At 46.5% G+C, this 576716-nt stretch overlaps 6 protein-coding genes across 11 annotated transcripts; 2 read left to right on the forward strand and 4 right to left on the reverse strand.

Annotated features, from left to right (window-relative positions):
* The first annotated feature begins 2364 nt into the window (after positions 1-2364).
* On the forward strand, positions 2365-66582 carry LIMA1 (LIM domain and actin binding 1). 3 transcript variants are annotated; one of them, XM_054979001.1, is made up of 11 exons: positions 2365-2508; positions 18495-18625; positions 27923-27968; positions 31960-32421; positions 42435-42543; positions 44058-44203; positions 46982-47074; positions 53600-53648; positions 56731-56843; positions 59550-59683; positions 64231-66582. In XM_054979001.1, exons 2-11 carry the CDS (start codon positions 18513-18515, stop codon positions 65255-65257), a joined length of 2292 nt encoding a protein of 763 aa, XP_054834976.1. In that variant the 5' UTR covers positions 2365-2508; positions 18495-18512; the 3' UTR covers positions 65258-66582. The 3 variants fall into 3 exon arrangements, with proteins under 3 accessions (XP_054834976.1, XP_054834979.1, XP_054834977.1); XM_054979004.1 differs by lacking the exon at positions 2365-2508 and adding an exon at positions 12206-12226; XM_054979002.1 differs by lacking the exon at positions 2365-2508 and adding an exon at positions 15708-15729.
* Positions 66583-84923: 18341 nt separating this feature from the next.
* On the forward strand, positions 84924-163065 carry CERS5 (ceramide synthase 5). Its single transcript, XM_054979010.1, has 10 exons — positions 84924-85145; positions 127915-128020; positions 137469-137599; positions 139283-139340; positions 140438-140488; positions 142934-143026; positions 147405-147533; positions 148551-148657; positions 153691-153847; positions 160794-163065. The coding sequence occupies exons 1-10, from the start codon at positions 84946-84948 to the stop codon at positions 160929-160931; spliced, it is 1170 nt and encodes a 389-aa protein (XP_054834985.1). The 5' UTR covers positions 84924-84945; the 3' UTR covers positions 160932-163065.
* Positions 163066-167363: 4298 nt separating this feature from the next.
* Positions 167364-169612, reverse strand: LOC129329433 (cytochrome c oxidase assembly protein COX14). Of its 2 annotated transcripts, none has more exons than XM_054979011.1 (2): positions 169485-169612; positions 167364-167760 (listed from the first exon to the last, which is right to left on the reverse strand). In XM_054979011.1, the coding sequence occupies exon 2, from the start codon at positions 167753-167755 to the stop codon at positions 167576-167578; it is 180 nt and encodes a 59-aa protein (XP_054834986.1). In that variant the 5' UTR covers positions 167756-167760; positions 169485-169612; the 3' UTR covers positions 167364-167575. The 2 variants fall into 2 exon arrangements, with proteins under 2 accessions (XP_054834986.1, XP_054834987.1); XM_054979012.1 differs by lacking the exon at positions 169485-169612 and adding an exon at positions 168957-169159.
* Positions 169613-174904: 5292 nt separating this feature from the next.
* Positions 174905-190306, reverse strand: GPD1 (glycerol-3-phosphate dehydrogenase 1). Its single transcript, XM_054979009.1, has 8 exons — positions 190042-190306; positions 188282-188459; positions 184185-184325; positions 183304-183442; positions 181893-182005; positions 181229-181462; positions 177342-177448; positions 174905-176746 (listed from the first exon to the last, which is right to left on the reverse strand). Exons 1-8 carry the CDS (start codon positions 190080-190082, stop codon positions 176650-176652), a joined length of 1050 nt encoding a protein of 349 aa, XP_054834984.1. The 5' UTR covers positions 190083-190306; the 3' UTR covers positions 174905-176649.
* Positions 190307-194760: 4454 nt separating this feature from the next.
* On the reverse strand, positions 194761-210283 carry SMARCD1 (SWI/SNF related, matrix associated, actin dependent regulator of chromatin, subfamily d, member 1). 2 transcript variants are annotated; one of them, XM_054979007.1, is made up of 13 exons: positions 210096-210283; positions 207947-208134; positions 204162-204204; positions 203963-204085; positions 202583-202705; positions 201202-201318; positions 200790-200891; positions 200037-200198; positions 199850-199947; positions 199334-199469; positions 197215-197337; positions 196954-197055; positions 194761-196422 (listed from the first exon to the last, which is right to left on the reverse strand). In XM_054979007.1, the coding sequence occupies exons 1-13, from the start codon at positions 210261-210263 to the stop codon at positions 196369-196371; spliced, it is 1539 nt and encodes a 512-aa protein (XP_054834982.1). In that variant the 5' UTR covers positions 210264-210283; the 3' UTR covers positions 194761-196368. The 2 variants fall into 2 exon arrangements, with proteins under 2 accessions (XP_054834982.1, XP_054834983.1); XM_054979008.1 differs by lacking the exon at positions 210096-210283 and adding an exon at positions 209886-209976.
* Positions 210284-221350: 11067 nt separating this feature from the next.
* Positions 221351-443383, reverse strand: ASIC1 (acid sensing ion channel subunit 1). 2 transcript variants are annotated; one of them, XM_054979006.1, is made up of 12 exons: positions 443321-443383; positions 442691-443088; positions 437063-437258; positions 240817-240967; positions 238032-238159; positions 236210-236360; positions 234424-234480; positions 231939-232092; positions 230789-230880; positions 229800-229879; positions 226192-226296; positions 221351-224852 (listed from the first exon to the last, which is right to left on the reverse strand). In XM_054979006.1, the coding sequence occupies exons 2-12, from the start codon at positions 443050-443052 to the stop codon at positions 224748-224750; spliced, it is 1581 nt and encodes a 526-aa protein (XP_054834981.1). In that variant the 5' UTR covers positions 443053-443088; positions 443321-443383; the 3' UTR covers positions 221351-224747. The 2 variants fall into 2 exon arrangements, with proteins under 2 accessions (XP_054834981.1, XP_054834980.1); XM_054979005.1 differs by lacking the exons at positions 437063-437258; positions 442691-443088; positions 443321-443383 and adding an exon at positions 276866-277591.
* Positions 443384-576716: the final 133333 nt, after the last annotated feature.

The raw sequence follows: 576716 nt of genomic DNA on the forward strand, positions 1-576716 counted from the left end.
GTAAGAAGATGTCCGAGATGGTACGTTCCATCTCCAGCTTTGATTCCCATGAGAGTGACAGTACCGGTAAGAAATTTACTTTTACCCGGGCAGGAGTCTATTTTTTTTATTTCTCTGTCTTGGTTGCATGTCCTTGTTTAAATAGGGGCAGATTAAGCTGCCTTCATTCATCTCTCCAGCTCAGTATTATTTACTATGCCTGACAGCAGCTCTCCAGGGTCTCAGAAAGAGAGATTTCACACCACATATTAACGAACCTGCCCTGGGTAGCCCAGGTTATCCTGATCTTGTCAGCTTTCATGAAGCTAGGCAGGGTCAGCCCTGGTTAATATTTGGATGGGTGACCACCAAAGAAGCGTAGGATTGTTATTGCTGAGGCAGGCAACTGAAAACCATCTCTGAAGTCTCTTGCCTTGAAAATCCGCAAGTTGGCTGTGACTTGTAGTAAGAAAAAAAATTACTGAACCAGGGACATATTCTAGTACTGATGCCCAACCCCTACCCAAAAATGCTAGCATTTTCCACCCAAGCTGTGCCTTCTCCAGGGGGCAATTACAAACCCTTTCTTATAAACTGGTTTTTAGATCTTTGGACTTGATTCATAGAATCATAGAGTTGGAAGGTTCCATAGAGACCATCTAGTCCAACCCCCTGCCCAGTGCAGGATCAGCCTAAAGCATCTCCGACAAATGTTCATCCAGCCTCTTCTTGAAAACTGCCAGTGAAGGGGAGCTCACCACCTCCCTAGGCAGCTGATTCCACCTTTGAACTACTCTGACCTGAAAAAGTTCTTCCTAATATCCAGCCAGTACCTTTGTGCATGTGATTTAAGCCTGTTGCTTTGCGTCCTACCCTCTGCTGCCAACTGGAACAGCTCCTTGCCCTCCTCCAAATGACAGCCTGAAATGATTCAAATAAGGATGTGCTGCACAATCCTATGAAATATCTACTCAGAAGCACTGCTATGTACAATTTGTTTTAATCCCACATAGGATTGCTGCCAAAGTGTATTAAATTATAAGAAGTAACAATTCAGGGTACCTGCATAGTGGAATTCATGAGATTTTCATATACTTCACATCCTTCTTTCTGCTTTTTGATCACATTTTTTCTTTTCACAAAAGGCTTGGTGAAACCATTACAAATACCATCATTTAAATAAATCCAGAGAGGCTGCTCTGTTAAGTTTCTTGCTGTAAATATAAGCAGGGGTGTTATAACATCGTGTTAGTCCTTGAAGTATCACCAGACTCCTGTTTATTTTAGATACCTCCAGAATCCCTGAGACTAGTGGTTTGTTTTTTTTTACTTTTTATTTTCACTATTTTCAATAACAACAAAAGAGATTGTATTCAATAACAAAAATGTGATAGTTACAGAAGATCGTTGGTGTTACATATTACTAGATTTAAACATTTTAAGAAGAATTTCAATTTAGAATATATGAAACACTGATTTAGAATTTAAAGTTTGTCTTATCATTTATACAAACACTCAACTACCCTCCCTCTTGCTGAAATTATCCCCCACCTCCCCCTCCCGTAATAATTTATAGTTAACTTTCCCTTAATGATATTTAGCGTTCCCTTCCCTAACCCACCCCACTTCCCCTGTGAAATAGATATAATTTGCTAGAATCAGTAGTCAAGTGTTATAGACTATCAGGAAACACACCCGAGTCTAGTGGTTTAATAGACAGTATCATAACTTAGGGAGTCCTATAAAACCTTCACACCGCAATGTGCTAAAACGTTGCTTTGGAGACGGGTGGTTGCAAATAAAATTTCCTTTTTCACATTGCAGACTTTTATAAGTTTCTAGTCCTTAAACTTTCACCCAGTCTAAGCTTATTGAAATCAATCACCACCAGTCAACATACAGCCACGTACTCCGTAAAACGCAGAAAGGCGCATTTTTCGAAAGAGAGAAAGACAAACGTATTTCCTCTAAGGCATTCTACTTTTCTATTTGTGTAACTGTTCATTCTTTTTTTTAAAAAGTTTTAGGATCTTAATTAACTAGTCTTTATTTCCTCTAAATAGCTTTGGCTGACAGGCAGTGCTTTGGTTTCTGGGAATCAACAGCCACCAGCCGGGCAGGTCGAAGAACCGAGGCAGGCGAGCCACTTTCCCTTCCAGCGCAGCGCACATGCGCGCTCCCAGCGGTTTCTTGCGCGCGTGGCAAGCGGGGGGCGGGGGGGGGGCGAGAGGGCAAGTCTCAGGCAAGAGCATGCGCAAAGAAACTTGAAGAGCCCTAGGTTGGAAGGTGAGGGGGCGTGGCCGAGGTGGGCGGCTCAGATTCCAGAAGGGGGCGTGGCCACTCGTGTCTTCTCTGCTCGGCTTTCCAAGCGCGCTGTAGCGATAGCGGAGGCAACAGGTGCGTCGAGCCGGGCGGAGGGCAGCGGCGTCCAGGTAGGCGGAAAGGAAGTGCGGGCTGCGCAGAGCCTGGTCGTCTTGTGCATTGAGGTGCAGAGGTCCTCCAACGGTGCCTTCTACAACAGTATTTCAGGTGTGTTAGTGAGAATCTTAAAGGGGGGGTGGGAGGGGGACGTCTCTTTTCCTGCCTGTCTCGCTCTGGTCCTGGAGCGGCGGTGCTCCAGGACAGTAGGTGTGATAGAGAAACGTCGTGCCTTCGACAGCAGTTCTGATAGTCTGCCTTGCAGTAAGGGGTGGAGGAGGGGTAGCCAAGTTATTGATTAAAGTGGGATAGACCTGGGGATCTTGAGGCCTACGAAGTTTATGCATGGACCTGTCATAGTCTTTGAGAGGGTGGTTCCTAAGGTGCTGTGAATAATAGGCTGTAGGTAAATTGTGATAGGACTTTGTGGAAACCTTAATTTGTAAGCAGATGTATCATTGCAGTGTGTGTGCACCCTTTGTCCTCTCCCCTGAGCCCCTTCCATAAGGGTGAGGTCCAGTGTGGTGTAGCAATTAAGAGAGTGCTTGATTAGAGAGGCTCGCAGATGGCAACGTGCCTAAGATCACTTAGTGAGGAACCTTGCTAAGTAATCTTGGGTATGTTGCCATCTGTTTAACCTACTTCATAGGGTTGTTGTAAGGGAGAGAACTCTATATGGGAGAAAGGTGGCATAAAATGTAATGCATCTATTTATACAGTCACTGGCCCTTCAGGTAACTTTCTGGGAGTGGGGTGATCACATATATCAGGATGCAGAGGAGTTAGCCCTGTTAGTCTGTAGTTGCTAAATAGTCAAGAGTCCAGTAGCACCTTTAAGACTGACCAACTTTATTGAGGCATAAGCTTTCGAGAACCACAGCTCTCTTTGTCAGGTGCATCGTCAGTTGGTTAGTCTTAAAGGTGCTGCTGGACTTTCTACTGTATCAGGATGGTAATTGTAGGTGCACTACCTTATGCGTGTGATCCTTTGTAACACTGTTTTGCAGTCCTTGGGTTGCTCTCCTGCAAGGAGACATTGAGGTGCTTTAGCCTTGACAGTTGTGTATTGTGAAGATGTTATTAGTGAGGGTGCCATCCTGAGAATGATAGGCAACTTTTCTTTTAAAGGTTGCTTATGTTTTATTCATTTATATTCTGTTTTTCTCCCTGGCGGAGGGGGGTGGGAATGACCCAAAGCAGCTTACATCATTCGCTTCTTATCCATTTTATCCTCACAACAACCTTATTAGGTAGGTTAGTCAAAGTGTGTGTGATTGGCCCAAGGGCACCCAGAGAGCTCCCATGGCAGAGTGGGGAATCGAACCTATGTTGCCCAGATCCTAGTCAAGCACTCTAACCACTACCCCACACACAAGTTACTTTGGGATTTATGTGAACATTTTTGTTGTGTTATAGCACCTGTCTGATGATGATGATTACTTTTTTAAAATAACCCAATATAATTTGGCTTCAAAAGTATACTTTTGAGCTCCCTAGTCAGTAGCTAGTTATGCGGGAGGATAACTGTAACAAGCGGATAAAGGCCCTCCCTGTTTCTCAGGTCTGACTCTTGTAGCTAAGGTACGGTTCCCTCTGCGCATCTCTCCTGGATCACTCAGAAGGCTGGATTTGGTCCATGGGCCTCCAGTTTCAGGTCCCTGTTTTTTTGTAAGACTAAACCAACAGTGATCCTTATTCTAAATGACTTGGAGTGTTTGATGTGTGATATGCATCTGTTCAATTCTGCCTCTCTTGTTCCTGTAGCAGGCTGGTCTGGAGCATTTTGAACTGTTTGAATGGACTGTGGGGGGTGGGGTGGACAGCTAGAGTTCACTGATTCAGGTTGACTTTAGGAAGTGACGTCCATTTTGACCGATTTTGATGAACTTGATCTTGGGTGGCTGTGTGGTATTTTTCTGCAGACCTGCTGTAGCCTGAAGTCACATCTATCCTGTGTGTTTGGTAGTGAAATTGCTGAGGGTGATTGAGTAATTCCTATGAATTTGCTGAAGCTTTTAATGTAGTGCCTATGTAGGAAGAACTTGGAAGGAAGCAAAATAGCAAAGCTGTGGGATTGATTGCTGATTGCATCAACGTACACATTTATGTAGATATTTGTGTTAAATCCATGCAGGTGCCTGCATATTCCTAATCTAGATTTGGATTATTTTAAGCAAGGAATAATGATCCTGGGGAGAAGGTGCGGGCTGACAATTCACTCTTAACAGTGCTTACAAACCTGCCCTAAGCGCCTAAATAGTCTTTTATTCTGTGGCTTGTTAAAGCTCTGGGTGTGTCTGTAAAGATTAATCAAGTTTAACGAAAAATCTCCTCCCAATTTACGCCCTTGACTCACCTTGCGACCTGCGACCTGGAAATCTCTCTTGGGTGCACTGTGCAAATGAGGAAGTGGCTACTGATGCCCGGAGCAGAAAGCTTCTTTTGAAGCAAAGCTGGATATTCTTGACTCTAACCTACAAAGGAGAAAGTGTTCAAAGTGGGGGTGTTTGGTTTGAAATGAAAAGTTCAGGAATCTCTCCCCACAAAGAAAAGTCATCTGATGACATAAATCATGGATAGCCTTCCCCCCCCCCCCAGTTGCTTGGGTGGGGTGAGAAAGTTCCAATTTAAAAATAGGAAGGGGGCTTGGTATGAAATGCTGAGTCTTCCTTGCTGGAGCTATTCTGTTGTATATAAGGGAAGCGCTGCTGTGAGCATGCAAACAATAAACCTGTGTTTGTGACATCCTGTGTTACACTGAAGAGATCTACAATAGTTAAGGGCAAAGTACAACAGTCACATTTTTCTTCTGCATGTGATTAAAATTGGGCAAGGGGGGGAGAAGGATGCTCTGAATAAATTATTTAATGAGCCTGTTCTTCTTTACAAAAGGGGGGTGGATTGGAGGAGGGACTGTGAAACTATGGTTTATTTTCCCGTGGGTGAATTCAATTAATATTTGGAGGAGAAAAGAACAAGAGTCTAGTAGCACCTTTAAGACTAACAAAATTTGTGGTAGGATATGAGCTTTCATGGTAGGGTCTGAGCTCAGCTATGGCTCACAAAAGCTCATACCCTGCCACAAATTTTGTTAGTCTTAGAGGTGCTACTTGACTCTTTCTGTTTTCTACTGCTACAGACAGACTAATATGGCTACCCATCTTAATCTAATTGGAAGAGTTAATTGACTGTGGATAGCTGTATTCCACCTCACACACGCTGCTGTTCTTCCTATATTACCTGGTGTCATGTGTCTTCTCTGGCATTTTAAATATGAAATTAGTCATGAAGTTTTCCATTTAACCTAACTTATGGCAGCCCATTGATTCTATCAATGCTAATGGCTGCTGATTAGAGATGGGCATGAACCGAAATACGAACCAAAATTTGTGACGAACCAGGCCAGTTTGTGGTTCGTGAACCAGCGGTTCATCAGATCCCATTTCTGATGAACCGCCACGAACTTTAGGCTGGTTCGTTTGGTTTGTTTTTTAGTTTATCACTGCAGACAGCCTTGCGCCAGTCAGACAGTTTCCCAGGCAACAGGGGATGGACTTCCTGTAGACCTTCTGCTGACCCAGAAGTGACCTTTTGTTGACCTGGAAGTGGTGATTTGCGGGCCCGGAAGTGACATTTTCACAAACCAAAATGAACCGATTCGTGAATCAGGGCAAGTTTGTGAAAGTTTGTGGTTCGTGAAACATGACATCACAAACCGCATGGTTCGTTGTTTTTTTTCTGGTTTGCGCCCATCTCTACTGCTGATATCAAGAAGTCTCTCTTTGATTCCTGTATATGTGGTGTGTAGTACTTAGAGTGTTGGGCTAGCAACTAGCAGATCCAGGTTTGAATCCCTGCTCTGACATGGAAGCTTGTTGGGTGACCTTGGGCCAGTCAAACATTCAGCCTAGTGCTCCTCACAGGATTGTGGTGAGGATAAAATGGGGGAGAGGTAAATGATATAAACTGTTTGGGGCCCCTCTTGGGGAGAAAGGTGTTTAGTAAATAAATGCCACTAACTACCTTGCTTTGATTTCTCAGAGGTAATGGATTAAGTATAGCTATTGGATAGAATAGCTGGCCTTGAAGTCTGAAGACACTTCTCCATGCAATAGGGGAGAGCAATGCTGTAAGCTGGTTTGGGTCATTGTTAAGAAGAAAAGTGGGGTATAAAAATCTTCATGGCCTGGCAAAGCTACTCAAGTAATGGCCGATGAACTCCAGCTGCAACCCCAAGCCATAACTTCTGGATAACTATATTATCTTCTGTGAGGTAGTTGAGGCTGAGAGCTTGTGTCTTGCCCAAGACCAGCTAGTGAAGGTTTCTTTATTGCATACATTGTATTTTTAATATGGGTAAATATAAAGTGTGATGCATATATGTGTTATATGCATATTTAAAAGGTAAAGGTAGTCCCCTGTGCAAGCATTACTGACCCGTAGGGGGACGTCGCATCATGACGTTTTCTTGGCAGACTTGTTACGGGGTGGTTTGCCATTGCCTTCCCCAGTCACTTACGCTTTACTCCCAGGAAACTGGGTACTCATTTTACCAACCTTGGAAGGCTGAGTCAACCTTGAGCTGGCTACCTGAACTCAGCTTCCGCCGAGATCGAACTCAGGTCGTGAGCAGAGCTTGGGCTGCAGTACTGCTGCTTACCACTCTGCGCCATGGGTAAATATGCATATTTACCACTGTGGGTATTACAAAGTTACGTTTGCTGCAGAGATATTATTTGATGTAGCCTCCTACCAACCATAGGTCAGTATAGCGTCTAAAGTGACCCTTTATTGCCTTGCTGGCCAGAGATCCAGAACTCGGTTTTGCCCATTCAGCTCCAAAATGCACTTACCTCACTAACCCTTAATTGATGCTGACTTCCTTAGTTCTTTCTAAGCTGAATACTTAAAACTTGACTTGGTGTAATCATCTTCAAAACTGCACACTTGAAGGCAGTTTTTGCCCAAAACGTTAAGCTTGACTACTGTGCTTAATGCGGGGACTCATTTGTCCTTGGTACCCTGGCACTGAATAGAGCTGCTAGCCAGTACTGCCTGTGTGCTGGCAAAGCTGCCAGCAAAAGCAGGTAATTGTACTGTTGCAGATGTCCATCTCTTCTGCCATAAACGTTACTCTTGGAAACAAGAAACCCTTTTATATAGGGTGTTGAATGGCCTCCTTGCATTTGAATATGAGCCTCCAGATTCAATAGGCGATCTCTTATCAGCTGTTTTGCCAAGTCTAGTAGCAAATGTTTGCTGCTGTCTTTTGATAAACTCTGAGGCTTGCCTCCGTTGACTTAATATTCTGTCTGGGTTAGTGAATGTTAGAGAATGTTAAATTATAATTTTAACTTTGGCTGTTAGGACTGCTGTATGGAAGAAGAGGGCTCTAAAGATTAGAGAAATCCAATTTACTTCATTTATAGCCTGCATTTCTAGCCGAGACTCATGGTGGATTACAAAATATTAAAGGAAAAAAATTCAGCCGGACAGCATAAGACATCAAGTAACCAATGCAATAGAACTAAAATTATAAAATGGGAAAACAGTGCAAACAAAACAACTAATTTACCTGAGCTAAATCCTGTAGATAATGACTCTCTTCATCAATTGCATGAAGTGGACAGAAGATGTGGTGTGGATTTTTAAACTTCCTTTAGGCATGGTCTGCAGTGGCCCAGATAGCCCAGAGAAGCCTGATCTTGTCAGATCCCAGAAGCTAAGCAGGGTTGGCCCTTGTTACTAATTAGATGGGAGATCTCCAACAAGGACTAGGGTCGCAATGGCACACCACCGCTGTTAGTCTCTTACCTTGAAAGCCCCATCAGGGATTGCCATAAGTCAACTAACAACTTGATGGTGCTTTCCACCAGACACGGTCCCTTTCCCATGAATCTAGGTTAGAATTTGTTTCCTGGAGTCTCTTTCTGATGTGTTTTTCCATCTCATCTCTTGGGAACTGAGTCTATGCATGCAGCACAAAGAAGTGGTAGAAAACAGGAGCTGCCCATTAGTCCCTCCTTAGTCTTTGTTTTGTGTTCCCACTCACGTGATTTCCATGCAGACATGTTTTGTTGAAACATACACCTGCCCCCCAAAAGTAAAAAAAATTCTGAAAATAGTATGTGCGCCATAGTTAACTTGCAAGAGACAAGGAAATGAAAGAAGTTGAGAAAAAACGTACTTCAAAGGTAGAGGGCAAAAAAGTTAATTAATGATTTGTCATAGGAGGAAGAGGTATCCCTGTCCTAGTTGCTAAAACTTAAGTTTGGTATTTCCCTTAGAATCAAACATAACAATAATTGTCATTAAAGTTCAGTCTCTGTGAACCCATTGTGTGTCTAAAGCAGTGGCATCCAGAGCAAGAGTGTTCCGCACTGGAATTGTGACGGATCAAAGGTTAAAGAACAGCGACGAAGCTATCTTTTATCAAATCACTATGTAAAGTATGTGGCTTCTTCCCGAGTCCATCCCAATGACATTAGCTTTTCTCTTTTATAAGTTGCAGATTCAACAGAGTTTTCTAAAAGTTGCGCTGACACAACAAGATGAAGCCTTGGTTGAGTGCGTTTTATACTCCTGTGCAGTACAAATCTAGAGTGCTGCTCAGGCCAGCACTTGGGGCCGTACTTTCACTTTTGTCCTTCACTTCATAGGTTTTAATAATTAACGTGCTTTCACCTGGAACTGCAGGCACAATATTCCAAAACTATATTTTTAAAAGTTGATACTGAATTTACATGCTTGTACAACTCGGATTAAGTATAGGATTGCCAAAAAATGGGAGGGGTCTCTGAGGTGAGTTGTGAAGCAGCGTATCTCCTAAAAAGGCCCAGGACAAACCACTGTAGATATTAACAGGTAGTTGTGCAGATAAAATGGGAAAGGGGGGAATGTTGTTGTAAGTTACTTTGGGTTCCCAAGAGAGAGCGAAGCATCATATAAATATCTAGGGGAAAGAATACAGTATTAGAGTGGCAGGACTCTGTAGGTGCAGATGCCTCTGCCCTTTGCCCTTCTACACTCTGGAGTAGCCTTGGAATATTCTGCAAACTCCTTCCTCATATAGGAACGAGTAACTTTGTAGGAGGGTGACGTGACGATCCATGCTGGGTAAGGAGCTGTCAAGTCATTTCCTTTTTTGGGTTTCTAACAACTTACTCAGTAAACACTGAGGGAGTTTCCAAAGAAGAGAAATTACATTTTAGTAGTAGTAGTAGGAGTGTGTGTGCGCGTGCTTGTGTGCGCACATGCACTTAGTGACATCCAGGTGCAAATATTTCCTGGAAAATGTAAAGAATAGGTAAAAATCAGTTCAGTAGCTGATTGAAATAAAGGATAATAGCATCTGTGCAACCTCCTCTTGATTTTAAAACTTACCAGTTTTTATACTTCTGATGATTTGAAACTAACATACAGAATAGACATTGCATGGATTTATTTCATTTATTTATTTATGTCATGTATAGTCCACCTTTCTCACTGAGAATCAAGGTGGTTTACACAGTGTGAGATTAGTCCAGTCAGTATCAGGAACATTTCCATAAACAATGCCATAGGGTTGTTTATGGAAAGTTCACAAAGACGGAGCAATGGCAGGAATCCAATACAACATAGTGGCGAAGTCTGAGGTTCCTAACTCATTAGCGGATCATCTGAGATGCCCTCCCTACAATACAGCCCTCCTATCTGAGTAAAAAGCCCTTTTGAATAATTTGGTTTTGCATTGTTTGCGGAAAGCCAGGCAGGTGGGGGCTCTCCTGACCCCCTCAGGCAGGCTTGTTGGATGCTCTGTGAACACCTGTCTAGGGGGGTCGAGGAACTTTGCAGCAGCCTCATGTTCATTTTTAAAAAATAAAGAATTGTTTTTCCTGTATCGGTTTCATGTTTTTGCCGTTTCTTTATCCGGTTTCTTAATTTAAAGATCACTTAAATAGTACTGATCTGGTGTGTTCTTCTGACATCAGTATGTTTAAATCTCTACATGGCTGCATCTGTGGATGATAAATCTAGAGAGTGGAGAAATGAACAGACAAGACAGATCTTTCTACAAACCTGAAAAAGCCCCCGGTTTGCAGAAAATATAAGATCTTTTTAAAAAATACATTGGGTGGGGTGGGGGTTAACCCACCTCAATAGTGGAAGCAGCACACATACCTTTAAGAAAGAAGATCTCCATGGATATTGTGGGGATTCCTAGGCAACCATGACAGTATTGCCGTCTTTCAAGCCCTGGGTTCTGTCAGTAAAAGTTTGTGTGTGGGGGCTTTCCAAGGCTGTATTGGCCTCCCAGTCAACCCTGTTCTTCTCCCTCCTGTGCTGGAGGGAGGACATACCAGAGCTAGGCCCAGCAGGAGCCACTGGACAACGTGCGACCATGCAATTTGCACAATTTGCCCAGATGTGGTGGTGGCAACAATTTAATGGCACACAGCCTCCACTCAGCTTGTGTAACTTGGCTGTGCCCTATAGTGGCCACTGCACAGTTCACCTGAACTATTTGCTACTTCATGACTTTTGCAACTTGGTTAGACCGGGAGAAGTTGCCGGGGAGAGGGAAGGAGGGAAAGCTGAGAGCCAGTCTGGTGTAGTGGAAAGAGAATCAGACTTGGATCCGGAAGACTCGGGTTCAGCTCTCCACTCTGCCACGGAAGCTTGCTGTAGGACTGTGGGCCAGTCACTCTGCCTCAGCCTCATCTACCTCACAGGGTTGTTGTGAGGGTAAAATGGAGAGGAGAATGCTTTGGATCGCCACTCGGGAGAAGGGTGGGGTATAAATGATTTTTTTAAAAGATGAAGAATGAGGGGCAGATAAAAGAGAGGTTGATTGGTGAGTAGGAAGCGGGGGGAAAGTAAGCAGGAAAAAGAGAGAGGATACGGAAGCTGCCAGAAGGAAAGAAATCGGAAACGGAGGAACACAAGGGAATATAAAGTGACCCTTGCAAGTACTTGCAGGTTCCCCACTTAGATAAATATATTTTATAGAATCTCAGTCCTGAAGTTTTGAAGAGAATGCTTGAAAATAAGCAGTGTGTTACAAATGCCTCGTGTAAGTTCTTATGAAATGCCTACTGACTTTGCCCAGATGCAAGATAAAAATCTTGGTACTCTTGGCAAAAGTACAAGTGTGTTCTGGTGCCCACACGACATGTCTCTGCAGATGTTCTAAAAAGGGGAAAAAACCACTTCTGCATAGCCATTCTAGCTCTGTGCATAGATTTCTGTATAGATGTTGTGGAGGCAAGTAGCGCACAATTTTCACTATTTGCATTTTTATAGGAAAATTGACCTGGCGGAGAGAGAGCTAAAGTTTGCTCAACTTGCCTAGTCTAATACAGAATTTCTTTCCTAACTGAGAAAGAATAACAGGATAATGTGTCAGAGTGAATTTTTGCAGTTGAAGTTAGTTGGAAGAGCTGAAATTTGGCAGAGATAAAAATTTGCAGCGCCTCCTGGGGCTGCTTCTCAATTTGTCATGTTTTGCTTCTGAGTTGCTGTTCGTTTGGACGTTTGGGTAAAAGCAGCCTGTATGTTTTTAAGCTCTCGGTATCTTTTGCTGCTTGTAACTGAATGGCAAAACCTCAGATTTTAGGAAAACTGGTTTCCTCAGCTACAAGTCAGTTTCTACAGTTCTCAAAACTGTTCTGTTCCTCTCCGAATGCCTGTTTAGTGGTGAGGGGCACGAGGATTTACCTGGGGGAATGCTTGCTTTTCACTTGAGTGTTCATGTGTAAACATTAACTAGCCAGAACCCTTGTGCTGCTGCTGCTGCTCTGAACTGGGTGTGTCAGCATTAAAAGACAGACCTGGAGTTTACAGAGTTCAGGTGGGTCAATTTTGATTCCTTTCTGGTGGTAACTTTCAATTTTGGTTCCAAGGAATTCTGCAGATCCCAGTCCTAGACGAAAAGAGAAGGAATTGTGGGGGGGGGGGGAGGGATGGTCCGCCCACTCGACACTGCTAGGCTTTCTTGTGCAGGCACAGCAGGGTGCGTATTCCAGGGCACGTTCTCTCTTAAGGGCAATGGTGAGTCCTCGCAGCTCTGGTCAGTGCCTGTTGGTGAGCCAAATGTGTGCCCTTGAACATTCCTGTGCCGGGGGGCGGGGGGGACAGACCCATGTGAAAAAGTAGCAGAAAGCTTCAAGCTACCTGAGCCCTGAAGACGATCAGTGGGAATGAGTTCCATTTAAATCATAGTACTCTAGCACATTAGGAGGGCAGCCCTGATGTGTGTGTGTAATGAGGTACGCCTAGTGGGGTTCAGTTCCACCGGCAGTGGCTGATAGGTCTGAGCTTTTTAGCGAAGCTGAGTACCTTCCTTGTTTCACTACCTCTAGCTAGCTTTTATAAGGAACAAAACAAAGCGCAAGCACAAAAGACTTCAATAAAGTTAATAAGAGAAGGGAAAGAGACACTCCAAACAGAATCGGGTTAAAGGTGCTTTTATCACTATTGGGCATAGTATTCCATTCCCAGAGTCGAGAGCTGTGCTGTCATAAACTTGCGCCCCCCCCCCCCTTCACTGCTGTAAGTGGAGCAAAATTCTTTAGTCAGTTCTAGCTTTTCATGATGGCCAGGAGAGAACTAGGATCCAAGACTCCTGACCTTCTTCCTAGAATAGGTGCTCGGGTAGTGGCCAGGCAGGTGGGTGGGGGCTTCAGCGCCTTGCAAGGGTTTCGAAGGAACATATACTTGTATGTCAGGTATGTCATATGCTGTATGTCATAAATATACCTTCAGGGGCAGAGTTGCCTTATCTACAGTGCAGTTTTTATGCGCTAATTTTTTACCCGTGAGCCAGCATGCCACCTTGGATCCTCCTGAAGTGGCCACCTGGTTGAGCGCTCCCTTCGAGCTGTCTCTTTGGTCACAGCATGGCCCATTCTTTCTCTGTGGCAAATCCAAGGAGGTACACAACATCCTATGCTATTTGTCTTCTGTAAGAAATGTAAGACTGTAGTTGAATGTGGGTATTGTACACAGTTTATTTCATAAGGAGGGTATTCTGAGGGAAAGTTGCATCGGTGTGTGTGTGTGTTGGTCTCTCTCCCTCTTCTCTGTTTTAACTGTCTGATACCACAGGTCAGGGTTTGTTTCTTTCTCAGTTGCTTTGTGTTGCCGAGGTTGATGGGAAAGGTAAATACAGTAAAAGCTTTGTTATCTGCCACATGCTTATCCAGAAGGATCAGGGAACTGACAGCGCCCAGAGGGCCCGCTCCTCCCCCTCAGCCCCTTGCCTGTGTGTCTTCAGGCTCACACACCCACTTCTGCCTCTTCAGCCGGCCAGCTGGATGCTGCCAGGTGTTGCTGGGCTTCTGTGCTGTCATCCTCAGTTGTCTCCTTCCAATTCAGCCTGCCCTGACTATTCCTCTGCATTTTCAGGCATCCGCCCTGTGCCGGCCAGCTTGGGCCTCCAGATATTGCTGGGCTCCTGACGGCCAGTGCTGCTGATGGGCTTCATCCTCAGGCATTTGCTTCCCCATCAGTCTGCCTCGAGCTACCGGGAGCTAGCTTTGCCAGAGGGCTTCTGGCTGCTGCCCCACTTGTCTGCTTGCTGTGTAGGATGGGTCAGTGGCCTGGGCGGAAGGGGAAGGGCCCCACCAAGAGTTAAGGGCTGTTCTCATGGCCTTCCCAGTGGGGTGGGACTTGGTTGTTGTGGATTCCTCTGGATGGAGGCAGAGCAGAGAGATAAGCTTGATTGTCCGGCCTGCCTGATTAGCCCCCCAAGCACCCATTCCCCATCGTGAATGCCAGATTACAAAGCTTTTACTGCACTTTAAATTTTGGGGGGAGCGATCATTTGGTAATAATTTCGTATATTTGGGGGAGAGCAGTTAGTACATAGAAATGTTAGAAATCGCTGTGCTTGAGCCTTCCTGCATTAGGGCCTGTGTTCCTGTATCTGAATCAATGACTGCATGCTTGACTTTCAAAGCTCCAGTTGTTGTAGGTGAACAATTTGATAGAAGTGTAAGATGAATTTTACAGGCATGTGCAATTGTGAGTCATTAATGATCTAGATCATTCCTTGAGGATTTAATTGGAGCCCGAGTTCATCAGGAATGGCCTTTGATGCAAGGGCTTGTCACTTGAAAATGTGAGGTGAAGTACTTAACATGTTGTGATTTACAGTATTCCAAATGCCTATAATCCTTAAAAATACCTTGTATGGTAAATTGGTACTTTGGGACTAGACATGGCCACGAACCAAAAAAACCCCGAACCACGTGATTTGTGGTTCATAGCATACCATGAACTTCCGACCTTTTCCCAGTTTGGGAATTGGTTTGTGGTTCGTGGTTCATGGCATTTCAACTGCCTCCCCCCCCCCCCAGCTACTGAAGCCGGTGTGGGGCATTTGAAACAGACAGCCCCTTTCTTCTGCTGCCCGGGCAGCGGGAGAACAGAGCTATCAGTTTCACAGACCCCACACCAGTCTCAGCCCATTGGCTGAACCCAGTGCTGGGTCTGTGAAACTGACTGCCCCTTTCACTTGCTGCCCGGGCTGTCAGTTTCACAGACCCTGCGCTGGAACTGGTGCGGGGTCTGTAAAACTGACAGCCTGGGCAGCAGGAAAAAGGGGCTGTCAGTTTTACAGAGTAAAACAGGGCTAGAAAAATTTTTGTTCCATAAAAATGCGGTCACATGGAACTCACGTTTCGCTGCAAACAAACCAGCCATTCCGTACGGAATTTTGTTCCATGGTTCGTTTCATGCTCATCTCTATTTGGGATTGAATCTAACAGGAAATGGCTTGCCTTTGGACATACTTCCTGTCACAGTAGTGGCTGGCAAATGGCGCCATCCTGGAGCCATTTAATGTTTGGAAAACAGTGTGTATTCTCTCGCTCATTCTCATTCTCTCTCATTCCCCCACGCAGGGGAAGATCCACATAGGTTTCCATGGCCAGCTCACTTTCCCAGCAAACAAAGTAGAATAACCAGTTTTAGTGTTTCATTTGAGCCATGTCTTGCAACTGTTGGGCCTCAGAATCTGTTTTGGGTGGTGATCGTTGCTGGTTGGGCTAGTTCTCTTTTATGCATGTAGGCAAGTTGGAAAAGAGAGCTCTTGAGCATTGCCTTTTAAAGATAGCTTTGAACGTGGAGCAAAAAGTCACAAGAAACCTTGCCCTCTCTCCCATTTTAGAGTGGAACATCTTATGAAAGGTGGTGTGAAGGGGGTACAATGTTTTTTTTAGTGGGCCTGGAAATGTCTTCTAACACTGACTTTGGTAGCACCCCATTTATCTGAAAGGAAGACTGTTTTCTCTCCAACATCTGCCATGAAGAAAAGTGTGTGCCTTTGCATACAAGTTACAACTATATACAGTAAGTAAATTTATGCATAAAATTTTATTACAGTACATAATTATAATTGGTATTCAGATGTAAGAACTGCATGGGTTGAAAAAGAAAAAACAACAACCCTGAGTCTTCCTTTCAGCCAAATAGATTATTGTTTAGTTAGATTGCCTTATATTCAGGGTTGTCTTCCTTTTGGATAAGTACAGTATTTGCAAAATGCCCCTTCATCACCCTCAAATCTTATTTTAATCTTTGTGCAGAGCATAGCAGTTTTTAAAATGCTTTAAACCCCAGGCAATTCATATGAGAAATTGTGCCACTTTAGCATCACTTTAAGTGGAGCGCTGCTTGCCTCTGGCTGCCTTGACAAGTCACATTAAGAGATCTCATCCGATAGGACACGAGATTGGTCTTGTATCTGGGAAGCCCATATTTAAATCTCTAACCAGCCCTGAAATTTAACAGGGCTTCTCTTGAAAAAGGAAAAGGTACACATTTAATTTTTAAAATAATTTAGAAAATGGAAGCACATGAATAGAACTACAGCTAAAACAGAAGTTCCTATAAAGTTTTTTTTTCTCGTATTATAAAAGCAGAAAATTTCTATTCTAAGTAACTGCAAGAATAAACATCTTGACACTCATGTACTTTAAAAAGACAGGGTTGGATAGTCTAGTTTGCTTACTCTATGGCAATTTAATTCTGTTGTGGCTTTAATAATTTAACAGGGCTGCATGTCCCTGCCCCCCCCACCCCCATTGGCAGATATCTTGTTTGCTAATAGCAAAGTGCCCCCTGTGGATACTTAAATCCGTGGATTGGGGCCGCTAGGATAGAAAACAGATGCTTCTGCAACCTTGGGGGACCCCAAGTGCTACAGAAAAATCTCTTAAGGTTAAAAAAATACATTTGGGGGTCTAACACCCCCTCCACCCAAACATAAGTGTTTTTTGCACATGCACAGAAAATGCACTTCCCTGTGTTGTGTTCAGCAGCTGAGGTGGTGAATGGTGGGGAGGGGGGGGAAAGAGGAGGTTCTCTGGAATCCCCCCCCCCCCCAGCAATTTTCCTGGGCCATACAGGAAATTTTAGCTGTTTAAAAAATTGCTGTAAGCCCTAATCCATGTACCTGATGTACATCGGGGCCTCGCAGCAATCTTTAAACAATTATACATACCTGTAGACTGGTGTTGTAGGTTCGAGCAGTGGCAGCAGCCAGCAGGTTAGCTCTGAGGAGATGGGTGGGAGAGGGCATGGGAGGAAGAGGCATGGGTGCTTCCAATGACTAGGTAAGAAGTCGCTGCAGGTCAAGCTGCTATAGGTGCCAGGAGCCAGCGTCACATCTCACCTGCACACTCAGCACCATAAGTAAGTCAGGAGGGCAGAACCTCAAGAACAAGTGGTTGGGCAGGACATGGAAAGATTAACAGAGAAATGTACTGTGGTGGTGGGGGGGGGAGATTAACAGAGAAAGTTGAGGAGCTGAAAGATTAATAGAAAAGGCGGGTGGCAAGGTGGTTCCCCGTTTTTTCCACCCTCCTCCTTTTAACCCCCTCTGCCCCAAGGACCTTTCCCACGTTCCCTCACCAAACACCCATCTCATTTGCCCCCCTGACTCCCCAGCCCCCCTGCTCCTTTCAGTGGGGGTGCAAAGGGGAACAGTGTCTGGAAGGCTGGTGGCAAAGTGGGGAAGGCTGTCTGTGAGGGAGGGGGGCCAGAAGCACAGCACAGCTGCCTGGAGTCCCACCCCCCCACAGTTTTTGCAGAGGCCTTGCTCATTATAATATAATGTTTACGATGTGCTTCACAAGTAGTGAACTTTGCACTGATTTAAGACTATAGTTTGCCTGCAGGGGAGTAACAATTGCTTAGGCTGTAAAAGGTTTATTTCTCTTGTATATTCTTCAGGTCACGTTTGAGAAGGTTGTGCAGGAAAAGTCATTCAGACCAGGAGTCAGTCAGTCGACTGCAGAAGAAGCCTTAAGTTTTAGTGGTAGGATGGGATGGTGGTTGTAGGCAAGTGTCATTTTGTAGAAAAAGAGCTGGAGGGACTCAGCATAACGCATTAACATAACTCATGAGCATATGCCACACCCCTTGACATCACCAGAAGTGTGTTATTATCATAACTGATTTGCATATGCCACACCCCCTGACATCACCTATCCTGGCTGTTTCGGCCCCAATCCAGGCTGAAACGGGCCCAAAATGGCCGAGAGTCAGGTGGCCGGGGCCACCTGACGTGACCTCTTTGGGGAACTGCCGGAACTGCGTTCCTGCGCGTTCCCCCTCGAAATGAGCCCTGGTTGTAGGAAAGAAGAATAGTAGGGAAAGGGGTGTGCGCATGCCTTGTCCATTTCTTGGTAAAGATGTTCTACATTAGGTGTTACCCCATTTGGTCTTTGCTGTGCATAGAGTCAAACTGAGGGCAATTTTTTTTTGCCCTTTTTATCAGGCCTTTATTCTTATTAATAAAACAATAAAGTATTGGCAAAAAAAACAACAGGGCAAAATTGTATGTGACACTGGGAAGTCTTATGTCCAGAGTGCCAAGAAACTTTCTCTTTTCAAGGTAATGACTGAAGGAGAGTCCTTATTTAGAGCATATTCACAGCACAGCGAGGAGGTTCACCGTTCTGCCCTCTGCAGTTTTCTCAGTCTGTAGCTGGGAACGTAATATAAATTGTTTTCTACAGCTGGAGAGTAAATAAGGCAGTTTTTGAAGGCTGCTGTTCTAAGGTCAATGTCCTATGTAAAGAATTGTGTTCTCTTCCCTCCCTTCTGCCCAGATTCTGCTGCATTTCAGGATGGAGCCATCCCCTTTTAGCAGGAGGCAGTGGGCTTCACATTCTCTGAGGATCACTGCCAAAGAGTTGTCTCTTGTCAACAAGTCATCGGCACTTGCAGAGAGGTTCTCAAGGTAAGCACTATGTCCTCTCCGAAGAACAATGTGTGTGTGTTCTTACTACTGTTATCAAGGAAGCTACTAACCGCTTGCCATTTTCCAACAATACCCAGTTACTCTGTTTTTAAAGCTTAAGTAACCTCCTCATGTCAAATAGTACACATTAAGCAATAATGCTCTCATTAAGGAGTCCATTGTCCATGAAGCCTAAGCCTAACCCACATTTTGTTGTGAGGCATTTATTTATCTATATATTCTGCTTTTCCCCGAAATTGAGACTCAGAGCCTCGCTACAAGTGACATCTTACACGCGAACGGCACTTGATCATTTTCGCAAGTCTTTCTGGGAATTGAAGTCCCTCTCCCCCACCCCTTTTCTTTCTGTTCCTTCCCCTCTCTGTTAGAATGCCTGCCTGAAGAGACGGAGAAAGCCTACGATAGCAGCTTTTGCAAATCGTCTTGCTGGGGGGTGGGGGATGCTCTGGAGAAAGCCGACATGTTGGTGAAGTCCTAGTGTCCTTTCAGTGATCTTTGGGGGCGGGCAGCTGCAACTTTGCTAATCATCTTGCTGGGGGGGGGAGATGCTCTGGAGAAAGCTGAGAAAGTCGCAGCTGCCCACCCCCAAAGATCATTGAGAGCAGGCTTGTGACTGGAGGAGCGATTTGCAAAAGCAGGCTTTCTCCGTCTCTTCAGGCAGCCATTCTAACAGAGAGGGGAAGGAACAGAAAGAAAAGGGGTGGGGGAGAGGGACTTCAATTCCCAGAAAGACTTGCGAAAATGATCAAGTGCCGTTCGCGTGTAAGATGACACTTGTAGCGAGGCTCTCAGAGTGGCTTAGAACATCATTATCGCCTCCTTCATTTCCTCACAACAGCAGCCTTGTGAGGTAGGCCATACTGAGAGTTTGTGACAGTCCCATCTAGTCCACTGGAAACAGAAAATAGTTTTCCGAGCCGGGCGGGGGAGGGGGGCAATTTCTTCCCTCAGTGTTGAAATGTTGTTCTGGTTTAGAAGGCCCAGCCTTAATCGATGCCTGCCAGCCGCTCACTTCCTGACTCAAGAAAAGGTCAGTGTGGAAGCTTCCTAGCAGCAGTTCACTTGGAGTTAAGGAGGCTGAAGGAGACTTTGAGGCTCTCCTGAGCGTAGCTATCTAAGAGGACGGTGCTCTTCTCTCTGGGGGTGGAAGGCGCCTGGGATTTTTCCTCATCCCCTTCCATCACTGCAGTTCCCTCTGACCTCTGGAAAGAGAACTCCCTGGGTCTCAGGACCCGTGCATAGAAACAGCTGTGAGAGATGGCAGGTTGGAGGGAAGAGGGACTAGGGGGTGAAATGGTACCCCCTCCCCATGGCAGCAACAGGAAGGAGGAGCTATTTCAACATGGGCCCCTTCCATGTGGTTTCTGCAATTGCAAGACTGATCCCTCCTGGGGTCGGTAAGAGCCACAGCGATGGAGAGGAAGGCAGGGAAACCACACCTTCCACACACGCAGGGGTAGGATTCTGCCCAGGATAGTAGAAGTCTTGGCATGGGTGCACACAAACTGGATTGGCAAGGACAACATTCTGTTTGAGGCAGAGGCCCCAGAGAGTGAAAGCCATTAAAATAGACTACCCAACACTACAATTTGGGTACCAAACAAGTGTAATGCAGATTGTGTGCTAATAAATGGCTGAATACGTGTACCTCCTCTGCAGTGATGCACCACAACCTGAGAGTTGCACTTTAAATAAGAGCTTTGCTGTGTTACTTTTCACAGGAGGGGGCAAAGAACTTGGGGAACTTTGCCATGTTTTTGTTGAACTAGGAAAACAAACTTAATGGTAACCAAGGAAAGAAGGAGCTGTAGCTTGCCAAAAGTCTACCTTTTAAGTGTTCTTTCAGGAAATGCTTTTACTGGATTCCCATGAGAGAGATAAACTTGAGGGGAAGAATAGAACTGAAGGGAATTGGCTGTTTGTAACCGAGGCTTTCGGCAGTCTTAGCTGGTACCAATATGGCAGTTCCTTCTCAGCTGACCGAAATTGGAACTGCCCTATATGGAAACAAGCAATGTGGGGTAAGAGAGGCCGCTTCTCTTAAATATTTTAAACAATTTATGGCTTCAGAGACATGGCCAATTCAAAGGCCCGGTGTGGAGGTGCTCTTGCAAATGGTGCTGTTTGGAAAATAAAACCCGCCACACAGTACTTCAGTATGCAATTGGGAGAGGTACGGATAACATCCCCCCCTACCAATAAAGTGCTGATTATGTGTATTTTTGGTTTAAAAAGTGCCAGAAAATCTGACTAGTAATCTATTGGCCTAATTTTAGGAAGCACTTCTTAAAAGGTGGCTGGAAGAGCCCTAGTCAGCTTTTTTCTCCACACTGAGTTCTTGGGGAAACAACATGAAACAATTGCTTTTCCATATTTGGAACAGAAGATGAGTGTATGAGTTTATGTTTATAGTATACTTGATTCAAAGGCTATGGGGAACAGAATGCATACTTTGTACAACTGTTCTTGATCTGGGTTTTTATAGTACTGTAAAAGTCTAGATTATTTTTACTAAAATTTATTTTGGGATTGTGAATGTGTTAAGGTGTCTGTTTAGCAAATGAGATTTGGGGATGGGACCTGGGAAGGGAACTCAGTGGGACTGTGATTCCATATAGTTTTACCTTTTGAACCTGCAATTTCCTCCAGGGGAACTGATCTCTGTAGTCTGGAGATGAGTTGTAATTCTGGGGGAACTCCATTCTCCACCTGGAGAAGGGCAACCCTAGCTGCAGTGCTAGCATAATTTGTTTTATTCACTTTATTTATACCCTGCCATTCTCCCCATCGGGGACCCAAGGTGGCTTACTGTAATTCTCCTCTTCATTTTGTCTTCATAACAACCATGTGAGGTAGTAGACTCAGAGTGTGTGCCTGGCCCAAGTCATCGGGCAATAAGTCTTTACCATGTGGATTTTAAGAGTGTTACAGAATCTTTCTGTTATATGTTGCTCTCCAGTAGCTACATTGCTTAACTCCTCTTTCACAATACTCTGATAATTGTCTTCTCTCATCAGTTCATTGTTACTGACTGCCTGAGGGGAAACTACTAGTATTAAAAGAATTGGCACAGCAAGCCTAAACTACGCATTGCACCCTGTGACTCCTTTCCTTTTGCTTTGGTACAGTCCCCCCCCCCCCAACCGAATCTACGAGTCAAACTACCTGTTACAATTTATAGTGCAAAGTCTGGATTCTCCCAATCTGGCCGAGACTGATGTCAAGGGAATTCGTGTCTGAAGTATGCAGGCCCCCGATGCAGTCTGGGACCTTGGTGCAGGGGAAGGGGGAGGGAGCTGTAGCCTCGCCATGCCATCTCCCTAACCTGAAATGGCCTAAGGAGTGTTGTGTGCCCCATTGGGGCGTGGTGTGGGTACTGATGGACAACATGTATAGCCTCCCACGTGAGGCAAAAAACACCCCTTGGTCATTTTGTGATGGAGAGACAGTACAGTAGGGTAAGGCTTATGATCCCTTCTCTCACCACAGTCTTGATCCAAACCAGAGCCCCACGTACTCTGCAAATGAGTTCCTTCTCACCTGAGGCCTGATCATCTTCAGTCAACATCAGTATGAGGAAACCCGGACTCGTTACTCATGCGTAACATAATTTGACCCAACGCCATGGCACGTGCAGCTGGAATGAATGCATTTTCTTCCTTCGTCTGTCCCTACCCCTTCCTTTTCTTATGTTCAGTTTTACAGTGTAAGGTCTTCAAGGCAGGGGCTTGTTTCCTTGTACTCGATAAAGTGCTGTGAACATGGCAGGCATGGTATGAAGGCCATCCTCCTTCACGTTCTGGGTGTGGCCCGGATTCCAGCTTCCCACAGGCTCCTGTCTTGTTGCAGAGCAGTCCCACCCCTTTATGTTGCCATTGAACAGAAGTCTTGGCATGGTTGGCTTTCTAGCCCTGAACTTAGCCGGTTCTGCAGAGGGGAAGGTAGAGTGCTGAGCTCTGTTCGTGTGTGTGTGTGGGGGGGGGGTTCATTTGAGGATCAGGGCAACTCGGTCCAGCGGTCTGTTGTTTTGCTGGCTGCTACAGGCGGGTGTCCTGGAATCTTAGATGGGTAGAGAAAGGGACTGCAGCACCTTGTTCCATTCCTGCCCTGAGACTGACAGCACACTTCAGCTGCCCGGCTCCTTCACCAGGCTCCTTGGCTCCCACAGGAACTTGCTTTTACAGGGGTTTCCTCGTCCTGCCCCTGGGGCTCCTTTCAGTTCCGCCCTGGCCTCCCCGAGTGGCTCTCCTCTCAGCCTATCAACTGGAAGGGCCACATGGCCCTTTAGCCCTCCTGGCTCCTCCCCTCCCAGCTCCCTGAATGCCAGTTTGTCCGCCCACTCCCTGGTCAGGCCTGCCCAGGCCCCATCTGTGGCTTGCCTGCCTCCCTGGGTCTTGCTGCCTCCAGGTTCAAGCTGTTGGAGGCCTGCTGCCAGCTAGGCTGCCCCTGGGCCGTGCCTGCTACCTTCTCCCTGGGTCCCATAGCTGCTGCAGGCAGGGGAAGGGTGGCCAGCACCTACTCAGGCCGCCTCCCGCTGCTCTGAGGATGGGGTGTGCAGTGCCGAGACCGGCGTTGGCAAATAGTTCAAATCTTTCCTCAGCTATGGGATTTATTTGGGCACTCTTAAGCTGAGAGAGAGTATGTGGCTGGCATAACATCCTTTGCTACATCCACGTGAGGCGACTCCATACCAGGCTCCCTGGCCTCCTCGCAATAGGCAGGATGCTAAATAAGAGATGGGAGGTGCCAACTGGTTGGTTGGTGACTTTTGTTGCCATTGTGTGTTGTTGATCAAGGTGTGACTTCAGATGATAATTATGATGAACTTCATATTCATTCAAACAGAACAATGTTGTATGTAGACTACCAGTGCTGGGTCCCAAGTTAATGCATCAGCCATCCTAAAGCTAAGCATGCCCGTGCCTAGTGGTTAGTGTCTGGCTGGGAAGCCTCTTGGGAGTCCTGTATATGCCACCCTGGGTTCCATGATGGAGAAAAGGCAGGTTATATATTCATAATATTAACACACAGTACTAAAATTAGTGGCTCACGTTGGGTTGGAGAGACCTGGGTTTGAATCCTTGTTCTAGGCTCACTCTCTTTCAACTACCTCACAGGATTCTTGAGATAAAAAGGGGGATATTGATGTCTACCACACTGAGTTCATTGGAGGAAAAAGGAGATTTATGGCTGCTTTCACACATGTAGGATAATGCTCTTTCAATGCACTTTAGAGATTATTTGCAAGTAGATTTTCCTGTTTCACACAGGAAAGTCCACTTGCAAACAATCACTAAGGTGCACTGAAAGTGCGTTATCCTGTGTGTGTGTGAAAGCAGCCGCAGCTATCAAAAACAAGTAATTGTCTCTTCTTGCAGTACATACAGTCAGATTCACACAACTTTGCTAATGCATCAAGAGTTGGAAGTGGTCCTGACCAGCTCAAAGTGGATCATTTACTCTTTAGACTAGATCTTGTCTGGATCTGTGCTCTGTACTTATGTCATGGGATACTGGAATTACTGGCCTTTCTTTGTAATAGTTCTTCCCTCCCCATACTGTTCTGCTGTTACTTTAAAGCTTTGGAGAGGGGTGTGTGTAATCAGTCACCTTCAAGCAGTTGATGATGTGGTTTCTATGTCAATGTGTTATTCCTTAAAGTATCACAAGGCCCTTTGTTTTGGTTGTCTCAGAGTAACACAGCTGTTGCTCTGGAATCTGGGATACAAATGTGGTGGTTATTAGGAATAGAGAGGACCTTGTCAAAGAGTCATTACAGTATTCACTTCTAGAATTAAGTATTTGATGTTTATTTACATTATTTATAATCAGCCTTTCACACTGAAACTCAAGGCGGGTTACATAGTATAAGTCAATACAATATTTAATAAACAATAGAATAGGGTAAGGATAGCAGAAGTTTGTAACATCTGATAAAATGATGTAACAATGGGAGTATGACTGCTTTTCCATAGTGTAGCCTAGCTGTTTTGTACCACTGTCACCACCGTTATCCTTAAAAACAATGTTATGAGGTAGGGAACTAGCTTCAGTGACATTTTGGTCATTTCTAGCCTTATAATTCAGAACATAGAATCATAGAATCATAGAGTTGGAAGGGGCCATACAGACCATCTAGTCCAACCCCCTGCCCAGTGCAGGATCAGCCTAAAGCATCTCTGACAAGTATTCATCCAGCCTGTTCTTGAAAACTGCTAGTGAAGGGGAGCTCACCACCTTTCTAGGCAGCTGATTCCACTTTTGAACTACTCTGACCGTGAAAAAGTTTTCCTAATATCCAGCCGGTACCTTTGTGCATGTAGTTTTAGCCCATTCCTTCGGGTCCTACCCTCTGCTGCCAACTGGAACAGCTCCTTGCCTTCCTCCAAATGACAGCCTTTCAGATATTTAAAGAGAGCAATCGTGTCCCCCCTCAACCTCCTCTTCTCCAAACTAAACATTCCCAAGGCCCTCAGCCTTTCCTCGTAGGGCTCAGTCTCCAGACCCCTGATCATTCTTGTCGCTCTCCTCTGCACCCTCTCGATTTTGTCCACATCCTTTTTGAAGTGAGGCCTCCAGAACTGCACACAGTACTCCAGGTATGGCCCGACCAAGGCAGTATAGAGAGGGGCTATGACCTCCTGCGATTTCAATGCTATGGCCCCTTTGATACAACCCAAGATTGAATTAGCCTTTTTTGCCACCGCATCACACTGACTGCTCATATTCAGTTTACAGTTCACTCTTACCCCAAGATCCCTTTCACATATACTACTGCCCAGAAGTGTATCCCCCATCCAGTATTTGTGCTTCCCATTTTTGTAGCCCAGATGTAATACTGTGCACTTGTCTTTGTTGAATTGCATCCTATTCACAGCTGCCCACTTCTCCAGAGTATTCAGGTCTTGTTGAATTTTAATTCTATCTTCTTGGGTGTTTGCTACCGCTCCCAATTTGGTATCATCATCAAATGTAATGAGCAGCCCTTCCACTCCTTCATCTAGATCATTGATAAAATTATTGAAAAGTACCAGGCCCAAAACCGAGCCCTGAGGCACCCCACTGGACACCTCCCTCCAATCTGATGAAATGCCATTGACCACCACTCTTTGAGTGCGGTCCTCCAACCAGTTCCCTATCCACCGAACTGTCCTATAGTCTACTCCACAGTCTTCCAGTTTGCCCATCAGAATGGGCAATATCACTTTAATATCAACATCTTGAAGTTGGGAAATGGAGGCTGAGAAACTGGGATGTATAGGATTTAAGGAACATAAAAGGGATGTAACGGAACGAGAGAAGTTTATATTCCTTTCAGTTCAAGCTTGTTGTTGCAGCAATGGTATTTTCCCCTCCCCCTTTTTAGTGATGTCCAGGGCCTTTTTTCCGAGAAAAGAGGTGGTGGGACTCAGTGGGTTGCCCTTGGAGAAAATGGTCACATGGCTGGTGGCCCAGCCCCCTGATCTCCAGACAGAGGGGAGTTGAGATGGCAATCTAAACTCCCCTGTGTCTGGAGATCAGGGGGTGGGGCCACCAGCCATGTGACCATTTTCAAGAGGTTCCGGAATTCCGTTCCACCGCATTCCAGCTGAAAAAAAGCCCTGGTGATGTCCAAATTCATGTCCTGCAATAAGCTTAATTCTGATTATCAGGCAGCTGAATTATAAATTTCCCGCTGATTGATTCCAGTTGCAAAGTGTCTTCTGTATTTACTGCTGCCATTCAGAGTCTGGAAGAATCCGGTTAGTGTAAAGGAATTTAATTGACTGATTAGAGTGGTGATGTGTGGGTGGGGATGGCTTAGCACCAGAGCACATGCTTTGCGTGTAGAGAAGTTCATGTTAAATCCATGGAATCTCCAGTCAGTGTGGACTTTTGTCTCCTTAACTCCCTGAAAGAACTGCAGCTGGTCAGTAGCCAACATTGAGCTAGATGGAATGATGGTCTGATGAACCATAAGGCAGATTCATATATCTTCTTTATGTGCGCCATGTAAAATTTAAACTGGGTTTGTTAGAGCATAGAATAGGGGAAAAGATGAGAGAACAGTAGCGTCATACTCTTGTTACAGTGTTCTTCTGGCTAGGATAGTTCTAATTAGGTGTATTCGGGTCACTTGGTAGGGAAGACAAGCTGTTTCAGGAAGGACGAGATCCTGAGGCAGATGGGACCTTCCATTTTGCACCCGTCAAGGCCTGAGTAGCTTGAATGCCTCCTCAGAGCGAACCCATACAGTACCCCGTTGAATTTGAAGTGACTATGTCCCCTGTGGCCCAACTTTCTAATTTGATTTGGTATGAAAGGAAGAGTTTTCACTTTGTTCTGTTTCCCTTTTTGTGATTTTAGGAGGGGGGTGGGTCTAACATTTTTTGCTCTATTACTTTTCTAATGCTAGTGCTGTATTGGTGCCTTGGTCTACAAAACTTACGTACAGCATCAGATAGCATGCATGTGACAGTGGCATGCAGTGGTCATCTGAGGCATTGGTCCCAGGTAGTGGAATAAATTTTGGAGGGCCCAAGTGCAGTAAGTTTGAGAGAAACTTGTTCAGTCTCTTGTCTGGGTGTGGCAGCTACGCCTGTTCATTGCTGTGAAGAGCGAAAAGAACAGCAGGATTTGAGTCCAGTTGCACCTTGAGGACCAACAAGATTTTCAGGGTACGAGCTTCCAAGAGTCTGAGCTCCCTCCTTCAGATACTCTGACTCTCAGATGTTCTAGCTTTCAAGAGCTCATATCCTGGAAATCTTGTTGGTCTCTAAGGGTGCCACTCTACTCAAACCCTGGTGTTCTGCTGCAGGCTAACATGGCTACCCACCTAAAACTGGCCGTTTCCACACTGCTTACCGGCCACAGAACATCGCACCAAGCTCCCAGGACAACAGCATCTTCCTGGTGCGATTTCGCACGAGAACTGCAGTTCTCACACAAAATCACGCCAGGAAGATGCTGTCGTTCCGGGAGCTTGGTGCGATGTTCCGTGGCCAGTAAGCAGTGTGGAAACGGCCTCTATCTATGTGAGTAGAAGGTATCTTAACAATTCAGTCTAATGTCACAAGGGGCTTCGTTTTCTCCTCTAAACTAGTTGCTCTCTTGCTTAATTGATTGTAAATAACTTTCTAAGTGGCTTGTTACTTCTGCTTTCCTCCCACCCCATCTCTCTAACAGCCTTGTTGGTTGGTCAGATTATCCGTTTTCCAGAAAGATTTGCCAGCTTTCTGTGTGCCTCAATCTGAAAAATATGGGATTCATAAATTGTTTTTTTCTCTCTTCCCAAAGGTATCAAAAGGCAGCTGAGGAAGCAACTGCAGAGAGGAAAAAAAGTGTAAGTATTTTAAGACTAGAAGTCTGAAAAATGCATAAAGTTCTTCGTTTCCGTGTCTCCCGCAGTGGCTGCTCTTCAGGACAACAGAACAGTTTGTTTTCTGTCTGGTTGTCTGACTCTTCCTCTGGTGTTGGCTGGGAAACTTGCCTTGCATGCTGTTGTTTGTCTTCTTGTTCAGGTCTTGCTCTGACCCACTTTCTGGTCCCTTCAGGAGTTGACTAAAGCACAAGAAAGTCAAGTGACTTTTCTGAGGTCATGCGCTGACTCACTGTATCAGCTTCTCAGAAACTAAAGTGCCCCTGGCTCCCAAATCCTCTGCCCTAACCTCAAAACATGAATCGCTCTCTATGCTCTAAAGTAAAGACAGCTGTTCAGATGCTGGACCTCTCCTTCATTCATTCTTAAGCTTTGAAAGTTAAACAGATGCTGTTGACAATTCTTATTTGCTACCTGCACTGTTCACTTTAAAAGAGAGCAAGGGTCCAGTAGCACCATAAGGCTCACAAAATTTGTGGTAGGGTATGAGCTTTCATGAGTCACTCGTCTTGTTCACTTTAAGGTATCTTTCTTCTTTTTTCTTCAAATGCATGTCTTAAAGCATGCTTTGGGAAATGGGGCTGTAATTGGTTCCTTTACTCAGCTCCATGGTTCTGAAATAGCCTATATACAGAACTGAAGTTTGTACACTTCTGCTTCCCAAAAGAATCTTTGGGCCACACCAAATCATGCAGTGCCTTCTTGCACAAAGACACTTCCTTGCAAAGAGCCTTGGCATCTTGTCCAGCCCAAGATATTTTTCCATGCCAGGCAGTTGTAATCCTTGATCCTTTGCCTCAATATTTTGCATTATAGTCTCAGGTAAGAATTAGAGTATACCAATTTTCCTACCAAAGGATCCATAATGATAATAATGATAATAATAATGATAATCATGATGATGATGATGATAAAGAATTGATGATGATGATGGTGTGCTGTCAAGTCACAGCCTACTCATGTCAACCTTTCATGGGGTTTTTAAAGCAAGGGATGAGCAGAAGAAGTTTGCCATTGCCTTCCCCTGCATAAAAGAGCTTCTTTGGTGGTCTCCTTTCCAAGTACTAACCATAGCTGACCTTGCTTAGCTTCCAAGCTCTGACAAGCTTGGGGTATTCTGGGCCATATAGGCTGCTCAAGGACCCCTACCTGGCTGAACAAGTTTTCTGCAGACCATTGGAAATCCCATACTTCTGAGCCATTGGTATAAAAAGTAAGCTTTGAGCTAGTCACAACGCTAGGGAACTTTTGAGGGGGACAGTCTACTAGTAGTAGCTGCATGTGATTTGGGGCCATCCAAGACTTTGCTCAGGGACGTGTACCCCCCTCAGATGTCCTCAGGACAACAAACAGGAACATGTACCTTAAGCCAAGAAAAGAAACTTGGGGTTGGACTGTATGCTCGAGTGTCCCTTTGGGAACCGTCCCGGCCAGTCCGAGCGATGTTTGTGGACCAGAGGCATTCAAAGTTGAGTTCCTTACTCATACTGCTTTTTTACCTCTGTGGAATAAGAAACCAATTTCCTCCTTGTCTCACAGACAGGGAACCATTCTAATTCCAACACTGCAGTTGGCACAAACAAATCCCTAATTTTGGCTAGACTTTGGTTGAGTGGATTTGGAATGAGTCGCTCCACTGAAGTGGTAGGACAATTCCCCCCACCCTTTGTCTTTATTTATTTTCCAAATTCATACCCTGCCTCTCCAGAGACCCTGTTCAAGGCAACTTACAAAGAAAGAAAAACAATACATCACTACCTTTAGAGAGTGTGTGTGTGTGGGAGGGGGGTGGTTTGGTCCTGAATTGTTTAACGTGATACATTTTCAAATGACAATGTTTAATCAGTGTTTGGAGTGCCTTCTTTTTTGTCGAGTATAGCTAGAACACCTGCCCTTAAGTTGGAGGGGTGCTGGTTTCATCTCTTCTCTCCTCCCCTGACTATTCACTCCACTTTGAGTCTGACCTAGTACATCTTGCTCTTCCTTTTTTTCTGTATAGATAGATGATAGGAATTTCTGGCTCCAGTGATGCAGCGATTGGTCTTGCCAATTATTGTCATGGAGTAAATAGTAGTAAATATGGGAAACATGAATAAATGAGGTCTAGGAAAGGGTACCGTCCCGGTAGTAGGCACTTTCCCCTGTTACACTGGTTCATAAAACCCCTGGTGTATCAGAGGCAGAAGGGGCTTCAGGGGCAGAATACTAGATTTAAGCAACCCTACTTTTAAATGTATTATTGATGCCATGGTACGGATTTGACTGTTGTCTTAGTATATCAGAGGTGGGGCGCTGTCCTCTTGCAGCTTTGTCTTATCGATGCTTCTGCTTCGGTCATGCTTGCTTAAGATAACATTTCAGCATAACCACAAGGATATTTGATTACTAGCCTTAGTTACCCTTTGTGAAAGACGGCATTTTTTCTCTTCTTTGTTCAGACAAGTTTGGGACAGAATCTGTCTTGCGTTTTCGATTGCTATCAAACTTGGTTCCTTTATGCTTCTCTGAATCACTGGGTGCATAAATAGTGAATATGGCATTATAAGTCTGGCACATAAGATGTTAGCAAAAGTGTCCAGTTTATGCATGAGGAGTCTGCAGTTTGGTCATTCTTTCAAGTATTGAAATTCAGATGGTAAGTGTGAGTATAAATTGGGCGGGACAGGTAATTTCTTTCAGCAGAGGCAATGGGAAAGGGTTACCAGCTGGACACTGAGGCATTGCGCTGTTGGGGAGTTGAAGCACAGGGTGTGACTTCTGGAGCATAGGGCATGTCAGGCCTCCCTGTATGCAGCAGGGCACTTGGTGTCTGAGGCTCCTCTAGTTACAAATGCTTGTGTATGTGGTCCTATTTTTTCTCTGCAAGTTTCTCTGTGACATTTTTCTCTGCAAGTTTTAAGCCCAGCTCAAAACCAGACAAACAACTGATAGGTATATATTTCTGATGAATAGTTGAGATTCTTACTCGTTTGCAAAGCAGTACTCAAAATGTGACCAGAAGAGTAATAGGGTGAGAGACTTAAATCCCAATATAGCTGCTAATCCTGTTTAATACTCTAAAGCCTTACAGACGTGTTCCACTTTGCAGTTAGTCTCGTGCTTGGTAGGATACATAAGGAGTGGGCTACAGAGATGCAGCGTTGGCAGGTACTATATTTTAATTTCTTGAACAGAGACTGGCTTGTTGAGGGGAGAAAGAGTGGATATTGGCTGTTAAGAGGCTCGACTCTGGCTGCAGGCTGTGGCCAGAATTGTGTGGCTGTCCTGAAGTTTAAAATACAAACTGGTAGTTCTAACATTGTTCCACTGATCAGAGTAAGAATTGTTGGTAACGAGGTGCACAATCAAGTTTTATAGATGAGGTGCACAGAAATCTTATTTTGGGTTGGAGGGACGGAGAAGATTGTTTGCTTGAAAAGCTACCAGCCCGTGCTCTCAAAGGCGTATGTCAAAGGTGGCAAGTTGTTCTCTGAAAGATAATCCTCGGGTTCTTAAGCAGCCTGCTAATTGGTCCCCCTTCTTTGTCCTGTGGAACAGATGGAAAATGCTGCAGCATTTAGCCATCTCCATCTCATACAGTTTTCCACCCTGTCTTGACACTGCTTGCTAGGAGGTGGATTTTGTTGCCTTGTCTTTGTGCGGAACCAAGCATTTTTGTCTGAAATTCTAACCCTCTCATTAGACGGGCTCCCTTTCTTCCATATAAGGCCATCCTGTTCTATCATTTCCTGCTCCAGTGCCTTTTTCTTTCCCTCCCCTCCCCTCCCCTCCCCTTTCCTGGGATTCAAGCTTTCTCCATGTGGCACATTTGTAACTATTCACAGCTGTCTCAAACAGCAGAAGGCTTAAAGTCTGTGCTGAAGCATTTAACTTCCTTTCTTTGGGAAAGGAAGTGCTTCACAGCTCTCTCAGACCGCTTTAATAATCACCAGTAACTTGTTGTTCACTTTTTTAGAATGCAGAAAATCTTCCCCCTCATTTTAAAAGGGGGACCCTCAGCGTCTTGAAGAAGAAGTGGGAGAATCCAGTATTGGGGACGGAGACTCGGAAGGAAACGCTACGAAGCAGCTGTACTGAGGTTAGGCAGAAAGCTGTCAGCCCCACTGGTGGAACTGAAGGCGGGTCTGCCTCCCTAGCAGAAATTGGGAAAGCCTCAGGGATTGGTCCCACATCTCAGCTCCATTCCTCTTCCGGAGTGATTGGCCAGTTCAGATATCCCAGCGTTGACAGCGAGGAGGCGAAAGCCCATTCATCCGAGAGTGGGAAAATGGAAAACTGTCTTAGAGAATCCCGGCAAGAAGTAGGCAAGCCCGAGGCCAATGAAAACTCAGATTCTTCAGGGAAGATAGAGAAATGTAGCGTTCCTTTGAGCAGGCTAAAGATGATGTTTGAGAGAGGGGATACAAGCCAAACAAAGGTAAGGAATGGTTCATTTCGGCTCTGCTTGGCTGTGGAAAAAAATTCTCTGCAAAGTGGTGATTTTTAGGATGGCCAACTGTGCAAAGGGGATTTGTACTTTATTTACTGTAAAACGGTATTGACTAAGAACTTATACCCAAAGGAACGGGTGCTGCGAAATGCTGCTTTCCTGGATGCCTCAAGCTCTGATGGAGTCCTTGTGAAACCGGAAATCGAATTAACAAAAGCTAGCATAGATGTTGTGTTGGAGTCGACCAAACCCAAGATAACTGTGACTGACACGTGCCATCAAAAAAGCACCCTCTAAATAATAATGATTTTTTAAAATGGTGTGTTTTATTGCAATAAAATATTTCAATTCACTTTTTGGTCTGACACGGTTGCCAAATTGGGTCTCTGGTGCTAAACTAAAACTTTCTTCTTGCTCTCTTTTATATGTGCATCTTAGCAAATGTTTCCTCTAGCTTAAAAGGGAAAAAAAATCTTCTCACAGGAAAAAATGTGTGAAGCTGCTGCTGAACCTGGCTCTTGCCCTCACTAGTTTTGACTTGCAAATTCACAGGCCCTGCATTTTCCTTACAACTGCTCATGAAATCTGATCCTTCATGTGGACTGCAGACTGTGTCTCTGGGGAAAATTGCGTAAGGAGAAAATGAGTTGCATGTGCTGGTGGTTTAAAACAGTCTGGCTGACTTCCCCCCCCCCCCTCCCTCCCAAAGTTTTCTCACAGGTTTTTTTTTTGTCCTTTGTCATACTTTATGCATCTTAGACCCTAAATTGTTTGGATTTAAGGGGAGGAAATTGTGAGTTAAACTTAATAAAATGGGGGAGGGATGATGATGATGATGAAATTCCTACTTGCTTAAGTAGTATGAATTCTCAATTTGCTGACTGAGCTGTTCAGTCGGAAAGGGCTAGAGGAATGGCAGGGTGTGACCTCTTTCTCCAGAGATGTAGACACCTGGCCTGTAGATGAGTCACCAGGAATATAACAAAAGGTATTGTGTCTAAGCTGATAAGGCATTGGAAGTGCGGTTTTGTCCCAGTTGCTCTGAGGAAATGATAAACACAAATTAGATAAAGTATGTGTGCATCTATTCCCATTGAAATAAAGGTGTGTGCGTGCCTACCCTGAACCGGGTTGCAACAAGTCCTTTAAATCTATACAGAAGCTGCTCCAGTATATGAGAGAGAGAGAGCGCATCTCACCCTTCCTGTGATTATCAGCCATGTTGTACTATAAAACAGTCCAGCTGCTTCTACAGAGCCAGCATGGTGTAGTGACGAGCATGTCACGCTAGGGTCTGGGAAACACAGGCTAGAATCCACACACACACCCGCACACCCGCCATGGAAGATCGCTGGGTGACTCTCTTTAGTTCAACCTATCTTACAGGGTTGTTGTGAAGATAACATGGAGGAGAGAAGAACAATGTAACCCGCTTCGGGTCCCTGCTGGAGAGAAAAGCGCGGTGTAAATGAAGTAAAATAATAATTGTGTTCCCAATGTGGACCGCCCCTATGCATGCTTTAACCTCGTCTTCATCTTTGAGTGTATTTTTCCCATCCCAGTTTGTCAAAGGAAGGAAGAAAATGATGTGTATGTTAATTTAACCAAAAGTACTATTATGTATTATTTTAAAAATATCTGAGCAAGCTAGAGAGTGACATGATACTAATAATCATGCAGCATTACGGAGAGGTGGGGTACCATGCGGTCCTGTTGGAATAGGAAATGCCTTGGAGTGCTAGAAACACATGACTAGATCCCTGGGCATATTCTTTTTTGTTGGTTGGTTTTGGCAAGCTATATGGTTTCGCCTTACTGTTCAGTAGCTTTACGTAAAAACTCCTAACATCCCCTGTTCTATTCAGCGCTGCAGTGTACAGGGCTTGACTTACTGAAAGTCATGAGAAAATTCAGGTTGTGCTCTAGAGTAAGGTGTTTATGGTAGTGCCAGCATTGCTGCTGGTTTCCCAGAAATGTGCCATATTGGTGGTGGCTGATGTTCTACGAAAACTGTAGCATATACAGCAGTGATTGGTACTTGGGATAGCCTTAACTTCTGCATTACCTTTGTCAATGTTTTACACACATGGAAAGGTGTGTCCTAAAGTGAAGAGATTTCTAATGATGCTTCTTGCAGGTAATTGCGGGAGCGCACGCAAACCTTGATACGTAATTCCCAAACTGCATAAAATACAAGTATTCCAGCTGATTATCAAATCCCTTCCCCCCAAAAAACACAAAGCAGAACTTAGATTTCATTTGGTACAAATGATATGGAGAATTTACATGTTAACTGAGAGCCAGTTTGGTGTAGTGGTTAAGAGCCTGGGACTCTAATCTGGAGAGCCAGGTTTGATCCCCCCCTCTTCCACTTGAAGCCAGCTGGGAGACCTTGCGTCAGTCACAGCTCTCTCAGAGCTCTCTCAGCCCCACCCACCTCACAGGGTGTTTTTTGTGGGGATAATAACAACATACTTTGTAAACTGCTCTGAGTGGGTGTTAAGTTGTCCTGAAGGGCAGTATATAAATTGAATGTTATTATTATAATATTATTATTATTAACTGGTTGTATGGCAAGTTTTGTTTGGGTTATAAAATGTTGAGGGTGTACTCAGAGATCATGAAAGAACAATACAACATGTGTAATTTACCCTGGGTAAAGAGACTGGTCAGCTAAAAAGCCAGTCTTAATTAAAGATATGCCTCAGTTTATAACATTTCATGTTTCATTCTCCAAGTCAGTGTATCACACGTCTCCAGTTCTGTGCATTCACTAAATAATGAAACGGGAATCGTCCGATGCCCTCAACTCAGCTATTAAGTATATAAATGATACGGGAGTGGTTTCTAAGCATGGCCAATAAATAATGTGGTTTTATTTATTTACATGCTGTTACTCGTTGGCCATCTATGTTTGTATTCACAGATGATATCCTATGGTGCAGTTAATCCCTGTAAAACTCTAGAGTAGCATTTGTGCTGCTCTTGAAGTTGTCTTGTTTTCCCAGCAGCTTCTTACACTTGTGGTTGATTTCATAGTAGACTTTGGCTCACAGCAACTTTTTAACAGTTGCAGAACGCACTTGCTCATCTGAGGCGTGCTGCCAGGTTTTGGGGGGTTAATTTAAGTAGGTGGAACACTTCTGTGCTATGCAGAAAGGCTAAGAACCCATGGTAAGGTTCAAGAGTTTGATCTCTTGCTTGCAAAGAATTGGTTAAAGTGCGAGGGTCTGTGTGTGGAAGTACACTGTAGCCCGAGTGTCCTAAAACAATACCACTGTGCAGAGAAGGTATGCACAGATATTATTTAGTAATGATCAGGGCTTTTTTTCAGCAGGAACGCGGTGGAACAGAGTTCTGGAACCTCTTGAAAATGGTCACATGGCTGGTGGCCCCGCCCCCTGATCTCCAGACAGAGGGGAGTTGAGATGGCCCTCCGCGCCGCTGAGTGGCGCGGAGGGCCATCTCAACTCCCCTCTGTCTGGAGATCAGGGGGCGGGGCCACCAGCCATGTGACCATTTTCTTCGAGGGCAACCCGGTGAGTTCTACCACCTCTTTTCCCAGAAAAAAAGCCCTGGTAATGACGGTACGTACCTCAGTACTCTGTTTGGAAGTCTTTGGGATCCACTTTGGCTCATTGCAGACAGAGCTGGGCAGTCATTGGGGGGAAGGAAACAAATGTTGGAGAGATTGTCAGCAGTAATTATTCTTTCCAGGGTCTGACTCGTTAGGAGGACTTCAGCCAGTAAGCTAAGGGTGGAGTATAGAAATGAAGTGCTGGAGATCTAGACCAGTGACAAGGGCCTGTGTATGGACTCTGAAACCTGGACTTGTTTTGTGGTGTTGATCAAGAAAATGTCTTGAATTTTTACTGTTCTTGGTTTAAGACACTGATTTAGCTAGGAAAAGAACTATTTCTCTTAAAGAATGTGGCTGCTGGACTAAATTAACAGGGATTCACTCTTGTCGCTGAGATTGCTCTAGTTCCCATCACATGAAGCAGAGTTGGGAAGCCCTAGCTTTCTGCCTGAGAGATTTATTTATTTATTTTATTCAACCTATACCCCACCCTTTCTGCAAGTGGGCTCAGGGGAGCTTCCAACAAATATACTGTTAAAATACAATAAAAACCTATTAACATATTAACACTTTAAAATTCAGGAGCCATCAGACAGACTGGCTACTACAAGCTCATCAGAAGCCCGGCACCACCATGATATAACTCAAAAAGAGTTATATCAAAAAGTGGCTTCAAAAAGAGGGTGTGGCGGTCAGAAGAGGGACCAAAAGCTAGCCCCTAGAGAAAAGCCCGGCAGAACATCTCCGCCTTGCAGGCCCTGCGGAATTGTAAAAGGCCCCCCGCAGGGCCTGGATCTCCATTGGAAGAGTGTTCCACCAGGCTGGGGCCAGGGCAGAAAAAGCCCTGGCCCTAGCTGAAGCCGGCCGAATGTCCCTCGGGGCCAGGGACCACCAGAAGCTGCTTATCTGCAGGGGGACATAATGGAATTTACCCCAGGGTACAGTGACTGGGTTTTCATTAACCCAATAAATTGTTGGTGAGTGAGAGCAGGAAGGAACTCCCTTGTTGGATCCAGTTTGCCCAGAAAATGTTGAATTAGCATTTATTTATTTATTTGACTTATAGTCCACTCACCCCACAAGCCAGTTCAGAGTGGATTGCAATCACAATAAGAATAAAAACATGGTAGCGTAACAATATAAAGACTTCAGTAGCATGAGCTCATGCTGTCCGTGTCCTTTCCACCTTTTATGACAATCACGATGTTAATTCACAAATTATGATTGTTTGGCTGCTGTTCAATTGCTGTAAAACATTCATTGTGTCTTAAGCTGCAGATAGTGTATTTTTTTCCTCTCTATTCTAAACATCCCATAAAAGCAATTCCTCTTTAAAATTTGCCTGCTTGTATCATCAAGAATTGCTACATGCTAGTGAACGTCTTACAGGGTGAATAATACATTTTCTTTCAGAAGTTATCTGTGACGTAATGCAATCCCATTCAGAGCTTCTGTGGGGTTTTTTTTTCATTGTTTAAGTGACTCGCCTGACTAAAAGTCATGACTTCTGCTTCTTTACAATGCTGAGATTTCCTGGAACTTAAGCAATGTCCTGACATTCCGTTGACAGAAGCTTCTCATGTTAAGGGTTTGGGGGAACCTTTGCCGGCTGAATTGCTGCCTGCTCGCTGCAAGTATGGGATGGGAGAGAAGAGGGAGAAGCTGTCCCTGTGGAACTTGAGCAACCTCTGGCTTTTGTTTTGTGAGCCCTTATTTTTTTAACAAGGCATGTTTAATCTGCCTTCTGACTAAATTTTGTATATTTTCATATAGTGTAACCACTTAGTGTTAATATGCAAGAACTACCCTTTTTTTGGCGTCTACCCAACCACACATTCCAAAAACCTAAGGCATGAGTTGTCCTCATGCAGGGAATATATAATATATGTAGTTGGATATAAGCTGTTGCTAGAGGAAAAGTTCCTTGTTCCTTGTTTAATACTGTAATAGAGAATTGAAGTAACTCAAGTCTAAAAAAGGTGTGCCGTTAACTCACAACTCTCATTATTGTCTCAGCTGAACTATTTCATTGATTTATCTATTGATTTTTGTAGCTTGAATTTAGAGGCTGTCCAATTTAAAGGATGGCAGAATAACTCTGAACTCTGATTGTGACATGATCCTGCTCTCCTGGTACTACTACTACTACTACTACTACAACAATAATATTTGATTTATATACCGCTCTTCAGGGCAACTTAATGCCCACTCAGAGCGGTTTACAAAGTGTGTCATTATTATACCCACAACAAACACCCTGTGAGGTGGGTGGGGCTGAGAGAGCTCCGAGAAGCTGTGACTGACCCAAGGTCACCCATGTGGCTTCAAGTGGAGGAGTGGGGAATCAAACCCAGCTCTCCAGATTAGAATCCCACACTCTTATCCACTGCACCAAAATGGCTCCCAACCAGCATCCCATGGATGTGTTAGTGTGTTTACCATACACTGGTATAGTACCCAGTGTGTTTACCATACACTGGTATAGTACCCAGTGTATGGTAAAGAGGCAAATTATGATGACACTTTTGCCATGGCTGAACGGCTCTGGTCAATGTCTGGATGGAAAACCTACTGGAAACCCTGTGTATGTCACTTTGAGTTCATGACAGAAGAAAGGCAGGATATGAAATGTAATAAATATGGCCAGATTGGTTGCATATTGGAGGAGAAACATTATCAAGGTGAAACTCAGAGACGGTGATGCAAAGACCTTGCAATATGTTGAGGAGGGGCTGTGGCTAAGTGGCAGGGCATCTGTTTGATGTGCAGAAGGCCTCAGATTCAATCTCCAGCATCTTCATTTAAAAGGATCAGGTGGGAGATGAGGTGCAAGACCTCTGCCTGAGACCCTGCAGATAGTCCTGACCTTGAGGGACCAATGGTCTGATGCAGTATAAGGCAGCGGAGGGAGGGAGGGAGGGAGGGAGAGTACTCTTCCTTTGCTAAAGCAGTGCAAAGGTGGTGGCTGATCATTGTTTTTCTGACCAGGGCACGTTCTAGAGAGACTGGTCTAGGGCTAGAAATATAGTTTGCTGCACCCCCCAATTCCTTTGTAGTTGGTGGAGCTCTGGAGTAGAGCTGGTGCCCCCCAGCAGTGAAGGCTTCACAGTTTCAAGCATTTGAACTCTGGCTGAGCTCGGACATTGTATACAGGCCTCAAGAGAGAAGCAGAAACCTGGAATTTGTTTTCTTCGAGAGTGAAACAATAGGCAAGATTCCCCCCCCCCTCTTTATATCAGGATATAAAATTTTGGTTAGGATCGCCAAGGTGAAAACAAAGTGGCGAGATCTTACATTAGAATATCAGAACAGGAAATTACTTTAATATCACCAGGGGAACAACTTATTTTTGCAGCGATGGAGAACAGTCCATGCATGAGACGTAAATACTTCAAATAAATGGAAGTGCGGATTGCGAAGCTTGATGTGTTTTCCAACCCCATTTTAGTACTAAAGTCTTCAGTGAATTACCACTTGCAGACCAAAACAGATCAATACAAGAAGCAAGGCATAAACCAGAAATTAAAGAGGCAAAGAGAGACTGTTGTTAAACTGCCCTGCAAAGAGAGACTAGTGAGGAAACCAGAATGGCAGTTAGTGACCTTACTGGAAGCATCCACATGGTTTACAAATTATGGACTGTTCTCCATCGCTGCAAAAATAAGTTGTTCCCCTGGTGATATTAAAATAATTTCCTGTTCCGATCTCCCAGATCCTTCTACAATACTCTAACCATTGTATAACACAGCCTTCCAACTTTTCTTACTCTGAGTCAACAGAGCCTGAAATAAGAAACGAGACCAGAAACGAGACCTAGTATTTATCATAGATCCAGAGGAGTTAGCTGTGTTAGTCTGTAGTAGCAAAATCAAAAAGAGGCAGTGAACAGAGGAGCTGTTGGAACTAAGGAACATGTGGCTCTGTTATGTGTGCCATGAAAGTTAAGATTTAGTGTACAACTTCATTGAGTGTTTGGCACAGGAGTAAAATCATGTCTCTTCTGTTAAAGGGAGGTATCTTGAGTTACCATTCCCTGCCTGTTTGAAGGAGAAAGTCTTGGAACTATATGAGCCCTTGGTGGAGTGAGAATAGCCAAGTAAAAATTTCACGTCTTTCTACAGAGTAGGAGTTGCTGTATAATAGCTGTTTTAAAGAAAGGTAGCCCCAAACCTAAACCTAGACTCCAACATCAAGCTGTAGGATTATAAAAACACTAGAATTGGCTCTGTTGTGACTGGAGGAAGTCATTGGCTCAATATGAATATGCAAACTAAACAGGAGGCGTGATTTTTTGGATGCAGAAGGTCCCAGGTTAAAACATGGCATCTCCAGTTAAAATGTTCAAGTGTTGTGCGAGGCTCCTCCTCATGGTTCTGGAGAACGGTTTCCATTTGGAAGGAATGGCACGGACCTTGATTGACTAATGGCGTTCATGTAGGTAATTTCTTCTAAGCATGTTTGGACTCTGTATCTTTAATGGAAAAGACTTTGGTTATGTATACTTTGTTCCTTCATCAGCTTTTAAAAATGATATTCCTTTTCTGATAACTTCTAAGAACACCTTTGTTTTGTCTATCCTGCCACAGTTCTTTCTCGGCGTACTCTTTTAATCAGGGCTTTTTTTCTGGGAAAAGAGGTAGTGGAACTCAGTGGGTTGCCCTCGGAGAAAATGATCACATGGCTGGTGGCCCCACCCCCTGATCTCCAGAGAGAGGGGAGTTTAGATTGCCCTCGGCAGAGGGCAATCTCAACTCCCCTCTGTCTGGAGATCGGGCGGGGGCACCAGCCATGTGACCATTTTCAAGAGGTTATGGAACTCTGTTCCACCGCGTTCCAGCTGAAAAAAGCCCTGCTTTTAATATTTACCTGTGTCTTCTGGGAATGGGTATAGCTCTGTTTACCTTCTTATAGTTGAGAAGATATCCCACCTTGGTGCAGAATATAATACCCTGCAGAAGAACTAAGACGACTTCTGGTTTGTTCTTAAAAGTGCACTCAGACTCTTCAAGGAAACTGTCAGCTGAAGACTATTTCAGTAGCTACACCCTAGAAGAAACCTTGAGGAGTTAGGAGGCTTATATGGGGTTTGAATAATGAAATGGAAATCAGTTTTATCAAGCCACACAATGGATATTGTGAGAAAAATACGGAGATTGGTTGGTAGCACGTTTCTGTAGTGAAACAGGCATGAAATGCATGGATATCAAAAGACATTGATATTTGACTCTGTCTCACAGTGTGTTCTTATGGTGTGTTGGGGGACATGTCTGGAATGGAGCCAAAATGTCTCCCCCAGAATTAACAGTGTGTTTAGTGGAAATGTCAATTGGCCTTGGGTGCAAGCTGGTACTTTTGGTCTGTGGCTCACAATTGGTGCCCTTGGAGGAGCAAGTTAACAAATTCGCAACAGCTCAAGAGACGTTTGGTTTGATTTATTGATAATGTGGGGGAGGGGCTGGTTGTTGTGAACTGCTGAATTCCTTTGGGGAGAAAAGTGGGCTTATAAATACATGAATGAATGAATGAAAAATGTTTGATTCAAAGCTCTGGAGCCTAATTTGTCAGTGGGGCAAGCCAATGTCCTGTTCATCTTTTTAGATTAAGCTTGACCAGTGTGGCTTAAACTACTCGGGATGATGGTAGTTGCACAGTACTATCAATCTACATGGTACTTCTAGAATACAATGTACTTTAGACTGTAACCTTAACAGAGTGAGGGGAGAAAGAGGGCTATGGGAGATATGCACATGTGTTTATAGACATGCACACACATACACACTGTTATTAGCGTTCATATGTTTGTTTCAGTTGGGATGATTGTGTAAAGGTCTTTCCAAAGAATTGATGGAAGACGTTGTGAAGTGTAGTTTTGAAGGGAAAGGTGAGGGTGGCCCTAAATAGCTATTTTCTGAGAGAGTTCCAGACACAGGGAACAACAAGGTGGAATAATTATCTAAGATTTTGGGCAACTGAAAGTTGTAGAATGGGAAGAGTGAAGCTAATTGACAAGAACAAAAAAAAAAGGATAAAAACCTAAGGGGAAAGCAACTGCTTGGGGAGAACTTTAAAGACAAAGATTATTCTAGATGAAAGAGAGGGTGGGAAAGCCAATAGGGTTTGGGGTTTGGGGTTTGGGGTGGGTGGTGAGATCTTATGCTCTGAGCTGGATGAATATCTTCAACAGAGATCTAGGTAGAAAGGCTGAAGTGTAGCAGGTTGCAATAACTGAGGCTGGAGAAAGCCAGAGCATGACCTAGAATTTTATTAAAGAAGAGGTACTGTGACACCTACATTTTAAAAGTGTGTCGTCTTTAACCAGATATGTCATTATGTGCTCAAAAGTATTGTGATTGGGAAGGGGGGGGGACACACACTTTCTAGGTCCCAGTAGTAAATAGACGGGCTTTTCCCTTTTAAACAGGTTCTCCGTGACCAGGGCCGGGCTGCTGGCGGTAGGAGGATCTCGGAGAACAGCTTTTCATCAGAAGACCTTGACTTCAGTTCTGGAGAGAGAAACCACAACATCTCAGGTGGGTAATATTCAGTATTACTTAGGATGGAGTGTTCTACAGGCCGTTCTAGATATAGAGGCCATTTTTCCTTTTCAACAACAGATGTGCCCCCCCCACACACACACACACTCACATACACAGACTGAAACTTGGGACTGTTCAAGGACTGTAAACATGCTTCACCGCTCATACTTACTATAGAACAGAATTAGTAGGTAGATGCTGATATAGTTGGTGCCTGTTCATTGCACTGCAAATGTAGTCATACGTGCATTTTAGTTATATGTGCTGCAAGATGCAACTCCTAAAGTGAGTACAGAATATATACATGAGATTAAAAAGATCGATATTTCTTATACACATTACAGGGAGTGCTGTGAGTACAGACTTGTGTTATCTGTGTACCATGTGAAATATGGCATGGGTGGCCTTATTTGTGCACATGTCTATTAGAAGAAGCAGTTTACGTTTGTATAGAACCTTGTTGAGGGAACCACTTCTTTCTTGTTAACATGCGTGACCCTTCTCCTTGATGACTGGTAAACTGAAAACCCTGAAATTTACCAAGCGCTGCTTTGCATTGCATAAAAGTCTTAAATGCTGTTTGCTCACTTGCAGCCTGTGGCTGCGGTTGTGTTGCGAACAGTGCCACTGTCCAAAATGAAGTGATGCAAACAAAATACAGGGGAGAGAAGCAGAAACTGACTATCATTTTTTGAGTGGACGCAAGATTATATTTTGAGTAGAAGATAACAACATGACACAAGACCATGTCCAGATGTGATGGCGCCTTGACTCAGGCTGGGTTATACAGAATCCTGTCAAATGGTGCTGGGAAGCCTTAAAGCACGGCATAGGCGTGGGCAGGGCAGGAGTCATTTATTTATTCATTTAAAACATTTATCCATTGTCTTTCCACCCGTAATATGGTCCTCAAGGCAGCGAACAACAGACATTAAAACATTAAAAAAATTAAACTATGTATATAAATACAATAAAAACATATAGATGTATAAACATATATATGGGAGAAGGCAGTTCTTAAGGTATGCTAGCCCCAAGCTGTATCGGGCTTGGAAGTCAATACTAGCACCTTGAATTGAGCCTGAAGGCAAGTTAGGAGCCAGTGTAGATGGAACAAGACTGGAGTGATACAGTCTCTCGAGAAGTTGAATCCTGTTTCTGCCTGAGCCTTGTCCCAACTGTTTTAACTGGGACCCAACTGGGAGCCATTTGGACCCATCTGGAGCCATAATCAGGTGATAGGTGTGTTCTCTCTCTCTCTCTCTCTCTCTCTCTCTCTCTCTCTGCTGTTACATCGACTTTGATCCTTGGTTAGCAAAGGAGTCTGTAGCACCTTGAAAACTGATCTCCTTTAATCCCTTTAGTAATAATGATCCTATCTTGGCTAGAAGGAGGGGATTTAGCCCCTTCGGTGGATTTCTGCACTGTTTTCCTTTAAATAAGGAGTCCTTCCAAACCATTTGATCCAGTCTTTTATAAGACAAATGCCTCTGTCTGCTTTGTTCTAGGTCATCCGCTGTGTGGCTCTCCAACATCTAGTCCAGAGAGCAGGAAAAACCAGGAGATGCCTCGTTTGTCGGAAACGTCAGTCAAGGATAGACTTGCTAAGTACCAGGCGGCTGTGTCCAAGCAGGGCAGCTCCAGCAGCCAGTTGGTAGGTCCCCCCTTTCCCCCTTCTTAGTCACAGGCTGCTGCGTTGCCAGAGTGATGTTTCTAAGGAAAGTGGTTTTTTAAAAGGTTGGTTGTGGGTCGAAGGAAGTAGGAGGCCTGTTCTTTTGGTGCGTGGGATGAGGGAAGGTCTCCCATTTTTTTTAAAAGAGACAACAAGTATTCTGTGTTTTAAAACTATTGAGCGGCTGTCTGCAGCGCTGTAGTTCTTATGCTCTGTTTCAGTCATTGAAAGGAATTTGATGAGCAATTGCACCTTGTGTAACAAATCTGCTTAAGTGCTAATGACTAGCTTTAAAGCTTGCCTTTCTTCTGTGCTGAATTCCAGTTTTCTGGCTTTGCCTTCTCAGGTGACAGGTGTTGGTAGTTTTTACTGGCTTCTAGGGAAGGAGTAAACCAATGGACAGCTGCTTATCACAAGAGCATGCCTTATATGGTTGCCAACTGGCCTGGAGTAAAATGCCCTGTCCTTTTGAGAAGCTTAATGGGCAGTGTAAGCTTTTAATGGCATGGAGGTAAATAGCATCACTTGGCAGATAACATCTCAGTAAGCCTCCACCAAAAGGACAGGACACTTTTCTCCAGGCTAGTTGGCAGCCCTAATGCCTAGACCTTAATAATGGCAAGCACCATGTGCCCTGACTTGGAAGAACATATTATATTAAACACTGTATTGGTGACCTAGTTAGATGCTTGTCCTAAAGGAAAAGCAGCTTCAGGAATAGGCTGTTTGGAGTGCAGTGGCTGAGGAAAGGGGGAATGGGCTGCTTTCTCTGTCCTCCACTCTCTCATGGTCGCTGACCCTTCTCCCACGTCCTCTCTACCTTGGTAGATTCCCAAGGCCAAAGGTGCTCTGAGAATGAGCATGGGCTGCAAACATTCAGCATTTTAATAACATTAGTGGTAACTTTTGGATACTGCAGGCTGTTAGATTTCAGAAGAGTAGCTGTGTTAATTGGTTCAGCAAAATTAAACAGAAGTCCAGTGGCATTTTGAAGATTGCGCCCCCCCCCCATGCACACCCCATAGCTTTTGTGAGGCGAAGCTCACTTCATCAAATGCATTGGGTGAAGTTAGCTCTGATATATGCTGGAATAATTTTATTGTAATCTTTAAAGTTCCACTGGACTTTTGTTTAATTTTGCTGCAGAACTCTGGGACCAAATGCCCATGGGTTGTTTTTTTTTTGTTTCTTTTTTAAAGCATTGTTCAAAGGGAAAACAGACTTGTGTGGTCGTCTCCCACTAAGGAGACTGAACTAAACAAAATTCAGTGAGACTGTAAAATGAAGCGTCATGGTCCTCTAAAAATTTTCTACTTTGTAGAGTCTGTTCTCTGCAAGATGATACTGTTTAAGTAATCCCCTCACTTGACAGAAGATTATCTTATAAAAGGCACGAACAAAAAAATCCTGCTGTTCTTCTGTGTGAAGGGTGCGTGCTTCTTCAGTATGCTTAATGCTAATTTGTGGTAAAGACCGACAGCTGGTTTGGGTCAGAGTTCAGTAGATATGTCTTTTGTGAAAGGCCATGATGTGTCCATAGTGAGTAATGTCTGGCAATTTTAGAAGATTCTCGTGGTAAGTAATACGTTTTCTGTGTGTGGGAGCTGCAGGGCCAAACCAGACAGGAGTTCGGTATCTGGAGCGCCCAGCTCCTTGGTTTTTTTTTTTTTTAAAAATCAACCCTCGGTCATAAGACATGCAGAGGCCCAAGTTAGATCGTGGCCATTGCATGGGGCGCCAGGGGTTTTAAGCCCCATGCCAATCTAGTGAAGCTTTTTCTGACCTCATACAGACCCAAAGAGTTGCTGCTTACCCCATAGGGTAAGTGAACACCAGGTTTACCCCTGCCACTCCCTAGGGCCATTTCAGGTCAAGAAAATGGGACGAGGTGGCTTAAACCCCCAACCCTTGTGCCATTGTCCCAATCCCAGTCAAGCCTTTGTGTGTCTGATGACTGAGTTTAAAATAATATTTGGGAGCTCTGAACACCGAGTTCCTAGCACACGTCTCTGGTTTGGCCCTTGATTTGCCAAGTCTTGTGCACCCAGATTACAGACCTTGTACCATTGCCTTAAGGTCTGCCCACTTCAGCAACTTGTTTTTGTTCAAGCGTTTCATAAGTCCACGTTAACAGCAGTGACTGCACCTTGTTCTGGAGAGCATCCTGGCCCCGAGCAAAACCAGCACGAAGTTCTTTTCCTTCAATTCAGTGCGAAGACAGGGAGGGAGGGAGGGAGGGAGGGAGGGGAGCATTCTCTTCTTCCCACTGGCCTTTTCTGGAATCAGTGACAGACTGCCTGTGCCACCCTACAGAGCAAGCAGACTGGGAAGCCCTCTGGCAGAGCTGGCTCCAGACAGCGTGAGGAAGGGTGAAGCAGAAGGAGGCACCTGAGGGCACATGCCATCTGGCAGTGGCAGCCATCAGAATCCCAGCAATGTCCGGAGGCATCACGCTGGCCAGCTGCATGGTGGCTGAGGGCAGTGCTTGTTAACTGAGCATTCTGGAACATCAGGCACCAGATAACAAAGCTGTTGCTGTATTGGGAAAGAGGGGTGTATCAAAAAATTGCCGTTGTTCTGGGTGTTGTTGGAGGGAGGTCCTGGATGGGCAGACATGCTTAAGGCTGAATCTTGTTTCCATCTTAAATGCTGCTTCCCCCCCCCCCTCTACCCTTGGTGTTCTATAACATGCACACGCTCTTCTCAAACTTTTGTTAAAGGCTAAAATATACAACACTCAAATACTTTGTCATTCTGTAGAATGAAAATGAAGTCAAGAATTACAATTGTGAGCAGAAAGAGAATTGGCCTCCAAGCTCTGAAGATTTCATTCTCCAGCAGGATGGGGAGAAGGTAAGCGGTGCTTGTGTTGGCTGAAGATCAAAATAACTTCATTCAGAACGAAGCTGCTTGAAGAAGCACACCCAGAATGCCATAAAACCAGCGGCATCTGGAAACTGAATTTTATCTACTGATGCAAATTCGTTACAGGCTGCTTCTGAGGTTCTGTTTTATGGATCATGGAAAACAGAACTGGATTTTAGACATAGGTTTATCCATTTAGTGTGCCTACCAAGAGTTATACTATTGCTTCTTTAAAACTAAGAATACCTAGTATGGGATTCTTGTGGGAATTTAGCAAGTGTTTTCATTTCAGTCATGAAAGAGTTAAACTGTTTGTGTTACCTACTTAATTAGTAAACATACTTTGAATGTGACCATTAGAGCTTCGAATAAGATTCCCACCATAGAAAGGGGAGTCACTAAGCATAATGAAGTAGGATTAGGATTTTCTATTGGGCAGTCTATTTATTGGGGGCAATTAATTGATGCTATATACTGAAGTTTTATTGCTCTTTGTTCACTTCTTCTTCTTCACTTCTACCACTTCACTTCTTCTTGTCTCAACTCTAAGTCACTTATCTAGCAAGATGTAGTCAGCTGAGCAATTTATTATTTTCTCCAAATGTAACCCTAATTTTTATCCTTTAGTAAAGTATTCTTACAGAGCTACACTGGAGTGTGTGTTTGTGAATCTATTCTCATTACTTCCAATGCGCAATCTTTGCACAATCTCTGCTATATTTTCCTACAATTCTTTTATTTCTTGATAAGCAGGTTATTTCCTGTTTGGGTTATTCCTGAGTAGCTATTCCTCTTTAATGCTTCGGCATGGCAGAGTATTTGAGTTCAGCCACTGTAGACTTAAGTTCTACTCCTCTCTGTAGGTTTTCTCTGGGCAGAGTTCACTAGGAGATTGTCCTGTGCAAGAAAACAGCAGGGGTGTCTTCTTGGATGAAGCTTGCTTGCTTGTTGTAATGAGACTTTTTGAGCAGAAGTCGTTTCTAACAGACTATGTCCGTTCATCAGATTTGGGCAAGTCACCAAAACTATTGCTTCCTGATTACATTGTTTTAAACCCTCCCTCTCTCTTGTTGTTAAATGGTTTTTCCTTAATTAAATTTTGTTGGAAATGGATTATCTTCAGATGGGAAAATGCTGTACAAATGCTAGAGACTTGAGGAACTGCATGGTGTGTGTTTCGAGTATCCAAAGCTTGGAAAAACTGAGTCACATCCTGTTCTTCTTGCCCTCCACAATTTAACATTCAAGGAACAGAAACTTTGGCTGCTTAAACTTCATTAAAGTGAATGGGATCTAAAAGGATCGACCATGTGCAGGATTGCCATCTTTCGTTCCAAATACATAGTAAACTGTGCCACCCCCAAGCCCATTTAATGGTGCGCTGCTTAGGGTTCAGTCGTGTTTTTTCAATTTAATCCATAGCGGTGTGAGAACTTGTCCAATCTATTTTGAAACTCCTTTGCTATTAAAAGCAGCAGAGCTTCCTCTAATGAGCTCCCGGGCTTTTCTGTTCAGTCTTTCACTGCCCTGTTTTGAGCATCATTTGTAAAGTGAAACCGTGCATCAGCATTGTTTAAATTGAATAACGAAGCACAGTTGTGTCCTGCATCTTTGAAATTTGGAACGGTTGAAAAAAGTTCGCAAGTTTCAAGAGCCAGTCGTTTTGAGCAATGCACATGTGTTGGCCCGACTTCTGGATTGCTATCAGCAGCTTCCTAATTCCTCCTTGGGCAAACTGGTGCATTCCCAGGTAGTTGTTGCGAAACTTGAACTGGTAACCTTTTTAACTCATCAGAAGTGACTTCTCCAGTCAAGGTGAGCTTGTTAATTTCCCTCTTTGTTCCCTTCTCTGCAGCTGAATGGATGGTTTGAGTAAAAGACCCTCTTCCTGGCAATTTTGTTTGGAAGAGTGAATAAGTCTCAATTTATGGACATTCCTGTGGCTTTCTTCCCTATGGTGACTAAGTGATTGTTTGATGTGCATGACGTGCACATGTGAGAAGCCATACTAAAATGGGGTGGGTAGAAATGCTTAGCAGACCTCAAAAGGTCTTGTTCATTCTCACATTCTTCGCTTTGCATGAAGAAGGCGCTGCTCCGTGGCACTCTTCCCGTCACTGTGAGGGCTTGGTTCCTGATGAGCACCTTCAGCATGAGCAGCCACAGAATGCTTACCTGTATCTGCTCCCAAAGCAAGGCAAATTTACACACAAGAGTTATCGCAGTTGAAGCGCTCCCTTACTAATTCACTTTGTTTAGTTGATCAGAAAGGGGCTCCCAGTGGCTAGCGTGAATTAGTGAGATGCTGCTGTTAAGCTTATTACGGTGTATTAGTTCCTTAGTGTAAACAGACTTAAGCGGTATTTTACTTAATAGAGCAGACATCCCAGGGGAGGAAAAGCCGCCTGTGTTCTGGATCTGGCACTGTTTCCTTGTAATTGCCCTTTATGTGGACCTGTACTTAAAACCTTCTATAACAAAAGCCTGCCAGAGTGGTAGGTGGCAAATAACCAGTAGAGCAGTCCTAAGCGGTGTTCACGCCCTTCTAAGTCCATTTACTTTAATGGCCTTAGAAGGGTGTAATTCTCGTTAGGAGGGCTCTGAGTTCCTTGGAGACTCATCCACATAAACCTTCACTGCCGGGGGTGGGGGCAGAGTAACCACTGGTATCTGCTCTGTAGGAGTGACTCACAGACAGCCCTGCAGCATGCACTTCCTCTTGACTTGGAAGTTTCCCAGGGATAAAAACGAGGAGTGAAAATGCAAAGAGCAATTTTAAGAAACTGTCCAACAGCCAGTCTAAAGCGAGAGTAAGAAGTGTTAAGGGCGGCATTCTGGGAACTGATTCTGACAGCCAAATGTGGGCTGACTGTAGAGAGTCCCGCATCGCGCGCCCCCCCCCCCCCATTGCACAGTATGCACAGTAGTCTCTCCCCAGCTGCTTCTATGGATCAGTCAGCTCTCCAGCACATTTGAATAGCCACACAGCGTGCTCTTAACTCGATGTAGCTGGTCATGTGAATTTACTCTGGAGATGCTTTGGGGGGAAAGGAGATGTGTGAGTATGCTGTTGATAAATTGAGTTTTCCACATACAGGGAATTAACTTAATGGAACTTTGAAAAACGCAACCCTTCCTCTGCAGTCTGAGCTGGTACAGTCCATTCTACCACATCAGCTCTCTGCCACCTCCTTGCCACCTCATTCTGCTGTATATACACCAAAACGTACAGTGCAATCCTAGGCAGAGTTACTGCAGTCTGAGCCCATTTAAATCAGTGCACTAAGATAACAGTTTCTGTGCACAAAATTGTGCTGTTAATCTTTTGCCACTGAAACAAGAGGGCCTTGTGACACCTTAAACAACACATTTATCACAGAATCACAGAGTTGGAAGGGGCCATACAGAGCTTCTAGTCCAACTCCCAGCCCAATGCAGGATGAGCCTAAAGCATCCCTGACAAAGATTCATCCAGCCTCTTCTTGAAAACTGCCAGTGAAGGGGAGCTCACCACCTCCCGAGGCACCTTTGAACTACTCTGACTGTGAAAAAGTTTTGCCTAATATCCAGCCAGTACCTTTCTGCGTATAATTTAAGCCCATTGCTTCGCGTCCTACCCTCTGCTGCCAACTGGAACAGCTCCTTGCCCTCCTCCAAATGACAGCCTTTCAAATACTTAAAGAGAGCAATCATGCCCCCCCCCCTCAATCTCTTCTTCTCCAAACTAAACATTCCCAAGGCCCTCAGCCGTTCCTCGTAGGGCTCAGTCTCCAGACCCCTGATCATCCTCGTCGCTCTCTTCTGCACTCTCTTGATTTTGTCCACATCCTTTTTGAAGTGAGGCCTCTAGAACAGCACACAGTACTCCAGGTGCGGCCTGACCAAGGCACTATAGAGAGGGGCTATGACCTCCTGCAATTTTGACGCTATGGCCCCTTTGATACAACCCAGGATTGAATTAGCCTTTTTTGCCACCACATCACACTGACTGCTCATATTTAGTTTACAGTCCACTCTTACTCCAAGATCTCTTTCGCATACACTACTGCCCAGAAGTGTATCCCCCATCCAGTATTTGTGCTTCGCAATTTTGTGGCCCAGATGTAATACTGTGCACTTGTCTTTGTTGAATTGCATCCTATTCACAGCTGCCCACTTCTCCAGAGTATTCAGGTTTTTTGAATTTTAACTCTTATCTTCTTGGGTGTTTGCCACTCCTTCCAATTCGATATTATCAGCAAATTTAATTAGCCCGTTTACCCCTTCATCCAGATCATTGATAAAAATATTGAGCAATACCAGGCCCAAAACGAAGCCCTGCGGCACCCCACTGGACACCTCCCTCCAATCTGATAAAACGCCATTGTAGTATATTTTAGTATTGTTGTAGTATATGTTTTTGTGGACTTCACCAGACGTCTGGTGAATTCTCAGTTAGTAAAATTTGAATCCAGGCTTTTAAACCCATTGTTTGTTCACAATCTCCTCTCCCCCACACTGTTCTTAGTCCACAGGTTTTTTTTTTCCAAAGAGGGCTTGAGCCCATGAACGCTTATGCTGCAATATATGTATTAGTCTAGAGATAAAACAAAACTAACACAATGACATCTGTTGGCATTTAATATTTTTCACGGTCAGCCCTCTGTTACTTTTTAACACATTTGCTCTGGCTGAAAATGATGGCAGCTGTTGGTCTCTACAATTAGAGAAACTAACACTGGAAAATAAATGAAACCTATTTCCTAAAAGCTTGGTAGCCCCAAACACCCAAAGTATGCCACGCCACGCCACAAGGTTTCTTGCTCATTGATGTAAGGGGAAAGGTCAGTCATGGTGCCCTGCATTCAAAAAGTAACCGTAGCTTAGATCTGAGCAGAGTTGCTCTAGAGGAAGTCAACTTCCTTGCCTCCCCCTTACTTCAGTTGTCTCCCCGCCCGCCAAACCATGCACCCAAAGGAACAGAGTCTGGAGGAAACGGCTGCCCGCTGCAGAGGCTCCCAATGACCCTCCCCCTTTTTTTAGACAGAAAAGCCATTCTGCCGCAAGAGGCAGAATTAATGTTAATGGAATGGCACCAGAGGATCCAAGCCTACATTTCACTGAAATGTAGTAAAATCTTTGAATACTACATAAGCCTTCTAGTGAAGATGGCTTCCTTGGTGGAGGCATGTTACTGATGGACCACCTCACTAACGTGGGCAAACGGTTGGTATTAAGCCTGATGTCAAAACACTCCTGTTGCCACTATGAATTTCCAGTCTCGGATGCTTTGTATTTTTTATTTTGTGATGGAGCCTAAAATTACTTTAGCTGTAGCCAATTTTTTTTAGTCCTTTCATCCTTTAGGTCATAATTATTTCTGCTGCTCATGAGTCTTGTCTCATGGAGCTTTGATGGGGGAAAGGAAAGGAAAGGTGTAAGGGGTCGATACGATTTTGAGCACTTGATGAATTACCCCAGCAATTATTTTATTTATTTGTTATTTATAGTTTGCTTTTCTCACTGAAGCCAAAGGCAAATAACACAGTGTGAGACAATACAGTCAGTTTCAAGAACATTTCAATAAACAATGTAGTAGGGTGTATAAATGCAAATTTGCAAAGATTTAAAACCAGCAGAAAACTAATACAGAGTCGAAGAAATGCTGAAACAGAGCCTAAGCGATTGTAAGATGGATATATTAAACAACACAGAACTACCTGGCAGGATCATGCCCAAAGCAACTGATAGCACACGGTAGCACATAGTAGTAAAGTCTATGGTCCCTATCTCTCTACTAACAGTGACAAAATATTTAGATCCGATAGCCAGGGCTTTTTTTCAGCAGGAACGCAGTGGAACGGAGTTCCGGAACCTCTTGAAAATGGTCACATGGCTGGTGGCCCCGCCCCCTGATCTCCGGACAGAGGGGAGTTGAGATTGCCCTCTGTGCTGGCGCAGAGGGCAATCTCAACTCCCCTCTGTCTGGAGATCAGGGGGCGGGGCCACCAGCCATGTGACCATTTTCTTCGAGGGCAACCCACTGAGTTCCACCACCTCTTTTCCCAGAAATAAAAGCCCTGCTGATAACCATGTGAGCTCCTCTGCTATGGATGCAGGAAGCCTGAGTCTAAGAATGCTCCTGTTTGGTTTTTGGAATACATCTCTGGAAATTAGCCGTGTAGGCCTATAACTTAGAATCATAGAATCACAGAGTTGGAAGGGGCCATACAGACCATCTAGTCCAACCCCCTGCCCAATGCAGGATGAGCCTAAAGCATCCCTGACAAAGATTCATCCAGCCTCTTTTTCAAAACTGTCAGTGAAAACTTGCATCTAGTGGGGCTGGCATCTAATCACTCTGTTTTGTTCCTTTATGGAACAATCGCTTTGCACCTTGTCTGATCTGCCTGATCTTTGCTGCTTGTGCAAAGATTGTGTGTTTGTTTTCAGTTAAGCATCTGAGTCCAGTTCACTGTATCACATGTGTGACAAAATTGTTGACTGCAATTTTCCTCTCCCCACAATCTGCAGGTTGCCACAAGTGATGATCTGAACTCCAGCTTCTGTGAAGACGGCACTGGTAAGTTTTCAGTCTCTTCCCTCCTCTCAGTTACCCAGAATGGATGCAGATACACCACTAACTATTTGTGCCTGGTTAAGGCCAACATTTGCTCATCTTGAAACTGCAGGTTTTTTTAAGGCACTATTGGTCTTCCCAGTTGACCAGTATGATTCCGTAGACATTTTTTAAAAAATCTTCATGCTGCAAAATGTGTACGAATCATGTGTGCAGAAACTGGATAGTGGGTTTTTGTTTCATTCTAAGTGAGTTTCATTTCTGTTGGCTGCCTTAGGAGGTTATTGGCCTAGAATAATGCAAGTAAGAAGCACAAAGTGATTGTGAGAGTGACTCAGTAATTGGAGAAGAGAATCTAGCTGAGAGATGCATGAAATAGAGATGAATAGGGGAAGCAGTCCTGAGCGCGTATACTCAAAAGTGAGTCCCATGCTGTTCATTGGGGCTTTACTCTCAGGAAAGGGCCCTTAGGATTACACCCTAAATGCCCATCTTCATTTGTATGGTTGTATCAAAAATATGAATACATTTGTATCTTCAGGTAACATCAGGCACTTCTTTGCACCCAGATACTCTAAGCCAAGAAGTTTGTGCTGTGGTTGATATTACAGGTTCCTTGCAAAGAAATAGAATGTTACTGGAACTTCAAGGTATAAAGTTGGGTGTTAATCTAGCATTTTATGAAGGGATTGGTGCTCTTTAATCAAATATACCGAGTTTACTTATTTTAATGGGTATTGTTGGTGGGGAAAGTAAGGGGATGGTTAGAAATAGGAATTTGAGTAGGGCTACCATGACTAGTCAATGAACTGGTTAGTCAAGGGCAACAGGGTCCTCATGAACTGAACAGCCAATAATATGTAGATTAAAAATGTTTTTTATCATACAAGAATTTGTAAAACTCAGGAAGACAAGTGAAATGTTCGAAGCATCATTTCTCCTCCTCTTTCCTATAGGGAAGAATGCTTCTTTTAATATGGTGTGTCTACACATACATAGGATTTTTTTAAAAGGTTGATTTAGTCTTACATGCAACAATGCAAATTGAATTGACTGAATCATATGCAATTAGTCTATTGACTTAATTAGTCAATAGACTAATTAGTCTATTGACTTAAGAAGATGAACCATGTTCCTCTTAATTTTTTTTTATTCTTAAATATTTAAATGTAGTACTTTGCCTTTTGGCTAAGATCAAGTGTACTTTGCAGTATCTAAGAGAGCAAACATTTGCTCTTGTAAGTTGAGAATTTCTATTTGTCATTTGTTCTTCAATAGTATATAAGGATTGCTTCCACATGGAGCACTGTAGCTTTCATTCTCTGTTGTAACTTTCATTGACACTGTGAATACAGAGGCATTTATAATGCCTGGGACAGCCACATGGAAGTGTATTGCAATACTGTACAAGTTCCCAACGTTCATACAGCACTGGCAAGAGACCTTTTTTCGTTCTTTGTTTTGAATCACAAGATTCTGGTCCAGTAGCACTTTAAAGCCCAACTAGATTTCCAAAGTATGATTTTTCAAGAGTCAAAGTTCCCTTCTTTGACACTTGAAAGCTCATACTTTGGAAAATTAGTTGGTCTTGCAGGTGCTACTCAACCTGAATCTTGCTCTTCTACTGCAGGCCAAGACAGCTAACCACCTGAAACATGTTTTGAATTAGCGGCTGTTTTAAAATTATAAATGTTCTGAATAAACAGGACAACCCAGAAATTATCTGAAGTTTCATCAGCAAATAATCTGTGGTTCTTGTGGATTTTCCAGGCTGTATAGCCGTGTTCTTGGCATTGTAGTTCCTGACGTTTCACCAGCAGCTGTGACTGGCATCTTCAGAGGTGTAGCCCCATCTTCAGAGGTGTAGCCCCAAAAAACATAGATCTCTCAGTGTCACAGTGTGGAGAAGGTGAAAGCCTTCAACAATATAGCAAATAATCTGTTTGTCACGTGTTAATTCCTTTTTGGTATATTTTATACAATTAAGCTGTCCATTTTTCAGCATTTTTATATACTTGCTATTGGTACACTGTTTATAATTGTATGCTTGTTACATTTTCTTAATAGTGTGCGTTCAGGTGGTGTTTTCAGTTTTCAGTTTACAGTTCATCCATATGTCGGATGTTCTTCCTTGTACATTGTCTTTGCATTTCCCCCCATCACCTTCTTTCTGTACTGAAATTTAAGTGTAGGAGGCAAAGTATCCTTCAAGTTTGCAGGAAATTAACATTATTGCTACTCTGACTGAACATGATTGGACCCTTGCACACTATTTTGGGGGGCTCAGAGGTGTCTGCTGGGTTTTTTTCTTCCACTCTCTGTACTTCTGAAGATGTCCAACTGTTAGAAATGTGGGGACTGTTTCTCATCTGTTTCTCCCGCCTGTTTGTCTGTGTTCTGAATATCTGTGTTCTTTGATTGTGCTCATCACCACCAGGCATCTTGAAAGTGGAAACAGGTTGATGATCTCATGGGACCCCTTGTCTAGCAATTTTCCTATTTAGATCACCATTTAACCTTTTGCAATGCCTAATTCGGTATGGTTGTGTGTTTTATGGAAACAGTTTTCTTTATGCTAAGCAGTTGACTGATGTTTGAAGCCTATCATAATCCTGGTTACCTGAAGAACAAGTTGTTTCATTGTAAATAAAATGCTGTATCAGAAGTAGCTGAGCTCGGTCTTATTTGTAACAATTGCTTTGTCTATAGAGATGCAATTGCCATTTTCTGTGGCAGCTGCTAACAGTTGTACCCAGGGCTTTTTTTCTGGGAAAAGAGGTGGCGGAACTCAGTGGGTGGCCCTCGAAGAAAATGGTCACATGGTTGGTGGCCCCGCCCCCTGATCTCCAGCAAGAGGGGAGTTGAGATTGCCCTCTGCGCCACTCGGTGGTGCGGAGGGCAATCTCAACTCCCCTCTGTCTGGAGATCAGGGGGCGGGGCCACCAGCCATGTGACCATTTTCAAGAGGTTCCGGAACTCCATTCCCCCGCGTTCCCCCTGAAAAAAGGCCCTGGTTGTACCTTTCTTGACTCAAGATGATAGAGTTCTTTAAGAGATGCTAATAAGACTCCTTCTTCCATTCTAGTTGGATTCAACTCCCCGAAAGAAAACGAAGCCCCGAGGTTGGTTTATGCCAAACAAAGTCCTGATTCTAGAGCGTCCAGCCAGACAGATGCTTCTCCTCCCAAACCAGTGAAGGTACAGAGAATTTTATTTTTCTTTACGGAGGAGTTTTCCACATAGAGGCAGGTGTATGTGCTTTACCTCTTTCTGCTAGAGCACTACTCAACCTGAATCTTGAAGCTAATTAAAAACAAACGAACAAACATGAAAGCTGGGTATTCAGAGAACCTGATAGATTGCTATAGCAATATAATGTAACAATACACATTTGCTGATTTAAAGCAAAACAAAAGCCCTCCCATGGCAGCTAAGAAAATGGCTACTGTGGGGGACTGGGGTGGGGGAAATGGTGTCAATTCAGGCAAAACTGGGAAGATCCAGAATTTCCCATCCACATTGGTGCATCCCAGCTTTTACTGAGATCTTTTCCTAAAACTGTCACAGGAAAGAAGGTTTAAGAAAGATTGCAAGAAAGACAGGGCGAACTCAAGAAGTGTATAGAAGAATTGCAATGTTGTGGGAAATACTTCAGGAAAAATCTTACTTCCCAATAGCATCCAAGCCAGAGCAAAAAATCTTTTGTAGCAACATGTAATACCAAAGAAATGCAAACATGAAGTATTGGCTGGTGCATTGTGTCCCCCCTCCCCCCCCCCACTCCCTACATCTGACTTAGAAAAATTCAGTGGCCAAATTCTTCCATACTTAATCTTGCTAATTTAAAGCATGTAGTGACTTCAGAAAAGAAAAACCGAACCTGCTGCACAACTTCATTTACTAATACTTAATATTTTATAGGCTGAAGATCCTGTTAGGAACTATTTTTTAAAAACATTAATGGTGGTACAGTAATAATATAGGATCTTTTGGCTGTATATAGGTGGCTTTTGAGTGGGAAACTGAAGTGGTGATGGGGGTGGGAGGAGATGGAGTGATTGCAGGTCCCTCCACTGTGGATATTTTGCCCTCAGCTCTGCCGTTAGCTTGCTTTAAAAACTTAGAAGCAGCCTATTATATCATTTGTTCCCGTTCTTTAATTGAAGAGGGTGATCAGCAAATAACAGCTTATGGCTTTTCTGCACTCTGTGACAAAAGCTGTAAAATGAACAGGATTATAACTTCTGCAGAAGTCTTCTCTCTCTGTCTTGTGCAGTGCAGTTATCAGTTGAGGTTTTTCAGTCGGTTGTGTGAATACGGATATGGCTCTCGCTCTCTTCTCTGAACACTCTTCATACCAGCCCAGAATTGTGTTTATAAAATAGCCATTTGTCTTTTCCAGCTTCTGTTTCCTGCTCCTGGTTCCTAATCTCTACTCCTGCCTTCTGCCTCCCTCCTTAATGTGAGCTCAACTCTCAGCTTTCTTGCCTGTTATCTCGATTTATTAAACGGTCTTCAGCCTTCTGCAGTAGTTGTTGTTGTTCACTCAGCTTACATTTTTTTTTTGCATACGTTATTTGGTGAAGGCACTTTCAACTCTTCTTTCTCCTGAAAGGACCCAAGGCAAAAGCAAGAGCAAAAGAAAAAGAAAACGCAATTAAGATCTGCGGCTTGGATCGTACTGGTCCCCCTGCTCAGTTTCACCCAATTCCTGCCCTTGTTGCAGCCCCCGTCCAACAGTGCCTTTTGTCTGCATGGACCCCTCCCCTCCCCATAGCTATTTCGGTGGTCAGAAAAGCTGGTAGGATCTACCTCAACGATTACAAGTCTAAACTGATCCAGACGATTGGAGTCCACACGATATACCATACTTTGCCATCAGAAATTGTAGTCATTTGGAAAGGTTCTTTGGGGTTGCGCATGGGGAAATGTGTGTTTGCAGCAAATGCACTTATAATATCCATGCGCTGCACGCGTTAAGCTTCCTAAATGGAACTGGGGAAACCCAGTTTTTGGTAATTCAGTGCACTGGTTCCTGTAGCCAGAGTGTATTTTCCCCAGTTCTGCTTAAACGTTGAGAGCTGTTTGCTTTCTTTTTCTCCCTCCCTCCATTGGACTTGCCGCCTTAGCCCAAAGATACATTTCCTCTTCAGTGTCAAGCTTGGGGTTGGGGAAGTTTAAACAGAAGCCAGCTGAGAATGGTGCTGATTAGCGGCTCACCCCTGACCGCCTTTGAATCCTTGGAGCACGTCTACATTTTAAAAACCAGGAGACGAATGCCCAAATGCACATCACGTAACATGGCATTTTTTTTTAAAAAATGCTCACCAGCGTTTGATTTGTTGATAAGTATATCTTTTTCATTTGTGAAAAAGCCAGTCTAGCACAACAGCAGAAGAATTTGGTGTGAACTCTGCTATGTGTTGTGAGTCGTGACAGTCTTTACCATTAGACAGCTGAGTGCTTTTTTGCAGATCTTGCCCTTTTATGCTTTCCTCTTGCATTTTCTTTCCCCGTCTGCTGGCCTTTTACAATGAGACTGAAAATAAGTGGAGGTGGTAACAATCGATTGGGGGGATGGACTAGATACCTAATTTGTTGTTTGTTGTTCCATGTTTCTTATATTGGTTTAATTTTGAGCCACTTGCATAGAAACGGGAAGAGAAAACTGCACTGCTGTTAAGGTACAATTTTTTAATGCCCACTCTTCATAAATCTGGCTATTCTAGCCTGGCCACAATACAGCATTTGGCAGGGTAGGCAGTGCTGTGCCAAAGCAAAATAAATCTGTATTTAGGGAAATATGGCTGGAATTAACTTTCAGGGCTACTTAAAGAAATATACTGAGAAGGGAAAGTGCATCAGTCTCATACATTCACTTAACCTCCATTTTCCTTTCATCAGAAGTTCCAGTTGCCAGCAAAGGAAACATGTTTTGCGTGCAAGAAGACGGTTTATCCAATGGAGCGTCTCTTTGCCAACCAGCAAATTTACCATATCAGCTGCTTCCGCTGTTCCTATTGTAACAGCAAACTCACGTAAGTCTCAGTCATTTAGGTACCAACAGACTTACTCTGAAACAAATATAAGGTTTATTGTCGAAGGCTTTCACGGCCGGAGAACGATGGCTGTTGTGGGTTTTCCGGGCTGTATTGCCGTGGTCTTGGCATTGTAGTTCCTTTTACGTTTCGCCAGCAGCTGTGGCTGGCATCTTCAGAGGTGTAGCACCAAAAGACAGAGATCTCTCAGTGTCACAGTGTGGAAAAGATGTAGGTCATTTGTATCTACTCAGGAGGGGTGGGGTTGAGCTGAGTCATCCTGTAAGAGTTTCCCAGGGTGTGGAATGCTAATGGCGGGAGGCTTCACTGTATCCTGAGGAGGTTCTTTTGCATATGGATTGGTACTTGATGTGCTAATCTTCTCTGCAGGGCTATTGTCGGGGATAGAATGTTTTGTTAGCCTGGTGTTTTTCAGAACTGGAAAACATGCTCTGTTCATTCTTAAGGTTTCTTCTTTCCTGTTGAAGGAACTACAATGCCAAGACCATGGCAATACAGCCCGGAAAACCCACAACAGCCAAATATAAGGTTGCCATAAACCTGCTGTGGGTTACAGGAGGGAGTTTTTTTCTGTTGCAGTGGGCTGAGAAATGCAGACCTGGGAATTCCATTTTTCGCTATAAATGAATAGCTGCTGAGGACTGCTTTGGGTACATTTATACATGCCCCATGTGAAACTTCTAAGAACACTAAACTACTATAGCAGTAGGAAAGAGGAAGAGTCCAGTAGTACCTCTAAGACTAACAAAATTTGTAGTAGGTTATGAACTTACATGAGTTATAGCTCACTTCAGATACCGTCAGTGAGCTGTGACTAGAGATGGGCACGATCCACATTACGATAGAAAAAAAACCACGATAATGGCGATCGCGCGATCATGACCCGGCGGATCGTGATCGTCCACGGCCAACGAACGGGAGAGGCCTGGATCGTTGCGTTCGGACTCGGATCGGGAATCCAGACACTCAGGCGCCAGCAATCTATTCCCCTGGCAACAGAGCCGGGGGAAAGCCTGAGCTCTGTTTGCCCTCCTTCTGTCGCCCCGGAAACCCTAATGGAAGCCCAGCTTTCCTTGATCCAAACAGAACAAACAGGGAAGATTCAACACAGTCTAAAAAGTATAGTACTCAATCAAAAATGTAATAAATTGACAATGCAAATAAATATATACTATCTTTAAGTCAACAATTTTGATGCATATGAAAAAATGGAGACCCAATACAGTTCAACACAAATAGGCAAATGCATTTAAGTAATATGCACTTGATCAGCAGGGCTTCCTTCCAGCCATGGAGCAGCAAAGCAGTCACAAGTTGGGAGAAGACACCTAGGGGAGGGAGGGGGAAGGGGGTGTTCTGTAGCCATGGGCACTCCAATCTCATCCCTGCAAACACTGATAGGCAGCTCTGACGGCCAAACACAGACCACCTGTGTTGCTGAATGGGACCTGAGGAGAGGCGGCTTGTCGCCGCCTCCCCGTGCCCGTCAGGCCCGGTGGCTGCCACCACCACCCACCTTACCACATAGCTGGGAATAGCAGCGCACTCCGCTTTGGCCTCCATGATCCACGGTTCGGGAACGGGAGATGATCGGTGTGGATCGTTGATTCGGGATTGTCGCTGGTGTTGATCCACGATCAGCTGGATCATTAATTTTTTTTGGATCGTGCCCATCTCTAGCTGTGACTCACAAAAGTTCATACCCTACTGTGGAGAAACACCATTCTGTTAGTGGAGTTAACTTTCTATGGGCTGCAGAGGGGAGGGCCCAGTTCTGGAGTAGAATGTGATTGGAGGGAGAGCGAGTCAGTTGGTGGAGGGGAGTTGGAAGTGGACAGTTGGTGGCTGCGGAGTTGAGGGAGAGATGGCTCTGAGGGGAGACGGAGATCTAGTGTAACCCCAGCTACCGAAGTATCGTACCTGCCCTACACAACATCTAATTAGGGCATGAGGGAGATAGAGTACGGGGTTTCTGTTTACGTTTTTTTATTCCTTCTGTCCACTGTATATTTGCCTGTGTATAGTTAGAAGTTAAATAAATGATTTTCGGAATTTATGAAGGAAGAAAGCTCTTCTGTTCCACGTAGTCCCCCAACCGCTTGGGCCCACTAGCAGAGGAGGGAGGTTAGGAGGCTGTCCCGCCTAACCAGGACTCCATACAGGGACAGTGGTGGCAGCAACTACCCGGAGATGGGAAAGGGAAACAGCCCCTTCAGGTGCCTGGCCAGAGATGAAAAGGGAGGGGTAGGCAGAGCGGGGTCTACCGGTGAGAGGAAAGGCCCCATTTTGCCACACCTACCACAAATGTTGTTAGTCTTAGAGGTGCTACTGGACTCTTCCTCTTTTCCTACTGTTACAGACAGACTAACACGGCTACCCATCTTGAACTAAACTACTGTGTGAGATCTAGGAATGGAGGCCAAAAAAACACTCTTTACATAAATAGATTAATTGATGGAATTCACTGCCACAAGATGAGGCCCCTGTCTTCGATGGCTTTAAGAGATGCTTTAAGAGAGATTCACAGAAATGATTTATTTTATTTTATCATATTTGTATTCCGCCCTCCCCGCAAGCAGGCTCAGGGCGGATAACAGCATTAAGAACATTTAAAACATTCCATATAAAACATTTTAAAGCATCATACAAAAGTATAAAATAGCAGCACTCTTTTTCTTGATGGCGGCAATACAGTTAATAACAAATAGTGCAACAGTACAGTTGAACATAGCAGCAACTTAAGAACAGTGGTGGGCAGCTGTCATAGGGAGGGTAGTAGATGTTGTATCCTTCAGCCAGCGGAGGCCCAGCCTCAGCCATAAGCCTGGCAGAACAACTCTGTCTTACAGGCCCGGCAGAAAGATAGTAGATCCTGCCGGGCCCTTGTCTCGGTAGACAGAGCGTTCCACCAGGTAGGAGCCAGGACTGAGAAAGCTCTGGCTCTAGTCGAGGCCAGGCAGGCCTCCTTGGAGCCCGGGACTGATAACAATTTCTTTCCTCCCGATCGGAGGGTCCTCTGGGGAATATACGGGGAGAGACGGTCCCTCAGGCATGCTGGCCCCAGTCCACACAGGGCCTTATAGGTCAATACCAAGACCTATTTGATAAAGGGATGGAGACTGTCTGTTGCTGTAAATATGCTTCTGAGTAGTCGTTGCACAATTGAATATTTCATGTCGAGTTGGTTATGTTTTGTTTCAGCTCTGTATTGGATTTCTGCTTGCTTTTTTCAAATTACTGCAGTCCGTACCCTATTGTATTGTATTGTTTATTGAATGTCCCAGACATTGATCATATTGGCTTACACTGGGTAATCCACCTTGAGTGAGAAAGGCAGACTAAAAATAAAATAAATAAAAAGATGACTCCATGGATCACTGTCATGACTAATAGCTTTTGGTCAGGCCTAAACAGAGCCTCCAAGTACAGAGGCAGTGCACCTTTGAATACCAGATGTTGGGACAAATGGAGGGAGGAAGCTTGCTACCTTCATGCTCAGCATATAATCATCTGGGAGCCATCTGCCAGGCCACTGTGGGGAACGGGATGTTGGACTGCGTCGATCATTGGTTTGAAGTTCTAGATGCGGGAAGTTCTAGATGCCCTAGAATGCATTCACCCTGGAAACAGAAGCTCAGAGGCTCTCCAGACTGTTTCCTTCGCCAAGAAAAGTGCTTGTTTCTGGCAGTTTGCTGCTGTTTGTCAATCTGGCCAGCAGACTTCTCCTAGCAGTCTGGACTAGGATGTGACTTGGTCACCACCCTTCTCCTCCCTATCACAGCCTTGAATACTCGAAAAGAAGGTAGAGATGTCTTGAAAATTGCCTGTCCTCTGCCTTGGCCCCTGATGGCATGTGAGTGTCAGCGCTCCACTCTAATCTTCCCTATTGTGAAGCAGCAGTCCACTTATGTGCAGCTTCAATGCTACTGATTTTATTTACTTATATGCCACTTTTCTCTTCCCATAGGGACTCCAAACAGCTTATAATAATAAAAAAAAAAAGGGAGAGAAAGGGGTTCTGAGAACAGGGCCAGTTTCTCTCTCTTTCTCTCTGCTGGAGTTTCTTTCTCTCAGGGCCAAGCTAGAAGTGACGAATTACACTTGAATGGCAAGTGAACAGACTCACGTGGCAAGTGAACAGACACTCGATTGAGTGGAGTGCAAGTGAACAGGGAGGAATACACGTGAGTCTGTTCACTTGCCATTGAAGTGTCATTTGTCACTTCTAGCTCGGCCCTTAGTTCCAGTTGGGCCCTTTGGCTCTTTAGCTTAGCTCACACCTCTAGGCCAGCTCAGGTTGTAAAGGGGGTCACCTGTGGGAAAGGGGCAGGGCAGAGGGCTGGCTGTTCGGTCTCTCATAGCAGCTGGATGGTGTTCCAGTTTCCTCCCCTTCTTATGCCTGAGTCAGCACATGCTGACCTAGGCTTAAATGGGATGTGGTAGATTCTTGACTGCAACACTACTTTGCCTTATATGTATTTAGGTATCCTAACTGAGTACTTTTGTGTGTGTTTTCCCTTGTACAGCCTTGGAACGTATGCATCTCTGCATGGGAGCATTTACTGCAAGCCTCATTTTAACCAGCTCTTTAAATCCAAAGGCAACTATGATGAAGGTTTTGGGCATAAGCCACACAAGGAACTGTGGGTTAGCAAAACGGAGGGTGAAGAATCCCTGGAGAAACCTGCCTTGGTCGGGAGTACAACAGAAGGTCCTCAAAGTCCTGGAGTGGAGGATGCACCAATTGCAAAGGTTGGAGTTCTGGCAGCCAGCATGGAAGCAAAAGCTGCTGGCGTGCCAGAGAAGGAGGAGAGGCCAACGGAAACAAAGAAACTGAAGATTGCCTGGCCTCCACCTGCTGAGCAAGGCAGTCAAGGGAGTGTTTTGGAAGAAGGTATCAAAGTGTTGAAGCCCAAGTGGCCCCCAGAGGATGAGGTTCCTAAGCCAGAGAATGAGGAAGAGGTGGACCAAGACCTTAAAAAATTACGAAGGTCCTCTTCACTGAAAGAAAGAAGCCGGCCATTTACAGTGGCAGCCTCTTTTAGAACAATGTCTGTTAAGGGCCACAGAACTGAAAATGGATCTCGCTCAAAGACTGAGAGGAGTGCCGTCAGGCAATGGGAGGCACTGGCCAGGGACATGGTGGTAGAAGACAAGCCGAGTGAGGAAAGCAGTGCAGTGGAGCCTGAAAACGCCCCCAGTATAGAGGAGGTGGAGGAAGAGGAGGAGAAAGAATTGGATGAGGAAAAGCAGGAAGCAAGAGGAGAGGAGAGCCTGGTTGCAAATGGCCGGCAGGTTGCAGAGGCGGACGAGGAGGAAGAACAAAATGCTGAAAAGAGGTCCAACTCCCTGGATAAAGAAACGTCCTTTCTTATGTCTCCTACACACGCTGTCTTCAGTTCCACAACCACAAAAGATTTAGTCCTTAGTCCAAATCGTAAATCCCAGGATGTTGGGTTTTTTGAAGGTGAAGACCTAGAAGATTTGACAGTGGAAGAGCAGATCAAGCGGAACAGATATTATGAGGAGGAGGAAGAGGAGGAAAGGGAATAAATTGTTTTTACTAGAGAACTTACTGCAAGGTGCTGGGCCTTAAGTTAATGTGTGTTTTTAATTTGGGGAGGGGTGGCATTTTCTTTTTCTTCCTAAAGTGGCTGCTCTCTGCAAAAGTAACAGTACTGCAAGTTGACACATAAAGGAACCATAAAGACTTGCTTAGCTTTATATTGCATAGGAAAGTACATTGGAAAACCTGCAAGAACATAATTAATTTTATGGAATTGGATTAGTATACATTAAAATCATTGTAGGGATAGCTGCTGCCTCCTCAATCAAGTAAAATTTGTACCCATTTTGAGAACTCCATTCAGTTTCCTAGTCATTAATATGTTTATCTGCTTCTGCTTTTGGTAGCTTGGCAATTTGGGGGGTGGTCAGGGAAGGATCTAGCTATAATCCACGAAGCTGAGCTGGAAGAAAAAAGGCTTTTTTTTAAAAAAATACACAATTATTACCACTAACAATGAGATTGCAATAGGGACCAGTTCCAAAGGGGGTGGGGGTGGAGATTGCTTTAAATGGTGACTGCACTTTAATGTATGTGTAAAGGCACAATAGATAACTGGGATACTTTTAATAGTAAAAACACTGTCGTCTAAATGTCCAGCAACTGTGTATCTTAAGTACGCAGTTCCCAGCACTGTTTTTGAGGTACATTCCTGGCAGCAGTCAGGGGAGAATCTCCTTTGCACTTTGCATTTCTGCAAGCGCAACGTTTGTTGTTGCAAATCAGGACATGGGTGAGTCTGGTCCTTTTGGCTGGCCAGTTATACAGAGTACCTTTCTCATGCCTAGGTTAGAACCAAGACCTTTTAATTTCCAGGGCTACTATGAACAGCCTGTGTAGAGAGCAGGGCTTCTGTCCACAGGATATTACTACTTGCATTCCGCATTTCGTCTTCCTGAATCATGTTTTCTACTTGAAATTTCTGCTTTTCTTTCTGACTTTTGGGTGCAAAATTAAGTTGAAATTCAGCGCGTACCAAACTGCCAGATTTTAAAGAGTAAATATGAAAAATGACACATGCAGAACAAACAAAATGTACATGATTAAAAAAGAAGCAATAGTAAGATTTTTCTTGGGACTGATTCCTAGCATTGTGTGTTTTAGAGCTTTTCAATTTGACTGCATGTATTTTTTAAATTGTAGAATTTTTGATCTGGGTGAAGGGATTGTTTACTTCAATAGTTTTTAATCTTTTGTAATGTGTTTACTTAAATTAGCTCTAACTATATTTTAGACCTGTAAAATATTCTGCTTTCGTACAATCTTGCTGAGTATGAAACATTTTTATCCAATAAAGGCTCTGTCATTTTTATTGTTGAAGCTTCTACTGTAGCCGTTTTCTTTGCAAGGACCTGAAGGTGAGAATGTACTGCAAATATGTGGATATTCACATTTCAACCAGTAGGTGGCACATCTGTGCCTGCTATGCAGGGCAGAAACCTAGTGTTCCGGGTCCATTTATGGACACAAGTTGGGCAAACTCACACAATTAGAACGATGCAACTCTGATATGCTCTGCAATCTCAAGAAAATACCACCAAGTCCTCTGAGGTCAGTATACTTTGACGTGTATGGATTATTCAGCTAGCCCTTTTAAAGTTGACAGTGATTCAGTTTCCCAGAAATACAAGCTACTTCCATATTAAAACAAGTTGGCCAATAAAATGCTTCAGTTAAGGAGTGCTAGGTGGTGTATCAAAATGTAATTGATAAATGAGCTGTAACTGAGAACAGAGCTGTAAATATCCTAAGCTAATACCCTTGGCTTCTGTTGTTTTTGCTGGATTATACTTAAAATACAGACCTTTTTTGCATTCATTTTTAAAATTCTATCTCCCTTCAAGCTTTCCTGATGGAACTTTGAAGTTCAAAATGGTTGTGTGATACCAATGATATGTCAACTTCAGGTAGCGTGGGATGCCTGTGTGAAGCTGTGTGCTAACTGCAATAGTTTCAAATGAATGAGAGACTTTTGCTTTGCAAAAGACGGAGCACATCACCTGGGAGTTAAGCAGGCATTATCAGATTTGAGTTGGTAATGAGCTAGGGAAATGTCCTCAGTCATTATAGCAGAGATCGACACTTTCTGTAGGTGGTGTAAAAAGGAATTAATTTGGAGATGTGACTTGAAATGACAAGTATTCTATATACAATATTTCATTGGCTTTGGACTCTCACTTCAGCTAATATATAGGGAGATTAATTCAGCCAGCTAAGTGATTTAAAATATATTTGCATTTTAAAATGTCTGGCCTCTCTCTTCAGTCTGCCACATAGTAGAAAATGGTGAACCAGTGGCTTGGACCTGTGACTGCATGAATGAAATCTTTTTGGTGGTGGCTCTTTCCCCACCATTTCTTTCTCACTGCAGCATTCTGTGACCCTTGGCAAGGCATTACCAGAGGTCACAGGACTCCCCTTGCAGGGGAAAAAAGAACACTGGCTTGGAGGGCTACTGTTAGGAAGGGAAAGTCCTGCGTTTCTTCTGCCAAGCTGTATGTTGGCACAGGTTTTGCTCAAAGAAAGAGCTAGGTGACGGTTTTTGCCCACTTCCCCTGGTTCTGGACCTTTTTATCAACATCTATCAATGTAAAACAGGTCTACCCCCATATAAAACAGTTAACTCTTTAAAATTTGAAGAGACTGGAGATGCCACCAAACAGCTGATCAGTAGATTTTCTTGTGGGAGGCTAGGTCTTCCACTCATAGGAAATAATGGGACTATTATTTACTGTGAGAAGTCCTGACTTCTCTACTGCCTGTAGTGGCTCCATGGTTTACTACAGGTGATAGAGCTAGCCTGGGAGATGAGATCCATCAGATCAGGAATCTGGTGTCCAGTTTCATTTTCTATGAAAATTAATGGCTCTTTAAAATGTAAAGGGGGACGGGGGAGACTGTTTGGCAGACCAGCTTCCTCTTTTCTCCTCTTGGTTCCTGGCTCCCAAAATGCTTCTAAATTTCCAGAAGATAAATTTTCATTAATCCCAAAATTGGCAATGTTTGGGGTTATCCTTGAACTGACCCAGAAAGGTATATCCTCATGCAACCCCTACATTTATTTGTAATGACTGTTAAGTGTGCTGGACAGAAGTTCTGGAACTCCAAAAGGACATTTCCTCTATTACAATATAGCTCCATAACTACAACAGCTGATGTATGTAAGGGAAGGAAGGAAAGATGATGGAAGCAGCAAATATATCCAGAATGCAGGTTGTTTGTGTAAACATGCTGACCAATTGGCAGATGAGGAAGCTTTCTTGTTATGTAAGTATGTTCCAAAACGCTGCAATACAAATGGCTGCAGTATTATGTGTTTGCTCAACCCACAGTCAGGCTCCCTTTTGAGCCATCCTCCTAATTCACTGCTGCTGTGTTCTGTCACGGCATGTTACTTACAGATGTTGATGGTTGTAAGGGAAGCCGTGTGTCTTCTGTGCATGCTCACTGTTCCCACTCAGTTGAATTGGTGCTTGCATTAGGAGCTCCACTTCCCCACAATAACAACATAATGGAGAAAAAACACGCATGCACATGCACACACGTGCGCACACACACACAAGAGACTTCATGGTACAGCTTCCCTGCAAACAACATGCACGAAAATAAACAGCCTCGTAAAAATGATTCTATAAATCTTTTCAGAGTGAAGGATGCTTGGTATTGTGAAATCTGAAAAGGGGCGGGGGGGGAGCAGGGGAGAGAAACCATTTCTTAAAGAACTTTACAGCTCACAGGAATATTTCCCGACTAGGTGTCCTTGGCCACAGATGACTAATGCAGATAACTAATCCATTCAACTGTGTGAGAATCCTTACCACTTGATAAGGGCTACAATCTTTACCACACAATGTGTTTTAGAAAAAGACATGTTTTGTGATGCAGACATCCCAGCAGCCATGATAAAGTAGCGGTGGTGATCTCTATCTGCTCAGATGTATAAAGTGGCAATTGGTTTGTGATGGGATGAGAAAAAGTTGAATTCTAGAAGGGGCTGCATAGAGGCAAGTGGAGATTAACTTAATGTTGTACTATATACAAATCTACCATTGCTGCTTTGATCAGGGCAGCAATTTTTCTTCTGTGACTATTCTTCAACCTGATGATACTTATCCCAACTTTCTTCCAACAGCAAAATTCTTGTCAAGAACAAGTTAACTCAGGATGTTGCACAAGCAGCAGAGTGGGCAGACAAACTGATAGCTTAACAGGGAAGGGTTTGAGACGGAATAAGAGAACCAAATTCCTTTAAGCCGCTTGTCACACCTGAGTACAGGAGAGAAGAAAGAGAGAATACGTGAACAACCATTTTGCCAAAGTAGGGAATAACTGTAGTGAAAAAGAGGGAAACCAGGCTGAGTAGCCTGTTTGGTGTAGCGGTTAAGAGTGGCAGGACTCTAATCTGGAGAGCCAGGTTTGATTCTCCAGTCCTCCACTTGAAGCCAGCTGGGTGACCTTGGGTCAGTCACAGCTTCTAGCTCTCTCAGCCCCACCCACCTCACAGGGGGATTGTTGTTGTAGGGATAATAATGACATACTTTGTAAACCACTTTGAGTGGGTGTTAAGTTGTCCTGAAGGGTAGTATATAAATTGAACGTTAGTGGTATGGGAGAGAGAGTGTGTGCTATGTGTGTGGGGGAAAGGGGGCACTATGTAAATGCCCATCCTACAACATCACAAAAGTAGATGGCTCCTGAGCATAGGGTGAGGGTAGCTAGGACATCCTTTGATAAAAAGGGAGACAGCCCTAGGGCCTCATCACCTTCACCTCAGAACCGTAGTCTTGAGGATCCCAAAGACAGACACAGTGAGGAATCATATCTATGTGGTAGTAGCACATATGTGGACAGAACTTAAAGAAAAGGTACAATTAAATGGAGAAAATATCCTAGCCATTTTAGATACTATATCTTCAATTACTCCAAGAGAAGGCCTTGTGAAACCGGAAGATACTATCCCTGGTCACTACGTGCTTTTGAAAGGGGTTGGAGGAAAACCAGGAGCAGTTCCTGCAGCTCAAATGACAAGTAGGATGGAGGGGGAAAGGAAGGTGTGTAACCAGTTGGTGCAGGGGTGTAGACTTTCCAATTTCCCGGGGGGGGGGGGGCTGGGGCTGGGCCAGAGGTATTGCTATGCCAGTGACATCACAGGGAGGAGCCAATGACATCACAGGGAGGGGCTTCCATTGCCACCATCTATGGAGGTGGGGCCATGGGAGATTTAGGAAGGGGCTCTGCACAAATTTAGGAGGACCCAGGCACCCATGGAGACCCCCCTAACAATCCCCCTGATCTGGGCCAAACCTAGGAAAATGTGGGAGATGGTCAGTGGTTATAGTGCTATCTCAGCGATCTCTTGCTGTGTCCTGTTTTTGAAATTCACTTTTAGGATAGTCACTTTACGATTTATAATTATACGTACCATGTGTATAGGACAAACTAATGGTCACAAATTTGACACTAAGAAAGGCAACACAGAAAAGCCTGTAAGGGAACATTTTTAAAGTTTTCCTGGACGTTCATTTACAGTAGTCTCGATTCTGCCTTATTCATAAGGGTGATATAGTACTGAAATTTACTAAATTATGGCATTGCAGATGCCTTCGTTTGGTAAATGCATGGTTGAAGTCTGAACCAGGGCAGAATACAAAACAGTTGCCGTGCACTCGATTTCTGAGCAGTGTGCAGAGTGCAAAGTAGTAGCAAACTCCCATCTTCTCACTTCAAATTCATATCCTATAAGTGAGTACAAGCCCATTTTGAGGCAATTCAGAACAGTGCTAGTCATGACCCCAAAGAAAACTTGCAGTTACACTACCCAGGATTTTATATACCTTGTTTTCTTAGCACACTGCTTAAACTCCACCTTAAAAGACACTATTAACCAAATCACAGCCTGGACACAGGGCAAAAGGAAATTTTTAAAAGGCCTCTGATCTGCACCCCCCTCTTCCAATCTTGTTCATGCAGATAGAGCTTCTCATTGCTTCAGGGAGACAGCACTCATTTTTAGGAATTGTCCTTTTCTGCAATAGATACCTCTCCATTTAAACATGAAATGGAAATTGAAAGAGGAGTTTAGGAGTGGCTGCAGCAGCCCCCCCGCCCCATACATTACCATGAAAAAACTCACTGTTCTCCCACACCCAGCAAAAAAAAAAACCACAAACAAACACTATTTCAACAAGGAAACATAAGGCCTACCCTTTCCCAGTGTTCCATTTCCAAAATACAATGTAATGATAAGTTTACTGGAAAGTAAAATAGATACTCACTTTTTTCCCTGTTAAAAGGAATAGAAACTGGTCCTTAACAGAGTAGCATTGACTGCAGAGAAAACGTGATGGTGGGTGGCTGGAGCGTGCTGGCTGGTGTGAGTGTATAGGTTTTTAAAGGGAAGTAGTTTTAGAAAAATTTTAGTTTTAAAAAAGAAGTCAGAGTTCTTTATTATGGAAACCCCATACTTTGATAGGAAAGTGAAGAGAGCTTCCTACCTACAGACCTGTTCTGAGGAGGAAGTCCTCATGAGTAGACATGGACATGGAACAAAAAAACCCAATGAACAAGCAGGTTCGTGATTCGTGGGTTCCACGAACCACGGAACTGGACCAGTTATGAACCAGTTCGTCGTTCATGGTTCGCAGGGTTTAAATGCCCCTTTCTGCCTTAACAGTGGCAGGGAAAGGGGTTTTAACAGTTTAAAGGGCCCTTTCCTGCCTTGCAAGCGGCAGGTCCTTTTAAACTGTCAGCTGGCAGGCGGCAGGGGGGATCCCCCCCTCCACAGCCTGCCAGCTGATAGTTTAAAAGGACCTGCCTGGCAGGGCCCTTTAAACTGCCCAAACCCCAGCCACCCCTACCCCCCCCAGCCCCAGCCCAGCCCCACACTTACCTTATCCTGCAGCGCAGCATCCTTCCTCTCCTCCCAAGAGGGGCAGGAAGGCCGTTTTCGGCCTCTTCCACCTCCCTGGGGGCCTGCAGGGCAACAGAAGAGGCAGAAAACAGCCTTCCTGCCCCAAATGGCTGCCACAGCAGCCGTTTGAAAGGCAGAAAGGCCGTTTTCAGCTTCTTGAAGGGCAGGGAGGCCGCTGGGGTTTGGCCAGTTTAAAGGGCTCTGCCAGGCAGGTCCCTTTAAACTATCAGCTGGCAGGGAGGGGGACCTGCTGCAGCAGGGCCCTTCAAGGGGCAGTTTAAATGACCATTTAACTGGGGAACTGGTCATTTAAATTGCCCCTGTAAATACGACCCAACGGACCAGCTTACAGTTCATGGAAGTTCCGTGGAAAGCAGCTTCCATGAACCCTGGTTTGCGAACCCCAAACCAGCCTGGTTTGTGGGTTTTTTGGGGTTGTATTTAGGTTCGTGCTCATCTCTTGTCCTGAGTAATAATCTACACATCAAAGGGCAGTAAAGGAATAAACAGTAAAGAAATGCTCTGACCAGTCTAACTTTCTAACTCTCTGGTTTCTCCCCCTATGAAACCTGAGGAATGAGCATTAGAAGTGGGATCTTCTAACTTTCCACCAAATATGTGTTTGGTGTCTGTCAGAAAAGAAAGTATAGCCTCCAATATTCAGATTTTTGATCCTACAAGCATCTTCCAATTGTAACATTTCCATATAATTAAACACATTTTGGAGAAGATGGGGGGAAGTGAAGAGTGGGGAGAGACTTCTGAGGTAAATGCTCTCTGGATTTATGGCTGTCAAAAATCTCATATGCTCTTTGGTCCTTTTATTTATGTAAACCGCTTCAATCGCCCACAATGTAAAAGAGACACAAGCTTGGTTGATAGTTTGTAAGCTTTGTGTTCCCTTTGTAGGATCAAAAATCTTTTAGACATTTAACCCACTGAAGCCATCATATGCGGGCACACCAGCATAAAAGGGCGCCATGGAACGCCGCTTCGGGAGGGCGCTGCTAGTGGCAGAGGGCCAGGCAAGTAGGCTTGGCCTGCTGCCGCAGGCTTCATAGCCCAGTTGGAGGTGAGTGGCAGGTGGGAAGGATGGCAAGCTGGCAAGCCCCAGGGGAGCCGTGGCGGGGGAGAAGCGCCCACGGCCCGCCGCCCTCTGACCCCCACTGCAGCCGAGCTGCGTTGCCTGCTGGAGCCACGGCACTCTGCTCTGCATGCAGCCGGGGTGAGGGGGCGCGAGTGGAGCGCTGCCACCCTGAGAGGACCCTGGAGCTGCATCGCTCTGCTCTCCATGGACCTGGGGTGAGGGGGCGCGAGCAAAGTGATGCTGCCCTACAAGGCCCCTGGAGTGGTGGTGCGGCGCTCTGCACAGACCCGGGGCGAGGGGGCGTGAGTGGAGTGCTGCCGCCCTGAGAGGCCCCTGGAGTTGTGGCGTGCCACTCTCCACTCCAAACCCCCATTGCCATCTCTCCCCACACCTCACTTGCCTCTCAGCCCTCCCAAACCCCCATCACCTCCCTACCTGCCATCCTTCCCCAGACTCCTCTTGCCTCTCAGTTCTCCCCAGACCCTCCTTGCCCCTCTACCTGCCAATCCTCCATAGACCCCTCCTGTTTCTCACCTCTCCCCAGACCCCCTTGCCCTCCACATGACAGTCCTTACTAACCACCCCCACCAGCCCTTCCCAGCCCCAGCTTTCTAGAGCCCATTGTATTTATTTGCACAATGGGCTCTGTTTCTAGTTTAAGATATTACTTCAAAAAAATGTTTTCTTGATAGGAGGGGAGAGAGAGCACATTTGGGGGAAGTTTGCCTTCTTTGTTTTTTTCCCCCACCTATCTTTTTCTTAGATCCATTATCCCATTCATGTCTCTGAAGATCATTATCTTCTTGAAAATTGAAAATGGATTGGAAAACATTTTCATAAAAACTTTCTCTTGCATTGTTTGGTGCATATATTGTTGCTAGTGTGTAAATCTTGCCTTTCAGGAGCCTGATTTTCAAAATCAAATATCTTCTATCAGAGTCTCTTAATTCTAGCAAGAGATGTTATGGGAGATCAAACTAAAATCCATATTCTGGTGGACACTTACATCAACATAGAAGAAAATCAGGAGAGAAATTGAGTTTTAAACAGATTTTACATAGAGAGACTTCTGGTAAAATGGATACAATAAGTCAGTCTGTGTGTCCAAGGCAAGGTTAACAAGAAAAGCATTGCATTAACATTCTCATTGTCCTCTATCTATAACATATCACATTTTTGTGTATTTGTGTTGGTGAAGCAGTTTGTATCAGTTACCTCTGATTAATCTTCATAATCTTCAACTCCTCATCGTTGTAAACATTTCCTCAAGGCCCCAGGGTATGTTTTAAAGGCCCACGACACCTCAGTCTTGCCAACGCTAGGCAAGTCTGGATGGGAATCCTCTTGGGAATTTTATTTGAGCTGCTGAACTGGAGTTGAAAAAAGGCTATTGAATGCACTTCGTTTCTCTTCAGTTTCTTTGGATGATCTTTTTTCTCTATTCTGGCTTCTGTTAATCAGATTGCCTCATCTTTCCATCTTTCTTTTATTTTTCCCCTGTTTCTCTACTGGGACACTTCTTTCAAAAATTTCCTGCTTTTTTTTTTTTAAAACTTGATCTGGATCCTTCTCCTAATCCTAGTTTGATCTTTTTTTTTTGTTTGGTAACTGTAATGTGGTATTTCTTAATGCCTTCCTGGCAATTTACTCCTTTGGTCTGTTTCATTTTGACGTTTCTTCTTTTGCTCAATGAGAACGACTTTACTTTCTTACTCGTTTTTTTTCTTGTTTGAGCAGCAGTGCTGATTGTGTATGTGTTCTTGAATTTTCTTCGGTATCTGATATTATTGATCGCGCGCTTCTTATCTATGGCTCATACTGGTATGGCTGGTATTTCTGGTTCTATTGCATTTGTTTCCTTATCTTTCTGAACGTTCTTTCCTCCAGTGGGTGTGTACATACACATATGTGCATATGTTCATTATCTTCTGCTTGTTCTCTATGCTCTATTCTTTGTTTTGTATTATCAGCCTCTCTTGGGGCTCTTAGTCATTTATTTGTCATCGGTTATCCTTACATAGATTATATTCTTCTGTTTCTGATCTTGTCAGTCCCCTAAACTCTACTTTTTCGCTATTTCTCCTTGATTATCAGCTTGACAAGATTAGCTGCAACGTTACTTGTTTTTGCTTTCATTGCTGGTTCAATTCCTTCTGTTGTTTTTTTAGCCCCTATTACCATACCTTCATACCCTGTTCAGAATTTAGGTGTGTCACTTTTCATATTTACATGCCCTAAATGATTTGTATCTTGCATTTCTCCAGATCAACATATTCATCTCATTAATATTGTTGTTTTGATTGGTTAGGTTCACTTCTTTCTTTTTGGATTACAGCGGACCCTCCCTGTTCACAGAGATCTGTTCCGGGGATCACCACAAATGGTGAAATTCGTGCATACTGGGAGGCAGGGGTCTATTTCCTCCCATTATCAAAACAACCAATTTTTCTGCAAAATTTCATACTGCACTGTTTCCAGTGATGGCGTGGGTAGGTTCACTGTGTAATCCACCTTGCATCTCAGTAAGAAAGAGGGGCTATATAATAAACAAACAAAAAAAACAGTCTGGAGACTCTGTCATGCGATTGGACCACAAGTAAGTGAATACACAAGTTATTAATATGCAAATGGTGAGGGTCTGTAATTATTTAATAGTTTGCATTTGACCTTTTATTCCAGCTCTTCATTCTGTTGTCCTATTTTACTGCACTGGTCATTTTCAGGAGTTTCTCTTCACTGGCCATCCTATTGTATTCACTTGGTTGCTCACCTCATTGTCCATGTTTTCGTAATACTTTGTTTTTTTTTCTAAGTGGTAGATTTCTTCATGTAACCCAGTTTATGCTTTTCCTTTATTTACTCTTTATGTTTGAAATTACTTTTCATGTGGCATCTCATCTGCAATATCCTTTTCATTCTCTAAACTTGTTTCTATTAGTGCATTCCTAATTTTCTTGACATAAATTGCACTTCTCTCACTTATTTAAAAATATTTATGCCTTGCTTTACCCCAAAAGTGCACATGGTGGCTTACAACAAAATTGGTATTAACATGCAAGCCATAATATTATACACAATACCCAAAACACAGATTTCCATAAAAATGCACACCTTCTAATATTGCCTTTAATATTAAAATACTAATGATATTAAAACCATCATTAAAAGGTCCTGGGGAATAGAACAACTTTGACCCTCTGGCAGAAAACCAGCAATAAAGGAGGCCTTCTTACTTCCTTCACCAAGACATTCCATAAAGTTGGTACAGCAACTCAGAAGGCCTGGGCTCTAGCAGTAGAAAAGAATTAACTCCCCAAGGATTGCAAGTAATAACTGCTTTACGGAATGCAACTGGTGCAACAAGTTCCTATAAGGAGAGGGAGTCCTTCAACACTATCTTATCGTTTAACCCAAGATAATAAATGAAAAGTTGTATTTTGCTCAAGTGTAAGGTTTTTGAGTTGTCTCTAAGGGCAGTCCCAAAACAAGTGCATTACAGTAGCCCAATTGTGAGGTTACAGGAGCATGGATCAGCTTGGCCAAGCCATCTGCTCTGTTCCAGGCTTAGCTGAACAAGATGTGATGGATAAAAAGCACTTTTAATAATAGTGCCAGCCTGAGCTAGGACCAGAAGCACCAGGGTGGTGCTTAGGGATTCTGGGACCCTGGGCAAAAGTCTAGGATGGGGCCCCGGACTTACTGCTACTGCCCCCTCCTACAATGCAAGAGGCAGTCCAGAGAGAGCTGCTGAAGCGGCTGCGCATGGGCATCCCAAGCCCCCTGACCACCAGCACAGCAAGTGGGTGGAGCGCTCACTGGTGCGGTGAGAGAGAAGGCAGGTGGGACACTGACCTGCTCTTCAGTGTGGTGGGAAAACATGCAGGGAAGGTGTTTGTTGCCAGCACAGTGCTGGTAGGCAAGCCTCAAGACCTGAGCAGGTCAGGGCGACAACCACCCAGGAGTCAGAGGTGGCCGCCTGCCGCACTGGCTGCAGAGTGGGAAAGGGAGCACACGCAGCTTTCCCTGTGCTTGAGCAGGCACGGCTGCAAGGATGGACGGGTGACTGGCTGAGCTACACAAACGTGGGCAGCAGATGGGAACAGATGGTGAGGAATGAAATGGCAGCCAAGAATGGGGAGCCTGGCTGAGGCGTTGGGGGACACCTCAACTGCCTCCCTGTCCTGGCCTCCCTAATTGCTTTGCCACCACAACTCCATGCTCCAGCTCCACCCTCTCCAGCCATTTAAGGTGCCCTGGACTGTCATTTTTTTTAAGAAGTGAAGGACTCTATGCAAATACATAGCCAGGGAGATAGAAGAGTCAGGATTTTTCCTTCTTTTTTCTCTCTGGTTGGGAGGGGTATCCCTTTGAAGTGCAGACTCTGATACTCTTAGGGACTTCCTTCCTTCTTGCATGACACCTCCCTTTCCTCGTTCTCTTCTCCATCTTTCAACCATGCATGTAGGATGCCCATCCTGCATTTCCCGCCATCCTAGACAGACTGCGATTTCTACTCCTTTCCTATCAGTGGAGATCGTGGAATAAAGACCTCCTATTTCTTTTCCGATGCTTTAACCATGCTCTGTCTGTAAGCTTGTTCCCCTGCCCCCAGGGACATACGCTTTGCTGCACCCACTACGTTACTCTGCTAACATGATTTTCTCCCAGCCTGTCTTGCTTCTCTGATTGCTGCTGCTGCCTACTGATGCCACAGCCAGGGCTTTTTTTCAGCGGGAACGCGGGGGAACGGAGTTCCGGAACCTCTTGAAAATGGTCACATGGCTGGTGGCCCCGCCCCCTGATCTCCAGACAGAGGGGAGTTGAGATTGCCATCTCAACTCCCCTCTGTCTGGAGATCAGGGGGCGGGGCCACCAGCCATGTGACCATTTTCTCCGAGGGCAACCCACTGAGTCCCACCACCTCTTTTCCCGGAAAAAAAGCCCTGGCCACAGCCATGACTCCACAATGCATTCCTGGCTGCCCGGTGAGTAAGACCACCCATAAGAAGCCCCCCCCCTGCCGCAACCTTTCACTTGCTTTGGAAATAAGCATTTTTGTAGACTCTTCAGGGGGTCTGGACAGAGGTCCAATTGACAATTTCATCTTCTGTCTTGGAACCTCTTGGGTGGGGGGATAAACTCTATGACCCTGAATTCTTTTCATTCCTGCAGCAGTTTGATATACTATGTCTGCAGGAAACATGGCCCTATGTGTCAGGGTTCCCATGCCTTTGCGGTACCAACTGTCAAAACTTGTGTCAAGGAAGTAGGGATCTGGTAGTAATCGTATCTGTCAACCTTAATGTTGATCCAGGTAAACAAGTATTCCAGCCCCATCCAAGGTAAGCTCATCATCCCCCTCCAGACAATCTGCCTTACCAAGTAACATCCTCTCCATCTTGTTCGAATTAAACTCCAGCTTGTTCGGTCTTGGCTACTTGACCACAGCCTCAGGACCGAAACAGCAGCTTCTGGGGGATTTAGGGCGAAGCTACAAGTGACGAATGACACTTGAAGGGCAAGTGTATTTCTCCATGTTCACTCGCCCTCCGCTCAATCCACTTGCTGTTCAAGTGTCATTCGTCACTTGTAGCTTGGCCCATAGTGAAAGAAATGGAGAGTTGGACAACATTAGTATAGCGGCGACACGCAACACCAAAGCTCCAAATGATCTCATTCAGCAGCCTCATATAAATATTAAAGAGCATTGGGGTCAGCACTGTACCCTGAGGCAACCCACTGGTAAGATACCAAATGGATAGTTCAGCATCTCCATAAAACAACCAAAACCATCTGAGAGCAACCTCATTTTAATGCCACCCACAAAATGTAGTGATGTATGACACAAGCTGCCCATATTTTTCGTTTCTCGACTAATTTAATTGTAAGTTTCTTGGCAAGATATTGTGCATTGCCTTTTGGGGAGCGTGTTGTACACTTGCTAGTTATTACAGTTGCGTAGCTACTCTGTAGTAAATGAGAACAGCATACAAGTTCTGTGACAACCAGACAAAGCTTCCAGGCATTTAAGGCATCTATGGCAGAGCTACAGTGTAGCATAAGCTGCACTGTAACCCTTCTAAGCCCTTCATGCTCTGAGGTCCTTGTCAAACTGCATCTCCCAACAAATTCTCATGCGCCAATTATGCTCCTCAAGACAGCCTCTCCTGAAATTGCCTTTATGGTCATGGGCTTTGTGTGTGTGTGTGTGTGGGGGGGAAGATTAATTCCTCTGGAATGGCCTACCACAGTGAGTGTAGAAGGTGCTTTTATTTGCTTTATATAGGAAAAGACTTCAGGACACGGTGGAGGGTAAAACATCTGGATCATGAAAAGCAATGGATGGTGTTAAAAGAAATGGGTGTGCTACCACATCTGATTGTTTTGATACACAGCCTGTCTTCTGGACAATAGGCTACTGTTAAAACAAAATGTGGGGAAACAGAGTGGCTTCCAGTTGGCAAAAATGTAGGACAGGGATGTATACCATCTCCCTAGCTGTTCAGCCTATATTCAGAAGACATGAGGAAAGCTGGATTTGATTTAGAAGAAGGTGAAATGAAAATTAGTGGAAGGAGGAACATTTACAATTTGGGATTCGCAGATGACACTATATTACTGGCAGAAAATAGTGAAGACTTGAGATGAAAAGTGGGAGGCAGTAGGAAAAGAGGAAGACCTAAAATGAGGGGGCTCGACTCAGGAGAGGAAGCCACCGCCTCCAGTTTGTGAGATCTGAGCAAGGCTGTTACTGATAGGACATTTTGGAGGTCTTTCATTTGACTTTATGCAACTTTATGGCACATAATACACACTGTGTAACTGTAAGTGATGTTACTGTGTTGTGGGACACACACACGCACGCACACGCGCGTGCACGAGGAATTTGCTTTTAAATGTGAAGTACAAAATCTGGCAGCATGTATTTTCTGGAAGTGTAAACCTAAATTTGTTTGAGGTATGGAGAGAGGGAAATACTAAAGCACATAATGCATCACTTTTTATGTTAGTTGCTGTGTATAGTGGCGGATAGCAAAGTTAGTACTGCATTCTGTTCTCTGACATGGACCTAGGTCATCCTATACTGACCCCAGTAGGGGGGCAGGGAACTGGTTTTAAAAGGAGACTTGGTGAATACTAGTGAGCACAGGTTTATCATCCACAATGACAGATGAAACAAGTTGATAGAGACTTGTTTACTGGGCTAGTTACTCCTGTTGAAGAACTGGTTTTACTGTGAGCTACATGGAATTCTTGTTCAGGTCTAGGTGTTCAAAGCAAACCTGACAGATGTTGCGTTGCCAGGCACTTGTTTACCAGCAGCTGTTGAGAGCAGAGAAGCAGCCATTTGGAGGACTATTAAATATTTGCAATCTAATCAGATCTTGTGTTAAGGAGAAAAATCATGTTAAGTGGGGTACATTGTGCCTAAGTGTTGGTGGCGCAGGGGAAGGAGAGATCCATGCTGCACTTGCACAGTTACAATTGCAGGGATCTCTCTTGCTTGAGACACAACTTCCAGAAACAGGAGTTCCGGTTGGGCAGCACTCCATTGCTTCACTCTTATTTTGTGACTTTGGTTGGTTCCAATTACGTTTTTCAGATCTTAAACATTTCTTAAATATTTCAAAAACATCCTATTGCTGTGCTTTGGAATTTTTTTTGTGTAACTGAAGCGCATCAAGCTACTGTTCAACCACTCGGTGTCTCTAATGGCATGTTTAAGCAGAGCTGCCCTCTTCTCAGATGCCCAACAGGCGGTAAGTAACACAGCTTCCTTAGTATAGATGTGAATACTTTCATTTAGCCTCAGACTGAAACGAAGTGTTTCAAAACCTCCTGTTTTTTAAAATGTGTGATAGGAAGCGCCGAGTACTCTCCCCTCACTGTAGTTCAGGGCTGGGGAACCTTTTTTCTGCCAAGGGCCAATTGGGATATTTATAACATCATTTGTGGGCCATATCCTTAAGGTGGTAGAAAGCCTTTTCCTTGATCTTATGTTCTGTCCCGCACGGGGAGCGCCCTTTCTCCCGCGTGTGACGACGTCACTCCCGGAAATGATGTCATCATGCAGTGTGCCCCCCCCCACCAAATGGGTAAGTGGGATCAGGGGATCTGCCCGCTGCGTTCGCCTGCAGTGCCGCCGCTCGTTTCTCTCCGCGGCGTCTCCCCACCGGCGCTGGAGCTGCTGGGCCCATTGGAAGTGGGCCAGACCGAATGATTTCGCGGGCCATATTCGGCCCATGGGCCAGATGTTCCCCACCCCTGCTGTAGTTAAACTTGAAGGTTTGGGATTGGGCCTTTCAGTGCTCATGGTGACACAAGGAGCGTGCATTTTCTCTTTTTGCACGTGTACGCCTGCTCTCCAAAGTCCTCCTGGGTGTCTGTTATAAATCTGTTTCTTTAAAAAAAAGTTTCTCGTAACACTTGACTGTGCTTCATAGAATTTTCTGCAAGTGCGGGAAAATGTGAGTAGATTTACACAGGCAACTAAATGTACGTAAAAACTGAAGTATGTTTCTTAAAAGGAAAGAAGGCTCCATCTGAAGTTGACAACTTAAAGACTAGCCCTCTTACTGTGCCTTTTTTAAAAGGGTGAGTCAGTGCTGAGTTACCTACTGAATGTTTCTGTGCTGGGTCTCGGTTTACTATTAGGTGGGGCGCTGTGAGGAATGAAAAAAACAGGAAACAGTTTGTAAATCGCCCCCCCCCCCCAAGTCCCTGTCCTGGAGCCTGGAAGGGGATGTACTAAAACGAATGACAGGATTGCCCATTGAAAATAATGAGAGAGGCTTCAATGCCCTTTGGAAATAATGGGAACCTGGAATGCCCATTGACTTGCATGGGCTCCATTGAAAGATATTACAGCAAAAAAAAAAAGGTGCAAAGAAAACGTGGAATGGATTTTGAAGGAAAGTGTCTGGGCCCAGATAGCCTGTTCTGGGACTGGATTGACAGGCCCCTGAGTGCAATGACGGCCCCTGGGTGTGGCAGAAGGGGTCTGGGACTGGAATGACAGGCCCCTGACTGGAATGATGGCCCTTAGGTGTGACAGAAGGGCTCGGGGACTGGAATGACGGGCCCCTGACTGGAATGATGGCCCCTGGGTGTGACAGAAGGGCTAGGGGACTGGAATGACAGGCCTCTGACTGAGCGCCCTGCCGCTCCAAATCGGCCCAGGTCACGTTGGCCGGGAACCAGAAGCGCTCGTCCCACAGCCAGCCCCACACCAGGCCAGCCCCACCGTCGTGCCACACCCCGGGGACCGTCATTCCAGTCAGGGGCCTGTCATTCCATTCCCTGAGCCCTTCTGTCACACCCAGGGACCGTCATTCCAGTCAGGGGCCTGTCATTCCATTCCCTGAGCCCTTCTGTCACACCCAGGGGCCGTCATTCCAGTCAGGGGCCTGTCATTCCATTCCCTGAGCCCTTCTGTCACACCCCGGGGGCCGTCATTCCAGTCAGGGGCCTGTCATTCCATTCCCTGAGCCCTTCTGTCACACCCAGGGACCGTCATTCCAGTCAGGGGCCTGTCATTCCATTCCCTGAGCCCTTCTGTCACACCCAGGGGCCGTCATTCCAGTCAGGGGCCTGTCATTCCATTCCCTGAGCCCTTCTGTCACACCCCGGGGGCCGTCATTCCAGTCAGGGGCCTGTCATTCCATTCCCTGAGCCCTTCTGTCACACCCCGGGGGCCGTCATTCCAGTCAGGGGCCTGTCATTCCAGTCCCTGAGCCCTTCTGTCACACCTCGGGGGCCGTCATTCCAGTCAGGGGCCTGTCATTCCATTCCCTGAGCCCTTCTGTCACACCCAGGGGCCGTCATTCCAGTCAGGGGCCTGTCATTCCAGTCCCCGAGCCCTTCTGTCACACCCAGGGACCGTCATTCCAGTCAGGGGCCTGTCATTCCAGTCCCTGAGCCCTTCTGTCACACCTCGGGGGCCGTCATTCCAGTCAGGGGCCTGTCATTCCAGTCCCCGAGCCCTTCTGTCACACCCAGGGGCCGTCATTCCAGTCAGGGGCCTGTCATTCCATTCCCTGAGCCCTTCTGTCACACCCTGGGGGCCTGTCATTCCAGTCAGGGGCCTGTCATTCCAGTCCCCGTGCCCTTCTGTCACACCCCAGGGGCCGTCATTCCAGTCAGAGGCCTGTCATTCCAGTCCCCGTGCCCTTCTGTCACACCCAGGGACCGTCATTCCAGTCAGGGGCCTGTCATTCCAGTCCCCGAGCCCTTCTGTCACACCCAGGGACCGTCATTCCAGTCAGGGGCCTGTCATTCCAGTCCCAGACCTCTTCTGTCACACCTAAGGGCCGTCATTGCACTCAGGGGCCTGTCAATCCAGTCCCAGAACAGTCTATCTGGGCCCAGACACTTTCCTTCAAAATCCATTTCATGTTTTCTTTGCAACTTTTTTGTTTTGTTGCTATAGTGTGTTTCAATGGAGCCCATGCAAGTCAATGGGCCTTCCAGGTTCCCATTATTTCCAATGGGCATTGAAGCCTCTCTCATTATTTTCAATGGGCAATCATTTTAGTACATTCCGCCTGGAAGCCGCCCTCTCCCCTCCGTTTCCACGCTCCGTCTTTCCTGCAACATGTGGTTGTCCCGTCACTGTGTGGCTTCAGGAGGTCCCTATTCTGCCCCCTCTCTACAGAGGCCTTTGCCTGGCCTACTGCTAGCCTGCTGTTGCTCCAGCACTTTACTAAGGCAGTGACGCCTGCAGCCTGCAAAAGCTGTTGGTGCTTCACTTTCCCTTTTTTCCTAATGAACGTGGTGAACAGGGAGAGCCAGGGCGGATTTCCCTTTTTTGTGCATAGGGCCTTGGAACATTGGCTGGGGCTGGAAGATGAAAGGGGTGGCGGCGGAAGCATGTTACCAAGCCTTTTGGACTTGCCTTTACAGCACAATGCCAGGCACAGTTGCTGCAGCCTAAGCTCATGGGTATCAACAGGTTTATATCAATTACTCAGAAACAAAGTGATAGAGAGCACGATACCGTGTCAGATTACAGGATTCCACACTGCAAATCTACAAGGTTAAAAAGTCCCTGTGATGAAGCTGATCTCTTCATGTGGTGCCTGGAGAGCTTCTGGAATTACAACGGATCTCTAGACCACAGCCGTCAGTTCTCCTGGAGAAAATGGCTGTTTTGGGCTCTATGGCATCGCATTACCACTGAACTCCCCCCCCCCCCCGCCCCGGTGCTCCACTCTCCAATAGCCAGGATTTCCCCAGCCAGGAGTTGGCAACCTAGTAGAAAAGAACCCCGCACGCAGAAAGAAGGGGGGTGAATTTCATCTTTGGGTGGATGAGCAGCGGGAAGAGGCGACCGCGCCCTGCCCTGCCGCCCGACGCCGCCTCCGCTTGCCTCTGTTCCGCCGCCTTTAAATCTCCGCCTGCAAAGGTCTCCTCCCGGGCCAGTGACGCAGCCACGTTCTTTGGGCGGGGGGGGGGAGGGGGAAGAGAGAGCCAGACAGCGCGCAAGCGCACGATTCCTAACGGTTTCCAAGAAGCCGGGAAGCGCCGGCTCGTGGGCGGGTCCTCCCGGCGTCGATGGGCGGGGAGTCCGGCCAGCCGCGCCCTCCTGCCCGCTTGCCCCGCCCCCTTTCTCCCGGCCGCGGCGGCGGCGGCGCCTTCTGTGGGGGACGCGGCGGCGGCCCGGTCGGGCGGGCGGGAAGATGGCGACGGTGGCGGCGGCGGGCGGCCTGGTGTGGGGCTGGCTGTGGGACGAGCGCTTCTGGTTCCCGGCCAACGTGACCTGGGCCGATTTGGAGCGGCAGGGCGCCGGGCACGAAGGCGGCTACCCCCGCGCCGTCCACGTCCTGGGCGCCCTGCCCTTGGCGGTCGGCATGCTGCTCCTGCGGCGGCTCTTCGAGAGGTACGGCGGGGCGGGCGGGCGGGCGGGCGGCCGCCCAGGGAGGGACCCCGCCGGCGCCGGGGCTGGCCAGCGCGCTTCCGCCCGCCTGACGCGGCGGCGGAGGCCGTGGCGGGCTGGCTGGCTGGCAGGGGGGACGGGCCCGCCGAGGCTGCCGGGAGGGCGCGGGGCTCGCTCGGGCCCGCCTCGCGGGGGCCGGCTCGGTCCGAGAAGCCGCTTCCCCGTGAGCTCCCGCCCCGAAGGCCCCCGCTTGGCGTTGCCCGAGCCGGGAAGCGGCGGAGGGTCAGCCCTGGGGCGGGAGACCGCCGGGGAGGCAGCTGCGGGCGGGCGGGCGAGCAAGCGGCGCTCCGGGCTGGAGCCCCGCTCGGCGGAGGGCGGCGAGGGGCGGCCTGCTCTGGGCCAGCCTTCGGCCCGGGAGCCTGGTGGGTGGGCGGGCCGCTTGGCGAGGAGGCCGGATTCATTCATTGAGGCTGGTGTGGTGGGGGGGGGGGGCGCACGTCCCCTGAAGGGGCAGGAAGCCCGGCTGACCGCGGCGGGGCCGGCCGCGGAGTGTCCTTAAGGCTGCGCCCGGTCGCTTCCTGCGGGGCGGGGCGAGGCGGGGGGCGGCTTGCTCTTGAGGAAGCCGTCTAGGGTTGCCTTTTGAAGCGCTTTGTAGGGCCCCGCACTCCTCCCCCGCCGAACAAAGTACAAGGGAAAAGGATGGCCCGTGATTCGGATTCACTGGCTTGATTGGTTCTGTTATAATACAGTTCACACATGCAGGAGAAGGAAGCGTACCATCTCAGACTGCAGGTGGGGCAGTTGCCGATGCTCCTTGTACCTTTAAGCGAAACCTCCTTGCAAGTAGAAAACTAGTGCAGCATTGGCAAAGGCTGGGTTAGATCGTTTTCCTTGGATGTCGGCAATTTTTAATTGAGGAGTGATTTTTCCCTTCCCCTTTCCAATTGGAGGTTGCATGGGGTATTATTGGAAAGTGGTAGTGCAAAGATATGTCTATGAAAGCTATGCAGTGAGTACTTGGAGAGAAAAAATTCTTTCTTTATGATGCCGTGGTATGAATCTTCCTGTGGCGACTGCACAGTTTTCGCATGTCCTGCAGTTGCAGAAGGTCCTAGTTATCTGGGCCTTATTCTGCCTCTCAGCGTAGTCCATGCTGATATATGTGAACTGGTGGTGTACAAGATGAAGTACAAGGCAGCTTCATCTGTTTATATATCTGATCCCCTTCAAAATGCCATGTAAATAAACGTTTGTAGTGGTTTGGTGAAAGTGGTTTTAACGTTGCCTCCAAGAGCAAATGGATAAAGATAAATCCTTTCTTAACAAGTCTTCTGATACCATAATTAATAGTATTTTGCATTACCAGATGTCTGCCAATAGTGATAACAACTTTTACACTTCAGTTGTGGTTAATTTTGCAACTTTAACCAGTTTTTGTCAGTAAATAAATCATTTTTAAATAAGCTCAGATACTATACAGCATATACATTTTCTTGTGACGGAAATTTCTTTCACAAATTGAATAAATTTGGTTAAATCTATAACTCCTCTGTGTGTGTGTGTGTTAGGGCTTGGTTTTACCTGTGCGCTGTATAGAAGTTTTGCTTATCAATGGTATATATTTGCTGTTGAAAGGCTGAGTGCAATGTAAATCCCTGTCTCCCTACCCAAAAAATCACATCAGTCTCCCCCCCCCCCCAAATTACATCAGTGGGGAGGACTGACGAGTTTTCAAAGGACAAGGAGTGATGGTACACTTTAAAGATAGACACATTTTTGGTGGCAAGAGTACCGTTCACTTATTCAGATTACTGATTTCCGTATTAAGAGCTGAGGTCTAGTTTAGGGGCAAGACACGTGCTTTACATGCCAACACCTCCTAAGTTCAGGGTCTGGTGCCTTTTGGTGAAAGGATCTCTGGTAGCAGTGCAGGGGATGATTTGTGAGCAGGCTGTTAGATTTGCTGGGCCAATAATCTGGCTTGGTGTACTGCAGAGACTGATAATAATGTAATTTCACTTTAAAAACAATTCTTGCCTCTGACCTGGATTGGCCATGAGAGCCTGATCTCATCAGATCTCAGAAGCTATGCAGGGTCAGCCTTGGTTAGTAATTGGGTGGGAGACCTTCAACAAAGACCAGGGTGGCAGAGGCAGGCAATGGCAACCCACCTCTGTTAGTCTCCCTTGCCATGAAAACCCCACGAGGGATCGCCATAAATCAACTCTGACTTGAGGGCCGGATTTCATTTCATTCACTTGCTATATAGTACAAAAGCAGGCAAAAAAGTGTTGTTTCTTGTTTTTCTTCTCCTTTTTTATGCTCCTTTTTATGTTTGAGAAGATATTAGGAAACCATGGAAGCAGAAAGGGACTTGGAAGACTGCTGGAGTTGCTTTAGGCTGGAAAATAGCACACCAGCTGAAAATGAAAGTATAATTGGCTACCAGCCAAGAGTTACAACATTCTTAAAGTCACAGTGCAGCAAATTCCTTTATTAATATTAAAGTGCCATGCGTATTGAAAATGATCATGCAATAGAAGGAGAAGGAAGAATGTGGTCACCTGTGTGGAAGGACATGAAAAACTGCTCTTCTTAGAAGTTGCTGCAGGCCTTCCAAACCGTTTTGGATCACGCACCCATCTTCACCTGAGTGGACCGCTGCTTGTTCTAGATCAGCATTTCTGCTTAATGAGCAAACTGTAGAAGGAAACCCTGTTAAACTGTTGTGCAGAGTTCAGAATGGAATCTTAGTACCTTTCATCTGTTGTTGTACTCTGATTAGGAAAAGTTGGAAACACTGTCCAAAGTCTCAGGGGTGTTGCAGCTGTCAGATTTCCTGATACAAGAATTAATATTTGCGGGAGAAAATACCACTTCCTGAAATATGCATCTGGAGCAAAACAGACGTTAGCATGACTATTTAAATATTATAGCTGTTGGATAAAATAACACATCAAGCAATAATTGCATGTGATTTCAAAAGTGATAATATTCAAGGGTGAAATACCTTACAGTGTTGGGGATCAGTTTCCTTATGAGCAAAACTAATTTTTATTCTTTGTTGATTAAAATTTTGCACAGCAACCTGGAGTCAAATACTATTTTTATTCTTAGAGGATCTTTTCCCCACTGAGAGTATGTTTTGGTACATCATTTTAAAAAAAAGTTTTATTGGATGTATCCTCCAATTTCATGAATACGTTCCTCCATGATCATTAGCTATAAGAGAGAGGATTAATTAGAACTTCATTTAATTATTTTTTTTAATCAGGAAGACTAGACCTTGCACAAAACTGGATTATACAAATCAATTTATTTCCACACTTGTATTGAGTCAACCCTATGCATTGTTTATATTTTGTCATCAAACTGGAATGTAAATTGCTAGGAAGGATACAGTTGTGAAATTCTCCATATGCTTTGGGAAAGCCTCTTGGCTTCTTTGATTTGCATGCATAAATGTTCATATTTGTGTACTGAAACTTCACAATGACCTCTTTCCTTACACTTATCCCTGGAAAGAAATGGAACATGAATGCTGTGCCATAAGTTATTCCTGGGGCTGATGACTAAGAGCTTGAGCCATATATTTTTGCAGCCATTGTCGTTTTCTTTCTCTCTATATCTGATTTGTTCTCCTTTTGTGTCACACTTTTTAAAGCACATATATATGAATGGCTTGTTTATTTCGTAGATTTCAGACATGTAATTACTTCTGTTCTTTGAATCTGGGAAGAATGCAGTGTATTTTCTGCAGGGTTCTCATTTTCCTTTCAGTTTTACCAGTCAGTTATTGTGATGCTTCAGAGGACTGGTGAGATCAGCTGTTATCTTGACAGGCCCATGCTCAGTCCTGATCTAAAACGGATTGTTAAAATTTTAAGAAAAATTTTATATTCACAAACAGAAATCATAAGACCAAAGGAAAGCCCCTCAAGTCGGTGTAGTTTTTTTGGTGTCTTTGACACCTGGGCCATTTAGTTCTAACCGGCCTGCCAAAACTGCTTCAAGTTCTCACTTAGCTTCTGTTTCCTGATTGGGGAGGGATTTAGTTTTCTCACAGTATATATATGCCTTACAGAAGTTGTGGAGATGGTCTGTGTCTCACTTCATCCTTCCAATTTCTTGACTGTCAACTTGGTATGGGTTCATTTTATTAAGGTGGTAGAGATTCTGTGCCGTCTGATTGGGTAGGTCAGAGCTCACATCTGCTAAATAGAACCTGACTTTTCTCATTTCTTGTTAAGGAGAAACTTTCCTACTGAGCATTTCCAAGGTGGGAGCAAAGAAAACAGGGTAGCATTTACTTGTGACTGTTGTCCATCAAGTGGTCTTCTGTGCAGGCACACATGGGAACTGCGCATGTGCAGGCCAGCCACGAACGTTCTACAGCTTCTAAAGGTGTGAGAAGCAGGCCAAGCCTTTTTGCGCACAGCTTGGCACAAGCTACAAAATGGTGGGGCAAGCACTTCCTCCCTCAGTTATTTAAGCCACCAGTGTAGAAGGACAGTAATAAAAAGAGTACATCACAGGGAAAGAGAGGGATGTGTGTCTGCACAGAAGACCACTTGATTAACAACAGTTACAGGTAAGTACAATCCTGTTTCATCATCGCATCTTCTGTGCAGTTCCGCTTGAGAGATGAGCAAGCTCGCTTACCAGGAGATGGATGTGAAGCTCTTTAATGGAAGAGACTCTTGAGGACCGCTTTGCCCACAGCTGTGTCCCTTCTGGAGTCTCCATCAGTGGCATAATGCTTGATGAATGTGGATGGCACAGACCAGGTGGCTGCCTTAATAGGTCCAGAAGAGGGATGCCCACGTTGAAGGATGTTGAGGTTGATTGAGCCCTTGTAGTGTGTGTACTTCCCCCTAAGGTCCCCACCACCTTAATCTCATCTACCAGTTCTTCCCTGTTGGTTAATACTAGACTTGATATTAACCAACAGGGAAGAATTGGTAGATGAGATGAAGGTGGTGGGGACCTTAGGGGGAAGTGACCATGTCCTTCTTGAATTCCAGTTGCTGTGGGGGGCCAAGGAAGTTTGTAGCCAGACTCGTAGGTTAGATTTTCGTAGGACCAACTTCGATGAACTCAGAGGCTTGATGAGAGTCATTCCATGGGGGAGTGTGCTGGAAGGGAAAGGAGTGAGTGAAGGGTGGGCCATTCTCAAACACGAGCTTTTGCAAGCTCAAGCCCTCACTATCCCAGCAAGACGGAAACATGGTAAGGGCTCCAAAAAACCGATGTGGATGCACAGAGAGCTCCAGAATAAGCTAAGGGAGAAAAAGGAAATGTTCAGGAAATGGGGAGAAGGACAGACCTCTAAAGAGGAGTATATGAGGGTTACTAGGTACTGCAGATCAGCCGTCAGGCCAAAGCTCAGGACGAGCTGGGTCTGGCCAGGAGGGCTCGCTACAACAAGAAAAACTTCTACAGATATGTGAGAACCAAACACAAGGTAAAAGAGGCAATTGGACCGCTGTTGGGAGTAGATGGAGAAACTCTGATGCAGGACAGAGAAAAAGCAGACAGGCTTAATGACTTTTTTGCCTCTGTTTTCTCCCTGAAGAACTCAGGCACATCTAGAGATAGTAGAAAATGTGGCAGGACACCTGAGTGGCTAATTGACATTGACAGAGAGGTAGTGGAGAGGCATCTGGCTGCACTGGATGAATACAAATCCCCTGGGCCGGATGGAGTGCACCCAAGAGTGCTGAAAGAACTTTCTAGAGAACTCGCAGAACCCCTGTCCATCATCTTCAAGGCCTCCTGGAGGACTGGGGATGTGTCACAAGATTGGAGAAGAGCGAATGTTATCCCAATCTTTAAGAAAGGGAGGAAGGATGACCAGGGAAACTACAGGCTAGTCAGTCTGTTCTGTTGCTGGGAAGATATTAGAACAGATTTTAAAGGGATCAATCTGTAAGCATCTGAAGGACCACTCAGTGATCCGGGGAAGTCAGCATGGCTTTGTTCCTAACAGATCTTGCCAGACCAACCTGGTTTCCTTCTTTGATCGAGTGACCAGCTTACTGGATCGGGGAAACTCTGTTGACGTGATTTATCTGGATTTCAGTAAAGCTTTTGATAAGGTCCCCCATGACATTCTGATGGGCAAACTGGAAGATTGTGGAGTAGACTATAGGACAGTTTGGTGGATAGGGAACTGGTTGGAGGACCGCACTCAAAGAGTGGTGGTCAACGGCGTTTCATCAGATTGGAGGGAGGTGTCCAGTGGGGTGCCATAGGGCTTGGTTTTGGGCCCAGTACTTTTCAGTATTTTTATCAATGATCTGGATGAAGGAGTGGAAGGGCTGCTCATTAAATTTGCTGATGATACCAAATTGGGAGCGGTAGCAAACACCCAAGAAGATAGAATTAAAATTCAACAAGACTTGAATACTCTGGAGAAGTGGGCAGCTGTGAATAGGATGCAATTCAATAAAGACAAGTGCACAGTATTACATCTGGGCCACAAAAATGGGAAGCACAAATACTGGATGGGGGATACACTTCTGGGCAGTAGTATATGTGAAAGGGATCTTGGGGTAAGAGTGGACTGTAAACTGAATATGAGCAGTCAGTGTGATGCGGTGGCAAAAAAGGCTAATTCAGCCCTGGGTTGTATCAAAGGGGCCATAGCGTCGAAATCGCAGGAGGTCATGGTCCCTCTCTATACTGCCTTGGTCAGGCCACACCTGGAGTATTGTGTGCAGTTCTGGAGGCCTCACTTCAAAAAGGATGTGGACAAAATCGAGGGGGTGCAGAGGAGAGCAACAAGAATGATCAGGGGTCTGGAGACTGAGCCCTACGAGGAAAGGCTGAGGGCCTTGGGAATGTTTAGTTTGGAGAAGAGGAGGTTGAGGGGGGACATGATTGCTCTCTTTAAATATTTGAAAGGCTGTCATTTGGAGGAGGACAAGGAGCTGTTCCAGTTGGCAGCAGAGGGTAGGACGCGAAGCAATGGGCTAAAACTACATGCACAAAGGTACCGGCTGGATATTAGGAAAAACTTTTTCACTGTCAGAGTAGTTCAAAAGTGGGATCAGCTGCCTAGGGAGGTGTTGATCTCCCCTTCACTGGCAGTTTTCAAGAGGAGGCTGGATGAATACTTGTCAGAGATGCTTTAGGCTGATCCTGCAGTGGGCAGGGGGTTGGACTAGATGGTCTGTATGGCCCCTTCCAACTCTATGATTCTATGATTCTATACTTAAGTGCAATGGGCATGGTTGCTTCGATTTGATATAACACTTTAATGAGCCAAACTTTCCAATTCGAAATGATCTGTGCAGTGACCTTCAGACCCTTTTTGGACCCTTTAAATGAGACGGAGATTGGGGTCCTTCTGGAAAGGAGCTGTCCTGTCTAAGTAAAAAAACAAAGCACATTTAACATCAAGTGTGTTAAAAGTCTCTCCATGTCAGTCGTAGGAGTAGGGAAAAATACCAGTAAGACTATGTCCTGGTTTAAATGGAAAGTGGAGGCAATCTTTGGCAGAAAAGAAAGGCTCGGATGAAGGACAACCTTATCTGCAAACATCTTAATGAAAGGAGGGTCATGTCTCAGTGCTTGCAATTCACCCACCCTCCTAGTTGAGGTTATAGGCTTGAAAAAGGCTGTTTCTGTTGTCAAAGGTTTTGGAGAGTAGGTAGCTAGGGGCTCGAAAGGTTTATGCAAGATTGAAGCGAGAACCAAGGAAACACTCCACTGGTGGATTGGCCTGGATATTGGAGGTTATAGGTTTGGCTGCTGTGGACTTTAATGGAGGAGTTGCCCAAACCTTGGTCCTTTAGCTGGACCAGATAGTGTAAAACAGATGGTAATGGAGCAAAGAATGAGTTTAAGTTGTTATCTGTGGCCCAAAACAAAATCTTTTCCATTTGGTTAGGTATGATTTCCTAGTGGATGGTTTCCTAGCTTCCAACAGGGCCTTCTGGACTGGGGAGGAGAAATTCAGTCTAGGAGAGATATGAACCAGGCCGTCAGTTTCAGAGTACCCAGGTCATAGTGGAGATCCACATCGTCCTGTAGCAGGTGTGGTGTTAGGGGAAAAGGTAGATTCTGCCCTGTGCCACTTGGAGTAGAGTGGCAAACCAGGCTTGCCTTGGCCAGTAAGGGCTATTACAATAGCTGAAGAAACTTCATCATCTTGCTGAGTGTGTGTCATTAGAGGCAGTGGGGGGATGCATACAGGAGGGTGCCTGATCAAGGAATCTGAAAGGCATCACCAAGAGAGGCCTTCCCCTTTCCTGCCCGTAAGCAATATTGAGCACATCTCTTGTTGAGGTCTGTGGCAAACAGATCTATGGTAGGATATCCCCACATTGCAAAAACAGGGTGTAGAAGTCCATTCGTAGTTCTGGGATTTGGAGCGACTTAGCGCATCTGCCAGAACACTGTCCTTGCCCGCTATCTGTGTGGCAGAGAGAGAGACTCAGTGTTGGATAGCCCATTCCCATATCACTGAGGATTGAGAGAGAGCTAGGGAAGCTGTGCCCCCCTTCCTGTTCAAGTAATGCATGGTAGTTGTATTGTCTGTGCATATCTGAACATCCTTGCCTTCAACTAGGCAAACCAGAGCCATCAGGGCATACCTTATTGCCCTGAGCTTGAGGAGGTTGATGTGCATATAGTATATGTGAAAGGGATCTTGGGGTAAGAGTGGACTGTAAACTAAATATGAGCAGTCAGTGTGATGCGGTGGCAAAAAAGGCTAATTCAATCTTGGGTTGTATCAAAGGGGCCATAGCGTCGAAATTGCAAGAAGTCATAGCCCCTCTCTATACTGCCTTGGTCAGGCCGCACCTGGAGTATTGTGTGCAGTTCTGGAGGCCTCACTTCAAAAAGGATGTGGACAAAATCGAGGGGGTGCAGAGGAGAGCAACAAGAATGATCAGGGGTCTGGAGACTGAGCCCTACGAGGAAAGGCTGAGGGCCTTGGGAATGTTTAGTTTGGAGAAGAGGAGGTTGAGGGGGGACATGATTGCTCTCTTTAAATATTTGAAAGGCTGTCATTTGGAGGAGGGCAGGGAGCTGTTCCAGTTGGCAGCGGAGGGTAAGAGCCGAAGCAACAGGCTTAGATTACATGCAGAAAAGTACCGGCTGGATATTAGGAAAAACTTCTTCACGGTCAGAGTAGTTCAAAAGTGGAATCAGCTGCCTAGGGAGGTGGTGAGCTCCCCCTCACTGGCAGTTTTCAAGAAGAGACTGGATGAATTTTTGTCAGAGATGCTATAGGCTGATCCTTCACTGGGCAAGGGGTTGGACTAGATGGTCTGTATGGCCCCTTCCAACTCTATGATTCTTGAGGGGATCAAGCTCCCTTTACTTGGATGGTCTGAGAGCAAGCCCCCCCCCCCCCAATCCTGACAGAGAGGCATCTGTGTTGGTTGAGATGTGAACCAGGAAGGAACAAAAGGGAATCCTTACTAATAGATTTCAGCAACCTGTGGATAAGCCTCGTAACTGAGAATTGCTTGTGTGGGTTCTGTCAGTGTGGGTCGAACACTCTGATGAACCAGTTCTGCAGGGGATGAAGCCTCAGCCTGGCGAATGGAACTATTAGAGTCAGAGAGGCCATAAAAGCTAACAGTCTTTGAATCTAGTGATGAGATAAGTCTTCTGCCTGGGAACCAGGGATGATGTAGTGTAACAGCCATATTCTTTCCCCTCTCACCACTGGGAGGCAGATTTTCCCTCCAAAATTGTCAAGATTGTTTGTTGTGGCTGAACAGTCTCTGGTAGCGTGTATCTGAGTATAATTTAAAGATCTTTTTGTCCCACAACACGTATTTGTTTTTGGCTTTTTTTCTAGCCCAAATGCTTGGAAGGGGAGAAGCAGGAGCCCACATCTTCTTTAAAATGAAATGGCACTAGAGGCTGAGTAAAGTTCAAAAGGAAACAGCATGTTTATTAGGCAGGGTTTGTATATAGGTAGGCAGTGAAAGAAAAGCTGAGGTAAATTTTGATTGTAGAACAGAATATTTTAAAGGTGTTAGGCACAATAATCTTCTTATAGCTTAGTTTCAAATATTTATACTTCCTAAAAGTGAGAGGTTTGTAGTTTCAGATTTAGGTTATATTAACAAGGATTCTTCATAGATTAGACAGTTTAGGTGTTAACACAGCACTCTTTCCCCTTTACACCAGACCCAGGGTTCTCCTCAGAACCAACCCCTGCCTCGCTTTTTAAAAACTCAGCATGAATTATTATTCTCCAAAATTCATAATCCTGATCACTTGGCTGAAGGAGAGTCTCCTTTCACCACCCACTTCCTTTGCCAACAAAACACTTCCAGTTCTATCTTCTTCCAGCAAGCCTTTATTGGCATATATACTACAATAATCAGTCAATCAAATCGGGAGAGAGAAAATTTTAAGTACAGAAACGAGTCCATACAGAGTGAGAATAATATTACAAATAAGAGCAGAACAACAATGTAGCAGTAGAGAATATTACTTGTCAAGGCGTATAGTTATAACACTGTAAAGGAACTTTGCTACTATTTCAGTTATTTCCACATCTGGGTTGTCAAGCAGAAAATGAACCTTAAAATCATCAAGTGACTCTAAAAGTAGAGCTAATATAGGATGTAGATGATCTCGGCGTGGCACCAAATAAAAAGGACACTGGAGAAGGACATGGGAAACAGTTTCAGCAAGGTTCATCTTACAGGGACAACGTCTGCTAGAATAAGGAATTCCATGGAATCTACCAAATAAAATGGCTGAAGGAAGAACATTAAATCTGGCCAGGGAAAAGGCTCTACACAAGTTGGGAGCCAGGAGTTGAAACAGGTATACTGCTGGAAAACTTACATTAGGAAATAGAGTTCTTGGAACCCTGGGTGGACTTGATGCCACCAACTTTGTTGGACTTGAAGAGGACTTTTTTCTCTTTTGCAACTTCAAACTCAACTGTTTATTGGCATTCTTCGTTTTGAGCTTCGTTTTGTAGGCGGCTCTGTCTGGCACTGAGGTGGAACCGTCCAAAGAGCAACTGGAATTGACTGGTCCTTCTCTGTGGTAATAGGTGTCAAGCATGCTGGAGGAAATGAGGAGGCCTGTTCTGGGTGCTGCAGTCCTTTATCTGCAGCATTTTTCTCTGAGTCTGTAGCACCCTTCAGGGCTGACTCTCAAAGAGCCACATTCTGTCACAATGCCCTTTCATGGTGTGCTTTGGGTGTAAATTGTTTACAGACTGCACACCATAAGGTGTCATGGCTCTCACTCAGACATAGCAGGCATTTGTCACGCCCATCTGATTGGGCTGTTTTGGTTCCACAACATGAATACTTCTTGAAGAGAACCTTCGAAGTCATGAAGTTGAAGGCCCAAACTCTCATCTACAGATCAGAATTGAGGAATGGCGCGAAGAAACATCCTTCTTCAGCGGCAGATAAAGAAGAAGTAAGAGAGAGAGCCACTCACCCCACCTTTTATAGCCTTGCCTGAGGGGAAAAGCGTGCGAAAAGGCTAGCGCTTTAGAATGTCTGCGGCTGGCCTGCACGTGCACAGTTCCCAGGTGGGACTGCACAGAGGACATAATAATGAACACCATATCTGTGCACTGACCTAGCTTTTGGGAAGCTGGAAACCCGCTGGGAAATTTGGGAATACTTTAACGAAGTTCCTTTACCTATCGGTAAGGCAGGCATGCGTGCAAAATGCAAACACTGCAACAAAGAAATGCAAGGCCTGGTGGCCCGAATGAGTCTTTATGTAGAAAACTATGATTTAAATCAAGCCTTATTGACTAGTGATTTAAATCATGATTTAAATCGTGATTTAAATCAGTTTGATTTAAATCAAATCCACCCTGAATAATAGTGATAAAAGAATCTCACTCCAATCACAAAAATTACTAAAAGGTAGGATGCCAGTGACCTGGTAATGTATGGGTCCTTATCTTGTAAAAGAAAAGAAAGGCTCTTGTTAATATTTGTGAAATCAAAAAGAGTCCAGTAGCACCTTTAAGACTAACCAACTTTATTGTAGCATCAGCTTTCGAGAATCACAGTTCTCTTCGTCAGATGCGTGGAGGGCAAGAAGAAACTGGTCAGATATATAGGTGGAGAGGGGAGGGAGGAGTAGATGCAAACAGTAGCTTCTGATAAAGGGATCAGTTTGCTTCTGTTAAGGAAGTCAGTTACTTCTGATAATGAGATAACCATTCATAGTCTCTATTCAATCCCAGCTTGACTGAGTCAAATTCATATGTAAATTTGACTCAGTCAGACTTGGATTGAATAGAGACTATGAATGGTTATTTCATTATCAGAAGTAACTGACTTCCTTAACAGAAGCAAACTGATCCCTTTATCAGAAGCTACTGTTTGCATCTACTCCTCCCTCCCCTCTCCACCTGTATATCTGACCAGTTTCTTCTTGCCCTCCATGCATCTGACGAAGAGAACTGTGATTCTCGAAAGCTGATGCTACAATAAAGTTGGTTAGTCTTAAAGGTGCTACTGGACTCTTTTTGATTTTGCTACTACAGCCTTAACACGGCTAACTCCTCTGTTAATAGTTGTGAGCTCGTTCTCAAGTATGGAAGTAATCCATCATTTTCTGTCCTCGCTGAAATAACTAGGTGAGCCAAGGTGCCTATCTTCCCTGTGTTACAGAAACACTTAAGTTCTGAAAAGGGAATTATCAAAAAGCAACCTTTCATTTCTGGAGTTAATACAGCGTTCAGTCTAGCAGCCAAAAAGATACTGAGGTATCGTCATGGACTTTAAATATGCTGGTAAAGTAACTGGAGGTTCAAGTCCATTGTAGGCAAGGGAAACTGGAGCTTTGTCCTAAATATTCCCACAATCATCAAGGACTTGTGTACTATTTGGTGCATCTAAGTGAACCCATGTTATTGTTATCAATATATTACAGATCCAGTAACAATATTCATTTACAATATTACTTTGGTCTTTTACGAGGCCACATTTTTAAAGATCAAGATCAGAAATACATATTTGTCAAAAAGCTATTGCTCTCTGAAGTTAGTTTTTACCTCATTTTTTGTTTCTCATGTAGTTAGTCCTCTGACGGCTAAGGGACACTTCTACAATTTTGATTTGGTTTGACGGTCCTGGCCTGAGAATGCTTGGAATTGTAGTCTTGTCAGCAATTAGGAATCTCATGTAAAATTATCAACATCCTCATAAACTAATTCCTAGGTTTCTTTAAAAAAAAAGGCAAGCAGTGTTAAAACAAATTACATGTCTAGAGTGTAGCCTACTCAACAAGAAAGATTTGTTGCTTTGATAATTGAGATGCTCTGATTCATGGGGTACTCTCATTCCTTCTCTAGGGGAATGAGCTGCTGGATAAGATTAGCAGAACTAGATGAGGATATAGGCATTCATACAGATTGGGATTTTTTTCCTTTTGACATATACATCTCACCTGCCTCTTCTAGTGCACTGTTTTGTTTTTTGCTAATTGACCTGGTGTAATATTAATTCATTGCTTCTCATCATTTGGAAAGCAGCGAAAAAATTCAACTCAAGCATGTCCCAATATTGAATTATTCAGGCTCCAGATTGCCTTTTATGTTCCCAGACTGAAAGTGTCTCTGCTTGGCATTGCCATTGTGTAAGACAGGTGATGTAGTTGGAGTTGACTCCGGCTGCATGTCCTCCACTTCCTGAGTCATTATTTTCCCCCCGCCTATGCTTGACTCTTGACTCTCAAGATTATGAAGAGGAGATAGGCTTTGAGTTGCTGTAGCTAAAGTTTGAAGGAAGGTTCTGTGAATGTAAAGAATAAAAGGTGCTTATTAATACTGTTGCCTTGAGATGTCTCTTGGGTAGCCATTTTTTTTTACCAATCCATATTTTCACTGAAAAATTACGCAGTGTGTCCCACTAGTCCTTATGGCTGAATGTGTTGCCATCTCTGAATTGCAGTAATGTATTATTCTTGATGTTGTCATTGTAAGTGAGTAAGAGTTTTGCTGATATCATTTGAAATTAGTACTAAGGTTGTGCTGTCCCTGTGGTATGTGAAATGGTTGTAGTATCATTGGCTCGGAGAATGTATATTGCTTCTCCCAAAGAGTTCAAAATGGCTTGTAATAAAGGCCGCATCTAGTAATTTTTTTTAAAAAAATACATAGCCTGATCTTCAACGTCTAGCAAAGAAAGTCATAACTCTCCCAAGGAAATAGGTTAATTCCCTTCAAACAAGAGTGAGCGGCGTCACAAATTTTTCAAAATAGCAGTACATTCCCGCTCCCTTATGGAAGGCTCTTCCACAGTGTTGGAGCCATAACAGAGAAGAGGCTGGCCTTGCCTCTCGACAGAAGGAATCCTTAGAGGAGATCTGTGGGGTGAGATATGTATAGGGTGTGAAAAGATTTATATGCTAGAACAGGCACACTGAAATGAGCTGAGAAATAGACATCTAAATTTCATTTATAAAACCACCATTTGAACTATTTAAAAAACTATTAAGATGGTTTAAGCTATTGAAATATTGAAAAGCTCTTCTGGGCAAGCTGACAGCGTTCTTTGCTTCTCCCACCGCTGCTTCATAAGCCTGTAAGTGGGTTCTACGGTTTGTTGTATCTTGCTTTCAGTGTTTCACCAGTTACACGCTAGTCTTCTCCTAACCAGCTTCAAACCTGCTATGTCTTCCAAATATCAGGGAAGAAACTACAACCATAGTCCACAATTAGCATTCCGGCTACAAAACATAGCAAGCGTCCTGTTACTTGTCTCAGATACAGGTTAATTTGTCCATTGCTTCTGTGCTTGCCATTTGTTGTGTACTTGCGACCCAATTATGTACTCTTATTGTCTAGAAAACTGGGACAGTTCTTTTCCAGGCAGTTTTGACTTGCTTATATGTGGTGGTGAGTAAATTGCTGTCGGGTCAGAAGTTTTCTATAACTACAGTAATAAGCAGTGTGTTTCTTCAAAGCCTGCCATTCTGTTAAGGATCTGAAAAAAGATAATTAGTTGGGAAATTTGATCATGTCACTGAGTTTGGCTGATGTGTTCTGACTGGACTCCAGTGCTGTCTGTCTTGAGTCCTAAATTTACATGTAATAGATTTTTTCCAGAAGAGAGGGCTTTGATGGTCTTAAATGTATTTGGTAATTGCAAGATTCTGTCTCTGTCCTCTTTCTTCAAATCACTTCTGCAAAGGTTGACTGATATCAGAGTTGGCTGGCATACTCTTTTTTTTGTGTGGAAGTAGTGATAAAAGCATGGAATTATGTGTTCCTTTGTTTTTCAAATGTATATGTAAAATGTTGTAGCCTGAACATTGTTTATGATAGCCTGGATTCTCTGCATGCTGTGATTTTGCAAAAGTCTATTGGGGTCCTATGTGAGGCCTAAAGGCTACATAATTTCATCCCTAATCTCTGCTGACAGCCAATATTATCTGTTTCTTAGTGGATCAGAAGACCCAAACTTTTGGGAGAAAACCTCTATGCTGGGGAAATAGTATGCCGCTGCATTAATCTGTAAGAAAACCCCAAAACAAAAGCAGTATATTCTCTTTTCTTAAAATCAACCAAAAGTACATAATTCCGTGGATTAGTTTTTAGTTCGGGCAGAATTAAACGGAAAAGCTGGAGGCGAGGAGGGATCCTCTCAGATCTTAAGATCTCCTTGTCAGCATCCTGTGGAGAATGCTTTGTTGACTGTTGGGCTTTAGGGGGTTGTGGGTGGGGTGATCTTCATGTCTGTCACATCACCTTCGGTCACATGTTTGTTAACCCTCTTAAAAGAAACACCAAATGGTTGGTGCGGCAAGATTTTCCTTTGCTGCAGCCATGCTGCTTTTCTTAAGCAGGTTTTGTTCCTCTATACTCTTAATAGCACTATGCTTTAATAACAATTTCTGCTAATTTACGTGGAACATACAATTTCTTCTCTGGAGTTCAATTTTAATCATGTTGCATGTACTCTTTAAAGGAGCAACTATTTCTCACCTGCGTAATTTAACATCTCTTGGATGTCTGCCATCTGGACCCCTAGAGACATCAGTTTGCTCATTTGTACTAGAATTCACCTCTGTCTGAGGCAGTTCTTCAGACTCCCTTCCTGAAAACAGTGGCTCTGACATGGATATCCGCCCAGCATTTTCCATGGTGAAAACAGATGCAAAGAATTTGATCAATTTCTCTGTCATCTTCCCATCTTCCTTAAGCAATCCTTTTGCTCATCGTGTATTGTCTTTTCACCCAATCACCTTCCTGACTTGTTTCCTGCTTCTGCTATATTTGAAGAAATGCTTATTGTTTGTCTTAATATTTTCAAAAGCCACCCTTAACTCTGTTTTTGCTCAGCTTGTCAATTTTCAGTTGCTTTGCTAGAGTCTGCACTTCTTTTTCTTTGCCTTACTTGCACAAGGCTTCCACTTTCTAAAGGAAGACGTTCTTGCCGTATGTGGCTTTCTTGACACTACATCCTTTTTTTTTTTTTTGAAAAATTTTTATTGGGTTAGAATCCATTATTTCCACATTTACATTCAATTTTCCCCAATTTTTTCATCTCTAACCCCCTCCCTTTCCCCCCCCCTTTTTGTTGACTTCCAACAGCTTTCCAACCCTTTGTCCCCTTTCCCTTACTTTTATTAGCTTCCTCTATCTAAAACAAATATATATTCTCCATTATTCTAAGCAGTACATCCTTAACTATTTTTAACATTATATGCCCAAACTGTAAGCCTTTGTTTCCATCTTAGATAAACAATTTATCCCAGTTTTTCAATTTCAGGTATTTCTATATATCATAAACCATATAGATCATACATTCGTTTATATCAAACAATTTGACTTATTCTCTATATATATTACTCATTCTATCTTTTTATAATAGTTCTATATATCTCTCCTCACGTAATCAATCAATTTGACCCATCTATATCTTCAGACATTCAGTTTGGTACAAAACTTGTCAGAAAAAAAAGAAAATATTGTTAGTTAATTGCTCCTTATATTTAGTCCTTATAATTAATTATTTTCTCTATGTTCTGTTTGTTAACCTATATATATCTATATATATGTCAATCTATTAATCTGACTGCTTATTAATTCACATTTATCTCTTCTCCCCCCGGTAAAGTCTCCCCCCTCTACTTCAATACTTCAGTAGTTCTCAAACTGCCACAGTTTTCCTCCCACCTCCCATTTCTTCTCCAGGTATTGTTTCAGCTTCTCCCAGTCTGTGTTGAACTGCCCTGAGTCCAGATCTCTCAATTTTCTTGTCATCTTGTCCATTTCAGCCATATACAGCAATTTGTAATTGACACTGACATCCTTTTGTGTTGTGTATGTGCCTGAGAGGTAGAAGCTTGCAGGAGCTACAGATTGGCTCTGCAGTCCTCCAGGTTCAATTGGAAGTGAATTTGAACAGAGTGGAAGTGATAAAGGGATAGGAACTATACTACCACTGTGCACTGTCTGTAACTGTTATTAATTATGCATATGTTTTGTTCACCGTTGTTAGTCCTGTATGAGAGTTTTTCTTGTTTTCAAATTTCTGTTGTACTATTTATTGAATGCCCCAGCTGTTGTTTGTATTGAATTACACTGTGTAATCCACCTTGAGTCTCAGTGAGAAAGGCAATGGTCACTCTCCCTATTCCTAGATTAATTGGCCGTCAGAGTGCCCAACTAGGGGAGGCAGCTAAAGGAGGCATGAGCTGAGTCAAGATCCTGCCTACTACTTGGGATGATGGCCTGCAGGAAGCCTTGCGACCTTCTTCAGATGGAGGGTCCAGCTCTCATCAGGTAACTGCTGTATGAAGATGACATTCAGTGGCCTAATTCAGGGTTCCCCAACCTGGTGACTGCAGGCACTTCCCCAGGCACCCACCATGTGCTTCAGAAAAGTCGGCAGGGCCATTGTCAAAGAACAACCAGTGATTGGCTGCCTCACTTGGATCTTCCCCACCATGAGCTGGAAAAGGTTCCAGCAGGATTTGTGGATCTGTTGTGAGGCTCTGGGGACCAGGGAGTACCAGGGCAGCAGAGATGCTACCCAGCTCAGCAGGGGCAGAGGTAGCACAGAGCAGCTGCAGCAGGGCCTGGATCACCTGTCCAGCGAGGGAGGAGGGAGCACCAGGGCACCAGCGTGGGCTGTATGAGCCTGGCCAAAGGAGGCAGTGGTTGTGCCCTGATCAGCCACCCAAGCGCAGCCAAAGGAAGAAAAGCACCGTTCAAAGCTGGATAGGGAGTAAAGTAGACAAGTGCTTGTATTCCTGTTGTTCCCAGGTAGCTGCCAGGGACGAGGTGGGGAGACAGAAAAATAAGCTATGGCAGGGCGTAAAGTGCAATGTTTTACCTTCTGCTTTGGCACCTCCCCCCCTGTGTGTGTGTGTCCCTGGAAGTCCATGAGAGGCAGCAAGTGTGAGTCAACTACCTCTCCAAGTTATTCCTTGCCCCTCCTTTGTGGACTTCCTTATGCTATTCCAGGATGGCTGCTGGGGATAAAGAGATAGATGCCATGAATGGAACTACAAATCAGTACACTTCCACCTCACCTCTTGGGTGCTTGTGTGAGTGTTTATACCCTTCCCTGGTTGTTGTCATTGTCATTGAGTGTGATACTCCTGTTTCTTACCTTTGGTAGTATTCTGTGTGTGTGTTATTCTCCATCTCTCTTCTTCTGTGTGTTTGGTTCTTTCTCCTGTGGCAGTCATGTTGTGGTTGGCTTCATCTCCCATGGCAGTCATTTTGTAGTAAGTAGTGCCTACTACTCTTCAAAATTCCTAAGTTGCCTGTAGGCTCAAAAAGATTGGGGAGACCTTGCCTAGCAGAGTCACTGAAAGTGTTCCAGGGAGCATTCAGGGAGGCCCTTTGTAGTGATAGCTGAAGTGAAGCTGACCCAGGTTGCCTCCTGGGTATGAACAGTGTGGAGATCAGTAAGGAAAAGTATAGAAGGTAAAACCTATGAAAAGGCCCTAGGTCACCTATATCTATGTCGCCACTTAGTGTCAAACAATACCACTCCCTCGTCTAGCATTGACATATAGATGCCTGCACCTTGTTTTCTCTCTTCAAGATGCCATTTACTGCCCTGTTTTCATTGTTAAGTTCTAGCTTGCCCCCATGACGTTTATTTTGAACATCAAGTTTTCAGCAGAGGAAGAGAGGAACAATTTTTTCTGATTCCTCCTACTGCAGATCCCCACTTTGTCCCCCATACTGGGGGTATAGTGACCACTGGGAGCAAGGTTTTGAGGGTCACGTCAGGCTGCAGTGGGAGGGGGAAGGTCATTTTGTGGTTGGCTGTACCTCTTGTGGGCAGCCATTTTGTGATTGCTCCCATCACCCTATGTCAGAATTCCAAAGGTGCTTGCAGGCTTAAAAAGATTGAGAACAAAAGATTGAGATCTAATATATCCAACTTGTTAAAAAGTTTCTCAGTTTTAAATAGGTTCCAAGGTGTTACCTGTACAAACTGAATTTTCCTATTTCAAGTCTTTTTATACAGATTCCTTAATTTTTTTAGTTCTAATTTTTCCTTGTCTTCTGCTTTGAGTAATAAGAGGATTTTTATTGTCACTTATTAAATGACCAATTTCTTCTGTATTTTTGGTATGCTGTAATCATGTGTGTTCATTTTTAATACAACTTTTTTAAAAAACTCTCCTTTTTGCAAAGATAGCATTGATATTTATAATCATTCTCTGCCTCTTGAAATGAGGCAGAGTTGTTAATTATGACAGAGTTCTAGTTTAGTGAGAAAGACGACTATATTTTTCTGGGAAAAAAATTAAAACGCCATTTTTTAATTTAGATCAGATACTGATAAAATTGCAGCTTAAAATATATATGATGTAATTGCTGTGAATTGTCTTCTATTATGGTATGGATATTGTACTTCAGAGTATTTATTAACATTTGTCCTATTGCATGAGCAGTTGATTATGCAATATTCAGTATCGGTATCTTTGTATTACCTTGTTAGACTAATGAAATTCCATTATTCCTTGATTTACATGTGTTTTTAAACGTCTAGTTTAACAAATATATATGGCATTTTGTTAAAATACGTTAGTTTCCACAGAAATGTCTCATTTTAAACTCTTCCTCTTTATTACACTTAAGAACTTTTTAATTACATTTAAGTTCTTATTTTCATTTCTGTGTTGCGCATCACGCTAGACTTGTGCCAAAACACCTATGTAATTGACTGCTAAGAGCAGGCACCAGACCAGAAGAATTGCACAAAGTAAACAGAGGCAAGCTGTAAATAAAGTTAATTAAAAAAAACTAATTTGCCTCCTTTATTGTTCTGAAATAAGCTCCTTAAATGAATCTGGTTTGTTGTTATATTAGAAAGAAGCAAGAGAGAGAATGTTATGAATGAGCAAGGTATAAAAACCCTATACATTGATTAAAACTTTTGGCATGTGCCACCAGTCTGTAATACGTATTCTGGGAGGAATTGGATTCTAAAGACTTGTAGAGTATCATGCACTTCCCAGTTAGCATTAACCTGCTCCAATAACAGAGGAAGAAATTATACAAGCAATAGAAGCAACAGAGATTGGAAAAGCACCAGGACTGGACGGGATCACAGCTAAATTTTATAAAGTAATGAAGGAGGACCTTGTACCGATACTAAAAAATATAATGAATGATATACTTCAAGGAAAAGGACTTTCAAACACATGGAATGAAGCGAGCATTGCTCTGATCCCGAAAGAATCACAAGACTTGTCAGATGTGAAAAACTACAGACCAATTTCACTGATAAACAATGACTATAAAATAATGGCAAGAATACTAGCAGACAGGCTAAAGATATGGCTAATGGATTTTATAGGAGAGGATCAGGCTGGATGCCTACCAAACAGACAATTAAAAGACAACTTGAGAGTGGTTATAAATGCTATTGAATATTTTGATAAACGACCAGACAAAGAAGTTGGCTTTTTCTTTGCAGATGCAGAGGAGGCCTTTGACAATTTGAACTGGGATTTTATGTTTGCATTAATGGAAAAGATGGATTTAGGTAAAGAATTTATAGAAACAGTGAGAACAATATATAAAGAACAAAGAGCGACAATCTGTGTCAATGACGACCTGACAGAGAAGTTTGAAATAAGGAAAGGTACAAGACAAGGTTGTCCACTATCACCATTGCTCTTCGTTATGGTCTTAGAAATATTATTAAGGCAGATTAGAGAAGATGACAACATAAAAGGGATAAAAATAAAGGGATCTTCTTATAAGTTAAGAGCTTTTGCAGAAGATGTGATGTTTATAGTAGAAGACCCAATACAAACCTTGCCAAGATTACTGGATAAAATTAAAGAATTTGGAGACTTAGCAGGATTTTTTATAAATAAAAAGAAATAAAAAATAGTAACTAAGAACATGACCAAGAAGAAGCAACAGGAATTGTGTGAACTTGCAAACTGTGAAGTGGTACACAAGACTAAATATTTGGGAATACAGCTGACAGCTAAAAACATTGATTTATTTAAGAATAATTATGAAAAGCTCTGGTCACAAATGGAAAGAGACACGATAAAATGGAATAAATTAAACTTATCGTGGCTTGGTCGGATTGCTGCAGTTAAAATGAATGTGCTGCCCAGAATTATGTTCTTAATGCAAACAATACCAATCATTTAAGACAAAAAGCAATTGGAAAAATGGCAGAAGAAAATTTCTGAGTTTGTGTGGGCAGGAAAGAGACCCAGAGTAAAGATGAAAGTACTTTGTGATGCGAAGGAAAGAGGTGGAATGCAGTTACCTGATCTTCGACTTTACCATGAAGCGATATGCCTAGTCTGGTTAAAAGAATGGGTGTCTTTAACCAATCATAATTTGTTAACCTTGGAAGGCTATAATAAGCTTTTTGGATGGCATGCACATATGTGGTACGATAAGTATAAAATGGATGTAATGTTCCAGCACCACTATTTGAGAAGGAATTTATTGTTGACTTGGCTAAAGTACAAAAAATATATAGATCAGAAGAAACCACTGTGGATTATACCATCTGAGGTGATCAACCCAAATCTAGAGTATAAGGGAAAAGAATGGCTTACCCTCAAGGACTTAACAGAAGTAGCAGATAAGGAGCTGAAGCTTAAACCAAATGAGGAGTTGCCTTTTAAGTATGGTTGGTTACAATATAGACAGATAAAAGATTTATTTGACTCAGACCAAAGGAAAACAGGTTTTAGAATTAAAAACTCAGAATTTGAAGAACTTTTGTTAGGAGATAATACTAAAGCAATTTCAAAAACGTATAAATTGTTATTGAAGTGGTTCACAGAAGATGAAACAGTCAAGGTACAGATGGTAAAGTGGGCAATAAATTGTAATAATGAAACAACAATGGAAGCATGGGAACAATTGTGGAAAAACATGTTAAAAATATCAACATGTACCAGTATAAGAGAGAATGGCTATAAAATGATATATAGATGGTATTTAACACCGAAAAAATTAGCCATAGCCAATAAACAGCTATCCAATAAGTGTTGGAAATGTAAGGAGCATGAGGGCTCTCTATTTCATATGTGGTGGACTTGCCGAAAGGCTAGAGACTTTTGGACTAAAATTTGTGTTGAGATGTCTTTGATACTCCAGTATAATGTTGTTAAAAACCCAGAAATGTTGTTATTATCTTTGCATTTAGAAGATGTTAATAGAAATGATGAGACATTGATATATGATAACAGCAGCAAGAATGTTATATGCTCAATACTGGAAGAAAGAAGAAATACCTGAAATTGAAGAATGGACAAGGAAATTGCTGTACATGGCTGAAATGGACAAGTTAACAGGAAATTCGGAAGATCAAGATCCGAAAAGGTTTTTGGAAGATTGGAAAAAACAAAAAAAATGGAAAAGAGATGGGATGTTAAGGGACAATTATGGTCTTTTGAAGGGTTTTAAAGATATGAAGTAAGATAAGATATAGTTAAGATCTTTACCAATAACAAGACAAGAACAACTATAGTATAGAAATAATGTGATAATAATAATGGGGGGTTGGAGTGCTGTTGGAAGTCAACATGGAAAAGGGGGAAGGGAGGGGTGGGGAAATATAGCTGTGGAAAATTAAATGAATTGTACATGTATTTTAATTTGATTGTATTGACCCATCCAATAAAAATTGTTAACAAAAAAAAAAACAATTAGCATTAACCTCTCGGTTCTTTGTTACTTTTCTAAACAAATTAATGTTTTTAATAATTAACCAAGACAATATATCAAGTTCAATATATGTTTCAATATAGCATCTGGTTTGACTTGTTATAAGTTTCGCCCTAGTTTTTAATGTACTTTAATGTAGCATATGTATTCTTGTATTTGCTTAAACATTCATGTTTGTTGATGTGGTTAAACAAATTATCCTTTAAAAAAACCCTTAAGACTATCAGCTCGGTCCACACATGAAAAACTGAAAATACCGTCCTCCGTAGCTCACTCATCTTCATCTTTTTTGTTCATCTGGAAAAGAAAAAAAAGCTTTCCTGCTTTATCGGTTCCCAAACGATTTCTCAATTTAGAATGAATTAGTCCAAAGGAAGAGAATAGTCTTTCTCCCTCTGAGGCGGAGGACATCTTGGGTGATTCCCATCATCCAATCAGGGAGGCAGGAACTAACTTTCTTCCTCTTCCTGTCTAGCCTGTGGGACCACCCTCTCTCCAGTTCTGTTCCTGCCTCCAGGGAGAGCAGTTCTGCAGCAGACTAGCTCTGCTGCCTTTTTTCTTTCTATCTCTTATTTATCTTTCTTCTTCCTCAAATCATTCTTTACCTTACTCCTTACTTGCTTCATTACCTTACTCTCCTCCCATTTCCTCTTCTTTTACTCCTCTTGCCAAAGAAAGAAAAGAAGAGGACGAGATGGTCTCTAGAGAGTCATCGGACTCTGAGGAAAGCTTCATGGAGAAGAATTTGGGCTGTTCCCACGGAGAGCCATCCTTCCGGTGGCGGGAACAGGCCCAGCCAGCACCAGCATGCCTCTGAGGCTGTATGGGTTCCCTGGCAAGGAGAATATGGGCTGTTCCCATGGAGTGCCGTCCTACCGATGGCGGGAACAGGCCCAGCCGGCACCAACATGCCTCTGAGGCTGTATGTGTTCCCCGGCAAGGAAATGGCCTTGGAAGAGACGCAGGCCTCTCAACAGCTCCATCTTCCACAGAGGGAGCTTGTTAAAACAGCGTGCCTCAGCCAGCCAGCTGAGAACAGCGCCACCTGTTGGAGCTCAATTTTGGCGGGAAACAACGCAACGCACTTGCCAATCTCCTGGCAGGAGAAACATGGCTGAAACATAATCCAGACACCCAGAGCTCCAGCCGACAAGCCCAGGAGGGCCACGTAAGTGTTCCCCCGAGCGTGTTATACCTCCAGAATTCCTGTCAGCACTTAGACTGGCTGTGAGGGAGGAAATCCTGTTACTTTACCAGTCAGAAGCACCTTGGCCCTATAAAGATTCCAGGAATCTCCTCAGCCCTGGCTCCATGTGAATGTGCCCATGCCAATCTCCTGCCTGGAGATTTTACAGCAGGCCTTTCCCCTTTGGATTTAGCCCTGCTTTTACAACAGGATCTAGCCCTGCCTTTCCCTGTCAGATGGGTAATGTATAAAGGGCGCAATTTTGCTGGTGTCTTTGAACCTTTTTAACTCTTAAGACTAACCAGGAGAGAGGAAATAGTGGTGTGGTGTCTACCTCCTCCTCCCTCCATGAGTAAGGCTGTAGCTCTGTGGAAGGGCTTCTGCTTTGTATGCAAAAGATCCAGGTTTGTTCCCATTAACTCCAGTTTAAGAGATTAGGTAGATGAGGAGAAAAACCTCTTTCTGAGACCCTGGTGACCTGCTGCCAGTCTGAGGAGATAACACTGACCGATGGTCTGAGTCAGAATAAGGCAGTTTGTAACGTTTATAAGTCAGGGATCCCCACGGAGCAGGGGAATCACCCTCAGATGGAGTTTGTAACGACAGGGAGAAGGATGAATTCCTTCAGATGTGGAAAAGGAAGAAATATCCCTACCAGAACAGTCAGCCCAGCTGTCAGAATCTGAGGTCTACCAGTATTTACACCTAAGACATTCTCAGCCTTAAAGCTGTAAAAATTAGCCTTGGGGGAGTAGGACCCTTAGACTGGGAATACTAAATCCAGCCCAGGGAAACGAGTCACTTCCTCGTGAAGGTTCCTCAGAAAAGGTCCTCCCATTTCCAGAATATTTGTGGAGAAGGTTCAAGGCTGAGTGTTCTACACCATGTCAATTAATAATCCCCAAACTTGGTCCCCCCCCCCCCAAAAAAAACCCCTGTACTTACTACCTTTTTTTGCTATGAGTTGTTGCAGGTACCTGCGACGGAACCCCCAGTGGCTACTCTTCAGTCATCTGGGCTCTGGTCAGAAGATGGGTAAGGATCAGTTAGAGACCACTTAGACAAGAAGAGAGAGGCCATGCTAACAAGAGCTCACGAGGCCGTGACCATGACTATTAAGGCTACAGCTATTGTCTCTATTGCCTCAAGAGTGTCAGGAGTATGGATCTGGAAACTGATCCAACTCCTCCTGTACAACAATAGCTGCCCTTACAGAAATGTAAGGGCCAATACCTTCAAGACAGACATCATCCTGGATACATTTACCTTTTTCTTCTAGGATTATGGTCTTGACAGCAGTGACAAGCTGGCACGCTTGAGTAAGAGCATGGCCAGCAGATTCACACTCTAAAAATATCATCCTGGCTTACCTCTTTCAGAGAGACAAGCTATTTGGGGGTGCCCTGGGAAAGATCTAGATTGAGACCTAGGACAGAAGAATGTGTTGCCAAAAACACTCAAACAATCTGAGAGGAGATCCATTGGACCTCAGCCTTTTATTCATAACACACAGTACTAAGGTCCAGACAAGATTCCAAATGGCCATCCTGAGGTTAATCTAGGCAACCCTTTAATAAGGGTGTGTGTGACCACACTTGTAGTATAGCGGTTAAATAACTGAACAGTGATGCAGTACTCTGCAGGTTTACTTCTCATTGCTGCCATGAACTTGTCATATGGTCTTGGATAAACCAGTCCTCTCAGACCCAGCTCTCCAGCTGTATTGTGGGGATAATGCTTACCTTTTCCCAAGATCAAACAGACAGTTCTCCACACGGGGAAAGAGATCAACCTTAATACCCAGATCTCTAAGACAGAACTTGCTAGCTGTCCCGTGAGAGGCCAACTACTCTTTACCATCAAGCTTAGGTTGACAAGCAGGCAGGCCTTACACATAGTCTCACAAGGCTATTCCATACAATTTGAAAGCTGCCCTCCAGAAAGGGGTCTACTCAATCTTCTTCTCGGTCCCTAAAAAGAATAGGGACTGGAGGGTGTTATTAGACCTCAAGTTTTTTGAACAAGTTTATCAAATTATATCACTTCTGAATGGAGACTCTGTGCTCAGTCGCAGTGACTAATCAATCAGAAGAACACATGACATCTACAGATCTCACAGAGACATACCTCCATGTACCAATTCTGACAGCCCATCAAAATTATCTAAGATTTTATGTTAATAATAATAATAATAATAATAATAATAATAATAATAATAATAATAATAATAATAATTGGCAGTTCTGAGCCATCCTGTTTTGGCCTGTCCGTCACACCAAGAGTATTTACAAAATTCATGATCAACCTCATCATATGTTTCAGAGACAGGGGGTATTCATGTTCACTTGTACCCAGATGATCTCCTGATCGGTTCAAGAGAAAATCTCACCACAACACTCAATTCACCGTTCAGTTCCTACAAGCTTGAACACCTGGGTTAGATCACAGTCACCAAAAGGGTTTTTTCTATCCCTCACCAAAGAAAAGGTCAGGAAGACCAAACTGCTAACTGAGACTGTCATCAGAGTGCAAAATCACTTCTCACAACACTACTGAAACTGATGGGTTTGCTAGTTGCTACCTACAATGCAATACCTTTGGGGTCGTCTATAGGCAAGACCACTTCAGACCTTACTTAGATCTGATTAACAACAGATCATGGAGAAGACAGATCTTCCCATTCAGATACCACTTCAGCTCAAAACCCATCTGAGCTAAGGTCACCAACCCAATACAAAGCAAAAGATTCATGATCCTTCAAGAACAACAAATATTTACAGGTGTAAGAATCAGGTTAGGCATGTCTTCCTATCAATGACGTAGAAAGGGGAGCAATTTGTCTGGCCCTTTTCCAGTTCAGAGCTCTGTATGGACAAGGTTGCAGACAAAATATATATAAACAAGCAGGGGGGATTCAAGACCTTGAAGTGACACAGGTGGCAGCAAGGATACTTACCTGGGAGGATGGTCACCTAGCTTCAATCAGAACTGTACACATCAAAGGCATATCCAATGCCCAGGCAGACTGGCTGAGGGGACAACAGGAATAGTCCCTTAAGAAACATCTCATAACATTGCACTTCACAACACCTCATGAACCTGTGCGCGTTCCAACACAGCCATCAACTACTGGGGTACATGACAAGATTTGTTCTACTCACAAGCAAATGCCCTGACATTGCAGTGGCCATTAGGCCTCCTCTATGTATTACTACCCTTACCAGTAACAGACCATGCCTTTCCACCCTCCAACAGATGGTGATATTTCCACCTCTCATCCTACTGACCTATCCGGTCAAGTTACAGCAGAGGCCGATTTGGCTCTCTCATTTAGACTTATTCTGCTTAACCGTGTGGAAATAGAAAGGAACACCTTCCTAAGATGGGAATATTTCTGAGAGGTGGCCGACATTCTCCTAGCATTCAGAAAACAGTTTATGCTCATAATTTACAACTCTTATTGGGAAGCCCTCATTCAGTAGACATTTTTACACAGCCCTGACCAAGCATCCATTTGAACCAGTCAAGGATGTTCCCCTGAGAATGAAGACTATCTTCCTTATTATGTTCGCGTCTGCCAGAAGATTTAGTCAGACCTGAACTCTGTATCTTTCCCAATAGTAAGGTGATGCCTCGTACTGTCTTCCAAAACCGTATTCCAAACTGCATAGTTTGCAAGAAATAAGGCTACCATATTTATACCTGTACCCTAAATAGACTAGGGAGGGGCTCTGACACAACCTAGATGTCAGAAGGAGGATTAAGGCCTCTGCTCCGAATAGTGCAAATTAGAAAGTCAGTCTTACTGTTCTTAAATATATCTCATCTCAGTTTAGGGAGGAAAATGTCTTCAGCAGCAGTAGGTGCCAATAGCAAAACATACACTATCGAAACTCCTAAAAACTCTTTTTGCAGAGGTTCCTTGTGGAATACCAGCTCACTCTTTGAGGAATGCTACTACCAGTGCAGTGTTACACGGGAACACTTTTGTAGAAGGCTGCAAGTTTGTCAGTCTTGACCTTATTAAGATGCTACAAATTGAATCTATATGATTCAGCGGACACCGACTGTAGTGGAAAAGTACTGCAGTGCATGATCATGGACGAAGACCACATCCCACCCAGAAACTGGAAACTGCTTTGGGAGCACCCAAGATGTCCTCCGCCTCAGAGGGAGAACGGACCTTTGGACACTTACCGTGAAGGGTCCTTCTCCTCTGAGGAAAGGAGGACATCTTGCCCTCCCCGGGTCTCCGTCCTTCTCTATCCTGCTGCCTCATTCTTATACCTCCTCCGGGTTATGCTTTATTTACAGTACATGTTAATGCAACAGGTGTTTTTTCTCTCAGTATTAACAGTTGCTGAATGATAAATTCAATGTTACTGCTTTGTGGAGTCACCTGAACTGAAGAGAGGGTGGTCCCACAGGCTAGACAGGAAGAGGAAGAAAGTTAGTTCCTGCCTCCCTGATTGGATGATGGGAATCACCCAAGATGTCCTCCTTTCCTCAGAGGAGAAGGACCCTTCACGGTAAGTGTCCAAAGGTCCGTTCTACGCCAGCAGAAGAAGGTACTGCTGTTAAAAGTGAAATCGTCAGACTTCCACCACTGGTGTGATTTTCTTTAAAACATCATCAGCGAACATATATTTCTTGAATGGTTCCCTCTTAGCTCTGAAGTTTATTATAGTTGGCCTTACGTATGGGTGATTGCTGGATCCCCACGTCATAGCTCATCCCTTTTCCACAGCACTTAAGGTTTGACCCTGGTACCGGATATTGACACTGCAATCCTAAGAAGAGTTACTCCAGTCTAAGCCCAGTGAAAACAGTGGGCTTAGACTGGAGTAACGCTTTTTAGGATTGCACTGTAATTGTGAGAAAATGAGCTGTTTTTTTAATGCTTCTAATTTAATTCTATCAGTGTGTAGTTCTGTTTTTAAATGCTTGCTCAGTTCCTTCCAAATTTCAACAGCATCAGCAATAAAACAGCTATTTTTCTGTATTTTGTTTAAAGCTTCAGAAATGGTTTTCAGGATGCTCAGCATATGTTTAGCCTTTCTCTTAAGCCCAATTTGAGGATTTTGGCTGTGACAGTGCCATCTACTTTCTCTTGATTTTGTTCGCAAACTGTCATCAGAATAGGCCAGTTCTTGATAAACTGCTCAAAACATCCCACTACAGAGTTCCATCTAACATCTTGTGGAAGCGTTAGCTTGGTTCCACCCATTCCTTTCAGAGTTGCAGCTTTAAAATGATTGCTACGGAAGTATTTAGCAGTTTCAATGACATTAGTCTTTATTTCTGGAACACTGAAGTCTTTGTCTAGGAGGTGCACCAAATGAGCACTGCAACCATATGATATTAGCTTTGTATTCCCTTCCTGCTCTTCTAAATTTCCTCTCATCTTGGATACATTTGCAGCATTGTCTGTGACCAAACTGTGTACTAGACGTTTGAATTTTTGTTCGCATGTTATAACTTTTGCTGCCACTTCTTGTAAGTATTCTGCTGTGTGTGCATTTCCTGACGTATCAATTGTTTCTGCAAGGAAGACATTCCCCTCTTTTGTTGTTATACAAGCACATACAACAGGATCATTGTGGACATTACTCCACCCATCAGTACTTAGGTTAACAATTCTACCTGTACTGTAACCACAGCTTAGAAAGCCTCAGTATCTGTGTAGTCAGAACTATGTACTGTCCCTTTAACAATTGGTACTCATGGGAATTGTAGTCCCCCCTCCAATATAGAAGTTTTATTGTAGGCTTCCTGTGAAGGTGTTAAAAAGTTTTATGGTCCTCTTCCCCCCTTTGTTCGGACCCTTGCCCTCAAGGATGCAACAGTCATAATGAATTTACCGCTTGCCTACAACAAATCTGGACCAAAAAAGATGAATCTTGCTTATATTTGAACCATGCCTCGTTCACTGGCTAAAACTGTGAGTAAGGATCCCTTTTACGATCTGGGTTGAGAAAGGCAGCGCGTTAGAGCTATCTGGAAGCTAGCATCTTTCCCAGCTGCTTCCAGAATACTACCCTCTAGAGCTGTTGCACATTGCTCCATTTCTCTGTCATACACTTTGTCAGCAGCTTCCCTGCAACATCTGCTCTGCTGGGTGGACTGTATCCTGGTCTCAGTGACTGAACCATATTAATAAAGTGTGAGTTTTCAATCAAATGGAAAGAAGAGTTTGTTGCGTAAATGGGCGGGTTTTTTCATTAATTTTTTTAAATCTGCTTATTTTTATGAACTTATCTATGGTAGTTCCTAGCTAGTCGGCTTTTTTCTTTCTTTTAGGTGATATACTGTGGGTGTGTGATGTATATGATGTGACTGAAACATTATCCTGGACAGATAACTCTGAAACCATAGAACAGGAGGATGGTGATCTTGAAGATGTATAGTTTCCAGAATCCTTTATGTTGATGATGGATTCCCCTAAACAAAAAGTCAATGCTTCATATATGTCGTCTACATATCTGCCATGAGTATTTTCTGTACTCTGTACTGATCCTCTGAGAGTATGTGAAGTTGCATATCAGTGGCCTATTTGGCTGGTAGTTACTTATCTGGCAGGTGCCTACTGTGGTGTCTACTTTTGTTTTTGCAGCCGCTCGAGAATGTGTCCTTGAGTGTGGGCTTGAGCGTGGGAACTGAAAATGACTTCATTTTTTGCTTCTCTCCTCCTGTCTCAAACCCCCTCCCTCCCCCCTCCTGGTGCCTTCACGCCAGAATCCTAACCGTCCAGATCCTAAAAGCGGGAACTTTCCCTATAACGAACCCCTCCAAACTTCTACATGTCACTTCTGCCAATACCCGTGTCTGTGTATGCTGATGCTGATGGATCTCTAATAAAGTAACTAACTCATACCCTGGAGTGCGTGCCGTGGAGTACTTTGGGGATCTAACTGCCAGAACCTGACACAATACTGTTGTTCTATTATTTATACCATTTTTGCTTATTTAGTATTACTCATTGTATTCACTGCCACTAAATATTGTCCAAAAAAGGAATATTTGCTTGTTTCAACTCTTCATAACAACTGTATCAGAATGACAGTAACATACAGTAATAATAATAACAAATATATTTTTGTTCAAACATGACAGTTCCTCAAGGCAGTCTTTAGATATGATGAAATCAAAATGTTTACCAGCCTGAAGGTCCTGCCTGTTCAAACATGTTCCTTTTGTCATCTTCATCACAGCGCTTCTCATGATGCTCTTTCATTTGGGCCACCAGGGCGTGCATTTCTTTGTTGCGGTGTTTGCATTTTGCCTTTCTGCCTGCCTGACCTATAAGTAGAGAAATTTCATTAAAACATTCCCAAACCGGGTCTCTTCTATGGCCTGCTGCCATTATAGGTTTTCTTCTCCAGGGAAAGATTAATATGATAAACTTCAGGCTTATACACACGAAGATCCAAAGATTTGTGGAGTATTCTGCTCAACAGGTTTCACTTTTCATTTTTACTTCTTGCCCCTCCCTCCTCACCGTTAGCTTCTTGTTCTAGATCTATTCCACTCTCAACAATCTTCCATTCAGAAACTTGGCACGTAAGAGGTAAGGGGTTGATCCTGTGTGCATAGATTTGCAAAGGAACAGTGGGATTAAGGTCTTTTTCTCAACTCTGAATGTTTATTTTATAAAATTAAATTAAAATTAAAACAACATGATGTTGTTTCTTCCTGAACTAGTTTATTATGTGAAATAGAAGCCTGTGCAACTCAAATTTCCATTTGCCATTAGCTTGTCTATGAATTGGAATAATGGCCAAGCATGTTCAGGGAAACTTCTGATAGCAGCACTTGGGTGGCCTGGTTGATAGTTTTCTGAAATCTTTTTTTCACAATGGACACCATTTCGACCAGTTTGATACTACATTTGACAGTTACAGGTCAGAATCTGTCAAAGGAGGGACAAGACATAAATGCTCAAAAGCCAGGTTGAGGGGTTGTTGAAGACAAAACCTGCTCCACTTTCAGCGACTACACATTTTTTGGCTCTCTGAGACAGGCTCGTCTTGCTTGTTGCCCTTCTGCACAGTGTGTGTATTCCAGATACCTGAATACAAAATCGTAAGTATATCTAGTGGTTTCAAAGATAATGGTACAGTGTCATCCAGTTCTGCCCTTAGTACAAGTGAACACACGAAACTGCCTTATACTGATTTAGACCATTGGTCTGTAAATTACCAATATAATAACAACAACATTTGATTTATATGCCACCCTTCAGGACAACTTAATGCCCACTCAGAGCGGTTTACAAAGTATGTCATTATTATCCCACAACAAAACACCCTGTGAGGTGGGTGGGGCTGAGAGAGCTCCAGAGAGCTGTGACTAGCCCAAGGTCACCCAGCTGGCTTCAAGTGGAGGAGTGGGGAATCAAACCTGGCTCTCCAGATTAGAGTTCCACGCTCTTAATCACTACACCAAATTGTCTATTCTGATTGGCAGCAGTTCTTCAGGGTCTTGGTGGAGGTCTTTTCACGTTTCCTACTACTAGATATGTTTGTAGGGTTGCCAAATGACCAGTTTCCCACTGAACAGTCTGGTATTTTTCTGCATGAGGGAGGAGGGGCAACTGGCTGCTTGCTGGCATCCACAAGCTGGTAGCATCACCAGCAGGCCTTCTGGCGCTGCCTCCCCTCCCACCTACTTCCAGTCCTGGGAAAGTGGCTGTCCAGCCTGCCCAACCTCCTGTGTAGCCAAATAGCCTGCCCAGCCTCCTCCTCTGTGGCTGAGAAGAGGCCAGTGTGCTCACCCACCCAGTCTCCAGAGCGCCAGAAGAGCGACTGGCCCGCTCATCCACCTTGCCTCTAGAGCACTGGAGGAACTGTTGGTTAACCCAGCCATGCCTCCTCCTCTGCGGCTGGGCAGGCCTGTCTCTTCCAGCTTCCTGAGTGGTGGTGGCCAGAGATGATGTCACTTTCAAGAGAGACGTCGTCGTACTGGACAAGGAAGCCTGGTGTATTTTTTTAATATAGAATTTGGCAACCCTATATGTGTAAAGGGAGATGGCAAGTCATTCTTCGGGCAAAGCAAATGTTCTGCTGTTGAGTCACAGCCTCTTCCCATCGTGAACCTGGCACATTAGAAGCCAATCATGAGGAGGGTGACATAAGAATTGCTCTGCACTGCATGTATGCATGCTAACTACAAGTGGCAGCAGCCAAGGGTCCATCCCATGATTGCTGACACAGTTTTAAAACCAGTTCTTGAAAAAATGCTTTGGTGTCCAATTGTGTGTGGAGTGGCTTAGGAGCACTGGTTCCGCCCACCTTTTCGGGTGCCCAAACAGCCTCCCCTCCATTGTTGTTTTGGCACTTGAAAAGGCAGAGGGAACACATGAACTTCTATGGGCTTCAACAGTGTGTGCACAATCCAGATCAGGGGCCCTCAGCAATATTTAAAGAACTGCAACTGCTTTTAAAATGGTGTTAGCTATGAGATCAACTTGTGGCCTCTGTCACTTGTAGTTTGGTTCTTATTTGGGATGTTGAAAGGGTTACTGCTCACCTTGTTTAATGACAGTGTTCTATCCCACTGGACTGTGCCTGGCTAATAAAATAAAAGCCTATTGCTGGTTAGCAAGTAGTTTTATTTTCATATACCTGAAATTACCCATCTTATTTAAGCAGCACACATACACACTACTATCTGTATAATCCATGCTGACAATCTACTGTTGGTATAGTGAAAAACATAGTTTATGTTCAAACAATACATGTGTGAATCTCCCCGTCGTCTGCGGTCTCTCCCCTGGGGTCCGCCGTGACCTATCACACCCCTTCCTGCCCACCCTCACGGGTAGGGGGTCTGAGCCAGCAGGTAGGGAGTTTCTGCCTCAGAAGTGGGGACGAGAAGGTGGTTACTGCACCCAACTCCTCCTCCTTTCCCCCAGCTGCCTGTCTTCCTCTCTGGCATCACCGAGAGCCTTCCCTTTTATATCCCCTCTTGCCTCCCTTCGCTGCTCCTTCACCCAATCTCCCCTCTCCTTCCCTCACTTGGTCGCCCTCCCGGCGCTACCCTTCCTATCCCTGCATTTCCCCTGACCTCTTTCTTGCCAGCTGTTGGCTCTGGGGCCGGGTATCCCCACCCCTCAGCCCCACCATGGCCCGCCTCCTCCTCCAAAACTCCACCCTCCCTCGGCGTCCTCCCTGCCTCCATTGCGGGCACCATCTTGGGTGCCCAGCCTCGGGCAACCTCGTCCCCCGCGGCTGGCTCCATCCTGGGCCGGGGCTGTGCTCAGCCCGGCTGGGCTGTTGCTTGGCTCGGGGCTGAGGTGTGCCCCTGCCGTGGCAGTCTCTGCAGCAGCCACTGCCTTGCCGCTCCCAGCCACAAAGCAGCTGATCGGCGGTGTGTTGGGGTGGCGGCGGGCTCCAGCGGCGATCCCAGGCTCCCAGCGGGCTGCTTTGCCGGTGAGTGCTTCACCATCCTCCTCTGGCCCATAGCGGGGGTCTTTGGCGCCTTGGTGGGGTCGGGAGGGCGAGCCCCCCTAAGTCCGGCAAGGGTGCCCCCGCTGGACAACATAGTATACCTTCTTTGTGAAAATAGAATCTTTTGCTACCCAGCAATAAAATATTTTATTGGATATGGGAAAGTACACTTCTGTAGCTACATCATCTTGTAATTTTTACTGTTTGGGGGAAGACAAATAGGAGTGTGCACCCAAAAAAATTCAGTAAACCCAATATTTTTAACCAAATCTGAGAAAAAAATTGGAAATCCCTGAATTCCGAATTGATTCTCTTATTCAGTTCAGCTATCTCTGAAAAATTCAGCCATTGTTTTCTATGGGAAAATTTTAGGAGCTGTCCAGTGGGCTGGGTGTGTGTGCATTTTTCAATCAAACTCCACCATATTTTCAGGGAACCTAATGCTGACTGTCCTCCAGGGACTGCCCAAGTTTCAGGAAGATTGGTCCTTGGGGGCCAATTCTGTGAGCCCCTGAACAAGGTGCCTCCAGCCACTCCATTGTTTCCTATGGGAAGAAAGCCAAAGGTGACTCCGATTGCAAAAACACACTGGGACAAGCCTGCCATGGTCAAGGCACACTCCCAAATGCAAGCTGAGCTCATCCCAGAGAAAGCCGAACAGAACCAAACTGAAGCACAGGAATGAAATTCCCCTAGAACCAAAGTGAAGCAAGGAGACTAACTTCACATAAGAGAATCACATCCTTTCCACCCAAACCAAACGGAAGCAAGGAACACTGTTGCAGCTTAGCCTAACAGAAGCAAACTACAGCAAGTGAATGGAATCCTCCCAGAACCAAAGTGAAGCAAGGGAACCAACATCACATCAGAGAATCACACCCATTCCATCCAAACCAAACTGAAGCAAGCAACACTGTTATATCTTTGCCCAACAGAACCAGTGTCATTCATAGCAGCCAGGCATTGGGTTCAGCCAGTGGGGAATCACCGCAGAACAGAACCAAACAGTACCCAGGCATTCCCTTGTTTTAGTTTGTTTCTGAAAATTTGGTAAAAATTTGGGATACCTGTTTTTTGATTTGCAATACCTGGATTTAAAATTAGGTATTTTAATCCAAATTCTGAACCAAGCTGCACCCCCTAAAGACATATGCCATGAGCCGGGACCTTAGCAGTTTGTGCACCTATGCCCAATTGGATATCATATGAATTGAACTTACTATCACTGAAAAGGTAGAACGTATTGTTTGGCGTATGGGTTAAACACACTGACTTAAATCTAGTGCCCTGTTCTCACCACTGAGTCCTGTTGTTGGTTATGGAAGACAAAAAACAAATGAGTACAAATGTCCCAGCTGTGCTCATGGTATTCAGGTTGGAGTGCAGTGATAAAATCTGACTAAGTCTTGAATTCTAAAGTCACTTTTTTAAAAATATAATTTTTATTTTATTGAAACAAAAAGGGAATAGAGAAAGGAAGGAGGGAAAAAAGCAGACAAGCAAAACATATGTAGCTGTGTGCTACAAGGATTATTAAGATACAGAATACAAAAATCATAACCTTTATAAATATGAAGATAGTGATTAGAGTAATAATTAAATCTGTTTAGTATATATTTTTCCAATTAAACAGCCCATAAAGAATTCATACCTATTTCTACTCATTATATTAATAATAATAAAAGCGACAAAGACAAAGGGGAAAAGACAATCATTCATAATAAGAGTGCTTATTACTTAATATAGCTAATTGTCTTACCCTCATAGAGTAAGTACTATTAACAATTCTGACCTGTTTCTTTAACTTAGAAAATGAAAAAAGGAAAATCCTTATTTCCTCTACTTATTACCGTTTACCTATATTTTACTTAACAATGTTGACTTTTTACCAGTATTTCAATATTCTACCATTTATTCTACCAATTATCTTTATATAACTAATTATCTTACCTTCAAATTATAAAATATGACAATATACAATCATTTTCAAATTTACAAGACAGAAATATCTTATAGTTTATCCATTATAAGCAAAATATTTTCCCCATTTCTCTTCAATTCTTGAATTGGCCTTCTATTTATGTAATACGTCGATTTTGCCATCATCACATATTCTGTCATTTTGTCCCTTCAGATTTCTCTGGTTGGGCATTCTTCTTTCCATTTGCTCGCTATTACCACTCTTGCTGCCATCAACAAATACTGAAATAGTTCATGTAGTGTTCTGTCAACATTATCTGATATTATTCCCAACAACATAATCTGGGGTTTCATAGCAAAGTTAATTTTCAAAATCTTCTGAATCTCCATGTGTACGTCTTTCCAATTTTTTTTACTTTTTTAACATGTCCACCACATATGAAAGAAAGTTTGTAAATTTGGCCCAAAATATGATTCTTGTTCCACATAACTGTCTTCTCAAAATTAGTAAGATCCCTCAATTGTCCTCTGTATTTTTTGAGAGCTTCCTTTAATCTAGAGATTCCCTGAAGGTATATCAGCCATTGTATTTTCTTTATCACAAATTTCTTGCCATGATTTTTATCTTTCCTTGAGAGTTTATCATGTCTTGATAAGTTATCATGTCATTCGCTTTTCTCTGATTTTTATCACAAAAGGCATCAATTGGTGAGATTATTGGTGATAATCGGAGGGTTTATCATTATTCTTACTGAGTCCTAGATTTGAATCAAGCTGTCTCTTATCACATGTGATAAGAGACAGCTAAAGACACTGTCATGGGAGTAAGCCTCATGGGGTAACGTGGGGCTTACTTATGCTCTTTAAGCAACTTGAACGTTGGCTGGTGAAGAAATTTCCACACTGAAAAAGAGGCAACTCCTATAAAAAGAGCATATTGTTATGTATGCTGCACTGGAGGATTGCAGGAAGCCATGTTCCGTTTGTTGTGTAGGATGTTGGGATGCAGCTCTGGCAAAATTCAGAGCAACTCTGGCTTGCTTTCGGCTTCCTCAGTAATTTTTATGGCATGGCGATTAATTATGGAGCCTATATGCTTAGGACCAAAACAGATGTGATATATACAGGTAAAGTGTTTACTCCATGTAAAAAAAATTGTGTACAAGTGCTGTCATATTTAAATGCATTCCCCTCTTGTGTTACCCTGATCCAGATAGCCCAGGCATGGCTGATCTCATCAGATCTGTCATGGGCTGGTCCAGTAGCAAAGTCAGAGTCCATTCCAGAGTCCAGATAGCAAGGTCAGGCAGTCCAAAGATCAGTTAACAGCAAGTCCCGAGGGCTAGGCAAAGGCAGAGTCAAGGCACGGTCCAAAGGTCACAATAGTAAGGCAAGACCAAGGCCAGGTTCAGTGGAGTGGTTGCAGCCAGAACAGGATTCCGAGATGTTGCTTCCACGCTCCTGGTTGTCTATGGCAGGATTTTATAGATAGGCTGGTGTCATGTCTGTGCCCCATCCGTGCCATCATTTGATGCTGACCTGTTGTTCTGAACCAATGTTTCATGCTATAACTTGATATCATATTGCCAGTGCCATAACTGTTTTGCTTTCACAGGCTTATTGAAGCTGCAGGTGTCTTATCTAACGGCTTTTGAAGCTTCTGACCTTGTACACTGCTTGCTCCCATGCACTGCTGTGTTTCAGCTTTGATCTCCTGCTTTCTCAGTGTCTAGACTTGATAGTACAAATATGTGAGATGTTCTCAGGACGGGTTCGCACCAAAAGTCCTGTTTTGCTGATGGGAGGGGGAAGGAGGAAAGGTTTCCCCATCTGCTGCCATTCCTGTCAACCTGTTCTTACTGCTTAGTTGCTTACCTTGCTTCTGAGTAATTCTATGGACATATGTGTGGGACTGATCTGATTCCTGCATAAAACCTTTAACCAAGAGCCTGGATTCTTGCTGTGATGGTCCAGGGGTCTATCTGCCATAGCCTGTCATCCGTAGCCTGACAGCTGGGTTGGCAACCAACTGCTGGGGAGCTATCCTGTGCTTACTTCCTCATCACTCTCAACAAGCAGCTGGCGTCTGGTCAGGAGGCGTTCACTTTGCTGCCTCTCCTGCAGCTCCACTCGTTGCTTTTGTCAACGGCGCTCCCTGGGTGAAGCTGGAGGTCTGGGCGTCCTTGGCAGTGCTTCACCAGTGGTGTTGGAACTGGAGGGCGGTGGTGCTGCTGGCTCCGCTGCTGACCGAGGGCTCTGATCTGCCAGCCGCTGTTGCCCCTGATTGCCGGCTTCTGCTGTATAGGAGCTGGCTTGGCTGGTTACACGAGGCTCCTCTTCTCCCGAGGAGTCCTCACCTTCACTGAGCCCCATGACAAGATCTTAGAAATTAAGCGGGGTTGGCCTTGGTTAGTAATTGGATGGAATACCTCCAATGAGGACCAGGGTTGTAGACGCAGGAAATGGCAAACCACCTCTGTTAGTCTCTTCCCTTGAAAACCCCAGCAGAGGTCCGCCACTACCTTGTGTTGGCTCATTCACGCATAGCACTAGCATTCTAGCATGCACAGAATGCACAGAAATGGGCCAATGTGCATGGTAAATTATTTAAATATGGGATTACATATCACTTGTGTCACTTCTGTGTCAGTCTCTGCCAACTCCTGATCTGTGTTTATGGAATTGACAGGGCATGTGCTACTAGCAATCTATTAGAAGCATGGTGCTTGATGTCCCCCCCCCCCATGATGAATCTTTGTGTTAAAAAGGAACAAAAAGCAATGTTTGAACTGTCCTTTAGGTTCTTTTCTTAAAATCATTTGCTGGGAATTGGCTCCAATTCCCCTTATTAAAGAACTGTGTTTTGAACTCCTGCCCTAGGCAATAGAATTATTTTCTGTTATGTATTTTCCCTTTGTTCCACTCATGAGGTACTATTTAGAGAGAAGAGAGTTCTAAAAACTTCACTTATGTCAGTAAGCTTATTGAAATTAGGGGCATGCGCTTTCCCAGTGTCACACATACATAGCAAGAGAGAGTATTACCAGAGTGCCTGTTACGTTGCTCCTTAAGAATCCCAAGTTGGATTTTGACTAGGTCAGTTGAAAATTTTTATTGGAAGATGGTTGTTGTGGATTTTCCAGGCTGTATAGCCGTGGTCTTGGGATTGTAGTTCCTGACGTTTCGCCAGCAGCTGTGACTGGCATCTTCAGAGGTGTAGCACCAAAAGACAGAGATCTCAGATCTCTGCTGGCGAAACGTCAGGGACTACAATTCCAAGACCACGGCTATACAGCCTGGAAAATCCACAACGACCATCGTTCTCCGGCCGTGAAAGCCTTCGACAACTTTTTATTGGAAGTTGTCATTCAGAGGAATTGTTCTGAGAAGGGTAAAATGTGGGATTGCTGGATATCCCTTTTTCTTCCTATCTCAGCCAATATTCTGAGTGATGAAAGGTAAAATTAATTATTTTAAAAAATCAAGCCCGGAAGGTCCCCCCGATTAGCATGAGGGATATTTTGTACTTTACCTACTGTGTAATGTTCCTCTTGTTTGTTTTAATTTAAATGAATTTAAATATTATTTTGGGCTGTTTAATTCTACTTCCATTGGATTCCTTGCTATCAGAAAATATGAAATTTGCTGAAACTGATGCTTGTAAATTCCTTCTCATAATACTCTGTATAATTGGATTTTTGTTGTTGTTGTTCGTATGTTGATCTGTTACGTGTTGCTGTATTGAATTGTTGTTTAAAATAAAATATTTTTTAAAAAAATAATACTCTATGAGAAACACAGTTTAAAATAATGTCTGATCTGGTTGAAATTCATTCTGCAAATGCCAGATATTCTGGGCAGAAGTACTTAAGTATAGGGGAATACTTACATGTACAGTAACTAAAGATGAATCAGTTGTACTGAATCCTGAAACAAAATTGTTTCTTCCTCTCAAAGCATCCACTAAACGCTTACAGTGAGTTCCATCTACCAGTTCACTGGTGGCAAAGATTGTTTTGGTAGGACTTTTGTTGCATATTCATGCTAATTCATGGAAAAAACATAAAACATTATCAGGGAATATCTTATGCTTGTCATTTTGTCAGACTGACTTTTTAATAGTGTATTATGCACCCAAAGCAGTGTGCGTCTCTCCTCTACTTCTCTCCCCTACAACAACAGTGTGAGATAGTGAGATACTTTTCAAAAATATTGAAAAGTACCGGGCCCAAAACTGAGCCCTGCGGCACCCCACTGGACATCTCCCTCCAATCTTCCACAGTGTGGAAGGGCTGCTCATTAAATTTGCTGATGATACCAAATTGGGAGCGGTAGCAAACACCCAAGAAGATAGAATTAAAATTCAACAAGACCTGAATACTCTTGACAAGTGGGCAGCTGTGAATAGGATGCAATTCAACAAAGACAAGTGCACAGTATTACATCTGGGCCACAAAAATGGGAAGCACAAATACTGGATGGGGGATACACTTCTGGGCAGTAGTATATGTGAAAGGGATCTCGGGGTAAGAGTGGACTGTAAACTAAATATGAGCAGTCAGTGTGATGTGGTGGCAAAAAAGGCTAATTCAATCTTGGGTTGTATCAAAGGGGCCATAGCGTCGAAATCGCAGGAGATCATAGCCCCTCTCTATACTGCCTTGGTCAGGCCGCACCTGGAGTATTGTGTGCAGTTCTGGAGGCCTCACTTCAAAAAGGATGTGGACAAAATCGAGAGGGTGCAGAGGAGAGCAACAAGAATGATCAGGGGGCTGGAGACTGAGCCCTACGAGGAAAGGCTGAGGGCCTTGGGAATGTTTAGTTTGGAGAAGAGGAGGTTGAGGGGGGACATGATTGCTCTCTTTAAATATTTGAAAGGCTGTCATTTGGAGGAGGACAAGGAGCTGTTCCAGTTGGCAGCAGAGGGTAGGACCCGAAGCAGTGGGCTTAAATTACATGCACAAAGGTACTGGCTGGATATTTGGAAAAAAATTTTCACGGTCAGAGTAGTTCAAAAGTGGAATCAGCTGCCTAGGGAGGTGGTGAGCTCCCCCTCACTGGCAGTTTTCAAGAAGAGGCTGGATGAATACTTGTCAGAGATGCTTTAGGCTGATCCTGCACTGGGCAGGGGGTTGGACTAGATGGTCTGTATGGCCCCTTCCAACTCTATGATTTTATGATAGGTTAGGCTGAAAGATTGAATGGCCCAAAGTCTCCCAGCATGCTTTCTTGCAGAGAGTGGGGGATGAATCCTGGGAATTGGAGCTAGACACACAAACCACTAAACCACACTGATTCCTCTTTAAGCCTCCTTTGCTGTTGAGTTGAGCTTGTTTATTTCAATATAAGATCAGCTTTAAAGGACAATTTAAACAGAACTGAAAGGTTTTAGTTTTCAAAAGAGATTTACTTTCCACATGTTAATTAGTTAAAACAAGTGTTTTAGATGGGTGAACTCTTGCTCATGTTGCTGTCAAAAATGTCCTTTGAGATATTAAGGACATTAGAAGAGCCCTGCTAGATCACACCAGTGGTCCATTCAGTCCAGCATCCTAGTTGCCCTGGAGGGCCAACGCACAGCAGACCTTCCCCTGCTGTTTCCTCCTTCATTGCGTTCCTGAGGTTGATGGCCTCTGAATAGCTAGCGTGGTTTCCTTTCCTTTGCTCGCCATGGCTAGTGGCTGTTGATGGACCAGTCCTCCATAAATCTGTCTACCCCCTTTTAAAGTCATCTGTGCTCATGGCCATTACTGCCTCCATTGGCAGTGAATTCTACAATTTAATTATTTGTTGATTAGAGAAGTATATCCTTTTTCTTTTGTCTGTACCTATTACTTGTCAACTTTATTGGGTGCCCCTGCATTCTAGTATTATGCAAGAGGAATAAAAAACTCCCTCTATCCACTTTCTCTACTCTATGCATAATTTTATAAACTTCTCTCCTGTCCCCCTACCATAGCCATCTTTTTTTCAAAACTAAAAAGTCACAGACTCTTCATGTCATAAGTGTTTTAGATACGTTATATGTTTATGTTTTGGATTTTTAAGCTTGTTTTGGTATTTGTTTACCAGGTTTATTGCCAAACCATGTGCCATTCGATTTGGCGTTCAAGACAGCAAGCCTCACAGAGCTCAACCCAATGCAATTCTAGAAAAGGTGTTTACGTCTATCACTAAGGTAAGTAATGCTTCAGATTTTGTTTGAACGTTCGTCTTTCCTCCTTCTCATTGGTCCTATGTAGGCTGGGAGAAATAAGCTTATTACTGAATTGTTTTTACTGAATTGATTTTATTTCTGTCTAGGGCTAGCACAGGAGAAACAGCTGAATCCAGTAAACTGTTCTTATTGAGAATAATCAATAGTGTCACTTCCTTATTTTACTGCTCTAAGTGTGTGTTATCCTGAAGTGGGGTATATAAATCAAATTTTGTTGTGGTTGTTATTATTAACAAGCACAACAGCATTTATCATAAAAACAGCAGGCTGGATTTTGACATTGTTTTTTTTTTCTTGACGAAGCAGAAGCTGGTGTACATCCAAGAAAATTAAGATTTTTAAAAAATTCTTTACTGAATAGATCCTGCCCATGGGAGCTGCATTGTTAGTTTGTTTTTTATTCTTGTAAACCCTTACTATTAATTTTACTATGTCTGTTAGGGATAGCATTCAAACAATGTTTCTGTTTCACTTTGTTGACCAAATTTGTTTTGGGAGAGAAAGGGCTGATACTGATTTTACAAAATAATGAGTGTACTATATATAGTATACTCATTAATATATATACTATTTTGCGACTACAGATTAACACAGCTAAGTCGTCTGGATCTATTGATTTTACAAGTGCCGAAGTGATTCTGAAAATATTTCCAGGGAAAACTAGACAAGTTGGAGCCTGACATCAGATCAAGTTTTGCTAGCAGAATTGCATGTGATCAAAAGGAGATCTTTGATCAGATATTACAGATGTGAAGGCTTGAGAAAAAAAAATCCTTTTTTCCTGGAGGACTGTTTTTCATTTTTTTAAGATTGCTAAATTGGGAAATTTGGGGGAGCTTCAGAAAAGAAACACTTCCTACATTTTTTTCCCTTGAAACAAGTGTAGTGCTTTTAAAGATAAAGTTTACTCATTCAAAATAGATCTCATGAAAGTCTGGAGGCTGCTCCCATTTTTCCCCGTGGAAACTTTGTGGAGCACTGAAAGAAAAAAAAAACTGCATGAAACGTTTGATTGTGTTTTGGAATTAGTGAAATGTGCAATTTGCCACTCACTCTTACTTTAGTATTAGGTATATTTGCTTCTAGAAAATGAAGGCATTTATGCTTTTTAAATTCCATAAATACGTCAGTTAATAAAATTGTATGTGCTATGTGTGTTATAAATGGTGACCTTTATGTTGTTAAAGCAGCAAAATGGGTTTAGATTTGATGGGAAAGTAAGCATGCATATATTTAAATTTTTCCCCAAATCATTTTTTTCTAGAAAAAATGGTGGGAGGAGGGTTTTTCCCCATTGCTTCAAAATTTTCTGAGAAGTTTTCATTTCTCTCAAATACAAGCGGCTAGAGGGGAAAGAACACTTCAGTAGCATTATTGCCTTTGATAAACATGTGAAATGTAAAATAGGACTCAAATCACTAAGGAGTCCAAAAATAAGACGCAACTTGACTTGGTAGGGGGAAATCGAGATGTTACAGCATCCACTGATCCAAGCTGTGGATGCCAATGCCATTTTTAAAATGCTTCATGGCACCTTAAAAAATGCCACGAGGGTCCAGTCCTAATTGGGTCTGCAGCACAGTGGGACCGGGTGGTCTTGTCCCTTCCCCTGCTCTTTTTCAGGTGCCATTTCAGCATTTTTAAATGGCCACATCCAGTTCTAAAATGGTGTTTTCATCCGTGGGGTGATGGATGATGTACCTATGGATGATGTAACATCTACTTTGGCCCTAACACTGAAACACATTTGATTGCACACAAAATGTAGCTGTCACTGAGAGAAGAGAGGCACCCTTGTCTGATGGGTGAGTCCTCTCTTTGGGACAGGAGGTGAGGTCAGAGCATAGTTTCCCGTGATGCTCCCCAGTGGCAGGCACCCTCTTCCCTCCACAGCAGTTCCTTCCCACTGTGGTAAGAAGTGCAGGGGAAGGTCGTGGAGCTCTGCTTTGTGGTGCTCCTGGGCCAGCATCTTTTGCTTCATGGTGTTCCTAAACTAATTTTTCCCTCAGTTTTCTTCACACATATCACCACTTCACACTTTTCTTCTTTCCTACTAGATTTCTGCCTCTTTCTACTGGCCTCCTTCTCTTCCTCCTCCTTTTCTATATACTAAATTTAAAATATAGCTCTTTTTACAAGCTCTGTCATTTATGTCTTGGTTGAGGTGATGGCTTTGAGGCTGTATTCTTAAGAAGCCTTCAATTTCTCAGTGGAGAAGCTTTCACAGGACTCCCCTGTGCTTCCAAATGGTTGATGTCAGGTAAGGTTATCAGGTTACTGGCAACAAATCATCTTGGCTGATCAAGGCAGCTAGAAAGGCCTCTCAGTTCAGAGCTTTGTCTGATTCATGTATGCGTGAAGTAGGCAGCCTGCTTCTTGGATCAGAGTGTTTCTCAAGCAGGGGAAAGGAGGAGCAGCATTTTGAGGGGACATTTTGTGGAGCCATGAAAGAGGAAAGATGAGGAAAACCCTCTGTAGATGGTTTCAGGTGGGTGCCCATGTGGGTTTCAGGTGGGTCTGCAGTAGAAAAGCAAGATTCAGATCCAGGAGCACCTCAAAGACCAACTAGATTTCCAGGTATGAACTTTTGAGAGTCAAAACTTGAAAGCTCATACCCTGAAAATCTGTTTGGTCTTTAAGGTTCTAACAGACCTGAATGTTGCTCTCTTACTTTTTAAATGGAAATCCTTCATTCCACGGAAACACTGCAGTGCATCCAAACCGAGATCTGCCCAGTGCCGTCTTCTTCCTCAAGGAGATCTTTCCCATTTAAGTGGAAGCTTCTTTTTCCCACCCCGCCCAGTGGCGCTCTGCATCAGAACATTTTTAGAGACGTAAGCACAAGGGTGCCATCTCCTGTTCTCATATGATCTCTTGCCATATGACCTCACCATCGCTACATCACTCGCATCTACCTGTACAACAAATTTTGATTTTCGTTGGGGTGTCTTAGAACGGGTTCTGAGGTAAACAGTTGTTTTAATTGTTCAAACGCTGTTTGGCAGTTCTTTGTCCATTCCAGTCTAGCACTAGGCTTCACTCCTTGCGGCCCCTTGTTTTCAATAGATCAGTCAATGGCAAAGAGATTTGGGCAAAATTTTTTATGAAGGGTCTATAGAAGTTTGCGAATCCCAAAAATGATTGCAATTGCCGCCTAGTTTTCGGGGGATCCCACCCCACCACTGCCTGAACTTTATTAGGGTCCATTTTCAGTCCCTCGCCCGAGATTCGATAACCCAAGAAATCCAACTCCTGTTTATGAAATTCACATTTAGACAGTTTTACCAGCAGGTGGTGGCCCCACAGAGTCTTTAGTACCTCCCATACTAATTTCACATGTGATTCATACTTTTGAATAAATTAAAACGTCATCAAGATAAACCACCACCCCTTGTACCACCCTCTTGTAGGACCTCTTTAATTTGAGTCATAAAAACTCCCAGAGCCCCTTGCAATCCGAAAGGGTCCCGAGTGCACCTTGAGTCAATTAAAGCTCGCACTTGGATGTGGGTTCCCCTCCCGGAGTTAACTAACGTAACTGGTACATAAAACAGGGCCCCTCTATATCTCATCTCCTCAGGTGTGGGTTTCTTTCACAGCAGGTCGTTTGCATTTTCCGCTGGTATGGGTAGGCCCTCTTCTTCCCCTGAAGGGTCTCCGCTCGATGCCTCCGATTCCTCTCCCACCTTTAGGCCAGTTTCCAAATAGGAGCCTTGTGGGACGGCTTGGTCGTAGGTGCTAGGGCTTTCCCCGTTGAGTGGCTCTTCTCCATGGCTTCTTTCTTCCCGCTGGGGCAATCTGTCACAAAATGGCCTGATCCTCCATGTTGTAGACACACACCCCTCTTTAAGTGGATGGCCCTCTCCGTCTCTGGTGAGCGGATCTTGGGTAGCTCTTTTGCTCCTGTTTCATGGGAAGGTCTGCGAGTTCCAACGTGATGTTGTATTTTCAGGAGCTTGACCTCCTGGTCTCAGTTTTCTACTTCACAAGCGAGCTGGATCCATCCTAAAATTGTACTGAGGTCATCTTGGACCAGGGCCTTTGCCATCAACTCTGGGTTCAGCCTTGCTCAGGAGAATTCGGTTTTAATTCTGTCTGTCCAGTCTTGTACTTTGGCCACATGTTGCCTGAATTCTGCAGCATATTCACGCACAGAGCGTCCGCCTTGCCTAATCCGTTTGAATTTGGTTCTGGCCCGCTCCTCCTCGAGGGGGTCTTCCAGCTGGGCTCTTAAGGCTCGTACGAATGCTTCCATGTCTTGCCGTTCCGGGACCTGCGCTCCGTATAGGGTGACATACCATTTGGCCACAGGACTCCCCAATCGGGAGCCTAGGTAGCTTACCCAGCTGTGTTCATTCGGGAAGGTGTGGGCCACGCTCTTGGAAAAACTCCTGCACCAGGAAGAAGCCCAGCTCCTCTGGGTCTCCTTCGAAGCAGGCATCCAGTTTACGCCACCCCTGAGGTGGTGGAGCCGCAGGGGGAACAGCTGGTGGGGCGCCAGGTGCTCCCCAAGGGGGGGAGCTGCAGGAGGAATCACTGGTGGGGCGGCTGGTACTCCTTGGGGTTGTGGAGCTTCAGGGGGGATCACTGGTGGCCCCACGTCTCGCAGGCCCAGCCTAGGTTTAGTTCCATCTCCATCAGGTCCCGGGCCGACCGGTATCCCGGCGAGAGGCAAGCGCTGCATCAGCTCTCGTGGTTCTCCCATCACCTGCAGTATGCTGTCCTTCTGATCATCCAGCTTTCCCCGGGTGGCTCGCATCTTCACATGGACAGCTTTCCAACCCCCTGGTGCTTTACAGTGTTGCGGGTTGCTTTGGTCCAACTCTGAGACATTGTCTCTTTTCTTGTCGTCCTCTGTTTCATCCTCATCAGATTTGACGGAAGGAGTTTTCTTGTGGTCGATGGTTCAATGCCATCACCCTTCTTCTCTTCGTCTTCTGTGCCGTCATCATCAGATTTGATGGGCCTTTCCTCGTGTTTCACCAGTTCCTCAGGTTTCACCAGTTCCTCCATCAGGTTCAATGGGTCCATCAGTCTGCAACTGAATAGTTTGCCTCGCCGCCTTAACTTGTCCTCTTGACTCTCCAGTTTTTGGGGCGCCCACTTACACAGGGTGGTCAACAGCCAGTTCTAATGCATCGCCCCAGATTTGGGAATCGTCCCAGTCCCTCTCCCCATCGAGCCTCACTCCTGGGTGGGGAGGGTGGACGACTTCTTTGGTATTTCTTTAGGTCCTGTAGGTCTCATCTGTCGTTGTGCAGGTAGCGGATATCGAGCCCTTAGTTCCAAAGGAACAGCAAGACTTCTGCCAAAATGTCAGGCTCTGCCGGTTAGATCCACAGTTACCTCACTGCAGACACTTCAAGAGTCCAGTTAAAGTTCTTTATTAGAGATCCATCAGTATCAGTGCGCTCAGACAGCAGAATTGGCAGAAGTGACGTAAAGGGGAAAAGCAATGTTAGTTATAGGGCAGAGTTCCTGCCTTGGGATAAAGACTGTTAAAATTTAGGCACGCAGGGCCTAGGAGGTTGGAGGGGGCAGGAGAGGGGGAAGACAAGGATGAGCTCATTTCATGTCTCAGGGAGATACGGCTCCGGCCGGCACTTCAAGGACACTTTCCCATGCCAGTCAAGAAAGTGAAAGTAGCCACCTGCAAGATAAGCGATTCACACCTACACAGAGGGTTCTTTACACATTCTCAGAGGTTCAGAGTATCATAGGCACACATGGCAGATAAGCAGGGAGAATCTGACAGGAGGTCACAAGGAGCTACTGGGCAAAGAGGATCATGGTAAAGTTCCACAAGCACCTTTAAGCTCATGACTTGTAGAATCAAATTTAATACAATTGGTATTCATTTCATGCGTAATAGTGCTCACACATAGGGGAATTCCGTAAGTCTCAGCTGAACCCTGTGCAAAATATAGTGCCCTGAAATGGACACATTACTCCAGATGAATTATGATTATTTTTGGTTGTTGGGGGTTTTCCGGGCTGTATTGCCGTGGTCTTGGCATTGTAGTTCCTGACGTTTCGCCAGCAGCTGTGGCTGGCATCTTCAGAGGTGTAGCACCAAAAGACAGAGATCTCTGTCTTTTGGTGCTACACCTCTGAAGATGCCAGCCACAGCTGCTGGCGAAACGTCAGGAACTACAATGCCAAGACCACGGCAATACAGCCCGGAAAACCCCCAACAACCATCGTTCTCCGGCCGTGAAAGCCTTCGACAATACATGATTATTTTTCATGATTAGGATGTCGTGTTTCTGTTAATGAAGCCTAAAATATCATTAGCTCTGAAACCAATCTTCATTGTTCCCTATGGAGAAAACTAGGGGGGCTTTCTAGGTGGCTGGGGGTGGCATTTTGTAAGTAAAATGGACCTGGACTTGACTGAACCTGATGCCTGCACCTAGAGGAGACTAGTTTGAGAGTGATTTTTTCCCCCTTTGGGGGGATGGAGAATTTTTCTTAGTGTGATTCTCTGGTGTGAAGTTATTCCTCTTTCATCAGTTTGTGTATATGAGGGAGGCTTCAGTTTACTTCCAGTTGCAAGAGTGTCCCTTTTGTGTATTTTGTGTATTTTAAATTAAATTTTTCTTAGTGCAATTCTCTGATGTGAAGGTTGGTCCTCATAGGGAACAATGGAGACGAGCATTGGATATGGCCACCTTCTTTGCGGAGGCATAACATGGCCTCCCAAAGTCCAATCTTTCTGAAACTTAGATGGTTGTGAGAGGAGGGTTAAGAGAGGGTCCCCTGCAGGTTTACTGCATTTTGTTTGCAAAATGCCACCCCCATCCGCCTTGGATTCCCGCCCCCCCCCCCCGTTTTCCCCGTAGGGAACAATGGAGGACAGTGGTGGATAGGGGCACCTTCATTGGGGAGCCATAACATGGCCTCCCGAAGTCCAAACTCCCTGAACATTGAGTGGTCATGAGAGGAGGGTTAGGAGGGGATCCCCTGCAAATTTGGGATTATTAGGGAAGAAAATGCCCCCCCATGCCCCTGAATAGCTGGGAGCAACATTTCCCATTGGAAACAATGGCTGAATCTTCCCTAATAACTCCAAAGCGGTTTAAATACCCAAACCTGAAGTAGCAAGTCCCTTTGGAATTCAGGTTTTCCTGAATTTTCCCCCACTTCGGGTAACCCGAAGCAGGAAGCCTGAATATCCCCCCCTAGTTTTAACTACTTTGAAAGGTTGTTGTGAGACTGGTCCTGATGAAGGCATTCTTGGACCCAAATCACCTACATAGCTACTAGCTGATGCTTGATAGGGTGGTGAATTTGCCAGTCCATTTCAGTCTGGATTTAAGCCTGGTCTGGAGATGGAAATGGTTTTGGTCACCTCCACTAATGTTCATGGCAAGAGGGAAGGAGAATGTGTCCTTGTTGATCCTTCTGAACCTCTTGGTGGCTTTCAGTCCCATCAACCAAAGTATCCTCCTTGACTAGCTGGCTGGGATGGGAATAAGGGGCACTGTGCTTCAGTAGTTCTGCTCTTAGCTTCACCGGCTGATTTGGCTGTGGGGAGGGACTACTGTTCCTTTGGGGATCTATTTTGTTCCTCTAGACTGTTTAACATGTAAATAAAACTGCTGAGGGAGATTGTCCGGGGGCTTGGAGTGAGGCACCTTCAATATGTGGATGACACCCAGATGTGTTTCTCCTTTACAGCTGATGTGGGTGGGATTGTGAAAGTCCTGAACAGGTGCTTGGAGAATGTAATGAGGTGGATGAGGGCCAGTAAACTGAAGGTCAGCGTAGCTGAGACTGAGGTGCTGATGGTTATTGACAAAGCTAGTGAGGAACCAGCCTGTCCTGGAGGGGGTTGCACTCTGCCTGAAGGAGCAGGTTGGTCCTTGGGGTTGCAGCTGGATTCTGGTCTGGAGTTGGAGTCTCAGTTCTCCTCAGTATCATGTAGTGCCTTTTTATCAGCTTTTTATCAATTATGGCTGTTCCTCAAAAAGCGTGATCTGGCCACTGCGGTCCATGCCTGGATCATATTCCGCCTAGATTATTGTAGGTGGAATATGATCCAAAAAATCATATTCCTAGGTTCTGGCGCTTACATTTTAAACAATTAAGATTTTTTCCATGCTGTGTTTAATATATTATAAAGGTTAGCTTGTTTACACCTGAGTGTAATGAATTTGGCAGCAATCCAAAAGAGTTGCTTTCACAAGTGCAGTATCACTTGCCCTTTACTACTTCAGTTGCCACAGCAGATAAGGCAAGCTGCTTTTAAACCAGAATTGTGGCATGCCTCAACAACTGTGGGAGCTGCACCATAAAAACTGCAGATTGGTGTTGCCAATGCATAAATGTAGAAAAACCATACAGGTTGGGCATGTATTTTGCATATAACAAGACCCAGATTCAGATTCTCACATCTCCAGTTGAAATATCTCAAATAGCAGGGCAAGCAAAGACCTTTGCTTAGGGCCCCAGAGACCCACTGCCATTCATAATCATTGTTACTGGGCTAGATAGCAAAATGGTCGTATTCAGTACAAGGCAACTTCTTTCATCTTTATATAAATTATTTTTGGGAGACCACAGCAATACAGTGACTTATTAAAGAGGATCCCTAATGTATTTCTATTGGGAGAGCTTCAAAGGAGCTAGAAGGCGGTGATGTGTGTGTGTGTGTGTGTGTGTGTGTGTGTGTGTGTGTGTGTGTGTGTGTGTGTGTGTGTGTGTGTGTGTTCAAATGACGATAGAAAAAAGAGTAATATTTGCAGCAAAATGGAAAGTGGTGAAATGCCCAGACCTGAAGGAATAGAAGAATAAATTAAACAAATATGCGACAATGGCAAAGTTAACCTCTTTTATACGTAATAACCCAACTTTAGAATATCAAGATAAATGGAAAGCTTTTTGAAATTATATAGCTGAAAACTAAGAACAAAATTAATCTAGCAAAGAGAATGATAGAAGGAGAGTTAGGTAATTCATGTCTATAATAAGAATGTTATTAGTTGATAAAAATTAGATATGAAGATAGATGGTTAAGATAGAATAAGATATTTAAATAGAATTGAAATATTAAAAGATTTAAGTGAGCTCGACTTAAATGTATATATGTCATTTTTATTTTAGATTTACAAGATTATAGTGTATATTTTATGTATGTATGTTTGGAAAATTAAATAACATATATAGTAAGCGAAAAAAGAAAGAAAAGTCTCAGAAAAATATATATGAAGTCTTTATGCAGATTTGTGCTTTTTGTTTCTAGAACTGAAGGTTTTAGCCCATGTTACCTTTCCAAGTACGATGATGTCATTTAATGTGGATAATGTGGTTCAAAGGATTGTGATAACTAGGTAGGAATGGCAGAGTATGTTTTGGAAGGTTGCTAAGGAATATAAGATTTCTTTACATCTGTTTGATTTCCTGCTAGTGTCCAGATGCAAGACGGTTAGAAGGTTTGTCAAAACAGCTAGATTGGGATGTCCGGAAAATCCAGCGCTGGTTTCGTCATCGGAGGAACCAAGATAAACCACCCATCCTCACGAAATTCTGTGAGAGCATGTAGGTTTGTGTGAAGTTAGGTTATTTCTGTTTCAATCATGCTTGATTTTCAAAGGAAGCGTCTTTGGCTAAAGATGACGTTACAATAATTATTGAATAAAATTGGCTAATTATGATGTGTTCTGTGGTGAAACAGGGCCTTTCCTCCCACTGGTAGACCCCGCTCTGCCTACCCCTTCCTTTTCGCCTCTGGCCAGGCACCTGAAGGGGCTGTCTCCCTTTCCTGTCTCCGGGTAGTTGCTGCCACCACTGTCCCTGTATGGGGTCCTGGTTAGCCTCCTAACCTCCCTCCTCTGCTAGTGGGCCCAAGCGGTTGGGGGACTATGTGGAACAGAAGAGCTTTCTTCCTTCATAAATTCTGAAAATCATTTATTTAACTTCTAACTATACACAGACAAATATACAGTGAACAGAAAGAATAATAAAACGTAAACAGAAACCCCGTACTCTATCTCCCTCATGCCCTAATTAGATGTTGTGTAGGGCAGGTACGATACTTCGGTACCTGGGGTTACATTAGATCTCCCTCTCCCCTCAGAGCCATCTCTCCCTCAACTCCTCAGCCACCAACTGTCGACTTCCAACTCCCCTCCACCAACTGACTCGCTCTCCCTCCAATCACATTCTACTCCAGAACTGGCCCCTCCCCTCTGCAGCCCATAGAAAGTTAACTCCACAAACAGAATGGCGTTTCTCCACATGCTCCATTACTCTTTATGCTCTCTTCTAATAATATGGTCTCTTTCTTTCCATGTTGTATTTTAATATTTTATTTCATTTCTGTTCTTAGTAGAGAAATTAGGATGTTTAGTATTTGCTGAAACAGCTCTTCAACCATGGTGGTGTAGCCCAGTATGCATTAGTCTACAATGAAGAGTTTGTGAAGAGACATGAGGTGTTTTCTGGCTCTTCTGGTTGTGTATCAAGCCCTCCCAGTTTGTTACCAGCCCAGTCTAAGTTTCTCATCAGTGCTAGTGGGCCACTGAAGCAACTGTCATTCTTGTTCGCTAGCCTTTAATCTTTATAAAGTTATTTTTGAAGTTATTTTTGAAAGCACTTCATGAATATTTCCTGAATTCATGTTTCTTTTCAGTCCCACTTAAATTTATTTTCTTACCCTTTTATGCATGGCCTCTATCTCTATAGTATTTGAGCATCTTTGCCTTCCTGCCTGCTACTTCTATGGCTTCTACTTCTCTTCCCCAATGACTTCTTCCCCAAGATACTTTCTTTAGGTGAGTGGGAGTCATGTTTGACCTGCATCAGTCTTTGCTTATGCTGTAGATTGTTTTAATGTACAACAGAGTATGTTTTATGAGAATCAGCTAGACTTCAGATTCTTTTGTGTTTAGACTGCGGAGTTGCTACTATGCTTGCATGTGCCTTTTTTCCTAATCTGTAACTTGCACAGTTATATATTTTGTAGCCACTCTTTAAGGATATTTAACAGATTCTAGGTTATAGTTGAGAAGCCTCTGAAATGCATTTATTTTAGTGAAGACCAAATCAAAGAGCATGCTGTTGGCTAGCATGCCCTGCACAAAGGATTGTAGATTTCAGAGTGGAATTCTGTGTGGGGGGTGCTAGACAGGGTTCTATTTTGAGTTTTTTCTCTGTTGCATTGCCATTTAAGCACACTGAGCCTTTTGTATGTTGCATTTATGTTCTGTTTTTCATTTTCAGGTGGAAGTTTACATATTATATAACTATATTTTTTTACGGGCTCAGATTTCTTTGGTCGGTGAGTATGCTTTTCATTGCTCATCTTTTGGACATGCTAGTGTGATTAAGATGAGAGATCATTTGGACCTTTGATTCTTTCCTAGAACTACTAACTAGACATGGACACAAACCGCAAAAACCCCAAACCATGCGGTTCGTGGTTTGTGGCATTTTCACGAACCAGGAACCACGAACTTCCACAAACTGGGGCAAGTTCACGAACCAGTTCGTGGTTCGTGGTAGGTTGGGTTTAAATGGCCGTTCCCTGAAGGGGCTGATTAAATGGCCGCTCCCAGCAGTGGGGAAATGGCCATTTAAACTGTGGGTGGGACTTGGCTGGCCGGCCAAGCCTCACCTGCTCTTTACATGGGCCCCAGCCAAGCCTTACCTGCTCTTTAAATGGGCTCGGAGCAGCGGGGAAACGGCCATTTAAACAGCGGGTGGGGGTGGCTAGCTGGTCAGGAACTCCTGGCCAGGCAGCCATGCCCTGCTGTTTAAATGATCAGTTGCTTGTCGGGAATCTCCCCAACAAGCAGCTGATCTGCGGGTTTAAATGCCCCTTTGCAGTGGCAGGGAAAGGGGCATTGCTGTTTTAAAATGAACCAAACGAACCAGTAGACCAGTACGTGGAAGTTCGTGGAAACGAGCTTCCATGAACCGGGGTGGTTTGTGGGTTTTTTGGGTTCGTATTCAGGTTTGTGCCCATCTCTACTCCTAACTAGGTTCCCAGTTCTCCATCTAGCCACATCCTTGTGGGACAGGAAAAGTAGCCTTTATAAGATTCTTCTTCACAGTGATGGTTTAGGTCGGACTCTTTCTGAACTGGACAGACCTGTTTTGGATTTGCTATACCCTCATTCTGCCTTCCTTGGGAAGGCCACTCATCCTTATCTTTTAGGTAGTGTGTGTTTTAGGGCATTGTATGCTGCACACACCTGTGCTGAATCACTTGGTATGTGCAAAAGCACTCTTCCCCCTGCGGGTGAGAATAAACAGGCATTCATTTTTGTGAATCCTCCATGTTGGCATTTACTGAGAAAATAAAACAAATCCTCTTTGAAGTAGCACTGAAAAACCACTCACAAAGATTATTCTTTCATTTTCTCCTCACTGTAGTCACCCTGGTTTTGGGATACGCGACAATGCTGGTACAACTACCCTTTTCAGGTATGTGTTGTCTTTACAGATGTGTGCTTGTGTGGTCCTGTATGAAGACAACTTGATATGAATGTTGGGGATACTATGTAATGCATTAAGGAATTGTTTTCTGAAGTCTTCCAGATTTTTCCAAATAGCTTTGCTCTTGATACTACCATTTGCCCCAGCGGTGCACATATGATATGTATGCAAGGACTTACCACTTCACCTTGATGGAGAACAGCTCCCTGGCAATGGAGGAGCTACCTGTATCAAAATAAATAGGGCATCCTGAATGCACAAATGCTTGTGTATCTGTTAGAGTATTAATGGAATACAGAACCCATGCATCGGCTGGAATTTGTAGAAAGAAAGATTTGTAGGGCTAGGACCAGGAAACTTGCAAAGAGAATGGCATGTTATAGATCCCATTATCAAACATTTTCCCCCTACCATACATTTGTCACTTCGTTATAGGAGGTGATGGGAGTCTATGAATATAAATCTATTGGTGTAGAAGCTTCCAGTACTTTGAGATTAGTGCTTTAGTACTAACCATAACAATGAAGGAAGCTTCCAAAGCAGCAGGGAAGATGTAATGGGGTGAGTCACTTTTCTCCTAGAGCATGACAGATCTGGCTCTGGACCTATGGATGGATGGATGGATGGATGGGAGATGAATGCCAAATAAATTGTAACATCTCCTGAAGAGCCATCTAGTAATAGAAAAATAGCCTCTGTGCATTTCTGCAGTTGTTCATACCCATGATTCAAGGCTTGAATACCTTATTTTACTTCCAGATTTCTGAACTTTGCGGCAGATGTTTATAATTTATTTTATTTTATGTCATTTGTAGTCTGCTTTTCTCATTGAGACGCAAGGCGGATTACATAGCGTGAGATTAGTACAATCAGTATCGAGGTCATTTCCGTACATTATCAAGGACATTTCCACAACAAAGTCATAGGATTTTACAAAGACGCGGCATTAGCAAGGATCCAATACAGAGCTGAAGAATTGCTGAAACAGAACATAAGCAATTCTAGGACTGACATTAGATAAAGATGAAGCACAGGTAGTATATAGGAGTACATATTCGAGCAACAGATAATATGCAAGGCAACATAATGGTGAAATTTGTGGTCCCTAACTCATTAGCGAAGCATCTGAGACCCCCTCCCTACAATACTTCCCTTCTATCTCAGAAAGCCTTTTTGAATAATTGGATTTTGCATCACTTGCGGAAAGGCAGGAGCATGGGGGCTCTCCTGACCTCCTCAGGCAGACCATTCCATAGGGTAGGGGCTACCACAGAGAAAGTCCGTGTACAGGCTGCTGCTGACTTCACCTGTGTGCAGCCTGGCACCTGCAAGAAACCCTGTTCAGATGAGTGAAACTACCATGGAGGGACATAGGGAAGTGAGTTGGGCTAAGGCCGTGAAGAGCTTTGTTTGTATTAACTAATACCTTGAATTGAGCACGTTAACTGACAGGTAGCCAGTGGAGTGACTGTAAGATGGGAGTGATGTTCACGCTCCTGCTAACAGTCGAGCTGCAGCATTTTGCACCAGTTGGAGCCTCCTAGTTAACTTAGATGGAAGACCAATGTATAATCTCTTTTCTGATCTTCCGTTTTAAAGTTATCGTGCCTAATTACTGCTCCTTTAGAAGAAATTGGCAAACCACCTGTGTGCCTTTCTTCAGGGGCTCTTGTTGATTGGTAGCTAATGTCCTGTCACATTTGAGAGGCAGTGGTGAAATGAAGCGTTCCAGTGCTCCGCTTTTTCTCTTCTCCATGTTTTCATACATATTTGAGGCTACTGCCTCAGGCAGAATAAAGGAAGAGCCCAGGCATGCTTTTCCAGACCTGCTCCCTAAAACTGCTTTTCCCTCCCCCTAATCAAGCAGTTGTATTCAGGATGGGGAAAGAGAGAGCGCTTATCCTTCAGTCCTACCACTTCCTGGTTTTGAGGAGGTAGAGAATGTCAATCACACTGCTCCTCTGCCATAACTCTGGAGCTGACTTCAGGAATTTGCTGCTTTGCCCCACCTCATCATTGCCTAAAAGTGCAGCTCATTCCTTTTCTCCATAGCCATTAAATTACAGGAAAAAGAAAAGGCACCTTTTTATGGATGTGATTGGGATAAGAGTTAAAGCTTTCCAGGGTAAACTGATCCCATTGCTCTAAGCAGCATTTGTTCCTTCTTATTCATATTTCAGAATTGAAGTCCAGTGACTTTCGCCACAGAATTTTCCCATATTAAGAACGAAACCATCCCCTATTAGTCTTGCTATGCCCTGGCTTATGTTTCTTCATGATGTAAGATTGTTGGGAACTGTTTTTATATGCATGTCAGTGTTGAAAGATTAAGTTAATAGTTTTCTCCTCCATAAAGTTGAAGAGAGGATTTCTTAGAACCACTTAGAGAAGTTGGATAAACTGGTTAACCAAGATTTTTCTTCTGTTTTTCAGCCCCTAACTTCTAGCCTTTATTACTATTATATCATGCAGCTGGCCTTTTACTGGTCACTTACATTTTCGCAGTTTACAGATATTAAGCGAAAGGTAAGAGCAAAAGCCTTGTGATCATTCCCTATGCTTTTCAATAAGAAGAATCAATCTGTGCCTAGCAATAAAATGACTGATTTGTATCTTTGATTAGAAGGCGGACCTCAAAATGCAATTTGGGATGCATGACCTGTGCTCCTGAGATGCTGAATTGCCAGTACCTTAACATTGGCTAGTGGGATTGGGGGACTAAGGGCCACACTGCACATTACTTTTTTAATAAGTCAGGTCTAGGTCCTAAATGGGGCAAATAATGTTACCTGCCAGGCCGCTTTGGCTTGGGGAAATAAGCACTTCGGGGAGCCAGGAGGTCCTGCTCCCCTGCACACTTTAGCCTTAGTTTAAGCTGGTCCCCTACAGTCCTTTAAAAAGCTGTTCCCTGCAGCTGCTGTATGGCTTTGAGGAAGGTTTTAAAAAGTCATGTGTAATTCGGTCCTAAGGGTGCATGATAGATTTCTGCATTCTTCACTAGGCATGTTGAAGCTTAACTAGACCCCCAGAAACACTTTTTGTTTTATTTTTTTGCAAAGCAGGTGTTTCCCCTCAGTCTGAAAATGTCATGGTGAAAATGTGCTGAACCAGCTGTCACTCCCGTCTACAGTATGCTGTAGTCCTAGTGTGCATTTGGTACAGTGCCGTACTGTAAGGGCCAGATATTGAGCCAGCCCTGAATCTTGTCTAGGTAGATGAACTCTGTGGTCTTGTAACTCAGTCTCATCCCTCCCATCCTAGTCCATAGAGCTTCTTCAATCTAGGCACGCTGTCAGTTCATTGTTGGTCTTCTGTGCAGTCCCACATGCTGGAGGATTTTGTAGCTTGAAAGTTCACTAGAGGGCGTTCGATGCCTCCCGATGCAGCTGTTTTCTTGCCAAAACAGCCTACTTCTGGGAGGCACGGGGTCCTCTGCCCTCAGTTCCTCTTTTGCCACCAGCATGAGAGGTTTGGTAGCATTTAGGAGGTTCACGAGATCGTGCTTCTTCGTTCTTTCTTCTTGCTTTCTTCTTGCTTTTTCTTCACCTGAAAGAAGAAGAAGAAGAAGAAGAAGAAGAAGAAGTGAGTGATGGCTGAGAAAGTTCTTTTCAAATGCTCCTCGAAATGTAACTCCAAGATGACCAGGACTGATGGTCATTCACTCTGTCTTTTCTGCTTGGGGGAGGAGCACGATAGCCAGACTCATAAGATCTGCCAGGGTTTTACTCCAAAAGCACATGCAGAGTGGGCCTCCTGCTTGAAAGTGGCCCTTTGGGAGAAGGCAGTAGCGGCAGCAAACTCGCAGCCTAAAACCGCTAAGGCGACCCCGGCCAAGGGTGCTGTGGAACAACCAGATCCGAATCTGACTCCAACTACTCAGAACTTGTTGGAACCGACAACATCTCGGATCAGAACTCCCTCCATCTCCCAGGAACCATCAAGCCAGTCCGACTCAGGTCAGATCCAAAAGAAGTGCCCTTCGGAGTCAAGGTCACTGGCTTGGTCGGAACCAGCTACATCCTGGATCTGATGCTCGAAGTTGAAAGACTCGATCCAACCCAGGGAACCAACTCCATCACCATCACAAGCGCAAGGGCCGGATCTGACCATAGTACCGACCCTGCCAGAACCACCCAGAAAAAAGTAGTCAAAGTCTAAATTCACTAGCAAGGAAGCTAGCAGACCCAAGCACATGGTGGACTGACACTCTTCAGCCGTGGAGATCTTGGAACCACCCAGGGCCCCTTCAATCGGGTCCAGATCCCCATCTATCGTTTCCTCTGAAGAGGAAGGGGAGATACTGAGAGCCAGACCAACCCAACACAGCAACCATGCCCACTCAGGTGCTGTTCACACAGGCGCTCTTTAAGGTACTACCAACAGATGCCTAGGCACTGCGATGCTGATCAGCGAACCATTCTGCACTGAGTCTGTTTTCTCACATGGCTCTGAACTCGGAATCGGTAAGCAGGCCACATTCCATCCCAAAAGCCAGACCCTGCTGTTTATGGAAGGGAGGATAGCCCAAGTGGCCCCTCTGAACCATCAGGCTTTGGGTGAGACCAGCAAAGGGTCACCCACAGATGACTTCAAATCCTACTCAGAACAATTGCAGAGGATGGCTAAGGCACTGGAAATTAATATAACGTCCACGGATCCTAAACCCAAGGACAAGATACTCCAGCACCTTTACTCAGGAGCCACCTCCAGTGTAACATTCCCTGTCATCGAAGGGTTTGTTGAACTGATGGACTCACTGGATATGAGAAATTGGCAGCGCTAGGAATAAAAATCACCAATTACACTGCTATGATTGGAGTATACAAGATTTTCCTGTGGGGAAAGGCGGCCTTTCATGAGAGACTGCCAGACGATCAGAAACCCTTGGCAAAGGTGAGCAGGGAGGAAGCCCTACACTTGGTGAGATATCAGATTAATGCAGGTAGAAATACAGCTGATGCTGTAACCAGAGTATTAACATCAGCAATTGTGTTAAAAAGGCATGCGTGGCTGCAATCCACAGCTTTACCAGTGGAAACCAGCAGGTGGATCTAGACACTGCTGGACCTTATAGCCTCTACCACAGCGATCATATCCCTAGCCAGGTTACATATGAGGGAACTACAACTATAGTTTATATCCGTTTACTGGGCTGTAGAACATCCTTAAGAGAAGTTGTTTAGTATTCCCAGATGGGTCCTCGGGAGCCTTCACTGGTGGCTGGTGGACAACAATCTAATGACGGGCTTACCATTTGGTTCAATCTGTACAGAAGTGACCATTACCACAGACTCCTCCACATCGGAGTGGGGGGCACACTGTGGAAGCCTTGTAGCTGGAGGATGGAGGAAGAACGTTCCCTACACATTAACACGCTTGAGTTAAGGGTGATACATTTTGCCTTAATCTCCTTCTCAGATGTGGTCAGGGGCAAGAACGTGCAAGTGCTAACAGACAACAGCCCAGCTATGTTCTATGTCAGGGGTGGCCACACTTGCTTAATGTAAGAGCCACATAGAATAAACCTGAGATGTTTGAGAGCCACAAGACGAAGGAAGGACGGATGGATGGATCACAAAAGCAGAGCCACACAATCTTAAAGCAAGCACATGTCCTCTGAAGCAAACGCACTCCCTGCTCCTCCATCCTAGCTGTCCCTCACTCACTTAAGGGTGAGCCAGTCCTCTGTGCAACGAATGGGGCTTCCACCCATGCGAAAGCACCCCGGCATAGGCTGCGCTTCATGCCATGAGTGGCTCTCGCCAGCTGCGCACTTGCCTACTCGGGAGTAAGCCAGCAAGCAGAAAGTCTTGGGCCACCTCTGGCTTGGCGCTTCCCCACCACTTCTTCACTCCTTCCTTTCCCCTTCCCCCCAAGTGCCCTTCCTGGGTGCTCACTGCGAGTGCGGGGCTGGCCAAGCGTGGTGCCTGAGGAGCACCTGGCATGGAGAGGGAGGGTGGGCTGGGAGGGTGCCCTGGCCCCACCCCTTCCTTGCTCCAGAATTGGGAAAGAAAGGGGGAAGTGTGTTGGGTGCAGAGATTGGGAGAACGGCTGGCTTGCCTGCCCGCCCGCCAAGGCCCCGGAACTGGCTCTGCCCCTTAAAAGAGTCTGGGGAAGGGGCGAGCTTGCAAGCCTCCGGGAGCCACCAAATGTGGCTTGCGAGCCGCCATTTGGCCACCCCTGTTCTATATAAACAAACAAAGGGGAATGACATCACACTCCTTGTGCCTACAAGCCGTGGCTCTGTGGGAGTGGGCTGTAGAACACGGTGTTTACATACAGGCAGTGCATATACCAGGCATAGAAAACACCCTTCCTCCCCCAAAAAGCTCTGATTTGGAAAACCCTGAATATAAGTGACCTACGTTTATGTAACGTCGGTAAGGATTGTAGTTTATGTTGTGCTCCGTTCAAGGTTTTTATTTTTCTCTTTGTGGCTGAAACAGTAGAGAAGGGGATTGATGTCCACATAACCTCGTTGAAGTGTGTGTGGGGCAGGGAGGACTGTGATCCACAGGAGAGGATTGCATATTCCTCCCTTTTCTTAACAACTCAACCCATCCTCTCCCTTTTCTCTCTAAACATTTATTAGAGTTTGAATCCACATTGTCAGTTTCTATTAAGGATTAGAAATGTTGTCATTAGGAAGAAAAGCATAGGTTCCTAAGACTGTTATTGATGCATCAGTTTTGATTCACTATAAAGTGATGGCTGTGCAGATTTATACACTACATTCAGTAACAAAAGCTCTTCTGGCTTCAGAGCGATCAGCTTCATGCTGAAAAGAGTTCCCAAGTGCCCGCTAAACGTCTCTGAAATCCACATTACATTGGGTGGTTCTCTTGTTGTGTTAAATGATTTCCTTGGTCTCCGTAGCTGCCTCATGCTTTTGTCTTCTTTTCAGGATTTCTTGATGATGTTTATCCACCACTTGGCTGCAATTGGACTCATTACCTTCTCTTATATTAACAACATGATACGGGTAGGGACCTTGGTTCTGTGCCTTCATGATTCAGCAGATTCCCTGTTAGAAGTGAGTACGTCTCCTTCCATTTGGTTTTGCTGCCACATTTGTCCTAACGACATTTCATCACTAGTCTCATTTGTATCCAAATAACTTAGGTACATTTTGTGCAATTTCAGTAAGAGAGAAAAAAATTGTGTTTGATTGGTATGGTTGTGTATAGTCTTAAAGATGAGTGCCTTCATCATAATAACTAAATTACCAGGTTTGAGGTATTGCTTCTAGTAGATGTCTCTCTCTTCCAGTATACAAACACTTTAAATGGTACTCATGTATAACAGAATGATTTGGTACCATAAACTGAGAAAGGATCCTTCCCAAACATTCCTAGTATCATGGGTTGTAAAGTGTGACACAGTCTTCCTATGAAATTATTGTCCACTAGCTTGGAGAAGTGCAAACTCTTTATCCAACAAGTTCTACTGCAACTCTTTGCTTCGGCAGGCTTTTTGTGTCCTTTGGTTTCTTCCCCTCTTCTTGTGGTTTACCTGACATATTTTAGACAAGAATGAATTCTATCTATGATTTATCTTCAATCTTAATTATATTCAAGACTCATGCTCTTTCTTAAGAGAGACTATTATGATAAATAATACAACCATATGTTATTCATGCTGAATATCATAAAATAAACAATTTCGCATTCCCCTCAGCCTCCATTTTCCAACCCCTCCCCATCAGATTTGATACATAAAACATCCTTTTTTTCTTGCTAATCCATTCCAATTAACATCTTCTCATGGTGTGCTTTAATATCTGTTAAACACACACCACTTCACTCGGGCATTCTTACGCTTATTTCCTTCTTCTGTTTTCTCTATTCCTCTTGCTTTGCGTGTCTGGTCTCTTAGACCATAAACTTGTGGACAAGTCTTGTGTCTTTTTTTAGTTGTTCTTTATATAACTCATAGTTATTTCATATGCACTAGATGTAAGACTCATGTTGCCTTAATGTTCTGCTTCCTAAGTGATGGAATTTATTGTGTTGGCAGCAGGAGTTTCTCTAATGCTTCCCACTTTTCCTAGGCAGCAAAACTGGCCAATTATGCCAAGTATCAGCGACTGTGTGATTCTACCTTCATTCTGTTTAGTGTTTTCTTCATTGTTACTCGTTTGGGGATTTTCCCTCTCTGGTAAGTATCTGGGGGCGAGAGGCTTCCTGACTGGGAATGGTACACAACTGGTGGGCTGTGCAAGGGATCTGGGGGACAGTTCTGAGTCCATTGTGTCCAGAACCCAAAGTGAGGTGTCTGTAATTCAGCAGCTGCCTTCTGTAGAGGTCCTCAAGGATGGCAGTCTCTGGAGGAGCATAATGAACAGGCAGCAGCCAGAGGGTGGGCACAGTAGAGGTAAGATACTGAAATCTCCAGGCTCTGGGGATGGCATATTAAAAATGTGCTTAGAGTGGCAAAATAGCTAAAGTTGGCCATGAGAGGGACATTCAGAGTTGCACAGTGCCATAGGAACTTGTATGTATGGGAATGGGTTGTTCTTTCTTGATTCTCTGCATTTCTATAATGGCAGTGGATGCTGTACAGCTGATTCTTGTTTTCTGGTAAACCAGGGCTGTAAATGCAGGGCTGTATTTCACTGGCTCCCTTGCAGTATTGTGTTTTCTGTGCTTTGGGGGAGCTGCCCAGAGGCGTTAATGTGGATTGATCAGTTTCACGCTGGAGCTCCAGATTCGACAGTCATCAGATGTAGAGAGAAGCACAGCATTCTCTCTCATCTCCCACAGTGTTGGTGATTTTGAACTTGGGATTTTGTTACAGACGTTTCTTCAAGTTTTACAATGGACATCACTGTTGTTGTGAAAAGACTGCCGCCCACTTGATACTCATTCTCTTGAGTAAATTGCTAGCTGCATGTTAGTGAGTTTCCCTGTGATCATATTGACTCTGCAGGAGTTAATGTTCAACTGGATGGATGAGTGTTGCTTTTCTTTTTTTGTTTGCTTCTTTTTGAAAACCATACCAAGCCTTGCTTCATTCTCACTGGAAGAGTGTTGCCGTAGATTCCTCTTTCTGATAAGTAGGTTACGGTGTCTGAACTAAGGGGAAACACGATAAAGTGGCCTCTTGATAGCTTTTCTTCAGCAGGTGTTCACCTCATGCTTACTGATCCTCTCTAGAAAATCTGACGAACTTCTGGCCCTTTCTCCAGTCTTCCCGGTCACTATTACTGCTTGCACTGTTTGCTGCTGCTGACCTGTCCTGGGTGCCATGATCCACTAATGATCCACCATGAGCACAAGCGACAGGGCAGCAGAGGTGCTGTGCGTGTGCATGCTAGTATACCCTAAGCACAGTCAGTATTATCTTGGTGTTCACACTTTTGCTGTTGGAATATTTGCATTGTAAGAGGAGAACCAGGTGTTCCCAGTTGGTTCAGAATCCTTCAGCTCCCAGGGGCACTCCACAGTGAAGCTCTGATTATTGCTCCAGGGGACCAATCTAATGATCTGGTATCGGCTGTTTCTTGGATTCACACTGAGAGCTTCTGTAGCTAGAACTATGAGGACTTAAACTAGGACAGTGAACTGTGTATCTATCTATCTGTGCTTCCATCCAGTAGAGATCCACCTTGGTCTTCTTGGTAGCTTCATCCCATCTCCAAACTTGCTACTGAACTTCGTATTCAGGCCTTTACTGTCTCTTGCACTGAGAATGAGGGATCATACTTGCTGCCCTCTCTCTGCTTTTGATTGCTTGCTACTGGGTAGTATTTCTCCATTCCCAGCATATCTGCACAATGCTATGCAAAATGAATATCTCTCTGGGCTGCTTACTCATGCCATCTTCAGATCTGATTTAAAGGGTTTTTCTAAGACAAAAACGGTTTTGAAGTAAAAAATGCCTTGAATGCTGCCTTGCTCTTTTCAGAGGAACGCTGGCATTTGTAAGTAAATTAAATGTCTTGGGCTGACTCCACTTGCCATTACTGGGCCATGATAATCTGCCTATATTATTGTTGTGTCATTCAGCAAACCCTTGCTATGTGTTAAGGGAGCTGGTGAATCTTTAATGCAGTTTCCACTGGCCTTATTGTAATTCCCCAGTTTCTTGGGGAACCTGTTTATCTCAGATTACCGTGGGAGGTGACTGTGTTCTTCCTCTGGGTGCAAGCTATGTAATGCCATACTGCACTCCTGAAATTACAGTCTGTTGCTTCATGTATAAGCCTTTCTCCCGTTGGAAGTGGAAAAGTCCCTTGTCTGAAATTCAGAAGGTAAGCTTGATAATGAAGACCAGAGGGAGGACTTCAGCTAGCTGTAATGGGCTTCAGTTGCAAGAGCTCTGAATATCCTCTGTTTTTTAAAAGTCTCCCTTAATCTAATTCTAGTATTTTCTCTGCTATAGCAAGGTGTGGCAGGATAAGTCATACTTTATCAATATGAGCCTTCCCTGGTAATAAAGCAGTATAACGCATTTAAAACACAGCTCAGTTTTCATGGCTTGAGAGCTGGCAGATTAAAGGAGGAAGGAAGCAGAGACACCTGGAATGCCAGGGTCCATGGGGACCCTAGCTGCTGTATTGGTGGAGCTCAGTACATCTCAAGATTTAAATTTCTGAGACCAATCTGTATAAATGATGCTTCTCAATGAAGTTGCCCATCTCTAAAACTGTAATTAAACAAACAAACTCTGAATTCAGTCCATTTATAATTACTGGACGCAAAAATGCTCAGAAAATACAATAACTCTATAACAAACATTTAACCTGGGCAGACCATGCACAATTTTTAAAAATGAGGTCTTTTTGGAGAAATGGCCAAAATCATTGTTAACTTTAATAATCTGCTTTCCATGGTCATAGATCCAGAGGAGTTAGCCGTGTTAGTCTGTAGTAGCAAAATGGCAGAGTCCAGTAACACCTTTAAGACTAACCAACTTTACTGTAGCATAAGCTTTTGAGAACCACAGTTCTCTTTGTCAGATGAATGGAGGGTATGAAGAAACTGGCCAGATATATATAGGTGGTGAGAGGAGGGGGGAGTAGATGCAAATCAGTTGCTCATGATAATGAGATCAGTTTGCTTCTGATAATGAAATCAGTTACTTCTGATAATGAGATAACCATTCATAGTCTCTATTCAATCCAAGTCTGACTGAGTCAACTTTACATATGATTTCCAGTTCAGCAGCTTCTCCTAGCCAATTCAAACCCATCTAACGTATCATCAGTGATCTACAGCCCATCTTGGAAAATGATGCCTCTCTCTCACAAGCCCTGGGTGGAAGACCTCTCCTTGCCTACAAACAGCCCCCCAATAGGAGTTTACCTGAAGTGGGAAAAAGATTTGGAATAACTCAAAACCTGACGCAGCAAGGCGCTTCATATTTGGGTTGTCAGAATTGCTTCGGTATGCTTCGTAATGATTCGGAGCATATTGAAGTGAGGCCCCCCCTGAGCCCCCTTTCCCCCAACCCCACTTACCTTTCCTGAAGGCAGGAGCCGGCTCCTCTGCTGCCCAGCTGGCTGCAGCGGCCAGCTGGGCGGCGGCCAAGGCCAGAGCAGGCGCTTTTGCCGCCACAGTGGCCAGCAGGGTGGCGGGGAAGGCCAGAACCGGTGCCTCTGCCACCCGCGCTGCCGCTTCCATCTCCACAGCGGCCAGCTGGGTGGCGAGGAAGGCCGCAGCTGGCTCCTCCATCACCCGCGCCGCCACCGGGATGTCCCAGGTAAGTGGGGTGGTGGTGGGAGGGAGCTCTTTAAAAAGGCCCCAAAGCTTCCTGTAGCGACCCGAATCACTTTGGGAAGCTTTGATTCAGTATTTCTGAATTGAGGCCATCATACTGGCCCTGATTTGGAAATACCGAATTTTTACAAATTGGGCCCGATTTGGTTTTTTTACAAACCAGGAACCCGAAGCGCACACCCCTACCCCTCAACCTTAAACGACTTCTCACTAACAACCATGAATTGTCTAGCACAGTACAGGTACCAGACCCTGCAATTGTCTAGCAGAGCACAGGTACCAGACCCTGCAACAAACCCAGATGCCAACTCTGCCCTCGTATCTACCCAGGAAATATGATTACAGGACCCAATGGCGTCAACTACACTATCTCTGGCTCTTACAGCTGCTCATCCTCCAACGTGATATATGCCCTCATGTGCCAACAGTGTCCATCTGCTCTGTACATTGGACAAACCGGTCAACCTCTGAGCAAAAGAATAAATGGACACAAATATGACATTAAAAATGGCAACATCCAGAAACCAGTGGGAGAACACTTCAATCTACCAGGACATTCCATCAAGGACTTAAAGGTCACCATAGTTCAACAGAAACCTTTCAAAAACAAAATCCAACGTGAAGCTGCTGAATTGGAATTCATATGTAAATTTGACTCAGTCAGACTTGGATTGAATAGAGACTATGAATGGTTATCTCATTATCAGAAGCAAACTGATCCCATTATCAGAAGCAAACTGATCCCATTATTAAAAGCAAACTGATCCTGTTATCAGGAGCAACGATTTGCATCTACTCCCCCCTCCCCTTACCACCTATATATATATCTGGCCAGTTTCTTCATGCATCTGACGAACAGAGCTGTGGTTCTCAAAAGCTTATGCTACAGTAAAGTTGTTTAATCTTAAAGGTGCTACTGGACTCTTTGCCATTTTAATAAGCTGTAGGCCATGTGAAATAATTTTGGATTTCGCCAGCTGCCCATTGAAATTTCCATACTTGTATGGATGGAATTAGGGAAGGATGCAGTCAAAAGAATGAACTGGATGAACTGGGAGGTCTGTGATCTGATCTTTCTGGAGTTTTAAAAAGTTGCAGCCTTGTGTCATCTTGGCTCAAACGATGGCTGTATGATGGGGAGAAGTTTAAAAAAAAGGAATGCCTCTCTATAATGGGACTCTGCAGTGGAGGAGGCGCACCATTTGTCCATCATTTAGAAAGAGAATGAACTGGTGAGCCTTTCATCCCTTGGATCAACTATGGTATACAAAAACAGTGTAGAAGAGGGGAGGAGAGAGCTAGTGAGAAGCCTCTGCCATTTCAGGGATGTCTGCTCCCATGTTAGGATCCCTAAGATTCTGTGAAGGAAAAACTTAATGGCACAGTCAGTTGGGTTCCTAGTGAGAAACTGTGGCCTGTGAAAAATGACTGCAGCAGCCAGTATAACAAACTCCTTTCTTTATGTTGCAGGATACTTAATACAACTCTGTTTGAAAGCTGGGAACTGATTGGTCCTTATCCATCATGGTGGCTGTTCAATGGACTTCTTTTACTCATACAAACTCTACATGTCATCTGGTCTTTTTTAATCCTTCGTGTTGCCTACAAGGCCCTAGCACAAGGAAAGGTATGGCTGGCTAGTTAGATTTTGCTTTTTTCTTAACTGCCAAGGCATCTCTGCTTTGGTTTTTTATCTTCTGAATAAGTTCACAAATGCCAAAGAAGAGAGGGCTTTTGACAGTGATTTGTGACTTTAATTTCCTTGTCATAGCTTTGTCTTTTTGTCACCAGTAACATGCAGGTTCCAGTCTCTCAATCTGTGGACACTTAACCTGGAGAATGCAACTATGAATAGAAAAGACACTTCTTTCTACAAACCTGAAAAAAGCCCCAGGTTTGCAGAAAAATCTGAAATCTTAATAAAAAAAAAATTGGAGAGTTAACCCTCCCAAATAGAAGCAGCACCCATAGCTTTGAGAAAAAAATGCATACTGCAGTGGCCATTGTGGGGGTTGCTAGGTAACCACACAAATATTACCAACCTTCAAACTTTGGTTTCTGTCAGTAAAAGGCAGGGTAAGGGGGCGGGGCCTTTTGAGACCTGTTTTGGCCTTCAAAGGAGGACTCATCAGCGCCAGGCCTGACAGCAACCACTGGTCCAGCTGCTCACAACAGTTCAACAGCAGTCACTGCATGAAAGTTAGAGTGGTGTAGTGGGCAAAGTTTCAGATTAGGATCTGGGAGATCCAGATTTGAATCTCCATTCTGCTTTAGAAGCTGATGACCTTGGGCCAGTGACACCCTCTCAGGGTTGTTGTGAGGATGAAATAGAGGGCAGGAGAATGATACACACTGCTTTGCATCCCCGTGGACGAGAAAGGCAGGATATAAATGAAGTTAATAATTATAGCTGAAGATGAGGGGCAGATAAAAGATAGGTTGGCTGGCGGGTGAGAAGGAAGCAGGGAAAGGAGAAGGAGATGAGGCTGCCAGAAGGGAAGGCAGGGGGAAGTAATGGGGGAGGAGATAAAGGGGGAAATGAGTTGCCCCTTCAAGTTCTTTTGCAGGTCCCCCAATTGTAGTTTAGAATTTCTTGCAAGGGCTTGGATTGGGGGGAGGAGTAGAAAGTGAAAGGCGTAGACAGTGAAGTAACTTGCCACCTAGATTGAGAGGAGGGATACAGTACTGAATAGTATTGAAACCCCGCCACCCACTAACTCCTAGAAGCTCTGTCCATCCCCCCCTTTGACTTCTTGAATCTACTGCAGACATTCTGTACTTACCCAGATTGTCCAAATGTTTTTCTCACACCTCTGAGTGCCAGAAACATAAAGGTACAGCCTAGACCCGTCAGCAGTTTTGCTGATGGCAGAGGTCAGGCCTCCCAATGAGAAGCGCTGAAGCATGTCACATATTCAGTATCCTCTCTGCTGGAGCACAGGGTATGCTCATGCTTGACTGAAGTGGCAAATAGTCAGGGTTCTGACACCAGTATTTACAGTGCTACCAGATAAACCTGCCCTAGCTAACAATGTCGGGTGAACAAGGTACCAGGAAGGCTGTGCTTACCAAAACAAAACTATGTGTCAAAGGGCTGGATTATGTCACCTATAAAAAGGATTCAAATCAGTTATTCATAATGTCTTCTGCTAGTCCTGAGGAGGTGTGCAGTGCTACGTAGGACTATACAAAGCATTGAAAGCCAATCCCCTTCTTGAAAATAATTCCCAGACTGCCAAAACCTTTATCATTGCAAGAGTACTCATAGCCCTGGTTAATGGGAACTGAAACATTGTGCTACATTTGTGGAGTGCTCCGTTTTTAAAAAAATAATTATTTGCAGGTTCATGGCAAGGTTATCCTGAAATGAGGAATAATGCTGTGTTGTAATTGTCTAACTTAGTAAGACAAGACGTGCACATGTCCTTTGAGCAGGCAATTCTCTCCAATGTGCTTCTCTGGAAAAGTTCTATTTCTTTCTATTAACTACCATAAATAGCAATCTTTAACTCTAGGAACTGAACTGATCTGGATGAAATTGTTAGCTCCTGACTTGAACCCTGCTAGAACTCTATATCCAAGCACCAAAAGTACCTTGCTCTGAACTGTTCCAGCCACGGTGATTGTTTTGGGCCTGTTTCTGCAGTGCCACTGAGCATAGATTTAGGGGCCTTTTAAAAAATTGGGAAATCCAAACTGGGAATACTGAACCAAAGACAAAAATTGGTATTCCCTGACTACGGAATTGATTTTCTGGTTTGGTAATACAGCAGAAATTTGGTGAAATTCGGCCATTGTTTCCCATGGGAAACTCAGTCTGGGGGCTGGGGAGGTTCCTTTTTCAACCAATCCTCACCAAATTTTCAGGGAACCTACTCCTGACTGTCCTTTAGAGACCCTCCCAAGTTTCAAAAAGATTAATCCCCGGGGACCAATTGTATAGGCCCCCAAAGAAGGTTCCCCCAGCCACACTCCATTATTCCCTATGGGGAAAACATTCTCGGGGCTTTCCAGGGGGCTGGAGGTGGCATTTTTCAAGAAAACTTCACCGAATTTGCAGGGGTCTACTCCTGACATTCCTCTAAAGGTCCTCCAAGTTTCAGGAAGAGTGGACCTTGGGGACCAATTCTATGGGCCCCTGAACAAGGTGCCACTCAATTGTTTCCTATGGGAAAAATCAAAGCTGATTCCCACTGGAGAAGCACACTGTGGCAAGGATGCCATGGTCAAGGCACACACCCAAATGCAAGCTGAGCTCATCCCAGAGAAAGCCCAACAGAACCAAGCTGAAGAACTGGAATGGAGTCCACCCAGAACCAAATTGAAGCAAGGGGACCAAGATCACACCAGAGAATCACACCCATTCCATCCAATCCAAACTGAAGCAAGCAACACTGTTAGATCTTTGCCCAACAGAGCCAGAGTCCTTCATAGCAGCCAGGCATTGGGTTCAGCCAGTGGGGAATCACCACAGAGCAGTAAGCGAGCAGCACCCAGCTACAAGCACAAGGCATTCCCTTGTTTCAGTTTGCTTCTATTGGGCGAAGTTCTGGAATTCTGAAGAGAATGGAGGAGGGAAGGAAAATCCCTGGTTAGTAGTAGTCAGATTAGCTCTTCAAGCCTGGAAGTAGAACGTTTGCTTAGCCACAGGGGACATGCTCTTTTTTGTGTATGCAAGGTTTGGTGGGGGGAGAAGGAACTCTAAATGTAGGAAATAGGCAAGGGTCACCTGTTCATGCAGAAGTGTTTATGAAAATGTGTATTCACAAAAAAAGAGAAATGTAAATAATTCAGATTCATTTAATTTCCTCTTTATTATTTGTAAACACCGGTTTTCACCAATATTTCTGTAAGAGTTTTGGCTTATATCCCACCGAATGTTTCCTCTGGCTAAAGGATTTCTGTCAGCGGAGCACCACTTCCTTCTGTGGGCCCTTCTGCAGCAGTTCAAAGAGCCCCCCCCCCCACCGCTGTTCTGGGGATGGGGGGCCCTTCCTTCCTTCCGTCAACAGAAATCCTCCTGTGGGATCCAACATTTTTTATGTTTACTTTTCAATACAGCACTTGTTTGGGTGGGGGTGGGTGGATAATTGGATACTTTCTTCTTTTTCAGGTACTTTCTTTCCTACTTTGCATTTGGTACCTTTTTCCTTTCTTTTGTTTCTCACTTGTCATTTCATGTAATACTTGTGTTTTGGTTCCTGTGTTTGCCGAACGTAGCGGACTTGCAAGCTGGGATGTCTTCCAGGAGGTCTGCATCTCTCTCCTCTTGCTTTTCTCTCTTAATCAGGTGACCTAGTCAGGGAAGAACTCTCCTCTGTACTCTCCATTCTTTCTCGTTCCTTTTCTCTGTGCCAGATTGAAGCTGGATCGCTTCCACTTTTTGTATGTAAGTGCACTCTCTGCTGTTGCTGCCTTCTGGGGGAGGCTTGGCCTCAAGCCAGCCACTCTTTAGCCAGCAAAATTCATTGAAAAACTGTAATCTGAAAGTTTGCAGGAAAGTCAAAGGTCCGATACCAACGTAACTGTCTATAATCATTGTGTGTGACCTTCATCTTTAGGTAAATCAGTGCTGTGATCCATCTTGTTAATATTTTTAATTTAATTCCTGTCCCACCTTCCTTTGTAATGAAGGTGGCATGGAAAATTAAGAACTTTTGCAGTATCTAATATCAGAGGAGTATCTATGTTAGTAATGCAGCCAAAATAAACAGGAGCCTTGTGGCACCTTAAAGACTAACTAACCATCTTTTTATTCCAACAAAAGCTTTTGTTAACTAAAGCCCACTTCATCAGATACTGAGTCAATCTTCTCTTTGTAGTCATTTTTTTTTTAAACCCACAAAAATTATTGGGTCAAGGGATCATTTAAATGCAAGAAGTAAATGTAATTATGTAAAATCCTAATAATGCAGTGAACGTTCACAAGTGAGAAAAGCGAATAAGTAGCCACGATAACTCTACCGCCTTTTGCAGATTTTAAATAGCTAAGCATATGGAGAATAAGTTCCTAGGATAAAAATGTGTTAGTCTGTTAGGTGCCACAAGACCTTAATTTCAGAATACATAAAACATTTTAAACATCTGTAGAATAAGACAGCACATAATTTGAAAACGCAGTCAGGTCACCACTTGCTGAAATCCAAGTGTCTTGCTTCTCTTGAGGCTTAGAATGCCATCGGCAAGTTTCTCTTGGGTGGGTGTTGCGTGGGACCCAGACTGCCACCCAGAAGAATCCTGCTGAGTCTTGACAGAGATTAGAAACCTGAAGCCATTTTTTCTTGAAAATGTAAAAAGGTTGCTACAGTCTTTGCAGGCATTCCATAAGAGAGATCTGTAACTGTATGTGGAGTGTTAACGTTAAAATCAGTATCAGTTACCAGCTGAAATGCCTGGCAACCTGGGAGGCTTACAGCCCTACCAAGTGGCATTCTTAGAGCCTGCATCAGGAAAAGCATACTCACAGATGACTTTAAAGTATTCGTCTTTCCTCCCATTTTATTGTATGGTTTTGAAATTTTAAGTAATCCAGAAAATTCCAGCCAAAAGCTGGGCGTTTGCAACACGGAGAAGCCATGGCAGTTGGTCCTAGCAGTCATTAACTTGCCACTGGCAGCTACCTTGCCCGTCTTTCTGAGTGCCTTGTTAGGGCTGTTCAAGGTCCACGTGCCTGGATGAGAGTAATCAGGGGTAAGGTTAGTCTAAGCACGCGCTGGGCATGTTTGCCACCGAGGAAATAGCAGTAATGTTATGTAAAGCAGTGTTGTGAGTTGCAAGCGCACAGGTGTACCGTCTGTACTAAGGTGATCTGCCAGTAGCCAGCTCTTTAATTCTGGGTGTGCCTGTCTGGTTTTACACTTACAGTAATAGACTGCCACCTTGTGGCAAATCATGTAAACAAAATACAGAATGGAGAATGTCATTTATTAGATCTTGATGTTGTAGGTATATATGTTTTTTTAGTTACACAATTATTTTTGATTTACTAAAAAAACTGTACAACCCAAAACTTTGTATATGCTGCAGAGCAGCAGCATTTCATTAAGTATCACAGTACATATTTTTCATATGCCTTTCTTTGGAAGCAGTACATCAAGATCTGCATTTCACCATGTCACCCAGGAATAGACGCTGGTAACGGAATAATGTGATGTGGCCAAAATGCTTTTCTGTATCATCACAGGATTCCTGTTTTGATATGTGCTTACATGGGGCTATTGAATATGCCTGACACATAACTGGATGAGGGGATTGAATTTGGTGCTAGTTCTGGCCATATGAAAATGTGCTACGTTACAGGGGTGCTTCTTGGGATCCTGTGCTGATCCTAAAGGGAAGAAAAACCCTGTTTGTTTAAGTTGGTACTCATCAGAATGGAGAGCATTCTAAATCTACTTGCCTGTTTTTTGGAGAGCTAAGAAGTATTCCCAGTACTTTCAGTTTTTTCTTCTAGTGGGCAGAGTTGGTGTAGTGGTACTTCAGTACCAAAACGGGGATGGGGAAGGAGTAAATAGATGGGATAGGGCCATTTGTTCATTCCTTATCTTGAATTCCTTAGGGCAGAGGGAGATAGGATCCAACCATGATAGAAAACAACCCCAACTAGTTGAGGCTTGGTAGCACCCAAGTTTCCAAGGGAAGAAAGTAGCCACAAGTTGTGCGCCATAACAGAAGCAAGAGAGCCTCTTATTTTACAGTCAGGAGAAGGACAATTGGAACAGTGTCATGGTTCTAACCCATCAAGCTGCCTCCTCAAATGATGGAGGCAAGTATGCCCCAATCGTGATTTACTAGATCCAAGGGAAAGTAACTTCCAAAGTGGAGAAAGCCTTTGACATCACTACAAAGGAGACTCTTGGGATGGTAACAAAGAGGAGTCAGTGCAGATCATGCTTTGCAGGGGCTAGCAGGAAGGCTGTTCCATGGGCAAACCCATCCCAGCAGCTACTTAACCTCTCCGCATGGTCTTCCAGATCATGACCTCAGTCCTGACATCTACCCTGGACGGGTGGCCTTCTTTTCCTATGGGAAATGCATAGTAAAAGCTGGTTTCCCTTTATTTCCTGGTTTAGTAGCATGGTTTAAATCAAGGTGTTGTCCACAAGTAACATCCGCGTACCAGGTGAGAGCTTCCCAGCTTCTTGAAAAGCAGACTTTCAGATCTTGGTGAAGAATTTTCCTTGTGATGACTTAGGCACCCCTGAGCTAGCACTCTTCACCTTTTTCTACATTAGGAATTTATCTGTTATTTCCTGGTGCTCCACCCCACTCCTTTAAACAGTTGAAAATGGTAAATCCTGGCTTATTTGCTGGAGTTATGTCTCTAAATGGGATGGAAGATTCTTCCCCAGAAGGAGATTGTTATACTAATTAGGTTGGCCTTGCCTCCTCCTACTGTGTGTTCAGTAATAATCCACGGTAAGTACTAGTTCGTATTTGTCTCACATGTGAATGTGAAAAGTGAACCTGTTAAGTTAACGAAGCATGGAATATGCCACACTGATCTTGGTACTTGACGTGATTATCAAGAAGCCTGATATTTGCCATGAACTTGCTCTGCTTCCTTCTTTTAGGTATCAAAAGATGATCGCAGTGATGTGGAGAGCAGCTCTGATGAAGATGATGCAACTTCAAACAGCAGGAAAGGAATCCGCAGCACTTCAAGCAATGGCGCCAATCGGATTAACGGTCACATAAGTGGTGGCCAATAGGCAGGCAAGGAATAAGGCTGGGGGTGGGGAGACCTCCAGAAAATAGAGACTCGTGTTCAAATTCCTAGATACAGTGAACTCTACATTTCTGACTATTTCCCTCATCAGCTCAGGCTTGAAGGGAGTGGAAGCAAAGATGCACAATCCCAGGCTGCTTAATCTGAAATGATTTAGTTAGTAGGAATGATAAGTACTGTAGAGATTCACTAAAGCTGCAGCTATCTAGCAGAACACTGGCCTGGGATTGTCCTGTAGCTAATGTTGTCATCACTGTAGCTGTACAGGGAACTCCCTTAAATAAATGACAGCCTCAGGGAAGTTAATTTCTCTGTTGTAGGATGTGATGAACTCATTCTGGCCTGCTCTAAAAATAATTTTTATTTTTTTCTAGCAAAAATTGTTCATTACTTACTCAGAATGGAAGCGTAGTCTCGCCTTTAATAAGCCCTCTCCCCAAATAACTGCATACTTTAATGGTGTAGATGCATTTAAAAGGCCCGGTGCTATTCCTACCAAATGAGGCAACATCATGTGCTCAGAGTATTTCTGTTTTGACTTTTGAAAGATATTTTTCTTTTTTCATGTATCTTAAAAAAGGTATAGGAATGATGTTGTAGAAGCTGCCTCAGTGATCACCCACCTGTGTACATTTTTCTTTGAAAAACAGGGTTGCATTTACCTGTAACTGTTGTTTATCGAGAACTCTTCTGTGCAGTCCCACACTAGGAGACTAGCAAGCTCACTGACTGAAAGAAGAGGGTGTGAAGCTCTTGGAGGACTGTCTTCCCAATCGATGCTTAGCGTCCCACATTGACGCACATTCATACTAGGTGCCAGCAATATAAACTTTATAAAGGACACAGGCAAACCCAATTAATATTATTTTTTATTCAGAATACAAAAATTAACAGTCTGACAGTATTTCCTTTATTTAACTGACACCTCTTGTTCTGAACTATTGCATCAAAATCTGGAGTTAAAGTCTGCGCTGCAGCAGTTTTGAGTATGGTGTTCTGGTGTGTTTCTCTGTAAGTTAAGAGTGTACTTTTGATTTATTGACATTCATTACAGAAAACAGCTTTTCACATTGTCCCAAACGTAGACAGAATTTTAGAAGCAAAAAACAAGTTGGGAGCAGTTTGGACCCAGAAAATGGTAAAATTTGCTAATGCTAACTTCAGAAAGCTTATCCTTCAATTCAGCGTCACACTGCAGATCAGTCATGTCTCTCTGGAGCTCCTCTGGAATCATCCATGAGATTCCAGAAAATGGATGAGATCCACAGAAAATGGATTATGGAAAATTTCAAAATCTCTGTATAGGTTTCTGAAGACAGAAAATCTTTCTTGGAATTCATTTTTGAGGTCAGAATTTTTTCTCCTTTTCTGTGGATATATGATAACTAGACAGATTTCATGGTACGGAAGTGCTCCAAATTATTTTCTTGAAGTTGTTTTCCTCACAATTGAAGCGTCATTTCAAAGGCACAAATGCTGTCATAAAACTGTCAAAATTTTGTTTTGAACCTACATCTTTGTGTTGAGACAGTTCAGGTGTTCTGTTATATCCGCCATAAAAGCAAGTACAAAGCCATTCATTATCTTGTCACTCAAAAACAGCCTTTCCTTATCTATACTTTTATTTCACTTCATAGTTCATAAAAGTGTCTCAGTATAGCTCCACGACTTAACCATCACACTTCAGTATGATACTGTGCCCCATGTCTGATGATGCTTTGCGGCTCGAACAAAATTACCTCTGGCTCGAATAAAATTAACTGTTTTTATGACCATACTCATCATATTATCCATCTTAAATATTTTACTGCACAATGTCCTGGTGCAAAATGCAATGAAAATTGAAAAACTTATGATGTAGGTTTGCAGTTACGAATTTTCCCCGAGTTTTGGAGCAACTCCAGCTTTCCCCCCCCCCAGCATCTGTGGTGCTCCATCTGTGGCCAGATTTACCGCTTTTGCCCAGTTGGTACCTATTTTATCCAGAGCTTCTACAGTGTTCTTGAAGACGTCATCACCTGTGGTTGTGTCTTTCATTGGAACTATTTCTACAAATTCATCTGTAACATGCGTGTTTTCATCAACTCCACGAATAAAAATTGCAAAATGTGCTAAGTCAGTAACATTTGTACTTTCATCTATTGCAACTGAAAATGCAACAAAGGGCTTAGCTTTGTCTGTGAGTTGTTAAGATTCTCAGATAGATCATAAATTCTCTCTGGAATTGTGTCTTTCCATGGGTCTGATGAAGGCAGTTTTGACTTTTAAATGCTCACAACCTGGAAATCTAGTTAGGCTCTAAGGTGTTACTGGAGTCAAATCTTGCTTTTCTACTACAGAGCAACAGGGCTACCCACCTGAAACGTCTTTCTTGAGAGACTTATATTTGCCAGTGTCTGCAGCTGATCAGGGCAGATTAGCTTGGCAGCCATTTGAGGGGAAATTGCTTCTGTAGTGGTAGGGGCAGTACCTGCAGAAATGCTTAACTTCTTCCTTGCCTGCCATTCCTCTTTTCCAGATAGCCTCCCTACTGGTGGGGTTCAAAACCTGTGATTTTTCTTTTACACCCCCCCCCCACATACACCCCCAACTGCTGTGGCTGGTGATATTTGAGGTGGAGTTTGTCAGAAAGAGTGTGAGCCAGCAGTCCTGCCTCAGTTTGCTACTCTCCTGTTTCCTGCTCCTCCATCCCTTTGCTCACAAGGTAACACCATCAAGTTCAATGTATTTCAGACCCAAGTTAATCACTATGCAGAAAAGCATAGCCTTGAAGTAAGGGGGGGGCATGTGCAGTGTGGGCCCCTATTTGAGAGGGTGCAGCTAGGGTACTACCGGGTTCTGAGAGACAGAGACCCAGAACCCAGCCCCTCACACACTCTATGCCATGATGCTGACTGGGTGCCCTCGGGCCGGCCACTTCCTTCAAGCCCAGCCCACCTGGGGGGGGGAGGTTGTGTGGCTGAAAGGGGGAGTGACACACCCAAGCCTACTGAAGAAAAGCTAAGAAGCAGCAGGTGGATTGAGTCTTCGAGGGGAAAAGGAGCCTTGGGGCTGGGGTCAGCACAGGCTACTTTGTCTTGCCTCGACCATCCTTTCCTGCTCTGGGTCACTTGCACCTACCCAGTTTCTGCCAGCAAACAGCACAAGTGGAGCATGGAAGGAGCCCAGCAAGGAAGCGCTGCACCATGCCTGCCTCAGGCACCACGGTGCTTCCGTCGGGCACTGCTTTTGAACACTTCCGGTGAGGGCAGAGGAGCTGGGCAGCAGCTCACAGTCGACCAATGTGGCCCAGCCTGGATGAAGGGCACGCCCAGCTGGCCACATGCTTGCTCCCTGCCCTGGGACTACTTGGATGGTAGGGACGGCACAGCTTTGAAGGGGCAGGAGCTTCCCCCACTCTGAAAGCTCCCAAGATGCTTCCTCACACAAGCACGCACTCCAGGCAGCCACCCCCACCCCCTGCTGGGCACCCCAGGGCCCCAAATTGCCCTGTAGAGGAGGAGGACTTGCCCCTAACACCTTCCTTTCATTCAGCAGTTCTTTGAAGGACATGTGTGGCTGCACTGCAGAGCAGTCTCCAGCCTCCTGCTTTTTTCTTCAGTTGCTTGTGGGCCAGATAAAAGCCCTCAAAGGGGTTGGATCTGGCCCGTGCGCCTCATGTTGGACACCCTTGGTTTAGAGTGTTTAAGTCCCAACCAGCAGCCAAAACATAACGGCACAAAAAGCAGTGTCCCAAGTCCTGCTGTAGCCTCTGTAGAGATGGTTACCCACTTAGAGGTGCAAGATATGAAGCAGCAATTGCCACTCAGAAAAAAGGTCACAGAACAACGGCTGCAGTGCAGGAAAAGGAGCTGATCAAAACTGCTGAAATTGTCAGTGGAAACAAACACAGAAGATCTGAGCCAGAATAATGAAAGCAGTGAAGCAGGCCTGATGGGGCCAAAGAAAGTACAGACAGTATATACCATAAATGAACCATGTTGTTGGCAGAACAATCTGGGTAGCAAGAACAGCCAAGAGAAAAAACAACAGATTACCAATAAAGGGTATTCTCCAATAATGGGGGCCCCTGGCAGCAAAGGAGCAAAAAAAGAGGGCAGGGCATGGACTTTCCCAGTGTCAAGGCCAAATAGCTGGTGTCAGTTAGTTGAGGAAAACATAATTGTAATGCGTTGCATGACGTGGCGCATTTGCACTAAAACGACAAATAGAAAGGTGCTGTAGATGAAAATAGCAGTATGATAAACTCACTTTGTGGAACATCAGGAACCATCTAGAGATACCCACTCAACAGCAAGGCCCCCACATTGCAGGGGCAGCCCCAGAGATGGCACTAACTTCCAGAGGTAAAGTATCAAAAGAGTGCCAAGGGAAAAATACAGTGCTGAAAACATGAGAAGAAGCACATATGCTCCATCTAGGAAAGAAGAAAACAAATCTAGGTATTCCTTGCAGTGAGACTTAAACCAAAGATCAACTTCTGTTGAGGTATCACATACAGGCATGTAAGAACACAGGAACAGCAGTTGTAAAAGTGAAAAAGCTGGACCATCTTAGTAAAATGTGGATTGACTCAGACTAAAAAAGCAAATTAAAACTATTTTTTAACTAGTAGAACAAAAGAAGGGGTTGCTCTCGAAAGGGTCAATAAACAACCGTCAACAGAGCAGGGAAAAAACGTATCGCAGCCTCACGTGGGATAACCTGGTCGTCATGAATTTCACAAGCAGCCGGGGCCTGACTCCCAAGCAAAGCGGGGGCCCCGGAATTCCGCCACTAGCAATTTGCACCCCCAGCAGCAGAGTCTCTGCAGGGGGCGTGAAAGATGCATTAACAAGGCAGCCCAGTGAAACCGTGAAGGCTATTGATGGCTGAAAAAACATTTCAAGAGAAGCAAGTCTCCTCAGCCTCAAGAATAAGGCGAGGGGAAAAATGGAGAACAGCAAAGGGGAGATCCTTTCCGGGAGCAGAGAGAGAAATGAGGGAATAGCAGTCTTCCTCCTGGTCATGTGACCAGGGAAAGCCCTCCTGGGAGAGCACGGAGGGAAGGAGGGGAACTCCTGGACTTCAAGAAAGCTCTGGAAATCTCAGAAGCCTCTGGATGCTTCTGAGAAATGAGAGGCTCTTGTTGGAAGGTCATGACCCGAGATTTGGATGGCATGCTTATCTGTGGTATGATAAAGGCCAGTGTAGATTTTAAAAATCATTGTATTAGGAGGAGTACCGCCATTCTGAGAATTTGGAATCAACACAGAAGATGCTGCTTTGGATTTGAGCACAGGAGGCATTTTACAGAAGGGAGATGATTTTCAAACAGGGATGGTTGATTTACGGAGATTTATTAGAATTCTCACAAGGAGATTGTAAATTGAAGACAAGGGAGGATTTAATAGCTAAAGGTTATAAATGTCAATGGTTTTTATATGCTCAACTTCTAGAACGGTTCAAATTAGATAAAAAAACTATGGGGTTTTGAACATGAAAAGATTTGAGTTTGAAAAAGAGCTTTGTTCAAATGATGAACATGGTATTTCCAAAATGTATACACTTTTATTGAAATTTGAAAAAAGAATCTGTGAAAGATTGTATGGTAAAATGGGCTAAAAATTTTGGGTATAACATAATGATGGATCAGTGGGAAAATATGTGGGTAAAGAGGCTCAAATTCACTTTGAGTTCCACACGTGAAAAAGAACATTTCTATAAAATGATGTTGGTGGTATATATCTCCTGAAAAATTACCAAAAATGAGTAAAGGTATATCAAATGTTGGAAATGTGAGAAACAAGAAGAACATTTTATCATCTTTGGTGGACTTGCCATAAAGCTAAAAAACTTTGGACTCAAATTCATATGACAAATACATAAAATGTTGAAGACTACTATACAGTTTAAACCAGAAGCCTTTTTGTTGGGATTAACGGACAAACGGTTGGAAAATTAGCACGGTATTTTATTTTTATATATGGTTATAGCAGCTAGGCTTTTGTATGCACAAAAATGGAAAAGTACAGAATTGCCTTCAATCGAGGACTGGACTATGAAAATAATGGAGTTAGCGGAGATGGCTAAACATACAGCTTTGATCAGAGATAAAACATTGTCTACTTTTTTGGCTAACTGGAAACCCCTTATTGACGCTAGGCAGTAGTGGAAAAGGAAATTTTGGAATCTTTTCTACAGCTGGTATGTGCATGAGCAGTCCCAATGTCAGACTGCACAAAAACCATAAAGATGAACAGAAGTTTTGATGAGGTACGAATTAAACGAACTAGAAGGACAGCAGATATCTTAAATACTTTACTCTGAAGCTACTGCTGACCACTTCCAGAGAAACGCAGGAGAAATAATTACTATTTCTACTGTAGTCTTCCATCTTTCAAATTAACAGGACGTGAAAGTACAGATAAAACCATTCTGTGAATATATATTTTATAATTAATCAGTATCTATTTACAGAAACAAGGAGAGAAGCTGTACACAGAATGCTTGAATAACTGATCACACTGATGTTTCGACCCTTTTTAACATCACAGCCTGAAATGCCCATTCTTTGCAGCAGATTCTCATGGCGTTGCTTTCTGACATTAATCTAGTCAGAATCAAACAGTCGTACACAGACAATCTTCAATCCTTGACGGCATCTGCATGCATCTGCTCCTGCTCGGGTTGCTTCAGGAGACTTTGGCGCTGAAAATAATGATATGCTCTGACACTGCAGAGGTAGCCGCCATACAGCGTCAGGAGCATCATGGAACCCGAAAAAGCCTTATAGCCAAAGTCTGCCAACTGCCTTGCGGAAACCATTATTGCTGTGGGGAAAGCAAAGAGAGTAGTAAGTTTGCAGTACAGGAAATTGTAGAGCAAGCTATACAAACTACACAAAAGCTAGAGAGCATAGTTGCAGAAAGGTCATCAAATAAGGGTTACTTAATTGAACTAAGAGCTGGTACATCAGCAGAGGTTGAGCTAACAAATCTATTGAGCTACATCAGGCAGTTCCTCTTTAGGTATCCACAAACATTGTAAACTGTAGCCCAGAACGCCGATTGTGTAGGGTTAAGAGTGGCACTTCAGAGGGCGTTTTGAGCTGCAGTCGGAGGTTCAGGTGAGCAAAATCACACTCCATAGGCAGAAATCATTTCATCTGCAGAAGTGAACTGCTGGCTCCAATGTAATTTGACATGAGACCCCTGAATAACCCTAATTAAATCACAGAAAGCGTTTATTTGTGGACATGATTTAATATATAATTCTGTTTCCGTAACTTTTTTCTGTAACTGTCCTTTGCTTCTTTTGAGTGTGGTTTGTTTAAACACAGTAACTACCTCAGCAGAGGCAGCATCTCTCTAAATGCAAACATTCTCCTGCTAATTTCTGAAGATTTCCTTTTTTTCATTTATGCTCTTTTATTATTTTTATTATTTATATATTATTTTATATTAAATTATATTATTAATAGTTATGTATTATATTATCTTTGACAGCTACTAACAATGCATATGTTTTCAGTAATAATAATAATGTTGCTATGAAAAAAACCCAACACTAACTGATCCTAACCCTGGTCTACCAGGAAGTAAGTCCTAATTATGTCAATGAAACTGAAGGCAGCTCTGCATACAAATGCTTCCCCACAATGAATGTTAAGTACAGATACACATTTTGTGGCATGTCTGTCTTTTAACATCCATCGAGTTGGTCTTTGCTGCTGGACTTGGATGTTGCTCTTTGACTGCAATGCAGACCAACACAATCACCCACCTGAAACCAATTACAAATTTGACTCTTCAAAGTTGCATATTGTATTTCCAGTAGCATCTATGTATTGTTATTCTACGAAGCAATGATTTTTGTAGAAACTGAAACTTTATAGGGCTATATAATGCATTGGAAAATTTTATGCCCCAAATCTGATATTTATGTATAACCTCTCATCGTGTTTGCTGCAAGGAACCCCAATTAATCCTGTAGCCCTCATAACCGGTCAAGTTGTTATGCAGCTTACACCATTCCTGACGGGCAGTCCCGGCTCCGAATCCCCTCACATTAAGCGCTGCACGCGTGCAGAGAACAAGCACAGCAGGAAAATGGGGCTTTATCTCGGCGTGGCAGTTTTCTCCACTAGTGCGATTAGCGCTTTTTAAAATATGTTAACAAGCTTTTAAAGCGCGATTCTCGCGGCGCCTCAAACGGCGCAGGGCATCGGGCCCTCTCGCCTCAGGCGTGTGCGCGCGCGCGGACCGACGGCAGGGCTCTCTTCGGCCTCTACCGAAGGGAGCGGGCCGGGCCGGGCCGGGCCGGGCCAGCCCGTCAAGGGCCCCGCCTGGACTCGGCTAGCGGCCGTCCCGCTCGGCGAAGCGACGGGGCGGCCGGGGCGGCTGCCTTCTCCCCAGCGGCGCCGCCCGTGCCTCGGGGGCCTGGATCTGTGCCCGGGCCGGTGTTGACAGCCGCGGGCTTTTCTTCGCGGGGGCCCCCGAGGGGGTTTCGGGGACGGGACCGAGCCCTCCGTGGGACCCCCCGGCCCGGCGCTCACCTGCCCTTCTCAGCCGAGGCGCCGCCCGTCAGACTCTTGGCCGCTGGTGCTCTGCGCAGGCCCGGAGCGGCGGGCGCGGCTGAGACACCTCACTTCCGGGTTGGCGCCCTTCCTCCAAAGCCGCGCGCCTGGCGGCCCTCTTCCCGTGACCCTGAGCCCCGGAAACTTTGCTTCCGGCCATAGAGATGGCCTTCTAGTGGGCTCGCTTGGCGTTCGTGGTTAAACCCCCTCGGATCCGCAGTGCATCTTGGGAAGTGTAGTTTTTAAGGAGACTTCCTTTGAGATGCCAATAGCAGGCTAGGGGAAGGACTGGGAGAGGAAGATCATTGCGGTGGGTCGGTGGAACGCAAGCCAAAGGGCGGCGGGAGGTCACGATGGGCGGAGTCAGTCTAGCCTCACACACCGCCTGGGCAGCAACGGGGAATCCTCCGATGCGTGAGAGTCCTCGTATGGCCGGAAAATCTTAAATCTTTTCAATACCTTTCTTCTACATGGTTTATTGAAGTGTCACTGAAATTGACTGTACTGACTCACGCGGTGAAGTCCGCCTTGAGTCTCTCAGTGAGAAAGGCAGACTATAAATAACATTAATAATAATAATAATATTAGAGTCACATTTATATCACGATGCATGGAATGTTACAGTATCATATGTTTGGTAAGAGAAGGACCTAAGTCAACGCCCGTGCTTTTCAGCCTCAGTCTCCTTATGCGGACAATACCACACGGCATTGCAAGCTTTGCTCACTCCAGTTTGAGGAATTCCTGAAGATCTTGGGGTGTGGAGCTTTGGGAGCGCAGGGACCTCGGCACAGTAGAAGCCCGCCCTCTGAAGCAGCCATTTTCTTCAAGGGAACCACTCCGCTGTCTAGAGGTCAGCTGTCATTCTAGATCTCCCGGCCCCACCTGGAGGTTGGCAGGCCTAGTAAGGTGACACACTCTCTCTCTCTCTCTCTCTCACACACACACACACACACACACACACACTTTTTAAAAAGAACTCTTCAAACATAAATGATTGCAGACAAAATTGGATACATCAGTGCACTTTTGACTGTCCTGCCTTAAGAATTCTTAGCTATCAGAAGCAGTGAGTCGTAACCAACCACAGAAACAAAGAAAAGAATCTGGCCAGTTTGATTGGCTTGAGATATAAGACCAGACCTGTAGCCACTTTTTGCATTACAGAAATTCTGTTCAGAGGAACCTGTCATAAGGCAACGAAACTAAAGTGCCTGTCCAAAGGGGTAGCCACCGTAGTCTGCTGCAGGCAGAACAACCGAGTCTTGTGGTAAAAGACTAATAAATGTATCATGGCATAAACTTTCCATGGGCCAGAGACTGTGTCATCAGATGCCTGAAAGCACCTGTCCTTGTGGACATCACTATTGTTACTCCCCTTTCTACCCCCCCCCCCGTAAACAACTGTATATTCTTATTAAATGTATCTAACAATAGAAAAGTATATGAAAAGGATTTACCACATGGTAGAAAATGCTATATAATATTAAATGTTCTATGTATATAGAGTTGACAAATAGCAAAAAGTAGTATTAGAATGGCCCAAATTTATTCTGTTATGTGAAGGGGAAGTCTTTTAAAATACATTAGCAATAGCTTAATAGTGGAAAAGTTATGAGAGCTTTTAAACTGAAAATTCACAAAAATAATTAAGACATCTTGATAACAGTAAAACCAAGACATGATATCAAGAAACTTTAAGGAAAAAAAAACAGTCTTCAGTTATAAATTATTTGAAGAGGAGATATCACACACATTAGGGCCAACTTACTGTTCCCATTATAAGACTAGTGTAGTTTCTATCAAAGTTCACTTTTTAAAAAAAACTTGTAACATATACAGCTATTTTGGAATTTGCCTTAACGACATTTTCCTCTAGGTTTTGTGGCATATTTATGTGTATTTTTGAAAATGTCCAGAAGAGGGATTTTCAACAGGTCCTGTTTATCACCTTTTAATGATCCACAAGAGCTGTTGCAGTTTACTTAAGAAAACCTGGGAATCCTTTTTTTCCCCATCGACTACCATTCTAGATCAGTAGTAAGCATCGCTTTGCTTCTCTTAAAATTTTGAACCTAGCTTTCCTTTGGCAAAGTTCTCAGTGCCTTGCATTCTGGATTCACACACACACACACAGAGCATCAGTTCTGTGTACCTTCTTGCACAACTATTCTGTGGAAGCGGACACAGAAACATTCCCTCGCTGCACTTGCCAAGATACGGACTGGTGTTGCACTCACTCAGTGAGTGAAGGAGAGCAATAGTTACACTGTGCTAGTCTGAACTGCCAGCTCTCTGTCTGCTATTTATAGTTAACTTACTGTCAGAAGCTGCTGCCCCTGCCAGCCCAGGGCTACTTGATATGTCTGAAGATGTAGCAACCAGGGAAAAGGCTGCTTTGGCAGCTGCCTCAAGCACAGTCCATATAAAAGGGCAGGCTGACGAATCTTAGGGTGGAGAGGAGAGTCCCACGTGCCTTGCACCAGCCAGTCAAGTCTGGCATTGTCACACAGCCAACTTTTGGTAAGTTTACTTAAAAGTAAATCCTACTGAATCCTGTGATGTCTTCTTCCGAGTAATTGCATAAATGTTCAAAGGCCATGTATGTAGGGTTATAACTAAGACTGAAAACCGAAGAGCTGCATTTCCTAATAGGTTATGTTTGTGTGCTTGTATAACAATTCCCCCATCCTAAGCCTTGCTGTGAACATCACCGCCTCTGCTGGTGCATGTGGTCCTGGAATTCCTAACCACATTCTGGGTTGCGCCTGCTAACTAAATCTATTTCATGCTAGCATCTGTGTGTGCTGGTAGGTCTGTCCAAGCAGACCTGCTCGTCTTGCTTTCCTTAGAAGAATTTTTATTTGTTCTACATCTTGGCTACAGAATTATGCACAGAGGAGGAATCTGGCTAGGACCAATAATTGTCTTCCATCGAACATTTCCATTCTCGCCAAATGGATACATTCTCGTAGCACTGCTTATTGTGTGGGGTAGGAATGTTCGATTGCTTGCTACTGAAGCATCCGGCAGGATTGGAACGCTGACTGTTCATCAGAGCAGAGGAGGGACGTTTCCTGCAGAACGGAGCACTTCCAAGACCGCTGCTTCCTACAGCTGTGATGCCAACCTCCATCCCAACTAACCCCAGGACATGCCATGCCCCGGCAAAGATGAGATTGTCTTTATTACGCTAGGCCTACTCCATCTTAAAACAGCCTTGAACAGGCTGCCGTGTTAGCAGAATATAATTCCAAATGGCAAAGGGGAGACCTTTTTATAGCAGCTGCAAAGGGCAGGGAGATGGTCAGTGAGGCCGTGGAGAGTTTCAGACCTGAAGACTGTTTCTTACGGGCAAATGCTGCTTCTCAGCCAAGCGGAGCCTGCATAGGGTTGCCAGGTCCAGGCTGGGAAATTCCTGGAGATTTGGGGGGTGGAGCCTGGAGAGTTTGGAGAGGGGAGGGGCCTTGGTGGGGTATAATGCCTCCAAAGCAGCCATTTTCTCCAGGGGAACGGATCTTTTTGACCTGGAGATCAGTTGTAATTCTGGGAGATCTCCAGCCTCCACCTGGAGGCTGGCAACCCTAAGCCTGATAGCTTCCCCCTACTGTTACAACTGGGAGCAACTAAAGGCTGTGTGTTTAAACCTGTAAGTTTCTCCTCATAAACCTGTACGTTTCTCCACGTGAAATAAGGAAAACACCCCTTCAGTATCACAGCCCTGATCTGAATATCCCCCACACCTCCACACACACACACACACACACCCCACCCCACACACACTTGCCTGCAATTTCCTAATTGTAAAAGGGTCAGAAAAACCAATCCAGGACCTCTCAGCCTCTCTCATTTTGGTCTGGTATCGTTTGTGAAATATTGCCTAAATTGTCCTAGTTGTTCATTGTGAGGTGCCATCTAGTGGTTCACCACTTGAGTTCATGTGCAGTTTTTGTCTGTTCAGGTCAACAGGACAGTCAGGCAAAAATTACATAGCTTTTTAAAAAAAATTGCTGGGCTAGTTCCTGTGGACTCTTACAACAGAAGGGTGGCGACTAGGCATCTTCTACCCTTCCCTTCCTCCCAGAAGTTCAGGGTGAAAGACAAGGTTCTTCCCTTCCTCATTTTATCCTCCTAATCCTGGGAGGCAGGTTAGGCTGAGAGCGAGAGGCTGACCCTGACCCGAGTGGAGGATTTGAACAGGCGCTTCCAGCCTCAGCTCGGCACTCTTCTCGCCACGAAGGCCAATACGCCCGTCAGTGCTAGAGGCAGCTTGTGCAAGGAGCGGCTTCTTGAGCAAAGAGGCCTTGTTTGCGGAGTCAAGGGAGCAGAACAGGTGGGCCGTGGGGAGCATGGAACCTTTTTGACAGCAACTGAATAGTCTTCTGGGAGAAAAAAGGGAGCTGTCATGATAACTGAGAGAGAGTTCTCTAAATGCACTAGACTGGAAGAAGGGCTTTCAGGAATCCACTTGGTAGTAAGAAATTAACTGATCTCACGGATCTCTCCCTACTCCCATAGCAGAAATTAGAAAGCCTCCCCTCCTTGCTCTTGACTGGAATAAAGAGCCCCCCACGCCTTTTGCTGGCTGAATAGAAAGGTCACACTGGGTGCCCAGCAATTCTGAGTGTCTAATAAAAGGCACGGCTCCTCCTGCCACATGGGCAGATTGAATTGCCACAGGGGGATGGGCAGGGCTAGAAAGGTCACTTCAGAGGGAGGGAGGCAGCCCGGCCACATCGGCAGGAAAGCCCTGGGAATCGAGCAGGCTCCCCCCCCCCCCGCCCCTCCCTCCAGGCCTCAGCCTTGAAGAATTCTTCTGCCCAAGGAGAAGGGCGGATTCTAAACACTCCTCTTGCAAGGATACTCGGAACAAGCAGGACACGCGACTTCTGTTCTCCCACGGGCCAGTGTGAGTTACAATCCAGCTTCCCCGCAAGTATGGAAGGAATAAAAACATCAGTCAATCAACATACAAATTTTGAGGAATGATAAATGATCATTTCATCTGCATTCTTCTCAGTCCAGTTTTCTCCTCAGTAAGTCCTGCTGAATCCCACTCGGCTTAGTCCCAAAGGGACCCCTCTACCAGTACCACTTTTGAGCATGTGCCTTCTTAGGTGTATTTTCACATAGGAGCCTCCCCAGCAGATCATTCACTGCCAGGCAGCTGATTTGCATTCCTGCATTCATCCGGCATGAATGGCAGTTTGAGCCTCTATCCCTGCCACATGAAAGGCAGCTTGAGCCTCTATCCCTGCCACGTTTTGATCCTACTGCTCCTCCACTGATCTCCTGTACTTCATTGTATCCTCACAATATCAAGGGCTGTTGCAATTTCCGTATCTCTGAGTCCCTCTTGGGCCATTTGGAGGCCAGGAATCAAACGTGGTAGCAAGGAGTTAATTTCTCTCTTTAGCATTTATTCCTCCAAAACTGAATATTCACATTCTGGGCTAGAATCCCCACTCCCATGGATACCAGGTCAAACCGCATCTAAACAGAAAGACCCAATGTTCATCTTAAGAACGGCTGGTGCTTTTCATACTGGAATAAAATCAAAAAGAGTCCAGTAGCACCTTTAAGACTAACCAATTTTATTGTAGCATAAGCTTTCGAGAATCAAGTTCTCTTCGTCAGATGCATAGTACAGAAACTGGTCAAATATAGAAGAGGAGGGGGGAGGAGAGAGAAGATGCAATTGGGGGGGAGAGGGAGGATGGAACCAAAACATTCCTTTGCTAGTAAATGTAAACATCTCCTTTTGGTGTCCTTTTGGGGTCAGTTGGCTTGGGTGAGGCTTCAAGGGAGTTTGCCCTGTTAGTTTGCAGCAGTAAAACAGCTAGATCATCCAATTCCTATGTAGTATAAGCCTTCGATAACCACAGCTCTCCCTGTCAGATGCATCTGACAAAGAGAACTGTGGTCCCCGAAAGCCCACGCCAGGCGCCACTGAGCTCCCCCAGACCCCGCCTCTGTAAAGGAAATCTGTTACCTGTGATAATGTGATAACCATTCATAGTCCCTATTCAGTCCCAGCTTGACAGAGTCAAATTTGCATATGAATTCCAATTCAGCAGCCTCCCGTTGGATTTTGTTTTTGAAAGGTTTCTGTTGAACTACAGCGACCTTTAAGTCTTTGATGGAATGTCCTGGTAGATTGAAGTGTTCTCCCACTGGTTTTTGGACATTTCCATTTCTAATGTCAGATTTGTGTCCATTTGCGTAGAGGTTGGCTGGTTTGTCCAATGTACAGATCAGAAGGACATTGTTGGCACATGAGGGCATATATCAGATTGGAGGATGAGCAGCTGTAAGAGCCAGAGACAGTGTAGTTGATGCCATTGGGTCCTGTAATTGTATTCCCTGGGTAGATATAGGGGCAGAGCTGGCATCTGGGTCTGTTGCAGGGCCTGGTACCTGTGCTGGTGACTCTGCTGGTCGATTCATGATTGTGGGTGAGAAGTCGTTTAAGGTTGGGGAGCTGTCTGTAGGCAAGGAAAGGTCTTCCACCCAGGGCTTCTGAGAGAGAGGTATCATTTTCCAGGATGGGTTCTCTCTCCTCCCCTCCTCTTCTATATTTGACCAGTTTCTGTACTATGCATCTGACGAAGAGAACTTGATTCTCGAAAGCTTATGCTACAATAAAATTGGTTAGTCTTAAAGGTGCTACTGGACTCTTTTTGATTTTGCTACTACAGACTAACACGGCTAACTCCTCTGGATCTATGATACTGGAATAAAAATTCAAGACGGGTTATTTTAGATAGTGTCACCCCCTAGGGCAGATAAAACTAGAAGGTTTCAGGTTTGAACCGTCAAGAAGAGAGGCTGCCTTTGCTCTTGAGAGAAGATAAAAACTAAAGCTTTGCCTTCTGTGGGTCTGGGAGTGCTCTAGCGTCTTGCGGGAACTAAGCAGGGGACTGGATTAATCCAGGTCATGAGAGTCTATGGCAGAGAACAGTGAACTGGAGGAACACCTTGCTTAGCGGGCCGATGCAGTCCCTCCACCCTGACCTCGGGGATTCCAATGCGAACCCCCCTGCTCTTCCATGGTCTGCGGTGGTTTCTTCTCCTCTTGTAGGGATGGCAGTGTCAAAAAATAATAATAAATTCCTGCCTCTTGCTTGCTGGGACGAGAGGCTGATCACAGATGCTCAGGATGGTTTTGCAGGCACTTGATGAAATCAGAGACAGGTTTGCCTTCATAGCAGATCAGGTAGACAGCAGTGAAGAGTGGGAACCTGTGGAGAAGAAAACTGTCATAGCTCCTGACCTAGAAGGAGAGCTTGCCGGGCCGATGGGGTCCTCCAAGAAGATGAGTCCGTTTGAAACCTGCTGGGGCATAGGGCCGCGGGCAGGAAGGCCCACAGAGCAGCCATAGATCAGGCACCAGCGGGCTGAAGCTTCAGAAAGGTTGGAACGGCAAATAAGTAGCGCTGACAGCTTTAGCCAGGTATTAATTAGTATATGGCTGGTGGAAATATTCTTTTTGTAGAGTAAAGGCAACTTGTTTATTTAAGACAATTCTAGTCGGGTAACTAAAAAAATGTGGGCGATGGTCTTTCCTTCAAACCCATGAATGGCTGCTTTTATCAATTCTTGCTTCAAAAGAGGCCTCTACGTTGAATTTGTGGTTTAAAAATGGCAATTAATTAGGTTAATCAGGCAACCAATCAGATGCCTTTGAACTGATTAATTAGCTAGAAGTGTTTGCAGCAGTTGACAGTCTTACCAGCTACAGCTGACCACCCCTTAGATCTCCCCCAGCACAGCACAGCTTCCGGCAAAGGTGTAAAAGAAGCAGCAGACAAAATGGGAGAAGGGCAAAGGACTCACTTGTCCACCAGGTTCTTGTGCTTGAGGATGTGATGGAGCTCTGCTGATGTCTGAGGGCCCTGCAGCTTCTGCCCATTCAGCATTTCCTTCTCCAGCTGCTCAATAGACTGCAAGATGCAAAAACGCCCCGCATGAATGCCGCGTGGCCCTTTCTTCATCCGCCCCCCTCTCTAAACCAAATGGGCCAAGGGTGGATAAGAGGACTGGCCTTTTAAAGATTTCTTCCTCTTTAGCTTTTCGTTTTCTATAACTGGGGAAACCATGAAAACTGTGCAATGGACTGAACTGTGCCTCAAGCACCCTGAACCATACAATGGGGTTCAGTTCTGCAGCATCTTTTCGAAGGAGAGGGATGCCATTTCCCATGGCTGCACCACAGGCAGTGACAGCGCGGTGGAAGGGAGCGACGGCCTGACCGTGACACCCTCTTCTTCCCTTTTGGCACTGAGAATAATTCTATTTTGAGCCACCTCAGGAGCAATTATGGTGAAAGACTGTCTATAAATGTAAGACATGAATAATAAAGCTCATGTCATGAGGTGGTGGTGTAGGGAAGGCAGTCAAGATCTCTGACCGAACTCTTACATCCTTGCCAATTAAGTTTCCAGAATTCCTTGAGGGAAGCCAGGACACTTAAATGGCATACCTCATGCTTTCAGATAGATGATGCCACAGTAAACTGGTCAGTTTTGAAGGTACCACAACTGTTACAGCGTAGCTACTCTAAGTATTATGTTTCTTGCTTGAAGCACAAAGTGGTGTTCGTGGGATTGCTGGAGAGGCTCCTCTACAGGTACTACCAAGACCTTCTTAGCATCAGGGCTTTTTTTCAGCAGGAACGCGGGGGAACGGAGTTCTAGAACCTCTTGAGCGGCGCGGAGGGCAGTCTCAACTCCCCTCTGTCTGGAGATCAGGGGGCGGGGCCACCAGCCATGTGACCATTTTCTCCGAGGGCAACCCACTGAGTCCCACCACCTCTTTTCCCAGAAAAAAAGCCCTGCTTAGCATTATAGATGGATTGTATCAATCAAGGCCAGCCCACGTAGCCTGGGAGGCACCTGTCAGGATTCTTCCAGTGTTGCAGGTACGGTTGCCAGGTCCAGGTTGGGTAATTCCTGGAGATTTGGGGAGGCAGAGCTTGAAGAGGGTGGGGTTTGGGGAGCAGAGAAGCCTCAGTGGAGTATAGTTCCATAGAGTTCACCCTTCAATGCAGCCATTTTCTCCAGGGGAACTAATCTCTATTGCCTCGAGATCAGTTGTAATTCTCCAGCTATCACCTGGAGGCTGGCAAGCCTAGTTGCAGGGGTTATACTGACTGTGCAATCTTCTGCAAAATCTGACTGCACCATACCTTATGGTGTATTTTTGGGGATTACGCGCTTCACAGCGCTACTGAAAAATCCACAGTTAACTTGCTCCTGACATTGGGCTCCTTTAGCCCATCTTCCCTGGCCTGCCTGTGCCTCCTGTTGTTCTTGACCTCTGCCATCCCAGGATCTGCCAAAAATTCCAGATTCTGTGAAATCGCCAGTGTTGCAATCAGAACAAGCACTGCAAAATGTTACAGATTATTTGGAAGAAAGGTGAATGCCCTCTTGGCAAAGAGTGTTTCTCGTTCGTTACAGTGTAAATCCTGCTCTGTAAAATAGGCCCCTTTGAGAACTATGCCCAGGGTTTTCAGCAGGAACGCGGGGGAACGGAGTTCCGGAACCTCTTGAAAATGGTCACATGGCAATCTCAACTCCCCTCTGTCTGGAGATCAGGGGGCGGGGCCACTAGCTATGTGACCATTTTCTCCGAGGGCAACCCACTGAGTTCCACCACCTCTTTTTCTAGAAAAAAAGCCCTGACTATGCCTATTTCTAGACTGCAAGAGATGGACTATCCGATCTACCCTTGGCTGGGATTACTCTTACAAACACTAGAAACTGTGACAATCTCTCTCTGCCAAACTGAACAGGTCAAACCATTTTCACTTCTCCCCTCATATGCTTGAACCTCCTGATAGTCCAACTCTTCTCTGCATGCACCATGATTAGTTTTCCCGACATTTTAAAATTGTGCTGGCCTGGGACTGAAGGATTATAGATCATATCCTATCTGAAGTTTAAAATAGTTTTTGGAAGGGTCAGACAAATTGGGTGGTCTTACTGCCCTTCTGTGTCAGTGCAATATTTGATTCTGCTTTCTAAAGTACAATCAGTTTCCTGATTCCTCTGTGAATTCATACCTCAACCCCCCTCCCCTTTAGCAAATGTGGCCAGGGATTCTCCCATTTCTATCGTTTCCTGCTGTTCTGTGCATGGATACATGAAGCATGAAACCATATTTGGTTTGGACATTCCTGCCAGTTACTCAACACTGCTTGAAGTCAGTATAGAGGAAGAAGGAGAGTCAATAAAAAGAATTGAGCTGGTTCTCTTCATGCCCAACTTCTTGTTAGAGTTACCAGATTACAGTTAGAGAAAACCTGACAGCTAGTGAACTAGTGTAGCACAGCTGCTAAGAAACCGGGATATGAGCCAGGAAGTTCTCAGTTCAAATGTCACCTCTGCTGTTGTGTATTGGGCTGAGTCAGGCCGGACAAGGTCTCTACTGCCTCATATTAAATGTTATGCATTGTGTTGAGCGCCATAACATGTCAAGGTTCCTAACACACTTCATTCTCATTGGTTACATTGCCTGCACTTAACCCTCATTGGGTACATTTATGTGCATCTTCATTGGTTACTTTCCGGGGGCAGCAGCCAATCGGTCCTCTCAAATAAAGACCAATCAGTGGCCTGCCTGCACAATACATTGTATATAGTTTATGCAAATGATGGCATTCTAACATACACGTTCTTATTGCTTGCTGGCTATTATTTGGGCGGGGTTTCTCCCAAATAAGGGCTTCTGTTCAGCTTGTCAGTGTGTGTCTAGTGATAAGTGTCTGCTGTTGTCTGTCTGTTCTGGCTTGCAATAAAGAACCTTGTTTTGGCTGAAATCGCTCTGGGCTGCAATCACTCTGAGCTCCAGGCTCAGTACACAATATCTGCATAAACTCATAAGGATTGCTTCTTCAGGAGGTTTTATTCTAGTTTGGTATCCGAACTGGAGCGAGTTTTCTGTAATTGCATTGTCCTGTAATCATCCACTTTTCAGGTTTCCCCCTGTGTTGCTCCAGTTTTTCTAAAAATAGGTTTTATAAGATCCTTTGGCAAAGATTGCAATCCAAGGGGGCGTTTTCTGCACATATTTGAAGGCCACATCAGTGCCATTTTCCCCACCCCATGGTTGCCATCCCTTCCTATGCCACTAGGGGGCTTTTAAAAAGAAAAATGGTATTTAGAGAAAATGGTATCTGACAAAGCATGCTCCGACTCTCAAAAGCTCATACCCTGGAAATCTAGTTGGTGCTGCTGGACTCAGATCTTGCCCTTTAGAAAAAAGGTAATTGGGAAATCTCTGAAGAAATTTTTGAAGCACCCAAAGCCCTCTGGTGACGTGGGCGGGGAGGGGGAGAATGGCGGCGGCAGCAGGGAAGTGCCCAGAAGGCTGCCACGTGGCCTTGCCCTTGCCACTGCTAATGCCTCTGCATCTGGAATGGCAATGAAAACCCTGCAGATCATTTTTGCCATGTGGAAGCGATCTTGGTGACTTCAGGAAAGTCACAAGTTCTCTTCTGCAGTACAGGGAATATCATTTTTAATAAAGGTATGTGAAACATTTGTAACACTCCACCAGACTTTATAAATGTTAAGCATTAACTGAGGCAGTGAAAAATCAATTCTGTTTTTGAGCGTTTCTGTATTCTGGAATAAAAATCATCATAACAGCACCCCTCAAGAGATACTTGGCAACCCTTCATTATTCCTCGGCATGCTAGACCACGTTGACTTGCTCACCTTGCCGGTCTTGGCAAAAGCCTCGGCTACTTTGCGGTTACGGCCTCCGTAGCAAGTGGTGATGAGGTCAGCAACCCCACAGCTCTCCAGGAAGGTGGCAGAAGTGACGGAGCCCTTGCAGAAAAGCTTGGCAAAGGCAATCATCTCCATCAGGCCTAGTCGGATCACAGCTGCCTTGGTGTTATCGCCAAAGCCCAGCCCATCACAGAAACCAGCTCCAACAGCCACCACGTTCTGAGGGAAAGGATGGATATGGTGTGTTCATTGCCAGCAAGGCTTTGCCCTAGGCTAGCTCTTGGATAGACATGCAGGTAAGCCGCAGACGAGCGAGCCCTTGGCCTTCCCCGCAGGGCTCCAAACAATGGATCGCACAGAACGGTTGCAGAGACAGGCATCTTCCCATAGGACTCGGGTATAATACATGAAAGGTCATGTTGGAGAAATCCAACTATCAATTAGCTTCAGGACCCTACCAACAGAGTATGTCCCCCCCTCCCCCATAATGCCTTGACTCTAAGCAACCTCCGTATGAATTTGGGGAGAATGAAAGACAAAATTCTTCTGTGGAACACTCATGTAGATTTTCCACTGTGGGGCCTCCCTTCTCAACAGGCCGCCACCAACCGGGATAAGCCAATCCCCTGGACCCTGACTGACTTCATACCTTGAGAGCACCACAGATCTCTACAGTATCTGCCTCTTGCACCACCGTGATTCGGAAATTGGGTGTTTGCATCAAATCCTTGAGGATCTGTCCATGCTCTATATTTTTGCAGCCTGCAAAGATGCAAAAGACAGACATCGGCAGAAAAAATATTGCTCCCTTCACAGGTGGCATAGGGAGTGTTTTATATTTAAGTCAGGTCAGTGAATCCATGTAGCCTACTCTAACTGGCAACAGCTCTCCAAGGTAGCAAACAGAAGGCTTTCTCAGCTTTTTAGTGAGACTTCCCAGTATTGAGGCCTTCTACATGTTTTCTATCATTGAGCAATAAATCCTTAGGAAATTGGCAACTTGTCCCATGTTGTTATGAACTTGTTATGATGGAACTCCAGTCCAAGACTAAATGTTGGATGTTGCTCAAAGATGGGTGAAAATCACCACAGTGAGTTTTCTCAATGGGATTTCCTTTCCAAACAGCTTACCCAGTTATCAAAACATGCCACGTGTAGTCCTGCAGTCAGGGATATATCTTTAACCAAAGAACCTTTCTTGATTTTTACCCCTATAAAAGGCCCTTAGAACTGAAAAGCAAAGGTCTTCTAAAAGGAATAGGGAAAAGGCTTCTGACAGAAGGTATCAGAATTTTACGCAGAGAAAAACATTTGCTTTGTAAAGCTGTACGGGCATTTGTAACAACAACAGATCTTTGAGAAATCTGGGAAACTCAGGCGACTTCTGGGGAGGTGAATAGAGCTTGTTGTGTTGCATAACAGAGGAAGCGCCAAAGGCAGACGGGGAAAATTCTCCGGGGGTTGCTGCCCTGGAGAGCCGCTGGCGTCTCTCTAATGAAGAGCCGCTGGACAACAGCCATTTTAGCGGCTGTAAGGCAGTCACACTGCTAATACTCATAAAAGCGGCCCCATATTTTATTTACTTCATTTGTAGCCCACCTTTCTTGCTGAGATTCAAAGCGGAATACAAAATATAAACATAAATTCAAACAAACAGCAAAGGCCTCCAATAAACAGTGCAGTGGGACTGGAATTAAGAGAACTCGAAAACAATGCAAACAAAAAACTGTATAAAGCAGGGCTTTTTTTCAGGGAGAACACCCCACAATGGAGTTCCAGCACCTTTTGGCCATTCGGACATCACGTGTACCGGCACCTCTCTCTCTCTCTCTCTCTCTCTCTTTTTTTAAGAAATAACCCACCATTCTAAAGGAACAAATTGCTTCCTCCAATGCATGGAGCAAGAGCTGCAGTAGACCCCAAAACACATGGTGAGACTCAATGTAAGGCAAGTGGCCCAGAGGAACATCTCAAGAACTTGGAGCAAAGAACAGATCAAGAGTCTGCACAGCAGCCTTTCCCGCTCCTGCTTTCAAGCATAGCGAGCACAAACTTATTACCAATTGTGGTCTCACAGAATTTCTCATCTGCCACCTCATTGGCAATGTTGGCTCCCATCAGCACACTCATCTCAATGCCGAGCTGTTCACGGATGATGTCTGAGATCAGCTTCAGCCCATCTGGGCCTTCATCGACACCCTGTGGAGCATTCAAACGGAGGAGTCAATAGGATGCCTTCGGAGTCCTAAAACTAGCCTCTGGGCTCTTCGACTCGGTGTGTCTTGACCATGCTAAGCCAAGCCTTGGCTCAAGAGGTCAGCTTCAGGTCTCTCATACGGTCTCTCTGTGAAGATATCCTATAGTATTGGCCAAAATCCAATACTCTGTTATGAAAGAACAAAGGATATACCTGCAGTTACATTAATTTCACAACTGCTGTTTGTGTGTAACCTCTGGAGACTATTTACAGCAGATTGCAATCTTCCTCTCTCCTAGATCTCTCAGCTCCTTTGAAATTTTTACTATCTGCCCCTCCCACCAATACATTTACATGACCTTGTAATTTGTATGAACAGTTTTAGAATAAGTACTTCCCTCATCTTCTACCACCACAATTTAGAGTCCAGAAAACAGCACAAGCACATGCATTAGAAAAGTTTGAAAATTCAAAATAGGACGTGGTGTGATTAGAGTATTAAGCAGTAACAAAGCTGTAATAACTGACCTCCAACATACAGCTGTAACTTGTTTGCTGCCCCCCCGCCCCCCAGTCTTCATTGCCCTTATGCTGTGCACATTTAAATGCCTCTTTGCATACCCAAACAAACCCAGCCTGGTTAGTTCCTAGAATCGTGCTGCACCTAGGTATTAATACCTTGCAGCTGGCCTGAGCCCCCTACCCATGTTCGGAATGCAGCCCGCCCCCTCTCCCCACTCACACCTTGATGAGCGAAACCCCAATTGCCTCTTTCTTGACGTGGCCCTTCAGCTGGTCACAGAGTTTCCCAATGAACTGATGTGGGACGACAAAGAGGAGGATGTCAGCACCAGCCGAAGCCTTCAGCACATCTGGCACTGCCACCTGCAGGAGGTGGGGAAAGGAGGACAGAGCTGGTCGGCCCAAAGACAAATCCAAGCCCTCATTAACAGAAAGAAGGGGGTTGAGTTGTTACCCTTTTCCATGGTTTTATTTAAAAGAGGTCAGGAAAGCAAATCCCCTGGGCACAGACTGAAGGGACTGAAGATGTTCTGTGTACCCTAAAGCAGGGACCGTCAACTAGCAGCCCAAGGCATGGCCTTCAAGGCAGCTTAATTGGCATTCTTTCCCCTCACGGCATTACACATTTTAATTAAATAATGTGTGTGGGAAAAACTGTGGTCACAGTTCTGCTGTTGAAATGCCATGTATATGTTTCATATCCGTTTTTTTTTTGTATTGCCATTGTACACACTTTCTGGAGAAACAAGTGAACTTCTGCCTATCTGTTTCTTGAAGGTGCCTTCAGTAAACATATTCCCTCTTCAGCACTTGGCCCACCATGGCTAAAGGCCTCATTTCACCCAAGACTGCCTTGTTACTGGTTGACAATGCTGACTTTGTTATAAAGCCCCTAGACTGGAATAGAGTGCCCTCCCAGTACAGCCCTCCTGCCTTGGGAACAGAGTGCCCTCCCAGTACAAAAGTCCTCGTGCCCTAAACCACGGAAGGTGATAGCGGGTGCTCTTTAGTCAGAGCTCTCTTTCATAATCAAAAGGGATTATTCAGCCAGTACAATGAGGCCAAGACGTGCTACTAGTTTTTAAACAATAGGGAACTCATCATAACTACCATTCAGCATTTAATCAGTAGATGCCTCCAAGAAGATATGCCTGGGCCTTTGTTGGAAGGTTGCCACCTTTTATTCTGGCTCTGCTCCAGTGCTTTAACAGCAAGCAGTTACACACAGCAATTAAGCAAGTACAGCCTCCTCCCACCCTTTATCTCTATGCCATGAACAGCGTTGTTTTAATTCCTGAGGATCAGGCGGCTGTATTACCCAAGCAGGTCCAATGAAAAAGGGAGAAACCCTATTTGTCAGAGATTCTCTGGGTTTGATTCCCCCCCTCCTCCACTTGAAGCCAGCTGGGTGACCTTGCGTCTCTCTGGTGCTCTCTCAGCCCCACCCACCTCACAGGGTGATTGTTGTGGGGATAATAATAACATACTTTGTAAACTGCTCTGAGTCGGTGTTAAGGTGTCCTGAAGGGCAGTATATAAATTGAATGTTGTTGTTGTTGTTGTTATAAAAAGGAGTCTAGTGGCACTTTACAACCTAACAGACTTCATTGCAGCATAGCTTTGGTGAGTCAGTGCTCACTATATCAGAGGTAAGGACATGTGATATTATTGGGCTAATCCACTGACTGCCACCCACCCTTCTTTATCTACAAGCTCAGCAGCACCAGCCTTATTTTCAGAGCCCTTTTTGTTATTCCAGCACCAATCCGGCTGCTCCACATTTTTTCTTCCCAGATCTGATTCTCGTTTCAACTCTATCAAACAGATTACTAGAAAGACTTGTCCAAAGAGCTCTAAACCCAGGATCCATTTCTGGCTGCAACACAAACAAACACGGAGGTGGGAGTTGGAAAGTACACAGGACCTTCTTTCTGTACTCCAGAACAGAAGAGTTACAACTAAGCTTGCGTAATGTCTCATATCTCACTCCCAGCATTTGTTACCCAGCTGAGCTCCCTGACACTCTGCTAGCACCAGGAAACCAGATCAGTTAACAAGCAGGGAGAAGGTTATTTATTACTTTGGTTACCAAGGCAGCTTGCTCCTTGCTCTCCCTTCTGCTGAACACTGCGCAAGCCAGTCCTTCTGTGTTCCAGGACAGTGGGGAGGGAAAGAGACAGGGAAATCGGCTCCAATGGGCCTTACGAGCCCTTCTCCGGCTCAGCCCAAGCCATGGCGTATCTTTATCAGCAGTGCCATCCTTTGCATCTTTACTTGCACAACCAAGGATTCCAGGAATGGCAATTCTGACACAATGCACAGCTGACTTTTCTTTAGGAATATACATCCAGAATGTGGTCCCTGGCAAAGAATTTGACTTTTTTGTCCCACAGCAAGGCTCTGTCTTTGATTCAATGAATGTCTGTAGCTCTCCCAATGTACAGGGGTCAGGTCACATTGCCATTTTTTTTTAAAAAAAAATTCAAACTATACACAAAATATCCAAAACATCTTCAAGAAGTACTGGTATTTTATTTCCCAGGGCTTTTAGTGGGGTATAAACTGTCGGCATCTTTAGGTTTAGTTTTAAATTATTGGTTTTTAAATTGTAATGTTTTTACTGTGATGTGAAAGCCATTTTGAGACCTAAGGAAATGTGGGGAACAAATATTTTAACAAAGGAAGAAAAATAAATGAAATAAAAGTGCAACCTTATTAAATTCACACCTTAATCTCAACCATGAAAAGGAAGCCAAACAGGTAAGTCAAAGATCCAACCAACTTGTGGAAGAGCCCTGGACAGCACCCCATCACACTGCAGGTTGGGCATCACCTACCACAGTATAAAACACTCCCCTCCCTACAGGCTTCTATGAGGGACAAGGGGTTATTTTATTTGTTTATTTACTTTATTCAATTTATACTCTGCCCTCCCCGTGAATGGGCTCAGGGCAGCTTACAACACAAAATATACATTAAAACATCATAAAAACATAAAAATAATCTAACAAATGAAATCCAGGCACCTGCAGTATTTAACCTTTTGACTCCAGATTCAACTTGAATTCCAACCTCCTTTTAATGGTTTGCATTATCATTGCCTTTCTCTTTCGTCTCTCGGTAGACCAGCGTCAGTGGGCCAACGTGGCGCTTGTGCTTTTAACAGGAGGAGGAAGGGATTCTGGCAAGTTCAGCTGCTCCTGCTGAAGATTCCTTTTCTGCGCAAGTCTTACAAAACAAAGGCTCTCTGGCCTCCTTTGCCCCCCCCCCCCGCCCCTCTCTTTCCACGTCTTCATCTATCTTCCTCCAATGTCTTCCATAAAGAAAATAAAGGGGCAATAATGACTCTTGGGAGGGCCTGGGGGAGGGACTGGGGCTCAGTGGCTGAGCACATGCTTTGCACGCAAAAGCCCCCAGGCCCTTTGCGGGTAGCAGATTCTGGGAAGCCACCAAATACTAAGCTGGACAGACTGACTTGATATAAGGCAGCCATATGGATGCAACTCATTTGTGGTTCCTGATCCACCAAGTGAAGACTCGTGGTATTTAAAGGACCTCCTTTTCTCATACAGACCTGCTTTTTGGCTAAGATCTGTGACATAGAGCCAAGCCACAAGTGACGCCTGACACAGGTTGGACACTTGTCAGCTTCCCTCAAGTTTTGATGGGAAATGTAGGCACATCCCGGTCTTGCAGCTGTAATGGAGAGCCAAGCTGTAAAACCAGGACGCCTACATTTCCCATCAAAACTTGAGGGAAGCTGACAAGTGTCCAACCTGTGTCAGGCATCACTTGTGGCTTGGCTCATAGACTCTGTTGAACGTACCCCCATCTTCTGAGGTGACCACTAGAGGCAGTGATGGCACCACAGTTGTGGACTGACCTCCCCACACAGTTTTCTGCATTTTAAGTGCCAGGTGAGACACCTACAGTAACAACGGTACAACATTTGTAATTCTGGAAAGCAATTTGCAAATTGCCACGGTTGGTCATTTCCAGGGTGCCTTCAAGCCCTATGATTTTATGCAGGGGTAGGTCTACCATTTAGGAGGAGTGAGCTAGCTCACCTTTGAGATCAGATATTGGGTGCCATTAAAGAGCAGCAAATGGAGTTGGTGCCATTTGTTAGATTTTTACCGCCCTAAACTGGTTCCATTTGCATTTCCTGCCTCAGTCACCCAACTGTCTGAGGCAGTCTCTGACGCATGCTGAACAGAAGAGTAGTCAGGCAAAGAAGCGAAGCCTCTGTTTGGAACACGATTCGACTTTCTCCTGACCCCGCCCCCGGCTTTCCTTTTCTACCCCGCTTAGAAACGCACCACGTTGGGCGGAAGCTTGTGGCCCGGCAAATACTTGACATTCTCATGCTGCGTGTTGATGATCTCAGTGAGTTTCTTGCCTCCAATTTCCTCTTCAAACACCCACATGTTCACTGTGCTGTCGAATTTGTCCAGCTGGGCTGCATTGCTACCCACTATCTTGGCAATAGCTGAGCCCCTGCAGGAGGAAGAGAGAGACGGCAACACAGTCAGGCTTGAAGCGTCCAACCTCTGCAGGGGCTTACAGCGGGTTCTTTCTTCTGTTGGGGGTACCAGAACTGCAGCTCAGGACACCAGCATAGGACTGCATGAAAAGGGGGTAAGCGTGCGCCTGCTTTCAAAGGATTAAGAGGTTTAATTTTTGTTCCAAAAGTAGCAGAGAGATGTATTAGTTCTCCCTTCCCCCATGTAAGTGAATAACAACACACTTCAAAAAAACAGTTGTACTCCTGAAATATCAAACATGATCAGTAATCTAAGAATAATATTAAGAAACTTAGGGGAAGAATCTAGAGCATGTAATGTCTATTGGTGTGAAGGGACAATCTTTTTGGGGGGAGGGGGGCATTATCAATACACCTAAATGGCACTTTTGCATTTTAGAATCTCTGATAGGAATGCAATTGAGGATTCATCTGAAATTCTGAATGAATGAAGGAGTGGAAAAAAAGTGATAATTATAGTTAAAATTGGTTTGAGGTGGGAACAGACTCCTAAGTACCAAAGACAGCAGGTTCGTCATTGATGGGTAAGAGGTAGGAAGGACGCTGATTTTCAGGCAAAGACAGAGAAGTCTCTCCCCTTAGACATCTCGCTAGTGGGGAATCAACCGCTCCCAGTCAGAAGGGATGTACTAAAACTGATGACAGAGAAGGGCTAGGGTCAGCTAGAATGGCCATTCCCCCCCAAGAATGGACTATTTCTCACACTGGCATCCGTTTCTGGGAACCTGTGGGCATCGTGGCAGGAGACCCAACGTGGGAAGGGGAAGCACTTTGTACATGCTCAGTACACCTTGTTGGACATGCAGCCCTGGCTCGGAAAACCTTTTGCAGAGCTGCCAAAGCCTGGTTTAAGCTGAGCACAGTATGGTTGGAAAGCATGGAAGCAGTACAGGCAGAGGAAGCAGAGGAAAAAACATGCAGTCGAACGAACGAGTTGCCTTTCGCTACAGCCCTAGGCCAGGTGCCAGGAAGAGCCCTGCCAAGCCCGGCCTGCCAGGAGGGCGCTGCAGCCCTGTGTGGCAGGGGGCTTCTTCCCCAGGGCTAGGAAGGGGGTGGGGGCCCGGGGTCCGCCACGGCAGACGAGCAGGGCCTCGGATGAGACCGCCTGTCTCTGGAAGGGGTTGCAGCTCCGTTAGGCAAACACTCCGGGAGGGAAAGCCCATTTGATCGCACCCACTTAGCCGGCGGAATCCGCTTGCGTTTCAGGGAGGAAGGCGGACCCAAATACAAACCAACCAAATAAAAATCCCCCCAAGGACAACTCATGCGGGGATAAAGAGGCGACTCCTTGGGGGCGACCCCCGATCGTTTCGGGTCGGGTCGCAGGAGAGACCGCAGGAGCGCCCGTTGCCAGCGGCGGCGTCTCCCAAAGCAGCCCCCGGGGCGGCGGAGGCGGCGGGCGGCACCTCCCGCGGCGCCACCGGTTGCGGCGCTTCGCCTCCGGGCCGGTCTGGCTCGAGCGCAGCCACGGCGCTCTGCCCGGCCAGGTGCGGCGCGGGGCTCCGTCCCCCCCCCCCCCGCCAGCCCCCCACGCACCAGTTGCCGGAGCCCACGATGCACACTTTCTTGCCACCCATCGGGACGGGCTGCCGGGCTGCCGCTGCGCCTCGCTCCGCGCTCCGGGCGCATTTAACTCCTCCGCCGGCCCGGCCACGCCCCCCCCCCCAACCCTTGCAGCGCCAAGATCGGCCGAGGCGGCGGGAGGGAAGCGGGACGGGGCCGGCGCGCGTGTGGACGGCCGGAGCCCCGCAACTCCGTGCGCCCCGCTGAGCCGCAGGAACGGGCGGGCCAGGCGGCTGCGGGCGGTGGGTTCGGCGCGGCGGGGCGGGGCGGGGCGGGGCGCGTCGTTCCTTGCAGCTTTCTTGATGCTCCAAATCCAACCACGCACCCTTCGGATTTTTCATACGGTGGGCAGAGAGTTTGAGACTCGTCCTTAACCACGTGCCGATGCGCAAACGCCCTGCCTCCACTTCTGAAAAGCAGCTCCTTCCCCAGCAGGGCCAGTCTGAAGTGCAGGGGCTTTCTCGGCGGTGGCCCCTACCCTGAGGAAGTCCGAAGAGCCCCCACCCGCCTGGCTTTCTGCAAACGATGCAAACCCGAATTATTCAAAAAGGCTTTTTACTCCGAGAAGAGGGCTGTATTGTAGGGAGGGGGTTTCAGATGATCCGCGAATAAGTTAGGGCCCAGAGATTTCACCGCTACGTTATGTTGGATTCCTACTAATGCTATGTCTTTGCGAACTTGTTGTGTCTATTTACCCTTCAGCATTGTTTATGGAAATATATTCTTGAAATTGACTGTACTAATCTCACTCTGTGTAATCTGCCTTGAGTCTCCCTGAGAAAGGTGGACTATAAATGACAAACAAATTTAAACTCAGATCTTGTGTCCGTTTGTTTGTAGACACTGTTGTGTGAGTAAAGGGGGCTTCGGCTCAGGCGGCTGCTTTCAGCCATGCTGGGCAGTCTGATGGAGGAGAAGCCCCCTGCGTAGGACTGGGCTGTAAAACAGCAAAGACTCAGAGGCAGGCCCCGTTGAAAGTGCTCCCGTGGGAAAGACGAGGCTGCAGTTGTGCTTGCACAGTCAGTTTCCCTCAACGTGGGTAGCAAAGGTCAGCGCGGAAACGCAAGAGCAAAGCACACCTCTAGTCTCCCCCCTGATAACGAGTGAGCCAGACACCAGCGTGTGCCCTTCGGATTGCTCGGTGTAACTAGCAAGCCGCACTTCGGAGAGGCAAGGCCGGCCTGAGCTCCTGCCACCTAGACAGGATCGAATGTGGTTTTGAAGCACTGTATGGGGAAACTGAACTACAAACCAGATTTAACTACCTTTGGCAAGATGCATGCTGGCTAAAGACGCCCTGCTGGAAGACATGGGCTTGGTTTACAATCCAGGGACATCCGTAGGGTGCTTGCCAAAGGGTCATTTCCCACTCCATACAAGGGCGTAACTGAGAAAGGGCACTGCTGTTCCGCTGTGCTGTGCTTAGCAGGGCTTTCATCTGAACTAGAACATCTCCAAACCCAAAGTCCAATATCCAACACCTGAGAATAGGCAGAACGTATTTCCCCCACACTCAGCTTCTAGCACATAGCATATATTTAGGTATTTATACCCCGCCTTTCTCACCAGCAGTGGTCTGATGTGGCTTATATAATTCTCCATTTTATCCTTAAAGCAACAACCCTGTGAGGCAGGTTAGGCTGAGTGACTGGCCAAAGGCTACTCAACAAGCTTCTGTGACAAGAGGCGGGGTGACATTGATCCTAGGCAGCTCAGAACCTGGTCTGACACTAACCCAATGTTTCCCAACCAGGGTTCCCCAGGATTTCATTAAGGAACCGTGGAACAGAAATTTTGACATACCATTAAAAATTCCAAATATCCCTCAAAATATCACCGTTGTTAAGGCTACATTTAGTTGTATTGTGTTGGTGTGTGTTTCATATTGTTCTAGAGCATTGCTGAGACAAATGACAACAATTTAACAGTCATTGCATTGTTTCCTCCGCCATCAACTTTTCCTGGCTGCACACAGTTTTCATGCCCTGACCTGGATGGCCCAGGCTAGCCCAATTGAATCAGATCCCAGAACTTAAACAAGAGGGGCTCTGGTTAGTAAATGGATGGGAGACCACCTAGAAAGACCAGGGTTGCTACGCAGAGGCAGGCAATGGCAAACCACCTCTGAATGTCTCTTGCTTTGAGAACTCTATGGGGGTTGCCATACGTCAACTGCAACCTGATGCCGCCTTCTAATACCACCACCAAATGTTTTCATAGGTAGGTGCTCTTCGGTATTTGAAAAATTTAGGGGTTCCATCATGGAAAACAAGCAGGGAAATCCTTTCATAACCTGCAGTTGAAAGTAATTGAAGTTCTGTGGCTGTTTCCTAGCCCATAAGACACACAGCCTATTAAGCGTGTTGCATAAATAACAATTAGCAAATGCTTGCCAATGTCAATACCTTGTGTAAGAATATGAACATTTTGTCATCCTAATTCAACTTGAGAACTCTCCTGTCTGGTAAATCAGCATGACTTCCATGTTGCAGACATGAAAAAGGGTGGCAGTGTCTAGTCTTGTCTTGAATTCATAGCTTGGCTTCAAATCCAGGTCACAGCCCTACGTTTTTCGGCCAGCTGCAGAGTTTCATGCTACTCGGTGCCTTTAGAACTTGGTAATGCACCAAGCACGCTACAGCTCTCAAAGTGCTGTGCCATTCTAATGCAAGTCAGGCTTTGATCATACACAAGTCAGCTGTCTACTTCTCCAAAGGGAAAGGAGCAATGCTGTTGTTTTAGAAGACACAGCAGTGGCAGATGATTATCTAGGACTTGAAAATTGCTTTAGCTTAGCTTATTAAGACAACACAGGCTAAAATGTTTCATCCAAAGGATCCCTTATAAGCAAAAGCCATGCTACAAAACCCTTCTCAGTGATGCCTGCCCATCTGTGTGCCCGGCAGTATCCCTCCCCCAGTTGCCTTTTGTAATTCCAGCCAGTGTACCAGTTTGATGGAGTAGTGTGGTGTACCTAAGCTTGCACTTTTATCACCTACACATGAGTAAAGATCATTGTCAAGAACATCCTTCCTTCAGCCTAACTTGACTCCTAAGCACTGTGTAAGCATAGAACAAAACAACCTCATTATAGGCATCCTTGGGAGAGAGAAAATGTAATCACAGCACCAAGCTCTGGATCACTGATCTAAGGGAAATGAGCAGGCAACATCCTTCTGCATCTGCAGAAACCAATCAGGCAAGAGGCCTGTACGCAGAAGTTAGACGGAGCATCTATCGCTACATCCACAACAGGAGCCTCTATTTTGGCAAGAGCTAAGTGAGATGTGTGGGGAACTGGTTTTCTTTAGATCAGTTTTCACGGTGATGCAACTTGCCTCCCCCTTAGCACAAACTGCACACAGTAGAATAGCTAGTACTACTGACTACAGCTGGGGGGAACACCACTTGAGCACTCCTTCACATGCCCCCCTCCCCTAACTAGAAGGCACAAGGTTATTAAGGACAAGGGTTGCTGCGTAATGCTCATTTTACATTTGAAGGGAGCTTCGAGTGCTACGCTATCTCAATTCTGCTGCATGCATAGACCAGAGTTTGCCTGATGGAAGCCAGCGTGTCACTACATGAAGAATCCCCCCCCTTGTTTTAAAGGTGTCGAAAAGATGACCTTCAGACACCTTCCAAGTCTACATTCCAAAGCCTTTAAATTCAAGACATTCACTGGTCATTTACCTTACAGAATGAAGGGCCTCCAGTAAGGTTTAGTTCTTAAAATGCTGTAGACCACGAGAAGCAAATATAAAGACAACCACTGTTACACTGTAGAAGAGTCCTCCAAACAGCACAGGGGCAGCCAACACTCAGCCTAGAATGGTGCTACATGTTACACACTGTTTAGGTTATTGATAGTCCACTAAGAGGGCTTTTGATTCGAGGAGTGCTGTACGTTCACTACTGAGAACTTAATTCCCAGGAATGCAGGTGCCTTGTTAGGGACTCTGTGGGCACTAAGGAGGTACACAAAGATTTACCCAATGGATCTTGGTGGATTCTTTTTATCCCCAAGATCACATTTCACCATGAAGAAATCAAGTTTTTAAATCACTGTACAGGGCCAGGGCACATAAAGGGATGGATTTGGGGGGGGGGGGAGGAGATGACTGAAGGGTGATGACTGAAGGGTGATGAACAGGAATCAAGATTCCCAACATTTGCACAGTCCCCACCCCATACCCCCTCAAAAGCTTGACTTTCTCACCAAGAGTCCATGTGGACACAAGTAACACCCCCCCTGCCCCCGCACTTCCAAGACTACGTTTACTCCAGACACAGACAGCAATGACAATCTTCCCTTCCAAAGGGCTGGGAAATGGCTCTCTTCATCAAGGGAAGGGAGAGTATGGCCGTGTGAAGGGGGGAGCGGGAGACCGCTCGGCAGACGCAGTGCCATCCCTGGCTTCTAGGAAGGGTGCCCTCTGGTCACACACCCCTCGCCTTAGCGGCTTTAGTGGAATGCTCAAGTACATGGACAACAGTTGAAGGGATCCTAGTTGTGGATTTTGCCTGTCTTGTTACTGAACAAAAAATCATCAACCTCCCTAGGAAAGCCTGAAGGAGAAACTGATCAGATATTTTATTTTGCCACGGCACTTACACTGGCATGCAGCCCTTCTTCCCCTTTTGGCACCTAGCAAAAAGTCAGAAATGAAGTACAAAGGGACAGGTAACACCTTCACTTAGAGGCAGCTTTTATTTAAAACTGGGTGACATCTAAAAGGATACAGTACAAAAAAAATTTGGTCCAAGGGGAATGGGTGGGAGGGACCACAAACACAAAGCATAATAAGGGAGCAGTTAAAAACAACACTTTGCCAGCCAGCCAGCCAGTCTCTGAGCTTCCTTCATCTATACTTGCCTCGAGAGCCTGTGGCAGCTACAGAGGGCACAAGGGTTCTATTCCCTGGTACTTTAAAGCGGGGGAAAGAGCAGGTAATAGGGCAAGGTGGCCTTTCATGTGGAAAAAACAAGACAGAAAGGGTAGAGAGTCTCCACCTCTTAACACGGACGCACACACTAAGGATTAGGGCCACCCGGACTCCTGAATTTAAAGCAGTCCCCAGCCTCGCTTAAGAGGCAGCTGGGGGGCTTGTCAGTAACTTGATTTTTTGCAGCTAGTGTCAGAATACAAGCAGCTGGGACCTGTCCAGCTGCATTACAGTCCCCAAAACCAGTTCAGCAGAAAGATCCTTCCCTCCAACCTGCCAAAACTCAGCAGGTGCCCAAGACCAAGAAATACACGCTAGATGTGAGGCTGGCCTGTTCTGCTGATCGGCATCTAAGCTGTGGTCTCTCCACGTCAAGGACACCTGCTGGTGCCCCCCCCGCCCCCCCCATTTCCCATCTTATGATTTGCCCCAGAAACCTGCTCTATGCCGGTCAGCTGAGGGAGGCGGAACGAGAGCAAGTGCAGCCTGGAGGAGCCTCTTCGGTCAACTTCTGTGTATCCAGAGAATCAATGGGAGGGAGAAGAAATAAAGGGCTGGGATGGAGATGCTTTTTTTTTTTAAAAAAGTGGTGACCTTGGGTCACCACTACAGCCCAGCAATAGTCCCAGAGCCCGACAGCTCTACCTGCCCAATGAAAAAAAGTCCCCAAAATAAAATCAGGCAAGACAGGTAGGCCGCCATGACTTATGGCCGCCATGACTTATGCCAGCTTTGCTGTGTTTTGGTTCCCAGTGGGAGAGTCACGTAAAAAGAGGGGGGGGAATGCATCCTCTCCCAACAGATGCACCAGCACAACCTTCCTCACCCCTTAAAAGACCAGAAGGCATTTGAAACTCACAGCAGTGGTGCCTGACCACTGCTCAGTGGTCAGATCAGAGGGGAAACGGAACAGCCCCCGACCTGTGCCCACTTGCAAGATCCAGAGCTGATGTGCAGAAAAGCTGTCCGACACCACTGCTCTGGGGGAGGTGGGGTGGGGGGCCATCTCGGGATTGGCAAGGAGGTCCTGAGCTTGCAAGGCTCTGAACCGAAACTGTCCTGAGCACAGAAGAGGTTCAGCTAGAGCCGAGACGGGAGAGCCCTGGGGCTCTGAAGGCAACGATCAAAGGAAGGAGGCCAGGCTGAAATGCAAGACCTTTGGCCTGCCTGCTGACTACATTCCCCCCCTCAAAGCAGAGGAGAGTAACAGCAGCAGAGAAGAGATGATGGTGGATAGGATGGGAGAGCAGTGGTAGGTTCTGTGCTGGAGTGGGAATGGCGTAGGCCTGAGCAGTGAATCCCTGCAGTGTTTGGTAGCCACGAGACCTGCTAGCGAGGGGATTGGCAGGCCCCTCTATGTGTTGCGGATTCCCAGAGCCTGTTCTAGCTCTTGCCGTCTCTGTTGAACCTGCGAGAGAAGGCAAAATGACAGCTTTAGCACAAAGATAGTGAGAACAGCAACTCCCAGGAATCCTGGATGTCTCCCAGGCAGAAGGAGCCAGTAATGAAAAGCACAAACCCAGCAGCAGCCTTTTTAACCAGACGCTCTACATCTAACATGCGGCAGCTGCACCAGGAAGTGCCTCTGCTCATTCAGCGCTCTCTCATTTGCAAGTGTTTGTTGTATTAAGTGTTCCTTGAGCCCTACAGCTTCACCTGATAAACAAATGTTGCATATTGGCAAGTTCTGGCTACCAAAAGAAGAAAAAAAAACACAATATGGAGTATCATGGAAGTTCTCCAGTGGCTCCACTTTATTATAATACCTTCATGCCAACAGTGCCTTGAGAAGGGACATTTATATGGACAACCAGGATGGAGATATCCCTACAGAGCTGAGGGACTGATATTCTATGATCCCAGCTTGAGATGAGGGTTGTATCACTGATCACTGGATCACCTTGATCACTGGAAGATCCCAAGAGACAAGATGTTTTACCTTAGAGTAGAAGTATCTGCACACGGCCTCCTGAGCCCATGGCTGGAAATAGAATTCTGCTCGGCGCTCCTCTTCTGGGTTCCCAACAACATCTGTCATAGTCTAGTGGGGAAAGGAAAAGCGTCTCCAGTTACTCATTTGCTCAGCCTGCAGCAGAACTTCCTTCTCCCTTCTGATGCAGGAAGAGATACAGTCTTTTGACTGAAGGCCCAACAACACCCAAGCAATCCGTTTTTAGGTTCTCCCTCCCTAGCTTCTTACCTTCAGATCCCGGCATTGGGATTGCAGCCAGTCATTGATGAAGCCTTGGGGGTCTCTAGCAAAGCTCAGCATGAATTCCCGCTGGGTCTTCAGCTGGTTGATGGTTTCTATTGTCTCGTGGATCTGCAACGTAGAGATGCAACAAATAAGGGGTGTAACTATACACTGCTACAAAAGAGTTTTGAAGTTCATCCAGACTGGCTGGTTTTCACACCATCTTGCTAGAGTTTCATACACAGAAGAGGGTTATTGTTTGTTCCCCGTGCTAAAACCTCTCTCTTAGTTGGGGTGTGGGGAGGGGAGAGACACTTTATGCCAATAGATTGGAGTTTTACACTGAAATGAAACTTAACAGTACAATTCCATGCAGAGTCACTCCAGTCTAAGCCCATTAAGAGCAGTGGATGTGATGTAATTCTCCACAGGGCTGCGCTGGAAGGCTGAAATCCAAAGCACAATTACTAGGGAGTAAGTATCATTAAGCTGAATGGAGTTCAATTCTAAGTAATGTGTGTATAGATGTAACCAGCTGGCTACTTTGGGTGAACTCCTCTATTATGACAAAAACATCTGGCTGACCCAGATGTTTCAGATGCCACTTCAAGTATATCAACCCCTCCAAGTTCATTCTCTCCTGGATAAATTGGTGGATCCTTTAACTGTTGTCCTGGAGTGTGAAACCTACTAAGAATCTGCTTTGTTTCAAGCTCTTTATGACAACGAAATGACAGTCTTGGAAAGGCCGACTACGACTACGGAAAGGCCGACTAGGTTTTCAGAATTGCCACAGCCACCCTGAATGTTTTTTTTTGGGGGGGGGGAGGGGGTATAAAAATAAGATCTCCCTGGTTATCCTTTGTTAACTCTTTTGTAGCCAACATCAAAGTTCTGCCTGTTAGAGACTACATAAATACATAATGCTGCTTTATACTAAATCAGACCCTTGGTTCATCATGCCCAGTATTGTTGACTCAAATTGGCAGCAGCTCTTCAGGGGCTCACATGCAGGTCTTCCCCATCACCAATCACTGGATCCTTTCAAATGGAGATGCCAGGAATTGAACCTGGGACACTCTGCATGCAAAGCAGGTGCTCTGTCTCTGAGCCACAGCACCTCATCAAGCAGTGATTTGTTTCTTGATACATTAAAACAGATCATTTTCAATGAAATGGTGAGAACAGTATTTAATGGATGTTGGGCACCATCATGCATGTATCCCTGACCCCATTTCCACCTCTTAGTACTATGCATCTTCCCCCTTTACAGCGTATATATACATTATGGAACTGACATACTCAAATCTTAATTAATACTTCCCAGACTGACTGGTGAAGTTGACAGGGTATGGGGCTTAGTCTGTTCTTTCATCAGCCATGTGAGGGCTCAGCACTCTGAGGGGGATTCCATGGTACTTTTGCTTAGGTAACTGAAGCGACAAGCATGGGCTGGGGAACCTCATCCCTACAAACTGAAGGGAAGTAATCAATAAGCCACTCGCTTCTCTTTAAAATAGTAACCAGGTAGAGTTGGGGTTTGCACCTATACTCTGCCTTCATGTTGCCAGAATTTCATGTCAACATGAAGATAATCACAGCCCCTGCTACTGCCTGTTGGGAGGTGGGGGTAGTATTGCCTCCTTTGGAAGAGGTTTGAGAGGAATATTTAACTGAAATGTTTGGAGTGGAGCTTCCCAATGCATCTCCTTAATGCCTGGTCCAGCTGTGCAGCTTTGCCGATTGATGGCGGTGGGTGGGTAATGGCACTTTACTATCAAAGGGTGTCATGGGAAACAACTGACCACTTTGAAGCTCAAGGGGCTCTTCATCACACGAAAGCACAGCTCTAGAAGAATCTAGAACTCCCAGTTCTGTAAATCACTGAACGTTATAGTTAGAACTGAGGTCCTTCATTTTGAAATTGGTTTGTTTGATGGTATGTGCTATTTTAATGGCTTGTTATTACCCAAGGTCCTGGCAAACTTTGATCAGAATACATTGCTTGGCAGGTGGTGTGATATGCTGCTCCTTCTCCGACTTCTCGCAGGCAGTCTGAGATCCCTTTTGCTACACAACTCCAAGAGTATTCAAGGTATAAAAGATCACCTCCAGGCGCTCTCACCTTGTTGTCTAGAGCAGCTATCTCCTGCTGGCTGGCCGTGGAGAGCAGGAAAGAATTCATCTGGGTTTTCAAAGTATCATCCACCTCCACATCAATGTCATAGCAGGCCGTTTTCTTTTGATCATTTGGATCAACGCTGGGGGAGTGGGGCAGCAAGACATACACCATAGTCAGAGTTTGGTTCAGTGCAGCAATTGAGGGGACAGCTGTTTAGGCTGCTGACAAGGAGTTCCTCCATGTCAAAAAATCCAGCCTGCCTAAGTTCTTCCCTCCCTGGAAGTGGTCTAGAATGCTTCTGTTTATTGCACAATTCACGCACATTAATCCTTACATTAACCCCATATGGCAGGTCAGTAACATTATCCCAATTTTGCAAGTACAAAGGAGACAGGCTTGCCTAAGGCTATCTACTGAGATTATAATGGACACAAGACCAGACTCAGGGATTTCCCACTCCATGTGCTACAATGGTTTCGGTGGGCAAGGCAAGGTCAACTCCAGTTCTTGCATCCTCACCTGATAACGTGGTTGATGATGATGGGCTCTGGTGGCATAAGCAAAGCGTGCAACCGCTGGGGGATCTCAGAGAACTTCATTCGCTGAGACTCAAATATCTGCAGGTTGAAAGGCAAGGTCAAGCAGTTCACAAGAGCCCAGCTCAGAGCACTCCTGGAAGAGCTGCTTCCCACTCCACTGGTTTTACCTGCTGAAGGTACTTGTCACAAATGACGTACTCCCGCTCATGTGGGTCCTGCAGCTTATGAGTCTTGATGTATTGCCACAGGGCCTGGATGATCACTGGACGGGTCTGTGTGTGGATCCCCAAAAGGCGAGCCAAACGAGGGTCTAGTTTGAACTGTGGAGGCTGCAAAAGGGGAGGGGGAATCCCACAACTAGAAATGTATACAATTGAAAAGAGCATTTTCTTACTTCATTAGCTGCTTTTGGAGGGAGGAGGGCAGGGACATAAGGAACCCAAACTAAACAAATAACGAAAAGGAACAAAAAATCCTTTTGATCATGTCTGGGGTTGGTGGTGGAAACAGAACTATGGCCTGGAAAGGGACACAAGCTACAGACTATTCTACTGGGTACAGTCTGCTGATTTCCTACTGGAAATGTTTCTGCATCACATTTAATCCTGCTTTGTTTGTTTGGATTTATGCTTGATTTCAAATTTCTGCAGCCCGTGCCCTATTATATTTGTTTACTGAATGTCCCAGCTGTTGACTTATTGACTTGTCCTGTGTCTCAGCAAGAAAAGTGGACTGTAATTAAAATAAAGAAATAAACTATTTCAACCATCACTTTTTAAAATGCATCAGCAAAGAAGGGTCTCACTGCAAATAAGAAGAGTCTCTCTGCCCATTTTTCCTGGTCTCGTGGTAGCCGCGGACGTCTCGGCTGCCGCTCTCCTCCGTCTCAAATAGCTGCTCTGGGGGTTGCTTCTGCTCACCTGGTAGTCCAGCATCAGGAGGACAGTGCAGCGCACGTTCACATCTCCAGGCCTTTTCACCTGGAAGCCGTCCGTCTCCTGGGTGGTGGCCGTCCTGTGCCACTGGACAGTAAAAGGTTGGGTGGAGGGAGAGGAAAGAGAAGAGGCAAGCACTGAGAAACTGATTAAAGTATCAGAGGGAACTAGCCCTAGTTAGGACTGAACATTTCTGGTGAGATTTGGGATCAAACTGTGGGCCAGGCTCTCAGCTAATTAGTCTCCCTCATTTACCGGAGCGGGGAGAAAGGAAACCAGGTTCATTGGTACATTGCTACCTGGAGAAAGCGCAGCATAAGTATGCAATAAATAAGCACTTTCACATATGAGTTTCAAAGACAATATTATGGATTTTAGTGATACCAAACAGTCTCACCTCCACCAGATGATTGTCTGGGCCATACAGGTCTTTGTCCAGTTCGATCACCAGAGACTTAAAAAAGGATGAGAACTTTCTTTTCTGCTTGGTAGCATCGTACTTGGAAAGAGCAGACTGCAGAAAGATAAGAAAGAGCGAGGCCACTGGACCCCAGTTTGGCAACCCAACCTAGCAATGAAAGGCAGGCATTCCGCTCTCTCCCCTATAGGACAGAGAGAGAGCCTCTCACTCAGAAGGTGGTAAAAGAATATTGCCGTCTTTTCTCCTGAGAAAGAGATTATGTACTGACTAGGACACTGATGCTCTCACTATATGCAGTATAAACCAACTTCACATTGTCATCTAACTAAGGGCTTCTTCAGACAGGGTTGGGTATTGTCAACTCAGTGGTAAATTGACCATGGTTGAGTATGGTAAATATTACATGGAGACACGAATTTCATTATGGTAATACTTGCCAGCAAGGACAAGAGTGAGGGCTCTTTGATACGTAGCCCTGCAGCTGTTAGAAGAAAACCCAACAGCACAACCCTGGCTATCTGCTGCAATTGCAGATATCGTCGAATTTTTAAAAAGGTTGCCATTACTTTGTTTTATTCATATTTTCAACACTGAAAAAGGCTGACCCTGGTGTTGTAGGAAAGTGCAGGAAGTATCCAGGGAATCATTCAAATTTATAGAAGTCTTACCCCAAATCCTTAAAAGTTAATAAGCTATCAAATTTGCTGATGATTAAAGCATCTCTTAGTTGTTCTAATGAAGTTAATGCTTTAAAAATACTTGACCATTTTTTTTAACCAGTCAAATTCACTGTGGTATCTTCAGGCATTATTTGATTGTATATTACTTGGAAAGAAACAGTCAGGTACCTGCCAACCTCCACCCAGCGTCATCCCCTAACAAACAATTTCAGAAAAATCTAAATACTCTCTGCAGGGAAAGCCTATGTGAAAGCGACTCTTTTGACCGCCCCCAGTGACGCTGACACGGTCATTGGTGTTGTAAGACCAAGGCTGCTTAAAGCTTGAAGGAATATCGATTTAAAAATCAAAAGTTGAGTATTGACCTGCATAACTAGGACTGGAGGACTCTCCAGGTAAAGAGCAAAGAGTGCTGTCGGATTTAATATTCAAGAATGGGGGGCCGGGGAAATCACATGATTGTTCTGACATAATAAATAAATAAATTGTGTATCCCACATTTAAAGAGTATTACTACAAGCCAACTTCAGATATGTAGTCTAGCTTAAAAAGACAACTCTGCCCATAAGCCACTCTTCATCTTATTTAGTTCAAATACCATTGACAGCTAACAACTCAGAGCTGTTACAGATGGAAACTGTCCCAATGGGGACAGGCTCATCCCATCCATCACTCACATCCTCTAACAGCCGCCCCTCAACACGGAGCTCCCAGGAAGCCACTGTGCCTTCACCATCCTCTGCATCTGACTTGGCTGGGTTGAAGGTGTTCGAGATGAAAATGCGCAGCTTCCGCTTTTGCTGAAAGGGAGCACACATTAGTTGTGAAGCCAAGAATCAAATAATTCTATTCTGTAATTCCACAACCACCACTCTGGTCTCCAGAGAACTAGCCCACTCACCACCCAAAAAACAAGTTCCTCAATACTCCTTAATGGTCAACTCTGCATTGGAGGAGATCTCTCAATCCTTTCTTAGGAATTTCTAAAGTACCTGCAGGCACATTTCTAATGTGCTTGCAACTGAGAAAAAAAGTCAAGTTTTTTTTTAAAAAAGATGAAACAGTAACAACCGCTAGAGGCTGTTTGTCCATAATCTATGAATTAGGAACCATATAAATCCATTCACTAAGGGGAACCTGCATAATTTTCTATGAAAATCTGGGATTTTTAACAGAACTAATATTAAAGCATGATTCATACAGAATCTTCCTACAGAAGATCGGGAGCTAATTCCGCATGACCGCTTTACATGCCACTCTGATAGGATCTAGAGTGAAGAACCACCAAAGAGGAAGACACTGATAGGAGGGAACCAAAACATTCACCTTTCTACTACTTTACTGAAACAGCATTGCAATTAGTCATAGGGAAACGAGCCCTGCGTCAATATAGCAAGATACAGATTTGGCCTAAGAAGCTGGAGAAAGTTGCGATTATGGTTAACAGGTTAACGAGGGGGAGGGGAAAAAAAGGAAATATGGATGTTGATTTTCAGCAGAAAAGAAGCAGAACAGGTAAAATAGGGCTGGAAATGCTGCCAGTGAAAGCAGGATGGGGGAAAATAAAAGCCATTGATGGAGTGGAGAAGTAGCTGATTTGAACAGCACCACTAGAAAGAAGTGCAATTCTTCCATGTACAGCCATGCTTTGGGTGTTGGCAGTTCAAGCATGCAGACGGGAGCTGAGCCGGAAAAGCAGGACTTCATACTTAACTTCTGATTCAGTTGGCGTAGGAAGGGCAAGCCACAGACAGGAGCTTCAGGACCTCTGACTTTGCAGAGTCCGTCCCACCTGTTTAATTTCTTCCAGCACTTGAACGGTGGGTCTTTGATTTGAACACGTCTCACCAGTTTAGCAGCAACAAGTGTCAAACGGCAATACAGAATGCTATTTCAAAGCCCCACCAGTGTGTCTATCCAATGCCTAAATTTAGGCCTCAGATGCTTGAAGGTAAGTTATACAACGTCATTGTTTTGCCTGTAGCCATTTTATTTTATGCTGATGTGGGAAAGATGCACAGATGTGGCTCAAGTGTATGGATCTTCTTCTCTGTTACCTTAATAGGCCGTTTCAAGGCCTCCTGGATATCTAAGCGTTTCCTCATAATGGTCTGGTCCAATTTCCTTTCAAAAGCCAACAAATCCATGTACGCCTGAGACTCCGGTACCAGCTCCCGGATCTGAAACAGATGCAGTTAGTGTAGCTGCTGCTTTCCCCAAACACTACGGACAACAGGTGCCAGAAGCCCTACTCACCCGCTGAGGTAGAATCTTATCCGCCATCTTCTTCTTCTTGGCACTGTGTGGAGACACAAATTAGAATAATGAGACACTAAACCCTTGACAAAGAGCTATCACCTTGTAAATCTGACAGAATGTTGAAACATATTTACAATTTGACCCACTTGAACAGAAAGTGCTAGAGAGAACTTTCCCTATGGTGTCTCAAAAAGTATCTAGGAAACGAGACTTAGGTCTGGGATTTCTTTTAGTTCTGCAAATGAAGCTGAAAGCCAATGTCTAGATATTGGGACTTGCAGCACCGGCCTGTTTACTCTGAAAAAAAGTCCCACAGCATGCACAGAAACGCGGCCACCGACTGGGATCTTGACATCGGCTGGTATTCTCCTACATCAGTGTCCTGCAGAAGCTCAGGCAATTCCTCAGAAGCACCAGGGAGTTAAGAGAGCCAGGAAATACTAAGCGCGTACTTCTCTTGAGTCTTTGGGATCTCTGATCAAACTAGACGAGATACTGGGAGATCTGTGGACATATCCTCAGTGTTTTTAAATACTAACAGAAGCTATGTGGAAATCTGCATTGGGACAATGTGGGGGGAGAAGAAAAAAGATGGTTGAAAGCAGATATGTGCCCTGAGGTGTCAGAGTGGATTAATATAGTCTATGAATATGCATCAATGACCAAATGAACTACTTATGTACCTAATAGACCAATAGCTGAATTTTGGGGAAAACGGAAGGCTTTATTTGACGACTTAGGCCAGAACTAAGGTTAATTGAGGTATCTTAGCATAAAGATAAGAGGATAAAACACAGGGAAATGACTAATCAAAATAGTTGATATTAAAGTTTGTATAAGTAACCGAGAAGAAAGGAGAGCTATTATACAATTAAGTTCTGTTATTAAAATTTTTGACTGTATTTTTCTACCAGTTTAATCCAATTTCAAATGTAGTGCTTGTTTAAGTTGTAAACCAATCCTAAATCTACTGTTTGTTTAAGTTAGAGTGTCTCAAATTAATTTCAATGTACTGTTTGTATGTTTTTATGCACTTTCTATTGTTATATTTTATCTTTTCATTTTAAATAAAATTTCTATACAAAAAAAAAGAAAGACAGAAGACAGTAATAGTATAGGGGGTGCTGTCAGTTTTGACCTGTAAAACTGCACTGAGGGAGAGAGGCAAAAGTGAGGGTTAGCCTCTCTTCTCCTTCCTTTTAATGACCCCTATTCAAATCAGGGCCCTGCAAAAGTAGAATCATATCATAGAGTTGGAAGGGGCCATGCAGACCATCTAGTCCAACCCCCTGCCCAGTGCAGGATCAGCCTAAAGCATCTCTGACAAGTATTCGTCCAGCCTCTTCTTGAAAACTGCCAGTGAGGGGGAGCTCACCACCTCCCTAGGCAGCTGATTCCACTTTTGAACTACTCTGATGGTGAAAAAGTTTTTCCTAATATCCAGCCGGTACCTTTGTGCATGTAATTTAAGACCATTGCTTCGGGTCCTACCCTCTGCTGCCAACTGGAACAGCTCCTTGCCCTCCTCCAAATGACAGCCTTTCAAATATTTAAAGAGAGCAATAATGTCCCCCCTCAACCTCCTCTTCTCCAAACTAAACATTCCCAAGGCCCTCAGCCTTTCCTCGTAGGGCTCAGTCTCCAGACCCCTGATCATCCTTGTCGCTCTCCTCTGCACCCTCTCGATTTTGTCCACATCCTTTTTGAAGTGAGGCCTCCAGAACTGCACACAATACTCCAGGTGTGGCCTGACCAAGGCAGTATAGAGAGGGGCTATGACCTCCTGCGATTTCAACGCTATGGCCCCTTTGATACAACCCAGGATTGAATTAGCCTTTTTTGCCACCGCGTCACACTGACTGCTCATATTTAGTTTACAGTCCACTCTTACCCCAAGATCCCTTTCACATATACTACTGCCCAGAAGTGTATCCCCCATTCAGTATTTGTGCTTCCCATTTTTGTGGCCCAGATGTAATACTGTGCACTTATCTTTGTTGAATTGCATCCTATTCACAGCTGCCAACTTCTCCAGAGTATTCAGGTCTTGTTGAATTTTAATGCTATCTTCTTGGGTGTTTGCTACTCCTCCCAATTTGGTATCATCAGCAAATTTAATGAGCAGCCCTTCCACTCCTTCATCCAGATCATTGATAAAAATATTGAAAAGTACCGGGCCCAAAATCGAGCCCTGAGGCACCCCACTGGACACCTCCCTCCAATCTGATGAAACGCCATTGACCACCACTCTTTGGGTGCGGTCCTCTAACCAGTTCCCTATCCACCGAACTGTCCTATAGTCCACTCCACAGTCTTCCAGTTTGCCCATCAGAATGTCATGGGGGACCTTATCAAAAGCTTTACTGAAATGCAGATAAATCACATCAACAGAGTTCCCCCGATCCGGTAAGCTGGTCACTCGATCAAAGAAGGAAACCAGGTTGGTCTGACAAGATCTGTTAGGGATAAAACCATGCTGACGTCACTAAGTGGTCCTTCAGATGCTTACAGATCGATCCCTTTAAAATCTGCTCTAATATCATCCCAGCAACAGAAGTCAGACTGACCGGCCTGTAGTTTCCCAGGTCATCCTTCTTCCCTTTCTTAAAGATTGGGGTAACATTCGCTCTTCTCCAATCTTGTGGCACATCCCCAGTCCTCCAGGAGGCCTTGAAGATGATGGACAGGGGTTCTGCAAGTTCTCTAGAAAATTCTTTCAGCACTCTTGGGTGCACCCCATCCGGCCCAGGGGATTTGTATTCATCCAGTGCAGCCAGATGCCTCTCCACAACCTCTCTGTCAATGTCAACTAGCCACTCAGGAGTCCTGTCACATTTTCTACTATCTCTAGATGTGCCTGAGTTCTTCAGGGAGAAAACAAGAGGCAAAAAAGTCATTAAGCCTGCCTGCTTTTTCTCTGTCCTGCATCAGAGTTTCTCCATCTACTCCCAACAGCAGTCCAATTGCCTCTTTTACCTTGTGTTTGCTTCTCATGTATCTGTAGAAGTTTTTCTTATTGTAGCGTGCCCTCCTGGCCAGACCCAGCTCGTCCTGATCTTTGGCCTCTCTGATGGCTGATCTGCAGTACCTAGTAACCCTCATATACTCTTTAGAGGTCTGTCCTTCTCTCCATTTCCTGAACATTTCCTTTTTCTCCCTTAGCTTATTCTGGAGCTCTCTGTACATCCACATCGGTTTCTTGGAGCCCCTACCATGTTTCCGTCTTGCTGGGATAGTGAGGGCTTGAGCTTGCAAAAGCTCATGTTTGAGAAGAGCCCACCCTTTTAAAAATTTTTGGAGGCTCTAACCACGGGTCTCTCCACATCTAGGCAATTTTGACTTTCAGATCTGAACCTGACCTGCACCCAGTATGTGGAATTCTCAAATATAGCTCCTGTGGCAGATGTGGGGAAATCACATGATGTGTATAGGTAGTCTAAAGAAGTAGTATGCAAACACCCACATAATAATGGAACTCCCTTTGGTGCTGTCTCCCAGTGTAACCAGGAACTGAATCAGCAGGGCACGAATGGCACATAGAGATGCTCCAAAGGAGAAGCAAGTTTATAGCTGATGGAAGCTCCCGTCTCTCTTAAGTTTAAAAAGCAGTCATTTCACAATCTAAGCAGTCTTCCTGAGCCTCAATTCCTCTCTATCTGCATTTTTTTCAGGTAAGCCAATGACGAAAATTAACCAAAAGAAGTTAACGCCTTCCTGACCCAAGGAACAGATGGCTTATATCTTGGTTGAGAGAGGCCTGCAAAAGAAGTGGAACCTCTTACTTGTGGTTACGGTTCTGCACTGCCTGCTGCTGAACCTGCTGGATCTGCTGAGGGGCTGGCCTTTTCCGAGACTGGTCCATTCCTGACTGAGCCATCCCAGGTCGGACTGAAGGACTGCCACCGTAACCTGGAGGGCCCATGGCAGGTCCTTGAGGGGTCATGCGGCTTCCAGGCAGCATGCCAGGGCGCTGGTGAAATGAACACACAGGAAAATTAGTTCTGAAGAGGCTTAGGACATTTCCTCCCACTTCTCCTTCAACAAACGCCCTCTCGTTTCCTTAGAGAGATTTCATTCTCAACCGCTTACGACTTCTGTCAGGACTAGCAGAATCAAAAGGTATTTCTTCTCCTAGACTGTAGCACTTCAGCCTGTTGATGGAGACTTAAATGCTTGCAGATGCCTCCACAAATAAACTCCCTTACGCACAAAAAACCTACTTTGTCACAGAAGAGAAGCTGGCCGTTCATTCCCTTGTGGTTTTCTATGTAAAAATGGTTATCTTCCCTCCCATCCCCAGTTAAGGCAACGCTCAAATGTGCCATTTCTAAAGCTGGCACAACGCAGGAAAAAGCATTACCATTTCAATCTAGCAACTGCATAAGCTTAACTACTTGACTTCCCCTCTATTCCCACCTCAGTATGTTTCACAATCCTGGATCCTCACCTCATACCGATTGGCATAATTGCCACTGACATTAAAGGTTACTTTACATTCAACAAATACACAACTTGAATCTCCACTGCACCAGATATGTTATGAAGCAACTCCTACGGTTTGCAAACAAATAAGCAAGTATCTATTACTATAAGTGACATTTACCTTACCATGCACTTTAGCACACACACACACACCCTTCCATTAGAACTCAACAATGATCTGGTCAGCTATAAAAGGTTGAAAGAATTCACACTCCACAACCACAATACAACACTCAAACCACCACATGACAACGGCATCCTGCTCCTCAGATGACGACCCATATGCTGGTCATCGAATTCAGAATCACACTAGATCCTTGGCCATCCCCTGTCACTTAGACAGCATCAGGCCAGTCGTTCTCTCTCAGCCTAAGCTACTTCACAGAGCCACTGTGAAGAGAAAACAGGGCAGAAAGAACCATGTCTTTTTCCCTACGGGGAGTCCAAGTTAAAACTGTATAAAACAAAATTCGGACCCAAGGAGTTGTAGGGAGTTGGGGATCATAGACTTCACCACTATTTTTGCATTATATATTATCTGCTGCTTTAAATACGTACTCCTACGTACAAGCAGCGCTCCATGTTGTCTAATGTTAGTCCGAGAATTGATTATGTTTTGCTCCAGTATTTTTTCTGCTCTGTCTTGGATCCTTGCTAATGCTATGTCTTTTTAAACTTGTATCTGTTTACCTTATGGTATTGTATTGAAATGTACTTGATACTGATTGTATAAACTGTGTGAGAAAGGTGGACTATAAATGACATAAATAATAAATAAAGAGCACCTTAAAGATGGAGCTCCGACTCTCAAAAGCTCACCCCCCGCCCCCGGAAAGCTAAAGGCGCTGCTGGACCCAAATCTTGCCCTTCTGCTGCAAACCAACATAGGGTTGCCAGCTCCAAGTTGGGAAATTCCTGGAGAAACCTGGAGAAAGTGGGGTTTGGGGAGGGAAAGGGCCTTGGCATGGCATAATTCCATAGAGTCCACCTCCCCCCCCCCCAAAAGCAGCCATTTTCTCCAGGTGAACTGATCTATGTGGCCTGGAGACCAGTTGTAATTCCGGGAGATCTCCAGCCACTACCTGGAGGCTGGCAACCCTAAACCAACACCAGAAGCGACCTGTATAAAAGACAGAAACTTCCCTCCCGCCCCCTTCACCGCGCTCACGCTGGGCGTGTCCCCCCTCTAATCCCAGCCCCACCCTTCGCCGCCCCCCACCCCGTCCCCCCCGGCCTTACCCCCATGTCCCCCTTTCCCTCCGCCCGAACTCGCCCGCGGGCGCCCCTTCAGCAGCAGCCGCCGCCGCCCGCCTTCGCCTCCATCTTTCGGGAGGGATTTTCCCATCAGCCCCTTCGCCGCCCTCCGCGGCGGCGCCTCCCCCCGCCTCGCGCACGCCTCGGCCCCGCCCCTCGGCCCCGCCCCTCCGCCGCGCCGGGCCGAGTCGGTACCGGGTACGCGGCGCCCGGCAGAGGCGAGCGGTACATTCCTTGCCCGGGAGCCGGGCCCATTCGAACCGGAGGCCCAGCCGCGCCCGGCCCTAACGCTCCCGCCACAGGCCCGGCGCCACCGCCGCCGCCGCTCGGAGCCACAGCCTGGAAACCCGCCCGCGCCGCCATCTTCCCTCCCTCAGCGCACAAAGCGGCCGGGCGGGCGGGGGAGGAGGCGGATGTGGGGTGAGGGTGGCGGAGCTGGGCTTACCATAGAGGCGGCGCCGGCCGGGCGGACCATAGAGCGGGCGCCAGAGAGAAGCGTGCCGAGGCAGCGCTGGGAGGGCGCCTCCTGCTGTTCCCGGGCGGTCATGGCAGTTGGGAGGCCGGGGTGTCCTGCGCGCTGTGAAATGGAAGAGCGCGAGTCGACTCCAGGAGCGCCCTGGAGAGACCAACTAGATCCCAGGGCTGGAGCTTTCGAGAGTCGAGGCTCTGAAGAAGAAGGGAGCTTTGATTCTCAGAAGCTCGTGCCCTGGAAACCTAGTTGGTCTCTGTGGTGCAACTGGACCCGAATCTTGTTGGTCTACTGCCGACCAACACAGTTACCAACCTGAATCTGTCAATATGAAACGGGACTGTGAGACAGTTCAAGATAGTAAAGGCGTATTTTCTAGACCCTCATATTAAAAAAAATAATAATATCACAAAACAGGCTTCTGTACATCTCAGAAAGTCTTCACAGGCTGGCTGGCTTAGTAGGAAGAAAAATGCTGGAAAGATGTTTCATGATTTGGTTTCTAGAGTCTTAAAATATAGTACAGGATATGTTGCAGGCATTGGATAAGATGTTGCAGGGTATCAGGATAGTGTTGCATTTAAGGCCATGTGTGCAAAGCAGGGACTTGGTAAAAGGGAATGATCATAAGAGCAGGTCCCTGCAGAAAGCTCCTGAAAACATTGACTCGCCCAATTCATGTTGAGCTACAAGTTTCAACTGCTTTTCTAGACAGATAAGCACATATTTGAATGAGCAAAACGTGCATTAGGTGAATGGGATGCAAACATAGGGATGAAGAAACCAAATTAACAGACCAGGATTCCTGAAGATTGGGAGATATACAATGTCAAAGAACTTTTAGAATGGTATTTTACAAATATAAGGCTTCTTTACAATCCAGTAAGTACATACTCATGTTTGGATGTCAATGACTACTATCCACGGGATTTTAACATTCTTTTTAATATAAGATTTTGAGAACTTTTGATGTTTTATGAAGGACAAGAGACCCTTCACAGAATATTCACAACTAACTCACCATACTGCAACTCCCAGGATTCTATGTGGAAAACTGTGCCAGTAAAACTGGTATAAACCTGATACAGAGGCAGAAGTGCAGGGCTTTGTGGAATACCCTTTTGACTTTAAATCCCCATTTTTATTTAATATTTCCTTCTTCTGCACTGTGCTTCCCGCCCCGACAAAACTGCTCTTCAATACATCCATTTTTTATGTTCCCTGTGATCAAACATTTTGCTCCTCAGATTCTAAGAATTTTGAAATTCATTTTCGGATTGGAGGACAGGACCCAATGCATGCTGGCTGGATGCCTATGCACATGGTAAGAATACAGATGCTAAATCTATCAAATTGGTATGGTTGAAGGATACTTCAGTACTAGATGGAGAAATGCGAACAGCTCATTCTAAGATAGGCAAGAAACTAGGACTTGTTAATGGTGTCAAGCCATGCCAAGTTTTGAGGTTCTGAGTGTTAGACCAAAGGCAAGTATGCTGGGTGTTGACAGTAAATGCACCACTGTTCTCTACTGGAGAAATGCCCTTATGGGGAGACCTTACTGTTCTCTATCAAAGTATCTAGAATGGTAGAATGGTTAATTTCTCAACAGGATTTGCACTGTCATTCTCCCATCCATAGGTGCTGCTTGTGTAACCCCTATCAGCTAATTGGTTTAGCCCAGGAGGGCGGAGTCAGTAGCTAGAGCCAGGCAGCTGTGGAAGAAGCTGGCTGCTGGGGAGCTTGATAATAATTAATATGCTCTTATCACCTTGAATCAGAAATGTTGTATGTGAACAATATGACTAAAAGTGGTGTGTGAGTATTGTGCTTGGTTGGTGTTATCCCTGGGATTGTATTGTTTTTGCAAGAAGAGGGCAGAAGCCTGGGTTCCAGCTGCTTCAAGTTGGAAGGATTGTGGCAAAGGACTCTTTATCAATTGGTGGAATTCGACAAGTTGAACTGTTCACCTTCAGTAGTTTTCAAAGACGTTGGTTGCAAGTTTCTGTATTGTTGCACTTTTGAGTTTGTTTAAAGAAAAGAAAAAATAATTGTATTAATTGTTAAAACATTTTAATTTTTTTTCTTAACTGACAATTGTGTGAAAGTTTGCTTTCTAAGTCCAATAGAACCCATACAAAGAGAAAATACACATGCTGGCACTTAAGAACTGGAGCTGGTACATAGAGTGGCTCCTGGTCTCTCTTAAGAGATGTTAATAATCTACAAGGCCCAAGAGATGGGCCTGCCGTGAATTACAGCACAGGTAGAAGAACACAGAGATATAAACATGTGGCTTTCTTAAGCATTGTGCATTGTACCCAATTTGTTAAATGGGCAGGAGAGGTAGAGGATGGAAGTGGATGCAACCAGGACTGCATGTTGCCCTCATTCCCAGATCCTTCTGTCTGATAGACATAACCAAAGAGCTGATTTGGAACACCGTTCGTGGGCTTTTTAAATTGGATGCCACTATAGTGCATGTTCTGTATGAATATTGAGCATTGATACATACATGTACATATTCAGTCCTCGGAAGCCAATTCTCATGCCTAAGCCTGTTTCCCTGGGAACCTCCCTTGTTCCTCTTCAGGAGGTTGGCATATAGCTCTTGCCACACACAAAACCCATATTCTCCTTTCACTACTTTACAGTGGTCTTTAAGGTGCTATTGGACCTGGATCTTGTTCTTCAGCTGCAGACCAGCACAGCTACCTGCCTGAAACTATCCTTAACAGAATTACACCCTTCTCAACTCACTGACTGCCAAAAAGTTAGGAGGGTATAACTTTGCTTAGTAGGACTGGACTGTAGGCCTGTGACAATACAAAGCAATCTGGAATGGGGAAACCTAAGATGACTGGATTCTCACATGTACTTCTCTGGGAGATTGTTTCATAATAGAGTTTTGCTGAAAGACTCCTTTCAAAAAGGTTACTGGCTATATAGTGGCTAAAGAAAGACTAGCGCCCTCAGCGTGAGGCACAATTTGTTGGTGGTTGCTCAGGTATACTGACCCCATGTGTACTGTGCCAATAGTTTGTACCACATTGATCGAAGTGCCAATTTTTAATAGAAGTAACCAGGAAGGGCAAGGATCATACAAGCAAGTGGTAGGCCTCTAACCACCAAGGATCCTGTCCACATCCTCACACTGAATAAAGTGCAAAATATCCCAAACAACTGGACAAGTTGGCACCCTGGCACCATCTGACCCTGTCACTGCTAATGTTGAGTCCAAATTGAAACCGATGCAAGAGATCTGCAAAGTGCTGAGCAAAATGGTCACAGCAGGCCACTGAGCAGTCTGCCTCCTCCTGTGGACCCGACCCAAACTGGCCTCTGGCTACCCGGAACACCCTCCTCGCCTTGACCCTGCATGGCACGACGCTGCTTGAATTAGTCATTAGTTAGGTATTAATGTCGGAGGAGCAATTAATTCCCAGCACCACGTCTCAGTGAATAGAGATTCAGAGGACAACGTAACATCATGGATGATAACAGATGATGCAGTCACTGCCTAGCAATCTGCATTATGTAATCAGGGTATAAAAATACATAATGACGGATTATATTTGGCACAGTAATGTCATTTGGTGGATAGAATGTAGCCTCCTCTTCCATTTCCAAAGGCACAAAAGAGTGTGCGCTTCCAGATGACTCAAGACTTTTCAGTACTCGCAGTACCACTGATCGAGAACTGATATGGAAATCAAATTTAAATACAAGCAAACCAAGAGGGTTTTATCTGCAGCTTCGGAGAAATAGGGTAGGCCACCATTGAAGAACAAAATTAAAACATTAAAAAATGTCCACACAATGGCTGGCTTATTCGTTTGATTTTTAATATTGTTTCTCAGGTAAAGTCTCAAAGCAATTTGCAATACAATATCCAATCAGTGTCCTGCTTTTATAGGAGCGGGCTTTTTTGTGAGCATTATTGTATTTGGCCTCTGAAGATTTTTTAAAAATGTAAAACTTTTTTTTTTTTTTTTTTGCAAATGGTACGTGCTGCCTAAACCACCTCACCTTGGGACTGCCCTTTCCCTTGAGGCTCTCCTGGTGCCCTTTTCACTCATCTTTAGGCATCAGGCCAAAACATTTTATTTCAGCCTGGCTTTTAACGAAGGCTCTTTGACATGCCACCGGTGGCTCTTCTGAGCACTGTGCTCCAGAAAAGTGAGCAAGGTCGTTGTGGTTTATAGAAGCAGCTGTTGCATCCTCTCCAACAAGCCCTACCCTTCTCCGCAGCCTCTGCACTCTTAAGACAATGCCTGGGTGGCTGCTAGGAGAACAACAAGAGTACAACTACCCCATGGCAGCCAGCTGGGAAAACAGCAGGCTGGCTGCAGTGGGGGGGTGGGGGTGGTTTTGCTCCCCTTTCTCCATGACCAGCTTGCTTTCCTTCAAGCATGTCGGCAATCTCACTCTCTCACTCCATCTGCTGAATCTTATTCTGAGGAGAGAGTGAGAAGGCAAAGGCGTGCTCATTCCATATACTCAAGGGCTGGCTATGGCTCAGCAGTGGTGGAAAAAGACAGGACAGGTCTTTCTCAAACCTGACCAAAGCCCCAGGCATGCAGAAAAATGTGAAATCTAAAACTAACAGAAAAAAAAAATCCAAAAACACATTGGGGGATTAAAGCCCTCCAAAATGATAAAAGCAGTGCCGGTTGCTTTAAAAATGAATACCCTCAGTGGCTGTTGCTAGGCAAGCACAACAATATTGCCGGCCTTTAAGCATCAGTTTCTGTCAGTAAAAGGCAGCTAGTGTTGTCAGCTCCAAGTTGGAAAATTCCTGGAGATCTGACGGGTGAAACCAGGAGAAACCTGGAGAAAGTGGGGTTGGGGAGGGAAAGGGCCTCGGCATGGCATAATTCCCCCCAAAGTAGCCATTTTCTCCAGGTGAATTGATCTCTGTGGCCTGGAGACCAGGTGTAATTCCAGGAGATCTCCAGCCACTGTCTGGAGGCTGGCAACCCTAAAGGCAGCATGAAGGCCCTTGCAGACACAGGCCCAACTGCTTGCTAGTGTTCAACAGCAGCCACTCTACAAAAGCCAGTGTTGTATAGTGGTTAATGTTTCAGACTAGGGCTGAATCCACACGTCTCAAGTTTTCTGCTTTTTTCCCACCCATTATTCGCTTCTCAGAGGGCTGTTCACATACTCTTACCCCAATCCCACCATTCTCTCACGTCTTTCGCATTGCGCCTCAGACAAATTTGTCATGCATTCAAACGCTTCTCTTGCGTGGTTCTCACTGTGGGTGTGGACAAGGAGACCCCCCCTTCAAACCACCCCACTTCCATGTTTGCAGCCTTTCCGGAACACCATCCCTCTTTGCCGTGCAATTATCAAGCTTTTCCACTCTCTCTGCAGCATACCTGCCTGCCTGCCCTCCCCCCTCTTTTTTAAAAAAGGGGACTTTCCCAACGCTGTTGCACAATCCCAGCCATAAATCTTAATCGGGGTGCTCCAAAATCTCGCGGAGACATCAAGGGGTGGCGTCATTTCCATTTCCGTGTCATTTTTAGGATGCCAAACAGTCGGAAATATTGGTGGCTGTTAAAATTAATTTTTTTTAACTGTTGAAATTACCGTTATAGCGGAAATCCATCATTCTAACATTACATTCAAGCATCAAATAATTAGTCTGCCCATTTGGAGAGTTTGGATCACCCCCGCACCCCCAATATCACTTCAAATTAACCTGCCAGAATAATGGTCCAATGGATTTCAAAGAAGAAGGCATAGAATAACATTAACCAATCACAGGCATCATAGGGGTGTGGCCTCGCCATAGCAATTTAGCAAAAAAACACTGCAGAAATCTGATGAAAAAATGGGGAAAAAAATGAACGTGATGTCATCGTCGACGTCGGATCTAAACCCGCCCCGTATTGCGCGATTTTACCAGGGATGTGGACGAAGTATAGCGCGAGGCAGCGGCAGTAAGAGAAGGGATGTGAACACAGACTGGGACATTGCGGGATAGAATCCAGCGTGATTAATGCACATGAAAAGCGGAAGGTAGGGAAGTGTGGATTCGGCCTAGGATATAACAGACCCACATTCATATCCGCACTCTGAAATGGAAGCTCAAGGGGAGACTTTGGGCCAGTCCTACATTCTTAGCCTAACCTAACTCACAGGGTTGTTGTAAGGATAAATGGAGAAGAGGAGAATGATGTAAGTTGCTTTGGGTCCCCACTGTGGAAAGAGAGTGGTATAAATGAACTAAATAAATAACAAATATAGCTGAAGTTGTGGGCAGAGAAAGGTTTGGTTGATTGGTGAGTGGGAAGGAGAGAAAGAAGCAGAGGAAGTTGAGAACATGGGGAGGAGAGAACATGCCAGGAGGAGAGAAAGAGCAAATAGTGGGGAAAGGGGGGCACAGGGGAAAGTGAAGTGCCCCCTGCAAGTCCCCGTGGGTTCCCGACTGTTGCACTGGGCCCGGCCCGGCTTGTACTGTACAACTGGGCCTGGGTGGCCCATCCTAGCAACTGGCACCATGCAACTGAGCCATAGTTTTTCTGGGTCGAGGCTGCCAGGGAAAGAGGGAAAGCTAAAGACAGGCAGATAAAGGTAGTGTCCTGTATGCCAGCATCAATCTATTCTGCCATTAATGTATTCTGCATTTCGTACTGGTCAGTGCCGTTTGCCAGTTATATTCTGTATACTGTGTAGATCATCTGAGAGTGTCTTAACTGCTAACATAAAATGCAGGAGAGCCAGTGGGGCCTCTCTATTATCTGTTGAAAATATGTACTTTCACTTTTCCAGCAAGTGTCCTTGAGGGCGAGCTGCTAGCAGCGAACGTTGTATCTTTCCCCAGAGACTGGGATATTTTCACTTTCTACTTCACTTAGTCTAAATGAATCAGTTCCCATGTAACTTCTCTGGGTTTCGCGCCAGAATGTCCAGGGACCCGGAGGGTGGGAAATGTCCCTATAATTAGAATACCTTTGTTTGAATTGTCACTTCTGCCAATTGCCACCTTTGTGTGAACACCCTGAGCTGTATGGATCTTAATAAAGTTACTTCAACTGGAACAGCTGAGTGTTAACTGTGGAGGGCTTGAGGCACCGAACTGCCAGGTAGGTTGGCTGGTGAGTGGGAAGGAGAGAAAGAGGCAAGAAAGGGGGAGGGGCTATGGGGGCAATTCAGGGAAAGGAAAGAGGAAACAGTGGGGAAGGGAAAATGAGATGCCCCCTGCAAGTCCTTGAGGGTTCTCCACGTATCCCTATAGAATTCTGATTGTCTTAATGAGAGAAAACTAAAGAGGCTGGAGATTTACATTTTAGAAAGAGACAATGGGAGCTACTATAGAGGCTTCTAAAATTATGAAGAGTGGATGGAGAATATTAAATGTCTTTGTTCTCACAATTCTAGTCATTCACTATGCTATTAAAGCTAAAATGGAGCCTCCGTGTTCAGAACCAATATATCACTGAATATCAGGTATCTGAGACAAAACACTGAGGAAGGCCCTTGCATTCGTGACTTTTTAAAGTGCTTTCTAGAGCCTTGAGGCAGTCCAGCACTGAAAACAAAGCACAAAGCTTAGATGGGTTTTGGTCCTGAATCCAGGAAGGTAATTGATGTGGCCTTCTGCTAGTAAGGGGATCTTAAGGAAGGAGTAGGATAATAGAATGTCCTGTCCTCTGTTTCTGCTACATATATATTGAGTGAGATTGACAGGAGGCAGAGACTGAGGCTTTAGTAGTTTCGGGGTGCAAGTGATCTTCTCTTTACGGTCAGGAAGTAGTGTACACTATACTATATAGTATACTATATCCTATGTTTAATTTACTTATTTTTTTATACCTTGTCTTTCTCTCCAGTGGGGACCCAAAGTGGCTTACGCTATTCTTCTCTACTCCATTTTATCCTCACACCAACCCTGTGAGGTAGGTTATACTGATAGCACGGGACTGGCCCAAGAGCACCCAGCAAGTTTCCACGGCAAAGTGAGGATTTTAATCCGGGTCTCCCAGATTTTACTCCAGTGCTTGAACCACTGCACCATTCTGGCTCTCGTTGATTCTGCATGCATAACACAATTCTGCATTTCTCCTTTAGCAAGGCTTGGAAATCTTTTTTAGAGATCAGGAAGTCTGATGCCAGTCAGGAATTTAAAAGAGAGCACTAGCTATCGGAGGTACTCTGGTCCCCTTTACACTGCAAAATACATTATCTTTGCGAGATCCTTTCATCCTTCTCGCGGGTCCTAAGGGTCAACTGTACTGATGACGGCTGCAGATGGTTCATGAGCACATCTGCTGTCAGCAAGCGCAGGGTTAGTTGGCCCAGCCTTTTCATTGCATGGGCTGAACAGCTGACAAGCTGGGCCACCATCACGCTGTTCTCAGAACAACGGGCAGGCAATATTTCCTCCCACAGCATCATTCTTCCCCCTTTGTGCAGCTGCTCAGAGGGATGGGACCATGATGCTCCTCGGATTCTCTTATGACAGACCGGTCCCTTCCTTCCCCTCATGATGTCGCAGTCCATTGAGTCCCAGGAAAGGGCAGGGGGCGGGGGAGGAATGGGAAAATTAACACTGCATTAGGCCTCTCTACACTAATGGATTTTAAGAAGAGGGAGGATCTGAAGTGCTGGCTTAATTTTTCAAGGCACACTTAATCCTGTCTCAGGGTACACTTGAGTGCCCCAGTACATTTTTCAATCATTATTTTAAAGAAGGTCCCTTTTCTGGGCAGTGCCACCTTTCCCAAAACAGAACAAGAAACCAGCAGGGTGCCTTCCTGAAGATAGTTAGCCTTCCTGCCCACAGTGGAGGTTGTGCCTCTGACTTGGTGGTGATGGGCAGACTTCAAGGGGTGCCTTCTTCCCCGGTTGCAGAGCACTGGAAAAGATGACACCGTCCAAGCAAGCAAGCCAGTCTCTGAAGTATTCCCAACACCTTCAGCTTTTTTGCCATGGACTGATTAAAGGTGGCATTTACTGGACAGACTCCACAATTTGCTGTCTGGGGCAGTGTCTGTGCTGGACTGGTTCTGGGCAGGAACAGGGAATGCCATTCCAAATCTTCACAGGAAGTATCTGAATCCAGCTTCATTTACTTTATGTGTTTGCTGCTGAACACTTTAAAGATCACGTGACAGCATTTTCTGGCACTTGGGAAGTCAAGAGAAGAATTTCCCATTCTGTAAAAAAGCTAATTTGACTTTTTTTGGATTTGGGGAGATTGCAAAGAAACAAGAGTTTCTACTGACCCCGTTTTACTGGTGCTATGCCTTTCACAGTGAACAGGGGCATCATAGAACTGTGTCATTTTCCTCAGTTATACCAGAAATGCCTTGCTCTGAGATGTGTCACTTGTGAATGCTATTAATGTGGGATTGAAACAGAAGATAACTTTAAAAAAATGCAAATAACCAAGGCAGATAATATTACGTGTGCTTTATGCTCAAATTAGATACACAAGAAACACTGAAGACCCTATAATACCACTAATGAACTTGGCCTGTGTGAAGTAAGAAAACGCTTCCGAGCATATCCGAAGTACCTGAGATGGACAGGACTAGTTCCAGGTCCATCTTTCCCATGGAACAGCGAATGAGAGCCAGCAGAATGCTTGGGCTGGGAACAGTTGAAATCTATTAAGACAGTATAGTGAGAAGGGAGAGGATTTGGGGGCTGTGGAACATTAGCAGTATAGATACAGCAAGCTGTGAACACCTGTTCTCATATGTTGTAACCATCCACAGGTGTAAAAGTGTAGGGTTATAACTTATAAGTTTAACTCTTAACAGAGTATCTATGTGTTTGAATAATTCACTTAAGTGTTACATGTAATGATGTGAAATACCTCTGCCTGAGATGCTAGAGAGCAACTGCCAGTCACAGTAGGCAATACTGTCCTTAATAGATCAGTTGCCTGTTTCAGTATAAACTATTCATGTAAATGGAAAGTCTTACCTAACCCTGGCTTCCTCTGCATACGCTGTAGAAGGATTATTATTATTAGATATAAATGTGTGCCTGCACAGAAGACCACTCAATGAACAAGTTACATGTAAGTGAAACTCTGTTTTCTCAGCTTTGCTTCCCAATACAGATCCAAAGTGACTTACAAAATTATTTTCCTCTCCCCATTTTGCCCTCTAAACCCCGATGAGGTAGGTTTGGTACACTGAGAGAGAATTTGCCTGGTCCAAGGTCACACAGCAAGCTTCCTGAATAGTGCGCAGATTTGAAAGTGGGTCTTCCAGATCTTAGTCCAACACATTAATCATTAAACCATGCTTGGAGAGCTTTAAAAAAGCTGCCTGCCTGCCCAGACTGGCTGCAGTGAGGGTGGGCATTTACTAGTCAAAGGACCTACCATTCCAACAGTGGTACAGGGTGTCTTAGAAAATAAGCAACATGAAAAAATTCTGTTTCAATGCACTAGCTCTATCAGGGCCAAGCTACAAGTGACAAATGACACTTGAACGGCAAGTGTATTTCTCCCTGTTCATTTGCCCTCCACTTGCGCTCCACTCAATCCACTTGCCTTTCAAGTGTCATTCGTCACTTGTAGCTTGGCCCTTAGACTAAGGGAGATTTCAGTGTTCAAATTATGGTGATTTCAGTGTTTAAATGTATGAAAAGGAAGATAGGGGTCCCTTAATGAAAACCACTGATTCTAAACATCCCCCCCCCCCTTGTAGTGGAGCTGGAAGACCAAGTCATGGTATCAGATATAACATTCTATAAATGGCAACTCTGGGGTCTATCATCTAAGGTAGGGGGCAGACCCCCTTAGACCCTCCGTAATCTGAACACGAAATGCCTTGCTTCAGGGACTCTGGAACTGCCGCTATGGTCCTGTCTGGGCGTTGTATAATTGGGTATAAACGATTGCTGCCAGCACTGGGAACCATCTCTATAGCACTGTCACAGTAAAGCAAAAGAATAAGCCTGATAGTGATGGATTTCTGTAGTCAGCTAAGGAGGAAAAGGCTGAGATCTCCATGGTTGATATCATTTATATCATTGTTAAGAGGAGCAAGTTTTGATATACAATGCATTTTGTCATCTTCTTGTGCTTCCTATGAAAATGTGTACATAGTACAGATACCAGAGAAAATTCGACACTTTATACACTTGAAGGCATTCAGAGATCGGTAGTTGAAAAAACGAAATAATAATGGCACAATATCAAGGATTTTGATGCTACTACATGGGTATATACACTGACATGGCGCATATAGAGGAGAGTTTGTGTGTGTGCGTGTGTGTGCGTGTGTGTGTATATATATATATATGTACATATATATATAATAATATATATCATATATTTTATATATAAGAAATATAAAATGAGCATGACATAGTAAAAATGGACATACAACTTAAAAAAGAAAAAGGTCAAATCTGAGCCCTATCTTCAAAAGCTTTCAAGCAGAAAAATAGAAATAATTGGAAGGAAAATAAATGCAGAACTCTCCACACAAAGAACCCTCCCGAAAGGTCCCTGGGAAACTTTCTGGCTATGGCAGAGATGCCACATCTTTGGGACCTCTGGGGCCTTGGTTTACTCAGGAGGCCAATCACAAATGAACCTTCAGAAAAATACGAAGAACTCCAAACCAAGCCCCTGGAATAATAAGAATCATTTTTTAAAAAAAGCCATACAAAAAGAATGAGATTTTATTGCAAAAGCTCTTAAAGATAAGGAGAACTTTGGCCCTTGGGTCTGCACATGCAGCAGGTCTGGGTTAATGTCTGAGGAGAGCTCTGGACACGGACAGGGACTGGGGCAGGCACTAGATGCTGTGGGGCCCAGGCTGAATGGGATGGATTTCCTTTCAAGGTGAAACAAGCAAACCAAAAACCCACTGTGGGCATATTCCTATGAGTGCCAACCAAAGTGCCAACCAGGCAAAACACTCCAAGGGGCCGTTTTAATGGGGAGTGCCCCATGTCATCAAGGCCTGGGGATTCTGGCGAGCAGAGAGCGGGCACTTGGGGTTCCACTGGGAACAGTTCCTCCATCCCTTAATTTAATCTCCTTAAGTTAAATCACACAGAATTTCTTTAGTTTTTCTTTTTTCTTTTGATATAAGGCTTGGAGGGACGAAAAGTCCAGTTCCATGCCACACCAGAAGACCCACTCGTCCATTATGGCTGATCTTGCACCATCCTGAGTCACTTTCTGACCACTGATGATCCTGCTCCCTCAGGTGAATCCGGCCCAACCCCAGCTGGCCCATGGACAGGGAGAGGGAAAGGACACCCTAGAATCCAAGTGGAAGGTGGGTTACAGAGGCAGCCAACCCCCCCCCCCCCCCATTCCCAGCTTGACTGATCTTTATCCAAATACAAAGCTCTGGGAGAGACTTCCCCTGTGTGGACCTACTTTCAGGACACCTCTCAAAACAGCTGGGCGGACCAGGTCATCAGAGCCGTTTCATAAAACAACATTCTGGGCACGTTTCCCCTCCTCCAACAGCACTGAGTCACCCATGGTGGTGGCACTGCGCTGGTTATGCTCTGTGGTTGGTTGCTTTCTGGCTATCGCACCTGGTTTTCTCCTCCCCAAACAAGGTTTTAAATTCTGCTTATCTAGGGGTAAAAATCAGGGAAAGATGGCTGATCCACTGAGGGGGCGAACAGCGTCTCCTTCACCATGATAGGTTTTTGAGCACCATCACTCTGTCTTCTTTGCCTTGATCGTTTGCCTTGCTTACTAGGCACAGGATATAGGCAAGCCACACCAAACCAGACACAAATACCATAAAGGAAGCTCAGATCACCCTCTTTCCCCCCTCCATGTTATCATTCAATCCTTCCCAATCTCAGGCAAAAAACCTTCTTTCCTGTTCACTGTTGGCTCGACTACCGGCATGATAAGTGATGGGCATGACAGCAGCTGGAGTGACTCCACAATCAGAACAAAGATGTTGCCAAATAGGACTTGGGGTTTCTTAAGACTTCTGCATTTGATGAAACCCAAGGACCTGACTTACTGAAACTTCCAGGAGTGACTTCTTTACTTTCCCGAGCTGGCCTTTTTTCCTGTCAGTGCTGAGGGTGCAGAACAATGAAAAGCTTTACATGATTAGGATACATTTCCTGGGAGACTCCCTGTTTTCTGGTAGTGGTAGTTTATCACCAGCAAGTTGCTAGCTGTAAGGTAGGATGGGCTATGTTTACCCATGAGTATTTAGGGGCAATGTGTTTTCTGCATTGCACCGTAGCAGAGTTACTGATTTGAATTCCTTAGAAATTTCCACCATTCAGCAGACGGGAATTGTTATTCATCATCACTACACTTCTCTTTAGTCAAAGAATGACACTGACCTATTCCTAGCTGCAGGACTGGGCTAAGAGTTGTGAGAAATGATGCAGAGTTTAAATGTCAGCTGCTTTCTTTTCCTTTCAGCAGGCAAGGAACCCTTGTACAGAAATACACTTAAAACAGTCTGGTTGTGTATCCTATGGAGAAATTCTTGCCCTACCTTCAGCATTTTCACATTATCCCTAACAACATGCACCGGGGTGGGGTGGGTGTGGGTCAGGCAGCTCATGAAACTGATGCTTTCAACTTCGGGACATCTCCTCCACCGTTCCTTCATCTGCCTCTTTCATGCTGTGGGCACAAGACTTTGACCTAGAAAGAAAGGTAAGCTGGGCCAGATGGGAAGCTGCTATTTGGATGAGACAAGCAGATGAGAAAACGTTCTAATTAAGTGGCCCCTCACAGTTTGGTCACAGTTTTGCTACAAAGGAAAAGCTGTGGCTGTGCCCCACCCCGCCAACACATAGCAAGGAAATGCAGCAAGCACCCGCCTCCTTTGGCGAGGCAAAGCAGTCCTGACAAATGGCACACCTTGGGGGGAAGAGTCCGGTGGGCACTCTTGTAGGTTCTTCTTGGCATCAAGATGCAAAGGGCTTCACACTAGATGGCTGCCCCCAAGGGAGGCTAGCTGTGGGCACGAGGTGGGATGAAGACAGACAGAGGGACAGACAGACAGTCAAGATGCACAGGAGGGGGGAGTGTGGGTGGGTGGGTGGGAGGGAGGGAGCAGGCTGTGCCCTTCCCTCCACTTGACACAGCAGAAGGTTCTTCTGGCAGCTCTTCTGTTGAGTTCAAGTCCAAGGCCATTGTTGGAGCAAGAGCAGTTGTTGGGGTGGACCTGGCAGGACAGGCCCTCCCCTCACCTCTGTCCACCTTGCTCTGTGTGCGTATCGCTGCCTCGGCCTGGGGAAGGGGGAGGAGGAGGGGCTGGACTCAGCAGCTTCCCCAGGAGTCTGAGATAGAGGCCCTGACGTGTAGGTTGGCAGGTTCATGGGCTGGGCTGGGCCAGGGCTGCTCAGCACGGACCCTTCCCTTTGGTAGCGTTGGTTGTACATCCAGGCGTCAGTTAGCAGGTAAAGTCCTCAAAAGTACCCCTAGCCGGGTGGTGAGGTAGGATGTTGGCTGCATACGTCATGCCCGCTGGGTGCCCCCGGATATTCTCGCATGGATTCTGGGAGAGCAGGAGAGGGAAAGGAGTCGTTTATTTATCACATTTAAAACATGGAATGTTGCCATCAAGAAAACTGTATCTATATCACGAACATTTGACACTCGCTACAAATGCCAGAAAAGGGTCAGCCTTGGGTATAAATGCCAGGGTGTCCCCCCCCCTCAGTCGTACGTAGCACAGAGACTCAGCAGGCGAGACTTTTCTAAGGGATGGGAGAAGTTTTGCCTGCCAAACGTTTGCTTGTCTGCAGTTATTTGGCAGCTGATAAAGACAAATGAGTTTTGCCAGAGGACAAGGATGTGCTGTGGAGAGGAAGGAGTGACCGTGATGGTTGGCATCTTTAGGGAGCAGGAGAGCAAAGGGTGTTGCTGGGTGAATATGGATGAGAAGAGTAGTGGGGCCTGGTAGTGGGGCCTGGTGAGACCCACCAGGCTAGACAGATCAGAAAGCAGGAGGGGAATGTCAGCAAATCTGGCTATTTTTCTGACCGTGCTTGTTTATCTTCTCTCTCTCTTAGTAGCTAATTACCCAAAGAGGTTCACAGAGAGAGGAGTACGGACAATTAGTGAGGAAGGGAGAACTAAGAGAAGCAGAGAGACTGGCAAGATGGCCCAAAGGCTTCCAAACACTTCTTGCTTCTCTGGATATTTATGGCCCCCTCCTGCCTTCTCTGCCCATGTCAGGGGGAACTTCCATATTCTCTATGGCCAGAGACTGGCTCATATGCAGCTGTTTGGGATACTGGGCAGCCAGGGTTCTAGGTCAAGGCAGCATCAGAAGACCACATACAATAAAGCCAAGGGAGAGCCACCACTCATTTTCTGAATAGACCGTCAGAGCATTTCTACCTTCCAGACTTACACTAGTTTAAAAGTCATTCCTTTTCCTCTGGGACTGAACTTCGGGATGGGGCAGGGAAGGATCTCTTACACAGAACTCTCAGCATTCGAATCAACGTACGACACCCAGAATCTTTGGGGGAACCTGTGACAGCCTAAAGTATGGCTCCTCGGCGAAGCTGCAGCTTGGCTCCCCGGAAGTCCCAGATTCAAAGCCTGGCGTCTCCCGTTTAAAGGACTACGTAGCGCGTGATGGGAAAGACCTCCACTTGAGACCCTGGAGAGGTGCTGTCAGTCTGAATAGATAATACTGATGTTGCCTGACCAATGGTTTGACTGAATATTCAACAGCTTCGTGTGTACAAATCCAGTATATTGGCAATGAAGATAAGGCCCAAGGCCTTATTCAGTATATTAGTAATGCAGATGCTGGAAAGCGGAGCTTGGAATAAGGGAGTCATTTCACTGTATGATGAGCATTATGGGGTTTAGACACTCACGTGGCGTTTCACGTCATCCAGGCTCAGGGCCACGCCCTTGTCACTGCTGTTCCCTTTGTGCTTCTTCTGGCACTTGCCACGGCGGCAGAGGCGGAACTTAATAACCTAGAGATGGAGTTAAGGTTGTGTTGGTTGCTTGAAGCGAAAATGCTTCTTATTTGGCATGGCCAAATGGTAAACCTATTGTTGCAGAACTTCCACTAGTTGTGGTTATTTGAACTTTCATGCACAGTGTGGCTCAGTTCAGGGGTCATTCACAGCTACAGGGGTCATTAAACTAATTGTGATCATCTGAATGTGAGCCAGTTCACTAATTATGGTAAGTTAGGCTATGGGAAACCTGGTTTGAAACTGGTTTACTAGTAAATCTTACCTATGGTTTTGTGTAGATATCCTGGCTTGTTCTGACGTGGAGTGATCTACCCACCCCCCTCCACTTCCCCACGTGGGAGAAGCACTCCTTTTTTTTTAATGAACAACCATATTCATATATATAGATATACACTTGTCATTTCTATTGATTCTATACATAGTTTTGTACTAAAAGAAAGAAAGATGGTGAATGATAAACCAATTTGCTAATTCAAAGGGAACTAAAGCTTTATAAACTTAGTAGCCATTTCTTCAGTCTTGTGCAGGGCTTGTGTAGGGGGTTGTTGATTAGTAACAGTTATAAATTCAATAAATGCTAACCATTTTGCTATAAAGTCAGTTTCTTTTGAGTAGTGTTCATTTTGATATAATCTATCATATATTTTTTCCTGAATGTAGTGATCCCATACTTTCTCTAGCCATTTGGAGAAGCACTCCTTTGAAGGCACACGGAGTCTCTTTGTCTGTCACCACATGGCTATACTGAGATAGACATTTTCTCCAATCTCCTGCAGGCAAACAGCCCTCTGACTGGCCAGAAGTTTATTTCAGGTAGTAAGTGAAAACCTTGTATCTTAGCCAAAAATCACTCAATGTTATCTTTTAATATTTTTATTTAAAATCAATCTAGTCACTCTTGAAATAATCAAATATAAAAGAACTAGCAAAAAAGCCCATTGTGGGAACAACGGGCTCTAGAAAGGGGAGGGCAGGCAGGCGGGCATTCCCACCCCCTTCGTCACTGATCCTGGCTGGATGAAGGCAGGGGGGCCGGGCATGGCCACTTCCTTGGCGCCTGATCCTGGCCGAATGAAGGGGGGGCGGGCATTGCCTCCTGCTCTGCACCTGATCACGGCCGGGTGAAGGGGCAGGCATTGTGGCCTGCTCTATACCTGATCCTGGCAGGAGGAAGTAGGGGTGGGCATTGCCGCCTGCTCTGCTCTTGATTCTGGCTGGGTGAAGGTGGGGGGTGGACATTGCCTCCTTTTCTGCTCCTGATCCCAGCTGGGTGAGGGGGTGTGGGCACTGCTGCCTCCTTTGTGCCTGATCCTGCCTGGGTGAAGAGGGGCGGGCATTGCCACCTCCTCCGCCCCAATACCAGCTGGGTGAAGAGGGGGGCAACATTTCCACCTGCTCTGCTCCTGATCCCAGCTGGTTGAAGGGGGGGCAGGAATTCCACCTGCTCTGCTCTTGATCCCGGCCAGCTGAAGGTGGGGGGGCATTGCCACCTGCTCCACTCGATCCCAGCTGGGTTAAGGGGGGCAGACATTTTCACTTGCTCTGCTTCTGATCTCAGGTGGTTGAAGGGGGGTGGGCATTGCCACCTGCTCTGCTCCTGATACCACCTAGGTGAATGTGGGTTGCGGGCATTGCCACCTTCTCTGCTGATCTTGGCTGGGTGAAGCGGGGAGCAGGCATTGCCACCTGCTTTGCTCCTGATCTGAGCTGGGTGAAGAGGGGATGGGCATTGCTACCTACTCCACTCCTGATCCCAGCTGAGTGAAGGTGGAGGATGGGTATTGCCCCCTGCTCCATGCCTGATCCCAGCTGGGTAAAAGGTGGGCAGGCAGTGCCACCTGCTCCATGCCTGATTTCAACTAGGTGAAGGCAACAGGCAGGCATTGCCACCTACTCTGCTCCTTATCCCAGCTGTGTGAAGGTGGGGGGGGGGGAGGCATTGCCACCTGTTCTGCTCCTGATCCAAGCTGGGTGAAGATGAGGGATGGGCATTGCCACCTGCTTTGCTCCTGATCCCAGCTGGGTGAAGATGAGGGACGGGCATTGCCACCTGCTTTGCTCCTGATCACAGCTGGGTTAAGACAGGGGTTCAGGAATTGCCTCCTGCTCCGCTCCTGATCCCAGCTGGGTGAAGGCGGGAGGAGGGCATTGCCCCCTCTCTGCTCCTGATCCCAGCTAGTTGAAGGTGTGTGTGGGGGGGTCATTGCTACCTGACCCCAGCTGGGTGAAGGCGAGGTGCAGGCTTTGCCACCTGCTCAGTGCCTGATCCTGGCCTGGGCTTCCCGCCGTGGCCCGCACTCTGGAGGTCTGGCTGCCTCCTCTGGGCTGCCACAGCAGCGCCCTCTGGAGGCGAACCAGGGCAGGAAGTAGGCTGTCTTGAATATGCTTAGCCTTTTATATAGCAGGATCACAATGATATATTAACCACTAGCATATATCAATGAAACCAGAAATAAAAAGTATACATATCAGACATATTGTCTCTTATCCTATGTATCTTAAATTTAAAAGATACAAGATAATTTCTAAGATTCTCAACAAAGCACTTTCAGAAAGATAAGATAATCTCACACAACTCAAATCTGAGAAATCCAGAGTTTTAAGGGTGTGGCTAGCTTATATAGTCCAATTAATGAATTACTGAAACCAATTAATTTGTCTCCTCTGAAGGCATGATGTTGATTGCCATTGTCCCAAGAATAAATGTTCCAGAACGGTGTTAAGTTCATTTCGCTCATTCTGAGATGGCCTGAAGCCATCAGTTCATCAACTACCTTTCTCAAGGATGGAATTGTGAGCCTTGATGACACAATAAAAAATAAACCTTCAGGCCTGCTGTGTTCAAGAATCTATAGTATTAACCGACAGCATCTGTGACAGTTTTCTTGTGCCTGAAACCAGCGACCAGGATTTGAATGCTTGTTCTGTGAGCTGAATTACAGTTTCTCAAACTAGCCATATCTAAAATAAAACTTGGTTTGGTGCTATTTCTGAATTGAGCAACGAACTAACAATATTTTATTTTAAATGGAGAAAAGTGTCTAATCCTTGTTGTGATTAGTCAAGCAGCTGTATTAAAAATATTCTATGATGGATATGAACAGAAATAATCCTGGGAATGGAAAAGGGGGACATCTTCCTAGGACAAGCATGAGCTTCAATACAGAAAGGAAAACCGAAGAGGGAGTAATAAGGGAAACCTGGCATTAGGTAAACGCCTCCAAGCAATGGAGATCTCGGTGCAGTGGGAATGTTGCTGGGAGAGAGCGAGAAACTGGTAGCCTCCACAACACTGCCAGCACAGTTAACTACAAACCTTCAAGAAACAGGCATATATTTTAAGTGAGATGGGATGGAAAGGGTTACATCCTTCAAAAAGGTCACAGATGGCTCCCAGGAATTTGTCTAGCTAGGCAGCTTACAGGTCCAGATCTCAGAACTTCATCAAACCCTGTCAGGTCAATCTCCCCCTTATGTTTTTGGGGGCTTGAACTCACCTCATAGGCATAGTCAAAGAGCTCGAGGACAGTTAATATACTGGCTCCGATGAAGAGGCCCATCTGTCCCCCGATGTCACCTGCAGTCAAGAGAGGAGGGGGAGAAGGAAGAGGCTCACGAGGCGCTGGGATCTGGCGTGCTTCTCCAGCTCTCGACTCAGCTTCCCAGATGCCGTTAATGACCTCAGACCACCGGAGGGGAGCAGGGCACAGGAACCTTCTAAGGACCCGGAGGCCGAGTTAGCCAACCTCCATTCAGTATTTTGCCTCAATATTTTGTTGAAGAAAGTAAGGTATTTTGACCTGTAGCAGGGACGGTTATGAAAACATTTCCATTGACCTCACACCCTCACACCCAGGCTGCGTTCCCTGGCATATCAGAACTTACTGACATACCCCATACTTGCCAACAACCTCCCCAGTTAATCCCTGACCCCGGCTCCACCTCTGCTTTTTCCAGCACTTCAGACCCACGCACTTTCTGCAAGCTTGGCTTGGGAGCTACCAGCCACCCTGTCCTGGGATCCTTACGCTCCACCTTTAAAATAGCAAAACAAAATTCTGCACACACAAAAGAGCTGAATTCTGGGATTTGTCTAAATTATGCAAATGTGAATACATTCGTTTATTTTGTACCATATATTTTGCTTCTAGTAGTAATGAGGAGCAATAGCTATGCCGTCTAGTATTCTGACTACTGAAAGTCCTATGAATCATCCCCTTCTTCTCCCCACCAAAGCCTCCTGTTTTACATATCTTTGAAAGCTTAAGGGCTAGAAACTTGCTGTCTGAAAAAGTGGAAAGTGAGATTCTCAGGATGTCACATTTGGCAACTAATTCTAATTTTTGTACTTGTCAGGTGGCAAAGCAGAATTGCTGAAGGTGTGTCGCTCTGATCACGTGTTTTGTTAGTTAGGCCTTGAACTGAGTCCGAGGGTGAAGGCTGAAGGCGCACAGAACTCCACCAGTTGCTGAAAAGGTCATCTCACCCAGAAGTCCAGCCACTTCGTATGCTTTCTTCTGTTCGATGGTTTCATAATTCAGAGCCTCAAAGAAAATGTCCAGAACCAAGATGTTCTCCCTGCGTAAGAGAAAGGAGGGTGACAGGCAGGCTCTTGCGCTCTGACATTGGCAGGGGAACCACCAGAGCCACTCGCCTGCTGGCTCCAAAATACGGGGCTCTAATGCACACCCACCCAAGGCACCGTGATCTTGACTTCAGGAAAGGAGGAACCGTCCCAGTAAAGCACAGGACAATACAGGGTTTGAAAGGACGAAAATGTAAGAACTGGTTGAAAGAACCACCATGTAAGAAAGGGCAGACAGAGAATGTGTCAATGGACTTATGCTGGAGACAGACAACAGTTAAGAGAGCTGAAAGGGCCTTGAGTGAAATATCACTTCCTCTGATCTAAACACATATTTGCGTTGTCCCACTGTCTCCTTTGGTCAAACAGTTCTTGGAAACAATGAAAAGTCCTGCAAAACTTGTTTCCTTCGGGTGAACTGCCTTTAGCTCTCTTTAGAAAATCCTGTATTGTCTGGTTTAATGCATTTTGGGTCCTAGTGGTATGTAACAAGGGTAACAACTTCGAGATTCTCTTTAGTGTTTGTGACTGATGGTTCATAACATTCCAAGCTCCTCTGACAAAGGACCAGTTGTGGCTCAAAATGCATTTAGTTCTGTTTATAAATTTCTCTCTGTGTGTCTGTCTCCTGACCACTCATACCACATTCATGGAAGGAGCGGGGAGGCTCCCCTATTGCCAGGCAGCATGAAGGGAACAGACAGGCAGACTCCGGATTCAGGACGCACCTCAGGTTTCCAGAAATCTCCACTGAAAACTGTGCCACAGAGCTAAAAGGATGAGAGAAGACACTGCACACAAAACGGTGGATGCAGCCATTTGTCGGCTGGCCAGAGCAGGGGCAGGGCCAAGTTCCTTTGCATGCTTGCTAGTTTGGAATGTGCTTTTGTTTCTGGTGTGGCCGGAGTAGAGGAGGTGCCAACAGGGAAAGTGCAGAGAGAGGTGGTTGGATGCAAAGGTCCCAAGGCTCCATCTAGAGGAATGGGAGCTTTGCATCCAACCTAACCGTGTTGTGGGATGGGTGGAGGCTGAGGACGGCAGAGGTACTCACCCAATGTACTGCTCACTCTTGTTGTATTTCTTGGCCAGGTACTTGGCTGATGCTTTGCTGGGGATCTTGACCATGGAGAGCTCCTTGCCATACCGAGTGACATTGCAAGGCATCTCACACACACAGTACTCGCTGTCCCTCTCCACCAAGAAGTCTGGGCAGAAGTCAGGAATCCCGTGGAGAGGGTGCAAAAGCAAACCAAATACAAACAAACTGAACGTTTTGAGAATGGTGGGGAAAGATGTTTACTTATTATTCTTATATTATTCATTTAAAACATTTATAGTCAATCTTTTTAAAATCAGGGCCATGAGACTAAGGGACAAGACACTAGAGAGCCAGTATGGTGTAGTGGTTAGAGTCTTCAGACTAGAATTTGGGATACTCAGAGCTAAACTACAAGAGATGAATTACATGAGGACTCTCACATGAAGGGAGTCACAATATTAGCCGGGAAGCCGAGTTTTAAGAGACAGATTGGAAGGCTTTGTCAATTTCCCCTCTCTAGAGAGCCCCAAAGATCACTCCTCAGAGGGGTTATTTATTTCCTCTTCACCTGCTAAAAGGGGAGGAGAAACTGACAGAGCCTTTGGGAGGGGGAGAGGAAATAAACAAATCCTTTGAGGAGTGATCTTTGCTGGCTCTGTAGAGAGAGGAAATTGTCAGAGCCTTCCGACCTCTTTTAAAACTCACCTTCCCGGCTAACATTGCAACTCCCTTCACGTGAGCATCCTCGTGTAATTCATCTCTTGTAGTTTAGCTCTCAGGTTCAAATCTCTGCTCTGACATAGAAGCTCAGTGGTGACCTTGAACCAGTCACACACTTTCAGTTTAACCTACCTAACAGTGTTGTTGTGAGGATAAAATGAAATAAGAATGATATAAACCTTTGGGTCCCTACTGGGGAGAAAGGCAGAGCATAACTTAAGTAAACAAACAAAATAAGAAGAAAACAAAACACAAATTAACACTATCAAAACATTTACAAAGCTCCAAAACAGCAACTCCTTAGCAAACTGACCACCCCAAAAAACTTTGGTCTGCTTGACTGAAAACAAACTCTTCTTAAAAAGAACTGCACTGACCGACTACAGTCGCACAAGCCCTTGGAAAGGCCATCAAAACAAGTGGTTAGCAAACTGCTTCCACCATACAGGGGCAATGACTGAAAAAGGTGAGGAATAGACAGGGGTAGAATGTGTCACATGTAGAGCAGGACAGAGAATCCCCAGAATCAGTTATTGTTATAGAAAACACGAAGCTGCCTGAGATGGGATTCTGAATCCACTTCCGCTTCAGCCAATGTTTATAGCATCAGGCGCCTCTCAGTCATCCACTGGGTCAAGTTAAACTGTTTGAATACACCGATATTCAGCCACATTCAATTACTACAGATTTGGAGGTGAAATTTCAGGTATCAAACATAACACAGAACTTTTCAACAAAAATGTGACTTGCTCTTTCCCTTTGGCTGTAATCCTAAGTATTCTTACTTGGGAGTTGTTAGCTCTATCATAAGAAATTAGTTCTATCATCAGAAATGAGATTTTCTTCTGAGATATGACTGAGTTGCAAGATAAAGTCCAACATTCAGGAACCAATAATGAGACACACCGTAGAGGTATAGTTAAGACCATTAACAAGTATTGCTGTGCAGTCCTAAGCAGAGTTATACCCTAAGTCCTTTAAAGTTAATGGGCTTAGAAGGGTGTTAACTCCACTAAGGATTGTGCTGTTAGATACACTAGTGGAGAACAGGGTCTGTCACTGGCTGTTGGCCATTTCACCTCAGAATGGAGCCTCCAGGTGCCCCAGCGAATCTCCCTCCCTTTTTTTTAGAATACAAGAGATTGGAGTCATTCACGGTTAGCTTTGATGAATTAACATAGAGTTCACTGTCATACAATGTGGTGAAGGCCTTTTCCACAACATTAAGAAACCATCAGACAACTTCATGGAAGACAAAATCTATCAACAGCTATTGTCCATGAACTTGTTGTAAGGATAAAATGGACAATGGGAGAACTGGAATGCGGGGGAACGGAGTTCCGGAACCTCTTGAAAAGGGTCACATGGCTGGTGGCCCCGCCCCCTGATCTCTAGACAGAGGAGAGTTTAGATTGCCCTCTGCGCCGCTGCAATCTCAACTCCCCTCTGTCTGGAGATCAGGGGGCGGGGCCACCAGCCATGTGACCATTTTCTCCGAGGGCAACCCACTGAGTTCCACCACCTCTTTTCCCAGAAAAAAAGCCCTGCATAAGGCACTTTGAGTTCCCATTGGAGAGAAAAGGAATGTATCAATATCTAAACAAACAAATGGAACCTGCACGTTCTAACGCATTATATATGTAATGTGATAGGGACTGCAAACGATATTACTGTGTACGTTCTGTACACAGAACTTCAGCAAAGCACCTTGCAGTGAAATCTTGTGCAAAGTAACGGGAGTCACTTCACACAGCATTGCACGGTGAGCGATGCTTACCAAGGGCTGGGTCTGCACATTCCTTGTACTGCTCAGGGGTGCAGTAAGGAGCATCACCTGCAGGGGAAAAAGAAAAGAAAGAAAAGCAAGCTCAATAATGAACCTCGTCACAGCGCTTGTGATTTCTGTGAGAATGTATTGCAACTTCTCTGCATTCACAGGCAAGGAAGGTTTATCCTGAGAGACATAAGCAGGAATCGGCAAAGCCGTTGTTCCCTGGTTTTGTCTGCACAGTCACGACCACCGGATTAACTCTCCGTTCTGAATATGCAGATGCCACATAAAAGGAGCAGAAGGGCAGGAACCCACTATTTCACCACCCAGCTTTTGTGACAGAAAGGGTCACTGGGGTGTGCTTGATTGCGGCTCATTTGCACGGTGATCTCTAGCTGCAAGAGATGCAACCCCCCCCCCCCCCGTCTCCCTTAGTCAGCAGCTCCCGGGTGTTATCAGCCATCACTGCTGAGGAGGCAGATCGTACATTCTGAAGGCTGAAATTTCCTCCGACGAGGAACCCAGGCAGTTGACCTTGTTATGCCTCGGGAGGCAGGACAGACGGAAAGCCTTCTGCCGGTCTGGGTGGCATCTCCATGCTGAGGTGTTTCCACGCAGCGAAGGAAGGACGGTTCACCTTGCCCTTGCCAGAAAGTTGGAGGAAGCTTCTCTGCACTCCTGGTTCAGCTTTCATGGCTAGCAGGGAAGTCCTGACGCTGCTCCTGCTGCTGACTCTACAGATACCACTTCCTGCACTCAGAAAACTAGTTGCCAGGAAGAAGGCTTGGCCAAACCCCTTTCCTTATCACGCTAGCTATTTTATGCGAAGAAGGTTCCCTCCCCGGCCCAAGTGGGAATATTCCAGTTTTGTATCCTCCTGACTAAAGCCTGGAGAGGTACAAGCCAGGAAAACTTTCCCCCCTTGGCTCAGATGCATCCCTAAGCACTACCCAGAGAGCCAGATGAACATCAGGCGGAGACAATAAGCTCTGCACAGGGATTTTCTTTCTACCTCTAGCTCCATTCACGACTCAGAGCATCTGCCTTGAGCCTCGGTGAGAAAGCTGGACTGTAAATAACGTGAATAAGTAAGTAAGATAGAGTGCAATGTCACAGCAGTCGTGGTAGAAGCTGAACTGAATCCAAAGCCAGGTGACTGTCTCTGCCCGCCTGCCCGCCTGCCCGCCTCCCCGCCCGGCCGCCCTTGACTGTCATTTACTGTGAATCCTGATTCCAGAACATTCTCCAGCAGCCTGGAGACCCACTGGCAGACACAGCCGACTTTGGAAAATTCTCGTCTCCTTCCTCATCTTCACCCATCTGTTCTGTTCCTCTGCCTGCCCTCTCCACTCTAGGAGATGCAACTGACTGGAATAATTAATGTATCGCCTCACATTTATTCTGCTAATTGCACCCCTTGACACGGTTTTCTGCCCACCAGGCAAGACTGAGTACAGGCCCAACATGGGGTGGTTGAGGGGGCACCGGGGACTTGAATCCCTCTGCTAGAAATCAGGATTTGAGATGGCTGCAGATACGAGAGGGAGCAGCTACGACAGTGAGGGAGCAGCTCAAAAATAACTCGGGATGAGCTGACAAAAGGGGGGGAATGCTTCTGTGAACATTTGGGGCAGCATTGAAAAGCCCCTTTCGGCAACTGCTTTGCAAACATTACATGGAGATTTGCACCATGTAAGTAAAGAAGGGGAATCCTGTTCTTTCAAAGCACAGGAGAGAAGGACTATTGGCAAGAGCCTGCACTGTAACACCGCGACCTTCACATCCTCCTTACCAGGCATGTGGACCATGCGGCAGTTGCAGTTCTCCACCAAGTAGCGGGTCTCACAGTCTATGCGGCAAGCTGTGATGCTGTAGGTGTCGTAGAATTCAGACTCCATCGTCACTGCCTTGCAGTCTCCCCAGGGTGGAGGAAGGTAGATGAGCTACATAACAGTGGGCAGAAGAGGAGATGAGAAAGGCGACCCCCCCTACCTAGACAGGAAGGGCCCCTAATGGTGACTGCAGCGGGGCAGACCTTTTCCTTTTTTCCTGCCTCAGGCATCGCTTGTCTGAGCATCCAGATTTCACTTCACAATATATCTGTAATGCAGAGAGGTAGGAAAACAGTGCGGGATTGACCATCTAGATTGCAAGGCACACTGGACACCCCGAAAGATAACGACTGGGAAATCTTTACTCTGACATGGATATCCCACTATGCCTTGCAGCGAACTCAAACGTCCAGAAGGATACCTGGTACAGTCTTCCTGGGTCTGCAATCACTGCGTAAAGAAGTGAGCTGTGTGACTCATGAAAGCTCCTACACCCTACTGCAAATGTTGTTGGTCTTCTAGGTGCTACTGGACTCTTGCTCTTTTCTGCTGCTACAGACTGACTAGCGCAGCTACCCATCTTGATCTGTGTCATTTCAGAATGCATGTGGAAACATCCCACGTGTCAATGGTCCTTCGTGCTCAAAACGCCCCCGTCATTAAAAAGCAAGCAGGTCAAGCTGAAGGGTTCTAGCCTAGCCTTCTCCCTGAAGCGATGATTTTGCACTGGCACAGCAGTTTGGGATGGGAAGACCTGCAATCCTACAATTTCTAGTCTGCATTCTGAAGTGGTGCAGCCCCGTGTGCTTTTCCCCCAGCCAGCATGGTGTAAGGGTTAGAGTCCTGGACTCAGATTGGGGCGATATCGATAGAAATCACCCTTCCCCATGAAGCTCACAGGGTGACTTTAGTCCAGCCTATATTACAGGGTTATTTTGAGGATGAAATGGGGAAAAGGGAGGTCAGCGCATGCTGCTGTGAGCCTCTTAGAGTAAGTGGAAGGATACAAATGTGATCCACAGGCAGGTATTTGATTTGAATTGGGTCTTAGGTATGGAATGATATCCTCAAAGGAACCCAGGTTTCTTAACTTCTAGTACATCCCCTCCAACTTCTTAGGGTAAAAGTGTAAAATTTATTCCATCTAAATGAATGAATCCACTGGATTGGTTCTATTTATGCTGATAACTGTCAATCAGATGCAATGAAAGAGTGGAAGAAAAAACACCCCTTCTTTGGGTGTCTCCCCACCCCTTTCCAGTGGCAAGAGGATAATTAAAGGGCCTTCAGCCTGGCTTGGATCCTGTGACCTCCTTCCCTTCGTTTCCCCTTCAGTTGCCGGGGAGGCTTTTCTCTGGTGTGGCGCTGGCTTCCTCTGCTGCCAACACTTCTGTGTGTGCAAGATAAATGTTTTGACAGGCAGAAAGTGTCTGCAGAGGCCAGAGAGGACTATGTCATAGGATCCAAGCCATGATCTTGAGAATGTATCCGCAGAGACAATAACAGAAATCAGAAGTTGCTGACTCTTGAACTAGCAGCCTTGATGCTACTTCTTTCCCCCTGTGGCACAGACTTCTGGGCTTTCCGTTCTTTCCAGGGGGTACCTGGCTTCACCTTTTCTTTCTGAGCCACTGTCTTCCTTATCATCAGAGGGTGGGAGAGAGAAAAATGTCATCCATGGTAATTCAGCAATGCTACTCGGACAGTGGGCGTGTACTCTTTATTCCCCTAGTACAAATGATAAAGACCGCTTTTAAGGGGAGGGTTGTCCCTCTAGCTTACCCGCTGCTCCTGGCAGGACACAAATGTCTGGAAACCGGGTGCCACCCCAAATCCCAGCTGGTCAATGAAGGGCGGTTCATCCTGGCTGTGGATCTGCACTTTAATCCCCGCTTCAAATGATGTCTCATCTGCAGCACAGAGACAGAAGTAGAAAGTGAACCCAGGTGACCACAACAGGGTTTTAGCTCAGTAATCCCCAGTGTGGTCCCCAATTTCCAAGTGGGGCCTGGAGTTCTCCTGGAATTACAACAAATCTCCAGACTACAGAGATCAGTTTCCTTGATGGAAATAGCAAAGAGTCCAGTAGCACCTTTAAGACTAACTAACTTTATTGTAGCATAAGCTTTCAAGAGCCACAGCTCTCTTCGTCAGATGCATCATCAGCTTTCAAAAACCACAGCTCTCTTCATCAGATGCATTGTCTCAAAAGCTGATGATGCATCTGACAAAGAGAGCTGTGGTTCTAAAAAGCTGGCGATGCATCTGACAAAGAGCTGTGGTTTTTGAAAGCTGATAATGCATCTGACAAAGACAGCAGTGGCTCTCGGAAGCTGACGATGCATCTGATGAAGGGAGCTGTGGCTCTCAAAAGCTACAATAAAGTTGGTTAGTCTTAAAGGTGCAACTGGGCTCTTTACTATTTTGCTACTACAGACTAACACGGCTCACTCCTCGGGATCCTTGATGGAAACGGCGCCTTCAAAAGGCAAACTCTATGCAGTGCCACCCTCTTTGAGCCCCCTCCTCTCCCCAAAGTCCATCCTCCCCAGGAAATGCCCCCAAATCTCCAGGAATTTTCAAAGCCAGAGTTGGCAACCCTAGCACCAGGGTGGCCACCAAAGTGGTCCTTCATGTCTGCATGCTCTTTTTAACCTCTCATCAAAGCAAAGGACACATTCTGTTGTTCTTCCACCTCCCTGGAGCAGTGGCAGGCATTGCCTTTGTGCCTTTCCGAGAGCACCCATTCAGAGACAGCTGCCTCCAGGACAGGAAGGTGCTAGGGTTGGAACCTCCGAACATTCTATGGAACCGTGCAGCATTGTGAGACAGGACACAGCCCCCACAGAAGCCATTTTATGATTAGACTCACCCCCCACCCATGATAGCCGGGGTACCCTCTACCGGCTCTCAGAATTTCAAGAAGTCCCCACAGGATGAACAAGTTTGGAGAACCCTCCCAACCTAGCATCTCTGAGCTGCAAGGGATCCCAAGAGTCATCTAGTCCAACCCCCTGCACAATGCAGGGAATTCACAGCTACCCTCCACTCCCCCAGTGACCCCTGTTCAATGCCCAGAGGAAGGCAAAACCCTGCAGGTTCCCTGGCCAGTCTGGCCTGGGGGAAAATCCCTAACCTCAAAGGGATGTGATCGATGTTACCCTGGGCACACCTACCTCACTGGGTTGTTGTGAGCATAAAATGGAGGAGGGGAAAATGATGCTGTAAGTTGTTTTAGGGCCCAATTGGGGAGAAAAAGCAGGGTATAAAATATAAGAATCCTGGAAAGCAGAAGCCACCCTTGATTTTGCTCCCTACTGTCTTGTGGACAGTCTTCCAAGAATCCCAGGGTTTACATCAGCACAAGAAGGGAGACACGCGGAATGGGAAGCGTAAGGCCAAGGGGGGCAGATTCTTCCTTCCTTGTTTCTTACAGAAAGCTCACCTGCATTAGTTGATGTCTTTCGTGGTATATCATTGCTAAGGTCATGGCTGGCCTGATCAGAGCAAGGGTTCCTTGAAACAACAAATTATTCCACCCTAAAGACAGGGCTCATTTCAGGAATATAACAGCCGTTTTCACACTGCATACCAGCCACACAACATTGCACCAAGCTCCCGGAACAACAGCGTCTTCCTGGTGCGATTTCGCGCGAGAATTACCGTTCTCGCTTGAAATCGCGCCAGGAAGACGCTGACGTTTCGGGAGCTTGGTGCGATGTTGTGTGGCCGGTATGCAGTGTGAAAACGTCGAATGAGTAATTCCCCATAAATGCTGAGTATCTTCATTCAGACTCCTCATGTATTTGGATTAGTGAGCAGGGCCGTTTCCAGACGGCTTACCGGCCCCCGGAACGTTGCGCCACGTTGCAGGGAAAATGCGAAATATCGCGTTTTCTCACACGAGTTTTGCGCGACGTCGCGCAAAACTCACGTGAGAAAACGCGATATTTTGTGTTTTCCCCGCAACGTGGCGCAACGTTCCGGGGGCCGGTAAGCCATCTGGAAACGGCCCTGGTCTTCCAGGTTAAGAGATCATGATTCCCAGTCAGGCCTCTATCCCAAACCCTCTCCCAAAGGTCCTATTAGAAACCTTTGCATGGGGATTCCAACCCCACCACAGTCTCAACAGCACAGTTTAGCTTTTGACTCTTCCCCCACAATGAAGGCTATTTGTGGATAAGAGGCAGCTTCTTGCTTTGCGATGACAAGCTGGTTGCTATGGTGAGTAGCAAAGGACAGAAAAAGGATGGGGGAAGGAATAGCGTGGGGGCAAGGAGGCAGCGTGGGTCTAGAAACAGAATGAAGCAGAGAGAGGCTTAGTGGATTGAGGAATAGGGGCAGGAGGGCTTGGCCAGGAGGGCAGCCATAGTATGGTCAATTGGCATTTGCAGCAAGGAAAGGGTATCTGGCATGATCAGGGTCAGTGCATGGCCATGCCTGACAGAGAGGTCTAACAAGGCAAAGGGTCTACACAGGACGGAGAATTTTCAGCAGTTTCCCAAAGAGGGGATCTGGGGAAGAGAAGAACCAAGGAGTAGTGTGTGAAGCCAGAAATATCTCCTACCTGTCTCTCCCCAAACAGGAAGATACTCATCTTGCTGAATGTCCAGCATGATCTCCAAGCCATTACCAGTTCCCCCCTTCATAGTGATGAGTGGTGGCTTTCCAGACTGGCCCGAGTTGAACGTGTAGCACTTTCCGTAGCGTGTGAACACCTAAGAAGGAAACAAGCAAGGCTCAGACCACGAATGAGAACCTTCCAGTGAAACTCAACCAATCCTTCCAGCTGCTGTTCATCAGCTGGTCACAGCAAGGGGCATTTATGCATTCTCAGGAATTGGCCTAATAATAACGGTCCCTGAGTAGCTGCTTTTGCCACACTGATTCAGCACCAGGGACAGTTCCCTGCTCTTCATAACCTTCGTGAAGTGACATTCTGAGTGGGGAAAGGGAGAAGTTCATGCTAGAAGCAAAAGGGGATGCTGGGGAGGAGCGAGGAGCAAACGCCGTGTCTCAATGGCTTTCCAGTTACCACTTTTTAACTCACTGTACTTTCCAGGACATACTTGCAAAGTAACTCTGTGCTGTCTCCCCTGCCCCAACAAAAAAAGCAGAAACCAAGCAACAGTTAACACAGAGGATGTTTATAATTCATTTTTCCATGCTGTGTATACAACATCACTGAGCAATGGATTTCATGGCCACTTCACACATTATTATGAATTGGCAAACCCAAATTGGCTATTGAGCCTCCCAGAGGCTCCTTGCCTAGCTTATCCTGCTCCTCCCCCCCCCCCCCCCGCTCCTGGCCGTGTTACTATCTGTGAGTGATTCATAACCCACAGCCTGAGAACCACAGCCTTATATGGTAGGAGTGTGGGATGTGATGGATTAGAGTCTTGCAAATGGAGCACGCTGCACGAACTAACCACGGTATTGCTATTCCATGGCAATTTATTTACAACTGGGAGAGGTAGTGGCAACAGTTACAGGTTATGCAGTGTCACAGGGATATCTAACCACAGTGGTGACCCCAGATCCTTTGATTTAGATAATGTAAGCAAGAGGGGGAAATGAAGGCTGTGGGGCTCATGCTCCAGAGGTGCAGATTCACTAGTTGCATCCCTCTGTTACAGAGGGACTGTTTCAGCCATGCTGGTATTTATACTCTACTAGGTAATTAATCATTTGCAGATGCTCAGATAATGGTCCTTGCCAGGCAATTTGTGTAACAAATAGGTTAGGGAGTAAGATTTGGCAGCTGCTGCCCAAGGAATGCTAAATGTTTTGTAGATACCAGCTGAGCTCTTCCATCCCATCCATCCCTGTGGAGTGGGTACATTTGAGCTAAATTCTAAGTCAATAAAGCTGAGCTGAGACTGGGAAGGGACCTATGCAGCTGTGCAAAGTAAGTCCGCAGCAACGGCAGGCATATAGTCAGGGCGTAGCCTGCAGCTTCCTTCTTATCCAAGCTCGTGATCCTTGCAGGCAGTGCGAAGGCAGGTCTCGTAAGGAGGGTGGGATCAGTTGCTAAGGGTTACGTTCCCTCTTCCAGTCCAGTTTCTGAGTAGCTTGCATTTTCACTTACTCATCAGTGCAATAGCTGCATTTTCCCTGACAAATTCATCCTGGCAGATGACTTTATTGTTAAAAGGCTTTTGTAATAATAGAGCCAGCAACCTGTAATTTGTGGAGACGTGCATTGCGACAGCACAATCCTAAACAGAGTTTCAGTAGTCTAAGTTATTGAAGTCTATTGGCTTAGAATTAGGATTGCCTGCAAATCCATCGGCGTCTTGACTCCTGCATCTGCCTATATGATCTGCCATAAGTATCTTGGCATTGCCTGCTACATTTGAGGAACACCCCCCCCCCGCACCAATCATAGAAGTCTTTGAGTGAGAAATCTCAAGCAGGTCTGGTTTATTCAGTGGGGCGTTACTCCCAGGAAAGGGTTCGTAGACTTGCCTTATAAGAAGCCCTGTAATAAACTGCCATGCCTTTCCCCACTCCTGCAGCCTGTTCAGCATTCAGTTTTCCAGCCTTCCTGGGAATCTCACCAGAGTCCACCTCCCCAAAGTATATCACTCAAATCCTGGTACTAACCTTGATCAACATTACGATAGAGCTGCATTACAAAATTGGAATTATTTTAGAAAATAGGTCACACCGGATGTAAATAGTAAACTTTGTGGGGAGAATGTAGCTTGGGTACACACACGCAACATACAAAACTTTTAAAAATAAAGTATAGAAATGAAGTTTTGTTTATACAGATGCCTGTCAACATGGTTATGAAAGTGGCAATAACACGTACTTCATGCAATATTAAAATCTGTGGATTTTAACTGCTTTTATTACTTGAATAAAGCTAACAATAAAGAGGCTAGTCTGGTAGACAAACAACCCAAATATGGAGTAATTCCGGGAAGGAAGGCAAACTTCAAGTAAATAATTTAATAGAATATGTATGGTTTTTGAAATAACGTATGTTCTTCTTTGTTCTTTTTCAGGTGGAGAAGTACAAAGGGACGGAAAACTGAATGCCCCAAACGCCCAACCAGGGGCCGGCTGAGACTTTTTTTGTTTCGTTTTCAAACTTCCTCAGGGGCTCAAGCATCATCCAGCTCACAGAAATCACCATTCACAGTAAACATTGACGCATCACATAAAGCAGCACATAGATGGAGTTACTCCATCCAGCAGATTCAAGAGAAATTCATTTGGACTGCTATCTTCACGCAGCAGATTTAAGAGAGGTTTATATGGACTGTTATAGCGTTTTTGCTCAATGTACAATGGATTTTTGCAGCTGTTCTTAGAGAGTATATTTTTGTATAGTATTTATTGATATATTTATTGTATGATATTAACACCTGAATGATAACTATTTTGTTTACTTATGAGAAATTCCATTTATGAAATAATCTGGAAGTGTCTTTTGAGTAATGTCTTCTGAATAATGGGTTCATAGTTTACACTTTTATTACCTGAATAAACATTTGCCAATATGACAAACCTTCTTTTTTGCTGCTTCCAAGTTACTTTCCTCAAGAAGGTACTCATGCTTAAAAAACATTTCCCAGTAAATATTGTCTTGCACCATTTTGCATTTTCCTCCCATCTGCTGCGTTCGATTTCAGAATCCCTTCATTCCAACTCACTCCCAGCATTCCCAATTTCCCTTTCCCTGACAACAACGAGTAAATTTCCCTTGATGACAGAAAAGCTGGGAAGTTTAAACCAATAATTAAGATGTAATGAAGTATTTTCAAAAATTTGAAAAGGGATTTGAGGCACCTGATGATGACATAGTATTTTTATGTATTAATTTTTCTGTAAGCTGCTTTGGGATGCTTAGTGGGAGAAAAGTAGGTTAAACTATTTTAAATAAATAACACTAATACATATTACAACCAAGTCCACCTGGAATGAGTACTAATCCTACAATAAAAAAAAATCAGCCATCAGTTGGAAAACCCCTGAGATACAGTTCTGTCTCTGGAAACTCAGCAGGCTATTAGCCATGGAAGGGAAGAAAGAATCCAAGAAATGAGACAGCCTTTGTCTTTTTTCTGTTTCAGGATCACTCCAAATCGACTAGCACCAATCCAAATCACACCTCCTTGCCAGCGAATTTTATAGCTGAGCTACAGAGATGACCTATGATCTGGTCTCCAACTTTCTGTGCAGTTTGGCCCTGGGGGAATTCTTTGATACTTAACCTTTGGTCTTGGGTGTGGTGAAGTCAACGAGAGTACATTATGCTAATTATACAGTATGAACTATAAGTGAATCAACCAATGAATTAAAAATTCCCAAGACTCCAATGTGTGAATTGTGAATTATTAAAAGTAATTCAGATTCCACCACAGTACTCAAGATGCATGAGCTGCAATTCAAATCTTTATTAAGATTAATTAATACCCCTATTTAGTTGATTAATATAGAAAACCTTATTTATTTTCATCCATCAAGGTAGTTAAAGGTAGTGTCTCGGAGTTGCGCTTTCCCCTGTTTTTGGACAGGCGATGGGTAGCAGCAAGGACACGGAGTCCTTTTTTTTTTTGAAATTTTTTTTATTGGATTAGACATCATTATATTTCATACTTCATACAATCAATTTCCTTTACCTATCTTTATTCTAACCCCTCCCTTCCCCCCCCATTTTGTTGACTTCCAACAGTTTTCCAACCCCTTGTCCATTTTCCCCCTACTCATATCAAACTTATTTTGTCCCTTGTATATATACTTTCACTCTCTTCTAGGCTTCACTATATCAACTAAATATTACATTTCTGGCATATCATCTTTACTGGTGTCCATTTAACTTATACTCTATATTGTTTATGTAATTTCTCCATTATATAGCTATCTATCAATAATAATTGATCAGTTTAACCCAAATTCTTGATATGACTATAAACACCATATACCTTCAGCATAAGCTGAAGGCAAGGACACAGAGTCCTGACAGACGTGCCAGGACGACACATCGCGAGGAGGGAAAGGGGAGGGACCCGCCGCCATGCTCACTGCTCCTCCCCAGGTTCCAGGGGCCTGCATTTCCCAGTCCACAGCAACTCTACCAACACCCATCAATGATACAGCAGCACGTTGATGGCAGCCCCTCCCTCCCCTTCACAGAAGTAGCCGTGAGTGCGCTGCTGCTGCAACCAGCCCCTCTCTTGGCACCAGCCCACTATTGCCCACATGCTGGACACAAGAGCGGCACCAAAAAGAACGCAGCACCTGCTGCCCCCACGCGCACATACCAGTAGGTACAACCAAGTAGGAGCTTTGGAACGAACACGTACAGGGCATGGCTGGGAATGGTCAGCGAGCCCCCTCCCAAGCATCACCACCCTGCTGCTCACAAGGGGATCACTGCCCCCACCTGTTCCTTTTTGTCCCAGCAATTCTTGGGCTCCCTCTTGCTCCAATGCCTCCCCCCCGGCCATGCAGAGAACGTGGCTTACAGTGATCTCAGTGGATCTGCACCCATCTGCTCCTCCCTATTCCCACGGCACCCCTGTGCAAAAATGGACACCCTCCTTTCCCTAGTGCTGCCTACAGGCATGTCTTCAAGAGATGCTTGATGTGTGGAAATGGAAGACCGAAACATCATTGCATGGAGCTAAATTACACCACGGTGGTAAATAACACCCGATAAATGGACAACTTTCCCCCTGCAATTAGAAATCCCCTTTCCCTGTATAAGACCCATGATGAAACCAGCTGAAGTTATTAAGGAGCAGAGGGGTGGGTACCAGTGCAGTGCGGTGCAGTGGGTAGAGTGATGGACTAGGATATGGAAGGTCCAGGTTTGAACTCCTAACTCTGCCATGGAAGCTTGCGGGTGACCTTGGGCCAGTCATACTCTCTCAGCCTAACCTACCTCACTGGGTTGTTGTGAGGATAAAATGGAGGGAGAGGAGACTGATGTGAGGCGCTTGAGTCCTCACTGGGGAGAAAGGCGGAACATATATGACGTAAATAATTAAATATACCACCCCACAACAGTCCCTATCTATATAACCATAATGGAACGCACAGCTATGGTGTGACACAGTCTATACATTTATTGAACAGCATCAGTTCTGAAAGCAAGGCAGATGAAGAGAGTTGCCAGCTCTCTCGTTTCAGCAAGGCTCCTGTGTGTGTGAAAACCGTACTGACAGACTGCAGCATCACAGACGCAACGATACCTATCGTTGCATGTCCATGATGGGCACAACTGTGCAGGCCAAACAACTATCTGGCAAGCTGCTTGCAATGTTACAGGAGCAATGGCGGAGCAAGTGAGTTGGCAACCCCTACAGCAAAGCTATTAAATGCACCCGGATCACTGTGGCTGCTGCTTCTGTTGTTGTGCTCTGAATGGAGCCCATCCTGACCTCTCCCCCAGTTGGAGGTCTGCCTGCAAAGAGTCAACAGAGACAGGCAGTCGATGCGTAAGGTTCCACAGCAGCAAACAGCACATGGGCTGCGACTAAGCCTGTGATGCTCTGGCAGTCCCCCCCCAGCCCCTTCCACTTTGGGGTCTGTCTGCATACCAGCCATGAGTGTATTCCGAGTTATGTGCTGGTCCTCTGAGGGCATGAGAAGTTTCTTATTGATGTTAAGGCAGCAGGTCATCTGGCAAGTATTTACTTTCTCCTGTCAGCAGCCCAGCCCCCGGACTTGCTGACAGGCAGCGGCAGGGGGCAGCCGGGAGACAGCAGTTCAACCGCTCTGTCTGGCAAACAGAGCCAGAACCTGTCTACTCCAGGGGGAAGGGGCGAAAGGCCAAAGCCCCAGAAGGCTGGAGGGAGCAGGGAGAAGCCAGCTAGTCCCACCCCCCAGGGGGAAGAGAGGGGGCTAAGCGGGCTAGAGAAAAAGGGCCAAGGCAGGGGGAATAGGGACACAGCAACAGCCCAAACAGAGCCCTTACCTTCCAATGAGGAGAAGCAGCCACTACAGCCCAGAGCCACACCCTGGCTAGAGGACAGCAGCCTGGCTCAGGAGGTGCTAGGAGCCAAGCCCCTCCAGGTGGAGCTGCCACAGGCATTCTGGGGGAGGAGATGGGTAGCCCCGCCCGGCATCAACGAACAGGCAGCACAGAAGCTGGCCAGGGCAGCTCCTCGCGAGCAAGGCCAGCCAGGCTCAGCAGCACAGAAGCCAGCTGGGGCAGCTCCTTGTGAGCAAGGCCAGGCAGGCTCAGCAGCACAGAAGCCGGCTGGGGCGGCTCCTCGTGAGCAAGGCCAGGCAGGCTCAGCAGCACCGAAACCGGCTGGGGCAGCTCCTCATGAGCAAGGTCAGGCATGCTCAGCAGCACAGAAGCTGGCTGGGGCAGCTCCTCGTGAGCAAGGCCAAGGAGACCTCAGCCGGGGATGGCTCGCATTCAACCCCACCCTGCCAGCAAGGCAAGGAAGCCAAGAAGGGATTAGTGGTAGGAGGGAAACACCTGAGGGAAGGCACAGCTGGGCCAAGTCAGGAGAGGGTACAAGCCTAGAAGGAGGGCGGGGCGGGGAAAGGAAGCCCTATATAAGGTGGCTAGGAAGAGCTCTGAGGTGGTGGGTGTGAGTGAGGAGTAATGATGTGGAGTGAGAGCAGTAGGATGCAAGGGTGGAGGCTTGGAGGAGAGTTCTGGAAGGAGGAGATGAAGGAGGATGCAGAGGGTAAGCAGGCCAGGTTGAGCAGGCCAGCGAGTGGACTGAGAGGGAGTCTGGGTGAGGTATACTGCCCCTCCTTCCACAGAGCAGGGTCCTGCAGAATCCCTGGCCCCCCTGTGACGTCAGGAGCAGACCACCCAGTGCCACGCCCAGCGGCAGTCGCGGCAAGCCCTGACATCTCTTTCCCCGCTGCCTCTCCAGCAAGTGTCCTTGAAGGCTGGCTGCAGCTGGCTCGAAATGTATCTTTCTTGGGAACTGAGATGATTTCATTCTTTGTCCAGTCTAGCCTAAACCTAGATTCTCCCCTTCACCCCCTCCCCGGCTTCTTCACACCCAAAGCTTTAACAGTCCCTATCCTGATGGCAGGAACCTTCCCTATAACTAACACTACCGACCCCATTTACGTCACTTCTGCCAATTCAGCTGTCTGAGCACCTTGAACTGGATGGATCTCTGATAAAAGTTACTTCAACCAATACCCCTGTGTGGTTGCTGCGGAGAACTTGGGGATTCTACCTGCCAGGGACTGACACACCCCTTGGAAGACACAGCGTAGCCACTGAGACAAGACTCACCCGCACCTTGGAGGGAGATGCGTTGCAGCTGGATCCACACAAGGCAACAGGCACCCTTTGATTTTTGCCAGCACAGGCACTGTTCAGGACGAAGGGGCAGCCTGTCACTCAGGCCTGTGGCGGTGCTTCCCGTGGCTCCCGCATGCAGGGCACCGGTGTGCTTTGGTGCTCAGACGGCACCCGTGTTCTGCTGCCAGCTTGTCTGCAAAGGAGACCCTATTCTGCATTACAGATATTGCTAGCAACCTTGTGGGAGGACAACGCAAAGAGCTGGAGCGGGAAAAGTGTGAGGCTGAGCCCTCCTCTGTTGCTTACCTGTGCAGAGTTCGCTGTGCTCCCATCCGCATTTAGAGGAGGAGGAGGAGGAGGAGGAGAAACTCCTTTATAGTGTTTGTGTCCTGAGGTGGGATTCCTGTAAAGGGCCTGAGCGGGGCAGTGTGACACCATCCCACGGAGGTTTGTTTTCTCCTTTGGTTGCCTCTGCCCAGCGCTCCCTTGTTGTACTGTTGGGGGTGAAACGGGGACGGAAGGACTCAGGGGAGGGATTAAGCCCTGCTCTGTGGCCAGTGCCGTCCACGACTATAGCAGGGCTACACTGGCCCAGTGTCAGAGTTGCCAGCCTCCCGGTGGGGCCTGGGGATCCCCTGGAGGAAACGGCTGCTTCGGTGGGCAGATACGATGGCATTATACCTGACCGAGGCTCCTCCCCTCCCCAAACCCCACCCTTCCCAGGGTCCACCCCAAATTTCTAGGAAATTTCCAACTAGGGTTGCCAGCTCCAGGGTTTCCTGAAGATTTGGGGACAGTGCCTGCAGAGGGCAGGTTTTGGGGAGGGAAGGGACCTCAGCCACTCATAGTGCCAAAGAGTTCACCCTCGAAAGCAGCCATTTTCTCCAGAGGAACTGATCTCTGTGGCCTGGAGATCAATTGTAATTCCAGGAGATCTCCAGGCACCACTTGGAGGATGGCAGCCCTATTACCAACTCGAAGTTGCCAACCCTACCCAGTGTGGTTCTAGCACAGCTTGTTGGCACACCTTCAGATACAACAACGTATCTTCAAGATATGCTGCATCAGACTCTCAGCTGCCATGCTAAGCTGTTCAGGCAGAGGGCTTAGGATGCTGTGCCACTGGAATGTTTCCTAAACTTCAGAGTTTACACAAGAAGATGCAACTTAGAACAGTAACCCCCCTGCCTCAATTATTTTCAACAATTTATATATGTACTTACTAAGCCCAATGGTGTACATTGCATTTTACAGAGTATAAGAAGGCAGACCTCTGCCCCAAAGAACTCACCATCTAAAATTTGATCTAGGGGAGCCAGTTAAGGAAATGAGGGAAGATGGAGGTGGGGACAAAGAAGGGAATAATTTTTTTATTATTTTATTTACTACATTTATAGTCCATGTTTCTCACTGTGACTCAAGGTGGATTTCAAAACACAAAAAACAATGCAGTATGACAACAATTACAGAATTGCGAACAAATGCACACACAAAGCATACATAAATCACTGATGAAACTGGAAGCAAAGCAACACAGAAGATCACGAATAGGCTTACACAGCCTCCCACACTGGTACATGGAACAGCTGCGTAAGGCGTGGCACACTGTCATGCAGAGAGTGGGTTACAAAGGTAGACAATAATATCTGTTCCTTTCAGTATATGAAGGGCCTAATTCTATGTTATCTTTCCTATGGATCCTCCCTGGGTTTGTCGTGAGGACTTGTAGTCGGACTTCAGTCACAGGCTCCCCGTTGGGAACTCCATTCCCAAGCACAGAGAGACGGGTTTCAGCGGGAGCTGTGGCACGTGGGGAGAAAAGGGCTGAAGGTTCCTCCTGCGCCCCTGAAACAGCTCCAAGGGAGGACTATTTGCCCCACTGGGGAAAACTCTGTGTACCCCACCAGTACCCGTGAAGCTCCCTGGGGTGCAAATAGCCCCCTTGGAGCAATGTCACCCTGGGAAAAGAGCCCAGGAGGAAGGCTGACACCCTTGGGCCTCACGGCCTGGAGCATAATTTTATTGTGGCACATTTTTATGGACTCAAACCCACTTTATCGTTTCATATTTTATACAAATATGGAAGCATATTTTATACAACTTGCTGAAGTCAGTTTTTCTCAACACAGACATTTTTTCCCCTAATGCAGCCAGTGGAGAGGATGCATGAAAGGGGCAAGTCCAGAATAAGTCCTGAAATGAGATTAATCATATTTTGCATTGCAAGGTATTGAACGTTCCATTAAAAATGAAACAAAGCAATGCTTTATGAAGAGAAGCAAGCTCAGGGGCTGCTTCAGACCTGAATGTTCACTGCTTCGAAGCCTCAACATGAACTGGTAACATCAATGTGAATGAAGCCATTAAAGACCGAACATCTCAGATGGAATGCAGTTTTCCATGGCGTGACTTCATATGTTCAATGGCTGGTGATCTGGTGCTGTGAACAATATAAATTGCTTCTAGGTTGAAATGCTGTAGGAGTTAATGGCTTTAGAGAGACAGGGACATCTACTACACGGAGAACGTTCTAAATAGGATATACTTTTCAACAGTTCTGGAATTCCCTAGAAAGGACAGGAGAACCACAAGCAAATGAAGGTACAGTTCTGTTTTGCTCTCTTCAACAACAACTGCAGGTCAGTCCAGAACAGGACCAGCAGTGGCATTTATAAGATGTGATTCCTCCCACCTGCTGTTACCAAGAAGCATAAATCACTGACGAAACTGGAAGCAAAGCAACACAGAAGATCACGAATAGGCTTAAATAGCCTCCCACTCTGGTACATGTTAACAGCTGTGTAGGAGACCCATCTTTAAGTTACTGGCAAATGACACTGTGCTTCTTGTAAGAGGCTAAACCAACTGAAATAAAAGCATGGGCTTGCTGCTTCTATGGTTAAATTGGCAGGCTGGTCCTTCGCATGCCATTCACGTTCAATTCAATAGGGCTTCTTGCCAAGCAAGAATGCGTACGGCTTCAGAGAGATTTCAGGTCAGGTTTAGGAGAGGGAATTGGACTTTATTTTATTTCTCATGCAGAATTTGGAGGCAGATTGGCGAGGAGGGAAACTGGAGTGGCTCCCATTGCGATCAGGAGTGGAGCAGGTGGCAATGCCCATCCCCTCTTCACTCAGCTCAGATCAGGAGCAAAGCAGGTGGCAATGCCTGCTTCCCACTTCACCCAGCCAAGATCAGCAGAGGAGCAGGTGGCAATGCCCGCAACCCACATTCACCTAGATGGGATCAGGAGCAGAGCAGGTAGCAATGCCCGGAACCTGCATTCACCTAGATGGGATCTGGAGCAGAGCAGGTGGCAATGCCCATCCCCTCTTCAACCAGCTGGAATCAGAGGTGGAGCAGGTGGAAATGTCTGCCCCTTCCTTCAGCCAGCTGGGATTGGGGTGGAGCAGGTGGCAATGCCCGTCTCTCTTCACCCAGCTGGGATCAGGCATGAAGCATGCGGCAATGCCCACCCCCTCCTTCACCCGTCTGGGATCAGGAGCAGAGCAGGAGGAAATGCCTGCCCCCCACCTTCACCCGTCTGGGATCAGGAGCAGGGCAGGTGGCAATGCCCGCCCCCTTCAACCAGCTGGGATCAGGAGCAGAGCAGGAGGCAATGCCCATACCCACTTCACTCGGCCAGGATCAGGCATGGAGCAGGCCGCAGTGCCCACCCCTTTACTTGGCCCTGATCAGGTGCAGAGCAGGAGGCAATCCCTGCCCCCCTTCACTCGGCCGGGATCAGGCGCCAAGGAGGTGGCCATGCCCGGCTCCCCTGCCTTCATCCGGCCGGGATTAGTGACGAAGGAGGAGGGAATGCCTGCCTGCCCACCCTCCCCTTTCTAGAGCCCGTTGTATTTTTCCCCACAATGGGCTTTGTTGTTAGTAGGAACCATACTCCTCTTCTAGTATCTCTTCCTGCTGCTGCTCCATTAAACAGTTAAGCATTTCCTTCCTCTGTCCAGGACTTGATATGGTCTCCTCACAATAAGTCCCAATTATGCAGTCAGAGGATACACTGAAAACCGAGCACTTATGAGTCTCTCTACACAAGATGTCTTACCAGAGGATGCTTAAGTGTAGGGAGGTGCAATGTTAGCCGTGAAACAGAGTTTTAATTTCACCTCTCTACAGGAGGGTAGTTTAAAAAGACAGAGCTAGAAGGAGATTGCTCCTCAGAGGGTTTGTTAATTTCATTTTCACCTCTGGAAGGCTCTGTCAATTTCACCTCCCCTTCCAAGGCGACAATATAATTAACAAACATCCTGAGGAGCAATCTCCGCCTAGCTCTGTCTTTTTAAACTACCCTCATGTAGAGAGGTGAAATTGTCTTTTAAAACTATGCTTCCGGGCTAACATCGTGTCTCCCTATACTTGAGCATCCTTGTGTAAGATGTCTTGTGTTGAGACTCTATGTAAGTGTCTAATTCACTCACAGTCACGAACACACAGGCTCCATGCTGCTGTGCCTGGTGGGGGCTATAAATACAAATCAGGTAGCCAGAGAAGGAGGTAAAAAAGGAGCCCTGATCTGGATAGCCCAGGCAAGCTGGATCTCATCACATCTTGGAGGCTAAGCAGGGTTGGCCTTATTTAGTAATTGGATGGGAGACCTCCAAGGAAGACCAATGTTGCAGAGGCAGGCAATGGCAAACCACCTCTGTTAGTCTCTTGCCTTGAGAACCCCAGCTGTGACTTGACAGTACTTTCCACTACCACCAAAAGAAAGGGAACAAAAAGAAACCAAAGGAAGCTTCAGTTTTTTTCAAATCAGGCAAGGCCTTTCTGCAGTCTGGAAACAATACAGTAATTGGGGGAACAGATGAACAAAATCAAGATGAAAATAATTTCAATACAGAGACTGACTTTGTGGCAATTAATTTTCAGTGAAATGGGTATAGCCCTATGGATTTTTTACACACTGCCAACGACTATAGAAGAAGCTGAACGAAAGTTCTCCTGAGCCAGCCCTCGTCAAAAACTGCAGGTGTTCTACAACGAGTCAAGAACGGTTAAGCCACCTACCCATCTTGTCTATTTTGAGTGTGACCTTGCAAAAGGAATTGAGTTTGTGCGGTTAGTTCATGATTTTGCATACATAAGACATCCAACAAACAATGCAATTACCGAATTAGAAATCAATGCAGATTAAAAAATACACATTAACCCACAATTTACCATAATAACAATGTAGAAAATGGATTGCAAAAGTAGAAGACAAGGCAGCCTACCCAAAGTAATATGTACAATAAAGAGTGGCGTGGATGACAGTCTAACTTCCCTGATAAAATCACCCTCCATTATACTGCAGCCCTATTTCTTTCATAAACATTCCCTCCTGCACATTTCCATTTTAAGCATTCTGCCAAATGAGAGATGAGTGGAAGCCTTCCTGACCCAGCGTTAAGCATGCTTTTTTTGGGCCCAGTACAAACTTGTAAAATACCCCCTCTCACAGACACACTCCCCCAGCACCACAATCCCTCTGGGCTGTCAACCTCCAGGTGGGGGCTGCAGTGTGTGCGGGTGGTGCCCTCAAGTCATAGCTGACTTATGGTGACCCCTGGTGGGGTTTTCATGGCAAGAGACTCTCAGAGGTGGTTTGCCATTGCCTGCCTCTGCTGCCCCGGTCTTTGCTGGAGGTCTCCCACCCATTGCATTGCTCGTTGGATGTCTTATGTACGCTGTCTGAATGCCTTGTTTTTAGATGTTCTAATTTGCCTTGAGTCTCAGCAAGAAAGGTAGACTACTAAATAAGCTAGCAAGCAAGTAAGCAAACTTTAGAAGGCCTGCAGAGCCCCCATTCACCAAATTTCACCACTTTGGCCGTATATTCTCATTTATTTCTTGTTTCTTCTCAGTCATAAGAACTAGAAACTTGCTGAAAGTTGTAGATAGCCAATCTTAATACCACATTCCAAATTCCATGCTTTGATAATGAATAGAGATGGGCATGGAACAACAACAACAAAAAATACGAGCCAGGAGATTCGTGGTTCGTGGGTTTCACGAACAATGAACCATGGAACTGGACCAGTTATGAACCAGTCCGTGGTTCGTGGGGTTTAAATGCCCCCTTCCAGCCTCTTAGCAGCAGCAGGGAAAGGGGCCTTTAACAGTTTAAAGGGCCCTTTCCTGCCTTGCAAGCGGCAGGTCCCTTTAAACTATCAGCTGGCAGGTGGCAGGGGGGAATCCCCCCCTCACCACCTGCCAGCTGATAGTTTAAAGGGACCTGCCCTTGAAAGTCCCTTAAAGGGGCAGTTTAAATGGCCATTTCCTCAGGGCCTGTAAATACGACCCAACAAACCAGTATACAGTTTGTACAAGTTCTGTGAAAAGGAGCTTCCACGAACCCTGGTTCGCGAACCCCGAACTGGCCTGGTTCGTGGGTTTTTTGGGGTTGTATTTAGGTTTGTGCCTATCTCTAATAATGAAGCAGCAGAGAAACAGAATATACACATGCACAATCCTAAGCTGTGCCTTATTTTAGTGTTGTATCCCCTGGAGACATTAATATGGAAAAGTTTAATTACTTTGAGAAGAAGCATCATGCTTCAGGCGCTTCTCTCTTTGACAGCCAAGGCCTAGGGACTGGGCCACATTCCATATTCCCTTGCAGAAGGAGCATGTCAAAACAGCCATTCTGCAACGGGTGGCACACAACGCCCTGTCCATTGCACTTCATGCCTGAATGCACAATTAAGGTCGCCAACTGACTAGGAAAAAAAGTCCTGTCCCTTTAATAGAGGTTTACTATGCAGAAATTGGCATTTTAAGCTTTTCATGGCATAGAGCTAAAAACCCCTTCATCTGACAATTGGCGCAAATCAAACTAATCTTAAAGTGACAGCAAGAAGGATGAGATTAAAAGTTGGCCCCCTGTGCACAATCCCCACCTCTCCTACTAGCAGCCACGCCCGAGGCCCCTTTCCCCACGCTGACTCACAGTGGTGAAGTTGTGGGGCCCACAGCGCTCGCCCTGAAAGTGGCAGGAAAGCAGCATCTCCTCTAGCTGGTGCCCCAGCCTGTCCAGCAAGCGCTGGGTAGACGGCTCCTGCAGCAGCGGCGTTGGCAGATAGTGGGAGAAGTTCAGCAGGTTCCCCAGCCAAAGCCACCGTGGGTCCTGCAGCAGGGCCTGTGTAGCAGGCACCGGGTGGAAGTTCTTGTTGAGAAGACCTAGCCAGTAGCCACTTAGGTGTAAGTCCGCGCGGCTCATGCGCCGTAGCAGGAGTGGGTTCTTGTTGCAAAGAGTGACAGCCGGGAAAGTGAGGTTGCGGGAATAGAGGATGTGCACCTTGGTGTGGACAGGACAGGAGAGCAGGTAGTGGATGCGGTTGGATGACCAGGTGAAAAGCAAGGCCCAGGAGGTAAGGAAAGCCACAAGCCAGAAGGCCCTGTGAGGGCAAGACAGGTGCACCGAGAAGACGTGGCGGAGTCCATGGAACTTGGTTTGCTCCAGGAAGGAAAGAGAAGGTTCCAGAACATGGCCAGTCCAACTACTTTCCATGGCGGCAAGAGGAGGGGAGGGAAAACCCACAGGAGATGAAGGTCATTTCGTGAAGGAGCCCGGTCCTCTGGGCAAGAAGCTCCTTTCCTGTTGCTTCCTGATCTCTGGCTTCTTGGGCATCTCTTCCAAAGAGCAAGAGATGCTCTCTGAGGTGCCTGCAGCTTCTCTGAGCGGCAGCTTAAGGCATCAGTAACGCCTTGCTGGTTCCACAGAGGAGGAGGAGAGGGAGGGAGGAGGCAGCAGCATGTCGAGGGAACACAGTCTGGCTCAGGCATCCAGAGCCACCTAGAGCATGCCAGAGCTCAGCCAGGCAGGGAGGAGAGGAGAGAAGACAATGGCGGGGGGGAGATGCAGAGAAAGGAAAACAAGGAGAAAGAAAGAGAGAAAGAGAGGGAAAGAGGGAATGAAAGGAGCTGGTTGCTGGGAGGAAAGGTGTTGACAGGGAGAGAAAAGGCACAGAGATTAGGTTGCAGGAGATTGGAGCAATGCAGGGAGAAAGAAGCACCCCAATAGAGCAGGTTCAAAGTTGGGAAGAAATGGAGTCCAACGACAGCAAGACAAGAGTGCAGCCCTGCCCCCTCCCTCTGTCCTCAGTTCTACTTAAAGAAGAGCTTGCTCTGAGGCAGCAACAAATGCCCTTAAACCAGCCCCTGGCTTCCGACTCTGTTGTACAATCTCCTGTTGGTATGGCGCATGCTTGCAAGCACCACACCTGGGCTGCCTTCCTTGTGAATGGGCGCAGACACCTTCCTGACTTTGCTTCTTTGGGGGCACGTGAATGCATATCCATGTGCTCTGGAGGAAACAGGATGGCTTCCCTTGTGCTCAGGGCTTTTTTTCTGGGAAAAGAGGTGGTGGGACTCAGTGGGTTGCCCTAGGAGAAAATGGTCACATGGCTGGTGGCCCCGCCCCCTGATCTCCAGACGGAGGGGAGTTTAGATGGCCCTCTGCGCCGCTGAGCTCTGTCTGGAGATCAGGGGGTGGGGCCACCAGCCATGTGACCATTTTCAAGAGGTTCCAGAACGCCATTCCACCGCGTTCCAGCTGAAAAAAAGCCCTGCTTGTTCTAAATGATCTAGAAATGTGTCTGTGTGAGTCCGGGGCTTGTGTATGCTATTCACATGCCATTACATGGCATGAGAACTGGTGCAGAATGATAGATGGTGGAGAACAGAGGACTGTGGGCAAATGAGAGCTGAAAAATAGGGCAACAGAATAGATGTCCAGAGATCAAACATGCCGAGCAGTTTCCCCTTGTGCAGCACCAAGATACTTCACTGCTTCTCTTTGCCAGCTATGAGATTACCTATCCTTCAATTACAACCACATGAAACTGGACAGAACCCAAGAGGCCTCCTCATCTGTCTTAGGAACTGCAATGGCCAGTTGAAATTTAGGAACCAAACTGAGACCCAAGTTGGGATCCATAATCATGTAAAATGCTTTGACCCATCAAGTCTACAGCTAAATGGAACATTGTTTGGTGGACCTAAGACTGGCTTTCCTTTGTGCTTCATCACGGCCCACATGACTGACTATGTGTCTCAGCTTTATTTGGCATACAACACAACTTGAGCAGCAAAAAGAGGATACAAAACGAAGGGGAGGGGATGGAAGGGGAGGGGACCTGGCATTTACCAGAAATCTCCTTCCTGCATGCACGCAAAGTGTGCACATGCTCCTGGCAGTGCCATGATGTCATTTCCAGGAACTGATGTCATTACAGCGTCAGCAGGTGTGCTCCCGCACTTTGTGCGGGGCCAATTCATCTTGATGGGGGCTAAAATTGGCCCTTGCCCCAAGTGTGGGAGCACCCCCGCCACCAGGTGTTATGATATCACTTCTGGAAGTGATATCATCGTTGTGCTTGCCAGGAGCACATCTGCTGTGCACTTGCCCGGGAGATTTCTTGTCTCCTGGGCCTGTTCCCCCCCCTTCCCCCACCTGCTGGCCAGTTAAGGGGTGGGTGGGGGGGTGGAGGCTGGGTGCAGGGAATCCTCTGCTCCCACTGGGAGGGATGGAATCTCTAATGGTCTTCCCAGTGACTAGTCACAGTTATGGAAGACTCCTGGAGGCTCAGGAAAGCCAGAGCTTGAGCATCTTCCCAAACTGCATTGTCCAACCATTAAAAACTTGCAGTTGGCTTTTCGTGCCACAGCCTGCATGCAACACTGTGAGTTTCATGAATGAGCTCCCACACCTTTTTTTCTTTTAAAAAGCAGACATGTGGCCTCCCCAGTTTGAATTGGAACTACGGCACATGGGAGATGGGACTTAAGCCTCCTTCTGTGAACATTCAGCTTAGAAACCCGGATGGAGTACACTTGCATTCGATGGGAGAAGTGAAAGCTGATGCTCTGCCAATAAAAAAGAATTAGTCTAAAGGGTGCAACTGGATTTCTTAATATTATTTACATGGGGATGCTTGTGTATGATATGTAAAATAGAATAATACAGGAATTTCATAGCATGGAGAGCCTGCCCATCTTTGAAACTTGCAGGTAGTTCAAATTATGGTGTTTGTTCCCTTGTCACAAATATAGGGAACAATGCCCCTACTGGCTTCAGCAGAAAACAGGAATATTAAAACAAGGCCATACAACTTGAGACCCATAAAATCAAACACAGCCAGGAATGTTGAGCTCCCAGGTTCTCCATAAATTTGTTGTCCATATGAGTCTGCAAAGACAAGGAAGTTGCCAAACGTCTGCATATTCTGTAGCGTTGCTGGTCCCCTGGTAGGGGTGGGAGATCTCCCGCCCCCTGCTCCCGCCCCCCTCCGCCCTCCCCTGGCCAACATGGGGGAAAGGTGGGGAAACAGGCCTCCCAGGCATGCTCCCAGCACGGCGTGACAACGTCATTTCCCTTGCACAGGCCCTGGGAGAGCTCCTGTGCTTTATGCTGGGCTGGTTTGGGTCCCACATCAGCCTCTTCTTTTAAGTGCAGGAGTGCTCCTGGGGCCCGTGTGATGACATCACTCCCAGGAGTGGCATCCTTGCATGTGTCCACTTTGCAGGCACACAAGGAGACTCCAAAGGTGAGTGCTAAGTCCCCCCTCCCGCTGGGAGTGCAAGGGGACCTGGCAACCCTGACATGCTCCTAGCGCTGCTGGAGAAGGGCATGTGGGTGATGCATAAACCGTTAGCATTCCTAGTGGCCCTGGCAGTGACACTCCTAGCTGCACCCACCACCCAGCACCATTGGGGAACAGGCGTGCAGGCAGATGGTTGAGGGGACTTACAAGTGGGCCAAGGGAGGATGCACAGGCAGGTGGGGGCATGTTGGTTGGAAGACAAGAATGGGAGCCTAGGAGTGGGCATGGGAGGGCACCGAATACAGTCTTCCCTGGGCCCCCAAGCCTTCCAAGAGCAAGACAGGCAAGCCAAAAAAGCAGGGGAGGGGGGGGCAACAACAAACTTCCAGTAAAAACAGTAAAATGCCTCAGAAAGAATGAGAGAAAGACATCAAAGATTCAGAGACAGCACACACAAAACAGAAACTATATCCAAGGAGAAAGCTACGAAAGCCAGAAAGGAATAATACAGTATAAAATAGTAAACTGAACTTTGGCACAAGAAACTTGCAAACAATCTCTTGGTTCCCCACAAACAGGAAAACTTCAGAACGTGAAATCAGTGCTTTCGTGATCCAAGATCCCACCCCGTGTGCCTCAGGACTGGACTTCCTCACACGTATACGTAATCTCGGTGGATACGGCCTGCAATCAGTCGAGGAGGCCCAGGGGCCCTCCCCTTCTCCCCTTAAAGAACGCGGCGTTGTGCCCTTATTAAAAAAACACAGCAGAGAACGCAGACGGGCCAGGTCAGAGAGGAATGAGAATTGCTCAAACAAAACAAAGCCATTTTGTTGCTTATGGGCTATTTAGATAGGGCATTTGTTTCATTTTCATATTAATTACTATAATTACAAAACACTCCATTTTTGTAATTATGGTAATTAACAGTGAATGAAACACACAGGTCCAGTGGTTAGTTAAACACAATCCTGACCAGAAGTTGGGAGCAAGAGTGATCAAAGTACTCAGATTGCCAACTTTTAAAACCCTGCCTTTGTAGCTTTGCCTTTACTAGCAGCATTTAGCAGATAAAAAACCTTACAGCACGGAGAAAAGACATTACTTGTACAGATGTACAGAACTTTATTCTTGAAGAGCTGACCTGAACCACACCCATATCATAAATGCTCCCCATGTGAACAGGATTGTTTTCGAAGTTTATGAGTAGCTGAAAACCTTTAATTTGACATTCTGGTGCCTCCCTGTCTGGTTTCAATTTTGGGATAGGGGAGAGGGTGAATCAGCAGACACATGCTTGACAGGGGCTTTATCCAGTCAAACAAGTTTGCTCATGTTTCTACCAAAGAGGATCATCTGAATCGGCATTTTTGTGTATACGATCAGCCATGAACCTTATGTAATATGGTTACCAGTGTAAGCAAACCCTGTCTACTGAGTCTATCACTTGCTAGCCTACAGTTATGTGAGCCACCCAGACTGAAACAGAACGGCGGGTTTGCAAAGCATTCCCCTGCTTCATCCAGATTTTCTGCTACGTCCCAAATGAGTTACTTAAGGCTCCTCCTCGATCCCAGGGGATTTTTCTTTTCCATGATTCTTCTCACAAGTGCTGTAAAGGCCTAGTTGCCTAGCTTGGGTTTCTCTCTGTTACAAAAATGTCTCTAGGAAAAGCATCCTTGACAGTGCCTTGCTGCATCCCATAGTGCTGTGGGTGTTATGGGGTGATGCTGCCACCTAGTGACTATAGAGGTTATATGTTTCATTCCACCCACAAGCAAAGAAATAAGGAAGTAACTGCTGGAGTTCTGTGACTGGAATTCCTGCCAAGAAGCTAAGCCCTAAAAAGCTGCTGCGATGACGGAAGGACAGGCAACATGGATCGGGGTTGCTGTGCTGCATAGCAGGAAGGTTACCTCCTCCCCCACCCTGATTTCCTGATTGAAAGATGGTTCCCTTCCACTGCTTTATGGCCCAGTATGAACGAAGGCTCAGCCTGTCATAGGACTGTCATCCTCCAGGTGGAGCATGGATATCTTCTGGAATTACCAGGGCCCGTGCCAGGGTTTCTGGCGCCTGAGGCAAGATACCTACTTGTGCCCCTCGCCCCTCGCTCCAGCCCTGTGCAATGATGTCACTTGTGAGGTCATCGCACAGGAGCATCCCCCTCACCTGAGTCGGGTGGCAGCGGCAAAGGGGCAGGGAAGCGGCCCACTTCCCCACTCGCTGCCGCACTGCCTGGGTGCCTGGCTTGCCGAGAGCCGAGCTGAGGCAGGTGGCAGCGGCGAAGGGGCGGAGAGGCGAAAGGGGACGTGGCCCGCTTCCGGGTTGGGGGGGGTCGTCGGGGGCCAGCATGGCACCTCCTTCACAGTTCAGCGCTTGAGGCGGCTGCCGGCATTGCCTCCATGGACGCGCCAGGCCTGGGAATTACAACTCATCTCCAGGAATCCTAGATTGGTTCTGCTGGAAAAAATGGCTCCTTTGGAGGTCAACTCTATGGCATTATACTGAGCTGAGTTCCCTCCCTCAGGCTCCACCCCTAATCTCCAGAAATTTCCCACCTTAGAGTTGGCAACCCTACCCAGGCCAATTTTTGCACACCAGGCGTTCCTGTCAAAGAATTCCAGGATCTTGTAGTATTGCTCTAAGAGAGAGCGGGCATCCTTGTGGAGTGGAAACAGGGATGGAGAGGAGGAAGAATTCGTGAGGGGAGATAAAAGAAGGGAAGCCAGGAAATGTTCCTTAGGAGGATCTGTTCAAGGGCACTCTCCTGTTGTGCATGCAGGGGATCCATGACAGTCAGCATGGCGGTGGGAGACCCAGGTTCAAAGCCCTCCTCTACCATGGACGCTTGGGCCCGCCATACACTCTCAGCTGAACCTACCTCACAGGGCTGTTGTGAGGATAAAATCGAGAACAGGAGAATGCTGTAAGCCAATCCATGTCTCCACTGTAGAGAAACGTGGGGCATAAATGAAGTCAATGAATAAATAATAATATATGGAAACCTGCTGGATTGAGGCACTAATATTTTAGCCTTTGGATGGCTGACCCAAAATGTAGCTGCTGCAAAACAACAACTGAAATAATTTTGGGGTTTGTGTGAGTGTTTCTATTTGTAAATTCACAAGCGAACTGTCCCGATTCAGTTTAAATGTAAAAAAAAACCCCTGACATGGATTTTTTCCCCAATCAATTGATTTGACACTCTTGATGCTCCTGAGCTTTAGAGGAAACAAGATATAAGTGCGCTGGATTTGGAAAGTTGGTACTTAAGATTATGGCCCTAAAAATATGAAAAGAGCTTAAGAAATATTTTTAAAGGATCTGTCCTTCAAGGCAAGTTTCAAAAGTGAAATTTGCAAAATGTTCAACATTGTACAATTGGAAAAGAGCAAGAGCAAGAGCCCTGTAGCACCTACTAGACAAACAAAATTGCAGTTGTCCAGCGCTGGACAACTGCAAACTCAAATTGTGAAAATGCTTACCAAATTTTGAATTTGTGTAACATTTTATTGCAGAACCAGAGGAAACAGAGTTTAGAGGTTAGGGAGGAGGCAGTAATTTGAGCCTACCTTTAACGCAATGTGAGTGACAGATGGTAACAATCTACTGTACAAATATAATTTTATTTATTAATTTACTCAATTTTACCCCGCGTTTCTCCCAATGGGGACCCAAAGCAGCTTACATCCCTCTCCTCTCCTTTTTGATCCTCACACCAACCCTGTGAGGTAGGTTAGCCTGGGAGCATGTGACTGGTCCATGGCACACTGGGGATTGGAACCTGGGTCTCCTGGATCACAGCCTGTCACGCCAGCCACTAGATCACACCAGCACCAGAGCCTCTGCTCTGATCCATTTTGGGGCCCCTCATGACTCCTTCAAATAAAACATGGACTGAACATGTATTTTAGTTCAGAAAAAAGGGCTGGATCTTTGATTCCTGCAGATGAAGCTGGTGCGCTAACTAATGTACCATTCTGGCCGCATTTACATTTCCCATTAATTTCTGCTGTGGAAGCCACTGCTGAAGTGTAGCATCATTTCCCTTCTCTACATTATGCCACTCATATGACCATGCACATGTTCCAAACAGTCACCCAACAGGAGCTGGCCTGAATAGATTTTTGCTTTTGCCAAATTGTAAGGGGATATAGCTGAGAATCTACTGCCTCCTCCTCCTACCATAGTGCTAAATAAGCAGCTAAATAGTGGAGGGGGGGCATGAAAAGTGTTTCCCAAACAGATGCCCAGGCATCATTAGCCAAGCACACACACAGGGGAGGCTGACTTAGGTTTAGCATGAGATCATTTTGCGGTCTGGGTTGGCATCAGCCTCCTCTTCCACTTCTCGCCCATATCCAACTTGCATGGAATGTGAGGAGCGGAAGAAAAGTGGGGGAATGATGGGCAAGGGGAGAAATCCCACTTTATACACATGTATGTGTGTATGTATGTGTGTGCATGAGCATGTGGCTGCAGGTCCACTCTCTCTGCTTCTTCCCCACAACCAGCAGTTAACCGAGGCCCTGACTGGTAATGTCTTTATTTGCAGAGACACTGACAATGCCTAATGCTGAGGTGTCTGGCAGCTATGGCTCATTGCCAACACGTTTAACTAGGTTGCTTTGACGATGACAGTTGCTCTAAAGCATCTGAACAACATTCAAGGTTCAATAGTCTTTGTAGCAAACTCATAATAAACTTTGGGGTAGAGGAACGAGAAGTACATGTAGTTACAAATTAGAGCCGCAGGAGGGAGTCCAAAGCAACCAGAATTTCCTGAAACTCACGATGGAAACTACTGCTTGAGGTTATTCTGCTTGGTCTCAATAGAAGACATACAGCTTTGTTTCTGGATTTTGCTACTTGCAATATCTGAGCCAGAAAGAGAAATAAGGAGTAGTCCCCTCCCCCCCAGGGAAGCAGCTGCCCACCCACCTTGCTCACCAGGGTGCCTGCATGGTGCTACCAGAGAGTGGCCGGCCAGCCAGTCACCTGGTCTCCTGTGTGCACTGCCGGGCTCCTGTATATGCTACCCGGGAGTGGCTGGCTGGCAGCACCCCTCCCCCACTCTGGAAATGGGGTGGTGTGATGATGTCACTCTGGTAGTGATGTCATCATGCCAGGGGGTGGGAGCACACGTGCTACTCTTTTTCACAAGGTGAGTCCCCTTTCCCCATCCCTGGGATCTGGTTTCTTGGACCCCATCTGGCATCCCTAGAGGAGCCAGAAGCCACGACATGGTGGTGGGGGGGGAGGAAATGTTGGTCAAATCTGAGGGCAGGCCCAACAGTTTCAGGTAAGTCTGAGGCAAAGCCTTGTTTTCCAAGAGCAGTGGTCTTTTGATCATGGGTAGGGGCTCTCAGGTGTGTTGAGGTGGAACCTCACCTGCTGGGTTGTGAGCTTCTACAAAGCTATGATATTGAGGGGGGCAGCTTTTTACGAGGCTCTGCTGCAGGCGCATACACATAGAGAGCAAGCAGATCTTGTTTCTTGCCCCTCTTTGCACACACACACAGAGCAGAACCACAAGTGACAAAAGGCACAGATTGGACACTTGTCAGCTTCCCTCAAGTTTTGGCGGGAAATGTAGGCAGCTTGGCGGAATGTTGGACAAGTGACAGTTGAAAAGTCCATTGGGCAGCAGTCAGAGAGCGAAGCTGCGAGACCAGGATGCCTACATTTCCCATCAAAACTTGAGGGAAGCTGACAAGTGTCCAATCTGTGCCTTTTGTCACTTGTGGTTCTGCTCTGAGAAAGATGGGCAGCAAGTCTGGAAGGCAAGATCACTCACCAAACGGTGGAGAGAATCTTCCATGGCTCAGATCCTGAGCTTGCAGCACACTGAATTGTGCTCAGCTTCTGTTTCCAGTTCCTAGGTTGGAGTCGGTCAAAAAGATCTGCATGTGCGGGGCGGGGGGGGCATCATTTCCCCCTCCTGTGGCAACCCTCTCTCTCATGATGCTCTTAGGGTCCCCCTCTCCCAGGTGCAGCGTTTCAGGGGGCATTTGGGGCTGCTTCAGGAGGGGAGAAGGGGGAGAGGAGTTGTGCTGACTTCGCATTTGCATCTGTACAGCTCATAGGCTTTTAAACAGTACGAAGTTATATAAAATACAAAAATATATAAAATGCAGAGTTTAAGATAAAATTCAAAACCAAATTCCCAAGTTAAACATCGGCTGTTTTCACACTGCTTACCAGCCACGGAACATCGAATCGAGCTCCCGGAACGACAGTGTCTTCCTGGCGCAATTTTGCACGAGAACGGTTCTCCCATGAAATCACGCCAGGAAGACGCTGTTGTTCCGGAAGTTTGGCGTGATGTTCTGTGGCTGGTAAGCAGTGTGAAAACGGCCATCCCTATAATCTATGAAATTTACCATAGCCAGCTAATTAACAACATAGCTAAAATGATAAATCATTCTCAAATGAAACAAGACTATGGTTCCAGAGCAATCAATCTGAGTTTAAATAACTCTCTTGACATCTCAGGGCCACAGATATAGTTTGGAACAGTCAAGGTGACAACTGTGGCCTCGACACTTTGTGCTCATAATACCCATATGGCTTCCCCTCTTCCTGTCCAATGAGTGTGATGTCACATGACTTGAAGCTTCATGGCTGCTATGCTGCCACTATGGAGGCCAATTCTGGGTTGGGAAATTTCTGGAGATTTGGGAGTGCAGCCTGAGGATGGCAGGATTTAGGGAGGGGAGGGGTTCAGTGGGGTATACTGCCATGGAGCCCACCCTTCAAAGCAGTCATTTCCTCCAAAGGAACTGATCCCTGTAGTCTAGAGATATAATTCTGTGAGATCTCCAGGACCCTTGTGGAGGTTTGCAACCCTAGCTACAACCTAGGAGTTATTAGCGGGGCCTGGATATGAAAATGTTGACATCCCTATAGCTAAAGCAATATGGCTGAAGTGATAAAAATGCTGGCCTTGACCCTTGAATTTCTAGCAGCTGTCCTGAAAAAGAGGGAAAGGTCAGGACTAGAGATGGGCACGAACAGAAAAAAACCTGAACATTATGTTAGTTGTTCATTGCCATCCACAAACAGGGACTCACGAACAACCACGAACATGGCCCTGTTCACGAACATGTTCATGGTTGGCTGTTCATGGGGCCAGCATGCTCTCCTCCAGCCATCATCCAAGTCGAGATCCCTACTGCACCACTCCCAGAAACCTGACCTGAGCAGGCAGCAGGAAAGGTACCAATAAAAAATAATAGCTTGGCCCAAAGCCTGGCAGCAGCCCTGGAATTTGAAGGGGTAGATCCCTATCCCACCACACACAAAGAAAATTCAAGCTCTCTATCAAAATGCCAACAGCAACTCTCTCCCTCTCCACTGTCTGCAAACAAAGCCAGAGCTGGGAGCCCCCCTCCCCCTTGCTCTTTGCTGCCTTGTAACAAATTTGGAGCTCCACACTTGAAAGAAAGACCTGCCTATCAAGCTAAATTGGGCTTAGATTGGGGTTTCCAGGGCAACAGCAGGAGTTCAGCCTGAAGGCAGTCCCTGCCTCTGGTCGCCAAGGGAATTGATTGCAGGTGCCAGACTGTCTGGCTTGATGAACAGCAAGAGCAGCAATGAATGAGGCTTGCAATGACCACCTGTTCATTCAGAATGGGGCCTCACGAACAGCTTGTTTGCAAACAGCTGACTGGGCAGTTCATGGCTTTTTTAGTTTGAATTGTCCTGGGTTTGAGGCACACCCCCCAGACTTGCCGGGAGGAGGAGATGGGAGACGGCCGAGAGACAGCCGCCCAGTCACCTCAGCAGGCACCCTGGGCCAGAACCTACCTGCACAGGAAGGAGGGAAAATAGCACCCAAACCTCAGAGGGTTAGAAGGGGCAGGTGGAGGCCAGCTAGTCCCACTCTCCAGTGGAATCCAGGGGGGCAGGCAGGGAGAGAGGTCAACCCAGAGGGGGGCAGAGCAGACGGGGAGGGCAAAGACAGTGGGGACAGGCAGCCAGCAGCTGGCCAAACCGAAGCCTTGCCAGCCAGGGAGGAGAAGTAGCCACAGCAGCTCAGAGCCATGCCCCAGCCTACAGCCCAGCTAGCAGGCAATAACCTGGCTCAGGAGATGCCAGGAGCAAGGCAACTCCAGGTGAAACTGCCTGAGGCATTCTGTGGGAGAAGCTGGGCAGCCAGCCAAGGAGACACATCTTGGCCTGCCTTCAGCAATCAGCCCAGCCAGAGAGACTTGACAGCCAGCCGAGACCCATCTGGAGCAGGCCAATGCAGCCAAATCAGCTACCCCAGCTGCAACTGCCTGAGGCAGCCCAGGACAATGTGGGAAGGCAAAAGAAGAGTGTGGCCTGCCAGGTGGAGCCTGGGATGAAGGGAAGGACATAAGGAAAGTCCACTCACTGGGTGTGGTGGGTTGAGTAGGAGTGATGGAGTGGAGTTGGAGCAGAGTGAGCGAGTGAGTGAGTGGAGACAAGGAGGAAAGTGGATGAAGGAGATGGAGGAGATCAAGGGGAAGGACTGGAGCAGGTTGAGCAGGCCAGCGAGTGGACTGAGAGGGAGTCTGGGTGAGGTATACTGCCCCTCCTTCCACAGAGTAGGGTCCTGAAGTATCCCTGACACCCCTCTGATGTCAGGGCCAGGCATGCTGGCGCCCTGCCCAGTGGCTGCCGCAGCAAGCCCTGACACATACTGCTGTTCATGCCTGTCTCTAGTCAGGACACTGGAAACTCTGAACCCAGCTAATGAAAAGTTTAGCTTTCACTAACTAGCCTGTCTCCCATCTGATATTTCTCCCTGGCAGCATGCACTCAGCAGAAGAAAGGAGGTGCTTTGTTTTGGTCTGGAAGAGGGTTGTCAGAACCAGCCAGTTTAGGGAAGAAAGACTATGGAACTCTCTGATGAAAAACTGAGAGCTGAAACCAGAGGAGGGAGTTGGTTATGACTTGTAAAATGAGAGCTGACCTGCTGTAGTGATTATTGTGTCAGGTTGGAATCTGGTAGACGGGTTCGAATCCCTGCTCTGTCATGGAAGTTTGCTGAGTGATCTTGGGCCAGTCTCCCACTCTCAGCCTAATCTCCCTTGAAGGCTCATTGTCAGAATAAAATGGAGGAGTACGAAGCATACTGCTGAGGTATAAATGAAGAAAATAAATAAACAGAATTCTTCCAGAGGGAAGGAGTAAGCCTCCCCTCCCCCCCGCCACTGCAGTGCTACTTGAAAAAACTTGAAAGACGACCCGTCTAGTTTGGCCCTAAGAAGTTTTTAAGGCATACCTTTTAAATGAGACTGTACCTCTAACCTTACACAAGGACGAGTTGGATGTCACAGATGATGAAAGGAAAAATTTATTTAATTTAAATTTTGCCTTGGTTTGATCTTGGTGGCTTGAAAACTCTAACAGCTAGTATGCACAAACACTCGCTGTACAAAAAAGGGACAAGGGAAGCTTGGGTTGGCCCAGGATGGTTCAGGATGCAGTGGAGGCGTGGCCAGCCTAGCAGAGGAGGAGCTTCCATCCTCCTCCATGCCAGCCGTGTGGTCAGCGCCATTCCTATCAGAGCATCAGCAGGAGCAGCTAATCACCCTCCCACCCTCCGCTGTTTGTGGACTGATGGGGGTGCTGTCACAACTTTATGGGTTTGGCGGTTTTGAGGCATTGGGCTGGATCCCAGCAGGGTGAATGGGCCTTCGGGACTGCTCACCCTGACGCATCTGGAAGCAAGGGTCGCCTGGCAGGGCCAGCGATGGAACAACGTGTGCCGAGGTGTGTCAGCAGGAGGCTGGCGGGAGATGCATCGGTCGGCAGCTTGGCCCTTCAATGCCAACGGGGATCTGTACCAGATGCCGGGCCAATGCTCCATCCAGCTGTAATCAATAAAGTTGTGGCCATTTCCAACCCCAAAAGGTGTCTGGTGAGAATCATTTAGCTGGAACGCAGTCTGACATAGCACATAGGTGACAACTGTATTTTGTGAATGCAGTAGTACAAAATGCTTTAAAAGTTCAACATGTATCCAAATTATTGCCATAAATCTATACACTATTGAAAACATTCTGGTGTATATAAACATCCTCACTCTTCCAAAGGGCAGATCTGCTAAAAAATCTTGTAACTAAAACCTAATAGTCTCATATTGCTTAGAAACCTGAATGCTTATTTCATTTTGCTTTGTAATTTGTCCTACATTCTCCCATTATCTGATTTCATGATCTTTAATAAATGTCTTCATTGATCTAAGGTTATGGTATGTACAGTGCTAAGGTAAATGAGTTACATTTGGAATGTTTTGTCTCTCTAGAGGCATCAAGATCTAACGTAATTCTTTTTTCTTCTACAGTCTGGATAAGCAGGGATAGACAGAAAAAACACTGCAGGCTCCTTGGGGGAATAAAGGACAGGAGGGCCAAAGCTTGCTTGCATTTTCAGATTTCTTTCTTTATTTTGCGTGTTCAGGCAAGCGGGAGCTCGTTCCTGCTGGTTTAGAGCTGGGAGGCAACCTGGGCCCATTGTTTTTTGTTGGCGTTAATGAGTTGTGATTTTATTATGTGATTTTTATATATATGATGTGATTTTATTATGTATGCTTTAAGCTGCCTTGGTGGCCATTACAAAAGCAGAAAGGTGAGGGGGGGGGTGTGTGAGTGTGTCTGTGAGAGAGAGAAAGAGAGAGAGAGAGAACAAATACTGAAGAGTACGTGCAACAGTGCAAACAGTACTTTGAACATGTAAAAACATGATGGTATTCAAAGATGGTATTCACACACACATGCATAGGCTCTATACAGAAGTCCTCTCCGCATGGCCCATGCGCAAACTGTACCAATGTGCATAGAGGAGAAAGAGCCATGAGCAAGCTTGCCCCACCCCCATATGATTTGTGAACTTGTGAGCACAACGTTTATGCATACATGCTATCCCCAGGATGAGGAGCACGGCTGTCTCTAATGGTCTCAGTCGGGGGGTGTCACCTACACGTGCATACATTTCCTACACGCACAGTTGTGCTCATGGATTGGAGATTGCTCAGAGGCAGTAGGCAGGGCTAGCAAACTTGTGCCTCCTTCTCCTGTAAATGTTGTTGATTCAGTACAGGGCCGATTCCACACGACTTACCTGAACCCGGGACGTTGCGCTACGTTGCAGATCATGCCGGGGAAAACGCGAAATATTGTGTTTTCTCGCGCGAGTTTTGCGCGATGTCATGCAAAACTCGCACAAGAAAACGCGATATTTCACGTTTTCCCCGGCATGATCTGCAGCGTAGCGCAACGTCCCGGGTTCAGGTAAGTCGTGTGGAATCGGCCCAGGTATGGTTTGTGAGAAAACTGAATAAACTGAAGCAGAGTCAAAGCACACAATGCCTCTGCGCAGGGCTTTTTTTCTAGGAAAAGAGGTGGTGGAACTCAGTGGGTTGCCAGCCCAGGGGGCAACTCCTGGTGGGAGGTGGTGCCCCTGGTACCACATGCGCATGCACAAAGTATGCGCATGTTCCCGGGACCGCGCAATGATGTCACTTTGGGTCAGCTGGAACAAGGGGGGAGTTTTTAAAGTTTAAATCACCCTCGGCGAAAATAGTCACATGGCTGGTGGCCCCGCCCCCTGATCTCCAGACAGAGAGGAGTTTAGATTGCCCTCCACACACGGCGCAGAGGGTGATCTCAACTCCCCTTTGTCTGGAGATCAGGGGGCGGGGCCACCAGCCATGTGACCATTTTCAAGAGGCTGAAAAAAAGCAGGAGCCTCTTTGGGTTCAAAGCAATGTCTAACCTAACACAGATGTTATCAGGACATGCACCACGGTGGCACCCCTGGCCATGCCTGCCATCTTTTCACCCAACAGGAGGCCTTGGTCCAGCATAGGGCTGCCAGCTCTGGGTCGGGAAATTCCTGGAGAGTTGGGGGGTGGAGCCTGGAGAGGGTGGAGTTTGGGGAAGGGAGGGGCCTCTGCAGGGCATCATTCCATAGAGCCCACTCTCCAAAGCAGCCATTTTCTCCAGGGGAATTGATTTCTGTTGGCTGGAGATCAGTTGTAATCCTGGGGGATCTCCAGATCTCCACATGGCAGCTGGCAATGCTAGTCCAGCAGTGCCCAGAACCTGCAAGCCTACTCTTTTAGGGTGAGTTCAATATAGGGTTGCCAGGTCCCTTCAATCTTCTGGTGGGAGGTTGGAGCCCTGGCAGTTACCTGGTGTTTGCGTTGTGTGTAAGCGTGCTCCTTTGTGTTTGCGTTGCGTGCTCCTAGCCTGCATGATGACATCACTTCTGGGAAGTGACATCATTGTGTGGGCCACGTGCTGAAACAGGCCCAATTCAGGCCCAAATGAGCCTGAATTGGGCCACAGCGGTGTGCGGGAGCATGCCACATCGCCTGGGAGTGTACCAGAGAATGTGTGTTCCCCCCCTGCCGGCCAGGTAAGCGGGGATGGGACTCTCAGTCCCTAATGGGGGACTGGCAACCATTCAAAACAGAAGAGTCTTCAATTTCTGGGCCAGTCCTTCCAGCATCCAGTAGCACCTCCATCTGATCAGGATTAAGTTTATTATCCACCCCAAAACTGCCTCTAGCCACTGGGTTCAGGATTTGCCCAGCTTTCATGGGATCTGCTGAAAGGATGAGATAGAGTTGAATATCATCTGAATATTGGTGACATCAAAGGATGCCAGGTTACTGCCTGGCACCCTTGTGAAGATCAAAGGGTAGGGGTTAGGAACAGGTGCACCAGCATCATACCAGTGTGTGATGCTACTTCTGGTAAAAAAAACTGGAAGTGATGTCACGATGTCAGTGGTGACTCTCTAGGATTTGCCCAAACTCTACAGTTAAATCATAGCATTTTTGGCAAATCCTAGAGTGTCATCCCCAATGTGATGATGTCATTTCTGGTTTTTGCCAGAAGCGACATTGTGTGCCAGTGCACCACACTTCTTCCAACATGACTGGAGATGACACAGGTTTAAACATATAGTTCTCATGCCATCATGTTTAGTTTTAGCTGAAGACAACTACAAAATGGGATCCAGGGAAGAGGAGGCTCAGAAAAGAGTTTTCTTTCAGGAAAAAAGGGCACCAAAATGTAGTCTAAGCAGTTAGGGGTCTAATTTCACTTTGCCCTTGAGAACATTTTTCATCTAAACATGCTAGGATTTTTATATTCAGAGCCATGGAAGAGGGCGATGGCACCAAATGCTGATGCAAAGGAGAGTATTAAAACTGTACAGAAGATTTATTGAGCCACAAAAATATTCCAGATCCCCCCCCCACACACACACACAGTTCTTATGTAGAGCAGTCTCTGCTTCACATCTTTTAGATTTAAGGTGTTTTCAATGATATCTAAACCCCACCATTGGGAAAGGGTGGAATATAAAGATGTTGTGTGTGGAGTAACTGAAATACCATCTTCTCTAATGTAATGTGTATCCCTTTTGTTAAGGAAATCTGTAGAGTCCTTCAAATGTGACTTAGTAGAAAAAGTTTTCAAATAATAAAAAAGCCACCATACTTGGACAATGAATCTTATGAGAAAGTATAACCAGATACCATTTGCCTGCAAAATTCTTTCATGAAAGCAAAAGCAATATCCTTCCGTCAAGCATATTAAGGATGTGTGCTTGATTTAAGAGGATGCAATGTTCTTGTCACAATTAGGTAATTCAAACTAGCCCTTTCTCTAAAATAGCCTCTGACGTACCTGGAAGTGACATCATAGCATCACAACAGCTCTCTAGCAGTGTTGCTGTGATGGAACTTCTGGCTACACAACTGGAAGTGATGTTGTGATTCCCCCCCCCCCCAAGAGCTCCCTGAGGTTGCTGACAGACACCTCTGAGTGCAGTGTTGGGGAGCGCTGCTCTAAAATTACATTGATGTTTCTACTTATCTAGACCTTGTTCATATACATCAATAAGAAATGTCCTCCAGTTGTCTGAGGACCGCAGTAATATGCTTTGCTGTGTTTCAAGCAATTATCCTCCGTTCTTTGTCTGATATCCTCAAATAACTGGAGAAGTATGTTCATAAGCTATATAAATGTGATCTAGGGCGGGATACAAGCATTACAATCAAGATAGTTTTGGAAGGAGAGGGTAGCCTGTGCCTCTTCTGGTTTATTATATCACAATCACCTCCGCTGTCCTTGCCCTGCTAAAGAAAACTCTTGCGAAATCGATGAGAGAGCTCAAGTGTCTGCCCTGCCTCTGCGTGAGCAGACCTGCGATCAGGTTGGTGAGATGCTTTTCTTAAAGGGGCTTGAGGGCTAGAAATGACCGGCTTCTTTATTATATAAAGCATCTCTTAGGACATCTGGATAAGTAAGTTGGTAAGGAGACAGGGCCAGGGACTTTGAATCTGGAGACGGCACCCTAAGCGTTACCTCTTCAACGTTTCAAATGCTGCCGATATGACTGGATCTCTCAGACCCCCATACCGCTTTCTCCAGTCACTCTCAGGCCATCTATGAAGAAACAGGCTGTTGCCCATTAAACTTCACACCAACTAACCAGAATCTTTGAGATTATTTCTTGCAGAGATATAAGGATATTCATTCCCCGTTCCCAAACACCTAGATGTACACACACAGACACACATACGCACGCACGCACCTTCCCTATCTACACCTAAGTATGATTTCCCATTCCTTGCCTTTTGACCATCCCCTTTGCCCCTCACATTCTCTCACACTGTTCCAAGCTTGACCTGTCCACTAGAACAAGGCAGAACTGCAGCATCAAAGTCTCTTTCTCTCTTGTGTCCTCTGGCCCTCTCATTGATCGTCTGTCTCCAGCCAGCATGGAGCATCTGTAACCACAAGCCGCTCTATGCAGCTGGGAGGAACAGATTTATTCTCCAGCTCTTCCCCTCTTTCAGCTTCCCCTCTCACCCTTTGCCGCCCCCACCAGTGATCAGTGCCAGCATCTACACCACCCGGCACCCTTTTGCTCCCTGCCAGAATGCTCATTTGCCTGGGAAACTAACATACCATATTTAGGTTCCCCTGGTCTGCTGCTCTTGCCAGGGCTCTCAGTGCTTGCTATGGTCACCCAACTGTGCTTGCTTCCTTTCTCTGCCTTGCCTGACAGCCAGTAAAACAATGTGCCACTTCCTTTCAAACACTCCCCCCACCCCACCCCTCTCTGGCTGCTAGCTGCTTTGGGATGGATGTTTTTACGACTGCAGTTCCCTGTTCCTGCTGCACACAGAGAGCTTTAATGACAGTAAGCAGCTTGGAAAGGACAGCAAAGAGGGGCGATGCTGTGGGAAGGTGGAGACGGAGCATCCCTGAACAGCAGAGATTAGGCCATCCCATCTCTTGGCTGCAAAGCCCAAGGCTCAGGGCTCTGCAACCCAATGGGGGAAGTCACAGGAAATATAGTCTGGGAGTCAGCAGCTCTGTTGTGGAGAAGGAGTTCTCTGCACCCTTTCGGAGGTCCAAAACTACACTAGAGATTTTATTTATGTAGCGAGACTTAAGTTTCCAAACAGTGCCAAGGGCAGCCCCATGGGGCAATCTGAGGACAGGAATACAGCAGGAGGGCTGTGACTACAGCTTCTTCTCCCTGCTTGCTGTGGTCACACTCAACCGTGAGCTGGGGAGCATCTAGGAGGGGTGTGCAATGTGAAGGCGTCCTCAACAGACAGGAGGATTTTGTAACGGGAAGATGGGCCCTTAACGGAGCTCAACAACAGACCAGGTCTTGGAAACATAGAGCCGAACTAGTCATGCAGATGTCCTTGTGGCCACCACAAGATGTTGCCCTCACTGTAGAGTCATTTAAAAATGTGCGGGCCCAATCCCACAGCATGGCACTTTTGTTCCCCTCCACATGCTTTCTCAAGTGTTGAAACAGCTGTGCTGGGGTCAGGTGCAGCCATTTTGGCACTTGATAAGGCACGGGATGGGTGGGAAACAACAGCATCTCAGCCTGTGGTGCTGTGGCATTTTTAAATGACTTTCAAATTGTGGTAATGTCCCTTAGTCCTGAAAATATGAAGTTATAACAAAGGCAAGAGTGCCTTTGTGTTCACACAGAACATCTTTTCTTCATTACTATAGTCAATGCCCTCACAGGCAGGATTCATGATCAGAGAGGCCTTAGTTGCCAGGGCATATTGACATTTACAACAACGTAAAGCACGGACTTTCAATTAAGTGCACCTGATTTTTAAGAGATTGTACTAACCCCCCCAAATGGACCAGTGTCCAAAGGCCAAACACTTCTAAATATGCAACCAAGTGGATGTGGTTGACTGTTTTTCATGCACAATGATGCAGATTTGCACAAATTAGATAGGAAAGATGGGTCTCTATGCCTTGATATGGGCAGTCACTCCCCTAATGCAACCAATGAGCATGAAGGGAGTTGGTAAAGTTGCCAGCTTTTTTCCTAGCAGAGCCCCTGCGTATTTATAAATGATGTGACATGCAGGATTACTTTTACATTTCCTCTTCAGGCTGGAAAGGGTTGCCATCTTTTCCTTGCTCCTGTGCCTTTAACAACAAACTCTCCATAGCAAGTCTGTGGAAATAACTTTGCCTGTTGACTGATTAAAGTATTTATATTTTTAGTCTATTAACTCTCTTGCTTTCACCTGATTACCATATATATTACGTTTTCTCTGATACAGCTGATGGTTCGGGCCTGTTCACTGATGGTGGCTGTTTTCCTTTGCAAAGTAACAGAAATAATTTATTATAAGGAAAATCCTCTCCAACACATTGCTTAAACCTGAGACGAGGTCTTTACAGACGCACCAAGATGAGGCATTCGAAGGGCTGCTGAGTCACCTTGGATGAGGAATGACATCAGGCAACAGTCACCTGAGAAATCACTTTTTAAAACTCTATGGTTAATAAACGAAGGGATCCATTATACTAACTGGCGGGTGCCTTCAGTTGGGGATTAGCCTAGTCTGTGGAGGACCGACCCCTGGGGCAGGTAGAAAGTTAGATACGCTCAACCAGCTGGAATTGCTGCCTCAAGAATACATGCCCTTCTGAATGGGGAGGTTTGGGTGAGGGGAGGGGGATATTTTGCACAGGTCTAAACAGGCGGCGGAAACATTTGGGGCTACAGACTCCGTCCTGAGATTAAAACTGAAGATTCTGACTGAAGATTAAGACTGAAGATTAAACTGAAGATTAAATTGAAGATTAAACTGAAGATTAAGACTGAAGATTCTGGGGTACCATTTAAAAGGCAGGAAATTGTCATTATTCATTATTATTATTTTTTTTTACACAGGGTCAGCGTTTAGATTGTTTTGCCTTAAGCACCAAAATGTCTTGGGCTGTCTTCAGTATTTTACATCTAAAACTGAAGGACTGGTTTTAGCTCCTGGAGCTTAGCAAAAATTTGGGAGGGCTACTTAGCTGAGTGGTAGCTATTCCCGTTGGGCAGAAATGCCCACAGAACTTGTTTGTAAGCAGCATGGCAGGGGGAGAGGGGCAGCAGGGCACGGGGGTTTCCAAGCAGGGAAATACCCCTTGGATACGAAGCAAGCTTGCACTTAGGGACCACAGGCAGGCTCTTTCCCTCTCCCTCCTGATGAGCCAATGCAGCTGCTTTATACCAGGTCAGACCACTGAGCCATCCACCTCAGTCCTGCCTGTTTTGACCAGCAGCAGCAGCAGCAGCAGTTGCAGCTCTCCAGGACCAGAGGCTGAGCACTGTCTTGCCCCCCTGGCTCCTGCTACCTGAGATTCCTTAACTGGAGATCCCAGAGACTGAACCTGGGACTTGCTGCAGAAAAAGCGTATGTGTTCTGCCCCTGAGCTAGAGTCCTTCCCAGGGACTTCCATCCATCCCTGGCTAAAGCTGGCACTAGGACTGACGCAAGAACCACTCACCACGGAGAAGTCGTCAGGCCTGCAGGGTTCGCCACGGTATTTGCAGGCCAGCATCATGTCCTCAAGCTGATGGCTGTTTTGGTCAAAAAAGGTATACAGATTCAGAGGTTCATCAGGTATCTCAAAGACAGGTGGGGCCAGAGGGAAACCTCCTTCCAAAGAGAGATCATCGTAGCCCACGAGTGGGGAAATATATAACAGGTCACTGTAGGTTAGCTGAGAAACACGAATGCGGTTGAAGTTGCAAAAAGTGACGGCAGGGAAAGCCATCTGGGAGCTCTCCTGTTCATCCAGCTGAGTTATGTGATGATACTCCAGATAGTATAATATTCGCCCAGCCACCTGGTACAGGAAAATTGACAGTGAGAACAGGAACGCGCCAGCCCAGAGGGCCTGGCGCACCCCAAAGCCACTCTCCACGAAGATGTGGTTGGCCCCATGCAAGGTACAGTTGTTGGCAAAGGCCATCAAATCTGGAGCAGTTTCTTCCTCTTCCTCCAGTTCTGCTGCATCTTCGTAGTCCACCTCCATGTCTTCCACTTCATGTCGGCGGTAAAAGAACTTGTCACCATTACTCTCCGTTGAATCCTTGACTGTGTTTTTCTCCTGGTTTGAAGTGAAGGAGATGGTGCAGAATATCTGGATGGGCATCTTGACCCACCAGGGCCTCTTGAGTGAGCTCCTCAGCTGGCTACTGGAGGTTCTTCACAAGGACTTTTCAGTGTTGGAGATCAGAGACAGAAAGTAAGCGGGAAGAAAAGAAAAGGAGGAGGTGGAACTAAAGAAAGAGGGAGCTGATGGCAGCAAGAGGGTTTGGGGTGGGGGTGGGTGGGGAAAGGGGCTTGGAAGAGATGGAGGCACAAAGGGAAGGAAGACAAGCACAGGAACTTGAAGGAGAAATGGGATCGGAATGGGGATGTCCAGCAAAGGAAGTGAGAAGGGGATGAAGAATGCAAGAAGCATCCAAGAGAGAGAAAAATGGGGAGTGACAGAATGGCTGGATGTGGACAAGGAAGTGACAAGACAAGCTGCCAGCTGGCTGCACCCAGGCAGCTCCTGGGACCCCGAAGCGCCTTCAAATCCAGCATCCGGAATTGACTGTCTCCCTGGCTCCAAAAGCTTCAGTTCTCCAAAGTAGGGAATTTGCACTGAGCAGCTTTTCGCTTGCCAGTGCAGCCTGATGGCTGGTGTGTGTTCGCAAACAGCCTTCAGCGGCACGGAAGTCAGACCCAGACGCCCAGGACAGGGCCTGCTTAATAATTCATAAGCTTCCTTGAGATCTGTGTTGGGGTTGGGAGCTACCGAGGGAAGGACAAGCCTCTCTCCTCCCCTTCCCTCCCTCCCAATGCCAGTGGCCAGTGCCAGATCATTTCCTGCACCCAGCATGTTGCTGCCTGCTCCAGCCAGGCGCAACTCTTCCTACGTGTGTTTGTGTCTGGAGCAGGAAGATGCAGGCCCCTCCGCCTCTAAACAAATCAGCTCTCGGGTTGAGTCCTGGCAGCGTATAGATCTTGTACACTCAAGTTCTTGCAGTGCAATCCTAGTTACTCAAGACTAAGATCACTGAAATCAATGAGTTAAGACTGGAGTAATTGCGCTGGTGGGTGCTCAAGAGGGGTAATTTATGACCCGAGAGACTCCCAGCAGTCTATGACATACCCCAAAGGCTCTCATGCCTGTACATTACCCCAGAGAAAATATGGGTTTCTAAAGTCCCAAACTACATAGTATGTAGGGTTTATAGCTGAGAGACTGAAGGGCCCCTCAACACCTCCCCCAGTCATCCCTGCATGATTTCAGCCCCTGGGTTTTGCATTCTAGATAGGAAGAGGCCCAGCTGTCTCAAATGATATTCTTTTTAAAATTTATACTCTACTTTTCTCCCCAGTGAAGACTCAAAACAGTTTCCCACATTGTTCACCGCTCCCCTACTCGGGTTGGATCACTCAATAGGGTGCCAGCAAAGCAGGAGCATCACCACCAACAAAAAAAGATTTTTTTGGAAAGAATTTGATATTTATTATTATTATTATTTTTTAATTGAAGTAGTCACCATGGAAAAAAATAAAACTTTGCACACTGCCAGTGGCTGCGTAAGAAGCTGAAAGAAGTTTCAGCAAGCTTGCACACACAAAAAACTGCAGGTGTCCTACAATGGGGCAAGAATGGTTAAACCATTGTGCCGTCTTGTCTACTGAGAGCCAAGCCACACGTGACGAATGACACTTGCCTGGCGAGTGAACAGACTCGCGTGTATTCCTCCCTGTTCACTTGCCCTCCACTTGCGCTCATACACACGAGTCTGTTCGCTCGCCAGGCAAGTGCCATTCGTCACGTGTGGCTTGGCTCTCAATGCGAACTTGCAAGAGACGTTGTCTTTCAAAGCACAGTTCATGAGTTTGCAATGAAAAAGGCCTGAAAAATAAGGCTTTCGATTAATTGGCCTAATCTTTGCACCCACGTTGGTCCATTACAATATTTTAAAAAACACATTGACTGGATAATTCCTTCTTAGTAAAGAAAAAGTTACAAAATAGTTAGCGAACTTGTAGAACACTCAGACTGGGTGTTATTATTAAACAAAAGCTGCAAAAGCTGGCATTTTTCAGACATGAAGAATATGCAAGAGTAATTTCATAACTAAAATAAACTTTTTTCCAGGTTCATGAGATTGTACATATGAGATAAGGGACTGTGGTGCTGGGGTGTGTGTGTGTGTTCTACAATCAGAAAATCTAGAAAGAAGCTATTTTAGTTTCAGCATACATGCATGTTTTGTGTTTTATAAAATAACATTTCATTTTACGATTTATGGGGGAGTACCGCAATCTCTTCAGGGCTTAGGTCTTTAAAGATCTTAAGCTGGCCTTGTCCCCCACCGCTCTTTGGAACAACTACCCTGTGAGGTAGTTTAGGCTGAGAGTGTGTGACAGGCCCAAGGTCACCTGACAAGCTTCCATGACACAGCAGAGATTTGAAGCTGGCTGTCCCAGGGTCTAGCCTGACACTCTAGCCATCATGCCATGCCAGCTCTTCAAGCAAAGCTCACTTTCTGGTGGGGTCTGGACATGAGAGGGTGTCTTATACTGAACCAGACCTTTGGTCCATTTAGCCCAGACTAGGCTTAGAATCATACAATCACAGAGTTGGAAGGGGCCATACAGACCATCTAGTCCAACCCCCTGCCCACTGCAGGATCAGCCTAAAGCATCTCTGACAAGTATTCATCCAGCCTCTTCTTGAAAACTGCCAGTGAAGGGGAGCTCACCACCTCCCTAGGCAGCTGATTCCAGCTTTGAACTACTCTGACCTTCTTTTGAACTACTCTGCGCTTCTTTGACTGGCAGTGGCTCCTCTGCTCTCAGGCAGAGGAATGACTTTTGCTATACCTGTGGCCTGAGATCCTCCAACGGGAGAAGCAAGGCATGAACTCAGGATCCATTGCATACAAACCACGTGCTCTGCTGTTGAGCGGTAGACCCCTCTCTATAATGCCTTGCTGTGTGTTCCTGCATGAATGCATTTGCAATTGCAAGACATGGCTACCCCCCTAAAACTATTTGCAAGCAGCTAGCACTCTAAATCAGAGAACGGATCCCCCGCGGACTAGCAGGACTAGCATCAGGCAAAAGGTCACAGTGGTGTACAGAACTGATGAGAACACCCCACCTAACCCTTTGCCATAAGAAATAACAAACTGCTTCCTGTTTCCCATCTGCCATTGCTGACCAGGGCAATATGTTGAAGCAACTGATGGTGCTGCACTTATTCCTCCCAAACCACTACGGATGATTATCCAGGATAGACAACATTTCCCTACATGTACCGAAGAGTCAGTGTGACTGAGATTCGCACCAACAAGGAGTCCTAGACTAGTATCAAGTCCAGTCTGATTATGAGGCACCAGAATTTTGGGAGCAATTCATGAGGAAACAAAGTTGGAACCAATTCCCCCCCAAAACGTGCAATTCTTGCATTCTAGTTTCTCGTGTTGGTGGTGGGGATAGGTGTGTGAAGCACTTCCCAGACGGCACCTGTGTTCTAGAAAGCCTGCAATGCAGCACACAGGGCCAGTGGCCACCTTAGCAAGGGGCTTTCAAGGAAAGTGAGAAGCAGAGGTGCTTTGCTGTTGCCTTCCTTTTCCAAGCCTTCCTTGGTGGTCCCCATCCCAGGTACTATGGACCCTGATGAGCTTCTGAGATCTGATGAGAGCAGGCTATGCTGTACAGTCTTTGCCCCTGCTCTCCATTTTACCCTTACAATCACCCTGTGAGGTTACGTTAGTGACTACTAGCTCATGGTCACCTACGGAGCTTCATGGCTGAACAAGGTTTTAGGCCGGAGACTCTCCAGTTCTAGTCCAACACTCTAACCCCTACAATACCCTGGCTCAACGTTATCTGTCTGCTACAAACAGGGCTTTTTTTCAGCCGGAACGTGGTGGAACGGAGTTCCGGCGCCTCTTGAAAATGGTCACATGGCCGGTGGCCCCGTCCCCTGATCCCCAGACAGAGGGGAGTTTAGACTGCCCTCCGCGCCAGTGGCGCGGAGGGCAATCTAAATTCCCCTCTGTCTGGGGATCAGGGGGCGGGGCCACCGGCCATGTGACCATTTTCACAGCGGGTGATTTAAACTTTAAAAAACTCCCCCCTTGTTCCAGCTGACCCAAAGGGACATCATTGTGTGGTCCCGAGTTCCACCACCTCTTTTCGCAGAAAAAAAGCCCAGCTGCCACCTATGGGGGAACATAGTACTAATGTTAACGCACTGAAGCAAGGGCTGGTAAAAAAGTGAGTAACACTAGCAGAGAGGGACAAGGAAACGCAGAAGTCCCTTTGACCTGCCGGACAGATAGTGAGCTGGGCTGTGAATTTCTGCATCAACATTTTAAAAACGAGGAACGCTATCCAAGATATCATTGTTTACTTTACAGAAACTCTAGGTACCTGCACAAAGTTACTAAGAAACACCCATTATTTGTTGTAGGAAAAGGAACAACAATCTTTGAAAAGCAAGACATTTCCCTTAAAACAAAGTATCTGGTGACCGTATTGGATTGTGAAATACGTTAGACAATATAATTGCTATTGGGAATTGGATGAGCAGGAAGCTGGAGACTGCAGACAGCTAACGAAGCACCTGCTCTCCCTCCCCTGGCTCTTTAGCCGCCCGTCCTCCACTCTGCCCCACCTTGCGGTTCTGTTCCCTGCTCTTGGAAGCCCATTAGCAGTGGCCACAAAGCACTTTCCAGCAGCCTGGTCACTGTTGCCCAACCCAGGGGATGAGAAGTATATACAGGGGGCAGCACTTTGGGGAAGCAGCTGGCAAACTGACTTTCCGACCAACGCCAGCTCAGCACAAACCTTAGTTCACTGCAGCTTGTCAGGTTAACTGTTTGCGTGCTGCCTCCCTGCCCAACCCTCTTGATCCCTGTCTACCAGATGAAGGGGTCTTTTGTCAATGAACACTTAGGCTAGAATAAGAACGTGTTCACCTCTAAGGTACCACAATACTCTTGCTTGCTTTTGTTGCCACAAAGTAACACAGGTACTCCAGGGATGTAGGGGGACCACTGTATGTGGTGCACTGGAAAATGTACTGCTGTGTTGTAGGTCAAAAATGAAAACACCAAATATATTGAAATCTGAAATCTGCTAGTCTTTTTCAGAGCAGTCTGCTGGGCAGGGCTAGCGCATAGGCAGGCAGGCAGAATAAATGAATTGGTGGTACATACTGAAAACTCAGTAGTGTAAGGGCACTATTGATGATACACCTATGAGTTACTCTTCTGCAATTATGCATAGGAGGAGTTGTCTCTTTGGTAACCATCAGTATTGCGTTTGTACCAGTTTTTGAATGGGCTCTAGCTTAGCTGGAGAGAGCTGTACACACAGCACCACCTTCACTCTCACGACGAATCTCCAATGATGAGATCCCAGGTAGCAGGGCTAGGTTGGAAAGTCATCTTTGAAAAAGTCTCGTTTTAAGGTTTATGGCACTGGCTAAATAGACCCGTGGCTGGGCTTAGCATAATTTGGTGAACGATCACTAGGAGATTTATACCCTGCACTGGCAGCCCATGGTTTCTTATGGCATGAATTTTTTAAAAAGCAGTTCAGAGTATAAACATAAAAAACATAAAACAAGAATAATATAGCAATCAGAACTAGGTGTGTGTACAAGGTCCCAAAGAACAGAATAGAACAGGTTTAGTTATTTGAATATTTCTATTTCTCAAAGATTCAAGATGGCTAACAAAAGCCAGTATCTCAGAAAACCACAAATGGTAGGTAGGTAAAGGTAACCCCCCTGTGCAAACACTGAGTCATTACTGACCCATGGGGGGGGGGTGTTGCATCACAACGTTTTCTTGGCAGACTTTTTATGGGGTGGTTTGCCATTGCCTTCTCCAGTCATCTACACTTTACCCCCAGGAACCTGAGTACTCGTTTTACCGACCTCGGAAGGATGGAAGGCTGAGTCAACCATGAACCATCTACCTGAACCTGACTTCCGCCAGGATCGAACCCAGGTCGTGAGCAGAACTTGGACTGCAGTACTGCAGCTTACCACTCTGCGCCACGGGGCTCCTGGTAAAAGACAGAAATCAACATCAAATAAATATCATTGTCTAAAATCAGATGAATTTCAAACGGGGTCTTGAGACATCCCTTAACCAAAGCAGCCTGAACAAAAGGCCCTCTGATAGAGAGTGGCCTTGAATGATTTCCTATAAAACAGCCAGTGGAGGGGTCCTCCAAACCTCATCTGACAATCCATATCGAAGAATTCGTTTTATAACCTAGCTTGAAGGGAGGACGAATGGCCAGAGCTGCAAGAGGGCATCGTAAAGAGAAGCTGAACCCTGGCTTGAATTAAGCCCTGCTGCTAAGATCAAACATCTTCCTCACTGCAGGAAGGGAGGAAGATGAAAGAATGTCTTATCATTTTTGCACAGGTAAGTGGCAGATTAGAGAAGGGGCTCTCATGGGGGGGGGGGGGTTTGGCGCCACAGGGTGTTGCCCTGATCTCTCTGGTGGTTGCACCCCATTCTCTCTGTTTTGTTTTTATCAAGTGAAAAAGAGGAAAAGACTGAAAATTATGGTATGAAACAGTCAAAAGGAGAAAAACAGAGAGAAGGGAAGAAATGTTATCCTAGGAATCTAATACAGACAGAATCATATTGTGAAAGCTCTTCCAAGATGTCTTCAGTATGCCCCATACCCAGGTACACGAGATGCCCAGAGAAAACAGTTTTAGGTGGGTGGCCGTGTTGGTCTGTGGTAGAAGAGCAAGATTCGGGTCCAGCAGCACCCACCAAATTTCCAGGGTAGGAACTTTTGAGTGTTAGAGCTCCCTTCATCAGAATCAGAGAAAACAGGAAATTGTTATAGTAGTAGTTAATTGTGGGAAAAGTTTGGACCCTTCCCTTACCAGTATGAATGACCCATTTAATCTTTCAAAACTCCAAAATGTTTTATACCCCCAGAATCCTCGCTGCATCAAGGAACTCTGTTCCCGTTAGAATTTGGTTTTTTGGCTAGCAGGCTGCAATAAGGAAATGTCACCCCACCGCCACATTCTCCCTTTTATGTTTCCATTTTCACCTGCCTTTTCAAGAGTCGCTGTTGAGTATCAACTTTGTCCAAACTAAGGATTCAAGACTTCAGACAATCACCGGAAGAAACACAATAGATCAAGGACCTTCCACACCTTGCTGTAGTTCAGGCTGGTCAGACCCTGTGCCAGCGCAAAAGCATTGCCTGATCATCTGTCACTGTTTGAAATGTATGCAACAGAAACTTCATTGCTTCTCCTGCATGACCCCCACTGCTTTCTGAATGACGGAACCTGCAGATCTCTTGTCATGGGCTTCAGTGGGTTATGTAGGGCAATGGACAATGGAGTCTGGCAAGCACCAGCCACAGGAAGGGAGCTAGAAAGAAGTGCTAGTTAACAGTAGCCAGCCCCCCAGTTAGGCTTGCCAAATGGTGTGGAAATAAAAAGGTTTGGCTCGCTCTTATGCCTTTAACAGTAACTAGACTGCACCGCAACCTGATGTGCAGAAATGAGCAGGGGATACTTTCCCCAGCATTGTGACAGGCATCATCACGTTTCCAGGTCAAACTGCAGTCTAAAAGAGCAGAGGGCAGCTGCAAAAGTCAGCCGCCTTATCCCCAACCCTACAGCAGCTGCTGCGCCTGTTCTTCACGGCATTTCATACAGAGCTCTTTCAGAAGGCATTTGCTGGATGAGGTATTTTAGGCCTCTATTTCTGTTGCATAATTTTAGCTAGGACTGTTTGGGGTTTAACTTTGTGTTTTGGGGTTGTGTGTGTGTGTGTGTTTAACTTTTGTGATGTGAACCAACTTTCAAATATTTTAAAAAGATTCAGGCAGAACGTAAGATTCACACCCAAGCAGACCAAACAGACCTCTTGGCTGCCATTCTGTTTTATCACCCAGATGCCCTGGAAAGCTCACAGGCAGGTACAGACACCAAAGCAACTCAGCCATGGTCTTTCACTGCCTCTGAACACGAGACTCCATTGAGCCATCATGGAAGACAGCCACCGAGGGACCTGTTCTCCATGAACTTGTCAAATCTCCTTTTAAAGCCATCTCACAGAAGTTGCCATCAATATATCATGCAGCTGTGAGTTCCACACATTAATTTTGCCAACTACAAGTCCCATTCCAGATGGATGTGTTTGGGGGAGGATGAGATCTGTGCCAGTCATTGGTGAAGAGAATGCCTTCTCCCTGTACTCAGGCAACCACAGGCTTACTGTGTCCTAATAGAATACATCCATTTTCCTCCCCACTCCCACAGCTTTCTCAATCAGTTTCTACCCTTGGGCTTCATGTAGGCTTGCCAACCTCCAGGTGGTACCTGGAGATCTCCTGGAATTATGATGGATCTCCAGACGACAGAGATCAGTTCCCCTAGAGAAAATGGCTGCTTTGGAGGGTGGGTGCTGTTTCTGTATCCCCAGTCAGGTCTCTTCCCTCCTCAAACCCTACCATCCCTAGGCTCCACCCCCAAATCACCAGGAATTTCCCACCTGGACTTTCCAACCTTAGCCTCAGGTTCCCATCCAACCCATCACCGGAAGCCCTGCATGTTGCTGTCTTGGAATCGCTGACTCCTCACCTGGGCAGCAGAAGAACATGCTGTCAAGGCAACCTTGGATAGAGGAAAGATGCCCCCCCACCCACCCACTGGCATTTGCTTCCAAAGAAACAATACTATCTGTTACGGGAACTGTCCTAGATAGCTGCTTGGAATTGCTGAGTAGAAAAATTGGTTGTGTGTATTGCCTCTGGGACCTTTGTTTGGCTATATGTGTATCATTCTTCATGAACTTGAAACAGCCTTTAGGTCTGGCCCCCCTTTTGTTTTATTGCAGGCAGGCAATATTCTCCCCCTTCCTAGGAAGAGGTTCTCTTTTGCCCAAACACTCCTTGTTTTGGTACTGCTGCTCTGAGAAAGAGGAAGAAAAAGAGAGTCTGCATTCAAATTCCGTAAGCCCCCTGGAATGTCTCTGTTCCGTTTCCAGCCACTGCTTGCAGAGCCAGGGGCCCTGCTGACGCATTCAGGTGAGCACCTCTGGGGCACCTTAATGGCGCATTTGGTAGCAAGTATTGTATTAAGCGATATGAGCTCTGGAAGGCGGAGGGAACCAGCGTCTGGAACGGGAGTACCTTTAAGTAATTGAAGTTGGGGAAACTCTTCAGAGGCTGGGGAGGGCATTGCTGTAATGAGAACACTCCATCACAGCCAGGGCAGGAGCCTGACACATGGCTCAGCTCACGCAGCAGCCACGGAGAATTACTGCTTGCTTCCAGCACTCAGTGACTGGACAGAGAAGCAGGCTTACGAGAGCGAGGAGGAAAACGGCACAGGGGTGGTGTTGTACTCCCCTTGGAATTAGGGCTTGATGCCCTAGCCCACCTGTTGCAGGTCCCTTCTCAGTGGATGGGATGGCAACTCCTTCCTCTTTCATTCAGAGTTGCCTGCACCATGGCAGACCCTTTTAGGAAGGGTGATTTCCACTGTCCCCCCCCCCCCCCGCAATCACAGGACAGTAGCAACCACAGCAGGAACACCAGGGAGTTGGGCGCAATCTTCAACATCATGCGGCCTCCACAGCATCTACTGGAAGAGGGTGCCTGTTGGGGAAATCTGTGGGAATCCCAGGGAACAGAAATGCTTCCTCAAACACTGCTCCCCCAGGACTGTGCCAAGTAGGAATAACAGCCCAGAGGGCGAAAAGCTGAACAGCAACAACAACAACATTCGATTTGTATACTGCCCTTCAGGACAACTTAACACCCACTCAGAGTGGTTTATAAAGTATGTCATTATTATCCCCACTGCAAAACACCCTGTGAGGTGGGTGGGGCTGAGAGAGCTCTGAGAGAGCTGTGACTGCCCCAAGGTCACCCAGCTGGCTTCAAGGGGAGGAGTGGGGAATCAAACCCGGCTCTCCAGATTAGAGTCCTGCCTCTCTTAACCACTTCACCAAACCGGCTGAAGGAAGGCCCCTTCCCAGGTGCACCACGGTCCTGATCCTAACCAGGCATCACATGTGCAGGAACTGAGGAGAACACACAGCCAACGAGTGAAGAGGGCCAATTATCGGCTCCTCCATGGCTGAGAGTTGAGCTAAGAGCTTATCTGAACTTGTGCCTCTTAATCTGTGGTAAATTCCCTTGGAGAGCAAATGATCGAACGATGGGGTATAAACCTTTCAAATAAGTAATCTCCTTGGAGACAAAATGCTGGCAGAGTTGCAGGGACAGAATATGGCTGTAAACACAGTTCATTTGAGATGTGCTGTTATTGTGCGCTCTTATAAGCCTCCTGACCCCAAGTCATAACGCCCATAGATAGTCTCAGGTCACAGCAGACGGGCCTAACACAGTAGAAAGAGCAGCTCAATCATCAGCACAAAGCAAGGACCAAAATTATGGAGAAGACAACGGCGTGTGCAGCAGCAGAGGAATCCAGCGCTTACAAGACATTCTCGAAAGCGCGATCCCATTACACAGACGGGGGACACTGAGGCTGAGGAACAAGCACCCTCTTTTGCCTTTTGCTTACTGAAAAGTGAGTAGGGTTGCCAAAAGGCTTGGTGAAAAATATCCTGGGCAGGTGAAGCTTTTTTATGGCATGGATGTCAAGAGGGCCTTTTTTCTGGGAAAAGAGGTGGTGGAAGTCACTGGGTACCATACACGCGTGCGTGCTCCCAAGACTGTGTGATGATGTCACTTCTGGGAAGTGATGTCATCATGCAGGCAGTGGCTGCCCCGGGAGTGCTCCCGTGCTCCATAGGGGGCCCGTTTCGGGCCCAAATCGGCCTGGAATGCGCCACTGCCACGGGAGAGCACTCCCCTGCCTGGCAGCGGCCCAAACCTGGCCATTTTGGGCCCAAATTGGGCCAAATCAGGTCTGAAATGGCCTGGATCAGGCTAGAATAGGCCTGGAATGGGCCACTGCCATGCGGGGGAGTGCTCTCCCATGGCAGCAGCGCATTCCAGGCCAACTTGGGCTGTTGCCGAATGGAAGAGCACTCAGGCCCAAACACCCACCAGTGACGTGGGTATTTTTAAAAAAGCCCTGGACATAACATCACCTGGTAAATAACATCCTATCAAAACTCTATTAAAAGGATGGGTTGTTTTTTTCTCCAGGCAGTTAGCAATTGTAGAAGCGAGTCCTACTGATCCCTCCCCATTTCAGTGGGGGTCCTTTACAGCCCTTCTCTCACACAAACACAACCACAGAGGACACAGCCTGTCCTCTAACTTGGCTGCTGCTGCCGCCACCTGAACTTCACCTCTCTTGCTGTCTGGCAGCTGCAGTGCCTCCTCTGACATGCCTGCCCACTGTTAGCTCATTCCTTGCTCCAAGCAGGCAGATCGTGAGAAAAATGAACAGGCAGGTGCGTGCTGGAGCTGGTGGCCAGGGGCAGAGGCCAGGCTGGGCATGAGCAGCCAGGCTGGCAACAGTGGAAGGCTTGGAGAAACTAGCCGGCCCAGCATGACTCCTCCTCGTCATCCATTTGCTGCTGCCTGGCTGCCCTCCTCCTTCTCCTTTGCCACTGTGGCCAAATGGACACGGCACAGCCTCCTTTTTGTGGTGCTGCTCCAATGGAGAGGCCAAGAGAGGACCAGGCAGAGTGGCTGGATGCGGCACAGTGGCCATTTGAAATCTGGCATGTACAGGCCAGCGCCAACTGCACACACCTGCTTCCAAACCTCTAATCCCCCCCTTCAGTACACATGTGCAATGTAAATGCACGTGCAAAACAGACGTTTTAAAAAACATTTGGTAGAGAATGGTGGAAAGCTGTATATGTACAAGAGAGAAAGAGAAGGAGCAGGATGGTGACGGCTTTAAGGCTTAGAGAAAGCCGCTTTGAGTTTTATGGAAGGGCTGGATATAAGTACCTTGCTGGGCTGTTGGCCTATGTTATTGAAACCATAACACGAAGTGCACGGAGTCCCTGGAATGCTGCAAAATGACCCCTTTATGGGCAAAACAATTGCTAAACATTGTTATGTGGCATCCTTTTAAATATTTGAAAATAGTCAGCTTATCTGTCCTCAGTCTTCTCCAGGTCCTCAGAAGAGGCTTAGTCTGTGGCTGAGCTGGGGTCTGTCCGGCACGGCACAGTGCCTTTTTTCACATGGAATCCCACAAGGGATACCAACATACGCCTGACATGGAGTATCTGCCGTGCACATATTCAGACCAATGATCAATTTTATGAAACCTCTTTGCATCTGGAGCACATTGCAAGTATGCTAAGGACTTCATGGATATTAGCTACTAACTCTTACCACAACCCTGCGAGGTATTGCAAAGAGGCAAGTTTGAGTATCCCACTCCTAAATTCCCACTTAAAGGATCATAGATTAAAAAAGCCTAAGGGCTGGATGACACAACCTCTGCCTCGGCTGGGACTCTGAAGAACTGTTGCTGTGGACTCACTGACCTTGTTATCTCACCCACAGTCCTCTGCCTCATCTGCAATAACACTTTATTATTACAGTGTCACGCAGAGTATGCCCTCCCAAACAGTGAACCTTCGGTCACCTTCACGATTCTAAATCTGGTCAGAATGCAAGTCGTTCCACCGTTTGCAAGATTCTTGCCCTAGGTACTAGATTCCGCCTGACTCAAAGGGGATGCTTGGGGTGAGAGACATTTTTATTTAACTGATCCTGCTCCTTTGGGGTAACATAACTGGATCGGTCTGTGTGCGCATATTTCCCTGCTCTTGATTCCACTGCCCGATGCACATCTATCTTTCCTTCTCTGCTTTGCCATTCCAGCTCAGATCCGGCTCCAGTTACGCCAGGCAGCAGCGGCTATGCTGTACTGCTGTGATGACACCGTCCCGATGGGAGTTGCACTAAAGTGACCCTTTGGAACTTGCCCAGGCCTTGCCAAAAGTATTTGGCAATTAGCAGCTGTCTGTGGTTAATCAGTGAGGTCAGGGCCTGGAGAGGCTGCCAGTTCTCCTCTGTGACCCCTTTCAGGGCTAATTAGTGGCAAGCAGAGCAGGGCAGGGACCCTCTGGGAACTCTAACCCATCTTTTAAAAGCCGGTCCCTCACTATTCTCTCCCTCCTCCCTCATTTAAATACATTTTGTAAGCTCCTTGAAGCAGGAACCTTCCGTTTAGTTATAGATCCAGAGGAGTTAGCCATGCTAGTCTGTAGTCGTAAAACAGTAAAGAGTCATAGAATCATAGAATCATAGAATTGGAAGGGGCCATACAGACCATCTAGTCCAACCCCCTGCCCAGTGCAGGATCAGCCTAAAGCATCTCTGACAAGTATTCGTCCAGCCTCTTCTTGAAAACTGCCAGTGAGGGGGAGCTCACCACCTCCCTAGGCAGCTGATTCCACTTTTGAACTACTCTGACGGTGAAAAAGTTTTTCCTAATATCCAGTCGGTACCTTTGTGCATGTAGCTTAAGCCCATTGCTTCGGGTCCTACCCTCTGCTGCCAACTGGAACAGCTCCTTGCCCCCCTCCAAATGACAGCCTTTCAAATATTTAAAGAGAGCAATCATGTCCCCCCTCAACCTCCTCTTCTCCAAACTAAACATTCCCAAGGCCCTCAGCCTTTCCTCGTAGGGCTCAGTCTCCAGACCCCTGATCATTCTTGTCGCTCTCCTCTGCACCCTCTTGATTTTGTCCACATCCTTTTTGAAGTGACGCCTCCAGAACTGCACACAATACTCCAGGTGTGGCCTGACCAAGGCAGTATAGAGAGGGGCTATGACCTCCTGCAATTTTGACGCTATGGCCCCTTTGATACAACCCAGGATTGAATTAGCCTTTTTTTGCCACCGCATCACACTGACTGCTCATATTCAGTTTACAGTCCACTCTTACCCCAAGATCCCTTTCACATATACTACTGCCCAGAAGTGTATCCCCCATCCAGTATTTGTGCTTCTCATTTTTGTGGCCCAGATGTAATACTGTGCACTTGTCTTTGTTGAATTGCATCCTATTCACAGCTGCCCACTTCTCCAGAGTATTCAGGTCTTGTTGAATTTTAATTCTATCTTCTTGGGTGTTTGCTACTCCTCCCAATTTGGTATCATCAGCAAATTTAATGAGCAGCCCTTCCACTCCTTCATCCAGATCATTGATAAAAATATTGAAAAGTACCGGGCCCAAAATCGAGCCCTGAGGCACCCCACTGGACACCTCCCTCCAATCTGATGAAATGCCGTTGACCACCACTCTTTGAGTGCGGTCCTCCAACCAGTTCCCTATCCACCAAACTGTCCTATAGTCCAGTCCACAGTCTTCCAGTTTGCCCATCAGAATGTCATGGGGGACCTTATCAAAAGCTTTACTGAAATCCAGATAAATCACTTCAACGGAGTTCCCCCGATCCAGTAAGCTGGTCACTCGATCAAAGAAGGAAACCAGGTTGGTCTGGCAAGATCTGTTAGGAACAAAGCCATGCTGACTTCCCCGGATCACTGAGTGATCCTCTTTGGCCTTTTTCAGGGTCTCCTGTATCAATTCCCATTTCCACTTCGGCTTTTACTTTCTCCCTCCACTCCGAGAGATCAGGTTTCTGGTTGATTTGCATTTTTGCTGTTTTGCTGTGTGTCGTCACCACCACCCCTAGTTGGGTGGATGAGAACACTGTGTCGATCACCTCCTCCCGTTGGCTGTCATGCTGGGGCATGCGCGAGAGGGCATCTGCCAAGAAGTTAGCCCACCCAGGGAGGTATTTTAGTGTAAACTCGAATTTGGAGAAGAACTCCGCCCACCGCAATTGCTTTGTATTTAGCTTTCAGGCAGCGCATAGGGCTTCTAGGTTCTTATGGTCTGTCCAGACCTCGAATGGGTTTCTAGCCCCTTCTAACCATTGCCTCCAAGTCGTGAGGGCGAGTTTTACAGCAAACGCTTCCTTTTCCCAGACACTCCAGTTACGTTCGGTGTTTGAAAACTTTTTGGATAAATAGGCACAGGGGCATAGCTTCCCTGCCTCATCGGGTTGTAGTAAGACCCCCCCCCCACTGCCATATCACTCATGTCTACTTGCACAATGAATCTGCGGTTCTCATCTGGGTGCTGCAGCACTGGTTCCGAGACAAATTTTTGTTTTAGGTTTTCGAATGCTTGTTGGCATTCCGTCCAGGGTAACTTTGCGCTAGGCTTTTTGTCTGGCAGCCCCTTGCCCTTGGTTTTTAGTAAGTCTGTTAGGGGCAGGGCTATTTGGGCAAAGTTATTTATGAACGGTCTGTAGAAGTTGGCAAATCCCAGGAAGGATTGCAATTGTCTTCTGGTTTGGGGTGCCACCCACCCGACTATCACCTGGATTTTAGCGGGGTCCATTTTTAGCCCCTGATGGGAAATGCGGCACCCTAAAAAGTCCAGTTCCTCTTTGTGGAACTCGCATTTCGACAACTTCACTGGCAGTTTGTGCTTCATTAAGGCGGTCAGCACTTTCCTGACCAGTTCTACATGTGCTTTTTTATCCGCTGAATAGATAAGCACATCTAGGTACACCACCACCCCTTTATACAGGTATTCGTGCAGAACTTCATTGATGAGGTTCATATACACACCTGGGGAGCCTTTGAAGCCAAATGGCATGACCAGGTACTCAAAGTGTCCTAAGGGGGTGTTGAATGCGGTCTTCCACTCGTCCTCCTCCCTTATCCGCACCCGGAAGTAGGCATCTTTTAAGTCCAACTTAGAAAAGATTTTGCCTTGGGCCACTACGCTGAGTAGGTCTCAGATCAGGGGGAGCGGGTACGCATTGGACATGGATATAGCATTTATTCCCCTGAAGTCTGTGCATAGGCGCAGGCCCCCATCTGTTTTTTTGACGAACAAGACTGGTGCCGCATGGAGGGAGCTGGCTGGGCGGATGAACCTGCATTCCAAGTTTTTGTCAATTAATATTCTCAGCTCCTGTCTTTCTGCTGGGCTCATTGAGCATAGCTTGCCTTTTCCCCGGGGACTAGTTCGATAGCACAGTCTGTGTTTCGGTGGTGGTGGGGAGTCCATTGGCTTTCTTGTCATCAAACGCTACGTGGAGGTCTTGATATTCTCGGGGGATGGACTGCTCCTCCTCCTCTGTGAGTAATATGACCTCCAGTGGGGAGGGTGCCTCCTTCCCCCATACATTTGCCCATGCATGCATGGTGCATTTGTCTCCTTTAAAGACGATCATCCCATTTAATGTGGGGGTCATGATCCCAGAGCCAGTGACTCCCCAGTACCAAGGGGTATTTTGCTACATTGCTGACTATATAGGACCGGGCTTCCCAGTGCTTCCCCATCCCTGTTGGGACCGGCTCCATCTCGTAGGGGGCGGGGCTCATGCTGGACCCGTCCATTTGCTCGAACACTATTGGGTCCTTTAGTTCTTGGGTGTCTAAGCTGAGCCTGTTTACTAAGGCAGGGGACATAATGTCGCGCAAGCATCCCGAGTCTATTAGGGCTTGCACTCGCACATGAGTTCCTCTCTTTGGGTTTACTAGTATTACAGGCATGAAAAGTATGCCCCCCCCCTCTCCCTCGCCTGGGGTGGGGTGGAATCCTTCGCGACCTGCCGTTGGGGCTGGCTTACGGCAGATCTGTCCCGTTTCCCGGTAGTAGGTACATCTCCTCCTCCTAGTCAAGGTTTTCCATGTCGCCTGGGTGCTCCTCTGCATCCAAGCCAGTTTTCGGCCTCCTGCACTTGGGCAGTAGCTTGCGCTCAGTCTTTGGGGCTCGTGGGATTGGAGGGGGTCTCTGGCCTTGCTGGTCAGGTGTCGGCTTAAGGGGGCATTGTGCAGCAAAATGCCCGATGCCCCTGCATTGCAGACACAACCCTTGCCTCCAGCGGGTGTCCTGTAGCTCTCGGCCGGGTCCGGGGCCGCCGGACAGGGGTGCTTGTCCGTGACTATACCCGGGGGGGGGGCCTCCTCGCTCCCGTAAGCTGGTGTTGCTTTACTAACCGGACCACCTGCGTCCGGTTTTCGACCTTGCACGCCAACTGGATCCACCCCAAGAGGGTTGATGGATCATCCTGCAACAGGGCTCGATCTAGTAGGTCGGTATTCATCCCATTCCGAAATAGTTCTATTTTGACTTCCTCGTGATAGTCTGGGCGCTTGGTGGCAAGTTGATGGAACTCGATGGCATAGTCCCTCACGGATTGGGACCCCTGCCGAATGGCTCGGAGCTTGGTTCGGGCCCTCTCCCCTTCCATCGGGTCTTCATATTGGGCACTTAAGGCATCGATGAATGCTTGTAAGTCGTAGAGCTCGGAGGCTCCAGTGTCATGCAGAGTCACATACCATTCCGCTGCCACTCCCCCCAATCTGGATCCTAGATGGGTAACGCGGCTTTGCTCCGATGTGAACAGATGGCCCCATTCGTTGAAGAATTCCAGCGCTTGCACAATGAAGTATCCCAGTTTCCTAGGGTCTCCATCAAAAGTGGCTTCCAGCTTAATCCAGCCTAATGGCAGCTCCATTCCCCTCACCCTCTTGTCTGGGTACCCCCCGCCTGGTAACGTTGCTCCCATTCTGGCTGTGGGGGTGGGGGCACGCCAGCCTGGTGGCCCCGTAGTCCGGTGGTTCCCTGGGGGATTGGAGGTCCTCTGGGCATCCTAGGTGCTGGGGCTAGCATTACAGACAGGGTAATTCTACGTGCGTCTTTTGGGACAGCGGGGCACCGTCCCGGCTCCCTCCTCGCCGTGCTAGGCATGTATTGAGGGGCCACCCGTCGGTCTCTCGGCGGCCCGGGGAGGGTGGTGGGGCCAGGTGGAGGCCTAGGTAGTGGTCTCTGCCTGGGTTCAGTCACCCCCCTTGCGCTGACCCCCGCCGCCGGTGGGTGGCAGCAGGCTCGGGCGCCGCTTGGGGCCGGCAGGACGGTGATGGGCAGCAGCGGTTCTTCCTCCCAGGGGTGGCCAAGATGGGTGATTGTGGGGGGCTCCACGGGTTGGGTCAGAGTTCTGAGTACCAATCAATGCCTGTTATTTAGAAGTTCAGTGCATTATCTCTGCTTTGAAGTTAAACACTTTCACTTCTGTAGCCAACGGCCTTGAGGCCAGATGCAGCTAGTCTGAATTGTATCATCTCTGAGAACAGGGATGATTTCATACCCAATTTGCTATTGTTGCTTATCGTAATCTAAACTCTGATACTTTTTGTCTCTGGTGTTTGAGCCACAATTTCAATGGGCTACTAACCTGGGGGCGGGACATTAACCTATAACTAACCATTTCCCTCAATACTAGTTTCCCTCAATACATCACTTCTTGAACCTGATAGATTTCTAATAAATGTTACTTCAACCAGACCAACTGTGTGATTGCTGTGGAGAACTTGGGGATTTACTTGCCAAGGACTGACACAATCATTTGGAGGCTGCTCTGGGACTGGTAGCCCTAGGACACGATTGCAAATTACTATTTCTACCTACAAGTTGATGCGCTTTCCTTCTGTAGCCATAGTAGAGCCTGGTAATTCTGGGCAGGCTAGAAGTTCACCTAGGATTGCCAAGTCCCTCAGGATCCAAAGCAGGGGGACAGGGTGTCATGCAGCGGGACACGCCGACAAAGATAACTCAGAAGCGCTTCAGTACAACACAGTAAATTGAAGTGAATAATGCACATGGAGATAAGGAATCCAGGTGGAGAATTTAGAGCGGACAGCTTATGTTATGTTAACCTATGCTCACGGAGAAGATAGTTTAATTTCCAGAAACCATGTCAGAAGATTGGTTCCCAATTTCCCTCCAGATTTTTCTTTATTATGAACTATTTTTATCCTCATTCAGGTAAAACAGCGTTATTTTTGGGAATGGAGGAAGACGAGAAAAGCTAAAAAAAGATACACAGATTGAGCCAGTATGTTGAGCTCAGTCACAAAACCAGCCAGAATTTGCAAATAAATGCCTGACTTGGCACTTCCCAGGCCCTCTCAGAGCCGCAGGGCATCCCAGATGTCAATCACCTTTAAGACTAACCAACTTTATTGTAGCATAGGCTTTTGAGAACCACAGTTCTCTTCGTCAGATGCAACTTTATTGCTGTATTAGCTGTATGGAGCTGTAAAGCGTATTAGAGCCTTTATGTGAACTTTTGGTGGTCAAATATGATCGTTGCTAAAACACTGAGGGAATCTGGATGAGAAACTGAACACGTACCGCAACAAGCACACATTTCACATGCACAATGAGTGTCACAACTGGAGTCCACAAAGCTGGCTGAAGCTTCATCTGTGAAAATGCCCAGAGCGTCTGCTGTTCAATTATATATGCCCTCTCACTAATACTTGTTGAAAGACACTCTCTCTCTCTCTCTCACACACACACACACACACCCAGAAGGGAGATACCAAGGACAGGAGAGTGCAGGCCGTTTCCCTTGGAAGGCTGAACTTGGGAAAAGCATTAATGTTCTGTCTCGCCACCCGCATGCTCCAAGTGAGCTCGGATCTAATCTGTACTAAGGAGCAGCTGGTTTCCCTCCTTCCTCCCCTCAGGAGCTTGTATTGATTTGGATGTGAGCAAGCAGCTATCTGGAGTCATTAGAAGTCCAATCTAGTGATGGGAATCTGACAGGGCAGGTGTCATGAGTCAAGCCTGGCGCCTCATTTGCCCAGAGCTAGGGGGGACTGGTGGAGTCAGGCAGCCTCAGGTAGGAATCTTCGGGGAAGCTGCAATATGTAGAAAATGGAAGAACAGGCATAATTTTGTAAATAATTAGTGCTGGGGTTCACACCTTCCTGGTTGACGTATTGTCACACCATTGCTCTAGACGTATGGGATCTGACCAAAGCTAGTTGATGAGAGAAAGGCATTCTGCACATGCTCAGAGGCATCTAATTTATTATTTTTATTGCAGCTCCACATGCTTTAAGGCTCAGTCCCGGCAGAGAAAATTGGATCAGGGGATAACTCCAGGAAACATATTGTGCGAAATTTTGTGCTGTAAAACATGCCAAGTTCCTGGTATGCTGATTTTTCTGTGCAAATTTGGGGAGAAAGTAGCTGTGTTGGAGAAGGCAGCAAGTCAGTCACATGCCCCAGTTTGCCTGCCCCAACTGAAAAGGCAAGAGTTCTTGGGGGCACTTCCAAGATGGAGCTGAATATTGGCTCCAAGTGTGCTCTGTGGCTCAGAAGGTTATTTCTCATTTGGAATTAAGGCACTCTAAGCAGAACTTGCAAGTTTGATCTCACTGTTCATATGAAGAAAATGCCACGGATGCACCTGAAATGCTGTAGCCCAGTCTAGGAAGCTTGTTTCAAAAGCCAGGATACCGCACTGAAATTCAGGTGCATTCAAGCAGCTCTCTGGCCACTCACCGAGCTCTGGAATCCCGTCCTCCTATCAGCAAAACATCAGACACAATTCTTGGCTTCCTTCCTCCTGCAACCACAAGATGGCAGTGACTGTCTGTCATGAGGGTCTACAGAGACTTCAAAGACACTCTCCTGTACCTTTGCGTACACGCACCCAAACACACACATGCACGTATATCCGTTTGTCTCACTGCTCAAATAAATATGCATACATTTGCAGGCACATAAATTCCCCCTCATTTCCCATCCATTCTCCCAGGCATGCAAATTCTCTAAACACAGAGATGCATATGGTTCCTTTTTCATACAGAGTATGCGAGAGCGGAACAGAATAAGACTACTAGAGTACTTTGAACACTAAAAAAGGCTATAAGATAACGAAGAGGGGAAAAGGGAGGGGAAAGCATCAGCAGTAAGTAAAGAAAGTATCAATAGTGTCTCTGCCAAGGGGTTAAGGAAGAAAACGTGGGCAGTCTCTGTGAGGTTATAAAAGCCACTGGGTTCATACGTGACTGCTCGATGGGATCCTGCGACCCCTGTAAAGAGTCTCAGGGGGGTAGGAACTGACTGTTTACAACATGCCGCTGGCAGTGGTTTCCTTCACTTCAGATGCAACCCAGAGGAGCTGCTTCTCCAGGCAAGAGGGGCCAGCCCAGTCTTTGACTGGCTACCAGAATTAGGGTTGCCAACCTCCAGGTGGGGTCTGGAAATCTCCTGGAATCAAAATTTACCTCTAGACTACAGAGATCAGTTCCCCCAGAGAAAATGGCTGATTTGGAGGATGGACTCGGACCTTCTGGGCTGGTAATGTCCCTCCTCTCCCCCTCCCCCCGCCCTCTCCACCTCCACCCTTCAAACCTCCAGGAATTTCCCAGCCCAGAGTTGAAAACCTTCTGGAAATCAGTAGTAAATAAACTACACCCACAACCAGCAGCCATTTATAAAGCACTTCTAATTTGTTTTCTGTTCCAAATTTCATTCATTATTCCCATGTTTGGATACAACTCTTTTGCTTACTTATGATATTCTAAAAATGTATATCCATCATTCATCTTAAAACTTCACAGTAGAGAGTAATATATTTAAAATACAAATGATATAATCAATATAGTCACCAAAAAAACCCACTTCATTCAGTCCACAGTAACAGCACTGTACAATAATACTCAGAAACAAAGCCTGAAAAAATGTAATGCTTAAAAAAGCTCTTTGTAACAAGACTGCTTAACACAGATTGCGAAACGAAGGGAAAGAAGGCGTTTTCTGAACGTCTTGAGGCTAATGATTCCAAAGAATCCGTGCTAGCACAGAGAATGAACGGCACCTTGCCTTGAGAGGTAGGTCAAGATTATTTCTCTTTTACAGACGGAGAACTGAAGCAGAGAAAGTGAATGAGAGAGAGAGAGAGAGAGAGAGAGAGAGAGAGAGAGAGAGAGAAGGAAGGCACCCAAGACCCGACATGTCCCTGACACAGGGAGGAGATAAATCCTGCCGTAAGGAAAACTTGTTCAGTCCTTCTCTCCTACCAGAACAGGTAATTGAAGCGAGTGCCCGTTCTTCCGCAGTTTACCCCTGCCCCCTCCCCTTCCTTACTGTAAGCCAGTTCCTTTTTCTTGGGACATCTGAGCTCTAAGACTGCACAGCAACACACAAAACTGTCTTATGCTGAATCAGACCTGCAATTTATCATGGACAGGATCTACCTACTCCGTCGGCAGTGGCTCTTCCACATCACAACCTGATTCGCTTTTATGAGAGATTCTGGGACCTTCTGCACCAAATCTGATACCCTACCGCTGGAGCACAGCTTCAAGGAGTGGGAAGGAAGCCATATAGATGACACCGGATGCCCTGATCCCACTGCCACAAGAGCAGGTTAGGGGGAAACAGTTGTCTGAGATACATTGTGGTATACCAGGGCAAAGACCAGCTGTGCTGTAGATCTTATGGATAAGGGGGGCAGTTCATCCATGTATATTCATTACTGAATGACTGCAACAGATCTGGGAAAGAGCAAGAGTCCAGTAGCACCTATAAGACTAACAAAATTAGTGGTAGGGTGGGAGCTTTCGTGAGCCACAGGCTCATTTCTTCAGATACTTCTTTGCGAGCTATGGCTCACGAAAGCTCCTACCCTACCACTATTTGTTTTTAGTCTCAAAAGTGCCACTGGGCTCTTGCTTTTTTCCACTGCTACAGACATACTAACACGGCTACTCATCTTGATCTTGCAACATATTTGGATGAGATTTAATATTCTTATCACTCAATGCCAACACAAGTATTTTCAGTGGAACCAATTCAGCTGAATGTGTGAACCTGGCATTTAAGCCAAGTCTGTATTTTCAAATGAATAACCACTGGCAACAAATACATCACCAGAATTCAAAGAAGGGTTGAAATAGCATTGGGCTTAACGTGCCTAGAATACCAAAAGGAAGTGTGTGATCTTTCATGTTACACAAAACTCTTCTGTCAAGCTAGATGTGTAGGTGACACTTCCCCCTCCCCAATATTTAAACTTAAAACTCTGCTTATCTTTGACTGAAGATTATTTTTTTGTCCTTGAGATGGAAAAAAGGAAGCTCTTGCAAACTATTCCAAACAGTATTAGAGACTGACCTAACCTACTGGTATTTGTGCTTCCTGAGAAGGCAGATTCTCCATTAATGTTTTGTCTCAGAGGTCTCTATGTACCATGAAACCCTAACACAGAGCCTTGCTTTAACTTACAGCCCTCCTGCAAATTCTTTAGTGCAAGCCCCAATGAAGTGGAAGGGAAGTACTACAAGGAGATAAGTGTTTTAAAAAATCTTGTAGATTGTGCACAAATCTGGGAATACTTCCTCCTTTCCATTTGAAGACTGAAAAAAAATCTGGGAGTAACATCATGTCCATGTTCATTAACTCACAGAATCTTGTGTAACTCAAAAGTTTGCTTACTGCATGTTGAACACTGGCTGATCTTAATAACAGTTATAATTTCATTTCATGGACTTCGATTTTTGTTCACCACGGCTGCCAAGATTTTGATGAACAAATATTCCACTTGCTCCAGGGCAATATATGTAAGCAAGAGCACCCCAGACTCCTGAATACGATGAAAAGAGAAGCAAGCACAACAAACAGAAACCAGCTGTTCAGAACCTGTGCCTGGCCTCTGAACCCATCCCGCTTGGCCTCCCTCCACCTGGCCCTTCAGTAAGAGGTCAGGCTGCTGCTGCTGCTGCTGCTGCTTCTCTGATTTTGGCTGCTGTGAGAAACAAAAGGTCTGGATGAAATTGTTCCTCAGAACCCACAGCATTGATTTTTAAGACATGTTTCTGTTTTTCTTTGCAGGACAATCAGCATTCTAGACATGCTGGTATATTTGCAATCAAAATAAAGGCCTAGCCGTAAGCACACAGGATTTAATTTGACTGGTGGTATTCAACAGCGTTCTGATAATGTTGTCAAACGAACAGAAACAGCATTTGAAGGGGGAGTCACAAGTCAGAGTAAACAGGGCCACCCCAAGCCATTGTGATGTTGCAGATGGTAAAATCAAATGGCACCTTCCTGTCCCTCAGCACTAATTAACATGGGAACAGTCCACTGGGGATTTCTATAGCAGAAGATCCATTGCTTAATGCTTACTGAAAGGAACAGAACTGGTGTTCCTATGAAACTTCTGTCCTTTCCCCTGTGGACCTCATACCATAGAACCTGCCCATGGATGGTGCCTCCTAAGTCAGAACTGTCTCTGTCCCACTGTGCCACCCGCAATGGCACCAAAAATCTGGCCATTGCATCACTTCATGGTAGGGCCTCTGCAACCTATTTTCCTTCCACTGTCCTCTGACTCTCGCCCGTTCTTCTATGAAACTTTTTGCATATGGATCCCACCACTCCTAGCAAGCATTCTTTGTGCCATTCTCAACAAGTGCTCTGTGTACAGCCAGACGCTATTATTGCTTCTGTGTATTCTATGGACATATATACACTATAATTTGCTTTCTCAATAAAGAACCTTGACTCAAGAGAACTTGGATTTCTTGCTGCAAGGGGGGAAGTCAGATTCCACGTATCCTGTTTTCCATAGACTGACGCCCATGGGGGGATGACACATCACAACGTTTTCTTGGCAGACTTTTTACGGTGTGGTTTGCCATTGCCTTCCCAGTCATCTACACTTTACCCCCAGGAAACTGGGTACTCATTTTACCGACGTCGGAAGGATGGAAGTCTGAGTCAACCTCGAGCCGGCTACCTGAACCCGGCTTCCACTAGGATCGAACTCAGGTCGTGAGCAGAGCTTGGACTGCAGTACTGCAGCTTACCACTCTGCACCACGGGGCTCTAACCTAGCACATTACTGATATTAAATATCAGTAATGTTAAATATGCATTCAACAGTTGCTGTAGGTTTTAACCTACTGTTTTGCCCAACAATTCAGATAGCCAACACTGGCCCTGAATGCACCAACTTGGTGCCACCAAGAAGCAAACTAGACATATGGGCTGGCCTCATCCAGAGTTTAACTCTCACTCCCCCCCGCCCGCCCCGCAATGTGTTTTCACTTAATGAAAACTGTCTCTACCAGGCTGTAAATAGCCCTGAATGGGCTATTTCCTTGTAGACAAAATCCTTGTAGACAAAGTCACCTCTCATTTGCAGCACCACCACAAAGTAGTCAGCTCTACAGTTTCCCAGAGACTCTGAGGTCTTCCTTTCTCAGCATCCCAATATCCTTTACTTTAGTAATGAGTAAACTTGAGCTCTCGTACAGAAAGGGCAGGTACCTTGGCCAAATACTGAGGTCTGTGGACACTATTGAAACTAAGGATGCAGACTGGAGCCAAGAGAAGGAGGCAGATGACTGCTGAGGCAAACTGGTGTGAGTTTGTTCCCCACAAACCGGTACTCTAAAGCTAGAATTCATTTCTAGCTGAGAATCCCAATTTATGGGAGGCAAACAGGCTGCATTTTGCCCAAGGCTGTCATTCAGACACCATGGGCAATTAAGCTTTGTTTTCACACACTGTATGCAAAGGGAGAGGAGTGAAGAGAGCACGTGGGCATGACAAACAAGCTGTGTTCATACGGCGGTGAACTACAGTGTAATTCCAGCTGAGTACATTGTCTGCATGCAATTAATGTCTACTTTTCTCCGGCATCTTCTGTGCTTTTATGATATCTTGGGCACTTATATCAGGCCCTAACCCTCAGTTCAATACTACTTGCATTCCACTACAGCTACTTCATGCACGTAAAGTTAAAAGTCTGCCTAGCAACCAACTCAGCTAAGAAAAGATGCACAGATTATCATTTCTTAACAGGCCTGGAAGCAAAGGGTCAGGAATGAATGTGGCTATACAGAAGTGAGCAACAACGGCAACATTTAATGTCTGGACACACAACTGAATGACAGTGCAGGACCTTGTGAAGCAAGGTACATTCATTTCCCAGGGCTTGGAGCAAAACGGGGGGGGGGGGGGACACAGACACCACTCACTATGTCAAGACGTCATCTTCGTTCTATCATGTAGTTTAAGATGTCATTCATGGGTTACCAGGTCTCCCATCCAGGCACTCCGAAGCAAGACTACCTATTATATATGTGCATTCAGAGCCTTTCCTGGGACCATACATTCCCTACCACCTGGTGGGAATATCACTAACAGATCGGTTGACAATTCCAGATTGGGAAATTCCTGGAGATTTGGGGACACAGCCTGGGAGGGAACAGTTTAAGCAGGGAAGGGATCTTTTTTGGGGGTTATAATACCATATAGTCTGCCATCCAAAGCAGCCATTTTCTCCAGGGGAACTGGTTTTTATGGTCAGGAGATCAGTCATAATTCCAGGAGACTTCCAGACCCCACCTGGAGGCTGGCAACCCTACTACCAGATAATTTGCCTATTATTTTAAAGTTTCATGGAGAACTGGGAGAAAAATCAAATGACAATGCAATGAGAAACATGCATTTGCACAAGGTGTACTTTAAAAAAAATCTCCTTATGAATGAGATGGCACACGAATTTCTCCAGTTCCTGGTCCTACTGACTGCCAAATGGAAAGGATAATAAAGTACAACAGGGCTGGGGAGAAGCCAGGACAAATCAGCTTGGCCAACATACAACTTTAAGTCTCAAGGAAACCAACTCCTAAGCACACGGGCTGCATACTTTGTTTCTTGGTCGCCATACACTCAACCAGAAAAGAATATGGAAGCTGGTATCAGCAGGAGAGCAGGTATCACCGTCTTTAGTTAACGAGAACTTTGCACAGGGGGTGTAAGCAAACCACCCGTCCCTGGGAAGAGGTTCTTGCTGCAGCAATGACGCCCCCTCCCCCCCAACATGGGTCAAATGCACCATGCTGTCAGAAGGTCCCCTGAGCGTATAAGATTATTTTGCAAGCTAGATGTGCAGCCCTTGGTTCAAAAGTTGGCCATGCTACCTCAAAGACAGAAAAAGAAATGAAAGTGACATCCTGGCAAAATCAAAAGAATCTTTTGGTGCCTTAAAAACACATTTATTATGTGTTATTATTATTATTTTTTGTCAACTAAACCCCACTTCATCAGATGCATACAGTTGTATCCTCAGTTGGCCTATATATGTACACACATAAGCAGTGGATTCCAGCATTTATGGAATATTAATCTGCAACATTTCCACACACGTTGTTGAAAAAACGTGCGACTGCTCTGGAATGGCACAGAATTGATCCGCCCTTCCAGACTGGCATTTGTAAAATTCTGATGCTGACTCACCGCCACGCTCCCCTACCACTCCTAGCTCTACCTTGGATGGAGGGGTTCCTATACAAAGAAATGCTTGAATAATGTGAGCGCAAAAGAGACGTTCTGGTTGAGGCTGGGAAGCAGCAGTCTTGCCAGCACCACTACGCTTCTTTCCCTTCTTGGAGGGGCAAATGCTGCTCCCCCAGTTCCTTTCTCTCTCCACAGCTTAGGCACTAATCTGCCTGCCCCCCTTTATCAGATATTGCCACCTTGTGACTCCTCCCTGAGCCAGCGCTACTGCAAAGTGTGCCTCCTGTTATCCTGCCTTTTATCCCTGGAGATTAGGCGCTTGCTGGTGGATTAGTGCCTTTTCATGCTAATGCAAAGGGATGGGTGATTCAAAGCGCAGTGAAACCACAGCAGTGCCTCCCCTTCTTTCCAGAGAGAGGAATTCCTTGAGCATACCACCCCCCCCCCTTTCCCAAGCATGGAGTTAACAACCCAGACCCTTCAGCTACCAGATCAGATTCTGCTGACAGACAGGAGGTCGAAGTAGCAGGGAAAAGGCACGGGGATCTTGGAACAAGGACAACAGCTGGGAAGGTGTGCCAAAGCATCTGTTTAAGAAGGAACATGTAAAAGATTCTGACAAGCATCATAATAATAGGCTTCACTTCATTGTGTTTGGGGAGGGGAAACAGCCCAGGACTGTAGCTAAGCCTTCCTTGGCTTCTGCAGAAATCATAGAGGAAGGTTACAAAACCTTCCATCTTCGAAGCCATTAAAATCAGGTGCCTGACCTAATGTATCCTCTGCGTGCATCATTACAGGGTTTGATATAAGCTGAACGAGATCTAGCAAGAAGTAAAGCATGAATGTCAAGTTGCTTGCTCAGCAAACTGAGCTGTGCCCCAGGCTATGGGGAGGAGAGTCCAGGGCAGAGGTGCCCGATCTGTTCTGCCCATTTCTCATGGCAATTTCTCCTCCCCTTAAAGAGCGCATCTCCCTCTCAGATGCACACCTTGAAGTGGTGAGGGGGTCTGAGTGTGTCGGTGAAACTGAGTGCAATACCACGAGGATTCTGTCAATAGCCTAAACTCTTAGCGGTCACTCAAAGTGGAATGGTCAAAGCTGAGGCACCAGACTAAGACACACCCAACCCCTTCGGGAACCAATGGTCACATCAGCGGAAGAAAGCTGACAGTTCCAAAGGTGATGGGGGCGGAGGAATCCTTGAAGGGTAGCTACTGGGCAGTAGCGGAAGGTGACATTGGCAGAGGATAGTTCACAGACAACGGCAGTGACACTTCAGCTAACCCTGGTTAGTACTGTGCCGAAGAAGGCCATGGTAATCCTCTTCTGATCATCTTATACATCAAAACCCCTCTGATGAAAGAACTCAAAATGAAAGACAACATAGTGCTGGAAGACAGGACCCCCCCCCCCCCCCAGGTTGGAAGACACTCAGTGTTCTTAATGACACAACCAGATTAAAGCCAAAAGTACATTGAGCTGCTTATGTGAATACATACAAAAGGAAGTCCAAAGCTGTCTGAACATGAAATATGAGAAATAAGCCACAGCTTTCAGTTCGCAAGACCTGAGCGAGGCTGTTTATGATGGGCCTTTTTGAAGGTCATAAATACATAGAGTCGATGTCAGTCAGAAGTGACTTGACAGCACACAACACATATAGCGCACATTTAAAAAGTATTAGCAAAAAATGTTACAGGATTTGGCGACAGCCAGGAAAACCAGCCTCCAGTCCATGTCACCTCGGCCAGTTCGTGGAATTGATGCCAATCTCACCCTGTTCCCAAAACGCTTGTTGGAGGCTTAGAGTCAACGACTACATAGGCGAGTGATCCTTAAGTGTCACGGGAGCTGGAAAAGGCAACACATAGGAAGACTTAGATGGGTGCAGGCCTGTGTGAGAAGTCGGGCAGTAAGCGGGGGGGAGGGCCTGGGTCTGTCCTGCAACTGTATAGATCAGTTTGTTTCTCTTCCTTGTCTTCCTCTCCCCTGACATTGATCTCTGCTTTTCATGCCTGGCTGATCAAACCGGCTCTGCCCTGAGACTGGAACATTTTAATAAGGTCAGCACCCAAAAAGAGGGTTCGCACCTGCCAGGGACTCAACAAGGTTGATCCTCGGGACTCTGACGCCTGCCCCTCCGCTCTACCACAGTTTAGTGCCATTCGGTTGCATTGCTACTCCATTTCTATAACCTGCCCCACTTCATTCTCTCCCTGCACCTTCTCAACACCAGGCCATTTTTCCAGGAAGAGAGGAAGAGCTCGCCGTGTCTCATGGTGTAAAGCTGTCTGCAAAGTTTGTGTCAGCAGCACCCCAGAGGCCAGCTCTGGCCTCCCGATGGAGGATTCCCCACCCACAATTGCCAGTAGACAGGCAGAAAATACGTAGAGAAAACAGCACTGATTGGCACCAGAACTTGCAGGCAGGGCACTTTGCAGAAAGGGGGTTTGCTGTGCTGGTCCACCAGCCCTCGTTCACCTCTCCAGGGAGCCCAGCAGGAAAATCTGTTGCTGATCAGGGCTGCAAAGCCTTTTTATTTCTATCATATCTAGAGAGAGGCCTGAGAGGCTCTATCCATCCAAAGCATCAGTCCCATATTCCTCACTCATAAAGATTTTTTTTGTAAGCACCCCTATGCAAAGGTGGTCAGAAACACATTTAGGCAGGTCTCACACACACACACACACACAGACTCTGAGGAGCCTGCCTAGCCACTGAATTTCCTTGGCGATTCCTTGAGGATATCCTGTTTCCTCCTCTTTTTTTAACCCCCTTAATTTCCCCCAGTGTTTACAACTCCAAATAAGCTAATTGGAAAAGCAGCTATTGCCGATTCTGTCTACTGGAACTGACGATAAAAATGCTCTGCACATGGTTGGGAACACTTTCCCAAGGCATCAAACAGAATACTTCTGGAGCAGCAGCATCCAGCTTGAGCAACCCAAAGTCCCCTAATCTGCTTTAAGTTTTAAAGTTTACAGCTTGTGTTGTCTCTATATGGTATACAAGTTCACAGACGGTAATTGATTCTATAGGGTCACAGCTCAAAAGTCCCTGGCCCTTGGCCTGCTGGTTAGTCTCACTCTTGCTGGAGGCAGCAAGAAACTTCCTTACTGGCTCATATCTGTTGGCCAGAAACAGCCTGAGCACAGACGAGAGGGGGCCTTTAAAAACATTCAGAGCTGCTGATAGAAAAAAATCCGCATTTCACAAAACTTCTGGTATTCAGCTGAATATCACAACTGGCTGCTATTGTCTATAGATAGAGAGTAACATCTTACCATCTCTATGGTGATGTCCTTTACACTGGAAAATGGAGTGAAAACCTGTTCCATTTTATACCAGAAACCATGAGTATAATTACATTGGGCCTGTGCCTCCTTGCTGCCATTCAACCTATTACAGTCCCTAGGGCAGACCTATTGGGCCCTGGCAACTAATCAGCACTCCGGTTAGTGCTCTGAGATGATCTGGAAGCTGGGTAACTGTGGGTAACAACAGAAATGTGATTTTGGGTATGAAATTAAATGTCCTGAGAATCTCAGCTTACATTTATACAAAAAACCCCCAAGTTTCTATACCTTATGCTGGTGCAGAAAAGCCTTGGAAGTGTATCATGAATGTTGAAATTTCAAAAGCAAGAGAGAACAGTATGAATAAAGATGTCCCAATGTTAGGGAGTGAAGTTTCTGCATCTCCTTCATGAATAGCAAAAACTATGCCCCAGAATTTGGCATAATTTCTATCAAATTCTGTTGCAGAATTCTGTTTTTCTTAATGCAGAATTCTTTGCCTAGGCACATAATTCAAGGGTTTTTTAAAGCGCAAAATCTACACCTCCAGTCTATACTGCAAAATGATTCATGTGGCCCGGGAAACAGACCGCATTCCAAGCCCAGCAGCGTCAACAAGTGGCGTTTGTGGCCTGAGAGCTCATCCGCAGGTGCACAAGCAGAAGCCAAAGGGGGGGCTGGTCTGGGTGCAGATCTCGCTGGGCCTTCCTGTGGGATGATGCTTCCTTTGGTCTGAGTCCGAGAGACAAAGCGCCTTCATGTGCTGCAGCTTAGCCCTGGTCAAGTTTATCGGGCCACTGCCTGCCATCCGTTGCTTCAGACTTTAATAAAAGACCCATTAAAGTGAGTAATGCACTAAGTGGACTTCATTATGGGATGCGTGCCTGCCCATTGTCCTGATTATTTCATATCAGAGCAGCCTTATCTCTCCTCAGAATGCTTCCATTTAAGCTCCATTCATCTTTTAAATCCTCCCAGGCCATGTGCTGTGCCCAGGCGCGCCACCCTTTTCTACCCTGCCTCCCTTTGTGTTTCCTTCTTGTTGTTACGGTGCACACACACATACAAAAATAAGCCTCTGCCTCCTCACCACACCAATCAGAAAGGGGAACCGGCCTGGATACCAGCTTTGTGTGACTCCACTTAGAAAAATAGCAATGCTCCATTTAATCTCCCCAGAGCTTTCAGAGCAGACTTGGCAGCACTCTTCACCACCAGGGCAGCCACAGGCATTTTGAAACCTCTGGTGAAATCTTAGAATATACCCTCCTCATCTCTTCCTGAATCAAATCCTGGAACTCTGATGTAGTGGGCTATGCAGTTAGTTGTCACCAAACCCAGAATCGGAGTCAGAAGGGACTGCCAAAGAAGTCCAGGTCTCAGGCGCAAGGCCTGACTGTCCACAGGAGCCTTAGGTACAAATACTCCGCAGGGGAAGTTATTCCTGGCATGGAGATAAAGGCTTGGTTTAGACATCACCTGAAATCATAGTTTAGCTAAACTGACTATCTGTTTATTTGTTTTCATTAATCCAAAGTGGGTTACATCATTCTCCTCACCTCCATTTTATCCGCACAAAATCCCTGGGAGGTACGTTAGGGCGACAGTGTGTGACTGGCCCAAGGTGACCCATGAGAAACTTCTGTGGCAGAGTCCGGGGTTGGCTTCCCAGTCCCCAGTCCAACATTCCTACCACTACACCATGCTGGCTTTGGACTAATTATGCTGTGACTAGTATAATGATCCTATATATTCAGGCCACTCCTCTAACTATGGTTAGTTAATGCTAAACCAGAATCTGAAACCATGGTTTGCAGTTGGTTTATTACCCACAGAGAGTGCAATCCTATTCAGTGGGGTTCACCCCTGGAAAGTTTTCTTAGGGTTGTGCTGTTAGTCTTTGCGATGGTTTTGCATGACTTATGAACATGGACATCCTGGCTAAATTGTGGCTTGCTTGCAGGTCTGCTCCCATCACAATATAGGATGGGATACCAGCTGGGGCGATGCGGGAGGCAGGGGCAACAGCAGAAGTGATGAAACCACTATTTGTTGAGGCAAAACTAGGCATTGAATGGTCATGTGCAAGTCGCTTTTTCAGATGTTCCTGACCACAAGGAGGTCGCCTGCATGGTGTGCACTTCCTTCATGAATCAGCTCCATGCTTATCAGCCAGTGATCCCATGTCAGGTAAGCGTTGGAAGTAAAAGTATGAGCAGTGGCACCTGTCCCACTCAAGGGCCCCTTCCGCACTCATGGTTTAAAGCGCCATTTTTGAGCAGTCGCAGTGGTTTCGGTTTGGCACCCATCCTTCCACACTTCCCAGCAGTTTTGATTTGGCCCCTTGTGATTCCTTTCAGACCTGCCTCTGTTCAGTTTTGGGCTTTCAGGGCATTGCAGTGCAAGTCACTGCCGTTTTTTAAAACTTTGAGCATGCCTAGTAACATTTCTACATCTTCTGATGGACAAGGCCCCCCCATGCCCACCCTTCAACCATCCACCCCACTTTTCCAAAGGGGTAAGGCAGGACCTCAATTTGCACGGCACTTTTTTAAAAACTTTGAGCATATGTAATAACGTTCCTGTGTCACTACGTCTTCTTACAGACAAGCCTCCCCCTATGCTTCCCTTTCAACCACCCACCCCCACTCCACTCTTCCCGGGGTAAGGCAGGACTTGCTTCCCCAGGGGTAAGGCGCAGTGGCGGGGGAGCAGACTTATACCCACTCCTGGCTCCTGGCTTGGCTGGGGCGCCTGCTCTCCTGCTCCGCAGCCAGGCTGCAGAGCATAGAGGTGTCCCAGCCAAGCCCTGGCTCAGATGAGGCAGCTCTCGTACTCTGCAGCTGGGCTATGGAGCAGGAGAGCGGGCGCCCCAGCCAAGCCCCGGCACTGCGCGTCTCAGCTGAGCCAGGGGTGGGTATAAGTCTGCTCCCCCCCCACTGCGCCTTACCCCTGGGGGAGGCAAGTCCTGCCTTACCCCAGGAAGAGTGGAGTGGGGGTGGGTGGTTGAAGGGGAAGCATAGGGGGAGGCTTGTCTGTAAGAAGACGTAGTGACACAGGAACGTTATTACATATGCTCAAAGTTTTAAAAAAGGGGTGCCGTGCAAATTGAAGTCCTGCCTTACCCCTTTGGAAAAGTGGGGTGAGTGGTTGTCAGGAGGGCTGCAGAGCGGCCAAAAAAATGGTGGAGAAGGAGTTCAGAGAGCTGAGTTTGGTGGGTGTGGTTAATTCCACACAAACCAATCAGCTCCCAGGGAAAAGGAGAAGGGCGGGGGGGAAAGCACTGCAAAACATTCACATTGGCATTAACCGGGTCAGCCCTGACTGGGCAACTGATTAAAAATTATTATCGGGGTATGTCTGCAGGGAGAAAAAGTGTGGTAATGGGGAAAAAGAGCAGCACTGCGACCCATGACTAGCTTGCAAGTGTGAAACCCCTGCAAACATGGGATGCGGAACAGGCACAGACACGCTTTAAAATTCTAGTATGAAAAGTACCAAGGTTTAGAATCATAGAATCACAGGGTTGGAAGGGACCTCTAAGGCCATCTAGTCCAACCCCCTGCAAAATGCAGGAAATTCCCAAATATCTGCCCACCCCCAAAGAACACAATGACCCTTACTCCATGCCCAGAAGGTGGCAAAACTCCATCAGGATCCCTAGCCAAAATGGCCTGGGAAAAATTGCTACCTGACCCCAAGGTTGCGATTGGCCTTACCCTGAGAATGTAAGAAGAGGCCACGAGAACGAAGAACTGATGTAAGTAACCCTTACATAACCCTACCCTCTGCTACCAACTGGAACAGTTCCTCCTCCACATTACAGCCTTTCAAATATTTAAAGAGAGCAATAATTTCCCCCCTCAATCTCCTCTTCTCCAAACTAAACATTCCCAAGGCTCTCAGCCTTTCCTCGTAGGGCTCAGTCTCCAGACCCCTGATCATCCTCGTCACTCTCTTCTGCACCCTCTCGATTTTGTCCACATCCTTTTTGAAGTGAGGCCTCCAGAACTGCACACAATACTCCAGGTGTGGCCTGACCAAGGCAGTACAGAGAGGGGCTAGCACCTCCTGCGATTTCGATGCAATGGCCCCTCTGATACAACCCAAGAATGAATTAGCCTTTTTTGCCACCGCATCACACTGACTGCTCATATTTAGTTTACAGTCCACTCTTACCCCAAGATCCCTTTCACATATACTACTGCCCAAAAGTGTATCCCCCATCCAGTATTTGTGCTTCCCATTTTTGTGGCCCAGATGTAATACTGTGCACTTGTCTTTGTTGAATTGCATCCTATTCACAGCTGCCCACTTCTCCAGAGTATTCAGGTCTTGTTGAATTTTAATTCTATCTTCTTGGGTGTTTGCTACCCCTCCCAATTTGGTATCATCAGCAAATTTAATGAGCAGCCCTTCCACTCCTTCATCCAGATCATTGATAAAAATATTGAAAAGTACCGGGCCCAAAACCGAGCCCTGCGGCACCCCACTGGACACCTCCCTCCAATCTGATGAAACGCCGTTGACCACCACTCTTTGGGTGCGGTCCTCCAACCAGTTCCCTATCCACCGAACTGTCCTATAGTCCACTCCACAGTCTTCCAGTTTACCCATCAGAATGTCATGGGGGACCTTATCAAAAGCTTTACTGAAATCCAGATAAATCATGTCGACAGAGTTCCCCCGATCCTGTAAGCTGGTCACTCGATCAAAGAAGGAAACCAGGTTGGCCTGACCTTCAGGAGCTCATTCCACAGAGCGGGAGTTGTTGTGTCCTTAATGCTTGGTATCAGAATAAGAAGGTAGTGTTGTTTCAAATAGGAACACAGTTTAATCAGTCAGGTTCTTTCTCTGTGTAGAACTGCAGTGTCCACAACTTACTTTCTCCCTGTTCCTGCCCACACTAAGTCCTGGAATGGACTATGGTGGTCAAAAACACCGGCCCAGATTAAAAGAACAGTATTGTAAAAAACACCACAGGAGCTCAACAGAGAAGGCATGGGTTATCTGATGCCAGGCAGGATAGCTAGCAGGAGGCAATCTGAGGACCACATGGGGACATATGAGAAGTAGGGGTGCCATCTGCCTGCTATACATAGGCAACCCCCCACGGCACTTAATGGAGAAGAAGGGGGAAACTGGGGCAGGGGCAGCATCGCTCAATGTTGCAACACTCTAGGAATTGTCCTGATCTCTGTGGTTTTTACCATAGAGATTGGGGGATCCTAGAATGTCACGTGTTGTGGTGAAGTTACTTCTGGATTCCTAGCTGGAGTTTGTGGTAGCATACACCATTTTGGAAGGCTCCACCCCCAAAAGCCCTTAATTTAATTTAATTTAATTTATTAGATTTATATTCCGCCCTCCCCACACCAGCAGGCTCAGGGCGGATTACAATTTACATACATTTAAAATACATCTAAGAATTACACAGTTTAAAATTATAAATATATAAACATCCTAACATTTAAAATACATATATATACATACACGTATACTTAGTGGCATAATAAAATGCACTATACGCATACACAAGGCACCTCCCTTTCACCTTCACCGGAGCATTTACAGTGGAGCTCAACAGATGGAGGATGTCGCTAGTGGGGAAGGCACAGACCATGCTTGACTGGACAGGGGGATTCCACCTAGCATCAACCATACGCCTGGCAGAACAGCTCTGTCTTACAGGCCCGGCGAAAAGACAATAAATCCTGCCAGGCCCTGGTCTCATTAGACAGAGCGTTCCACCAGGCTGGGGGCAGGACCGAAAAGGCCCTGGCCCTGGTCGACATCAGGCGGGCCTCCCTTGGGCCAGGGACCTTTAGCAGATGTTTGCCGTTAGAGCGAAGAGTCCTCTGAGGCTCATATGGGGAGAGGCGGTCCCGCAGATATGCTGGTCCCTGTTCGCATAGGGCTTTATAGGTTAAAACCAGAACCTTGAACCTGATTCGGTACTCTACTGGTAACCAGTGCAGCTGACGCAATACCGGCATTATGTGCTCACACCTTGATGTTCTGGTGATGATCCGCGCTGCTGCATTCTGTACCAGCTGTAACCGCTGGATGAGGTTCAGGGGAAGCCCAGCGTAGAGTGTGTTACAGTAGTCAAGCCTAGAGGTGACCATTGCCTGGATCACTGTAGCCAAGTCGTGGGACGAAAGATAAGGGGCAAGCTGCCTGGTCTGTTGAAGATAGAAAAAAGAAGACCTGGCAACTGCAGTGACCTGGGCCTCCATAGTCAAGGAGGCATCCAGACTCACCCCCAAGCTCCTAACTCTCGGGGCCAGTGTAAGCGCTGCCCCATCGAGTATAGGAAGCCAAGGACTCGAATCCACATTTCCACAACTCAAATACACGATCTCCGTCTTCGCAGGGTTTCGTTTCAGCCGACTTTGCCTCAATCATCCAGCCACGGCTTCAAAAGCATGCTCCAGGACATCTGGGGCCGATCCAGGCCGTCCGTCCGTCAACAGATATAGCTGGGTGTCATCTGCATATTGGTGACACCCAAGCCCAAAACTTCACTCCAACTGGGTGAGGGGGCACATGTAAATGTTAAACAGTAATGGGCAGAGTATCGCCCCCTGCGGCACACCGCATATTAGTGGCCTTTGGGATGATAACTTCTCCCCCAGCGCCACCCTCTGTCCCTGACCACGAAGAAAAGAGACTAGCCACTGTAGTGCTGTTCCTTGGATTCCCACGTGAGCGAGGCGGTGGGTCAAAAGATCGTAGTCGACCGTATCGAACGCTGCTGAAAGGTCTAGTAATGTTAGCAGCGCCGATCCACCCCAATCCAGATGCCTGCGAAGATTGTCTGTGAGGGTGACCAGCAATGTCTCCACCCCGTGCCCCGGACAAAACCCAGACTGACAGGGGTCTAGGGCCAAGGTCTCCTTCAGGAAACTCTGCAGTTGTTTCTCTGCCGCATGCTCAATCACCTTACCCAGAAACGGGAGGTTCAAGACTGGGCGGTAACCAAGCGGGTTGGTAGGCTCCAATGATGGTTTCTTTAGAAGGGGCCTCAGCACAGCCTCCTTTAGTGCCCTGGGAAAAACCCCAGAGCCCAGGGACAAGTTAACAATAGCCTCCAAGGAATCCCGTCATCTGTCGACACTGGCTTTCACCAGCCACGATGGACACGGGTCCAGGAGGCATGTGGTAGGCCTCACTGCCTTGTCATTGTATGGGTTGGGTTGGCAACCCTAATGGGAAGGGACAGTTGTTTAGATGTGTGGGTCCTAATCCAGGAAGAGCTTTAAAAGGCATAACCTTAAACTCCTCTGCCCTTCATTTATACCTTCTACCTGTTACTCCCTGTACTCCATTGGTTTCAGATTGTGAAGCAGGCTTCACTTGGGGGGACACATTGAACAACATGGTATTTGATTCTGAGGTTGGTATAGCCCTCATCCCTGCATCACCCAAGATTTGGGTGGGTTGGATGGTAGAGGACCCTCACTGATCCACGTTGGACTTGTGGGAATGAACGCACCCTCACCATCCCAGTGTTTTTGTGAAGAAAGAAGGTAGGACGAAGCTGCTGCTTTCTCTTTTTGTTATTTCTCTCTGCATAGGAGAGGGTCAAAGAGGTTACCTTCTATTTCTCTTCCAAAGCCAGTGTTGGAATTAGTATCCCAGTTCACAGATTTTCTGTTCTTTGCAGAGAAAGATAGGCTGGTAGGAAAGGAGAAAAGGAATGCATGCAATATTGTGGTGCAACTGTTGGGATGAAGTGAAGGCAAGAGAGACCAGGGCCACAGAGAAGGACATGGAACACACAAGGAAGTCAACCTCTGGCCCTGACCACCAGAAATTATACACACATGTACCCAAATGCACAGGGGGGGCTCTTCTGCAGTCTTTCAGCTTTTCTCAAAAATCTTGAGGACTAGAATTGTTTTTTTTTTCTTTTCTTTGTTACAGTCAGAGCTAAAAATCTAGACAGAAATATCAGAATCCATGTTAGACACCTGGATTCCTCATTACAACTTCACAGCCACTGAGACCTTTTTTGGGCACCAATCACTGAAATAAACTGAGAGCCAAGCCAAGTGACACCTGACATGAGGAGGACACGTGTCAGTTTCCCAAACGTTTTGACAGGAAGTGTAGGTGTCTCGTCTGACTGCCACTGCCAGCTCAGCTCCTTCCCAGTGGGGCGGGCCGTCCGAAGGGCGCCAAAGGCAACACCAGGCCCGAGAGACCAACTCTCCGGGAGGGCAGTGCGTGGGATTGAGCCCCGCCAAGTTTCGATCGGGGCGATTCTCTGCGAGCTGCTGGAGGGGGCTTTTGGTGTCCCCCAGCCCCAGGTTGGGCTTCTTTTGCCTGCAGTGCGCAGGTAGTAGCCAGCCGGCCCCGCTCCCCTTCGCTCTGTTGGAAGGAAGGGCTCCCCCATCTCCAACGAGGCTTCACACACACCCTTCCAGGAAATCCCTGCCCCCCACAGGGCAAGCTGGAGTAGCACAGGGTGGGAGGCTGGCAGGGGGAACTACTGCCTGCACTCTGGCTAGGCCGTGCGCCTGCTCCGTGGCCTTCCGGCTGGGCGCCAATGCAGTGAGGCGGCTCGCCATGGCCCAGCTGGAGCCACACGCGCCATGCAGCTCTCCTGGCAGGGGTGCAGGGCCAGGCTCTCCTGGGCGGCATGGCGCGGGGAACCTGGCCGGTGCCACAACTTCTGGCTTTCTCATGGGGCATCCGTGCAGAGAGCGGGGCCAGGCACGCGTGGCTCCAGCTGGGCCACAGCCCGCCACCTAGCTGCATCAGCACCTGGCTGGAAGGCTCAATCCTGTGTGTCCTCCCCCCAGAGAGTTGGTCTCTCCGGCCTGGTGTTGCCTTTTGTGCCCTTCGGATGGCTCGCCCCGCTGGGTCCAGGGCTGGCTCTGCACATTTAAATGCCTTCTGACCGCTGTGCAGTTCTGAGACCTTGGCTCTCAGACAGGAGCAAGCATCCTTGACTCCCCCGCCGGGAGGTGAGCCAGGCTGGGAAGGAGCTGAGCTGGCAGTGGCAGTCAGACGTGACACCTGCACTTCCCATCAAAACTTTCAGGAAACTGACACGTGTCCTCCTCGTGTCAGGCATCACTTGTAGCTTGGCTCTGAGGGATGGAAGACCAGAGATGCCTGTTCAAGGGGACCAATTCCAAATAACAACAACGACAACAACAACATTTGATTTATATACCACCCTTCAGGACAACTTAACACCCACTCAGAGCAATTTACAAAGTACGTCATTATGATCCCCACAACAACAACACCCTGTGAAGCAGGCAGGGCTGAGAGAGCTCTGAGAGAGCTGTGACTGACCCAAGGTCACCCAGCTGGCTTCAAGCAGAGGAGCGGGGAATCAAACCCGGCTCCTGCACTACACCGAACTGGCAAAATGTAGTAGAAGAAACCCGGAGCCAGAGTGGAGGATCTTAATGCAAACGAGGGGTTTCCGGTTCAGCTGGAGACCATGGGAGGCGAGCAATACTGTGGCAAACCTGCATCTTGCCAGCTCTGCAGCGCTAATACCATGTTATCTCCTGCCTGCAGCTTCCCAAGCTAAAAACTGCTCACTGCTCTAGGCCTTTGTTATACTCCCCAGGAGCAAATTCCCTGCAATGCTGAATGGTAATCCTGCTGGTGTCAGGAAATAATAAGTCGCTGCGCAAGAGAAGCCAGAGGCAGCCGAGGTTCTGGTGAACAGCCTGGGGGCCGCTCAGAGCCAGAGCTGGCAAGACTGGCAGGAAGCATTTGCAAAGGCAGGAATCGAGACTTTGGGACAAGGTACAGTTCTCTGTTACAGTGCACGGTCTGGACTTGCCTCCCTCCCCGAAACAGAGCCAGGGCTGGCTCGATTAGAGACGCACCCTGTGTGATGCCCAGCAGAGGCTGGCCCACGACCGACACAATCACAGCTTGTTGTGCTCACATGTGTGGCAGCAGAGGTAGAACTTCCCTGGTTTGGAAAGTCTTAAATCACGATCTCTTTTGCCTTAAGGTCTCAGAAGAGACACCTGGCTGACACGGGAGTCTCTTCCTCTCCACCTTAACAGAGATCCTCCCCCGGGGTAGACAGCAAGAAGCCCTTACTGTACTGGGGCCATCTACCCAATGTAATGGCCAGTCTAGGCATGATGAGGTTTGGCTCCCTATTTTTCCTCAATGAGGCAGGTTTTTTTCTTCAAATCGTTTACTCCAGCTCACGGGGGAAACTGCAGGGCGGCTACAGCTGGAGTGCCCATGAGGACACCCTGCCCACAGCCAACAGGGGGAGGGGCAGAGCCAAGCCTTCAAAATAACAGAGCTACGTTTGGTATTTTCTCCCTTCCCTTTTTTACTTGCTCAGATCAGCCATGGTGGACTCTTACTCTGCGTAGAATATCCATAACTGCACATGATGGCCTCTATACTGTGGCATAGCCGGGCAGGGGACAGGAGGGGGAAGGGTGTGTTGTTGTTGTTGTTTTGCTGAACTGCAGGAGAAGGCCCAAGGCCCTCGGTCCTCCTCTGTCTTTAGGGCATCAGCGTTCAAACATAGCTCTGTAGCAACATGAATGTTGCAAGGAGTACAGGAGTCAGCAGAGGAGGTTACCAGAGGATGTCATACTTGGACTGGAGAAGCCAGGTTCAAATCTTGGTTTAGTAATGAAATGGTGAATGCAGGCTAGTTAATATCTCTCAGCTTAATTTAGAATAGAGACAGATGTGATATTTTTATTGCAGACAGTTAACTTTGGAAGCATCTTCGCCGCATTCAGTCCAAACATAACTTTTCCTGTCTAGGTTTGAGCGCTGAAAAAGAAATAGTTTGGCAGTAGTAGCCAGCTGTGGACAGTATGCAGTGCCGGTTCTAGGATGTGGGGGTCTCTGGGCAAGGCCTTGGTCTTTGTATTCTATTTATGGGCATTCTGGTGGCATCCCTCTTGTCACGGTAGGAAACAGGATGCTAGGCTAGATGGACCATTTGTCTGACTGAGCAGAGTTTTCCTGTGATGTTCTTTAGGCAGGGCTGAGCACGCGTGACGAGAATTCCATCCCTCTGCAGACGCTGCGGTCCCTTCATGGGAACCGGAAGCCCAGGCGTCATGTGTGTGGGGAGAGTGGGGATTCACAAGAAAGGGAGCTGCACCCACCTGGAAAGCCCACGTGTTTCCCTATTCACGCAAGATGGTGACTGCATGGCTGGAGGACATTTAGCTCGCATGAACAGAGTGGAACATATTCACACCTCTTCCCACCTGTTGCTTTCTTGGGTCCTCTGTGCAAAGTGGGTAAGATGGTGTTTTGAGGTGGGCCCTCGATCAGTCTTTGGGTCCTGGCAAATGCCCCACTTTGCTGGCTGCTGAGATGGCCCTGATTGGTTGGAGACTTGTGATGTCATCCCTCCAGAATTCTTGGAGCGGTTCCCCACTTTTAAAGAAACGTTCCTGTTACTTCACAATGAGTGAACAAATGAATATCTTTGCTCTGAACATGGGGGGTGGGGGAAGATTCACGGCTCAGCCAGAATTTGATGTACTGTTATGAAGTTTGTGACTGAAAGACAAAGGGAAGCTGGACTTAGCCTGGGGCTGAACAATGTGCAGTAGGCTCTCTTATTACATCTGTCTTCACCATACTCCGCAAGGTTGTTGTAAAAATAAAATGAAATAGCCCTACATATCCTAAGCTCCTGAGGTGAAAGTTGATATTATTATTATTATTATTATTATTAGCAGCAGCAGCAGCAGCAGCAGCAGCAAAAAATTGGTTGAAGGTCTTTTAAATTAAGCCTTTACTGGACTCCTCCCCTGAACTGGCGTAGCAATTTCTATGTGAACTACTGTGCCTGTGTGAGCCTGGCAAATGGAGTGACTTTTTGGTCTCAACCAACAACAGCCAAACACACGTTGGCCGAAGCTTCTGGTGCCACTGCGGACTTGGCACTACGAGGCTGGGAAATTCAACCAAGGGAGGGAAAGAGACACGGGGCATGTCGCGCCTTCTTCCCCAGCCCTCCAGGAGCTGCCGCCCACCTGTCAAGTACCATGAATGTCACCGGCACAGCCCCGCAGCGACGGCAAGGCAGGCACTCGCCTGTAACAGAAATGTTAGCCAGAGGTGCCTCTGCAGCTTCGTCCTGCATACGCGGGAGAGCTCATCGGAAGGCTTTGCCCTGGAATCAGAGTAAGCCCACATGCTAAAAGGAAAACAATTTCCAGGAAGTGTTCCAGATCATAGTAAATCCAGCCTTGAGGCGGGAAGTGAACGGCATGCCGAATGTATGGGGCGAGTATGTAAATGCGCACACCGAAAAGCACGCTGAGTTGCAGAGGACGATGCCAGGGGGCCCTTAATGCCTCTTCTGCTCTCTGCAGCAGCAAAAGCAGCAGCCACAGCACAGAAATCTATTCAACCAGCACAAGTTATCACTACGCAAGGATAAGGTCTGTCTGTATAGAGCCTGGAACAAGGCAGGCGACGGCACACAATCCAGGAGACTGAGATACTTCTGCAGGGAGCAAAGCACTGAAGATGATGAATGCAGTTCTGGAAGCTTAGCAAGGCTCAGCTTAGCAAGCCCTGAAGCTCGGCAAGGCGCGGCCTCAAAAGAGAGGCAGGGAGGGGGAAAGGATGCTCATCAGCGACACGAAAGTGGAGACATGATGGAAATGAGAGGCTCCAATAGACTGTAGTGTTGAAGTACTACTCAGAACACAGCCTGGATCACAGTCTCACAGCCTCACCAGCACCCTCACAACCAGGGCTGGGTTGCTGCTGTCCCTGGTTAATTCAATAGCGTTTGAATTAAAGGAATGGGCAAGGGTGACGGCCCCTCTTAAGAATCATCTCTCAGTTCCTTGATCTGTTCGATCAAAAGGTCAGAGGAAAGTCTCTTCCATGTCCTCCACTCTGGGGCCACGCAACCACAAAAATCTAGGAAAGAACAAGTGTGCTGGGGAGGGGACTGTGAATGCCTGTACAATCCACTTATATTGTACACTTGATTGTTCTTTGTCTGTGCATTGAGTAATTCTCATGTTACAGTTAATGCATGTACAGCTGAATGTGTGATACAAACCCCACACTGATCCAAGTACTGGCCCCCAATTTCATTCATAAAGCAAACGTTCATTGGCTCTTTCTTACATATAAATGCATGCATGTACAAGCTAGATGTATGTGTATGTACAGTAACATGGGAACAAGGCTAAATTTGATGTGGCTTCCAAACGTGTAGACATTGCAAAAATAGTGTAATATTTTGTGTAATATTCACACATGCTGATGCACATGTTTGCTACTTATATCCACATCTGAAGATGCCCCTGCAGGACGCCCATGTGACATACTGACCCTAAGCTCACGAGAAGCACTCATAAATGCCTCCCAGTTCATTGCACTGCAATCATGGCCTTTTGGACGCACGAAGCTTCACTGCGGTCTATTAATCCCTCTAGTCGACTGTTGTGGCTGGCAGCACTTCTGCAAGGTCTCAGGCAGAACTTGCTCCCAGCCCTGTTACCCAAGATCCACTTGACCGAAGATGCCAGAGATTTCCTGCAAACAAAGAACGCACTCTGCCACTGAACTAGGCCTTCCCTTCGCCGAGCGAGGCATCTTTCTTACTGGGCATCCTCATCTAAGCCAAATAGACACAAATGGCTTTTGAGTGTCAGAGAGAAGATTATATTAGGATCTGGAATAAAATGATCCTCCAGCAGGGTGGGAAGGAGGACAGCTTGTGTGCTTGTTGCAATCTACGAAGCACAAAACTCAGTACATGTACTGACAGAAGTGTGTATGCATGTGAGTGTGTGTAGTTTTCTTTTGATCTGCAAACAGTCTCATAGGAGATGCCTGATTTTGCCACCCCTCAGTCATTGGCGCCCAGCTCCCTTTTCCTGAAAAACGACAATTTGGTGCAGCAGCATACTCCCCCCCCCCCCCGCCCCATATAATAGCTGGTGATTGGCTTTTGCCTACCTTAGAGCATCTCCTTGGCAAGGAGGCAGATTGGGTTTGGATGGGGCCAGGCACTGTCTGCGGCCCATTTCTGTTCTTGCACAGTGTGTTTGATGTGACAGTTTCTATAACTACATTATCCTTCTTGCCATGAACCTATTTACGCTGCTGTAATTGAAACTGTTTGTAATGCAGAGAGGTTTGGGGAGACAGGGAAGCTGGCACACAACAGATAGGGAAGGGGCTTTGGCCAGGGCTGTATCAGCCACAGCGGTGCCCCCATCCCAAGATCCAGGGGTAGGGAGTAAGGGCTCTGGAAAGATCAGGGATTACTTGCAGTTTGGATCTGATAATTCCTGAGCTAGTGGGATTATTCCACATCAGTGCATTTATTCAAATACATGTCTCTTCTTAAAAAAAATGTTTTCCCTGTGAATTGCACTCAGAAGGGCTGTGGTTTCTGTTTTTCTTTTAACCAGCATAATTTGCCATTGTTCTCATGGTTGTGTGCAAACAAGATGCAAGTCAGTGGTTCAGCAGGCAAAGATATTCTCAGCTTGTCCCCTTGCTGGGCTCACTGGAGCTCGTCCTGTGTACTTCCTGTCTTTCCAATCTAATCTCGTTTTCATATTGGCATTTAGTGTACACTCAGAGGCAGTGGCCTTCTTCAGGGTATCCTGCACTGCTCAGGGTCTCCTCAGTTACACATTGATGGTGGCATGATGTGGTACCAAAGACAAGCACAGAGTTGGTGCTGCAATGGAAGAGTTTGTCTACATGTGTGATATTATGTGCTGCCTGTGTGGGGATACTGTGAGTCTGTACTATAGTACAGCTTCAAGCATTATCTGGAAGAAATGTTGGGTGGAATATTTCCTGAAACAGTATGTTAGTATTTTTCAGGTGGACATCTAAGCTGTTTTAAATTTAAAAATAGGAAGTGAGAATGGAGTATGTCTGCAAATACGTGTCTCATACTGGCACGGTCATTAATGAGCCAGAATTGTGGTTCCTTTGAGAGCACAGGTTGCAAACCTGGGGTTGCATTCATGAAATGTATGAAACAGCCCAGAGTGACGTTAACACTGATCTTTCAAACTGCTCGTGCAAGCTTATCTGTTTAAGGGATGTCATGCCAAATGAGCATCTTCGTGTGCTACCACCTTATAACCTGCCTGAAGCTCTGGGACAGGGTAACTTGCTATGTACCGGCCACAAAGGATTCACAGCTTCCAACAGTCTGCCATCTAAGAGAAAGACACCGTTTCCTTTCAGTAGTTCTGTTTATCTTTTTTCTCCCCAATATGGACACAAAGCAGCTTACAATGTTGTTCTCCCTTCCTCCATTTTACTCTCACAACAACCCTGTGAGGTAGGTTAGGCTGGAAAAGTGACTGGCCCAAGGTCACCCAGTGAGCATTTATGGCACAGTCTTATTCAAGGCTTGGTCTTCCATATCCTAGTCAAAGTTTCCCCATTAAAAGATGGCAGTGGGTGATCCTGCAAATTCCCCGTAAGTTTTAACATGTGAAAATCTCTTCAGGTGAGGGGCTGTTAAATCCCCCAAAATCTTCTGCCTAGTCTAATGGGCGCAGCGGCACTTCTGAGTGTTAAGGGGACCATATATTTGCTGGCCCTGCAGCCTTACGAGTTCTGAGCCTTGGGCAGCCTCAAAAATTACCCAGCCACTTTGCCTGCCTCGCCCACCCCTGCCATCTTATTCCAGGCCTTTCGCAACCGACCCCTTGCCCTCAGAAGTCAGACATTTGGGGTTTTTCATGGATGATCCATGTGACCTTTCCCAAGGCCTGATACGTTCTAACTTCATAAGCCGGGAAGAGGCAGCAATAAACGAAAAACAGCCATAGCTTTGCAGGCAAACGTTGCAAGCGTGGTAAGAAAAACACGAGCCTGTTTGGAGAAGTGCCCTGCCAACACCTGCATGAACTCTCTCTCACAGCAGTGCCCTGCATGCGACAATTTAGCTATGCCAGTGCTAACAGCTTCACCCCAGCAGTACCTTACCTGTGCCTCTTTAGAGGCTTCAGTGCCACGAGCTTAATCGGTAATGTGTTACTGAGCTCCATCCAAGCAGTACCTATTTGCACTTATTGCTACAGAGGATGGTGTTTCCTCACCAGTTGGGAGTGCCTGGTGGGCGGCTCCCTCGTGCCCATCCTGTCGAGACCTGTATAAGTTCTCAGGCCCTGATGGAGCACCCTTTACTTCCTGATACTACAGTGGTGCCAGCTGGCCATAACTTCTTTACATCTTTGGGGAAGGCTGTTGCTGCTTCTTGATCCAACCTGTCCCCCTCCCACCTCAAGCAGCCAACCAAGATCACTATATAAAGTAGTGACCCTTATTTATGCAAGACCAGATCTTCTATCATGTCTTCGCCACCCTCTTGATCCTGAGCATCAGAAGTGCAACCTTCTCCCCCAAGCACTTCGTGGGAATACAAGGTTCCCCTTCCTCCAACGCTGCAGCAAAAGTGCTCTCTTTCTACAGTGTGTTTGCCAGTAAGGTTAGCCCAGTCACTGCAAATGTGAGCAGCAATGCACAGGGATGTTGCTCGCCTATTCTGGGCGGGGTGGGACTGTGGCTCAGTGGGAGAGGCTCTGACTTGCATGCAGGAAGCCCCAGGTCCAGTCTCTGGTATCTCCAGTTAACAAGATCAGGGAGTAAGGGATGTGAAAGGCCTAAAGCTGCAACCGGGGGGGGGGGGGCGGGGTTGAGGTCTACCCCTATAGCAGGAGACCTCCCACCTCCTGCATTCAGCTGCTTGGTACAGCAGTAGGAGAAAATGCAAGGAAGGAATGCTGTCATTGCAATGTCACTTGGGGATTACTAGAACGTTGTGGCGATGTGTGACATCACTTCCAGTTACACAACCAGAAGTGATGTCGCAGCATCATGTGACACCAGCCCTGCCCCCAAAGCTATCTGTGATCCTGGAGAGTCACTGCCAGTCAGGGGAGTCAATACGGACACCAAGAGATGAATGGTTTGATTCCATATCGGGCAGCTTCCTGGACCAGGGCAGCTTGTCCCAGTGTCTGGTGGAAGGGGACAGGCAGGACAGCCAACTTCTTAGCCCATGGAGGGAAGAGGCCATGGAAGGCCTGGGCGCCCCACTCACACCCCACCACAGCATCTGCCTCTGCTGCATCCCAGTGCAATGCATTCCCGGTTAGTATTCCTTGCTCAAAGCAGACTGCGCAGCTCTTTCCCCTCTCCTACACCTCCACCTGACTCCACCTCACAACACTGATGCTATTATCAAACAGAGCCAGGCGACAGGTTTTATCTCTCGTGCTGAGCAGCTCGGCCTGCAAGGTCTGCATACAACTCTCGCTTCCTTACTGCCTCAAACTTTCCTAGGTTAAGTCAAGAAGGACAAAACTCTTCTGTTTCTTGCCTTCTACAGTCTGCTTTGCTGCCAAAGCAGCTGCTACCATCTTCGGTCTATTTATACCCTGTACAAATCCTAACCTGCATCCAGTCCAACCCTTACAAGCCCCATCCACAGCCATTGCCCTAATAACTCCCCTGCCCCAATTTCCATTGCCTTTGCAGTCCACAAGAGCATGCCAAATGCTAGCCCAGCTTCTACTGGGACAGGGGTCCTGCAAAGGGTACTGTGTTTGCTGACGATGATGGCTGCATCTGTAATTTCCTGGCTCCCACATGAGGGCTCCTGTTCCAAGATGCTCCAGCAGCCTCAGCCGCCACTACTAAGATTAAGAGCCATCTATCACCATGGCGGTGCTGGCAGGTTGCGCGGCTCAGCTGCAGGTCTTTGTTTACAAGGCGTTTCCTCAGTCAACAGAAGCTCCAAGCAAGTAAAAAACCTGGCCCATCACTGCCACACTCATCTCAGCCAGATCACACAGAGTTCCTGTGGAAGCCATGCTGTAGTGTCACTTCCCCTTGGCCTGTCATTTCATCAGCCTGAAAATCAACCACAACTATTTCAGCTTCCCATGATTGTTACCTGGAATAGGCCTCCTTGTGAGAAAGTCAGGGGGAATTAGTGGCAAGGCTATGCTCGAGGGGTAACAACGGGGTCTCTCCGCCAGTATTTACGGGGTCCTTTCCCCAAGGTAGCAGACGAGACTTGGTGCTTTTAAGGTCAAGAAGTAATTTTATTTAAAGAGGAGAACCAGCACACACACAAGAGGCAATTAAAACGGCTGGTAGGCACACAGAGTCCTAGGAAACTAGCCAGAAGTTGGAATAGAGTGAGGGAGGGGGGAAGTATATTTACTGATCAGAAGAGTGGTGTGGTCCACGGAGGAAGAGAGTAGCTTCAAATGTCCAGTGTTCTCAACCAGAGAGACGTAGGGAAGAAGTGGCCCTAAGGGAGCAGCACGTGGACCCAGTAAGCGCGCACAGTTTGAATGGGGCAAGAGCCCTGGTTCTTTTAGGGCAAAATGTGTCCTGAGGCTGTGGGAGTCCCTTCAGCCATCGGGACAAAGACCATAAAGGTCAGTCTCTGGGAATTGCAAAGGTTTGATTACCTTGATTATTTGCTGCTAGGGTGTGTAAAAGGAAATGCAAAGTCTCTCCTGGAGCTGCAGTTGTTAATGGATGTTAGTTGATTAATTTAGATATGAAGAAATATAGGTTCCCAGAGAAAGAAATTACCCTATTGATGCTGATTGATTGCTCCCAAGTTTAGGGTAGGAAATGTAATCATGGGAAGAGGACACTGGAATGTGCTAAGGGTGTGACACAGCACAGTCCACTATTGTCGTGGTCTCAGGCCAGTTGCTGAAGAGATAGTAAACCCAATCACCCTAGTCCTTTGCATTTGCATGCACATTTCAGGCATGCCTGAATCTCTTGGGCTGGGTCCAGCAACATTCTGCCTAGCCAGTCTGGAATTTCCCCTGATGCAGACCAAGCTGTATTAATCCACGGGCCCTATGACCTTTTATATCACAGGCCTGTATTAAAGGTGTATCAAATATGGCGAAGGCCAGGGCCGACCGCTTACATGATGGCACCTCTTCCCTTACTTGTCACGAATCTTCCTTTGCCACAGATGTGGCTAGCTATGGACACCGTTCTTTCACCTCGCTGCTCGCTTCAAGCATATCAGCACCAATGTGAGGGACAATATCAGTAACTCCAACAGTGACAGACCACTGCTGAAGTCACTGATATTGCTCTCTTTCTCTCACCTGAGCTTGTTAGTACTTAAGCCATGTCAATCTGTCACCCTCATGTTACAGAACCTGTTATTTGGAGCATTCTGAACTCTTGCCACCATGGTTCAGCGTCCTGCCAGGCTCTCCAGTCCTGCCAGGCCTAGAAGAAGAAGAGCAAGAAGCAGGGGCACGGATGGAGACACCATGAGAGAATTCAAGATGGAGTTTTGCGGTAGACAATGCGAGATAGCCACACTCAGATTGTTTTTCTGGTAATGCACATGAAGGAGAGTGTCAAAAGGTATAATAGCTTAAGTTATGGTCTAGGATCTAGGCAACACAGGTTCGATTCCCCACTCTGCCATGAATGCTTGCTGGGGGGGGGGGCCTTGAGCCAGTCACATACTCTCAGCCAAACCTACCTCACAAGGTTGTTGTGAGGAAAAATGAAGGAGAAGAGAATGATGTAAGCTGCTTTGGGTTTCCATTGGGGGAAAAGGTGAGATATAAATGAAGTAGAATAAAACAAACAAATGAAAGATGACAAAGGTTGACTGGCTGCATCTCACTCAAGAATTCAAATGTAAAAGGGCGAAATGGGCAGCCCAATCCAAAGGCCTCACCTAGTGTCTAGACCTGGCCACGGGCATAGCAGTAGCTCCGCTGCACCACTCCCACTGGCACCCGAGCGCAGCAAGGCATGGCACAGACACTACTGAGAGAGCCCACCTCGCCACTTCTCTGACAACCCTGCTAGCACCAGCCAATTGCAGTGCCGCCCCACTGACAGGCGCACACGGGACAAGCAATGGCACAGCCAAGGAGCGTGCTGCGACTCCTGCTTCCCAGCAACACCGCCTCCCCTCGGCCAGGGAACAGGCATCCAGGGACCACACACCCCTGCAGCACTGGGGTGCCCAATTGAGCAGCAGGTGGGGCGCAGCTTGCTGGGGGTGGGTGGGGCCAGCAAGGCACAGCCAGGAAAGAAAGCTCCCTGCTTGCCCAGGCAACGCTGGTAGAATCTGTGAATCGGAGTCCAGCTGCAAGTGACAGCGCTATGAGTGGCAACAGGGGAAGGCACAGCCAGTCCACGGGTCAGGCTGTGCCTCCTGTTATCAGCCGCCAGTGGCACTCCGCCACCCTGCAGAGGGCAGGTGAACAGGTCAGATAGACCCCACAATTGGGCTTGCCACATCCCAACAGAGGCATGTGCCTCGAGAGGAGCCCTGCCCAGGGGTGTGTGTTACACCGATGGTGCAAATAGGGCATCCACCCTCTCACTTGCCCACCCTCCATTTCCGACAAGGGCCAGGCTGGCAACTGAAGTATCACTTGCTTGCAACCCCCCTGCCCCCCCCCCCCCGCTCACAAAATAGGCTCCCCTTCCTTGAAAAGTGGGACTGAAAAGTGGTGGATCCTGGCACTCAGGAGCAACCCCCCCCCCAAGGACACCAAAGGGCAGCTCCATAAAGGTGGGCAGGGGGTGGGTTCTGCAATGACTGACAGGACTGACCACTGGTAACCGTAGGGGAGTCTGGAAGGACCATCAGATGTGAGAGGAGCAACAAATGTCCATCGACTTGTGGCAGCTCCACTGAAACACGTCACAGCATCAAGAAAGTGCGAGGAGAAGATGGGCCCAGAGTGGAATGGGTCCTGGGAAGATGGGCCCAGAGTGGAATGGCAGCCTGCAGGACCGGAGAACCCTGCTCTGGGGGCTGCCATCCCAATCCCCAGTGCAAGATGCCCCTCGTCCATCCCTGCCTCCACAAAGAGCAAATAGGAAAGTCATCTGGCCTTGTGGGGGAGGAGCCCCCAGGGATCACAGGATGTCGCTTCACATCCCTCCCCCTGGCAACAGCCTCAGCCGCCACATGCAGAGGTCCTCTGCCTGCCTTATCAGATGCCAGGAGGGCTGTGGGAGAAGGAGAGTCCGCCATGGTAACCCCCCCCCCCGACACACATGGGCTAACCTCCAAGTCCCGCCCTCCTGCCTGCCTGCCTGATGGGGGGAGGGAAGCTGGCCGAGGGCAGAGCCTCCATGGTGCCACCGGACACCTGCTCCTTTGGGCAGCAGAGCCACACACAGAGGCATGGAGGCACCTGGTGCCTCTTCAGAGCCACCCCACCTGTTCCAGCCCTGGGTCAGAGACCATTCGTAAAATAGCAGCCTGTCGGGAAAGTGGAGGGGGGCAACTGTCATGCACAGACAAGCAAACAGAGAGGGAGGCTGTTCAACATGAACTTTATTGAACTGCAAAAAGTGAATGGGATGCCTGGAGGCGTGTCCCGCCTACATTCCTCAGCCAGGAAGGGAACGGAGCCTCTCTGCGCAGCAGTCAGAGCTGCAAGATCCGTTCCCACTGTTGCCCTCACAGGAGCGAGGCAGAGGTGCGGGCTGCCTGGGGAACCGCTCTCTAGGTTGGGCTTCAATGATGGTCAAGGAGGATCACCAGGGGCAGGAACAGCCACGCTCCGTGGCCTCTCTGATGGGTCGCAACCTGTCTGAAAGGGAAACAGGCATGGGTGGCAAGGGGAATGGCCCTGAGTAAGCCCCTGCCCACTCTGCGACATCCTGGGAGGGTGTTCATGGCAGGGGGAAGCTGCAGTGGCGGCTCCAATGTCATAGGCAGCGCCAGCAACCAGATGCTGCATGCCCCTCAGGCGAGGAAGTTCCCCTCACCCCCATCTGGATGGTCTGCTCCCACTTGGCCACTTGCAGCCTTGATCCTGTGAGGGCGGCAGTCAAGGGGTTGTGTGCCCACCCCGAGGTACAAGAGCAAGCGCCCAGCCACCCCGACCCACGGCCACAGTCTCTTCCCTGCCTGAGGCGGGAGTCCGGCTGAGGGAGTTCGATCAGAGCCCTAGGGTGAGCTGCTGAAATCTAACAGCTGTGTCTAGCATGGCGCCTTGGGTGCTTGCTTCCTCGGTAGGCACGGACCATGCAGGTTTGTGGGCAGGCGTGGAGATGATGGGGCACCTGTGAGGGGAACGGGGAGGCTGATGTGAATGGGTGAGCTGGAGTACCCAGCTCCCCAGCTCCTCCTTATCTATGGGTGCGCCCTCAGCCCTCCCTGAGCCAGGACTCAGGGTAACCTGCAAGGGAGCTTGTGTGGAAGTGGTTAGTCAGACAGTCAGGAGCCAGTGCTCCTTCCCTGAATGCTCGCTGCTCCCCAAATTTTGCTAAGTCCCCCCAGTGCACTCTTGCTCCACCATCTTGTGAGCCCACACCCAGCTCGTGCTCTCAGAGCCAAGCTACAAGTGACGCCTGACACAGGTGGGACACTTGTCAGCTTCCCTCAAGTTTTTATGCGAAATGTAGGGATCCTGGTCTTGCAGCTGTAATGGAGAGCTAAGCTGTAAAACCAGGACGCCTGCATTTCCCATCAAAACTTGAGGGAAGCTGACAAGTGTCCCACCTATGTAAGGTGTCACTTGTAGCTTGGCTGTCAGTCCTCACGGCAGGGTGCTCTCAGGTAGGGCATCCGGCCTCACCCCCACTTACCTGGGGCCATGGCTTCCTTGGGCACAGGTTATACAGGGTATGCGAAGGATGGATTGGCTGATGGGGAGGGGGCTTGGCTGCCACAAGGGTGCAAACAGATTGGTCCCTGCGGTAGTCTGAATCCTATGCTCTGCCGAGCCGCTTGGGTGGGGCCGGGCATTGGGGAGGGGCAGAGCAAGTTTTCCCATACAATGAGTATCTATGGGCTACGCTGTCATTTTTCGTGAAGCCACTTTCCAACACTGTGAGGGTGTCCCAGAGTGGCTTAGGGAGCGGAATACCTTGCCCCCTGCCCCCCGGACCACCCCTCTGGGGCACTGGCACAGGGATTTATGCCACACTTGCACCCATTGTGGGGTGGGGAGAGTGTGGTGGAGCAGTGCCGCTGCCAGGCACCCACATTGGGGGGGGGTTACGCTGGGTTACACCAGAGTAAGCCTTAGTCAGCTCCCTGAGCACTCCCCCCCCCTCAGGACTGAGGTGTAAAATATGTAATTTCATAAAATCAGTCTCCTCTCCAAGAGACAAGAAAGTAAATCTGGCAACTGTGATACAATTTTTAAAAAACACTTTGTGGAAACCACAGGCTTGTCGATCTAATATCTCTCTCAAGTAAATAGGTGGAAAGCAGATGAGAATGGTTACAAATATGGAAGAAAATTGGCAGGGAAAGTTTTGACTCAATCCTTAGAATTCTTTGAGAATATCATCATAGGAAAACAAAAAAAAACCCACATAATTCCTTTGATTAGGACAACCAAAGTAACAAAACAGTTTATAAACTGTTAAGATCTAGAGAAATCTACCAGAATATTAAAATGGGGTAATGGAGATTGTGATGTATTTATTGTATACATTACAACGGAATTTAAAACTTGGGTCTGTAGCATCTTTCCCTCCTTCTTTCACCAAGCCTGACAAAGAGTTCTTGAGAACTTGAAAGCTTACATACTGTTGTCAGTTATTTGTACTGGTCCATGCTTTTTTTTTTTAATTTGCTTTGGACCTGTGTGGTTACCTGCAACCTCTATCAATAATCATATAAGGAGAGTTGATCTGGTAGACAATGTTTTTTTGAAAACTCTTTTGATAGAAGTCCACCTAAAAAGACTCCTAGGTAAAAACAGAGCTAAAAATGGCAGCCCAGCGTAGGATCATGATGTCACTTCACACATCTTCCTGATACGTGGGGTAGGTGTGCTTTTGGCGTAGGAGGGAACACCCACATTGTGAGGGAACAGCCTTTATCAATACCCTCCCTGCAATGAATGTTCGCTTTAGCATAGCAGAGGAAAGAATGCAGATCTAAGAAACAAACCAGAGCAAAGTGAAAATAGGAAGAAAGACCCTAAAAAAATGAGGCAATACTGTAGGGCAATATTGATCAAATTGGGGTCTGGGGACTCCTGTTCCACGAGGGTATTACAGGAGGTTCACATGCATTTTGTCAAGACAGAAGGCAAACTCCGCTCGTGTGACCAATGTAAAAAAAGAGCCCTCTGTTTTCTTGAAATGGGGGAAGCAACTCCACATTGGGGGGGGGGGGAAGGGGGCGGAATCAGCTTCCCCCTTCTTTTGAAGAGTGGAAGCTCAAAGAGGTGCCTCTTCCTGCGGTCCCACAGCAGTTCTGAGCATGAGTCAGAAAACACACTGGTTGGTTGCTGGGAACAAAGAGCTAGGAACCACGGACATCAACTCCTAATACAGACCTTGGGCTACCTTCACACAGGTGATTTGGTCTGCCCTTCTCTCAACAATGGACGAGGCCCTTTGGAGCATTCACACGGTGTTGTTTTCCTCTTGTTCCCCTTCCACTGCCTTCTGGGGGTTTCTCAACTTTTGCTTCAATGGCCATTTTCACACGTCTTTAAAATAGCACAATATTCACCGAAGGCTGCTGGCTTCCTCGCGTGATTTTTTGACGCCATCCGTTAACAGAACGTCATGAAAGCGCCATCATCACTGCCTACCACTGGCGTCAAAAATTGCGCAAGGAAGCTGGCAGCCTTCTGTATAATGCTATTTTAAAGATGTGTGAAAATGGCCAGAGTTTCTGAAACGTGCTTTGATCCAAGATTTTTGAAAACATTGGGGCAAACGCAAGTTTGCCCTTGGTATGGGAACAAAGGTCTGGATTTCTGCACCTTCTTGCCCAAATCTGGGGACTGCCCTCCATTAGCAGAAGGCTTTTTGCCTATTATTTTAAATCCAATAGTAGACATATTAATATAATACTATAGCTATATACCTACTAGTGATTTTTTTTAAGGCCTGCAAAAAATCTTCTGCGGAGGGCATATCGGAGGAGACAGAGTCACAGGATGAAATACACTTTGAATACAGGAGAAGGAACTGTAAGTCTGCTACCAACGGCTTTTTTTCAGCAGGAACACGGTGGAACAGAGTTCCGGAACCTCTTGAAAATGGTCACATGGCCGGTGGCCCCGCCCCCTGATCTCCAGACAGAGGGGAGTTGAGATGGCCCTCCGCGCCGCAGAGCAGCATCTAGACTCCCTTCTGTCTGGAGATCAGGGGGCGGGGCCAATGGCCATGTGACCATTTTCACCAAGGGCGATTTAAACTTTTAAAAACTATTTTTCCAGAAAAAAAGCCCTGGCTACAAATATGAAAGAAGAAGCCTCACGGGAGGCTGCAAGGCTGAGACTGCTTGGCTTACTCAGGGAGGCTATTGGCTGACATACAAAATGGAAGAGAGTAGGAAAGTTTCTCTGAGAGGTAAAAATAAACAGAAGTCCAGTTTTAAAGACTAATGCTGGAAGGCGGCAGAGGCAGCCTGGCCAACTGGCAGCTGCTCTGGGTCAGCAGCAGCCTCCTGGAAACCCCCAGAAGTCTGACTGCTCCCCAGTGGTTCTACCCAAGGAAGAGTCGAGCAGAACAGAATGGGAGCCAACTGCTGGTGTCTGCGAGACAGGCAAAGCCCGTTGTGCAGCTCCAAACTGCAGCCCAGTTTGCAGGCCTTTAAATTGGCTCTACAGCAGATGGTGAGACAGACACCAACACAGTCAGTCAGGCAGAAGAGGAGATTATGGAGGTGGATCCTGGAAGGTCAATATGGATACGTTCCTGGGCACTGACTAGGGTTGCCAGGTACCACTCACCTCCCGTCAGGAGGGTGGAGTGCCTGGGACTTACCTTCTGCCTTGCGTGAGGTCTTCTTTCCGCGTGCGCACCCTGGAGCCAGTGCGATGATATCACTTCCGGTAGTCACGTCACTACACTGGCCGTAAGAGTGCTCCCACACTCTGCATGGGGCCAATTCAGCCTGTTTGGGATCCAAATCGGCCCCAAAGAAAGTGTGGAAATGCTTCCGTGGGCAGCGTGATGACAGCACTACCAGAAGTGACGTCGCCGTATTGGTTGGGAGTGCGCACATGGTGCGCATGCTCCTGAGGTGCCTGCCAGTAGCATGCAAACTCCAGGCGTGTGTCCCTTCCTGTTGATCACTGGGTGATCAGCAGACGAGGGGGCTAATCCCTAGGAGTTTGCCCACCATCAGTGGGCACCTGGGAACCCTAGAACTGACACACAACCACAGGAGGGGGGGGGGCTGCTCCCTGGGAGGAGCCAAGGAAGCTTGCCAAGCCTGTACAGACTTGGGAGAGACAATAAGAGGGAGGAGACAGGCCTATCAGGATATGCCAGGCCTTACCTTCTGACCCAGCTGAGAGGGAGGCTGGATAGCAGGAGTGTTGGAAATACAGTGTCTCGTGTACAGAGAAGACCGAAGACACAGGATACTTGCAAGGGGCAGCAGGTCTGACAGTTAGACAGATAGCAGGATGGGATCCTTCTTTCTGCCTCTCTTCTGTCCATCTTGCTTGTCTCCAGATTGGTATTCTTAGGCTACTTCCTGCTTCTTCCCAGAAGTCCCTCGCTCCCAGTTTAGTGAGCTAGTTAGGATCTATTTTGTTTCTTTGCTTTCTGTTTTTTGTAGTTCCTGAATTAACTCTCTTTATTCACTCCTTATTAAATCAGATTCAATATCATTCCTAAGATATACCAGAGTCTACAAGGAGGAGAACCGGGGTGTTGAGCTAAATCTACCCAATTTAAATGTACCCAAGCATGCTTCCAACCCATACCATCAACATATATTCAGAATTGATATCAAAAAATACCAGAAGCTCAGCGTTTTTGCCCTTGTGGTTCCAATGAGGTAGAAGATACTGTTCACTACATTTTATGCTGCCCCTATTACGAGCTCATTAGAAACAAACTTTTGAACCCACTTCTCACAAATTTCTCTGGTTCAGAGGAGGAATCCATGGGGTTTCTATAGGACGATGCCATCCCAGATGTTACTCTTAAGGTGGCCACTTTTATCTTTCTATCAACAAACATAAGGAAGAGACTGCCCCTATAAGACTTTTAGCTTCCATAAGTATTTTAGCCAAATCATAAATATATTTTATTCTCGGGCTTTATTGTACCATTTATTTGTACAGATGCTTTAAGTTCTGTTAATCTGCATTTGTCTAACTTGTATTGAAATGAATTGTGCTATGGGATTAGGATGTTATGGCCTATGGCTACAACAATAAATATTTAATTGATTGATAGTCAGAGCTCACCATCAGATGCTATGAAGGTACTGGGAAGGAGTAATGCATCTGTTGTTGTTGCTCGGGCAGGGAGTGACAGAGATTGGTGGATGGTGCTGAGCAGGGCTTTTTTTCTGGGAAAAGAGGTGGTGGACCTCAGTGGGTTGCCCTCGGAGAAAATGGTCACATGGCTGGTGGCCCCACCCCCTGATCTCCAGACAGAGGGGAGTTGAGATTGTCCTCGGCACCACTCAGCGGCACGGAAGGCAATCTAAACTCCCCTCTGTCTGGAGATCAGGGGGCGGGGCCACCAGCCATGTGACTATTTTCAAGAGGTTCTGGAACTCCGTTCCCCCGCGTTCCCCCTGAAAAAAAGCCCCGGTGCTGAGCTTTGATTTAACACCTCCTTCTGTTCCAGAGGACCCTTCTGATGCAACAGTGGCTATTTAGGAATGCCTTCCCAAGCTTTTTTGCCATTTCTTAGACAGCTCATGAGTGTTTGACAGAGACTTTTGGAGGGTGTGGGGATCCCAGCTCTCTGATATAGGAGGACACACAGCCCGTGGGGATGCTCCATCGCCACAGCACATGCCTCAGCAGCTGCAGCAGCAATGAGTCCACAGTGGGGAATCAGCCCCGTGTGGAAGCAACCACAGTTACTTTCAGGGAGGAACTGTTTTCACTGTATTTTCCAATGCAAAGTGCCCCGGGTGGAGTGCCCCAAGCACCCCGGACTTGCCACAAACCCCTTACCTGAAGGCCGACGGACCCCCAACTGCAGGCACAGGAAGCCCAAGGGAAGTGACTCAGGTCCAGCTGGCAGCAAGGGAAGGGGAAGAGGAGCCAGAGGGAGAAACCAGCCAGGTGCGCGTTGCCCTCCCATGCCCCAAAGGGCAAGAAGCAAGCAGGCCTGCCAGAGAAGCCGATGACAGGGCAGGGGGGCTGGAAGCATCTGCACAAGCCCAAGGGGGAGCCAGCGGCAGCAGCCACCTGGAAGAGCCGACTGAAGCCCAGGAGACCGGCGCGGCACCTGTGAGCAGAGGCAGAGGAGGCTGAGCCACTGGGCCTGGAAGGGGCCTGCCAGCCCCACCCTGCAGGGAAGAAAGAGAGAGGAAGGAAGAGGGAAAGGGGGAACGCCTGAAGAAAGCCCCAGCTGGGCTACATCTAACCCAGCCCTGCAAGAAAGAACAGGAGAGCGAGGAGAACCTGGGATGAGAGAGGGAACACCTGAGAGCAGACCCAGCTGTAAGGCTTCAGGGATCGGAAAGAGCCTGGGAGGAAGGGAGGGGCAGGCAGTCGGAAGAAGCCCTGTAAAGGGAGGATCAGCAGAGGGTTTGTGGTGGGTTGTAGAGAAGGCGTGAAAATGGGCCCCTCTCTATACTGCCTTGGTCAGGCCACACCTGGAGTACTGTGTGCAGTTCTGGAGGCCTCACTTCAAAAAGGATGTGGACAAAATTGAGAGGGTGCAGAGGAGAGCGACGAGGATGATCAGGGGTCTGGAGACTGAGCCCTACGAGGAAAGGCTGAGGGCCTTGGGAATGTTTAGTTTGGAGAAGAGGAGGTTGAGGGGGGACATGATTGCTCTCTTTAAATATTTGAAAGGCTGTCATTTGGAGGAGGGCAGGGAGCTGTTCCAGTTGGCAGCAGAGGGTAGGACGCGAAGCAATGGGCTAAAACTACATGCACAAAGGTACCGGCTGGATATTAGGAAAACCTTTTTCACGGTCAGAGTAGTTCAAAGGTGGAATCAGCTGCCTAGGGAGGTGGTGAGCTCCCCCTCACTGACAGTTTTCAAGAAGAGGCTGGATGAATCTTTGTCAGGGATGCTTTAGGCTGATCCTGCACTGGGCAGGGGGTTGGACTAGATGGTCTGTATGGCCCCTTCGAACTCTATGATTCTATGATTTATGTAGAATTGGAGGTGGTGTGTGAAGGTTGGTTGGAGGAGGAATGAGCAAGGAAAGGAGGATGGTGAAGGACTGTGGAGAGAAAAGTGGAGGCAGGGGCCGAGTCAGGTTGAGTGGACCTGCGAGTGGACAGAGAAGGAGTAAGGGTGAGATATACCTCCTCTCCCTCCACAGAGCGGATCCCCGTATATTCCCTGACGACCCCCCAGGAGCTGACATCAGGTGCCCCAGTGTTTGGCGAGGCCACACCCAGGGCTAAACCTGACACAAAGGACTTCAGGAGCCAATGTTGATATTCAGCTGGTGGTTTTGCGTGATGCCAGTCCTCTTCTATTTCTATCAGCAGCTCCCTTCTCAACTCTGTTCAGCTGGCCTTTATCTAGATGTTATTAAGCAATCAAGTGGTGGAGATTGATTAGAACTTGGGTCAGGAACATTTGAGCTGTGGCCTTATAGAATCAGCTACCCACTGAGACCTGAAGTTGCAGGCTTGTACAGGCAATAAAAAACATTTTCCCCTTGAACTTAGCTGTTATCAAAGTGTAGCTGATAACGATCTTGTATTGTTTTAAGGACATGAGAGGATGGAAGCCCTGCAGGCAGGGCTTTTTTTCTGGGAAAAGAGGTGGTGGGACTCAGAGGGTTGCCCCCGGATAAAATGGTCACATGGCTGGTGGCCCCGCCCCCCTGATCTCCAGACAGAGGGGAGTTTAGATTGCCCTCTACGCTGCTCAGCGGCACGGAGGGCCATCTCAACTCCCCTCTGTCTGGAGATCAGGGGGGCGGGGCCACCAGCCATGTGACCATTTTCAAGAGGTTCCGGAACTCCGTTCCACCGCGTTCCCGCTGAAAAAAGCCCTGCCTGCAGGGCATATAGAACTTGCCACAAATGCTTTGCAAGGGGGCTGTCTGGTATGTGGGGTGTGCTTGTGCAGGTGGAGGAGGGCTTGGGAGTCCAGAAATTTTTTTAAACGGAAATGAGGATCTTCAGATTGCTAAAGTAACTCCTGCAGAGGTAACCTGGCTGGTGCTTGCCAAGTAGCTTGTGTACTTTGTATGTGATACAGAAATTGGATTTGCTCTGTATGCTGTGAGCAAACCTAACCACGAAGCTTTGAATTGTCAAGGTTCAGTTTGAAAGCGTACAACTGCAAACAAGCTGGTATCAGTCTGTACGAATTCAGATTCATTTCCATTCTTTGGTAAGGCCTATGACGGTGCCTCTTCATTTGTGACAGGTTCTTCGTTTCTCTCTGCCAAGACTTAAAGGGTTCTTTCTAGAATAAATAGCTGAATGAATTGCCCATTTGCCTAATAAAAGAGCCACAGAACTCAGAAGCTTGTTTAATGGCACAGCAAATGATCATTGTTCACAACAGCCTGTATGCAAGTTTCTGATGTATACCAAAGATGAGAGATTGCATCCTAGATATCCGAAAAGTACATGCTTAATTGACCATGGAAAACTAAGCATAGCATGATGGGGATTGGCTGAAAACACCTAAGGGATTATGATGTCACAACTATTTATCTATCTGTTTACTGGGGAGGATATCTGCACTGCCAATAGAGCTATTAAAGCTCCCAGGATAGTTACAGATTGTTTTTTAAAGGAATATTTAGAACAAACCGTTTGCCCTTTGCTCAGCTTGGTTGGCAAGGATCATTTATGCTGTGTTTTGGAGGCCAAGTTCGGAAACAGCTCTTTCGTTTCTGACCTGGATTTTTGAATCCCATTTTATTATAATTTTGTAACTCTTCTACAATGAGAACAAAATTTTGTACCTGGGTTTAAAATATTCAGTCAAAGTTTAGTATATATTTCTGTACTTTAAAGTACAATCCTAAGAAGAGTAACTCTGTTTGGGATTGCAGTCTTAGTTTGCTAAGCCATATTTTATGCCTGCTATTCTGTTTCTTGTTGCATGCATTGGGATGTAAAGAGTTTGCACAAGTGGCTCTTCTCCCGCCTTACCTTTCCTCCAGCAGCCCCTGCATGCCCCCAGAATCCTCTGCTGAGGATCAGGGGACCCTTTTAAACAAATGCACCACAAAATGCACTGCAAGAGGAGGGGCAGTTTCAGGTACATAGCTATGTTGGGCTAAAGTAGGAGAGCAAGATTCGGGTCCAGTAGCACCTTAAAGACCAACTAGATTTCCAGGGTATGAGCTTTTGAGAGTTAAGGCTCCCTTCCTCAGATACAGTAAGGAAGGGAAATCAGGCAAAATGGCCCCCAAATAGAAAACTCACTTTGCTATGCTTTCTCGGACAGTGGAGTATCTGATGTTCTCCATGGGGGATTTTAAGGCGTTAATGTATGCAGCTTTTAAGCCTTAAAATAACACTGTTGTTTACATTGCCGATGGGTGGACCCATCTGAATCAACTCCAAGAGCAAAACGCAGAAGACAGATGCTCAGTAGACATTTGCCCAAGTAGTCCAAAATCTAGATTAGGTTTAGAGTGTATTGAGCCAACTGGTATGTGGTGAGGGTATGGGCATATATTCTACTTTAGGCTGGAGATGTTTCTCAAGGCTTAGGAACCTTTCTCCAGCTCAAGAAACCTCCTCCAACTTAATTTGCTCTTCCTTTGGAGGGCACGCAGAACCATTTCCATCAGCTGCTCCATTCTGTCCTCCTGCCAGTTGTAGTAAGCTGGATTCTAATGTTGTCTTCCAGCCAGAGGGTGAAAAGGTTGGGCAAATGAATAGATGTCTGCTTACGGTGAGCAAATTCCTGCCAATTTATGCCTCTGCTCGCCAACTGACAGCTGACTGGAGGGAGGAGGCAGGTTGGGGAAATGGACACACCCAGGAGGCAGGCCGAGGAAATAGGCGTATAAGCGATTGTATTCACCAGCTGATAATGGCACTTTTGGCATGACTTGGAAGCGATGGCATTGCACCAGGGCCAATTCTTTAACACTTGGCTCCAAACTTAGTATTTTTGCACGCTCACATCAGTAAGACTGGTAAGTTCCTTCCACCCCACACCCCTCTCTCACTGGTTTCCATGGGGCAACTGGAAATTCTACAAATGAACAATATGAGCATCACAGCTCCTTGCCTCAGACCTCTTAAGCCATCTGAATAATCACAACCCTAATTTATTTATTTATTTGATTTGATTTATACCCCGCCCTCCCCACAGATGCCACCCTCCCCACCCTAATACAAATAAATTAACAAAACAAACTGTGAAAAATTTTGGGACCTGCATATTTTCCCAATCTCATAAAGCATGAAAAATGTGTGGAAAAGGAAGAGATGGAGGAAGGCAGAAAATCTCAAGGGTGGGGGGAGGAAGCTCAAATGAAATAAATCTTTACTTGCTTGCAGCAGACTCTGAGTGACAGGACAGTCTAAATGCCAAGGGACGGGGGCTATGGAAGAGCTGATGACAAAGTGCCACCCAGCTGGTGTTAGCAGCTGTGAAGACTGGGCCCCTGCCAAAGTCTGGATATGGCCCATCAAGAGAAGAGGCCTCAAGTGGAGCTTTGCCAGGCTGGAAGCGAACAGCACACACTCATCTGACTGGCCTCTTGCTAAAAGTAAGAGAGTAGTCCCTCACACCAGACCTTGGCAGGTTGAGTGGAACGGCTTGTGGTGGTATCCTCACCGAAGGCCCAGAGAACCATGGAGCTGGCCGTGAAATGGGAAGATCAAGGAAGAGTCTGAGCCTGCCAGAAGAATGAAGAGAGCAGGAAGGAACGTGAAGAGAAAGAAAAGCAGTGAGATAAGCATAGCTTTTAAGCAACTCTTGAATGTGTGAGTGTTGGGAGGAGAGCACTAGCTACAGTGAATGAAGGAGGGAGAGGAAGGTATCAGGGTCTTATCAATTTGTACATATGACAATCTCCCCCCCCCCCAGCCACCTTGGAAATCAAAAACGGACTAGCCCTGAAACAAGAGAGCACCCGTCTTTTCAGTCTGTGTCAGTAACAGGGCTAGATGAGATCTCGCACTCAACCCAGTGCAACTATCTTCCCAGAGATGGCCAAGTACATTTGGAGGCCAGAGGCTGAAAACTACATTGGCCCCTCCCTCCGAGTAAGACATTATCATTCCTTCTACTAGTGAACTTGATGGTCCTATTTCTATCAGTAAGGCAGTAAAACCTGGTTACCCACAGACAATGTGGATGGAGCCCCCACCAATATTTGTTGGAAAATATTAAAACTGAAAAAACTCAATCCTTAGAATTCTTTGAGAATATCATCATAGGAAAACAAAAAAAAACCCCACATAATTCCTTTGATTAGGACAACCAAAGTAACAAAACAGTGTATAAACTGTTAAGATCTAGAGAAATCTACCAGAATATTAAAATGGGCACTTAACCTTGTTTGAGGTGGAGGGGGGGGGTCTAATTAGGAGAAAACATAGATGAGAAGCTGACTCGCCTCTTCTCCTGCACAGTCACTCTGATCCAGACTGGACCCCTCTGTGGCTTTTTGGGGCAGTGTAAGTTCACATCTGGTTATCCAAAGGTGGATCCCCAGTATTATATGCATTTTGGCCTTTCCAGTGGTTTTTTTTTCTTGAAAGATTTGGTTTGGGGAGAGGAAGACTTTCCCTGATCACTCATGCCTTTTGCTGTCCCTCACATGCCCAAACTTGTTATAAGAACAAACTGAATGACTGACTACGTTCTGCTCTTTCATTGTACTGCCAAATAAGCTACCGAGCAGGAGTGGACTGGGAACGAAATTGGTCTTGGACCAAGCCAAGCCGAGTGGTCCCTACAGCAGTCAAGACAGTGCTGCATGGCCACTTAGCTCAGAGGGGCCAACAACAGGTATTAGCTCATCCAACTTGCAGCTGTGCAGGAGGAAAAAACTGGTGAACTGACACCAGTTGCCATTGCTACGGAAGGGTCTGAAGCACGTGGCCCCTGAGGCACTGTCAAAGTTGCTGGGCCTCAGTTCCGCTTACTCTTGGCCACCACTCTAGGGCAGCGGCCCACTGGGAAATTTCCTTGTAAGTCAAATGGCCAGTCTGCCCCTGCCTGCCTATAAGGCTAGGCCAGTTCCAAAAGAGGGGGAAACAGTTTCTTAAACCCTTGGCTGATGCCTGCTTAGCTCTGCAGCAGGAATGTCTAAGAAAGCAGATTGTCTAAGAAAGCAGCTAAGAAAGCAGCCGTATCCTGTCAGGCTATGGATGACAGGATACAGCAGACAGATCTCTGGACCATTTGCAGTAAGACACAAGTGCTTGGTCAAATGTCTTGTATTCAGAAATCAGATCATTTCCATATACAGGTCCATAGGACTACTTAGAAGCAAGGCAGACATCTAAGCAGCAAGAGGAGAAGTTGATAGGAATGACATCATTCCTATCAAAAGAGAGAAACTTCTCTTTTAACATTCGAGTTTGTGCCTTTCCTCCTTCCCAACCATAAACAAAGCTTTGGCGCTCTCCTGGTGTGAGAACGTTCTACATATTTGTGATAACAACTTGAGCTACTAGAAAACAAGACATAGCAAAGTCTGGGAAGGAACACAAGGTCATAAACACTGGAAGCTGTTACAGTCCAACAGATAAACACCTGTGAACGCCTGAGAAAGAAATAGTTATGACACTAGCAAAGTGATATTAAGTTACAGCAGGATACATTTTGTTCAGCACAACAGAATCAAAATTGGCATGGATGGGGCCCAGACATGACACCAGAGGTCTCTTACACAGTTAAATTAGGAAATAGTTAAATTAAGAAATGTTATTGAACTCTATTCTGATTTCTTACAACTGAAACTTATTTTCCTAGCCTCTGTGCAAATGTTGAAACAATTGACTTTCTTTTTGGGCTTCTTAAATATTTTAAGGTCGTACTCTCTCTTAAACAACTTTTTCTTCCATTCAAACAGATTCAGTTAGATTTTCAAGGTAATTCTCCCTTGATCTCTTCCCAATTGGTCAACTTTTAAGCAATGATCAAAACTGAACTCTCTTGGCATCTGACTTGGCAAGTGGCAGGAGGTTCCACATTCCACTCAACATCTCCTTTGGTCCATATTTTTTCCAGCATCTTTCCTTTTGATTGTACGGCATGGCCTTTGTTTGATTCAGGGAGCAGAGAAATGCTCTGGCTAATCGCATCCCATTACAGCCAAGCGAAACACGTAAGCAAAGGCCAGGCCAAGCCAGCCCTGCAGCGTGGCAGCAGAACTGAGGGAAACATGGATAGAAAACGGAATGTAGGGGCTGGGTGGATATAGAGATTTCCCTCCCCATTGCCCAATCCCACCCTAGCACAGCATCTGGATACGTGATTGTTGCAGAAATTGTGATGACATTGGCATTTCAAAGGCTCCCATACTGGCCGCTCACTCTGAGAGCAATAAAGCGGAGACGTGAGTCTATTAAAAGCTGGGTAAATTAAACTTCAAGTAAAAGGCCTGGCGACTATTAATTTTCCTGCTTCCCATCTGAGCAATCCCCACCCCTGATCTGGCTGTTTGTTCCCAGAGAATGAAAGAGGGAAAATAAATAAATAACAAAAATGCATTTCCTGGATGGATTTGAAGCGGGAGGGGAAAGAAAAAATCCCTCGCCCTCCTCTGTGTATCCCTGCTTGGTCCATAGCCACAGCCTGGATGTCAGATAACACACGTGCAGGGAGATTAAGAAGAACCAATTGAGTCATTTTATATGGGGTCTTATCAGCTCAAGGGAGGGAGCTCCCTCCAGTGAAGGGCAGAGAGACTGAGAAAAGAGGAGAACGGATAAGAAGGAGATGCTGTGTGTATAAATGAGAGCGGAAGGAAGGAAGGAAGGAAGGAAGGAAGGAAGGAAGGAAGGAAGGAAGGAAGGAAGGAAGGAAGGAAGGAAGGAAGAATTCTTGTAACAGATTTTTCCAACAGAAAATGAAGTTCCACAATAATATTTTTGCAGCTGGATGTCCGTGTCTTATGAATGGTATAGTTTCATACGAACAAAAAAGAGTTTAGCAGGACTGAGTTCTGAGCATGGCTTAATGTGCAGGAACCAATTTCAAGACTGATATCCTGGTGAGTCTTGAAGTGATTGCAAGAGTTCACCTCTTGGTTTAGGAGAAATGGCCATGCTGAACTACCCTGTAAAGAAGAGGACGGGGGTGCCCCAAACAGTCAAATAGAAGAGGGAATTTCAGTAGGTACAACTTCTCATGTCACAATGCTGCTGGGGTGAGAAATGCGGAGCCTGTGAAACCCCCTCCCCTCCTCTGTACAACTGGTATGGATATAGTCAGTCATCTGTTGTATCAAATCACAGATAATGACAGACAACTACTAGTGAGCATATGGGAGGAAAACTGTTCATGATATTCATGGAAAATCTTCCAGAGGACTATACTTGAGGAATTTAAAAAATGGGTGAATGCGCCTGTGGAGAAACAGTCTTTCATGGCCCCGTTTCCTTCCGCATCAGGGGTTCAGAAGTTCCAGGGCCATTGCAGGTCACTGTCCAGCTACACGCCTCACCTTCTTACTTCAGTTTAACCCCTTCTTTGGTATCCCCCCAAATCATAACAGCCTGCCTCGCATGAGAAGCAGGGCTCCAGGACTCTCTTCCACCCACTCTGGGGGTGGAAGGATTGAACGGCCCTGTAATGATTTAAATGCCTTGTGTGGGACAGACGCGAAGAGTGGGGGTGAAAGAGAGGGAGGAGTGAGTGAGATGATTGGCTGACGACTGCGAATGTGGGCGGAGTGAACGGCTGCTTCAGTCGCTGGGTGGGGAGAAAAGAGGCGGTCCGGGGAAAGCGGGAAGGCTGAGCGCAGCCTGAGCGCGCTTGAGCGCTTCTGAGAGAAATGCGACCTGAGCGGCAATTCGAACTCGGCGTGTCTGAGAGAAACCCGGTCATCCCACCTGAAGCAGGCAAACTGAGCGCGCGCCTGAGAGAGAGAGCCTGCGTGTGTGTGTGAGTGAGAAATCGGTATCTGAAGCAGGCAAGCTGTGCCTGCAGCCTGAGGAAGTTTATGAAGGTCTGAGTGACTGTGCCTAAGTAAAGCAACTTTAAGAACAGAGAACACTCTGAAACTACCAAGCTTAAGAAATAATATGAAACTGATATGCAAAATAAAAGGGGTTTTTGTTGCTGTTTATCCCAGAGTATACGTTATTCCTATACCCCATTCCTATCCTCAGGGCCACATAGCCACACGAACAAGCCTGACCCTTGGGCACCTTATTAAAGGGGGAAATTTAAATTATTTTGGAATCTATCCAGCAATCTACCCAGAGGGGGCAATAAGAAAAGATTTAAAGGCAAAATCTAACTGAGAGAAAGGAGCTCGTAACAAGCCCCCTCCCCTCCTTTCGTAAGTATGACTAAGTCAGGCATGGTATGGGTACAGAAATCAGACTTCCAGAATTCAAAATATAAAGGCTTAATAAAAGAATGAAGTATACACATAAGATGGCTCTCGGCATCAGAACTGAGCAAAGAAACAGCATTCTGACTCACTCTGTTCTTACTCGTCCCCAACAATTAAAGGAACAGGACATTTTTTCCCTCCAGGTAGTTGGACTGACTGCCAAAATGAAGGAAACCCAAAAGCTCCATCTTCTGGCTGTCCCTAGAAAACAACCGTCAGTTGTGAGGGAGGCATGCTCTTGCTTTTAGGAAGATCCTCTTATTTTTTGGAATCTGAAGAAGGGAGTTCTGACTCTCAAAAGCTTACACCCTGAGAATCTCGTTGGTCTCTAAGGCACCACTGGACTCAAATCCTGCTGTTCTACTGCAGACCAACACAGCTTCCTACCTTAACCATGGCTTAGACAGTTTTTGTTGCTTTAAAACAGTGTTTCCCCCCTAAAATTATCTTTTTTTGTTCTGCTGGTGAAGTGACACTTCAACATTTGGTTCTCTCGGCTCTGCTGCCTGAGGTATTACTTTTGCTCTCTCCTCTGATACCAGCGTACTGCATCTTTAACACACTCTTAGACTCTTAGACTGAGGGATGAGTATCCCCCTCCTCCATCTCTTAGAGTACCTGTGAGCTTATAAAAGGCACTCTTTGGCTCAAAGACCTCTTAATAGCAAATTGTGATGGAAATTTCTGGGGTGCAGGGCAATTCTCCACAACCCCATAAGCCAAATAAAATGATTTGGAATAGCTGGATTAGTTTGTTGGACATTGGAAAATGAATCTGACATCTGGATGATGTCTATCAGGAATGTTCAGCCTGCTCAGATACCTCTGGGCCCGGAGCATAAATGTAATGTTATTGCTTTGTATCAGAGCCTCATATGTTTCAATTGTCCCTATTTACCTGGTATTATCCCAATTTTCTAGCACCTGTCCCTGATCAATCTTGGTCTCTTCTTTGAAAATGTCTTGTTCATACTCAAGTTTTTTTTTTCTTCCAGGAACTCCCTTCCCAGGGTCTTTAGAAATTATATCTCCACATGGGGCCAGGCTCGTGTGTTTCCCCCATTGCTGGTATGGCTGCTGCTGACACAGCAATGGCAATAGGGCTTCCACCTGGAAGGTTTTCCTGCCATTTCCCAACCACAGTCCCACAGCAGTGGCCGTCGTTCCTCCTCTGAGTCATTGTGGCTTTCTTTTTAAAAAAACATCAGCGCTTGAAAATCATTATATTGATATACCATTATACCAATATATGTAACAGATTCTCTGAAATCCCAGCTTTCATTTCTTTAAAAAAATGTAAGTCCCTGGCTTCTTCCACTGCAGCAGGTTTAGACTGGAGTCCCCTGTGCATATGATTACATTGTTAAGTTTGCCCAACAAAAATATTGCAAAATAAAGCGTTTCTTTTTTTAAAAGACTAATATGTTTTTCATGGTAGCTGTTAGAGATGACCAATGTCTGACTTTGAACCAGACAATCTGGTATTTGTGATTGCTGTCCAGGAAATAAATCAAGAAAAAAAAGGGCATACAAATTCCTGGTATTTTCTAATTAAGAGTGCCAAGAAACTGGCAGTTCTAAAGGGACAGTGTTGGGTGGGGGGACTCAAGAGTTAGAATAGAAAAGGAGAGAAAATAATGGAGTGAAACAAGAAATCAAACTGTCAGGCTTGGCTGTGGAGAGTGGGCTGGTGGAAAACTGTAGCTGGTGCTAGCATTTCCATTGTTCCCCACCTGAGAGCAGAAGGTGAAGCTCCCCCCTCTTCAAGAAACGCAGTGGTTTCTTCCTCTCTCTGAAAGGGGCAGAGAGTTTTATTACCCATGTGTCCAGGCTCTCTCCTGTGCTGCGAGGCATGCAACTCTTCCCTGTGCTGTTAGGTGGGCAGTTCACTTTTGCTCTTATCATGTCCTCCCTCCCATTCTCCTTACTTACTTGGGGAGCTGCTTTGCCTGCCCCGCCTTGCCCCCTGACCAAGCTGCCTGCCTCTTCTGGCTCCAATCTGAGGAAAAGCAGATAGCTTATCTCTTCTTTCCTCTCTTCGTGGGACTCATGCAAAAAGGAATGGTGGTGGTGATGGTGGTGGGAGATATTGTCAAGCAAATGCTGGGAGAAGATGAAGAAAAACAGTGTTGCACTTACCTGTAACTGTTGTTCATCTAGGTCTTCCATGTAGGCACACATGGGACTGCGCACGCAGAGGCCTGCCGAAATCAGAGATTTTCTAGCTTAAAACCACCAGGGGGTGCTCATGCCTACCAGCACGCATGCGCGGCCGTCTTTCCTGCCAAAAACAGCACCTTAAGTAGGCGGAGCGCCCCTACAACCCTCAGTCCTCTTTCGCTGCTGTGCCCTCAGGTAAGTCAAAGCATCAGTGGAGGAGGAGGGAGGGTATGTGTGCCTGCACGGAAGGCCTAGATGAACAACAGTTACAGGTAAGTGCAACACGGTTTTTCATCATCAGTCTTCCAGCGCAGTCCCACATGGGAGATTAACAAGCTTAATTACCTGAGAGGCAGATTAAATATCTTCAGAGGAAAAGAGACTGGAGGACTGCTGTGCCAACCGAGGACTCGCTCTGGTCGAGGATGTCCAAGGCATAATGCCTCACGAAGGTGTCAGCGGACGCCCATGTCGCAGCCTTGCAAATATCCTGGAGTGGGACGCCCTTCAGCAGAGCAGCAGAAGAAGCTTGCGACCTAGTAGAGTGGGCATGAATCTCCAAAGGACAAGGCAGGTTAGCCGCCTTGTAGCAGAGCAATATTGCCTGGACAACCCACCTAGCTAAGGTCTGAGAGCTAGCCCCCTTGCCCTTTTTGAGGCCCAAGAAACAAACAAAAAGTTGGGAATCTACCCTAAAGGGCTGCACCCTGTCTAAATAAAAAAGCAACGCCCTCCGCACGTCGGTCTTTTCCGCCTCAGTCGAGTGACCTTTGAAAAATACAGGTAGAACTATCTCCTGTGCCAAATGGAACCTCAATACCGCCTTGGGCAAGAAACTAATCTTAGGCCTGAAAACCACCTTTTCTGGGTGGACTTTCAAATAAGGGGGGTCCGCACAAAGGGCGGCCAACTCCCCCACCCTCCTTGCAGATGTGATTGCTACCAAAAACGCTACCTTCATTGACAGTTAGCAAAGATGACACGCTGCTAAAGGCTCAAAGGGCCTTGTCATCAATTTGGCCAGAACTAAAGGTAGAGACCATGGAGGCACTATTGCCGTGACTGGTGGAAACAGGTTATTCAGGCCCTTCAAAAACAATTTGGTGAGAGAATACTGTTCTCTTGTCAACGGGAGGATGGAAGGCCGAAATAGCGGCCAGGTACACTTTAACAGAAGAATTAGAGAGGCTACTATGCTTAAGGTTCAAAAGAAACTCTAAAATATCTGAAAGGGAACAGTCTAGAGGATCCAGACCCCTGTCCTGGGCCCACCCTGTGAATTTATCCCACTTTAGACCGTAGGATTGTCTAGTGGACACGCATTCTGGAGGACGTTCGCTACAGCCTTGGAAAAGGAGCCTCTTGCAGAATCAGCTGGGCTGTCAGTTTGAGTCTATCTACGTTGTGATGACAGACAACCTTCCACGACAACAGATCCTGATTTCTCGGTAGGGGAAGGTATTGGGTCTGGAGTCTCATCAACCTGTGGAACCAAGGTTGTCTTGGCCAGTAAGGAGCTATCACTATCGCAGACGTACCCTCTGCCTGGATCTTGCTGACCACTCTCGTTAGGAGGGGTATGGGCGGGAATATGTAATACAGGCAATCAGACCTCAGGAACTGAAAGGCATTGCCCAACGATCCTTGGCCTGACCCACCTCTGGAACAGTACTGTTCTAATTTTCGATTGTCCTCTGACGCAAACAGATCTATCTCCGGAAGGCTCCATTTAACAAAGATAGGGTCCAAGTAGGAGTCTTTTATAGACCACTTGTGGTTGTCTCCCCCCAACCTGCTCAAGTGGTCTGCCAACGTGTTGCTCACACCCAAAATATGCACTGCTTGGAGCCAGACGGAGTGCCCTAGAGCCCAAGTCCATATCTTTATCGCTTCCCTGCACAGCGTCTCTGATGCGGTGCCCCCCTGCTTCTTCAGACAGAACATGGTGGTGGTGTTGTCTGTAAGCACCAACACCGTCCTTCCTCTCACGGCATCTGCAAAGGAAGCCAATGCATATAGAACAGACTTCAGTTCCAAAAGATTGATGTGACAACCTCTTTCAGTATGGTCTCACAGGCCATGTGCATAGGACCCTTCATAATGGGCACCCCAACCAAGATTAGAGGTATCCGTGGTCAAAGCAACATCAGCCCTACGATGCCCAAAGGGGATGCCCATGAGGAGATTTGTTTCCTCCAGCCACCTCTCCAGGGTCTTGAGCACACCCCTAGGGATACTAAGTTTCCTATCAGGATTATCACTTTTGGCTCGAAATTTAGAGAGGAACCAGAGCTGTAGTGGCCTCATGTTCAACCTGGCAAGGGGTACCACAGCCGTGGTGGAAGCCATACACCCCAGCAGAACCTGTACACTCTTGGCCAATTGGAGCCTACAATGTTTAAATTGGGAAATCAACCCCTTTATTCTCATAGCCCTGACTGCAGGCAGGAAACCCTTATTGGACTGCCCATCTAAGACCGAGTCAATAAACTGTAAGGACCTAGAGGGTATAAGCTTAGACTTGGCCTGGTTCACGAACAGACCCAGCTCTAGACAAGAGGAAAGGGTCAGGGCCACCTGTCTGGACACGTCCTCAGTCGAATGGCCAGTAATGAGCCAATCATCTAAATAGGGGTAGATGCAGCAGTTCCTGGTCCGCAAATATGCCACTACTCCTGCCATACATTTCGTGAACACCCGGGGCACCGTAGAGAGGCCAAAGGGGAGAACGCAATACTGAAAAATGCGGTTATTATAGGTGAACCGCAAATACTTCTCATGTTCAGGAAAAATTGAGATATGAATTTCTCTCAGCCCCACCCATCTCACAGGGTGTTTTGTTGTGGGGACAATAATGGCATACTTTGTAAACCGCTCTGAGTGGGCATTAAGTTGTCCTGAAGGATGATATATCAATCAAATGTTGTTGTTATTCAAGGCACGCAAGTCCAAAATGGGGCAGAAGCCTCCGTCCTTCTTTTCAACCACGAATAAAGAGGAATAGAAGCCCCACTTTGATGTCGGTTCAACCACCTCTTCACAAGCCCCTTTGGCCAGAAGGGCATCCAGTTCTGCCTTTGCACCTGAATTAGACACTGAGTCAGAAGAAGGGAGTCTCAGACCAGGTAAAGATAAAAACTCAATTTTATAACCAAAACGGATTATATCCAACACCCAACTTTCAGACATAACTGAACGCCAATTAGAATAGAATGGACTCGACTTGTTCCCAAACATGGGACTCAAGCCCTGTAATAGTCAGAACTGCTTTTGACTAGGCTGCTGATGTCTAGGGAGCTGCTGATGAGAGCCCTGCTTGCTCCTCCTTCTAGGAAAGGAGGACTGGGAGCCTTGGTAAGGGCGTTGCGGCTGTGGAGCATACCCCTGATAAGGCTGGAAGCGGTGGTAACATCCCCTAGGGTAGAACCTATACTTCTGCTTCCCTGAAGCCTGTTGCTGGGGAAATACCCCATACAATTTGGCAGTAAGCCTGTCCTTTCTCTTTTGTGACAGATACTCGTAGTCTTGTGGGAGAACAACGTTTTCTCCTCAAACAGGAGGTCCGCCACCCTGTTTCTGGTGTCTGTTGGTAATGCCGTGGCACGCAACCAAGCATGCCTCCGAAGGACCACTGCTGACAGAAGACTCCTCACAGAGGTATCTGCCACACTGCAACTGGCATTAATCTGATGGCGGGAAAGTCAAGTCGCCTCCTCCTGGATCACCTTCAGGAGTGCCCGTTGATCCACAGGGAGCTTCGGAATGGAAGTTGCAACCCTGGTCCACAACAAAAGCTGACAGGCAGCCATTATTGCAGAGTAATTGGCTATCTTAATGTTCAGCACCGTAGAGGCGTAGAGTTTCCTGCCCATCGCATTGATCTTTCTATCCTCCTTATCTGATGGGGTGGTACGCGGCCCTTGCCTAGGCCTTGACTGCATTTCCTCCGTTGCAAGTGAAGATGGTGGAGGATGTAAGGACAGGTATGGACAGACATCATCCTTTGTTCTATACAGGCCCTCACATACACGGTTGGTGGGAGGAGCAGAGGCTGGTTTGAGTGTCAGGTTGGACAAAAGATCCACAAACCCTTCAATAATTGGAAGAGATATATGGTTAGCAGATCCAGCATATATATGCTTTAGGATTTTATCCGTGGTCTTCTGTTCTGAAGAGGAGGCATCCATCTCCAGAGCCTTGGACATACGGCCCAGCAGTTCCATATAAGCGCGGAAATCCTCTGTTGGGGAGGTGTCATCAAGGGCCCCTATTGCTTCCTCCGGCAACGGATCCAAAGGTGGACTAGGGCTACGATGGGTCAGATATGGTTCACCGTCCATCTCCCGCTCGGACAACTGGTAGGCCAGACGGGTACTCAAAAACGAGTGCCTGCTCCTGTGTAGTGAGGTAGAATGACTCCGAGGCAGGACGTCCATGTAAAAGGCACGACTCAGTTCAACTTTGTAAGGGGAAGCCTCCCTGTATTGGTCCCGAGAACAGTGCTCCACCCTGGGGGTGGCATAGTTATCCACCCGTCTTCGTGGAAGCTTGCCCTCCTCCGCGGAGGAACAGGTCACCCAGGATCTCAGTGAGGGGGATCTGGAACCCCTCGGGGTCAAAGGCTTGTCAAAGACAACCACTTCCTCCCCGATCCATTCTCTAGAGGACCTTCAGGCGCTCCACTCCGAGGGATGATGGTCGGTCCCCTTGCGCCTCTTCGGTGGAGGCTCAGATCTGGAGGCAACGGCCACAGTCAGGTCCAACAGAACAGCCTTCTCCTATGATTTACACTTCTGCTTCTTCTCTTTAGGAGCCGACACGGCAGGAGACTCACGCATAGGTGTTGCAGAGATAGCGCCTGACTCCGTAGGTTTCTCTGACCGGATCCGAGGTGATGAGGCAGCTCGACTCCGAGGAGAGAGAGATCGTGGAGGTCAGTTGCCATCGTAGTACTCAAGGGGGTATGGAACTGTATCCAAAGGGGCACTCGGATCCGCCAACTTCGGTCCACTGTCGGCCCTCAGTTCCAAAGATGGTTCCGATGGTGCCCTCGACACTGTATGTGCTGGGGAAGGGCGAGAACACGGAGTCTTGGAACCAATGGGTTTAGGGTCTGGACAATCAGGCATGGTGGTCGAAACAGGTGCTTTAGCCTTAGTTGGGGGGAGGGGTCAGTAGCTGCCATAGCCTTCTTCCAAAGCCAAGCAAGCAGCCTATCCACCCTCTCAGCCCAGGCCTTGGGGGTGAACACGCAGCAGTTCTTACACAACTGGGTGTTATGCGTCTCACCTAGGCAAAAAAGGCAGTTGGAATGGCCATCAGAACGCATCATTTTCCCTCTGCAGGAAACGCTGCTTAAACAGAGCCTTCTCCGACATGACGAAGACCAAGAAGAGTACTAATCGGTGAGTACTAACTGGTAGTTATAGCTAGAACCTCTTCCACCGGTGGCAAAAGAGGAACTGAGGGTTGTGGGGGCACTCCGCCTACTTAAGGTACAGTTTTTGGCAGGAAAGATGGCTGTGAATGCGCATTGGTAGGCATGAGCGCCCCCCTCCAGTGGTTTTAAGATAGAAAATCTCTGAATTCAGCAGGCCTGGCCATGCACAGTCCCATGTGGGACTGCACTGGTAGACCGACGATGAACTGAAATTCCCATTGTGCCCTATAACAGTAAGCTTTGACTTATGCATCTTAATGGTGTAAATACTGATTTCCTTCATTTATACTCCAATTTTCTCCCTAATGGATTTACAACATTTTCCCCTAATCCATTTTATCTTCAAAATAACCCTATAAGGTAGGTTAAAATTAGTGAGCTGGGTGGGAATAAAGGAGGTATGGGGAGCATCAGGGCCCCAGAACCACTAAACTGCCCTTGTCTGGTGGAGGATCTGCCTGCCAATGTTGGTGTGGCGTGAAGCAGCAGTGGCACTTCATTGCCTGCTTCTTTCTCCACCTCCTGTTCAGTGGACTACCTTGCAGAGCCATGTGGTCCTAGTAAGGTCAACATTTTTATCAAGTGTACCCAGTATTTTTGTTGGATCTGCCAGCCCTGGTGGTTGTGGTGTTGATGCATTTTGAATCTCATACACATGCATGCACATGAACACTAGGGAACCCCAACTTGCCATTCCATGCACTGCAATTAGGGTTGCCAGGTCCCCTGGAGCCCAACCCAGGGGTTAGGGGGCTCACTGGTGGCATGTGAGGGGGCTTACCTCACCCAGTAGGCTGATTTGATGGCCACACTGGGACCTTCCCTTCCTTTTTGCGCTGGGAATGACGTCATTCCCGGTGCAACAAGGAATAGCTCCAGAGCATGCTTCTGCGTGCTCCGGAGCTCCTGGCCCATTCCCCATGCTTCCCCGACCCACAGGCCAACGGAGTGGGGAGGAGGCTGGGAGCAGGGGATCCCCCACTCTCACTGGGGAACTGGTAACCCTAACTGTAACAGCTGAAGTGTATTTTCAGCCCATAACAACACATTGTTGGACAAGCATGTTTGTATTTTCCTCTGTGCAACATTAGAGGGGATGGATACTGGAGGTCTCAAACTTATTGGCGCCTCAGCACTACAAATAAAGGACTCTCAGCCCCCTCATCCCACCACACCATGGTATTACATAAGGTTTTTGTGCGTGGTTGTTGTACAACAGCCAATATGTATGCATTTACGTGTAGTGGAGGTGGGAGTGATGGCTTGCATTTCAAGAGTGGGCGATGCATCATTTAAGCGAGAAATCTTATGGCAGTTCAAGAGGAATCACTTTCTTCTTCAGATATCTGAATCTTCTGATGCCCTGATAGAGAGAAACTTGTGATCCCTTCTGTTGCTAATTTCAAGGTGCAGAGAAGCAGCGCAACCTTGAGGTGCTCAGAACCTCTTCATATGGACGGTTCACACTTGTGGGAGAGTGAAGGCACATAAAAGGGAACAGAATCATGACTACTGCCCCCCCCCCCGGCCATATGCATATTTGATATAAATTGTAAATACAAGCCTATGCACAAAAAAGTGGATGCTGCACATAGCCTTTATATGCCAGGTCAGGAAACTGCATTTGTCTGGAACAAAGCCTACATGCACACTTTAGCCTACAGTTTATAAGTTATGTCAAATGCATAAAAGAACAGTAAGTATTTTAGTCTTTCTATGTGCACTTGATCTTCATAAATGGTAAATTGGGAGCAATCGTAGGCTGCTTCCACACACACATTTTTCTCCACCAAGATTCAAAAAGATAGTGGTTTGAGTTTTTTTGCAATTCCACATGATGTTGTGCTGTAATTGCCACCTTTCCAGGTTTTTCCCATCCCCAATAAGCTTTGTTATCTAAGTATATTGTTGTGCTCAGGGCTTTTTTTTTCTGAGAAAAGAGGTGGTACCATATGCTCAGTGGTCCCATGTGCGTGCACACAAAGCATGCACTCTCCCAGGACCGCACGATGATGTCACTTCCAGGAAGTGGCATCATCGCACAGGGCGTGGACACCCCCCAGGAGTGCTCCCACAATTCGAGTCCACTCACCTCTTCGCCCTAGGCTGATTTGGGCCTGAACATGGCCGGTTTGGGCCTGTTTCAGCCATTTTGGGCCCATTTCAGCCCAATTTGGGCCTGAAGTAGCCAGGATCAGGCCACTGCTGGGTGGAGGAGTGTTCCCCTGCCCAGCAGTGGCCTGATCCTGACCATTTGGGGCCCATTTTGGCCATTGTTATCTAAACTCCCCTGCCTGGCAGTGGCCCAATCCTGGCTGTTTCGGGCCCGCACTGGACCTAAAATAGCCAAAAGGGGCCCAAAATGGCTGAAACAGTCTCAAAATGAAGTGGCCTGACCCTGGCTGCTTTGGGTCCGATCTTGGCCGTTTGGGGCCATTTCAGGCCCGAAATGGCCAGGGGCAGGGGTGGGCAGTTTTAAGAACTGCCGGAATGCCATTCTGGAGCGTTCCGGCAGGAAAAAAAGCCCTGGTTGTGCTGTCTGGAAAGAATGGTACAAATTTTCCTGCCCTGAAATGGTTTCACCCAGATCGGTATCATTTCCCGACCATCATCCCCTTGCAGGAGCCATTTTCCTAGTATTTTTGTTTCTCCTACTTTGCTACCACAGGGCTTTTTGCAGAGTTTTGTTTTAAACTGATTGTTTCCTTCTGAATTCCCAGTTTTGCATTAAAAGTGAAGTCTCCAGCCCTTCTTCATTGCAGTCATATAAGGGGGAAAATGCAGGCAGTTTTTGTTCAGATTGCTTAGCAAAAAATAGAATGGGGAAGTTGCAAGACAGCTAGAAAGGGTCAGGAATTCATTGCATGACCAATTGTTTCAAACTTCACTGTTCAGTGATTTCTACACACACTAGGTATAGGAAATGAAAGCTGTTAGGCAGTAGTTCAAGCAGAGGGATACTATTTGTATTGCATTACAGCTCTAGTATAAATATATGTGTGGGGGGGGGAACCAAAAAAAAGAGTTGGTGTCATGTATGCCTGCTTGCATACCTGTCATTAGTGTGTGTTGCCTTTTCTGTGTTGCCTTTTCTATGCTGATCTATATTGTACACCATACTGGGTTTCTGAGAGTGTGAAAAATGTTGAACTGCAATGTGCTCAGCCAAAAGGCGGGGGGGGGGATTGTCTCCTATCTGCTAAAGGTATTTACTTTCGCTTTTACAGCAAGTGTCCTTGACTGCGAGCTACAGCGAGCTTGGAATGTATCTTTTCTCAGAGAATGAAATGATTTCATCCTGTACCATGTCTAGTCTCAACTAATCAGTTCCCATGTAACTCTTTGTGGTCTTCGCTCCAGAATGCCAATGGACACTATCCTGAGGGCGGGAAGGTTCCCTGTAATTAACACTATCCTTTTTTGAATAGTCACTTCTGCCAATGCATTTGTATAGATCACTTGGACTGTACAGATCTCTAATAAAAGTTACTTCAACCAATACACCTGAGTGCTTGCTGTCAGGGACTTGGGGGGTCTACCTGCCAAGGACTGACAGTTGGGTTGCCACGGCAGCGATGACGACCATGTCCCTGAGTGATAATGCTTGGAAGAATGTACTAAAAAAACCCCAACGTAATATGTATGCCTCTGCATTCACAGCAACAATGAAAACAAAGTAGGGGATCCTGGTTGTGTGCAAGTAGCAGTAATAGTCAAAATGGGTTCCACCTATAAGACAATGTCTTCCAAACTTCTAACAGCTGAGGCAAAATCTCTCCTTCTCAAACTGAAGTTCAAGGCACACTTCACTCTTACATCTGAAAAGAGTAATTTTTAAAATACGTAGGAACCAGTCCTGTCTTTCTGCACGATTCACTGTAGTGAGGGCAGGTATCTCTGCGGCATGTTTATGCCCAGGGTGATCGAATGGTCCAATCATACCCAATGCAGAGATGTGACAGAATTATTTGTCCAAGGGGAAATTGTGTAGAAGAAGGCAGTAAGAGAGAGTGGGAGACTTCTTCTGTGGGTGGGTATTCTGGGCTCACAGGAGCCTTAAAATTAGTTCGTTAATTTGTCACAGCCATACTCCCGCACTCTCCCGACGCTCCCTTTGGAAATGGCTGCGCTAGGGAGAAAGTGATGTCTTGTGGATACAGCTGTGGGTGGTGAATCATGACTCTATTTCTGACAGTGTCCTTACAAGGGAAGAATGACCCTGCCGCAGCGCCCAATGGAAGCATGCTTTGGAGGCGTAGCCAGTCTCCAGTTGGGAATGAACCACTGTCAGACAGAAGATACTATTGATGAGCCAAGTGTTGTTATTAAATCTTCACTGATTAATGACTCATTACGGTAACGAAGCTCAGCAAGAAGCCAAGAAAACCCAGCTGGGCCTGGAAATTCTCTCTAATTCTGTGCTCGTGCGACGGGACTGGATGATCCCAAAGGAGACTGCTGGGATAGCACCTTTGTATTCAGGACAAGCTTACCAGATCTGGAATCCCAGAAGGCCACTCAGTGCTGAACTGGCTGCTCCAGAAGCCCCGCCATGTCCACCTGTCTCTCTGTCTCTCTACCCGCCCACCCACTCACCCACCCATCCACATCTACTTTATCCTAGCTCTGAGAAGTAGGTTAGATTGAAAGAGAGTAACTGGCCCAGCATCACTCAGTGAGGTTCTTTTTAAATAGCTGAGTGGAGATTTGAACTTGGGTCTCCCACATCCTAGCACACACTGCCCTCCTTTTAGATTGGATCCTACCAGAGTAAAATATTTATTTCAACATTTGTACTGTGCTTCCCCTGCCACACACAAGGGGCTGAAGCAGCTCATAGCTAGAAAGATTACAACATAAATAACAAACAAACAAAACAATAAACGAAGAGCTAAACTACAAGAGACAAATTACACGAGGACTCTCACGTGAAGGGAGTCGCAATGTTAGCTGGGAAGCTGAGTTTTAAGAGACACATCGGAAGGCTTTGTCAATTTCCCTCTGTACAGAGCCAGCAAATATGGCTCTTCAGAGGGTTTATTTCCTCTTCGCCTCCTAGAAGGGGAGGTGAAACTGACAGAGCCTTCCTGAGGCAAAGAAGAAATAAGCAAACCCTCTGAGGAGTGATCTTTGCTGGCTCTCTAGAGAGGGGAAATTGACAAAGCCTTCTGATCTCTTTTAAAACTCAGCTTCCCGGCTAATATTGCAACTCCCTTCACATGCGTGTCCTCGTGTAATTCATCTCTTGTAGTTTAGCTCTATGTCTTGGGCCAGTCCTGGATTCAATTGCTGGCTCATCTAAAGACACAGGCTACCAGCCATGCCCTAAGACCCAAAGGCCGAGAAGAGCCCTTTGGCAACATGCCTCAGGCCATGCCCAAGCTTTATACCTGCAGCAAGAAAGGAAAAGCAAAAGTGGAGCAAGGTCGTAGGGCTGGCAAAGATGTTCCTCCCAATCTTCCCCTCCCCGCTATGCAGCTAGAAGCAAAAGCCTGATCTCCTTATATAAATAATAAAATACTATAAAGTAGGAGAAACAGTGCCAGCTTAACAGCTCTTGTTTGGCTTGTGCCCAAGATCGTGTTCTTATGGCGCATGATCATGAACACGAACGATCACAGGGAAGGTGCCTTATACTGTCAGATCAGCGGCTCATCTGGGCCAAGGCTGTTTTTTCTTCTCAGCCCTGCTGCTTGAGATTCCTGGAATTGAATTGGGGCCTTCTGGGGGTCAACCATGCGCTCTACCGCTGAGCTATCACTTTTCCTAGATGTGGAGGAAAACTGACAATATGTTACCAATCTTGTTCCCTTCAGAAGCGTAACAAACTGTGTGTGTGTGTGTGTTTGTGTGTGTGAGTGAGCGAGCGAGCGAGTGAGATGTGGTCCTACTTCGCTCTCTTCTGCAGTTATCCTATTTTAACTCCTGCTCACAGCCCCTGAAATACCACTAGCTTGCTGGTGACCTTTTAAAGGGTTGCTTTTTGAAGACATCTAATGTGTGCTGACATATGAGGGGAATAAACTTACCTGGCAAACAGTGGATTTTAACTGCATTCTTGTAACCACCCCGTCTGGAGAAGTTGCCTTGTGTACAGTGTTTTGTTGGCTCTCACAACTTGCCTGTCTTTTCCTGAGAGTCAGGGGCAATATATCGGCTCATTCGCTCCCTCTGTTATTGCTTGGCGTTTAGTTTAGCTTTCCCTTGCTTCTTTCCTTTCCACCTTGAGGCATTAGCTGGGTGATTTTAGCATACTCCAAGAAAAGGGAATCGATATTGTAGACTTTCAAGAAGCAGAAAATGCACACGTCTTGCGACCGTGCAAAGAGAAGAGGCTCTCATCACACCCACAAAGCATTGCAGAATGACAAGAATGAAGGCATGGGTGTTTAGGAGTTCAGAGTTGAGACAGAAGGTGACTCCTGGGTGTGGCAGGCAGTTTTTGCTGGTGACAGTCATGGTGCTGATGGGATGCTTGTGGTGTGTGTGTGTGTCAGCCTGCTGGGAAAGTGTGTCTGTTGCTATGGAGATGGTGCCGGGATGGACAGGAGGGTGTATCAACATGGGAGCATTTGCAGTTTACTGCAAAACTTATGGATGTTTTGATCGTACCATATTATATTTACTATATTTTTATCCTGACTTTCTTCCAAAGAGCATGCTCCTGACTCTCTTAACCTCACAACAACCCTGTGTGGTAGACTGAGAGATAATGGCTGCCCCAAGGTCACCCATTAAGCTTTCTTGCTGAGCGAGGATGTTCTGCCTCCATTGTTCATAAACAATAGTTTGGAATTCTATTACTACTGGAAAAAACCCCAAGATGCCAGAAAGAGACAGATTGGATGATTTTGGGTCAGAAACAGTTGAGCAGACTAGAGTATTTTGCCAATGCAGATGAATATAGGATATTTTATGTATTCATTTTAGATATTTATAACCTGCTTTTCTCCCACAAGGGCTTATAACATCGTCCGTTCTTCCCCAGTTTTATCCTCACAACTACCACATGGGGTAGGTTAGGTTGAGAAAGAGGGACTGGCCTAAAATCACCACATGGGCTTCCATGCAAAGTCAAGATTTGAACCTGGGACTCCCAGGTCCAAGTACAACATTAACAACTACACCATTCTGGTTCTGGTTGTTTTTCATCATGGCTACAATAATAATACTTATAAAGTTCCAGTGTTCAAAGCATATCTCAAATATTTGTTCGTAATCCTTATAACAGCCCTATAAAGTAGACAAGTATTATCTCCATTTTACAGATGGAGGGCTGAGACTGAGAGAGCCTCCAAGTGAATTCAGGGCAGCAGCAAGGAGACTCACACATCATAACTCTATTTCTTATCCACTACAGTGTACCAATATAGGACGGTCCAGGAAAACAGCACTAGTGTCAGGTTCCACGGCGGTGCTCTGAGTGCGAGTACCCACAGCAAGGGCCTTGGGCACGAGCAGGCTTGGGATTGCCCACCTCTCTCTCTCTCTCTCTCTCTCTCTCTCTCTCTCTCTCTCTCTCTCTCTCTCTCTCTCTCTCTCTCCCCTTGGTCCTCAAGCAGGGGCTCTGTGGCAAGTCCAGGGCGCTCGGGGTGTTCGTCCCCGGACAACTAGTTTAATCTCTACTGAAATATCAATGAGAATAGAAGTGGAGTTGTCTACTACTGAAGTTGTTCATGATACAGGCCATCAGACAATTAGGGAATTGAGAGGCCAAGATATGGGGATGAATGGCTTTGATTCTCACTGTGTTTTAACTATGAGTTGTTTTCCTCCTTAACCATGGTAGGAAAAACCCTTCACTCAAAAATGACCCATTCTGGACAGTGGAACCTCTTCCACCAAGGGGGAAATGGAAGCATCAAGAGCTCTCAACCTAGCAATGACCTTTTATTAAGGACACACAGGAAGCATATTTAAGTAAGACAGGGGGAATGGCAGGCTCAGCATATGTATGCATGTGTGTGTGTGTGTCTGTGTGTGTGCGTGAGAGAGAGAGAGAGAGAGAGAGAGAGCACGCAGGTTGTGTAGGTACGTTTGCACACTGCACATGCTGTCCAGCACTTGCCAGACAGTGACGAGACACTGCAGACACTTTACCGATTAGCATGATTGTGTGAGGACAAGGAGAGGTGAGAACGCCACAAACAACATCTAATGCATCCTGGGAAATAAGCATGATTAATCAAAACCCTGAGAGCCAGAGTGTGTTATTAATTAGTACCTCCAGCTCTAAGGTGTCTTCCTCGTTCTCCTTGCCTCACTCACACACCCATGCACAAAGCCATAGATAAAAACAGAATTGCTCTGAGACACGGGCCATATGGACCTGTGGAGAAGTGCCTGGGCAGGTCTGTTTGCAGACAGGATTCTTCTCTTCTGCCCAGCAAGAGAAGAACCACACAGAGGGAATGTGAATCCTAGCTTCATGAGAACTTCTTGAACACGCAGTTCTGTGCATTCACGAAAAGCGTGGTGAAAGGCAAGCACGTGGTTTGTGTCATTGGTCCTGTGTGGCTTGCAGAGAAGAGATTAGGGGCGGTAAGTAAGCACATACTCTGATAATCATACATCAGGCATGGACCTCAAGGTTGTCAAAAAGCTATGCAAAAATTCCAGCAGATGGAAATCTCAGATGGATGATGATGGGTCTGTTATAAAATCCACTAGTTTTTACAGTCTTTCTTTTACTGGAAGATGGACAGAAATGAGACCGGGTACATGGGACAGGTAGATTTGAAATGTTCTGATGGTTAGAGCAATAACTAGCCACTAAAAGAGGCTTAGTTTCACTTCCTGTTCCAAACCTTACCTTGGCTAACAACTGTAAGGAGGTCACCCAGGCTGCATCCTCACAGCATCCTCACAGCATTTGCTCTAGGTGGTTTTTAGTGTGCATCTGCATTTTAGTGCAGTATGATCTATGATATGGAAACCATTCCTGCCCAACCAACTGCTATATCATCTGTAGAGAATCATGCACAAATCAGGAAACTACCACTTTGTTTCTTTTCAAACTAGATATTCTTAAGAAGGCAGCATTATTGTAATTATGTAATTCTTCCAGAAGTAACAGGACTATCTTTGTTGAGACAGTGGGGAAGAGGATGGGAAGGCTGTGCAGACAGACAGAGAACCAACAACATAACACCCTAAAGGCAAGATGGAGTCGTTTCCCCCTCCTGGGGGCCCATTCCAGTGGATTCGCATTCGCTGTCCACGGCCATAACTTCCTTCTGCATCAGTGGCAGCTTGTTAGGATGTCCACATCCCTCACCTGCAGTGATTCTTCCCCACCACCGGGGGTGCTGTGGATCCAGCCCTGTCTGCCACAGAGACCTGAAGCAGCTGTTTAGCCTGGTGGATGGATTCAGGCAGCTCCTGGCAACATGAGCCAATCCCAGACCCTGACCTAGGGTTGCCAGGTACCCCTCACCTCCCGTTGGGGTGGGGTGGAGTCCCTGGCATTTACCTTGTGCCAGGCACAAGATCTTCTTTCACGCATGCGAGCCCCAGAGCAGGCGTGATGAAGTTGCTTCCAGAAGTGATGTCATCATGCTGGCTGCATGAGCGCTCCTGCACTCTGCACGGGGCTGATTCGGCCAGTTTGGGGCCCAAATTGGCCTCAAACAAAGTGTTGGAATGCTCCCACGGGCAGCGCAATGATATCACTTCTGGAAGTTACGTCACCACGCTGGTTGGGAGCATGCTCCTGAGGTGCCTGCTGGTGGTGGGAGCTTGCCCCCTCCCGCCGATCACTGGGCAATCAGAGGACGAGAGGGCAAATCCCTAGGAGTTTACCCACCACCGGTGGGTACCTAGGAACCCTACGATCCCCCCTGCCCAAATCAGGCTACTAAAAGCTAGCCTGGACTGCCAAAGCTGCCTACCAAGAGAAGGCAAGGTTTCTTTATGACATTAAATGGTTGTAGAAGTATTAAGTTGCATTAGTATATTTTTGTAAAGTGCATTGTGTTCTTTGAAGTGTGTAATATCCTAAATTATGTAAGTGCATTTTTTTAAATAGTTTACATAATGTCTGGCACCACACAACTAAAAGTACATCGCAGAAAAGAAAACTGCGGAAAGATGAAAGAGCTGTGGCTGCTAAAATCCCAGTAATATGCTTTCCCCCCCAAATGATTCTAGTGACACCATTATGGGGACAGTATTGTTGCCTCCGGAGCTGTGCAGCACCAGCTCTTTTCAGATATTCCAAATGTATACAGTGACTGCATGTGGGAAGGAGGGAATGGGATCACAGGGGCAAATTTCTGCACATTCACTGGAAGGTACTCACCAAGCCTACGCGTGGACAAGCATGCCCATTTAGGGCTCTCTCTGAGTCAGGGAATCCTGAAAAAGCAGGGACCCTGATTACCTGGGGAGCTGCATCCACGAAGCTCTGCGCAGATGCTCCAATAATCACGTGCAGGTCAGAGTTGCCACTGCAATCTCGTTCCCCTCCAAGACACGCATTCGTTGAATGCACTTACAACATTGACAATATATAAAGAGCTAAGATGGGGATGTGAATCCCAGTCAGAAAAGAGGAGTGTTGCTCTCTTGAGGGAGATTTAGATGTTCCAGCAGGTGCTGTTTGCTATTTTTGGTCGCAGCCCAGAGATTTCTCCTCTTTGCTGCGTATAGTAATGCTTGCCCTAGGTCTTGATATCACCATGATCTGGGGTGGACTGGGAGGAAAATGTGGCCATGGAAAAGGAGGGAGGGAGGGAGGAAGAGCCTGTCCAGTCAGCCCCATGCTGAGTGTGACTTGGCCAGCTGTCTCCTTCCCTGTTCTGGCTTCCTCCTTCCTGCCCTGCATGGGGTGAGGGCCTGGAGGCTGTAATGGGCACTCCGTCTCTGATGCTGAGTGTCTTCCTCCCTATCCCAGTACTTCTTCTGGCTGTACCATGATAGAATCAGGATAAGCATTGATGCATTTGACAGAAAGGGAAAGAGAAGATTCAAGATGGGGCTGGCCAGGTTAGCAACAACACTTTCATAAGGTCTAGATTTGGATTCCCAGTGACTTTTTGCTGGGGTTGAGATGGGAGCCAGTGAAGCCGTTGTCTGAAGACACCGGGACCAGCTGAGATCCTGCCCGAGAGCACCAAAAGAATCTGATTTCTGCAAGGTTTGTAATGGAGCGCTAAATCAGCATCTGAACCTCTAGACCTTTGCTTCAACACTTCAATATTTAATCTAATAAAAGCCACCTGAGATAGAAAATAAGCCCCAAAGGTGTTATTCAATGAATTGGCTCAGTGTCAGCACAGCATCTTTGTTCTACTCTTGCTAACAGATACTGCAAGGACATCCTGGCTGTGAGCCTCAGAAATGAGAGGGTGGTGCAAAGCTGACTACGAGGGATCAGGGTGACCAGGAGTAGAACTCAGGCAATCAAGAGCTTGAGCAATGGGTAAGAGGCTATTCTGATACCCCACTGTGCATGTGAAGAAACTGGCACTGAGCAGAGAATTCAGCATCTTGAAAATCTCATTTGTATTTTGTTTTAAATACACAAGTTTCAAGAATACCATAAAGTTGCAAAGATGGCCTTGTAAAATCTCATACACAACAGAGGGGCTGAACTAGGTTTTCTAGGTCCAAGCTGGGAAATTCTTGGAGACCTGGGGATGAAGCCTGAGAAGTGGCATAGTTGGGACAAAGAGGAATCTTAACAGGGATGGGATGCCAGAGATCTGCCCTCCAAATCTACCATTTTCTCCAGGAAAATAGTAAAGAGTCCAGCAGCACCTTTAAGACTAACCAACTTTATTGTAGCATAAGCTTTCGAGAGCCACAGCTCTCTTCGTCAGATGCATGGAGTGTATGAAGAAACTGGCCAGAGATATATAGGTGGTGAGGGGAAGGGGGAAAGGGTGCAGGGAGTGAGGGCCATGTAAATGTAAATAAGTTACACGAAGTAATGAGAGAGGTGGAATGCACAATCCTGGCTGGGTGTGACCCCCTCCCCTCCACGGCAGAATCTGAATAGAATACCTGAAGGCAGTTACTTTTGGTAATGAGATAACAAATCATAGTCTCTATTCAATCCAAGTCCGACTGAGTCAAATTTACATATGAATTCCAATTCAGCAGCTTCCCCTTGGATTTTGTTTTTGAAAGGTTTCTGTTGAACTACAGTGACCTTTAAGTCCTTGATGGAATGTCCTGGTAGATCGAAGTGTTCTCCCAGTGGTTTCTGGATGTTACCATTTTTAATGTCAGATTTGTGTCCATTTATTCTTTCGTGCAGAGGTTGGCTGGTTTGTCCAATGTATAGAGCAGACGGATATCACTCCCTGCACCCTCTCCCCACATCTATATATCTCTGGCCAGTTTCTTCATACACTCCATGCATCTGACAAAGAGAGCTGTGGCTCTTGAAAGCTTATGCTACAGTAAAGTTGGTTAGGCTTAAAGGTCATAGAATCATAGAATCATAGAGTTGGAAGGGGCCATACAGACCATCCAGTGCAAGATCAGCCTAAAGCATGCTACAGGATTCTTTACTATTTTGCTACTACAGGCTAACATGGCTAGCTCCTCTGGATCTATGACCATTTTCTCCAGGGGAACTTATCCCTGTAGTCCAGAGATCAGCTGTAATTTCAGGAGATCACCAGGCTCTGCCTAGAGGTTGGCAAGCCTAGGCTGAACAGAACTGTGTGTGTGTTTGTGTGTGTATAAGAGAGACTGAGAGAGAGAGAGAGAGAGAGAGAGAGAGAGAGAGAGAGAGAGAGAGAGAGAGAGAGAGAGAGAGAGAGAGAGAGAAGGGGGAAAGCTTTCAAGTTTCTGCCAATAGTTTTCCTCTGCTTCCCCTCCCATGACTAGCAAAAACAAAATAAACTATGCAAATTAAACATATTTTGATACGATTTTTAAAAATATGCTATTTATACAGGCACTGAATTGCAAATGCCTGTGGTATTTTCCCACAGATTTAAGGACAATTGCATTTGGTTGGGGCCATCATAAAGCTCCCCAAGGGATGGCTTGGGAGAACCTGCAGCAGCAAGAGGCAGGTTCTGCTGAGGGGAGCGCCAGGAAGAACTCCTTTGAGCCCTGAAGCAGCCAAGTAAGCCTGATGGCCCCCCAAAGCCCTTCTCCTCCCTGCGAGCAGGAAGGCTTGGCAAAGGGAGGTGCTGGGCTTCGGCGCTACAGCGTAGGCTTTGCACGCAGAGGGTCCCCGGTTTGCTCTCTGGCATTAGAAGACCTCCGGTGGCCTTTCTCTGCCCGGGACCATAAAGAGCTGCTGCCAGTAAACACTGAGCTATGTGGATCGCTGGTCTGGCTTAGACATGGGCACGATCCCAAAAATAATCCCGATTTAGCTGATCGTGATTCCGCGGCGGTGCCGAACCCAGGTACCCGAACCTCGCCGATCAAGTCCCGTTTCCAATACAGAATCGGGAGTCAGGAAGGCCAACGCGGGAGGGCGCCCCACCACCAACACTCCCCCAGACCAGAGTGACCAGGCACTAGAGTGTGTAATACTGTGTGAGCCCTCAGCTGAGGCACCCATCGAGCTTGGCCCCAGAGCTAGGCGGCAGCCCTGGAACCAGAGGAGATAGCTCCCTATTCCCTAATCCCCTATCCGCTGAAGCCCAAAGCTAAAGCTCCCTCTCTCTCTCTCTTGCGCTTTCTCTCTCCAAAAGCGGCAAGCGAGAGCTCACCTCTGTCCCACTCCACCCGCAAGCGGAAAGTGAAACTTTGTTGTACAGCACATGGCTATTTATAAAGCCTGGGTCTGCTACGCAGGAGGGCTGTGTTTGGCCGTAAGAGCTGCCTCTCAGGCTTTGCAGGGATGACATTCGAGTGCCCATGGCTACAGAAGAACACCCCTTCCCCCGCCCTCCCCTCTCTTCTCCCAAATGGACGAGATGGGCGCGCGCTTTTCTGGCTGCTCCATGGTTGGAAGGAAGCCCTGCTGATCAAGGAAAGCTGGGCTTCCATTCGCGTTTCCAGGGTGACAGAAGGAGGGCAAACAGCTCCGGCATTCCCCAGGCTCCGTTTCCACAGGGCTCCGTTCCCTCAGGAATAGATGGCTGGCGCCAGACTGTCTGCAGACTGCAATCCTGAACGTAAACCGATCGATCCGTTCGAGACCTGATAGAGCGCCCCACCCAACCGCTGAACCGGGAGCCGTGGACAGAACTGATCAGCCCGGTCCCGATGGCACAAACGCCAAAATCGGGGCAATTTTCAGACCGTAATTCCGATCGTGCCCATGTCTAGTCTGGCTTGCTATAAGGCAGCTTTTTGAGAAGTTTAAAAGAACAGAGCCCTGTAGCAGCGGTGTGGAGATGGAGGGGTCTCGAGGGGTTGTTGTGTAGGGTTGCCAGCTGGCAACCCTATTGTTGTGGCAAGTGATTCTGAGGCAGAAGGAGCACCCAGAGGCACAGGCCAGCAGCCCCAAGGCCCTAAGCCAACCTGAAGGCCTAGCCAAGGGAGAACCCTCTGCAGGAGACGCAGGGGGGAAAGAATCGGGATCTGCCCTTGAGACCAGGGTCAGACCCCTCCAGCAAGGAACCGGACTCCACAGCCCTTCCACCTCGTCCAGAGCTCAAGGCCCTGCACCTCCTCCCTGTATGAAGGTGGGGGTCGGGAGCAGGCCTGGAGATCACCAAGCGATGCTGAAGGGCAAGGCTCCAAGTCAGGGCTCTGGGGACCTCTCAGTTCCTGCCAGCTGTCAGCCCAGGCTCAGGTCCTGGGCACTCAGCCGCCCGTTTTGCTCTTTAAGTGCTCAGCTGAGCTCCTGCTGTGTCCAGTTTTTTTCTCTCTGAGAGCTTTTCCTAAATCTTGTTAGGTGGAAATAGAGTTTTTGCTACTTGCCCTGATCTGCCCGATTGCTCCTGTCCAAAGTATCTTTATTTTTAAATTAAAGGTTGGCAACTTTGGTACAGAGTTTTGATGTTGTTAGCATTGATAATACATGGTCCTGCCCTTAACTTATTAGCACTAGTTGTTCCTGGCCCAACTCTTGGAGAGCAGCCAATGCAATGCCAACACGCACACACTGTCTGCACGGCCACAGTCCAGACCAGGTGCCTCTGTCCATCCTTGCAGCCAATCTTTGGAGCTCAGTAAATCCGAAGCCTGCCCTCTTCCTGCTGCGTGAGAGCTGTTTCCTTGCTCCTGCTCTATCATTATCCACTAAGCTTCACCGCAGGGGCTTGGGTTCCTAGGATATCTGGCTGCCAAGGATCAATTACTGGCAGCTTGGCAGGAGCCAGAAACAGTCAGAGGTACTTTACCTTCCAAATGTGGTATATAGATGCACCAGGTCCCCCGTGCTACCACTTTTTAAAAGATAGGAGTTTCTCCTTCCATGTGGGCATAGTGCTTAGTTAAAGAGATCCATGAACTTCTGAGCATGCATCAAAGTGGTGGAAGGGATGGACAAAAGAAGGGAGAGGAGCAGAATGATATGGAAGGGAGCACTTGTGGGTGTGATACTGCACGGACAGATGCTAGCAGCTGGGACTATCAGTACAAGCATGCCAGTTTTCAACAGGACTAGGTGCTCGATACAGATCACTGTCACATCTGAATTGACCCTACCTATGTCCATGGCACGCCATGTCATTTGGACAGACCACAGAACCATCTGGGTGCTATGGTAATGAGACGCTTGCCTTCATTTCCATGGAAGGATAAGAGATGAAAGAGACGCATACATTCTACCACCCCCGTCCTCCTTCAGATGTTTTGCCTGCTACAAAATATGCACTCTTTTGAAGCTGATTTTCTAAAAAAAACAAATTATCTTATGTCTGCTCATCACTCAGAGACTGCAACAGTGATGACCTGTACCTGTGAAATAGTCATCCTCGATTAAACACCACAGGCAGAGCTTTCATATCACTTCACACCAAATGCAATCCTCTTTTTAATGAAGGCAGCTCACACATTCAAACCATAAATCATGGATGGGCCAGTTCGCACATGCATGTACGTACCCCCTTGATTTCTCATCACCTGCTTCCTCTAGCACTTGATGCCCGGCAGCTGACTGTATGAACTTCTTCCAGTGGAAAAAAGCCTTCGGTTGACAGCGATGCACAGTGACGTGAGAGAACTACCTGGTTTCAGATTATCCCTTGATGCTGCAAGTCATCAGGTAATGAACCTGCATGTGCAACGAGGCTTGAGTGATGAGGTATCAGCTGATGTAGCTCTGTGAACAAACTGGCCCTGAGATGGCAAGACGGACACAAGAATGGCTGGGAAGGCAGACCAGAATATCTTTGCTTCAGCTTGCTCTTTGGCCAGGGGCTTGTGAACTGAACTTGAACCCAAGTCCTGAAGCAGGCCTTTGACAAGAACAGGTTTAAAAATGTGAGAGACTCCAGGTGGGATCACATTCTGAGGCCCTACCTATTTCTGCCACATAAATTGTGACAGCTCGTCATTGATAAGCCTTCATAAGTGGAGTGAATCCGCACACGTTGGATAATGCACTTCCAATCCTCTTTATAGATCATTTGGAACGGATTTTTGTGTGTGCAGAACAAAAAATCCTCCTCAAACGATTGATAAAGTGCATTGAAAGTGCATTATCCAACATGTGCGGAATAAGCCAGAGAATAGTCTCGCCAAAAAAAGACAACTACCTATGCATGCGCATAAACAACTTCTTTCACTAGTCTAGTCTATGGGGGATTCCGCATGATCAATTTTGATCAGACTTTCTGAACAGTCATGTCGCGGTGGAGTCCTACGAATCCACTTCTCCCCGATTCCACACTAGGCTTTTATTTCGCACATTTCATTGGCTCAAAAGTCCATCATGCGGAATTTTTGACAGGATAAAAATCGATTCCTCATCGCTTTTTCCGGGGGAAGTGTTGAATGATGCACATCTTCATTCCCCCCCCCCAAAAGTTGCTACACATAAACGTTGCATCAAACCAACACATTAGAAAAAAAATTCTCACAAAAAAATGTTGCTACACATAAACGTTGCATCAAATAAACATATTGGATAGGCCAGAGCACTTCCCGCCGATATCGTGGAAGAGTATTGGCTATTGACATTTGGAGGGAAAATTGTTACCAATGACCCCGCGTCTATCTTTCCCGCTTTCTTTGTGAGCAGTGTGGTTTAGTGATAGGTGTTGTGTTGAGGACGGTCCCTTTCTCCCTCCATGACATGCCTAGACCACTAGTTGAACGCTGAAGTCCCTCCATCACACTTTCACTCTACCTCAGAAGCTGTCAGCTGCCAGCGAGCAACAAGTAACAAATTTGGCATGTTGTAAAATGGACCCGTTATTGGTCACCTGTTGTCATGTGACACAGGATATGTTTCTGCATAGATTTGTAGAAACGTTGCAACGTTTTTTTACATTTTTTTTTTAAAAAAAGAGGGGAAGGGAAAGGGTAGTGGGTGTAGCTTAGAAAACATGACTGGCCAATCAAATTAAGTTGATTCGAAGGGCGAGAGAAAAGGGCAAGGGTGGGGAGAACATCAGATAAAGAATTCCGCATGATTAAAATCCCTAATCTGCTGTGCATGGACAAATAAGTCGGGGGAAAGCAGGATGGGAAAAAAACGGACAAAATGTGCAGTGACTTCGAATCTGCTGCTAGGATTGCCTTCCCACGTGTGGAAACACAAGAAAAAATCGAGGTCATTTAGAAGCTGAAGCAGGGAAAACCATTCATGCGGAATCACCCTATATCACCTCACACTCCTCAAATCATCTGACTGCATTCAGACAGTGGCCGTTTTCACATTGCTTATTGGCCATGGAACATCACACCAAGCTCTCAGAACGACAATGTCTTTCTGGTGCAATTTCGCGTAAGAACAGCAGTTCTCATGCAAAATCGCACCAGGAAGACGCTGTCGTTCCGGGAGCTTGGCGCGGTGTTCCGCGGCTGGTAAGCAGTGCGAAAACAGCCAGTGACATTTAACTCTGGCCAAGGAAGAAACAACCAGGCTTGCTCCTGGGTTTGCACGTGCATCTTGCTCCTCCCCCTTCCTCTCTTGTGCAGAGAATCAGGATTAAAAACTAACTCGAGTCACTCATGATGTATGAATGCATATACATAAATAACTGGTTAAATTTCCACCACTCGCTAATTAGGATTCCAAAGCCTTGATACAATTCTGGTTTTGCATCCCAGTTGAGGAGTGTGGTCGAGAACTGAGTCTGGTTGACTCATGTGCCTGCATCTCTTTGTAACGGGAGCACATTCTAAACTGATTCTCTGTGTGAAAAGGGAAGGGGGAAGAGTTAAGCGCATGTATGCATGAGCTTGACAACAAGCAGGATTCATGTACATTTTTCCAAAATTGCAGTTAAATGACTGAATTCTGCCTTAAAAGGAGTAAAGCTGCTTACCAAGCTACAATACTTCTGTTTCATAGCTCCACTCAGCAAACTTGGAAGCATTCTTCCAACTCAGGGCCAAATCACACAATATCAGCAGCTCTGGACACGGCAGCCATTTTGAAGTAGCAAGTTCTCAGCTAGGAAGACCTTTTGACCGAGCCACAGGGGCTCAACTCTGGTCAAGGCCACTGCAACCCAGGGGGAGGAGTGGCTCCTGCCTCCCTTTATTTTTTTGACTCCGTGGTGGTCCCAACCAGAATTGAGCCTCCTGTGGCATGGAGTCTTTCTACACAAGACAACTTACACAAGTAGGATCAAGCGAAAGATCGTACACGTATTCTCCCATTGTGGATACACATCAAGCTACATGTCCCCATGTAAGATACCTTGTGTAGAGAGAGAGACTCATGGTTTAAAGGAGTTCCTGACTGGGAATTCACTACTTCAAAATGGAGGATGTCCCTGAGCCATCCCTGGGGGTGCCTATATCATCTCGTCCAGCCCTTGAATGATTCTTCCAATGGAGGAACAGTAACTGAGATAGGAGGAAGGCGCCTGGAGCTGGAGGAAGATTTCAAACTTTAGTGAGCAGGGGGTGGGAGGAGGATACAGGTCCTTTTAAATCTTCTTTCAACTATAATGACAGACATTTCTTCTGCTTGAGAAAGCCGGCACCTTATTCTGAACCTCCAGGAATTAAATTAACTCATTGTAAGGAATAGGAATGGCACACTTGCTTATAGCAGGACTAATTTTTCTACAGTTCAGGCTCAGATTTGGCTGCAAAGAGGAGAATAACAAGGTGAAGATGGCATTCATCCCAGGGAAAGGATAATTTGGTGTCGAAGCCCCATTTCTGGATGATCTCACAACCAGAATGTGTAAGTGCCTTCCTTCCCAGTAGCTACAGGAATAAACAAAGTCAAGAGCATAATGTGATGCGGAGGGAAGAGAAGTGATTTTGCAAAACACTCAGCAAGAAACTAAACTCTGCCTGTTTTTCCTGTACCCCCGCTATGTAGGGTTTTATTTCTCCCCAAGGCAGCTTTGCTGAGTAGCTAATCTATGAGCCCTCATTCCAGCCTTCTTGCTGGAAGCCTGTATGTAGTAGAGAGGCCCCTAGTGTCAGGACGTGACTCTGTGGCTAGAACAGACATTACCACTAAGTTATTGCAGCTGCATAGAGAAGGCTCACTGTGGTCCTTGACCCAGCTCCACTCTGGGGTGGAAGAGTCCAGTCAACATGCAAGGGCAGGAGCTGGATATGTGCCGCGCTCAGCAGCAGAAACAACAGATACAAGATGTCAATGCTGAATAACTTCTCTGCAACTTAAATGGTTTGGTTCGCCCTATTAGCCTAGCCACTAATTGTCTCACTCGTCTCATCTTCCCTCTCCACCTCACACGTATACCAAGGGCCAGGTCAGGACCTGTTCACCTGGACCGATTGGACCATCAGTTGTGAAGCACAGCACAGAACGGCACAGAAATTTTGCAGTTGCTTTTGCAGTTGCCCCCATCTCAAAATTAACACCCGCAGATTTGCCGGTGCTTAGTAAACCTAGGTTAAATTATGAATTGGGCGTGCATGCTGAAGGTTTGCCATGAGGTAAACACATGACCCAATCACACAGTCAGTCAACTGTATGATCTTATTTGCTGTTTGCAGGTAAATAACAACTCAGCTTCCTCAGCCCATCAGCTGCGGCAACTAAACTCACCTCTTCAAGCAGAATGGCTGATTCACACAGGCTGCATCCACATGGTGAGGGGTCTTTATTACTCTGTCACTGCCTCTTCAAATGTAGAGGCATTTGCTCTGGAAACGGAGCATCCACACAGGAGTTTTGTGTGCACTTTCCCTTCACACACCCCTCACTGTGCCACTAGAAGACTGGGATGGGGGGGTGCTTTTTAAAAAAACTGATAATTGCTACATCACTGTAACACAGTAACATCGTAACCATCTATTGCCACAATCTACCAGGTCCTCTGAATTCCAGATTACTTTTCAAAAATGTCTCTAGCTGTTTTCCTTCAGGTGTAAGGGGAAAGGTGGCTGAGGCAACAAAAATGGTGCCAATGTGGGAAGGCCCTTCAAAACGCACACCTTCCCATAATACTGCAATCTTCCCAAAAAGGTTGTATCGAAGGGAAAGGTTGGAGAAACGCAAGGGGAAAAACAGGAAGTGGCCATTAGGGGACAGTGTTCTGTGAATGTTACAAGGCAAAAAAGACCCCACACCAGTTGGGATGCCAAATTGGGTCCCTGTTTGGTGACTTGGTAAGTGCGACCTCTCCTGTGAGGAGTTGCTTGTCCAGCAATCTAGAAATGGGATGCTTTAGACAAATGTCTCCTTGGGTGAAAATGAGGTGGTACAGTCACTCGCTGAGGAATTTACCACTTCATAATTTACTCTCTGAATCAACTAATAATAGTCTTGAACTTGAAAAAAAGCATGATATGCGTGGTAACCTTCTGTGTGCTCTTGCACAGTTCCCATTCATTTGAGGGACTCTCGTGTGGTAGAACCGCCCGCTGGATTGGACCCATGGCTCTGATCTCCCAGCCTCCCACTGCTTCCCTAAAGACAGACAAAATCCACCCAGAAGCAATTATCTCATGAGGAAAAGATGTGCAGACAGAGAAAGAGGCCTCGGTGGTTTATGAGTTGTGTCTGCTGCTGATAAGAGATGTGATTAACCAGGCCCTGTTGTGTCAACTGAACTAATTTGCCTGAGATTGGTGGGATCAGCGGCCCAGATGATGGGCCGCTCAATGATTGGCTCAACGAATCCCATTCCCTGAGGGCAGATTATGACCATAGCCCTGTCCGCCTGGTGTCATTTCCTCATGGGTGACAGGCCTTGGAAGGCACACATCCCAACTGCTCCTTTCTACCAGGGAAGTCTATTTTCTGTACCTAACAAATCACTCCTCCTGTTTTCACCTTTTGGGGACGTCTTGTTCATAGTGTGAGTTGCTATGCACCTCATTTTTCAAGGTTCAGCTTCTACCACAGAGTCTAGAAGTTTAATCTATTAATAAGTAGATGCCTGCTATGAAGGGGGCATTTGTTGATTAAATAAAGGATACAAACAAAGTAGGGTGCATCTGATATAAATCAAATCGATTTAAATCATGATTTAAATCACTAGTCAGTAAGAGTAGATTTAAATCATGGTTTTCTACATAAAGACTAATTCTTGCTGGTATAATCTTAATATTTACAACCAGATGAAGATTTCATTTTTAGAATAACAACTTTTCAGATTAGTTTTACAGTTGTATCAAAAAATTACTGATTTGGTTATACTATTAGAAACACATCACAGATAGCTGACCTCGCAATAATTTCATAATTAGATAATCCAGTTTAATAATTAGATATCTCCAGTTTAATAGGTTAATCATTCATATTTGGACAACTTTTCTGCTGTACTTTATTGGATGAAGAAAAATAATTGTTACATTAATAATAACAATTTAAATAGTTTATTTATTTATTTATTTATTTATTTATTTAACTAAAACAATAACATTATAGCATATGTAGAGTTGCCAGGTCCCTTTAGTCCCCTGGCGGGGGACTGGGAACCCAGCACATACCCTTGGTGTCCCTCCTCATGCGCACACGTGTGCCATGGCACAATGCTCCCTGTGTGAGTGACGTCCAGGAAGTGATGTCATCACATGGGTCAAAGGGTGGCCCGGCGTGCGCTCCCTGAAGGGCTGAATTCCCCCCCCCACGGACACGATTTGACCTGAAACGGCCTGTTGCAGGGTGTGGGGGCACGCCACGGGGGTGCGCCCCACCACCTGGGGGTACACCACACCACCGGGGGGGTGCCCCGGGGGGGTGTCCTCCTGCTGGACAAGTGAGGTTGTGGGGGAGGAGATGGGAATAGGGGATCCCCCGCCCTGGGCGGGGGATTGGTAGCCCTAAGCATATGTATTCTTGTATTTGCTTAAACATCCATGTTTGTTAACTGATGTGGTTAAACAAAATATCTTTTTTAAAAAAACTTAAGACTATCAGCCTGTCTGCACATGAAAATCTTAAAATACTGTCCTCTATTCCCAAACTGGGTCTCTTTTACAGCCTCCTGCCATTATAGGTTTTCTCCTCGAAGAAAAGAATAATATGATAATCCTCAGGCTACACACACAAAGATCCAAAGACTTGTGGAGTATTCTGCTCAAAAGATTTCACTTTCATTTTTACTGCTTGGCCCTCCCTCCTCACACTTAGCTTTTTTGTGCGGATCTATTCCACTCCCAACAATCATTGAACTTTTTGAAACTTAGCAAGAGGTAAGGGGTACATAGATTTGTAAAGGAACAATGAGATTAAAGTCTTTTTCTCAACTCTGTATGTTTATTTTATAACATTTTTTCTGTGAAGAAGAGGCATGTGATCTCTGCAGACACAAATTCACAGTTTTGAGGTCTGTACAAAAACTCTCACACATCTGTGATAATATCTTCTAGATAGAAATATTACCCAATAATCTTACAGAAACTTCTGGAAGAGCATGACATTGGGAATAGATTAATAGATCCAGAGGAGTTAGCCGTGTTAGTCTGTAGTAGGAAAATAGAAAAGAGTCCAGTAGCACCGTTAAGACTAACCAACTTTACTGTAGCATAAGCTTTCGAGAACCACGGTTCTCTTCGTCAGATGCATGGGAATGGATTAATGAAATTCATTTACCAACAAATTTAAACATTGCATGACTATATAGCCTCATGCTACATAATTTAAAACTAATCCTTATTTCATGATGGACTGTAATGTATCTTAAATAGAAAACTTTCTTTAGATAGATTTTTCCTCAAAAACATTTTATTTAAAAAATCCAATTTAAATTTTAAAAATCTGATTTAAATTTTAAAAATCTGATTTTTTTGATTTTTTTTAATTGATTTTTGTCCACCTTGAAACAAAGCCTTTTTTGTAATGTTATTATAACTAATATAAGGGAAAAATAACAACATTTGGTAATACTGGTGCCTGGCTGTCTCGTTTAGAGAGCTCCGATGCACAGCAAACTTAGAGGGAGTATAGAGACATTCAGAAAAGATTATAAATGATGGATATTTTCCCATCAGCAGAGTTATATTGATCTTGCCATAGAAAGGAATGTTCCTATCTGTTTACCCCATGTTCCCACCGGTCATTGCTAGCTTAGTTGTTAATTGATAGGGCTTTCTTGATTATATAAGAACCCCCTGGGCCGCTTCTATTCTGCGGATGGGTTTCTATTAGTCCTACTAGTATGCTAGTGACTGAACAGAATGAACGTGTGAGTGACAGTGTCATCCTCAGCAAAGCAATACCCTTCTTAGAGTATTGAAGTTAATGAATTTTCACGGGTATAACTCTGCTTAGGACTGCATTGTGAGTGACTGATTTGCTTTACTGTGTGAGAAAGTGTTGTAATTTATCCAGTGTTCAAGGTTTTTTTTTTACTCTATTCTTGCATGTTATTCATGCTGATTAAATGCACACACATTAATAGTCAGGTCATTCAGTGCTGGTTCCAGGTCTTCAGAGGCTCTGGGCAGACAGTGCCCTTCTGCCCACCACCTGGTCACCATTATGCTTTTCTTTCCACCCACCCACATGTGTGCCCTCCCACCTGACTGCATGCATCGCCTGCTCATAAGCCTTCCCACTGTCTGCACTCACAGCCACCTGCATCGCATTTATGGACTTTCCCCAACAGCACTGGCATGCAGCTGGGAGTGCTGCTACTGTCGTTGCCAGGAGTGCAACTACTATGCATCACCTGCATGCACTTCCCCATCGGGGTTGGGAAGTGGGAGCATGGGTGGTGGAGCACTTGCATGCAAATGGACAAGGAAGGGCACACGGACAGATAGCAGGGGAGGTAAGAGGCAGTGGGCACTGCCAGAAGCCCTGGGCCCTGGCAGCTGCCCCACCTCTCAGGATATGCAGATGCTGGCCCTGAACTCCTTCCAAATCCCACTAAATGGCTGTGCTCTGCTTGTCATTGTATGATCATAATATACATAGGGCCAAATGCAGCTCACCCCAACATGGGCCTTGTGTCCTGGATGAACACCCAAAACGTACAAATCATGCACCATGAACTACCCATTAGATGAGTTATGTGCCTGGCATAGATTTAGATTCACAGCCATCCAGAGTCAGTTTTCTTCAATGCAGCAACATGCCAGAAACCCTATGCTTATAACAAAAAGCTACAGACTTGGCTTGCTCGGAACAAACAATGAAAACAGACTTGATAGGAGATTTGAGTTCATACATTAGGGGCAGGGGAGAGATAACAACAGAAATACAGACTGTTCAGAAATGAAACACAAAATGAAACCTCACCTATAAGATTAGAATCAAATTCCTGATACTGTACAGTCACAGACTGCATGATCAAAGTAAAATCCTACCAGCCGTATACCTGGCAACTGCATATAGTTGTGTTGCAAATATCACTGATATGCTGGAACTGCTGCTGCCACTAATGCCACTGGGCCAGTGTGACAGTCTGCCTGCCTATCCCACATTCATCCTGCCTTTGCTCCAAGGATTCAGTACAGTACGCACAACCCTCCGCTCCATGGTATCATCCTCATAACAACTCATTGACCTACAAGGCTCAAATTGGTTCCTAATTCCTTATTTGTGTGACTCTGATCACAAATACCGATATCTTAAAAAGCCCTCCACTCCAAATGAAGGGTTGGACCATCCTACATTGTCCATCCCCAGATACAGGAGTCTCTGCCCTGCAATGGCACTTATGTTGTTCCTGGGTCCAAAGCTTGGTTTTAACACTGACTGTTCGCAACTGGGGTGCCCCTAAGGAGATATGACGATTAAGAAGCTAGTGGCAGCTGCATCCCAAAACAAGCCCTAGTCACCCTGAATGCTGCACCCCCAGGCTCTGTAGACTTTGGACTGCAAGGGAAGACCCACCCAAAACGGCATAAGGAACGAGGAGCCAGGCGAGGCAGGGGGAGTGGCTGGCACAGACACCCGGCGAGCTTCAGAATCTGACAGCCGACCCAGACCCTGGGAGTTCTGTGCATGGAGCTCACAGCAGGAGCTTTTACGGAGCGAGTGCTTGGACCCCTGTCTGACTGCTTGATTCACTTCATCTACAGCCCACCTTTCTTGCTGAGACTCAAGGGCAGATTACAGAGTGAGATAACAATGCAATAAAGATAAGGCTGTCATCTCCCTGGTGGAAAAGTAAAGTCCTGTCCCTTTAACAGAGGCAGCTGAAGCCTTTTGTGGCATGAAGGTAAATAAAATCACCTAGCAAATGACATCCCCGAATAAGACCGTTTGTTCATCAAGGTCCGCATTGTCCACTCAGACTGGCAACAGTCTCCAAGGTCTCAAGCAGAGGCCTTTCACATCACCCCCCCCCATGTGACCCTTTTAGCTGGAGATGCCAGGGGCTGAACCTGGGTCTAGGATTGTACCTCCCCCCAAATATGGGAAATTCAGATCCAGGTTTCCAAGGTTTCAAAAAAACATCTGAGATGCTTGAAATCTGGGGGGAAATTCTCTAATCTGTTTAAGATAGATCAGAGAATCACAGCTTTATTTGGCCATTATTCCCTATGGGGGAAACTATCCAGGGGGCTGGGGGGAGTCATTTTTCAAAAAAATTCCAACAAATTTGTAGGGTACATACTCTGACTGTCCTCTAAATATCAACCACGTTTCAGGAAGATTGAACTCCGGGATCCAATTCTATGGGCCCCTGAATGCCTTCAGCCATTCTCCATTATTTCCTATGGGGAAACATTTCCAAGCATGGTCTCAGGTGGAAACACACAGGGGCAAGGCTGCCAGTAGCCAAAGGTACACTTCTGAATGAAAGAGGGAGCCTAGCAGAACAAAACTGAAGAGAACAGATGGAATCCTCCCAGGGACCAAAGTGAATCACGGGCACAAAAATCAAATCAGAGAATTGTATCAAACACTGAGAATTCCACCCAAACCAAACTGAAGCAAGGGACACTGCTGCACTTCAGCCCAACTGAACCAACGTCACTCACAGAAGCCAGGCAGACAAGGAGCGCTCCTGCACAGACTGGCCACTCCCTCCCCCCTCCCTCCTCCCCTTCTTTCTCTTGGAAAAAAGTGCAAGTAACTCAGGAAGGAGCCAGTCAGAGACTCAAGCCACGTTTCCAAGATTTATCTGGGGGGTTGGATCTGGGTCCCCAGATCAGATACCAGAGTCTCTGATTTGATTTGGGAAAGGTGGATTTGGCCGGATTGGCAAAAATCGGGCGATTTCCCTGAATACTGGATTGCACGCCCCTACCTGGGACCTTCTGCATTACAAGCAGAGGCTCTTTTACTGCGCAACAACTCCCTACCCCAGGTCTGAATCACTTCTCTGGATGTGCTCAGCTGAGACAGCTTTGCTTATTTTAGCAAAGCCTTTTGAAGGTGCCACCCTGCAAAAGGGTAAGTCCAATAGTTGCATGTATCTAGGCGTTCTCTCTTGTGGCTTGTGCCTTGGTGAAATGGCAGAGACGGGGCATTTTTCTCCACGCCCCTTTTGGCTACCCTTCATTCAGTGCTTGAAGGGTGCTACTAGAAGTCCTGTTCATATGTTACAGTGAACACACATACATCCTGCATGTACCGGCATGCATCTGTTTGTAAGAAGGAGCCAACACACATTTACTTTACAAATGAAACCAGGAACCGCTACCTGGATAAATGTGAAGTTTCAATCACACATTCAGTTGTACATGTGATGAATGTAGTGAAAGAATTACTCAATGCATGCATAAAGAAAAATGAAATGTATACTGATTGTAAAATAGTAAGAGCGTCCAGTAGCACCTTTAAGACTAACCAACTTTATTGTAGCATAAGCTTTCGAGAACCACAGCTCTCTTCATCGGATGCATCTGACAAAGAGAGCTGTGGTTCTTGAAAGCTTATGCTACAATAAAAATGCATCTGACGAAGAGAGCTGAGATTCTTGAAAGCTTATAAGCTAACCTATAAAGTTGGTTAGTCTTAAAAGTGCTACCGGATTCTTTTACTATTTTGCAACTACAAACTAACACAGCTAACTCCTCTGGATCTACATATTGTGTGTCCCCCGTGACTTACGGATTACCACTGTCACCGCCAAAAGAGCTTTCGTGGGTACGATTCAGTGTAGTGAAGTGGTTAGAATTCAGACTAGGGCCCTTTTCACACTGCTTACCTGCTGCCGGAATGTCGTGAAATATCGCGCAAAAAACGCAGAAGATACCGTCTTCGTGAGAGTTTTGCGCGACATTGCACAAAACTCTCTCAAGAAGACGCTATCTTCCACGGGTTTTGCGTGATATTTCGCGACGTTCTGGCAGCAGGTAAGCAGTGTGAAAAGGGCCTAGGATGCAGGAGACACAGATCTGAAACTCACCTGGGGCCAGTCACACTCTCTCTGTTTCCTTTGTGTATAAAACAGTAGATTTGGCTTCCTTCCTTGAGTTACCTGGACCCTTTATCTTTTCAGACACCTTCCTGTGGTCTACCTATTCTCTGCTTGCAATTCACCACAGTGTAGATTTCGTGGCCATGGGAATGTATGATTGGTTTGCCTCAAGGCAGAAGCTTGGATCTGACGGCCTTCCCTTCCCTTTTAATACCCTGATGCTATTATTCTAATATTGGTATCTCACGAGCATAATCAGCCCCCCTTTTAAACAAATCCAACATATGCCATGATTATGCTTTTCACAGAACAGGACCTGCAGTTCGCTACCGCCGTAGGTATCACTGATATTATGCCTAATGCTGCGTTGAGAGGGGCCATCTGCCTTCTTTGTTTCCTAGTAGTGCCGCTGTGCCTTTACGAACAGCTTGGCACATAAGACACTTAACAGATGATGCATTTTCTACCACTCAGTCTGCATGCGAGGAAAAGCTTCACCTGGCTGGAGAGTGAGAAAGGGCTGGAAGCGCAGGAGCAGGGTCTGAAAGCAAGGAAAGGACACGACCGTCCAGGCCCTGAGTCAAGACTGGCTGAAGCTAGAAAATGAATCACCAGCCCTTGAAAGGAAGCCAGTAGCAACTTAGGACGGCCACCAGGCTTGGGGGGAAAGGTCTTGTCCCTTTGACAGAAGTTTAATGCATGGAAATAGGCAGTTAACGCTTTCCCTGACATGAAAGTACCTAGTCAACAACACTGCTTCCACTGTTCATGGTACAGGACATTTTTCTTCAGGGGTATTGACAACCCTATACCAAATATGGTTTCCCACAAATGAACAAGCCACTTTAGCCAACCCTTTAACAGCAGTTTATATTGCAGCAATTAGCAAGTGATAATATTTAGCTACGGGGGGGGGGGCTTAATTTTCTAATGCCCGCTGATCACCCGCCTCTTTTAAAGAGACAGAAGTGGGACAGGTCGATTCTGTTTCCTGACCACTCGGCAGTGTGAGTGAGGGATGGGTCTGTAATTTGCAGAGGTCGGCTTGTCAGGGCCCTGTAATGTCTTCAAAGCAGAACGTTTGAGGCTGAAGTCCAAGGGCGTTCCGGCTGGGTGTTCCATGGGAAGTGGTCAGACTGAGCGTGTTGTGAATCCAGCACGTAATTCAGTGACTGTGAGGTGGGAAAGGAGAGCAATAACAGGACCAGTGATCCCTTCCTTCCTCCTCCCACCCACCTTAACTCGGGGCCTTTAATTGCAACATTTGATTGCTGCAAAAATGCAAGTCCCTCTGTGGCCATAAACAGTAATGAATTTGCTGGCTTCAGATGAGAGGGGCAGTAATTAAATGGATGAAGAGCTGAAAGAACATCAGGACATCGATGAAGGCATCGACATTAGTATGCAGGCACCGGGGAGCACAACTACTCGGATGCAAGTGAAAACACACAGTCTTCTGTCAGCATACCCAAAAGGAAGCAATTCATACACGCAGAGAAATGTCCATGTATGCAGGTGCCCACATATCTCCAAAGCCACATGTATTCAGCTGCGTACCTGTCCATGTACCTGTGGGCAAACCCACGGTTGCCTTATTATGCCTGCACACAGCATTCTTGCCTGCTTTACTAGCTTTAAGCTTATGCTTTTAACAGCAGTTTGAAATACAGACAGAGAGCAGGACAGGTTTTTCCCATTGCTTACCTTCCAGTCAACATCACCCACTAAATTTCCACACATCAGCCTGCACAGGACCATAACAATGGCAGCAATTAAAAGAACAAATGTATGTAACACTCCACTCCATTTCCTTCTTGATGTTTCCTCTCTCTCTCTCTCTCTCTCTCTGTGTGTGTGTGTGTGTGAGAGAGAGAGAGAGAGAGAGAGAGAGAGAGAGAGAGAAAAGATGGACTTTAAGATTTCATCTGAAGCCATGAGTGGAGGAGACTAACAATGCCATCCTAAGCACAGTTACACCCTTCTGAAAAAATTAAAGACAATGAGCTTAGAAGGGCGTCTTTAAAATGGCACCGTTACTGTACAGCCACTCAACACTCTTGTCAACGGAGAAGCTGTGCCACGGCCAGTGGGCAGGCCACGGGGAGCCATGTCCCTTCACTGTTTGATTCTCTCTTGCTCCAGAGGAAAGGACTAATGGGTAGAAATTGCTACCCTAAATATTAGGAGAAACTTCTTCGTGATTAGAGCTATTCAACATGGACCAACTCCCTTGAGAAGTGGTTGAGTCTCCTTTCCTGGAGATCTTTCAGCAGAGGCTGAATGGCTACAGGGGATGCCCTAGTTTTGTATTAATGCAGGAAGCAGGAGATTGGATTAGATGACCTCTAAGGATGCTTCCGTCTACAAGCTACTCTCTGGCTTGTGCAGACTGGAAGACTATAAATATAAGGGGTGGTGATGGTGGTGACCTCACTGGCCCAACCCAATAGGTGTCTGTAACAACAAATACAGAAGTTATGGCTGAATTGCAAGGACCTGTTTATATTTGTTCCCTGGTACCGCCTGAAGCTGACCTGGATAGCAAAGGAAAACTTGAGATCGTCAGATCTCCAATTACTAACCAAAGCTGACCCTGCTTAGATGGGAAACCTGTACAGAAGATCAGGGGTGCAGAGGCAGGCAATGGCCCACCACCTCTGTTAGTCTCTCACCATTAATCCCTCACCAGGGTCACCGTAAGTCAGCTATGACTTGACAGCACTCTCCACTACCATTCTTGAAGGCCCTGGCCTGTATAGCACAAGCTAGCTTGAACTCGTCAGATTTTGGAACCTAAGCAGGGTCAACCCTGGGTAATACTTGGATAGGAGACCACCAAGGAAGTCTAGGGTTGCTACACAGAGGCAGAGAATGGCGAACCACTTCTGAGCATCTTTTACCATAAAAAAAACCTGGGAGAGGGAAAATCACCATAAGTCGGTTGTGACTTGATGACACTTTACTCATACACACCTTGCCTGAAATTCTACAAAAGCCTGTAAACAGGTAAATCTGAGGAATTTACATCATTTAATTGTGGGACATTACGATGAACATACTCTGCAGACTATGACTAAGTATCTAAAAAGTTGTCATCTGTACAGACTTGAATTTGCAGCAATCACTAAGAAGCAGGTCCCTGTGTCTCTTGGGTGGGGAGGGGATGGATTACAGACACACCGGATTAATCTGCAGTTACTGACCATTCAGTAGCCAGGCTCCTTTGGTAGCTGCACAACAAGCAGAGATTCTCTCCCATTACAGTGTCTGCATACTAACAAATATATTTCCACTTATGATACAGCTGTTAAAGGCATAATTGCCCTGCCATAAAATTTTGGCTGCCCTAGATGCAGCTTTCTGATACTTCAAAAGCTTCGATCTTGCTCTGACAAAAGCAATTCTCTTCTGTTAATCTATTATGCTAAGTTTGGGTCTATTTTTTTTACATTTTTTCTTCTCTGTTTTTTCCGGAACACAGTTCACAGAATCACAGAGTTGGAAGGGGCCATACAGACCATCTAGTCCAACCCCCTGCCCAGTGCAGGATCAGCCTAAAGCATCTCTGACAAGTATTCATCCAGCCTCTTCTTGAAAACTGCCAGTGATGGGGAGCTCACCACCTCCCTAGGCAGCTGATTCCACTTTTGAACTACTCTGACTGTGAAAAAGTTTTTCCTGGTATTCAGCCGGTACCTTTGTGCATGTAATTTAAGACCATTGCTTCGGGACCTACCCTCTGCTGCCAACTGGAACAGCTCCTTGCCCTCCTCCAAATGACAGTCTTTCAAATATTTAAAGAGAGCAATCATGTCCCCCCTCAACCTCCTCTTCTCCAAACTAAACATTCCCAAGGCCCTCAGCCTTTCCTCTTAGAGCTCAGTTTCCAGACCCCTGATCATTCTCGTCGCTCTCCTCTGCATCCTCTCGATTTTGTCCACATCCTTTTTGAAGTGAGGCCTCCAGAACTGCACACAATACTCCAGGTGTGGCCTGACCAAGGCCCCTTTGATACAACCCAAGATTGAATTAGCCTTTTTTGCCACCGCATCACACTGACCGCTCATATTTAGTTTACAGTCCACTCTTACTCCAAGATCTCTTTCGCATACACTACTGCCCAGAAGTGTATCCCCCATCCAGTATTTGTGCTTCGCAATTTTGTGGCCCAGATGTAATACTGTGCACTTGTCTTTGTTGAATTGCATCCTATTCACAGCTGCCCACTTCTCCATAGTATTCAGGTCTTGTTGAATTTTAATTCTATCTTCTTGGGTGTTTGCTACCCCTCCCAATTTGGTATCATCAGCAAATTTCATGAGCAGCCCTTCCACTCCTTCATCCAGATCATTGATAAAAATATTGAAAAGTACCAGGCCCAAAACCAAGCCCTGCGGCACCCCACTGGACACCTCCCTCCAATCTGATGAAAGTTGTATCTTTGTTTAAGATTACCTGTTTTGCCTTGGGTTATTCTAAACATCTAGCCAGCCAGCCATCTCTAATCACTTTGAAATGCATATCTTGCCATTTGATAATGGAAAAAATAACTGACAATCTACATCAGACGGAATAACAATCTTCGTGATCAAACTTCTGGGAAAAATGGATCCCATTTTACAAATTCATAGAAGCAAGAGATCTGCAACCTCCCTCTTCACACCACTCATTGTTGATGTATTAAAGTTGAAGCACTGTGTTAATATTTGTAAATGCAATGTATTATATTGGTTTGTTGTTTGATTATTGTTACAGTTCTAAAATTGAATAAAAATATTTTTTAAAAAATGAAATGCATATCTTGAATAGGAAATTCCTGAGGAGCAAAACTGTGAGAAAGCTTCAGAGCATTAAATAAGGAAGGGGCCCACAGACTTGGCAATCCTTACAAGGACTCCTGTTCTGTAAAAACTGTCAGTCGTTAGGGTAAGTCTCATTTATGCACAGTGGCATGGGAGAAAGGTCGACAACTGCTCAGAAAAAAGTCAATTCGACCTGCTCCTTCTCCTTTAATAACAAGTTAATCTAAAAGTGAAGCTTTTCCTTGCAAGAAGGACGTTTCAGGTGGGCAGCTTGTACTGGTCAACAGTAGACGAGCAAGATTCCAGTCCAGTAGCACTTTAAAGACCAACACAATTTCCAGGCTATAAGCTTTTTCAGTTCAAGGCTCCTTTCATCAGATTCTGTATGGAAAAAAGCATTTTCACCCAATCGTGTCTACCTAATCAAGGCACAGCTACAGAACCTAGCTGAGAAGCTGGCAGTTCTGTTTAGCAATTGCTTTCCTTTGCTGCGATGCCCTGCATACTTGGGATAGTACGTATAAACCAACCTTTAACGTGGATTTCCAAGAGAATATTGCCCTATGGGGAGGAGAGGCACGTGGGAAAGAGGCATGTTAGAAGTCTGTGAATTCTGTGACAAGAAGAAACACCTGGAATAGGGTTGCCAAATGTTCTGTCCTTTAAGAGATACTTAATGGAAATAGGCAGGTGAAGTTTCTCATTGCAGGAAGGAGAGCGACATCACCTGGCAAAGAACAGCCCACAGGACCTCTTTTAAAGGCACAGGACATTTTATCCCCAGCCACTTGGCTACTCTAGCGGTAGTCCTGATCTGAATTCAGCCCATGTACATGGGAACTAAGAAGAACTCACAGCCCATATCTGACTATTAAATAGAGTGGGGAACCCCAGACTGGCTCAACTTGTGTTCTTTGGAATGTGTAAAAGTGAATTCAGTTCAAACTATTCAACCTAGTTCAAACTAGCAACTGAAGCTGAGCTCTGCACCAAGTCAGTATTGGGGAAAGGGGTTAAAAATAGCTTAAATTCAGAGTTGCAATGGATTTTGAATCTATATAGAGGCAGACACTTGTTTGCTTTTTAAGAAAGCTTTTATCTAAAGGAAAAGGTACACAGGGTTTCTACAAAACAAAGAAATCTATCCCCTACATCTTTACACTATGGAGTACAAACTTAAGACTGCATGAGTAATGGAGATTCTTCTCCTCCTTCTTGGCCTTAGAGAGGAAATCACCTGACCTATTGACCAATAGTAGTTTCTCAGTTTCCTGGGCTTTCAGCTAGATAAGGCTATTGGCCCTCTGCCAGGTTTCCCTTCCAGGTCAATACACAACAATAGCACACTGGATAAACACATTAACCCCATAATGACTGGATGTCCGACCTTGCAACCTATATTCCAACAGTCAGGACAAGGGCTTTTTTTCTGGGAAAATAGGTGTTGGAACTCAGTGGGTTGCCAGCACAGGGGGCAACTCCTGGTGGGAGGTGGTGCCCCTGGTACCACATGCGCATGTGCAAAGTGCACGCAGGCTCCCAGGACTGCACAATGATGTCACTTTGAGACAGCTGGAACAAGGAGGAAGTTTTAAAAAATTTAAATTGCCCTTGGCGAAAATCGACACATGGCCGGTGGCCCCGCCCACTGATCTCCAGACAGAGGGGAGTTTAGATTGCCCTCCGCGTCGTTTGGTGTGGAGAGCAATCTAAACTCCCCTCTGTCTGGAGATCAGGGGGCGGGGCTACTGGCCATGTGACCATTTTCAAGAGGTTCCAGAACTCCATTCCACCACATTCCAGCTGAAAAAAAGCCCTGGTCAGGAGGACTAGGTGATGCCCGGAGGAAATGATATTAGGCAGACTACAGGGCTGTTTATGGTCATAATCAGCCCTCAGGATTTGTTGACCCAGTCTTCCATCATCCATCGTTTAGGCCACTAATCCCACCAACCACAGACAAAGCAGTTCAATTGACACAACAGGGCCAGATTCATCGTGCCACTAATTGGCAGCAGGCATAAACCGCTGAGGCCTCTTTCCCGGTCTGCACACCTTTCCCCCATGTGTTGGACAAAGTGCCGACCATGGTGTAAAATGAGACAGCTGCTTCTGGGTGGATTTTGTTTGCCTTTAGGAGAGCTGTGGGAGGCTGGGAGATCAGCGCCACGGGTCCAATCCAGTGGGCAGTTCTCCCAACAGTTCTCCCTCAAATGAATGGGAACTGTGTAAAAGAAATCTTGTGCACCCTTACCACTCCTGTCCATTTTCACCTGGATTGAGCAGGAGAACTACTTCTTGGATGAAGCAATGTAAGAGAGGATAGGGATGCCAACCTCCAGGTGAGTCCTGTAGAGCTCCTGGAATTACACCTTCTCTCCAGGCTACAGGGATTAGTTCCGCTAGATAAAATGGCTGCTTGGGAGGATGGATTCTTTGGCATTATACCACACGGCCTCTCTCCTCTCTAAACCCTTCCCTCCCCAGGCTTCACTTCCAAATCTCCAGGAATTTCCTAGCCCTCAGTTGGCAACCCTAAATGAGGACCTGTTTGGCTTTCTCATTCAGGCACTGGAACAACAAAGGCCGTCCGTGATATGCTCTTGGCTTGAACTGTGTGATTTCCTAAGTTGATGTGTAAAATAATACACTGTCCTAGCTAGGGTTGTCAGCTCCAAGTTGGGAAGTTCCTGGAGATCTGGGAGGAGAAACCTGGAGAAAGTGGGATTTGGGGCTGGAGTCCAGTTGTAAGTCCGGGAGATCTCCAGCCACTGCCTGGAGGCTGGCAAGCCTAGTCCTAGCTCAGATGCTGAAGGCCAGGGCTACCAGTTCCAGCTATTTCAGACAAGTGAGCTTGCAACTGGCATAATGAAAAGCAATCTTTGTGTTTCATCAGACAGATATTGTGTTGTGTTGGTGAGACTTTTGCACTTGGATCTGGGAGATCTTGGGTCATCACCTACCCTCACTGGGTTGTTTGAGGATAAAATGGGGAAGCCAGAACCATCTACGCTGCCCTGAGCTCCTTGGAGGAATATACATTATTTTATTGCAGTACAATACTAGAAAATATCTAGTGCAAATAGGCACTAGATAGCTTTCCATGAATAAATGCTGCACTTCCATTTTCGAAGGACAATCCCTCCATTGTATTGTCGAAGGCTTTCACGGCCGGAGAACGATGGTTGTTGTGGGTTTTCCGGGCTGTATTGCCGTGGTCTTGGCATTGTAGTTCCTGACGTTTCGCCAGCAGCTGTGGCTGGCATCTTCAGAGGTGTAGCACCAAAAGACAGAGATCTCTCAGTGTCACAGTGTGGAAAAGATGTAGGTCATTTGTATCTACTCAGGAGGGGTGGGGTTGAGCTGAGTCATTCTGTAAGAGTTTCCCAGGGTGTGGAATGCTAATGGCGGGAGGCTTCACTGTATCCTGAGGAGGGTCTTTTGCATATGGATTGGTGCTTGATGTGCTAATCTTCTCTGCAGGGCTATTGTCGGGTGTGGAGTGTTTTGTTGGCCTGGTGTTTTTCAGAACTGGAGCCCATGCTCTGTTCATTCTTAAGGTTTCTTCTTTCCTGTTGAAGTTTTGCTTATGCTTGTGAATTTCAATGGCTTCCCTGTGCAGTCTGACAAAGTAGTTGGAAGTGTTGTCCAGTATTTTGGTGTCCTGGAATAAGATACTGTGCCCTGTTTGAGTTAGGCTATGTTCAGCCACTGCTGATTTTTCAGGCTGTCCAAGTCTGCAGTGTCTTTCATGTTCTTTTATTCTTGTCTGGATGCTACGCTTTGTGGTCCCGATGTAAACTTGTCCACAGCTGCAGGGTATACGGTATACTCCTGCAGAGGTGAGGGGGTCTCTGCTGTCTTTTGCTGATCGTAGCATCTGTTGTATTTTTCGGGTGGGTCTGAATACTGCTTGAAGGTTATGCTTTTCCATAAGCTTTCCCATCTGATCAGTAATTCCTTTGATATATGGCAAAAACACTTTTCCTGTAGGTGACTGTTTTTCCTTGGTTGTTTGATTCATCCTGGGTTTGATTGCTCTTCGGATTTCATTTCTGGAGTAGCCATTTGCCTGAAGTGCGTGGTTTAGATGATTAATTTCCTCATTGAGAAAGCGCGGCTCACATATCCGTCTTGCACGATCCACTAATGTTTTCATTATGCCTCTTTTCTGTCGGGGATGGTGATTGGAGTTTTTGTGTAAGTACCGATCAGTGTGAGTTGGTTTCCTGTAGACCTTGTGACCTAACTGAAAGTTTGCTTTGCGGATGACCAAGGTATCCAGGAATGAGAGTTTTCCCTCACTTTCTTTCTCCATTGTGAATTGTATGTTCAAGTGGATGTTGTTGAGATGATTCAAAAACTCCCTCAATTCTTCCTCCCCATGGCTCCAAATGATGAATGTATCATCCACAAACCGGAACCATACACTGGGTTTGTGGGGTGCTGATTCTAGAGCTGTTTTTTCAAAATGTTCCATGTAGAAGTTTGCTATAACTGGGCTGAGTGGGCTCCCCATGGCCACCCCATCCATCTGTTCATAGAATTGCAGTCACCCCCACCAGAATTCCTGTGGAAGACATCATTGCAAATGTAGAAGCTGCCATCCGTCATCTACCTGAAGAGGAAGCTGAGGAAATAAGAGGAGAGACAGCCAGGATTCTACGAAAGGCAAAGCTTCCCACCAGCAATATAACACGCAAGGAGAGAAATGCCATCAAGACCCTCAATGCAGATCCAGACATCATCATTCTACCAGCTGATAAAGGCAATGCTACAGTGATCATGAAAACGGAGGAATACAAAAAGAAGATTAAGGAACTCCTGGACCCCTCCACCTACAAAAAACTAAAACAAGATCCCACTTGCAAAATCACCAGGCTAACAAATGCGCTGATCAAGAATTCCTCACTACATCCCGACACGCATAGAAAACTATGCAAGACTGAAGCACAGCCACCTAGACTATATGGACTCCCCAAAATACATAAAGATTCAGTCCCACTCCGACCCATTGTGAGTGCCATTGGTTCACCGACATATGAATTAGCTAGACATCTGGCAGATCTCCTGCAGGACCACATCGGGAAAACCTCGTCTTACATCAAAGATTCAGCAGATTTCATCAACAAAATCAGTTCTCTGAAACTCAATCCACAAGACATACTTGTCAGTTTTGATGTTGTATCCCTGTTTACCAAGGTTCCAGTAAAAGACACTATTGCACTGATTAATCAGATTTTCCCAGAGGATGTAACAGCCTTATTCCATCATTGTCTGACAACCAGTTACTTCCAATGGGACAACGAATTCTATGAACAGATGGATGGGGTGGCCATGGGGAGCCCACTCAGCCCAGTTATAGCAAACTTCTACATGGAACATTTTGAAAAAACAGCTCTAGAATCAGCACCCCACAAACCCAGTGTATGGTTCCGGTTTGTGGATGATACATTCATCATTTGGAGCCATGGGGAGGAAGAATTGAGGGAGTTTTTGAATCATCTCAACAACATCCACCTGAACATACAATTCACAATGGAGAAAGAAAGTGAGGGAAAACTCTCATTCCTGGATACCTTGGTCATCCGCAAAGCAAACTTTCAGTTAGGTCACAAGGTCTACAGGAAACCAACTCACACTGATCGGTACTTACACAAAAACTCCAATCACCATCCCCGACAGAAAAGAGGCATAATGAAAACATTAGTGGATCGTGCAAGACGGATATGTGAGCCGCGCTTTCTCAATGAGGAAATTAATCATCTAAACCACGCACTTCAGGCAAATGGCTACTCCAGAAATGAAATCCGAAGAGCAATCAAACCCAGGATGAATCAAACAACCAAGGAAAAACAGTCACCTACAGGAAAAGTGTTTTTGCCATATATCAAAGGAATTACTGATCAGATGGGAAAGCTTATGGAAAAGCATAACCTTCAAGCAGTATTCAGACCCACCCGAAAAATACAACAGATGCTACGATCAGCAAAAGACAGCAGAGACCCCCTCACCTCTGCAGGAGTATACCGTATACCCTGCAGCTGTGGACAAGTTTACATCGGGACCACAAAGCGTAGCATCCAGACAAGAATAAAAGAACATGAAAGACACTGCAGACTTGGACAGCCTGAAAAATCAGCAGTGGCTGAACATAGCCTAACTCAAACAGGGCACAGTATCTTATTCCAGGACACCAAAATACTGGACAACACTTCCAACTACTTTGTCAGACTGCACAGGGAAGCCATTGAAATTCACAAGCATAAGCAAAACTTCAACAGGAAAGAAGAAACCTTAAGAATGAACAGAGCATGGGCTCCAGTTCTGAAAAACACCAGGCCAACAAAACACTCCACACCCGACAATAGCCCTGCAGAGAAGATTAGCACATCAAGCACCAATCCATATGCAAAAGACCCTCCTCAGGATACAGTGAAGCCTCCCGCCATTAGCATTCCACACCCTGGGAAACTCTTACAGAATGACTCAGCTCAACCCCACCCCTCCTGAGTAGATACAAATGACCTACATCTTTTCCACACTGTGACACTGAGAGATCTCTGTCTTTTGGTGCTACACCTCTGAAGATGCCAGCCACAGCTGCTGGCGAAACGTCAGGAACTACAATGCCAAGACCACGGCAATACAGCCCGGAAAACCCACAACAACCAATCCCTCCATTACTTCTTTGTCCCAGCATGGCTCTGTGTAATTTGATCTCCCCCATCCCCACTATTATTTAGAGTTTTGATTTTTAAACCATCAACAATACATCAGAATAGGAAAGAATAAAAATCCTTTGATAGCGCTTCCCCTCCTGCCCCTTAACAAAAATAGTCTTCCTATTTCCAGTAAAAATCAAATCCATTTACAACGTCTATACACCCAAGTCATTCATCTTCAGCATCTTCTGTACAGCAGTACAATTAGCATCAGTAATGTATATTTGGAAGAAAAGGGGCACATACACACAGAAATAAAAAGAGGGTATGTAACTTTGGGACAAAGTTCAAGCGTTAACCTAATGAGTCTATAGAGGGATTTCTGCATCACAGTTTGAACTAAAGACAGGGCTTAACAGGGTGCCCCTTAGAAAGCTTTTACTTTGTTCTAAGACTTGTTTTTTGTTTTCTTTAACTTCTTATCTGTTCAGTGAAAAATCAAAATTTCATACAATGCAGTGTAAATCTTGGCTGAACCTTTTAAAAGGTCTTGTTTGTTCCTGCTATAGTATTTTTCTTTTGAACCAATACATCTCTCTTTTATTTTTGATCTACCATGGTTAGATTCATAAAAACAGCTTCAAGATTTTTTTTTTAAAAGCTGCAGTGTTTTTTTTATTTAGCAAGTGATCTAGATCCAGGTATTCTTGCAATCAGTCAGGGAAAGGTAGGGTAGTTATTCAGATACTGGTATCAGAAGAAATTGGGTTCAAATGAAAACACCAAACAGAGAAGCGTCACACAGGGTAGTTACTAGCAGGAATGGAGGATAATCTGAGGAAATATTTGCACACATGTCTGACAAGATGAAATGGCTTCAGCCTAAAAAAAAGTAGAACAAGGAAAAAGATTTATATTATCTGAAGAGAAACCAGAAAGAGGGAAAGAAAGTCCTTGAAGAAGCACTAAAATTATTCTGTCTACTTGTGCTAAACGAAAATGACTGTACGACCACTATACTTTCTGCATGTGCAAGACACGGCGCAAAGTATTTCTTTTGATACAATTTCAACACTAAATTAAATGGAATCACGCAGACCATCTGTTGTACATTATTATTTAGTTAAAAATTAAGGTGCTGTAATGCTGCTCTAGCTGCTGTGCTATCACTCGAACAAGTGGAACTGCGCTAAGTACATTTTGCTTTGGGCTCATGCATCGTTGGAGCCAATCCACAATGTGCGAGCTTTACCCTGTTTGCGAGTAGCTAATAAGATCCTCCACAGCAATTCAAGACTTTGCTTCTTCAGTAGAAGGAAAACTGCAGACCTGTTTCGTGGGATGTCTTCCAGGTAGGGTAGCCTACTTGGTTGGCAGAAAATGCCCTGTCCCTTTCACAGAGGTTTAATGAGGGCTGAGGGGAACCTGGCACTCACCTTCTACTTGCATGCTCCTGTGCCTGCGCAATGACATCACTTCCAGTGATGGCACATCTAGGTGATGTCATCACGCAGCCACAGGAGCATGCCTGCACTTCACAGTGGGGCCATGAAGTGGGAGGGCTGTGAAGTGTGGGAGGGCTCTTGGGGCGTCACCAAGACATCACTCCCAGGAAGTGATGCCGCGCTGACCCTGGAGTATGCCCAGGAGGCCCATTTCCATGTCTCCCCGCCCCCCCTGTCAGCCATATGAGTGGTGGCGGGGGGGGGGGGGGCGGAGGGCGGAAGCAGGAGATTCCTTGCTCCCACCAGGGGACTAGTAACTCTGGGGTTAATCTATAGGCGTGGACAGTTGAATCTTTTCATGGCATGGAGGTAAATAACATCTCGTTATGCCTGTTCTAAATGGACAGGGTATTGTATCTCCAGGCATTTGGCAACCTTACGTCCAGGCCCTTAGTTGTTCACCACGCTCTGCTTGGCATGCCCACTTGCAGCGCCTCCGTCTTAGGAGCAGGGCAGTCCAGACTTTGTCTCCCTCCGAATTCGGGGCTTCAGCAGCTCCTCACATTCCATCTTGGCCCTGACTGGCTGCCAGCTGCATATGTGAGGACCCTCTAAGAGTCTGACCCGAGGTCTATCTGAACACAAATCAAAACTTCAGACGCAGCCAGTGTGTGTGGGGGGGGGGGGGGGTCTCGTCTCTCCTTGGCACACTCAGAGTGCTATCTGAGAGGCTGGAGAAAGAAACTTGAATCCACAACTCCTAGCCTTTTGGTGTTTGAGAAGGCAAGCGAGGAGAAGCAGGTACTTCTGGTCTAAGCAGGGCGGGTAGGAGCTAAGCTACCAAAATGTTGGGCGACAGAAATGTTTAAAAGGCACAGGGAGTCATGGCTTTTCTATTCCAGATTGCCATTTTTCTTGACACTTATTCCATTCCCACCCCTAATTCTAAGAGCTCAGCTCTCAAGAACATTTGTGTGTGTGTGTGCATTCAGTCTTGGTACTGTCTCTCTCCATCCCCAGGGTGGCTGCAGCATCACAGAACTACGTCTTAGGTTACTCCAGCCAAACAGTCAGGAATCCAACTGATGAATAATGAAGGAGCCTGAAAGCCAGAGGCATTGATCGGACCTGCTAATGAAAGTGTCAGCATGAGGCGGGGGCATGAGGAAGAAAAGGGGGGGAGGAGGAAAGGAACAGAGGAGGGGGAAGCAGGGTCTGAGCTGCAAGGTAAACTACCCGAGGCGTCTGCAGCTAGATTCCAATGGCTGGAGCCTGCATCCATCAGGGCTGCCCCTTAAGCAACCCACCTGCTTGAATACAACACCCCTGTTAGTCCAGTTGGGGGGGGGGCACAGAGCTCTTCTTTCTGTATTTAGCACGTGTAGCGTGTCCCGTTATCATGCCTAAGATGCCTGGTTGGGTCTGACTAGTGTTTCCCTTTTGGACACTGTATTTAGGATTGCCAGCCAGCCTGGAGAAAAACTGTCCTGTCCCCTAGAGGCTCAATGGGATGTTATTTTCCAGGTGATGTTATTTAACCTCCACGGCATGAAAAGTTTCAGCTGCCCATTTCCACATATTAAGCCTCTATTTAAGGGATAGGATGTTTTTCTTCAGGGCAGTTGGGAACCCTAACAACATTATGATCTCCCCAGCCAATTTCACACAGCCATTTTTTACTGGTCCTGATTCTGCACCACACACGTGGGAACCCAGCATACGGCAATTAAGTCGATGAAACTCTTTCTATCCTATTATCTTCATGCCAGGAAAAAGATCTCCTGCTTAACTTCTAAATTTCAACTTGCTGTGAAATGCACACGAGCAAGGCCAGTAAAAAAAATAAGTTGGTAACTTATGCATTCTTTCTCCTCCATAACAAATACAAAGTAGTCATTCTCTGAAGCTCAAGCATCTTGGCTTTGTGATCCCCATATACATGGGACTAGGCATTTTTTAAAACCAAGTCAATTACTATGTTACACAGGCCATTTTCACACTGCTTACCAGCCACGGAACATCGTGCCAAGCTCCTGGAACGACAGCGTGTTCCTGGCACAATTTCGTGCAACAGTTCGCGTGCAAAATCGGGTCAGGAAGACACTGTCATTCTGGGAGCTTGCCGCAATGTTCCATGGCCGGTAAGCAGTGTGAAAACAGCTACAGTCACCTGGAAGTTTGTCTGGATCCTGGATCCATCATTCTACTCAACCCATTTTCCATGGGGTCTCCTAAGGACAGTGTAAAAGCATATAGAGGTGAATTTTGACGTTGTTGTGGCTGAAGTGGACATGAGTGTTCATTTTAAGCACATGCTCCTCATGTGCACACACTGCATATGCTGCTACAGCAGACATTTATATTTTTCTTGTGCATGTGAATGAGCTAGTTGGTCTAGTCCAGTAGGGAGCACTGAGTGTCAACAGCAGAGCAGCTGAAGAAGAGGCTGATTGGTGGGAAGCCTGATAACATTTTATGCGGGCTTGTCACCTTGAATAAAGTAACTGGAAACATGTCATATGAGAAAATGAGTAAATAAAGGCGGGGCTTAATTTAGTTTGGTATTATTACTGGAACCATGTTACTATTGCAGGCTGTAATTTCTAATTTGAAGCCTGAAGCTTGGGTTCCAGTTTGTTCCTTTCATCAAGAGGACCGTATCAAAAGACTCTGGCATGTGGTGGACCCAACTGACTCCAAAGTGGTACTAAGAAACAACCAGGTATTTATCTGAATTCAAAGACGTTATTTGTTTGTTGCAAGCTCTATGTTAAACCTATGTGTTTATTTATACAAATCCTGATGTATTGCTCTGAATTTTAGAGATTTTTACTCCGTTTCAGGAATTAAATCAAAAAAGGGGTGAAATGTTTTTACTCATGCAAAGTGAGAGCAAGTGATAATCTAATTGGCTGGGATTACCCATGTGACTGATGCAGGAAGCGCTGCCATCACTTTCAATTGGCTTCATTTGCTCTCAGTGACCTCGTCACAGACAGATCTCACTACTCAGAATCATGACACATTCAATAGGGGTGTACAACCCAAAAAGATTTGGGTTTCCCGCTTCGGATTTTCCCGAAGCGAGAAAAAGATCCGGAAATCCCCGAAATCCAAAGCGGCATGCCGCTTCGGATTCGGGTTTCCAGGTCGCTTTGGTATACTCTGTAAAGATTCGAAGTATACTGAAGTGACGGGGAGGAGGGAGGGGGTAGGCTCCCCCCACCCTTATACACCCACCCCCACTCTTTAACCCCATCCCCCCACCCCACTTACCTTGTGCAGCCAAGGGCTTCCCTGCCACTGCCGCCACTGGCGCAGCTGGCCGGCAAAGAGGGCCTTCCCTTCTGCCGCCGCCACGGCAGGCATGACTGGCGGCAGACAGGGCTTTCTCTCCTGCTGGCGCTGCAGCCAGCATGGCTGGCCAGCAGAGAGGGACTTCCCTCCTGCTGGTGCTGCACTGGCGTGGCTGGCCGGCAGAAAGGGCCTTTCCTCCTGCCGCTGCCGCGGCTGCCACAGCCAGCCAGCAGAGAGGGCCAGCCTTCCCTTCTGCCGGTGCCAGGTAAGTGGGGGGGTGGGGAGGAAAGGGTGGGAGGGAATGGTTAGGTTTAAAGAGCCCTGCTTGCAAAAGTGCCCTTTAAACCTAACCCCATGGGTCCCCTGAAGCTTCCCAAAGCATTCCGAATGCTTCGGGAAGCTTTGCTTCGGGATTTCTGCTGGCTCCGATTCGGAAATCCCGAAGCTTTCCAGATCAGGTCCGATTAGGATATTTTACCCGAATCGGATTCCCGAAGCGCACACCCCTAACATTCAATAGAGGCTGGGATGACTCTATGAAGAAAGTGAGATTAAGTCCCCCTCCAAAGGGGGGACAGGAGCTCCAAGGCAGCAATAGGCTCAATAAAGGGTGAAAAGAGGGTTAAGGGGAATATGCCACCCTCTGCAAGCTCTATTCATGGCAAAAAATAGAACTGGGTAAATGTTCAGAACAACCATAATTGAGCAAATAGCTGTAGGGGTTGCCAACATTTTGTACAGATCCTCTTTCTGTGCCTTGAAGTGCAGGCTGCTGTGCAGAAAGTAAACTGGTGAAGTTTTCTTTACCATTTTATCTACTTGCCAGGAAAAGTTTTACCGGTTAAATTTCTGTGTATCGGACTGCTGTTCAAGGCACAAGAGCAGGGCCCATACAAAGCCAGTGATATAGAAACAGCTAGTAGCTAATAATCCTTGTCAGGATCCATTTATGCTAGTTGCCATCACAACATAGGGCTGACAATTTAAAAAAAGCCTCAGCAGGGTTACTGGTGCCTTTAACACTTGCATTGCAGGCAGAAAAAATAATCAGCAGATGAATCTTCTGCCCCCATTTTGGCAAAAAAGTTTAGCTCTTGAATTTCTGCCAATTCTTCAGCTGTTAAAGGTAGAAAAGCCTTACTAGAAAAAGAGCTGGTGATGCTATCGCAATATTCCTGCTCACCACACCCACATAATTCAATGTGCCAAGGCGGGCTATGGCATCACTTTTCTACCCACTGTCTGTGTCAACCCAGTGGTATGCAGGAGCAGTGATGGCGGGTGCTGCAAAAGCACCAGTCTGACATTTACTCCCAGCTGGTTCTCCTGGGGCTCTTTCCCTCTCCACTTGTGTTTGGAGATCCATTAATCTCCCACTGCAAACGGCTGAGACGTCAGATACCATCAGCAAAGAACTTCATCTCTTGCAACCAAGACACAAAGATCTCAGAAGAGTAAGTATTGTCCAGCAATTTGGGGGGGGGGGGGAGGAAGTTGCGCAACCCCTGGACATCAGTCACAGGCAGCAAAGCGTCTCCTACCAATGGGAATGCCACTGCACTCTACCTCTGCCTTGGCTCCAGTGATACCCGTCCCCCACTTTGCACACACAGAAAAACACCGCTGGATAGCTGCCAGGGTCTCTGGCCTGGAAAGGGCCTTAGAATAGAAGTGGGAGGGGTACAAGTTGGACTATTGGGGTCATAGGTTAGAGCTGTGGGGCAGGAAGTAGGTGAAGCAAGCTTGCTCTTAATATGGATTTGGGCTATGGGATAGGTCTGTAATAGAATCAGAGTTGTACTAGTCTCCAGGTTTCAGCCCCACATCCAGCTGAAAGACTGTACGGCTACTTCTGCTATGACTTTTTCTTAAATGCATCTGAAGGCCCGTATATGTAGGGTCATTTCATACATCATACAACAGCAGACCTGGGTTTATCACGGAGTGTATGATCCATAGAGAATCACAGCCAGTGACTGTATATATGTGTACACATAATCGCAAGCACAAACTTGTCCAACACTGTTGGTCACATTTTACATTTTCAAGTGTATGTAACTGTCCAGCATGCATGCAGAGTTTCAGAATAAAACAGGTTGTCAGTACCTCTAATAGTAAAGTGGCTGGCCCCTGTGTGGATAAGGAAAGCCACACAGTGGAGCCACCTGCATAAAAACATACAAGTAGCCAGGGCTTTTTTTCTGGGGGAAAAGGTGGTGGAACAAAGTGGGTTGCCTTCGGAGAAAATGGTCACATGGCTGGTGGCCCCACCCCTTGATCTCCAGACAGAGGGGAGTTTAGATAGCCCTCCATGCCGCATGGTGCGGAGGGCAATCTAAGCTCCCCTCTGTCTGAAGATCAGGGGGCGGGGCCACCAGCCATGTGACCATTTTCAAGAGGTTCCGGAACTCCGTTCCACCGCGTTCCAGCTGAAAAAAAGCCCTGCAAGTCGCCCTGCAAGATCAAACCAAGAGCCCAATGAGTCCAGCATCCAGTTTCACACACTAGCCAACTAGATGATCCTAAGCCTCCCCCCACCGTTACTATGTAGAGGATTCCTGCCTCTGAACACTGAGGTTCCATTCAGTCCCTGTAGCTGCCACTAATGTGCCTGATTCCTTTTTTAAAAACCAACTAAGTTAGTGGTCATCTTTACAGTCTGTGATGGTGAATTCCACGTTAATTACACTCTGAAGAAGTACTTTCTTGTGTCTGTCCCCAACCTACCGCTTATTAACGCCATTTGTTGCGTTCAAGTTCTCCTATGATTGGAGAGCCCGTATTGTGTAGAGGGTTCGGTTACAGTGCCAGACGGTGTTCTACCACAGAAGCTTGCTGGGTCAGTCACACACTCTCCACCTAACTTACCTCACAGGGCTACTGCTCGGTAGAGGAGAGAACAGTACAACCTGCTTTGGGTCCCCACTGTGGGGAAAGGTAGTCTCCACACAACAAGGAGGAATATAAAAAAGGACACAAACAGCATTCTCACTCAGGGGGCTATGGAGGTAGCAAAGATCTGAGTTCTTTGGGTCAGACCCCCTTTACGGTTACTGTGATTTAACACATATTAAGTCCCAGTGTTGTGCTGGGTGCCCAGTGGTTCTTGCCCAGGAGATGGGACAAAGGGGAAGAGCAAGGAAAGGATTTTATATCGGAGAAGCAAAGTTGGAAGTAGATTTGGGGGGGGGGGGGAGATAAATCTATGCAGAGCTATTGCAATTAATTATGCACCATGGTGAAGTATATTTTGTGCCAAGAAAAGCTGAATTCTGCAGCCTGTATAAATTATGCAAATGGAACACATTTGAATATATTTACTAATTTTTGTATAATTTATTTTTCATCTTCCAGTCATAACTGCAGAGGGGCAAAGAGCAATGCTTTGCCCAGACCTGCCCTCTTGGAATGCTATTCAGACCCCCACCCTCCTGCACACATCTGAGCTCTAGATTTAATCTAGTTTTGGGATTCTGGAGCTGGTGGAGAGAAGTCGCCTTTTTCCTGTTGCCTTTAGCAACAACATCTCAGGTTTTAGTGGGCAGAAGGTTGCAAATACATTTCACCAATTTCTCACTTTTATATATCTCACCCTTTCTTGAAGGAATTAAGGGCAACATACATGAAAGGAGTGCTCTCATTTTCCTGTGTTCACAACAAGCCTGTGAGGTAGGCCGAGAGAGAACAACTAGCCCAAACTCAAGCAGCTGAGCCTATCCAAATTTCAAAGCATAGCATCAGACTGGCTGATTTCAAAGCAGAGGCAGCAAGGTTCACAGGTTCCAAGGTATTTTAAGAGGCTGTGGATATATCCGTATTACACACATAAGTAATTTAGCTGTCACTCCTGTCCCCCCAAAGAATCTGGGAATTGTAGTTCTGCGAAGAGGTAATGGTTTCCTTACAGAGAATTGTCAGTACCTCACCAAACTACCATTCCCAGAGTTCTCTGAAGGAAAACGCATGACCCACATGTCCAATGCTGGTTTCTGCAGTAGGACATGTTTATAAACTGACTGTATCAGTTTTTATATTGAATAATTGCAGTTTTTGTTTATTTATTTCAGGCCTTGACAAATTTTCTTTGGCTATAGGATCTAGCCCAAAAATTTAGCCACCAGACGTATGACCATAATTTCTAATTACTGCTACCCAGGGCTCATTTCGAGGGGGAATGCGCCGGAACGCAGTTCCAGCAGTTCCCCAAAGAGGTCACATGTCAGGTGGCCCCGCCTACTTGACTCTCGGCCATTTTGGGCCCGTTTTGGCCTGGATTGGGGCTGAAAAGGCCTGGATTGGGCCTCTGACGGCTGGTGGATCACTCTCCCACTGAGCAGCGGTCCGATCCTGACCATGTTGGGCCCCTTTTCGGCCATTTTCAGCCCCCTTTTGCCATTTTAGGCCCAATTTCAGCCCTGAATGGCCAGGATTGGGTCCAAAAGAGCCAGGATAGGTGATGGCAGGGGGTGTGGCATATGCAAATCAGTCATGCTAACGACACACTTCTGGTGATGGCAAGGGGCATGGCATAGGCTAATGAGTTCCTCCAGCTCTTTTTCTAGGAAATGACCACTGCTGCTACCACAAGACTTACTTCTAAGCACTTTCTCATACTATTATTCAACTTACATGAAGCATGGGAGCACGCCTGTCACCAGGCATGATGACCTCACTTCCGGAAGTGCTGGCATCGTGCCTGCGGGAAGTGTGCCTGCTGCACACTGGCCTGGAAGGTTCGTTGCCTCTCAGGCCTGTTCCCCAGGCCTCCCCCCCCAACACACACACACAGGTCAGGTAAACAGCAGTGAGGGGCAGAGCGTGGGAGTGAGGGATCCCTCATGCCCACCGGGGGACCTGGCAGCCCTACCCAAAGGCAAAAATGGGACGTCAAATACCAAGAAATAAGAATTGTCCCTGATAAACAGGGATCATTGAGATGTATGTAGGTAGGACATTCACAGTGATTATTTCGTATGCATTACGATTGCCAGACAGCCCTACTCACACGTAGCCTTCCTTAAGCAACACCAGTCTTCTGCCCTTAGGTCAGCAACAGGAAGTGGCAGGGGGGATGGATCCTATGACTCCCTTCCCCAAATTTAACTCCAACAGAGAAAGTTTTCCTTCAACAAAGAAAGACTTTTCCCCATCAGGATCCAGCCCAAGGTGATAATAATTATTTTTAATTTAAATATTCTTGGTTGCAGTCAAAAATATGTAATACTAGCTTGATACCTGTGCTTCACTATGGTATTTAACTACTTTCAATCCAGTTATAATATTTATGGGTATGTAACATTTTTTGGTTTGTGGGGGTTTTTTTAGTTGGTTTTGTAGTATAATAGCATAGTACCGGAGCTTCATAAAGGTGTTTGAATAAAGAAATTCAACAAAGACAAGTGCACAGTATTACATCTGGGCCACAAAAATGAGAAGCACAAATACCAGATGGGGGATACACTTCTGGGCAGTAGTATATGTGAAAGGGATCTTGGGGTAAGAGTGGACTGTAAACTGAATATGAGCAGTCAGTGTGATGCGGTGGCAAAAAAGGCTGATTCAATCCTGGGTTGTATCAAAGGGGCCATAGCATCGAAATCGCAGGAGGTCATAGCCCCTCTCTATACTGCCTTGGTCAGGCCACACCTGGAGTATTGTGTGCAGTTCTGGAGGCCTCACTTCAAAAAGGATGTGGACAAAATCGAGAGGGTCCAGAGGAGAGTGACAAGAATGGTCAGGGGTCTGGAGACTGAGCCCTACGAGGAAAGGCTGAGGGGCTTGGGAATGTTTAGTTTGGAGAAGGTTGAGGGGGGACATGATTGCTCTATTTGAAAGGCTGTCATTTGGAGGAGGGCAAAGAGCTGTTCCAGTTGGCAGCAGAGGGTGGGACGCGAAGCAATGCACAAAGGTACCGTCTGGATAGTAGGAAAAACTTTTTCACGGTCAGAGTAGTTCAAAAGTGGAATCAGCTGCCTAGGGAGGTGGTGAGCTCCCCCTCACTGGCAGTTTTCAAGAACAGGCTGGATGAATACTTGTCAGAGATGCTTTAGGCTGATCCTGCACTGGGCAGGGGGTTGGACTAGATGGTCTGTATGGCCCCTTCCAACTCTATGATTCTATGAAAGTGAAGCATGTTGATGCCGAAAACTGATGAAGTGAATTTCAAAATGTAACATTTATTGAAGTGATTTTTAAAAGGAAAAGATTGTAGTGCAATAAATAAAGTGAAAAATACGTACAACCGGTTTTTTCCTACTGAAAGACCTCTTTGTAGACCATATTGGTGGTTTTCCCCTCAGGTCCTAGGATCACCAGGCCACTGGGTGAGCTCACTCTGGAGCAGGCCATGTACAACTACCCATGTGAGAAGCAGTCCTCCCTCAGGTCAATTCCTGTCACCTTCAGTGTCTGTCCCTGGTACTTGCTGATCGTCATAGCAAAACAGATCTTGAGGGGGAACTGCAGTCTCTTGAATTCAAAGAGGTTATCTGATGGTATGCGTGGTATGAACACCGACTCCCTCTCCCCCACCCCCCAGCACTGCCAGTAAACAATGTGGACATTCCTGGGGAAGGCTTTCACTCCCAGTCTGGTGCCATTGCAGAGTTTGGGTGGGTTGAGGTTCCAGAACAGCATCACTGGAGCCCCCACTTTGAGGAGAAGCTTGTGGGCTGGGAAGCCAGGAGGGCTGAGCGTGCTGAGGAACTCCACAGGGTAGTGGACCATGTCATCCATTTGCACCACTGAGTCCACAGATCTGTACTCCATTTCTGCCTCTTTGAGGGAATTAAGTTGTGTTTCATTAATGATGGCAGCCTTGTTGTTCTTGGGGGTCAGAATGGCATGCTTGCACAGCCAGTCCATGGACTGCTCCATGATAGTGACGATATCAGGGTATATTGTGGCTGTTGGGTCTGCCAGGGTCATCACTGCTGTGGCCAGGCCTGCAGGGATGTTCGCCTTTCCCTTGGACTCAGGATACGCTCCGTCCCCTATTTTTAGTAGGAGTTCAGAGAATTCTCCAGTGGACAGCTCACCTCTCAAGTGGACCCTCATGTTCTTTCGTACTGAGAGTTTCCTGATGTGGGGCCACAGATACGACGCCTTGACACACACGGTAACCTCGTCAGCTCAAGTTCCCCTTGGGACCGCTGGCAGAGTCTGCCAGAAGTCTCCAGCCAGCAGCACAGTGACTCCCCCATCGCTCTCTTGTTGCCCTTGACATCTTTGAGGGTTATGCTCAGTGCCTCAAAACACCCCATGTGCGCATGGTGCTCTCATCCCAAACAATGAGTTCATGTGAGAGGTTCGCATCAAAATGGCCCCTAGAAAGGTCATGCACCATCTCCCCATGAACAGTTAAAAACTCAGTGGCCATACTGACTTTTATAATCCCTACTCAGGAGTCTTGTACCTTCAACTGTCTGGAGTTTCCTTTACCTGATTTTTACCTCAGAACACAGAGTTCCACAGCTGACCAATCAGACAGAAGGGGATGCAAGCAGGCAGGAGCCTGCCAGCCACACAAGAAAGCCAGGCCCACAGGGAGATGGGTGGCCCTAGTGAACTTTTAGAGGAAGACAGGGAGGTGCATTTGACCTCAGGACACATTCAATGACTCCCAATAGCAACTCCATACTGTTTAGAATGTTGGGGTGAGGACCAATCAGGCCACATATGCAAATGACCTTGAAAGGCTGGCCTAATCAGGGAAGAGTGGCCAAGCTGGCAGTGGGCAGGAGGGGCATGCAGTAGCCTGCCAGCCACACAGGGAAGCTGTATCCCTATGCAAAACACATTTTACCCCCTTTGGGGGCCAATTTCTTAAAATCTCCTCTTAGGTGGTGTTTACATCATGAAAGGAAAGTTCTCCCCAAGTTTCATGTTTCTAGGTCCAGGGGTTTGGGTTGAGTGTTGATGAGTCAGTCAGGACACTAGACAGACAGACAGACAGACAGACAGACAGACAGACAGACAGACAGACAGACAGACAGACAGACAGACAGACAGACAGACAGACAGACAAGAAAGAAAGAAAGAAAGAAAGAAAGAAAGAAAGAAAGAAAGAAAGAAAGAGAGAGAGAAAGAGAGAGAGAAAGAGAGAAAGAGAGAAAGAAAGAGAGAAAGAAAGAAAGAAAGAAAGAAACAAACAAACAAACAAACAAACAAACAAACAAACCACCACTTTTTCAAGAATATTCCTCTGAGGGATTACTGAGATCAGACACATATGTAATTCCCCTGAGGAAGGCTCCTGAAACAAGTATTTTTTAATGTTTTTGACTACACCAAATTGTTACATTAAAATTAACTTCTATTGCTTCTTCTTGGCTTTTCTTTTGTCGTTATCTTCTCTGGTATTTGATAAGGCTCCTCTTACCTTTGTAAGTTATGCAAACCTCCTCCTTATTCCTGAAAAGATTGGCCCACCAGGTTAACTTTATACATCTCCAGAGAATGGAACCTTGACCTGACTTCCTCAAAATAGCCAAGAAAGCAGGCTTGGCTACAGTCTCCGCATAAGGAGTGGAAAGCTGGAAGGATATGTATGCATTTGGGACTACTGCATATAACTCCAAGACAAGTCATGAAATCTGTAAGGGCTCTGTAAAAAGTGCAGGACTGAGACATGAGAGGTTTTTTTGCCAACTATTACAGTACTGCTGCTGTATTGGTATGAATACCCCAGTCTAGATGCAGCTGTTTGGATCCTGGTACCATGGTACACATGTGACTGGAGTACTGTGGAGTGAATCTGCAGTATGAAGGCGCTTGCTAACTGTACAAATGTATGAGGAGTGAAGTGCTCAGACTACTATATGGCTAGAACGAACCCTTTAATGGTTTAATCCAATGGTTTTGGCTACATGGAGTGGGACCGGGGTATCTGAAAGACGGCCTTCTCCCGTATGTTCTTGCCCAGGAATTAAGATCTACTGTCGTATCAGCTAAAGAAGCTCCCTAGGTGGGTGAACAATAGAGAGCCTTTTCAGCGGCAGTTCCCCAGTCACAGAACAGCATCCCCAGCGAGGTGCGTCTGGCCACCGTTCTTCAGGAGGCAGCTGAACACATTTTTCTTAGGACTGCTTTTAATTAACCTTTTCCTATGTTTATTGGCAGTCTTAAGCTGTGCTTTTAAACTTTGTTTTTATTCATTTTATGATTGTTATACTATTTATACTGTAATCTGCCTTGAGTTCCTGGAAGACAAAAAGACGGTGAAGAAATGTTTTAAATAGATTAATCCTATTATATAAAAAGCTAAGCGTATTCAAGACAACTCAGTTCCTACTCTGGTGTGCCTTCAGAGGGCGCTGCAGTGGAGGGAAGTCCTGATGAGGCAGCCAGACCTCCACAGAGCATGCCACGGCGGGAAGCCCAGGCCAGGATCAGGAGTGGAGCAGGTGGCAATGCCAGGCCCCACTTTACCCAGCGGAGATCAGGCACAGAGCAGGTGCAATGCCCACCCACCCTTTACCCAGCTGGGATCAGGCGGCAATATCCACCCCCACCATCACACAACTGGGATCAGAAGTGGAGCAGGTGGCAATGCTCATTCCCTCTTCACCCAGCTCAGATCAGGAACAAAGAAGGTGGCAATGCCTTCTTCCTCCTTCACCCGGCCGAGATCAGCAGCCGAGCAGGTGGCAATGCCCGCTCCCTCCTTCACCCAGCTGGGATCAAGCATGGAGCAGGTAGCAATGCCCACCCCACCCCCAAACAGCTGGGAGCAGGTGGCATCGCCTGACCCCTGCCTACAGCCAGCTGGGATCAGGAGCAGAGCAGGTAGCAATGCCCCCACCCTTCACTCGGCCAGGATCAGGCACAGAGGAGGTTGCCATGCCCGCCCCCCCCCCAACTTCATCCAGCCGGGATCAGTGACAGAGGAGTAGGCAATGCCCGCCTGCCCACCCTCCCCTTTCTAGAGCCTATTATATTTTTTCCACACAACGGGCTTTGTTGCTAGTAAATAATAAACCCTGTAAATCTGTCTCATGGGTGTTGCATTTGATGAGCATCTCTTCTTTGTTTTATAGAGTACTCCTCTGGCTGCCAGATATTTAGGAGATGCCCCCACCTCCACGGAATGGAAGGAAGTAATGTTGCCTTATCATGGGAGAGAGTGGTGTAGTGGTTAGAGTATCAGACAAGGATCTCATAGGTTCAGATTCCCGCTCTGTGTCACATTGGGCCAATCACACACTCTCAGCCTAGCCAACCTTACAGGGTGGTTGTGAGGATAAAATGGGGAAGGGAGAACTGTGTAAGCGGCCCTCAGCTCCTTGGATCATGAGTGGGCTAAAATGTGCTAAAATGATAGATAAAAAGTGGATCAGAACAAATCCAGAATCCTGTTTCCAGCCAGATGCCTCTAAGAATCTCACAAGCATGAATAGTGAAGAGTCCAGTAGCACCTTTAAGACCAACCAACTTTATTGCAGCATAAGCTTTCGAGAGCCACAGCTCTCTTGGTGGGGGGGAGGTTTCTTGACAAACGGCATTGCTGTACCCTCATAGCCTTGGGCAATCATGAAAAGGGAAGCCGCTGTTGAACGATGCACTGAGTTATTGTAACAATATTCTGCAAAACTTAAGAAGTCCGTCCAATTATCCTGTTGGTAACTGATATAGCAACGTAAGAACTGCTCCAACACTTGATTAACCCTTTCAGTCTTGGGATGATGGGTGGAGCTGATTCCCTGTTCAATCCCCGCCGCTTTCATTAGCTCCCACCAGCTCTCTTCGTCAGATGCATCTCTTCGTCAGAGATCTGCATGCATCTGACAAAGAGAGCTGTGGCTCTCAAAAGCTTATGCTGCAATAAAGTTGGTTAGTCTTAAAGATGCTACTGGACTCTTTACTATTTTGCAACTACAGACTAACACTGCTAACTCCTCTGGATCTACAAGCATGAATGTTATACAGATCTGTCCTATTGTTTGACAGCCAGCAAGGACCAGAGATTGGAGTGCTGGACTAGGTTCTGGGAGACCCCGGTTTGAAACTCCACTTCACTATAGAAGCATGCTGGGTGGCACCGCGCCAGTCCCACTCAGCTTAACACACCTCGCACGGTTGTTGTTGGATAAAATGGAGGAGATGTAAACTGCTTTGGGTGCCCCTTAGGGAGAACAGCAGGATATCAATACCTGAATGAATAAAAGGATTCGGTTTCGTTTTCTCAGCCATGCCGGACGCTCCTCTCGGCTGGTCCGGGAGGAAACGACCAGGCACCCTGACCGGGCGGCTGATCCGCAAGGATTAGCCCCCAGGACTCCCAGGGAGGGAGCCAGGGTCCGGGACGCGGCGGGAAGAACTCCCCGAAATCAATGCGGGGGGGGAATTGCCCGTTTGTCCCTATGGAGGCCGGCAGATGTGTGCGGCGCCTCGAGTGCCGCCGGGCAACGAGAAACGGCAAGTAAAAGAAACAGGCGGAAGCCTGTAAACAAGCGAATCCCTTCTGTTCTACAAGCGTTTGTGAAGGAGAGGTTGATCTGAAGAAGACTCGCTCTTCCCCTTCGTTGAGTTCCAGAATTTTGTTGCCCCCCCAACCCCAAATGGCAGCAAAGAAGCAAAGTCCCGCTCTCGGTAAGTCAATCTCGGCTACCTTGAAGGGGGAGTCGCTCGAAGAGTTGGTGCACAGGGCGGTGGTGGAAGCTATAAAACCCTTTGTTGACAAGCTGAACGAAACTGATCAAAGGGTGGGCTTAATTGAAAGCGAGGTGAAAACCATTAAGGCAGCAGCGGGGGGGGGGGCAGAGAAGTCTGCTCTGGAAAGTGCGTCACTTGTGAAGGCTACAAAAAAGGAGCTGAAGTTGGTGGAGAACCAGCTGATCGGGCTACAGGTGGAACGAACGCAGACAATTTTGCGTCTCCAAAACGTGAAAGAGGAGGAAAATGAGGATCTGTGGGATTTGGTCTCGGAACTACTGGCGACACCCGCGAGGACGACTAAAGAAGAGGTTAAAAGCGCCATTTTGGAGGTCCGTCGGGCTTCTTCAAAATATGCAACAAAGCGACAGTTGCCTCGTGAGATCATTATTGACTTTTCATCTAAAAAGATTCGGGACACCATCCTATATAACTCATACAATGCGGATTTGGACTTTATGGGTTTGAAAGTCAAGATTTTGAAGGACGTTCCATTTCTAGTCCGGAAACGGCGTTTTAAATATAAAAAGTTTGCAGCTCTTCTGAGGGACCATGGAATAAAGTACAAATGGTTATTCCCGGAAGGAATATGGTTCAGATATAAAGATCCGGCCTATAAGATATTATCAGAAGATCAACTAAAGGATTTTGAGAATAAAAACCCAGAACTCTGCTGCACCAAGAAAGAAGAAAAGGAGGAGCCGGAGGGGGGGGAGGAGGAGGAGAGCATCGCAACAGCAGTTGCACAGAGAGAATTGCGTTCGGGACCTAGAAGGGGGAGGAAAGTTTAATCAGATTTTGAAATGTTTATTCTCTGTATGATTAACCACTCCATCATTATTCTATGGAGCTATTTTTGTATTATGACAGTATGAAGGGAAACATTGAAGTGTAGTGTTTAGTGTTTGTAGTTCATCCCCCCCTTTTCTTTTTCCACCCCCCTTTGTCCCTTCCCTCTCCCCTTTCCTTGTGATAGTCTGTAGTGTTTTGTAGTTATGAAAAATAAAAAAATTTATATAAAAAAAAAATACCTGAATGAATAAATGATGTCCCCTCTAGCACTCGAGTTGCCCTCTGACCCTGTGGAGGTTCTTTTTAGCTCTCCTCGCTAATACCACTGATTATTATTATTTATTGTTTCATATTTATATCCCGCCCTCCCTGCAAGTGGGCTCAGGGCAGCTAACAACATTTAAAAACAATTTAAAACATTTTGTATTGTGCAGCGGCAGCATCAGGAAGACTTACAATATTTTGCATGCATACTGTGGCGGACAGTTTTTCACAGGGCCGGGGGTTAAATTTCCTTCCCTCCCCCCAGGCCAGCGGAGGTCCAACCTTAGCCATGAGCCTGGCGGAACAACTCTGTCTTTGTCCTCCACAAATTCACCCAACCCACTTGCAAAGCCATTTTCACGGTGAACGATCACTTCATCTCGTGGCATCAAATCCCACAAGTTACTTATACGTTCTGAGAAGATGTCATTTCCAAGCCAGTTTCTAAGCCCACAGCCACCTCTCCACGCCCGTGAAGGGTTTGTCATCTTCCTCCTTCCGCATCCCGTCTTTGCTGTCTAGTAGAAAGGGAGCAAACTCAACAGGCTTCTGGTTCTTCAGCTGCTGGTGAGCAACATCCAGCTTGACGCCACAAGTTCTGCAGACTTCCTGTTCCCAGAGCAAACAGAAGGCCTTCTTCGTACACCAGACCTCTCCTGCTGAAGTGGCACACAACACAGCGGCACAGGTCATGAGCTTGTGCAAGGGCACGAAGGTTGGACCTCAGAGCTGAGGCCCTCCCTCTGCGCCAGGAAGCCATCAGTGCCTCATCAGCTCTCTCCCCCACCTGAGTCCCCTTCGGCGCCTGCTTGGGACACCCTAGAACTACTGCAGAGAGGGTTGTTGTTGCTTTTGAAAGCCAGACGCCTGATGACACACCAAACATGTTCTAGATCCTCGGCGAGATATGCATGGACTTCCCAACTGCCTTGGCCACCGAGGACATGGCTGGGATCCCACTTGCCAAAATGGAGCTGCCAACATGCTACGTCACTCCATGTTCAATGTACAGGGTGAGAGCAGTAAAGTGGATACTTCTCTGATGAGTAAAAGGGAAAAGACAGCGAAATGCCAACGACACCGGCCAAGTGTGCACTGCTCATCTTGGCCATGGACCACCACCAAATGATGCAATTTGTAAGGTGAAGAACTTGCTACCCACAAGGCCAGATGCAGCCCAGTAACTCTCAGGGCTCCTCCCTAGTACCCGAGCCTTAGAAATGCTACGGTTATCTGGTGATACTCTAGTCACCCTCTACACTATGCTGAAGAGCAGATCAAGATTGTCTGGGCTGTCCTGGTACTACTGCATACCTGCAACAACAACAACAACAACAACAAATCCTGGTAAAACTACTTAAGAAAACTTGTGTAATACTATGTTTTGTGATGTGGATCCGAGTAAAATTATTATTGCTGCATTCCCTCAGCATTGTCAGAGGTGCAACTCCTCCCCTGCAGTCTCATCTTCCTCGCAGCTGTATTTTAAAACCCCAGCACTATTAATTCTTTTCCTGGAGGTAATGGAGCAAATACAGTCAAATACTGAACAGGGAAGTGAAGCATTTATTACTCTAGTGTGCTAGCGCACTGATGTGTCTGCAGAGGGTGAACAGCAGCTTATGTACTCTGGTGCACATTTTTTGAAACAAACAAATGGAAGTGTAGGGAAAGAACCAAAAAAAAAATGTTGAAGGCAGTTTTAAAGCAGTTAACAATAGGGAGCAACAGGATTCTAATTAGTTCAAAATTGCCAGCAGCGCGAAGGGCAGCACTCTGCCACAGGTGCTCTTACGGTAAAAGGAACGCACTGCCTGTCCTTTTTTAAAGGACATCAGTGTGGACAAGGACAATATGTTATAACACTTCACAAACCAGAATTCTCGCAGATGGGCTTACCATAGCACTGACACCATAGTGTGTGCCAGGGAGTCTCACTTCAGATACTGACCAGGTGCACATCTAATTCCTACAGAGGAAGAATGGACACGTGCCTTCCCCATTCCCCACGTAACAGGATGAGGGCACCTCTACATGGAGACCCATTGGTGTGTATTGGCACAACCTCCTTCCCGACTACCCTGGAGGAAGGGAAATAGCGTGAACTGGGTCTGTGTGCATACAGTAGCATTGACAGCTCCTATCACATTAGACATGTGGGAAGGGGAGGGGGGATGCGCACCTGCACATTCACCATGGAAACTGGATCATTGCCTGTGAGCATCTGAGCTGGGCCAAAGAGCACCGGGAGGCCTCTTCAAACAGATCTCACACACACAAAGCCTCAATCCAGTTTTTTCTCTAATCCTTGGAGTCCTTTGGGGGTTCTTTTCCCATCTGAAGGTAGTGTAGAGAAATGCTTTTATTTGTAGGTTTGGGCTGTTCTTCAAACCTGTAGTTTAAAAAAGTGTTTCCTCCTCTTAGCTGACAGGAGAGCAGGAAGCCAAACGCTTTTTAAGCCACACCCAGCCGTGCAGACACCCCTCCTGGCTGGCCAGAAGATTTTCTCCTAATAGCTTACCATTGCAAGGATGGGGGAGATTGGAGGACTGGAATGCCCGAGTGGATTCTTCCTGAAACTTCCAGGAAAAGCCTCCCTGACCTACCCCTTTGACCCACCCAGGGGGCTGGCACAGGGAGGAGGGTCTCTTTGGCTGAGCTGAGCTGGAAACTGACGGAGCTGAGAGCTGGCTCCTCGCAAGAGGTGGCCATTGGTCATGGGGAGGCCTAAGCCAGGACCGGAAGGTATGAGGAGTTCTCAGTAAGCTGGAACTTTCTAAGACAGACAGACAGCCTTAACTGAAGATATACAAACAGAGGGACAGAGGAACTGTGTTTTTACCCATTTCTTTTGCAATCTCTTGCTTGCCTGGGTGCTATGCTTAAAAGCATGTGTGAACATTTTTTCCCCTTTTTAAATAAACACTTTCTGAATTCTTAATTGCTGGTAGCTGTTCTCCATACCACACAGAACTCCACTGCTCAACCACACAATTTAAACAGGTGCCACAGGAAGGCGGTGGTCTGTTGGCTGTTTGTTGTTCCCCAAGTGCTGCACAAGTACAGCAACCAGGCACTGGGTAGCAGGAGACTGAGCACGAGAGTGGCAAGCCTGCGCAGGGTGGCAGGGAGTCGTAGTCCTCCTCGTGAGCAGTTCCCACAAAGGCCAAATGGTGGCAGCAGGTACAAGAGAGAAGGAGCAAAACTCCCTCTGAGGGTTGAGGGGGCACCAAGCGGGTGGCAGTGCCAGGAGGAGACATGGACTGCTCCTAGTGAAGTCGAGACACCCCAGAGGGCAAGAAGGCGTGGTGCTCACAGCTCAGTGGGGCTGTTCCACCACAGAGGGTGATTGCCACGTTCTCCTAAGTGGGAGGGGCCGACAGATGAGCATCCAAGGAGCCTCCAGAAAGCCACCCCCGCCCAAAAAGATGGATTGTCCGGAAGAAGCCCCCAACATCTTGGCCATGGGCTGCTAGTTCACAGGCTGCCACACACGTGGACTTTCCAAGATTCTTTCCTGCTTATCCTAATTATAATCGTTGCCTTTTAAAAAAAGAACTCATTTATTGTTGAAAGGTGGGTTCCATAGCAATTGTATTTTTTTATTGTTGTCCATTCTTTGGGTTAGTCCAAGTCATATTTTAGACATCCACCTTTTCACTGCAAGCTACCCCAGGCTGCCTCCCCCTCCCCTTGCTGCACAAAGCTTCCAGTCCAGGGGAGAGTCCCCTGCATTCTCCCTCCCCTCCCACTCCCCACCTTGGGGCCACTGCAGTGGCTGAGGCTGCCTGCCTGTTCATCCAACGGGCTGAGTCAGCAGAAGGTGCTCAGGGGAAAGACTCGTCAAAGCATCTGGACAGGAGGGAAACGAGAAAAAGTAAATGAAGTGTGTGCGAGAGAGACAGCAAGGGAGCCAGCTCAGTGACGGAAAGCACATTTAGCAGCACCAAAAGATCAGGGCTCTTGAGGCTTTTCTCCAGTTTTGAGAAAATGGAGAGGGGAGGAGAGCGGAGAGCCACAGTGCCCTGTTCTTCAACGGGAAGCTGGGAGGAAGGGGATTTGCATTTAAAAGGGGAAAGGGTTAGACTCTTATGGTGCCATGGTGCCAGCAACGCCAGAACTTCCCATGGCTGCTTTTTGCCTTTTAACCAATGGTGGGAAATCCTAATAATGAATATTCCAGGTCACACCCAATTTGGTTCTGACTGTTAGGGAAACAATGGCTTCGTAGCACTGTCCCTCCTCCCAGATTTCAGCCAAAGTGAGACATTTCTATTTGTTCTGATTTTAAGGGACGAATGTGAGTGACACACACCCTGCACTGAATGGGTTGTTGTTGAGTAGTGGGTGCTGCTGCTGGCCTCTACATTTCAGAACAGGTTGGAGGATGTGGTGCTTCTGTACTGGACAGGGCTGTAGCCAGGGAGGGGCCAGAGCACACATCGCCCTGCCTGCTGCAGCACTTTTTGGCCCTAACTTTACAGAATCCAGGCTTTTAATCTGTGACATGGCAGATTTCAGGCAAAGAACAAAAACTGCCTTTTGGGAAAACCTGTGGCTAAAAACATCCTCTTACTAGTATAACTCCAAGCATGGTAAGCTGCTGAAAGAGGGCAATGAGTTGATTTAAAGCTGTAATGGATAATTTCTTTACACCAAGCCCTGGATTTCCAATGGGTTATGATGTCACTGTTTAACCAATGGAGATTAGCTAGGGAGGGCTTGGCCCCACTGGGAAATGTTGCTGCCCCTTAGCTAGGAAGGTTGGCTACACCCTTTGTAGGCTAAGTGTGATTGAAGAGTAGCCTCTTCATACTTTGCCTTCAGCCAGCGGCAGGGTCAGAATGGGTTGGCGTTAGTGGTGTGTCAGTATTAGTAACATCACTGGCAATATCCACTAGGTGCTGGTGTCAGATGCATGAAATCCCATTTCAGTTGGCACTCCAACCTGCAGAAGCCTTAATAGCTAGGGAAAGGATCGTGTTTCACCCAGCAAAAACACCAGAAGCAATGTCATGACACTGATCCCACTTCCGGACGTCCGAGCTGGCCAGCCACTCCCAGACAGTGCGGCAGAGCCTCAGGAGGCCGGGTGGGTGGGCTGGCCATTCCTGCCAGTGCCATGCAGGAGGCTGAGCACCCAGGAGGGCTGGCCACTTCCCCAGTCACTCCCCCAGGCTGATGGTGGCGCTCAGGAGGTTGGGCAGCTGGGCTGGGCAGGCAAGCTGCCTGGAAGCAGGGAGGACGGGGAGGGGGAGGAGGCAGCACCAGGTATCCGTTACTTGGAGAATGTTTCCCCTGGACAATCCACAAAAATACCAGACCGTCTGGGTGAATACCGGACATCCGGCAACCCTAGTTGCAAGACGTCATAGTAAAGGAAGAGTGTTTAGGCTCCCCTTACCCCTATACCTCTCCTTCCCCTGCTTAGTAAATGATTGATGCAGGCTCACATTGAAAAAGATAGATCTGCTGTCCTCAGACTCAATTTGGCCAAAAGCAGGCCTAGGCTTGTGCTGTGACTTTGCTGTGGCTATTGGCAAAGGAACTCTGCACATGCTTAGAAACACTGTTGTTTCTTTGCATGCTTCAGGACTGTATCTGAAAACAAGGTGACACATATGATACATTCATAAAAATATTCTTTATTAATACAATCACTTGCTTTGCCAAAGACAGATAAGTGCAGCTGAGCTACTGGAGCAAATTCTGTGCTGCCGAGTTTCGTCTTGGATTTTATTACTATTTTAATCAGAGGTTTTATTAGCAGTAGTACTTCCGCTGAGCCATCATCATAAGTGATGCTTTGCAGAGAAATGCAAGAAAAACAAAGAGCAAACAGATCCCCAGACTGAGGACCCTGCAGTTCAAATAAAGATTGTTCTTATACTACATTTTAGAGATCAGCTAAACTCTTCTTTGTTCACTCAGTTCTGAATTAGTATCTAAGCACTGAGACTGATCTATTTCTTTCTGCTATTTGCTTAATATATTTTTGAAACTGGCGTGTTTATCTTATAATTACTAATACTTATTTTGTTCTCTGATTTGATTTTCTTACCCTTTTTAAAAACAATATATATAATTGTTTGCTGTCTCTTTTTTTCTAAATTTTGTTCCAGCATTGAAGAGCTTGAAACATCTTGGGCAGATCATCTAACAACACTTTCACCTCTGTACTTTATTAATGACTTATTTATTTGCTCTACTGCAAGGCTGGCCACCTTTTGATTCAGTCAATTAAGGATATTTTGCCATGGAGCCAGGCCAGGAAAGGGAGAGCGGTTGTATCAGGTTGCAGTAACAGATTCACTGTCAGCCTCAAGCCCCAGTTTTAAACATTGTTTACTGTTTGGGCAGATAGGCCAGTCCTCCAGTTACCTTGCTAGGACCAATCTAAGACCAATCTGTGTATGATGCTACAGTTTTATCCCCACCCACCCCCACCCCCGGTGTGTGTATGTCAGGACTGACATGCCATGGCACTGAAGATGGTTTCATTAATTCCTACCTGTTTCCCTGATTGAACCGTACCCTCTAGTTCTCCAGTTGCTTTACACCTTGTTGCGTCTCTCTCTTACTCCCTCCCACCATACAAGTTGGTGGAAGAGAGACTCAAGAATTAGCTGGGATTTCTCCTTGCACCTGGAAAAGGAATAGAGTCACTAGAGTTGTCAGGTGCAGGTTGGGAAATTCCTGGAGATTTGAGGGGTGGAGCCAAGAGAAGGCATGGTTTGAGGAGGGAAGGGACCTCAGTAGCCATAGAGTTCACCCTCCAAAGCATCCATTTTCTCAAGAGCAACTGATCTCTGTGGCTTGGATATCAGTTGCTGTAATTCCAGGAGGTCAGCAGCCACCACCTGAAGGCCGGCAGTTCTGAGAGCTGCTTACATGTCATATGTGGAAAAATTTGGCAGGATGAATTTTCCTGCCAGGAAAATTCCTACAGTAGATGAAAATCAGGGGGACTTCAAATCCCTACTGTGCCATGGAAGCTTGGAACACACTATGCCTTGGAAAGGTCACCCTCTCTCAGCCTAATCTACTTCACAAGGTTGTTTGTTTGTTTTACTGCATTTATATTCCATTCTCCTCATGACCAGGCTCAGAGTGGCTCACATCTATATGTATATAAAGTCAAGTGTCCTGACTGACTCATCAATGCCCAGCCCTACCCTCTGGACCGAGAAACATGAAGTTTGGGGAGAGCATTCCTTCCATGATGTAAACACCAACAAAGAAGGGATTTTAAGAAATTTGCCCCCTAAGGGGGTAAAAAGGGTCAAATGTGTTTTCCCAAAGGGATACAGCTTCTCTGTGTGGCTGGCAGGCTGCTGCTTGCTTGCGCCCCTGCCCACTGCCAGCTCAGCCATTCTTCCCTGATTGGACCAACCTTTCAAGGACATTTGCATATGTGGGCTGATTGGGGCTCACAACATTTCACACTTCACCCCCTCCCCCCAGAGACAGTTGGAACACAGAGGTCATTTGCATATGTGGCCTGATTGGTCCTCACCCCCCACATTCTAAACAGTATGCAATTGCTATTGGGAATCATTGAATGTGTCCTGAGGTCAAATGCACCCCCCAGTCTTTCCCTAAAAGTTCACTAGGGTTGCTAACTCAAAAAAAACACCCCACAAACCCAAAAATGTTACATACTCGTACGTATTATAACTGGATTTAAAGTAGTTAAATACCATAGCAAAGCATGGGTTATCAAGCTAGTCAGAGTATAAAAACAAGCTAGCAAAGTAGATAAAACAATTTCAGTTCTTAAAACTCAATGAAATTCATATTGCATAGTCCCTCAACAACTAAAACCCATGGGGTAGGTGGTGAGGTGTTAGATGTTATAAAGACACAGGGGACAATGCCGGTTAAAGGGGAGGAGTCCATTCACCTCAACCACCATGTTAGGGCTGCCATTTCCCTGCCCTGGGAGGGGGATCCCCTGCTCCCACCTCCTCCCCCCGACCCCACTTACCTGGCTAACAGGGAGGCCCCCTTGGGGCACCCCCCCCCAGTGACACGTCGCGCCCCTGCGCCCTGCTGCAGCATGCCCCGCGCCCCGCAATGGGCCCATTTTGAGTCGAATTGGGGCTACAGAGGGGGGATTCCAGGAAGTGATGTCATCACACACGCCAGGAGTGCCCCGCCACAGTGTGCGCACGCGAGGAGAGAAATGAAGGAGTGCGGAGGGTGAGTACAAGGGGTCCGAGGGACTCAAGGGACCTGGCAACCCTACACCATATGCATGTTGTGAGGATAAAATAGAGAAGAAGAAAAGGATGTTGTAAGTGTGTCACTTTGGGTGCCTAGTGGGGAGTATAAATAACATTGGCATGAATGCATGGCATAAAAAACAACCCCCTCCAGGTGGGGCCTGGGGATCTCCTGGGATCACAACGGATCTTCAGACTACAGATATCCGCTCCCCTTGAGAAAACAGAGGGTGGATTCTATGCCATTGGACCCCGCTGAGGTCTCTCCCATCCCCAAACCCCACCTTTCCAGGCTCCACCAGAGATCTCCCAAGAATTCCTCAGTCCAGAACTGGCAACCCTAATAACAAAAACATGGCCCAGAGGCCCAAACCTTCCCTTGACATCGCCTCCAAACTCCGGCATTCAGAGGTTTACTCCCTCCGGCCGCGGAGGCTTCCTTCAGCCTCTCCTCCCTGACACCTTTTAAAGCCACCTGTGCTCACTGGCTCCACTGTGGCCCCTGGCAGTGAATTTCAGCCACACACTCACTTAGCAGGCCAAACGCTTCCTGCGGGCATGGACCTGTGCAGTGGCAGGAAAGGCTTCATGTGCTTCAATGTGCTGTTAAAAGGAAGCTGAGGGGGATATGACACCCCCTTGAGAGAGACCCCTGCTCTTGTGCAGGTCGAGGAGAAGCTGAGCTCGGCACCGCTCCCTTTCTGCCCAGTTTATCACCTGCGATCTGCCTCCACATGGAGCTGTTTGCCTGTCCTCAAGATTTCTCTGGGCTGGGGGTTCCTGCAGAAGCCTGCGATGTGAGTCCGCCTGTCCTCCATTCCATGCTGGGGGGACTACAGATACTTTTGCAGCATGGTGCTGGTGGCCCTTGGACCTGCCTTGGCACAACATTAATGGAAGTCATCCAAGCAAGGAGGAGGCAGCAGAAATTAACCTTTACGGGGTTTTTAAAAATCTGTCTAAAAGCCTTTGGCCATTTTTGCCATCTTCCACTTAAATTAAAAGAAAAAAAAAGACAATCTGTCCTGCATTGTGAAGTGGAAAGAAAGCGAGAGAGCAATCAAAAGCTGCTGGTGGGATTTTTTCCCCCAACAGCTGTGTTTTAAGGCTTTAATGTTCAAGGCTAAGCTAGATGTGATGCTTATGGAAATGTAGGCTCCAGGGCTCATTCAAAGACAATACGCTTCTATGAATTATGACATGGAGGAACAGCTCTAAGTAGGAGCAGAGCATGGGGAGGGGGGCAGAATGTCCTTCTGTCCAGCTTGTGTTTCCCAGAAGCACTCTGGGCAATGAAGTCCCTCAGGAACTGGCTTGAGCCAGCAAGAGAGAGAGAGAGAGAGAGAGAGAGAGAGAGAGAGCAGCAACAAGGGGATGGAACTGAGTGAATGAAAAGAAGGACCAGGTGCGATTCTGCCACGGGGGAGGCAGGCCTGTGGAGCAGTAGCCTTTTCCTCCAAGAAAATGCGACTCCACATTCACACATCCACCCACCCAGGCAAAGCCCCAGGAAGCCTGTGTGCAAAGAGATGCAGCCAAACATTTCAGCAGGGAGCAGCAGCCCGCTGGGAAATCCAGGGAAGGGAACCGTATCTGATATGCAACCCGGGCAAAGGCTTTTCCGCAGCACATTGTGCACGCAAGCCAGGCGCCTGCATGAGGCTGCAAGGGGAATCCAGAGAGAAGCATAAATATAGCTCAGAGCCAGCTTTTCCTAATCAAATCCATTAAATCATCCCAACCGCCTTGTAAGAACTGAGCCAAGCAGCAAGAACAAAGAGCCACGGGAACATTCTACCCGCTCACCAGCCCTCCTTGTAGCACAAGTTTACAGTCCACCCGAAGCAGAACTCTCAAGAACCAACTCTGCCAATCAGGTATTATATTGGGCATTTTGGAACCTAAGAGAGATTTCACACTCACTGCTCAAAACGGTCCAGTCTCTCTCTCTGCTGCTGCTGTTGAGCGGTGTGCGTAAAAGGCAGGGATGCGGCTTTAAATGTGCTTGTATCAGATCTTTAAATCGATTTATCACTGTGCAGGAGGGAAGATTTACAGCTGCATTTCAACCTTTCAGCAATTTTTGTGCCACCTGTGAACACATGCACGCTACCAGAAGCATATTTGTAAGTTCTGCCCACCTTTCCCCCCCATAGATTGGCATGCATTTGAGAATTGCTTCCTCCATCCATTTTTAACTTCCCTGTATGGAAGCATGTGGGGAGTCCTGTTAGTTTCATTGATGAAGACTTCCTTCCCTGCACTCTCAAGTGATAATAAAAATTCTTTAGAATATATGCGTGATTTTGGCCTAAACGCAACTAAAATAAGCCAATCACAGCAGAGGTTGAACCTCAATAGCAAAATCACCACAAACACAAACTGGTTGGAGTTTATGCGTGGGTCATCTGTCTGTCAATGTTCACCTTTATAAAATATTAAAGATTTTTAAAATCGAAATGCTGTGATCAAGATAAATGATTCACATCAACACCATATTGCTGTGCATATTTCCTTGGGGATAAGCCCAGTGGGACTTACTTCTGAGTAAATATGCATAGGATTCAGCTGCATAGCTGTAATCCTGAACACAATCACTAGGAAGTAAGCCCCACTGCACTCAGCAGGACTGCCAAATAAACATGTTGTGGACCGAGCGGGAAGAAAATATTAGATCTTCTCCATGTCAGAAAGCCAAGTATTACACAGCTGGCTCCAAGGGAGGTGGGAAGAGGGCAAGAGACCCTTAACCAAGGAAGGAGGAGTAAGCCAACTATTAACACCGACTCTCCGGAATCCTATGGGACACGGTATTGCATTTCACTAGGTCCAGCCTCTCTCCCCTCGCTAGATCCTGCCCTTCCAGAATCCTTTACGACTGCTTGGCATAGTTCCTGAAAACTCTGGAAGCAGGTGGGGTTGCCAATTGCCTGGAGGAAAAAATGTCCTTTTAACAGAGACTTAATGGGATGTTATTTACATGGCATGAATGCACGCCACCCCATCCCATTTCCACACATTAAGCTTCTATGAAAGGGACATTTTCCTCCAGCCTTGTTGGAAACCATAGCTACAGCAAAAATAGGCCTTGCTTGCTGATCTTCCAGGGTGCTTCCTGAGAAGTAAGAAGGCTGGTTTTCCCATGTACCCCCCAAAATGTAGGGATGGAGTTAACTGATCTTGGTAGACCTCTTGCTTATTCTTGGGCCTCAGAAAATATCCAACCAAGCTGCTGTGGTGGAGGTGGGAAGTGCCGTCTGCCATTGCCTGCCTCTGCGACCTTGGTCTTCTTGGGAGATCTCCCATCCAATTACTAATCAAGACCAACCCTGCTTAGCTTCCGATATCTGAGGAGATAGTTCAAAAGTGGGATCAGCTGCCTGGGGAGGTGGTGAGCTCCCCCTCACTGGCAGTTTTCAAGAGGAGGCTGGATGAATACTTGTCAGAGATGCTTTAGGCTGATCCTGCACTGGGCAGGGGGTTGGACTAGATGGTCTGTATGGCCCCTTCCAACTCTATGATTCTATGAGATCAGGGCTATCCAGGTCAGGGAAAGCTCATTTCCAGCACTGACCATGTCTATACACAAGGTAAAGGTAAACCGCTTTAGGGTTTCCCCCTGTATTTCAGCATGCTAAGCCCCCTTATGCATAATTACTTCTGAGTAAAGAATCTGGATCTTCTGGGTGAAACAGCCAGCCTTTCAACCCCAGAGATACAATGACCCAGTGCGACCCTGTCTTATTTCCTCCATTCTGTATTTCCTGCCTTTGAGACTAAGACATGGTTGCCTCTGTTTTCCTGTATGCTGTGGTTACTTAGAGTGGCAGGGACCACTGGTTATGCAACCATGGCCTTGTGCATATGGTGCTATGGTGGTTCAGTAGCAAATGTGCTGGGGCACTGGGCCTCTATACCCCTCTGACCAAATCCCTTCTGCTAAAGAGCTGCTGGTCATCCCAGTAAGCAAAGATGTGTTGAAGCAATATGGAGCTGAGGTTTCTGACTGGGGCTCTGGGAAACATGCTTAATGCTCTTACAAGCTGCACAGTGTCTAATGTTCTGGTATAATGTTTCAGCTTTTCAGGTAAGAGGCTAAGAGCTCCTACTGATCCTTTTACATACACAGGGCTTGGATGTTGTTATTGACAAGTGTAATTAATTGGAGATGCATCTCAAGCTACTTGTGATAGAAAACAAGGGCAAGTTAATTAAACCCCCCTCTTAGAGTTAGTGGAAATTTGGAATGGTGGAATGTATGCTGATTAGCTGGGCAGCCCCATCAACGCTCAGCAGATTATGCTCACTTGGAGAAGAAAAGGAAGGATGCTGCTACACAAGGTTAACTTCAGCAATAACCTCCTGTTCCCAACTCCCATCACTACAGACAAGCCCCTCTAAAAACGTTCCCCAAACAATTCCATCCTTGCCAGGAAACTGACAAACCATGCCGCTTTGCTAAGGGTCACTTCACACTTCATGTGTAGCCAGCTTGGACACCCATTCCTGGAGTACACTGTAAACACGTGCAAGGTTCATAGGCTCTTCCCGTTTAAAGGCAGTATACCTCCGAATCCTTATTTATTTAGAAACATTCCCGTTTTCTCCCCAGTGAGGACCCAGTGCAGCTGACGCCATTGTTCTCCTCTCCTCTATTGTCTCCCAAAGCCCTGGGAGGCAGGCTAGGCTGAGTGCATGTGACTGGTCCAGCAAGCGCCCACGGCAGAGGTGAGAGGTGGACCCAGGTCTCTCGGATCCTAGTCTGACGCCCTTCATGACTACAGCATGCGCTCTTTCTAAATACTAGACACCTGGGATAAACACTGAAAAATCTGGAGCCCTCACACCCTGCTTGTAAGCTTCCCCGAGGCATCTGGCTAACCACGGATGAAAAAAGAAAATTCAACAGGAAGAACCTTTGATCCAATCCAGCAAGGATGCTTCTTAGATTTGTGTATATTTACGGACTTGCACCTCCCCTTCAGGTGTCATATATCTGCAACAGTACTGGATGCAACGCTGACGGGACGTGGCTACTGCATGAACTGTGACAGATCTAGATAGGATCCCAGATACTTGCATCTGGTGAAGGTATGAACTCGCAAAAGCTCCTCCCCTGGAAATCTAGTTGGTCTTTAAGAGGCAACTGGACCTGACTCTTGCTCTTCAAGGAAAAGAAGCATAAGCCCACTACCAGGTGGTGGGCTGGAGTGAGGAGCGAGCAAGTGCAGCCAGGTTCAAAGACATCCCTCCTTTGCACAAACTCTCCTCTGCCAGTTGCCCCATGTGTGCAGCTCGAACCTCCCTACTCACAAAAGGTCAGCTTTCTGAAGGAGAAGGGCTTCTGCACAGCAAGCAAGTACGAACAGCACTGAGCACTGGGAGATCAACTCACATAGACGGGGGTGGTTGGTGGCCAAGCAGGGAGAAGAGGCAGAAGGCAAGCGAGAGGTTTAAGGTGGAGGAGCCTCTGAAGCTGCTTGTGCTATAAAGGAATCCTCTCCCTCACTGAGTGGCCCTTGTCCCTTTCTTGCGTTGCTCCTCACCGTACATGCAAAGAGAGGCAGACAGCGCAACACCCTTGCTCTCTATGGATCCAGAGGAGTTAGCCACGTTAGTCTGTAGTTGCAAAATAGTAAAGAGTCCAGTAGCACCTTTAAGACTGACCAACTTTATTGTAGCATAAGCTTTCGAGAGCCACAGTTCTCTTTGTCAAAGGCATCTGACGAAGAGAACTGTGATTCTCGAAAGCTTATGCTCCCATAAAGTTAAAGGTGCAACTGGACTCTTTACTATCTTGCTCTCTATGCATCTGCTTTAGCAGCAGGTGCTTCTAAAGGGCACAAAAATGTTTGCCAAAGGACTCTCTTGCCACCTGAAAATGGTTTGACGTTGGCTCTTGGCCAGCCTAGAGTCTTTGTTCAGTGAGCACCTTTCTGTGGCACAGCTGCTTTCTGTTTGTGAATAGGAGCAGAGGGATGCCTGCACCTAATCGCTGTGAATAGGAACCAAGGAACCAAGACGCCTGCACCTAATCAGAGTCGAGCACTAGACCCACTTTCTTACTTGCTTCTCCAGCACTGAAATGGTACCTCTTGTCTGATCCCTGATTCAAAACCATCCCGAGGCACAGGGGGATGTATGTTCATTGCATATCATGAAGTCTCTTCGTTGCACATTTTGGACTTGACATGCAGCGCGCTTGCCAAAAATGTCAGCATCCTCCAATTGGCAGAAGACAACTTAAGTTACATTCCCTCAGCAGAATGGAGGGTATGAGACAAAGTTGCCAAGCCATGGACAGCCAGTTCGGTGTAGTGGTTAAGAGCATGGGACTCTAATCTGGAGAGCCAGGTTTGATTCCTCACTCTTCCACTTGAAGCCAGCTGGGTGACCTTGGGCTAGTCACGGCTCTCTGGAGCTCTCTCAGCCCCACCCACCTCACAGAGTGTTTTGTTGTGGGGATAATAATGACATACTTTGCAAACGGCTCTGAGTGGGCATTACGTTCTCCTGAAGGGCGGTATATATATCAATGATGACGATGACGACAGAGACAGGGTTCAATGCATGAATGCTGCTTAGAGGATTCAGTATTCAGACTGAACAGAACTTTTAAGTAAAGAATTTGGGGTGGGGGAGAAGTAAATCGTTAGAATCATGAGAGGGTTTCATGGAATGGGGAAAGGTTGCACCAAAATAGAAGCTTTGTGTAAAATTACAACACACAACAACTCCATCACTAACCTGACTTAAGTTTTTCATTCTTAAATGTGAATGTCACACCATGATACAAATCTGTCTTGGGACCCTCCTTTCACAGCCCCGGTTCCTGCTGAAGAATTTCCCCTTCGTGTGTGATCCTTTTGGTCACTGTTGACAGACAGAAAATCCCCCAGATGGGGTCTGGCTGCCTTGAGGGCCTGAACCCCTTCACATCTCCTGCAGGCGGGTGCTCCGCAAGGTACTCTGAAAAGACGTTCCGCAGTGGGGCTAACCACAACCGCCTCTTCTCTAGGCAGCACTCCCTGATCACACTGTGCAAAGTGCAAGAACTGGTACTTGGTGCATCCTGAGAACGTGTAGCAGCCAAGATCCTTGTGGCATCTTAAAGGCTAGCAAACTTTTATTTATTTATTTATTAGACTTATTAGACGCTCTCCCCACAATGCAGGTTCAGAGCGGATCACAACCCGATTAAAACACAATACAATATACAATAAATAACATATAGCTAAAAGCAATTTAGCACAGCACAATCTTTTGTGGGAGTGAGCCAAACTCCTCACATGCCCAAAGTGTCATCTTCAGTTGGTAGAGTGACAGAGACATATAATATAGAATTGCCAACCTCCAGGTGGTAGCTGGAGATCTCTCAGAATTACCAATGATCTCCAGGCCACATAGATCAGTTCCTCTGGAGAAAATGCCTGCTTTGGATGCTGGAGTGTATGGCATTATACCCTGCTAAAGACCTTCCCCTTCCCAAACCCTACCCTTTCCAGGTTCCAACCCCCAAATCTCAAGGAATTTCCCAGCCCGGAACTGGGAACCCTGGATTGTATGTAAAGGAGGAGGAGAAGAGGTATAACCTGGAGGCACCTGACCCAGCTATCTTGCTGAAGTTAAGCAGGCTTGGGTCCACACAGTGCCCATACTGGAGATCTCCTAACTTATGTATGCCATCATGAGTTCCTCAACGGAAAGGAGATGGGATAAACATGGGTACAAACAGGAGATGGTGGGATGCTGTTACGAAAGGAGGCCAGAAGGCCCAACAATCCAACAGTGTTACATTACGATACAGCGAAGAAGGGAAAAGAAAATCTATTCAAAAGAATAAAAGACGCAGTCAGAGTGGATGCAGGCCTCCCTCAGAGGCTGATAAACGGGCAAAGCAAGAGTAACAGTATACATAAGACTGTATGGAGGGCCAGTGCCTTTCTGAAGGGAACCATTCATTATTTATCTTAAAAACATATATGTGGCCTCTCCACCCCAAGGGACATTCGATGCATAAAAGCAAACTCAGCAGAAAAGAATACAAAACCCACATGAACAATAAAAACAGTGTTAAACGACAGAAATAAAAGCTTCACCTTTTTCAAAAACACCCTATTGGGTCAGGAATAATTAAAACAACACAATATAACACAACAAAGAGCTTTGCTACCAAATGAGTGGCTCAATAGAACAAATGTCTCAAAGACAAAGCAGTGCTAGGCAAACACTGAATAGGAGAGTTTCAAAAACGGGAAGCTGCCGCAGAGAAGACCCTGGGTCCGCAGTAAATCCCTGCATACATTCCAAAGGGAGCGACCCTCCTGTTCCTGTAGAGATACTTAGGTATTTTTTTTCTGACAGTTGTTCTGGTAGTTGCAACAAACTAACATAGTCATCCTACTGGAATATCAGAGTGAGGTTTTTTTAAAAAGTTTCTAAGCATTGAGCCTTCAACCACAGGCCATTTTCACATTGCTTACCGGCCACAGAACATTGTGCTGAGCTCCCGGAACAACAGCGTCTTCCTGGTGCGATTTTGCGCGAGAATGGCAGTGGCAGGTAAGCAGTGTGAAAACGGCCATAGTCTAGGTCCAGGCTTTGCTGACCAATTCGTTATGAAATCTTAGATCCAGAGGAACAGCTAAACAGGGCCAGGAGATTGGGCTTCAGTGCCCCGCATTCCGTGTGGTCTTTGCTCTTCTCAATGACTAGGCAAAGAAGCATGCAAAACAAGCACATTTTTGTTTAACTCGCATAATACAGATTGCAGAATTACACCTGTCTATTTAATGAAATCAATGGGCTTAGAAAGGCATAACTCTGTTTAGGATTGCACTGTTAGTTTTTCAGTATTTGCAGTATGAAATTGCTCTGAGTTATTACAGATTATTTCTACACATTGGGACTAGAGGCAAGACCGCAGGGGCTTCCAGGTCAGCATGTATTGTTTTCAGACAGGTTTGAGTCTCAGGGCCAAATGAGACGCACTTATTTTTAAAGAGGTGAGCCTAGGTTCCCTGCAGCCACACAGCAGCAGTGGGGAATGGCTTTTTTTTTTTAAATGAGGATCCATTTGGGCTTGGAATGATGCAGTGGGGGGAAGAAGGGTTCTTCCGCCTTTCCCATACCCTCTTCCTGTTTTTCCATGCCAAAACAGTGCTGGGAGGGGGGAGTAATTTGTTCATTTTTGCTGCTACATGTAGAGTATTCTGTGTGTATATGGAGCAGCAAAGAGAAATAACTCTGGCCCTCGGCATCTCTTTTTAAAGACATTAACCAAGTTGGAATTTGGACTGGAACATTCAGTCAATTAATTGGTTATATTTTCATTAACTAATAAAAGGTGCCCATGACAGATCACAGCAGTAGACATTTAATTTTTCAAAATTTAAGCTGCAGGAGAAAAGCACCATTTTAAAAGAGGCATTCTCTCCTGCGTGTGAGAGCAGGGGGAACATTTCTTTCTTATGGGCCACAACGTCTGCAACACTTGCACATAATGTAAAGAAAAGAAAAGAAAAGAAAAGAAAAGAAAAGAAAAGAAAAGAAAAGAAAAGAAAAGAAAAGAAAAGAAAAGAAAAGAAAAGAAAAGAAAAGAAAAGAAAAGAAAAGAAAGGCTTTTTAAAAAGGCTTATTGTTTTTATCTCATGTACAATTGTCTGCTGATTTCAGAAATTAATGGGTTAATCAACTAAAGCCCATGCAATTAATCAACTAATGGCTTTTTAAACAGGCAACATCTCTGGTTAGAAATTGGTAACTGGAGGGGAGAATAAGAAAAAAAACCAAGCCCTCTCCCAAAGAACGGTGCCTGGGCTCACAGTCTACCTGGTTTAACATTCTATGAACAGCATCAAGCAAGGGTCACTCTTTGATCCTCCAGCACGCATCTCACACCTGGGCTGGGAGTGCCTGAGTTTGCCTCTTTCTCCATTGTTCTTCAGGACACTGGTCATAGCTAGGTGGCTGGCCCTACTCTGTGGCATGGGTCAGATCTTGTATTGCCTACAAGGACCAGCGAGCCAAAGAGGATGCTGAGCCCCACCGCTGGAGCCCACTGCTTCCCTTGCCAGTGACATCATCTCCTTTGGTGGCATCGATCAGTCAACTTTCCAGCAAAGCGGCACCGTTACTATATAATTTCCCGCTGAACCTACTGCGAAAGAGAGCGACACCTATCATAGAGACTCTATTGTGTGTCGGGTCTGTATGTCGGCGTAGCATGAAACAAACGCTGCACGGTACAGAGCTGGGGCAGAGGATGACAAAGCTCCAAATGACTGACTGGAAATTATATTCCACTGATACACCAAGCGTCTGCGTGTCTATTTATGTTTCTCTGTTTTGTCGTTTGTCTCGCTGGCTCAGGCTGGATTTTCTGCAGCTGACATCTCATTACAGAGCAGCTGCAGGAGAGGGGGGCAGCAGAGAGGAAAAAGGGGACTCTGGTGCTATCCCCCCCCCTCCTCCTGCAAGGAGCCCTGCCTATCATGAAAGCGCCTCTCTGGGGAAGGAGGAAAGGGGAGGCACTGTCCATGAACAGACGTGGCGCTAGAGATTAGAGACCCTGAGATGCAGAGAGACGGGACTGGACACACTGTGAACAGACCACGTGAAATGCTGGACAGGGGAGATAGAGAGAGACTCACCAAGATGGAAAGAGATTAGACACAAGGAAGAGACCAAACTGGTCAGCCGAGTTTTCTCTCTCCCCATGCTAGAAGCTGCCAAGCGATAGCTAGGCCTTAGTGCCTGGCTTCTGGATTTGGAGATAAAGGTCTCTTGGTACTGCCTCAAGATACTTGTGTTATATGGTCCACTGTAGACACAAGACCCTAACTCCCCAGTGACAAACAGCCCGAGTAAATGGTTAGGTACTGAAATCTATGGCAGTGGTTATGTTTAAGATGGGGGGGGAGGCAGAATTTTGAGACCCTGTCATAGGGGTCTGTCCTGTTCTGTGAGATGCCAAAAAGAGACTCCAGGGTAATCCCTTTCCTGCCTCCTGCAAGAAGCCTTTGTCTACCCGCAAAGCCAGGGCTTTTTTTCTGGGGAAAGAGGTGGTGGAACTCAGTGGGTTGCCCTCGGAGAAAATGGTCACATGGCCAGTGGCCCCGCCCCCTGATCTCCAGACAGAGGGGAGTTTAGATTGCCCTCCGTGCCGCTGAGCGGCGCTGAGAGCAATCTCAACTCCCCTCTGTCTGGAGATCAGGGGGCGGGGCCACCAGCCATGTGACCATTTTCAAGAGGTTCCGGAACTCCGTCCCACCGCGTTCCAGCTGAAAAAAAGCCCTGCGCAAAGCTCATCTGAAGGAAAGGGAGGAATGGCGCAGAAAAGGGGGATGTGTTGGCTGGGAGAGGTGAATTCTTGCCATGCACTGGGTAAGCACTGTAAGGAAGAGGTCAACTCACATTTTGGGGGAAGTATATCTTTGAGACATACCTACACTACATCCATAGGGAGAGGCTTGGGCTTTCTCTATATATGGGAAGCTGGGTGAGCTGCCAAGATTTACAGTGAATACAAGCAAAGCTCAATCTGAACCACAACTCTGTTTCAAGGGACAACCCCCCAGGACCTATTCTGAACGGATGAGCAACAGGCATGGAACAGGAGAGACTGGACAAGGTGCAGGGTGGGTGCCTTTCCCTCAGCAACTGGAGGGATTTCCTAGCCCACAAAGCCTCCGAATATCCCCAAACTTGCTCAGATTTGATAGCGTCTATCTGGAAAAAACCCTAGTTTTAAAAACCTCTCTTCTTTCCCAAATCCCAAGCAATTGTTAAGAGTTTGTTTGTTTATTATGTTATTTAAAAGTTGAAAAGGAAATAAGAACTTTCCCCCAAAATTTCAGGTTTTTAAATTTTTTGTGTATGTCATAAAGATGCAAAAATGAAAAACAACCCCATGCTATCAAAGAGAATTTCTCCCAACTTCTCTTTCTTCATATCTTTGCCAGAACACAGTTTGATTTGTTGGAATATAACAATGTTTTGTGTGCAAAGAAGAAAATCCTGCAGGAGATAGGAAGCTCGAATTAGACAGGACTCTATGGGAGTCTCTTTCTTCTGATTCTACGGGATTTTCTCCTCATCAGTCTGCAGAATACTACTCTTAAGGTAACCTCTTTCTTCTCAGAAAAGTTTCTCAATTAGCAAGGCAGCTAACTTTATTTCTTTTCTTTCCTATTCAGTTTATTTGTACTATTAATAAAGTTTTTGTTTCTTTTAATCAGCTCAGTGTCCTGACTGCTGCACAGGCACTCTGCAAACTAGACTTGCCAGTCCCCGGCCTGCACCTGGCCCCGCTCACCTGGCTGGCAGGGGGGAAAGGCACCTGGGGGGGGCGTTGAGGAGGAGAAGCATGCTTGCTCCTGTATGCCTCCATTGCACTGGAAAAGAGGTCATTTTCTGGAGCTATGAGGGGAGGGCAGGAGTGCATGCACAGGAAGCAAGTCCCCTGCTGCCCCCTACGCCTGCCCCCTGCACCCCAACCTTGGCCTTCGGGGGGCCTGGCAACCCTACTGCAAATATAATTCACTATGGAGAACTGAGTGTGAGATTTTTCTAGTCTTCATTCATCCATGGTCCTTTGCCCCCACCTGACCCCATTCTCCAAAGACAGTCCTGGGATTTGTGTTTTTGTGCAACCTGAAAACACACATCTACATTCACCATAATAACAGCTACCGATGCCCTTCTGAATGACACTTGAAGCTTCCTCCTGGACCGCAGCTTTCTCCCACTGAACTCACAGAGCTGAGGGTACACAATCCAACGGCGCTTGCTTGCATGTGAAGACCACCTGGCACGACTCCCAGGAACGCACAAGAGTGTCATTAATTTCCCTATAGAAAAGAGTCCAGTAGCACCTTTAAGACTAACCAACTTTACTGTAGCATCAGCTTTCGAGAACCACAGCTCTCTTCATCAGATGCAACTTTATTGTAGCATAAGCTTTCAAGAACCACAGCCCTGACGGTTGCATCTGATGAAAAGAGCTATGGTTCTCGAAAGCTTATGCTACAATAAAGTTGGTTAGTCTTAAAGGTGCTACTGGACTCTTTACTATTTTGCAACCACAGACTAACACGGCTAACTCCTCTGGATTAATTTCCCTGTGGGTCTGGCACCCACATCCAGCTGAGACTCTTTTGCCACACATGGTCGGGTACTGAACTCTTCCCTGGTATGCTGGAACATCAAGACCCACCAATGGTCTTCTAGCCATAAATAAACAGAACAGTGTCCCATGTGGGTCATTTATCTGCTACAGTCTTGTTTTTTTAATCCTAGAAACATGTTCAAGAAAATGACTAGATTCCGCCTATGCTTCTTGCTCTTTCCTCCCCTCTCCCCTGTGCTCCCTCCTCCTCATCCGTGCTTCTCTTTCTGATCCACTCCCTCTTCCACCCAGCCTTGCTCATCGGCATCACTACCACTGCCCACCCCCACAGTGCTGCTTTCCCCGCCTCCTGGTCCTGCTCTGCCAGCTGCCAGGTGCAAGTGGAACCCAGACAGTACTGGTAGTGCCAAGGGGGCTCAGCTTGCTCTCATTTGGGGAGGGGTGGGAGGAGGCCACCAGTACAGCTGGCTCCAAGATCAACTCCTGGACTAGAATCCCTGCGGGCCTGGTCCAAGCTGAGCCCCTGAGGCGCTAGCAGTGCCTCCAAGGCATAGCTTGATCCCAGATAGCAGCAACATGGGAAGAGGTGACGCACACATGCTCCCCCTTGCCTCTGGGCTGTAACGATCGGGCTTGGTTCGCTTGTGGCAAGTTGGAAGGAGGCCTAAGCCCAGCCTCTGCTGCACTTTCCCTGGCCTAACCCAGCAGATCACCTGGAGGGTCCCTACAGACCATGAGTGGTCAATCACTTAACCATCTGGGACGGGGAAACTCATATGCAAGTGAGACATTCACTCTCTCCTCATGTGGTTCTTCATGTGACAGCCATTGCCTCAATTGGCTGATTGGCTGGAGAACTGAAAGGTCTAATACAGTCTCCACCCGTGCAGCTGTTGACTTTCTTTTTCCTGCTTGTACAGTGGATCAGAGCCCAGGCTGCGTCTCTCCAACTTTGAACCCTCCCAGGAAACCACAACTGCTGGTTCACAAATTTCTCCTTGATCAGATTCCATCCTGAGAACAAGAGAAATTGAGGTATGTATGTATCTATGTATGAGCTAAACTATGAATCCATCAAGTCTTTTATCTTATAACTGACAACATAGTTTTCAACTTTTATATGTTATGATTACTTATGACATATTTATTAAAGGATATTTATGTACTTAGTTTAGATAGTATTGGATTGATTATTTAGTGCTTACATACATATCTTGTATGTATATCATCTCAGCATCTCTTGTTTTCAGGTTTTTTGGTTGCCAGTTTTTTATCCACCTGTTTGGTGCCTTGCAGATTTCCTCTTGCTCCTGTCCTAACAGCTGTAAGTTTCTCTCCTATCCCCAAAGGACTCTGATCAGTAGTTCCCAAGGGTGTTTTGACTTCCAGACCTCTCCATCTTTCTTGGTGAATGTGTGCACAAGACAGCTCCAGGTTATCCATGGGAAACACTTTAGACGTTTGGATTTGGGAGGCTCATTTTGACAAAGTCTGAAAATGACTGGTCCGCGGACTGACAGCAGCACTCTTCCATGGTAATCCTGCAGAAAGTAAACACAGCCTGGGGGCTTCAGCTGTCCCCATGGCAACTGGCATGGTTCAGACACACCAGCATTTGTAGTTCTGTAACTCCAAGGGCATCCTCAGGCTCCCCTTTCCACCATCCTCTGTGGCTCAATAATAATACAATTTTGCGATCTGTTGCTTCCTTTAAACTACAAATTATGGTTTGTTCTCTTCTCTCCAAACCAGAACTTCAAACTCTAGTTTTATCCTGATTTGGAGGGAAGACGGTTCAAATGAAATGACAAACTCTGGTTTCTTGTGTTCAGGCAGCACGCAAGAGAAGGGAAGAGAGGAGAGAGCCCCTGGGTTTGAGGCTCCTCCAGGCCCTTTTGCATAACAACAAACCATAGTTTATTGTAACGTGCAAACTACGTCCTAGTGCTCTAAGCCCTCAAAGTGGTTCTCCTGCCTTTAACGGGCAAGTTTGGATAAGTTTATACCTAATGCGATTTGCGGAGCCATCCTAAACAGTTTACCCTTCTAAGCCCACTAACTTCAACGGACTTAGAAGGGTATAACTCTGCTCAGGATGGTATCGATACTGCCACGTGCCATCTAGCAGGCACAGAGAAACTTAGTCTTTCAGAGCTTTCTCTCTTTCCAAATCCATGCTTCCAACTTCTCAACTGGCCGAGTCTGGGCAAACTATCACTCTGCTATCCTCTAGCTGCAGAGCACAAATCCAGAAATCAGTACTGGGAGCAAAATCTATCATGTGTGTAATGAAAGCCTGTGTTATGGTTGCCAAAATACGCATGAACACTTGGAAGGTGATGCCCGGTGAAACTTCAAGGATTAGACCGCATCCAGGCATCATAAACAGCCACAATTAGTTTGTGACGTGAATGAGACTCACATCCTTGGACGAACGTGCTTCCTCCCTCTTCTCCCCACCCCTTGCATGCTTGTGCTATGTATGATGGAATATTTCCTGGTTTTGAAGTTTTCAATCAAACTCCAAGTTTTTGTGTTGTTCAGCGGTAAATGCTTTTGATAAATTGAAGTTTGTTTCTTTCCCGGAATCTGGGATTGTAAGCCACAGTTTGATTCTGGTTGCTGGGAACAAAGAGCCAGTTTGGTGTAGTGGTTAAGAGCACGGGACTCTAATCTGGAGAGCCAGGTTTGATTCCCCACTCCACCACTTGAAGCCAGCTGGGTGACCTTGGGCTAGTCACGGCTCTCTGGATCTCTCTCATCCCCACCCACCTCAAAGGGTGTTTTGTTGTGGGGATAATAATAACATACTTTGTAAACCGCTCTGAGTGGGCATTAAGTTGTCCTGAAGGGCGGTATATAAATCGAATGTTGTTGTCGTTGTTGTTGTTGTTGTTAAGGGAAACTCTGATTTTTAAGGTACCTGTGACCAACTGCAATTAGACCAACTGGAGTTGGATCCCAGACCTTGAATCAAGACGGAGCCAGTTGCAGCCGTGTGCGTAAGGGGAAGATGGCGACAGTGTACAAACCCAAGAATAAATAATAGATTGCAGATTGTCAGAAACAACCTGGAGGTTTTTACTTTGTGAATTTCTTCATCTCAGTCCAGTAACATTAACATGGCACAGGAATTAATGATTAATAAAATGGTTCTATATTGTCCAGTATTTCATTAAGGATTTCCTCTGATAATATTCCATGTGTATGAAGCAGAATTAGTTCCCAAACTTCTTTTCAAATAGTTTTTAGAGCCCCATCTGACCATCCCTGGCCTAAACTTTCTTTACCTTCTTCTTCAACTAAACCCATATTTGTGTGTTCATCTGAATCAAGCTGACCAGGCAGTAACAGATTATATGCTTTGCCATGTGCTGACTAATCACACTGAGGACTAGTGGGATGCCCAGTCATTTTGCTCCCTGCTGCCTCTGTGGCACCTCGGGAGGGCTGTGCACAAGCTGAGTGGCGGCTGAGGGACTGGAGGAGGAGGGAGCCCCAATCTCTTCCCCAACTCCCACCTTGATTTAATTGGTCACTAATATGTTGGTTTCTAATATGTTTAGAAAGTGAAAGAAAGACATCACACACGATGGAGCAAAGCCTGCGGCATTCTTGAGAAAGATCACGAAACAAGGATCGAGCCCGGCTCCTTGTTGAATTGCATGGCTACTACAGTCTCCAAACTACATGGTTATGGCAGTCTTCTGCAAAATATAAACAACACACTAGAAGAAAATTTGTACCGTACATTGACTTATTTTGTTAATTGTTCGACTGGAACCTTTCTGTTGGAAACGGAAGTCAGAAACAGATGTTATGTATTTATATTGTTATTGGATGATATGAATCGTTATTGGATGTTATGAATCGTAATATTGGATGATATGAATCGTAATAGGATGGTGGATCATTGTGAATTTAACTGATATTTTGCACTTGCACCTTATATAAACACTTACAGATCCATACATTGTAATTCTTTAATTGCTCTTTAAGTATAGCTACAGTGAAACGTTTATTCCCTACTAAGTATTTATTGTGGGGGTTTTCTTCTTTTTAGTATCTAGTATCTGTGTTGGCTTCTTCTCACGATGACCAAAGTTGCTCTTCCAAGAAAATCACAAGCTGACATTGTGAGAACCTGTAGCAGTCTTCCAGCTCTGACAAACCTGATTTGCCAACCATCAACTTAAATTCACACAAATCACCCCCAGCCTCGAATACTACCTGGCATCAAGATAATAATTCAGACGATCAGTACACAGACACAGTGTACATCTACACCAATAGCTATCCAAGCCTACACCAGTCTCCTGGCAGACCTTACAATGTCCATGATGAGTTTTCCCTACTGGTCTCTCTCTCCTAGGCACAATTGGAGGCACCAAGGCTGCCAACTCTCTGAGTGTATATCAAGAGCCACAGAGAAATCACAACAGGGCCACTCGCCAGAGGTCAACACCAGGCAAATACCCACTACCATCACAAGGCCTCACTATGTCCATATAGTTGATTGCCTCAGGGTTTGTACACATAACCAAGATTTTGACAGGTGCTTTGTCTCTTTCCGCAAAGATTCTTCCAGATTCTGTCTTCAGTTCTTCACAAGTCACTGTTTCCCTAGGAAACAGCAAACTCCACCCATCAAAGATAAGCTTGCTGCTTCTATAGGGTCCTTTAATCAATGACTTGGAACTCACTTTGGCTTCTAGTTCACCCCACTGAATTTATAAAAAAATCAGGTTGAAGTGAGATCAGGTGGTTGCTATCCTACTAGGATAACCTTATTGTCAGCAAGCTCTGACGGAGACTTCCCAGAGCTCACTGAAGGCTTTGGTAGCCCTTTTCACTGCACCAGAGATCCCCAAGATACACCTCATTACTAGAGGTGGGCATGATCTGGAAAATGGATGTAATTTTGACCCAGTCTGGCCCCGTTCATGGTTCGTGAACACACGGTTTGTGGGACTCGTATTTTCAAAAATTTTGGTCTGTTTGGGCTGGTCTGTTGGTCCATGGTCTGTGAGTCCAGACATCCTGGTGCTGATCTATCAATTCCCTAGGCAATGGCGGGGACATCTGCAGAACATTTGCAGACCTTAAAAACTTGATAGGCAGCTCTGCCTGCCAAGCAGAGAGTTCCCATTCTGCAATGGAGGGGTGGACGTTCTGCAGCCAATATTAGACCTCAAAACCTTGATAGGCAGCTCTGCCTGCCAAGCAAAGAGCTCCCATTCTACAAGGGAGGGGTGTACGTTCTGCAGCCAATATTAGCCCTCAAAACCTTGATAGGCAGCTCTACCTGCCAAGCAGAGAGCTCCCATTCTACAACAGAGGGGTGGACATTCTGCAGCCAATATTAGACCTCAAAACCTTGATAGGCAGCTCTGCCTGCCAAGCAGAGAGCTCCCATTCTACAACGGAGGGGTGTATGTTCTGCAGCCAATCTTAGCCCTCAAACCTTGATAGGCAGCTCTGCCTGCCAAGCAGAGAGTTCCCATTCTTCTCTATGCGAGCAAGGAGCAAGAATTAATTCCCTAGGCAATGGCTGGGAAGGTGTCTGTGTGGTGAGTGAGGAGGCTCTTCCTCCACCCTTTTCTGTTTGATTTTGCCTCATTGCAACTTTTTGGTGCTGCAAGCCAATGCAAGTCAATTGGTGTTTGCAACTCCTAGTATCTACTGGAAGTTTCCCGGGGCAGCCGCTTTGGGGGTCTGTAACTCGGACGTCCGAAATGAAATCTTGGCCAAACTTGGAGGGTGGCTGAAGGAGAGTCTGCTGAAAATTCTCTGTGAGTTTGAGCTCTCTGGGTGTGCAGGGGCTTCTGGCAGAGCCAGAGCTGCTGGAAGTGACGGACCATGGATGGAAGAACTGGTCTGCGAACTGGGCTGGTCCATGAAAAGTTCATGGTCCATGGTAAGTGAAAATCGACAGACCACGGTCCAGTGGTCCATGGGGTTTTCCCAGTCTGTGCCCACCTCTACTCATTATAGTTCATTACAGAGCACATGCAAAACAGTCAGCACAGCAATGTGTCAGCCGCTACATTTCTCCTCAAGAAAGCCAGCCATAATCTCTGAGCATAACATAGATTCTCCTCTCCCTGGACACCCAACAGGATCTGAGCCAATACCACACCAGCCAATCACATACCACAGCCTCCTGCTCAAGGGGGCAAAGACAAGAAATAGCCACTCACCACTTTGAAGTCTTCCGGGGCGCATGGCTCCCCACGGAACAGGCAGGAAAGCAGCATGTCCCGGATGTCATGCCCAGCTCGGTCGGAGAACTCCAGCATACTGAAGGGCTTCGGCTTGAAGTTGCGGAAATTTGCCTTCTCTTGCAAGATCTCCACCTGCTTCTCATCGGCCATCTGGGTGTCTGGGATCTCATACCTGAGGAAAACACATGGCGTAGACTCTTAGGGAAAGATTCTGGCTCCTCATCTCCTCTGGCTAGGGGGCCTCGGCCCTCAGAAATGGCACCACAGTCTCCACTGTCCCTGTGGTCCAGCTAAGTGACGTGCTTTAAGGGGGGGCTTTATGAAGAGCAATACTGAATCACCACGGCATGGCCTGGTGGGTTTCTGGAGCATCCAGTGACCAATATGACCTCAGCTACAGCTCATTTGGTGCAAGAATCTGCCACAGGGAGGGGAAGGGGCAAAGCTCCTCTCACTCCCATGTGCAGGGCAGAATAAGCATCTATGGGTCTCTCCCCACTCCCATTATATATTATTCGGCCCTTTGTGCATGCTCAGAGTGAGAATATGCATGCAGTGGCCTCACAGACACATATTGAAATGTTTAAGCAAACCAAACACACACACACTCCCTTCAACACTCTCTGCTACAACACACAACTGTGCCTGCTTCTTTAACAGCAGCCTTGGGAATTCAGGCTGGCCCAACCCTAGTCTGACCCTGTAACCACAACACAGCACGACGACACTGTTTCTGTAGAGGCTCTACATGGTTGTTAATTGTGTATGTTAATGGAGGGGGGACAAAACGGATTGTTTTAGTGCTGGCTCAGATGGTTCGGCCCACACTGATCCTCTGTGGGCTCACACGGTGCAGAGGCCTCATTACAGCAGCAGACCGGACAGAGAATGTGGATGCCGGGCTAGCAGAAGGTCAAAAGTACTGATACTGTATACGTATACTTTTTGTTCTCCTTTATTTTGGTGTACTGCACTGGAAACAAGAGAAACCGTGGAACTGATATGCTTTTTGATACACTACAGCCTCCTGAGAATTTTATCTTTGTCATAAGACAAAGTTTCTAGGCCTTAAGGTGCAAAGATAAGCCCCGAAAGTGCATGGTAGTGCTTGATGAAATACCAGGAAACCAAGAGAGGGAACCAAGCAGGATTTCAAGAGGGTTTCAGGACCGTACATAATTTTTGCTACTTTGTGTGGCCAGCAAAAATGATATTTCTTATTCAAATTATTTATTAAGATTTATACTCAATTCAATGGGACCCTAAGTGGCTTGCATTTGTGGCCCTCCTGCATTTTACCCTCACAACAACAACCTTGTGAGGTAGGTTAGGCTGAGAAAGAGTGACCATTTCACCCAGTGAACTTCTATGGCAGAGTGGGGATTTAAACCTGTATCTTCCAGATCCTAGTCTGACACTTTAACACTATACCATGTTGCCATACAAAACAAATATACGCACATTTCCTTAATTTATATACATTGCAGAATTCATCTTGAAAAATGTATTCATTTATTATTAGAGGTATTCTGGCATGGATATTACCTGATGAACTCAATCTCTGGAGTAATTCAAAGGTTACCTTTGCAGTGTAAGAGCCTCGTGAAACTGCCTTATAGGGAGCCCACAGCCTTGGTTCATCAAGCTCAGCGCTGTCTGCTCCAACTGGCAGCTGCTCCCCAGGGTCTCTGCTAGAGACTGTTCCACATCATTTACTACCTGACCTTTCTAACTGGAGAAGCTGGGGATCGAACCTGAGAAGGTTGGCATGCTAAGCAGATTCTCTACCACTGAGCCATGGTCCCACCCTGTGGACAGGGACCACATCAGCTCCATAACATGTGTAAATTAGGAATATGCAGATGGTTGAGGTGATACTGTTTCTTCTCTTGCCAGCAACCCAGTGTCATTTGCAAAGGGAACATCTGAATCAGCCGCTAGAGCTTCTGTACTGGTAACAATGACACACAACTGCACTTTCTTTGTTGTTATAGCACGATTCTTGGAAACCTTCAGAGCGTCAGATTCAGTACTGTACCTTCTGGCATGGAGAAGTCAAGCATTCTGGCATTTCTCTCACTGAAAGATGGCTATAGTGAGTGTCTTAAATTGCTCTGGGCTTTTTTAAAAGAAAAGCAGTCAATAAATGTTATAAATAAGTTGTCAAGTGCTCAAATGCAACAGCCGACAAGTACTTTGAACAAGCGTAGCCTAGAGGCCTCCCTCGGCAACATTTGCCCAGACTAAGGGAGGACAACAGATAAGGGAGCTTTATGTCAGGCAATAGTGCTGGATTGGCATATTTGGGATCACCTGATTCCCAGAACCAGGAGGATTCCCACGTACGGTGCTACTATCCCAACGCAAATTGCCTGCAGTTAGTTCCTCCAACCAGTGACCCTGGTGGCGCAGGGAAATTGGTACTTAACTGGAGCAGCCAACATAAATAAATTAATACTTCTTTCAGAGAAGCTTAGGGCTGTTCATTGGTGGTCAGAAATAAATATATATCACATTCTCCATCAAGAAATTTCAAATTCTGTTCTCAGAATAAATTAAGCATTTTGGCAAGACTTGCACACACTCACTTATTTTGCATACGTGATTAATTGCATGTAATGTTTTTAATTTAACATTAATTTAATGAATGTTATTTAATCATAATTTTTTTTGCATGAATCTGTGCAGTAAAGTATAGCAGTAAGATTGTGTGGACAGGGAAATATTTCCCCTGGAAGTGGGGGAGCAGTACTAGCAATTATAAGGAAACTGGGAAGTCCCTCATTCTGGGCTTTATACAAGATCTTCAGAATCCTGAAAGCCAAAAGCGTGACATTGTCACGATGTTACCAATGATTCTCAGAAACCCAGACGCATCACCAGACAGCACTTTTTACAGATGGAGAATGATACGAGATCAGTATCAGGAGCCGGTGAAGAGAGGCTGTTACTCCTCTAACTCCTCCTAGGCATTTCCCTCCTTTCAGACAGTGTTTACGAAAGGGGTGTGTGCTGATGCCCCTCTCTCATTTCTTTCAAGCCCCTCCTCAGTCCTCACCTATGAAGCTTTGGCCAGAACAACCAGTTAGCCCCTATATCCTACAAAAGCGAAACCTACGAATAAGGCATAGTTGTACTTCCACCGTTTATGTCCACTTTCATTTCCCTCTTTCTTTTATTGTTTACCTCTGTCATTAAGCTTAAACTGTAAGATCCTTGGGGCAGAGACCAGTCTTCCCTTGCTTTGTACAGTGCCATGTACATCAATGGGGCACTATGTAAATAATAAATTACAAGAATAACAGCTTTGGTTTGGCCTCTGTGGAGCAAGATGCAAGAAAGGTGAACTTTGCTGGCTACTAGTGACCAGGATTGGCTACCAAACCCTAAAGGCCAAAATGGAGCATCTCTGAGCCTATACCTCAAACAGCCAGAGCAGACAAACAGGAATGTGCACCAGACCCTAAGACAAGCCCTGTTCCATCAGACCAAGCGTCCATTTAGTCCACTATCCTGTTTCCCCCTGTGGCTGAATCAAAGAGATGCTCTTGGGAAGCCCAGAAGCAGGGCACAGGGGACAAAAAAGGGGCCTCCTCTCATGCCACCCAACATCTAGTAGCCAAGGATATACTGCCACTGCATCTGGAGACTGCACTGAGCAATTGTGGCTAATGACTGTTGACAGCCGTGTTTGTCCTGTCCCTTTCTAAAGTGATCTCAGCCTTTGGTCAGAACCCCTCCACCTTCTAGCAGCAGATTCCACCAATTACTTATGTATTGTGTGAAGACATACTTCCCTTTGCCTGTTGTGATTCTACTGCCAATCAATGTCAGTAGGCAATCCGGAGTTCTAGTCTTATGGGAAAAGGAGGAAGAAATCCTCTATAACCCTCTATCATATTCCCCTCCCATTAAGTTCTTTTTCCCCTAAAACTGTGGGTAACGGAAAGCAGTGCTAGAAGGGCTCTTTTGTCCACCCCAGCAGAACTCATCTTCTGTTCTGAAACACGGACCCCACGGTAGGGAGCTGAGGCACTTTGGAGCAGCCCTCGAAAGGGAAGAAACCCCCGTTTTAAAAGAGTCATCTCGTAACTTTACCCTTTAATGGCCTAAGTTGTTGTAGTGGTTTGGTGTAAAGCCAGTTTGGTGTAGTGGTTAAGAGCGCAGGACTCTGATCTGGAGAGCCGGGTTTGATTCCTCACTCCTCCGCTTGAAGCCAGCTGGGTGACCTTGGGCGAGTCACGGCTCTCTGGAGCTCTCTCAGCCCCACCTACCTCGCAGGGTGTTTGTTGTTGTGGGGATAATAACATACTTTGTAAACCGCTCTGACTGGGCATTAAGTTGTCCTGAAGGGTGGTATATAAATCGAATGTTATCATCATCATTATTTTCATTTGTGGAATGTGGGGGTAGCAAATTACAATAACAGGTTTTGCTTATACCCTGCAGCAGAAGCCTTCCGCTTTCCAGCTGCATCAGAAGGGCACAGCAGGAGCCAAACAAGCAGCCTGGCTTGCGGGCTTCCCCAGAAAGGCTGCCTCCACCCTTCCACCTCCCCTTTCAGGAATACGATAGAACACTGGTGAGCTGCCGAGGAGTTGCATTTCTCTCCAGCAGAGGGCACTGAAGTGCCTAACTGAGAAGCAGTGAAATGCCCATGGGGGTTCTTAGGGTTCACGCACCTGAGCACTTAACAGCAGTCACTAAAGCAAGCAAAGAGCAGCCCTGGCTGCCAATAGCCTTGTTACGAGAAAGGAGAAGAACTCACATGGCACTCTGCTGTACAGCTAAGGTTACAGAAAGCCCGACTCCTGTCTTGCCCTCTTCTCAAGAGTCCTACACCTTACTGCCCAAGGTCCTGGGCTTCATCACCTCTGGCTCTGCACCATCTCGCTTAACATCTGCACAGAAGTGTGTGGAAAACCTGCCAGAGCAGGAGCATGCCTTGCTCCCGGTCTGATCAGTTGCAGATACAATCCTATTCCCATAGGGATTGGCTCAGTTAAGTACCAGTGAAGTGGGTGAGATGAGGCTGTAATAGACAATGAAGAAGAGGTTGCTACATGATACAAAGAAAACAGCCCAGAGAGCAAGAAGGGATATAGAGCTACTGTGGAGAAAATCAAGTCTTAAAGCAGGTAGAAAGTAACACAGGACACGTGATCAGAAAAGGGGTGGATGGTGCCACATACGACGCATTGACAGTAGCAGGGGAGCACATGGTTGCTGTTTCCACGTGTCCTGCATTTGCAAGGAAACATGTGTATGGTTTTCTTCAGTATCTTCAGTGCGACACACAGGTATGTCTGCATGATATGTGCATGCATGGCCTGCAATGCCTTACATGCGTCCCGGTATTTCTGCATGCATTAGCACAGTGTGCGGCAATGTGCCCTGGAAGAACTCTGGAAACCATACCATGTTTTAGTGCACAGTGAATATAACCTCTCACTCAGCATAACATCAGGTCAGGCATGTCACAGGTGGGATGCATGCGCACACTGAGTGCGCCAACTGTTGCATGCCCACCCGCTGTTATGTTTTGAAGTGCCTGCCAAAGTGGAGAGAGGCACTTTGCTTCCCCCTCCCCCTCTCCTGACCCACCTGTTATTGAGCAGGGCCAGCAGCTCCCCGGCATGGTACAGGTCATTCTTGGTCACCCGGCTGAAGCGGAACTCGTTGAGGTTGCAGAAGGTGACGGCGGGGAAGGTCATGTGGCTGGTGGCCACCTCGTCCAGCTTGGTGACGTGGGGGTAGCGGAAGTAGTACTGGATCCTCTCGTTGCACACGAAGACCAGGAAGGCGAAGGAGCCCAGGAAGCAGAGGGTCCAGAAGATGCGCTTGACCGACAGGCGCTCGTAGGAGAAGATGTGCGACAGGCCGTGCAGCGTGGAGCTGCTGGCGAACGCCTCCAGGCTGACCGGCCGCCCGTTCTCCACCTCCTCGTCGTCCACCTTGAGGTCCATCGCGGGCAGCGCTGGGGCAGGGAAGGAGGCGCTGCTCTGCGGAGAGAGTCCGGGGCAGCCCCGTTACTCCGGCCGGGCGCCCCGAGCGAACCGCCCCGCCCGCTCCCGCTCCCGCTCCCGCTCCCTCCCACCCCCGGGCCGCCGTCTGGCCCCAGGCCGGCCTCTCCCGGGCGCCCGTCGCCGCGGCCGCGGCTCTTTGCTCCCGGCCCGGCCCGGCCGTCCGCCCCCCCCCCCCCGCGCCGCCCCGCGTTCCGCCCAGGAGCCAAACCTGCGAGCAGGGCCAGCCCCAGCAGCCGGGCGGGAGGAGCTGGCCGGCCGGCTGCGCCAAGACGCCGGCAGAGAGGCGAGCGGGAGGCAGGCGCCCCAGCCCAGCCCAGGCGAGGCGAGGCGAGGCGGCACCTGGCGCGGGGGGCGCGGGGCTCGTGCCGCCTCCGCCGCCGCCGGCAGGAATCACAGCAGGGCGACCGTGGCCGCGGCGCAGGCAGCGGGACGACGGAGCGAGCGAGCGGCGGCGGCGGCGCCTGCCTCCTCGCCCAGCACATGCGTCCTCCCCTGGTGGCGAGCGAGGCCGGGCGGGCGGGCGGCTCAGCGGCGGGAGGAGGCTCCGCAGGAACGCATCGGCTGCCCAACGGCGTCAGGCCCGGCGGGGCTAGCCCGGGCTCCGCGCGGCGGCGGCGGGGGGCGTGCGCGCGTGTGCGCGCGAGCAGGAGGCGAGCCGCGAGGGGACCCCAGCTGGGCGCGCGGGGCGGCAGGGTGCGCGCCGGCGGCAGGCGCTGCTGCTGCTGCTGCCGATGCCACGAACATGTGCGAGTGAGTGTGTGTGTGCGCGCGCGCGCGCGCGGGGCTGCGGGGCGGAGGCGCTGCTCCCGCCCTCCCGCCCGGCAGATGCCTTCGGGCCCCGCCGGCGCGCCTCCAAACCGCCTCCCCCCCGCGCACAACTGGCAGGGACGGACTCGCCGGCTGCGCCGCGGCTTCTTGCGGGACGGAGAGCGCGGCGCAGGAGTTGCTGCTGTCAGCAGATCTCGGGGGCTTGGCGGTCAAGCGCTCCTGCGAGCTCCGGGACGCGCGGCCGGATAGCGGGCCGCGGCAGCCTGCCGGATTTGGCCCGCGTCGCACGTTCGGTTGGGCAAACGGGATGCTGCAGCCCGTTCTGGTTCCCGGAGGAGTGGGGCGGCAGGCCCGGCTTGTGGAGAAAGGCCGGCTTGTCTCAATCACGCTTTACATTCTTAGGCATTTATACAAAACTTGGCATGTGGACAGCGAAAACGATAACGGGTCATGAGGCCATTGGGCTTCTATAGCCTATACCTGTCAGCTGTCTATCCTGGAAAGAATAAAAGAAATAATACTAACAACAACAGAGTCATGCCCGCCCAGACTGGGGAACAAAGTCAGCGTTACTCTTATCCCCATAATACAGCTGGGGAGCAGGGGCTGAACCAAGGGCGCCTGCTGAGGTCCTGCACTAGCCAGAGCTGAACCTGCGGAGTGCTGAGTTGCCGCCCCACCAATTAACCACTATGCTACAGAAGAGGTCTCCTTGTGTGGTGTTAGTTTCAGGTGGGTTGCCCTGTTGGTCTGCAGTAGAAGAACAAGATTCAAATCCTGAGACACCCTGCCCCCACCCCTCATGCTCTCTTGAAAGTTTATACCCTGAAAATCTTGTCCGTCTTTAAGGTGTTATTGGCCTCAGATTTTGCTCTTGTGTCATTAGTATCTCTCAATGTCATCTAGATTTTCCTGGTACAAAATCCAGAAATGAGGCCCTAAACTTAGTGCAAAACAGAAAAATACAGCCCAGTGGCACTTTAAAGACTAACACAATTAGTTCTAATATAAATGTTCATAACTAACACCATTTATTCCAGTATGATCTCGTCATAACCCTTGTTTTATTTTGCTTCTACAGATGAACACACCTACTCATCTGGAGTTATTACTAATAATAATAACAACATTTGATTTATATACCACCCTTCAGGACAACTTAATACCCACTCAGAGCAGTTTACAAAGTATGTCATTATTATCCCCACAACAATAAGCACCCTGTGAGGTGAGTGAGGCTGAGAGAGCTCCAAGAAGCTGTGACTGAGGCTGAATCCACACGTCCTGGCATAGTGCTAAACTGTCAAAACGATAGTGTCTTCCTGGCGCGATTTCTGACATCATCGCACCATGCGGCTTGATGACATCGGAAATCGCGCCAGGAAGACGCTGTCGTTCTGACAGTTTAGCGCTGTGCTGGGATGTGTAGATTCAGCCTGACCCCAGGTCACCCAGCTGGCTTCATGCGGAGGAGTGGGGAATCAAACCCGGTTCTGCAGATTAGAGTCCCACACTCTTAACCGCTACACTAGGTATAGGTTGCACTGGTCGAGCCCCCCAAAACGTGCAGTTGTGAAGAATACCCCAAGTTCCAAAGGCCAATCTATGGCCTGGGGTAATCAAGGGCATCGTTGATGTATTTGAGAAGGAAGTAGGAGATTGCCTGAAATGCTCTGGAGGCAGAAGGCCCTGGTTTCTTGCACCATCAGCTGATGGATCTTGGGAAAATGGTCTTGAGTCAGAACTGGCCAATCGTCCCCGACTGTGCTGAGCCTATAAGTATTCCTGGAGTTTTGAGAGTCGGTGGCTGCCGTGGGGGGCTGGGAATCAGGGGAGGTTCCAAGGGGCATCTGAATGGGCATTTCCTGTAGACAGAAAGGTGACGCCCTGCTGAAGCACCCCCCACTCCAATGAAGCAGAGGAAAACCAGGGCCGTTTTCACTCGGCGTTAACGTAGCACAACATCGCACAGCACTCACGGAACGGTGGCAACTTCATGGCGCGATTTCTGACATTTCCCCCCCCCCACGTCATGATTCCATTTTCGTGATGTGATGATGTCCAAAATCACGCCATGAAGTCGCCTCCATTCCATGAGTGTTGCACAATGTTGTGCAACATTAACAACATGTGAAAACAGCCCAGGAGTGGCTCTTTAATTTGGAGATGAGATACTTTGGGAATGGAGCGAGTGGGTGCCCATGGGCACCACACTGGAGATCACTCGAACGGACTGTACTGGTCTAGTTGAATCTATCGCCTGACTCGGTAGAAGGCAGCTTCATGGGTACGTGGGAGGATGCGTGGGCTACCACTGCCTCTTGGAGAGTTGGTGGGCCATCCAGTGGTTCGTCTAGTTTGTGCACAGAGCACGTCACTCAGACATGAAAGCCAAAAGGCTTCCGAGAAAGGGTAAGTTCTGCTCGACTCCTGAGTGCCTCCCCTGTCCCAGCGACAACCATCAGTTTGTTGCCTTGAGAAGAAGGTGCTTCAGTGCATCTCAAAAAGCTGATACCAGCCAACCCCTGAGATGTCCACAGAAATGAATCAAGGGGAGTGGGAGGCAGGTCACCTTAAATTTAAGATTTGGGGGAGAGAAGCCCCCCCCTTGCCCTCTCCTGCAGATGCCCCTGGTGAGTCCTGGTCTGGAGGAAAGAAGCCTCCTCGTGCGGCCAGCTGGCGGGGAGTCGGCTCCTGGAGGAAGGCGAGCATCTGCCGGCAGCAGGGGGGGCCGGGGGGGCGTGTCGTCTGCGGTGGCTCTGGAGAAAGCAGCCTGCGCATCAGCAACAGTCAGCAGTTCGGTGGAAGGAAAACGGGGCCTTGGACCCTGGAGAGCATTTGATTAACTTCACATTCTTTCCTGGAACTCAACCAGCGCTGTCATTAATGTTAACATACCACAAGAAGCTTTTTTCTTAGTCCAGCTGGATCAATAGCTAGAGAAAGAGAGAGAGAATAAAACTCACGAGGACGTGGATTCTGGTCCCAGGAAAGACGTTCAGAACCGGGTATGTACGTTGCAAGGCAGATCGTTCCCCTTCGCTTTTAAGGGAACCCTGGCTCTTAGGCTCATAGTCTAGTGGTGTGATTTTTTTGCCAAAGCACATGCTCTGTGGCCGGCTTAATTGCAAAACTACACCTGATAAAGCGTGAGTGCATGCAAAAGTGCACCGCAGTCTACCTCCAGTCTCGTCTCTGTGCACATCTCACATGAGTATTGCCATGAGGAATGGAGGAATGGAAATGCCCGGGCCTTTTCACACTCATTTGTGCGGAAACCAAGCTGTGGAATTGCTCCCTCCCTTGGTAAAAGCAGCTGCCCCCATTAACCAGACAACAAATATATTCAGACCTGATCAGGAAGGCAACAGCTGTTCCTGCTGTGCTGTGCAGCCTCACGCTGTAACTTTAAAAGCTGGGCACTAATGCTACCTCTGTCCTCTTCCCCTGAGCCAGTGTGGTGCACCCTTACCTCCTCTCATGCTTGTGGCAGAACCAGCTTGAGCCATAGCAAGCCAAACCACAGGGGGAGAGATGCTGCTCAGTGGCCGAGTGCCTGCTTTGGGGACAGGAGGCCCAGGTTTGATCGCCAGCATTTCCCAGTAAAGGTGCACAGGTGTTGGGAAGACCTTTCTGCGCCCAAACCCCCTGGAGGGTTGCTGCCGCTCACAGTACTGAGCAAAAGGGCTTGTGTGTAAGGCAGCTTAATAGTAGATTAATTCTCCTCCTGATCCAGCTGTGGTTAGTGGTGCAATCTGTGAACAAAAGAAAGTTTTTATCAGCCACAGAGACAGAAGGTTGTAATCATGACTTGGTCTACTGCAGTCAGTGTTTTCTGCTCTGACTGAGAATGGCTCTCAAGAGACTCATGATGGAGGTCTTTCACCTCGCCTACTCCCTGGCAGCCTTTAACTAGAGATGCTGTGGGCTGAACCGGGCACATTCTGCATGGAAATCAGACGCTCGACCATGGCTCCACCCCAACCTCAAATCTTGTGCTAGAACCCAAGAACCATAGCCCCCTCCCAAATGCTGTGCATTAAAGACTCTGGAAACTGGAAACAGATCAGAGTTCTTGGCTCCAGACTGCCTTTTTCTACCCATGACACACAAATCCCAGATTTCCAGCCTCGCCAACCCACCTTGTTCTAACTCCTAGGTCCTGCTTCCTCTGCCAAGCAAAGTTTCTCCTTATACCATTGAGTTTCTCCTTATATACATCAATATCCAAGCAACCACTGAATGTGCAGTCACTGAGAGGTGGGAGCTTGTAGAGGGGAACGGCTGCTGCGTGAGCTCAGGGAATATGGACTAAAATGAATCTATTTTGGGAGGCCGTGTTCAAACTTTTTACTTTATGAATTTCATTCTGCTCTTGCAGAAACCAGTAGATCTGGGGAAATGAGCTGGAAGCCAAGGAGTCGGCTAACTGGTCCCCAGTGAATGTATGCGAGAAGTGAGTGGTCCCCATAGGTGTTTAATCTGACTGCAGGCATAACCGCTTACCCCAAAAGTCCATTTCTCCTACGGAGCTACTTTCCTCATTGCAAATCTCTTAATTTCCAATCTGTTAACTAGCTGTCCTTCAGTTCATGCAGAAAACACAACTAGTGTATGTTCATACCCTCCCTTCACATAGTCCTGTATCATTGACAGGACTGTACAGGTACTGTTTGGATGAGCCGCGCTCTACACAAAGGGTGCAAATGACGTGGCCTTGATTTTCACCATCCCGACAGCTCAAAGAACAGACCATGACTAGGCAACTGGCCCCTTATGCAATTGTGGGGGGTGCTTCCACGTGAAGCCTTTTCTTCACCTTGGCTATCAAACTGGAGCATGTGTGTGTGTCCATGTGCATGCGTGTGCGTGCATGCGTGCGTGTGTGTGAGAGAGAGAGTTTCCACATGACATGCTGTGAACATCTTGTTTCTAGGCTTTCCCCAACCTTGGGAACGCTCTTTCCCAAACTTGTTTCACTCTTTTTGGAAAGAACACAGATCAGGCATGTTAGCACACCATCTGGAAGGAAGGGGATTTTCTTGACCTGCAAAGGTCCTACCCACATCAGGACCATTTCCCCAGTTTTTTCTTCCTGCCATGCCACCACGTGGCTTTTTGAAGTTTTTAAAAAAAACAGTGATTGCTATAGTTTTATATTATATTATATTATATTGTATTGTATTGTATTGTATTGTATTGTATTGTATTGTATTGTATTGTATTGTATTGTATTGTATTGTATTATAATTGCATTATAAAAGGCTATTGCCACTTAACTATTTCAATTTTTAATAGAGTTGTTATAGAGCTGTAGCACATGTATGACGAAAACAACAAAGGAAGGGGGCTGCGTGTCTGCATTAAACTGTGATGACAATGCCCCTCGAGAGCCAGTGCGACGTCGCTGCGGAGCCCAACATGCAGAAGGAAAAAGTCGGGGAAAGGGTGAGAAATGTGTGCAGAAACGTCCAGCATGTGGAAGCTCCATTGCCAATGGGCATTTGCAGCAGCACTGAAAGCAAGGTGAGGAATCCTTGCCAGGTTGAAGCAGCCTCATCTGGGTTGCCAGTCCAGCCCGTCATGCTTCTGTGGGTGACCTTACAAAGGGCAAGAAGCATCTGAAGCCCACTCAAGGGTTAGGACACCTTTCATAATCAGAACCATGAAACTGTGCAACTGACATGTCAACAGGGCACATTGGTATCCTAAGTTTAATGTGCATACTTCCTTGAGTTGCAAACTTTGAACTTCCTTGAAAAAGAATGTGAAATTTATGCTGCATGGTACTTGGATGGTGGCTGGCAAGGATGGCGTGAAACTGAGAGCCCATGGCCAACACACCTGGACTTTTGGATCCAGGAATAAGGCACATTATTGAGGGCAGGGCTGTATACCGCATCTGTCCATTTCACTCATACAGACCCTTGCAAAATGGTGACAGCAATTAAACTGCATACTCAATCTTCCCTCCTTCCCCTCTCTCGCCCCCAGAAGAGTTCATTGAAAGACGTTATTTCTCAACAGTGTCCACACAGTAACTTTATACATGAAATACAACACAAAAGGTGGAACCAACTTTACCCTTTTGGAAAGCAGGTGCATTGCTCTTGCTGCCAGGCTAACTTGCTGTTAGGTACCATTAACCTCTGTTGTCAGGAGCGGCCTGAGTCATTCCACCTGGCACAGCTGTGCCCCCCTTACTTCTGCTGTCAATGGTAGCCAGGGATGGATACACAGCAGAACCCCCAGCAGTGGGGAGGAGTTAAGGTAGAGCAGGGATGGGCTGCTACCCCTCGAATCAGGGTGACACAAATAAATGTAGCACAGCAGACAGCAAAAACGTTCAGCAGCAGCTTTTATGAGCCCCAGGGACCAGAGGAATCTCCTTACCTCCCCCTCTGAGCACAGTGCCACTGACCCCCACTAGTAATAGCATCAAGATTCTCAGTGCTGTCTGTAGGCATCTTCAGAAAGGGGCTCCTCTCCTTTAGTGGAACAACACTAGTCCACCACCTAAACTGGTTTCTTCTCTTTGTTTCATGGAAAGGCTGGCTCTGCATGTGCTTGTGGCCTCTCGGGAACCATTAGTACTACTTTTGAACATTCTTTAGGCCATTTTCACACTGCTTACCAGCCACGGAACATCGTGCCCAGCTCCCGGAACGACAGCTTCTTCCTGGCGCAATTTCGCGTGAGAAGTGCTCGCATGAAATTGCGCCAGGAAGACGCTGTCATTCCGGGAGCTGGGCGCGATGTTCCGTGGCCGGTAAGCAGTGTGAAAATGGCCTTAATGTGCTCTACCAATGGTACTCACTGTGGCTCATCATGGATAGCCGTATTAGCAATTACCATTATCCAAAAGAGGATCATGATACTTTCATCCCTGGCATAAGTCCTGCACTTCAGAAAGGTTCCCAGCTTACCCATTCCTCTGGTGGCAGTTGTTTCAAAGGGGAAGCTACCTGTCAACCATGAGTCCTACTGGGCAGGGGGGCCTTGCCTACTTTTCTGAAACAGAAGGCGGGGGGTGCTACATTGGGAGACACGGCTCCAAAGACCTAGAGGGGGCTTATCAAAGAGCCACTTGTGGCTCCCAAGGTCAGAATGGGTATCACTCAGTGTGGAAGAGAAATCAAAGGTAAATCCAGTCTTATATTTCCATTAGTAACCATTTTCAACACAAACTAATCTGAACCTTGAATCTCACCAGGACACCATTTTGGCAAGTAGATTCCAGGATTCAAACACTAATTTAAGGTTAGAACCTATTGAGGCTTAATTTGTTTTCATTTTTCTGTACTTTAACTGCGAGTGAGCAAGATGATCTGATAAACCAATTTTGGCTTCTTCAGCAAAAATCAGAAAAATTGCATCAAAGTTCCCTTCAATTAATAAATAACTGTTTGTTAGATAAAACTATAACTAATATTACTTTTCTCGTCCTCAATGGATTACTAATCCTCAATCTTTTGAGAACATTGATAAAAGGACTGTGATCCTTTTATCTGTAGAACCTGAGCTGGTAGGATGTAAATGTAATAATAGTGGTCGTGTAGTATAAACAAGATATTATTACAGAGATGCTGCAAGATTGACTTCGTGGGCCCCAAGTGAAGGTGTTTGTTTGTTTGTTTGTTTGTTTGTTTGTTTGTTTGTTTGTTTGTTTGTTTGTTTGTTTGTTTGTTTGTTTGTTTGTTTGTTTGTTTGTTTGTTTGTTTGTTTGTTTGTTTGTTTGTTTGTTTGTTTGATAGTCCGCCTTTCTCACTGAGACAGTATGAGATTAGTACAATCAGTAACAAGTACATTTCAATACAGTATCAAGGACATTTCCATAAACAATGCCATAGGGTAAATAGATACAAGTTTAAAAGACATAGTATTAGCAAGAATCCAATACAGAGCAGAAAAAATACTGAAGCAGAACATAACCAATTTTAGGACTGACATTAGACAACATGGAGCACTGGTGGTACATAGGAGTACATATTTAAAGCAGCAGATTTAAGGCAATATAGTGATGAAGTATCTGGTCCCAAACTCATTAGCAAAGCATCTGAGACCCCATCCCTACAATACATCCCTCCCATTTGAGTAAAAAGCCTTTTTGAATAGTTCGGTTTTGCATCGTTTACAAAAAGCCAGGAGAGTGGGGGCTCTTCTGACTTTCTCAGGCAGGTCATTCCACAGGATAGGGACCACCACAGAGAAAGCCCATGTACAGGCTGCTCCTGACTTCACTTTATCTTGGAATGTAGTGGGTTGGAATTGAAAAGTCCAAACACCAGAGGTGAGTTTCTTTTTTCCCCAAATTTCAGATTATATTGCTACAGGAAACATGGTCAACATTTGAAATCTGTTTAACAGGTTCTATATAACAAGACCCTTACACTTTAACCTTAACCTATCTTCAGATCTTCCGAGCTGGAATCCCCACAGATGAGAAATATGTTTACTTCTTCCTATGAAAGACAAGGTTTTCCAGGTCTCTGGTAAAGCAACTCGGTTCTGTGAATAAAGATGGTATGTGTCCCTTGCCTTGACTTCCAGTGCGGTCATACAAAGTTCTAACTTGCATGAGCTAATCTCCTATGCCTGATCTAAAATACAAGTCAGTGTTTCTGGCTGAATCCTATTCTTGAGCCCTACTCTTTGTATTCTTTCAAAGCCATACTACAAAATTGGGGTGGGAGGGGGGAGTCTACAGCCATAAAAAAATGCAAAGAAAAACAGAAAAAAGAGGCAGCTGTTTCGTGTGGCTCTCTTGGGAGCCAGGTATACAAGAAAAACCATATAATGAAAATAGTTATTTACTGAAATGTCCTTTCTCTTCATAATTTAAACAAAGGCAATTCCACAAAGTACTTTAATTTACTATTCATAAGGGCTATTCTGTAGCTTTTAAAGAAGAATTTGCACATTTCTCATGCTGCTGCTTCTTTTGAGAGATCATCTATTATCTACCAAATTTTTATCTCACTTCTTCCACAAGCTACTCAGGTGGCATCATGGTTCTTCCCCCATCTTATTCTCACCAGAACCACGTGAGGTCAATTCTGTCTGAAGAAAGGGTCTGGTCACCAATGAGCTTCCTGGCTGAGTGGGGATTGGAGCCCAAGTTTCCCTGGTCCAAGCTGCACATTCTAACTACTACACTTCACCGGAGCTTAGAGCCACGTCTCCTTTATCTTATACTCAGAAGAACCCTGTGAGAAAGGCCAGGCTGAGAGAAAGACCAAGGGCAATTCAATTTTATGGTTTTACAGACATTTGAACCAGCACCTCTGTAGTGCTGCACTCTAACCACTACACTACCTTATCTCTTCAGTGGATTGCTTCAGACAGGTTTGCCCAAGCTGGGACGCCTAGAACGTTTAGCAGAGTGCAGGACCAGATACAGAAAATGACAGGTGCTCAGGCTTTCTGCAGCATCATAAACTTGGCTAACATTCTATGAGTGTGGCAGACGATGACAGTGTACAGATGGGTGACTGAGAACCTGGATAGATTGTAACTGCATGCACAGAAAGGATCGTATGGCAAACTAGTGGTTTCATCCTCAAGGACAAGAAGTACAGTATGAACCTTTGATGTTGCTTGGCCAAAATGTTGATTTAGGATGCCGTCTTGGTTTTTTTGGTGATCAGCAATTTCTACAAGATGAAATTGAATAGCAGACAGCCAATAGGAACTGTTCAGTGAGGAACAGCTGATTGGAGCTGTCAGTGCTAAAGAGTAGAGGTGGGCACAAACCGAAATATGAACCAAAATTCATCACGAACTGGGCCAGTTTGTGGTTCGCGAACCAGCAGTTCATCAGACCCCATTTCTGACAAACCACCAGAAACTTTAGGCCGGTTCATTTGGTTCATTTTTCGGTTCATCAGCGCATACAGCCTGATGTCGATCAATCAGTTTCCTAGGCAACAAAGGGGGATGGGCTTTCTGCAGCTCCAGAAGTGACCTTCTGCTGTCCTGGAAGTGACAGTTTTCATGAACCAAACAAACCAGTTCACGAACCGGGACCAATTCTTGAAAGTTCATGGTTCGTGGTTCATGAAATATGACAAACCATGAACTGCACGGTTCATTATTTTCCCAGTTCGTGCCCACCTCTACTAAACAGCTGATCAGAGCAGTCACTGCTAAATCGGAGCACTCTGTGCTAAAAAAGTGATAGGAACAATCAATTCTGTCATCTTGGGGCCACCAATGATCAAGTGAATGTGTAAGCAGTTGGCCCAGCCTCCGCCATCTTTAATAATAGTTAACTGTTTTATTAAAAATCACAAATCCCCTGGATTTAGGATTGCAGCTAGGGGAATTCCAGCTAACAGTTGCTGGGTCCTGCCTGGGAGACCCAGGCATGAATGGAATCCCGCATAGGAATGCGAGGTGATCAGTGGTGATTAGTTTTACAGTCTCCCCAGCTCCAAAAGGAATCCAGAGCAACAAAGGTCTTGCAGAGTCATCCCCACTTGACACATTCCTTTCCCTCCTTCCATGATGAGATCTCCTGTTCTTGATTGAGGAGCTAATCAAATGGCATTCATAAGTATTTATAATTCATTCCTGGGAAGATACATTCCCCAACTAAAGTCATCAACTTAGCTCCAGTAGACTTCATTAACAAACTGCCCCTTTGTGCAGTGCCAGAACAAATTTTGCATTCTCTTTCACATGCCTCGGCAGCTACCAATCAAGGTAATCAAACCTTTTGTTACTCCCAGGAACTGACCATTGGAGCCTTTGTTCCAACAGCAGGGTGGACTCTCCCACCTCAGGGTACATTTTGCCCTATAAGAAAGGTGCCTTGGCAGCACTCAAATTGAGCACGTGTACTGGATCCTAAGCACTGTTCCCTTGAGGTTACCCCAAGCCTCTCACTCTCTCTTGGCTGAGGACGCTGGACATTTGAAGCTACTCTATTTTCCCGTGGACTGGACTACTCTTCAGGATAAGTAGATATACTTATTCCCCTCTCTCTATCCCAACTTCTGGCTAGCTTCCTAGGACTCTGTGACCATTTCCCCTCAAATTTCTGTGTGTATGTGCATGCATTTTTCTTTCTAATAAAAGATTGTTATTTAAACTTAAGCATCAGCCTCGTTTGCTATTTTGGGAAGGGACTCTGTAAAAATTGGTGGGAAAGATCCCATAGTTACCGGCCTCTCTCATAGCTGTCTTCCTTGCTTGCTAATTCCCCCCACAAATTCTCTTACTCGCAAGGAGATGAATTCCAGAAACAAATGGAAGATGGCTGTCTTTTCCAGGCAAGTCAAAAGCCTGATGAAAGGATGAGATTTTCATACCTCCAAAATCCTTTTGATTGACTCAAGTTTTTGGTATATAATTGAGAAAAGAGTTTTGGACTTCTAGTTGAAATGGACACTCACTACCTAAACAAATCCTTTGAGAAATGTACAGGCCCTCAAAGTCAGATAGAAGGATGTATTAGGAGAATATGTGTTCATCTGCAACCATTTTCAGGATAAAGAGGAGCTGGTGGGGGGGGGCACAAAGCCACCTTAACTGGGGTCTGCAGCAACCAATATTTCTCCTCTCTCCTGATGCTTAGGTACTGTTTCCCCACCCCATCCTCTCTCTTTGATCACAGCCATTTAAAGACCATCCAATGGATGCTGCGTTCACATTTGGGTCTTATAACATCCCCGAGTCAATTCAGAGTGAGGGATTACATCATCCTACACTTTGAATGGACAACTACCTTCATTTCTGTTCTCAGCCTCGCCAAAAGGGAGGTCGTTTTGCAGCTGAAAAGATTGCTTTCACATAGAGTTAATCCCCCCATTTCCCTTTCATTGCTTCTGTGAGGCATTTGCAATGACAATGAAAATTCTGCACAGGGGTGTTCTCCATGCTCCCCCCCCCTGCACTGATGGGCCTTTTGCCTTTTTTAAAAAAATACCCTGTAGTAGGTATATTGCTATAATGCCTTGACAGAGAGGATAGAGAAGTGCACCTTCTTGTCCATACCCCTCCCATACCCGCTTCTGGTACACTCATACAAAAGTAGACCTGAGGAAACCTCTAGCTGACTCAAGGAACACCTGGAATGCTGGGCCTTTTTTGAAGGGAGGGAGAACATGAAACAAGAGCTCTGCGCAGAAGAAACAAAATATTTTCACGGACCCTTTTCCCCAGCCCCGATATATAATGGATGCACGGGTAGTCTAGTCCACTAGATACCGATGAGTCATAGAGAGAGGCAAGGAGCGCCCAGAGACTGGGGCGGCTGTTTTGATGCTGAATGTTTTTAAGCCCAAAGCATCAAGTTATCAGTCTCTGCCTCAGTCCTGTTGTGCCTTTCCTTTTTTCTGCTTTGCATGAGGAATGATGTCTGATAAACTGGAACTGCCTGGCAGCTGCTATCTCAATATACTCAATGCTCTCGCCTGGGACTTGCCTGACAGTGGAACTCAACAGGGCAACCATGGGGGATGTGCAGGAGTGCCCCCTACTGCACAAATTTCGGACCACGGCAGATCTGAGTGAAGCATACAGCATTTCTCCTTTTGAATGAATTCTGTTACTGAGGGCCAAAGTTGCATTTCCTCACTGCTGATCTAAAGCGCATAGCTATGGGGATTCTCACACCTTCCCACACCCCAAATGCTCACCTCTCAGCCAGTTCATGTTCTGGCTGTTAAGCAGGATTTGCATAGATTTTGCAACTGTTTACCTAAGGGGTGGCAGAAGGCAAGGACTGTCACTGATGCCCGTGCTGTGTTCCCTTTTGCTCATTCTGTGACAAGCTCACAGCTGTGGTCCTAAAGATGCTCACATCGTGGCTCTGTCTTTACTCCTTAAGATCTCACTCTTAAATGCCTTCCTTTGTTCTCAGAGAACAGTGGTCCAAAGAGCAATGGCCCAGTGTGGTGCAGTGGTTAGAGTGTCAGACCAGGTTCTGGGAGATCGAAGTTCGAATTCCTACTCTGCCATAGAAGCCCACTGGCTGACTTTGGGCCAGCCACACATTCTCAGCCTAACCTACCTCACATGGTTGTTGTGAGCATCAAACGGAGGAGAGGAGAATAATGTAAACTGCCTGGGATCCTCACGGGAGAGAAAGGCAGGGCATAAATAAATAAAATAAATAAAATCAACCCTTTGCCACAGGGAATACATGGAAACCGTTTGAATGCTATAATCTCACAGCTTTGTTGTGTACAAAGCACTTTTCAGTTCTTACTGAATTTTAACAGCTCCATCTAGCCATGTCACTATCTGGAATGACCAGGATTAAGACCAGAGATCTCCTAATCCGCATTTTGTTGCCCCTTGAGTCAAGCCCCTGAAGGCTTCAGAGAGGCAGAAGGAAGTGGCCAAATCCATTGCATTATCCTTCCCAGTTATGGCATCCTTCCCCCCCACCCCCACAGGTCCATCCTCCTGGGCTGTCTCTTGGTTTCTCCTGGCCTGGCATGCCCATAAATACTTCCAGGTCAGGTGTGCGTATTTGCCTGGGCAATACCCAGATTCTGGCTTTCTCTGTAAGGCTTTTCAGATGCCTCCCAGAGGCCAACAGATCAAAGAGCAATGGCCGTCATGACACATGTGGTCTTTATCACTTGGGTTGCCAGCTTCAAGTTGGGAAATTCCTGGAGATCTGGGGGGTGAAACCTGGATAAACCTGGAGAAAGTGGGGTTTGGGGAGGGAAAGGACCTTGGCATGGCATAATTCCATAGAGTCCACCCCGCAACCCCCCCAAAGTAGCCATTTTCTCCAGGTGAACTGATCTCTGTGGCCTGGAGACCAGTTGTAATTCCGGGAGATCTCCAGCCACTACCTGGAGGCTGGTAACCCTATTTATCACCCAGTTCCCAGTTTCTCGGCTTGCTTGCTTTCCAAGCTTCTTGCTAGATCTGCCTGGTATCTGTCTCCTTTCCTGCTCCACTAAGGACTCACCTCCACTCAGACTTGTTTTTCCAGCCCCCCTGCATCCCTAGCTGCCTGCACCAAGCACCCTTGTCATTGTTCAGAACTGTGCATATCCTGTGAAGGCCTGCGCAAGACTGTGGACGGATTCAGCATCATGTGAAATTCCACTTCCACTTCAGGATTCTGGTTCTGCAAGGCAGGTTTGAATATGTGTATTCATTGCCCAGTGACGCGATAAAACTTGGCACAAGAGATGGGGGAGATAGTGACAGGAAGGTGGCACGGAAGGAGACGGAAAGTCTCACAAACATCAGGGGGCTGAGGTTCGGTGCTCTATGCACCTCCCTATGTGGACTTACATAGCTGTGAGTTCCCCACAGGAGAACCAGTCAGTTCTGAAGTATGCACAGCCCTGATTTGGACTGGAGCCATTGTGTGCAGGGAGAAGGGACCCCTGCCTTCCCCCCTCAAGCCATTTTCCCCACACACGATGGCCCTGGAGGTTGACAACTGCTCACAGAGTCCATCAGTGCACATGCTGCTGACAATAGTGGGGATATTTTCCCTGGGGCTGGTCTGAGTTAGAAAAACAGTCCGGGGGGAATGGCAGTAGCCCTTTCCCCCCACGCCTCATGGTCCCAGTCCAAATCAGCCCCCCCCCCCGCCCCATATGTGAGAATTGCCTTCCCAGAAGGGACTTGTTGTTGATGTCTGACTAAGTTGTCATGTCCGTACCCCTACATCCATGCCATTGTTCTATGTAGTGAACCATTCCTAATGCTGTACCTTCATGTCATTTGGCAAATGCTCTAACCATCACTTTCATTTCTCAAGCATCCTGAGAACACAGCTGTCTTATCTCCTTCCTTTGAAGCTCCCAGAAGCGACCTTGCACTGTCTGAAATGTTACAGTTCAGTCTTATGCCTTTTGTCCTGTCTAGGCTGATGTAGAAGAAATTCCCAGACCGTTTCCCGCGCAAACCTGTGGTCTAGGTGGGAGGGGGGAAATGATTGGGTATTTAGAGATGTACTTTCTTCAAGCTCCTATTCCTGTCAATGGAGCATGTACTGCTTAGATGCTTTCTTGCTTCTGAGTAATTCTATGGACATATATATGGAAATGATTGGCTTTCTGCATAAAACCATTTAACCAAGAGCTTGGACTTCTTGTTGCAATGGTACAGAGACCTGTCTACCATACCCTATCACCCATAGCCTGACACTAGTCCTTGTAGCAGTTACATGTCTTATCTAATGGCTGTGAGAATTTGGGGAGCCGTTGACAAAGCAGATGATACTAAGCTAGAAAGACTCAACATACGCAAGGCAAATGTGCTTAAATATGCATGTTTACCTTGCTTTTCTTGATACACAGTTTTTTTATAATAATAATAAATAATATTTGATGTATATATTGCCCTTCAGGGCAACTTAACACCCACTCAGAGTGGTTTACAAAGTATGTTATTATTATCCCCGCAACAATCATCCTGTGAGGTGGGTGGGGCTGAGAGAGCTTCGAGAGAGCTGTGACTGACCCAAGGTCACCCAGCTATCTTCAAGTGGAGGAGCGGGGAATCAACCCCAGTTCTCCAGATTAGAGTCCCGCTGCTCTTAACCACAACATCAAACTGGCTCTCCCACTACACCAAAGTTGGCATTAAATATGAACTTTTTCCGATTAATAGTACACAAAGTCCTGCACATCTTGCCTTTCTTCAGGCGAGAATGATAGTGACTTGCATTAGACCACTGAATATACATTTGAACCTGCACCTCCAAGACCGAAGGGCAGCCTGAACCCCGCCTGTTGCTTCAGTGTTGCTCTGCAGGATGTCCTGAGCAGAATTCAAACTTAGATACTCTCCCTGGTAAATTCCTGCCCAATCCTTCCTTCTAAAGACTCCTCCATTCACACCCCTCATTCACTAAACGCTGACACTAAGTGTTTATTGTTTGTTTTCAGGAACAAAAGTGTAAACATTTCCCACAAATGATGCACTTAATCAACTTCATTTGCCAAGACCTGTCATTTGTCCGGTTGTTGATTAGAGACAAAAAAGGGGCAGCCTTGCCTTGCCTTGCCTCAATCCCCTGGAATCTGGACTGTAGCAAAGTCCAAGAGAAGCATTAAAAGACTGCCAAGTGGATGGGTATGACGTCTGAAGACCTCTCCTCCTCCTCCTCCTCCAAAGCGACGGCCTGGCTACATTCCCCCTGTACTGTTAGATCTCTTTCACTCTGAAAATGACCCAAAAGGAGGTTGAGTCAAGAGCAGCTCCATAAGGAAGAAATATAAAATCAGTGCCACTATACAAAGCAAAAATGTTTTCTGTTTCTATGAGGGTAGATGACAGAAGGGGAGCAGGGAGTGTTTGGGGCCAATGTCTCAAAAGCTGACCATGGAAAGAACAAGATGGCTTCCCAACATCCTAAATCCAAACTCATCTATTGGAAAGCACCACTGGTTTTGCTTGGACTTCCTTGGGGCCTGTTCATCTCAGAAGACAGAACTCTACTAGGGAGCAGAAGACAGAACTCTACTAGGTGGCTCCGTACTGGCAGATCACCTGCTTGCATGCAGAAGGTCCCAGGTTCAGTCCTCAGCATCTTCAAAGGAACAAGGAGTAGGTGATTTGAAAGACCTCGCTCTGTTTGAGACCCCAGAGAGCTGCTGCCGGCCTGTGCAGATAAATGGGACCCTAGAGCAGAGCAACCACAAAATGGCTGCCATAGCAGATGGACCCGACCACAAAACGACGGTTGCAAAATGTCACAGTGAAGTTATCCATAATAACTCTAAGAGTAACTCTTCAACATTTCAGGCAGAAGCTCTGTTTAACAGGATGCTTTTTAAAATGAACATATTGTTTAAAAATAGTTTATTGCATGCACACAGCTTACCTTCAGTCACACTGTGGAGTGCCTTGTGCTGTGGTGGCAGCTGGCCCTGCCCACTTTCTAAAAGCACTTGGCAGGTGCCAGGAAACGTATTGGCAGGCACCGTGGAAGCCATGCTGGAGACCCTTGCTATTGTTCAAAAGATAATCCATGCAATCATAGCCAAGAATTCAAAACTCACACAGATAGGGTTGCCAGTCCCCTTCCCCTCCCAGTGGTTGGGGGACAGGACCTGGCACTTACTGGGGATGATGTCCTCGCCTGCACACCAGGCACACTCCAGGCAGATGCTATGATGTCACTGCTGGAAGTGACATCGTTGTGCCTGGTGGAAGCACACCCCCTGCGCACTGGCCTGGGAAGTTTTTAGCCTCCTGGGCCCATTCCCTAGGTTCCCCACCACCACCGGTCAGATGAGTGGCGGAGGGGGGCAGAGACTGGGAGTAGGGGATCCCCTGCCCCCAACGGGGGACTGGCAGCCCTACAAACAGAGCAGAGCTCTCAAGAAAGTGAACCATGCTGTAGGACAATCATTCAATCCATGGCAATGTATTCATCAAAATATATGCAGACTTTTCTTACACAGTCTCTCTTCTTCCCCGTGACCCTCTGTTACTTGCTCTGTTGGCTGCTTCTGATGGGTGGCTGCTTCTCTTCTGGTGAGAGATTTTAGCATTTTGGTTTTGATGGGTGGGCAGTAGGCTTGGTCCAGGCAAGCAGACAGCTTGGAGCAACTATGAGCCCCCAAAGCCCAACATGAGTCATTGTGTCAGCATAGAACCACGATGGCATGGACTTGGGATTCACAATTTGTGGCTGAGCTTTGTAGCCAGATTTTATTTTCTACTAGGTAAAGGTGAAGGTAGTCCCCTGTGCAAGCACCAAGTCATTACTGACTCATGGGGGGACGTTGCATCACGACTTTTTCTTGGCAGACTTTTTGTTACAGGGTGGTTTGCCATTGCCTTCCCCAGTCATCTACACTTTACCCCCAGGAAACTGGGTGCCCATTATTTTCTACTATCTTGCTGTAAAGTCTAATCCCAGCACAATATAACCTGTGACAATAAGATAATTCCTAGACTAATTTGCACATATACTTACTGTGTTAACAAAAGGAAAACAGTGCTTTAATGAATTATACTTACATTCTTCAGTGCTCACTATCTTCAGTTTTTTGAACACATGAAATGATTTTTTACTTCTAAGCTATGATCAGTTTTGTAACTTTCTGACCATATGCCCTTTCAATCTTTAATTTGTATTTTAACAAATACAAAAAGGTCAAATACTATACAACATGCTTTTTCTGATGAAGAAAAATACTTTAAAATAGTGAACAAAATTGGACCAATCTGTAACTTCTTTACATCAGAGTTTTGCTTGAACCACATGTAAAAGATATGTGCTGTTTAGTATTCGAAGTTATTATATTATAAACATTATGCATTTGTTGTTAAAATGGCCAGTACAATGCTTAATTTAACTTTCTGTCCAACAGAATTTATTATTAAAATGACAAAACATCTCTGAAGCTTTGAGATCTGGAAAAGTTTTTTAGTAGAAATCAGCAGTAAATCTGATTTCAGTTTTTCAAAAAGAACTACACTCTGTTTTTACCTAACAGTGATAACTAGAAGCTCTGCCACAAAAGAAGTACTCTGAGTTGCTTTTGCTTGGTGGTACCTGGGAAGGAAGCAGAAAAAGCAACCCAAAGACAGCTGTTGTCTTTAGAGAAGCTGCTTCTGCTCTTTCGGCACTTGAAAAGGTGTGAGAAGGTCGCCGACAAGATCACATGGTGCTGCTACGCAGTGGGCACTCGTGACAGTTTTTTAAATGGCTAGATTGTCCTCGAAAATGGCATCAGCAGCCGCAGGTTGAATCCATGGCTATTGTAACATAACAAAAGTTCGTTTGTTCACTGCTCTTCTGGACAAATTCGTGACCGCTCAGAGCAGTGAACAGTGATAACTAGAAGTTACAACAAAGTTTCCAGAGTGTTGGGTTTTTGCCCATATGTGACGTTGACACATAGTGCAGTGTCACATCCACTCCATCCCTATGTTTAAGTCCTAAGTGGTGAATGGCTTTAAATGTAAGAATTAGCACTCTGAATTGAGCCTGAAAGCAAATAGGTAACAGCATAGCAGCCGGAATAGAATGAGCAAACGAAAGAGGATTGAGGCCTAGTTCTCCTACAAACAGCAGATGAGTTGGTAAACCTGTTCCTGGACTGTATCACTACAGGCAGTAGATGAGGGAATCCCATAATTGAATATGTTCTTATTTTACAAGATCCCAGCTCACAGGGCTTTTTTTCAGCTGGAATGTGGTGAAACGGAGTTCCGGCACCCCTTGAAAATGGTCACATGGCCGGTGGCCCTGCCCCCTGATCTCCAGACAGAGGGGAGTTGAGATTGCCCTGATCAGGGGGCGGGTCACCGGCCATGTGATCATTTTTGCCAAGGCTGATTTAAACTTTTAAAAACTCCCCCCGTGTTCCTGCTGAACCAAAGTGACATCATTGTGCGGTCCTGAGTTCCACCACTGAGTTCCACCACCTCGTTTCCCAGAAAAAAAGCCCTGCCAGCTCATATAAACCTACATGTCCAGAACAGAGTTGCCAGGCCCTTCGGCAAACTGCAAGGGCAGGGGGAGACTTACTGTTTGCAGGGGAGCTGACTAGCAACATTGTCATGTCACCAGTGATGTGCTGATGTCACTCGCAGAAGTGACATCATCACATTGCCAGGCCTGGCACACCTGCTCTGGTGTTTGGCCCAAACCCTGTTTTTTGCCCAATTGCCAGGATTTCACCAGGCAATATGATGATGTCACTTCTGGTCACATGGGGAGTGAAGTCATCACATCACCACACTGCCCGGCTTTCCCCTAATTTCCAGCTCCCCCCCCCCGGCAACACTGGCTGGCTGAGCAATGGTGGGAAGTGTGGGCTGACAGTGGGAGATTCCTCACCGCCAGTGGGGGCCTAGCAACCCTAGTACCAAAGAAAATTCTAATATATTCTTGTACTCCCTGGCATACTAGATCGTACGCCATCAGATTTATTTTAGAGTGGCATGACAAATCTTGTGATTCCTAGGGTTGCCAGGTCCCTATACCTCGTGCAGCAGTGATGTCCTCACGTGCGTGTGCAGGCTCTGGAGCCTGTGCAATGATGTCACTGCCAAAAGAGATGCCGTTGCTTGTCACCTGCTGCCGACCACTGGTGAGTCAGCAGGCAAGGTGGCAAACCCCTAGGAGTTTGCCTGCCACCAGCGGGCCCCTGGGAACCCTAGTGATTCCCCCTCCTGCAGACTGAGGTGATCCCATCCAAAAACAGATTTGTCCCCTCATCTACCTTTTGGTAGAACTAGGTCTGAGCCTTGTAGTTAACTGGCTAGTAGGAACCTTACGGAGCTCCACGGACATTCCGTTGCTTTTGGGTAATTAATGCACCTTCCTAGCCTGGCAATATCCCTATGGATGTGCCTCATACAGAGTTTGTGCACAAATAAACATTTTATTATAAAAGGAATGATAAATCTGTACTCCTCTCTTCTGTCAAAAGCTACTGTTCTAGGAAGTGAGAAGGGTGAATCACTTATGAACTGGGGCTTAGGAGGACTGCATATTGTTTGGGAATTCTACCATTACTCCTCCTTTTGATGGCTGTTGAGGCCCTAGAGCAGACCCTCGATCAGTTGGGTGGAACGTTCTCCATTCTAGATACTAGCTTTCACCTTTCTCCCCTCATCTTCAAAACACCCCTGCCCCCCCAAAGTGTTATTCTCCAAGTGTTGCTAGAGTATCTACAGCTTGTTGTTTTCTCCCCGCCCTTTTAAAAATAATAGTTGTTTGGAGATTTAATGCAACTTTAATAGAACGTGCTTCAAATGGCAAAAGGGAGAATGATTTATTATTATGGGGTTGGGTTGAGCAAAGGCATGGATGGTCACAGAATTTTCCCCATCCGGCTTTTCCCCAGTATCATAGCACTTATACAGGTCAGAGGGCTGTGGGGCAGAGAGGAAAGGAGTCAAGGAAATATGTCTAATCTCTTGCATCTGTGGAGCTGGACAGATGGAAAGGGCAAAAGGGAATGATTACTGGGAAACTCGCTTCTCAGAGTCAGAACGGTCTGCTGCAGGGGGGAGAAATCAGGGAAGATCCACACTCTTTGCATGAGCAGATAGCTGGATCCAATAAGACTAACAAAAATTTGTGGCAGGGTATGAAAGCTCATATCCTGCCACAAATTCTATTAGTCTTATCGGTGCTACTGAACTCTTGCTCTTTTCTACTGCTACAGATAGACTAACGTGACTACCCATCTTGATTAATAATAATGGTAGTGATAATAGGGCTAATGGTAGAATTGCAGGATTGTTCTTTAAAATGAACATGAAGTCATTCATTCTATCATCTCCATTTGGTTGATTCTAAAGATAAAATACACTGGAAGCAGCACCGTGGCTGTAAATTATCCAGTCTCAGGGACAATAAGATATCACACATCCCCAGTCACCTCTATGGGATTGAAATTTGGGGCTGGAGAAAGCGGATCCTGGCCATATTGGAAACAATTCAAAATTATTTTACGAGATGGATTCTTGTGTTGCCAAAGGGCTCTCTGGTGGCACTAATGAGGGCTGAGCTTGGTTGGTGGTACCCTTCTCTGAAAGCTAGAGCCAATTGCAGAGTCCTGTCTTATTGGATGAAAAGCCTCAGACTTGCTGGGCGATCAAAGTTTTTGCTTTCTCTTGACACATGTTAAGTCCTATAAGGAATATTTGGGCTATATACAGTCCAAGTATGTAATCCCGGATGACCTGATTAGACCTAACAGATCAGGGCGGGAGCTGAGGGAATGGGTCATCAAAATGGACAGGAAAGCGGACAGTCACGCAGTTGTTCAATCTAAAGTGGCTCCTATTTTAAATTTATAAAGAAAGATCATATTAGGTCATCCTGTCTAAGGACCTTAACAACAATGAAATTAAGGATGGCCTTTACTAGCTTAAGATTTCAAGCTATGCCCTCAGCGGCCCATGTGGGCCGCTTTCTAAGTGTCCCTCCCCCTCTACGACTCTGTGTGTGTGAGCTATGGGAGAAGTAGATAATTTGATCCATTATATTCTGAGATGTCCTCTCTTATTGGATCCTTAAAATAAATTCCTTGTTAATATTGTATCTTTGCATGAAGGACTTTCAGATTTGGATAAAGTAGTATTTCTGCTTGCCGATGAGGATCATTTTGTTTCCAACAGAGTTGCTCTGTTTGCATTAGCAGCTAGAAGGATTAGATCAAACTATATGGAACAGTATAATGGTTGAAACAGTTCTGAATATATTTTAATTTGGTCTCAACACTATGGGGTTTTGTTCTGTATTATATTGTATTGTATTTTAATTTTCCTAATTTTTTGTTAATTTCGGAATTTTAGTATGTGGGATAGTATGTGTTGTTTTACATTGTTACGACCTATGGTCAATACAATACAATACAACAATAAGATATCACACAGAGGAATCCTGTTCTCAGAGTCTTTCAAGCTAGAGTGTTGGATAAGTATTGTTGCAGAGTAGAAAATTTGCCCGGCAGATAAAGAATCACAGACACTTGGGTGTTCAGTTTCTAAAATAAATGTTTACTACAAATAGGGAAAAATAATAAAGGTTATATTGGAGATAAAATAAAGAAGAGCTAACTAAGTTCCTACATCTTTACATCCTGGAGATAACGGTCTAACTAACTGGAGAGCAATGGCGTCCTGAGCAAAGGAAAGAATCTCAATTGCCCCCCAATAAACCTGGTCAGCCAATAATCAATCCTAGATCTGTTCATTAAGCATGCAACTCCCCTTTTACCCTGGCCGGAAGAACAACTTGACATCTAACTGGTCTTATGCAAACTAGTTATCTCTAACTAAACACAAACAAATTAACTCTTTCATGACTGAAGAGAATGACACCTGTAAAAATCCCAACATAGAGGAAATCATGAAAAGGCTGGGCAATAGGAGTCTAGGTTCCTGTTCTTCATGGATACATATCTTGCCGTAGCAACACCAGCAACACCTTTTGCTTCTGGCTTAAACAGCTTAGATTCTTCATGGAATAGTTTTTTAAAAGTGCTCTCCCGGGCAGTCTCCGTTTCCAAAGGGTTTGAGGCATGCTCAAGACCAGGGCAGGCAGTTCTTGGATCTCTTGCCTCTTGGTCCTGTTGGGCACTAGACCAGGCACAGCTGTCTGGGTGGGCTGCTGAGCTGACCTGTGACAGAGCTTTCCTCGGGGAGTGCTGGTGGGGCTTGTGTGGACTCACCATGATGGCTGCATACAGAAACAGTCTGTCTGGGTCAAGGGTGGACAGTGCTGGGCGGTGGTGGGGAAAGAGAGAGAACAGCAACCAAAATTCAGTAAGAAGGAAGAGAATCTGTAGTTGTACAGTGGTGTCCAGGAAGTGTGCCTGTTGTGCAGAGAGGTCCAGGCTCAGGTTGATGGTTGGGTGAAAGTTGCTGTTGAACTCAAATTATGTGTGTTTGGTTATCTTAGCCAATTAAGAGAAATGAATACACACAGAGAATGAAGTCTAATGAAGGATGTTGTAAAGAAAAACCAGATATATTTGCAAATATAGGACATACACACAGCTACTAGGTGAGCTCCGAGTGTGCCACCAGAACAAAGGATTATGTGCTATTTTAAAGGGACATTACATCACATTGGAGAAACGAGAGTCACACTCAAGGCAAAGCATCTGACCTCTTTCACATCTTTGGATTGGCTGTTGTCCATTTCTCAAACTTAGTCTCGCAACAACATCTGCAGTTCTATCCCTGTTCATACCTTCTTCTTATCAGTTTCCCCTTATATGGTCATTTCACATTTCCTTCAGACTCCATAGCCCATCAGTTGTGCTGCACATATCCTCTTCCAGGGGGAGGGAGACCCTCACTCTTGTTTTATCTCTGTTCCTGCAGGTGTGTCTAAGGAATGTCTATGTCTCCCGTGTTTCCTAGGTAGTAGTAGGAGAATGGAGGCTAAGAGCTCTCCTTTCTGGCCTGCAATGTCAAGTTTTTAGCCTTCCCATACAAGGAGAGAAAGGCCAAGGCTGAATAGTTACTTTAAAACATGCACAAAGAACACATTTCATGTCTCTTTTTCTATACTAGTGTGATTACATTGTGATCTAAAAGTTGCTACTAAAATTTGCTAATCCCACATTGTTGAACTCCTGGCAAAATCTCTCAAGGGCTTCCTTCCCATGGGTCCAAATGATGAAGATGTAATCTAAGAACCTTAAGTACAAAAATGGTTTTAGTGGATGGGAGCTGAGGAAATGCTAACCTTCATTGTTTCAGTATATGAAATAAAAAGGCAAGATGATATCTTCTGCTTGGAATTGGAGATTTCTTTAAATAAAACTGGCACATGCAAATAAAAGTCTGGAGGAGATTGTCAGGGCTTGCCGCCGCTGCCGCTGGGCATGGCACTGGGCGGTCTGCTCCTGACATCATAGGGGGGCCAGGGATTCTGCAGGACCCTGCTCTGTGGAAGGAGGGGCAGTATACCTCACCCAGACTCCCTCTCAGTCCACTCGCTGGCCTGCTCAACCTGGCCTGCTTACCCTCTGCGTCCTCCTTCATCTCCTCCTTCCAGAACTCTCCTCCAAGCCTCCACCCCTGCATCTTGCTGCTCTCACTCCACATCATCACTCCTCACTCACACCCACCACCACAGGGCTCTTCCCAGCCAGCTTTTATAGGGCTTCCTCCTACTGCCCCACCCCTCTTCCAGCCTGGCCTTTGGCTGCACCAAGCAGTTGCAGCTGGGGTAGCTGATCTGGCCCCACTGACCAGCACCAGCTGTGCCTTGTTCTCTGGCTGCCCAGCCTCCCTGCCTTGGCTGATTGCTGAAGGCATGTCCAGCTGCAGTCCCCTGGCTAGCAGCCCAGCCTCCCTGGCTGAGCTGATGGCTGAAGGTGGGTCCAGCTGCGGCTCCTTGGCTGGTTGCCCAGGGCTTCCTGCAGAGTGCCTCCAATAGCCCCACCTGGAGTGGCTTGGCTTTTGGCAACTCCTGGGCCAGGCTGCTATTTTCTAGCTGGGGCGTGGCTTTGGGTTGTTGGGGCTGCTGCTGCTTCTCCTCCTCAGGTAAGGTCTTTGGGTGGGTGACTGCTGGGCTCCCAATCCCTCTGCCCTTGCCCCCTTCCGCCTTGCTTAGTCCCCTTTCCTTCCCTAGGGGAGTGGGACTCGCTGGCCTCTCTCTGTCTCCCCCTGCCTCCTGAGGCCCTGGGCTTTTGCCCCTTGCCCCTGGCACCAGCAGGTTCTGGCTCCATTTGCCCATGGGAGGGGTTGACCTGCTGTCCCCCGGCTGCCCCCTCTGCCTGCCAATCAGACCGGTTGACCCGCTGTCAGCTGGCTGACCAGTTGACCTGCTGTCTGCTGGCTGACCAGTTGACCTGCTGGCTGCTGGCTGCCCCCTCTGTTTGCCCGTCAGCCCAGCTGACAAGGGCCGTCGTCACACGGGCTTTTATTTAGCACTAAAATGGCGCTATTTCCCGGCAAACACCCACCTTATTCCAACACTGTAGCGATTTTCTCTCTTCTGCTTTGTGCTTGATAGTCACGCTATGTTGTGCCTCAGTGTGAATGCCTCACGTCGATGTATTTCGCCTGGCAACGTCCTATGCCCTCCCTTCAATCCCAGAATCCATTTCTTCCTGCAACTCCCCTTTTTTTTATTTTATTATGTCCTTATAACGCCATAACGACATAACGCAATGCAAACTGTCTGTTGAAGTAAAAATGACTCAATCGCCATGGCAGAGTCTTCAACGATGGGGATCATGTCAGACAGGGAGTTTTCTGCGGGCAAAGGGCTATTTATATAATTTCAAAGTTGGAAAAACAAAAAGGTCATAATGTTTTGCTCTAACGGAATGTTTATATGCTGTTATTCCGTTATAGCGGAATTAAACGCCAGAATAATAAAAAAAAATGGGGAGGAGCTGCTTCTGCGCGGTTAGAGAGAACAGAACAGAGTGCTTCGGTGTGGACAGCTGGTGGCGCAAAGAGCCGTTAGGTGACCCAAAGAAACGTTACGGTGTCGATAACAGGTAGGACGCTATATGCTGTAAATTTAATGGAAGAGAAGTCCGTGTGACGACGGCCCTGCTGTTCCCTCCTACCAAGTCTGGGGGCTGGGACCCAGACCCCGGACAGAGATGACTCGCAGTCAGTTTCAGGATTTTTCAGAGCCCTGAACAGGCTGCTAATATAATATTTTATATTGACCTTGATGACTTAGCATCTGCTGAGTGAGTTTTTCCTGTTTTCATAAGAGTCATGGAGAGCACTGAGAAGCAGAGGCCTTGTAGGCCCTGTTTATCCATCCTTCCTGTTGAATGAGGTAAACCCAAAGCAGCATTTCCAAGAAATGATTGCTCACAGTATGAGCTTGTAAAACCTCTGGCGAGGGAGAGCCTGCTAGATAGCTGGGCCCATTGCTGAGCTGCTCTTCAATTAAAATCTACCCTTTGGTAAAATTCTGGAACAGCAATGAAAAGCCCTCGGCCATTTCCCCACATCTTAAACACTCATTGAACGCTGGCAGCTCTTTCACGTGATTTCTGATGTCACCATTTCCAAAACGGAGGCAGGCAGTTATTATGATTCCATTTTCATGGCTCCAAAACACCAGAATCATAACTGCCTGCCTCCATTTTGGAAATGGTGACATCAGAAATCGTGCAAAAGAGCCGCCAGCATTCTGTGAGTGGGGCGCTATCTTTAAGATGTGGGGAAATAGCCTTTATGTCAGCCCTTTAAATATTTGAAGAGTGATCACGGCCGTTTCCACATGCTGTTAAAGCAACGGGCCACTTACTGAACGCTGGCAGTTTTTTTCACAGATTCCAGGTGCCCCTGATTTCAAAGAGGAAGCAGGCAGTTTGGCTTCCCTGTGTTCAGCATCCTTTACCCAGCACAGGAAAGAGTGGAAAATCCCATTCTCACAAAAGATGCTGAACAAACGAAAGTGAAACTGCCTGCTTCCTCTTTGAAATCGGAGGCATCTGGAATCTGTGAAAAAACCTGCTAGCATTCAGTAAGTAGCCCGTCGCTTTAACAGCATGTGGAAATGGCCCATACCGGCCCATGTGGAAACGGCTAAATATACCTGGACCCCTCAACTTCATCCTCATAGGAGGACTTGATAGGGCAAAAAAAATCTCAGCTTTGCCTGGAACTCTTTCCAGGTTTGTATAGTAGCTAGCTCCAAACAGGGCTTGGATGCTTATGAATGCTAAGCATGTGTTGCATATTCCATATTTATTCAACCCACCATCTGTGTATGTCCAGCAATGAGGTGATGAGGTGAAAATACTTTGTATATATTCTGAGGAATGGTCCAGCAGCCCAAGCTGCCATCCTTGAGGCTTTTTAATCGCACAGAACTGCCCCACTATATTTGCTTCTGGTTTGGCCAGGCCCCGCCTCCCCCTAAAAATGACAGTGTAGGGGATCCCTCCCCCCACCTCGGGTGTGCTCTCATGCCACTGGGGACCCAGCCAGGCCTAAGGCAGCTTGTTCAGTTCCTGACCTTACTGTGTCTCATACCTCTGTACAGGCCCCTGCAGTCCCACAATGTTTTCTGAAGCATGTTTTCTGAGCCATGACAAGTTCACAACCTTGCCAGGTCACTAGCACCACCCATGGTGCGCCCTCTGGAATCTGTTGCCTCAAGAGACTGCTTCATGTTTTCCTCATGGTAAGACCACTCTGAGGAGAGTGCTATGACAGAGACAGAACAGACTGGAGAGAAAGCTAAACCGGAAGGATGCTGACAGGGAGTGTGAGAGACAGAGAGAGAAAAATACAGAAGAAGAAGAGCTTTTGGGCCCAGCTGAACTGACAGCCTGTCAAGGCAATCAGAATTGTCCACATACTAGAAAATTATCTGGGCATCCACAGGCAACTGGAAGTCTATTGAGCCATCACCGCTATTAATGGACATTTGGACTTGGCGCATTTCCCTGTGTGGCCCAAGCTTAAGGCAAGGGATGCTGCAGATCCTGCCTCAGCCTCTTGACACCATCTGTGACTTGGTTACTGTGTAGAGGGCCTTTAGGAGACTTTGGAGAGGACAATGGAAGAGCTGTGAGAAGAAAGCTCAGGGATGCAAACAGCACTTGAACCACAGGAGACTCTTTTTGCCCGGAGATTCACAAGGAAAGCCTGGGATTGGTCCCAATCAATCTTTGGAGTGTGTCCTTCAAGTTGCATTATGGAAATCTGGTTCCATCTTTTGCCTTCTGGATGAAGTTTCTGTGCATGCCCAGCAATTATCCTCTTTGGGTAATCATTTTCTATGCCTGTTCCTACAATAATTGAGAGAAAACCTCTTAGCAGCAGAAGTTCTGGCACAAAGAGCATTGGTAGTTTGGTTACTTGGCCCAATATCCAGGATAACATTAAACCTTAGGTGTAATTTTTGCTTATAGAAAGGTCAGAAGTGAACATGCGTCTGTAGTTTTACCCATGCTATAGGACAAGGTGAGCCCATAGAATCTCCTTGGACAAAATATTTTAGGAAGTGTTTCTCACATTTGGGAGCACATGTTCTAAACGTATTCTACTTCCTTTTCTCCCTCCCCCAGACCAACTGCCTGTTCCACACCACAGCACACAAATCTGTGCATGTATTTTGTGCACATGCACCCTGCAGTTTTGTGTCTGGACTTGTGGTTTGGGCCTAATGCAACACTGTTATTAGAAAGGGAAATGGTCCAAAAATCTTTCACTCTTCCTAAAACCACAAATAGGAAGCTAACATTAAAACATTAAACAATATTAGTATGACGGGGTGTGTAAGGCAGCAGTCATGGTAGGGTAAGTAAGGGAGCCGTTGGGATGGGGCTAGTGAGGGAGCAGCCAATGGATTTCCTTATTCAAGCCTTTGGGCTGTTGGCTGTTGGAAAGATTGTTTTGCATGCTTCTATATACTTAAACTGGCTTTTTGCTGTCGCATTTCACTTTAAGAGCAAGTTAGGGAGTAGACATGATGGGGCAAGTGAGGGACCAATCATGATGAGGCAAGTAAAGGAACAGTCATGATGGGGCAAGTGAGAATGCTGTTGTGCTGGAGCGACTGAGGGAGCAGTCATCTGCACAAATCCAATGTAAATCAATGAGGATCCTCTGCTGTAGGGCATTGCTAATCCACCCATGTATTTTAGCTGGTGGGGGGAGCAAGGCTCTCCCTGCCTTAATATCCTATCCCTTCCTGGAAATTTATGCCCTCTTTGCAGGCATGGGGGAATACTCCACTACTTCAGAACTACAGATTTACATTGCTTTTGCTAATGTGCTTTTAGACCTGCTTCACCACTCTTCCCAAAGCACCTGAGGGCAGGAACAAGAATCTCTCATCTCCCCTCCCTATATTCCCGTTTTACCCAGGCTCATTTTGGTCCTCCATTGTGACCTTCATGCATGGGACTGGGATCATTAATGATATGTATGCAGGGGGGATTTGAATTCATGCCCCTGTCCCACACAAGTGTCACATCTATGCACACTGCAAACCAATACCCTTTGTCTGTCCATGGCTAAGATGGGAAGTTACAGAGAGGGTACAAGTGGTGCAGTCCGCACAGTGAATGTCCTGGGAGTGCATTTCCTGAACACCGCCTTGCTTTGCAGGTACTGGTTCTTGCACTGAATGTTTTGTGCAGGGCTTTTTTCTGGGAAAAGAGGTGGTGGAACTCAGTGGGTTGCCCTCGGAGAAAATGGTCACATGGCTGGTGCCCCTCCCCCACCCTCCCAAGTGGCACGGAGGGCAATCTCAACTCCCCTCTGTCTGGAGATCAGGGGGCGGGGCCACCAGCCATGTGACCATTTTCAAGAGGTTCCGGAACTCCATTCCCCTGCGTTCCCCCTGAAAAAAGCCCTGGTTTTGTGCAATAGCTCATTAGGAAGGTGACAGAGCTCAGTGGAAGAGCACTTCTTTTGCATATAGAAGGTCTCCGGTTGATTTACTGGCCGAGCTGGGAAAGGCTTCCATCTGAAGCTTTGGAAAGCTGCCAGTACTGGCCCCAGATGGATGTAGGGTTTGAGTATGACAGCTCTTTCCCTCTCACATGGCCCTGCCTTAAAGCAAGAACATCGTCGTTTTATGCTTTCCACTTCCCAGAACTGTGGGACTTTTCAGATTCATTTGGAAGAAAGGCATGACGGGAGACAAATGCTATTTTGTAATATTTATTTATTTACAAGTATGCAGGTTGAGCAGGCATCACACAAGCATGCATATTGGCAGGCAGCACTCCAAGTGGAATAAGGTCAGCTCAGCAAGATTTCTAAAAAATTGCTTTGGCCACCGCCGTTAGGGATCATGCCTGCCACGAAAGCATCCCCACAAAATCACTTCTACAGTCCTTTGTCAGGACATAGTAAAACTGAAGGGGGGGAAGGGGGGAGAGAGAGGAAATTTTGCATAGCTGAAGAGCAGGCTGTAACACCTGCCTTCCCTCAGTGGAAATGTTATGGTTATTTTCATATTCCAGTAGGAGTTGTATGACTCTTTTCACACAGGAGCTTTTCTGGGAATGTCCCTTCTAATGGCCCCCTGCATTAAGGATCTGCTCTTTGAAAACTTGCCCCCACCCCCGGCTTGGCCTCCTTTTAAACATCAAGCACAGTATTCGCCTCGTTTCCCATCCCTCCCACTAGAATGATCTCCGTTTCCATTTTAATAGCCTTCCTAGAATTCATCCCCACAGCTCTGCAAGGCCAGCCTAGCCCAGTGACACCCAACTGCCTATGCTTGGTCACGATTAGGATGACACGGTGGCCAAGAAGCATCCGTTCCCTGTCCTGGAGAGGGCAGAGTTTCCCCACACAGTCTATAAGTCACACACGCCTTTTTTTATTCCCCTTTGATCATTCCCTCCGACTACGCAGCCCCCTGCTTGCAAATTGCTTCTTTATCTGGAGCCATAGTCCATCTGTTGTATGGGAGGCAATTTAATTCGCATTGGTCTATTAAGTGCTGCAGCCGCTGGAGGTGCTTGGGTGATGCCGCACCATGCAGCTCAGCAAGTCCTTGGGAAATGGGAATAGCTCTCATTTTTACGGGGCTGTTTTCCATGTTAACAGCCTGAGACGCTTTCTGAAGTGTCCCGTAAATCGCCTGACCCTGATGATCACCTGAGCCCATATGGGGAGGATGGAGAATAGGGGAGGAGGAGGAAGACACTTAAACCACTTCTTGGCAGCAGCCAGCAGCTCGAAAAGGCATTTGCAATCCAAAAACTGGAGGTGGTGGTGCAGACAATGCCTTTGGGGGGCCCCCAATGGCAGTGGCATAATCCAGCATGGGAGATGGAAGGGACGCACTGCAATGCTCTTGGAAAACAAGGTCGATAAAAGCTGAAGCTGCCTGTACAGTTCTCCCCGGGCAATGACAGGAATTATTCCTGTGGAGCAGCAATGAGGAGGCAGAGACTTTGCAGACCAGCGTTGCCACCACCATGATGTTACTTTATATTTCAGACTTGGAAGTGACATCATGGCATCACACAATACTCTAGGAATTTCCATAATCTCTATGGTTCTGAAACTGGGAGTGATGTCATGATGTCATATGACACCAGTTCCCCCCTCATTTTGCTCCCTCTGCTCCATCAAGTAGCAGTGAGAGTAGGGACCCAAGAGCGGGAGGTTGCCTACCATAGCAGGCAATCTTGGATCCAATGGCTTGGATCATGTGGTAAATGGAACAATCTTCCATCAGCATAATAGGACTTCATCACCTTCCCATTCCTATTGCAACCCAAAATAGTCCCCAACACGCAAAATGTTAAGTTCAACCTCAGAGGTTCTAAAGAACCTAGCTGTCTGTCTTCAACTACCTTATGAGCCACTAGACCTGAGCCATCTAATTGTTGTGAATGGCAAAGAGAAAGAGGGAATGAGGCAACTGCAAATTCATTTGGGCAAACAGAGGTTTAACAACTATGTTCACATCTGTCTGTCCCTCCGTCCATCCATCCGTCCGCCTGCCCGCCCTATCTAAAGATTTCAAGTGCACACACATGGTTGTTCCCTTCTGTGCCATTCTACCCTCCCAGCAACATTGTGAGGTAAGTGAAATGGAGAAACATGTTGCAAGTTCCCCGCTGGAAACTCCGTTCCTAGGTGCATGGGGCCAAATCAAATCAGGACTTTGGCACATAGGAAGAGGGTTCTTAAGCTTTCTCCTGGGCCATTTCCCCAACTTGAAACTGTCCTGGAGGTGTCACTAATCTATCTGTACGTGTACATGTAGCATTCTCAATGGGACAAATAGCACCCAATGGAGCCACTTCAGATCACTCATGGGGTGAAGGCATAAGTGCTTTGAGTCTTACCATGTACCATGGTCACAATCTGAATTTGGACCCTATGTGCCTGGGTATTGTTCCGGGGGGGGGGCTTGCAATAAATGTCTGAAAGTCCTTATGGTAGACATAAGGTGTAACATGTAGTGAACCCAGGTCTCCACAGAGTAAGTCCAGGATACTAGTCTACACCACACTAGGCTTTCTTCTCAAGCTTTTGGCATCTGAAACATGTTCACGCCCCCATTAAAAATAAAATAACATTTCCCTTCCAGGTGAAAAGGAGAGTGCTTTAAGAGTAAGAATTACCTGCACTCAAGAAAGCCAATCACCTTTGTTTCTGTCCCTCCTCTGGGCCTGTGGGCTCAGTCAAAGGAGGCAAGACCAGAGCCCTCCCACAAACTCTGGCTCTATTGAGCAGCTTCCTCTGCAAGTTAGTAATTCTGTTGTGTCTCTGTACCCTGTATCAACAATGATGGAATAGTTCTATCACACCCAATACAGAGATGCAACAGAACTACCCCACCCTTGCAGAGGCTGATTGTAAGGAGGGAATGTAAATCATGCCAAGAAAGGCCATAAGGGGGGGGGGTTGAGCTAGATGACCCTAGAGGTGCCTTCCAACCGTATGATTCCATGATTCTAATACGGGGGTGGGCGGTTCAGGCTTGCAGGAATCATTATTTATTTGTTGATTGTTGCCTGCATTAGCAATATTCTCCCTGCACATAAGTGTGCTGGGGTACACAGTTTGGAAATGACTGTTGGAAAAATGTACCTGGATCCTAATTGGTTCAGTGATATGTGCATATGTGTGTGCAGAATAACATGCAAACTACGTATTTTCTCACAGCAAAGGATTGCCATGTTAGCTGTTTGAAGACAACTTCTGCCTACTTAGTATGCATTAGTGGTGCCTTTTAAGGCGTTGATGAGAAAGGTTTGGAGAACTTGAATCTCTAGTCTAGAATGTCGGTCTGGTGACCTTCCAAAAATACTTAGTGCAGAGGGGGAGGATAAGAGCCCCACCCACCCCTTACGTTTACAGAATCAACCTGCAGTTGTTACTGGTGAATCCATCCTATTTCCTATTCATCCTATTTCAGAACTGAAAGCCTGCATGAAAGGGCTCCATCTCTTTCGCCTACTCCATGATTAGGAAGCATCATCAATGAGATTACTCCAAGGGAATTTTTCATAAGAGCTAGATGGCAACTTTGGGACACACAACAGAGCAAGCAGCAAGAGCCTTACAATTCAAAGTGGAAGGGCGGAGTGTGGGGGTCTGTCTAAGCCAGCATGCATGTATATGAGTCACTGTGACTGGAAGCTGTCACTGGATATGCCTCTCTGAATCCTGTACTTTCCTGTCACTCTCTCATTTCCACATAATGTCGCTTCTGAGACTGATGTGTGATCACAGCATTGCTCCATTTGAATGCACATGTATGCATACTTGAGAGGTAAAATATAATTTGTCCATGCAGCATTTGCTACTCCTGTTTGCAAGTACGATGACTGCTGGGAATGAAGATCTCAGACCACAGCAAGCATTCAGGTTTGGCGGCCTGTATCCCCCTTAATGGACTGAGTCCATGCGGCTCTTCGACTCACTCAGTTCCCTTGCCTGCTGCAGCCCCTGTCCCATATACCTTTGTTCATGCATGGCCTTTTTGAGTATCAAAGGAGACCCCTCCTTCCTTTTTCACTGCAGAACAGCTGGTTGGATCCAACCCATGTAAACTAGTTAGAGGTAATTACAATCTTTTCTTCTGTAAGCTGAATTTCTAAGGTCTCTTGTGTATTTTGAAATAAACAGTTCTTGTTTAAAGTTGCGAAGTTCCAATGGGGATGAATCAAAAGAAGGCTCATTATTACCCCCTGTGGTGCCTCTGCTGCTTTGGTAAGTTACATGGGAGTATTAATACAGTTAAAATAAGAGCAGACATTATGGATTTGGGGGAAAGACCCAGTGCTAGGACCAAATGGACTCTGTGCCTGGGGTCCAACTCAGATCCAAAATAAATTTTGAATGTTTAATTGTTACTAAACATTCTTGCCCATATGGGGATTTTATTAAAAATTTGCCAACAGGTATAATTGGGCTTGGATTCAGTGGTCAAATTTAATTGCAAAAATTCCTTACTGATTTAAATAGTAAGTCACTCTGAGGTTTCTGGTCAATATTTAATTTAATGGATTTATACTCCGCCCTCCCCACATCAGCGGGCTCAGGGCGGATAACAACACAATTTAAACATATATAAATGTCATTAAAATTACAACTATGCAAATAGATATATATTGTATGCATACATTGTATGCATATATTGTATGCAACTATGCATATATATATATACACACACACACACACACACACACACACACACACACACATTCCAGCACAAGTGTTCATTAGAGCTGCGGCTCACAAAAATTCATGCTGGAATAAATTCGGTTAGTTGTTCAGGTGCCAACAGGGCTTCTGTTTCAGACTGTTTTCTCTTCATAACTTGAGGTAAAGGCGACAAGGTGGGATCATAAACATTTTAAACAAATACATGTAATAAAAATGTTCTCCTTCTGTGCTGAATGGGTTCCACGTTGTATTAATTCCTAAGGAAGCAGAGACTGATCTCCACTGCCGGCTTCAGAGCAGCAGAAGGCTGCCCAGGTGTCAAGGCTGCAGGTGAAGCCACAAGCGTGCCACACGAAGACGGTCTGGGGAGCAAAGACGAACACGGACCGCAGGACCTCGAGCCGAGTCTCTGCTGGAAAACTGAGAGCGAAGCCCTGCGAGGCTGGCAGGGAGCCCTCCGCGGCCTCCCGAGCCCGAAGGGCGCTCTGCCAGCAGGAAAGGCGCGGCGCGCCTTGCGGCCTCCCGCCTCCTGAGCTGCCCCGATGCGGCGGGCCAACGCAGGGGTCCGCAGGAGGCACTGCCTGGGCGACGCGGGCGGCTTCCCGGGAAGGCCAAGGCCTGGCGCTGCCTGCGGGAGCCCTCCGCCTGCCGGGCAGCCCCTCCGCGCAGCGGGGCCTGCAAAGAAAGCCCTCCAGCGGCCCGAGCGGCGCCCGCTTGGCAGGACCGGCGGGACGGGACGGGCTCCGCCGGGGCTGCGTGGGGCGGTGGGCGCTGCTTGCGCCGCCTCTCCCGCTGGCCAGAGACCCGCCCGAGGCTGCGGCCTCCAGCGACGCGCTCGGCGGAGAAGCCCGGCCCCAGCGGGCCCCGAGAAGCTGCGGGGACGGGGCGGGCGGAGGGCCGAGGAAGGCGCCCCTGCGGAGCGGCTGCTGCGCGCAGGGCTGGCCGCGGCCCAGGCGGAGTCGCTCCGCTCCCTTCAGGCGGCGGGAAACGGGAGCCTCCGCTCGCCTCTCCCGGGAGCGCGGCAGCCGGCCGTCTCCCGGGGGCTTGACGGGACGCCCTCCCCTGAGGCCGTCGGATGGCCCTTCCGCGAGAGGCCGGGGCTGAGCCGGGGCGGCCCTCCCTCCCCGGCGTGCGTGTGGTTAATTAGCTCAACTCTGTGGCTGCGCTAGGAATTTGCCCCATGTTAGTGGCTCAGTGGCAGGGCCCCGAGCACCGTTTCTCTCTTGCCTCAGTACAAATGTGCAGTAGGGACTCTTTTTTCCTAATTCCAAAACATAGGCTGTGTTCAGACACTGAAATAAAGCCAGGTATTTTGTTGCACAGACCCTGGTTAATCTCCAGTAGGTCTGCCAGTTCTGAGTTGTGAAATTCCTGGAGATTTGGGGGCAATGCCTGGGGAAGGCTGGGTTTCGGGAGTGGAGGGACCTCAGCGCGATATAAAACTATAGGGTCTACTTTCCAAACCAGCCCTCCCCCCCCCCCCCCCCGGGAACTGATCTCTGTTTCTGGAGAGAAGTTGCAAGACCAGATCTCCAGGCCCCACCTGGGGGTTGGGAACCCTATCTGCCAGAGCTACATACCAAACCACAATCTCTTCCTAAATCCCAGTTAGTCAGTCTGCTGCTTGTCCCATTTCCTGTCTCTAAGCAGAGTCCTTGGATGCCATGCCAGCTCCTTTGATTGCCAGGCAGCTACCAAAAGCCTCACTATACAGCCCACTTTTTATTGTTTAGCTGCAACTGGAGTGGTGGGAAGAACTCTGGATGAAAACCAAGCCTCCTTCTTCTTAAGAAGATAAGGAAATCCCTGATGGATCACACTGGTGGTCCATCTGGGTGAGCATCCTAAAGCGCACAGTTTCCATGGAGCACCAATGAACAAGTTTAGAAGTCAAGGTCTTCTTTTGATGTTGCCTCCTTGCACTGATACTAAGAAATTTACTATCTCTGAATGTGGAGGTTGCCTTTAGTCCCCATGGCCGCAATCCACAAGCGCTTTAGATGACGGGGACAGGCATTGTGCATCATCTCACATTGCTGCGATACTCTAACAAACCTGTAAAACTATTTGGTTCTACCGTAGAGTTTGGGGGGATTTCTAGAGCAGCATGGCAACACATGATGTCCCTTCCAGTTATGTGAGTGGAAGTGACATTGTGGCATTGCTGCAGATGGCATCCCCCCCCCCCCCGTTTTCTCCCATTGCTGCATCAGGCAGCAGCAGGAGACCTAGTTCCTCTACTAGTAGCCATCCTCCATGAATCTGGCTAATCCCCTATTAAAGCCAACTGTGGTAGTGCCCATTACAACATCCGCTGGGAGTGAGTGCCACAACTAAATTACTCAATGAGTAATGAAGTACTGGGGGGGGGGGGAAATCACCCTGACTTTATTGCTTATCAATTTCTGAGTCCTAGTATTATAGGAAAGGGAAAAAGCTCTCTCTACCACTTTTTCCATCCCATGCAAAATTTTACAAACCTCTATCTCCCTCCTCCCACTTAGTCATCACTTTTCTAAACTGAAGAGACCCATTTCCTCATAGGACAGGTGCTTCAACTGTTTAATCATCTTGATTGTCCTCTTCAGCATCTTTTCCAACTCTGCCATATCTTTTTGATCAGAACTGAACAGAGCGCGCCAAATGAAGCCATACCATATACCTGTAGAGGCCATTACAGTGTTGGGAATTTTATCTTCAATCCCTTTCCTTAGAATCTGTACTGTGGAGCTGGCCTTTTTCACCACTACTGCACACCGAATCAACATTTTCATCAAGCTATCCACTACAACCCCAAGATCTCTTGGCCAGATTTCTTTGTGTCTTTCTAACACATATTGCTGTACCAGTCTCTGTGAATGTGTATGTGAGGAGTGTATCTCTCCCCCTTCCTTTCCTCTTGTTCACTTGTTGTAGTCTAAATTCTTTCACTGGTCACAGATCACGCTACCAATTGCTATGACAAGAACAAGATTCTGAAGCTACTGGGATGGATCAGCCCTGGAGGCAAAACACAGTCTCCCAGATTCACGCGATGGAGACAGGATTGCATACATTATTGTGGTAATAGATCAGTGAAGATGGCACAGCTGACAGCAGGAACAAAATATTAGGATAGCCCTTCAGGGTTCTGGGCATCACATACCACCGTTTCACAATACTGCAGAGGAAATGAACAAGAGGTTCCTAAAAAATAAGGGGTTCCTTTGTAAACGAGATTTCTAATGAGCAAACCTTTTAGTGTCGTATGGTTGCTAATATTGTAAGTTACCTTAGTGGCAGTATTGCAAGAAAGGATATAATTTTTTTAGTAGATCGACAGACAGACATTTATTTAAAAAGCCACAAATAACCATCTGTGGAGGAATCTGGTAGCAAGCCCTACCAAGGTAATTTTGAAATATTAACTTCAAATTATATATTTCTCTGCAGTCCAACAAATACATTTTCATACTTAAAGCCTACAAATTAGCCCATTTTTTACTGTTGCATAGGATCTCACTCCAAAACACTAAAGTGTTCTGAATTTCAAAAGTCGGTCAGCTTACATCAGTTGCTTGATCTAGATCCTAAGTAAGGCTCTGGGGACTGGGCCTTTTCATTTGGGACAAGTGGCAGGTAAAATCCAGAACCAAATAAAAAAGAAATCGGTATACAACACATGGTGAAAAAATAGGAATTGTGCCAATTAAATAGGTACAGTCAGAAGACATGAATAAGATGGTTCCAGGTAGTTTTAGATAACATGGGAGTGGCTGAGGATATGTAGGGGATTCTGAGTAATAAGGAATGAGATACTTGGTCCACCCATGCTTTCTTACAGAGTTTTATAGAAATTAATGGGTCATGTTGTCTACGCTTGTTGCCTGCTCAGTATAAATATATGAAGAATCCTACATCTGAGGCATCTTAAACTACTACAAAGCCCCTCTTCTTGTAAGGATGATAATAACCCTGACATAGAGATTGTTCCATATAAAAAACTCTGTACATCCTCAGCTCTACACTAATTGTTCTCAGTAAAGCCAAAGGATGTCAGCCTTGGGAAAAAATCGGATTGGACCCTTTTGGATTGGACCCAGACACATCAGAACATCACTCTCTGGGTGGATTCTAAGAGCCAAGCTACAAGTGACGAATTACACTTGCGCTCCACTTGATCACTACGCGGTCAAGTGGAGGGCAAGTGAACAGGGAGAAATACACATGAGTCTGTTCACTTGCCATTCAAGTGTAATTCGTCACTTGTAGCTTGGCTCTCAGTCTTTTGAAGAAGGTGCAGGTATGTGATGTGTTCCATGCCCAGTTCCACTAACAAGTCAGATTTTCAAGACATTGAAGTCCACCTGGATTCGTCTTTCCGTTTGATAAAATGCCCCTGGATTTTATGATGTTCATGCATAAACACATTACAAAGGAGAAGGGGGGCTAAGGGAAGAGGAGTAGAAGGGGAACTCAGGAAAGACAGTTGGCGGCTTGAAACAACTAGGACAAGTGTTTTTTTCCTCTCGCCTGCTGTAGGCGTGAGTTCTCAGGCATAAGCTGAAGGGGGCAAGAGCCTAAGGGATCACAGTCCATGCCCTTGGCCTGTCAGACTGACCTGGTGAGCATCAGTCAAGGATGTATTTTGTTTCGTTGCTTGTTTTTCTTTTTTCAAAAATTCAGCATTCATATAGATTGTTTTGTAAATTGGATTGATGTATTTTTTTTTGTAAGCCACTTTGGGTCCACATTGGGGAGAAAAGTGGGATAAAAATATACTAAATAAAATAAATATATAAATAAAATTAAAGTTAATCACCCCATTATGAGAAAAATGGATGATGTGAAATGTTCACAAGCAACATATTTTCAGGGGAAGCTTTTTTAAAGTGGTTGCTGCTGTCTCTGGCTGATGGGCTAGGATGACTGCCCCCCTCCCCTCAGCTGAACCAGCGAAAGATGCCTGGATCGCCTCTTGCTTGGCTGTCTGAGGCCCTGAGCAGTCAGGCACTTCCTTGCCATCTAAATGCTAAACAGCCCCCATGATTAGAGCTTAAGGCTAGTTATTTATTTAACATTTAAGTGAGAGGGAACCAAGAAGCTCCATTGGACTTGGAGACATGATGGGTGAGACTCACTCAGGTCAGCAATGCCCTGGAGTGAAATTTATTATGAAAAACCATGTGCATTAAAACAGCCACTTGAGGCTTTTCTGGAATAGGCAGGCAAAGTCCATTCTGCTCCTTACAATACTGGCATCCTTTTACAGCTTCACTCCTGATTTATCTACAAGGGCAGGCATTTCAGGATTGCAGCCAGAGGGCCTCTTCTACTGTAAACCAGTTCAGTATTGCAATCATATCAGAAGACTGTAAACCCTGCTTCAAAGGGTTTACAGTCTGCTGCTTCACACTAGAGATGGGCACGAACCACAAAAAAAACGAACCATGAGGTTCGTGCTTTGTGGGTTTTCACAAACCAGGAACCATGAACTGGGGCAAGCTTGTTTGTTTGTTTGTTTGTTTGTTTTCAATTTATATTCTGCCCTCCCCATGTTTCCAGTGGGCTCAGGGCAGACCAGTTCGTGGTTCATGGCATTTAAATGCCCCTTTCCAGCCTCTTAGCAGCAGCAGGGAAAGGGGCTTTTGACAGTTTAAAGGGCTTTCTCCCGCCTTGCAAGCGGCAGGTCCCTTTAAACTATCAGCTGGCGGGAGGCAGGGGTGATCCCCCCTCGCTGCCTGCCAGCTGATAGTTTAAAGGGACCTGCTGCTTGCAAGCGGCAGGGCCCTTTAAACTGCCCAAACCCCAGCCCCCAGCCCCGCCCCCCTAGCCCCAGCCATGAACCACAAACTGGCCTGGTTTGTGAGGTTTTGGGGGGTCGTAATTCGATTTGTGCCCATCTCTACTTCACATTTACTCAATGAACAGTCATTCTATCAGCCACATATATTGACTGTTGACATATTCTTTGTGAAGGATTATAACTCTGGCTGGAATTGCTTTCAACCTGCACATCTGCTCCACTCCTACTGTCAGGCCTTGCCAGGTATTTCCCCCAACATTTCACTGCATCACTCAGGTGTATGAGTTAAAGTTATTTTTATTAAAGAAAAATACCAGTATCAAGATGTTAGGACAGGAGTATTGGCTGAAATGGCCCAAGGTAGCAAAGCAAGGTTAATTATAGGTCAAAGTCCCTGCCGCCCCCCCCCCCCCAGTGGGAAAGAACGTCTGTTAGGATTTTGGTGCGCAGAGCCTGGAAAGAGGGGAGGAGGGAAGGGATGCGCTCTACTCTGTTAGAATCTTGGTGTAGTCTCTGCTGTAACTTCAAGGGCGAGTTCCCAGGCCTGCCAGGAAGTTGTAACCAAAACACTTGCAAGATAAGCAGCTAGCAACCATTCAGCAAAACAGGTACCATACGGAAATTTTAAACCAACAGTGTCTTTGAAAAGGTAAAACAGTTCAACTTGTCTGATTCCACCAAGTGGTAAGAGTCCTTTTCCACTAATTCGAAGCAACTGTAGCCCAGGCTTCTGTCCTCTTGTTGGGGAATAATAGCCCTTATTCAAGATGATAAGAGCATAAAAATTATTATTAAGCTCCCCAGCAACCAGCCTTCTCTTGAGCAGCCTGGCTCTGGCTACTGACTCCACCCTACAGTACTAGACCAATTACCTAATAGGAGTTACACTTCCTTCGGTACCTTCTCCAGCAACATGAAAGTGGACTTTCCTTTCTTCCTTTTTCTACATACCAGGCACTTTCTCAGGAAATACAGAAATGACTTTTCTGTCAAGACCAAGCATTTTCTGTTCCTTAAATCCATTTCCGTCCTATGTGCTTCTTAGTATCCAAGTCTCACAAATACGGCCCACAACCTCAAGTGACCTGAACTGCTCTGAGACATGCCAAAGTCTGTGTCTTGAATAAATTGTGCATATTTGTATATATGTGTTTGTTTTGCAAAACTGATTCTGACAATCATGGGGAGGAGCTATAGAGACATTAAAATAGCAATGGAAATCTTTTCAGCCCTTCAGCCCCTGAGATTTCCCACACTTGCAGTCCTATCCTCAGAATAAGTGTGGTGTTGAGGCAATCACTGGCAAAATCTCCTCTACCTGCGAGGGTTCAGACTAGTGCTTCTCAAAAAGCACAGTGCTATGGTTTCACTCTGTTGACCATTCAGCACGCTTTAATCGCGACACTGATGAAAATAATCAAAGTTGCTTCCCTAAAAATTAGTGCTGGGGAGTTTTGCTTTTAATATTAGGTCATCTAAAATAAAGAAACGGTCACCTTCCTTTAGGGTCCTTTATTAAAGTGCTGCAATATGTAAGTGTATGTTAATTTAATTAAGCTCCACTTGGGGTTGCTTGGATCCTTGCTACTGCAAAATTGTTTTCCTGACCGGGGGGGGGGGAGGAGTAATTCCCCATCTTGCTCTCTGCCAGCAGAACCACCACCACCACCACCACCAGTATTTATTCTAAACTGGGATTAATTTGAAGCAGGGCCTGTTTTGAGTGCCTAGTCTCAGCTGAAGAATACATGAAATAATGATAAAGATAAATACGTTTCTGAGTACGTATAAAGTATTTTTTCCTTTGACTTTTAATTACTACCCACCACTTCTGGGATCAAGGGTAAGGGCTCCTCAGTTACAAGTGACTTTTGGCCAGCTTGAATCCCAGCCTCTCTCATTTATAAAATTATATGTGTTAAGCCCAAAGCAGGACCATACTGGTACCCGTGGTTCAGGGAACAGAGTTTACTGCTAAGGGCTGCTGGAGTGTTTGTCGTGGTGTGTCCAGGTCCTAGCAGAAAGGCACAACAGCCAATTCTTAGAATTAAAAATACTAACATTTGGGTGCGGTATAGGATTGCCAGTGGTCTCTGCCCCAATCCTGGACCCTGGGGAGAGAAGGGCCCCTGGTGCTCGCAGCAGTAGTGGTAGCCACAACACAATGGTGAGGTCGTGCCGCATAGCCAGAGGGGAGTCGACCTAGCCAGCCCAGCTCTCCTGCTACCCCTCGATAGGGAGCAAAGAGGCTGCGGGCCCAGCCTGAGAGCAACACCAGCCGCCGGGCCAAGTTACATCTGTTCTGCGGCAGTGAGGAGGCCAGCTTCCTGCATGCCTCATGCTTATTGTTGCTTTCTCTACCCACCCCCCCTTTGGACTGGTCTGCCATGCATGTACCCAGCTTCCGTAAATAGCACTGAGCCTGCAGCCTCATCCAGGGGAGAAGGCAACCAATTGCCAGGCTTCCTGGCTCATGTGCATTTGCTCCTTTCCCTCAAGCAGTGGCAGAGACGCCTCTGATGCCTTGCCACAGCTCCGCACCAAGAAGGAAAAGAAGCTCAATGCTGGGTGCTCACCTCTCTGTTTGATGGGGCCAGTGACTAGCATTGCCAGGTTTCTGATATTTTTACTCCATTTCCCCTCAACAGTCCAAGGAAATACTGGACTGTCCCAGTGAAAACTGAATACCTGCCAACCCTGGTGGAGCATGAGGGTGTAGTTTCATGGGCCTCTCATTGGAATTCAGAGTGGGTCTGTTGAACCAGGAGGTGGACCCCAGTGGTATGGAGTGGGACTAGGGTTGTCAACCTCCAGGTAGGACCTGAAGGTCTCCTTGAAGTACAACTCTTTGCCTGGCTACAGAGATCTGTTTCCCTGGAGAAAATTCTCTGGAGAGCAGTCTCTATGACACCAGATTCCTGGTGATCTCTCTCCCTATGCCAAATTCCAACCTTCCCCATCCAGAGTTGGCAACTCCAGGTGGGTCTGGATCAGAGTCTAGCACAATGTTGGATTCAGCTCAGGAATACAGCTCAGAGACAGAACAGACAAGATAGTAGAAGATCTGTGACTGCATCTGCCCAGCAGTTTCAGAGGTTTTCGTGGGAAGGGGGTCATAGCTCAGTTGGTAGAGCATCAAGCTTGGCATGCAGAAGGTCCCAGCTTCAATCTCCAGCATCTCCATTTGGCCTGGGAAAAGATCAAGATTCTGGACAGCATCTGTCAGTCAGAGTCAATGGTCTGACGCATAAGGCAACTTTCTGAGGAATTCCAGTTCAGATCATCAGGGGCACAGTGTGGAGGAACAAGATTCCATTGGCTTCCCACATTATTTCAGTTGTGGAACCCACCCATGCCCTGGAAGGGTGGGGGACACTTTCATTACCCATCTTTTAAAAAACAAAAACCTTTCTGGGGCTGATAATGGCACAAGAGGGGTTAGGTCTGGTTGTCAAACCATGTAGGAGTCCTTGCTCTGAACTATCCTGCATCTACTCTTCTTTTAAATAGTCTGGAAAACCTAGCCATGGTTTTCCCAACATCTTGTTTGTTTTGGTCCTAAGACAATAGGGGATAGGAAATAGACTGTCCTCTGTTTAGATTACAGTGTGTATTTGAGCACCTACTGCTAGTCAAAAATGAAATTATATCGATGCGTCTGGTGCCATATTCCATATCCACATTTTATAAATATTGACGATTAGTTAGAAGGAAAAGCCAAGAGGCAGAAAAAATGCACAACTGGTTGAAAAGCTCCTGGAAACCTCTGCAATATTCATTTAGAGTCTGGTATTATATGGTGTTGTATACAAATGTCAGGATTAATTGAAGACCCACAAATAAACTACTGCAAAAACTGTCTGCTGTGGAACCTGGAAAACTGCATGTGGACTTCTGGAGTTATCCTTTGACATTTCAGCAACTAGAACTTCATGCAACACAAAGAACTTGGAGACTGCAGTTTCTAAGAGAACTGAAAGTGGATTCAGGGAGGTATGAGTTTCCCATGATGGACTCACATAAGACTGTTGCTTCTGCCACAGTTTTTTGAAACAATACCAGACCCCTCTAAAGTCTATCAGAGGCTTATGATGAATCATGAACAGCAATCTTTCTTTCAAACCCTCTGGAAAAAACAACAACTATTGTCTATTTGCAGCTTCGGTCATGTTTCTGTTCCCAGTGTACTACATTTTAAGTACCCTATGAACTCTGAGAAAAAAATTCATATGCATCATTCAAAGCAAAAACTTAATAAGGCAAAAATTTGCTGCAACACACAGTTACATCTATTGTTGCCAACTTCCAGGTGGAGCCTGGAGTTCTCCCAGAATTACAATTGATTTTTGGGCTACAGAGATCAGTTCTGCTGAAGAAAATGGAAGTTTTAGAGGACAGACTCTATGGTATACCATAATCAGTTTCTCCTAGTTTGTACAATATACCACAGAATCTAGGAGAAACAGAAGTCCTAGAGAGGGTGGATGCTCTAGGACTTCTGTTCTTCTATCATATACCATAGAGTCTGGGAGTCTCTCAACATGAGCTCTTAGGGACAAACCACACGAGACAAAATACGCTTGAATTACACTCCAATTACACACAAATACACTCAAATTACAAAATACACTTGAATTACCTGTGTAATTCAAGTGTATTTTGTGTCAGGTCCAGTGTATATCTAAACTGTACTGACTCCATTTTCTAATGCTTCTAGTGTTTAAGTGCTTTCTTCCCAGGTGCACCAGTTCCCAGGCAGCATTCCCACCGGAGGAGACTGTTTTGTCTAACACCGTTCCACCAAGCATTGGCCTTGAAGGAGAGCAGCTTCCCAGGACTGAGAGATGTTGTTTTGAGAACTGTGGGGGGAGGCTGATCCAAATTGGTATTGTTACTCTGTACCTTATGCTTGCTCTTCATTGGTAACAATGATCACGTACCATCCTGAGTCTCCTACTCAGGACAGTGGACTATAATGGACCTTTTCTGCAGTAAAGTTTCCTTTTCCAAACAATGGACTTGTGTTTGCTTCTAAAGGGAACCCTGTAGTGAGTGCCTTATTTAGCCACAGTCTGACATTTTGTTACCAATCATGTCTGAGTCGGGCCCAGCGGAATCCAAGGTTGTCCCGGACAGGGATCCTTTGTTTGATCCGTATGCGTCTCCCGACAATCAACCTGTGCAAGCCCAAGACTCCCAGGAGCTGGGAGCAGCCGGGAACGGAACCGGAGCCTCCACTTCCACCCCGCCTCTCATCGAACTCAGTACTCGGGACGAGACCGAAGTCGACCTCGGGGCAAGGCCGAAAGCGACCGCTCTCCCCCTGATTTCGGTACCCACCCCGTCGGAGTGGGGAGCCAGACCCCGAGAAACCAGAGAGCGTCGGGCAGGTGGACTCCATCCACGAGTTTCGATGGACGGGCGCCGAAGCCTAGAAACCGTCCCTGAGCTAGACAGCAGCCAACCATGGCGATATTGGAACAGGACGTTCAAGCAGACGGAGGGGGACACATCTCGCCGCGGCGCCCTGAGTTGGGATTACTCTGAACTTGCTCCGTGGAAAGAGCCAACGGAGGTCCCTGAACAAAGTTGGGAGCAGATACAAGGTCGCACCTATGCGGTAGATACCAGCATCTCGGCCGTGACGGGTATGGCCAAGGGAATTCTAGCCGCGAGATCGCGAGTCGTCCAAGGGGACCCTCCTCCTTGGGGCCCCTTTTCCCCGGTGAGTGCAACGAATGAAGGTTCCATAAGCGAGCAACCGGGGCCAAGTCGAATGCAACAGTTAGAAGCTAAACTGATGGATATGGAAGAAAGTTTGGCTCATGCCATCCATTTAATTTCGGCAATGGGAGCAGGAGAAAGACTGTCTCCTGAAGAGATGGCGATACAGATAGCTACCCTCCAAAGTGTCATCTCCTATCCGGTGGAGGAAGTTCAGCAGCGGTCGTCACCTACCGGCGAGGGGGGCACCTACCCTGGCGAATCGGGAGAACAACCCAAGGAACTTCCCGCACAGCAGGAAATTCCACCGAGAAGGGATAACCCGGTTGAGCCACCCGGAGGGACCCCCACCGAACCTCCTAACCAGGGAGGGGATGTGCCGCCAGACGAGACTCCCGTTGAGAGGCCTACGGAAGGGGAAGAAAAGCCAAGTGATACACCGGTGATACCCCCTCATACTTCTCCTATAACGGTCTGGCCGGACCAAGCGGGAGCACACGCGGCTCCATCCGAGGAGGGAGCCCCTCATCAACCGCGAGACACTGTCCCCGTCGGGCAACCTACGGGAGACGGTCTAACAGCGCCACGAGGCCAGCCGTTGCTTCCCAGATTAACAACGCCCGGAGGGGCAAGCCCGCGCGGCCTTCCACCTGTCCAACCCTCGCCGCTGCGGCCCCTCGCACCTCGACCGCAGCTCATACCGTTGCAGCAGCCCCAGGACCAGCCCGTCTTACCACCCCTGAACCAACCGGGACGGCCTGCACCACTACGACACCTCCAACCCCCTCCTCAGCGGCCGATCTCCATTCAACCACACCAGCCTCCTCCACCTCAACAGCTACCGCCAACGCCTCCCGTGTTACCAGCCAGACCAAGACTGCCGCCACCTGCGCGCCCGCCACTGCAGCCTCCGGCCCAACCGAGACCAACCCCGGCAGCTCAACCACGACAACCTCCGCCCGCACAGCCAGCCCAACCCCAGCCGGCACCACCGGTTCAACCGCCGCCAGTACAGCCGGCACCGTTGCCCCGACCGAGACTCCAGTTACCTCCTCCCGCGCCTCAGGCGCAACTAAGACTGCCGATGGACTTCTACCCAGCGCCTGCTCCGAGACAAGAACTCCCGATGGGCTGGGTGAAGCTGGAAGCCACCTTCGATGGGGATCCCTCCAAACTGGGATTTTTCTTAGTACAAGTGGTACAGTTTTTCAACCGATGGGGGCACCTTTTCGGCAGTGAGGCCAGTCAAATCGAACATCTTGGATCTCGTTTACAGGGCAAGGCAGCAGATTGGTATGTAGGACTATACAATGTCGGGGCCCCAGAACTCGATACTCTCCAGGGGTTAGTGGATGCTATCCGAGCACAATATGAAGACCCCTTAGAAGAAACCCGGGCCCGGACAGAATTGCAAGCCATCAAACAAGGCAGCATGTCAGCAAGAGACTATGTCACAAAATTCCGGCAATTAGCAGCCAAGTGCCCTAGGTGTGAGGAGTCCACCAAGATTATTCTGTTCAAACAAGGACTTAACCCGAGACTTTTGGACAGAGCCCTCATGCAAGACAATCCCCCCTCGCTGTTAGGGTGGATCCAACTTGTTTGCGAAGTGGAGAATCGCATTTTGGAAGTCCGTTTGGTTGAACAACAACAACAAACGGGACAAAGAAGACCATTGACCTTACAGAGGGGAGCACGGGGAGCTAGCTACGCCACCCGTGGAGCGAGAGATGCTAGATGGCAACAAGGGCTGTGTTTGCAATGCGGACAGGCTGGTCACTTTGCAGCACAATGCCCTTACCGGCCTGTGCAAAGACCTCCGCTCCAATTACGGCGTCCAACCCTTGCTCCGTTTCCTACGCTCCAACGCCCGACTCCAGCACCACGAGCGAATAGAGGCCGCGGCGCTTCCCAAAGGCCAGCCTCAGAGAGAGGGCTGGAAGCGGAAGAAGTTATGGAATACGATCCCGCTTCCCCAACCGCAGAAGTTAATCCAGAAAGTCCCCAGTCGGGAAACGAAATGGATCTGTCGTAAAAGGACCCAAACGACAGATCTGCCCTAAGCCCGTCCCTGCACGGAACCGGCCGCCTGGGTCCATCTTATTCATGCCAGTGACTCTAATCAACCCAGAGAGGAAGATGCACATTCGGGTGCAAGCTCTTATTGACTCGGGCTGCTCAAGAGACATCATCGCCCCTGCTCTAGTCAATGGACTAGTCCTACCAACTCGGGATCTACAAAATCCAGTAATCTTTGAGCAAATGGATGGTACCAACATGAATCCTGTAACAACAGAAACCATCCCAGTGATCACAGGCATGGGACAACATTGGGAGAAGAGGTCCTTTGTCATCAGCTCTACTGCCAAGTACCCGTTAATTCTAGGCAGTAAATGGCTATGTGATCACAATCCCTACATAGACTGGGCACAAGGATGTATTACCTTCAGTCATTCCAACTGTAAAAATCACCGTTGGAATCAAAACTGGGGCAAAGATCCAACTCATAAAGAAAAGGCCCTTCTCACCCAAGAAGAAGTCAACCAAATACCCGAACCGTACTGGCCTTTTCTAAATGCTTTCTCTGAGGAAGAAGCTGATACTCTGCCCCCGCACCGACGAACGGACTGTGCGGTAGAAATTTTACCCGGAGCCTCACTGCCCAAAGGACGGCTCTATCCCATGAGTCTCCATGAACGCGAAGAGCTCCGGAAATTCATTGACACCAACCTCCAACGAGGGTTCATCCGCCCAGCCACTAGCCCCCACGCCGCTCCAGTCCTCTTCGTGAAAAAGAAGGATGGGGGACTCCGACTGTGCACAGATTTCCGAGGATTGAATGCAGTGTCCACCAACAACGCCTATCCTATACCGCTCATCCGAGACCTTCTCAACGTCGTGGCCCAAGGTAAGATCTTTACGAAATTAGATCTAAAAGATGCTTACTTCCACGTTCGTATCAAGGCAGGGGATGAGTGTAAAACCGCTTTCAATACGCCCCTCGGACAATATGAATACTTAGTTATGCCTTTTGGTTTGACGGGAGCCCCGTCTGTATTCATGTCCATGATAAACGAAGTTCTACACGAATTTCTGTACAAAGGGGTGGTGGTGTACCTTGATGATGTGTTAATTTATTCGGACACCGAGGAAGAACATATTCAAACAGTACGAAAAGTCTTAGCCACCCTGATGAAGAATAAGCTGCCCATCAAATTGTCCAAATGTGAATTCCATAAAACCGAACTCACTTACCTCGGGTATTGTATCTCCCAAGAAGGTCTGAAAATGGATCCAGCCAAAATACAGGCGATCCAAGACTGGCAGACACCCACCACCCGTAAAGAACTACAATCCTTCCTGGGTTTTGCCAACTTCTATAGAGACTTCATAGCAAATTTCGCCCAAATCACGCTCCCCTTAACAGACTTGCTGAAAACCAAAGATAAAGGGGACCAAGCTAAAAAACCCTCTTCCAAACTGCAATGGACCCCCGATTGCCAAACGGCCTTCGAATGTCTAAAAAAGCAATTTGTAACGGAACCCATCCTCTCCCACCCCAACGAACAATCCCCTTTCATAGTACAGGTCGACGCCAGCGATACGGCGATAGGGGGGGTTTTACTACAGAAGGGGGAGGATGGGAGATTGCGGCCTTGTGCTTTCTTGTCTAGAAAATTTTCGGAGGCAGAAAGGAATTGGAATGTGTGGGAGAAGGAGGCCTTTGCAGTAAAAGCAGCCCTTACTAACTGGAGACATTGGCTGGAGGGGGCGCGATACCCTTTCGAGGTCTGGACGGATCATAAAAATCTGGAGGCCCTCCGAAGCCCACGCAGACTGAATGCCAAGCAATTGCGATGGGCGGAATTCTTTTCCAAATTCAACTTCACTCTAAATTATCTCCCGGGCAAAACTAACTTTTTGGCGGACGCCCTATCGCGCATGCCCCAACATAAGAGCAAACGGGAGGAGACTGTCGACACTGTCTTCTCACCTACGCAACTTGGGGGCGTGGTGACTACTCGCAGTCGTGCCAAGCAGCCCCTCCCGGCCAACCAAGAGTGGAAATCGAAACTTAAAACTGAAGTGGAGAAGGAGGGGGATAAAGCTCCGCGAAACAAACTGACCCAATCTCCACACGGGGATTGGCTAGCTGGGAGCAAGTTTTATGTCCCAGACAGCCTCAGGCTGGAGGTCTTGCAGCGCTGTCATGATGCTCCCACTGCTGGACATTATGGATATCTGAAAACTTTGCACCTAATCCAAAGACAATTCTGGTGGCCGGGCATGCGCAAAGACATTTCCCAATACGTTAGTTCCTGCCCTATTTGCCTCAGCGCCAAAACCAGGAAAGGGAAGCCTCCGGGTCTCCTGCAACCATTGGAAACGCCAAACAGACCCTGGGAAGTAATATCCATGGACTTTATCACTGATCTACCTATCTCAAAAGGACATAATTGTATTTTAGTTGTGGTAGATCTGTTCTCCAAACAAGCTCATTTTATCCCCTGTACTGCTATACCCTCCGCTCGAAAACTAGCGGATTTGTTTCTAAAACACATCGTAAAATTACATTCTTTTCCGTCCAAGGTGATTTCGGATCGCGGCGGACAGTTCGTTGCCAACTTCTGGCGGGAGCTTTTGAAAATGTTGGATATTGAACAAGGCATCAGTTCAAGCCACCACCCACAAACCGACGGGCAATCCGAAAAAACAAACCAAATATTAGAACAGTTCCTTCGTTGCTACATCAATTTTCAACAAGATAATTGGGTGGACCTTCTCCCTCTGGCCGAGTTCTCATATAACAACAGTGTACACGCTTCAACGGGGGAGGCCCCCTTCAAAATTGTCTACGGAACTCACTTCAATCCCTTCCCGTTGGACGCACCCCCTCTCCATTCCTCTAAATTGCCAGATGTATCTTCGTGGTGGGGGGAGGCGGCGCAGCAATGGACTCTTATTAAGAAACACCTTGAAAAAGCCAAACTGGATTACAAAAAATACGCAGACCGCCATCGTGTGGCCGAATGGGAATTACAACCCGGAGATCATGTGTATATTTCCACAAAAAATCTGAAACTAGCTCAGACAAGCCGCAAACTCGCTCTGAAATTCCTAGGACCTTTTCCTGTGCGCAAGATAATAAATAAAGTGACTGTTGCTGTAACTTTGCCCAAGAACCTGCGCCATGTGCATGATACGTTCCATGTCAGTCTTCTAAAGAGAGCTCCCACCGACAACAAATGGCACGTCAAAGCTCCACCCATTCCAACTTTAATTGACGACCAAATACACTATGAGGTACAACAAATCTTGGACTCTAAACTCAAACGAAATCAGCTTTTTTACCTCATTAGATGGAAGGACTTTGATTCTGGTTACGATGAATGGGTGAACTCTGCACATGTTCATGCTCCTAGATTAACCAAAGCTTTTCATACTCGCTACCCATATAAACCAGGGGGGGATCTGTTTTAAGGGGGGCAGAATGTCAGGTCCAGTGTATATCTAAACTGTACTGACTCCATTTTCTAATGCTTCTAGTGTTTGAGTGTTTTCTTCCCAGGTGCACCAGTTCCCAGGCAGCATTCCCACCGGAGGAGACTGTTTTGTCTAACACCGTTCCACCAAGCATTGGCCTTGAAGGAGAGCAGCTTCCCAGGACTGAGAGATGTTGTTTTGAGAACTGTGGGGGGAGGCTGATCCAAATTGGTATTGTTACTCTGTACCTTATGCTTGCTCTTCATTGGTAACAATGATCATGTACCATCCTGAGTCTCCTACTCAGGACAGTGGACTATAATGGACCTTTTCTGCAGTAAAGTTTCCTTTTCCAAACAATGGACTTGTGTTTGCTTCTAAAGGGAACCCTGTAGTGAGTGCCTTATTTAGCCACAGTCTGACATTTTGTCTCATATGGTGACACCCTTACACAAGGACTCACAAGTGTAGGGAGGTGCAATGTTAGCCAGGAAGTATAGTTTAAAAAGACAGAGCTAAAGGCTCTGTCAATTTCACCTCTCTCTAGAAGGATAGTTTAAAAAGATAGAGCTGGTGGAGATGTTCCTCAGAGGGTTTGTTAATTTAATTGAAATTGACAGAGCCTTTGACTAACATTGCATCTCCCCACACTTGAGTGTCTCTGTCTTTTTAAACTACCCTTGTGTAGAGAGGTGAAATTGATAGAGCCTTCAGCTAACATTGCGTCCCCCAACACTTGAGCGTCCTTGTGTAAGATGTCTCTTGTAAAGAGACTCTAGGAGAAACTGGTTGTTGCTTGTAAACACACCAACAGTGCAATCCTGTGAAGAGTTACTCCAGTCTAAGCCCATTGAAATCAGTGGGCTTAGACGGCAGCAACTCGAATTGAGAGAAAGATGGAATTGCAGTTGGCTGGCATCTTCCTATAGGTCATCAGAGTGGGATTTTAACACTGAAAAACCTGAAGAGGATTTTGAGAGGTTTTTAGGATGAGTGGAGCATAATAAGATAGTAGCAAGTTTCTGACAAATATTTAGGATGAAGGGGTTAGTATGACATACAGAGCACATGCGTACATGGGTAAGGTGGGATGAAAATGCAGGAGGAAGTAACATGAAGTGGGACATTTTAAATTCAAATTTTTACGAAAGTGATCTCACATGAATGGGATGCATTGGAGGAGCTAACTTTTGACCTGGACATGCCATCACAGGATGTGACATCACAGAGTGTAATGGCAACCCCTGCTGAGCTCCCTGCTCAAATTGTGCCATGCCTAGGCAACTACCCCAAATCTCCAGGAATTTTTCAAGCCACTCTGATGCTGAAGAGCAAGGGCGCAAACTAATGTTTCTAGCTTAAACTTTTTAAGGTTTATTAATTCCTCACATTTACACTCCATCCTCCAAAGCAGCCATTTTCTGCAGGGAAACTGAATGTTGCAGTCTAGAGATCAGTTATAATTCTGGGAAATCTCCAGGCTCCCATGGAAACTGGTGGCCCTAGAGCTCAGGTTGGCATACATAGGTAGGGTGATCCCCCTTTCCCCCCTTACAACTCTTCCGTGAGAGGAAAGAATGACTGGCCCACGGTCTCCCATGGAGCTTCATGGCCCAAGCAGTGAATTGAACTTAGGCCTCCCCAGTTGGGGGGGGGGTCATCATGACACTGTCCTCTGGTTCACCACAAGGATTTTCAGTCAGATGTGCACTGCAGGCTCCCTCTTGGGAACTCAGTTCCCCCCAGATACTTGGGGTGGGAGATTCAGATCAAAACCATGGCACATGAGGACAGGGTGCTTAAGCCAAACCTCCATGTTCTTTTCTTAACATGGAATGGCCCCCAGGGGGTGCTGTTGGCAGTTTCTCATGTATCTAATCTGCTCCCTTCTCCTCAGGGCTGTATTATTCATAAGGTTGACTAGGCCAAAGCCTAGGGACCCCGCAGGGACTAGGAGCCTGTCAATTTTTTTTTGCTGAGGCACCCCCCCCCCCACACACACATAAATTACAATTAATTGATTTTCTTATATAACCTCTATTAATAAGATAATTAACTGCTTCCTTATGGAAGTAAAACAAATTGTCTCTTATATTAAAACAATTATATATTTTAATAAATAATAAAATTTTATTCACTTTAAAATATTACAGTATTGAACAATGATACCCCCAAAATGTGCTTTCCTGAAGAGTTCTACTCGCACAACAAAAATATTTTTAAAATTGTGAACAGAATTCTTCAGGAGACCCTCAAAATGGATATAGGGCTATGTACTGTGGTCTAGTACCCGCCGTACCAGGGTCAGGCTGTCAGCTGTAGTGGGGTGAAAGACTGAAGTGCTAGAGGGGGCCCAAAATATCTGAAAGCCTGGGGGCCCGGCCATGGTGGCCCGACTTCTCCTTTTTTGTTTTTTGCCATTTATGCCCCCTGCCAGCCTCTGTTCATATTGGGGTTGCCAGCCTCCAGGTAGTGGCTGGAGATCTCCTGGAATTACAACTGGTCTCCAGGCCACATAGATCAGTTCAACTGTAGAAAATGGCTACTTTGGCGGGGTGGACTCTATGGAATTATGCCATGCCAAGGCCCTTTCCCTCCCCAACCCCACTTTCTTCAGGTTTCTCCAGGTCTCGCCCCCCAGATCTCCAGGAATTTCCCAACTTGGAGCTGGCAACCCTAGTTCATATGCATCCATAACGGTCTCGCCTCCGATCTTTGATTACTACTTCCTTAATAGCTAGGGTTGCCAGGTGCCCGCCAGTGGTGGGCAAACTCCTGGGGATTTGCCCCCTTATCCACCAATCGATGAGTGATCAGCGGTAGGGGGCAAACTCCCGGAGCATGCCCGCCACTGGCATGCATCTCAGGAGTGCACACCGTGCGCATGCTCCCATCCCTCGCGCTGGCCGTGGGAGCATCCCTGTGCTCTGATTTGGTCCCAAACCTGCCAAATCGGAGCACAGGAGCACTCCCGTGGCTGGTGCGACAACATCACTTACAGAAGTGATGTCGCCATGCACTTGTCGTGGTGACATCACTTCTGGAAGTGACATCATCATGCCGCAGCCAGAGTGGATAGAGGGACCCGCTGAGAGGATAGAGGGACCTGGCAACCCACCTGTTAATAGCCCACCTGCTGCCTCAGACCCATTAGCTCCATCCGTGAGCTCTGCACTGTGCCTCCTGTCCCGAGATCCCAGCTCCTCAGAGCCTGTCCTGTCTTCTTGAGAGTTACAGCAGCGGCCATCTAGCTGTTTCTTCTATGTCTTTCATTTCCTCTGGTTTTTGATGCCACTGGCTGGCTTTTAAAAGATTATAAAGGTGTTTTTTAATGATTAGCTTTAAGATCTGGTTGCATTGTGTTCTTCTGTTTTATGGGAAGAGCTTTGAAAACCCAGTGGCTGAGAAGTGGGATATAGACAAATGCCACAGGTGGATCTGAGGAACAAAAATTGTACCCCCAAAATTGTAACATTCACAAATCCTGGAGCTGGATCCAAGAAATAAGAAATGGGGCTGGGTTACAGGAACGAGCTGGGAATTCACAGTACCTCTTTTAATGCTTAACAGACCAACATTTCTCTCTCCTTGATAATAAATCCCAGAACAGGAGAACTGGGCTAGCGATGGTTCCCCATCCATACGGCTAATGCATCTGCTATTGCTTTATTATGCACTATTATTTAATATCAGAGCTCCAACTGGGGCTCAAAATCCCTTTATAGCTTGTGTAAATATTTTATACTTGTTACTGTAAATAGAAGAAGCTTAAGAAGTGGCACAGAGGAGGGGACAGGGAGCCGGGCTCCAGGACTGCAGCGTGAAGAGCACATCCGAGTGGAGGCTGATGATTCTATCCGCTTTCTTCAGCTGCTTAATGCTTCTGCTACAGGAGAGGAAGGAGGTTGCCTACAGATCCTTCCTGCCAGGTGCTGAGACGAGAGGGAGGGAAGTGGGGAAAGGCCTGGCGTTGGAAGCAGAGGGGAGATATGAAGTTTCAATATGGGCCAGATTAGGTAAGCTCACCATGATCCCATGCTTTCTGCTGTGTGGGAGCTCGCTGATGATTGGAAGCTGAGATCACTGGTGTTAACCTCTGAGCCATAGATTTCAATTATCTCAAGCTTGGGTGCAATGGGAGGGGGAGTTTTTTTTTTAAAAAAAAAACTCATATTCTACAATGAAAGTAAATCCAAACTCCACGAACAATGTCAATCAATGCAATGCGCAGACACAGTGATTTGCAGAGTTTCTGGAGTGCTGGAGAAAGAGAAGAGTGGTAGTGGGATGTGAGAGTCGGTGCGGATTAACAAACAAATCAGCTCTCCAGTGTGGCTCAGTGGTTGGGACGTTGGATGGAAGACCCACAAGCGAGTCTCCAATGAGCAATAAATCTCAGTGGGAGACTCTGGGACCACAATTCTCTCTCAGCCTGACCTATGCCCCAGGATTATTGTGAGGAGAGAAAAGCAATGGATACAGCCTCGAGCCCCTTAAAAGAAAGGCAGGATACAAATGCAGTAACAAATTCATACAGTGAGAAAGGAGTGAGGCATTGTGGACTGGCACCTTGCCCGGCATGCAAACACCCAGTGAGGGCATGAGGGGCAGGTGACAGAGACAAGAAAGTGGCATCTGTAACAACAGGACTTTCTGATGCAAGGAAAGAGGGTTAAGTTAGGATTGCCATGTGCCCACTGGGGGAAGATCTCCAACCCTAGAGGGCATATGGCAACCTACCTCCATCCTCATTCCTTGCATAAGAACGTTCTGTTGTTACAGATGCCACTTTCCCCTTGTATCTTTTGCTTCTAGATTGGCAACAGAGAGACTAGACTTTTTTATGGCACTTCTTGTGGGTCTAGATTCCACTTAAGGGTCTCTAGTTGGTGATCCTTATTATTGATGATGCCATCTGCACAGTGGCAAATATTTCCTTCTCCACAGTCATAAGGTCTAGAAACATGGCACTTAAATGTAAATATGAAAGCACAGACCCTCCATCATTCAAACTGTGTGCCAGACACCAGATTGCAAAGGGAACTCTCTGTGTGTAATTGTTTTTGTGTTTAGTTCAATCAATCAATTTATTAGGAATTTGACAGTCTGTCTGTGAAGCAAGTAGCTGGTTTTTTTCCTGGTCTTGATTTGGAGGCATGAAGGAGAACCTATCGACCCTCTCCCCACTGGCAGCTTGTGCCAACAGTAAATCGCTTCTTGTTGCTAAAAACTGTGGCTTGTTTCCCCTCTGAATTTATGTTGCCATTGCACAAGAGAAAGACATGCAGCTCTTTCCCTGGTCTGTGTGGGAGCTCAGGGCATGGAGTGAAAGGGAAAACCTCATCACAGAGCACAAGCAAACAGTAGGCCCGAGGGCCCTATTATGCGTATGTCTGCAAGTCCACAAAGCAGAGTGGGCTGTGTTGCTGCTGGGGTCTTTAGCATATTAAACACCCAGCTTCGTGGCTTGTAAACAAGAACTGGGATTTGTACGACTGCAGAATTGCATGGTGGCTGCTGAAATCCTGCAAATGAGATCAGAGCCACAGCTGACACTCCAGAAAGCTGCATGAGCCTTGAGCCTAAGCAATGAGCACGTACCATTCCAGGAGAAAAATGGTATGTTTTGCAGAAAGGCCACTTCCCTCCAAAAAAGGGACAGTTTTTCCCAACCTGTGTGTCAAGACTAGGGTAACCAATCCCTTGGTGGGGTTGGGGGAACCCCCCCCCCACACACACTCCCAGCCTCTGCCCCCTGCCACCACTCACCGGGCCAGCAGGGAGAAAAGGCAGGGGAACAGACCTCCTGGGGCGGGCTCCCAGTGCATCACGACCACGTCACTTCCAGGAGTGATTGTCAGGCAGGCAAGCTGTTCAGATTGGCACTGCTTTGGGAGACCCAAACCAAGGACATCAAGGAAGGAGACCTCGCCACAACGGAGGACCAGGGCGTGGGTGCGGATGATGAGGATGGAGAGCCCCAAAATCTGAGTGGAGTGTCTGACCTACAGCAGATGTGCGAGGAGATGTAGGAGATCAGGCAAATGATGCTGGAAATTATGAATGGAATGCGCGAACTGTACTTAGACGCGTGGGCCTGCGGAAGCGGGGGGTACTGGTGAGGCCTCCCAACCAAGGGGATCCCGGGTGGATTGCCTCCAGATCCAGTCACACCTGCCCTCCCAGTGGGCCCAGCACCACCAATTCTCCCAGCGGGCCCAGCACCACCCTTCCTCCCAGGGGCCCCAAGACCACGCACAAAAGGAGCAAGGGTCCTATGGGACTGGAACCTGCCGCCCCCGGCCTGGCGTAAACTGGAAGCCCATTTTGATGGAGACCCTGACGAACTGGGCTATTTCTTGGTGCAAGTGGGGGAGTTCCTAAGAGAGTGGAGCCATACTTTCCCAGATGAACTGAGCCAAGTAAGCTACACCGGGTCTCGGCTGGGAGGCTCGGCAGCTAAATACTATGTGACTTTATACTCAATGCAAGCCCCAGAACTGGGGAGCGTGGATGCACTTAAGGAGCAGTACGAGGACCCCCTCGAGGAGGAGAGGGCGAGAACCCACCTGAGGCGAATAAGGCAGGGCAACCATCCAATCTGAGAGTACGCAGTAGAGTTCCAAGAGTATGTGGCTAAACTGAGGGACTGGATGGAAGGAGTGAAGATAGAGATTTTCAGAGCCGGCCTGAACCCTGATCTGGTGGCCAAAGCGATGGTACAAGATGAACCTTGAATCCTCCTGGGCTGGATCCAACTGGCTTGAGAGACTGAAAATCAGGAGCAAATAGTGAAGTTGTTGAAGTTGCAGCATCAGACTGGTCAGCAGAAAGGACTGCCAGATGCCCGACCCCGGGAGCAAGAGGGGCTGCTAGCCAACATTCCCTTGAGCGAGAGAGATTGGAGAATGAGTCAAGGGCTGTGCTTGAGATGTGGGGAAGCGGGCCACTTTGCTGCTGAGTGTCCAGGTGAAGGGAAGAGCCACTAGGACATGGAGCTGAAGCCGAGGAGGCTACCAGAGAGGCGCTTGAAGGGGCCGCCCTGACCTACTTCCAGGAAGGAAGCCACAGCAGCGGCCATGGTGCCAGAGGAGGGAAGGGACACCACGAGTGAAGAGCTCTTGAGGGACAACGAAGAGGAGCCGAAGTCGCCAATGGGAAACAGCGGAGACCTGCTGTGAAGGGCACCAGCCGGCAGGTCGTGGAAGTCCTGGTGCCACAAATGGTGAGACCTAAGGGAGTATTGTTTTTCATAGTGGTCACCTTGTTAAACCCCTGGAGGAGGACAAACATCAGGGTAAGGGTCTTGATTGACTTGGGGTGCAGCAGAGACTTGATTGCCACTGCACTCATGACAAGGTTGGGGCTGGAGGTGGCAAAGCTACCAGAGCCTCTGGTGTTTGAACAGATGGATGAGACGGTGATGAAGGGGACCCCCCCCCTAGTTACAAAACCAAGACCATCCCAGTGGGAATGGAAGGCCGGGGAGCTGTGTTTCCCTTCTGAAGCTTGCCAAAACCATGTATGGGATGTCAAGTGGGGCCAAGTCCCTCCCCCCTCCCCGAGACTGTGTGTTTAACTATGGAGGAGAGGGAGAGCATCCCTCCAAAATACCAGGACTTAAAGTCAGGTGTTTGAAGAGGAGGAGGCAGATGAAATACCTCCTCACAGAGGTACAGACTGTGCAATCAAGCTGATCCCAGGGACTAAATTGCTGAAGGGGAAAATTTACTTGATGAGCCCTGGAGAAGGAGCAGAGTTGTGTAAGTTCATTGATAAAAACCTGGTGCGTAGTTTCATCCGGCCAGGTAGCTCCCGCCATGCCACCCCTGTGCTATTCAGAAAGAAAAAGGATGGAGGCTTGCGATTGTGCACAGACTATAGAAGCCAGAAAGGACTGAGCCCCCCTGGTCTGGTTGAACACAGCTGGCCTGAACTATTTCATGTTAATCAAGGTGGGGGTCACATTGTCAAAGACTTGAACTCCCTTAGTTCTTAACCGAAAAGAAAAGCTTTCTTTGGTATCCCTCTTTTAATTAAATTAAAGTTACACAAGTATTACTGTGAAAAGAGGTATGTTGCTGCGTGCAAGAGTTCTGCATGTAATCTTCAGGTATTTTTAGCCATTGTGTTTGCCATTCCTTTTGCGGTTGCCATGTTCAGTTGCTTCTCGTTGTAAAGACCTATTGGGATCAGGCATAATTTTTCATTTGTGTTTGTTCAGATGTGCTGACACTTTTATTTCTGAGAAGTGATCTTCCTTATTAGTTTGAAAACTCTCTTCTGCCTTCACCATTTCACTTTCCAGCCTAGCAAGCAGGGCAGGATGCAGCCTAGCAAAGGAGAAGTCAGATCACCACCCACCAGTACAAATCCTTGATACCCTATGAATGGTCTTGGACACTTGTTTGCTTTCCCAAATGAATGGGTCCACGAGCCACAAAGAAGCACATGAGGAGGTAGAAATCCACCCCCCAAATGTCCTCCTCCAGTAATCTATAAGCTTTGAGGGGCTTGAGCAGGCCATTCCTCAGCTATTGGTCCTGGGACCTGTTTTGTTCGACATTTTTATAAATGATTTTGATGAAGGTATAGAGAGAATACATATTAAATTTGCAGATAATACTAAATTGGGAGGGGTAGCAAATACAGTTGAAGACAGAGTAAGGATACAGGATGATCTTGACTAGACATGGGCACGAACAGGAAAAAAATGAACATGTGGAGGGGTGTGGGGCAATGATGTTGCGCTGCTATTGATGCATGTTGAATTGTAAGATGGGATTTGCGGAGGATGGTGGATATGAGGGAGGAGACCGGGGTGGGGCTGGGGATCCCAGCACTCTGGGGTCGAGGGAGGTATGGCGGTGGGACGCAGGGTTGGAAAGGAAGGTTGCGGAGACATGGTAGGGCTTGGTGCCCTTCCAACTTGCATGCCAGCCCAAGGCATGCTGGTAGTGGGGCTAGGAGGTGTAGCCTCCCTCCGGCACTGATGTTGTGCAATGCCAGGTCCATTAATAATAAGACCAAAACGCTGCAAGATTTCATTGCAGTGGAAGGAGTGGACCTGGAGTGCGTGACCAAGACCTGGGTGAGGGAGGGCGAGACGGTCGCCTGGAAAGAGCTGGCTCCACCAGGGTTCTCGGTCCTTCATCAGTCCCGGACGGATGGTCGGGGGGTGGGGTGGCAATACTCATTCGAGAGTCTCCTTCAGGACTCTTCCTGCTCCAAAGATCCCCAGTATTGATTGTGTTGGCCTGGCGTAGGATGCTGAGGAGAGTTTGGCTATCTACTTCTCTTCAGCCCCACTTAGGTAATGGTTAGCTAAGTTCAAGAGGAAGCCTCTTGGCGGGAAAGAGAAGAGTGGATGTAGAAAAAGTCTCAAGGTCGTGAGTGTCCATGCCAGCATTCCTTCCCAGGCTCATGCCAGAGGAGTATAGGCAGATAACAGACAGACAACTCCTTTGCATACTTTCACATCACAGTCAAGCAATAGCTTCAGCCTGTAGTTATAGCATCAGAACACAACACAACATTACACAACACAGGGACTTGCTGAGTATGGCAGGTGAACTCCTGACAGGACGCGACTCTGGATTCCATGTCCTTCTCTGCCAGAGCCATGGCTTCCGCCATGGTTGCCAGATGGTCCCTATGGCTAAGAGCATGGCAAACTGACTACCACTCCAAAGCCATCATCCCTCCCCACCTCTTCCAAGGTGACAAACTGTTCAAAGACTTCCTTGACAAGATCTTGGTCAAGACGAAAGACAAGAAGGGGGCACTCCTAAAGTCTCTACATTGCAGTGATAGGAGACCATCAACAAATAATTCCTTTCACTCTCAGGGAGTTCTGCCAAGATTTTCCAGAGGCAGCAAGACTCCCCCCTGGACCTCTTATAAGCAACCTTTCAGAGCTCTCCAACAAACTACCAGGTGGAAGCCGAAGCGACAGATGTGCTGATGTCGGAGTGGCCACGGGCTCTGCTGTATGGCTTTCCACCCACTCCAGTTCTTCCAAAGTTGCTGAGGAAAATCAAAGAACAAAGGGCAGATGTGATAGTAGTTGTGCCATACTGGCCCAGGTGCCCATGGTTCTCAACTCTGCAGAAGTGGTCAATCCTTCCGCCACTGACAATCCCGGTCTCTCAGGACATGCTCCCACCAGGGCCCAGTGTGGCACCCATATCCAGAGCAGCTCCATTTGACTGTGTGGAGATTGAACGGCAACATCTTGCATGTCCAGAATATTCACAAGAGGTGATCAACATCTTACTGGCCTCCAGAAAAACATCCACTAACAGAATATATAACACAACATGGAAAATCAAAAAGAGTCCAGTAGCACCTTTAAGATTAACCAATTTTATTGTAGCATAAGCTTTCGAGAATCAAGTTCTCTTTGTCAGATGCGTGATACAAACTGGTCAATGGAAACATCCAAACACCAGTGGGAGAACACTTCAATCTACCAGGACATTCCATCAAAGACATAAAGGTCACTGTGGTTCAATAGAAACCTTTCAAAAACAAAATCCAACGGGAGGCTGCTGAATTGGAATTCATATGCAAATTTGACTCTGTCAAGCTGGGACTGAATAGAGACTATGAATGGTTATCACATTATCACAGGTAACAAGATTTCCTTTACAGTGGCATGGTCTGGGGGAGCTTTTGGGGACCACAGTTCTCTTTGTCAGATGCATCCGGCAGGGAGAGCTGTGGTTATCGAAGGCTTATACTACATAAGAATTGGATGCTTTTACTGCTGCAAACTAACATGGCAAACTGACTCCACACCAAAAGGAGATGTTTACATTTACTAACAAAGGAATGTTTTGGTTGCTTCCCCGCTAATTGCATCTTGTCCCCTTGTGATATATGTCCCTTCTTTCCCCTCTCCCTCCTCCTCTTCTGTATTTGACCAGTTTGTATCATGCATCTGACAAAGAGAACTTGATTCTCGAAAGCTTATGCTACAATAAAATTGGTTAGACTTAAAGGTGCTACTGGACCCTTTTTGATTTTGCTACTACAGACTAACACGGCTAACTCCTCTGGATCTTACAACATGGAAAGCCTTTGTCAGATGGTGCTGAAAGAAAGCCGAACCTCCATTGGAATCTGTCCTCCTCTTTCTGCAGGATGGTCACACCACCGGCCTTTGAGTCCCAACTCTAAGATGTCAGGCAGCAGCCTTAGCTACAGTTCTGCCGCTATACCAAGGCCACAGCCTTTCTAGATACCCTCATTTATGCAGATTCCTCAGAGAAGCCTTGCTCGTGGATCCTCCACAGACACACAGATTCCCTCCCTGGAGTCTTCACACCATGCTTTCAGTGCTTACCAAACCACCCTTTGAGCCTATCAGAGGGACACACCTCAAATGGCTACAGATGAAGGCCCTCTTTTTTACAGAACAGCAGTCACTTCAGCATGAAGGATCTCAGAGCTGGGAGCCTTGTTGATTGCTCCAGATCTCTGCATATTTCATAAGGACAAGGTCATTCTGAGACTGGATCCCACATTCATTCCTAAGGTGAATTCCACCTTTCACAGGAACCAGGAAATATACCTACCTTCGTTTTGTCCAAACCCATCTCATCCCATGGAAAAGGCATGGCACTCCCTAGACATGCAATGGGCTCTGAAGGTGTTCCTCTCTAGAACTGAAGAAATCAGAAGAACACCAATGTTCATCTTCACTATGTTACCAAACAAGGGCAATAAAATGTCCAGGACAACCATCCTCTGGACATTCAGATTGTGCATTGCAGAAGCTTACAAACTTCAAGGCCTTGATGTACCTGCGGGGATTACAGCCCATTCAGTGCACAGCACAGCAACAAACGTGGCTTTTTCTAAGCATGCCACCATGGAAGAGGTTTGCAGGGCAGCAACATGGTCTTCTATATCCACTTTTGTCAGACATTACAAACTAAATACTAAGGGTGTGCAAAGGCACCCTGATTCGTTTTTTCTGAATCTGCTAAATCCGAATCGAGAGGCCGATTCGGATTTAGCAGAAATCCGAATCGCCCAACCGATTCGAGTTTACCGATTCGGATCGATTCGGATCGATTCGGGTGTTTTTTCAATGGGAAAAAGCCTCCCCAGGATTCTCTGAAGCCTGGGGGAGGCATTTTCCCACCGAATCACCCCAAATTTGTTGGGGGCCTTCCTCTAACTCCCCTCTAACAACCCCCCAAGTTTCAGAACGATTGGACTTTGGGGGGGCCATGTTATGGCCCCACAAACCAGGTCCCCCTATCCTCTCCTTAAAAAAGCCATAGCTTTAGGTTGCTGCTGCTCATCTTCATTCATTTTTTCCTATGGGGAAAAAATGAAGAGGAAGGCTTCCTTTGCCAGGGGTGGCATTTTGCATGCAAAATGCCCCCCTACCCTCAGGGGCCCTTCTCCCACCTCTACTCCCACCCCCCACCAAGGCTCAGCCTGCTCCCACTTGGGGGGGCCATTTCATGGCCACCCCAAGTAGGTGCTCTTATCTCTACCACTTAAAAATGGGGGAGGCTTGTCTTGCCAGTGGTGGCATTTTGCATGCAAAATGCCCCCCAACCCTCAGGGGCCCTTCTCCCACCTTTCCTCCCACCCCCCACCAAGGCTCAGCCTGCTCCCACTTGGGGGGGCATTTCATGGCCTCCCCAAGTAGGTGCTCTCAGCCCCCACACAGCCCCCTTACAGCCCCACACAAACCCAATTCCCCCCCAGCTGCCACACACAGACCCAAATCCCCACATTAGCCCCTCACAGACCCAAATCCACCCCCAGCAGTCCCACACCCATAACCCCAGGAACAGGCTGGCAAAGGCCAGCCCTCTCCCTTTGTTCCCTATGCTGGGAACTTCTAAACTCTCTTTCCCTGGGCAATTCTGCACAGCCCAGGGGTGCCACAATGGTGGGCACACTTCTGAGTGCCAGCTGGTCCCTGTGAAAGAGCACCTGAACCACAGACACCCTCCCTCAAATTCCCCCACCAACTACAGAGATGGCTGGCCAGCCAGCCCCATTGTTCCCTATGATGGGAACCAACTGCACAACAAAGAATAAAACACGAACAACACAAAATAAAGTTTTTAAAAAATTATTTTCTCCCTTTCAAAGTACAAGTAGGCAAAGCATTATGACACATTACACCAGCAGTCCCCCACGCAGAAAAATAACACAAATCACTTAAAATCAGAGAATCACAAAAGCACAATTCCTGTCAAAAACACTTTATTTCTCGAACAGCTTTCGGTTACACAGCAGGGGGCACACCAAAGGGCATGGCAGCATTCCACCTCACAAAAATAACACAACTCACTGAACATCAGAGAATCACAAAAGCTTGATTCGGTGGGAAAATGCCTCCCCCAGGCGTCCGGGAACACGGAGGCATTTTCCCATTGAAAAACCCGAATCAATCCGAATCAATCCGAATCGATTCGGGTTATGGTGATTCGGAAAACCCGAATAGATTCGGATTTCTCTGAATCGATTCGGATTTCTCCGAATCGATCCGAATCGGGGTGATTCGGGTTTTTTCAGGTTTGCCAAAACCCGAATCGCACACCCCTACTAAATACCTATGATTCTGCTGACGCCGTCTTCAGTAGAAGAGTTCTTCAACACGTATTCTGACCAGAAGACAATGTCCCACCTGGAGAATAGGACACTGCTATGGGAGGTCCTAGCTTCAAGATGTCCTCTGCCTCAGATGAAGAACGGATCATTGGGCACTTACCGCGAAGAGTCCTCCTCTGAGGAAAGGAGTACATCTTCCAGTTCTTCTTTCTTATTTATTTAATACATTCTTCCTGTTCTTCCATGTTCAATCTGTTTCTTTTTTCAGAGTTCCTTAATTTATAGTAGTAAACGTTCATCACTGCTTTCGAAATTACCAAACTGAATGGAAGGGCGACACCACCAGGAAGACAGGAAGTTCAACTTATTTCCTGCCTCACTGATTGGAGGGTGGGAATCACCCAGCTTCAAGATGTCTTCCTTTCCTCAGAAGAGATGGACCCTTCATGGTAAGTGCCCAATAGTCCATTCTACTGCAGACCAACATGGCTACCCACCTAAACTATTCACATGGATATGGGGGAGTCCACAGATTCTCTGTTTCTCTCTCATACACACACACGCACTGCAGCTACCTTCCAAAATTTGCAAACACTCTTGAATTTTCTGTCATCAGCAGTTGTACAAAAAACTGCCAGTCTCCCAGGAGTGTCTTACCTAGAGATGGGCACAAACCGCATTACGAACTTCAAAAATCCATGAAATTGGCGATCGCGTGATCGCGATCCGGCGGTTCATGATTGTCTTCGTCCAACGAACCTGCGTTCAGAAGAAGCCTGGTTCGGTGTGTTCGGCCGTGGTTCGGGAAGCCAGACACTCAGGCGCCAGGAATCAATTCCCCTGGCAACGGAGCCAGGGGAATGCCTGAACTCTGTCTGCGCTCCTTCTGTCGCCCTAGAAACTCGAATGGAAGCCCAGCTTACCTTGATCAGCAGGTCTTCCTTCCAACCAAGGAGCTGCAAAGCAGTTACAAGTTGGGAGAAGACACCCAGGGGAGGGAGGGGGAAGGGGGTGTTCTGTAGCCATGGGCACTCCAATCTAATCCCTGCATACACTGATAGGCAGCTCTGACGGCCAAACACAGACCTCCTGCGTTGCTCAATGGGACCTGAGCTTATAAATAGGTGTGGGCTCCCAGGCTGGGTTTCACTTTCAGCGAGCAGTGGAGTGGGACAGAGCTCTTGCTTGCCACTTGCTAGCCTTTGGGGAGAGAGACTGAGAGTATAATTGAGTTTGGATTTTTGTGGGAGTTTCCTGGGGGACTTGGATTGGAGAGGGTATAACTCCAAGATCCCTTTTGCAATCTTGTCCAAACTTGGGTGATGGCTGTAGGAGAGCCTGCAAAACACTCCCCGGGAATATGGGCTCTCTAAGTGCCACGGGGGCTGTTCCGCGCCCCAAGAACCATGAATCATGAACCGGTTCGGCAACGGAAAATGTTAGTTGTGGTTCGCGACCTCGGGATCGGCGGCGGCACCGAACCATGAAGCGCGGTTTCGTTAATTTTTTTTGGTTCATGCCCATGCCTAGTCTTACCTGCAATTTGTCACCTCTCTCTGCATCCCTGATTAACTGTGGCTAATGGACTCTGTTTCCGAATCAGTTTCCTATTTCTTACAATCCCTGTAAATAATTCTCCAGGTTGCTGCTGTGTTTGTTCTGAACAAGCATTTTATTTGGGTATGCATGGTTTCTGCTCTGGAGTCTGGAGGGTTTTTTTCCCTGCTCTGTTATAATGAACAAGCCCAGGCTTTTCCTCGCTTCACCTTCCACACTTTTGGGGCTGTTCTTCTGAAACAAGACTTTGGTTCTCGGCTGTCTTTGGAAATTTATGGGTAATACCACATGAAGCAGTTTTCAAAGCAGTGGGGCAACTCTGGAAGTGCTCTGAGGAATGCACCTTTCCTGTCTGTGTTCAGGCTGTGAGAAACCATATCCTGTGCCTCTAAAATGGAAGCCACCTGTGCAAAACACTGATTGGCTGGCACACCTATGATATCATAAACCACAGCTCATTCTCCTGATCAGTTTGCACTTTAAATTAACTTCACTTTTTGATTAATAAAGAAACACTTAAGAACATCCATATTTACATAGTGCTTTTTAAAAAAAGTTGGAAGGCCCTCCTGAAGTGTAATGGGAGGGCAAGACTGGCATCTGTGGCAGCGTTCATTTTGTTGGTATGTCGGCCAGTTATTTATTAATTTGAAACATTTAGGTTGCAATCCCAAGAAACTCTTCTGGGAGTAAACCCTGTTGAATAAAGTGGAATTTACTTCTGAATAGACCTGCTTGGAATTGCTCCAGTACATGCCCTCTCTTCAGTAGGGTTGCCAACAGACAAAAGTATCTAATCTCTTTAACAGAGGCTTAATGTGTAGAAATGGGCAGCTGGAACTTTTCAAGGCATGGCTGTAAATAGCATCACCTGGTAAATAATAGTTCCTTAATCCTCTATTAAAAGAACAGGACATTATTTCTCCAGGCAGTTAGCAACTTTACCTTTCAGGAAACCTGCTCAAGGCAGCCTCACACAAAATAAAACAAGATAAAATTATGAAAACAAACTATTAAAATCCAGCTAATAAAAACCTAGAGAATACAATTTCAGATGTGCTCTCATTTTATATTACATTTGCTTTCACGCAAAGTATGGCTTTACTCAGAGCCCCAAAGTCTATGGTTTCACAGATCCATATATTATTTCTGTAAACTTTCCCACCCACCTCTTTAAGCTTATGAAATTTAACCATGTTGCTGAGTAGCTGTTGTCTGTAGGCCATTAGCACAGAAATGGCTTTTATGTAATTGAGTTTGGTTTTGTAAATTAATACAATCTTAAGTGTAGCTGTTAACTTCTCTGATCCCCTGAGGCTTCACAGACCAGTTTCTAGGAGCAGAGGGAAGAGAAGTATAGCTTCAATGCTTCATGGTGCAACTGACTGCATAACAGTATATAAAGCATTGTGGGTTTGATGTTGGATTGCTGTGAATGGACTTGACCTAAAATGACACATCTGGTGGGAGCCCAGCCTGTGATGAAAGCATGTTAATGCTCCTCAGTAAGTGTGAATTTCTAGGAGACGGATCCTTGTTAGGCTCTGTCAATTTGTAGGGTTGCCAACAGCCTGGAGTAAAATGTCCTGCCCCTTAATACATGGGAATAGTCACTTGAAACTTTTAATGGCTTGGAGGTAAAGAATATCACCTGGTCATTAACATTCCATCTAGCCTCTGTTAAGAGGACAGGGCATTTGATGTGGGATAGTATACCTCTTGCCCTGTGGGGTGGATCTTTGCTTCCACCAGTGCTGTAGGAAATAAAGCAAATATTGAAAAAATGCCACAAATCACGCCCCTCCAAAAGGAACCAACTCAGGCAGCTCTGTCTCTGAAACTTCTTACCACTCAAAGAAGTGGGGAACACAGAGGACACCATAACCAGACTCCAGGTGGAAATGAAAAGCATCACCTCATCTGGTAATTGACAGACAAAAGACCCTGACTCTCGTGTCCTTTATTTTAAAGATCTAATTGCACCTCTCCACTTAAGCAGTGTCTCCCCAGCTGTGTGCTTTTTGGCCCCAGTTTAGATGGAATCATCTCTCACACAAATGCCCCAGACCATGTGAAGGAACTCTACTCTTTCCCCCACTCCAGTCTACACATTATGTAGCCTGTGCTTTCGTTATTATATGAAGCAAGGGTCCCATAAGGAGGTGATCATCAACGAGGTGTTCACTGGTACCATGGTTCCTGCCAATGGGTTTCCCGATTTGTTTCTTTCCCAAAGGATCTTATTACAAAGCAAAGATCCGATTCTGGCTTTCCTCCACTTCAATGGAACAGGAGAACCCAGAAACAAGGAACTTCACAGTAGAAGGATGCTTGAATTGCAACTTCCTAACATTTTATGATTGGCCTCAATGCTCCATGGCAGCCATTTTGTGGTGGTACCTATTCCTAGTTCTGTCTGCTGAAGGCCCAACTATATGTGATGCTAAAATTCAATGACTGGGGCATAGGTTTGCCAGCCTCCAGGTGATAGTCTCCCGGAATTACAACTGTTCTCCAGGCAACAGAGATCAGTTCCCCTGGAGAGCCAGTTTGGTATAGTGGTTAAGAGTGCGGGACTCTCATCTGGAGAGCTGGATTTGATTCCCCACTCCTCCACTTGAAGCCAGCAGGGTGACCTTGGGGCAGTCACAGCTCTCTCAGAGCTCTCTCAGCCCCACCCACCTCACAGGGAGTTTGTTGTTGTGGGGATAATAATGACATACTTTGCAAATGGCTCTGAGTGGGTGTTAAGTCACCCTGAAGGGCAGTATATAAATCTATTATTATCACTATCATCATTATCATTATCATTATCATTATCATTATCATTATCATTATCATTATCATCATCATCATCATTATTATTATTATTATTATTATATGACTGCTTTGAAGGGTGAACCCCACTGAAGCCCCTCCTCTCCCCAAAGCCTACCCTCTTCAGGCTCCACCCCCCAAATCTTCAGGAATTTCCCAACCTGGACCTGGCAACCCTACTGGGGCATCAGACATGAAAATTTGTCCCTAAAAGCAGTGAAATCTGGTTAAGCCTCATTTGGATCAACTTGGGCCCACCAAACACAGCAACGTATTGTGGCTTCTCAGGTGTTGGAAATCTGCTCTCAAGGCAGATATGGGTCCTTTCCGCACTGGGACTTCAAAGTGTTTCAGTATCGGTTCTGCTTCCCATGTTTGCAGGAGTTTCACACTTGCAAGGTAGTCATGGGATGCAGAATCAATGTTTGTCCACGGTATCCCCGACTCTCCCCCCATCCTGCCCCGCGAACATACTGCAATTTTATTATGAAGCCGCTGCCAAGTTGCATCTGGCCCAATTAACATCAGTGCAAACTCTATACTTCCCTTCTGCTTCACTTCTCCCCCCTCTTCTTTCCCCCCGAGAACTGATTGGCCGGTGCGGAATTAACCACCACCACCCCACCCTCCTGTGAACTCCTTTTCCGCCATTTTTACCAGTAAAGCTGTCATATATGTCTGTCTGCATATCTGCCATGAGTATTCTCTGTGCTCTGTATTGTGTGCTGATCCTCTGGGAGTATGTGAAGTTGCATATTGGGGGCCTGTTTAGTTGGGAGTTGCTTATCTTACATGTGCCTGCTGTGATGTCTACTTTCGTTTTTACAGCCGCTTGAGAAAGTGTCCTTGAGTACCGGCCTCTTCTTGGGAACTGAAAATAACTTCATCTCTTCTACAGTTCTTCTCTCCTCCTGTCTCAAACCCCCTCCCCCCCTTCTGGCTCCGTCCATATCTTAAAGACAGGAACTTTCTGTCAGACTATGGAATCCCAGTTATCACGAGTTCGTCTACCCCCTTCTGCAAGAAGCACAAGGTCTCTTGGTTCAAAAGGTTTATTGAAAGACTATGCTCAGGATACAGGTGTCCATAATCCAAGGGCTGGAGAGGCCCCTGGCTGAACAAAAGCTTTGTTGAGAATGGCATGTAAAATGAAAGTTACAACACTTCAAACACCCATTCCCAGCCTCCCCCCTAGTCCTGTCTGCAAAGGCCTGAGAAGACGAGGACATCAAGGTCGTTGGCTGGGCTGGATAGATAAGACTCTTCTCTCCCATGAGTATGAATGGCCTGGACGACATCTGGGCCTAGAGGGAAGAAAACTGGAAAACTACTGATTATAAAAAGAGTTAATATGGCGTTGCTCTGGCTAGAGAACTGACATCCTGACATTCTGCCCCCCTTAAGACCCTCCCTCACCCCTTAAGTCCCGGTTTTTCAGGGTATTTTCTGTGAAATTTAGTAATCAGTTTTGGGGCGTTCACATTGGAGGCTTCCACCCACTCTCTGTACGCCTCCTCAAAGTCTTTCCACCTGACTAGGTAAAAGATCTTGTTGTGCCTCCGTTTTGAGTCCAAAATCTCCTCTATTTCATAATGTATCTGGCCATCCATGAGGGTAGGGTGGGGCACCGCTTTTTCAGGATGCCATTCATCTGGAGGGGATGCCTTCTTAAGCAGACTGACATGAAAGGTTTTTGTCACGTCATTGATTACTCTCTTTATTGGGAAGGGTCCCAGATACTTCAGTCCTAATTTTTTACTGTGTTGTTCTGTTTTGAAGTTCTTGGTGGAAACATATACTTTGTCTCCTGGGTGCAATTTCCATTGCTCCACACGATGGCAATTGGCATACTTTTTATAATCTGTTTTGGCTTTGTTTAAAGTTTTTTGGATTACAGCCCATTGCTCGGTGAGGGAGGTCCACCATTCTCCCAGATCCCTGGATTTCTTGGACTGGGCTGGTTTCAAAGGGGAAGGCTAAACCCTCATAACCATGTACAATTTTGAAGGGAGATTCTCCGGTCGAGCTGTGGACCGAGTTGTTATAAGCGTGCTCAGCAAAATGAAGAAATTGTGTACAATTGTCCTGTTGAAAATTAATATAACATCTGAGAAATTGTTCTAATACTTGATTAGTTCTTTCCGATTGTTCATCGCTCTCGGGATGGTAGGCAGAGCTTATTCCTTGCTCAATTCCCGCTACTTGTAGGAGCTCCCGCCAGAAGTTGGCAACAAATTGTACTCCCTGATCCAATATCACCTTGGAAGGAAAAGAATGCATTCTTACAATGTGTTTCATAAACAGACTGGCAAGTTTCTTTGCTGTAGGCACAGTGGTGCAGGGGATGAAATGTGCTTGTTTGGAGAACAGGTCTACTACCACTAGAATGCAGGTGCAACCTTTAGAGGGAGGGAGGGAGGTGATAAAATCCATCGAAATGACCTCCCAAGGCCGAGAGGGGGTTTCCAATGGCTTCAATAGTCCCGGGGTTTCCCCCTTCTCGGTTTTGCCATTATGCAAGTAGGGCAGGAAGCCACATATTGGGAGACATCTTTTCTTATGCTGGGCCTGTTGATATCTAAGTGTCAAAAGCCAGTGTGCAGAGGCTTTAGATCAGAACGATCAGTATGACAGGTAGACACATCAGGTGACATAGAGTCAGATGGTTAACATAAGGGTCAGGAGACCATGAAGTGAATGACTCAGCTAAACTCATGCATGTATCTGATTGGGTGTCTACATGTATATATAGCTACCATGTACAGTATGGTTGGGGCTTCTTGCTAGTCCAGGTGTAGGCGAAGCACTTTGTCTCTCTGGACTGTAAACTTGTATATATTGCTCTTTATCCACCTATAAATAAATTGTATTATACACCTTTGCTAAACTAACAAGGTGTGGACTCTTTGTGGATCCTCCTTAAGCTGGTGCAGTCACGCTGAATACACACCCTCCAACAGGGTTATGGGCCCAGATAGACTGCGCCAAGGAGGCTGCTGAGGAGGCTCTACTGAAGTAGAGACGCAACAGAGTCGGTGGTGGATGTTGGCACCTGACGGCCGCGATCCCTCGGAGGAGGAATTATTGGCGGTGGAAAGTGTCAGTGACCAGGAGGAGGAGGAGGCAAACGAGCTCCCTCAGACCTGTGCAGAAGCAAGTATGGCACAGAGTACGGTCGTGTTGGTGGAGAAGCTGACCTCCGTGAACTACTCCATTTGGTCGTTGCGTATGGAGCATTTTCTAAAGAGAGAGGGGCTGTGGAAAAGTGTCAGCAACCCCCCAGCAGCCCCCAATGATGCGGAAAAGATTGCAGATGAGCGTGCTTTAGCTCATATCGTGCTGGCTGTGGGAGATGACCAATTGCTTCACATCAGGGACTCGGCTACTAGTTCAAAGGCCTGGCAAGATTTGAAGCTGATCCATGCAAGAACATCTGCAGGGTCATTAATTATGCTGACACGTCGCCTCTACAGACTTGCTGTCAAGCCGGGGGAGAGCATGCAGAAGCATATAAACAGTTTGACGGAATGTTTCCAGCAACTGGCTGCTCGTGGAAAGCCCACGGAGGACTCTGACAAGGCATACATTCTATTATCAAGTGTGCCTGATGTATATTTTCCTCTTATTGCAAGCCTTGAGAGCCTGGAGCCAGATAAACTCACTTATTCCTATGTTACGTCTCGTCTTCTTGAGGAAGAGGCTTGTGTTTCAACATACGGAGGCTGGCATTCAAGGACGGAGCAACGAGCAAACGGAGGGGCCCATCGAGGGGTTTCAGCTACTGACGGCGGAGGAGTTGCTAACAAGCAGCGTGAGGTCACCCAGCTGTCAGCAGCAGCCGTGAGAAAATGTTACAGCTGTGGCTCCACTTCTCACCTTCGTCGGTTTTGCCCGGACAGGAGAAGAAAACAACAGGAGCAGAAGCAAGGACGTGTACAGGAGCCTCGGTTTCCAGATCAACATGCGAGGCTGGTCACTGCATCTACTGTAAATACGCATTCCCAGTGGACAGTTGACAGTGGCGCTACCGATTCCTTCTCCCGATCTGAGGAGGTGCTGTATGATTTACAACAAAGCAACCTGCAGTCCGTGTTGTTGGCAGATGGGAGAGAATCTCCAGTCAGTGCCATGGGAGCTGTACGGTTTACAGCTCTGGAGGAGGACTTTGCGCCTGTATATTGTGTTCCCTCTTTGGACCATAATCTATTATCAGTAAGTAGGTTGACCCAAAAGGGGTTTGAGGTCCGGTTTGTGGGGGACAAATGCCAAATAAGCAAAGCTGGCAAAGTCCTGGTTACTGGGGAACTGAGAAACAATGTTTATATTGTAGAGAATAGGCAGGCAAAGGCTGACACGGTTACAAACAAGTGTAGCCATGACAATTGTGTGCATTTATTGCACAGGCGTTTAGGGCACGCTAGCTTTGGGGTTATAAACAAAACTCTAACACTCCTGAAGGGAGAAAAGGTGTCAAGCTGCTCAGAGTTCCTAGACTGCACTGTTTGCAAAGCAGTCAAAACAAAGGCATTCCCTGTAGCTAAGAAAAGTGGCCGGGTGTCTACAAAGCCACTTGAATTAATTCACATGGATCTGATTGGTCCATTCCCCAAAAGCCATTCTCAAAATTGTTATGCCCTGGTCCTAACAGATGATTTTAGCCGGTACTCATGGCTGTATGTTATGAAACACAAGTCTCAAACGTTTGATTTGTTTAAGGTTTGGGCAAAAAGGGTACAAAAACAGTTGGGGCTGGACATAAAGGCCATCCAGTCTGAGCAAGGGGGGGAATTCATGTCTGCACAATTCTCTCACTGGTGTGATAAATATGGTGTTTTGCACAGGGTAGCAAATACAAGTGTGCCACAAGAAAATGGTCTGGCAGAAAGGCATGGTGCCATTATACAAGAAAAAATGGCTGCTATGTTAGCTGATGCTGGTTTGCCAAAAACTTACTGGGCTGAGGCAATTATCTGTGCCTGTTATGTGGTAAATCGTCTGTGGTCCCGTGCTGTGAATGAAATACCTTTTAGGTTACTTTTCAATAGGGACCCTAACCTAAAGTTACTAAGGGTGTTTGGCATGACTTCTTGGGTGCATATCCCTTTAAAACAGCGGAGAAAAGGGGGCCCAAAAGCCTCTAAGATGATATTCATTGGATACCAGAGTGGCATGAAGGCCTACAGGTTTACAAATGAAAACAAAAAGGTATCGTACAGCAGGTCTGCTAGTATATGTGAGCATGGAAGTTGGAAAAGGCTTCACGGGTATGAGAGTGAAAGCCAGATTGTGTTGCCAGTTACCGATGAAATGCCTGAAACAAGTCCAGAGGGGGACGTGAGTGTAAAAGAGGAGATTAGTTCTCCAGCCAGGCAGGTAACACAGGACGCACAGAGGTCTAGTCCTCCTATACGTGTGTCCAGTCGTCCTAATAAAGGTGTCCCACCTCAAAGGTATGGTTTTGAAGCTGCAGCAAACTGTGTGCTGGCTAAAGAGCCAGCTAATTATTCAGAACTTCTCACTTATGAGGGGGAAGAGAAAAAGGCTTGGCTCGAGGCCATGAAGGCCGAATATCAGTCTCTAACTGACCATGAAGTGTTCACAGTTGTACCTAAGCCAAAAGACACAAATATTATTGGTTGTAGGTGGCTGTATAAGGTGAAACGACTTCCCTCAGGTAATGTGCAGAGGAAAGCTCGCTTAGTAGCCCGTGGTTTCTCTCAGGTACAATTCCAAGACTATGACCAGGTATTTTCTCCTACTGTTAGGCCTGAAACAGTAAAATTAGCCTTATGTAAGGCAGGGGCTCAACACAAAAACATAGATCATTTTGATGTCTGTACAGCCTATCTCCATGCTCCTATACAGGAATGTTTATACATGGAGCAGATACCAGGGTATGAGGTGTCAAATAAACATATGGTGCTCAAACTAAACCGAGCCTTGTATGGGTTGCGTCAATCAGCACGAGCTTGGTTTCAATACCTGTCACAATCACTAAAAGCAGCAGGTTTTGAGCAGGGCAAAGGTGATGCCTGCATTTTTACAAAAATGGTAGGAGGTTCAGAAGTCCAACTCCTTATTTTTGTAGATGACATATTGTGTACATATGAAACAGAAGAACAATTATGTTGGTTTAAACAAATAGTTAAGGATATTTGCAAAGTGAAACATTTGGGTCCCATCTCCAATTATTTGGGAGTGCAAGTGTCCAAAACTGAGGATGGATTTTTCCAACTGAATCAGAGAGATAAAATTACAAAGTTGCTCTCAGAGTATGGATTAACTGAAGCACATGGTGTGTCCACTCCTATGACTACAGGGTATATCAGGGAGCCAGATGATTTTCCCTGGGAAGATGTACAAAGATATTAGTCATTGGTGGGCAGTCTTTTGTATCTCTCATGTTGGGGCCGTCCAGATATAACACAAGCAGTAAACATGCTATGCCAAAGGTGTGCTAAGCCTTTCCATAGGGATTGGATAGCAGCAAAACGCGTCTTGAAATATCTAAAGGCTACTCTCAATTTCTCTTTGGTTCTAAAAGCCACTGAACCTATGCAGATCACTATGTTTTGTGATGCTAGTTGGGCAGATTGCCCTGACGGTAAATCCACTACAGGACTAGCCATATTTGTAGGAGGTGCTCTCATTGCACATAAGACATTAAAACAGTCTTTGTTAGCACATTCATCGTGTGAGGCAGAGGTCGCTGCCATGAGTCAAGGTATCTTAGAGCTGGAAGTAATACAACAGCTCATGTCTGACATGAAAATGCATTGTGCAGTACCTATTGCTGTTTATGGAGATAATACAGCAGCACAACAGTTAGCCCAAGATGGTGGAACCAAAACACGCAGTAAACACATCTTAATCAGGTATTTGAACGTAAGATGTGCTGTAGAGCAAGGATTCATAAGATTGTTTAGATGTACATCTGGTGACAATATTGCAGACATGTTTACTAAAAGTTTGTATGCTGTACCATTTGAACGATTACGTGATGCCTTAAACTGCTCTCATACTGGCTTGGAGGAGTGTTGATATCTAAGTGTCAAAAGCCAGTGTGCAGAGGCTTTAGATCAGAACGATCAGTATGACAGGTAGACACATCAGGTGACATAGAGTCAGATGGTTAACATAAGGGTCAGGAGACCATGAAGTGAATGACTCAGCTAAACTCATGCATGTATCTGATTGGGTGTCTACATGTATATATAGCTACCATGTACAGTATGGTTGGGGCTTCTTGCTAGTCCAGGTGTAGGCGAAGCACTTTGTCTCTCTGGACTGTAAACTTGTATATATTGCTCTTTATCCACCTATAAATAAATTGTATTATACACCTTTGCTAAACTAACAAGGTGTGGACTCTTTGTGGATCCTCCTTAAGCTGGTGCAGTCACGCTGAATACACACCCTCCAACAGGGCCATCAGAATTGCCTTTGCACTAAATGCAGGGTTTTTAAATACCCGAAATGGCCTGCAGTCTTGGCATCATGACATTGTTCTAAAACTTCTTTTCTCAGGCTAGCCGGGATGTAGAGTTTGTCGTCTTTAAACCATTCTCTGGCTGCCGTTTGTGTAAGTTTTTCTGTGGGCACTTCCTCCCCCTCTTTTTCCACCTCACGTTTCACTTTTCCTCTCCACCCCTCGTGGCTTTCCTGTGTTCTCATTTGCTCTTCGGTTGCCTGGCTGCGAGTAGTTACTGCTCCTCCCAATTGGCTAGGAGAGAAGACAGTGTCAATAGTCTCCTCCCTCCTGCTCTGATGCTGGGGCATGCGCGAAAGAGCATCCACAAGGAAATTAGATTTGCCGGGCAGGAAATTTAAGGTGAAATCAAATTTTGAAAAGAATTCTGCCCAACGAAGTTGCTTTGCGTTAAGGCGCCTGGGAGTGCGAAGTGCGTCTAGGTTTTTATGATCCGTCCACACCTGGAAGGGGTGTCGAGCTCCCTCTAGCCGGTGGCGCCAAGTAGTGAGAGCTAACTTAACTGCAAACGCTTCCTTTTCCCACCCACTCCAATTCCTTTCCGCCTCCATGAATTTTCTAGACAGATAAGCGCACGGCCGTATTTTGTTATCTTCTCCCTTCTGCATTAGGACCCCCCCAATGGCTGAGTCACTGGCATCTACTTGCACTATGAAGGCGCGGTTCTCATTGGGGTGTTGCAAGACTGGTTCTGAAGTAAATTGGGTTTTCAGTTTTTCAAATGCTATTTGGCAGTCCAGTCCCCAATTTAACTTTGCTATTGGTTTGGTGGCTTGGTCTCCCTTCCCTTTCGTTTTTAGCAGGTCCGTTAAAGGGAGAGCAATCTGGGCAAAACCTTCTATGAACGGTCTGTAGAAGTTAGCAAAGCCCAGGAAGGATTGCAATTGCTTCCGAGTTGAGGGCGCTTGCCATTCCTGCACTGCTTTAATTTTAGCAGGATCCATTCTTAGCCCCTGCCCTGAGATACGATAGCCCAAGTAATCCAACTCTTTCTTATGGAATTCACATTTGGACAATTTGATTGGCAGTTTGTGGCGCATAAGGGCTGCTAGCACCTTCCGGACCAATTGTATATGAGATTCTTTATCTTCTGAATAAATTAAAACGTCATCAAGGTAAACAACTACCCCTTTATAGAGAAATTCATGCAAAACTTCATTGATGACCGTCATGGAAACCGAAGGGGCACCTTTCAAGCTGAAAGGCATTACGAGATATTCATATTGGCCTAAGGGGGTGTTGAATACGGTTTTCCATTCATCCCCTTCCCTTATTCGCACATGAAAATAAGCATCTTTGAGATCTAATTTCGAAAAGATCTTACCCTGCGCCACCACACTGAGGAGGTCTTGAATCAACGGGATGGCGTAGGCGTTGGACATAGACACAGCATTAATGCCCCGGAAATCTGTGCAAAGTCTGAGCCCCCCATCTTTCTTCTTCACAAACAACACAGGGGCGGCATGCGGGGAACTGGCAGGACGAATGAAGCCTGTTTCCAAATTCTTATCTGTAAACTTCCTGAGCTCCTGTTGTTCCGCTGGGCTCATAGACTATAATTTTCCTTTTGGGAATTTTTCACCCGGGACTAGCTCAATGGCACAGTCAGCGTTGCGGTGGGGAGGTAATTCATCCGCCTCCTCCTCACTAAACGCTTGGGCCATATCTCGGTATTCCGGCGGAATTAGATTTAGCTCTTCGGTAGTAAGGAGGGCGACCTCCAGATTAACTGGGGCTTTTTCGCCCCATTCGGGTCTCCAGCGATGCTCCTGGCAGTATTCTCAGTCAAAGACTATCATCCCTTCTGCCCAGTTGATGTAGGGGTTGTGATCCCAAAGCCATCTACTGCCCAAGATGATCGGGTATTTGGCCACCTGGCTGACCACATAGGGGCGGCTTTCCCAGTGTTTGCCCATTCCGGTAGGTACTAGTTCTGTTTCGAGTACAGCTGGGTTCATGTTGGAGCCATCCATTTGCTCTAATATTATAGGAGGCTCTAGGGCATGGGTTTCCAACCCTAACCCATTAACTAGCACCGGGGCAATAATATCTCGTGAGCACCCAGAGTCTATTAGGGCTTGCACTCACATGTGAGTCCCCCTTTTGGGATTAATTAGATTAACAGGGATGAATAATATGGCCCCTTTTTCTCTCACCTCCTTCGGGGTGGTTTTCTCTTTGATCTGCCGCGGGGGCCTCCTCATGACAGATCCTCCTCATTTCCCGACTGCACAATGGAGATTTCTGGGGCCTGGACCTCCAATTCCACTAGAACCTCTTCAGCCTCCAATCCAGTTTTGGGACGTCCTCTTTTGGCTTGTCCTCTACCCCTTCTGGCCCGTGGCATTGGAATCGGCCAGGCTGGTGGAACCTGGGGGGTGTCTGCGCTCAAAGAGGGCATTGTGCAATGAAAGGTCCACCGCTACCGCATTACAAACACAGTCCTTGTCTCCCTGGCCCTCTTGTCGCGGTGGCACCCCGTCCTATTCCCGGGGTTTGAGGGGGATGGCGAGAACCTGTGGCTTGCTGTTGTTCAACCAGGCGGACTACCTGGGTGCGGTTTTCCACCTCACATGCCAGTTGAATCCAGTCTAGGAGCGTTGGAGTGTCATCCTGCATTAGCGCCCGGTCTAACAGTTTAGGATTCATTCCATTACGGAATAGTTCCACTTTCACCCCCTCCTCATACTGCGGGCACTTAGCAGCTAGTTGTTGGAATTTGGCCGCGTACTCTCTCACTGACTGCAATCCTTGCCGAATGGATCGGAGTTTGGTGCAGGCCCACTTGCTTTCCAGCGGGTCTTCATACTGTGCTCTCAGCGCTGCAATGAAGGCTTGTAAATTTCTCAGTTCCGGGGCCCCCATATCGTAGAGAGTCACATACCACTCTGCCGCTATCTGTTCCAGGTGGGCCGCTAAGTGGGCTACTCGGCTTTCCTCCGTAGGGAACAGGTCTCCCCACTGATTGAAGAACTGCAAGGCCTGCACTACAAAAAATCCCAGCTTACGCAGCTCCCCGTTGAACATAGCTTCCAGCATTATCCATTCTTGGGGTAGCTCTGCCCCCCCCATAGCTAGCGCTTCGAGGGGTTGGGCTGGTTGATGAGGCAGCAGTTGTGGCGCCGGGCCCTGAGCCCATGGCGGAGCAGGCTGGTGCGGTTGGAAGGGTGCTCCCGCTCTCGGCGCGGGTCTCTGCGGCAATCCCCGGTGCCCAGGTTGCGGACAAGGCTGGGGCTGAGGTTGAGGTCTGAGTGGGGCCTGAGGCCGGGGCCCTAGGAGTCCTCAGAAAGCCAGTACCAGCGGCCCCACTCTCCCGAGTGGAAGCTGAGCCCTTGGCTGCTGCTGGCAAGGTGCAGGAAATCGAGGGGCTGGTTGCACTGGAGCAGCTGGCGGGGCAGGTCGAGGGCCCGCTGGTGCAGCTGGTGCTACAGCTCCCGCCGGAATTATTGGTCCACCCGGTGCTGGGACAGCCGGGCCTGTGGGCGGAACTGCAGGGCCTGCTGGCCCGGCAGGAACTGCTGGTGCGGGAGCTCCAGGAGCGACAGGAGCGGTGAGGCCAGGTGGAGGTGGCAGCGGAATGGGCGCCTGTGGGGCGGGCGGCGGGATGGGTACCGGTGGGACTAGCAGGGTGAGGAGTGGGCGGGAGGCCGCTGGTGTCCCAGTGGGCACCAGACCAGCCGCGTTGGCAGGGCCTTGAGGGCCTGTTCCCCCTGCGGCGTCTCCCTGTGTCGCGTTCACATCTCCCGTAGGCCCCTGGACCATCAGACCTATGAGATAGGTGGCCTGCGCCAGATCTTCATGCATCACTTCCATTTGCGCCTCCATCGCCCGGTAGCGGGCTTCCTCCTGACCTCTCAGGTCTTCTTCAGCATCCCATCCTGCTTGCTGGAGCAAACTTTCCTCCCAAGCTCGTTGTCCACACTTGGCCCGCTCCACCTCCTCTTCTGTAAAGCTGGTGCCCGCAACCTGCAGGCCCATAGTGGCAAGAATCCCAGAGGCGGGCAGGCCAGGCATCTCTGAAGCGCCCACAACCCAACCTTTGATGATTCCCATCACAGCGAGCATTTCATATTGCAGCACTTGGGCCTGATCTTGGAGGCCACTACAACGCTCCTCACCCACCGGGGCCCCTAAGTCACTGCCCCAGGTTCTGACCGAACCTACATCGGCATAGTCCCAGCTCATTTGCTCCGTCCGGGGTGCAGTCCAATCCTGGAAACTACCCCCCTCTCCAGGCGGGGAACACTCCACCAAACAACCCGCAGCCTCATCCCAGAGATATTGGGGAAGAGTGCTGATTCTCGCAGCTCCCGTGGTGAAAGTGGACGCCTGGCTGGTTTCCCAAACTGGACCTTCTGTTGTCCCCAGGTTTTCCGACACTGGGGCTAGACTCGAGTCAATCATGGAGTGGGAAAACATGGTTCCACAACGTCTTTCCCTGCTGTCTTGGGGTCACGGACCCCACTGTCAAGACGTTGGCACAGATGTCAAGGGAGCAAAGCCTCGTCCCATGCTGACTCTGGGTCGTGCTCCTTCCCAGCTCGCTCTCGCCTGCGCGGTCCCACCGTCAGGCAGCGTTATTGACCCCGCACCCTCCGTTCCAGGATCAGACGGGTCTGTCGGAGTAAATCCAGTATCCATCCTTCCTAGGTGAGGGGTCGGGGGAGTAGGGATTCTCAACAAAAATGTCAGACTATGGAATCCCAGTTATCATGAGTTCATCTACCCCCTTCTGCAAGAAGCACAAGGTCTCTTGGTTCAAAAGGTTTATTGAAAGACTATGCTCAGGATACAGGTGTCCATAATCCAAGGGCTGGAGAGGCCCCTGGCTGAACGAAAGCTTTGTTGAGAATGACATGTAAAATGAAAGTTACAACACTTCAAACACCCATTCCCAGCCTCCCCCCTAGTCCTGTCTGCAAAGGCCTGAGAAGACGAGGACATCAATGTTGTTGGCTGGGCTGGATAGATAAGACTCTTCTCTACCATGAGTATGAACGGCCTGGACGACATCTGGGCCTAGAGGGAGGAAAACTGGAAAACTACTGATTATAACAAGAGTTAATATGGCGTTGCTCTGGCTAGAGAACTGACATCCTGACACTTTCCCTATAACGAAATCCCTCCAACCTTACACGTCTCTTCTGCCAATACCCTTGTCTGTGTATACTGATGCTGATGGATCTCTAATAAAGTAACTTTAACTCATACACTGGAGTGTGTGCAGTGGAGTACTATGGGGATCTAACTGCCAGGACCAGACAAAAGCGAGGAAAGGATCATAAGGCTGCTTCTCCATTGGCTTTCTTCCTCTGATGCAGGCAGTCTCCTATTTATTTATTTTTTCAAAGCCAGGAACGGTTCCTAACATTGCTGCTTATTCCCTGCTGGCTTTAAAAGCCAGGCAAGGGTTAAATGGCTGCTTTTCCCTTCCTTCCTGAGCACATTCTTTTCTTTTTTCCAAAGCCAGGAATGAGTTGTAAAGTTGCTATAACAACAACAACAGTAACATTATGCTAATTTTTCCTGGCTTTAAAAGCCAGGAAAGGGTTTAATGCCAGCTTTTCCCTCCCTCCCTTGTCTTCTGCTAAAGCCAACCCGCCCAGTACAAAACAAAGTGGCAGGGAAGCTGCCTGGAGGGGATGAAGTGGCAGCATTTTAACCCTTTCCTGGCTTGGTTTTTTTAAAAAATGAGTGAAACAAGCATGAAAAGTACATGTTTTCCCCCCAGAACTCTGCCACCAATTGCCTCTCCAGTGAGCAGGGGACAACCCAGTCAGCAAATAGGGGGGTGGGATGGGTTCCAACATTGCAACATTAAGTGTGATGTGAACTGCAAAGCCCCAAAATCCCAAAACAGCACCAAGACTTCATAGTCCATTGAAAATGAAAAACAAGATACCAAATCCAAACTGCCTTGGACAGTGTGGAACATGGGGGTACCACGCTGAAGCCATTACAATCACAGCAAATGCTCATAAATGGTGGTTTAAGCCATACGTTCAAAGAGGGCCATGGTCAGAGTTTCAGATGTAGCTTGCAGTGTTGTGTTCGGCTAATACTTGCTGTCTGTCAGTCTCATGCAGGAAAGATGTAAGAAGTGAACTACCTGGTTTTTAGTGTACCAGCTCTGTAGAGGAACTTGTGACACAAAAGCTCTTTCAATCTCTACTGCTAGAATAATAGGGCAATCCTAAACAGAGTTGCACCCTTCTAGGTCCATTGAAATTAATGGGCTTAGAAGGTGTAACTGCTTAAGATGGCACTGTAAACCAACTAGTAAAGAAGGTGTGCAGTTTCTGTAACAGTGACCAATCAGGAAAATTCTGGGAATTCTGAGGAGGGTCAATTCTCAAGAGATGGGTCTCTACCAACTCTGCTGCACCACAGAAGGTGGTGGCGGTAATGATGCACCACAAAGTGTATTCTTGCTGCTTTGATCTGCTCGGGCCAGAATTATGAAGATGTGCACAAGTGGGATTCTCTCATGCCAATGTCTAGGAGGAGCACCAGGGCTATTTTTAGTAGGAATTGATTGAAACCAAAACCAAATGCACTGTGCTCTTTCATATAGCTATTCTACCAAACCCAACTTTCCCCAACTCCGAAGTTCAGGATCATTTGAAAATGTGGCAACTTCAGTTGCAAGATGACATGGGGGGGGGGCTCTGCTCTGATTTTCTAATAACAACTTGATGTGCAGAAATCATCAGAAGTGACATTTTTCACCTCACAGGTGCACACTACCTTCAAAGTGTACATATCCAGTTGCTGTTAATGTCATAGGTTCTGGATCTGGCCAGAAACATGGCAATTCTCATTGTAACATATTCAGAAGTTCAAAGCAATGACAAGACTGATAAAAGAAATAAATCAAAAATCAAAATAAATGAACAATAAAAAGAGCAAATGTATCAATAAAAGAATGCAAAACAGAGAGAAATAAAATTTAAAATAGTAAAAGCAGCAAAAAGCAACACAAATGACAATAAATATCTAGAAGCTAAAGCAGCCCAGCAGATTTTTTAAAAATCAATTTTCAAAGTCCTTCTAGAATAAAGATATCTTTCATTTAGAAGGCTAACAGGGATGGTACCCTCCAGGGGAGGGGGAATTACACAATCTATATTAGACTTATTTAACTTATATAAGAGGCAAGGGGTCAGAAAGAGGCAAAGGACACGAAAGGAAGACAGAAGCCGTGGCCTGGCAAACATGGTCTTTCCTAGAGCTTGGTATGGTACAGGGCTGGTAAATTATTCAAGTGGGTCTCAAGTGAGTGCAATTCATTAGAATAAATAATCTCTTTGCTTTTGGTCCCTCTGGGAAGGACAGACTATTTTCTCTTATGCTCGCCTGCCTGTCACGTGCAGGGACCAGCCCAGACACCATTAAACACTGACTTGCCCTCAGTGGAATTGAATTTCATGAAGGGGAGGCCGTGTCAGTAATTAAATAGCTGCTGTGCCTGGAGGTACCGGCGCATTGACTATGGATAGCACAGGCCAATTGCATATCAACAGGGACACCTGCGCTGTTCAGAGAGAGAGAGAGGGGGGGGGGAGCTGGAGCCGGCAGTGTGGCTGGACCCTTCAGAAGATCTTGGAATCCTCTCCTTCTTGTGGTACAAGCAGGCCTGCCACTTTGCTCCTTATTCCAAGGAACAGTTCCTTGCTCAGCATTCGTATATATACTTGCAGAAAAGAAAAGATGCACCACAACTGGGGGAAAAACGACTTTCATTTCATACATGACAAGGATGGTCTTTTCTAATAAAGGCTAGTTAATGTTTTGACATACGTAAGATGTCATTTTCTCTAAATGTTGCTATTTAGATAGTTGAAGCTCCCTCCACCCCCACATTCCTGTTCCTTTTAGTGCCAGTTCTAGTATCCTCTGTGTGCAAGTAACTGTTGTGATTAACTGCAGTGCACCCAAATACTGAGTTCTTATATGTTACTCTCCTACAAGTGGGTGTGCTGCACACACACATATTATTTGTGTTACAGTGATTAATTGGAGTGCACATAAATAAATCCTTGTTTTCAAGGGGAGAAATTGTGTCCCAGCCAGGGCTGCCTACAGAAGTCTCACTGCTCAGCCCTGCCCTCCTCTGTGCTTGGAACATTGTAAGAGGCCATCTGGGGATATATGTCCTCCTGAAAACCATCATATGTGAGAGGTTTGTGTTACTGTTTTTATTGCACGGTCATGACTGTTAGGCATGACTTACTGAAAGCTGCCTTGACTCCTGTTTGGTAGGAGAAAGGTAGAGTGGAAGCTTTTTGTAAAATAAATAAAATAATGAGATAATTCAGTTCTGACAATGAAGGCACCCACATAAATAGTCCCCCCTCCCCAGTGTAAATGTCATTCATTGCAGTGTGCATTCATTTAATAACATAATAATAATAACATTCGAGTTATTTACCGCTCTTCAGAACAACTTAACTCCCACTCAGAGTTGTTTACGAGGTATGTTATTATTATCTCCACAACAATCACCCTGTGAGGTGGGTGAGGCTGAGAGAACTCCTGGAACAGCTGTGACTGGCCCAAGGTCACCCAGCTGGCTTCAAGTGGAGGAGTGGGGAATCAAACCCGGCTCTCCAGATTAGAGTCCCGCTGCTCTTAACCACTACACCAAACTGGCTTAAAGTGATTTGTAGTGCCATCCTAGAAGATTTACACCTTTCTAAGTCCGTTAACTCCAGTCTGCTTAGGATGGCACTGTTACACAAATACCAGTGTTTGTTTCCTATCATGTAAGAACTCAGAGGCTATAGCTATGCGACAGAAAGGGGAAACAGCAGACAGTGTGTCCACCTACCTTTCCTGGGCTGTGCTCTTCTGCCTGCTTTGTAAGGTTGCCAAGCACCTCGCAATGCAAGATATGAATTGTTTCTAAAATGGGATGCTATCGAAATTCTGCAGGGTGGAGCCATTGGGTGAGGGGCAGAATACCTGATAATTTCAGCCAAACTGGACAGAAAAAGGAACTGTTACAACCAGACTGGTATTGTTATCCTCTGTGATGATTTATTATTGATATCATCTTGCTTTAACTGCATTTTCTTCTACCTTGTAATTCCACCGTACCAACCTAGCCAGTTTAAATTGTCTTCTGATTCCATATTCCTATTTCCCATTGCATTGTTCATTTTTTTGTGTTTTTAAAAATTCTGTAATCTGCCTTGAGTCTCAGTGAGAAAGGTGTGCCATAAATAAAGTCAGTAAATAAATAAATAAATCAAACAGATGGAAACAGAAACACATGTAAATGATGGACATGAATAACATCAACAGCAGACAAAACTGCTCATGCACACCTCTGCTGGACTTAGGGTAGGAGAGAGGACAGATGGTTTATCCGTTCCCACAATGCCCTTGGCACAACCTGCTGGGATCAAACCTGGTATTTGAGCTTTTCATTTGGAAGTGCTTCCAATGTTGCTTGGCCTCAGCAGAGCCCAGTATGAATTGGGGGCTACAGTGCTGGAAGGAGGGTTTAACTCTTTCCCTGCACCATTTCCCACTGTTGACATTTAGACTGTGGCCGTTTTCACACTGCTTACCGGCCATTGGAATATTGCACCGAGCTCCCGGAACAACAGTGTTCGGTGCGATGTTCCGTGGCTGGTAAGCAGTGTGAAAACGGGCTGTAAATTCATTGAGACAGGAATCCATCATATTTTGCAGATGTTACTCAGCAACGTGTGTTGAATAGACAGAGGTTGATGTCTTATATTGAGTCACACCATTGATCTATCTGGCCAGGAATTGCTTACTTTGACTGGCAGCAGCTTTCTAGGGAAATTGGGGGAAAGCTTTTCTTTGTTCTGAGCTACATTTCCTTTGTGTCCTCTATGGAATTCTACCGTACTGCTTCCTTTCTCATTAATGAAGTTTGTTTAAGAAGACAGAACTGGTTGGTCTGATGCCATTGCAGCAATTAAGTACCTCTCGGGTGTTCATCTCTCCCCTCCTTCTCCTTCTCTGTCAAATTAACTCCTGGCATTGGGAATATTGAGGGATACAGCTGTTCTGCCACAACTGTCTCCTGCCAACACGGTTGCCAGCTCCGGGTTGGGAAATTCCTGAAGACTTGGGGGTTGGAGCCTGGAAGTGCAGGTTTGGGGGAGGGGAGGGACTTCAGCAGGGTATCATACCCTAGAGTCCACCCTCCAACGCTACTATTTTCTCCAGGGTAACTGATCTCTGTAGTCAGGAGATCAGTTGTAATTCCAGGAGATCTCCAGGGTCTAGGGGTAAGATCTCCCTTGCCTGAGGTCTTTAAGCAGAATGCTCTAGCTTTGAATTTCCTACAATGAATGTGGGGCTGGAGTGGACAGCCTATAATCCTCCCTCTAACTGGATATATATGTGTGTGTGTGTGTGTGTGCGTGCGTGCGTGCGTGCGCGCGCCATCAAGTAGCAACTGACTTATGGCAACTTCAAGGCAAGTTCATTAGCTCAAGGGCTTTCAAGGCAAGTGAGAAGCAGAGGTGGTTTACCGGGGCCTTCCCCTGCAGTGTCTTGGAGATCTCCTAGCCATGCCCTGTCCCTGCTTAGCTTCCCAGGTCTGGCAAGATCAGGCTAGGCCATACCATTCCACATCCCATTCCTGGATATATTGAAAATTAAACTAGAACATGCACACATCAGTATTTTACAAAGCATTTACTGAAGACTGTTTTTTAATGCTGTATAACTGTAGAAAAAGCCTTCTGCTGATGTTCCATTTGTAGGACTCAGAAGTTTGCCACCTGCATGTATCAGGAGCACAATACACACGATCACTGTCTTGTGTGAACTGGGCACACACATGGACTTTCCATGCAAGGATAGTATTGTGTGAATAGAAGCTATAGCCATTTTGAAGATCCATGTGTTGCCCAATTACACAAGAGTGTGAATGCGCACTGGCAGTGTCCTGAGCTGCATGAACAAAGCAGAACCTCTGTGGAGGTCTAATATTGACATACATCTTAGAGGGGAACCTGGGCTAGCCTGCTGCATCCACAGTTACAAAGGGTTTGCTGCACTTCTAACAGTTCCCTCCCAGGCATTTTACAACTGTGGTACCTGCACCTAGTGTACAGACCCATTTTATTACATAAAATAGCCACGTGTGGAAATAATAATTTGGCTATAGAGAGGTGCTCCTAAGGAAAGATCACTAGATTGAAAGGCAGGAGGGGAGAGAGCACCGTGAAAGCTGCCCTTGATAAATGGTGTGTTTTTTTCCTGAAAACCAAACCAACAGATCCAGCCAAGATGGTTTTGAAGAAGCACAGAAAAGAAGGTATTAGTCATTCAAGGGAGGAAGAGCCCTGAAGTTGCCTCTCCAGCGTTTCCTCCTCTTGCCTCCTTCTGTCAGCACACTTTTTACTGCTGCCATCAATTAGTGTGGCCAGCAGCGAATTAGAGCAACACGAATTAAACAGCATGTCAACCCACAACCACGCACAAGGCGAGAAAATGCAATTACACCTTGGGAAGGGGGCTGCCTGATTTCCCAGATGGTCAGGACTGGCAGAGGACCTGGTGGAAGGCGGCTGCGTCTGGCAAAGAGGCTGGAGGCGCATTCACCTCTGGGGAGGGCACGGCAGGGCCATGCGGCTGGCCTGAGACTGATTGATTAAAAGCACCGCGTGCCATAGAGTAAAGACAAGGGCTGGGCATTGGAGGGAACTTGCACATTAAGCGTGGCCTAGGTGCCACGAATGCTGGCAAGCCTTGGCAACTGGAAACAACCTACAATCATAGAATCATAGGGCTGGAAGGGACCTCTAGTCCACCTCCTCCCATGTGGGAAATTCACAACTATCTCCTCTCCCCACACCCCCAATCACCCCTGCTCCATGCCCAGAAGATGGAAAAACACTATCAGGATCTCTATGATGCAAAAATCTTGCCAGGAGTTCCCCTTAGTATGACCTTTTAACCCAATAAACCACACAAAGGCAGAGACCATGGGCAGTTCAGCTTTATTCTAATAGAACTGAGGGTCAGAGGCAGTAGCCTGCAAAAGCTCTGAACCTGCCTGGGGGCAGGTTGTCACATCTTTTATACAATCAGGAAAACAATTAATTCTGCACATGTATATTAAGCACTTATACAATGGAATCTTTCTTTCTACTAATTAATTCGAAGATTCTCTGTGTATTTTCTAAGCAAGCGGTTATACTGGTTAGAAACCAGACAATTCTACTTTTGCTGTGAGTGCTTGTGGTGAGGTAGGTTCTAAGAATATTTCTGACTTTCTTTGATCAAGTGACGAGCTTACTGGATCATAGGAACTCTGTCGACGTGATTTACCTGAATTTCAGTAAAGCTTTTGATAAGGTTCCCCATTACATTCTAATGGGTAAACTGGAAGACTGTGGACTGGACTATCGGACAGTTCAGTGGATAGGGAACTGGTTAGAGGACCGTACCCAAAGAGTGGTGGTCAATGGTGTTTAATCAGATTGGAGGGAGGTGTCCAGTGGGGTGCCACAGGGCTTGGTTTTGGGCCCGGTACTTTTCAATTTTTTTATCAATGATCTGGATGAAGGGGTAAACGGGCTACTCAATAAATTTGCTGATGATACCAAATTGGGAGGAGTAGCAAACACCCAAGAAGATAGAATTAAAATTCAACAAGACCTGAATACTCTGGAGAAGTGGGCAGCTGTGAATAGGATGCAATTCAACAAAGACAGGTGCACAGTATTACATCTGGGCCACAAAAAAGGCTAATTCAGTCTTGGGTTGTATCAGAGGGGCCATAGCGTCGAAATCGCAGGAGGTCATAGCCCCTCTCTATACTGCCTTGGTCAGGCCACACCTGGAGTATTGTGTGCAGTTCTGGAGGCCTCACTTCGGTCAGAGTAGTTCAAAGGTGGAATCAACTGCCTAGGGAGGTGGTGAGCTCCCCCTCACTGGCAGTTTTCAAGAAGAGGCTGGATGAATATTTGTCAGGGATGCTTTAGGTTCATCCTGCATTGAGCAGGGGGTTGGACTAAAAGGTCTGTATGGCCCCTTCCAACTCTGTGATTCTGTGACGATTCTGTGAAGAATACCCAAACTTGCTGGCCTCATCAGAAATCAAGAATATTTCAGACATTTGCTATGTTAGAGAAAAACAGGGGATTTTATAACCTCCAGAACAGCTTAGTTTGCAAAGTGCAGCTTGAGCACCAATCATGGCACTTATCCTCCGTCAGCTGCACTGGGTACCGGTTGAGTACCGGATCCAGTTCAAGATTTTGGTGTTGGCCTATAAAGCCCTATGCGGACTGGGCCCAGCATACCTTCGGGACCACCTCTCCCCATATGTTCCCCGGAGGTTGTTTCGATCAGCCACTAAGAACTTGCTGATGGTCCCTGGCCCCAGGGAGGTCTGCCTGGCCTCTACCAGAGCCAGGGCCTTCTCAGTTCTGGCTCCGACCTGGTGGAACTCTCTGTCTGAGGAACCTAGGGCCCGGCAGGATTTGTTATCTTTCTGCCGGGCCTGCAAGACGGAGATGTTCCACCAGGCATTTGGTGGGGGCTAGGCTGTCTTCTCGCCGGCCATACCACTGAAGACCTTCCACCACCCATGCAGGACAATGCTGTATTTTAATACTTTATACCTGCCAATTTTAATTGTTTTGATATGTTTTAATGTTTTTATAATGTTTTTACTGTTTTAAGCTGTTGTTAAACCGCCCTGAGCCCGTCTGACGGGGAGGGCGGTCTAGAAATGTGTTTAAATAAATAAATAAATAATAAATACTTTTTGCAAGTTACACGATTAGAACAAATTACATGATTGAAAACAATATATAATAGAATCACTTAGGTTTTTTTCTTTTTCTTTCCCTTCCTTTTTTCCCTATCACCCAGAAGAAGATCCTGCATTGGCAGGCCAGCCAATCGTTGTATTTCACTTCTTCCATCTTAGAAAGTCCATACATTACTAAGTCCGTGCATTTTTTCTTGGGAGAAAGCTCCATGGTTTTCATTGAGGCTTACTTCCAGATAGGTAAGCATAGAGTTGCAGCCTTAATTTAGGATTGGTCATTTTTGGATGGAGAGGGCTTCTGCACTCTTAACTGTTATGTGATAGGCAGGGATGGGGGATGCTTTTTGCTGGGATAACAAATAGGAAACTGGTCCATGAAACAGATGAACGTAGAGTCCCTGGCTCAGTCCAGGCATAGCCATACAGGGAGTAATTATTGGCCTGAGCAGAAGAATGTCTATCAAAAGGTGAGTCTGTTTCAACAAGGTGGAGGTGAGCGAGCTCCAGGAAATGGGAATGAGCATTTCCAGATCTACTGAGCCGCCCTCTTGGTGGTTCAGGGTTTCTGTTCATAACAAAATGGTGGTAACTCCAGGTGAACTGCATCCAGATTTTGCTTTAGCAAATAGCTTATATGCACACTCCAAACCAAAGAGAGCGACATCTTTTTTGCATTTAGCAAGAACAGTTGATTTAGCAGCAGCTGAGTTGTTTGTCTGCAGAGGCTCCGGCCCTTCCTCCAGCTTCTCTTTGGACTGAAGTTCATGGTTATCTGGCCAGTGTTAAATTGTTCTGACCTTTCTTTTGACACATGGCCAGAGGAGTGCTGGGTTTTGCTTGTTTGTTTCCTTGCCTCAGTGTTTGGCAATGGATGCTGTAAGTTTAATACACTTCAGTGAATGGGGTATGCAGCAAATGAGTGAGATCTGGGTAATCTGAACTACTCTGTGGCACCACAAAGCCCCATCTGCATCTCCCTGTTGTAAAGGTGGGTATAAAGTTGCTAGCTGACCAGGGGGGGGGGCGAAATACAGCTGGCTGTGAGGCAGGCAAGCCCGCCTGCTTGCCATACTTGTGACTCTGTATTTCTACTGGGGGGATGGGTAGTAGGGTATCTTGGCTATGCTTTGCTTGGGCTGAGTGGTGTTATCAGTGCAGCTGGAACAGTGAGTCTGGGAACAGACCGTGGGAATTTCAGCTCTGCATCTCTTTCAGGACTTTAGCGCCAACTTCAACTGACTCTTGTTTGGACTGGGGGGGAATGGACCGGAGGTATGATCTCTTGGGGAAGACTTGGCTTTGGCATTCCAGGTAATTACTCTGTACTTGTGCACTACTAGGAGCAAAATACGCATGCAAGCACTTCATTTGATAAAGTACAAAATATTAATTTTGGGGTGCTTCAAAATGTGGGAATACCCACAGATCAGACAGCCAGGTCCTTGCCCAACACTGCATGTACACCTTGAAATATACCAAAGCATGGAGCGAGGCATCAACCCACATACCAAGATTCTAATTTTGCCACATAAGCAAGTGAGAATGGGAGGGTGAAGGGAGCAGTAGAGGAATAGGGTGGGCAGTGCGACAACTACAGTTTCACTTGGCGTCTTGGAGCATTTAACATTTACAAGTACAACTGTGGGGAGAAGTAAGGATCATGCAACACATGAAATCGGAGTCCATTTATTACACACTAAGTGGCAAACGTAGTCCTGGAGGACCAGGACATTAGCCACCTCGCAGTGCTTCTGCAGAGTCCACAATTAGTACCTTATTGTGTGCTTCTGGTCTCAGGGCTTCCACCTCCCTTCATATTAGAACCCCTGGGGTATCTGTAGCTTGAGATTTGGGGAGGGGTCACTTAGAGGTAAGATACTTCTTTAGTTCAGACGCTGGCCCTTCTGTCAATTAGCTCTGTTGAGAGCACAGAGGAAAAGAAGGGAAAAGGCACTCCAGAATTCTGCATTGAGGTCGCAGTCTCCCCTCAACAAACATGGAATAGGTCTGCTCCTCCAGCTTCCGCATGCAAGCAAACCAACCCCTCTGCTTTGATCGTCTTCTCTGCCTCCTTCGCTTTGATGAGCCCTTGATCAGCTTGGCACCCATCACACCTTTTTGAAGCAGCTGCCCCAATTTGGAGCTTGGGTGCTGCCTCATAGGAGCCTTTAATCTGCTTCCTTTTCTAGGCAGGCGCATCACAACTTTTCAGCAGTTTCATATGCGCAGAATATTTATTTCCGTGATTCCTGTCAATTAAGCTGCTCTCTGCACACAAACAGGTGTCAGGCCTGGCCAGGGGATCCTCTCAGACTCTTCACTTCATCAGCCACGGTTGCATGAGCTAAAGGTCTTTATTCCATAATAAAGCAGGGACTTCGTTACACACATGCCATAACTGTCTATATGTTTTATAAATTAAAATATTTATACCCTGCCCTTTTTACCATCAAACAACTGCTCAGATGATCTACCACTACACCATTTGTAAACTCATTTTCTTTAGATTTTAAAAATTAAAAAAAAAATTAAACCTGGATGCTGCTGTGCTGTCACCTAGACATAGCTTTGCTCCGGTCCGTCCTCATCCCTCTTTCCCCATAGCGGTGCCCAGCCATTGTGAGTCCTGTTGCTGAGCTTCAGTTTTTCATTTATTATTTGTTCAGTATTTGGATATATTCTCACCAAATGTTAACTGTTGTTATAACAACAACAACATTCAATTTATATAAGTTGCCCTTCAGGACAACTTAACACCACTCAGAGTAGTTTACTAAGTATGTTGTTATTATCCTCACAACAAACACCCTGTGAAGTGGGAGGGGCTGAGAGAGCTCTGAGAAGCTGTGACTGACCCAAGGTCACCCAGCTGGCGTCAAGTGGAGGAGTGAGGAATCGAACCTGGCTCTCCAGATTAGAGTCCTGCCGCTCTTAACCACTACACCAAACTGGCTGAGTGGAAGAAACAGCAGCAGCACAGCAGCAGCAGCACAGCTGGAACCGGAGTTTTGCAGAGGCTAATATGTAAATGGGTTGGGGCATGCTTTGATTGGTTATACAGAATTGTGAAGGTTTCCCTAAAAGTGCATCTACAGACTAGGAAGCTACAAACTTCAGAGCAAGATAAGCAACCTGGACCAGACTCCTGTCTTTGGAAATGCGTGTTTGTCATGGTCCTTAGATCTATGTCAGTCCATATTTTCCATGTCGCTTCCTTCAAGAAGTACTCTTCAAAGAAGAGTATCTTGTTCTAAAATAAGGGCGATGGATAGTTTTTCAGTGTAATGGTGGAAACCCAGATCATGTGCACCGTTTGCAAGATCCTGGGCCTGTGGGCCTGTGTGCTTTAGATGTAGTGATTCTGCAAATACTGGGTAAGGAGGCATTCTGGAGGAAGTGTGATCTTTCCAGGGAAAGACCTGTTGCCTTCAAGTCAATGCGAAGTTATTGACTGGGGCACTTACATTTCTTCTCCCTGATCCTGTACTGATTTATTGTGCAAGGGATCACGTTTTTCTCCTAGGTTGTTTTACTGCTCTGAGGCATCTCAGTGAGGAAACTACTGCAGACATTACCTTCCCTTTGTAGGAGACATGGCATGTGCTCCTCAGGGCTTGAGAGCTCAAGGTTGGTCAGTACTTGAATGGGAGACCACCAAGGAAGACAGGGCTTGCAAGGCAATGGAAGGCAATGGCAAAGCACCTCTGCTCATCTCATTCCTGGAACACCTGGTAGAAAGGGTTGCCATGAGTTGGTCGTGACTGAACAGCACACTCTTCTTTTTCTTACTGGAGACCAAAGAGCAAGTATAGGATAGTGGCTAGCTGAGCAATCCTGGCTAAGGCTAAGCTACAAATCAGAAGTCCCTGCTTTCAAATCTCACCTCTACCATAAAGAAACTCACTAGGTGGTCTTGAGCAAGTCAGTTGCCCTCAGTGCTGCATCCCCATACAATATGAAGATCGTAATACATGCTTACTTTATAGGGTTATTGTAAGGATTACAAAGTAATAACACTTGCCTACTTTATAGGGCTGTTGTCAGGATGACAAGATCATTTGTGAAATGCTTTGAACGCTTGAAAACACTATACACAAAAATTGTTCTCTTCTAACGACCATCTAACATTTATTTTAATTTTAGACATTTTTCTCCTTAATAGGGATTGAAAGTGGATTGTGTTTTTCTTCCCTTCAGTTTTATCCTCACAGCAACCTTGTGAGGAAGGTTAGGGTAAGAGAGAGTGACTGGCCCGAGATCATCTAGCAAGCTTCCATGGTAGCGTGAGGATTTGAACCTGGCTCTCCCGTATCCTAGTCTAATACTCTAAGCGTTACGCCACACTGGCAAATCAGTCTTCTCTATCTTTTGTTAGAGTTCAGTGCCCTTGGAAAATATGTGTTTTTGTCATCTTAACACATGGAAATCAACACTGACAGACTCTAAATGCTTGTGTTGTAGGACAGCATCAGAGTGAAATCTGGTGTGGCAACAAAGGTGGGATAAGAGCGGAATTAGGAGAATTCTGGTTAAGCATCTAACCATAAGAAATCTAACCATAAGAAATCATAGCCTGAAAGAGTTATAAATCCAAAATTTATGCAGAGTTGATAAGCTAATACAGATGCATCTGACAAAGAGAACTGTGATTCTTGAAAGCTTATGCTACAGTAAAGTTGGTTAGTCTTAAAGATGCTACTGGACTCTTTTCTATTTTGCTAATACAGACCATATGTCTTATCAAATTATAAACTGAAGCAGTTATGGTTAGAATTGGTAAGAAACAAGTAAATAAAATTTTGTGCATGGACTGAACATAAATTCTATCTTACGTTGAATCCTGACCTTGAGCATACGTTTTATCCTTTCTGCAACCCTGGGCGGTTGCTTAAGTTGAGAGAGAGAGTGTGATAGGCCCACAGGCACCCAAGTGAGTTTCATGACTGAACAGAGATTTGAACCCTGTTTCTAGATGTCCGTCCAGTACTCTATTATACCACACTGGCATGATAGTGCTTTAGTTGTATGCAGCTGGTTGTGCACAAAAACCAATGATTCTAGATGTAGAGATGCATTTTTGTTCCTTAAAGGACACATCTAGCCAGTGCAATGGGGTTTAAGTAAACACCCCAATGTATATATGGGTGCATATCTTTATTGGCTGCTTACATTGTTTCCATACATGGATTTCTTATGCTAGTTTGGAGCAGATGAACAGCAAACTATCCTGAAACACATAATTAAAAAACCAAGTGCAATTAAGCATCACTGGAAATGATTAAGTAATTAAATGGAGTAATTAATTATGTAATACATGAAGCCTACAATTGGCTGGCTGTCATCATGTGTGCAAATGGACTTTGTCATAAAAGAAAGTAATGGGAAAGGGTTATTGAAAGGCTGTCCTCTCCCTGCAAGGAGAAGCAGTAGTGCTCTTTGTGTCATTAAAGTATCTCACCTAGCCTTAAAATCTAGTATATTCCTTCTCTACAACATGATTCTTCATTGTATCTCCGCTGCAAAACACGTCCCACAGGGTGGGGTGCTGTGAAGAGAAACAGCAGGAGAAACTGGGAATGTCTGGATTCTAGTGTTTCCGTGCGCAGTCTTTGCAGCGTGGGGGTCTTCTTGGGTTCTGTCCCTATTGGAAGCTTCTGTCCCTGGTTCATGCTTTAATCTAAAAATCTAAAAAATAGACCCAGAGAAAAGAAAGTGAGATTTTGGCTGTGAGACTTCTTGTCATCGCTGGGCCTCTGGGGTTTGGCATGTCCTATGCAAATGGACCAAGCAACCAGGTTGCAGGGCCTGTTTCAACAGCGTGAGGTTTGCAGGTTAGAAGCTTCATAGATCCCAGAAACCCCTTCACCTGTCTACCCTGCAGAGGCAGGAAACTCCGGGATGGCTGGTGGTAACTACAAGAAAAAGGAGGGCTATCGAAGATCTTGCCATTCCCATCCCAACTTCTCTTACCTCCTCCCTCAAACACTTTTCTTAGCAGCTCCAACCAGCTCTGCCAGTCAAAATCTATTAATTAAAATATTTATAGCTAGAGGTGGGCACGGTCCACAAAACAGACTTAAATTTGACACAGTCCAGGCCGGTTCTTGGGTCACAAACATGTGGGTCATGGTACTTACATTTTTCAAAAACTTTGGTCCGTTTTGGGCCAGTCCATCGGTCCATGATCCATGAGTCCAAACATCCTGGAGCCAATCTATCAATTCCCTAGGCAATGGAATGGCCATTTGGAGACCTTCTGCAGCCCGTGGAACACACCAATCCTAGCCCTCAAAACCTTGATAGGCAGCTCTGGCTGCCAACCAGAGAGCTCTCATTCTAGGGAATTAATTCCCTAGGCAACAAAGGGGAGGGACATTCTGCAGTCCTGGGAACACACCAATCCCAGCCCTTAAAAACTGTAGTAACGACACGAGACAGGATCTGGATGCAAAGTCTGTCCCTCCAAAGATGGAGGCGAGAGTTTTATTAGCTTGTATTCAAGAAGTCCCAGATGCCCAAATATGGTTATAGCAACAGTTACAAGTTACACATTCCATTCTCAGCTAACTAAGCAAAATATGCTGTGATCAGACTTTTGTCTTATCTAGGAAGCATAACGGAAAGAAAGGTACATCATGAGCTTCTGAGCATAGAAGAATATTACTTAGAGTGTATGGGAATGTTGTGCTCTGTGAAGGGTGAGAGAACTAGATAAAACATAACTACTCCCTGATTCCTGTTGTGGTGTGGCAACTGACCAGGAGATCAGGAATGTAGAAATGTAAAGAGCAATTAATGGAGGCTGTGTGGCATGCCTACAAAAAACCTGATAGGCAGCTCTGGCTGCCAACCAGAGAGCTCTCATTCTTCTCTATGCAAGCATGGGGCAAGAATTTATTCCCTAGACAACAGAGGCAGCCCTGGGAGCACACCAATCCTAGCCCTTAAAAACTTGATAGGCAGCTCTGGCTGCCAACCAGAGCTCACGTTCTTCTCTATGCGAGCAAGAAGCAAGAATTAATTCCCTAGGCAACTGCTGGGAAGGTGTCTGTGTGGTGAGTGAGGGGGCTCTTCCCCCACCCATTTGTTTGATTTTGCTTCTTTGCAACTTTTTGGTGTTGCAAGTCAATGCAAGTCAATTGGCATTTGCAACTCCTAGTATCTACTGGATGTTTCCTGAGGGTGGCCGCTTTGGGGGTCTGTAACTCGGACCTCTGAAATGCAATCTTGGCCAAACTTGGAGGGTGGCTAGAGAGCCTGCTGAAGCGTCGCTGTGAGTTTGGCATCTCTGAGTATGAAGGGGGCGGTCCTAGGGCCCCTGGAATGATGGACCATGGACTGACGAACCAATCTGTGAATGGGGCGGGTCTGTGAAAAGTTTGTGGTCCATGAAATGTGATGGATCACGGGCCAATGGTCCGTGGAGTTTTTCTGGTCCATGCCCACCTCTTTTTATAGCCCACCTTTCCTCATGGCTCAAAGTGGCTCCTATCAACCCCGACAGCAAATTGGAACCTCTATGTTCCATCGCAGTGCTCCTTTGAATGCCAGATGTGGGACAAAAAACTGAGGAATAGTATTACCTCCATTAATTGTAAGCTGCTTACAGCTGCTTGTTGGTTACTTTTGGAAATCAGCTGCTAGGGACCAGTGAGTCACCCATGACTGGGCTAGAAAGTGAATACCAGAGGTGAGGGTCTAAGAACAGCAACAAGAACATTCAATTTATATACCGCCCTTCAGAACAATTTAATGCTCACTCATAGCAGTTTACAAAGTACGTTATTATCCCCACAACAATCACCTTGTGAGGTGAGAGGGGCTGAGAGAGCTCCTAGAACCTGTGACTGACCTAAGATCTCTCCAAACCAATAATCTGACCCTATAATTGCTGTGGCAACATCCATTTCTCAGAAGGCAGATTAAGGGAACATTTTTCAGTTCACTTTTCGGAAGTGATCTTCTGAAAGCCATAACACAGAGCCCCAAACATCAATTTCCCCATCACACCCCTGTCCTTTGTTCCCATCCTACTGCTCAGAAAAGTAGGTTTCAGAAAGCAAAGGGTGAACTTTTGAAAGGGCAGCTGTTATCCAACCAGCATTTGACTCAGCCTGACCACTACATCTCTCCACTGGCTCCTTCTCCTAGCAACCGCACAGGTACCAGTGCTTTCTCCATCAACAAGCAAAAAAGGAACTTCACAGACCATTTTGGGTTGTGACCCACCACCATTGCACTGGTGCCTGAAAAAGCCCTAGACTTCTGTCTTCAGGGTAACAAGACAGAGAGAAAGGAAGAGTATAATAATCTATTTGCTACATTTTTATCATGCCCTTTTCCCAAGGCTCACAGTTTGGCAGAAGTGATTCTCTGTTCCTCAGTTTGTCATCACCACATCCCTGTAAAGCAGATTAGATTGAGAGAGTGACTAGGCCAAGGCCGAGTCAGCTTTATGGCAGAGTAGGGATCTGAACTCGTGTCTCCTAGATTCTAGTCCAACTACTACACCCCTCTATGGCTCTCCAGTGCCAATATATTCTCTTTTCAAGGACTATCTCCCATGCTTCCAGTTGTGCATTAAGGCATGAACTGGGAACAGATCTGCTTTGATGATCTGCATTAATTTCTCTCTCTTCTCTGGCTCCCAAGAAGTTCATTGGTTCTTTTCCTCTACTGAGCAAGAATCCGAGTTTTCCCAGTATTCATGAATAGGCACTCCGAGGGGAATCTAGGGTCAGTTTTGATAACACAGGGTAGGATAGCCTTCAAGAATATCCCACTGGCTTGGCCTCCCCATGACTTGGCTTCTGCGCACAGCAAATCAGGATGCATGCTGATTACATCTCCATTGACCTAAGTTCAAAAGGCGTCCTGGGGACAGACCTACTATCCAAACATCTGTTCTTGAAGGAGCCAACTGTTCAAGGATCTGGTAATAGAGCAACAAAGGCTTTTTAATCGCTTGGAGTTCAAGGAACCTAGTATCTTTCTGCTCTGTGTGGGTGGGAAAATTAGACAAGAATTCCTTTGCACTGACGGCTCCTTCTCTCTACTCCCCTTCATCTTTCATGACAATTATCTAGTATTTTGATATCTTTCTATTTAAATCTGCAAAGAGCCTTGCTGGGGATAACAGGGAGCAGGATCATGGAGTAAGGAGCACGGGGTGGGGGTGGGGGTGGGACGGCAGCAGGAGCAGAAACAGGCAAGAGAAACTGCAACAGCAGGAAGGGGAGACCACCGAGGGTCTGCAGGGTCTGCACCCTCTTTGAAGGATCAGGAAATAAACACCCTCTGCTGTCCTGAAGGTATCTACTACAGTCCAAGTTCACAGAGTACAGCCCTATTTGGGGTGGTTAGTAGGGCACTGACTTCAATGGACTTAGAAGAGTATTTCCCTGCTTAGGACTGGAAGGTGGATGGAGTTCTTGCACAACAGATGAAGTTCAAAAGTACAAAATCAGGTATGGCCTGTAACACTTGGCAGGGATGTGCATTAAAAACCCTGTTTGTTGGCATAATGAAAATGCCCAGTTTGCTCATTCATTGTCCTAGAGTGTGGCAATCTGATGTAGGGTATGAGAAAGTGAGAGAGCAGGAAAGAGACTCCTCTCCTCTTTGCTTCCTCCCCTTCCTTTCCTACCACACTTAGGCTTGCTTTACCTTCGGTAGAGAATCAAGTGACAGTAGGGTTGCCAGGTCCTTTAAGTCCCCTGGTGGGAGGCTAGGACGCTGGAACTTACCCTGCGTCGGCTTCGGAGTTCTCCTTTGTGCGTGCGCACAGCGTGCACGGGCTCCCGGCATGCATGATGTCACTTCCAGGAAGTGACGTCATCACACAGGTCAATGGGTGGCCCGAGTGTGCACGCGCACTCCACAAAGGGCTGAATTGCCCCAGGCCCAATTTGGCCTGAAACGGGCCCATTGCGTGCTGCCTGGGGGTGCACCCGCGCCACTGGAGGAGTGCCCCAGGGGGCGCACCCCCCACTGGCCATGTAAATGGGGGCAGGGGGAAGGAGGTGGGAGCAAGGGATCCCCCGCCCCTGGCGGGGGAATGGCAAGCCTAAGTTACAGAACGGGATGCAGTAGATTCCAGCTTTCCTTCATGTAAGAAACTCCATACAGATAGCAAATGAGCACAGCAGAGAAACAGTTCCCCCACCTTCTGTTTGGTTGCTGTGCTGGTTGTCTCTGCAGGGAATTTTTAAACATAGAGGAGCATTCCAAATTTGACTCTCTTGTGACCCTCCCCCTTCAGCCTAAAGTGGCACCGTTCATTGCTCAGCCTCCACATTCTGCGACATTCTGAGGCATGTGCAAATCAGCCCTGTAAATCAACAGCTGCTAGTGGCAATCTTTGTGGCGGCTGCTCCAGGCTTGTAAATATATTGATGGAAACAAATGCATGAAAACAAATGAAATGTTTGAAATGGGGGGGGGGGGAAATATAATTGCATATCTCTAAGACATGAATGAGAATGCTGGAATCCCCTTATTATGAATGGTACAGAAGTTCTATCTTCCTTTGCATCTGACATCATAGCAGCACGGGTAGGTCGGAATCCCACTTTTCCTCCTTCAATTGAGCAGCTGCGATCGAAGACAAGAGGGCTCCCCACCCAACACGGTTTGTGTGTGTGTATGTGTGTGTTGGGGGGTGTAGAATAACAGTACTATCTTATGTACAGTTACTCCAATATAAGATTATTGAAATCAGTGAGATCAGACTGGAGCAATTTTACATAGGATTACACTATAAATTATTCTTCCACCACTGTCCTAAACAGATTTATACCTTTCTAAACCAGTCGACTGCAATGGGCTTAACTAGGACTGCACTACTGATTTCTTCAGTAATGGTACAATTTCTCATTGCAGTAAATGGAAACAAGTTCTTTCTTTTTGAATTTCTGCATTTCATTTATTTTGCTGGAGTTCATAGTGTTGTGAAATATCATTTTGGGCCCCCTAAGTAGCCCTCTGTCTGTTTTCAAAAAAAGAGCAAGTCCATGCAACCCCTTGCAGAGAGCGTGACTCCTCTGCCTCTAAACTAGATCCCCCCCCCCCCAGTTGCCATGTTGCAGGGACTAAAGCTGACTGTGTGCGCGGACTGGCAACCTGCCTGTTTCATGGTTGTAGCCACAAAGGCCACTGTCCCAACTCGCTCAGGCCCTGAGAAGTGATGGCCTGGGTTCTGCCTGAGCGTAAAGCACCAAAGGTGTAGGAACAGAGGCTGAACCCAGGGCCCACACAGCTATGCATATACCCGCTGTGTTTTAGTGTGCTTACCATCACGCTATAGGGCAGGCCTCTTCAGGCCAGCATGGATGATCTGAAGCCACATACGCGTCAGCACCATCTGCCACTGGGGCTATGCCCCCAACACCTTCACTTCTGAAACTCAGCCAGCATACACCCTCCTTCTGCTGGCTCCACAGCGGGCATCTGGGTCCATCGCTGCCCCTTCCACCGCCAGCATGTCCCTTTCCTCATGCTCACCGGTGGCAGAAGGTCCTTCTAGAGCAGAAAACCTTGTTAACACTTCCCACAGAGGACAGAACACCTGACTCCAGCCTCTTGGGCCAACCTGATCCTGGCCTCGAGACCTCTTTGACCTATACATGGGCTGCAATGCAGTCCAGTATATCATGTCTACTAGATAGGGTTGCCAGCTTCAAATTGTGAAATTCCTGGAGACTTGGGGGGGAACCTGGAGAGGGTGTGGCCCTATGTGGGGAGAGATCTCAGCAGCAGGGGTGCCAGACCCCCCTGGGGGCAGGGGATCCCCCGCCCTTGCCCCCCACACCCTGCCCCCTTACCTGGCCAGTGGGGGGGCGCACACCCTCTGTGCGCACTCCCCTGCGGAGCTGCGCGTGCCCGCGGATCGGGCCCGTTTTGAGGCGCTCCGCAGCACCTCAAAACGGTCCTGTTTTGGACTGAAGTGGGACCATTTTGAGCCGCTGTGGAGCGCAGGAGCGCTCCTGCGCGCCACAGCACCCCAAAACGGGCCTGATCCATGCCAAAACGGCCGTGGTTTGGGCCCATTTTGGTGTGCATCAGGCCCATTTTGGGATGCTGCGATGCACAGGAGCGCTCCCACGCTCCACAGTGGCTCAAAATGGGCCCAATCCGGGTCCAAACGGCTGCAGAGTGCAGGAGCGTTCCTGCGCTCTGCAGCGTCTCAAAATGGGCCCGATCCGCGGGTGCATTTTGGGCCACTGTGGAGTGCAGGAGCATTCTTGCGGTCCACAGCAGCCCCCAACAGGAGCTCCCGCAGAGCGTGGGTGTGCTGGGGGCGGCGGCATGATGATGTCACTTCCCGGAAGTGACGTCATCGCGCTTTGTGGGAGCGCGCACGCACACATCCCCAAACAAAGAAGAGGTAAGAGCCAGACCCTGATCCCCCCGCTGGGAGATTGAGGAGGCCTGGCGACCCTACTCAGCAGGGTACAATACCACACCCTCCAAAGCAGCCATTGTCCCTGGGGAAGTGAGCCCAGCAGCCTGGAGATCAGTTACAATTCCAGGCAGGGTTGCCAGCTCCAAGTTGGGAAATTCCTGGAGCTCGGGGGTGGTGGTGGTGAAACCTGGAGAAAGTGGGGTTTGTGGAGGAAAAGGACCTTGGCGTGGCATAATTCCATAGAGTCCACCCCCAAAAGTAGCCATTTTTTCCAGGTGAACTGATCTCTGTGGCCTGGAGACGAGTTGTAATTCCAGGAGATTTCCAGCCACTACCTGGAGGCTGGCAACCCTAATTCCAGGAGATCTCCAGGCACCACCTGGAGTTGGCAGCTCTACTACTAAAGGACTCCTCCTATCAGAGGAGGACAGCACTGGCACAGCACTTTCAGGGGCTTGCCTCTTTGCTGGCTGTTTGCCTTTAGGCTTTCTTTGGCCTTTCTAGGGCTGCATGGTTAAACCAGGCACAGAAGTGAAATGGCCACCTATGGGGTGACCCACAAAATGGCTGCTGCCCAATAAGATGCCCTAAACGATGATGGCTGCCCCAACATCACCTAATGGCCACTGATAACCACACCTCTGTAGTTGCCCTAATAAAAGATGGCCACCAGCCCACACAACCACTTCTAGCCTCCCTCAAGTAACAAGGCCTGCTAAGGCCAGAAGGCCTGCTGCCCTATCTGCATGTGCCTCTCCCAAGCCCCCAAAGTGTGAACAAGGATGTGGGGGAGGGAAAAGCCCAGAGAGGGAGGGGGGCCCCACCAGCATCCACCCTGTTAAGCCCGTGGCAATCCTCCCCTCAGATGGCTGCAATTCACCCCTGCGGCCTACAGCAAAGCCTTTTGCTGCTGCTACTGGAAGAACTCCCTAGCAACAGAATGAATGAAAAAAGGGGAGGGGGGGAGGAGCCTAGTAGGCCAGAGGCCTGTAAGGGCTGGGCCTCCCCCTGCTTCAGCCCTCCTGGCCGATAGACAGCAGGCCCCAAATGTAAACAAGACACACACAAAAATCTCTGCCAACCCCCTGAGCCTGGCGCTGGGCCCTGGCTCCAATCCTGGAGTCTGAAGAGAGCAAAGCAGGGGGATAGCACAGCTTCTCCAAGGCCGCTCCTGCTGCCTCCACCTGAGGGCCTTCAATAGAACCAGCCTCAGAGGAGCTCAGCTTGAAGGGTGCTCTGCTCAGGCCCAGCAACCGCCCATCCAGCAAAGCCCTCGGATGCCCAGGAAATGCCCCACTGCCTTTCCTTCTTCTGGGGCTGCGAACACAGCCCCTGTCCAAGCTGCGGTGCTGCTGTCCAGGTGGGCTGAATTGTGCATGGGAATTTGTTTCATTTCTTTTGATTTTATTATTAATTCCCAAAGAGACTGTTTCATTATTGGGTTGTTTCATATGGTTTTGTTTCATTATTGCTTCTTTTGTTATTATTATTTCATTTTCATAATTCTATTTCATTATTGTTTCCTATTGGGAATAGCTCTATGATATCCTTTTTGAGATCAAGTGATCAGAATTATATACCACATTTCAACTTTGGCCACACAATAGATCAGCGGTCTCCAACCCGGATGGGTCTATGGGCACTTTTGGAATGTTCAAAAAGTGTAGTAAATGTTGACATAAAATGTTTGCCTTGAAAAGCAGGACCAATCACAAAATGGCTGCCAATTGCAAAATACTGGGAAACGGGTACAAGACAAACCAAGCCTCCTAAAATGGGAGGTAGATATTTCTGACTCAGTGTTCCATGAAAACTCAAAGGTGAGGTCTTCCTTGGGTCTTCTGAAGCACTTACTGCTCCAGTGAAGTGAAGGATGTCTGGATTGGCTCTTTGCCTTGAGGAAGAAATGTTTTGGCAAGGAAGCCCCTGGAAACACAGTAGTCGGCATCCATAGGTACCACATTAGGGACCAGTGCAATATATTTATACTAGCAACAAAGCCCATTGTGGGGGAAAATACAATGGGCTCTAGAAAGGGGACGGGAGGCAGATGGGCATTGTCTCCTCTGTGACTGATCCCAGCCAGGTGAAGGCAGGGGTGGGTGGGCATTGCCCCCTGCTCTGCTCCTGATCCCAGCTGGGTGAAGGCAGGGGCCAGACATTGCCACCTGCTCCACTCCTGATCCCTGCTGGGTGAAGGCAGGAGGACGGGCATTGCCGCCTGCTGTGCACCTGATCCAGGCCTGGGCTTCCCATCGTGGCGCGCTCTTGGAGGGAGGGGATGCCTCTTCTGGGCTTCCCTCCAGAGCAGCACCCTCTGGAGGCACACCAGAGTAGGAAGTGAATTGTCTGGAACACGCTTAGCCTTTCATATAGTAGGACAAGGACATCACTATCTTGGCTGTTTTATTTTCAGCCCCCTTCCTAATAATCCCAAGCATAGAATTTGCATTTTTCACTGCTGCCACTCTCTGACTCAACATTTTCATTGAACTATCCAGTATGATCCCAAGAACTCTTTTCTGACCAATCACCACCTGTTCAAAACCCATCAGTCTTGCCATTCTCTCTTAACGCTCTCTACTTACTTACATCCAAGCCAAGAGAAGCTTTGTTGTCTAAATTTCTTTGTGTGTCAACAGTTTTTGAAGGAACAAAGGCCGTTTCCACACGTCTTACCTGCTTGCGGAACATTGTGCGAAAGACCCGGAAGATAGCGTCTTCTCACGTGAAATCGCTCCAGGAAGATGCTGTTATCCTGGAGTTTTGTGAAATCGCGCAAAACTCCCGGATAACAGCATCTTCCTGACACGATTATGCGTGAGAAGACGCTGTCTTCCGGGTCTTTCGCACAATGTTCTGCAGGCAGGTAAGACGTGTGGAAACGGCCAACGTCAGAACAAACAGATGGCGACCCATTTCAGAATCATATTCTGCTGTTGACAAAACTGTGTATGAGAACCAGGGAAAAGGTTAAACAAGTACAAATGGGAAAAATATTTTCATTGATAATCCTGGAGCTTTGGAATATATGTAAGTGTGCTTTATATTTTTCTCTGTATGTAAACATTTCAGGAAAACTCAGTGAGGATAATAAATCTTAAAAGAAATTAACCAACACTAAAGAGGAATCAGAGGCTTATGAAAGAGCAAATAATTTTGTAAATACCTCCTGAGCCCTTAGTTATGAACTACCTTGACTCCAAAAGGCATTCCTTGGTTCTCCTTCTAGTGTTTGGGCATTTATCCATACCTACTAGTAGGAAATATTTGCAAGACTTCCAAAATCTAGAATTCCTTCGATCAGAATTGGGGGGGGGGGCCTTAGGGGGAAAGTGTGGGAATGATAAGATTATTTAGAACTCTACTGGAGGGCCATCCCCCCCCCCCCAGTCTTCTTCAGTGTGAGGTGAGGGAGGAGCCTAAGAATCTTCATTTCAGCAAGAAACTCTCAGTGCCCGTCTGCTTCACAGAATCAGGGACCATGTCTTGTGTGCTTGAGAGGAAAGGGAAATTCCATTCCTGCCCTGCTAGCTTCTGCTGGCCTCCCCTACCCGATGGTTCACCTTCAACACTTTCCCCCCTCACTGGCACTGCCTCCCTTCTGACTCCCTTCCCAGGTCTCCCCTTGTGCTGCCTCCCAGTGGCTGCCACCACCACCTCCTTGGCTGTTGACTGCTGCCCCTCTTCCTGCTGTCTTTTGCTATCAGGCAATGTCTTGGCTTGCCATAGCAACCTAAAATGCCACCTGAGTTCCACTGAGTTTGTGCTTTTCATGACACCGTGCATGCCCAGGCATTGCTATTAAGCTTTCTGGGCTTTGTAACTCCAACATTAGTTTTAAGAATTTGCTGCAAAACTGCAGATTCCCTTAGGTTTGCCAACCCCCACTGTCACATTTACCTATCTGCATGGTGGCTGGCCCTTCCCTAGTAGATATAAGGATAAGTTAAATATGAACACAAATTTGAAATAATATATTTTATTAAAGTCTCGTGGGGGCCAGAAAGGGGAAGGAAGGGAAGATTGGGTACTCAATTAAATATGAACAAAATTTTGAAATGTTCAGTTTGGAAAATAATTGCTTTGTCTACACATAGGGTCAGTAAGGGAAGCAAGGTATCTCAATAATGCTCCAAGTCCCCCAAATTGTAGCTATGTCGCTGGCTTCAAAGAGTTTGTCACTGATTTTGTTGCACAAATTCTAAGTTCATTTGACCTGGTGCAGTTTGCCCAAATAACTAAACCAGACTGGAGAACATTGGAGAGGAAAGATTTATTCCAGCAATAAATGGGGTACAGAGTATAGGTACAGCAAAAACTTTGAGCCTGCCCAAAAATGGTGGGGAGGAATTTTTATACCTTGCCTTTCTGAGACAAAGCCCTCCCTCCATTCTCTGTCTGCTCTTCATTGCTGAGTGGAATTTTTCTACTCCCTTATCTTGCTGGCTCTGACCAGCTCTATTTACTGCTTCAGGTCTTGCTGTTTCAGCTAATCCTTGCACACCTACCTATTCAAGGCTGAGCAAGCCAAGCTACGTCGAGTTGCAGGCTAGCAACATGGCACTGATCTTGCTCATTTTGCTCACAATTTCATACCAAGGATGTGACGGGACCATACCCAGGGTATGAACATTGGGACATTAATTTGCGTTCCATGAGATTTTCTTTAAAAAAACAACCTTTCCATTCCTGACATGACATCTGCCCTTTAAAGAATGGGTCCTTCATGTTAGAATAGGAATTCAAATTCTGTGGTAGCTAGCAGTTGCCCACAAATGATATTGTTCCACATTCTACCACGCCTTTTTCCTACTCAGCTCTGTCCACTCATGATTCCCTGTGGCTCAGGGGAGGAAGTAACTTAAAGAAGTAATAATTTATTTTACGAAAGTATTCATTATAAGTGAAAAGCTATGAACTGAAGAACTGTACTTATTCTGGTTTGAGATTTGACTGGCTAACAATTCATGGACATTAAAATGCTCATAGGCATAGTATTGGTCATCTGTATATATACGTTTCTGTTATTTATGATGAAGTACATTATTTTCCATTCATTTTCCATTTGAAGTCCTGCCTGGTAAGGAAAGTAGGCTGCAGCCCCAGAGTGAGAGAGGTTGGTGAAAGGCAAAGCACTTACCTGCTCTTGGAGCTTTGCATAACAGCTCTGTGAGGGAAGTGCTTAACTGGAAGCTGGAGGTATGATGTGCAGAATTACAACTGAGGCTTAGGGATGTGCAAATCGGGTTTCCAATTTGGGTAAAACACCCAAATGGGACCTGATTCACAAAGATTCAGGATTTCTGGATCCCCAGAATTTGGAACCCCAGAATCTAAGCTTCCCAAAGTGGCAATGAAAGGGGCCTTCTGCATTCCACCTGGGTCGGGGGTGGGGTTCCCTCATGATCCAGATGGAGTTTAAAGGGCCCGCTGCTAACTCCACCAAGCAGCTGACCTGCGCCGGCAGGAGGAGGAGTTCATTGGTGTGCTCCAAATCTTTACGAAGCACACCAAAGCGGGTCAAATGGGAAATCCCTTATTTCTGACCCTTTTTTCTGCTTTGGGTTTCCCAAAACGGAAAACTGTGGGTTTTTTTTTTTTTTTGCACACTCCTACTGAGGCTTACCCTAAGACCGGATCACTCTAAGCCTCTCTGAAAATGGGGCAGAGGATGATGGTTTTTGGTGGTGCTGACACCTTGCATGTCTTCACCTCACCCTCTTACTATCTGATTGTCAAGCATGGCAGGGTGCATGTGGCATTCAGCACATCTTCACCCAGTTGCCAAGTCCTATCCTAAGCCATAAGATATTGGAGGGTGAAGCTGACTTGGTAATCTGTTATGTCTGCTCTGTTAGTCTTAGGAATAATGGGCAGCAAATCTCAAGAATCCTGAGAAAAGATTGCTGTGTGATTCTGGCTGATTTTGATAAAAAGGAGGAAAGGGGTGTATAATTTAGAATGTGAAATTTCAGATCCATAAAAGAGAATCCTGTGTAGCTTGAGGACATGAAGGAGAAAGGACAATGATAGTGTAGGTATGATCAGAGGAAACTGTGATGTTCCTTTCTGGCTTTACTGAGTCACATTTTACTGTTTTGTGCCACTGTATACCAAGTCTATGGCGGCATCGAGATTTGGATTTATGAGATTACTAAAATGTATCTGAAACTGTACAGATCTTCAGATTTTTCTCTACTATCAAATCTATCCCTATATCATACCATGTGCTTTGTTATTCTGAAAAGAATTCAGTTTTGCCTCGATAAACTGAAACCTTGTTGTATCTTCTAGGAGCTAAACTACAAGAGACGAATTACATGAGGATGCACACGTGAAGGGAGTCGCAATGTTAGCCGGGAAGCTGAGTTTTAAAAGAGATCAGAAGGCTCTATTAATTTCCCCTCTCTACAGAGCGAGCAAAGGGTTCTGCTAATTTCCTCTTTGCCTCTGGACAGCTCTGTCAGTTTCACCTCTCCTTCTAGGAGGTGAAGAGGAAATAAACACACCCTTCTGAGGAGCCATATTTGCTGGCTCTCTAGAGAGGGGAAATTGACAGAGCCTTCCAATCTCTTTTAAAACTCAGCTTCCCAGCTGGCATTGCGATTCCCTTCACATGCACGTCCTCATGTAATTCATCTCTTGTAGCTTATTAGCTCTAGGACTTCTGGCTGAATTTCTGGGAAGGAGTAGCTGTGAGGTCATCAGTAAAATCAGTTCACACCAAACATCTAAATAGTTGAACTATTATGCTGCTGGGGTGATGCTGGTTCTAATTTGGCATTTTTTAGAAATGACTCAGTTCAGACATTTCTTGTGAGCCCAAGGAGCTGCTTCCTGTCCGAGGCCTATTGGTTCAGTTCACAGCGTGAAGCAGAGTTACACCCTTTTAAGTCCATTGAAGTCACCCTGAAGAAGGTGTAACTGTAAGAGACCAATACTATTATGTACCAAAGGAAAACACATTCTAGTGCGGGCATCAGCAACCTTTTACAGTTAGGAGCCAAACTACATGGAAATTCAGAGGAGGAGATCCACAAAGACCCTGTATAAGAAAGCCCCTGTGTACAACTGAAAATATTCAGCTTAACGTTGTTGACAATTGACATGCTGATGAATAGTCAGCAAAGTTTCTGCAGCCCAAATTCTGATTGTTGAGAATCCTTTATTAGGAAGTGGCACATATAAGGTCTCACAATATCAACAGAAACACCCTGCGTGGTTGTTGTTGAGCAAAAGCATCCATCTGTGCGTGGATCACATGTGGATTACTGGCTGCTGTTCAACTCTATAATTTCTGTAAAGCATCACTTAGAAACTCTTTATTCCTATCTTTACCTGTTATCTTTGCCTGTTGGTCCCTATACATACATACAAGTTATTATATCATCTCAACTGCCATTCTTGAAATAACTTCATGAAAAGATTTCTTTTTTAAAAGAATATACCACTTTTGATTCCATACTGAGTCCTCTTTGGCTACAGAGCCATAGGTGGCAGACCCCTGCTCTAGTGTTGGTAACAGAAGCATTTATTTCAAGATTTCCAATGGCTAGTTGGGAGTTTCTTCAGACTGAAAACCTCCCCACTGAATAAGAATTCTTTTGAGTTCAAAATGCATTGGGGAACTTGGACCGAGCACATTTGTTTATGGCCCCTTCCCAGTTTCTTGCCTGGACCTCTCAGGGTTCCTTCTGTGCCCCTCTGCCCTTGCTGGTGCAGACCAGAAGGTTCCTTGTAACTTCCTTGTTTTCCGTTTGAGCTTCCAAGGCTCACCTTGCCCTAAACCCGGATATCTTCAATTGTGTTTCCTTTGCAGCCATTATTTGTCTGCGTTGTGCGAACCAGCTCTTCAGCTTCTTACAAGCTTCTTGAATTTTACATCTTGTTTTATATTTTATTCTGTAGTTTGTAGTCTAGTTTTTCTGCATTCTAATTTGAATTACTAACGCTTTACAAGTTAATTTCTACAGCATCAGATTTCACTAGTATTCCAGTTTAAATAACCTGTGATCAGGCCAAGAACTGTATATCCTAATCACATCTTAATTAAACTGTAGTTTACTCTCCTTCCCCTGAGCAGTCAGAGAGAAAGATCTTGGCAGCCTCTGCAGGGTAAATCTCCTTTGGAGGTAACAGCACTGAGACTTAGGGCATCTTTGATAACCTGTTTATTTACAAATGTACATTACAGGGCCATGGAAACAAGTGCAGAGGCAGGCGGTGCTACTTACAAAGAGACCATCCAAAAGCTGCTTCCCCAAAGCCCTACTGATAACCTGCAAGACAGAGAGGTGTGGAACTACAAGTCTTGCTAACATCCCACCTTGGATTGGGCTAGGATCCTGCACATATGTGCACTGCAGGTGAAAATATTGCCCTCATAAAATTACTAAACAATCCCATATTGTCACAGGTTGTAACTTTCTACCTGCAATTCAGGTTGCAGTGAATGGACTACTATGAAGCACAGCATTTAGCAGAGGGTAAGCCCTTGCTTGATTTCCATGTCAGATTTTACTTAGAAATGGAAATATTCTCACGATTCATTCATCATGGATGTGGTTTGGGTGCTGCTGCCCCAGGGATGGATCTCATGCCTGATGTAGCAATGTTTGGATAGTGGAGCAGGATGGATTTTGTGACAAATATCCAAACTAGCACCACTACCACGTCATGCAGGTGTGGGCTGAACAAGCACTGTGGAAGCAATGGCCTGAAGCTGACTGTCACCAACAGGGCAGGTGGCGCCACAGCTTGCCCTGTGTTGCCATTTTCCTGGATGGACCCAAGCCTCATCTGAAGGGTTTGATCTCTGGCCTTGGCCTTTTTCTTGGCCAAGGGCTAGATGAAGAAGACCAGAGGGAACAGCAGCAGCACAGAAGAGCTGCCAAGAAGGAAGGTCTGCCACCCTATCCTGGAGATGAAACTGTGCCTGCATCATGTCCTAAGTGATTGAGCAGGGTGAAAATGTGGGTTCACCCCAAGCCACAATTGCCTGACCCTGAGTTGTGAGAGGTGTTCCCAGCACATGACTCTTGGATCGGCAGAGCCTCCTACCTAGAAGCCTAAAATCAGATCTTGATTGCCCCCAGAGGGTAGAAAAAGCTCATTGTGGCCCGAGGAAGGCACTGCCTCCCTCCAAGATATCCAGTGTGCACCCTCGCCACCACGCAGGCTTGGGCTGGCTGGTCTCCACACTGTCTTTGGAAACGCATGACCCAGAAGGCACAAGAAGTGCTCATTTCTCCCTCTAGTAGTTTCCCAACCTTTCCCAATATTTTTTCCATGGAGGAATCCCTAAATTAATTTTTTAAATCCAGAGGAACCCCTGCCTATGAAAATGTTTACAGGTCAGGCAAAGGTGATGATGGGGAACTAAATTATTGTCAAGAAAATGTATTTATAAAGGGCTGATTTTTATACAAAGTCAGCTTACTTAGCCTTAACAACCATGATATTTCGAGGGAGCTTTGGAATTTTTCACAGCATTTCAATTTTTTTATTTATTTATTCTACAATTTCTCTTGGAACCCCTGATGATGCCCTGAAGAATCCAGATTGGGAAACACTGCTCTAGTGGCAAACCTTGCTGGCATGGCTGCCCCTCAAAACTCCCTGCTTGCTCATCCTGGCAAGCGCTCCTGTTAAGAGAGACCAGATCACCTCTGGAATAACTGGATGTACAGCGGGGCCAGATTAAGGTTACCAGATCTCCTGGAGCCCAACCCAGGGGACGAGGAGGTCATGGCATGTGGGGGGGGGACTTAAATTGAGGGCCAGTTTTCATCAAATCAGCCCCCCAGGGGCCTTCCCTTTCTTGTTGCGCTGCAAATGATGTGATTCCCGGTGCAACAAGGAAGAGCTTTGGAGCGTGCAGGAGCATGCTCTGGAATTCCTGGGCCCCCGCCGGGGGACTGGTAACCTTAAGCTGAATGGCTGCCCTCTTCTGCAGTTTGTGCTCCAACTGGGTCTTTTTCCACCCTGCCAGTGTTCAAAATATCACTTCTTCTTCCAGTTCTCTTCTTGAAATGTTCAGATGCCCGTTAATCCAGAAGCGTACTTACATATTTCTAGAGAGGAACTATTTGTGTTACTGTGAGTTAATACCTGCTGGTACAGGCTGTAGTTGGTGCCAGAAGCTGTTGGATCTGAGCAATTACCGAGATGCAGCCCTGTGATTAAATTACTCACTTTAATCACTGTCATGTCAGCAGTTTGATAAATGTATATAGAGAGATACAGGACATGTTTAGTCCACTTGAACTCTAGGGGGAGCAATAGTTTATGTTTTCTGAGTGCTTGGCCATTTCCCTACGTCCTTATTTTAGTGGCACAGTATTGCTATTATGCTGCTTTACTCACATTAGTACACATCCTTGTAATCCAGCTGTGCAAATCCCCGATCATCCTCCCATTCTTGTCGCGCTTTCTCCAAGAATGTAGATTTCCCACTTTTTCGGATTTGAAATGCATTTTAGCATTGTTTTTGGCATGCATGAGAATGCTTAGAAACGCTTCTTCAGAGAATGCCCTTTCAGCCACTCCTCCTTTTATCAGTTTGTGCTTCTGCTAGGGATGCCAGACCCACACCAGGGGCGGGGGATCCCCCGCCACCACACCCAGCCCCCGCTTACCTGGCCAGCGGGGGGGAGCACACCTTCCGTGCGCACTCCCCTGCAGCACTGCACACTCCCATGCTTTGCAGCTGCCTGGATCAGGCCCAGATTGGGGCTGCTGTGGAGCACAGGAGCGCTCCTGCCCTCCATAGCAGCCCAAAATGCGCCCATTTTGGCCCAGATTGGGCTCATTTTGGGCCCATTTTGGCACAGATCAGGCCCGTTTTGAGCTGCTGTGGAGTGTGGGAGCACTCCTGTGCTCTGCAGCAGCCCGAAATGGGCCCATTTTTGCCTGGATTGGGTCCATTTTGGGCTGCTGCAGTTTACAAAGTAGGTTATTATGATGTGTTTAGGACTGAGAGAGCTCAACGTCACCAGAGACGTTGGCCCATTTTGCACGGCACACGATGCTGAGCATTCACACCGATCGGTGCTGAGATGGCTTGGGATCCCATCATTCTGCACTGCAAGGCCTCGAGGCGATTTGGTGTCTGCTGATGAGTTAAGGTGTGTCTGTTTGGAGCTGAATTTTGTGGGAGCTGGAGCTGATGTCATTTAAAAAAAAACTGTGCGCATCCTAACTGTGCAATGTTGGAGGGCCCCCCCCCCATATTTGTTGATCGGGCTGTCCCGTGCCTACTGGAAAGACAATTGGTGGCAGAGTTCTGGGTGTGTGTGTGTGTATTTTTCCTGCTTCTTCTACTATCAGCCAGGAAACGGTTAAAATGCTGCTGCTTCATTCAGATTCAGATTCATTCATATTAAAAAATATGAATATGAGTTTTTTTTTAAAAAAAACCAGAAATGGGCATGAATGTGCTTTCATCAGCTGTGACACGAGCTCATCCACCACCCATAATAGTGCTTTTCCGGAGGCATGGGAACTTCTGAAAGTGCAATGCAGACACAAAAGTCAAGACATTTCATCTGGCATGTGAACACTGTGTCATGGAAGTGGGATTGGAAACGGTGTGATACAAGCACGAAAATAAGGTAGTGAGGAAATGGCCCTTGTTATGTTTCTTGCTTTTCTTTCTCTCTTCTCTGTCTGTAAGTAATCTATCTTGAAGGTCTCTCTGCTGTCAGGAGGCCTACAGTTAGCTAATGCCTTTTGCAATCCTGTTGCCGCACTAAACTTCACACAGTACAGCCCCAGAGTTGTAGAAGCATGGATCAGTGTGGCAAGATCTGTAAAGTCGAAGAAGGGCAGACAATTTCCAAGCTAAATGCAGCTAGAAAGAAACATCATTATTTGCAACCCTATTGACTTGATTTTCCAACATTGAGCCCACATATAACAGAACATCCTTAGACTCTACCCAAGTAAGCATCATTCCACCCACAGTGGGAAGTAGGAACGCTGTTCATTTTATTATGTGCCCATCAGCTTTCCTCTCCCCGTGCACAGGGTTGCCGGTTTCCCTCCTGCCAGCCAGCAGAAGTTGGGGGGAGGGGCATGTGTACTTCACAGTTTTTCTCCTTACATCTGTGTTTCTGCACCCTGCATCATGACATCCCTTCTGGTTTCTCTGGAAGCTATGGCATCATGCTATAGCTTCCAGCGTAACCAAAAGTGATGTCATTGCGCAGTGTGCGGGAGCACACATATGGCCATTTTACCCAGAGCTGTCTGCCAATGGTGGGAGATCTCCGGGCAGCCTGCCTTCTCCTGTTGATCACCAGAGATTGCCAGGCAGAGCCAGGAATTTGCTTGCCACTGACTGGCACATAGCACATCTAGCTATGCAGATGTTGTTTTACATCTTTGCCCCATAAAATGGGTACGCAGATGTTAAATTGAACTCTGAACATGTGTGCCAGATTTCATTTTGATAACCCGAAGAACAGTACACTCCTTCTGTCTGGGATGGTCATCCTCTTCCACTGAGCGTGCAGCTTTGGGAGGGACGCACATGGAGCGGTGAGGGAGGAAGGGGACACCCGCCTAGCCAGCCAGATCAGCCGAATCAACCCTGGCGATCAATGGGGTGACAGATGTCGCAGCCAGTTCGCCCTCACATCCCATTTTGATAACCCAATATCTAAGGCAGCAATGTGTTTACAAAGGCTGAGCAGCTGGTTAAACTCGTTTCACTCAGCTAAACAACTGGCAAAGGGAAGCAAACCAAAACTGAAGACACAGATATGGTGTGAATTGACATGTACGTGTAACCCCTATGAGCTAACTGGTTTAGCCCAGTAGGCTGGAGTCAGTAGCTAGAGCCAGGCAGCTGAGGAAGAAGCTGGCTGCTGGGGAGTTTGATAATAATTAATATGCTCTTATCATCTTGAATAAGGGCTGTAAGTCTCCAAGAAGAGGACAGAAGCCTGGGTTCCAGTTGCTTCAAATTGAAAGGGTCGCGGCAAAGGACTCTATCAATTGGTGGAATCTGACAAATTGAACTGTTCATCTTGAGTAGTTTTCAAAGACATAGTTGGTTGCAAGTAGAGGTGGACACGAACCAAATTACAAACTAAAGTTCAGCACGAACCAAATTATGAACTAAAGTTCAGCATGAACCAGCGGTTTGTGGGACCCCTTTTTTCACGAACCGCCATGACTTTTTAGTATCAGGTCTTGCCAGACACTTCCCCAATCACTTCTCCGCCATCTCCTCATCTCTCGGTCTGCTGCCATGTATGGATTGCTCCAGGCAGAGTGTCTTCCAACCAGGGTATGGAGCTGGCCTTCCACAGAGGTGAGCTGGTATAGCGCTTCATTGCACCCCACTCGCTTCTCAACGCTGCCCTGCACGTGGGTCCAGTGTCACTGCCAACCATGGCGGAGTACTGCTCCCTCCTCCCTGTGTTGTTCCAAGTCCCATCAGTACCTCAGCACCAAGCCCATGTGGTTCTTTGGGGTCTTTTGGTAGTCCTTCAGGTTTCTCATGAGCTCCTGTATCTGCTCCGTCTGCTAAGGTGCAGGTAATGGGGTTCAGGGCTCTGGTTCCGAAGGCAAGTTCAGGATTCTGGTCAAAATGACTGGTCTTGCCAGATACTTCCCCTTTCACTTCACTACATCACTCTTGTGTATGAGTTAAAGATGATTTTATTAGGAAAAATATCAGTTCAAGAAGCTGTAACAATGGAATTGACCAGAATGCCTAAAGATAGTAAAGCAGGTTCAATTATAGGACTCTGTCTCCACCCCACTCCCCACCCCCATTGGGAAGGAGAAGCCGTGGGAGGTTTTGGCATACATTGCCTGGGAAGAGGGGAGGGGGGAGAAAGGAGCTCTGCTCAGTCTCTGTATTAAGTCCAAAGTCCGGTTCCCAGGCTTCAGCAGGAACTGGTAACCAAAACACCTTGCCTGGGAGATAAGCAGTTTAGCAACAAAGCAACAGAATACTGATTTTACTCTGCATGTACTCAGAGACACAATACTTTCACAACCAAAATCCACCTTAGGCATGGCCAATATGCTGGACATTTAGGCCAGTTCGTTTGGTTCGTATTCGGTTCATGAAGCCAAACACCCTGGCACCAATCCATTAATTTCCTAGACAACGGGAGAGTGTGAACTTCTGCAGACCTTCTGCAGCCCTGGGAACACCAATCTTAGCCCTCATAACCTTGATAGGCAGCTCTGCCTGCCAACTAGAGAGCTCCTGTTTTGCTCTACGGAGAGCACTGAGTATAATAACCAGCTCTCAGCCCTGTGGTTCCACTTTCCAACAGGCAGAGAGACAGGAAAGAACTGCTGTTGGGAGCTGGAAGGGGGGGGGAGGATTTTGGAGCATTTTGGTGAGTTGTTGGCTTGCTGGCTTGCTGCTTAAAAAGAGACTGATAAACAGTCTCTTTCTTATTTAGAGCATCTTTCCTGGCTGGGAAGGTGTTTTGTGTGGTAGGTGAGGGGTCTTTTCCCCCACCCCAGTCCCAAGACTACTGCTAGGCTCCGGGGCCAAGCTGAGTGCCTTCCTTGGCTGAGGGCTCTTTTTATTAGCTCCATGAGGGTTAGAGTGATGGGCATGAGTGGTCGTGGCAGGAAGAAGTCCCAAGCTCATCCTGCAGGCCCGCCAGTGCCCATCAAAGAGCCTCTTTTTCAAGATCCGCTTGTGAGGATGGAGGAGGAGGCAAAAGAGCTGTCAGCGTTGCCAGAAGATGAGCAGCTACTAAGACTTTTGGAGGAGGAGGCGGGATCTCAGGGTGCATCAGGGGGTCTTGGAGAAACATCCAGCTCCTCCACATCTCAACCTCTTAGGGCTGCCTTTGCCTGCGGTCCACCCCTCACTCAGTCCTCCCAGCCCAGCAACACCCATCCCGGCCCCCGTTTCAAGCCCACACATTGGCAGCTCTTCTTAACCCTCCCCAATGACCCCTGTGTGGCATGTTGCCAGCACTGCAGTGTTCTGATGCATAGGGGCTCAAACCCCAAGCAGCTGTTGTCCAGCGCCCTCTGCAGGCATTTGCAGAGGCACCACCTCCAGAGCAAGGAGAACCATCCAGTGGGGGGGATGAAGAGAGCTTCTGAGCAGGGAGAAGGGGGAGGGTAACGGGAGCACACCCCAAGGAAGAAGACTCGCACTCGCACCGAGAATGCTGTGGGTGGGAGTGGAACTTCCAGCCAGGCTCCCTTTCAGGAAGTTGTTTCCTTGAGGTCGGTGACACTGCCAAGTAAAAGGATCAGGGCGAGGCTCAGGAGGTGCTCACTCGTGTGGTGGCAGAGATGATCGCCCTGGATGGACGACCTTTGTCTGTTATGGAGGGTGTGGGCTTTCGGCGGGTGCTGCATCATTTTGCCCCCTAATATACCATGCCTTCGAAGTGGACTGTTGGCTGGTGAGTCTTGCCATCCGTCTACCACTCTGTGGTAGAGCTGGTCTATAACGAGCTGTCCAGAGCACAAGGGTGAACTGCGCACTTCACGGTGGACCTGTGGAGAATCCATCAGCACGGCTAACTCACCCTCACTGCCCACTAGTGGCAACCAGAGGATCTCCAGACCACCAGAGTAAAATCAGGGCCCCAGGAGGAGGGGACAGCCCTGCCGTCAGGTTACAGAGTGGTTGTGCACCAGGCTCAGGGGAGGGATGAGGACCGCATGGAGAGGAAGATTGCTGACGCAATCAAGCCTGGACTGAGGGAGTGGGTGCTCACAGGGAATGTTATCCATTGCTACATGGTCACATACACTGGTAGAAACATGGTGGCAGTCCTGAATGACACATCCCTTGAGGGCTTTTTCTGCCTGGCGCACAAGCTGCACCTGGTTGTGAGGGACGCTCTTGGGCTAGGTAGGATCATCAAGGCCAGCTGGGGCCAGAGAACATTGGACATGCGTGCCTTGTTGGACAGCTGCCGGCATCTGGTTGCCCACTTTCCCTACAGCATTCATTCTTGCCAGCTGCATGAGAGACACGAGGAGGAAGATGTCATGTCTGTCTGGGCCCATCCATTCATGTCAATATTAATTCTGGTTCTGATGCTTAGTCCAGTTATTGCAAACTGTAAACTTGATTCCAATGTAACTCCATTTTGGTTTGCTAGTTTGTTTGTTCTAAGCGTTTCTCAGGCTTTAACAGGTGGCTATCTGGCTGTGACCTTGTGCTTCCTCTCAGACTATGATATGTCTTTCTCCAAAGCAGCGGAGTGTGATATCACAAATAGGCAGAATGTTCTCACAAAGAAGGAGTAGCAAAGAATTGTTATGAATTGGGAGGGGAAGGAAAACGGGCTAGAAAGAGAATGCAATTTCCCCATGTGGTCATTCCTGTCAATGTTTTTGTTCATGCTGCTTAGTGACTTGCCTTACTCCTAAGTAGACCTATGGAACTGTATATTAGAATGAACTGATTTCTGAATAAAATCCATTTGACTCTTATTGCAAATGGGCCAGAGATCGGTCTTCAGTATCCTGTCATCCATAGCCTGACAGAAGAGGGGCATCCCGAGCACCAGCTCTTTGAATGTATGTCCACCCATTGGAACCTCACCTACGTCATAATGACTCGTCTGTTGGAACAAAGAAATGTGGTGCAGGGTATCATGTCCTCTGTGCCCATTTCTCAGGATGGAGAGGAGCTCAGCATTAGCGCCATGGACTGGCTAGCCCTTGCCCAAATGGTCCATGAAGCTGTTTTAGGAAACCAGTTACCTCCTCTGCTCCTACATGGTCATCCTGGGGCAAGCCATCCCCCTGATCTGCAGGCTGGACTGGGCACTGGCCAAAGAACTGGAGCAGGGGGAAGCCCTTCTCCCCAGGGTCAGGGACTTGGTGAGGAGGTTGCAGGCAGGTGTGGCCCTCCACTAGCATCCTCTCTACCAAGAGGGGGTGTACAGGCTGGCCTGCATCTGTGACCCCTGTATAAAGGGCAGCATCACCATGTGCAATGCTGAGCTCCAGCTATGGACGCAGAAACTCCGTGGAGAGGTGTGCGGGTTCCAGGCAAAACTATCTGGCCAGATGAAAGAGGGCATGGAAGAGGAATAGTTGGCAGCGGCAGAGGAGGAGGAGGCGACTCAGCCCAGTGCCCAACGCCATGTGAGCTCACCCAACAAGTCTCCCCTACTGGTCTTTGGTGGTGAGCTGGGAGGTTAGCAGCATTGGGGAGGCCACGCATGCCTTTGTGGAGGACTTGGCAGAAGTGGTGGTATGAGAGTACCTTGCTGAGTCCCCCCAGCCCCCCAACTCCAATCCCCTGGAGTACTGGGCACTCAACGCTGCCATCTGGCTGGACCTGTCATATGTGGCCATGAACTTCCTCTCTTGCCCCCCCCCCCCCCACTGTCCAGAGCAAGCAGGTATTCTCTTATCTAGAAGACCTGCTCTGTGCCCACCGCTCACACCTGGACGCAGCCCTGGTGGATCAATTGGCTTTCATAAAGGTCAACCTCCCCTGCTGGGCTACCCTTCAGTGGAACTTGGGGATTGAAAATCCAGGTTCCCCCACATTGGAAGTGAACCTTGCCCCCCCTCCCACAACAGCTATCTGGGGAGATCATGGCTCTGACCCCAGCCTGGTTTCTGGGCCACTGCCAGGCTCAGGGGCTCCGTCCTCATGGAATGCAGTGCTGTTCCCCCAAGGTCTCCTTCCCCCCAGGATTAAACTCCCCTCATGGATCGCCTCTGTCCCATCCAGTCCAAGAATATCCTGTCTCCCCAAAGAACATTTTCTCCTTCCCTCCAAGATTAACCTTCTTTCATAGATGGTCTCTGTCCTCCTCTCCTTGAGAAGAATATTCCTGTGTCCCCAAGAACATCTCCTTGACTGGGGGAGGGTGCCAAGGGGTGCCTACAAAGGTGAGCAGGGACAAGGAGCCCGTAATGAGTAGTTGGGAGCAAGTGAGTTGGAGAGACAAGCAAGCATGACAAGGTCAGAGAGAGAGAGAGCGACTCTGTCCGTCCAAATGGAGGGGGAGAGGGATCCAGGGTGTCTCCAATCCCCCTCCTCCCTCCATATCCGAGGCATTCCTTGAGCCCTAGACACTGCCCAGTCCAACTTGGAGGGTGTGTCACCCCCCAGGTTCCAACCAACCCAGTCTCAGGAGGCAGCCACCATCAGAAGAACCCATTGTCACCCAGGTGGTCACCCCATCCCCAGAAGCCTGTGCGCCCTGGAGGGAGGAAGGGAGGTGGGCCCCTGACCACCTCCCAATGCTTCAAGGGGGGTGGCCGCTGACAAAGCCCACCTCACCCACATGGTAGCCACTCCCCCCAGGCACAAGGGGGGGTGCTGCGGGCCACCCCCACCCCCGGAGACCATGGCCCTCAGGGGACGGAAGGGAGGCGGTCTGGTTTGTTGACCACCTCCCAGGCCTGCAAGGAGGAGGTGCCCACCATCATATCCCACGTCTGGGGGCCATCATTGCACTCTCAGAGGAAGATTCTCTAACTCCATTCCATAACTTTTTGGTGCTGCCTGCAGTATATTCCAATGGAGGCAATGTAAGTCAATTGGCATTCATAGCTCCCATTATATCTAATGGAACTTCCCTGGGGGCACCCGCTTTGGGGGGGTCTATAACTCAGAGATCCAAAATGCAATCTTTGCCAAACTTGCAGGGTGGCTGGAGGAGAGGCTGCTGAAGACTCCCTACAAGTTTGGCATCTCTGAGAGCCAAGCTACAAGTGACGCCTTACACAGGTTGGACACTTGTCAGCTTCCCTCAAGTTTTGATGGGAAATGTAGGCGTCCTGGTTTTACAGCTTGGCTCTCCGTTACAGCTTGAGGGAAGCTGACAAGTGTCCAACCTGTGTTGGGTGTCACTTGTAGCTTGGCTCTGAGTATGAAGGATTTTTTTCTAGGGCCTGAAGAAGTGATGAACCATGAACCAAATGAACCTGTTCACGAACCCGGGCAAGTTTGTGAAAGTTTGTGCTTTGTGAAATGCTACGAACCAAGAATCACCCAATTCGGATTTTTCCTGGTTTGTGCCCACCTCTAGTTGCAAGTTTCTGTATGTTTGCACTTCTGAGTTTGTATAAAGAAAAGAAAAAAATAGTTGTATTGTTCTAATTGTTAAAAGGTTTTTAAAAATGTCTCAAATGATAAGCTCCATAGAACCCATACAAAGAGAAGTTACATACGCATGCACACACATCATTGTATGCAGCTGCACGTGACGAATGCTGCAGCCTTGATGAAGTCAATCAGTTGTTTATTCATGTGCAACAAGTTTCTGAGCAATACAATCTTAGTTCTGTAGTGAGGAAGTACATGCAGATTTATAACCATGTTTCAAAGCTGTCATTCAGAGAAGAGATGAATGGATAAATGTGACCTGTAAGGAACAGATGGGGCCCTGTCTCCAAACAGCAATATCAGCAAGAGTAAATACAATTAAGGAGTTAATTAGCAGGATGCAAAGTGAGGATTGGGGCCTCTGGGGAACCCTGGAATAAACTTACCCCTCATTATGCATTCTTGGCTGAACTGAGCCACACAATTCTAGCTATGGGAAATTTCCCAATAGAAACTTGGGATCTGATCGGCTGAGCTAGCAGAAGCAGCTACTTCCTGCTGAATCTTGCAAGGTTCTGGTTAAAAAAAAATGCAGGTGTCGGTCAAAGTCAGAAACAATGATGAGGAAGGGAGGATGACCGTCGAGAGGAACAGATGTCCAGGCATATCCTGGATGATCTAAGGTGGTACTGAATGAGGCTGCTTCGTGACCCCTGGGATAGTTTGGCATACTGTATTGTTTTAATTAATTTTAGTAACTTATATAAACTGTGATAAGGGACTTAATTGTTTATTAGTCAATGTTTGGTGAATTGTGATGACCTATGGCTATAGACAATAAACTCTTTTGATTTTGACATATCCTGGAGGATTATGAACTGAGCAGAGGAGACTGCACCAAAGTGGCTGGATGCTCTTCTACCTGGGTAAAGAGATGGATATAGCTGGCCAGCCTTGCTCCATGGGGGCAGAGCTTCGCGTGCCATGGGGCATGTGATTCGGTGACTGCATTATCTTATCCCCCCGCCCTCTTTGTCTTTTCCCCTCACCATAGCACATGGAGCCCCGTGACACAGAGTGGTAAGCTGTGGTACTGCAGCCCAAGCTTTGCTCACAACCTAAGTTTGATCCCAGTGGAAGCTGAGTTCAGGTAGCCGGCTCAAGGTTGACTCAGCCTTCCATCCTTCCAAGGTTGGTAAGATGAGTACCCAGTTTCCTGGAAGTAAAGTGTAGATGACTGGGGAAGGCAATGGCAAACCACCCCGTAAAAAGTCTGCCAAGAAAACGTCGTGATGTGATGTCCCCCCATGGGTCAGTGATGTCTCGGTGATTGCACAGGGGACTACTTTTACCTTTACCTATAGCACATGGAATCTGGCTTCCTGTTGTACACAGCAGAACTATCACTTCACCAAAGACAACATATTTGTTTCTTTGGGGCCTGTAGTAGAAAGGCACTAGAACTGCTGTTGGAGCGAGAGAGTTTGGAAAATGCAAAGATGCTTTCCTCTTTTCCAAAAATGAAGAGGTCTGGAGCCAGGGTCAGGTTGCCCATCCATTAGACATGGTGAGATGACATTTGGATTTTCTGTCACAGACACCAAAATGTCCTGGGCAATATCTGCTTGGATCTTTCTTACAGATATGAACACAGTGCTGTCTCTGTTTCAGAGGGATGAATGACATTCCTTCGAGATAAGATATCTGCATATTTGTCCTACAGTTTAAAAGTCAGTCTTTCTCTTGCAAGATCATGACTGGATGATGTCCAGAAAAAAACTCAAAAACAACAGGGCTGTTTTCACACTGCTTACCAGCCACAGAACATCACGCCAAGCTCCCGGAACGACAGTGTCTTCCTGGCGCAATTTTGCACGAGATTGTGCGAAATCGTGCCAGGAAGACACTGTCGTTCCAGAAGCTTGGCTTTCTGAGGGCTATACTAGAGAGGGAGCCCTTAGAAATTGCTATTTGAAGGGCTGCAAAATAAGGAACACATTCTGACACTGTGTAAGAAAATGATATATTATGAGTGTCAGAGCATGAGAGAAAGAGAGAACGCTTCCTGCTAACACAAAATAAAATTCAGGTTCTGGTACGCAACACCAACCACTAGACAATAAATTGGCATATGTAGTATTCCCTGTGATGGAAGGTGGCGTGGTGCAGCCTGATCTCGACTGATCTCATAAGCTAAGCAGGGTCAGTACTTGGACGGGGGACCACCAAGGACCCTTCTGCAGAGGAAGCCAATGCCAAACCACTTCTGCTTCTCACTTGCCTTGGAAGTCCCTTTGCTGGGGTTGCCGTAAGACACTTGTGAGTGATTTGATGGCACATGTCCGTGTTTGTAATACACACCGCTTTACTGCCTTCTTGAGTCCTCATATTTATACTAAGTTGGTGATTTATTTCTGACTGGTACTTCCATTGATTGATTGTCTAACAGTCAGTATTGTGCATCCAAATTTTAAGGTCTCTTCCTGCTAAGGACTGGAAGCTGAACTTTGTTCAATCAAGTGGGAACCCTGGAAATGGCCTATCACAGTTACTTTAATCTCTTCTGTTTTTCATTGCAGGTGACAGTACTCAATCCGGCCTCATACACCACTATTTGTGTGTGTGTGTGTTTTAAATGAACACCTAAGAGTTTTAAAACATACGTTGATAAGGGTCAAAACAGGTACAGAGATTGTGGATCTCCATCAGTCTGTAGAAGGCAAATTTTGTGCATGCAGAGCCACAAATGGGATCCAGGTCCTGTGGGAAGAGAAGGGCTGTTTTCGCACTGCTTACCGGCCACAGAACATTGCGCTGAGCTCTCGGAACAGCAGCGTCTTCCTGGTGCGATTTCACGCAAGAACTGCAGTTCTCATGCGAAATCGCACCAGGAAGACGCTGCCGTTCCGGGAGCCCGGCATGATGTTCCGTGGCCAGTAAGCAGTGCGAAAACAGCTGAGATTTAACCCTTCAAGCCTTGCTCAGTTTGATACTCAAAACAGGATTCCCCGCACCATCAGGGAAGGGAGAAATAGAATTTTAATAGAAAAAAGATTTTAAATGGACCCCCCCCTCTTAAAACCATTGCTAAGACAATGTGGGGAGCTCTCATAGCAAAACTGAGCATGAGTTGAAGGGTTAAATTCCCTCTTCGTTTCCTATGATGCCTCAATTCAAATTATGGCAGTGCATGCACAGAAAATTTATGTTTTTCAAACTGACAGAGATCTGTGCGGCATACATTTTGGCCCTTAGGGTTTAGCTCCATTTTGAGACAGTATTGTGTGTGTCCCGGCTCAAAGTGCCAAGCGGGTGGCAACGTATGACTTACCATTTGTGGCTGTCGTACGGCTAAGTGTGTTGGGTTGGGGAAAGCAATGGTGAACTACCCTGTAAAAACTTCACTGCGAGACTCTGCAGATCTCCCTCGACGCGCTATAGGACAGAAAGGCCTGGAGGGGGACGATCTACGGAGTAGCCGAGGGTCGGACGCGACTGTGTGGCTTGGATCGGATTGTGTGTGTCAGAACATTAACAATACTTTATTAAAATAGTAAAGAGTCCAGTAGCACCTGTAAGACTAACTCACTTTATTGTAGCATAAGCTTTTGAGAGCCACAGCTCTCTTCGTCAGATGCAACACTTCATTAGAATATATTTTATTAGAATATACGCTCCTTATAATACATTAAAGTTGTTTTTTGCATCTTTTTGTTTTTATAATTATTTCTATAAATAAGGACAACTTCCTGGATCTAAGGAACAGAAGGCCAAGAGAGAGAGAGAGAGAGAGAGAGAGTGTGTGTGTGTGTGTGTGTGTGTGAATGTGAAAAACAGCTGTTTGGAAGCATGTTTCATTAAAAGGCTGAGACTGACTGTGGTTCCCTCTTAAGAGTATGGCTGTCGGCAAACCTGTTTCTATACACTGGTTCTGATTAGGAAGCTCTGACTCCCTTAGTCAAGATGTTAGACTGCAGTTATTGAAAGGTGAGAGAATGGGCACTCTGCACATGCTTAGAGACTCTGCCACCACAGGTAGACCACATACTTGCCAACATTTCAAAGATGGAGAATAAGAACAAATTTGTACGCACATGTAGTTAGGCCTATTATTCTAAAGAGCAGAAAGTGCCAGTTAACCTTCTGTACATTGTGTTCATTCATATTCTCCCATCTTCTAACAATTTAAAGGGTTTGGGTTAAAGGCATACCAAAAAAATACAGTGATTGACAGTTCAAAATGGACTTCAGTAGCTCCAGATAGCCTGAGCTGAACATTGAACAATGCCTCAGTGCTCATCATGGGCATGCATGGACAATGGAGAGATGCATCTATTCCCCCCTTCATGATTTAACTTCTAGATTTCCCAGGAAGAGACTCGAACCTTGAAGTGTAGCCATTTATAGACAAATAAATATATATGAAGAATTTACAAGGTATTTCACCCCCAAACAAAAATGACAGCAATTTACCAGGGACTGTTGGAGTATATAAGACACCCCCCCCCCCTCCAACACTACAGACTCGGATGTGGCTTGAGAAATCCCAGTATTTCTCTCTCTCTCTCTCTCTCTCTCTCTCTCTCTCTCTCTCTCTCTCTCTCTCTCTCTCTCTCTCTCAAAGTCTGGTCGCTTCAATCTGTACTATGAAAATGAGTTATCCTCTATTCATGGCAGAGCAGCAGTAACGCTGCACAGGGGCCCATGGCACAATCAGGTTCAGAGATGTATACCTGTAAGCTGTGCTGCTACAAAAGGCTGGACATTTCATTCCTGCTGCCGAACAGTGTTTTTCAATACTGTTTGGTCTGTTCCCCATCAGCTGAGCTAATGGGGTTTGGACTCATAAGGCTTGTAAACAGGCTGTGATTTAATCTCCCAGGGTTGCTGTGCAGCTCAGAGGATTTCCCCTTTCCCTCTGCCTGTCTACAAGATAAACATTAGCCATGGCTTTAATTCTCCCCCCTACAAACACCTCTGCTGCCAACTCTGCTGCCCATTCACCCTTAATGCATACGGCGGGAGGATTTGGCCTCCAAGCTTCTGGATATAAAGAGCAGGGCTCGGCAGAACTCAATCCTTTTTGTCTCCGCGACTATCCAGCCAATTTGTAAACAATCCAATTGCCTCATTGTGAAAAGTGTGTGGTGTTCAGTGAGGATGGAGGGAGACATGGTTTGCTGGAAAGAGATGTCTTTTGCTAGAACCGCTTCCTACATTCAATTTGGACGGGGCGGCATGGAATAAAATGCCTCTTGCAGCTATCATCAGGCCTCACATTACCATTGATCGGGGTGATCAATAGTAGAGTCTCCACTTGACTTGCTGCCTTCCGGTGTTTCCAGCAAGATCCTTTTTACTGAGGCGTGGTGTGACTGTCACTATTGCCTGGTGACTGTAACATCATGAAGAACCCTTCCTGCTATCATAGCACACTCAGGAGAAGCTTCAGAACGAACTATCTGGCTGTGCCTAACAACTTTGATGCCATAACCCTTTACAAAGGTGTAACTAAGCTGGGGCAATCGGGGAAGCTGGTCTGGAAACTTACCTGACAGGAGTGAAAGTGATTGTCAAAGATCATATAATCTTGACATTTGTTAAAATAGCATTATATATATGCAGCATTTTCCTTTCCCTGTGGAATAATTAAAGAGTTTCAAGATAGCTGCTGAAAAAAGCAGATATCTGCTCAATCAGGGTTTTTCCAAATGGGGTTTCTTCATCAGTTCTGGCCCCATTCTGCTTCAGTTTATTCCCTGATTTTTGCATGTGTTTTTGCTTATAGTTTTTGCTTGGTTTTTGTTTGTTTTTCCCCTTTCCTCCTAGTTCTTTTGAAACCACTTTTACCCCAAACTTTTCCTGGAAGCAATTTTGAGTTGCCCTTTTTCTCGTGCACAATGTTTCTTTCAGTTTTCGTTCTCCCACCCACTCCCACCCATTTCTAAACCATTTTGCTATGATTGGATGTTCATCATCATTGAACCACTCTTCCCCCTTCTCTTCTCCCCTCTTCTGGTTTTGTTTTCGATCACTTAAAAGATTCCATTTCTTATATTGTTACATAGACTTCACCACTATGTTGCCTTACATAGTATCTGTTGCTTTAAATATGTACTCCTAGATACTACCTGTGCTTCACGTTGTCTAATGTCAGTCCTAGAATTGATTATGTTCTGTTTCAGCAATTCTTCAACTCCATATTGGATCTTTGCTAATGCTATGTCTTTGTAAACTTTAATTTACCTTATGACCAGTCATTTATGGAAATGTCCTTGACACTGTATGGAAATGCCCACCCTTGTCCTTGCTACTGATTGTACTAATCTCACACTATGTAATCCACCTTGAGTCTCAGTGAGAAAGGTGGACTATAAATAAATAAATAAATAAATAAATATTGATGTACCATGTAGAAGACTATCTGAATTCCCAGCTTTGGTCCAAAAAAAACACAAAAAAACAGGCTTCCAGCCCCTCGCCTTATGGAGATATGCCTTTTCCCTTATACCTCTGTGAGAAAAGGGGCTAGAGATTTACTTAAAAAAAAAAAAAAACTGGGAAGTCAGAGAAGCTGCTGAACCTATAATTGCAACAGTATGTCAATATAGCAATATTAAAGTGCTATTTTAAAAAAGAAAGGGAAAAAAAGCCCTGGGAAGGAGGGGCACTTCTAGCACTAGAAAAAAATGGCATGGTTTCAAAGGGACATGGAACTTCCCATGCATTTCATAAATCGATGGGTAAGAAGCTGTTCTCCTTTGGGTCTTCCCCATGCAAAAACAGGCAGGCATGTGGGGGGGGGGGCAGGTGGCTCACATCAATCCTCCCCAATGCAGCCCCATCCAGAAATGCTGCCCCCCCCCGGCAGCCTAGCTTGTGTCACTGGAGCCACGTGTAGCATTTTACACGTGAAGGATAAAGGATCATTTTCGCAAGTCTTTCTGGGAACTGAAGTTCCTCTCCCCCACCCCTTTTCCTTCTGTTCCTTCCCCTCGCTGCCTGAAGAGACAGAGAAAGCCTGTGGCAACAGCAACTTTTGCAAATCATTCCTCCAGTCACAAGCCTGCTCTCAATGATCTTTGGGGCAGGCAGCTGCAACTTTCTCAGCTTTCTCCGGAGCATTCCCCCCCACCCCGCCCCAGCAAGACGATTTGCAAAAGCTGATGTTGCCGCAGGCTCTCTCTGTCTCTTCAGGCAGCGAGGGGAAGGAACAGAAGGAAAAGGGGTGGGGGAGAGGAACTTCAGTTCCCAGAAAGACTTGTGAAAATGATCCTTTATCCTTCACGTGTAAAATGTCACTTGTAGCAAGGCTCTGTTCACTTTTATTCCTTTTTTAAAAATTCAGTCATTATAGCAATATAGCAATATAAGCATGCCACTCATGACAACAGCACCCTCCCTTGAAAATCCTGATTATTTAAAGCACATGTGGAAGAAAAGAAACTAACTCCACAGCTTTAAAAAAAATGCAGAGGGAGGCCAGATGCGTGGAAGAGCCATGCTCAAACCAATCCCGATGATTGTGGATCAACTGCCGAGAAAATCAGGTGTGTGTGGAAAAGATGTTGATGTTGGCAAGAGTTTCAGACTCAGCCAACACAGGTGAGCACAGAAAGTAAATCTTGTGTGGAAGCTGACATTACTAAGACTCCATTTCCCTCTGCTGCTATACAACCAGTTCAGATTTTGGACTGAGACAGGACTTTGATTGCCTCCTTCAGCTAAGTTTTTAAAACAAATCCGAGGAAAGTTCAAAACGAGTCCCTAATCCATAGTCTCATTATGCTTCAGTATCTTTCAGTATAAGGTACATATTTTGTATCTTTCTATTAATTACCTGCCACGCATACTTACATCTTTCTGTGATCCTCTTTTTTTTGGGGGGGGGGTACTATTTCTGTTGAGGGCTTGCTCTTTTTGTGTTGGCTGTGGTTTCTTTGAAGAGAGTATTTTAATGGTTGTTGTGGGTTTTCCGGCCTGTATTTTAACCTAGGGCTGGAGTTCAGCACACTGAACATATTGGCTCTCACTAACTTAACCAGGCTTGGCTGACATTTAAGAACTGTGGTCATAGATGCAGAGGAGTTAGCCGTGTTAGTCTGTGGTAGCAAAATCAAAAAGAGTCCAGTAGCACCTTTAAGACTAACCAATTTTATTGTAGCATAAGCTTTCGAGAATCAAGTTCTCTTCGTCAGATGCCTGATACAGATACTGGCCAAATCAGGCATCTGACGAAGAGAACTTGATTCTCGAAAGCTTATGCTACAATAAAATTGGTTAGTCTTAAAGGAAGAACTGTGGTGTGTGGTACTATTGGGTGAGACTGAGGAGAAACAGACATGAATTTGTTCAGACTAAGGACATACCTACGTTACCAATGTTAAACTTGTTTGAGAGTCATTCCCTAATCCTAGGTCCCTCAGTAACTTGGGAATTTTTGTTTGTGAGGAGGCATCTTCTTTACCACAGAATTCTCAGCTCCTCTCCATAGGATTCCACAGCTAAAGTGCTATAAAACAGGCATGAGTTTATATATCTCTCCAACACAGTGACATTCTGTGTGCCTTTCATTCACATTGCTCACAGTGCATTTCCCTCGTATTGTCTGCTCCTTCCTCTGCCCCGGAGAGTGAAGACATCATTTATTTTTCTGTGGCTGCACATGTTTAGTTATGCTGAATTAACTGGCCTGTCACATAGGATAGCTGGTGGGGTGTGCTTGGCTTTGGCAGATAGATTGCCCTTTCTTTAAAAAAAATCCATGGGATTTGCACTATATTCAGCTCTCATTTGATAACAGAAAAGAACAGCGAACAGGCAAGCAAAAAATAAGAACCATCCAAGTGGCTGATCTAGGCAGAAGCGTCTGGCAATGGACAAAAACACTGAGAGGGGCCAAGGAAGCCCAAGGACACCATAAACTCTGCCAATCTCCAACTATTCTAGGGTAGGTTTATGGGGTGAGTGTGAGATTTCAAGCCATGCACATTTTGTTGCTCTGAAATAAATGGTGTAATCATTTGGTCTGGGATGGTTTTATGCAATGATAACTCAGGGGCTACACCGATTCCCAGTTGTGCCTTGCGCAGATGCCATGAGCAAAGTACATATTACATTCCCATAAAATCAAGATGAATGCTTGGCAGCACAGACAAACCCTAGGAAAGGGCAGACATAAAACTTCCGTGCATTCCTTTTCTCTGTTCCTTCTCTCTCTGTGCTCAAACACCTGCCCCCCCCTTCCTACCTCTGCTGTTACATCAGACTGGCCTGAGAATTCCAGCAGGACCTCATTTCAATTGGGGTCTGGTGAGAAGTACCAGAGAAGCAGCCGATTGCACAGAACATGGATCAAATGAGAGTCATTTCAAGTTTTAATGACAAAACTTATTATTAGAGAAGTGCTCAAACACACACTGGTCTGTTGGCCAGAGATCCCTATACCTTCTCTGCAACAGAAATCTCCACTAGCTATACAGAGTTCTGTAAATTATTATGAAATCTGGGAAATGGAATAGCTGCTGGTCTGTGATAGGGTGGGGATGGGGGGAAGCATCTGCAAGAGAAGGGAAAGATATTGACCTAAGGATCTTCGGGGACATATTCATACTCGTGTGTGTGACAGGCAGTTCATGCCCTCCCTCCCCTGACTGTACAAGTCAAAGAGTTAATCTAAGGGTCTAACTAGACAAGAACTGAGAGATCGATAACTGAATCTTCCCAGCATTAGTAAAAGGCCAATAGCCATTATGTGAGATCCCAATCTGAACTGGGCTGCAGTATATGGAGGACAAAGGGTTTAACCCCACCCGCCACTGACAAAATCACCACTGCCAGCATGCTAAGGCTGTTCTTAGCCCTGGGTGGGGAACGATAGGGACATCTTGCCTGCTTTTTGGAAACCATGCAGGGGTGAAAGGGTTAAATCATTACTTCTTCCCTCCCCCTGTCATGACGTGGTCCCAGTGGGGCCCGTATATAGATGCCCTTTGCCTATACGAATTGAGAGAGCTGTTCATAAGTTCCTTGGTGTCTCATCTACTTAGAAAGAAACACATTTACTCCCCAATATTCTTCTCTAAGAATGTTGATATCTTAAGATTCAACAGGTATTCTCTGAATATCTGACACCAAATATTTGAGATCTATATTTGACATCCTGCGGTGTTTGACTTTGATATTTGATATTTGGCTTGGATATTTGATTTCAGTATTTGATATTTTGCAGCTGATATTTGAGTGTATTTGATAGATGACCTGTAACGATATTCATTATAGCTGAGTTGCAGTCCTGCTTAATAGCTGATGTTCTTTGACAGTTGACATGAGGTGCTATCAGCATATAACTATATATGATAAGCTAACATGCACTCTGACAGGGAAGGGATTGCATGCCGCTGTTTCCTTTGATACATGTTGGTAAATCACGTTATAGAGAGAGATCCACTGTGGTGCCGTGATTAGATTGTCAGCTTCACCCTGAGGAGGTCTGGGTTCAAATCGCCCTCAGCCATGAGTGAACTTTGGCCTAGGGTTGCCAAGGTCCTGGAGAAAAAGCACCCTGTTCCTCTAATAGAGCCTTCATGTGTGGAAATGGGCAAATGAAGCTTTTCTTGGTATGGAAGTAAATAACATCACCTAGTCAATAAA

This window comes from Eublepharis macularius, chromosome 4 (assembly GCF_028583425.1).
Source record: "Eublepharis macularius isolate TG4126 chromosome 4, MPM_Emac_v1.0, whole genome shotgun sequence".
In the NCBI taxonomy this organism is placed as follows: domain Eukaryota; kingdom Metazoa; phylum Chordata; class Lepidosauria; order Squamata; family Eublepharidae; genus Eublepharis; species Eublepharis macularius.

Coding starts and splice junctions, on each gene's coding strand:
- LIMA1 (XM_054979001.1), top strand. CDS start 18,513: ATGGAGCCATCCCCTTTTAGCAGGAGGCAGTGGGCTTCACATTCTCTG. Junction 56,844..59,549: donor CTCCTCCCAAACCAGTGAAG/GTACAGAGAATT, acceptor TCCTTTCATCAG/AAGTTCCAGTTGCCAGCAAA. Junction 59,684..64,230: donor TATTGTAACAGCAAACTCAC/GTAAGTCTCAGT, acceptor TCCCTTGTACAG/CCTTGGAACGTATGCATCTC.
- LOC129329433 (XM_054979011.1), bottom strand. CDS start 167,755: ATGGTTTCCGCAAGGCAGTTGGCAGACTTTGGCTATAAGGCTTTTTCG.
- GPD1 (XM_054979009.1), bottom strand. CDS start 190,082: ATGGGTGGCAAGAAAGTGTGCATCGTGGGCTCCGGCAACTG. Junction 182,006..183,303: donor ATTCTGTGAGACCACAATTG/GTAATAAGTTTG, acceptor GCATCTTTGCAG/GCTGCAAAAATATAGAGCAT. Junction 177,449..181,228: donor CTTTTGCCAAGACCGGCAAG/GTGAGCAAGTCA, acceptor TGCATCTTGCAG/TCTATTGAGCAGCTGGAGAA.
- SMARCD1 (XM_054979007.1), bottom strand. CDS start 210,263: ATGGCGGCGCGGGCGGGTTTCCAGGCTGTGGCTCCGAGCGGCGGCGGC. Junction 204,205..207,946: donor GTGCAGAACCGTAACCACAA/GTAAGAGGTTCC, acceptor GTCTCCACACAG/TGCCAAGAAGAAGAAGATGG. Junction 199,470..199,849: donor ATCATCAACCACGTTATCAG/GTGAGGATGCAA, acceptor CCACTCCCCCAG/CGTTGATCCAAATGATCAAA.
- ASIC1 (XM_054979005.1), bottom strand. CDS start 277,516: ATGCCCATCCAGATATTCTGCACCATCTCCTTCACTTCAAACCAGGAG. Junction 240,968..276,865: donor GGCCTGACGACTTCTCCGTG/GTGAGTGGTTCT, acceptor TTTCCTTCTTAG/GTGTTCACACGCTACGGAAA. Junction 236,361..238,031: donor TGTCCTGCCAGGAGCAGCGG/GTAAGCTAGAGG, acceptor ACTGTTATGTAG/CTCATCTACCTTCCTCCACC.
- CERS5 (XM_054979010.1), top strand. CDS start 84,946: ATGGCGACGGTGGCGGCGGCGGGCGGCCTGGTGTGGGGCTGGCTGTGG. Junction 128,021..137,468: donor TGTTTACGTCTATCACTAAG/GTAAGTAATGCT, acceptor ATTTCCTGCTAG/TGTCCAGATGCAAGACGGTT. Junction 139,341..140,437: donor GGCTCAGATTTCTTTGGTCG/GTGAGTATGCTT, acceptor TCCTCACTGTAG/TCACCCTGGTTTTGGGATAC.